The 576716-nt window shown below is 40.2% G+C and overlaps 5 protein-coding genes across 8 annotated transcripts; 2 read left to right on the top strand and 3 right to left on the bottom strand.

Moving 5' to 3' along the window:
- The first annotated feature begins 142319 nt into the window (after positions 1-142319).
- NR3C2 (nuclear receptor subfamily 3 group C member 2) lies at positions 142320-344876 on the top strand. 4 transcript variants are annotated; one of them, XM_010226142.2, is made up of 8 exons: positions 146979-148787; positions 259234-259373; positions 292409-292525; positions 312300-312638; positions 313050-313194; positions 330969-331099; positions 335030-335187; positions 344376-344876. In XM_010226142.2, exons 1-8 carry the CDS (start codon positions 147013-147015, stop codon positions 344529-344531), a joined length of 2961 nt encoding a protein of 986 aa, XP_010224444.2. In that variant the 5' UTR covers positions 146979-147012; the 3' UTR covers positions 344532-344876. The 4 variants fall into 4 exon arrangements, with proteins under 4 accessions (XP_088382669.1, XP_088382671.1, XP_088382670.1 ...); XM_088526543.1 differs by lacking the exons at positions 330969-331099; positions 335030-335187; positions 344376-344876 and adding an exon at positions 142320-142420 and having other exon boundaries at positions 147026-148787; positions 313050-313475; XM_088526545.1 differs by lacking the exons at positions 330969-331099; positions 335030-335187; positions 344376-344876 and adding an exon at positions 143793-143808 and having other exon boundaries at positions 147026-148787; positions 313050-313475.
- A 6976-nt stretch (positions 344877-351852) lies between these two features.
- Positions 351853-478385, bottom strand: ARHGAP10 (Rho GTPase activating protein 10). The gene is made up of 23 exons (XM_088526548.1): positions 478191-478385; positions 446821-446916; positions 446674-446735; positions 435424-435495; positions 432285-432386; positions 429943-430053; positions 428900-429004; positions 425413-425542; positions 424560-424666; positions 423190-423284; positions 421386-421467; positions 420089-420131; positions 418789-418854; positions 412186-412260; positions 407651-407738; positions 406265-406323; positions 404047-404152; positions 403265-403424; positions 388002-388152; positions 373052-373214; positions 361295-361423; positions 359756-359847; positions 351853-352071 (listed from the first exon to the last, which is right to left on the bottom strand). Exons 1-23 carry the CDS (start codon positions 478342-478344, stop codon positions 351983-351985), a joined length of 2337 nt encoding a protein of 778 aa, XP_088382674.1. The 5' UTR covers positions 478345-478385; the 3' UTR covers positions 351853-351982.
- Positions 478386-483891: 5506 nt separating this feature from the next.
- Positions 483892-499523, top strand: PRMT9 (protein arginine methyltransferase 9). The gene is made up of 13 exons (XM_010226139.2): positions 483892-483915; positions 484351-484563; positions 485037-485185; positions 486247-486483; positions 487130-487297; positions 489392-489494; positions 490541-490647; positions 492361-492553; positions 496017-496200; positions 496971-497664; positions 498311-498464; positions 498891-499013; positions 499207-499523. The coding sequence occupies exons 2-13, from the start codon at positions 484378-484380 to the stop codon at positions 499420-499422; spliced, it is 2514 nt and encodes an 837-aa protein (XP_010224441.2). The 5' UTR covers positions 483892-483915; positions 484351-484377; the 3' UTR covers positions 499423-499523.
- Positions 499524-503318: 3795 nt separating this feature from the next.
- TMEM184C (transmembrane protein 184C) lies at positions 503319-512784 on the bottom strand. Its single transcript, XM_088526524.1, has 10 exons — positions 512649-512784; positions 511174-511304; positions 511044-511080; positions 509286-509491; positions 508469-508543; positions 507470-507563; positions 505797-505909; positions 505175-505274; positions 504491-504662; positions 503319-504087 (listed from the first exon to the last, which is right to left on the bottom strand). Exons 1-10 carry the CDS (start codon positions 512763-512765, stop codon positions 503813-503815), a joined length of 1320 nt encoding a protein of 439 aa, XP_088382650.1. The 5' UTR covers positions 512766-512784; the 3' UTR covers positions 503319-503812.
- Positions 512785-530062: 17278 nt separating this feature from the next.
- EDNRA (endothelin receptor type A) lies at positions 530063-554374 on the bottom strand. The gene is made up of 7 exons (XM_088526580.1): positions 553858-554374; positions 542695-542822; positions 538397-538595; positions 534424-534576; positions 532890-533023; positions 532373-532481; positions 530063-530475 (listed from the first exon to the last, which is right to left on the bottom strand). The coding sequence occupies exons 1-7, from the start codon at positions 554257-554259 to the stop codon at positions 530338-530340; spliced, it is 1263 nt and encodes a 420-aa protein (XP_088382706.1). The 5' UTR covers positions 554260-554374; the 3' UTR covers positions 530063-530337.
- Between the last annotated feature and the right edge of the window lie 22342 nt (positions 554375-576716).

Raw genomic sequence — 576716 nt, 5'->3', positions numbered from 1 at the left:
GTGTAAATGCAGCTCAGAGTTTTCTAGGGTCATAGCTGAACGCATGGAAATTAGGCTTCGGCTGCTGCTGTGGAGTGCTCAGCATCACTTCATTTCTTGTTTGCATTGGTGTTTGACTTTCTTAATTCCAGATGCCAAACTTTTAAAATATATGTGAGTTAGCATCTAGACACACAGTATTCTTTGATCTCACGGTATGAACTTCCTACACAGCAGGAAGCTGATAGTTTTTCATGTCAAAATCCAGGCATATCTTGGAAGGAAACAAAAATAAGCTTTTTTTCTTCTCTGTCCCAGTTTTCCTCACAAAACCTTTGGCCCTTGTTGCTTTTGTGAGATCTTTTCTCCTTGTCTGACACACGAACTGTGAGAATCTCTTTCCCAAGCGTGATTAAGCCCTTCCCATCACTCTGTTCCAGAAGCTGCTTTGGATTCAGCATCCCTCCATTCAAACATTCCCTTCCTCTCCTGTGAGGTTTAACTCAGAAGCTGGCAAGAAATATTAATGCTACCTGAATGGCCTGGTCTTCATAGGTCATCTTGAAAGGTATGATAACTGTCTTCCTGACCGACGCTCTATAACGCAGAATGGGAGGAAAAAAAAAAAAAAAAACTTCAACTAGCTTTTTATCAGATTTCTTTGCTTTAAAAGGTATTTCTTTGCTGTTCCACTTTCTTGAAAATAGTCAAAGAAATTTTCTGACTTAGATCACAGGTCACACAAAGAGATGGGTATTAGCAAAGAAGTGAAAGGGTATAATATCTGTGGGGTTCCACATGTGCTATATATTTTCCAAAAACCCTACTTGCAATGAGAGCTCACCACTTTTATGTTTACCACTTTGCTCTTCAAAGTAATAGATCTAATGCTTTAAAACAGTTGCCTTTTAACTGATAAAACCAGCTACAGTTTAGGCAAGGGATGTTTTTGTGGGGGCAAGGGTGAAGAGGTGTCTCTGGAAGGCAGTTTAAGGCCTCCTTCAAAAACTTTGCAGTACTTGGCTGCTGGAAAAGTGTGCCAAGCAGGATGTAGAAGTATAAATGTGTCTTGAATGGATTTATGGATGGATACCTGAGAGGTCAGCACTACACGATGTGGTATTGAGCTATTTTAATCCTTCTTTCTGTCCCTTTATGCCTTTGGTTCCATTCCCAGAATGACTAAGTCACATTCATGAACTCAGAACAGAGGAACTTCACAACCGGGAAAGGAGCAGGCCACCACCGTGTGGACCCCAGACTAGATCTACTCATGACAAGTCCCCTGTGCCCAGAATTTGCAGAGAAAACTGTGTTTGACCCGTTTTCTTCATCAGGATGAGCAGTCCAGCAGGTCAATCCACCCAGCGCCCTCAGAGCAGAGCACAAATCTGGCAACTCCCAGCTCCTCAAGGCCCCATCTGGTGAGATGAGGAAGCTCTTCTGAGTTTGGACTTGGGGATGAGCACGCAGCAGCATGAAGGGCAGCACTCATGACTCAACCTTGGTGTGAGGCGAATGGAGTAGTCAAATAACTCACTATAATTTAGCCTAGCAAATCAAAACACTGTCCACTCCTGATTCTCTGGCAAGACGCTTCATGTAGACTGTGATATATTTTTTTTCAGCAGCTTCAAACTGCCAAAAGTGTGGTATTATTTCTTAAACAGGAAACAAATTAATGAAGGATGTGAGAGGTAAATGAAAACATGTCACAAAATAAAAACATAGTTCAAAAGCTCTTAATAAATTAAAAGTTACAAAAAGCAATTTACAGAGTGTTTTATGTATGTCACTACGATGAGGTTTTATTGGTGTGATATCATAATTTGGCTGCCTCTGATCCCTTTCTCTTGGCAGGTTTAGCTCGAAAGACATTATGCACTGATCATGCCAGTGCAGAAAGCCGAGTGCCAGAGGTCTGCTTTATTTGGGCAGTAAGCAAGAGGACCTGTAGGTTTACCTAAGGACTTCCACGCCAGCTCTCCTGCACTAGAACTTGGGGTCTTTCTTCTCTGAATTTTATAACTGCTTTTGTGCAGAACGTCAGGATTTGATCCTCAAACTGTATGGCTTTTTAGTTGTTTTCCAAACTTCCCACAGAATTATCTGTGTTTATAAATGTATCCAGATTTTACTTTGAACTTTCTCTCCTCCTCCTGTCCTTAAAGATAAATGAATTCCTAAACATATTTTTACTTGCAAATTCATAGATTTATACACTTCATGCTACTTTAATCCCTATTAAACTAATCTGAAGTCATGTCAGGCCAACTATCCACAGTAAAATGGATTAGACAAGCCAGTTGATCAGATATAGAAATTACTCTGGGCACTTTTTCTGTCTAGTCTCCATGTATTTAGAGTACAATCTTCATACAAATAATTTTGTTCTCTTTAATTCCCTTGTGATTAAACTAATTCACAAACAACATTGGTTCTTAGCGAATCATTAGTGTGAAGCACAGCAGACAGTGCTTTTAATTAGGGCTTTTCATACTTCCAATATCCATTCAGTAATAAAATTACTTCTGTATTAGTTGATTAGTTTAGTTTAATTTACACTGCAATAAGAGTGTAGAGATGCCACAAAACATTGTTGTTAAATAACTTTTAAAAAACAAAAGATATGTCCTGGAGAAGTGCAAGATGTTTTGTTTGAAAGCGTTTTGGTATATGCACTGTACCTCCTAGCAATCCTCCTCAGAACAAGGTAAACCTCTGACTGATTTTTAAGAAACTTAATTTGTATTTCAGCCTTATTTTCATTTCTATTGCATATTCTTACATTGCTGAAGAACTATATAGGTCCTTCGAACATGTGAAAATTTTATTTAAGATTACTTTGTACAAAGAGAATCTAACTGCAGAAAAAATTAAGACTCATCTACCAAACACTCAGAGAAGTTTTATGCTTTCAGTGTTATTGACACTTCTGTTAATTTTTGACACAAAGAAACACATAGCTTACTAACATGAACAATCATTAAAAACCAGCTGTTGAAAAATCCAATTCTCAGGCATTTTTAAAATACAGCAAATCAGCATTTGGAATAAGGCGCTAACATAATTTGGTCATACACAAAAATCTCTGTTCATCTGACTAGGTGAACAGAAATATCTCAATAAAGATATTTCAAAAGGCCCTGTTTCCACGTTTCATTTTGAGAATAATGGGCTGACTTCCTGGCTCCACTGGCTCCCCATACCAAAGTTCAGAAAAGCAAAGCGGCTTCAGATGGATTCATGAGAAAGTACCTCAGATAAATGACCACTTGTAATGCCTGGGGGACACAACACAGTTTGCCTTTTCTTTGCAGAGGGACAATTGTTGGCCACCTTGACTAGGAGATGCCTGGTCCTTCCAGCAGGACTGGGGCTTTCAGGGTGGTCTCAATCGCACCACAGTTATCGTGACACAGCTGGAAACTCAGCAGATCACACGCCCTCATTCTCTTTATCACTTGCAGAGTTTGATATATGACACTGGTATGCATGTGGTTATTGATGTTCTCTAGCTTGGTGAGTAATGGTGGAAATGAAAGAATTTAAGAGACTTTCTTTTGGTGGTATGATCTCCACTGGTAACTCCGTGCTACAGGAGGAGAGAGCCATTGTCATTTTGTAAGGGAAACAGTATTTCATACCATACAATCCTGTTTTACCTTCCTTATCAATTAATGAAACTTCAATCATTTGCAATTTTTCAAATGTGTGCTTCCAGCTGGATTTACTTGATCTGTTTGTTTCAGGAAGAGAGGTTGGAAGAAAGAAATAAATTTTTGCCCCAACTAAAAATGCACTGAAGTGTTTTCTTTTAAGTGGTCCAGCCCTTTGCCACAAAAAAGTCATTAACTGAACATCCTCCATCCTGTTCGTTGAACGACGGCAACATCCCCTGGGAAGTAAAAAGCATGTAATCATGTGGTCAGCCGCTGCGTGTTTCTGGCATTTTGCAATTTCAGAATATTTGATTTTTGAAAAGTTACCTGTCATTTAAGATAGATTTTTCATGCCGTGTTTATAACTCTGGCTCTCTCATCTTTTTCCTTTCCCACACCTTTTGGCAGCTCTTAGCTGTTGTTTTACATCTACCACCAGACTGAATACTTCTAGTGCACTATTACTAATACTATTGTATCAATGCTAATTGTACTAACACTATTGTACTAACACTAATACTATTGTGTTATGGAAATTATCAAGGTGACAAAGAATTTTTTTTTTAAGATAAGAATTAGATCATACTTTGTTGGTATATGTAAGTAGCAGCATCCAACATCTAAAATCTGTTGCAGCTGGGAAAACTGTATTAGACATGCAGCAAGTGTAGAATATGCTGGACAAAAGCTTTCTGGTCACTGTAAGGTGAGCTTTGCACTGAGTCTTTCTGAACGTTTTAACCCAAACAATGATGATCAACAGAGATACTGACAAATGGAAAGGAAGTGGGGAAGAATAGTGACATTTGGTGCTGAACCATATGTGCGTGGTTTGAAAGACATGACTGAATTGTTTTTGGTGCTCTATTATTCTGACATTTAGAATGAGGCAAGTTTCCATTTCCATTAATGTACTGCCAACTCAAAGGGGAACTGTCGCAAATTTGAGACTAAAGAAAGCTGTTCCTCAAACTTTTCCTGCACATAATCAATGCCCTCACTAAGCAACAGAGTAGTATTGCAATGTATAATGAAAATTATTTTTATGCTTTCTGCTTTTTGAATAAAATACTGTGTGTTATACTTTATGATGATATGGCATAAGCTTCTTTAATAAAAGACTATGCATCTATTCATGAATGCAGAGCAACCAACACAAAGTAACTCTATTGGTCAAGATCTTACTGTTCCTCACCTGGCAAATACGGTCACTGAGAAAGTGATCCAGCTCAGGCAGAGGATGTTCAGCTGGAGGAATCTGAAAGCCTGAATAGCTTTCAAACTGATACTAAATAACAAAACTGTTCTGGAGAAAATGTACAGTGATCACTTATTTGTCTTGTTCTCTTTGAAAATCACTGGTTATCTTTACTTTACCAGGAAAAAAAAAAAAAAAAAGGAAAGGAAAGTGAGGGGAAGAGACGTAGCAAAAAGATGATTCAAGATTTGGGATCCGGCTGGAGATTTCTGGACCCACAGATTAGTACCACCTTCCCTCTTTCTCTTTGAAATGTGTACTGGATGCTGGAATCCTCATAATCCATTTCACTGCTTTACAAATATCTCAAATCTGTAGAATTTTCCTCTCCTTGAGCAGCAGATGAACACAACACTAGCGACAGTGATCAAAACTGAAGGGATGATTTTTCAGAAAATCCTCTATGTGAATTTTATTTTCTAATTTATGCTTCCCCATGTGACTACTTGATCTCTAAAGCTTTGCTTACTGTAGCTCAATTTTATATTCCTGAAAAGGCACCGATTGTTCCCTCGACATGGAAAAGATCAGGCTCATTGGCATGTGTGTGATCACTCTTGTGTGCTTAGTTTCGGTCTTTTATTTTAATCCAGCAACAATTTAAGACAGACCTCAGGCAATGAAGCCCAATTTCCACTGGACTGCTCTTCACTAGCAGCCGTGGAGCTCCGTGCTTGCTGTTTCAACCAAGAACAGCAGAACTGAAGCACACACAGCCCAGGCCTGTAGCATTTTCCAACTCCTCTCTCTGCTGATTCCTGCAAGGCTTTCCAGTCCCCTCAGAAATTTATCTCCTTGCAAGATTCACGAGCTCCCTTTTGACCATACAGAGCCTTGTTGCTTTCCTATGCATTCCTCCTTCTCAGTCTGGACCAATTTCCTTGTTCTTCAACCACTGAATTTTGCAGCTTTTTGGTAGTATTTTTCCATTCTGCTAGCATAACAACGGTTAAAGGAATGTATAAGAGTTATGATATTACTAATATACCTTGATTTTATATAACTGCATTTATTTCTAGAAAAGGTGCCAGACTGGCAGCCATGGAGTCTGAAGCCCTTCATTTACCCACAGAGCAGGTGGTACAAAGACTATATAAAGGTGTTATAATAAAGCACAAGCTCCCTCAAAGCACCTCTCCATTTGGTCCTAATATGGGGCCTTTAGTAAAGAAATGAATCATACTATGGATGAGAGCTAAGAATAGCTCTCACTAAGGGAGAGAGACACTGTTTTTGAGTATAAATCACAGAACTTCCCCTACAAAGGATACAAGCACAGTCCCTAAAAGTTCGGGAGAATCGTGAACTGAACATTGAATTCATCTCTCTGAGCTATAGGTAAAACAGAAATAAAAACTAAAGCAATCTGATCTGAGACAGGGAAATAAACAGAACCTGGAAAGCAGCAAAAAAGAAAAGATGAACAAAGAGGGGAAACCTGCCAGCCTGTCTGCAGCAACTGCTGACAAAAATACTAGCTCAGGTAATGATTCTTTCTAAGGAAACAGGCTGCAGCTACCACAGCATCTAAGAGGAGGACTCAAAAAAATTGCAGCTGGAACACTTTCTCATCATCACCATTCTTCTCTGCATTTCACACAGGGCTGTTTGCTCCCCCAGGAACCATCCTCCAAACATTTGCCTGCAAAGGGCATGATCGTCTTCTGTGCACCAGGAGGGACTTCTCAGGGCTCGCACAATCTGCCACCACCGGCTTCAGACATTTCTAAGCCACAGGTTACTACTTTTATTTGTGTAGAACTGCTGCAATGTCCTACGTTTTAACCAGGGACCTTGTGTGAAAGGGATTGTCATCCAAGACCAGATCAAGAGCGAATGTAGTGGTGCTGGATGAAGTCTTACAGAGAGCAAGAGTAGTCTGCATTCAATTCATTTCACACTCAGATGAGGTATTTGTGCCCTATAGACACTCACTACCTTGCAGGGTCTCCGTGCATTTTTCCCTTTATATATATATTTTTTAATTCACCTTATATTTTATTCTTAATGTGCAAAACATGGGAGAATTATGCAGGATCACAGTTTATCACAATTCACAGTACCATCTTCCAGCTCTCTGGAAAAACTTCGTCGGTCATCTAAGATCAGTTACTGTTTTACATGAAGGGCACTGTATTTTATATACAGTGTTTCTATTATTAGTCTCCCAGTCCAACAGTTTTGCATCTAGCTGGTGGTTATCAAGTTTTTAGAAGATAAATCACTCATAAATCCTTTTTAAATGTTTGTATATACAGACACATTACATGTATGCGTGCATATATATAGATATGCATGTAGGCATCTATGTATACACAAAATTTGTGGACACTTTCTAGGAAGGAAATATTTTGGATGAATTTAGAATGATATGGTCTGAAATTCCACATTCATAAAAAAGCAAAAGGGGACTTGAACAAGTATTACTGCCCATTGTTACAAGCAGAGATAAATATTTCTTTATTAAATTTTAGTGGAAATTATTTTTAAAAAGGTCCTTTTTGCCCACGTCCACTATCTGTGTTATCATTTAGAGAGTCTGTGGACCATGCTAATTTCAATATAGTTTGGATGAATTCATAGCACTGAATATTCATATGGCGTATGATACAGACACTGAACCCAATTTAGTAAATGAATACTTGTAATTTCACCAAAGCCCCTCTGAGAGATTATTATGCAGATTTATGAAGGAATATTGCTGAAGCAATTCTTGGCTGTGTTTTCAGTCGCTGAGGACTTAAAGTATGTAAACCTAAAATAATTTCAGGCTTATTTACTGTCACTGCTTTCATCTTCTGCACCTTCCTGACATGATTTCTCTCACTGTTTTGTAACCAGCATCCCCTCCCCTGTCCTTGCCCTTGAGCAAAGAGCCAGCGTCACAACAGCTACAAGTGTTGCCAAGTTACTCCCAACAAGATCCTTGCTGCTGTGATGCCGCCAATCTGTTCTCATCCCGCCGCTGCCCAATTTCATTAGGCGCAGGGGGACGTATGGATGCAGCCCTGTGCCTGTGTCGCTGACCTGGAAACACGCAGACCAAGAGGCAACCACACTGCGTGCGGGTTCTCATCCTCTTCTGCAGGAGGAAGACCGCCTTGCTCTTTTGAGAGTCCCTCAGAAAGCGAGAATATTCCAGGTGAGAACCCATGGTATGGACCCATCTATGGAGGACCTGTGGGATGGCCCCTTTGTCAGGCCTTTAAAATCCAGAAAAAAAATACACTGTATGTTGCTTTCTGCATCAGTGATTTTGCAAGCAATGTCTTTTCAAGAATGTTACAGACCCACATATTTTTGCAGGAGCCTCGCATGCCCTCTGTATCACCTTCAGTTTTCATCCCTCTGGGTGTCAGAAAAAAAAATCATTGCTGCTTGCTAGATGTCTCTTAAAATAACATCCTATTCTCTGACATTGCTATCAAAAATAATAATTAAAAAAATAGAGCAGTATCCTTCACTCTAGCCAATTTTACCTCTTCTTCTGTACTCATTAAGGAAATTAGTCACCACCGGAGTATCTCAGTTTGCTACAGGCACAGGGCCAGATCCTGAATCCTTATTCATCCTGTGTCATTCATTCCCCTGCAGTAGAAATCCTATCTCACATCAGAGGAGGTAAAACATGAGTGAGTAAAGTATTTGGGATGTGGCCCACGGGTTTCAGAAGGCTCCAGCAATAGTTAAATTTTAACATACTGTAAATACCACGGTTCTTCTCAGTTACAGTTCTTGGTATACAATATAGTAACATATGTTATACGGAAGTGAATTGTAAAGGCCAACTTCTGCTCTTGGATTCAGATCTCCTTGACTTCAGGGAGACTGCAGAGCAAGGCAGCCTGGTGACACCTGCAAGCGGTAAGTAACCATGGCAAAGCCTCTCCGGGGAGCACAGGGAAAGATCCAGCTGACAATTCCTGCAGGTCTTTACCGCTTTCTGTACATTGTCACACTGTGACTTGTTTTATCCATGCTCTGTATGGTGCACATGGGCATCTTGAACTCCTTTTGCAAATTAATATGTAACAGAATAAGGCAGGTGACGCCCACAGGCCAAAAAGCGAGACGATCTATATGTCAGAGAGACAGAGCAATAGAAGAAAAGGAGACAGACAATGATAGGAAAAAGCAGCAAGGAAGAGCAGTGATTTAAAAAACAGAGCAAACAGAGCATGAGAGCTAGTCCCAACCAGCTTTCCTTTTGTAAACCATAAGATAAAAATTTTCTCAAAGGGTTTTGCTTCCTCATCCTTCTCCACTTTTTTTTTTCTCGTTTCTTATTTTTTCTGGATTCTTATTCTTTGTTTTATCATCCTCTGCTTTTTTGTCCCCTATTATTCTGTTCCTGCTTGACCGTCAAGTTCAAGATGGGGAGAGGGAACTATCTTTAAAAGCATCAAAGAGTAACTGCGAAAAGGCACATATTTACACACTTTATAGGAAACATGTTCAGCTCTACATGGTCAGAATCCAAGAGGTTAAGAAAAATAATTAAAAGAAATCCTCCTCCTTCCCACTCTGAACTGACCGGATTATCACTGGTACAAGTAAACCACGAGAAGATGATTGAAACTTCAGGATGATTCCAACTGCTCGACACTGTGTGACTGCAAATCATGAAAGCCAAGTTGCATTCCTCGGAGAGTGAGTCACAGCCGTAATTGACTTGACCAGACCCATAAGTTGCACGTGGTTTAAGGAAGCTTTTCTTATTGTCAGGAAATCCCCTGCACTTGCTGCACTCCATTTTAATAGGACCAGTAAGTGTTGTAAGTACTGGAAGGTTTGAGAGGAGCTCTCCTCAGACACACTTGTATGTTTATTGTCTTCCAGAAAGAATCAGGCAAAATAAGGTGAACTGCTACTAAGAGACACTACGGTTAACATTTCAGCACTGGGAAGTGATGACCTTACTCCACAAAACATCACCCTGCTCTTTTCCTGGGAGCCCTTTCCAACGCATGTCTCGGATGACACAAGGCTTGCAACATCCGAAGGTGAAACTAGTTCTACTGTTCTTGACTCACAACCAATGTGGCTTACGTATCATTATGGGTGCTAATAAGAAGGAGTTTGAAGTGTTTTTCTCAGCCAGACCATTTCCGGGACTCCACCTGGAGGCTGCAGGGGCCAGTCAGGTAGCCAGTTGTGATGGACAGAGATTGGGAAGGCAGATGATTTTTCAAAAGTTTTTGGAGAATTTAGATGAATCATCATATCTTCCTTTATAATACAATGCTTTCATAAAAGGTAATGGGATTTTTAAAAGTGTAGTAATCTCAAATGCCATTGATAAGCTTGCATATTATCCTTTTATTTGCAGTAAAACCCATACTGTAGGGTGCTAACCTTCTAATTCCCAGCAAAATCTATTCTTATCTGCTCCTCTTCCAATTTACCCTCGATATTTTTGTCAGATCTAATTTCTTTCATTCCCCTTCTCCTCTGACTCTAGAAATGAGCAAGAGAAATGGAAAATGAAAAATGAGAGAATAGCATACTCCAGCTGATGCTGCCTCTTGCTTTGGCAAAGAATAAAGGAAATCTGGTGGTGAGGCCCTGAAAGTGAAAGGTATCTTTTTGCATGAATATGTATACAACAGGGGCAAGGAAGGAGGAAATTCCAGATACAGTACATTTACAGAGAATACAAATAGCTCTGCCCCTAGTAATACCCTCAGCCTACGTAGTAAACCCATTCAAGGTGTCATGCAGAGGATGCGCAGGAATTAGAGAAAAAGAAAATATCAAAGCATCCAAAAGTCTCCCTTCCTTCCAACATTCATTGCTATGCAATGATCCTTTTATGGGCTCCTTCGTTTCAGAGTCCATTGTCTGCTAACGTAGAAGAAATCTCTTGCTCTTCAGTTGAGGCCAATTTTTCGACTCTGTACATAAAGCCCTTCTGCATTGCCTGACATCAAGTGTTTAACTAGATAGCCTGTGTCTAAAGAGGGTATTGGTGCAAGTGGTTACAGTAAGGACAATCCATAGACTTTTAGCTGTACTTTTAATCTGAAGAGAATGCTTCTATAATGAAGTGATGCGCTTGAATATAACACAGCAATTTTATGTCTAACAAATAAGTAGCTTCTTCTTTAAAAAGAAAACACTCTCTGAGATTTTAAAACCTGGTCTGAGGCATCATACACAGCAAAAATCTGTTTCTATGGATTTCTTGGCAGCATTTATAATATAAATGTAATTTTCTTTTTGTCAAGATGACAAAAAATAATTGCATGCAAGTATATTTCTAGATACAAAAGGTTCAAACAGAGTCTGGTCTGGGTCATCTAATATCCACTGAGCTCTTCTCTAAGTTCTAACTGAGGTTTTTAGCAACCCTATCCGTCTGTTTGTACAAACTGTTTCTCATATAAATAGTATACTTTCTGGTGGAAATCTGCAAAGCTCAAGAGCATGCAAGCCTAATGCTTGCTCCTCTCCATGAAAACTTGAGAGAGTAGAAAAAAAAATCAGTTACTCAAGTATTTATGAAAAGTGGAAAAAGTGATGTGAGTACAGCTGCAGGAAATTCATTTTATAATCTGAATAGCTGCTCAAGGAGATTTTTTAATAATAACCACCTAGTTTTAATGGGGACATTTTCATATTGCTTATTCTTTATTCCTGAATAAACATCTGACACTTTGTTTGTCAGAAGTACTTGCTATATCATTTAAATGAAGCAAAACCATTCATTTTGCTCTTTTTTTCCCACCTCAACAAGATTTGCCTTTTCTGACTCTGAAAAGCCGATACATTTCTGCTAGTCGATCCTCTCAAAACACTGCGTGAAGATGTTCAGTAAATCCCCAACCCGCCCGGCTGCACCGCGAGCGCATCCATCATCATGTGAGCTCCTGTATCAATCTTCCCCTGCCTCTGTTCGTGCCTGCACCCAGAAGCAGCGTTGGAGAAGGTGACCCCCGTGCCTCCTCTCCTCGTTTATCTGCCGTGGTCCCAGAAGTGATTCATGATCATATCAAATCTCTCTCTGCGGCGTTGTTTTGTCCTTAAGGCTCAGGCAATCGCAGGGACTGACTAGAGACTCCAATCAACCATCTGGTGTCTGCCAACTGGAGTGTCTGGGCAGGTTACCACGAATGCAGGCAGAAATGTGTTTTCTATTTGGGTCCTTCATACGAGGAGCCCTTCCCGTGGGTCAGGCAGAACATTAAGTGGCTGCAACCCTAAAAGGCTGAAGGAAGGAAAGCTTGGCTTTAAAAAAGAGTATCTGGAGTCAGCTTTAAAGCTCAACTGAATGAAAATATTAGCGAATATTGTGTAGGCAGCAGTTCTGTACTGGCAAGGGATGGATTTAATAAGTGATGGGACTTTTTCCATCAGTTCTCTCAACGATTTTATGAGCTGTTTTTAATTGTGATTTGCCTATTCATAAGTGATTAGAATGCTGTTAAGGGACCTTAAATTTTTCTTTAAACTCTGCTTGTCCTCTAAATAATAAAAAGGAAATATTAAAAGTCTGAGAAACTCATTATACTTCTTTTGCCAAATATTTTTTCCGAGAAGGCTGCGTCAGTCCCTGCTTTGAGAGGACAGTTTTAGAACACGTAGTTTGAGATGGGCCTTTCCCCCTAGATGTCTCCCTTTTCCCTGCTCCCCTCCCAAGCAAATGGCACCGCTGGAAATACAGATGATTTTGCCAGGCCCAGTTTAACCACATTACTGCCACGTGAAAAGTCTTATTAGCTGTAAGCCCCTGATAATAAGGTTCTTACTCAGCTGGTTTCCTTCTACCACGACAAGTTTGATCTCAGACTTGCAGTGTCACAGATGGGACCTTTTATTTCCAAGACAGCATCACTACGCGCCTCTAGAAAGGAGGCTCCAGGGGAATGTCCTCTGGGGCTTTGTGGCCCCTCTTGTCTCTTCCTGGACCACCAGAAGCTGCACATCCTTGAGCTGCAGTTTCAATATTCCCCGCTCGCTCCTGGCCTGTGTGGGCCGATTTGACAGGGAATGCTGCCCGTTGGCTCGGAACAGGCCAGGAAAGCGCTGCGGGATTTTCTTTCCTCACTTCGCTGACCTCATCTTGCAATACTAACCTGACCTATTCAGGTTGAAGTGCACAATTAAAGCTGAGGTCCCTGCTCATGCTTAAAATTTATTTATTGGAATAAAATGGAAGGACAAGAAACAATTTCTTATCAAAATGGGGAGGGGAATCATAAATTTGCCTTTCTGTCTGACATCATACAGCTGCTTCTTTCAGACAATACAACTATGGACCAGGGCTGAAGTTTTAGCATGACTCATTTTATGCCCAGTTTGTGGGTCTGTTACAAGGACAAACATCTACAGTGAGGCCTAGCTCGAAAAATGAAACCAAACTGAACTATGATTTTTAACTGAGGAAAGAAAATTATAAGCCATCAAACTAATTCCTGAGAGCAGCTCCTCTCGTGCAGCATGTTGAGATCTTTCACGATTTTTTTTCATTTGCTTGATTTTAAGCAGGGCAGTCCATGTGTCACACACCCTTGCAGAGCACAGACTTGTCCAAAGGTAAAAGATGGGACCCCAAAACAACTGCAACCACAACAATAATAAATTGTAAGGTGGCAGTTCAGCCTATATTTGCTATATACCATCTGCACTGAGCCTTGGGAGACACTATGTTCTACATTCTCCGCCTGTACTACAGAGAGCTTTTCTGATGTGTAAACCATCATTTATCTTGTCTTTGATTCCCTTCATGTGACCTTTTTCAGAGCAAGGTAGTATAACATTCCTGCTATGTCAGACTCTAAGACCATTTGAGGACAGGCCTCATAAAGCCTGCCTTTAACATTAATCGATCACTTTATTATGGAAGTAAATCAAAGCGGTTAAACTTGGGTCTTCTGGGAGTTGAAGGTCAAACAGGGAAAAAAAAAACTTTATTCTGGGAAGAAGGGAGAAAAATTCTTTCAGCCCTTTCTCTTTGTCCTTTGCCTTGCAGACATGATAAAAATGCTCGTTACAGGCATCATTTAGGTAAGTAAGAAAGCAAATATATTCTAGCCTACACATATATTAGCATAGACTTGACACTTCTTAATCTCTTTACTGCAAGTAGCTTTGTGAAGGCCCTCGTGTATGCCCTGGTGAACAGAGGTTGGAAAGGGAGGGCGGTCACTTGTGTAGGAGAGGGATTATCGGGTGGATCTGCCCCCCTGGCCACCCGGCTCAAGAGGCAGCAGCGAGGAGCTGCCGGTGAAGGACAAAGGACAAGGCTCCAGCAGCTCTCACCTGTGTGTGTCGGTGCTCCACACCACGCCTTCAGTGGGACCTCTGAGACGTGCCCATAGACCTGAGCGTGGAGGTACACAGGAACCAGGGAGGGTACCCCAAAGAGGGTAGTAAACTTAAAGAAATTTTGCAAATGAGAAAAATCTCCAACCCTTCACCAGGACTCAGAGATGGGTATACCAGTAGCCAAAACTTCTTCTTCCCCTCTTCCAGCTAGGCAGGAGGTGCATCCCTTTCTGCCTTCTCCTCCCCGACTGCAGGCCGAAGGTGCTCCTTGCCTTGTTTTGCTTTTTAACTCACCTTGGATTTTTCAGGGCTTTACAAACACACAGGCACACCCAAATGACACAGGAGGGTGTTGGTTAGTAATGAGCTTTCTAGTCAGGGGAACCCGCCAGTTTAATTTGTTTCTTTGCGAGACACAGCTATTTTTTAAACAAAGAAATTTGCTGACCTGGTAAATAACATGAGTGCCAAGGCTGATCAAGTATTATTTATTGTATTTAACATGCAGAGAAGTGTGCTCATCACTGTACAGAATTTATAAGGAGACCTTGTCCTTATCCTGAGGTGTCTGAAATTTGAATATAGACATGCGGTGACAAATGAGGCTAAAGAATCATTGGGAGCAAGTGGGGTCAGGGAAGGCAAAGGTGACAAAACAGACTGATGCCACTGGGCTGATGCTATGCAACGTTCAGATCTCAGCAACTCCGGTAGAAATATCATAACATTGTGTTAATTGGAGCAATTATTGACTCACCTACAAGGTGACTGCTCTGGGAAAAAAATGTGCATGTAAAGGCAGTGACCCTCAGGCCTCAGAAGCAATGGGGAAGTATTTATGGCATAAATCATAAATAGGATTATGTACCTGGAGTACTGAATGGAATGGGAAATGTGAGTATATATGTGGTAGATGATCGAGGTAGAAAGCAGATGAAGAATAATACAGAATATATTTATCCATTAAATATATTAATGGAAGGCCAAGGAATGTGAAAAGAAACTGTCATTTTGAAATATATTCTATTCCATGAAGTCATGTTTTCCTGCTTCTAAGTGATTACTTCTCATTTTCTTCCGTGCAAAGATCAGCAGAAAAGAGCAGGGAAAGCTGGCTGTACGATTAATTAGAAGAAAATTGAAATATAAAGTGCTATCAAGTACGCAGCACTGAAAACCTGGAATAAATATATGTATATTGCCACATCTCTGTCAATTACAGCAGTATTAAAACTATTACCAGTAGATAAGAAGTATCAGAGAAAGAATACATTTTCGGTATCATGGTGACCCTTTAAACCCAAAGTGCTGGGAAAGGGAGTGTACTCAAAGATGGCATGATGCCCTTAGCCAGGGCAAGGAAAATCGTTTTTCTGAAGAACTGGTTGATTCAGCCAGGTTGATTGAATAGCACCATGGGTGTCTCAAGGTTCAAGCACAAAATTAAGCAAAAGGATGACAGAATGGTGACTATTATCCTAACCACAGACACAAAGTAAAATTGAACCTGCCCCCTAAAGAGTGGTCGTTTTTACTAAGAGGCACCCATAGCATCAGAAATGGGCCCCTATCTCAAAGGTGAGCATGTAAAGTGTGTCGTTCTGTTGACGTAGGGCAAGGGTACAGCTCCAAACCACCCCCCCCCTTCTTTTTTTTCCAACAAGATTGACAGGAAGGTTTGGCTCCAGACACATCCCACTTACAGCAGGATGTTTAATGTGAATCCACGTGCTGTGGCTGGGGCCCATCTCTAGAAGGGATTTCTGGTTGTGTTTGGATCGGCATCCGAATCCTGAGAGAACTGGACCACTGGAAAATGCACAAGGAACCTGGAAATACTTCTAGAAGGATTTTCTGAAAAATCATGGGGTTTTCTAACTCTTTATAGGTCAAGGAAACAGACCACTGAATATTCTAATATTCCAGTCCCCCTGACAGCCTCAAAGGTCCAAATAAAAGGCAAAAATTACAGCAGAAAAATATAGGCAAAATCATAGCCATTCTCTTAACTGTCTCAAATCTCAGGAAAAGGTTCTGCTGCATTTTGGCTTGAGTATTTTGAGTGAAAAATTGACTTTTCATTTCATCCCAACAGACTGGTCTGCTGCGTTAGCAGTCAGTCAGTGTTGGAGCGCTTCCCTCTGTATTCACATGTGCATGTAAATAATTCCAGTAATTTCCCTGGACACAAATTCCAGCTAATAGTTTGTTTCTAACTATGATGTTTGTGCATACTCCCTCTCCGACATGCCATTTCAGCAATATAAGAATTTTTTTTTTAATCTTCTTGCACACTGAAAATGAAGATGTATCCCCAGATTAAAAAGAGAAAATGCTCGAATATTTCCTTCAGGATTCCCATTTGGAACAATGCTCTTTACCTAAAGGGTATAAATATGCATCTCTCTGACTGTACTGAAAGCCAGTGAATTTCATTAACATTCAGCGTCCGTGGTTTGCTCCTGATGTGGCTGCTCTACATGAAAGACAGAAATTATTCTGCCTAAGCCCCTCAGGGCTGCACTGGTCCCTTTCAGTGTCCCCCAGACTAATAGCAGTCAAAGCCTGAGCTTTATGGCAAGTCTTTCAGAAGAGAATTTCCTCTGTATCTGCACTTAGGTATTAGGCTGCACTTGTGGCCACTACACCTAAAAAAATGTTTGCAATCTTCCTAAGATGATAAGTGACAAAATGCCCTCTTTTTTGTGCTGCACAGTGAGATTTATTTAAAAATTAGTAGTCCAAATAGAAAAATTAAACTTAGACACTGGCCTTCAGATTGGCACTCCGAAATGACAACACTTGCATCTGGGCCCTCACATACACCTATCTACCATAGTTTCACTAGAATAAAATATGTCCTTGAGGGCTATTTTCATGATATACTGCATTCATAATCAATTCTCCTATAATCTATTCCTCTACTTAAAAAATAAAACCTTTCAGAAAGTGTAAAATGCCATTGTTTAATGAAAAATATATAATAACTAGCTTGGCAAATGTTGTATGTGAAATTTCAACAGAAACCATAAATTATATTAAATGCCCAATAAAAATGTTCAATCAAAAACTCATTTTAAGATACATTGTTAATGAACTGTATGAAATGACGCTTAATCAAAACCCGACACCTTCCAGAGGAGAAAAATTCCCCAGGACCTCACGAGCACTATTGTTCTGAACAAAAGATAACAATAGAACATCGTAATTAATAGTCTGCACTCACGTGGCATCCTCAAGGGAATTCCCATTTCTAAATGAGCTCCCCTGGTTTCCAAAAAAGCAGCAATTATGCTGCACAATATTGTTAATGCCTCAAACTGAACTTGATCAAACATTAAGACTTTATTTGTCAGCCAGATTTCGTTTGCTTTGCAGTTCTGCAGTTCTGATCTGTCTCCATTTCCGAGTCATTGTGTGAAAAAGAAAAGAAACTTTTCCAGCAGAAGCTCATTTTGCAAAGAGCACAAGATCCTTATCTTATCTTTCTGTAGTTTTGTAATTCTCAAATTACATAAGACAAAAAAAAAAAAAAAGAAAGAAAAAAAGTCTAGGAAGATACCTTCACCATAGCAGAATTAGGAAGAAATACAGTGCGAGTCTGCTGACTAGCACAATAGATTTTCTCATATGGGCCCTTTTCAGTTGGGTCCCTATTATGATCATGTCATATTCATCACATGAAACTTTCTAAATTTTCCTCGCCAAAGATAGAAAATGCTACCCTTTCTAGCAGAGCAAGAGAGAAAGATCTTACTAGGACAGCATAATGAAATGCTCCAGTCATCCTAATTACTGACAGCATTTACAGTCCTAAAGACTTTCAAAATCAGTTTTGTGTCGTTTTTTTTCCTCCTAAATCTTCCTTCCTTTGAGCTACTTGCAAACATTCATTTTCTAGCAATGCAATTTTTCAAAACAGTCATAAGCTGCTATTGTTATTAATCATGATATTCATGTTAGTACAAAGATGGATTTACTGAAGAGCAGAGGAAGATGCAGTCGCCTCCCTGTCCCTCCGTTACCACGTGCCCCTCGGAGCCGCACTCCAGCCGGCGATGCTCACAACTGGAGCAACTACTTGCAAGCAACATGCGGAAAACATTAGCGCTTGAAAGTGGAATGGGAAAGCCACGTTTTAAAGCTGAGTTCGTGTCCCCCGTGGGTCTCTGGGCAGATGAGCAAGCGGCAAGGATGAGCCCAGTCTTCCCCACCAAGAACCATCCCTTTTCCTTGGGGCACCAGCATAGCCACAGCCACTTATCACTGACTGACCAACACGCCTCAAATTCACACTCTGGCTTACTTATCCCTGGCAACTTGTCTGTTCCCTTAAGCACTATTTGAAGAATTTAGCCGTCCGTCACGTAAGTGCAGCAGCGGCAATTGATGGGGTGTGAGGTGAGGGCGCCCTTGGGGAGCCTGCAGACCTTCAGGTCTGCCAGTACTGTGAGAGCGCGTGCAGAAACGGGCTTATATTGAAGACAGTGAGATGCGAAATGTTCCTACTACGCAAAGCCTCTTTTAATGCGTTTTCTATTGGCCCGGAGACAGCTGTAGAGAAATGGGCAAAACAGGCGGAGTGGGGGATGAGGGAAGAGCACTGTACGGCCATGCAGGATGGCTTGCTGCATGCCTCGGGACCTGGCTCTGAGCGTAGACAGGCAGCCGATACCAGTATTATTAGAAAAGGGTAGTAGGATGCAGATTACCATGTCAACATTACCTGACATGTCAGGTTTCAGTGCTAACGGTCTTACTTTTTCCCCTTTTTCAGCTATCAGAATGGCTCTTTGGGCCCCATTTCTGCAGTTTGCTCTGCACTGGGGTTACTCCCACCGGAGCCTTTGCTGCGCTGTTAAATGGAGACAAATGTAGTAAACCAATGTGAAAAATCAGGAAATTGAGATTAAGCCAAGGAATCGGTGCATATGTTGATCTTTGTGTTGATTCTGATAACACTGCTTTCTCTCTCTCTTATTTCATTGATGCTGTTGCTCCCTGTAAGTGAGAGCACACACAGCTCTGGGTGAGGAGCTCGGCTATGTCCTCATCGTCACACACACAAAATACCTGGTGCAGCAAGGACAAAGTCTCATTTCTCAAAGCTGTACTCTAACCACAAGGCCATCTTTCCATCTTTACCCTCTATTCGTCTATCAATTTACTAGCTCTTTCGATGAATTTTCTACACAGTAGATGCAGTGCCATTGCTATCCTTACTCCTTAGATATACAAGATAATAGCTCTTTTTATTTTCTAGGCAAACAATGTTTTTCCCAACTAATCATTTAAATGGATTTTCAACTTTTTTTCTTCTCAGTAATGAATGGCCACTATTTTTTCTTATTTTCAATTTCAGATACGATCTACCTTCCTCTTCCATTTTTAACCTTTACTTATGATTTCTTTTTCATACCTTCCAGCATCTTATAAAATATAAAATAAAAAAATGTAATGAAACATTCAGAAGTTTCTTCTCCTTGTGGGTTTTAGGAGATGCAACATTGTGCTGAAGTTCCAGACTGCATTTTATTACCTTCAAGAAGGTGCAAAGAATAATAATAAACACCTGCCCGCTCTTGTAGTCTGGCAAATATAACATGTTCAAAGGTCCTCTCACCTCAATTTTGAGCCACAACTGGATACTTGGGCGTAGGTGGGTGGACATTATGATGTTTCAGTTATCCTCCTGGCGTACGAAAATTCTCCAATTGTTTACTTAAATACAGGGCTTGTACAACCTTCAGTGATTTTTGAAGTGGGTAAGAAGCTCTTGCTTGCTCACTAGAGCCATTAGCTGCTGCCCCATGGCCCCAACTTGCCATGCTCATATTCCTGTTTTCCTCGGAAAGTCTTACTGGGTTTTAGTGTCCATGGTTGTCTGGCCCTGTTCAGATGGCCTAGGTTGTCTGGCCCAGATTTCAGATACACTCTCCTATCAGCCTTGTCCCACTCTCTTTTTCCTTCCCACCAAGCTCTTCTTTTACAACATTCATTTTCCTAATCATATCCATTCTCTCTAAGTTACATGAATTACTTCCACCAACCAGACAACTAAATTGGATACTAACAGAAAAGTCTATGTAGTTTTCTCCCTCTTCTTCTATTTAGGATGACTGCTTAACATTAGCTGCTGCCTCCAGGTACGCCTATACACACAAGGTAAAACTTTACATGATGTCAGAGGTGCCATCAGGCTATGTACCACCATTTTAAACCCCTTCAACTAAAAGATTCTGAGGAGTAATTCTGGAAATGCAGCAGTTCTCCAGAAATCAGAGAAGTCGGGTACATCTGAAGTGATGCTTGAAGAGTCCTCTGGAATCAAACGTAAAAAGGGGAAATAAAACTATTTAATCTTGGTTAAAGTATAGAAACATATTTGGATGTGTATATTAGCTGAAGGGAAAAATAACTGATGATATACTATTAATAGGCTTTTTAGTGATGTTAATAGGCTTTTTAGTGATGATACACTATTAGTAGACTTAATATTCTTTTCATCTCAAAGGTAATCTCAGTGTTCATGAGTGAAACGTTTTGTAGGAGTCTCCAATTTGAATGTTAGGAAAGGATTAATGCTTCTAGATACAGCTTTCACTACCAGATGTAAAAGTAAGGGCTTTTACTGTAATATGCAAAATGCTGGGCAGAGGCAGAAGTCCCTTGAAAGTTCATGAGTCAATCATGATTTAAATTTCATTTGAACTAAACCGAGGTTCACACGTGATGGATTTAAGTAGGGCAATAGTTCACTGGCAAAGCACATTAAATGGCACAAAATTGCACTCAAACTCCATGTCTAAATAGAAGACAATGCTGCACTGAATTTTCATGCAGATTTTAAAAATCTACTACAACAAGCTAGCGCACAAAGAAACCATAAGCAGAAAGAGAAGTGTGAATTTTGTGAAACCCCAAAACGCAAATTAATATCTAAATAAACAAGCAAGGAATTGGAAACATGAAAATGTCAGAGAGTACATGCGATGGACTTGGAGTCACGGTACAGAACAGATGATGTCGTGGATGTACAATGTTGCATGAATAGAAATAACAGTAGATTCAGTTATAGCAGCACAGGGTATTCATAAAGGTTACTGGCAGAGAAAACCGATGCCAGGATAAATATTGGTTGATATTTAGTGCACATATTATGGTAATATGTGCAGCACAAAGATATTTGAACAGGTAGAATTTTTCAAGCTTATCACACTTACGGTCTAAAAACTGACTTCGATAGGCAGCTTAGTCATGAATGTGCAAGGTGAAGAAGATAAAATATTTACAATTCTAAATTGCAGATACACTGTCCTGCTACTGCCTGCTTTTAAACCATGCCTGAATCTTAAATTGCTTGTGCAGATATTAAGACTGGGAACCATCTCACTTCCAGTGCGACCAGCATGCATTAAGTCAGCAGGTGTAATGGAAGAAATCGGAGATTCAGTTCATAAAGCAGAGCAGTTTGCTGGGGAGTACAATGTTGAAGAGACTGGTGGTCTCTTTAGAGTGACATAGGGCTACTACAAGCACCATGAAATATTCTGTTTGCACTAAAACAGACTGGGTAGCAAAATTCTTTAATACCAGAAAGCATACAAATCTCCATGCTAAATACAGAATTTTAAAAGTGCATGAAAGAGCTTGCAAAGTAATTGCATCTTAGCCTATGATATCTGAAAATGGCACTTGAGCAAGAATATTATTATATGTCTGTATTTGTCTACATACATATTTGCATATGGAGTTTAGGCTATGCTAACTGTTGCAGATGAAGTACCTAAACATAGCTCAAGTTTAATACCCTGAGCCTCACAGGTTCTTAAATCTTACACTTTGCTTGCAAACTATAAGCTTTCCTTTGACCTAAGTGTACTTTGTAGAGGACACCATGTCTTGGGCACATTCAGCAATGGTGATACCATTTCTTCCAGCTTCTGTGCACTGGTTCTTGTAGCAGATCTTTCCTCACTAGCTGAGGGAGCTCTTCTGTACCCCCATCCTTGGTCATCACTAAATGTAAGTCTCCCCGCCGTAAGTGAAACCACACATTGTAGGGACAAGCTCTTTCTTGGATAAAAATAAAGTCATTTACAAAAAGGCTCAGGACTAAGTAGTCCCAAGAGGGCAGTCAGTAATTGATAGAAACAACCTCTAATTCTCAGGAAAACATGCTGTGCAACCGAGAGATATACTCAGGACAAATCAACCGTTCCCCCATCAACAAAATCAGGATTAGTTTTTGAGTAAAACCTCATTAAATTTGGCAGGGCAATGTCCTGCCTCTGAAGAATGATGCCTTGCCTACAGAAATACAGCAGTGGAGGTACACCAATAGAGCGAAACACAGATTCAGTGGAGAGAAACATGGATTTGGGGACGGATAGGCCAACTCTTGGCACCTGAAGCACCCCGTGGCTGAGCATAATCATTCAGAGAAGTCACAGGCAGGTGTTGAAGTTGCTATGACTAAGGGTTTCATCTAAGCCAGATCATGGGTTATGCATGTTGCTAGATACTTTCTTTGGGTGTTAAGCAAAATAAATTGTGTATATATCGCATTTCAGAGGAGGAATGCTCTCTCAAGTCCACGCTAGTTCCAAGCAGACAAGTGATGAGTCTCAAATTTGTCTTTATAAGTGAAAGAATGGTTAGTCCATGATCACTGAAGTCAGAAAAATTGTGTATTAGTTTTTTACTGCACTCAAAATGTGAGAGTAGCCCCAAAATGTACTCTTATACACAAATGAAAGTACAGATTTGCCAGCCTCTACATAGTCTGGCAATATCAAAACTAAACTGTACCTTCTGAGACTTTGTTTTGGACTGGGAAAGGAAGGACACATTACCTGCCTAACTTACAAGTTTGCTTAATTCATGCGCTATGGATTACGATTTATGAATCTTTGTCTTTAGATTAGATAGGATTTGCCTCACTCAAAAACTTTCTGCTTCTATTCATAGAGAAAGCAGAAGAAACAGGAAATCTCTGTTACCATTTTCTGTTGCTTGTACTCCAAAATCACCCTAAGGATTGAATATATGAATATTTGCTCTGAAGTTGACATTAGACTTTCCTGTTGAAAGGTAAAATGTACTGCTCTGAAATAATAACAGAGCAGTGCTTTAAATCTATCTTTAAAACTATCCAAATTGTTGCTTCAAGGCGGTATGCTCCCCAGAGCCGGTCCTTGGCTCCTGAAGCCATAATAACTTAGGTTGGGTGAAGACCCACCACACCATGTGGGAGAGCAGAGGTTGAGGGTAAGTGGGGTGCAGTATTTTAGGCAATCTACTAGATGGTGACATTACTGACATGAGTTTGACACTGTCACTCCAGCTTAACTGAATGCCCGGTGAAAGTCTTCATTCTCTTCTGGGGGACCTGCCTTTCAGTAGTGGTGTACATTTTCAGTAAAACCTTCCCCATCGCAGATTTTCTGACTAGGAATCATTTCTTAGGTTTAGTTATTGCCTAAGGCTAGATCCACATTTTAAAATAAAAGTACAGGTTGGCAGGCCTTTCTTCTGAAGCACTAGCAGGCAGGGAGACATGGGCTGCTCCCTACCAACTTTTCTTTCCTCAGAGTCAAAATCTTTTAAAAATCTAATCATTAAGGGCTCATTGCTCCTGACTGTCTGACATTACTACTGAAAACAGCTGCGGAAACAAGATTTACAGTACACATACCCATTCTCAACTGCCCACTGTCATGTCCCTGGTAAAGGATGCCAGGAGGTATCTCCCCTACCCTTGGAGGGAGCTCGGCATGTGGTGCTGACTGATTACACAGCTGGCTTCAGATTGGGCAAAATGGGCCATCTGAGCCCAGCAATTTAAATTAGGAGCAGTGCCATGGTAGGAGAGGACAGTGACAGCTGTGAATCAGGCTGCTGTGCATCTCTTCGGGCTTGCCAAAGCTTCATGCTCCTGCAAGAACCCATTGCTGATGTCCATCCATGCACTGTGCTTCCCTGTGGCAATAAATGCTTTTACCCACTGATGTTTACACTAATGTTTTCCTTGCTCTGAAGCACAGAAAAGGGTGGTCACTTTGTGGTTCACAAAAATGTGCCAAAGCCACTGGCCTTGCCCAAGTCAAGAGGGTGCGATGAGTTCGCTGCTTGTGGGTTGTAGCACTTCAGGGGGCCGATGAGGACTGTCTTTTCCAGGACTGGTACAAAGAACTAAAAGAAGGGAATGCAAGGTATTGATTTTTGAAAACATATTTATGATATCCTTCAATATAACTTAATAAAAGATACCACACGAGAGGAGCAGAGTTTGCTTTTCGTTCCTTTGTAAGGCAGAGAACTTGCTGCACTCTTTGCAATAAAAGTAGTCATTAGTCTCTCTATTTCTGCCACCACAGTTCCAGAGTAATTCTGGATTGTTTCTACTTGATCAACAACTTGTTCTGTTACCAACAGGTAGTGTATGAAATGTGCTATGAGGAAACAAGCTTTCTGCCAATATATTTATAAATGTATTAAATACATTGTTAAGATTTTTTTTTCATTTCTTTCACGTTGTCCCCAAAAGTCTCTCCTTCATTGTTACCAAGGAAATGCACATGCTCACCTTGAATATCTCATTATGATCTTTTATATAGAGACCTTCAAGGGTTTAGAAGAAAAAAAAAATCTTTTATTCAAAATAATTTCATCAGAGTAGATGATTTCCTGCAGCCAGTCTGGGTGCAGTGCCTGTGTTTTCCAGGTGCATTCTTGCTGACCTTGAATATAGCAAATAGGTGTAAATGACATTCAGGCCCCTCTGCTGCTGTCATTACGGGTTCTTTGTTATATTGCAGGAGTCACATTAGCATTACACTGAGAGTACAGTATTGCAGGTGAAAGAGAAAACTGAACCTCATGGATATTACAGTATAACAGCTTTGGCTCAGACTCCTGAGGCATTGAGCCAAGCGATAACAAAATGTATGTTAAATTAAATAAAAAAAACCCCTCCTACATTAGCATTAAGGATTTGACTTACACTCCTAAAGAAAAAATATTCTTTAGTTAAGTCTGTTTCTGTCTGAGTTGGTAATTAAAGAAACTCAGACAATTTGGGGTTTATTACAAAGGGCAATAGGCTTGTTTTTGCTTTTAATTCTGCTTAGGATAGTTTGTAAACAATGAATATTGGATTTGAGTTTTCATATTTGTTTGGATACAAGTTTTTTTTCAGAAAAGAAAAATTAAAGGTCCAAACTATGACCGTGGAAATCAAATTCAGCAGACTTTGGCACAGGCCCTGAATAAGTAAAACAAAAAAATTACTCAAATCCACGCAAAAAGAATATGTTAAAAGAAAAGAAAAGAAAAAACAGTTTTCAAAGGATCTCTTCACAAAGTTTCAGTTATGAAACATATATGAAACATATTTCCATCATTGCACGTTTTTGTACTAGGAAATACGATTTTCAAAATAACAGTGTCTTGTTTAATGATATTTTAAGGCTTAAAAATATCAGTTTATTTATTAAAAAACAGAGACCGCAAATTGTCAAGCATAAACCACTTCTCCTGAAAGAAAAAATGGAAGGGCCTACAGGAGCAAATCCTGTGGGATCCAGGCTTCTTACTGCAGGAGTTTGTTGCTTATTTGATCTGCCATTCCTTTTTAACTGTAGTCACATTTATATAGCACAAAGCATCTAGATAGCAAGGTTTTACCTGGAATATAAAAAAGAATGCTAGGAAGTCCCTCCTCTCCTTCAAAAGACAGAACAGTAAAAATACAGGGAGTTACGTAGTCATCTATGCTTACGGTGGCAGTGAAGCGGCCTTTAAGTCATTCCTCATCTACAGGAAGGAAAGGGAAAAAAACAGGGTATGATCACATTATAATTCCAGACCTGCTTTTTCTGTAATGTTCTTAGCTTCTTTTTTATTAATTAACAGATCCTGTGAACCGTCACATGTGTCACAGAAACGAGTCAGACAAGATGTTTGCCTATAATTAAACTGATAAAGAGAGTTTGAAATAATGTCACAGTTTGATAAAAATGCATGAAAATGAAAACAGGATACATATACCGACAACAAAAATTGTAAACATTTGAAAGATGCTTGAAAGATTTGAGGAAGGAGTCAAAAAGGGCACTGAATTACTCACCATCTACTGGTATCCTGGCTGGTTCTGCATGCAGTGAAATGCCTATCTATCAACATCACTTATGGAAAATTATGCTCATGAAGCATATGGGAAATGATCTTAGCTTAAATTGAAATCGTTACATCCACTGGAAGACAGAAGTGCTTTTTTGTGCTTTGTTTGTTTCTTATTAATTGAAGTCTAAGTAGTAATTGAAAAAAAAAGTAAAAATTAACATGTAGACTTATGAATTTCAAAATAAAATCAGTACCTTACTGATATTGATTAACATAACATGTCACAACATTGTATGCATCTTCAAGACAGTGAAATACAAAAGGAAAAAGAAGACTTCTGTCTCAATATTTTCATTGCTTAATTTGCTGTTGCTGATTGTTATAAAACTCTCAAAGAAGAAGGAAAAAAATGTTCTCCTTTCCAACATTTTATTTCTCCAATTGATCTTTGTTCTCCCTTTTTTTTAATTGGGACCATCCACCAGACAATAAAATGAAAGTCAATAAACAGGTCAGCTTCCTTCCATTCATATGGGCATTCCTAGTTTTGTCTAAAAATCAACCAAAAATAATGATGACAAGCTAGGGGGAAAAAAAAGAAAGAAAGAAAGAAAGAAATAAAAAGATTGAATAAGTGGCAACGGATCTTGAAAAGCACTCTCTGCTTGCAATGGAAAAATCTCGGACTGTCCAGTTTGAACTGAAAAGGCAGCATGTGCTCTCTTTTCTGTGCCATGCAGGAGAGGCAGAGCAGAGCGCTACTGTGTGCTGCTTGTCCTTGGTCACAGTGGCATGCATGCAGGGCAGCAGGTTTTGTTCAGCTGGAAGAAAGAAGCGGATCAGAGAAGCACCCTGGCATAGCTACCATGACAGCATGTGGTCCCAATGCACACTGAATGCTGGTGAAGTTGTGCTGACATTTCACGGTCACCAACAAAAGCTGGTGTTTTCCAGGGGAGTGATGGTGCGCTTAGGTGAGCAGCCCTTAGGTCTTCAAGCAGCGTGACTCAAGGTCCTCTGACACATCCTGGGGGGCAGTTCAGAGGCCTTGCTGTGTTTACTCTCTTTGTGCCTTGGTGGTTGCTCTCCTCATTCAGGCTGGTCCATGTGTGGGACAAGCCCATGCACCACTTTGCTCTCACTCACCATATAAATCAGCTCTTGGCCTCTCTTCTCTTAATGGCAAGACTTGGTATTTTCAGAAGTGGGATCAAAGACGTGAACAGGATGTCGTGCTACTCACTCTCCTATATCCCGACTCATGAGTCTCTGTGGAGCATCTGTTACAAGTGAAGATGTGCCCACTTGCTCAGTGAGGCCGCGCTGATAATTATCACTTCGCTAGAGCCAGAGGAGCTGCATGGCTTGGTTGAAGGAAGCATCTTGGGTGCAGGTGGCTGACAGATTTCAGCGACCTGTGAAGTCCTAAATAGACCCTTGCTGTGTTCACATCCTCTTCTCTTCTCTTTCTCTGTGAGTATGTGAGGATTGGGAAATTTAGTCAAAGGTTTTAAAAAAAATTATTGGTCTTGATTATGTTTTTTTAATAGGTTTTGAGCAGTTCTTAGTGCTTGTTTTATCGTTTACAAGGAAGGGACAGACATTGCCAAAACTGAAATAAGGGCATAACCAGATTTAGAGCACGACATGCACAGATTCTAGCGTTGAACAGATACAGCAGGTCACAAGCTCTCTCCAAAATGTGCAGTACTTGGAAAGCTGCAGGTTCTGCGTAAGCTCATAGGCAGCTGGCTTTGAGATCCTTCTCAACCAGAGCTGCACTGAGGAGCTCAGGGTGGGAATGTGTGTCTTTGCATGGGCAGAGTGACGCCAGTGTCATGTCCCTCACTCCTCCTCCAGCCTGTTCAGGTGCTTCCCAAGCCAACATGCCTTTAATTAAAGGACAGGCTCTATGTAGCTTTGACTATCAGCTTTGGACTCTGCCACCCAGGAGGTGCTTCAGCTTAGTCACTTCTCTAGGCTTTCTCACCATGCTCAGCAGTAGCTCTTGCAAAAAAGTAACATGCCAAACACAATCAGCTGAAGTAGTCATAAGTCTTATGTGCTATGATCAGGCTCTTTCCACTTTTTTTTTTTTTGAGCAGTGTGTGAACAATCCTGCTGAGAAGAGGGGGATGAGCCACAGGATTTTAAATCACTGCTGATGAATTATTAATTCTCCAAGAAGCTTCTGGGAATTGAAAGTTGGAGAGGCTAGTGCATTTCTGGAGGATGATTAAAAAAAAAAAAAAAAAAAAAGAGGTAACTTCCAAACATGCAGAGATCATTAAAGAATGAGTTGTTGTTGTTCCTGGGAGGGACAGTAGGAGAGACAAAGTGAGGAAAAAAGTACTGATTTTGGAGCATGATAAGCACAGCTGTCTTTTCTGGAAGACTCTGGATTTGCCAGAGTTGTATGCAAACATATAGAGAAATGGGCTTTAAAGACTTTGGCTAGAAATTATGACATGCCAAATCCTAACAGAGCTCTCTTAAAAGACTACTCCAGAATTGCTTGTTTCCTCCGATTTGGGAGATGGGTGATTTCCCAGGCAAACGCAAGCAGAAGCCCATTTCTGTGAAATATGGTCAGGCTGGTCCTGCTGTTTCACATCAAATGGCATCAAGTACTCTGGGTTCACTTACAACAGGACAGCTTAAGCTTTGACCAAACAAACACAGGCGACCGCAGCAGCTCTAGCAATCCTGCCCTAAGCAAGGTTAAAACAACACCCTGCACGAAGATGCCAGACCTTGCAGGCACAGACCAAAGTGTCAAAATCCAAGGTTTGGTGAACTTCAGGCTAAAGAAATTCAAATTTTAAAGCCTAGAACATCTCCATTATCATCACAACTAGAGGAGTGGGGAGGGTCCTACCTGAGCATCTCCTAGCCCCACATCTTCAGGCTCAGCCCTCCTTAAAATGATTGGTCAGATGAACTGCATGATGAGTCTGATCAATTAGAAGATTAGTATCTTTTAATGGAGATTTCGGGTCAACTGGGTATATTATCCAATTAATTTGGTGAACAGATTGTGCCAGATCCTGCATATTTCCCCCTGTGCATGATAAATTCAGCTTGCCCTGTTGAAATCAAGACTTTCTAATACATTGTAAATTCCTTTTTTTTTGGATGCATTTCTTAAGGTTGACACAGAAGAACAGAGTGCAACCTGCGTCACCTGGACACAAGCAGTGGGCTCAAGGCAAAGGATCCAGATTTGCCTGTGATGTAAACGGTCATAGCTTCATACGAGCCCTCTAACACAAAGAGAGCTTTAACTATCCAGATCACAGCCACACCTGGGATTAGCTCTCATCCTCGACACAATGAGCCACTGTCATTTTCTCGTCATAGCAGAAGGAGAGGAAAGGAAAGAGGAGCTCGAGAACAACATCTTCCTTTTCTCACATAACCCTGTTCTGGAGAGACACTTCAGGTTTCTATACCACAGTTTCTGCACCTTTCAAAAGACCCTGAAAACAGAATGTCCATGTGCCGGTTGTGTGGGCAGTGTCTCAGCCCTAGCATTGAGATTTCAGGGCTGGCTAAGCAGGGAGAGGCTTTGGGAATTTAAGCTAGAGGATATACCTGCTAAGTGATACATTCCAAAAGATATCAGGGTTTTGGATAAAGCCCTGACTCACTCACCCAAACCCAAACAAGGGCACTAGTCTTTACAACTCCCCCACATTTCAGGTCTGATAGACATTAAATCAATGGCTTGACAAAGGTAAAATCCAGGTAAGTATAGAGAAACAGCCTTGGTCTCAGCACTCGACATGCGGAAATACAGCCTCAGCGAGACAGAGGCAGTGTGTTGGCCTTCTCCAAGCATGCTGCCCAGGAGGAATCCCTCCCTAAATGTACAGCAGCTCTCCAGTAGGTAAAACCTTCCAGAAATAGCCTGAATGACTGACATATCACACGGTACATCGTGTACTGTATTTCCCCTCCGGGTAACACGTGTGAACAAAGGTGCACTGTTGTCCGATGGTCCTTTTGCCTCTCTGTGTGACTGCTATCACTCATGCCTCAGCAATGCCCTCCGCGCCAGGGAGACGCTGTGAAGCCTCGGCAAGTTGTGCAACGTTGTCAAAGAAATTTATGGGACAATATTTTGTTTTTGGCACGCTGCTCCTCCCACTCCTCCTTTTGTGAGGAATTTGTACTGGCCAAGGTCATGTGAATTTGAGCGGTGGGGATGCCTGACTGACAGTCTACCTCAGCATGCCCCAGAGATGTATTGCCTTTCAAAATGCATGACAACAATATATTAAAGATATACCTAGCTTACAGCTATTTTATTCCAGGTTTGACTAGGTTTGCACTCTACACAGACAAAACTTCAGTAATCACTCCAGGAAAAAAAAAAAAAAAAAAAAGCTAATTCAGAATGAAAGCATGAATCCATATCAATCATTTGTACAGGTTTATACACACATAGATGTGAACTCAATCAAAACTGATGTGGAAAAGCAATGAGTGGCTTTATTGACAATGAGTGATAATCACAGTGGAGATGCACGCCAGCAAGTCTTCCAGATGGGAGCTTCACAACCAGTGACATAATTTGAATGAGAAATGTCTCAGGAAAACTTAAATGTCATTGCTGTTCATGCTGTCACCACTAATTCCATCATTCAGATAAATTCTCTGTTACAAGACTTTAATAACTATTCTTGCATTCTAAATAAGTTTCCTTCTTTGACACCCAATGGTAAAGTTTTCCACTAGTTATTAAAGGTAAAATAGCAGCGTAATAGCAGGCTAGCCCAAATCATGGCTCACTTCTCGAAAAGTATTCAAGGTGCTAATACTGGACAGCCATGCACTTTTTTTTTTTTTTTTTACCCAATCTGGCTTCTCTCTCTCTCTCTCTTTTTTTTTTGTTTGTTTGTTTGTTTGTGTGCCACATCTTTGATCAGGCATGAAGTTCAGCCTTAGTCCATACATCAAGGTCATGCCACTGTGTTTCTAAAGAATGCAGCAAAAAAAGTGAGTTAAAAAGCAATGAACATTTGTTCCAATAGTCTACCCGGAAAGATTCATTAGAGGGCTCCTAGCCCTCCAAAGGAGATTTTATGGAAGCATTGTAATCAATATGCTTTTCAAAAGGAGGCTTCATACCTTCGCAAGTACACCTTAAAGAGAGATAATACCAGGTCTTTTTCCAACCCAGGCTTCCTTAAGGACATTAATTCATGAGCCTATTTTATAACTGACAGCTGAACAGTGAACTTTGTTTTTTTTGCACAGTATGTGAGATTGTGCTCCCAAACCCCCAGACAATGCAATGGAAAAAAACTGGAAAATGCAGTTATACCTCAGACCCATCACATGACTTGTCTGTTCTTGACCCCAAGTTCACATTCAACTTAACTAAGAAAATGAAACAGATATATAACAAGGGAAATGGAACTGGGGGAGGGGAGTAATAATGGCCACATGCTGCAGTACAGAGAAGAACTGGAGCAAAGTATTAACACATGAAAATCCCAATTCAAGGCAGGAATAAATCAAATGGGCTACAAAGACTGTACAAAGACTGCAGTGCATCCAAAGTATTTTCTGTGAGCAAAAGAAAAAGAGGTCATCGAGGGACTGGGAGGAGGGGCAGGCATCAGTCCTTGAAAAGTTGGTATCCAAAAAAAAAAGGGGGGGGCAGCAAAAAAAAAAGTCACAAAACCACAAACATCACTCTCTGATCTAATTGTCTTCCTCTGCTGTGTTTTCTTGACCTGCTATAATTTTGCAATGAGCTCTACAACTTTGTAGCTCGTCTGTTGCTTGAAACAAACTGACTCATCAAGTGATGTATTTTACTGCTCTGTTTACACTACTGTAACAGCCTTATTTACAGTACAATAGTTCACTGCAATGTCCAAAAAAAAAAAAAAAAAAAGTACAGAGCTATCAAAACGAGAAACATATATTCGCTCTGGACTGCATAAGAGAACCTGCATAGTGCACTAAGTCTGTAATAGACCTGGTGTATGTATCCCATCCGAAGTACCAAGTATTAAATCCTTGTAAGACTTAGACATGCACAAGATTGCATGCAAGGCTGCTTCTGGCTTCAAGCAGCCTCAGCATGAAACACAGGATTCAGACTGAAAAGAGGAAGGATGTCAGGGAGAAAAGAATCTGAATTTGATCATAAAACCACATTTGCATACACCATACACAGAGGAAGTGGTAAGGTGGTGAGAAAAACTTTATAGACTGCATAGAAATATTTGTCATAGCAGCTGATTTAAAGAATATACTTGAGCCCCAGATAAACTGATTGCCACCTCCTAACTTGCCATTTTGCTTCAATGGGATTCTTTATCTCTTGCAAATGCTTATGACTTCACCTGTCGATTTAGAAAGGCAGAGGTAAACAATGCCAAGGGACCCAAGATGTAGCTGTGGGCAGGTCTGCGCAAGCTCCAAATGCAAAGCTCTTCTACAGGCTCCAAATGCAGAGTTCTTCTACAAGTTCTGCATACACAGCTCTCTACAGCATCTCTCTCTGCCTTGCATATAACACCCCTCCTGCTAAGGTTATGGTTAAGCAAGAGGAAGTCAGACTGCAAGATGCTTTTGTGATGCAAAGAAGTCTTCCTTAGAGACTGTTTCAGTGACGACCCAAAGCTATATAAGCCCATGCAGGAGCATAAAGCCTATAGAAGAGCATAATTCCTGAGTGCAGACCTGCATTGTATATTTGAGGGAATTTTCTCCAGTGCTCAGTCCCAGACAGCCATGACAAATGGGCATGAATGGGAATAGGTAGTGTTAAGTAGGCGAAGGGAAGCACTTGTTATAGCCTAATTGCATGAACTATTTCAGTATTTAACAAAGCAAATTACATATATAACTGATAGTCATGAACTTGTTCAAGGCTGATTCTACCATGATTCATCATTGTGAACCTGCTGGTTTAATGTCAGCCAAGGAGTTCCTGGGCAAGGGGTGAATTCATAATATACAATAACTTGAGGGATTACAAGTGATTTTAGATGACTTTTTCTTTAAGTATAGAACACCTACTAATGTTGGACCTCCTCATTGTCCCAGTCAAGTATTAACCTTTTTCAATTATTCCTTCTGCCTCTAGGGCTCGATGATGCTTTTTTTTCTTCCGCAGTTAGAGCATACTTTTCAAGTGTTCAAGTACAGGGAAACACTCAATAGTAAACAACTAAAATTCACAACTTAATTTGAACCCAAGAGTTGACATAGCTGCATAAAGCAAGAAGACTGAGAAATACACATTTTCCATAGCTTCCCACATAAATGAGACACAGTATTGTAATTTGGCTGGTAGGTTTTTATAGAAAATCAAAATCACAATTGCTATAAACAATGGCCTCAAAAATATTTATTCCAGAGAGAAATAATTGTCCTTGTAAGGTCACAGGCTTCTGAAAGCTGTACAGTATTGTCATTTTCCTGAAAAAAATGTTTTTGCTTCCTAAAATATAGCTATGCTACATGCTACTAATAGCTATATTGCTTGTATGTTAGCACCTTGGTAATGGCAATTCAGTATTTGGCATTTTCAAAGCTAAATATTTTATACAGCATACTGCAAACACAGACTTTTTCTTAAAATGGCAAGGCACATAGAGATGAGTAACAAAAATTGTACTGGAGATGAAAAAGAAATGAGATTTAAGCTTCATGTGGAATACTTCAAAGATAAAACCCAGTGGAAGACACACAAATGATATAATACATTGCATAGTAGTAATTTTCATTAATACAAATGGGACTTGTATGCTTTTGGGCTGACATCCCTAAAAATGGCAAAAAAGGAGTTCTGATGTACTAGATATACTGAAATATAGAAGATGTAGCAGGCCAAGAATTAAAAGATCAAAATGGTTCTGAGAGTATGAAAGTAGTACTACAGTTTTAGTTATTAAATTGTGCATTCATACTTTGTAGCTTAATGTTATTTGTTATTAAATCATCACACAACACCTTTATAAAAACAGATCACAAAATGATGCCACGTTGTCATGCCTAGAAGGTTACTGCTACGGCAGCTGTGAGAGAAGGAGTTTCAGACTGTCACTTAAAACAATGGTTAGAAAACACAAAGTTAACACAATGCCACAAAGATCACAGTTCAGCTGAGGCCCATATCCTTGTCTTTTTGAAAGCCAAAGAGATGATGAGCCATGTATGTGCTAAATGTAATTAAGGCTATCACATCATGCGCCTGGGGAGGAAGGAATCAAAGCAATGATGCATCTCAGTTACTGGTGAGAAATGGTGAGGGTTTGGAGGAAGGGAAATCAGATAGAGGCCTTAGTCTTGCAGTTCTCTTTCATGATCCATCCCAACTGGCATGAGCTCAACTTTCATAAACAGCACAGGCACGAAAACCTTCTCAGATGTTCAGTCTCACTTCTTCCGCCTCTCCCTCCCATGCAAGCCTGAAAATATTGGGCTATATAGAACAAATAGGCCATTATATAGCATATTAAACAAATCCGCCAACTGTTCTGATAGACTTGATCATCGCATACTTTTGTTTCATGTAGAGAAGTTATGCCATAAGTTCTCATTTTCCAGACACCCCAGGCGGTGTCTACTCCATTTATGCACTGAGACACTTCAAAGAAAACTACTGTGTGAAAGCTTAACAAAAGCAGTAAAACCCATTTTTATGCTCTTCTGTGTGAAGTGGGCTCTGACTTAAATTCTCACAATCATTCCTGCATAAAGACAAAATCAGTCTTATATCTATGTGTGTGTGTTTTTTTTTTTATACATATTAAACCTCAACAGCCAGGAATATGATCAGAAATAGAGGCAATGGTTGATTCCACTGTGTATTTCTGACACCAGTGGAAAAAAAAAAACAACTGTGGCTACAGATAGGTACATCTGGAAAGAAGTAAAAAATACAGGAATGTTGTCCTCAGTTGCTCAGGTAACACCATCTTTTACAACATTGCAAAACTCTAATGCTTAGACACCATCGTACCCATTGGAAAAATATTTACTGGGTGCCCACAGTGAAATCCATGCTGACATTGCTGTTTAATTAATCATGATGAACTAAAGGATCAAAGTTTTGAAGAAAACAAGTTCTCTTACACTTTGAAATTATTAATTTTACTGAGCCCTGCTAAAATATTCCACTTCAATCCCTTTGCAAGTCAACAAACAAGAAAGGGGCACAGGTTCTCTCTCACAGACATTTGTTCTCTAATATAAAATTAGGTTTCATTTACCTTAATTTGTTCTGTTTGCTAAGAATGACTGTGCCTACTAAAGCTCAGGCTTGAATTTGAAAATCCAATGAGTTTCTCATGATTTTATTAGTATGTTAATCTCTTACACTGGTGGCATCTTTCTTTACCAAACACCTCTGTATTTCCTTTTCACCTCTGATATGTTGTCTGTAAATATAAATATTTCTGAATCATCTGCAATCATAAACTTCCTGGTAGTTGAGTCAATCCAGGGTCTCAGCTTTCAATGGGAAAGTGAATTATTTCTCTATGTTTTCTAATTCATACACTAGATAGGAGGTTTCTTTGTATCTCTGAACTTCTCAGAGTGGCGGACCTTTGCAGGGCAAATTTTTCTTTCTCCTCACACTATGAGGCTAGCTGTCCCCAGAACCATCAGAAAAAACTTTGCCCAACATTTGGCTCTCACTCTCTGATTTATTTAGGTTGTCTGCCGTTACATGTGTACGAACAAAAAAAAAGCAGACATCACATACAGTCCTGAATTGCTGAGGAACAACTAGAAATAATAATAGGATAATTACAGATATGGTTCAGGTCATAATTCTTGATTCATTGATGCACATCCCCAAAGACCCAAAGAAAGGAAAGAAACAAAGTCCTAATGAAACACGAAAAGATGAAGGATTCTTTTTCTTAGTGTAATTTATTTATATAAAATCTGTTTCCCATTTATTCATGATAAGCAGCACTTAAAACATTTTTTTAAAGCAATAGAAAGCAAGATATTGTCTTTTCCTGGAGCTGGAGTTTTGGGGGACCTGAAATAGGGGTCATCTCAAAGTTATGGTAATGAAGAGTGGCCACAAACAACCTTTGCTGCTTGGTTCACTCTAAATCATTTTTGATAACCCTTTTCCTGTCACAAACAAGATACGTCCCCTGCGCGTGCTTAGAAAGTTGACAGAACTGGTCAAAGATGACTTATGACTCATGAAGGATCGCTCCTGACCCCAGCCCAGGACATGGGCACTGGCAGCAGGCTCTGTGTCGGCACACAGGAAGCAGGGAAGCCCTGGGCAGGTGATCAGATCATCACCAGGATGAAAAGCCCCATGAGGAAACTCAGTCAAGTAATTCATAGGATCTTTAAGCAGTATAATCTGAGACCAGTGCTGGTACAACATAGGCATCAGCATCAAACCACTCTCACCCAGAGAGATGACAGAAATGTGAAGTTAAACAAACTCCTGAAATGCCACAAAAGAGAAGCTAGCAAACATGATAAAAACACCATAGATGAGAAAGCACAAATCTGATCTCAAATTGAACATGAATAAAATGAGGATCACAAACAGCCAGTATGTCTAATGAAAAGGTTTCATTATTGTACTATGCCACAGGAGAAAACAGATGACTTTGCAATACCTATGGGAACAGATAAGCATTAATGACAGCATGAGAAAGATGAAAGAGATTAACTAGCTATTCAGGCAATGTGTCCTTCCTGCCCTGACCTACAATGCAATGCAATACAACTTTTTTTTACATAAAATACTTAGCACATCTCATAAAATGCTTTATAGGGGAGTCAGGTGAGGTAGAGAGACTACAGAGAAAAGCAATCCACAAAGAAAGAGTTACAAGTAATTGTGATAAAAGTTTGTCCAATTTCCTGGTTCTCCCTTCTAGGTCCACACCTGATCTTAAAAACTGAAAAAATTTCTTTGTATTTTCTACCCATTCTGTGTCTGTTTTTATCCTGCAATGACACAAACCACTGTGGGACACAATGCATTTATTATTGCAGTTATTATACTTACCCCTTTGGTTGCTTTGGAGTCAGCTAACAGAATAAACATCCCCTGCACCTGTCAATCTTCAACTTCTTGCATAATGATCTTGATAAATTCATTTTTTTAAGACACTTAAAATAAAGATTTATCCAGTACTCCGCAAATCAAAATTTTGCCAACAAATCTCCTTGATATCTCATCTCAAATCAAGACATAGCAAATAGCTATAACTGGTTACACCTTAGAAATGTTGCCTAGGTGTTCCCTCTGAGCCAGCCAGCACTAAAAGACTTAATTAGGTCATAATTTTGAATGCATAAAGTTGCAAGCAGAGTTTGCAAGGCCTTTCAGGTGACTGCAATCATTTCTTCTGACAGTTTGTTTCATTTTTTCCTATAAATTCATAGCAAAAAGAATATTGTAGTGGGTATCTTTTCAGTTACAAAAACAGCTTACTTTTATCAGAGACTGCACTAAAAAAAAAATAAATAAAGCACAAGCCTGAGAGGAAAAGGGGTGAAATTGAGGTGGGAGACAGGAAGGAGGAAGAGTTCAAACTTATTTCTTTTTGAGGGAGGAAGGAGGTGCAGACAAAAACCAGCAGCAGTCAAAGCAGGGCACTGCCTTTCAGCTAGAAGCACAGAGGGCAGGACCCAAAGGAGACAGAGCTCACCAGGAAGAGCAGAAACCCAAGCTGTCAGTGAAGACGTGGGACAAACTGCAGCAAGTTTTCACATTTCCAAAAATTAAGCACTGTTTTACTGTTGGGCTTAGAGACAGCAACTGTGCACGAAGCTAATAAAGGTGGTAATGAAGTCATTGGTTTGAGCCGAGACCTGCAGTGCATCCGTCGTGCCAAGTCCATCGTGTTATTAGTGGCCCTGCCGCTGATGTCAGTCAAGTTGTGCTTGCGTACGCCAAGTCCGAGCTAGGCCTGCTTACACTTATCGCACATGCCAAGCTACATCAGGTAAAATGGAAAAATAAGGAGGAAGCAATGACAGGAATTGCAATGAGCTACCATAAAATAAATAGCTGAGCAAGGAGCAAGAGCCACAAATCAAGCAGAGTATCGAAATGAATAAGAAGGTAATGGGCCAGGGCAGGGCACACATCTATCTTTGTTCTCACAGCAGCCAGACCAGTTCGCTGACCGCATGTGCTTTTTTAAAGGCCAAACTACTGGAATGCCCAAGATGGAGCTAGAAAACATTTTTACAGAACTGAATTGTATGCATTACGACAACAGCAATGATATTTTAGAATACAACATAAGAATTGGTGGTAGATATTAGCAGTCACTTCATATCAGTCATTGATGGAAATGGGAGATGCAGAAATTCTGCTCATGGCACACATGTTGTCTACCAACCATTCCAACCATTTACTTGGGAGCATTTGTAAGCATTGTAGCACTTGGAAAACAAGAAACGTGCACCAGAAGTGGCCACAACTTAAGGTTCCAGTTCATAAAATAACATATACTGTCTCTTAGTTTTCATAGAAGAAACACACTTTGTTTGACAAACAGAGGCTTTTGACATGCCAATTTCATCAACCTCTGACATTAGGACATCCTGGCACTGGGGGACCTCTCAGTAGAGGCTAGATCAGTGGTAATGAGTGATGCCTCCTGTGGCTTATCAACATTGCTGCTCCCAAGACATTTGGAATTAAAAAGCAGAATTTTCTATTACCCAAATTGAATGCTTGAACTAAACCTCTAAATTTCTGTCCATGAGATCCTGAAGAAGGTCAGACTAGCATTACTCGGTATTAGCAATTCTTTGCTTGTACATGTTATACGTAAGTATTGATACTATGTAAAATCACACACACACACACACACACACACAAAGCATTAAGTCCCAAGAAAAAGCTCTTTAATAAGAATTTCAGGTATTCCTCATGCATTTTTAATTTTGGTATCAAAATCATACAGAGACATATTTAAAGAGCAGAGGGAGATGCTTCACACAAACCAGGCTTGGGGACCTCGTGGAAGAAAGCATGCTGTAAGCATCTGCTTGGGGTTCGTCTCTCTTTCTCTTATTTCCAGCTTCAGACTAGAAGCATATTCCAGGAGGTTTCAAGTAAAGTAAGTAAAAAATATGATAAACTTTGACGTAGGCACAACTACAATTACCCAAGACAGACTTGCCATCACACCATCGCATTGCCTAAAGGTGATAGAAATAGATCTTTCATTTTCCCTTGTTGTCAGTGCTCTTGATAATTTTATCTCATCAAACTTCAAGGTCCTCCCCATCAAATGTATCAGGAACAGTAAAATAAGATGGTCTCTCATTTCATAATTGTTTCTACACTATTCTGAGATCATCGATGAACCTATTTTCATGATTCTAGCACCCTGTTAAGCATCTCTTCAAAACAAACTTATTATAGCAAACTTATTATAGCAAAGTTTTTGATTATTTGTAACAAAGAATTTGAATGTGTTCACAATCGAGAAGAGATTCATTTATTTTGGCATGAATTCTCATTATGTAGAACTGATTCCTTAATTTTCAAGTTAAGCACAGTATCTAAGACAATAGAAGTAACCTTTAATACTGCTTCTGTCCTTTCACAGCTGTCACCATAGTGCTATACTTTTGCATTGCAAAATTATACTAGAATTCTTATGAAAGTTGCTTATTACATTCACAAGAATGCCAGTGTGATTAATAATGGTTAAATTTTTGTAGTATGAACTGAAGAGCTACTTAGGATTTAAGGATGGAGTGCTGTTATCTGAGGCTGACATAAATGTAACTAAACCAAGAAAGAGCAGAACTGCTGTACGTGACTGATGATAAGACCTGTAATAAGCATGGGAGGAAGCTGTTACATCATTAGAAACTGAAATTGCAAGTAGCTCTTTTCTCAGTTTTCTTGTATTTTGTGATATTATTTCAGTAAGAAATTTATAAGAAAACAAAAAATAAATAAAATGCTTACACACACTCTTCTATAATTTACTTCTTTGTTATATGATTTTTTTTTCCAGAGGAGCATCATTCAATTGTTCTCAGTGATAACAAAGAAACTCGGAGCAAAGCTTGGGCAGAAAATCATTTCCCCATCCTGTACCAGGCAGGGCTGCCATTATCAGAGGGACTCCCAACTCACTCCTGAGCTACATATTAAACCTGCATGACTTTCTCTTCCACTTTCAGGTGATGGGAAACCTGTTGCATGACAATGTTCCTCCTGTTCACCAGTTTACAGTGGGTCTCTGTACCCTGCCTCTTCCCAAGTAACACACTCCCTCAAGAAATCATACTCACACTTCCAAATACAGTTTATAATCTTTGGTGTCCAACTTTAGAAACTTAAAAAAATCCCAGCATCTCCAATCACCTGTCCTCAGAAAACTAGGCTCTTTCTTCTGAGTGAGGACTCAAAACCTGAGATGTCTAAAAGCAAAGATGGCGCTTAAAAAACTTAATCACAGTATTTTAAGGTGATTTAACTGTAATGTCTCAGACTTATGGCAGCATTCTCAAGAGGTTTATATTTCATCATGTTTGTGTAAATGGCAGACAGAAATACTTATTGAGGGACATAACATTCTGAATAGCTTTGGTGAATAACTCACTATTTTTGCAAGGAGGAAACAGCTTGCAGCAGCTGCTAGAGCAGAAAGGCAGAAATCTTATAAATTTCTCTCAAAAGAGAGAGGTCAGAATAAATCCCTAAACAATCAAAACTGTTTTAATTTTGACTAACATTTTGCTCTAGGATGTAAATTATACAAGCGCAGAGACACCACTGCATAACTAAGAACTTCCTTTCATTTCATCTTGGGAGTGATCCGTGTTCTCTCTTTGAAGCGAAGAAAGAATAAGCCTTCACTAAAAAGACATTTGCTCTTCAGAGACGTACTGGCAAGGAGGGAAATGGTTACTCTGATGGGCGCTTCTTGCCTACCTCCTAAGGTCTGAGAGAGGAGCTGAAGGGGAGCACAAAGGAAGAGAAATGCTTGTGACATGCCACCCTTGAAGCATGCCATCCCTCTCACATCTCTTGCCAGATGCTGCACCAGAGGGAAGCTGCTGGGACATCAGAGAAATGCTTTGCATGTTTGCAGTATGCTTGACCATAATATCATGCTTAAGTACAAGGAAGTTTTGCCCTGCAAAGGGAAGTTTTTTTTAACTTGAAGATGTTTAGCCTGGACGTAGCATCCCTGGCGTCTGCTCTCCCTTCTAGTAGCTGCGGATGCCCAGAGGCAGTGCCAAAAAAAAACGCTGCTCTGCCCTTCCCTTCACGTGCTGTGCCCGACCCTGCCCTAGTGTGGTCATGCAGCCCTGCTATGTCCACTGATGCTCTCTTTAAGCTACCATCAGACTTGCAAATTTTTACATTAGGTTCAAAACTCTTATTTGGGTTGGAACCAGCCAACACTGAATGCATACCGGGGAAGTCTTTTGTGCTGCTAACTTCTTTGTCACAAGCCTGACAGGCAGACACAGAGGTGAAATTGTGCCTTGCAGTCTTACAGCTGAAAGGCCTCTGGAAGCCTTTGTTAGTAATGGGCAGAGGCAAGGGAGATATATATATATATATATACATATATATAAGTTCATATATTTATATGTGTGTGTGTTTGTGTGAAATTCTTCATCTGTAGAAGAGAAGGAAGTTCAGCATGAGTCTGCAAGCTCATAAATTTCTCTTTAGTTCCTATTCATAAGGCAAACGAGACGCCACGAGGAGGCTCGGCTGGACTGAGAAGGGAAGGCCTGGCCTGCAGGGCAGAACCATAACCCTGCATCCGCTCTTCAGTCTCGCAATGCAGCGTGTGAGACATTGTGCGCTTTAGGAAAGGAGTCGAACCAGTCCATGGATTAACCCTCAGGGCTTGGCAGCGATTAACCGGCAGTCAGCACACTTGGGGAGCAGCTGCCCGCACACAACAAGAGGTGGCAAGACGTGTTTCCTGGAGATCCTGCTCTTGCATGGACTGAAGCATCTCACTCGAGAACACAGACAAGAAGATCTCTCCACCTGGCATTCAATGGCCAGATATACCCTCTTGGGATTGAGACTATGAGCTATGAAAAGAGCTATGAGCTCTTTTCAAAAAGGATGGCAAATTCAGAAAATGATAGTCATGGTAGGTAGTGTGTGAAGAGCTGAACTCTCACACTGACTCCATCTTACCAGGACTTGACAGCAAACTAAATGCAGAAGCCTGACCAGGACCCAGCAATGCTCCTCTACTTCAACACTGCATATTTTGCTACTCCAATCTATGCAGCTTCCTCATACTGAATGGGGCAGCAGAGCCTTTTGAGTAGAACAGGAAGCACCCAAGATTTCTAAACTTTGGCTAATTATCTAATGAATCAGGTCACGGATGTGCTGATCAAGGGAACTGAGTAACAGCCAAGTTTCCACACTGGGTGGCAGATCGCTGGCCACTGTATCTTAAACAAGAACTGAGCACCGCATGGGTGGTGAATACCAGAGTATTAAATACATTCCTCTGCTCATGGCTCAGAGTTCTTTCAAGGATTGTTTTCTGGAAAAAAAATGACTTTGCAATGTCTGCTAGATAAGAATACTGCATAGTTTCAAGATTTCATGAGTTCTGAGCTGTTTTATTGGAAAATAAAACATTCCTTCAGCCACTAATGAGAATGAAGAATTTATATTTAATAGAGTTTAAGGGGTAGTGGAGAAATACTATGTCTTAAACTGAGGCTTCAGCTCCTAATTGGCCTTCTCAAATAGTGTGAGAATGTTTATACACTGACAAAAATCACTGTAGCACCTAGGCATCTATATAACCCTCCATCTTTATTTTGTTTGTGTGAATTATAATGGAGATTTACAGGAATCTGTGGTCTGTGGAATAACTTTGTTTATAACATAATTGCCACGTATCAGCAGGTATTCTCTTTGGCAGAGACCTGAACAGCCTCTACAGATAAATATTCTAGACGTCAGCTTCTTTCCCACCTGGCAAACCATCTTCCTGCTTGGGTGCATGAAACAGGACAGAGCAGGGCTGACCGGGAGGTGTATTGTGAGGCAGCAGAAATTAGGTAGCCTATCTAGTTCTCTATAACACATATATTTCAGAAACAGAAGTGTTAAACCTGTTATAATTTATTTTTTTCACATGAGATTTGATTTATGTAGAATAAGTATTATACAGTCAACACTACAATCTCTTATAAGACTTCTGGGAAAATAAACAGAAAAAAAAAGATAGCCAAAAGGAGGTGGTTTGATACAGATGACTTACTGCACCAGAGTCTTGCTATTTTAATCAAGAACAGTATCCAGTTTGATCACTGTATTCCTTCCTTTTTTTAATTCTGGATGAGTGATCTATTAGTTCCTCTTAAAGTGTCGGAAGGGGAAGAAGTTTATTGAACAGGGGAGTCAGGAGTCTTGAGTTCTGCCAGAATTTCTGAGCACAGGTCTCTTGCCCAGTACTTCTCCAAAGGGAGTCATCTGATAATGAGATATATGCGATGAGTACGTTACTGCAAGAAACGAGTACGTTCATATATGGCACAGAGAAGTTACTAAGAAAACAAGTTTTCTCTTTTTCTTCTTCTGAATTTTGTGCTATAAGTTTTTGTGGTGGGCTCCATAGAAGTGAACGATTCCTGTGCAGAATTTGGGATAATCTCATATTTGATAAGCTTTCATAGACATCTGTTTGAAGTACGTCATTTTACTGAGAAAAAACTTCAGTGATAAGAGGACATGTTGATTTTCTTTCTTTTCCTTTCTTATTTGCTAGTCACAAGATACTCTACTGTAGTAAGAAGGTTAGGGCACTGGAATTGAATAAAAGAGACGGAATGTTCTCTGATTTAAGAAAAATAAAGATTCTTTTGGATTTGTTACATTGACGATGAGAAGCTGCACATCAAAATTTTTGCTATGACATCTGATCCTAGAATATAAATTCATATATGTGTTAGTCCTATTCTGCAAAAGCCATATTCAGCCTTAACACTAAAATGCATCAGAGACTGTTGAAGGGTAGATTGATTTAGAGTCCCAAGGCAGCCTGCCTATGATCCATAACTTTGAGAAACCAAGAAGGTCGTAGGTCTTTTAAGCTCATACTCAGTCACAGATGAGTACAAGATGATGAACACACTAAGGAGGTTAGAGCCTCATTTTTTGAATACCCTTGAGTACATGATAGCAGAGTTTTTCACTGCCCTAAGAAAAACCTGATGGTCAAGTTGTGATTTAGAAAGGCTATAATTCTTAAAATATTCACTCATTGGTTTAGAGAGAAAAATAACAGGAATGCCAATTGGTTGGTTGTAAAGATGAGCCTGAGGAACAATTCAGGCAAATTAAACAAAAGGAGATTTATTTTTGCCCTCAGTTTGTGACCATCTTTATAATCTTGCCAGAGGTTGCTAATATTTGAGGCTCCTAATAATTAAGGATGTTAAATTTTTTTTTTTCAAGTGAAGATTAACATCTATTACTAAAATGTTCTTAGACTGTTCAAATAGAAATATGGTCTGGAATGCAAATGCCAAAGCACATCCTCTTAGTAATAATATTTTAAAAGCCTATCAGGAAACTTGAAGCTATGCGTCACCTATAACTCTTTTGTCATGGTAGCTGCAGAAACCAGAGTGGGTATGTTAAACTCCTCAGTTATTCTGTAGGTCACCTGAAAGTTTCTTTCTAAAAGTATAATTTTCTTTTACTTTCTTGTTCTTTTTTTTTAAAAAAAAGAATCTGTGCATATATTTCCGATTAAGAAAAAATGGCAGCCCTAATGAGCAAGCCAAAATGATAAACAAATCAGTGGGTTTTTGTCAGTGCATGGCAAGCTTCTCCTGTATCAATCCCACCTCTTCCTTGTTAAAAATATGACAGTGCTGTAATCTGGGTGAAAATTACCACATCTTTTTATTTCAGATAAATTCTCAGCCAGGATTTATTTGCTCGTGGAAGCAAAAATCTGACTAAACAAAGTGCTTGAGTACATAAGCTATCCCACTGCGGTGAAATAGGACTACTCGTGTGCTCCAAAATATACTTGTTCTTAAATGCTACATTAAAGTGAAGCCAAAGAAAATAGGTATAGAACAGAGACAACAAAGAAACATTAGTGGAATTATAAAGGGTCAGTGCAAGGAGGTGAAAACAGGAAAGTTGAGTCAGTCATTGGAGCTGGGTGTAGAAGGGATAACCCGAAAACATTTGTCATGGGAAGAAAATTTGAAGACTTTTGAGTTCATTCTCAGTGCTCTTTGTTCTGGGTGAATGCTCAGAAGGAGAAAGTTTTAAGCAAATAGAAGGTAGTATTTGCTGAACATGACTTTTGCACTAACCATTGACAGGTTTTCTATGAGGTGTTTCATTATATGGATTCCATTCATCCCAGCAGTGAGCTGAAATGCCGCTGGGTCTGTGGAGTCCAAATAAAGTAAGATGCCCAGACAGGGAAGAAAAGATACAGCACAAAATAATAAATGAAATCATCAATTTTACAGCAAATAGATTTGTGAATTCTAAGCTACTACCTTCATTTCACAAGCAGAAAACACGATGGAATTTTTCAAGTACGATATGTACAAGAAACAACTCCTGTAGCCTACAGTCATCACTGCTAGTGCAGTTGTACTGGGTATAACAGCAAAACTGGCATGCTCATCTGAGCAAATCCAGGATGGGAAATGGTGCTTTCACCAAAGATCTCACAGTTTGAAGGTAGACCCAGATGCCTTTGGCTTGTTTTTCCAGACAGGGAGCTGACTTGTGAGAAGGCAGAGTGTACCTGTATGAACTTCAGTGGTGCAGCTGTGTGCAAAAACTCCTGCCTCCTTTTCCAGCTGTTTTCATCTCCATCCCTGCCCAGAAGTTACCACCTATCAGTTGTTCCAGTGAAACTCCTTGTAAGGCTGCTTTGTAAACTAGACAGACTAAATGCTGCCTGTAGCATTCATAAAATAGCTGGAGGGATGGTAGAAAAGCAAAAAACGGAATTCTATATGGAGGAGGAAATTCAGATGAAAATGCACCATATAGTCATGGTATGTCATTCAACCAGCTGGGCTAAATGTCAAAGTGACTGACACTCAACTCATGCAAAACTCCCACATATTGGAACAAGAGTGATGCATGAACAGTGACTTCACGACCAAAGTCTGTTCCCTGGGAGGTACCGAACACCTTCCGCTTCTACCGCAGTCCTACAATCCACTCGTGAGAACCTGCCCCAAACCCTGCTTGCATTCTCTACTGTAGCAAAGACAGTGAACTTTTTGGTTTGTTTCATTACCAAACAAAATCTTTATTTAGCTATTGCATAAAGATATATGTATGCTTTTAAATGATTTTAAGGACAAGTTAACTTATTCTGAATAATGGATGCAAATTGCTTCTCATCTTTTGTAATACATAAACAAACTATGCCTCTGGTGTGATCACCAATAGGCTAAAAAACTGTTAAGGGATTGGGTTGTGTGTCTGTAGGTATTTAATGTCCTTAAATCTGTTTCTCTTCTGACTAGCAAATGATGTAAATAACACAGAAGAAGATTATAAAGTTTTGCATCTTTGACTATTCTCATCATAATTCATTTAGAATCAAAGTATTCTGGACTTACAAGAAGACAATGTCCTGAAAACCTAAATTAACTTTAACAGTTAAAGTTGAGGTGTTATTTTAATAACAATGCAAATTTGGCTGACACAAGAAATCAAGTCTTGATCCTTTCTAAATTACTGGAGATGAAAGTCGTCTCAAAAGATAATCAATCAATTCAAAAAACTGAAGGCAAGCATAGATGGCATTTGTAAGAAATATCTATCGTTCCTATGGAAAGGCACACTCTTTTGTGCCTGAGATCCCAATCAGTAATGCTGGGTTAATGGTATCTATTAATCTCTCAATGGCTTAAATAAACCCTTAGATAAATTTAGATAAAAAAGATGCAGAAATATTTGGGCACTACATTCAAAGAGTCAACCATACCTGGCTGTTTGTCTCAAGTAACAGTGAGAAATCCTTATCCTAACTTTGTTTGAAAGCCTGAAGCCCTTTCCATGCTGCTCCTAGGGCAACCTTCATATAATATTTTTTTGTTTCTCCTAAAATTTTCTAGGCCATCATAGCTGCTTTTCTGATTTTTAGAAATGGAATTTTTAGAAAGAGTAATAAAATTAATAGAGGTTATTATTCTACTTAAAGATAAATCAGCTTCTTACATTTCAGGGACACCACCAGGTTTCACCACAACTCTTTCTGAAGTTGGTTCCTTTTCCTGCCATATAATTCACAATATGGTGCCAGGGAAAGTGGGGGTGGGTGGTGGGAGAAAAGGGTTCAGAGTGGTGTTTAACAGGCACCCATAACTCTTCAGACCATTGGTTCAACAAATCAACGCATGTTCGTTGGTAGGAAAAGAACCTAGATTGGTCAAAAATACCTATAGTCTGTCTTCTGTAAAACCAGTACCATTATCGTATAACCTAGAATTTCTTCTTTTGTTAAGCACATCATTTTCAGTAAGTCATTCGGATAACATTTCCATGCATATATGCTGACAGCCAGCCACACATTTATTCAGAGTCTGAAAATATAAGCAAAGACTTTAGTTTTCATATGAACTTGTTTTCTTTTTTTCCTCCTATGGGGCACAGCATTCCAGTGATTTTCTGCTGCTCTTCATAGCTACCCCTTATTCTAGGGACTCTTTTCAACTATTTTGACAATAGCTCTCCCTTAACATCTAAAGTTTTCATGAGCAGGCTCTGCTTAGATGGAACAAAAATTCAGAGGTGATTCTCATGATTTTGCACAGAATTTCCTATTGCCCAGCGGTAAATTCATCAGCGTTTGGTTCTCACCCCAATTCCCATGGCTCCAGAGCCTGCTTTCTTACTCCCACCCGCGGGTGCAGCAGGGTGTGCAGGCTCCAGCACGCCCTATCCTCACTAGCCCTGCTACCGTAGGGCTCCTGGCCATCCGCGGCAGACAGTGAGCGCTGATGATGCTTCAGCTCCTCCATCTTTCTCATCCTTTTAGAATCTGCAACTTCTTCTCTAAAATTTTCACAATGTTTTGACATGGTTGCTTCTCCACGGTTTTCAGTGTGTCCCCATTTCCGCCTGGCTCCAGTGTACTGTGATTTTTTCTTTTGCCTCTACGTTGCCATCCCCCAGCAGACAGATATGGTTTGTAGAGAAGGCCGCTGTGCCAACACATCAGCAGTCTGTGCTGTCTACAAGCCACGCAGCACAACCGGCTCCGTGTCTGCTCTCCCCAGAAAACTGGGCTCTGAGGGCAGATCCCAGCCCTGGGCAGGGGCTCCGTGGTGTCTGCAACTCCCATTGCACGGGAATCCTGGCTTGTGGTGAGGATGCTGTCTCATGACTAACTCAAAATCAAAGAGCCAGCACATTAACATTTTAAAATGTATAGTGAAACTGAGGAAAAAAGGATATTTCTTTCTGTATTAGCATCCGTTTGCTTCAAAGTAAAGGAACTTCATGCAAAGAAGAAAATATTTTGTTTTAATTTGAATAAATAGTTTCTTTTTTCTTTTTAGTATCTTCACTTTAAAAAAGAAATCAATCATGTCTGTAATCAACATATGCAGCTCTCAATTTATTTGCAGAGATTTGCTGAACATTCGTGGAAAAATCTTTGATCTCTAGTGTACAGTAGAGTGCGACACCCTATCCATTAGCCCGTGCACTAGCCACATTACTCACCGAATTCACTGCAAGTAGGAAAGCAAAGGGTTTGTGGCCGCACTCAGCAGCCAGCTGCAGCGGCTAGAATTCTAGAAAATTCTCTTTCCTCTTTTCTGTTTTTCTGAATTTAAATAAAAGAGGACATAGAAGAAAACTGACTAAAATATTAAAAGAAAGCTCTGTTTTAGAAAAGTTCTGATTTGTACTGAAGAGGGAAACACAGAGTATCACAGGGGTAGCCTATTAAAAATATTTTTTTCAGGCTGATCTTCAAATTGAAGGAGCTTTGATCATATATATGATTTTCAAAGAAATGCCCAAAGTTTGGGGCACTACCTCCGAATTAAATGCTGAGCATTGTTCACTGATGGGTTATTGCACTGATGCTCAGTTATCCTGAAGTGACCTGGCAAAGCACCACCACAAAAACACACTGTAGATTTTATGAGGTCACTTTCAATTATATCCAGTCCGATTCTCCTAACACACTTTCCTCTGAGTGCTGTATCTAGTATTTGAAAAAGTTACTTTATGTTTGCTGTGATATTCTCCAGATTTTTAATAAAATTCCTTTAAAAATGCCTATTTATCAGCAGCAGTCATATGCTTGACTTTTGTCTTGGGAAAGAACAAACTTCCCGGAAGAATTACCTTTGGTTGCTAGAAAGATTAAAAACATAATTTAGTCTTATACAAACATGAAGTCTGCTTTTAAAATCCTGCCCTTCAAGATATATGATTTGTTCTTTGGTCAAAATTAAAACAAAGAATGAAAACACTTAGCTAAAAGGTTTGCTTTCCATCTTCTACTTGCTCTTTATAGCAAAAATCCACTTATCTTGGCTTCCCATATAAGGTATTCTACATCATCTAGAATTATAGATGGGTGTGTATAAAGGTTGTGTCAGCATTTCCATTATAAAACCATATTTTAGGGGGTTTATAACTCAGCCATAAAAATTCACTCAATGCTGAAACTTGGCATGCAAAATCCCAACCTGGAACACATTTTTATCACCAACAGTTGGAAAAAAAAAAGTTTGGCTGTTTTTCAGTTTGTTGAGTTTGTTGAATGACATAAAAATAAGAAAAAAAAAAGGTTGGGGATAGGGGCAGAGATTGTATCTGCTCAAGACTATGCTCATCTATACTAAAGGAATGAGATGCTGCAGAACCTGAGCTCAAGTGTCTCATCATTTATGAATATTCATTAAATGCAGGGATCAGCCTTCCTTGTACAGGATGTAAGAACCATGCCCATGCCAGGCTAGCAAGTCTCCCTATGTATTTAACCTACCTAAAACTGAGGCCACTTGCATTCACCCAGATCCAAAGCAGCACATGGGCACAGGTAGGAAAGTCGGAACAAATCCATTGCTAAATAACCCTCTCCATTGGGGAACAGAAATCCAGGAAAGCAACAGAGCACATGATTTTGCACTAAAGTGCATGAAAGTAGATGTCCAATGCCAGCACTACTCTTAAATAACCCAGCAGCAGTGACATGGGAGCAGATTCCTGCTGACAGGGGAAGCAATCCTGAGTGAAAGCCTTGACCAGCGCAAAGGGTCTTCTTCAAGGCACGACAACTACTGAGCTACTCTGTTAGCTATTAATAGTGGCCACAGCGTGTTCAAACTCACCACAGGAAGTGAGGAGTACCCCCAAAAGCCAATCTTTGGACACCACGTAAATCAGGAAACAAGGTAGAAGGACACTAAAAGGAGGAGCAAAAGCAGCTGCCTTTTTATGTCTCCTTTTTAAAAGACACCAGATTCAATACTCAGAATTCATATATGCTACTGAAGCACCCCATTCCTTGGAAGGCTCAGAAAAATGCTCAGGAAGCAGAGAAGAGGTGGCTATATGGAAAAAGGCATCCTTCAGAAATGACAAATCATGGCCAAGAAAGGAGAAAAGCATAAATCCTGACAAGTTAAATGTTAAACCTCAGTGAGGCATGCCAATTTATTGAGAAGCAACTTATTAAAGGAACTCATTAAGGGAATAAAAGTTAATAATAAAACCTTTTTCAAATGTATCAGGAGCAGGAAGTCTTTCAGAAAGTCAGTGGGGGTGAATCCCAGATCAGCCAGAAAAGATCTGCTCAGTGAAGATAAAACGCTCAGAAATGCTACATATGTTTTTCTTAGCAGCTCTCTCTATGGTGGCAGTCAACAGGCTCCCAAACAGAAGCCAGTTCTGGGAGAAAGGAGCTGCAGGGCCTATCTCAACCTGGGTCTGTAGAAAAAAATTTTAGAAAAAAATGGTAAAATTGAATAGGACTAGGTTTAGGAAAACTGCAGGGAACTGTTCAATCCCATCACTAATGGGGGTGGGGAAACTAGCACTTAAATCAGTCTATGTGAGTGCCAGTATCTCTTGCAAATGCTGCAAGATATGGAATACCAGGTTAGACAGGCCTTTCGTTTGTGGGAGATCTTACATACTTTCAAGTCACTTTTTTTTTTTCCCTAAAAATGATATTCCAATATGCAATGCTTCATTCCTTTTATGAAAGCTGAGCTTCTGGCAACCTAAATGTTCCAACTACAGCAGATACTAGCATGAAAAATAGATTTTTCTTCCTTGAGTCTTCTTCATGGAGCTTCCATGCAGCATTTAGTGAACTGGCAAAAGGCATTTGTTCAAATCGCTATATACAAAGCAAGATTTACAGATTTCTGCTCCCTTTGCCCCAGTAGCCCACAGAACACAGCCACTGCCAGAACACAGAGAGCAACACAGCTGAAGGGGGAGGTCTACCAGGGTCGCATCAAATCCACTTCTTCTCTGGCTTGCAGGGGTCTGGATCCAAGATCATCAATGCTTAGAGGCATAATCCCATTAATCAACTTCCTTTTAAATCGAATTCCCCTCTGAAGCTGACCAGGAAGGGCACCCTGCAGAGTGGTTTATAGCCACGGCGAATGCTATGAAAGGAGACCTCTCCAGGAGCAGCAGAGAAGAGCTGCACCACTGCCTTGCCCAGGCTCATATCCGTGCGCCCGGCCACCCTGGCTTCCCTGGTGTCAGCAGCAGGGAGGTCTCCTGCCCTTTTACCTTGCAACTTTTTTTTTTATCTCCTAATAGATTTTCACCTTAGAAAGTTAGTCAGTCAGCGAAGCAAACAGTTCAAAGTCCTCATGCTAGAGGACTACTTATAAAAACATATTTTTCTTTAAAAATAAACAAGCTAGTGATCTTTGATCTCGTCATCTAGCTTCCTTCAGTGCTAGGATCTAATTGCTTTTCATTCCTGTGGGCAACTGTTTGAGCTGAGGGAACATCTTCACCTACAGCATTTCACTACTGTGTCACCCACTGCAGAGTGGTGGGGGTTTCGTTTTGTTCTGTTTTGTTTTAAACCATTAAATAAGAGTATGTGCTCTGCAACACTGTAGAGCATAGAGACCCACTGGTAATAGTGTGGTAGATTACAAGCATTATTACAGGCTTTGGTAGCACTTTTGCTGTTGTTCTGTTTCCTTTTTTCCACATCCACAAATGCTTACTTCTATGGAAGGAAGGCATAGAAAACTGATGTATGTGGACTGTACCCTTGTGCAACGATGAGTCTCAAGCCACTAATTTTCAGACTAAGAACCCTTTTTTTTTCCTTCCTCTGTTTTCTTGTTCTTCCTTTGTAAAGGACTTCATGTAATTCACTGGTTATGAGAATACCCCACACAAGTTCTTCATAAACACTGTTTTTTCTCCCCTACATCCAAACTGTGGGCCATGTGCAAGACAGCGCGCTGAAGGACGCTGCTTTCTTGATGCTCTCTGTCATGGCCCTAGTGTGAGTGCACTGCTGATCCTTGGCATTTTGTACACCCACGTTTCTTTCCTATGGGTAGGGGGCAGGAGTGGGGATCACCAGCTCCCAGCAGCCTACAGAAAAGTCCTGCCAGGGATTTCACTAGTAGCAATTCTGTTCCTTGTTCTGCATCTCCTGAGATACAGCACACTCTTAAAATAAGATTTTACATCTTCCAGTGAGAACACATTTGCCATTTTGGATGTAGCATTCCTCCACAGAATTAACTTCCCAGAGCTGTCTGATTGTTATCCCAAGTTTTCATGGCAATATCTGATGCACACTTAGACATGAGAAAATATATATTGCATGCTGCTCAGGAACAGGGATCCTATTGATTTTTCTAGTCTGGTCAGATCAAGTCTGAAGTACACGTGTCAATTTTTTTTCTTCTTCAGGCTACCTCAGCCATGTCTAAGCATGCAAGGGGAGAAAAGGAGGTACAGGAATAAAAGTTCAAAATGCTGCAGGCCTCTGCAAGTTTTAGTGATACATTCAATGCTGTGCCTTACAATAGCTTTTCCTGTAGTTTTGATGCTAGCCAGTTCTCTTTTTGTCCCTTACGCTACGAGGTATCCTACTAGGACAGCGTTTTAGTAAATAGTGATATTCGCCATGCATCACTGGGGTCATCTCAAGCATGGGATTGTCCTAGGACAATGACAGCCATTGCTGATGCTGCTTGCCTAGTGAAAAAGGTAAGCATAGTGGTAGATTGGTGCTTATGTACATTAACAGGTTCCTCTCCTACCACAGATAAGGTAGCCTTGTCTATAAGTTGACCCTACCCTACAAAAGTCTTATTCCACCCTTTCCCTGAGGTCTCAGAGTACAGTGATAAGTAACAGTTTTCAGATGCTTATTTCCCCCACAGATCATTCCTGTCTGTAAATGTGCAGAAATCCTGCTATGACTATTGTTCAACTGGGAGCCTGGAAAGCCTGGAAATGCTTCATGTCATCATACTGCTGCTTCTGGGTCTTGTCTGAAACTCAGAGCAAGCGCTGCAGTGCTCAAGCTTCCCATGAGCTTTGATAAAGGCAAACTACTTTTCTACCTACAGCCTCTGGTGGAGGTATGTCCCAATCTAGGGAACTTACCAAATCTGTTGCTGTTCTTGGATCCCTAAGTAGCAGCTATGACCTGTAAAAATCACTTCATTCTACCAAGGAAAACCCCTCCTATTTTCCATTTATAAACAAGACCTAGATGAATAAAAATATATGCCCACCATATACATATATAGTCAGTCTATAACAAATCTTTGAGTCTGGGTAAACCAAAGAGATAAAGGGAGAGCCTTGTTTTGTACAAGGAATGTACAAAATGTCTGTATATGTATCTTTGTGTCCATGCCTTAGTAAAATGGAGGGGAAAAAAATATGGAATGACTGTGTTGTTTAAGTTTAAGTTTTGCTTAATACGCAGGATGCAGAGAAGCTAAATATCTCAAGTCCTTCCCTGAAATAATCCTGGAAGCAGTGTGCACATAGGTGAATTTTAAGGAATGACTGAAGAATTTGTGGTTGCCATGGAAACCAAGACCGTGGTCCAGATTGTGTTAGAGATGGTTTTGGAGTTGGAGAGGTGAAGCCTGGAGATCTGTCACGAGCCAGGCATTGCCTGCGGACAACCCAGGGCAGACAAAACATGAGAGGTGTGGATGGCCAAACAGCAGTAGCAGTAACACATCACCTTAAATGCGTAATGCCATCTGGGAAGCTTTTCACCTGAAAACAAAGGTGAGGCCAGGATAACTCCCAAAAACCTGTCTCTGAAAGTCTGTAAGCAGCTGGGAAGAGGCACCCCCAGGATGGGGGGGTCCCAGCCTACAGTGACAGCCCCTGAGCAACATGACAATGTGACCTAGAGGGGATAAATCTCTTCAGAAGCTCCATATATTTAGGAACTTCTCTTACAAATTGTCTCTGCTAAAGTGAGTTTCTCTCAGCTTGGGTTATATGGATGGCAGGCCTGAATGTAGTGTAGGGAATAAAAACACTTAGTTTTCTCTTGAAGTGCAGTATTGAAGGACTCTTGTAGTTAGAAAAAGGAAAGAATAAATCAATACTACAAGTTCTCCTGAATTCAGATAATATTGGATTTATTTTCAGGATGAGGGCCTTATAATACAGTACCATTTGGAGCAAAACATCATAGGAAAATCAGTCTTCACTTGATTTTTCCCTCATTTGTTGTTTTGTGGCAATGAACAGTCTGCACAGCTTCCAGATTATAAGGCAGAAGTAGCACCACAACAAAAGAGAGAAGTTGCAAGGACTGCTCATACTGTTAAGTGGTTTCAAGTAATAGAACATATTTGGAGAAAAATATAAAGTAAGGTTTATCTGAAATAGCTATTCACTTTTTTTTTTTTCCTAACTTATCATTAAAACGTCTACTTAACTTTTCATCTGCTTTCTTCATTTCCTTAAGTCCATATTTAGAATAGGATTGCTTGTATCATATGGCAGATGGTCACCTCTTGCATTATTAGTAATTTTTTTTTTTTTTTCCAGGAGCAGATTCTTTCTGCTCCCCTTCAAAAAAAAATCTAACTTTTAGCAGTCGAAGTGCAGCTTTTTTAGTAGTGCAGTAGTCTAATACTTCAGTAGAGATAGGGCTTTTACAGATGCAGGCACATCAATCACCAATCTCTTCAGCCTTTTACACCCATGCCAGAAAATGTCAGTAGTATAGACATAGTTACATTACTATTTGGCATTAATTTCTTTCTTCTCACTCACATCAATTTTAGGCAGGAAAAGCCTTACAAAAGTGGATGAAAAAATAACAGCTAGAATGCTACATATTTTTAAATGTAGAAAGGAAGGAAGAGTCCTTCTTGAATATATCATAGAAATATAGCAAGTTATTAGCCAAAAGAGACAATGCTGATGCTTGTTGAATTCTTTGTTGAACTGCTACTCCATCAAAAGAGCATTTCCATAGGAAGGAGCCAGCACTCAAAGTACAGTCAATCTTAGTTACTCTTGGACACTCAGCAAGGGAAATCCAAGTCAGATAGTAACATAGGAAGAGACAAAGTGATTAATCTGTATCACAGCTCCTCCTTTGCTTCTGCTGTATAGAAAATGATTAAATAGATTGATCTGTATGTAGAAGAAACAGCTACTCTTCTGTTTTCTTGCAATAAACACATTCTCCATTGCACTGACCCTTCACGCTGGCAAGTCAAGCAAGTGAAGTTAATTACTGCTTTTGTTATCTACGTAGTATTAGCAGTGTCACTAAGGATTGGAACAGAGGATGTAGGAGTTTGCACTGAACTGTGATGAACATCTATGGAAATACGTCCAATGAAATCAATAACTGAGTATTTCATCAGATTTAGTTTTATTTTTCTTTAACATCATTGTCTTCCTTGTGCAATATGTGATGACATTAATCAGAAGTTAAAGCAGAAGTAAAAAATTAATCAAAAACAATTTATGTGATAGAATGTTTGCCCAAAGCCTGAATTAGATAACAACAGCAGATGTTTGCTTTGCAAATGGAAACCAGCACAGCTCAATCGACTGTAAAACCGAATGCCAATCATGTCATTGGCAAATATCACATACACCTCAATTTAACGAATTTTAACTAGGTGATTTTGCTGCATTACGTAGTTATATGTGCATGTACCTTACACGCTGTTGTGCATTAAATCACAAGGGGAGGACTAGAAGGAAATACGGCTGTGATAAGACAAGGGACCATAATGGAAGATGCTAGAGATTGTTAGAGAAATAACAATGAAGCACAGTAACATTAGTGTATAACTCTGCCTAGTTCCAAACAGCTGGAAATATTAACTCTTCCTTGATAGTATGTAGCACAAACACATATCATAGCGTTGAGGTGGTGGATTAACTAAGATAAGGGAGGAAGCTGACAACACCAAGAGAAATCAGAAAGCAGGCTTTTCCTCCAACTCCAAAATGGAGAAATCCCACTGACTGCAAGGAAAAATCAAAGGGTTTTTTAGAGGCTTTTGGATTGTCTTGGTCTTGTCTTTCTTCCTTACCTTTCAGTAAGTAAATCTTTTTTTTTTTTTTTTTTTTTTTGAGGAAGCAGCTTGGGTATCCTTAGCACTACTATCCAAAACTCCCAGGAAGAGAGGTCAAAGGGGTATCCCATCTAATGGGTGATGCTTGCTCTTTGCAAAACCAGGAACAATAAACCCCGGAGCAGTGGGACCATGTAGTTCAGATCAGAAACAGGGGGAAGGGCCAGTCCTGTGGTCTAGTGGCCTTAGGATGGGTAAAGGGACTTAAAATTCACTACAGCATCTATTCATGAAAGGTAAACTGGAAAAGTCACAGGGCTTTCATTAAATAACTAAAATACTGCTTCTGCTTATTACAAAAAAACCCCTGAAACTGTCCCAGACTTAATTGCAATATACGCTGCTTTTTTCCCAGTGGGCTTTCATCAGGACACCAAATACAAATGACTCTAGCAACTAATTAAATGACACCTTCCGGGACAGCACTTCCACATAAGTGTGCTCAATCCCTGTCGCAGGGATGTGCTCTGTCCTCTCTGGACACGGCACACTCAGCGCGAGCGGGAGCCCTCGCGGCGGTGCCCGAGACGCTGCCGCGCCGGGGCCTGGGCAGGATCTCGCGGCAGCACTGGGGCCACGAGCCGGCTCCTCAGCAGAGGGTAGCGCCTGCAGCCTCCATTTGACACAAACCCAGCCAACATTAAAATATACTGCAGACTATAACTTCCGTTATAAACATTATGCTAGAAACAAAAACTTAACGACTAAAAGATGCAGACTTGTGCAATTTCTACCTCCCATGTAATGTTTGTCACTCACACAACGGTTGCTGCCCATCTAACTTTAATTTTATCCCCTAAAATTTGCAGCAGTACATTTAAAGGTCAAAATAAACATCCAGGAGACATAAAATCCCATTTCCTTTACAGTTGAACTATCTCCAAAGTACTAAAACATGAACATATGCCACAGTATTACTCACTATATAAAAATACATATGTTAGTAGATATACAGTATAGTTAAAACACAAAATTATACATGATGTTGCAGGTTTATATACGTATATGTAGATTGTATCAACACACCCAGTCAATCAAATCCTATATATAAAAATATTTTCTTATTCTCTACCAGACACTAGGCAAAAAGTTACAGAACTTTCAAATACATTCCTCTTGAAAAATTCATTACATTCCTAAATGACAGGTTTTTCGAATCAAAAGTATACAATGTTTCCAATTCCAATGAGTTCAATGAGATCTCATTATATGGTGTTTTCTAAAGCCTCAGCTCCTAAACCTTCACCTTGAGCTTTCTAAAAGCCAAAGTTTCTCCCTTGTGTCAGGGAGAAACAATTAATTTCAGTTTTAATACCTGAAAATTCAATTACCAAAGATACATAAAAAGAACACAACTTGGTAGTTTGAAAATACAACTCTAATGGTGAAGCATACCATCAATTCACTCCAATTTGCTGATTCCCTTTTTTTTTTTTTTCAGGCATGGTTCCTCCCTAATTGCTGTGGCGCACCAAAAGCACCTGGCCGTGCTGTGGAACCAAGCCTTAATGACAGATATTGATTTGTTCTTAAAAAAATTAAACACTCCATTAGGCAGTGGGACAAAACTTGTATTCCATGCATGTATTTCTTTATTGAGCAATGAATTTCAGATGAATTTGTTCTGCAAGTAATTTTTGGCAGCCAATTGCAAGGCAGCCCTGAGGCTGCCCCCCATGTATACAAAATATGCATTGAAAAATTTAGAAGTTGTGGCATGCAGAAAGATCTTTTGTGCTTTTGGTGATCTACCTGAGGTTTTCCTAGGCCAAGTCAAAGCACAGAAGTTGCCTTATCAGTACCTAAGCTGACAGGGTTTTGTTAAATAACATTATATTTAAAACAACCATGTCTAACATTTAGCTCCTAAATTGACGGTCAAAGGTGAGTATTCTGACCACTCTCAGACCTCGCTTTCAGTTCACTTATGGATGTTTGGCACTTCGCTGAAATAGGTCACATATTTTTGTGTCCAAATATTCCTTAAACAATAAGAAACTTAAACAGAGCAGTCAGCAAACATTACCAGTCCTATCCTTCAGGCTTCTCATCCAGTTATTATTTAGTTGCCATTGACCTACTTGGGTAATTTTTAGCCACTTGACAGACTTTCAAAAGAAACTTTAAAAATCTTCAACTCTGTTCCAAGCTGTTTTGAAATACACAAATCATCAATATTAAAAAATAAATACATACGATGAAGGTAAGAATATGTGCAAAGCATTTTCCCTACACTATCCATAGCTTTTTAAAGGAGCTTAGGCAGTGTTATTAGATGGCTTATTCTTGACTACTCTTTTTTTTAAAAAAAAAAAAACAATGGAACATGATTTAATGAGTCAACACTTGCCTATTTCTGACCCTCTAAAGCCTCCTCATCATTCATAACGATGAGAAGTAGCTCGGGTATTCATTGCCACACAGATCTATATCTTGTTGGACACCACAAACAATGTAAATCTTTCCCACTTATGTGCCTGATCATTTTTCCAATGTACTGAAGTTCTTGAATTTCAAAAGTCAAAAAATCATTAATCTTATTAATTGTTTGACACAACAAACTAAGCAAAACATCTTTTGATATTATAAACCAAAGATAAAAGAATGACTTCTTATCTTTGTAATGCTTTAGCTGCGTGACTTCAGGGTTCTTAGGCTATGATAATATAATATTTATTAGAAGCCAAAATAAAGATTCTCTCTTAAAGAAATATTAGAATGTAATACAGAAGGCAATTTGAGGAACATATCCTACTCAAAAAGGAAGTACAGTACTTGCAAAATACTAAACGAAAAAATGCATTCAAAAGTCAGATGGCTAACTTCCTTCTGGGCAGAACAGGGATGGTGCCTTACACACTAAAGTTCCTCAAGAAAATGTATAACAAATCCAAGGGACTTTTATTGAAAAATGGCCATGGGCAGCCATATTTTGGTTTTGGCTAAGACTCAATCATCATGTTTTGATTTAGAAGGAGAAAACCCAAACCACCTGTGGTTTTCATTTTTAATTCATGGCCCATAGGAATACAGACTTTACACTTTCCAATTTTTCCTATCCATGTGCAGCCTACTAATCAGAAAAATAATATTTTTAAGCAATTCCTGCCCTTGTGTAGAATTTTCAAGAGAGTAAAGTGAAAATATAGAGAGGCCCTTATCAGCCTTGCCGAGGAGGGATCTTGCAAAATCCACACCTCACAACACAGTTATCCCACATGAGCCTTTCTGGTACATATGCTGCTGTGTCAATGCATTCCAGCTTGAAGTTACAGGTTACATTATTTTCCTAGTAAGTAGTGAAAGAGAGTGAGCTAAGAGTAAGTCTAATGTTGCCAAGGGACAGCAAGATTTCACAAGTAATGCTCGTTTTCTCCGGGCATACCAAGTGGGTGTGAAGGAGCAAGGGTCAACCTCCACGCTCAACAAGGGTCCAAGTAGCAAGCAGAGAGAAATGGGACCATTCCCTTGGAAGAACAAAGAGGAGCACAAACCAGATGCATGTACAATTCCCAGAGCTGGGTGGGGTAAGATCCAGAGTGAACTGAGAAAGCATGAGACCTGGTTAATGTAGGGACATGGTAGCTCAGGTGAGGGACACTCATAGCTGGACCTCATCTGTTTACGCCTGCGAAGACGCACTCTCAACAGCAAGAAGTACTCAAAGTTTCCTTCCTATTTTAAAGCAAAAAAAAAAATCATTTTATTTGCTAATCTACCAGAGCAGACTTTCAAAGCATCTATCCTTTGTCATGCAATGAAATGCTGACATGCATTTCTTTTGTCTTAACCCACATCTAACTGGATCTCCAGCTGGCAGATATTACTGGCAGCTCTCTTTGAGAAAATACACCGGGTGAAATCCAGATCCCTTTGAACACAATGGGAGCTTTGCCATGACCTTCAGCAGGCCTGAATTTTGCACACTTCCATTTGATAAGGGCAGCAAGCTAATAATAATAATTTGTTTTCAAAGTCTCTATCAAAATATATGTACTTCCTTTCTTAGTTAGAACTAGGCTTCACTTCTTTTTTTGCTATGGCCTTCGCAAAGCTAATAACAAGTTTAATATTTTAAAATGCACATGCACATTCACACATGCATATATATATAAAGTATGCATAGACACAATTGGTATAAAACACTTTTCAAATACTAGATATGCTTAATGGAAACCCATTTTTGCAGACTATTATTTTCCCCTTTTACAGTCATCTCTCCCACAGAAAATAATAACAAGTTAAACAGGGAGTACACAAATGTATATACAACTGAAAATCCTGAATCGCTATTCCTCTCTTATGCATATTAGCATAAACTTACTTATAGTAGTAAAACACGAAAAAAAAAAATCCTAAATGAGGCAACTTTTCTGGGAAAGTTCTAATGAAGTTGAGAGTAGCAATCAGTGGCTTTTTTATGAATAATTCTAAGGTCAGAGGCTCGATCATACAAACCAGTCATGACAAAATTATAGCTTAAGGCTCCAGTAAAAGGAGCGGGAATTCCACAGAGATTCACCGCATTAGTAAAATGACTCATATTCATGTTTGTAGGTGCAGATCCTCTGTTATAATGAATAACAACAGCCTTCTGTAGCGTCTCTGATGTACCTCGCAACAGAAGTTTTCTAAGATGCTCCAAGGAGCAAATGAGGGAAGAGAGCTTTTACTTAAATATTCAGACATTTTGCTACTCTCTTTGGATCACTCCTTCGGTCTTTAAGCAGCCATGTATCCATTTGATTTTGATGGCAATTTTGCTCAAAGTTATGCAGCAGAAAGGTGTCCCTTGCTCTTATAAGCATTTTTTTTTCATTTTTTCAATTGTCGGAGTGATTCATCAGCATCAAAATACTTAATAGTATGTTTCACTGACATGGCAACATAACAGCTATTTCTCCAAAGCTACCTGAGAAATAATAGAGGACTGAGCCTAGCAATTTTGCGAGATGGATAAATATTATCCAAGTCTTATATATGAGGAAGCTGAAGCACAACGTACCTGACAAATGAAGTATTTGTCAAGAAGACCCAGCAATGTCATGACAGAACTAAAACTAGATCCAAGATGTCCATTTTTTCAGGGAGGAAATGGCTTGGCATAGAAGTTTGTCTCAGGTTTTACTGACTATGAAGCATCATAGATATTCCATTAACTCCCCACAGACACCATTCAGCCACTGACCCAGTTTACATTAAAGCAAATGTTCCAGTTAAAGAGATTGAGTTGAAATGCCATGTAGGGACTCCTTCCATAACGAACTGGACTATACCAAAAGCTGAGTTTTCAACTACCTTTATGCCTTCCATTTCTCATTTACATCTGGGGAAAAACAAAAAGAGAAAGAGAAAGGAAAAAAAAAAAAAAAAAAAAAAACAGAGGTGGTAAAAGCCAAACCACTTTCTGGTTAATGGATAGGCTTAGGGTGCCTTCCTAGATAGATGCTGCCAAAAAGGCTGGGGTAGCAGGAGTGGAAATCGCACAGAGGAAGCCAGGGAAGAGATTACTTTGGAAGCTGTTTTGGTCCAATGCTAAAAAGGTAATAATAAGAAAAGCTATTTGTACAGACAGGAAAATGTTACACATACAGATTAATTAAAAAAAAAAAAAAAAAAACTTTATAAGCATCTTTATATAATATAATTGAAAATCTTGATCATTTTTATCATGCTGACTTGATTACATTCATGTGGTTTGTCTCACAGATGTTCTGGAGGATAGGACATGTAATATGGCTCCATAGTTTTATAACCACAAAATATCCAAAATATATAACCAGGAAATCACTTGCAGTCTGTGTGGGGTTTGGCAGATGGTATTTCTAAAAATGCAAATATCCAATATGGAGGTATTGGAGAAGAGGGATTTCACAAGGGAACAGTGCAACTCTTTATATGGAGTGTAAACTTTACACAGTACTCCAATATAGAACTGGTGAGTACTGTAAAAAAAAAATTCGAATGAATATTCATTTCAGTTTATAAACATATTCTCTTCAACTGTTTCAATGCTCTCTTTGTGTTTGCTTACTATGCATGTTCTAGCTATTGCATTTACTGGCAAAAGTGTTTGAAGAAACAGCAAATTTTAAGCAAGTATTAGAGAATATGTATGGGAAATGAATTTTTAATCTGGGAATACAAGTGCTTCCACTAGAAATTTATTCTAAACAGGTATCCTTAGCCATTTGAGGAAGCGGAACATATGTGAGCCACAAGTTCTGAACTAACTTAGATCGAATTTTGCTGGTTGAATACTTACAACTACATACACTAAGCAGTACATGATTTTAAATTTTGGTCCAATGAGACACAAAACTAAAGAAGTACATCCTTATGCTAAGCCACCGCATATGAAGGAATTAAGTAAAAGTTAGAGCTGGATAGGGCTGTATTCTGATTTCTCCTTAGGTCCTGGGGGTAGAGAGAAGGAGGGATTTCTTGGCTGAGGGCAGACTCCCAGCCCTCCAGCTTAGGCTGTTAACAAGGATTTTCAGCTAGGAAAACCTTCCCTTAGCCCAGTTCTGATTCCTGGGGAAATAGGCAATGCTTCTGGTAAATCAAAAGGGAGCTTGGTGAGGCAACAAGGGTCACAGTGTGGACCACTAGTGACATAAGAGATGACTTTCTGCATTTCTGCAAGCAGTGAGAAAAACTAACTCTGAGATGAGCAGAAAGACTCTCAGTTCCTTCTCAGTGAACAAATGTCTACCATTGATTTTGCATGGTGAAACCATGCATCTTGTAGGACTAATGGCTCTCAAAGCAAAACAGTGACCATGGCAAGATGTGAAGACATTTTGGGCTGAGATTTGCTCTCACCGGATCTGAACGATGTGAAATCTGGAGTAGTTATGCTTTAGATAATAAGCACAGAAAAGACCAGGCAGATTTCATATGATAGAAGATTTAATTTTAAATGAAAGTATTGCACAGCCGCAGTAACCCTCTTAATATCCTACAAAATATATAAATCCAAATTCTTAGCTGATGATAATTAATCCTCCATCAAGCTAATTTACTGTGGATCTGAAAATTACCATTTGCCTGGCAACTCTACCATAAACTGGATTATCTGTTAGTGTAGACCAGTAGTCTTATAACCCATTAATATGTTTCCTAGAAAAAAAGGTTAGGACATAGCCGGGACAGAAATGCATGTCCTTGCAAAAAGTGGAGGTAAACTCTAACAAACAGAAATGGAAACTTCCATAGAGTTTTCTGGGGGTTTTCTTATTCAGCCATTGAATAGTGTTAAGTATAAACATGTCTGTATGTAAATACGTTGAAATCAAGTACACTATACTGTAAAATGGTTTAATCCCCTTATAGCAAGAGTGTCAAACTTCATGAAATTCTGTAGAATTTTAAAGTTGGGGGTTAAGTTCAATGCCTATGTCTTTTTTATTATTATTTTTATTATTCTGGCTTTTGTATGGCTTTTCAAATAAATATTATATCAAAGAAAAGTCATGACTCTAAAGATTAAAAAGTTATCTCTCTCTGAGCTGCTGACTTCACTGAAGGGTCACTTTCTTTCCAAGCTGTCTCAAGCTCAGACAGTTTTCTGGCAATTTCAGTTTGACTGCAAACAGCCAAGATCATGTGAGATGATCCAAAAGATTCCTAAAATGTTAGATATGCTTGTAACTAAGATATGCTTGTAGACCAAGATATATTTCAGACTAAATATTTTCACAAGTGTAATCATATGAAAGAAAGAATCCCTAACACATGTGAAAACCCAGCTTCATATACATTAGACCCCACTTATTAAACAATAAGTTATAGAGATTGGAGTTTCTATTGGATAATGACTTACAGGGGCTTTCTCCACTGATGTGAGCTCCAGCTATGGTGAGGAGTGAAGTTATATCCCAAAACCGAGCAGCAACGTTTTGCAGCTCTGAAAAGGCATGACAGGACATTATAATACACAACCACTTTCCCTGGATCTCTGCAAGCCTGGTGCAGTGCCCTTCAGATTTAAACAGAGCACTTTATGCTAATTCTTTTCTAATGTGTTAATTGCAAATTAATGCAGAAATGGTTGCTTCTTCAGAAGCTACAGGTGTTCAAAGTCTCTCAGCCTAGAAAGAGTTGAGTGGCTAGACTTAGTCGTATGCATATGGAGCTTGTGGCCTTCGTCCAAGCAAACGGCAGCACTATTTCTGACTTCAGCGTGAATAGAATTGGGTTTCAATATCTGCGTAAGTTTGTTCAAATATTAGCAAGTAATGACAGAAAAGTAAATAGATGACAATGTGTCTCATTATATGCCAAACTAATCAATAGAAATGGGAACAGACTTTTTCATGAAAGATCAATACAAATTTCTATATTTAAACATTTCCTCTCTAAAATCTTGCCTCAAATACTCCTTTTGCCTTCATTCTAATATTCAATAAATTGTGCAGCAAAACCTGTATTATGTAGATGTGTGCATTAGTAGAACATTATGTGGTGCAAAAACATCTTGTTAAATCTTCATGCACCAGCATATACCATCATAAATCAGATGCTATTTTTATTTACAAGCAAAAAAATCACCCATGATTTGAAGTGAACGTACTTCTAAAGGCTCATTTCCAGTGATGCACTATTAAAGCTATCAATACCAGCACATGAAGACTTTTTTAATTGTGTGCCCCATGGGCATACGTTCCAGAATTTCATGGTCTCACCTTGTTTCTGGCTCCAGTTAAGTCAGTAAGATTTGTGAGCTTTCATGGCTATGGACTGCTGCTGGCATGAAGTAATCATTCCTAACTCCTAAGCAGTCTTTCAGCAGTCACGGTATAGACTGACTGACTGAGACATGAAGTCATACAGCAAATCACAGGCCTGAAAAATTCTCAGATAATTTAGGAATATTATTTTTCTTGTTTTGGAAATGTATTGTTTAAATGACATCGGGTACAAAAAAAAAAAAAAAACAAACAAACAAAAAAAAAAAGGAGGGTCACAGGGTGCAGTGAAAAAGAAGGATACATTATCATTAGCTTTCCAGCCAGAGATATTTATTTCTGTGACACTGAGCACAGTCTAAAATTTTCAACTTTGTCTCAAATCACAGTATTGGAATTAAAATTAAGCTTTTAGTATTTCTCCCAAGAAATTTAAAAGGAAGAAAGGCTAATCAATGTGAGAAGTTGGATAATCAGTACAGGTGCTAATGCAGTAAACAGAGGAGGTAAGTACTTACTTATACTCCTTCTGACCTGATTCTTGTGTGACTTACTGCCATTTTACTCCACAGTAACACAGCTGGACTTCTGTGGAGTTGCTCTGTTTACACTGCAACTGATAGCGGAATCTCAAAGTGGATTTAAATGCTTTTTCTCTGGACTCACAGTATTACAACAGAGATCAATATCTTACACAGGCAGCTTTCTTTTCAGTGTCTTGAATACAGAATGTATTTTTTTTTCAAAAATTCTGAAAGGAAGTGATTATGTTTTCCCACTCACAAAGTGCAAAAAGTCACAAAGGTTTTCTGGTAAAATGGATGCAGATAAGCAAAGCAGTGAACAGTGGTGAAGTCCTGTTTCTCTTGCAGTCACTGGCAAAGCACCTTGTAGGAGTAAGATCTTGCTCCAGAAAAATGCGTCACTGATGCTCTTCCCCTGAAACAATCGGTAGAGAACTGTGTACCAGAGACTGTGAAGCTGCAGAAATATGTGAAGTGCTTAAAAAAGTAAGCACTACTTAAAACCAGAATACCCTGCTTTCAGAGCTATAAGAACATACCACATTCTTATTTTCTTCCTGTGGGAGGTCAGTGTTTATATTGTAAATGTGCCTGCCAGGAAGAACATTTTTGCGCTTGCTCTTCTTCCAGTTGCTAATCTGCACATTCATTTGTCTCTAGTTTAAGGATGAATTGCCTGCACTTCTCCAGCGTTGCCAATACTAAACCCGTGCGTTTGCACGAACACAGGCCGTTTCGCGGTTACCCTTTTGCCACAGGCATGGCAGTGTGGCAAACTTCCCCTCCAAGTTGCCTTTTCTACCATAGCGGGTGGTGCCAGCGCACAGGTCTGCCCTGACCACTGGCCAGGCTTTGGGAAGCCTGGTCTGAAATTACACAAGTCTTCGTGGTGGAGACCAGCCCTGTCCTGGCCAGGGGAGTGTGGGCCGGATTGCCTTGGTCTTCATTTCGGACCCACCTCCAGCTCTGTTAAATTACTCGGGCCACCCGGTGATGCTGGCTCTGCTGTGCGTGCCCCAAGTGCAGCACTGTGCCGGGGTATCTAAAACTGCTCACACAGCACTCAGCTGTCCCTGGCAGAAGCACCGCGTGCAGCACCTCATCATTTCCTTATGCAGTTGATATGATCATCACGATTTTGTCCTCACCCTGGTTCAGGAAAAGAGGAACAAAATAGCTAAATAGCAGGCTCCCTTCCCAGACTATTTCTAGGCTACCTCCTAGTGGCATGCAGTATTCATGATTTCTTGCAGTAATGCCTGTCCCATCCGTAACTGGGCTGAGGACAGAAAGGAAAGATAAAGGCGACTTCTCTCATGAAGTCTCCTGAGCGCCAAGCAAGGACAAAAAGTGTAAGACCTTGGTGTGGGATGTTTTCCATCAGAACACCTCTGTGCCTCATCCCGTCTTAGTGTACCTTGACACAAACCCACCATAGACACGGGCAGAGGGAAATATCAGTGCCAAATGTCATCAGCCTGGGCAGATCTTCTCCCTTCCTGCCTTCTGCATGAAAGGACTGGCAAGAAAAGGCATTTCCCCGTCGCTCCTTGCCCAAATTTCTGCCCATCTTGATGAGAGCTGCAGCTGGGGCAGCACAAGTAAGAACTGCTGCTGGCCCAGGTCGGGACAGCAGCACATCCAGGCCATGACGTCACCGGAGAAGCTGCCTCCCCACTTCTCTATCTACAGAGTTTGGAAGTTGCTGGTTCCTACAGGCTTTTCCTGTCACTCCTGCAGCCAACAGGCCACTCTCAGGGCCCCAGAGCCCCAACGAGCGACCTTCACTCCTGCCCAGAGTGGTGGCAGGGCGCATGGAGGCCGCAAGCAAGCGAAAGTGGCCGTGCTGCCTCACTGCGGCTTCATGCAAGCCTGTGGTTTGTGGGGAGATCTTAACTGAGCATTTCCTGGTTTTCTAGTGTTTGCTTGGGGTTTTATTCTCCCACATCCCAGGAGGGATGGAGTGAAGGAGGTATTGTTAGTGGCGGCAGCCAAGAACAGTTTTATGGGGGTGAAACTACAAAGAGTAACTCAACTATTGCCAGTGTGGCCTGTGTTAATGTGAGGGAAGAGCCAGGAGCAGACAGGTAATATTCACAAAGAAAAAATGATCCATCACTTTTTTTTTTTTTTTTTTTAAGAGAGCACTGTACTCGTTTCCACTAAATCAGGAGGTCGCATACTGAACTGTAAGGCAAAAGCAGAGGCTGGTGGATGGTTGTTGCCCTGCTCTCTGCCTGGTATCAAAGTGAGTAGAAACAGGCACTGGTCATTTTTTGAGTTCTGGCCAAAAGCAAAGCAATTCATCTAGGTAGGGGCCAAAAAGCTGAGGTAGCGAACTCACCGCCTAATGCTTAGTAAATACAGCATGCACTTAATAAAGGTCACTTTACATTTGTTTCAACAGGATTTGAGGGTTTTTTTCCCCAGATGGGTACAGGGCTAAAGCACTGCTTGTCTTTAGATGTATGGACTTGCTGAATGTTGCTTGCTGAGTATTTACACTCGGAGAAAATCAGGATTAGCACTACTCAAGTTTAGAACAGTCAAAAGATGTGCCACCAAATATACCATATCTTCTCCCCTTTGGTTGACACGCTGATTTGTTCTAATTGCAGGTACTGCATATAACTTGTGCAAGAGTACATTTACGTAATTTTCTTCATTTAACATCTGATTTGCATATTCAAATATCTACCAAAGAATTTGCTTCTGTGCAGGGTTTTTAGGAAAAAAAATAGTATAGAACTTGAAAAATATATTAAGACTTTTTTCTTAATTCTTTAACTTCCCTGCTGCTTACAGGAATTAAGTATGGAAACAACATCTGGGTAATATTGTAAGAGATTTCAAAAGGGTTCTCAAAAAGGGCTGACACAATCTTACTCCTTTTAGAAGAGGATATGAAATGAATTGCTTACTTTGGCTATTACATGCACTCCCTTCCCCCCGCAGCAGAGCCAAGAGCTAGTGGCACGTCTGAGAGAGTTTTTTTTTATGGGGAGTCCTTCAAATATTTTTGACTGTTTGCAATAAGACTTGAGAGGTCCCCTCCCATAAACATAACAAAGGAAATCGTTACACTAAAGCCCCACTTAAGTGAATGAATAATACATTCATAGAATCTTATGATTAATTATTTACATATCATGTCTTTCCATATGACCCTGATAGCTGAAGATGGTGAATGAGTAAAACACATATAAGAACTTTTTTAAAAAGTCACAGACCCTTCTTGCTAAGCCTCGATTAAGTTATGCTAAAATAACATTACCTAATGTAATAAGTATTAGCCATAAACTGGTGATTACCAACAAGGCTAAAGAAATGTCTTTTGACTGTATGCACCAATGAAAATATAAAGCTGCATTATCCCCCTTCCTCTTAGGTAGGAAGAGGGCTTTACCAGAACTGGTTCTTGTAACGTAGATCTTCCATGGCCATCACTCCCATTTTGGAATAAAATAGAGCCGTGCTTCCAAGGTTATTAACTACTGTCTGACTAAAGCATAGCTACAGGTTGGCTTTATAGATCACCTTAATGACATTTTCAGAACTGATCGAGCCTAATTAAATCTATTTTGTGTTATATCCTGTGTGAGCACATAAAAATAACATTGTTGTTCTACCTTTCAAAAAGATTCCAGGTAATCTGAAGAGTTTGCCTCAAAAAAGGAGCTTTTTTTTTTCCTGATTGAAAGAACACAGACTGGCTGGGGATGTAGCTAAATGTTTTATGAAGTCTGTTCCTCCTCCTAGGGAAGCTGATGATAAAAATCCCTTGAACTCATAATTAGAATAGTAGCACAAAGTGCCTCCTTCTAAGCAATAGCAGCCACTAGCACTGCGTGATGGAGATAAGATCACTAAACAAGATCACATCATGCACGTCTCTCTTCTCCCCCGACCCAGGCAGAGCTGAGCGCACGGCTTGCCACTTAGCACAGCTACTTTATATTGCACAAAACCAGCGCCTTCCTGAGCTGCGTCCTACGGCGAGGGTGACTGCAGGCCCGCGAGGGCAGCATGCCCTGCATGGGGACAGGGCTGGCAACCTGCAGGTTCAGCAACGGGAGCCCACGCTGCAGCCGGTGCCAGTCGGCATGGCTTTGGCATGCAGCTCTGTAAACACGCACGCTATTCATCGACAAATTGGTGCTATGGCTACTCCACTTGGGTATCCGCGCGTTTGCAGCTGGGTCAAGCCGTCCAAAGTAGTCTTTTTTTCCTTTCTTTTCTTTCACTAGAAATTTTTTCTTCTCCAAATGAGGAAAATAGCCAGAGTTGGGTTGAAAAAATGCCGGCTGCAAATTTTTTCAGGCATTTTGACCAGGTCTACTTGAAATACCATAAATGTAAAACAAGTCACAAAAGCAAGCAGTAGAGACTTAAATTCCAGCGAAGGACACACAAGCCTATGCTCTGCTGCAATTTTTTGCAAACCACCCCCCCACATCACCCCCAAAGGATAGGAAAGGAGGGAAATAGAGTGAAAAGAGGCATCTTCTGCAGGAGCACCAAATCTGCCATGGCATGTGTCTGCGTCGCTCCTGCATACTCCCCTACTACCTGCCTTGGGAGCGGGGCTTGTCCTGAACTTGCCGCTTTGGCAGGAGCAGCGCAGTTTGCTGAAAAGATCGTCTGCAGCAAGAATATTTCCATGCACGAAGCCAGAATCCAACAATGCTCTTTCAAAATAATGCTGTCTAGTAAAATCAACCAGCTGAAAGGCATTTTGCACAGCATCAAAAATGTAAATAGATGGGACAGTTGGCCTGCTATGAGGCATTTGTATGAATACGTGGTCACTGCGCAAATCCAAAACACACATGCATTTTAGAAAATAAAGCAAAGGCACGTGAAAATGAACTGTACTAAAATCATTGTTTTGCACCAGTATAGCACTATTGTTTGACTGGGTAACAGGAACAGAGCAGGAAATAGAAGGTGCCTGTATTCTCATAATGGTTTACTAAAACTCTGTCCTTACTCTCACACATTTCTTATTCATAGGAAGAGTGCCCACCAAAGCTAGCAAGAGTAAGTCTTCCAGGATCAAGCCCTTAATTTGTGCATTAACAGAGTGCTTTAGCCTCCAGTATATTTAATCTTCTGTATCTAACAATTTCCCTGTAGTATCACAAATACTCTATGAAAAATAAATATTTAGACAAGATAATGTATATTAATGCAGAACCTATTTAACATTGATTCTTTCTTTCCATTACAACTCATCTAATGCCATGGGCTGATTAGATCAGCCCGCATATGCGCCAACGAGGCTTGCAATCATCTAATTTATCCTTAGGGTACTAACTTCTAAAATTGTAACATTTGGGAATTATTAAATTTAAATAAAATGCTTTCGATTTTCCATTCAGCATCCAACCCTTCATTTCAGGAGATGAAAGTATTCTGAGCCGTGAAAAGAAAAATCAGAAGAGCTCCATCAGCACGAACAGAGAACTTCTATACTAGCACCAAGGCCTTCAGAAGCAGCAGCCGGGATGGGCAGGAGAGGAGGGACAACGGCTGGTCCTTTCATCTGACGAGCCTTTTAAGTGGATTTCGGTGCTCTGCTGCAAGCTGCATCAATAGCGAGCGTACGTGCCCCACCATGGGACAGCAATAGGCTTGCCGGAATAAGGCAGTCTATCAAAACATGGAAGAATTCAAGAGAGCCCATCACGAGAGCTGCCCCGAGGAGCTCGCACACCTCCCTGGTTCAGGAGCGCCAGCGGTTACTGCCGACAATAACCCAGGCACTGCAGGCTTGTCATGGGCCTGTCCCTTCTAACCCAGCACGTTCCTTGCAGGGGAGCAAAGTGGCATCACTCTCCTTGAATTATGGTACAAAGAAGAGGAAGAGAAGGGCCATATAGTGTGGAAAACCCTCAGCTGGAGCTCAGAGGGGAAATGGCTTGGAGTCAGGAGCCCAGAGGGGAAAAAAAAAAAAAGAGAGAATTGCTAAGCCCAGAAAAGGATTAAATGGATTTACTGGGTCCAAGGAAAAGCCTAGAAGAAACAAGGAAGAAATACACTGTCTTGTTCTCTTCAGCTTTGGGCTATTCAAGAGGAAAGAAATATGAGTTACAATTCACAGGGAAAGGATTTTTGTGTGTGTGAAAGGTAAAAAAAAAAAAAAAAAAAAAAAAAGATATTATTCATGCTTATTTTAGATTGTGGGCCAATAAACCAGTCTGGGAAAGGGATAGCTATACAGGTTTCTGTAAAGTCATGAGGAGCCATGATGGGGAAAGTAGAACAGTGGGCGCACTGTTTAAACCAGCCATTGCAAACTGACTTTGGAGAAATATTTCTTCCATATTGGTTTGTCCATGACCATTTTCTGGCATGTGGCATGTGACTAATGACCTAATGGCCTTGACTGAAAGTCTTTCTCTTTCTGTTGTAATTACCTTGTGCCAACAACACCAATAAATGCTTCACAATCCACAAGGCTTTTGATGATTCAGCTTTGCAATCAGTTCTATTTTGTAGACATTTTATTATGTTTTATTTAACTTGCACTTAATTTTAATACTCTAACTTTGCTTACATCTAACAGAAACTTTAACAGTCTAGTTTGAATAATATTCGTATATAAGGAAGCACCAAAGTTCACGATGGTCTGTTATTCAAGCCTGAGACTGTGGCTTTGTTATAGTATAAAAACTTTTTTTTGTTGGAATCCTAGTAGAGTACAGACCTGCATTTCTGTTTAAACTTCCCTGGAAGATAGACAATGATTCATAAAGACAGAACTGCCACTAATTTAGTTGATACTGTTGAAAGCTGAGCTTTGTTTAAAAAAAAAAAAAAAAGGCAGAAACCTCTCTGCAGCACTCACTACCAGCTCTCCTGGTAAAATTTCCATCCACTCCTCTGACTGGAAAATTTCAATTTTATTTTTCTTCCTCCAGAACATGCATGACCTCAGCACTGCTGCTGATCTTCTGCACCAGCCAAGGCACCCCTGTGGTGTAGGAAGCTGCCCCTGCGCCTTTGGGTATCTCCTGCTTGCCCTTTTGGGGCTGTTCTTTCCCAAGGCACGGGCAGAGCCTGGCTATGGAAGCTGACATGCAGGGTGGTCACATGCTTATTTCTCCATTTTCAGCTTTATTTAATGCATTTCTATAAGAATGGATATCTGGACCATGAACTCTCTTTTATCAAAGTATATATTTGTAGGTTCTGATATCTTTGAGTACACAGATACCTGATTATGTAACATGTTTGCATTTAGGCTATTTGTGTAGCTGTGGAACAGCAGGAGTTACTGAACCACCTTAACAGCGTGCCAATTTTGCTGAAGTTTGAGAACCATTTATGGCTTTAGTTAGTGACACTTGGCTTCTCAGTTCTGTGCAGAGCAGGTAGATAAGCTATTCAGTGTTCGCCATGACTAGTTTGCCAATACATGGCTGGAGCAACAGGTTATATGTATCAGGACCGGTTTGCTAATTTAAATGAAGAATGTGAGTAATTCTGAGTCTGCTCTGCTCTTCCTTTAGTCTGGGCATTTAGACTTGTGAAAAATGGTTCGTGGCCACTTTCCTCATAACATGCAGGGTTGTATGTGCTTAGCAGGATAAACATGTGACACTGGAAGCATGTCTGTCTTCACCTGTTTGACTGAGGTACAACAAATACTTTCTTTGAAAAGCATGAATATATTTTCTTTTGCTTAAAAAAAAATCTTGAATCCTAAGGCATCTTCAAGTGCCTTTGTTTTCTTCATTGACCCAAACATTTACCTTAACCTTCAAAATTATTTTGACCAAGGAAGAATCAACAGTGCAGGAAAAAAAAAAAATGAGCAAAGGTGTTCCCTCTCTTGCCATGCTCTTCACGGACTTTCCCCATTCCTACCTCCTCTGCTTCAAAGGAGTAATTAGTTGCTAAAAAATGTGTTTCATTTTGGCTGGGAGGAGACAGAGCATGTTTTAAATTGTGAAAGTGTTATTCAAATAAACTTTTCCAGGAAAATGCGCACAAGATAATGTACAACATAATTAGAAGAAAAGCTTTGCTTTTTTTTTTCAAAAACGGTCGACTGAGAAGCTGTCAGCCAGCTTCAATATGATCTGCGTCTTCCTTTGCAAGTTTTCTTTTATAACTCTAGCTCTCCTTTGGGAAAAACTCAATCTTCTGGCTCTTTCTTTTTCACAAAAAAAAAAAAAAAGAAAAGAAAAGAAGCGTGATTTTAGCATTACTTATTTCACCTTTTGACTTAATCACCTCTAAATTCTCCTGCCAATGCATGCCTGCCACCTTTCAGCCTTGCATCAAATGCTTTGCTGGTCACTCCTTTTTCATGTTTAAGCCTTTTATCTCTACTCCCTGTTTCTCCCACATCTCCTGCTTTCTACATGGACTGCAATTTTGAGGTTTCGGTGAAATGTGTGGCCTGCCCCCACTTCTGTGGCTACCAGGTCCGCATCCTGAAGTTGCTGTGCTCATCTGCACTATTTTCAAAGCAGTAGTATGATGATGGTTTTGTTAATGGATTCAGGTTCCTGTTGATGTATTTTGTGAAATCTGAACTGCTCATCAAAAACTAGAGGCTGAGGTTTAGAGCAATGTTATAATTTGTGCAAATCTTGTATTAGCAGGGCCCTGGGGAACTTTCAAAGCACTCAGCAAACTGTGTGTTTCTTCCTGTAAAATGCAAGTGAACTGTAACACTTTTGTGCTATCTCATTAACTTCAAAATGTTGCTTCAGCCTCTGTACCTGTGTCGGCCAGGTTTCTCTACAAAACACTATGAAAAGGCATCCATTTTTCCAGTATTTTCTGGTGCGGTGTCAGTGTAGCCAAGCAGGTTGTGTGGCTCAAAGATGCTGCTCAGGTGGGAAGGGGCAACAAAGTGTCACCCCCAGCCAAAATCTAGGGGCAGAGCTCCCTGCCTCCCTCCAAGGACGCATTTCTCAAGTCCTCATTACTGCAGCAGGGCACAGGGCAGACTTGGGTTTCTGCAGAAGCTGGCTCTGTGACTAATACCAGGGGTTTGTTTGTTTATTAATAATAGCCATCATTGCATAATAAAACCACTTCAGAGAAAGCGGCGCAAATACAAATATTAGCCTTAAGCTATTTGGATCTGCGATAGCTTGAAATTAATGAGTTGTTCACCATTAACACAATTTGAAGGCTGCTATAATTTTTCTTTTCACATAGAGTTGTGTTTCGGTTACCACTTTGCTTTGCTGACATACTGCACAGGTATACTATTATTTTTAATGTAATTCTCTTTTCCACTGAAAGAAAGGCACCAATAATCTATTTATAAGTCATGCTAGCACATTCACAAACCCGTTTTAGAAATACTGTGGTGCCCAGGAGTGAATGAAGATTCCAGGCTGAAGGAGAGGTGTGGGCTCCAGCACCGTGCTAATGTTAGGTCGCTTGCCACCTAATGCCATCCTCAGCATGCAAGGTCCCTGAGTGTGGGGACTGCCCGCAGCTCTTATTTATGGACACCAGGACGAGGTGGAGGTTGTTGCACGCTTGGCCAAGAGGAAATGCTGCAGAGAGAAGTCAGGTTGAAGACCTGCTAACTCAAAGATGTAGCTGTTTTGGAGATTTCCCTGCAGGCAGGGGGTGAGGGTGTTTCTCCCAGGGTCTGAGTACAGGGCTACAAGCTCTGCCCGAGGTGGTCGTGGTGCCTTTTAGCACTGAGGGGGATAGTAAACCCACTCCCCCAAAATGCCCCTTCATTTGCAGGAGAAGGGAGCACAGCACATGGCTGGATCATCATCCTTAGGACATCCCTAGCACTGGATTGGCACAAGCAGTCATTGACGTCTCGACACCGAGCTTCTTACCAGCGCCAAGATGAAGATTTGTGTGCCTGGCTACCTGGTCAGGGTCAACTAGAGATAAATGTATGTGAACACATGGAATAAAGTAATGTTATGGGAATTTTGCTGTTGATTTCAATGTAAACTGTGAAAGAAGCAATAAAAATGAATGAAATTACATGTTTAAAGAAGTTAATATAGCAACTAAATAGGGTAATAGGGAGCTTATAGAGCTAGCATATGTTCCCATTTTGTTTTTCTTTTATAGCTAAGCAGAAGCAAGATGTATCATTTGTTCTAAAGTGTGGTTAAAAGTGACTGCAAAAATGGCATTAGAGTGCCTAATGTTTACATTTCAATGACTTCCAGATAGAATATTCTTTTCAGTTTATAAATAAAAGACTGTCTTTGTGAACTGCCAGCTCAGCAAACACAAACAGGCCTTTGCGAATCAGACATCCCCGTCTCTGATCTGGCCAGTAGTAAAAGTTATGCAGTGTGCTGGTAGCCCCTGTTACACCAGAATTTGCATGCCAGCTTTGGATCAAGGTGTGAATTTAATTGTATATGCAAAAATGTCTATGTTTTGTGCAAGCAAAGGAGTCCATCTACTACACAAATAAACATGTGCATGCAAATTTTCTTCATGCAGTCAAATGCCTCTGGAATTGCCAGCAGTTCATGGATTGCAACAAAAAAAAAAAAAAAAAAAAAAAAAAAACAGCCCTGCCTTTTGTTTTTTAGCAAATACCTCAGGGAGACAATGTGATGACTTTCTTCATTCATTACCAGCTCAAGGCTCAGCCTGCCTTGAGGATATGAAGCCCGATCCAGAGAAAATGTGCAGAGAGGAGTTTCCAGGAACTAGTTTATTCTCTTCGTTGCCTGATACTCTGCCAGCTGACGCAGGCATGGAGGGAGCCATAAAAAAAAAAAAAAAAAAAAAAGAGCGAGGCTCATTGGGCCTCTTCCCATGAGGAAATCAGCCTCACTTGGCCGCAGGCAGCTTTGGGGGGTTATGTGGGGGCTGCAGCCCCTAACCCCACTGTGAGGTCCCCACAAAGGTGGCAAGCTGGCACTGGGCTTGTCCCACAAGTAGGAGCACCCGCCCTGCTTGCCCACAGGAAAGGCTGAGGTTTTAGCACTTGGGCTGGCAGTGCTGTTCAAAATGTATCCATCGCCCTTGAAGAAAATGCGTTCTCTAAATCGTTGGGAAGAGTCAAGAGTCATTAAAATATGTAAATGGTAAAATTGTATGTGGATAATAGTCTGATTAGCACTTCAGTGACAGATGTTCTCACACAGAACCAGATTTGCAAAGGAGATCCGGGTTAAATTTTCAAGCATTCAGTCCCACATCTGGAGTTGAATTTTCAGATGAGCTCACCTCTCATTTAGACGTTAAGTGGGCAATTCTCTAGAAAGCCCTCGACGCATCCTCCCCATGGTGACTTTTGTCAGATTTTCTGTGTTCAACAAAGTCACAAGCAGACGAACTTCTCTGAAAACCTGGCCCCAACTGCCAGGGCTGAGCACTTTGGAAGATCTTGCTCCTGGTGGAGGAGCCACCAGGCTTGTGGCCCAGGTTGTGCAAGGTCTGTTCCCATGAGGGCTGTCAGGGAGCTGGGTGCTCAGTGTTCACCTCATAGCATGCGATTGGCTCCCCAAAATACCAAGGAAACTCATAGAGCTCTGTAAAACAGTAAAAGCCTCAAAGAAAGCAGGAGCAGGTTTCTCAGTGCTGGGGCAACAAACATTAGGAGCCAGGACCTGATCTCAGCTACAGCAGCTAAGTGCTGGAGTTACTATCAAAGTCACTGGCAGCTGACTATAACTAGGATCTGGCTTTCTATATGCACTTGCATGTTGTCCAAAATGTGGCAGAACCTTGTAGGCAACCTCCATCTGTCCCCTAAGTTTCAAGTTAAAAAAAGGAGCTGGCTTCAGCAAAAGCACTGCCCTTTGGCTTTCGCACCATGCAGCTCCTACTTCACCAAAGCTACTCTCACAGGAAAGAGGCCAAATGGCTTTTTTTAGCCATGCCATCTTTATAAAGGAGAACGTATCACTAAAACTGCACAATGCAAAACTGCAACAGCTTAAACACATGTAAGAATAAACACTGGCACAACGCTGCTGCAGCGGGGAGATGCTCTACAGAGAGGCAGAGTGAGCAGCAGCCAGCCAACCCGGGGGCAACCAGCCCCGGCTCCCACCTCAGCAGCTAACTCCATGCAATTGCCACCTGAAGGAAAAAGAACATATGCACCATTCTGCTATTAAAAATAGGTGTCTTTTATCAATGTATGTAAATCACCTTGAGAGGGGAAAACATGTCCAAGTGCAATGACTCATTTTTGCATTCATATCTAAGAGAATGCAACTAATACTGAAACTACAGAAGCCGTTTTGGCACTTTTGGTTTATTACGTGATCGAATTCTGGAGTGCGTGAAACACTTTCATAATCACATGCTGTTTGATTTGGATTTCTCTATTATTGGGAGGCAAAGCTTGCCTGCTCCATGGGTTCAGTGCTGTGTCTTGCGTTGGTGACCTTCACAGTTCACACATAATACAGCTAAATCAGGAGTCTGAGAGCAGGTAATTCCTCTGTCCTTCAACTGCCGAGGCTTTTTTTTTTTTTTTTCATTGTTATTTAAGCATCCCCCAGCAGCTCATTTCCTTAAAAATCTGTGGGGTTTTTTTTAGCTTACATGGGAAAAGAAATGTATTTGGCAGGCATCTCCTCAAAGCTCTCCATGGTTTGTTGCCACTAGTCATTACTGGCTGCCTTATTTTAAAAGTGAGATATGCATGTTTTCTACAAGAAAATCAGCATTTTTTTTTTTAACTGCAGGTTGACCTTCCTTGATCACCATTTGTGGAAGGTTTCTTAATCTCAATTTTCATGACTTTTTAGAGGAAAGGATGCTCTATCCAAAACTTTCATTGGTGAAAGGATTTCATTTTAAAAGTCTGTATTCATAACCCTTTATTTTCCGTGTTAGCAGAAAATAATGTATTTTATAAATGTTGCCTAGAAATAGTGGCAAGATACTTAGTACTGTAAAGAGATGTCTGGAACCTGCTGGCTAATATGTGGACAACATTGATAGATGCAGTAAAATATGACATTGATAAAGGTCCTTATGAGAAGCTGTTGGAGGAAGCAGTCCAAATTTTGGCTAGCATAACTTAACTTGATTCTTACAGCCCGAGTCAATGACAGGGAAGTAGAAGCTAATTAGGAGATGGGATGGGGAGAAGAATAGATAATGATTCCAAAATCTTATAAAGGTAGATAATTAGTGCCATATTGTCTACATCACCAGAACTGCATACAAGTAAGAGCGTGGAACATCTCTGCTCTCTCTAACTAAATAAATGTATTTCTTGTTGTGGAATATAAATAAATATATAAATAAATGTATTTCTTGTTTTGGTTATAATTATTAGTTGCCCTTTTTTTCTGTCTTGTTTCTGTGCATGAACAAATATTTCTATTGAAAGATAAATCAAAGGAAGATGTATTTGTCAGTTCTAAGTGCAATGAGGTTAGTAATCACTGTTATCTGTTGTGTGGCGAGTTTCACACTGTAAACCGAGCTACTGGGAAAGGTCTGTCTGCGACATTCACAGACCTATTTTGGTTGAAAGTTTCAGTATGTTACGGCATTTCCCAGTGTTGCATGAGATCAAGATGGAAGTAGGTAAACAAAAGATATGTATTTCAGGTACATAGAGACACTCCTAAAAGAGTTTGCCCTTTGCTTTCAGGGGCTTGGGATTTTAGCCTTAGAAATCATTAATAACATGACTAATATGGCTATTTTTTGACTAATTTTTTTATCTTAGCTAGCAGCACAATTTCTCTATAGTCTTTTCTATCCAGGTGCACAGAATTTATTCAACTTTGTATATTCACCCATTAAGAGGCAAGGACAAATGCTGCTGTTACATTCTCTAATCGTTTGTGAAGATTAAGCATTCAAAATAGCCATAATATATACTGCTTCTTAAGTGGCAGTCTCCATACTTCAGCAAAAATGACTCCGCTCAGGGCTTGACTAACATCGATCACTTGTGATTCTACTCAGCAAAGATTCAGCACAGTTAACAAGTCACTACAAAATGTGCCATTTGTCACTGCGAGTGCTGTCAAGCCACACGATGCTTTTTCACTTTGTCCAATCTGTTTGAGAAAAGTTTGAACCCTCTGTGTCAGGCAGCATCAGGCTGATTCCAAGCAAACTCAAGTAGACTAACACTAATCTGAGGAGGCACTGTTGGATCAGAAAGATGCTCTCTTCAAAATACTTTTGTAGGTGGAGAGACTTTGCCAGGCGTCACTGTCACTTCCTGCTGGGATGATCTGTGGGACAGCTGGAGTCCCTCGCAGTGCAAAGACAACTGCTGGCAGGGACGAGGTCACCCCTTAGGAAAACACTTATTTCCTTATCCATGAGAAGGCCACTGAGTTACCACATGTCCAACGCGCAGTTATCAGTGCCTGTTTGCTTTATCATCAGATCCTGATATTATGCTTCACAAAGCTCTAGAAATGATACTGATCTAATGAAAGGGTCCAAATGAGGGAAAAGACTTGGGGTTCCGTGCAGACACATCTCATCTGGCTTTTGCATTGCATATGAGTGTTTTTTCACGTGCAGTGCTGTAAGGACATCCAAGCACAAAGCAAGACCCAGACTCATGTCACTGTAACCCCATGGCAGGCACATGGCTTTGGTCCCCAGACAGGATCGGCTTCCTGCTGCTCCCCGTCACAGCAGAAACCCACAGTTGAGTTGGGTAAGGAGACAAGAGAGAGCCTGGCACTCACTGGTGGTGGTAACCATGGAATTCACTCCAAAGGATTGCTATTACTTGCAGTGCAATTTTTATCTTATCTTCCTTATTTAAAGCCTACCACTAAAAGGCAAGTAATATTGGCCTGTCACACACTGAGGTGGTGAGCGCAAAGGTAGGAGCCGAGACCTCTCCACTCTTAAGGCCCGTTCTGCCACCGAGGTGTTGCACCGTGTGTCTCTCTTCCTCTCCTACTTAGGGTTCATCGGCTATAAAATATGGATAATGCTTATTTAGCTCTTCTTAGTCATGTTGTGAGCATTATTTTATGAGCTGTTATAGTGCTTTGAAAACTAAAGCGTTCTCTAAATTACTGTTTTAAAGCTGTGCTAGAGATCAACAGAATTGATAAACTGAGTTGCCTTGTCATTAAGTCGAATGTTTGACTAGCAACACAGTTTTGCACAGAGTGTGGAGTGCTCTGAGTTCCCCTCTCTTCCATACCATCACCAGAGCTAGGGACTCGAGCCTATTTGCTGAATCATCTGCTAGAGATGTATAATCAATGTATTTGCTCAAGATACTATTTCCAGTGAAAATAACTGCTCATGAGGCCACACCTCACACATTTAGTGAGATAAGCAGTTAACCATTGTCTTAACTAAAGATTAGCACGAAGCTGATAAAGCCACTAAACTAACTAAACAATAACTTAGTTAACTCTCTAAATGCCAAACAAACTGGGGGGATTGCAAGCTGACAAAAGAACAAACCCATCTGAAATGCAGACCTGTCTAGTTATTTCTGAGCATTCACAAAGCCTCCCACTGTTAAGGTACACACCGTGGCAGCTCTGCAAAACTTACACTTCCCTGTTTCAACTGGCTTTGTAAACTTAACCAGACCACTTCTGATTCTCTGCACATTTGGCCTTTAGAAAAAACTGCCCTGTTGCCTGGTTAATGTGAGTGTAATGTACTGCCTTGCTTCTTATTTCCCCTTTTCTCCATCTTTGAAGCAACAAAAAGACAGACACCAATCACGATGTAGCTTGAGTGCCAAGGCGAGCGAGAAGTGGCTATCCTTATGTCCCTATGCCTTTTTTTTTTTTTTAGGACTTTTTTTTTGCCTCCACATGCTACACACATTTGCCTGCTTGCTATAACACTATTGTGGGACACAGACGCTATCACCTGATTCTCTCTGCTTCGCTGGTCCTATAGTAGGCATGGTCCTGGGCATTAGCAGTACTGGAGAGGTCTCTATGCCCCATGATCTGTCTGTCAGGAACTCTTCCCTTCTCATGCTCAACACCCAGTTCAACCCTGCAGGTGGCTTCAGACAAATCTGCAGTGTCTGATGCGTCTAACTTTTTAAAACTCTTTTGCTTTTCAGACTCAAAACCAACTCAAAACCCTCTCTCAGCCACCTCCAGAGTCTGCTTTTCCAAACATGGCTTTGTTACCAGCATTTTCCAAACATGGCTTTGTTACCTCCTGGTGAAAGCTTCCCCACTGGGTGGCCCTCCTTCTCCTGAGACCATCCTCTCCATGGTGATCCATGTGGCTGCTCACCAGCTGCCCTGTGCTGCCCAAGTGGGTCGCATAAACCTCTCCTCAGAAATCACTTCTGCCACAGCTCTATGGCAGTTTTGCTGAAACTTCAGAAACTAGATGGTCTAGAGTTTTTTTTTTTTCCTAGTTAGGGCTGACCCAGACTAGAAGTGAAAAAATGAACACTTTTTAGTCACTCTGTGTTACACAAGCTAGCCATGCAAGGATGATTTCCAGTGAACAATATCTGTATCTCAAAGCCCACTGGGGTAATTTTCAGGCTTCTTTGCTGCCTTCTCAGAAAATCATGGGCTGACCATATGTAACACTTCTCTGCCATGAGTTGTCCTTTCAAATCAAGACTGAAGCACATTGCCAGAATAATGTTAGGAAAAAAAAAAAAAAAAAAAAGTGCTGCAGCTGAATGCTTGAAAGGTCCAACTTAATCCCAAGATTCAAATCTCCCTCCCACAAAACCTTCAACTTTGCTGTGTAAGTGTGGAGGAAAAACAGAGTTTTGCTTACTCAGACTGTTCATCCACAGTTGCACGCAATGTCCTAAATCTACAGTGTAAAAGAACTTTTTTTAGAGTGTAGTAAAAATTCTCCTTCCCAGACTTAAGAGTCTCAGCAACCACCTTGTATATTTTATAGTCTGGAATCTGCAACAAGTGCGACAGCCCTGCCATGAACGGCAAGGAGAAAATAACTGATAGAAGCATCCTGCTGATTAATCGACATCTTTCTGTTGAGCTAAATTGTAACACTGGTAGCATGTCTCTGCAAAACACGCTCTGCAGAGGGGTCCCTGATTTCCTGTATTTGACATTCACACTTTGCTTTTATCTGTTCTGCAGATGGAATCAGATCGAATCTTTCACCCTCCCAAGAGATAGGGAGGAGTTTTAAAAGCAAATTTCAAAGTAAGGAGGGCCTTAACAGTGTAATTATGGTTTATTGTTTTAGTCTGTAAATGTCTAAAAAAGAGACGTCTCTTAAGAATATAACATAAAATGTGACATGTACACACAAAATGTAAATAAAGAAATAATTGCTTGGACTTGCAGATCAAGTCCTGGGTTAGTTTCAGTTCCTGGTTTAACTGCAAACTTTCTGTCTATCTGTGAGCAAATCATTTCATCTTCCCTGTATCTCATTTCCCTTTCAGCACAACAAGCAGAATACTTCCTTTTGCAGTGGAGGAGTTGTGTAGCCGGATCCTTACTCCAGCCCCAGGGAGCACTTTAGTAGAGCCAAAGTAAGGGTGCTCAGGGCGCTTTGGAGGATTGGCAGTTCAGCTCTCACCTCTGGCATAATTTGAAGGTGTGGGTAAGAAAGTCTAGCTGCGTGTTGGGTCCCCACTTCTTTTCCCAGAGTGCCACTGTTGGCCATGCCGTAGACAGGTGCCATCTTGACGCAGCTTTCCCTTGGATAAGCATCAGTAGTTGTGCTCCAGCTCTGCTCTTCCACCCGGGCATTAGGCAGGTGAGTAGCAGGACTTCGAGAGATGGTCTCAGGTTTTCCCTGCAGCAATGAGGCAGCTCCTCCAAACAACTCCTCGCACGGCAGCGACGTTCAAGAGGTGTCAACACAGGAGCACCATTTCCAAATGCAACATTTCTCCTCAGAAACCGTTGTGACATGGTTGGCAGTGTTTCAGTTCATGGTCAGGAGTCTCACTGTCTTTTAACTCTAGCAATGGCCAGAGGAGCAAATGAGAACTTCAAAAACCACATGGCCTTCCAAGACCAGAATACTGAAGGGCCTTCCAGAGCTGTTGAAACCAGAGCGATCAGATTGTATTTTGGTAGTTTTGATTCTTGCTCTGTCAGTTAATACTTATAATCTTGTAGTTCTGGCAGTTAGAAACATTTGTTTGCCACCCGTTGTTCCTACATCTGACCAGCTTACTGTAATTTGAGCGCAAGAGCTTCTTCCTCATTTCCATACTCACTTCTAGGAAGCATCTGAAAATCTTTGTATCACTGCAGGGAGACACAATATAGCCCCATGCTTGTGTTTTGTTTTTTTTTTTTCTCCAGACTTTTTCCCACTGAGCTGGTGATCTTGTCATCTGTCTAGAAGAAAAAGACTCATTTTCAAGGAGAATGAAAAATGGATCTCTGCAATTATGAGGGGCTCATCTCTCTGTGCTTCACTGGTGCCTTCACCATCATGACAGCGGCTACCTAGCAACCGTGCCTTTTGACTCTAGCTGGTTTTATTTTTATATATATATTTGTATTTCTACTGATATGGGGAAAAGGAGACCATAAAATGGTTAATTTACTAGGACATGGTAAACTAAAGCACCTTATTTTAGAGAATTTAAAATAATATTTCACCAGCAGCTTGAAGAAACACCAACTCGCTAGTTGACGTGACAGGTGGACCTGCTTACATTCACTGTATAGACCTACTTGCTCCTCAGGTTACAGTATGCAAGAAGTAAAACCTATTTTATAAAGAAACTTAAAATCCAAAAACTTAAAATTTTTACAGAAACAATTCCTCTTCATCCTGATGTTGCACTGTAGCAATGGCCCCTGCCTGTGGCTGCTTTCTATGCTTGCCCCAGCATAGGAATTGCTTAAGCTCTAGGGAACGTATCCCTATTTAACACAAGCTGCTTTTTGCCCAGAAGACAGGGTGGAGTTAACTGCGCTTGAGATCTGTGGACAGCAATTTAAGGCAGTAAGTAGGTTCCCTTGCCTCCTTCCTGTCTGAAGGCAGACCTAGGTTAACCTTATAAAACGACGTCATGTTCCCGCTCTCTGTATTTTAGCTCATTATCCTCCCTTTTCCCCCTGCTCAGAGGGAATAAACAAAATTAAGCTGAAGCCGTAAATCACCATATAGAGCTTACCTAATTCATCCCTTTCACAGCTGACAGGGAGCAAACCCCAGTAAACATAGTTCCTGTCTATGTTCGCCTTGCAACTGCTTCATTAAATCACAGGGCAAGACGGTCTTCCAAAAATGTCTGAATTCAACTTGGTGCCCCTCTCTGCCACCTTTCTGTTCTGAGCGTGAGCCTTGTTGTATCGTGGCTGTCCTTGGCTCTGCTCCAGCTCTCAGACTGATTTATTTCTCTCTTGCACCAATTTCCACTTCCAAGGAGTGGCAAGAACGAAGAGCTTCAGCTGTGGCGCCGGCAGCCGTCTCCTGGTCCCGTGCGGGAACCTGCCTCTTGTTGGTGCACGCACTCCCAGAGCGCGCGGCAGCACCACAAAGCATCTCAGGGAACCCCCAGCCAAAGTCAGGCAAGTCTCCATGGGTAATTCCTGCCTCCCAGGGGTTTGCCTTGAATTGTCCAAAGACCTGGCGAGACAGCGAGCATCGGCAGCGCCCCTCGTGCAAAGAGCTGACAGCACTAGGACCGGGTAGATTTTAGGCTGGGTGGATTTTAGCCTCCTCCCGCCACTGGGTTCTTCTCCCCAGATCATAGACTGAGTCCACTCGAAGAACACGGTTTCTGCGGCTGAAGCACACAAACCCCAGTGAAAGCACAGAGCTTTTACAGACCAAGAGCTATTTACAGACCAAGCTGTGATCCCAAGGCAAAGTTGTTCCCTAGCATTATCTGCCAAGGCAGAAAATGGGATGCTCATGCCCTTAAGTTTTTATTCATTTCACAGTGTTTCTTAGTTAGTTAGTGCTATACCACTAGCTCTGTTTTTTTCAAAACATTTATTAATTAATCTTCACAAAACTTCTGTCAAGTAGCAAACTGGTTGTAGTCCAATTTAGCGTGTGAGGAGCAAGGCATTACATTTAGTATAACACAGTATTAGGCAAATTTCCCAAGTCAGTCTGTCAGGAGTGGGAGCTGGAGGAAAAGACTTTGAGCGTGCAGGATTTGACCAACTGTTACCAGGACTGAAACAGAAACTGCCTATAGGCAAATAAAAAGAAGGAGGAGAAAACTGTCACCGTAAAAGTAGACCTAGTAATAAACAATTCAAACATATAATCTAGAGTAAATGCATATCACAAACTTTTAAGGTGCATAGAATATATATAATACATGAATAAAATGAAAGCACAAAATCAGGCTACTTATCCTAAATGTTAGAGGATATGAGTTCAGCCTTTGCCTCCTGGGTTTAATTAAATGAAGGTATATCCATTAGACATGGATACTGTGTACATCTCACTTTTAGAGGAATACGGTAATTATTGCAGTTAACAAATACAAAAAGGAGGAGGGGTTAAATGAAATGCATCCCACACTAGTCCCTGACTCTTGAGATCCATAAAGAAGGACACAAAATAGATTTCCCTTTGGGCAGGGGCCATCCAAAAGGAAAAGAGGAGGTAACCACAGACTACTACTCTCTCCCTAAGTCTCATTTATCTCAGCTAAGATTTTAAAGGATCACCTCTGTCCACGTAAATCCCACAGGCTAATAGAGATGTGGACCCGAGTACCTAGAGGTAACCTTTTCCTACATTTCACATCATTTGAAGAATTACATGCATTTTTTCAACTATGGATTAGATCTCAGGTCTTCACTGGTAACACCCTAATCATGTAGCATGGATTCCTGTCTGCCTTTGTGCTCTCTAGCTGAACTCCTCTTGAAAGCTTTGTTGTGCAAGAAGGGATGTGCTAATGAGTCAACCAAAACACCCTCCAGTCCTACCTACGTGAGGCAGATAGAAGTTTGTGCTCCTTCTGAAGGGAACTGAACCGAGATGTCTTGCGAGGACAGGGAAAGCACCACAAGCAATTTAAAAGGCACCAGCTACAGATCATTTATTTGAGGTGCTCATTGCTTTAGTGTTGAAGGTGATCTCTGAAGAAGTATCGAGAGCCTCTTGGTGATCCTGATCACTCTTGGACATAATGTAGGTGCAAGCTTCCCAGCTCAGGGCAACTCTAGGTGCATGCATAGAAGCAACGGCAAGCACAAAGGGAGTTTCCAAGATAAAAAGACAAATGCATATACAATCTTAAGGATCTCCCAGTTCTAGGAGATGATTAAAAAAATTTTATTGGACTAAAGTGCCTCCTTAATCCTGCTGCAGATGTCAGCTCCTTGGTCAAGACGCGTCTTAGACAGCTGATCCCCCTGAGCCAAATATGTTTCTGCTTCAAGCCTGCAAAAGTTGTTCAATTTCCTTAACACGTTCTGCAAAGGAGAGCAATACCTTGCCTTTGCCACCTCTGCTGCTTTCAATGGATCTCACATTAAACACCTAAGCTGGGAAACTCAGGCAAAAGGCAGACCGAAGTTAACAGGAATTTTGTTCACAACCTGCAAAATGGGGCTAATACTACTTCTCTAACTCACAAGAGAGCAGACTCTCAGCTACAGTTTGCAAAGCATTTTGCAAATGTCAGAAGAATTATAATGATCATTAATTAGAAAATGATAATTCAGCCTAGTCTCTGATTCTAGGCAGATTTCATCCTCTACCCTTCCTATTACAAGTGATGAATTTCAATTTAATTTATCCTCATTGTCTGCAATTTTGAAGTAATGGGAAAAGTTCATAGTGAAGGCTTTGAGGTGTCTTCCTGTTATCAAGGGTTCCTATTAAACACATTAAATTCATTTAAGCCTATTAGTTTATCAAAAGAGTATAATCCTATTCTTCAGCTTTCAAGGGAAAGCAGCAACTCTCTCAGTTAATTACCATTTCATCGCGGGTACCCCAGAGCAAGAGAGCGTTCAACGTTCCCGAGCGACAGGCAACGGCGTAGTATAACTGTGCACATACTGGCTCAAACTAATAAGGTCAGTCAGCAAAACTGGACAAAGCACGGGGTGCAAGGACTTATAAATATTCCAATTAAAAAAAAAAAAAAAGCATGAAAACTGGGGAGAGGAATGGCTCAGCCTGGCCGCGTGGCACATTTAACCAATGGAGGAGAGAGGGGCTGGTTTTCCTCCCCAGTGGGCTCCTGTCAAGACCCTCCACAGCAAGGAAGAAACGCATGCCAGGGTGGGAGGGCTCAGCGGGGACTACAGAGCAGGAGCAGATGCACATGAGGAGCAAGACCAAAGTCCATGAGGCGGGAAGGACAGCGGCACCCCTCTTTGCTCACCTCCAGCAGGCTCGAATCCCATCTGGCATGCTAGGAAGCAGGGAGGTTTCTGAAAGGAATTTAAATAAATTTTTACCAGATTCTTAGGAGATTTCTAATAAAACAGCTCCGTCAGCTTCAGCAAATCTCTGATTTATACCACCTGGGGATTTGGCCTATTGCTGGGGCTATTTCTGTAAGTACCTATAATTTTGTTATACAAGCAAGCTGGAGTTCTTCTGATACATGTATTATTGGTTATTAAGGACTGTCATCAAGCCTTCAGTCAGCTGGCCATGATTCATGAAAGAAAATCACTCCTAATTAAACATTCATCTAATTATTCTTGCCAGAAACAAATGAAATATGCAACCAATATGTTCCATAACGGCTTCAGAAGAGTTCCTCTAGGATTTGTGAAGCCAGATGACTGGATGCATTGGGAAATTTTGCAGCACATTACACGAGGAAAGGATCCATCCCTACCTTTTAACTGTCTGCTGAATGTCTCAAGCAGTATTTAATGTCAGGCTGCATTTTGGAGCAAGGCACGTTAATGACTACAGTAATTGCTCTATGGGAGAACAGATTTGAGTGACAACACTTTCTCTAACCTCCGGGGTCTTACTTTCCTATGAACAGCTTAACATTTAAATAAACTGCTTTCTCAATATTTTGCAGGAAAAAAAAAATCCCTGCAGAGGCTCACATAACTATTTTTCTGTATGTAATTAAAAAAAAAAAAAACATTTATCTTTCGTGTGTCACTGTATTGCTAGTCTGCTTCACGCACACGTACACATCTAAGTTGTAGGATGTTGACCCCTCCAGAAGGACTTCAAAATGCCTAGAGCTTATTGTGCCCATGTGTGATAGCATAAATTTAATTACCAAGTGCCTGGAATCGTTTTGTGAGTCCTATGAATTTTCTTTTTGCCCTAACTTATTAATTCTTAAATATGTAGTAGCTAAAGATTTTCTTCCTAGTGCATGGACACACATGATGCAAATTGCTTATGTACATCCAAGTGAAATAATTTGAACTTCTTGAGTTTAAAAGCTGGTCTAATTGAAGCTTCATAGCAATGAAGCTTAGCAATCTTTGCCTTACTGAATAGGCAGTTGTTTAAGACAAGTGTATGTTTCCATTTTCAGTTCACTCCCAAAGCCTGGCCTTTAATTATTTTTGCTATTGCATTAACAGATGGGTTGCCAAAAGGTATATTGTGCCTTCGTGAAAATTATACCACCACCACAAAATTCTTAGTAGCTATCCACAAATGTAACAAAATTATTTCTTTTAAGAAAACTTCTCCTTTGCAGTCTGGGAAAAGGATAACATGAATTAAAAGAAATAAACTTCAATTTGTGACTGCTTTTATGCTGTACAAATATGTAGAGAAAACATAAAAATTTGGCACAATGCATTTGATACTATTACATCTGCGGGTTATCAGGTTCTGGCACAATACTCCTTTGTAGTGATTTATTGAAAGACCTAAAATTGAAGTTTCAAAAGGATGTTGCAGGACAACTGGAGTTTGGGTTTGTTTCCCAAAGCTGCCAGGGCTTTTATGTGCAGGAAATTTAGTATCATACTGCTTAAAGTAGGTAGGTGCTGATCTCTGTTTGAAATCAAGATTTATATACATTCCTTATGAAATCGATGGGAAGTAGGCAACTAAAAAAATTTCAAAAATCTAGTCTCTGTGGTCTCTGGAATGCCCTTCTATTGGAAGCAAGCATTGCAATGGCTTGGGGGTTTTATATAAATCAATTATATCTTGGTGATTTCCTGAGACGAGCTTGGTTTTTTTTGTTTGTTTGTTTATTTGTTTTTGTAGATATCTTGCTGCTTCAGGGACTCTTTTTCAGCAAACATAATATGCTCCTAAGACATTCATTTTTAAGTCATAAAGCTGAATCTTTAATCATGTGTGGATCCCAAACAGAATTTGTTCCATGTTTACCAGAAGTAACTCAACAGGACAAGTCCTTGCTGTGGACAACTATTTCAGGAGTGAAGAAAATGTTGAATAAGTGTGGATGCTGCTGCTCTTTTGTGGGAAATATCTCTTTCCCACAAAAACAGATTCTGCTGCTCTTCTGCTGAAATATCTGTTCCCTGGGCTTCATGGTAGTTGTGTTTTGACTTGAACACTCCCTTATCTGAGAGCAATGCATGTGTCACCTAAAGCTGGCAGCCTCCATGTGTTATTAGCACACTTTTAAGCTATATATAAACATTTTGTGACTCCTAAACGCCACCACAGAAGTATTTTCTTTCTCATTCTGAAAATGTATGATCACTTTAGCCTTGTTTTCAGTTACCATTACCAGAGGTTATCACTGACCTTAATCCACAAGTGATGTCTAGCTTCCCACATTGACCAAATTAGTCATGAAATAGTCAGATCCATAATAATCTTTCTCTCTTGGTTTCCTTATTATCATTTTATTAGCTTTAAGTTCTTGTAAAACCACACAGACTTCCTTTCCACATCTGACTATGACTGCTCCCATAAACTAGGAAAGTATTTTAGCCATCTCTGACCGCATGAGAATGGAAATTAAGAGATTACCACTATGACCACATCCTTCAGCAACTGCTAGCAGGCGATGCTGAAGTACTTTGGCATCTCACATGGCATCAGAAGAAGAAGAGAGGCAGTAACCAGCAGCCAGGTGGCTTCCGGGGCGCTGTGGGTAGCAGCATTACTGTGATGGCCGCTGCATGCATGCGGCCCTCACGGCTGCAAGCAGAGCCGGGGGCATCACTGGCTTCTCCTGCTGCTGCCTCAAGCAACGCAGAGCCAGTTTCCTCCTGGGAGAAAACTGCTTGTACCACAACATGTTGGCATTGCACGGCTTTTGATGTGCCTGTATATGGTCTGAAGGACTTCAGCACTTTAGGTTTTTGCTTCTATTCTGGGGATCAGATGGCTAAATATTTGCTTTGCATCGTCTAAACATACGGGCATCTACTTGCTTTATCAGAGCAGTCCACTGAGCTGTAAGGGGATTTACTTGTGCTAATTGTTCATTTTACATTGTTTTTTAATATTGCAAAGTAAGGATTTACATTTGTTTGCATACAGAAAACAAATTATTTTAATGTTGTGCTGCCAGAGTAAAATTTTACTGCATGCAGCTTTCCTCTTCATTTCTAAGAAGCTGTCTAAAAATAAATGCTGTACACCTGCCTCATCTCTGTACACCATCCAGTAATTTTAAAACCAAACATGTATCTAGCACTTTGCTGAAAACCTCAGTCAAGCCTAGATAGGAAACTTCATATACATTGCTTTTGCCAAGAGTCTCATTTGCTTCCCACATCAGAGAGCTTGGATGGTTCCAGCTCAAGCTTCCCAAAAAAACACCTCTGATAGCTTTAGAAATCAAAAATCCATTTCTTTGCTCTTTACTTCATGGAAGCTTGCAGAATCTTGTAGTTCAGTTTGCCCAAGCCTGGAGTTACCCAGGCTGCTTTATAGTTTCCTGCCCCTTTTCCTTTTGGGAAGAGGCGAGAGGCATGAGTCACGGCTGGATCACAGGAGCTGCAGCCCTGCAGCTGCAACAATAGAAGGTCAAGTCAGACCGGACCTGGGGCACATTCCAGCCCTGGGATTCACAGATTTTCACTTGGGGAGGGCCTCAGAAAGCTGCACGCTGTTGGATACGCCCCAATCTCAGGGACTCGGATCACCCACATTCCTGTTTTGCACTGATTATTTAGGTTTTTGAAAGAAATACTATTTTCCTCATATGCAATAAAATACTGTGAATGTTGGGGTGCTGCTGCAATGATACACCTCTGGTTAATAGCTGGTTTGCAAATTCATATCAGGTAATTTCCTTCATTTTTATTCTTCTTTTGTTGGTTAAATCTCACCAGCATCCTGAGCCACAGTCACCCTCCCGTTGACTTTTGTCCTGTGATAGTTAATGTAGCACCCCTAAATTTCACAGAAGCCTCATCTTCCCCAATGTTGTATAAATCATCTCGTCATAAATCAAGCCTATGTGAGCTATGATGATATCTGTAAGTCTAACACAAATGCATCTGGGACCTCAAGACAGCATCAGTGAACCTGCCCACTCTTTGCCACTACAGAAGGGCATAAAATCAGGTCAGAAATACAGGCATAAAATTGGGTCAGAAAATAGTCCCTCAGAATGAAAGGTTTTCACAGTTAAGCCAAAAAGGGTATAGGGTAACATTACCTTCCTCTGAATTACTTACAAACATCAGTGGAGACAAGTGATTGGATCAATAACTGGTCTGTTGCACTCAGGTTATGCAGAAATAATCACTGTAAAACATCAAGAGAGATAATAGGTGCCCTCTGTCTTCACCTATGAAAATACAAATGTGACTATGGTATAAAACATCCAGTTGCTACCAAATGAGCACCAAGAACCCTATTACTATTACAATTTATAGATGACATTTTGGAACAAGGAATGCTATGAATTGTTCAGATATTTTGATCTCTGCATAAAGAGGCATTGACGCTATAGAAACTGGGGATTTCTCTGTCCCAGTGTGCAACATGCAAAGAGTTTTAGGAGAACCCCGCAATCTGTGGACACAGCTGAATGGCTTTAAGAATTTGTCAAAAAATAATAATTGCTGGGGTAGATCTGGACATGCAGTAAGTCACAGGAACAGCTGGGAAGGATATAACAGAATAGTGCATAAGCAATACAGATGTGGTCACTGGTATCTTAGTGCAGCTATGAGCTTCCAAAGCAATTAGAGTTGTGCCCACAAGGAAAAGGAGTCAGTAGTGTAGTAAATGTTTCAGAACATTTTTGGACTGGAGTCTACAGTATGTCAACACGCAACAATTTAATTAGCCTTCATTCTACACTAAATACCTCTGAGTCCAATCCTGTAGTTGGGCAAAATGCCCATGAAAGCCAAGAGGAAAGAGTGGAGCCCTTTAGTGCAGGGAGAGGAGTTCAGTTTGTTTTTTTAATCAACCTACAAGTATCTTAGCCAAGTTCAGAATAAAGCAGGGGAGGTACTTACCTGATTTCCACAAATTCCTCTTTCAATTGAATCAAAGAAAGTCTGCTTTGGACCAGATATAGCAACTTAAAATTTCTTCCTTTCTTCAGTCATATATTTCTGTATAGAAAGGGTGTTACTGAGAGTTTTTAAACTATCATAATAGATACGTTAACGTAGCTCCAGGGGCTTTGAAGACAGTATAAGTTTAGAGCAGGTGATGGTGGAGCCTGTAGTTTATGCTTGCATGTGGTCATGTGCATGCTAGGGTGAAAAGCGCCTACTCAAACACAGATTTCTCTTTCTTTCTTTTTAGGAATTTCTCGGTCCAGACACTGTTTAGAGCATAAGCTCTTTCAAACCTCTCTTTAAAGTCTAAATCTCTTTAAGAGACATCTGAAAGTTTTGCAAATAACCTTTTAAATTTCTATGCTTACTTTTAAATTAACATAGTAGTCAATCAGATAATAAGATGTAACCTAGCTAGACCGGCTGTGAAGGTGTTTGGGGCAACAGTTACAAATCAAGAACATTTTTAATTGAGGAGGAGATGGAGGAGGTGGCGGTGACAATAGTAGTAAAACTTCTTGAATTGCCAAATTCCAACTTGATTCAATATAAATCATAGAGTTAAAATTGATTTTACTTTGGAATTAAACTGTGAAAATCTAAAGTAGTATCTGTACGATGATATAGAAAATAAGAGTGATATTTTCATCTTCTACTGTCTAATACTTAAAAGAACTACTGATTTGTAAAATGGAGGGAAAAAAAACTGTTATACTCTGTAGGACAGAGTAACTCTCATATTTAAGATGAAAAATAACTGTATTCTTCTTGAATTGATTAAACTCCCTTGTTCTCACATGAGATAGAGATCCATATGAATTCAAAATTACTTATTTCTTAGAGCATGAAGTGTCTTTTCCTAACTAAATAGAACACTCTCCTAGAGTGTTCAGGGAAAACATATTTATCCTTAGGCAGAACACAGGTATATGTGGTTGTGAAGGTCAGCCTGCTTGCTAATCTAAGTGAAATACACGCGGCATATTTAGCAGATGCATGTATAAGTATGCCCATATAAGAAAGAGAGTGAGAAAATCAACTATAAGTGCTTTTCCACAAATATATCATGAATTCTCAGATTTTCATATTATGCTTTTACGTTCCAACCAAAAACCTTCACAGAACTTATGGAAAGAAACTAAAGCTGGGTGAAGTTTCCATTTCTGGCAGGACTTTGTTGCTTGGTTAAATGTTAAAATATATCAAAACTTCTGCAAGTGAGCTGCAATTCTTTTCTGAACTTTTCGTATTAATTCAGGAAGCAGATTTTATTCTGAGAAAAGTTTGATGGCAAAATTCTACTCTCAGTCACACTGATGTAACACTTTCGATGCCCATTAGTTGAATGAATGTGTCACTGAGAGTTGAATTTGATGCCAAAAGCCTATATTTTCAGTGTCTTTTGATAGGTCTATAAATAAATTATCTAACTAGTTTACAGAGAGCAATCTGATTTTATATTTTTGGAAGATTTTGTGTTTAAAACATTAAGCAAGTCAACTTGGCATAAGGTTATTAGAGGATAAGGATATATAGCATAAACACATATATTTACACATATAAAAGGAACTGATCCTCTTGGATCAATATACAAATTGTTTTTCAAAGTAAGTGCATAATCTTTGATGTTTTTAGGCTTAATACTTATTTTATAATCAAACTATATCCTTACCACACAGGCCATCATTAAGGCAATTTACACAGCATTTGCCTTCCTTGCTTCTTTTGCTTTGTACTTTCAGGACATATGTAAATGTAATTAGAAAAATAATGCAATTAATAAGAGTTTTTTCCTTATTTTTACATAGATTTTTACCCATCTTGAAAGGGAAAAAAGTTAAGAAAATTTATGCGGATAGTAAAATGACACAGTGTTCAAATCATAATCTCTCTTCCCACTTTTAGTTTTATAGTAGCATGGAAAGGGTACAAAAATTCAATAGAAAAGAAGTAAAACAAAATTTGATTTCATATAACAACATTTCATAGCAAATCATGATCACTTGTGTGATGTGTAAAGATCATGAAATGCAGTAAAGTCTTAAAGCTATAAGTGCCCCACTACTCATTTTAGTTCTAAAAAGTTTTCTTGTAAATTCAAAATTTGTCATGTGGTCCTTAAAGTAGGCCTTCCAAAACTTTAAACAGTTGCTTCATTACTGATGTTCAGCACAATGAGTTATTTCTGTGTTTATGGGGTTCCCAGCATTTATAGCTACTTTAAGTGCTGTGTTAAGAAGCAAAAACACAAAATGAAAACAGGATCTCTTTCTACCAGTATCATATTAAAAACAATATTCAAAATACAAACATATGGAGAGAGAGAAATATTGTTTTCACATTCAATTTAAAGCATTTCTGCATTATTCTATCTTGCTTCTAGTCTTTGCAAGGATTATGCTTTTAAAACAAAATCTCTCAATCTAAAAACTGAAAGATATTTCTTTAGTATCTCTGATAGCCACAAGTCTTTACAGTTTATTGATCTCTGAAGTGAAAGACGCAAATGAAAAATAAAACAAAAGTCAACTTGATAGGTGTTGAACACTGATTGCCTGGTACAATACTGACCTACATTAATACATCCCATGTTCCTCAATAGTAGTTTAGTTTAACTGTATTTTTAGAAAGAACCAATACATTTGTGTTCTTACACAGACCTGAATGTTACATATACATGTCTGAACAGCTTCTCATGGTCTGGTGGTTTTGCTTCCTTTATGCTTTGTACCAGTGGTCTGCATGTCCCACTTCAGCAATTTTCAACATCTTTTAGTAACCTTTTCATTTTATATAGCCATCAACCATCTCATCCCATTTCTCCTGAGTATTCAGGGTATTGCAAGACAAATTTTCCTAAAGTTTTGCAAGAAAGAATGTTACTGATAGAAACTTTTGCTACATCATCCTGGATGCCTGACTGTATGCCACAGGAGATCTTTCCTTTCCGACTTTGTGGTTACTATGCCTCCCTTAGCCTGTTATCCTGCTAACTGCCAAGATCTGGTCAGGCATTAAGTGATATCCTAGAGGAAGCTGAACTTGTGACAGTAGGCAGAGCCATCTGGCCTTGTTCCTTATGGCTTGTACTGAAGATGATGGACCTTAGACATTAACTCCTGGCTTCGCCGATCTCCAATTTTTTTTCCATTTTGTAATCCCTCATTAAGAGCTGAAACTGCCCCAAGTACATGACATAATACCTACAGAGAAGTGCACTTCTTAGGAGAAAAACTTGCAGACTCAATACGAAGCAGCAGTAGCAGCCTGCACCCATCCTATATTCCACAATCTGTAATTTCAGCTACATATCTATTTATTCCAAGGCTGCAGTATTCCATTTCTGAATGAGTTCCCACATCATGGTGACACATGCCTAGCATTATTGCATTTTAGACAGCCATCTGTACTGATATACTCAGCCAATAATTTGCCACCAGGAAATTGGTTCCTGGGAATATATATTTTTATGCAGAGTGCATGCATGCCTGTCTCTAAATTCTAAAATCCATATATCCTTGATTCATCTCATAGGAAAGGGGAATCCTATTTCATACTGAACTAGCCTGAAAACATAATGCTTGGTATTAATTAATGGACTTGAAAATTTATGCTATAGTTCATCAGCAAAATCTTAGCACTAGCATAACAACCCCTGAAAGAATGAGTAGTAGCATGGAGATGTCATTTTTCTAAATATGGCAAGTGGCAAGGAAGAGTGAAACAGGTCTAAAGGAAGACAGATCCTTTAAATGATGAAAGATACGGGCTAAAAATATACCCTAGTGCAGACAAATATAGAATAATGATTGTAAGAAAAATAATCCAAACGTGGGCTGTAGCATTAGTAAAGCAATCATATGGTACCCTGAAAAGGAAAAGAACCAGGTAGTTATTAACAAATAATCCTTCGGTGCATTATCAGACCTGCATATAATACCCATACGTAGTGAGAAATGGCCACCTAGCTTTAGATCATTAAGTCCATTTCCTGTGGCACTAGAATATAGTCCACCAGATGGGAGAGACATGAAATATTAAACAGATACTAAACATGTACTTTAACTTTGGGCAGAAAGCCAAAGACAGTAGGAGCAAGGGCAGGCAACTTAGAAGGGGGCTGAGGAGATAATAGTTGCTCTGCTAAAAAGAGTGGTTCAGATTATATGAAATGCAATGCTTATATTTGCTAAAGCAGGCTTTTTCAATTTTGCATGGGGATAAGAATTAAAAATCAAAAGTCTTAAAGGATAGTTCAACATGCTAGAAGAGAAAGAAAGATTTTATTACTTTAAACTAAGAGAGCCAGACTTATGGAAATAAAGATTTTTTTTAATTATCAGAGATTTTCCTAGCCTTGCACAGACACCAGGCTGCTAATCAGAGGCTTTCACAGCAGTTAATTCCACTTTGAGTAGGATTAGCTTTAACATTTAAATAAATAATCTTTGTGGCTTTGCAGTTTTTGGGCGACAGGAATCGAGGGAGGAGAAAACTGTTCGCAATGGGCAAGCACAGAGCCTCTGTCCTCCACCAGCTAAGCAGCACAACTGTGAAAACCTCTTAAAAGCCTTCTCCAGCCCTGCAAGAAATTTCAGAGTAACTGGTCAGCCAGTTACAATAAATGTAAGTTCAGTGTGTTCCTGGAAGACAGAAGACATTCATAAGCATCTCTGTTCTACTAAATATTTCCAGGGAGAGTATTAGTTCATAATGAAGAAACAGCCTTTGAAGTATTTATGAAACTATACATTATTATTTTAATTTACAAAAAAAAAAAGATCATCTTTAGTGTGGCTTCATTTTTGTTGAGAACTTATACAATGCTACAAAAATGCTATATTTCATAAGCGATGTCAGCCAGTATTTGTGTTTTCATTATTAAATTATTTATCATCATTTTTGATATTATTATGAAAAACTCATTTTAAAGTGATCTGCTGCTTTTTTTTTCTTCTTGTATAGAATGACTTTTCACTTTGGTATGTTTTGAGCTTCTATAGAAAATAAAAAGAACAATATCAGTACACCAGGAGGAAAGTATAGCTGCATTTCTGCCTTTTGTAACCTACCAATATTTTACATAATAGCCTTTTTCAAACCCATAAGAAGGATTTTTCAGCCAGTTTGGAATTAGAAAGGATAACCCATTCCCTTGATTAATTGCAGCTTACATATAACAACAGGCTTTTAGAAGGAAATAACTTATGGTAGCAATTTAAAGGGATGGCAAGATTTTGCAATAGGAGTCACATCTTAGAGATTTCTTTTAGAACCATACTGCTAAGTCAAAATAAAACACTAGCTATTGCAAGCACAGAGCAGAAAAAGCTTCAGGTCAAGAGAAATGATCGAGGCATACGCTTGTGCCGGGCTCATCCGTCATTAGTTTTAGGACCACGATTTCATGAATGCTTGAAGGCAGCGCTGCCAGAGTGCAGTGCAGCCCCACTTTTCTTCTGCTCAGCTTCCTCCTGGCCTGGGCCAGCCAGGAACCCCCCAGAAGGGGGTCATCCAAAAAGCTGCTTCTCCCAGAGTGGCCCTTGCAACCTATGACCCCTTGCAAGTATCCTGGGTAAGGAGTCACAAAGTTGATATCCGCCTCATCTAGGTAGGCTCTAAGGATGCTCAGCATTATGAGAGTGAAAAAATTCTATATCAAAATTTGTTACATGTGTTCAAAAAATGCAAGTGACATTTGCTCTCATGTATTGCAGACAGCAGCAACAGGGTTTTGACATGTCAAACAGAGTGCACGCCGCTTAATCGATCCAAATTGAGATCTGGAACACTGTGTGTTATAAAGACCCAGGGGGGAAAAAAAAAAAAAAAAAGGAAACTTAAATATATGTAAAATGCTATGGAGTAAAGTGTAAATTCTGTTTTTCAGTCTTCAGCTTCAGCTTCAGCTCCAATTCTTTCTTTCTGATGTAAATAGTTCCCAGCAGAAAGATTTGGGACTGAAATTTTGTATGAAATGTTGGCAATTCAGAAAATAAAATGTCGAGAGGAATGACGCAGCTTGTTTCCTTCAAAATTTCTAGGGTTCTGTCTTTTTTATGAAGCATCAGAAGAGATTTCATAACAGATCAGAATTAGCACACACCCCCCAATGCTATGTATCAGGTTTCCCATCAGTCCTTCAGCAGGACAGTGGATGGCAAAAGTCTAGAAAAAGTGTATTAAAATGCCTAAATCAGTAATTCAAAGAGTTAACAACCACTGCAAATACATTTACTGCACTTCATTATGAAGTTAAAGTAAATGGAGCATTTAAAAAGAAATAACAGATGCCATCATCCTGGATGGATAATTAACAGCAGATTCTTTAACACTTATATGTATAAGTGGGACAGAAACATTTCAAAAAGATTTTTTTTTCTGTTGCAAAACATTCAGATGTAAAAAAAGACCATTCTCCTCCAACCACCCCCTTAAGGAAATGCACTTTTGAATAAAATGGAGTGAACACTTCAGTAATCCATGTTTCCACATCTCTTGAGAGGAGCATGGCAGGGTGTTGAGTTTCCGGTTGCAGTAAACTGGTGAAGACAGTACCTCACCAGTTCTGTAGAGAAAGGAGCTACTAACCCTAATAATATTTTTTCCTAGGCACATTTTTCTTGCAGTTTCACTTGAGCAATTCTGCTTTGCTTCTGTTTCCCCGGTTTATGGAGACATATAAGGACAAGGTTTGCTCTCAAGCCCTCATTAAACTACACTTATTTTGCCGTCACTTGGCACTTTTTTTGGCTGCAACAGTTGAAAAATTGGCTCAGATTGGCAGCGAGATTTGAGTCCTCCTCTGTTTTTCTAGAGGTGATCTCTCAAAGTGAGGATTAATACGTATTCAGACAGCCCATGGGAACAAAGCCACTTTTGCCAGTCTCCCTGCCATACCAAGCACTTGGATAAGACCTTTCACAGGCAGGGCTTTGATTTTGAGAAGTGCAAAAGCCTTTCAAAAGCCTGTGGAATCACTGGCTGCGAGGCTGCAGGACTCACTCCAGGCTACCTTCTGCCTGCGCAGAGTGCTGCAGGCCATGCGTATGCAGCTGCAGCTGCCTGTGCAGCTCCCAAAAGATGGATGGGCCTTGCAAGGCTGCAGGATCATCCACAGGGAATGTTTAGATCATTTTTGATCAGTTTTGCACTGAGCATGCACTGCTTACAAAATACTGGGTATCAAATAAATGCATGTTTCCCCCGATTGCTTTTCCTTCTACCAGGCTGTGTGCAGATTTAACTTCCAAACTTGAGACACATGGATTCTCTTCTTATTAATGTAAGGAAATAATAGTGCCAAGGGGCATTCAGCAGGCAAAAAAAAAAAAAATTGCACAATATGATGAAGCCAGACAAATACTAGGAAATGAAGGACATCTCCCTCAACTATTTACATGTCAAACTGATTTTAAGTTTGAATACAGTGTGTATATGCAGTTTCCACATTAGCAGGTGCAAATTAATAACTGAGCCTTTTGAAAATCCTAGCATTAGAAAATGTAATATTTAACAATGGCAAAGTGCACAGAACGCCCTTTGTTTGGTAAAGCTAAAATGGAGAATCTAAACAAGAGAACAAACCACCCATCTCATAATCAAGAACAACTGTGCTCATTCGTGCCTGCATAAATACAAATCTCTTGCTCTAAGCACACAGTGGGTAACTCATTAATATGAACATCCAGAAATGGTTATGACAGGAAGTTTACATAAGGGTAACCGGATCTGTCATAAGTTGCGATTCTCCCACATGTGATAGCTGATATGTGACAGTAACTCATGGGCCACGGATCTCATGTGGCTCCTCAACTGGGAAAAGACAAATCCCGAATCATGCGAATGGCATGCACGTGTGTCCTGGTGCTGGTGGAGATGCGGGTGCTTATGGGGGCTGGTGCCACATCCCTGTGTGCATCGTCCCTTCTTGGGAGAAAGGCACATGGGCGCTATATTATGTCTTTTAATACAACTGTGATTCTGAGGTGTCTAGAAAGACGAGTGCTACTCAGAGGAGCTGTCGCCCTGCCTGGTAAGTCAAGGAGTTATCATTTCAATCTCGCTTTCATTTCCCCAAACTTCCATGTGTATGAAATTGCTATAGACAACTGGCCAATGCCTTTGCATCTGCTAAAACTGATAAGTACTTGATAAGGTCTTTTTCACAGATCTGGCTTTTATTTAATTAATTTTCTTCTTTTTTTTTTTTTTAACAATTTCTGAGGATATAGAATCTGTTCCAGCAATATGGTTAGTACAAATGCTCCTACTGGAGGCCTGCTGATATCCAAGAAGATGTCTTAGTCTTCCTCTCAGAATTATCTTTGGAGATGTAAATAAGTGTGAGTATATGTATGTATAGAGGAGGGATATTATGACACCTGAATTTCCAGTATCTAATAATTGTCCTATGGCTCCCATGAGAGGCATTTGTTTTAATGGAAATTGCTTAAGGAAGGTCAATCTCCTGATGATGTTACTATTGAATATCAATATCTTTAATGATACATAGAGAAGGTAATGGGCTATATTCAGTCCTTAGTGCATGGTAAAGCTACCAATTAAGTTGAAAACTGTAGCTGAAATACAATTATGATTATACACTTTATTTAATCAGAAAAGGTGGGTTAAAATGTCTTTTTTCTTAGTTAGTTGGATTTCTTTCTACTCATTGAATTTTCATGACTAAAATCCTTCTCCCAAATTCTATGAAGTGCTAGGTTATAACTAATGTTTCGCATATATTTTCATACATAGATTCAAGTTCCCTAAAATATCGCCTGATTTCACAGGTTCCTTCCTTGTAAACTTATTTGTGCAGGGAGGATGTCCAAGGTTTGACAGCTGCCTGCTATGGATAAAAGTGAGGCAAAGGACTGTAAAACAAATAAAAAAAGGGAGGGGTGAGATCAAAGTACCTCATTAAAAGTAGTATATTACAGGTTTGTCCAATCGCTGCCTGAAGAGATTGTATAAAAGTCTGTTCTCAGGTAGCTGATAGCAGGGAGTGGGGAGAAAAAGAGGTTAGGAAGGGAGCAGGAGCTAAAATGACATGTGCTTCTCTGCATGTAGAGCATTCTATGCTTCCACTGTGATAGCTTAAGAAAGATGGTCAGCTCCCTTGCATATTTTTTTGAGAAAGTTATTCTTTTGTTCCTGTTGTTTAAAATTCGCTACTGGTTAAGCTGCATTTTCACCTGTGTGTTTATCATACCAGAGGCTCTTAATTATATTTGGCTGCATAGGCACATGTTCTTAAATCTTTTCTGAGAACTGCATGTCAATGAAAAGACTTTAAAGTAGGGACTTCTTTATCCATATTGTTTTCCATCCAAGTGTGTGATTTTATATGAGGGCACCTGGGCCCCGTGTCTACGATTTGCTTGGGAACTACTTGGTAAAATAAGCCGTGACTTTGTTACCCTATGCTAGCCTGAGTGGGCGCAGAGGTAGCTAATCCTATTGGAAGTTATTTAGAGTTTGTTTTTATTATAAGGTTTTGTCATCTAGAACATGTTTGCAGGAGAAGTAGTTCTGTAGAAAAGACACTTTCTGTTTCTGTCTTGCCTCTAGGAAAAAGTGCTCACTGCCCATCCTGGAGGCAGAATAGGACAGAGCCTGCTGCAGCATTTGGCCTCCTCACAGAATGCAAGGTCATAAGACTCCAGCTGAAGCTGTGTCAAACGACTGAGTATCTGCTCATATGGCCACAGCCCTGCCCACCTGCTGGCTTATGAACTTGAGTTAATCATTTCCCTGCCTACAGGTAGTCAGAAGCATACCTCAAATCCTCCTCTAGCTTCTCCTCCATTCCTTCATTCTCCTAGAAAAGGGGGGGAAAAAAAGGATATTCCTGAGAAGAGAAGGATATAAAATTTCACAGTCATTGCCACTGCTACACTCACCACCACTGCTCTGTCTCTCTGGGACACCGCTGAAGCCCTGTCCTAGAGGTGCCTGGCTGGGCTTGTCGCAGTCCTCACGCACGTAAATACAAGTTGATTGTAAACACAGGATATAAAGATCTGGAAGCAGGAGGGGAGTTGCCTTATGCTCTGGCTGTTGTATAGATGTTTAAGTGGCCTTGACTGTTCAGAACACATGTATGAGCAGCACTAAGGCTTCTCAGTGTGCTTAAATCCTGGGGTGCCACTCACTTGCAGATGCAAGCTAGACGTGTATCTAGATGTCTAGCCTTGGGCTTGAGGTGCATGGAAGAGGTCATCAAGATAAGTTCCTGCCAAATACATGGATGACTAAGCAGCCTTAGACACCTAATTTTGAGAGGATTAATCATATCCGTGGTGCTTCCTAAGCCTGTTAGTTGCAACTGCCTACCATTCCTCATCACATGCATCAGAAAGCGTCCTCCAGATATGTAGGCAGGGCCACTCTCTTCATTTTATGTGTTAACTAATGTTAGCTAACTTGGTAACAAATCACTGAGGTTTGAAGATTCAATTCTTATATAAATAACTGGTATATAACAAAAGTGCAAATATTTATCAACCTATAAAACTCTCATCACCACACCCATGTGAGAATGATCTGATCCCAATGCAGTGACATCTGATCACACATTCGGCACTTTTGCTCAGCCAAGATAGCCATTCACCCGACTTGGCTGCCTGATTAGGACCATAATACCTCTGCATCATGGACTGAAAGAAATTCATGGTCAATCCATTTTTTATTACTTACTAATTACTTATTAATAGCCCTACAAAAAGTTCCACTGGTTCTTTTGCAATTGGATGGGTCACTTTGTAAGGCAAGTTACAAGAACGTGGTCCTCTATAAAAAACAGGAAAAGCAGGAAGAAGCTCGATCATGGTTTCCACAGCAAAGGATTTACCAAGAGATTGAATTCTGCTTTTTGGAAACAGGTCTGTATTGAGGATGTGTGTGAAGAGTTTTGCCCAGCTCTGTTTTGATAGACATAAATACACAGTTACTGTTCCCACTTCCAATTGAAAGGAGATTTTAAAGACACACCGTTAGGCTAGCCTGTAAACAGACAGTTATCTACCCAGTGCCACCCTGTAGCCATGTAAGCAGGTTTGCAAACAGAAGAGAAGTCTCTGAAAAACTAGATCCCCATTGCCCGCTTCTGTCCTCCTCTACCCAGACTCACCCCAGGTTGGCGATAGTCGGAAATGGTGATGGATGTTCATGGACAAAGTACCCAGCTATGATCCACGTATTTGGACAAGTCTCTCTCTCTCCCTTTCCCTGCCTGTCCCCTGTCTATCTGACTGCTCACAGCAGGTGAGGGCCTGTCCAGGGGCATCTTCCCATCCAGGTGGAGGCTGTAGCACAAGGTGGCACTGGCGTGTTATATTCACTTTTAGGTGACCGCTGGTTTCCTTTTCTACTAAACTAGGACTTTTCCCATAGGGAATACAAACAAATTAGTGTACCATATAAATAATTACCTTTATGTAAATGTAGGTGATAAGATAAATGGAATCTGAAATGATTAACTAACCTTCCATTTAACAACATTTCTGACATTTGATGCAAGGAATGAAGTCCAACCAGCTTTCCCATGCCTTTTAGTGTGGAATAGCAAGGATGTGTGGCGGTCAATAAAGCAACCCTGCCATGCTTTGATCATCTTCCTTCATAGACCGAAAATATGAAAAAAAAAAAAAAAAAGACAACAAAACAGTTGGCCAATATTTGTCTATCCTGTGTTGGCTGCCACTGGGGTAAGAGTAACTTTTCAGTGGCCTGTATTAATCAACATCATTGGAACGGTGACTTGGGCTGATTTGGGGCTGTGAGCCACCCTGTCACTCATTACTGTAGCAGGATCTCAGCCTCTGAGCAGAGCAGAGCATCAATAACGGGGAGCTGGGAGACCAGCAGCATTCGCCAAGTGTTGGCCCCATGCTTCCTACAGCTGCCTTCCAGCACTTCCCTTTTAACGTGGCTATTCTGGTTCCGGGTCTGGAGCGAGCTCGCTCAGCGCTCCTCTGGGGATTTCTGCACCACACCTTCCTGCCCGGTGTAGGCATGTCCCAGTTCTATCATCACTTTCATCTGCCAGGCATCAGACAAAATAATTAACTTAGCTTTGCTGGCACACGGTCTTTGCTCTAAATTATTTGTATCAAAGAGCATTATTTCAACAAAATCTTTATATTTAAATCATGGAAAATAAACATGAGAAGGTTCAACAGGAACAACACTGATTAAAAATGTAGAAAACTAGATTCTGTTTTCTGGCACAGAAAGGTAATTAAGAGGAGTTTTAAGGTTTTCTCTGCAACAGGTAGAGATTTAGTGCCATTTTGTGTTAAGTACCGCTAGGTTACAGATACAGTACCCATGCATAGTGCAAAATAAATGACCAGAAGGCTTAATGTTTTTGCATGTTTTTTTAAAGTGATTTCATATTACAAACTCATGCCAAAAGGTTCATTTTTTTTTTCTGAGCTTCTGGCTCTGCAAACTGTCATCCATGCTGTGAACGCCTGACTCTGTTTGTCCACACGGTCACTGGAGTGCCTATGAATAGTTTGCAGGTGCCACTCAAGTTTGTCTCCTTTCTGGTCCTCAAAAATACTTTGACGGATACCAATCGGTCCATTTTTAACTGCCTACAATGCTATATCTGTTGTGATTAGTACCGTGATTCATGGAAAAAAAAAAAAAAGTCTCTTATCAGGCCAGGAATATCTTTTGCATAAAAGCATACCTGCTGTAGGAGTGTTATACAACACCTCTTGCGATCAGTGGAGGAGTCTTACCAGTCACTTGACTAGGCTGTGAATGAAGTCCTAAATTGTTCACTCTTTCTTACCCTAGTTTTTCAAAGAAGTAATTCCTGTTGTTTTATCTATCTCTTCTTTATCCAGTCAGAGTTTCAATCAGCTTTTACCTGGGCATTATATTCCCACCCAAAACTTGCCTTGGTGTCCTTTGCCATTTGCCTCTTCTGTCGCAACATTCCTAAAGGGTAACCTACAACACTTTTGTTTAAGTCCCATGAGGTGGCTTTTAGCTACAGCCATCCTCAAAAGAATTCAAGAGAGCTCAGAGGCTGTTGCAGCTACAGTCCCCTCCTGGTTCTGGATGTCAGCTGGAGTCCAGAGATGTTTCACACCTACCTGCACCTCTCAGCAAACCCCATTTGTCTGAAGGGCAGCAAAGAACTGAACACGTTTCATCCTTTTGCTCATTCTTTGCTTTACAGAGTGATAGGAGAGGAAGCACCAAAAGCTTGGGGGAGCTGAGAAGAGAGAGGGCCTATGAGTTACAGGTTAATTATTTTAGGTGGCCGGCTGCTCGACGTCCTGTTTGTTATGCCAGTTTTCCATAAACAAACTTTGGGAATCCTTGTTCTAATAGTATTCTTCCATCTTCTTAATGGTTCTGTTTTTCACTCCATATGGCCACTTCATCTGCATTAAGCCTCCTCACTTATAACAAAAAAATCCTTCTGTCATTTCTGTGTTTAGCCAGGTCTGTTGCTCAGATGGTGCAACCACTGAATGGTTCAGCTGTGTCTATGTAAAGTTGTTTCGCTAGCTACAAGCAAGGGCAGAAATAAATATCTTTATTACCATATCTATTTATCTGAAAATCTAACTAGACCTCCAAATCTGTGCGCTTTCTCACATATGTTAGAAGCAGATCCTCTATGAATTGATTTGTAATAGCCATTCCTACCACCACCACCTCCTTTTCCTCCTCCACAGAAGTCTGATTGCTCTTGATGATACCCGGATTATGTCCAAGGAAAGTTATCTGAACTGAATGAGGCAGAGAGAGAAATCAAATGTTGTTTTAATGTTATAATACTGCAACCATGCTGGACCAAATGTCCCTGTCTTCAATATGAGCCAGCAATGGGTTCCCACAAAAATGAGTAGAGCGGAGCAAGCATATGGCGATACTTCTGCATGCAACCTCCTCTTCTCCAGCAGTCTCCACCCATCCTGAGCCAGAGATGCCATTCTTGAGTGTAGTAGGTCTTCCCTTCATTTAATCTGTGAAGTCATCTCATGAGGTCATTGAAACTTTGAACATCACAGCAGCATCCTATGGAAAGCATATTTCAACTGTATTATACTTGACAAAGTGCTTCCTTTTGTTTTCTTGGGTTTTTTTGTTGTTGTTGTTTTTATTTTTGCTTTTTTTTAATTTTTGTTTTATTTTGTTTTATTTTTGAACTTTCCAGACAGTAATCTTCTCTGGTCTGCTCTAATTCCTATCATGTGAAGATCAATGAGCAGTTGTCCTTGATACATTTGCTCCCTTGCCACCCATAATTTCACTGATCTCTATCATGTTTCTCTCCACGTCCTAGTCTACTGAGTGACTTCTTACAGAAGCTATCCCATGCCCTCCTCTGATCATTGTTGTTATCCTTTGCTGCTTCTTTTCTAGTTCTACTTTATCCTTTTTCAGAGGAGAAGGATCAGAGCAGTGACAAAATGTCATTTTTCTTCTGTTCTCTATTACTTTCTGCATAATTTTAAGGTAACTGTACTCAGTAGAGACCTTAGCCAAAGCACCTTGTGGTCAAAAAAAAAAAAAAAAAATACCCATTAACTTTGGACTGAATCAGGCACAGACCCTCCCACTGCCAAAAAATGGAACAAGAGGAGTGTCAAAGCACATTCCCCTGGTGATCCAGTGGACCATGTGTGACCACCCCACGCACTATTTTCTGTGTAAAGCTTAATTCTAACATAATATACAGCCCCAATAGAAAAATCTGGCCTTTATAGTGTTAGTAGAACTCTACCCAGGATTTCAGTAGGGAGAAGTTCTCCTCCCGGCTCGTTACACAGTTCACCAGGGCCACAGGTGAACCATGCCATTTCCAAATCGAGATTCTGGTTGCTGCGACATTCAGCTTTCTGTTCAAGTTCTCCATATTTGAAATAAAAAATGGAATATTTAGAATGTGTTTGCAGATCAGACGAATCCCACAATTTGATCAGTTCTCTCATACCTGTCATTTTGCTGTTTCGCTCTAGCAATTATGATGGGTGAGGTGAGAGGGTTTTATTTTTCCTTTGAGGTAATTATGACATATTGTTTTCACCATGCAATCTTCATCTTGCAGTTTCATAATATTGTTTTACCTCTTTGCTCCATCTAGCTTTCTTGTGGCTAAAGTCATGCTTACTGGCCTGTGAGTCCTGAGAATATTAAAACAGAAAGCCGATTTTAACTGGGGGCTGGAAAATTTTGGCAGTAGCTTGGCTGCTTGCTTCTCATAATTCTTTCTTCAGCTTCTGGTGATGCATGGTTTCTGAATTTCCACTTGCATGCTTTCTTTTAGCAATTCAATTTCCAGCATTACTGTGTACCTTTATTACCTGGGAGCAGTAAATATGTCTCCAACATCCCCTATGGCAAGGAGCTGTTGTAAGGAATGATGTCTTTCTTACTTTATCACAAGGTGTGTCTTGAAAAGTTTGCCTCTCCTTTGCATCCCTGCTCCCCTCATATCAGGAAACCAGATTTTTCATTTGGAAGCTCTGGGTAGCCAGTTCAAAGGTAGGCTAATTTTTCAGTAACACTATAAATAACTCCGTCCCTTGCTGCTCCTCCAGTTCAGCAGCTCAAGGCTCCTGACACCATAAAAGTCTCTGTCATTGGAACCTTTGCTCCATGGCTGCACATTTTTGGGCAATAGGGCATGTAACACACTTTTGAGTCTTCATATGCCAGGATGCAGAAAATCAATTTTAATGTCCTTACAAAAAAGAACTAGTGAAGCAGACGGCTATTAATATTGCCAGACACCCTACTGCACCAGAGGTATGAAGAGAAACGTTACAAAAATAAAAAGAGACTTGGTGCTTTTTTTTGACCAATTACCGTTGTGACAGTAATTAGCAGTATAACACAGCAGGGGAACTGAAATGAAAAAGTGGGTGTCATTTTCACAATTCTCTTAAGAAATATTTGTTTCAGTAAAACAAAAAAACAATCCAGAAAATGGTGGGTTTTTTGCTTGCCCTTTAGTAAATCACACTATCTTCATGTCAGCATCAGATCAGAGATCAAATGAGAAAATCTGAAAGCAACATCTAGATACCTAAAATACTCAAAAGGCGAAAGCCTTGAGAAAAAAAATCCCAAGATGCAAGTTATTAAATAGTAATCATACTATAAAAATCTCCTTGTAGTTCTAAACAAAATCCCTGGTTTGTACTCTCAGCAATAACTAGGTTTATCATATCTTGCTCTATTTGAGGTATAGAAGTACCGAGATTTTGATTTTTTTAAGCTCTCACACTAGCTTCAGAAGCTATAATGTTTGAATTTCTCAGATGAGAAAATAGAAAGTGAAAAGAGGAGAGAGTACAAATCTCCACAATCCAATTCAAACCAAATTGTTTTTGAAAATATCAACATTAAACGTCTTCAGAATGTTTCATTTCAAGATATTGTCAGAGGTGAATTCTAAAATCTTGGAACCCACTGCAGAAGAGAAGTCAACAGTTCTTGTCGGCAAGTAACACATAAATGGAAATTATTTCAATCGTATGAGAATTTTAACTTTGCAACTGTGCTTTTCTAAGGATATTTTTGAGTTGTGCATGAACTGACACTCTATTGTGCGCTCATACAAGGCTTCTTGTTCTTCCAGTTTTCTTCGCTGTGTCTGTTGCCACTAACCTCTTCCTTTCCGACTGCATCCCAAAAGAATTTCTTAATGCTCTCTGAGTGGTTCTCATTGCTATCTATTGTTTTTATTTAGCAATAGAAAAAAAGTTGTGTTGCGCAAGATTTTTCTGTTAACCTATTTGCGCACACATAAAAAATCAGCCCAGCATTTGGCACTGTGAAAGTCTTTTCAAGCCAGCTATATATCACAAATAAATGGATGTTCAAGAGGTAGATTTAGCTGATCTTTTATTTTCCTCTAAATATCCTCTTAAAAACAGCATTGCTGAAGCAACTTTAGAAAGAAACCATGCTAAGTGCAAACAGACAGATATAGTTGTGAGCAACGTGTTCATACAGCTCATTTAAATGTGTACTGAATTACCAACCAGACAATTCCCTAGAAACACCTACAATAAACAAAGTTCAGTGTGAATAGCTTTCTATTACAAGCCAGCTGCTTGCAAAATTAAGCAGGTATTACTGTGCACCTTTTTTTTAACAGAGCTTTAGAAGAATTATGAAAGAACCCATTTGAGTGATTATATCAGAAAAAAATATGTAAGCACAAAAAATGATTGCAAACGATTCAGACAGTTACAGACCTACAGATACGTAAGCCACAGTATTCTGTATGGTAAAAAAAAAAAAAAAAAAAAAAAAGAGACTATCTGGTATCTGAATAAGAAGCATAACTTTTTGATTGCTGCACATGCTCAGAATATATAAGATTTAAAATGGATATTGAATGTACAATGCAAAAAAAAAAAAAAAAAAAAAGAGTGGTGAGACCTGGGCTGCCTTTCTGAGTGACACGTGCTTGTAACAGCTGTGTCCATGAAGCTTTCTATAAAGACTGCAAGAGTCACAGCTTCTACTAGATTATTTTCTATCAAAAAAAAAAAGAGGCTTCTTAGCTTTTTGCCTCAGCACAAAATGATTTGAATATGCACACCACTAGAACACACAGTCAGTGATCTGCTACTAAAACGTGGCCATACTTTGTTAAAAATTCACCAGCAATAGCATGATTAGTTGGTGAGTTGGGAACATCTGGGTAAACCATGATCACAAAGGCTTTCTGGAAATAAATAAATCAATCACACTGAGTTATTTAACTACATGGAACTGTGTGCATCATTTCTCTGTATAAAATCATATTACATTTGTACCTGAGGTGGAGAAGATTTTCACAGGAAGGAGTGTTCTCAGTATTGCAACACACACAGATGGGAGACACGTGGAATATGCACTCAGAGGAACTCCGGGTAGCTTGGCAAAGATGCATTTCCCAGTGGGGGTGAAAAAAATACACGTTTTGTAAATGATGCTTTGAAAAAGTTCTGGAAAAAGTTGTTCCAGGAAAACCAGCCCTTTCTGGGAGCGAGACAGAGAAGCCCCCAGGCAGGAACTGCGCTGGGGATGACACCCCGGGGCCAGGGGAGGTTCTCCTGGAGCAGCCAAAATGTGCTGGGACCCCCCACAAAGGTTTATCCACTCTGCCACCCTGCGCACCCCCTTCCCCAAACTGGCAGCTTCCCAGCAGAAAGGTATTTCATTGGAAAAATCCCCCAGCAGCTCTCGGAGCAACTTACAGACGTTTTCATCCAGAGACGGCAGTCTGAAGCAAAGTCGCACAGGTCGCAGATGTGTCTTTCATGGGAACCATGTGTTGGACAACTGCTTTCTATCCGTGCATGTCAAGCCATGTCAGATCAGTGTTAGTGACTCTTCTGTCACACTGCAAAAGCAAACGTGGGAGCTATCACAGCAAAATACACCCCTGCCATAAAATGATAGCAATAAATGGTGTCACTGCCTTCCTCACAGCACATGCTGCCATCGGTGGGGTTTGCTCCATGATGGAGGCAAACTAGTTTCTGATAAAAATCCTCAAACTCCCACGTTTTTTTTCACATAAGGGATCAATTAATTTCATGGTGCTTCTAAACTGTTAAAAATAGCTGTGCCTATTTTTCTCTTTTCTGCGCTCTGTATTTTCTATAGAGAATGCCAAGTTATTATATTACGATACCAATCTAGATGTACCTGCAGACACATTAATTCATGATGCATTATGTTTCTTAATGTTTTGAGAGCCTAAAGCACACATCTGATGGAGCTCAGTCACTTTCCTTTAAACAGTTCAGAGGCGTAGAGGAACAGCTTAATAGCCTGAGGTACTACCCAGGTTGCTTTTTGCCAATTCTCACTGAAAACAAGTTATCCTGTATAACCAAAAATTAGATGATAACTTTGCAGTTCCCTCTCTATGTCCTTCTGTTTGCAATATGTACGTACTGCAACACACTTGATCCACTCAGTCTTTGTTCTTCACCAGTATGAACAGTTCATATCCTGTCAGGGCGTGGACTGGGGTGACCAACACAAGCTGTATTTAGGACAGTTTCAGGAGTTCTGTTCAGTTAGAGATTCAGGCCAAGGAAAGAGCCACCAGCATCCATCCCTCACATCATATGTGACCATGGCGGGTCTGGAGAGCCAGCTCTCACTGCAGAGCTTCTCTCTTTCCTCAGCTAATAAGGGCAAATCCTCTACTTAGAAAAGGGAGCAGGGGAAAGGTGGTAGGTCAAAAATGCCCGCGTGAGACTTGCAACTCACACAATGTCTGCAGGTGTGTAAGGAAGGGAATGGCTTGAAAACAGCTTCAGTTCCAGCTGCCTTTTCTCCCCATTAGTTTTCTGTTCAGTTTAAGAATCAAGAAAGAGGTCATAGTGCTTTACTCAAAGCCCTTCAACTTATCAACTGGCTGTTTATCTGTCAGAAGCCTTGATGTTCTGGTAGGTGAGATCAGTGGAAACAGCCACTATCCAGCTTTTCCCTTCAAAACCTTCATTTGAGAGTATTTCTAATCAGAGGGAAAAAACAAACAAAACAACAACAACAACAAAAACGTTTCTAAGTATTCTGAGTCACAACACTCAATTTACATGTCTTTCTTTAAAGATATAACTTCTTTTTATATAGCAAGACTTCTTCTTTTTTTCACCTAGAAGAAACAAATCTGGCTTCAGAAAGAAATTTTAGAGGATCCCCACCTTGTCCTGCACTGTTTCCTGACTAGGAAAACCTGGACCAGGCACAGTTTGAAGCCAAGTAACTGCGTCGCAGCCTGCAGACCCTTGGGGGCTGCTGGAGGCTACCTGCTAGGAGCTCTCTGGCCCATAACATCAGTCCAGGGCAGGACAGTTAAAAATTTCTCCCTCTGCAGTATGGATATTGATGCACTGGAACCTGTGCCTTACAATATTAGAATCATCAAAATCTATCCAAATGAGCTTTTATCATAATTCCTTGTAATTATGTAAATAGGCAGAGAGGGGAGCTGGCTGGGAGCCAGCCCTACCTCGGTGGTGCATATCTCCAGCTCCCTGCCTCATCCCCCTTTCCGGCCTCTCCTCCTCGCTGTTCCAACACATCCCTTCCCATCCCCTCTGTACAACCTCAGCCCAAGGCTCAGGGTGCTTGGGGGCCACACGGAAGCTGGGTAGGCTGGTTTTCACCCTCCAGTGATGCTGGAGGTACCCAGCGAGGGTGCCAGGCTGGCCTTGGATGGCCCAAGAGTCTCAAAGGGAGGAGAGGCACTCTTTGCATGAGACTAAATTGCTATGTAATATCCTCAAATACAGTGTCTCCTATAGTTTCTTTGCTCCAACAAAAGTATTTAGTATTATTGAGTCTTCCTTAAAAGTTTTATTTTTCTATTTACCATTTACAAACAGCAAATCGAATTGAACTCTCAGGCAGCTGTCAGTGTGAGCAAGATGAAGAGCAAGTGCTGAATTGTACATACGCAGTTCTTAAGGATCTAGTTCTCATTTCATCAAAAAGAACCTTTTGCTATTCAGCCTTAACAAACCTTGATGGTTTAAGCTGAAATCTTTGAGGGATGCACAGCTCCCTCTTCTCTAATGAGAACATTATGGAGGCCAGAAGCTTTCTGTACTGCCCCAGACCCATGCCGAAGGCTTGGTCATCCGCCTTGCTCCAAGTACAAAAGGACACAGCTGAAACCTATTACCAGAGCACAGGCTTGTCTGGACACTTCACAGAGAGTCCACGAATTGCAAGAGAGCTAGATCAGCAAGAAAGGACAAGCGCAAAGTGTGACACAGAGCAAGGAGGCACCAAGAACCTTGAGGAGAAACCACCCTCAAGACAAGGGTTAAGAAACAACCCTTCATGGGGGCTATGGGCCCAGCAGAACGATTGCAAAGGCACCAGGTCTCCCACAGAAATCATTGTGCTGCCACCACAACCCACTCAACAAGGAATTCAAGCTTTTCCCCTGGAGAACAAGCTGCCTGTTCTTCTTGGAGAAGATGGAAAACCTACCGCACCCGAGGGAAGAATGCCAGCCAGCGCCACACCAGGCGTCTCCTTTTCCCACAGTCCCTTTCTCTGCAGGGCTGTCCATGGGTGTTGGTTTTTGCTTCCTAAGTTAAAATGTTTCCTGAAATGCTGTCAAAACTTGTCATACACTAAATAGGTCAAACTGGCTGGAGCACTGGGTAGACTTCTCCTGAACACTTGCCAATGCATCTTAATCATGTCAGTGTCATTTTATTCCCAGTGTTTTTTGGCCATGTCAAAAACCAAGTCCTGTTGATAAATAAAAGTTAACTCTGAAACTCACTTTAACTTTTGTCCTGATGTGGCTTTGAGCCAAAGGCAAAGAGTTAGTACTTTAATCCACTTCACCATCTATCCCTCTGGGGGTTCATAACTCAGCCATGAATGTTTGTTTTGAGCTGGAACTTGTAGTGCAGGTTCTCAGGCGAAGAGTAGTGGCGGGGGGCAGGAAGGAGCTGGGTGTCCCAGTAAGAGCCACAGGAGGGAAGGAGAGGAGGGACATGGGGCAGAGGAAGGGGAGACCTCTCCTGCAGGAAGAGGGATGGGGAAAATGGCAAGCTGCAAAGTGGCAAGTCTGGGAGGGGAGGGAGTGGGAAATTGTGAGGAATACAAGTAGAACCATCCATATATTGGCTTGCATATTCTTCTTCTGTTATTGCTTGTCTGGCTTGATGTTTTGCTCTGCAAGCACTTTCAGCATAGGCTGGGGCTTTCTCCTGAGCCTGACGAGGTAGTGTGAGTGCCAGTGTAATACCAAGAATTATCCGAACCAACTTATAATAATGCCAGTGTGGTAGCTTCTTTCTTCTAAAACCACCATTTTTGTGTTTGTCAGTATGCACTTTAACATCTTTGCAAATTCTCTGCCGTTGTTTCAATGCAGAATGAGACTTGAGCAAAAAAAATATATACTTTATCTGAGGTCCTATCACTGTGCTGGATGCTTCGGCTTTTTTTTTTCTTTTCCTTTTTATTTTTTTTTCTAATATATATATAACACTCTTGTGAAGGGCGGAAATAGTATCTCATTTTATAGAAGAGGAACTGAGGTACACAGAAGTTAAATGACTTCCCTGAGGCCATAAGGATGTCTCAAGCAAAGCAAAGAATGAAATTGTTTCATAGGATCCAGATCACTAAAGTCCTATGGCAGATTCCCAAGCACAGAGCCCTTGAGATGTGAACTAGGATCTTTATTGGCTAAAAGACTAAAGATAGACATCCTCTTATCGCAACCCAAGGTACTTTATGAATACCATATTTACTGACAAATTTTTTTTGTTTTGATTTCTAGAGCTACATCTTTAATCTCCTTAATGTAAAGGCTGGTGGAAGTATATTAATCATGGACCTAATGAAACATTTTCCATTTCTAAAAATCTTTTTCTTTTCTGACTTGCACCATCAAAACACATCTTACTGAACTGCTCTCTTGTTTTGCTTAGGTAGCTACTCTTTTCTTAACAAATATTTTCATGGGTAACTTTTAAGTTAATTACACTACATCTGAAGTTTGAAACTTCAAAATGAAAAGTCTTGATAACACTCATATATTGGTATATAAACCACTAGGCCTGATTAAAGATAAACCAGCAAAGAAATGTTGCTGTTGTAACCATATTAAAAAAGTTTTTTGCACCAGCCCTGATCTTCAGCTTCCCCCAGCCTTTGTTAGACAGCAGATTAGAGAGAAAATTAGAAGCTACAAAAAGGACGTTTCTGTACCCAGTTGATGAAGTGGTCCTACGCACACTAGCTAACATGTCAAGGATTATCTGATGGGTACCCTCACCCTGTCCACCTTTGTTTTGGGACACAAAGCTTTCCTCACATAGAGACTGTGACCCAAGTTACGCATCTTATGACAGTGTTGTAGTTGCTTCAAGCTGTTCGATTTGCAGCAGCGACCAAGTTCCAGTGCAAAAGTACATGGGAAAACACATTCTTTATCAACTACTAACTGCTCAGTGTCAGGATAAGCATGATTAAGCAAGTGCATGAGCATGAATAGATGAAGAATCAAGATGTTCCTGGAAATGCAGCTTTCAGTGCGCAATCCTGCACAGAGATCTGCCCACTTAATTCTAGCTGAGAGACCATTAAATGATCAATCAACAACTCACCCACGCAGCCATTTACCTTCAACAGAAAAGGACAAAACTTGCTTGGGAAGAAGAGCCACCTGTTCAATCAGGCAGTTGCAAAAGCTGGAAAACTAGAAAGCTGGAGGATGACAAGTTCTGACGAGGAAGATACGTGCTGAGGTTACCCATGGTACCTCCATGTGGTCGAAGAGAAGCTGTATCATTTAGGATGACTGGCACAATCTAAGTCTTCCCGTATTTTATACTGGAAAGTGTCCACAAAAAGGACTCAAATGAACACAACAATCATAATCTGCTACCCGTACAAGCTTTTGCAACAGAATATAATCACCAGGTTTGCTATCTTCTTTGTTGCAAGTCCACATCACACTCCCATCATATGCAAATAGTAGCACATCATATGTGGCCATGCTAATGACACATGTTTCTTGGCAATCTAATTACATGATTGACTTCCTGATATTAACAAGGACAGGTTAGCTGAATATATTGCCCACAAGAATGGCTTTTTCTAGATACAATTTAGAAGATCAAAAAACTCAATACATGGTCACTCCCACTTCTTGAGCTACTGAGTCATTAACAGGAAAACAGAGAATGATTCACCATATATACCTGAGAAACGTGCATTGCATTGTTGGGTCTTGTAACCAGCGCTCATGACACAAAGCAAAACCTTTGCATACTTCTCAAAGAATAGCTCACTATAATAACATAAAAGGCTAAAAAAGACTATCAATAATGAGATCACGTACCTGCAATTGATAGTTATATATAACCCAGAGACTCATGCAGATCCATATGTATAGGTACTTTGTACTTTAGGCACATGCAGCAGTATACTATTGAGAAATGCAGATGTTGAAAGAAGAAATGTAGGAGGGTCTCCTTAGGTAAATTAGACACTTGCATTTCAAGCACATGTAACATCCATGAATACAGAACAAATTTTTCTTGCCTATCTTACATTGTCCCATTCATAGGATTATTAAACATGGCACAACTTGACTCCCTAATGACACTTGGCACTTCCCAACTATCAGTCTATGCATGTGTATGCAAACAGAACGAGGCACTACTGGCTCTTTGAGAAAGCAAAAATGAGCAATCATCCAACCCAGCATTCAAGCATTCATGTAGAACATCAAAAGATGTATCATCAGAGGTCATAAATCCTACCTGTCTTCTCATTTCCAAAGCCAAATTAACTTGCACATTCTTCGAAGTACTAGTGCTTACCCAGGAGCCATTAAGTCGCTGCTGGGCATTGGTAAAGATCTATAGACCAAGCTGAAGCATTTTACACTTTATTTCTACCCATGCATGTTACTTTTAACAGGTGCATTACTGACTGTAGACTAGTCTGCTAACATTGAAATGCAGAAAAAAGCTTGTAGGTCACCCGAGAATATCCTATTCCCTAAAACCTTCAGGCCACCAGACTACATGCTGGCAATGACGACCTGCTGTGGCAGCAGAGGGGATGTTTGACCTCCCGCATGTGCTGATTTTTTCTGCAGATCGGTCAGCTTTCCATTTTGAATGACAGGTGATCATCATGAACTGACCTCTCTGTACCAAATTCCTAGAGTCATCTCTTTGGACCCTATGCCCATTTCTCACAAAACAAGTAGAAAACAAGGATAATAAAAAAGAGGGAGAGAGACAGGGAAAGAGATAAAGACAGGCAGAGAGTGAAATATCCTGGTGAAATATCCTAGCTCTCTTGCTCCTGGGAACGAAGATTTGCACTTTCAGGTAGCCCTTTCTGCACATGGCTGTACTTGCTGACATACAGTACTCTGTCTTTTTCTGCATTTTTTGCTTTCTTTTTGCTGATTATTAAATGTGTTCATTTTTCTGATATTTGTCTCTTTGGTCTAGAAATAGCATAGAAATAATATTTCATCTGAATGAGAACAAGCTGACTTCTGATGTTTTCCACAATAGATTCGTTGATGTGAATGTGAAAGATGATGCATTTGATTTCTTTCATTTTTACCAACCTCTAGAGAGTTTAGGAGCTTCTTGTCTACCCAGAAAATATTTGTCTGTCTGATTTTATTCTTCTGTGTGACTGTCACTTCATCATCCTCTAAGTTATAATTATTCTAAAAACAAGATGTTAGAATTCATGAGGGAATTTGATGAAGGGCCAGATCCTATTAGTTTTGCTCACCCTACTGATCTATTTGTAGCCACATTCCACAATGAGCTTATGTTAAGATACACTGGCCCACTGTCATGAAAACAGTGACACCTGGATTTGGTGCCGAGACAGTGAAAGAAAAAAAAAAAATTTCCACCCGCTTATCAATGCTCCCTGAATGGAATTCAGTTATACGTAGCTAACTTGAAGTAGCACATATCTATTTACAAATGTAGATATATTTTCCACAATTCCTAATATTTATTTTCACTCATTTTATTTCTGAAAGAAAAGACAGCTCAAATATTACACAGCAACAGATTTTTTTTTTAATCCTCATAGTAGGAAAATTACACTCTGCATGTTATTAACAACACCAGTCCTCATTCACGGATCTTTTATGATAAGTCTGACCAGGGCACACAAAAATATCAGCTGGGGCAGAGCAAACACATTTCCCCTTGTTCAGTAACAGCCAGTAACAGGCATCACTTTGCTCAGACCCCAGCAAGCCACCGCGCCTCCTTATGCGTGGGAGGAACTCCCATTACAACGATTCCTGTACTAGGTTCTTCCTCTTCCAAAAAAAAAAAAAAAGAAAAGAAAGAAAGCAAAATATGAGTTACTTCCTGGTACCTCTAGTTCATTTTCTGGTAAGTATGGCCTTTCCCTGCATTTATCAGACACACACAGCTCTGACTGACACAAAAATATGTAAGTACATAAAACAAATGGATGTTGAGCATGAGCTTCTGCTTCTCTTCTCTAGTCATATAGGGGTAAGGTGACATTCAATTACATTAAAAATTGGCAGCTTTGATTAAAGGAAGTCCTCTTCCATAAAATTAATGGATGGAAGCTATAGCCCCAAGATGTCACTGGAAAGAAGTGCTACTTCTTGACTTCAGTGAATCTACGGTGATCAGTATCTGCTCTATATCTGGCCTGCTAAATGAAGTTGCCCCACTGGAATTTCCTAGAATCAATAGTCCATAAGATCCAAGGATGTCTCTTTGAAGGGATTTTACACCTGGAAAAGAACTGGAAAATGCCTCCTTTGAGATGTCACTAAATGATTTTTACATACAGCATCTGTACAGCAGTTGTGAAGATTTAATTCACCAGCGTGACCTAATGACATCTGCAGTTTTTCACAGCTGGTAGAGTTCTGACAACCCTTTTAGAGCTAGTAGCTTATCACTAATGATTTAAGAATTTAAGATGATTAATACTCCTGGACAACATTTATTAGCTAAAAAATCTTAAGTTCTGTACTTTCCTTTTCATCATAGCCTTCATTTTTCTATTGACTTTGATATTTACTCTGATCAATTTTGACACCTGCTTTGAGAAATCTCTTGGAAAAATTAATAATAATATAAACAAATATCTCTCACTAGCTGAACATTTTTCAGGAAAATACCGAGTAAAACTTACAATCCAGGGACAATAAGCAAGTACTCCTGAGTTCATTAGTTGATAGAAACTTTTTTCTTCTCATATTATTTTACAGATATATTCAGGCACATATAATTGCATGATAAAAGTAGAATTCATAGGGGAATTCATCAGGGAACTGTCTGATTTAGCTATCCAAGACCTGGCGTGATAGAAATTGTACACGATTTACAGTTACACCATTATCATTCTTTTCATTTATACTAGAAGGAGGTGCCTGAAAGACTGTTTGCATTTAGATATGAATGAGAAAAATGAAACAACAGGTGGAGCCAGTATCTGTCCAAATGAAGCGCCATCAGAGTTATTGACAGGAGTCCTTTCCCAGAGCATAAAAATTCCAGAATATAACTTACTAGTTGAAATAACATGAAAGCACTGTACAGCATAGGCTGACAAGAGGAGGACAAGATTATGTTAGGCAACTATTCTAGCTATTTCAGGTATAAAACTACAGGCATAAGAACAATTTTAGTAGGTGAAACCATCTAACCAAACGTCCTGTGCCCAACAGCTACCAAAAGCAAGTGGCTTGGGAAGAGAAGATAAGCAACAGTTCAGCTCTATAAACATGCTATTTTAAATTAAAAGATCAGGTCCTGAATTTGTGTACTCCAGGGTAAGTAGTGGAGTAGTTTACAAGCCCTTTTTTTCTCAAAAATATTAAAGATAAGTAGATGTGCAGAGACGCCATTTTGTTTGCTGTAATGCAAGTATTTGAAAATAAGTACTGCTATATTGCTAGTGGTTGAAGAGGATATATGACTATTAGAAAAATCAGCTTCATCACATGATTTATCTCATTTTCTTCACCTCCAAAGGATAATGATGCTGGCGGGATCTGTTGTGCGTAACATCCAGACGGTTGAGGCACTATCCGTGTTTGAAATGCTTCCCAAGCAATTCTGAGTGCAAGGGAAACTGCAGCTGCTAAAGGCAGATGCCACCATGCAGCCCAAATCAACTATGATTTTGGAAGCATTTATTAGCTGAAACACACTTGTCTTAATGGCCAGTCATATCACCAGGCACTAAGAATACCAACTTCTTCAATAGTCATGGTCATAACATCCTTGGATGCTTGTAAAAATCCTTATGCTTAGACGAAGGGTCGTATGATTTAGTCAGCTTAATATTGTTTTTTAATATTCATATTTGCCCTTAGAGATGATCCCACCCAGTGTCTGAACTGCTAAACCCCAAACAAAGCAAACACTGCAGTCTGAATACACTTGGTCGAGATAAGAACCTAAAAGTTAAGATTTCCATCTGAATTAAAGCACTATATCTTTTGAGGTTTGTATCTCACTATTTATAGCACAGCACTGTGGGGCCTGGTCTTGCAGCCCTTAATCGTGTGAATAGCCCCATTCAGTACCACAACTCCTGAGAACAAGGCCTGAAATAGCATCTTTCACTGTCTCCCTTACCATTAGCAACTGCTAGCACTGAGGCTGCAAAGGAGATGCCATTATAACCCACAGTCCGATTCTGATCTCAGCTTGCAGTGGCAAATCATGGGTAAATCCACCACAGTCACTGCTGTTACTGCAGGAGTAAAACAGCTGTGAGCTAAGCGGGATCAGAATCAGATCATCTGCTTACAGCCTCACATGTTTCCAAAACATTCTCTGATGGGGCTGAAATTTTCCATGATTGATCTCTGGCCAAGAGCAACTCTTCTTTTTTTTTCTTTTTTCTTTTTTTTTTTTTTAAGTATAAGCAAAACATCCATTTTTTTGAGAGCAGAGAAGATTTTGGAAAGAGGAGAGAGCAAAGCTGTGAGGGACAGTTCTATAATCCGCCGACTTTTTGTTTAAGAGTTTACAACCCCATAGTACAAAACTGGACTTAATACCACAAGATAGTTAATTGCTTTAAAAGGCTATGAAAAAAAAAAAAAAAACTCTTGGACAAAACTACTGTTTTCCTCCTGCTTCTTACACAAACACAACTACTGCATGTATTTTTCGGCATAGTGAAAAGTTAGAAATCAGAAACATACCTCCATACAGCTATTTACAGAATGAGAATGAATAAACCTGATTATAAAACAAATAAATCTTTCTCTGTGTAGTTTATTGAGTGCAAGGAGCTCCTTTACTTTGCAGAGGCCAGAATTACCCAGAGGCCTAATTCCCAGGTCCTAAACCCAGGAGAAAGAGCAAGCTCAAAGCTGCTCGTAAGAGCAGAGCCAAGAAGAGGGTCAGCTCATTTGCAACTGAACTGTTTATACAAATACATTAAAAAGCACAGAGCCATTTTTAGATGTTTTATTGCTATCAAAAAAAAAGCACAAAATTATAAATGGCTCTTCTAGCCCTTACTGCAGACTTCTGGATAAACTACCACATTATGAACGCAGAGCAGAAGATGGAGAGCCTGCTTTCGTTTCTCCAGGTTTTTGTTTGCAGCTCAGCAGTTTCTGCCTGAGTGCAGCCCAGATTCGCCATGAGGTCACCAGCCATTCAAAATCGCTCCCTCTCCCTCAGACCAGCCAAGCCTCATTATATTTCTGTGCAAACATCCTCCCAAAATCAGAGCGCTGCTGACAAACAGCTTCACACTGCCGAAAACAACAAGGTAAAGTACACGGAGCTGCAGGTTGCCACTCCACAGTTTGGGGTGAATCTGTAAGGAAACATCCCCCATATTAAGGCCTCATGTCTTTAAACCTGACAAAAGCACCAGTGTGGGGTGCGTGTTGTCCTAAGGAGGTGCTCTGGATCTATACAAGGGTCAGTTTGATAAGACGGTCACACATTTAATGATTTTCCAGTGCACACAATGAGGGCTCAGCCCCGGCTCAACAGCAGAATGACCTGTTCAGCAAAAAGGGTAGTCTGCAGTGAAGATCTAACGCAGAAGTGAGAGAAAAGCTTCACTTCACAGGGCAGAGAGAAAGCGCTGCTTGGAGGAGAGCCCGTATTTCAAACCAATGCAGCACACACCTCTCCTGTCCCGCTGTCTTTGGCTCTCTCCGCTTACTTGCTGTTGGCAGGAGAGCATTTCTCTTTCCTCTCAAGACAACTCCTGGCTTTGGTTAGCTTCTGATTAGTGTTCATATGTCTAAAAGGTAGGCAGCACATTGTACTCATGTCCGACACAAACCCACATACCCCTGATACCGTGATACAAACACCATCATCTGGGAGGTGCCCGCAAAACAGCCTTGAACCCAGTGGATAGGGCTTTGGTTATCTCATTAAGCATTGACTTGGGGAAAGCCTTGGGCAAATTGCTCACTGCCCTCCAAGGCCTGGGGATTGGGACTGCACTGAGGAGACAGGGTGGTGCTTCAGGCGCGCGGCTGCTGCCGGCCTCCCAACACCATACCCAGCCCTTGCAGCTGGAGCCGGGATGGGCGGCCCCCCCTTACATGACTAATTCCAAGCCAAGTTTTGGTTTATGGCTCTGGATTTCATCAAGATGTCTTCTTCTAGCACAAAATTAAGCCTCTGCTTTCTGCCGACAAGCTGTGGAGAGCAGTATGCTCTGCCGTAGGGGCTGAAGGCCTAGATCGGGTTAAATGCGCTGAGGCACAAAAACAGTGTGGCAACGGGTGACCACAGAAGTACCAGAGTTAGACATGGTTTGTTTAGTGCCAGAAGTATGCAAGCCGCTTTGCCAGACAAGAATCTTCCTCCCAGAGAGGCTCCCAAAGAGACTATCATCAGTTTTTTTTAAGTATTTGCAATTTGCTGGCTACAGCTTTCCACTGGAGTTGGTCTTGCCTAGGGGCTGTACACTTGCAGGATTGGAAAACAGAGCGCTGATGTCTCCTTGCCAAATTCAGCTTGTTCCTTGGATTGTTTCCTTTTTCTAATCGCTGTTTATCTTCATGTGGGCCAGATTGGCCTGTTTCTTCCACTCTTTCACTAGTCTCTACAACAATCTCTGTAGAGACTAGTGATCTCTAATCTCTGAAATTCTTTCTCGGCTAACCACGATTCATTCACTGGAGAATAAATTTATTCCTTTTCTGGACAGTTAGTAAGCACTCTGTGAATTTCCAAAGACATTTCTGAGACCTCAGCCACATTGGATTTCCAGATTTCACATCAGTAGTTCGTATGTGTGCCCATACTTTTCTCCTTATGGCAAAGCACCTCCTACTCATTGCCCCAAAAGATCTCTGGCTCTTGGAAACGAGTGAGCTCTTCCCCACTCTCTCCATTTCAACAGGAGATGACAAATGAGTTCTCCAAAACTCACCCTCAATTGAGCTTCTAGGCTGGGATATCCATGAGCAGATTGTGTTGATGATTTTCACTCACTTTTTCACAATATTTGTTTTGATCCCATCTAAGCACTTTGTAGCTTCTCAGCTCCCAAGCCCTTTTGTTTAATGTTCTGCTATCACTAATTACATTTCATTATATACTTTACTCTGAATAGAAAAGATAGATGAATATAAAATGACCAGCCCTTCTGCAGGTAGACAAGTGAGGGAGGGGAAAAATTAGGGTATTCCTTCATAGTCTGCAGCAGAGACAGAAGCAGAACCTCAGACTCCCACGTTGAGTTACTTAATCATAATTTCATAATTTTCCATCTGAACCTATTCTGTTTTTTACTGATTCTGAAGGTGCTGGAAGAATATGCCTTAGCAGTATCTGTATGGATCTGGGGCTGCATGAGCAACATTTTTTACACTGAAGTGAGGGAAAGTAACTGGCCACTAAAGCACTGGGAGGCAGATTCAGCCCTTACATAAGGGAAAGCAACACTGCTTTGCCAAGTCTGATTTTGCTGCTGTGTCCGTAGCATTCATATTTCCAAAGTTCTGCTGGTCAGAGTGAAAAGGCTTTTGGTAACCCAAAGAAACCATCAAGGCCAGCTTCAAATGAACTCTAAGGCAGGGGCCTTGCGTGCTTCCCTGAGGGGGATTTTCATGCATCCGGCTGTGTCAAGCTCCTAATTAAAAATAAAATCTCAAGTCCCTGGAAAAAAGCATTTGCCAGGACCCCTTAATTGGATGAGTTTGTGTTCAATTTCCTAGTGCCTCTACAATACATTTATATACACTCTGCTAACATTTCTCCTATTCTAGCTGTTGGATATGCAAGTCTTTATGGAAGAAAAGTCCCATGAATTTCTAAAGCTCTGGTAAATCCTGCCTAAGACAGTGTCCGGGGACGTCATGTCCAGAGAGTGGGCATTTATGGGCAGATCGATGTTGTCTCCCTTTTGGAGACGAGTGATACTTCGTTCAAACGGTGACATCAGCTCACAGTGCTGCAAACAAGTAAGTTTGCAGCACTGTGGGTTTGCAGCACTGTGGGTTTGCTCAACCCACTGTCTGGAAATCTTTAAGATATGTTGTATTATCCTGACCTGTGCTTATCTGTGTTTAAATAAAATAACTAAATCTACTTTTTATGATCTTCTTTCTCATTTAAAAATAATAATTAAAAAATGAATCTATTTTAAGAGTCCCCTTTTCATTTTCCATAAAGAGGCACAAATGTTGCAGAGCTAAAAATATGAAACAATTATCCATGATAACTTTGACCCTCCAAAGCAAACAGCAGAAAGAAAAAGGATGCTGGGCCCTGGGATGCTGAGGCAACACAGCCTCTCTGCTGTCCTTGAGGAACAAGATTTTCCCCTTCCTCACTCCACCCTTCGTAGCATCAGTCGAATTTAAAGATACTGCAGCTTCTTGAGTGCAGCTCATAGCCAAAAGGCTACACCCTTTTGTGGTTGTGCTTTCACTGGTTAAGGCAATACTTCAACTGAGGCTCCAGAGATCTTTGGAAAATTCTGCAGAGTTACTGCAGGCTGGAGGAAGGGTCCTATGCCCCGTTTCCTCACTAAGGAACATGCGCTACAGAGACTTGCAGAGAAAGCCACCATTTTATACAAACTAAAATGCAGTAACACTTTCAAGATATGGTCTAATCGCATTCAGTTCCTTCAGTGCTTGCTGAAATCATCATGATGAACTCTGACAGTGTTAATGGGGGTGCTATAAGTATCTATGTAGGACTGCCTCTGTAATTCAGCATTAATTAGCTGAATCATTATTTTAGAGTGTTACTGAATTATCTTATAATTACCACCTAACTTGGTGCTTGTAAATGAGGCAACAGAAGGAAAAGGCAATTCTTTTAAATGTACTTAAAGTTAAGAAGGCATAATAAACACTCCATTCTGTCCTTTTAGAAGGTTTTTTTTTTAATCTTCTATAAGATGTAAGGCTAGCACAACTGTTTTAATCTAGGCCTTGTGGATTTATTACATTCATTATAACAAATGGAAATGAATATTATTCAGGTTTATTACCCTATGGTATATCTTTATGAGCCTACGGAAAACCATGTTACTTCTTTATCCACTGCTTCTGAAGAGAATAAAAAATCCTGCTCTAGAGAAAAGGAAGAAGGGAAGGAAGGAAGGAAGGAAGGAAGGAAGGAAGGAAGGAAGGAAGGAAGGAAGGAAGGAAGGAAGGAAGGAAGGAAGGAAGGAAGGAAGGAAGGAAGGAAGGAAGGAAGGAAGGAAGGAAGGAAGGAAGGAAGGAAGGAAGGAAGGAAGGAAGGAAGGAAGGAAGGAAGGAAGGAAGGAAGGAAGGAAGGAAGGAAGGAAGGGAGGAAGGGAGGAAGGGAGGAAGGGAGGGAGGGAGGGAGGGAGGGAGGGAGGGAGGGAGGGAGGGAGGGAGGGAGGAAAATCTGATTCTCTTAATATGCCTGTTTTGCTAACAGCTTATCTGCTCTGGTTCCCAACACAGTCAGACCTAATTGTTGTGGACTGAGAAGCCTCATTACCGCGTGAATGGGAAGGTAGTTAAGAAATTCCACATGCATTTCATTGTCACTGATTCTGCTTGAAAAGCGCTAATTCGGCTGTATGCTCCCACCTGAAATGTGCAGAAGCATCGGAAAAGAAGAGAGAGGCAAATCATGAAAGCTTTTGACATCTGGCTGGCTTCGTCTCACAGTCCTGGAACTGGGTTTGCATCTTGTGGATGAGACACTCAGCCCAAGTTGTCACTTGTCCCTCATAGACAACAGTGTACACTTTTTTGCAGGATTTTTTGATAACATGCTTATGTGTTTATGAAGAGGTAAGGAATTGTGTTAAGTGAATCTCTCCTTATTCCCAGAGTTTGACTGAAAAGTGCTTTTTGTAACTTCCCCACGTAGACAAAAGGAGAATGTCCAGGTCAACAAATCTGAGGTCTGGTGGACCAAAGGAGAGTTAATGTTGTGCAACCAGTTGTACTAGCAACCAGACATTTCTTGCATGCTTTTGTTTCTCAGGGTGTATTTTGAGATTTGCAGCAGGCAGTTACAGTCTACATTCTCTTGCTTTTGCCACATACTCTTTATGCAGGAGTCACCAACACACCTAGAGCCTCCATTTTACTAGTATTTTTGCAGGGAGAGCTGAGGGTACTTCAGTACTTGAGTTTTTTTTACAGCTAAGTGATTCTAAATATAAAGCAAAAATCTCTACATGTATATGAAAAACATAGACTCTTGAAAAATCTGTGTCACAACCAAGTTTTCAGCCTATTCTCAAATACATTTCTTCTTTTACAGTAAATATTATATGCAGTGCAAAGTAATGAAACAGTTTATTGTGGATGATTGGTTATAGGATGTTTCTAATGCACCTGAGGTATGAAACACTAAATCAAACCTTATATTTATATCTATGAAAAGAGATGATTTTCGTATCTCGGTATGCTTATTGCTTTGAGACTAAGCCTGTTATTTATTAGGATTCACTTTGTAGTTCTTAAAAATGTCAGAATATTACTATTGTGGTTGCTCTTCTCAGTAGACTCATGATGGCATTCACTCTTCGTTCTCTGCAGTTTAAATCATGCGAGGAATTCATACTACAGTTAAACAATCTGATGGCAAATAACCACAACTTACAATTCTTACAATTTTACAGGTGACAGGAGAGCGTAGTTTTTTTACCTGAGTTTCTGAACTCTCTTAGCCAAGGTCAGTGCGTTAAAAAGTTAGAAGCTCATTCAGCCCAACCTCCTTCTCAAAACAGGTCTAACTTTACAGTTTGTGCAGGCACCTCTGAGTCTCAGCTAAGCAAACTCTGGGTTACGTCCCAAAGTTCCAGATACAAAATCCAGCTCTTCATTCAGCTTTCTTTCAGAGTAGTCCTGCTTTGGGGATGTTTTGATTTGTGATTCTTCCTCAAACTGTTAGCACGGCCAGTGGTTTCCTATGTTTGTAAGGTTGCCTGTCACTTTAAGGATCCTACTTCCAACTCTTCATAACGCTTCCAAACACACTCCAAAAAAATGTTGCCATGCTGAATGAATTTTTTTCTTTGAATGCTTTTTTTTTTTTTTTTTTAATTTCAGCCAAATTAGCTCCGATGCTTTAGGGCCAAGCTGGGAGAAGGAGGGTGAAGCCGGGAGCAGCCTGGAGGAGCTGAGGAAGGTGGAAGGAGCTGCTCACAGACTTCTCCATGGTGTTGCTCACTACCACACTGGAGCAATTCTGCACAGTTCAGGTCTCCTTCTCACAACACTCACTCTGTGAGCCGCAGTGACACAGTTAAGAACACCCCCAAATGGCAGTCTGAAACGCAGAGAGATGCGAGTCCAACATCTCTGCTCTTTTTGGTGTCTATTTTGAGCCACTATGTTTTTTTTTTCTTTCTATTTCTCTCCGTAATTACACAAGAGTTTGTACATTCAGAGCTCATTACAGATGTAGTTGCTCCTGTGTCTACAAACCGGAAGCCACGGTCAAGTATCCGTAAAAACAGGAACACTAAATTAAAGTTAACTTGATTATAAATAAATAACTACGCAGCATCCTATCAGGACTCCTTGGCAGGGACGAAGTAAGAACCGAATGCTCCAGTGCAACATGCAGCTGTGCCTACCCGTTACCAGAGACTCCCGCTTAGGTAGGCAGGCGGAGTTGGGCAGCCTGGCAAAGTCCACCATGGTTTAAAAAGGGAAATTCATCAAGACTAAGGGGTAGTGAAAAGGATAAAAGCGCAGGACACCCCACGAAAATGTTGTAGCCTGCACTCAGTCTCCTTCGTAGTTAACTCCTGTGCGTGGCAAAGGCCCTGGGCAGCTTCCTCCCGGAGCAGCCTGCCCCTGTGCAGTCCCGCTCCGCTCCCTCTGCTCCCCCCAGCGAGGACCGGAGCTGCCGGCACAGCTCTCCCGGGAGATGGTTTCTCTCCAGCCCACAATTAAATGACTTCTCCTTTCCTCGCTCTTCCTGTTTATGTATTCCTGGCTCCCTGTGATTGGGCTCGGGGCCGGAGCGTCACTCATTGCTGCACGGGATTGCCCTTTCCTCTCCCCCCCGCTCCCCTTTTCAAGCGACTTTCTTAACATTTCTCCCATGCACCCTAATGAGCACGCTGCCAGCTTTAGGCTTCAGGTCCCTTTCTCCTACTTAAAGCCTCCTTAAATGCAGCTTTAACACACCACCATGTTTGAAAACGTTTAAAGACAAAGTGCTTTTTTGAGGTTTATTCTGTGCAACTCGATGAGGTTTTCGGTGCCCTGCTGCATTAAATCGCCACATCCACAGCCAAATGTAATGCAAGGTTTGAAAATGAAAGGGCTCGGCTGCGGCCGTCTGGCACCTGCCCTGCTTGTGGCATGGCGAGGTAACCCCAGGTTTGAGGCGCTGGCTCGACTGCAAACAGAAAATGTTTGCTCAGGTAGGCTTGAACACGTGCAGCTTCCATTGCCTGATAGCCTGCATAGCACCCTGACGTTTATAACTGTGTTGGTTCTTACGGTTACGTTAAATCTTAATACTTCGGCTTTGGCAGGGGGAGGCGGTTTCCGCGTCAGTGTGAAAAAACGCAGATGCAAAAGAACCAATATGCTGTGGGTTTCCTTAGGTGCATCCTGAACTCAGTTTAAATGGACCTTATTTATTCCTGGGTTTCTTTTTAAGATCTAGTCTCAGGAAATATTTTATGTTGATTTCACACCCTTTCGGGCATGAAACTATTTGCCTGGGAGCCAGTGCCAAGACCACAAAATCCATAATTTCTGGCTGCCGTTTCGTTGGGATTTGCTGGCAGCAGCCAGCGCCATCCCAGCACCCTGGACCACAGGTACGGCCAGGGCTTTGCAGCCACCAGAAGCCGGGTTCCCAGGCCAGGCTGTGCTCCGTACCCAAGGTACTTGCACAGCAAAATTCAAAGGGGAGCTCCTTTTTTTTAAAAAAAAAAAAAGGTTTCCCTGACAGCTCACAGATCCACATACATCATTTCTTGGCATATATCTGTCAAATTATTTGGCAGTTCCCTCCATACAAATCGTAACAGTTTAGCTGCAACAATTTCCAGATCAAAACTGTCAATCAGTAGGCAATTCCCACAAGGACATGCAAAAGGACCCGACTGGGATATTGAAAAAATCTAGAAGATGCGATAAACTAGAAAAGCAAGATTTCCCAAATGAGGTGGACTGAAGTTGAATACGATTAGTTTATTTCTTTGCACAATTTAAGACAATGAGCTGTCATACCCACCAGATCTGGAGGTAAAACCTAGACTGTGAACTGTAATTCATCTATTTCTTTGGCATTCCCTCCTTTTCCAATTAAACAGGCTTTTCTTTTCTCTTCCATTATTCTGAGGAGGCAGTAAACCTCAGTTTAAATGAGCATTTACATGAAAATCAGAGCTCTCCAAGGCATCCACTGAAACTCCTGTAATACAATATTTGCTTTAATTTGATTTTCTTTCTCGCCTGTGGGAGAGTTTCAATCACATTTGGTATGATTTATAATTGTACTCCCCCTCCTCCTGCATAGGTCATTCCCATTCCTAAAACTACATTGTTTGACTAATAAGAATTCCTCTTAAAGTAAACAGCTCAGTAATCAATATTGTTCACAGATGATAGTAAGTACAGTCCAATTTTATTAGGGTCTCTCAAATGTCAGAAAGCTCACTTTAATCTCCAAGAAATATAATCTGTTTACATCACTTGTGGCCTCTTTGCTGTCTCCTTCATAAAGACTATTTTCTTGGGCTCACTGAATAATCTCTTCCAGTCTATCTTATGAAAAAGCCAGCTTCATGATTCATATTTCAAGCAATCTTTAACTTCTGTAACTCAAGTGAGTTACAGAATCAGAGAATCCTATTTTGTGATTCTCATTCGTTTATCTCATCCGTTCAGTATTTGAAATTTCACACAAAGAATACAAGCACCTTCTTAAAGATACTTAATTCTGCTTTCATGATATCTGTCTTGCTTTCCTTTGCTAAGCTTTGTTAATAATCTGCCAGGTACTATTGAAACTATTTCTCAAACAAAACAAATACATATTTTTAAGAGCATTTATGGAATAAATAAATGTATGGATCAAAGAGTTAGTAAAACAGCATTTAGTGTTATATTCATAACAATATAGTAGTCACTATCAAACATAGAATGTGCAACAAAATGAAAAAAGCAGAAATTGAAAACTAAATAACAATCAAAATATGTATTATTTATATTTTTAATCTATGCCATGACATGCCAAAGTTCTACCATGATTGACTTCATACTCAACCCAAAATGAAATTTTATGTTTATCTAAAACATATTCTTAACTAAACTAAAAAATGTAATAAATACTGTGGATCTGACTTTGATCCCACACTTATCTCCATGTGTTTAATTGCATGTCTGCATGATATTAGATAAACATATTATGTATTCATACATATATGCAATAAAATAATCACCTTGCCACATGTGTATTTTCTATATATGTGTATATGTGGGCTTGTTGACCAGCCATACCAACCACTGTGTGAAATTGAAATTACAGTCCCTATCTTTCAGTCAATTCATTTCCCCAAGATTTTTTTTTAATTTGGTGAGATCCCTCTTTCTTGAAATAGAATGCTCTTAACAAATCAGCATTTGCTTTCCTAACCAACTGCTTTCTCCTAGCTGCTTGTCTCAGCTTCAAGACTACTTAACAACTATGGGGAAGAAAAGAAAGCAAATAAAAAAAATCAAAAAGGAGCAAACAAAAGAGAAGATTCCTGCATATTTCTTTGATTTCCTTTGAGAAACTGTGGGGTTTGTTTTAGAAATAGTGTGCATTACCCTACCTCAGGTCAGTTATTCCACCCATGTTACTGGCTGGCTTGGAAACATTCCCTTCCTTACAATGTAAATGACATGAGTTTTTCCAACTTTTCTTCTCATGTAACTGCTCTTAGCAGAATATCTTTACAAGGAAGATAACAAACTTTGTAGGTCTGCACTGCATGATAAAGTGCAGCTCAGAAACAGCTAACTTATCTCCAGAAACTAGGTGAGAGACCAAAAGTATGGTACCTTCCGAGTTAATATACCCTGTAAAATAAATTAATATACACTTCTGTAATGTATGCACTCTAACTTGTTTTACTTGCTTTTATAGTGGCCATACCCCAGCTGCACACAAAGGGTATATTTGCTCATGCTTTCAAGAACCATGTAGTTTGAACTGACCATATTGTTAAAAACAAAGTAAAAAACAAACAAAAAACAAAAGCAAAAACAAAAAAGTCTGCCAAGCACTGGGACAGGGCAAACTTTGCCATCTCCCAGACTTGGAAAGCTCATGTTTAGGGACATTTCCAAAGATGACACATGTATATCATCACTCAAAGAGTTTCCCAACCAAAAGTCCCCTGCCCTGGCAATAAAACCCTGCCAGTTTCCAAAGATGACATTTGGCAACCTGAAAGGGTAGCAAAACTGATGTGTGCCAAGCAAGAGACAGTCTTACCCTACGGTATTTGGTGCAAGGCTGATATCATGGTACCTCTTTTCTTGGAGCAACAGTTTTTGGCTGGGTCTCTAGCTGACATGACTTATCAGTTACACTACAGAGCAACGAATTGCGTGTCTCTGCGGGCAAACAGTGAGAGATCCTGAAATCCATCATCCCAGACTCAAAGCCAAGTACCAACAATACCACTATCCATATGTCAGGCACAGAAATGAATGTTCACAGACAATGGTTCCAAGAGATTTACACTGGTATTCAGGGGAAAATGTAGAGAAATGGTGTCTTCTAATTCTCTGGGCCATTCGTCAGGTTGTTAATGCACCCCAAAGCCTATTCCACCAGCTCAGTGGGATTTACCTCACACTGTTAAAACTTCCAGTGTAACAGAAACTCTATCAGGCTGCTCAGTTTCAAACTCCTTCAGTGCTTTTTCATTTTTTATTCTTTTATTATTTGCCATCCTCATGAAGTGAAGCTTCTTGTTTCCAGATGTGTCCCACTGCCCTGAATAGCGCCCTAATCTGACCAATGCACAAACTCAAGTGTTTGCAACTATGGGCTGTTGCCATACAGTAACATCCATGATGCCTTTGACTGCATTTATCAAGGTCTTTATAATAGTAGACTTTTCCTGTGTTGAGCAATAATACCTCTAACATTGTCCCTTGCAATACATAGGCATTAGCCTGGGAAAAAAAACATGTTTTTTTGTTTTTTTTTTTTTGGCAAATCTTGCATCTCTGAAAAGAATATCTCAATTCACCTGAATCAGGCTATGGCAAAATATTAACTTTAAATCCAACAAGTAAAAATAGTGGGGATGCACAGCAATAACAGGAATCAGATTGAATATTACTTTTCTAGCAAGCCCTGAAGCAATATAATTATGTGGCCGTTGCTGCATCAAGCAAAGAATAACCACTGAGCGCCCTGGAAGGCACATGCTGTCATTTACAGATGATCTTCAGATTGGGTTGGTAACATGTAAGGCTGCAGCCTTCCTCTTTCTTTTAGATACTACTGAGATGCAGGGAGCTGGGGAAGAAGCAGAGGCAGAGGGTGGGGGAGACCCACTTTTCTAGTTTTGACAGATTGTTTTATCCGTCACCCCTCACTAAGGCTTTTTTGAGCTGCTTTCCCTACTGGTCCATAACTGGAGTGGCGTATCATGTCTTATTCATTACCAAGGCCACTGCAACATAATCCGGGGAACCTCAAATCTTGGCTAGGAAGGGTCCTGAGAAGCAAATGCCTTCCTCACTTAATATACATCATATAACATCACCTTTCCACCTGAAGATTGACAGACCATTGTCAGGCCTTTGCTAACTTCATGGAAACACACCTCTGGTACCAGTCGCAAATGACTGTCCCTCTATAACAATCCCTTTAATGTGATATCGGAAATGACCGTCAGTCTCCGCTCACCAAATTGTACTCTGGAGGCCAAGGACTCTAACTGGGGATTATCAAAGGGGTGCTTCAAAGGGGCCCAGCTCTGCTTTCTAACTGGGGATTATCAAAGGGGTGCTTCAAAGGGGCCCAGCTCTGCTCTCTCCTTCCTCCCCTTTCACTTCTCTCCCATTTCAATCTCTGATTGCCTCACATCCAAATCTGGATTTGACTCTCCAGCTTCATGGGGAAGTGGCCCAGGCTCACACCCTGAGAAAATGTCCCCAGCCCAGGACTTAACACCCCATCTTCACCCCATCAACACCCCAACCCCAGCCAGTGAAGAGACCTCACAGGAGTACCACGGACACCTCTGCTCTTGCAGGTAGGATGTTCATCCCATGCCAACTTCCCTCTGACAATAAAGCATCTTCTTATACACTGACATTCTAACAGTGTCTTCAGTTCAGTTCTCTGCAAAAACTAAGAGATTCTCCACTCCTGAAGGACAGCATTTCCATCTCCCACATTTTACTGGTTAACTTTTGCAAAGATTTGTGATGCTTCCAAAAGTAACTACCCACCTCAGTCAATAGATAGTACTACTGTATCCTTGAGGAAAGAGAAAATGCCAAGGCTTCACTGGCATACTTCAGGTTTTCCACAGGGCTGAGCTGGATGGACTCCAACTGCACCTCACTGGCATTTATCAGGAGACAGCACTTCCCATCATTCCCAGTTTCATTCCCTTCACCATTTTGTGATTTCCAGCATAGGCTGTATTCACCTTATATTTGCACTACAGGTTTGGAAATCATGCTGTCTCATTGCATTCATGCTATAAAGGTCATAGACAGCCATTATTTTATGTCATATCCACTTTGTCTTCTTAGTTATTCATATACTTTTTGTATTTTACATGCATGCTTTCTGGGTTATTTGTAACATCAAATTATTTTTCATTTTCCATCAAAAGGAAATGCTTTTTCATACCATTCTGCATATTTGAAGCTTTCATATCAATCTGATTTACTTGGAATCCCTCCCTCTTACTCTTCAGCTTACAGATATCGAAGTAGATTGGTCAAATGTTGAACTCACTATCTTTTTAAATGTAAAAGAGAGATTCCTTAGCCCATCATCTCTTCTACTCAGTATCCCAGCAATCTGTGAACTCAGAAATTTCTTGTTTGTGTATCTTTGTCTCCTGGATCAGTCTTCTTTTTTTATTTTAATTGGAATTGGTAGGAGAAAGTTATGCTCTTCTGACCCATTATACCTACAAATGATCTTTCTGACACCTTCAACTAAAATGGATCAATTAGAAGGGAATTCCCTAACATCCCTTGACAAAAACTCCTCACTTTTTGTCCCTTCCCCTTTTAAGTTCCCAAGAGTCAGGCTGTCCTTAGATTTTTTTTTCCTGCAGTTGAACTGTGATAATTTTTTTCTATAATGAGGTAATTATCTACTCTCTTTTGGTTTCACCTTAGCAAGTTCTGTGAGTCATAGACCTTTACATTTACCGCATAGACACCTACTGACTATCAACAAGGAATCATAGTCCCTGGTCCTCATTTGCTCTCTGCATTTGGTTTACATGGAAGCACCATCTTAGAACTAGTTACCCTAGGTACAAGCTTTGTAATGAAAATGCACATATGGAGCATTTATTTGCTCATTTATGAATCTCAGTTAAAAGGCTCTAGTTCTGTCTCTCCCAAAGACCTAAATCATGTGTCACTACTGTTATAACAATATAAAAAGAGTATAAATATTGCAAAACCATCAAGCTCAACATCTCCAAGTCCTTAAGTAAGACTACACTTCATTTTTGTTATTCGTATATATTATTCTTACTTTTAGAGTAATACTAAGGGCTTAAAAGGCAAAGCTGATGTGCAGGACTGCCGTCTTGATGGTAGGTATCTTTTGCTTACAACAGAATTGAAGACTCCACATCAAGATCTCACACTTAGGAGTTGTATTAATTAGTCATGTCTTCTGTGTAGCTGTCAAACATACAATATTTCTGATTGATAGGTTTCATTTTTCAATCTTAAGTCAGGCATACAGAGCATAATTGAAACAAGGTGGAAGAACAATATCTGTTTGCTAAATCCTCTACCCTTCACTGCCCTAGACCAACTCAGACTCTCAACTAAACAAGATTTCTCTCAACTAAACGAGATTTCCTTTGGTCCTCATCTTTTCGAAATCTTGAGAAGGATACATAATTCTACTTTGTGACGGTCTGGCCAGAGCTGAGAATGGAATGTGAAGTAAATAAATAAATATTAAAAAAAAGCATTTTAAATGACTTTCGTTTGGCCCTGTTCCTGCCTCTTCTGTGTTTTCTGTCTGTGTATATGTGAGGGAATGATTTTTGCTGTCGGAATTACTCATGAAAAGCAGAGTTCAAAGTGGTGAACACAGAACAGCATGCACAGAAGCCAAAATGTAAATGTGCATGTACAAGAATTCATGCCAGAAATTCTTGCACATTCATGGAATGCGGCTCTTCTGACCAGGCTTGAGCAAGCAAGGTAACCTGAAGCTTTAGTGGCTGCCATTAATCCATATAATAAAAAGGAACAACAATATATTTTTCTTTTTAATTCATTTGAATAATAAATACATTCATACAAACCATGGCATTTTTGCCTTCCCCAGACAACAACCAAATGTGTTTTAACTATACATTGCTCATGCCCACGCAGCAACCTTGTGAAGGTGACTGGCGAGAAGGAAATCTGCTCTTGGGATTTGCAGCAGCAAAGTGAGATTTGGGAAACCTGGGTTCCACACCCAACTTTTATCACTGACTTCTTTGGTGACCATGAGTTTAGGCTAGATAAATTCTGGCACGACCTTCATTTTCAGAGCCAGGACACCACCTTCACAGAACACCAGGTTGCAGTACCTGGTGACAAATACACTCCTTCCCCAACCAAATCTCTCCTCAGACTCTTCACTGTGTACGCTGGGGACATCCCAGCAGAAATTTCTCTTTTCCCGGAAGCAAAGATTTTCAAAAGTTTAGAAACCAGAGGTCTTGGAAGTCTCAAAACTAACGTGATCATGCAGCCTAGTAACAAGCGATCTCTTGTTTTATAATATCTGATAGCATGTAATTCTGAGATTATGGAAGAATCTGTAAAATTACATAAGAATTTTCCTTTGGCCACAGGAGATTTAAAGCTGCACTCAAACTACTAACTTCCTCTTCACAGCAACTCTCTAATTTCACTTACAATCTTGATGTCTTGGCAATCTTGGCACTAACTTGTTCCACACTACGCATTTCTGATAGAACTTTTAATATCATCAAAATTAACTGGTCTATAGAGTGATTAAATAATTTCCTCCAATTTGCATTTGATATGTTTATTAAGTGCTGGAGGGTGTTCTTTGCTTTCTGATTATTGCTCTGAAGCACTATGTCTGATTTTTGGCATAGGTAGTATTATGGTTGCTAGAAAATTTTAAGCAGATTATAGTATGAGTTAACATTTGATACTGTAAGAATGCCAGTAGATAGCAGATAAATATGAAGCTACAGCTAGCTGCCACTGCCTTCTATTGTTTGGAATTTGTAAATATTGAGTTAAATCTTGGTTCTATGGTGATGACATTTTTTTAACCTTCTGCTTTTTACAAGCTACAGTTTCTTACAAGTAATAGTGCAAAGTAGTAAACAGGCTAGAAGCTGAATATAAACAAGGTAAATAGAGCAGTATTAAAGCTACAAAAAATACTGAGTATTGCCTATGTGTTATTACTTGTGCTTTGTTCATGCTACCGTTGTCACCAAGACCTATTATTCTAATCATATAATTCTTTGCAAGAAGTTTTCATTTTGAACCAAATGAAACTACCAGTGCTAATCATCAATAAAAATTATGTCTTGAAATGTACTGGAGAACTGTGTTTTCAAATGCATGTCTTGGCCCTTCACATGCTTGTGAAGTGTTGCTCATGCCAATATGCATTAGAAATGCAATCGTACTATACTTAGAACTGTGTTCAAGCACAGTTAAAACACTGATCATTAAGTGTCATTTTAAAAGAAGGGGAAGAAAGAAGGGGAAGAAAGAAATAAAAAAGAGGAAGAAAGAAATAAGGGAAAGAGAAGAGGAAGGAAGGAAGGAAGGAAGGAAGGAAGGAAGGAAGGAAGGAAGGAAGGAAGGAAGGAAGGAAGGAAGGAAGGAAGGAAGGAAGGAAGGAAGGAAGGAAGGAAGGAAGGAAGGAAGGAAGGAAGGAAGGAAGGAAGGAAGGAAGGAAGGAAAAGAAAGAAGGAAGGAAGGAAAGAAAGAAGGAAAGAAAGAAGGAAGGAAGGAAAAGAGAAAGAAGGAAGGAAAAGAAAGAAGGAAGGAAGGAAAGAAAGAAGGAAAGAAAGAAGGAAGGAAAGAAGGAAGGAAAGAAGGAAGGAAAGAAGGAAGGAAAGAAGGAAGGAAAGAAGGAAGGAAAGAAGGAAGGAAAGAAGGAAGGAAAGAAGGAAGGAAAGAAGGAAGGAAAGAAAGAAAGAAAGGGAAAGAAGAATGAATCTAGGCTAAAAGGCAGCATGTTGTGTTGCTCAGCTAAAATATTTATCTATAATTAGATAATAAAATTGTTTAAATTAGGACTAAATCTGATTAAATATTGATGTCTAGCAGGACATAAAAACGCCATATAGAAAACATGTTTACTTATATGTTTCCAGGGCATGCAAAGAATTCTAAAGACTTTCACCATGGCTCAGGAAATCAGGTTTTTAATGAAAATAAGCAGTGCATTAGGGAAGATAATAGCCTCCTCTCTCCGAAGCCTTGCACCTGTGGAACAGCAAGAGTCAATGCTAATCTATCATGTTCAATGTTTTTTCAAGTTAGTGACGGTCTTCTGAAAAGTGATTCCCCATCAACTTCAAATCTCAAATGTTCAAAAATACGTGAGCCAAGTAGCATAAAAATCAACCTACGGTGAATAACAACAGTTAAAGGAATAATATATTGGAACATGTGATTACATGCTTTCTCATGTTCTAGCCAGAGCAAAGTGGGAAATGCCCAGCTGCCTTAGTTGGAACCGACTCAAAACTTCATCCGCTTTGGTTCAGTTCTCAAAATAGGGCACATGACCTCTAAGTAAGACAGTACAGTAGGCTGCTTTTACACTACATTGCGGCTTCGGCAGCTCCTAATACAAATTCACTCATTGCAGTGAGCATGGGAGGAGGTAAAATTTGACACTTGCCGCGTTTCAGCGCTATCTTGTTTTGTAATGCATTATCCACAGCAAATTTACCACTATCTTTAGGAACAGAGATGACATCTGCTACAGAGTGGCTTACACTTGTCTGTCTGCTGCTTTCAGTGTCATGTGTCTGACATGAGTTAACCTCTCCTATAAAATCTAATGCAAGGGAAGAGAGTTTCTCGTCCGAGGTGTCCCCACTACTCCTCTTGACCTACTTGGAAAACTACAGCTAAACACTTTGTGGTTTCCCCTGACGCTATGCAGCTGCAGAAGGCAGTAGCAGGACCCCGTTCAGCAGAACTGGAAAATGTGTTGCATATGTTTGTATGCATTTGGGTGGCATTCACTCCAAATCTTGCGAATTCTATACATCATCTTATCGAGTGCGTGACAGGTTCTTTTGGTGGCATCAGCATGATCACAAAAGCTAGCCTTTTCTCCTTGCAGATAGAAATCCAAATTGGATTTTATAATCTGACAATTATGTTGTTCAATTTTTTAAATAAAAGAGATAATCCCCCTTTCCCATTCAAGATCGTAGTTGTTCGTGACAGCTGTTAAAATGCTGCTAAAAATAGATCTAATGTCAACCACTAAAAAGCTAAGTGCTCCTGTGAACCACAAGTAGAAAACAAATGAGGTTTCTCCTGAATTTGTGGAGAATCGCTGAGCATTTTGCATGCATTGGGAAGGGAGTTTTATTCCTCCAACAGCCATCTCTATGTGCGCATCTTCTCCTCCCCCCAACCACAGAGGAAAAAAAATCTAATATTTAGTATTAAGAAAGCAGATAGATATATTCTCTCAAATTATTTATCTCATAAAAAAGAGAGAGAGAGAGAGAGAAAGGATGTAATGCTGAAGTTAGGTCTACCTCCAGTCATTTCAGTTTTTTTTTTCTTGTACACCTTTGCCCTGAGATATAAAAATAGCAGAAAGAGTAAGACAAAAGAAATGCAGCCAATCCGCCAAATGCAACGTTATTATAAATTAACACAAAATACTTGCATTGGGTATGGCAGGTACCGACAGCACTGCCACCGGCCTCGGGAGCTTCCCGCATTGCTGCCATTTCTTTGCTGTAAGTTACAGAGTTACAGGGAACTTTCCTCCGCTTCGTAATCACAGCTCCTGACACCCATCCGCTGCAGCCGGAATATTAAAAAATGATTTGGATCCCAAGCCAGGCGTATGACACAAAATGAGTAAAAAGAGGGAGAACAGAACCGTGCACATTCGAAGTTATAATACATCGCAGTAGGTTCCTCCTTTTTAGCTACATTATGGCTAAAAATAGAGTCCTAGTGTAGGCACAGTGATATATGATTTGCTTCCAATAATACAGCAAACTAATTGTGAAATTAAGCTATTGAATGCGCTGTTATCTCAAAGTCTGGCCTTACCAGCACTTTAACACTTCCCTGTTTAACATTTACCAAGTTACCCACAAACTTTGACGGCTGCGAACGGCAGCTGACAAGAGCCCTGGGCTTGTCACGGGCGCCCAGGCGGGCAGGGGCTGGGGCACAGGTGAAGCACCGCGACTGCCAGCAGCCGAGGCGTTCAGCGGCCACCAGCTGAAATACGGCCTGATTTTATTATTATTATTATAGTGTTGCTACTGTAATTTTTAAGGCGCTGAAATGAAAAGCTATTTAATGTGCCTTTAAAAAAAAAGAAACAAACAAAAAGACCAAGAGGGAAAAAAAAAAAAAAAAAAAAAAAGGAAAAAGAAAGAACGAGCTTTGGAGGCTCTCGGGCACGAGGGAAATATCGATTTAAGCCCAGCGGCAGCGCTACAGCGGCGGCTCCCCAGATCGGCGGGTTGGGGGGGTCGGTCCCCCGGTGCCGCCGCGGGGGCGTGGGAGGGAGGCGCATTTTGGGGAAGTTCGCGGGGGGGCCGGGGCCGCGCGGCGCGGCGCGGGGGGGCCCCGGGGCCGGCAGAGTCGCTCCGCCCGGGGAAGGGAGCGCGGAGATCCTCCTCCCCCGCCGCCGCCGCCGCTGCCTCCCTCCCTCCTTCCCTTCCCTTCCTCCGGCGGCTCCGCGAACCAGGAACCGCGGCCGCGGCAGCCTCCGTGCGTGAGAAACCCCGCGGCGCCGAGGCGGGCCGCGCCGAAGCGGGCCGGGCCGCGCTGCGCCGAACCACCGCGAGCGGCCGGGCGGCGGCGGCAGCGGCGGGGAAGGAAGGAAGGAAGGAAGGAAAGAAGGAGGGAGGGAGGAGGAGAAGAGGAGGACGGAGGGCGGCGAGGCCGGCGCGGCCGCCGGGCGCTGCGAGGGGCCGGCCGGCACCGGGGGGAGGAAAAAAAAGAGGAAAAAAAAAAAAAGTTTACACCCTCAGCACTCTCTCCTCCCTCTTCTTCCTTGGTGGCGCAGATGGGAGTTTTACCTGGAATGACATAAGTTTTTTTAAAAAAATATTATTTGATTATAATTTTTGGAGAGCGCCTCCTCCTCTCCCCATCGCCCACCCCACCGCTTTTTTTTTTTTTTTCCTAATCTTCCTCCCCCCCCCAAGCGCCGCCGGTGCCGGTCCCACCCCCCCCCGCCGTCGGCGGGCGAGGGTGTGACACGCGGGGAAACACCCACCCACCTCCCTCCCTCCGTCCGTCCCTCCCCACCCACCCACCTCGGCGTCCATGGTGGGAGCTGTCAGCGGGAGCCGCGCCGAGGGCACCGCGCCGCGGGGCCGCGCTCGGGGGCGCTGCCGCAGCCCCGTGCCGGGGACCCCGCCGCGGGAACGAGCCCGCCCGCTGCCGCGCGCTTCCTCCGCGCACTTTTTTTTCTTTTTCTTTTTTCTTTTTTTTCTTTTTTTTTCTCCTTTATTCCTTTCTCTCCCCTTCTCCCCCAGTCCTGCCGGCGCGGCTGGCAGCGGGGCTCGCTGATGGTTCGCTCGCAGTAGTTGGGGGCCGAGCCTCCTCCAGGCGCTCCACCATGTCCTAGGGGAGGTGAGTGCAGCGCGGGGCGCGCAGGGGGGCGCGCGGCGACAGCGGGGGGTCGCGGCCGGTCCCGCCGGCACCGCTGCAAACTTAGCTGAGGGGACGCGGCTCCCCGCGGGAGGCGGCGGGAGCCGCTGCGTGGGGCTGGAGGCTGCCTGGGCCCGTGGGGCCGGCGATGTCGCTCGCTTTGGGGCAGCGCCGCGGGGGGCACGTGGCGCCGGGACCCCCGGCGGCTCCGCCGGGCCCTCCGCGCGGCCGCGATGCGGCGGGAGCTGCCGCCCGCGGCGGGGGGCGAGGCGGCCCCGCCGGGGTGCCCGGTGCCCCCGCGGCTCCGGAGCGCGGGCAGGTCTCGCCGGTGCCGGGCAGTCTGCGTCACGCTCCTGCACGGGGCTGGCGCGGATCACGGAGCGACTCGTCGAGAGCGGCTCGGCCGAAAGTTTTCGCTCGGCGTCATTTTTCCTCTTTCCCCCCTCTTTTTTGGGGGGTGAGAAAGAAGAATAAAAAGGGCCGTTTTGAACTTCGGGAACAAACAAACGGAGCGAACGCGGCGCTCCGTGCGTGCGTGCGCTGTCCCTCCTGCCGCCGCCTCGGAGCTTTTGGGGAGCAGCTTCGCTCCCCCCCTTCCCCCCCCCCGCCGGTACCCCCGGATCGCAGAGGAGGGAAGAGGCAGGGAGGGAGGTGAGAAACCCCACGGATCCGCCGGGCGCAATAAAATGAAATCAGCGCGGCAGAAAGCAAAGGACGAGTCCTTGAACCTTACGCGCTCCGCCGCCTTCCCGCCGCCACACACACACGCACCTTTTCCCTCTCAATGTTTTATTTCACCGCTATTAACCGTGACCGCAGCGCCCTACGCGCACTTATGCCTTGCTTTAACGCGGAAATTCAGCAAGACCCCCGGAAGGGGTAGAGGGGGAAGGACACGACTCGGCCGCCCGGCCCCGCCGCCGGTGCCCCCAAGCGAGCGGCGCCCAGGCCGGGCCGGGCCGCACGGGGGTCCCGCGCGCGCTCGCGGCGCGGGGGCGCGCGGCCGCGGCGGCCCCTGCGGCTTTAAGGCGCCGCGCTCCCCAGCCGTGTGTCGCAGCAACTTTGTATCAGTCATGTCGCCCGGCGCGTGAGTGGCGGCGCCCCGCAGCCAATGGGCGGCCCCCCTGCCCGCCGCGGCGCCGCGCTTCGCCAATGGGCGCGGGCGGGGGGCGGGACGTAAACTTGAACTTTATCTGGGCATGTGACATGTTTTTAAAAGGACTTGGCACCTTCCCTCCCCTCCTGATCCCCCCGCCCAGGCCCGTCCCCTCCGCGTCGCGGGCGGGCGGGCAGCGGGACCCCGCGCCGCCGCCCGGGCTCTCGGCGGGGGGAGCGGGGTGTGCGGCGCGGGGACGCGCCCGCCGCAACAGGTACAGCGGGGCCGCGCGCGCGCCCCCGGCCCCAGCGGGTGGGGGCGAGCCGGGCCGGGGCCGCGCCGCCTCAAGCGCCCTGCGGTCCGGCGGCGGGGGAAGCCCCGGCCGTTGCGGCCGTTGGCGGCAGCTCGCGGAGCAGTCGTCGGCCGCGGGCTCCTGGCGTCTGGTCGCGAAACGAGCCTGGGGAAAAGATCGACGAGGTCTCCGTGGTGGGGAAATGCCGGGCTTACAGATACGCAGGGCTTTTCTATTGTATTTATTTATGTATTGATTGATTCATCGATTGCTCGCGCGACCGCCAGGTGCGTCAGGTAGAGGGATAAAAAACGCTGCTTCCCGTCGTGGGGACTAACCCTTTTCGGCTCGACCCCCGATGGCGGTGCGCAGGTAAGAGCGCCACGCACTCGCTCTGTGGGTAACGGCCGAGATTTTTATTCTTATTTTTTGCCTCGGGAAAAGTGGAAGGGGGAGCGCGGCGGAGCTTCCTGCGCAGCGACCGGCTCGGGCCGCCCTGGCTGGGGGCGCGGGACCCCCTGCGCGGCCGCGGAGCGGTAGGGGCCGGTGCGAGCGGCGGCCTCCCCGGCCTGAGGCCGCCTCCGCTGCAGGCGGTGCTGGCCCGGACAGGGAAAAGGGGAGAAAAATCACGTTTCACCATAAAACTTTGCTCTCCGGGGCTGTTTCATGCTGCCCAAGTGGCGCAGCGGTGAATGGAAGTTGAAGACGGTTCGTTTGCAAGCAGCGGGGATTAAGAAACAGGCGATTGCTTGAACCTTTTTTTTTTTTTTTTTTAAATCTGCCCTTATTTCCGATTTTTCCTGTTTCTAGGTGACCTTTTGGTTGCAGGGATACCAGGTACCATTAGATTTTTATTTGACCGTTGCTGTGGAACTAGTTTCATGCTTGGTTGATTGGAGACTCGGGCTGCAGAGGGGCTGTGTGTGTTGATGTGTTTGGGGTGAAATACGTCAGTCCCGAATGCCACCGCTCGGGTGCCCCTCACAGGGCTTGGGGAAACCGCTGTGCTCGCAGTGTGAGCTACTTTCTACAAAACGGCAGTCTGAGTTCTGGTACATAGCATGTCTTCTGCTTTTATTGTCCGTGTATGTTTTATTTTAGCCCATGGTCACATTCACGTGCTAAAACTTAATAGGAAAGCATGTCTGTGCAATATGTGGAGTGTAGGTACCGTGGATAAGCATACTAGTCAAGTTGAGTTCTAATAAGTTCTGCTTAAAGAAAAACAGAATATTCTCACGCGATCGGCAGCCCGTAAGCTGATAGTTCTAGTATCTGCTGAAACACTTCTGTCACTTAAAACGATGCTCACAAGAAATAGCTTATCTTGCTGCATTCTAATTAATTTACATCTGTCATTTTGAATCTAACTTTTGTCAGACCGCACCATCCCTCTCCTGATTTTTCTTGATCCTCTCAAATAAATTTATCAATAGTGCCTCTCTCACTGAAAGTGCAGGGCCAAGTAACTTTTTTTTTCCCCTCCCCTTATTTGACCCAGCTTTTTATTTGCTGAAGTTCTGAAGCATGCTTACCTATTGATTGTGCTTAAAGTTAGAAATTTGCTGCTGTGCAAAAGATCAAACACAGCCCATGCACCATTTTAATATTAGGCCTAAAGTGGGAGTAGGGGATTTGCCGGTACTTTTCAGAAGGTTGAAATTCACTTTTATCCTAATTTTAAGCTGTAACAGACTTTCCTGGTTTTCAGAAGTGCTGGTCACTCACAGCTGCAATTGATTTCTCTAGGAATTAGCCTTGCTCAGCACTTAAATCAGGGGTAAGCGATTATCTGGGAGTGGCTTTATTTTAAAGTAGGCACTTCTGTCTGAAAATTTTAGGCTAAAGGAATGTGATTTGATACATATGATGATGTTCTAATAAAATTTTTGCTTTAAAGGAATGTAGGCATAGGGCCATAGTTCTTTCTAAGTGCAAGAAGCATTCAAATCATTCATTTTATGTTTTTTTTTTTTCCCCATTTTTCTGCAGTTTTGCTTAAGATAAAGTTTATAAGTTGTGTTAAGTAAAGGGATTAAGCACTACATATTGAATAATAAATGTAATAAAGGAAAATCTTTCTATAATATTGAAATTATAAGTATTGTAAGCATTTATATTTGAGTTTCTACAGTTTTAATTCTAATAGTACTTCAAGCTAATTCAGTAAAATCATGTTTTGTTATCTATATGCTATTTTCAAAATAATGAAAGCTAGGTCATGCATCTTTTTCCCTTCCCTACAGTGAGCAGCATGCTGGACAAAAGGATTTTAGGTTTTTAAGGTCGTCTTTAGAACAAGGTTTACCTTGTGTATTTATCTCACTGACTGCCATGGAGGCTTGTAGAGTTATGGAACCGTTTAATGCCTCTGCGTCCCCACCTAATCACTGTCCCTTTTTCCATGGCAGAAGCAGTTGCCATTCAGCTTCTGCCGTGCTTCTCATCCCATCCCTCTGGGTCTGCTCGGGTGGCCGTGCAGTAAGTTTGCATAACTGAAAGGGCAAGTCAGAGCCCAGGCCTCTAGAAATGTTGCTTTCTTTTAATCACGCAGTATAATGAAGGATGCTTTAAAAACAAAATATCACAGCAGTCTCTTTTGCCAGTTTTGCAGTCCTTATACCAAGGTAATACGAGCTGTCTGGAGGAGCAGAGCTGACAATGTCTGAATTCTGTGGGCTTAGTGTCTCGGGTACTGCTAGCATGTCTACCTTTCAGTACTTCTGATTGGCCTCCTTCCTTCCTGCCCTCTGCTTTTTGTTTTGTTTTGTTTCCTCCTTCTGTGTCCCTTTGCAGCCCCCTGGATGAGGGGCAGCCTGTGGTACCACTGGTGTTGGCCACAGCACTGTGGCCAGCGAGGGTGGGCAGTTCTGCTCCTCCGTTGTGGAGCTGTTCCTTCGAGGTGGTGGTGGGCTGATAGGGGCTGACTATAATGTGGGTGTTTTCTAACTGCTGACCAGTCTTTTCTCACAACCTGTAGGACTGTCATATCCGTGAGACCTTTTCCCTGAATGTGCTTGAAAGTGGAAAATGGTTCAAAAACGATTGATAGAGCAGGCAAACAGGACTGGCAAGCAGCCATATGGGAATAGACAGAGTGAACGGATATGTCTTGTTTCCTTAGGAAATTAGGAAATTTCCTTAGGAAATTGAACTTTGTCATTTATTAACTTTACTTTTTTGTGTATGTTTTTACTAGTGATGGAGACAAAAGCATACCACAGCTACCCAGAAGGCTTAGATATGGATAGACGGTGGGGTCAAGTTTCTCAGTCCGTGGAGTATTCTTCTCTAGGTGCGGGAGAGCAGACTGATAACAGTAACTACATGGAGATTGTAAGCGTAAGCTGTGCTGCCGGCGCTTTTCCAAACAGCAGCGCTCAAGGAAACAACAAAGAAAAACCTGAACTACTCACTTGCCTGCAGCAAGACAGCCATCCACCTGGTATTTTGCCCTCTGACATCAAAACTGAGACAGAGTCGAAGGAGCTCTCGACAACTGTAGCTGAATCTATGGGTTTATATATGGATTCGATACGAGATGCTGATTATCCCTATGAGCAGCAGAATCAGGGGAGCCCAGGGAAGATATACCAGAATGTGGAGCAGCTGGTAAAGCTCTACAAGGAGAATGGCCACTGCTCTTCCCCCCTGCACGGTGCCAGCAGGCCCTTGAGGTCTTTGATGTCAGACTCCGGTAGCGCCATGAATGGTGGTGCCATGCACGCGATTGTCAAAAGCCCTATAATGTGTCAAGAGAAAAGTCCGTCGAGCTGTAGTCCTCAGAATATGAATTCCTCAGTGTGTAGTCCTGCTGGGATTAACTCTGTGTCCTCAACTACTGCTAACTTTGGGAATTTTGCAGTGCACAGCCCAATTGGCCAGGGAACTCCCTTATCCTGCTCGCCTAACATTGAAAACCGGGGGTCCATGTTGCACAGTCCTGCACATGTTAGCAATGTAGGGTCTCCACTTTCTAGTCCTATAAGTAGCATGAAATCACCAATTTCTAGTCCTCCCAGCCATTGCAGTGTGAAATCTCCTGTCTCAAGTCCTAATAATATCACCATGAGATCTTCTGTGTCCAGTCCTGCGAATATGAACTCAAGAAGCTCCATTGCCAGCCCTTCCAATGCCAATAACAGGTCCACTCGTTCTAGTCCGGCTGTTAGCACTGTGGGATCTTCTATCTGTAGCCCCGTAAACAATTCTCTAGGATTTCCTGCTTCTGGCACACCTGCTGGACCTAGCAGAACCAAGGACATTGTTCCTAGTCCAGAAACAAAAGAGAAAGGTGCTCAAGAAATCACATTTCCTAAAATGGAGGAAATGGAGAATACCATCTCAAGCAACACTCAGATGAACCTTGTTCAGTTTATAAAACCCGAACCAGATGGTTCATTTGGTAGTGCATGTATTGGCGAAAGCAGTAAAATAAATTCTGATTCCCCATTTTCAGTACCAGTAAAGCAAGAATCAACTAAACATCCCTGTTCTGGTACCTCTTTTAAAGGGAATCAAACAGTGAATCCTTTTCCATTTACAGATGGCTCATATTTTTCTTTTATGGATGACAAAGACTACTATTCTCTTTCTGGGATTTTAGGACCACCTGTTTCTTCATTTGATGGAAATTGCGAAGGTAGTGGCTTTTCAAATCCAGGCCTGCCTGTGGGAATTAAGCAGGAGCCTGATGACGGCAGCTATTATCAAGAGAACAGTCTACCATCCTCTGCCATTGTTGGTGTCAATTCAGGTGGACAGTCGTTTCACTACAGGATTGGTGCCCAAGGCACGATATCCTTGTCACGACCTGTTGCTAGAGAGCAGACGTTTCAGCACTTGAGCTCTTTTCCCCCAGTCAGTACGCTTGTGGAGACGTGGAAATCTCATTCGGAGTTGGCATCCAGAAGAAGTGATGGGTATCCAGTTCTAGAATACATTCCAGAAAATGTGTCAAGGTGAGTAGACAAATTACTTCATACATATATATATATATATAGCATAAGCAAGAAGTGAATTAAAATGGGAGCTGGCGTGATATTTCTCAAGCTGATGCGTAGCTCTTTGTCTGCATTTCAATTCTTGTCATTAGAATTGCTGGTTTCTTCCTTGCTATATTTTATTCTGGTTTTAATAAAATCAAAGTTCTCACTTTAATATTTAAAAAGAACATATTATATTCTATTGTTATTAGACTTTATATTGTAGCTTTAGTATGTTTATGAGTTACTGCTACTATAAATGTTGTTTTCGCCATAATGAGAGCTTAGTAAAATTGTTCTCATGTGTCCAATAATGAATATTCTATCTTATTTGGTGCTTGAATGTGTTTTACCTCAGATGAAATGTTGAGATGAGAATAAAAAAGTGATAATATCAAAAATCTATTTTTGTAAGGATGCATTGTTAAAACGTTTACACCAGGCTTTAACTGGTTAAGTTTAAAAACTAAACTTCAGAAGCCTGTGGCAACATATTATTTCTGTATTTTAACTGTAGGAACATTTGGTTTGTATATATAGAAAAATTCCTCCAGAAGGAGGAAGGCTGTTAAAACTTGGCGCATTTGAAAAGGATAAATGGATAATCTGATCTCCTTACTTTTGGTGGAAGAGAAATGTGCAAGTGTCACTTGAATTTGTACTCCTTGTCCAATTCTTGGAAACACATACTTCAAAAAATTGATGTTCATATATTTTATATAAGACACTTTCATAAACTAGTTTCATAATTGATATTAAAAATTATTACATGTATATGGCAATATGACTGAGTTGCAATACTTACATAACCTCTTCATGTGTCAAACTGACTCACCTAAACTTCTTTCTTAAAGCTCAGTGAAATGGACAATAACAGAATTTGTGTTTACTTTTTTCGTACTTTTTGTTTGCATGACTTTCTCATCAAAAGATTTGATCTCATCGGAAGATACATGATTGTCTTGAGTGAATGCAACTTATACCTTATTCTTAGAGTAGGGGAAGAAGGGTGTGTGTCTGAACAAAACAGCTGCTTCCATATTTGTATGGTTCAAAAAATTTCTGAAAAAACCCCAGCATGGCACTGAAAAACATCCAGTGAAGCAATGGTGCTTTGGAGGGTGGAAAATAGTCTACCTATCTAGAGTTCATAGGAGGAAAAAAGATTTAAATATTTCAATTTTATATTCAGACAGATGGAGGAAACATGGCCAATATCTCTGCATTTCCCTTACTGTTTTCCAGGCTGTATTTGACTTTTGATTCAGCTATTTCGAATACAGTCTGAGAAATGCACTTTAGAAAGATGTCTTTCTCAAATGCCAGTATCTTGCCTTCATGCTAAGCTTGACACGTAGCGAGATATTTATTATGAGATGAATTTGCCCTTAAAATACTTACTGGATTAAGGCAAACCAAGTTGTTACTACTTCATAGTGTTTTATCTAATGAAATTTTCATAAATTAGGTTGTTTATATAGTGGGAAAAGTTCCCCAAAAATGTCCAAATGTGAAGAACCAATATTTTACTGCCACTGTTTTGAGCAGTGTCACTTTTGCAAGTAGCTGCTGCCATCCATGAAGGCTACTGTCCACACTGAGTTGAGGTTGTCATCTGTCAGAGGGACAGGCATGGGAGATATTGGTAGGAGCATGGTTATTACTACATACTTTTTAATGACAATTTCTTACTGGGCTTTTGAAACAATTTTTTCTGATCTGATACTACTTCATGGTAGCTTTTTTCATCTGTTTGCCTCTAAACCAATAGATAGATAAATGAGATCACAAGACTTGATATAATTGTGCTTTTTATCTTTGTTTTCTAAGCTCTTTTATTTTAGGTACGCAGGTGAGTGTAGCTCTTGCTTTGCATGATCCAAATATTGAAATTTTTAATGCTGGGAGCTCTCACCATGCATGTGTGGAATTCTGTTTAGATTATGATCTGCAGGGTTATAACACTTGAGACATGCTGATCTTTATTTCAGATTAGGACATGTCATCATTTCAAATCTAACTTAGCCCTGTTATTTAAGTAAATGTTGCTGTTAATTTGCTTGTTAATGGTTTTGTGCTAGCAGGTGCAGCTGGAGACCTGTGCCCTTAAAAATTTCATAATATTTTTTTGTAGAAGTCATTTTAACATAGCAGATTTGAAAGGAAAGTAAACTTTCAGATGAATTTAAGCAAGAGTAAGAAATGACTTGTAGAGTTTTGTAGGGAATATCATTTGGTTTTCCTATTATTTTCTACTATGGATTCATTTTATGAAAATAATGAGTAATTAAAGGAAATGTGACTTTTGTTTGCACCGAAGAAAAATCTCTCTTTGAAGAGAATAGAGACCTGTTCAGGAATCTCTCTACTGGTGAGGCAAGTCATAATTGCATACGCAGAAGCTCATTCCTGCTAATGAGTCTCAATTTCAACTTTGCCCTTGTCACATTCCAGCTAAAACACAGAGGGGAGCGTACATAAGTGTGTTTGTGTTCCCAGGTGTTGTGATAAGCCAGACACAGCTTAAAGCCATGTCAGATGCAACATCCCAATGTGGGTTTCAGCCATCCCATGTTGACACGGTGTTGGGATTAGAAAGTCTCCTTACGTGTTGTCATAGCGTCCAGATTGCACCTCTGTATGCTTTGCATCAAAGCCAGATTGTCGTTTGCTCAGTTGCCTTCCCCCCGCCTGCCCCAAGTATGTCAATCGTATCAGGAGTCAAATGTTTTTCACACTTTAAGTACATTGTTAACCTTTCAAAATCTGCAACAGGAAGCTAGAATATTTTAAATCTTCCATTCCATACATTACATATATCTTGTTTTGGCAGCAGCATTATTTTCTGAAACTCAATATTGTACCTTATTTAAGCTGCTTCTAGTTACAGTTTATATGGTGAAAATGATTGGGTGCTTCCAGGAATGAAGATGCTTCATTTTAAGAATTGATATTAAGAATGTTACTGTAATTTCTTTTCTTCTCATGAGTATCAATTTGTATTAAATTGGAACTCTAATGAGTTATGCTCGCTGATAGTGTCTTGTAAAGTATAGATATTTAAAATGCCTTGCTAGTGTGCTTACTTAGCATTCACTGTCAGAACATTTTCCTTTTTCTTTTTTTGACTTATGCAGTTGTGTTTCTTTTTAATATAGTTGGTGGTAACCTTTTATTATTTATCATGTTGCAACTTATAGTGTGTGAGAACCAGAGTTTCTTCAGCAAAAACATATTTCCTTACTCTCTTTTAAATTTTTGTAATGCTAATGTGCATGCAGAACATGTCTGTCTTTGAAGGATTTTACAAGTTTTATTTTTAATAGGGTGAATCATACCTGTGTGTCTGTGTGTACAGATCCCCTTTCCCCCGAATGAATGACATTTCTAAGGAATAATGGTTTATAAACTAACTAATAGCAAGGTGGGCTTGAAAATGAGGTATGTGTGATTGTGTGTTGTTGCTGACAGACATCCCATTAAGGTGGTTGCTCATCTGAATCGGGATACAATCCGAAGGCTGATGATCGTGCTAATTATGTAATTTTCAAAATGGCCTAGGAAAATGTCACGGTTACTTGAAACAACAGTAAGAATTGTGGCGGATGACCTTTCTGCTGCATTAGCTCTTACCTAAAGCATTTTGCAAATATACTTTTTCCCTCTAATTTCCATATCAACTCATGTATGTGCATATGCTCCCCGTTCTTGGCTTGGCTGTTGTGGTGGGAGCGAAGGATTGATGTTCCTGCTGCTCTCCTTTCATAGGAGTTGGAATTTGATGGTATTGAAATTTGTTGTATTAGACTAAGAAGTCTCTCTCTGTTACGTGGGAGCAGAGCTGCTGTCAAGCTCCACTGCTGGAAAAGGTGGACCAACAGTAGAGCTGCAAAGAGCTATACAGGCTCCTAAATAGTTGTTTCTGTTTGCCAGCCTCTTTGGGGAGAGGTGAGGCAGGAAGATGAAGTATTTTTGTTTTGGCAAGGAACTGCTAGTGTAACGCAATGTGCGATGGAGTCACAAAATTAGGACGTTTGTTGTCATTTAAAAATTTACTTTTTAGAAATAGATTACATATGATAAGTATATTGTTGCAGTTGTTACTGTTCGGACCAGGAGGTTGTTCTTCAAAACATTGTTTCGTGATATTTTAGAGTCTAACTTAAATCTGTTAAAGTTAGGTGAAAGACTGTTGTTCACTCCTTAAGATTTATAGTCAAAATTTTAAGCAACCATGTTGATAATGTTTTCCAGGGCCGTATAATCATGAGCCTTTCGTGTGGGTCAGGACTTTCAGTGCAGAGTCCAGCATCTGCAGGCAGAACTCAGCTGTGTGTTCTGGCTCCCAAGGAGGCAGAGTCAGCAACATAAACCAACTTTGTGGTAGTCCAGAGGATAGGTGGAACAACAAAGGGAAGAGGGATGGGATAGGGGGACGTCATTTATAAAACCTTCCCTGACTTGAATGGGTGATTCTGGTTAAAATCTGATAATTTTTTTTTCTTCAGGGAGGTAAACCACCAAACAAAAAAGGAGAGGGAAAAAAAGGGAGGAGGGAGCAGGAAACAAAACAACCCCCCCACCTATGTTAAATATTATCTAGAATAGTCGCCATCAGAATCATACCTGCCAGAGAGATTAAAAATGTGGTAAATATTATTTTTAAAATTCTTGATTGACCTTGACCTCTGTGTATTTTAGTGATAAACCTTATTGGGAAAAATACTGAACTATTAAAATACTCCTTGTGCTTGAGGGGATTGTTTCCCCAGCATGACCCCCTGGAGCTTCCCACAAATTTTCAGTGCAATTTTTTCAACAATAGTTCTGTCATATTGCAGGCGTACTTCTAAATCTGTATGTTTTCAATTAGAAAAATAACACTTTTGTATTTTTATATATAGTTTTATTAGTTTCCACTACTAGAAGTTTGTTTTATCTAAATTATAAATATGTATATCTTCATCCCTTGTTGAAAGGTTATGAGCCTGTATTAATATGCCAAGCCAGAAGGTCAAATGTTCTCCATAGCATATCAGCTTGTGTTTAGCAGCCTCATGCTTTCTACAACTTTGTTTATTGTTATTTTGTTGAGATTGCTCTTTATTTTAGAGGTTTTATATGGGTGTTCATGACTTGTCTAAAGTATCTTTCAAAAATGTAACTTCTAGCAGAAAGTGTATGCATGAATCTACTTCTCATATATCAGGGAAATATCCATATTGGTGGAAGATACCCTGAATTCTGTGGAAATATGAGGTTCACTACTAATATCCACACACAAAGAAAGAAACAATCTCTTGAATAATGGCATACAGATTTTATAATATTGAGTTTTACTGAAAATTCTGTACTACTAACTCTTTTGAGGCTTGACTGTTGGAAATCAGATTGCCATACTTGATTCTGATAATAGTTAATAGTTTCTTAGCTTTTTATATTACTTTTGCTGATACCGAATCTCACTCTGATACTTCCTTTTGACTGTTTCCTGATAAAGGAGAAGAAGCACCAATTTGTAAGCAGATTGTAAAATATGCCAGCAGAAGAAAAAATGATTATCAATATTCTGCTGAAAATAGATATTAGTCCATTTTATTGAGCATTGGAAGACATTGATGTCTGAAATATGCACTGCATAAGAATGTAAGGATGTTCTTCTATATTTGGGGGTATATATATATATACGTATTTTGCAGTTATGCAAGTAAGTATGCATACAGATTTTTGCAGTGATATCAATAATCATACAGTACTCGTGCTGCAGAGGGAGTTAATTGTTAAGTTCTGATTCAATAAACTGTCCTTATTCAGCAAGCACTTAGCATTAATGCAACCTAGGCATGCTCTGAAGTGTTCTACCCAGTTGAATCTGATTTCTATATATGCATTGGTGCTCTGCTGAACTGGAGCGTGATCAGAGATCGCTGCTGGGTGTCATGTGTGGTTTAACAATATAGTGGTTTTGGTGTTGAAATATACTGTTGAGCAATGCCCAGGAGTTATGTCTGGTCTAACTCTGTTCTTGTCATTTATTTGGGTGTACAGTATGTGCATGTGTGAGGGTCAAAGCAGTTTCCTGGTCCAGTTTATTTGGGAGCTCTAAAAATTGACCTGTCGATGCAATTTGGTGGGCAGTGTGGTTCAGTGGAGGCCTGAGAGCAAACTGAAGGGATGGAAAGGGCTATCAACTGCAACCATGCATTCCTACTAAAGAAAATATAAATGTATCATCTCAGTATTTGTATTGTCAGGGTACGCCTTTAAAAGAAAGTGTTTTGGGGTGTTCTTTATTTTGTTTTATTTTAGATATATGTACGTACTTGGTCTTCAAAAATAGTTGTAGAAGCTGAAATTAATGATAAGCTGACTACAGTCAGAATTCCTGTGAGTAAACACTGGGGTGCTGTGACTCCAAGTTTAAACCCTCAGAGGTCAAAAATACCAGAGTTTAGAATGGATATAGGATGGTAACACTTTCTCTGGGAAATGTGTCTTATGATATGGTTATATAAGGGTGATAAAAACGCTCTGACGGTGAAGCTAAAAGTGTGTATGAAAGCCAGGTATTAAACATATCTAAGTTTAGTAACTTTATCAGTTTTCTCATGCAGCAAGTTGCTACAGAGTGCCTGGTGCTCTGCATTGTGGATTAATTTAGTCTTCTGCATGAGAGATCCATAGAGAAGTGAGGAGTGTTGCTGCTGTGTGCCCAAGGCCCTCATCTTGCCTTTCCTGCCCAAGCCACGTTGGTCCTGCTGCTGGAGGAGACGTGCTGACCTTGGACAAACGGCTATTTTTTGGCTTAAGTTACAGGGGTCAGGAAGTCCCTATTTATCCATGCCAGGAGTTCCCAACTAAGTTTGCTCCAGTGCCACTACTGGCAAGAGCAGTGAGGACAGCTCCTGGCTTTGTGCCCTGCTGTGCTTGTGGTTAGGAGGAGATGCAGTTTGAGGAGTGTTCCCTTAACACTTTGAAGCAGGATGCGTGTCTTTGGTAACATGCTTGCCTTTTTTTTTTTTTTTTTTTTTTTTCCTCCCCCTCTCGCTCAAACTGAGGCTTATTGATATTAATTTACAAATATTTAACAATATGTCTTCTGAAATGATGTGATTGGGGTAGCTTTGTTTTATTTTCTGCTTTATTGAAATCAGTGATTCAGGATTTAAATAACTCTACTGATAATTCTGAGCTCTTAAAAATGTAACTTTGGTTCTGCCTATTCTGTAGGTGAACAAGTATCTTTGCACAATGTCGTTTCTATATTGAGTTGTACTGTGGCAGAAGCTCCCAGACTGTAGGTAGGTCACAAGAGAATAACTTGCAGTTGAGTTTTCTTTCTTTATCTTAAACTATGAATTACACTCCTGCAGTTACATTAGAAAGTGTTTTTAGCTGCTCAGTAAATTTTCTATAAATCTGCAATCTATAAGCGGCAATGCTGCATATGCATCTCAAAGGAAAGAAAAATTTGTATTCAGAGGTGGGGTAATTTAGATTCAATATTTAAGGATGTGTCTTTTTTAAAAAGGTGAATTTTCAGCTGGAACACTAGAACAGAGTTACATTCAGTATTTGTGGATATGTGGAATCACTTATAAGAACGTGTATGCTGTCCTGAGATACGTGGATATGATGCTGGTTGTGGTTAGTGATAATTAATAATAGATCAAAGAGTTACAGCCCTGAGGTTAAAAAGCAAATTTCAAACTAATTGCTGAATGTTTCTCACTTTTTAATCATTTTACTAGCTTACATTCTCTGTTTTAAACAATACCTTATGCTTACATCTAGAGGAGTAATAAATTTTAGTTTGAAAGCCAATTCAAAAGTTGAGATGGGCATACTATTTTTTTTTTTCTATTTTATGTGTCTTTCCCTGTCTGTTTTCTAGAGGTACTGTCACAGGTTTTTAAAAGTGATGGCTTCATAATTCTTTTCTCAAGCAATTAGCTCTATGAAAACAAACAGCTAAAAATTCTGCTGCTTTTAAAATTTGTGTTGTGATTCTTTTGGAATTGCGGGAAAAATTATTTTCTCGTATATGTGCATGCATGCACACATGCTTGCCTGTTTCAGGTTTAAATTCAATCTTAAGTCTACAAAATAAGCATGTATGGTAAAGGTTCATTTTAGACAGTACAGTCTCTCAATGGTCTTAGCATTTTTAACCACATGTCAGAATAGGGAAGTAAGTATTTGCATTTGTCCAGACTAGACTTTTGATTCTCCTAGTTGCCAAACAGTCGGATCTTTCTAGTACTTTTGCTAATGGTCTTCTGAATACCATATTCTGCTAATATGATACTGCAGGCTTGTGGAACCTGTGACCGCAGTACTGCAGCACTTTCCTTGTTCACCACTTGTCTTTCTGCCTTTTTTTTTTTTCTCTGTCTCTTCTCTCTTTTGTGAAGGGTCTGTATGATGGAAGGTGCAGCAAAACTGCCTGGTAGAGCTCTTGCCTAGATTCTACCCACATCGAGATAACACGTGGCTGCTGTAACTGCAGCATATGCTTGCTGCATATATAGCAATAGTCTGTGTTGTATTGCATGTCTGTTACCTGTGAATAAATTTGGAGACTAGACTAGCAGTAACCTTGTTGTATAACTGATTAAATAATAACACATTGAATAACTAGATATTCTTAGATCTGTCACAATACAAATTAAAAATCCCTGTGTCCTGAATCTTATAATACTTTTGTAGAATGGAGGGAGATTTGCTTACACATTATACTCCTTGCTTACATAAGGTGTGTGTGTGTATATATATATATATATATATATATATACACACACGCACCTTTATATATATTTATATTGCATATATAAATTAATACATATTAATATATATGAGGTATATATTTAAATATATATATATATATATATATATAAGGTGTTTGAAGCTTCTAAGTAAATATTCCAGGACTGGATTCAGAGTCCCTGAAATTGATTTGAGCAGTTCACTAGGCAAAGCAGTGGTCTGTTCAGTAGTTTTTAAATCACACTCTGCATCTTGATGGCAGATTCAGGCCATAAAGGAGAAGGGGCAGCAGCTAAGTTTAGCCAGGGTCTGAACAGACAGGATGAGTGTCGCCTCTGCAGCGTGCTCCCCGGGGCTGGGTGCGCGTGTGCACGTGCCTACGTGTCAGGGTGCTTGCGTAAGTCACACGTGGCTGTGTACCTGTGCGAATGCATCGCCCTGCTGTGTCCTTACGGAGGGCTCTGCTCTCTGAGCTCTTTGGAAATGTCGTTTCACAATCTGAAAGTCCCAGTTTACTCTGGCAATGTCTTGTCTTGAAAAATCAATCCTGGTTTGTGTGTTTAGCTACAAGTAAGAGCGTGGGGAGAGGACTGTTTTACAGCTAGCCATGCTCTCTATTCGAGAACAGCCTCTTCGTCTGATGTAACTGAAGCTGGAAGCAGGACTGGACATCCCAGATGGGTTTTGTGTCACTGCCACTGGGCTGGGAGTGGGAAAGGAACCACCCTTAGAGGTGCACTCTTAGTCTGGTTCATCAAGATGATATTCTTCATTTTCCTTCAGGAGGCTTGAGTTCAGATATGAGCTATTCCAAAAGGCTGGGGATCTGAGCTTTAGTGTAGCTGAAGTCTTGTCTTCAGAAGTCTGTCGTGCACTTGAGCATTTTTGGAGTACCAGGGACCTTGTAAGTTAAGGTGGGTGGGAGAGTTGCACTGGTTCCGGGGAGACTATATGAGGTGTCAGTTTTATTATTTTAAACTAAGTTGAGTTTGTGTTAGAGGAGACAGTATGTTAGAGCAATTAGCAGTTTCTCTCCTGCTAGGTTCCGCTCTACTTTCCAAGATTTGTGTTGACTTCTGAAATGGTTTGAGTAAATAAGAGTGATTCTGGTATCTGTGAACTTTCAGCAAATCTGAAAGCCTCATTTAAGGACAGTAGGTGTAGTCTCATGTCTAACGATCAAGATCTAATTTAGGTATTTTAATAGAAGATAAACACGTCATCTGTTCTGGCGCAAGTGATGCGTGCTTCTGGATCACTGCAGTTGTCACTTTCTATATCTGCCAAGAAGCGGTGTCTTGGAATTGAGCAGAAACCTTTATGTGTGTGTGTGCCCATAGAGACATTATGGCAGTAAATTTGTCCTCTTATTTTTAGCATGAGTGTGTCCCAGGGACTGGAGTGCTGGACAGCAATGTCCCCTGAGCCCGGCAGGCAGAGGGTCCCTGTGCTGGCACCTGCAGGGCTCATAGGCGCTTTGTGGCAGCAGCAGCGACCTTGTCCTCCCTCTTTCGTAGGGACTGCCCCTCTCTTGATAGTCCCTTTACTCAGTTACAGGATGGAAAAAACAAGCTTTTTTTTTTTTTTTTTTTTTTTTTTTTTTTTTTTAAGCACTCAGGCTTTCTTAAGTTAATAATTAAAAACAAATATTGGCCAATAAACATTCTTTAAGGATTATAAAATGTTACTGAACATGACTGGCCTGTCAAACTTCTGTTCTGAACCTTTATCATATAGACTTGCTTTTAAAATACATCAAATAAAAGAGTGTTTCTTCAGGAGTAGCTTTAGAAACCCTGTCTATCTTTACCATACTATTCCTTTGGATACACTGGCATAATTGAATAGTTTAAATGAATTCAATTAGTTTTTTTTTTTTTTTTTCTAATCCTCACTTAATTTGAATTTGTGTAAACTAGCTGGAAGATGAACAAAGTGGGGGTTAGATGTGTCAGTTTCTGTTCAGTGTATGGAAGTAAATATTGGAAATGGTCCAGAACTTTATGACTACTGCCAACTAATGACATAAGATAATGTTGCAATGAAACAATGTATTTGATTTGCACTTGTTTCTTAACTAACCTTTTTGTTTCTTGAGATTGTTGGGTTTTTGTTTTGAAGATTTGACAGTAAAAAGCAGATTAGGCATTTAAAATTTTGACTGATTAAATATGTGGTAATGACAATTACAAATTGCACACACACATAATGACTTATTTCATATTAAACTTTAAATGCTTTTCATGGAGGAAGCAAGAAGGAAGGAAAAGCACTTTTGGAGGCACTTGGTATTTTAAGAAGGAGAAAAATCAGAGGAGCTTATTTATATAGAGATGTAAAGTAAAAAGTGAGTTTCTGATTTTTCTGGAACCAAAACTGCAGCCTTTGTAGGTCTGGAAACTGTGTTGTACTTCCTTCCTATCATAAATAAGAGTTAACTGTGTTCAGAAGGCCACTAACCTACTTGGTAGGTCTACGTTAGCATTTTTATTCGGTTCAGAAACGTGCTTTTGAAGTGAGTCTTCCAGCTCCCCCCATTTTCTGTGCAGTGGTTCACATCACAGGCCAGTCATGGAGGGAAAAGGTTGAGACTTTTTAGATGGCAGTAAATGAAGGATGTGCCGCAGAGTTGCGTCAGGGGCTGCAGCCCCTCTTGGCATGAGGTGCAGGGGAGCCCGGCCGGCAGCGTTAACCCTCGATCTGAGGACGCGCTGGGAATAGTGGCTGCTCCGCGCTGCCCGTCGCCCTCTCCAGGGCTCTCGGAGCTCCCTGCTAACGTAGGCAGTGCCCGCGTGTTTACTGCCCATTAACTCGAGCATCTCTAACTGAAAAAGATTGAGTTACAGGCAAAGGAAACTATTCCACGGGAAGATAGGAGGCTCTATTTTTAACAGATGTATTTATGTTTATAAGCTGTATCCAGAATGACCAGAATACTTGCGTACTCTTCCTTTACAGCACTCTAGAAATCTTTTAAAAAAAAAAAAAAAAAAATTATTGGACATAGGAAATGAAACTGAAGTGACAAATAAGCTGTATCCTGTTTCTTTTCATTAGTGATTTAAACTACTTGCAAGAGCTAGCTATGGTTTTCAGGTACTTTCACATTTTGTAATACTAATTTGTAAAGGAAAGCAGGTTTTTAAATGGTCAGCTTAGTTAAATATTTCCAAGTAACTGTAATTCCTGCAAACTTGTTTAGCAACATAGAATTGTCTTGCTTTAGAAAAAGGAACAACCTACTCTGTGGATCAATACATTTTTCTAAAGCAGTCTTATTGATTTACAGCTAATTATATATTGCAGATGTCCAATAAATTTATTTTAATATGAGGTTAACTGTGTCAGGTGCTGTATTGTCAGCTTGTAAATAACTTACAGCCATTAAGTCTATTTATAAGCTCTTATACTATTTGATTCCAGTGTAGTAGTTGATTAGTTAAAGTTTTTATAAATTGGAAATGTTGAATCATGCAGGAAAAAGAGTTATAAACCCATCTTACTTTCTAGTGAGTTGGTGTCATAATTGCAAAATCTAGGTGATTTTTGAGCTCCGGCATTAGGTTCTTAAAATTTTATTCTTTTTTTTCCTCCCTTTCTTACTGCCATATCTACTCTACTCTGAGAAACAAGGCAATTTATGCTATGCATTTATTATTGTTCCACATCCTGCCTTTACTAGACCTATATCAGCCCTGTGTGTGATTTCAAGATACTTCAGGTTGTATTTACTTTGCCATAAACCCATGATACTGCGCTTATTAAAAGAAGAATCTTATTAAGCTAATAGCACTGTGCACGAAGGCAGCTGTGGTGCGGTAGAGAGGCTGGGGCTGTGCCTGCCCAGCGGCTGAGGCTGAGGCAGGCGAGCGCCAGGGCGCGAGGAGGCGGCAGCCGAGCCGGGGGCCCTGGGGAGCTAGGTGAGAGCGTGTGCCCGGGCACGAGGGCGAAGCTGGGGAGCTGCTGCTTCAGCCTCCCAGCTTGCCTCGGAGTGACTGTCAGACCACAGCCTGAAAGATGAGGGAGGAATTTGGTGGCTTGTCTTTTTAGCTCTTTCCAAATACCATTGAAGGCACCTGAGCCTTTGAATTCTGGGTCTAACTCTGTAGGACAGGTCTAACTCCGTAGGACAGGTCACTGCTTTGGGGTAGGTATGAGCTCTTTTTTGTTATGCAGAGTACCTCAAAGTTGGGGTAGTGTGATATTGGCATGACTGAAATCAGTAAGTACATAGAAATGCATGCAGTTTCAGACTGAGAAGAAAAAATGTTCAGGAAAAAAACAAACAATCACAATAGTAAAAAAAAAAAAAAAAAAAAAAAAAAACCCAAAACAAACTCAAAAAAACAGAGGAAGTGAACTTGATCTGGAATGTGGAGGAATAAGAAATATGACTTAATTAAAAAAATCATAGGAGCAAGGAAAATAACAGGAATTGGCACAAGAAGTTGTAAACATAGTGGAAAAATATTAGGGGAATTGCAATTGTCTGACATGATTAAAACTGAGAGTGTTCAGAATGTTATCAATTCAATTTAAATGAAATAAATATGATTGATTTTTGTACATGTATTTCATGTAATCTGAAAGCCAGCAGTAACCACAAAACTATTTCCAAATTGCTCTGTACTGTACTATCTAGCCTGTGTCTGACACTTCACCTGAGCAGGCTAAGGTGAAATTGTCTTGTTGCATTTTTGGAGTTCTACTAGGTGTGAGAGTTGATGATGGAATAAGTTAAATAGTCCATCATTCAAAATACGGGAATGGAACAATCAGTGCCATCTGTGGAAAACTTTCTGTTAATGTTTCGTTCGTATAGAATAGACAAAAGCAAAGAGTAGAGCAGATTTTTTTTTTTTTTCTATTCTGCAGGTTACCTTGTCAATGCTTTGCAGAATATCCAAAATACCATGCTGTTACAGGTTTCCCAAATCCAAAGCAACTCCATATTCAAACATCATTTAGATTTCTACATTACATTAAGACTATAGATTAAGTAAGTTAGATGTCAAGAAGTAAATTTAGGTTGGGATGTCTCCAGCCAGTCTTCACTAAGAACATCAGTAGCATCACATAAATTAGTCAGGTTCTCTAAAGGCTTGAAGTAAATATTGAGTAGTGCTTTCTAGCAACAGAGTAAGGTTAAGTAGAAATCAAATTTGCAAGATGTTTCTTCAAGACCCAGCTAGTGTTTATGTTTCAAAATTTATATTTTTGATGTATTACCCGCTCTAAGGAAATGTGCAACAAAGTCTGCTAGTGTTGTAAATAGAGTTGGATGTAGGGTCATAAGTCCAAGGACAGGACATCTGCAGTGTTTTTCTGGCTTTAGGACATGGGTTTTCTATGTACTAGGTCTAAAGCAATGGGAACAAAACCTACTTGAGTTCTGCAGGTACTAGCTATATATATATGTGCATATGTATATAAGTGAATATCTTCTATTTGAGTCTTCTAAAAGAAGTTTTTATTTATTGTACGGTAAACCAAAGCAGTAGAATTAACAAGTCTGAACTCTGGTGTAGCTAAGATACAGGTAGTGCAACACCACTCGTATCTCTTAAATATACTATTTTTTTCTTGGGTTTCGATTTTTGCAGTGACAGAGAAGATCAGCATTAGTGCTTTCTAAGCTGACCTAAAAGTAAAGAATTTGTATTCCTTTAACATATTTAGTAAACTGCATTCAAGGGTCTCTATAGGTGACTGGGATTTTAAATAAGTTGTATATGCCTAAGGTATATCTATTTTGGAAAGAAGAGTTTCCCCTTGGGAAACATTCAAGCCTGGAATTTAGGTTAGCCCAGGATAGATAGAAGAGGAGAGCAAGGAATGGAAAAATTTGGTTGGCCGCTTCCAGTCCTAAGTTTTTGACTCTATTTATAGAGTCTATCAGAATATTTCTAGTTAGTTCTGGGGAAAGTCAGCTGCTGTGCTGGGGATTGGCTGTGCTCCCAGAATAAGGGGTGGGGGGAGAAAAAAGTATGATAGGAGGCCTATTGAAAATCTACGAACTGACACCAGTGAAATTGAGAAACTGGAGGACTCCTGTATTTGGGCTTCAGTTTATTTTTCTGCAGCCTGTGTTGGAGCTGGATATTCTAAAAAGCAACTCCAGCTCTGTAGCTTAGTATGATCTTCCAAATTAACTGTGCGCAGGAGATGGCCCCACACTTAGCCCCCAGCAGGGCTCATGGTTCAAAAGATGGACCTCGGTGTGATAAGGATGAGTACCAAAGTAGCAGGAAGCGGGATATTGCACTCAGCTTTCATGCTGCAGCATCTGGACTATACGCTCCGTCCTCTCTCTGGGTTAGATCAATTAGAGGAATTCAAACAAAAGTGGAATTTTTATTGAATAAAATTAAGTTAACATGTATCAATGAGACTTTAAGCTGTGGCCTTTTTAAATGAAAAAAGGCAGGTCTTGCTGATAATGTAATGTATAAGCTAGCTGAAGTGTGTTATTCATCCAGAAACAGAAATGTAAAGGAGTCACTGTAAGCTTCTCAAACAAGTGAGAACCTTTCTCGGAAGCACAAATTAGATATTTGAATTTTCAGCTCATAATACTTTTCAATATATTGAACTGCTAAAGTATGAATAACTAAAGTTTTAAAAGTATTTCATAGTATTATTAGAAGGTTACATAGTTTTAATAAAAGGCAATTCTTCAGCAAGCCTTCTGTGTGATGTGTGTATGTGTTTTGTTTGTTTTCCCTCCTTCCTCTGATAGCAGAAGGAGGGTTCTTAGTGCTGTAACTGGAAAAAGTAACTGTGATCACATGGACAGTGTTATGCATGTAAGCTGAACCAGAATACTCCAGCTCAGATGAGCGTTTATTCAGATGTCAGAGTTCATAGGAGCTGAAATTATCTGAACAATAAATGGGCTATTTTAATACTGAAATAATGCCACAAAAATATGTACTTACCTTGAAAATAAAAATATTCATGACAATTGTATTGCTACTTAGGTTTGTTGGGAACTGAGTTTTGATTGATCATTTTCCAAATATTAGGAAAGGCAGCCGTATTGTTACAGCAGAAGTGATAGAGCAATGAGTACTTCTGAGAGTTGTTTACTGCCTGCTGATTTCTATTAGTATCCCTTATTAGTAGGATACTTAATTTTATCTTGGAGATTTCCATAAATATTATAGAAAATCATACCTATATTTAACGTTTTCCTTTAATTCTTTAATTGTTCACTGTTGTAATAAATCATGAAACTAATAAAATATCATTAACTCTTTATTACATCACCAAGTACTTCAAATTCTCTGTACTAGAATAACATCTTAGGCTAATCGATTAAACTTGGGGATCTTAATCAAAACCAGATTTCTAATAATTCATTGTTGCTGTATGTGATGCCTTGGAGAAGTGTTGATGAGTAGCTTATTGATGGAGGGAGGAGGAAAAGATTTTGATTAGATTGAACTTAATGCATTATGTGTGGGGGGGAAAAAAAATACCAGCAATGTGTGTTGGTAAAGCTCCAGCACTCTTACAAATTTTTCCTATTTGTCAAAAGCTGAGATATTGGAAAAGGAAGATGAACAATTTAGTAATATTTATTTTGCAGATAATTTTTGGTCACATATTTGAAAACTACTGAAATGTTGGTCTCTTTCATGAAAGTACCTTAAAAATCATGCTTACCCCTTACATCTTACACTGTGCCGCTTTATAATTTAAGTCATGTGAACCAATGCGATAAACTGATATGAGGAAAGAATTCTGAAATGATAAATGAAAATGAGTCTGAAAGTGCTTGTGCTTCTCTCCACGGTAATACTTTTAAGATGCGTGTCGCATTTCAAAAGAAAAAGCTCTGAATTTAACAGTGGTTTATAATATATATTTTCTGAAATAGTGTCTGTTCTGTTTTTGAAAGCACAAGACTGTATCTATAGGCCAAGGACTTGATCTCTCATCAAGGTGTTCTGAGGACTTTCCTGATTCTTTATTTGATGCATGTTCTGACAGTGAGGATCCTGTATAGAGCTTTGTGTTTTCACTGATAGCCCCATTAGAATCAGTGGGACTGATTTTATACAAAGACTTTGCTTAAGATCTGCAGACAGCTCAATGTTTGCAATATTTTTAACTTATATGTTTTATATTATGTTTTTTTCTTCATGGTTGTTCTGACACTTTGCTCTTGTCATGCACAGCATGTACCTATTCACACTTCCATACCCTGACTGTGATGGCTTGAATCCTTCATTATTTTGTGATTAATTGTAGAGATACAAACACTATTGAATCAAAATCCCCAAAAGGACTATTTTAAAGGATCTGCCTAGCTTTTGATTTAGCTACCCCACAAATTATTCATCTGGTGGCTGTGTGGTTTGTAACATCCTGCTAAAATTGGAACAAATCCATGAAATACTTTCTGCAATATGTGAGGAATAGAAAGCTTGATAAGTTTGTTTTGTTTTTCAAAAGGGATGCACTGCTTGGGTCAAAATGTTCAAGAGACAACAGCACTGGATAGTGAATCTATTAAGTGTGAATCAGTGGGAGTGCAGGATCATAGTTTGTGTTGTTAATTGTTATATTGGGACTTTAGTACAGATTTTCAGTTGTTAGAAGTCCAATTTTTGTCAGGTGTGTAAACTCATAAACCATGGTTATGTAGGAGGAAATTGTAATTCAGGTGAGGAATAACGAAGCAAAGAAGATGTCTTTTTGTATTAGCTGTTGTATCTCTTGATGCATGTGTGGTTGTCTCTTTTTTTCTTTTTTTTTTCCTCTCTTTAACAGATCTTGTCCATTGGGATGTAATAAAAGGCTGGGGACTTATTTGGCTTATAAATATGTGGTATACTGTTTAGATATCCAGAGAGAAAAGGTTGAAGAATATCTCTTGTATTATCAATTTTTCAATGGAAAAATATAATAAAAACTAGAAAATATAGTACTACATAGTTTAGAAACACAATATATAATGTGGGTTGAGAGACAATTACTGTGTTTTATTTCTGTATTTTCCATCTTACTGAATGTATTTCAGCAACAATTGGTTTCTTGCTGTAATGCTATTTTTAGCTGTTTAAAGCTCACATCAAATTACTGTGGAGTACCAGATGAAATGAAGCCCTCATTTCATTTGTGAAAGTCACATTATGAAAAATTCCTACTGTTGTCTTAGGTAACTCTTTTACTGGTTTTATTCAATTTCGTCAATCTCCAGGATAAATTTTAAAGCAGTTTTAAAGATGGACATACCTTACATTTGTCTATCATTTTAGAGTTTATTCATTTTAAAATAGCTATAGTTGTTTAGATACATAGAAAGTGTTTGCATGACATCCTGTTGTCTGGGATGCACGTATTAAAGACTTGGATACAAGAGGCCGGGTCCTTCAACAGCTAAGCCTGACAAGTAGTTAGAAATCTGTTGGTTTTAGCAACAGAAGTATGTTTCTGGTGGGAGCGTTATTGACACTGGTGTTCCCCGTAGCTGAATTGATAAACACTTCCCTGTTTTCAGTGATCTACTTGGGGGATGCTAAATTGTTCACGCCATTATTTTGGAGAAGTCTGACAGATTTTTTTTGTAAAAAGAAAACTCCTTACCCCTTTTAGATGATTGTTTATTTCAGAAGATTGTGGTGTATATACATCTTTAGCATGAGTCCTGAAAAGGTAAATTATCACTTAGATGTAGTAAAGAACAAAGTGAATTGCAAAGAGAGCTAAAAATGGTGCTAAGACTCTGAATTCCACCTTTATCTTATCTACCAATACAAAGAAAAAAGATCAAGTCATTTGCAGAAATTGGGTAGATGCATTAAGAATGTATCATAATTGATAGCTTTTTTTCTGCTTTGACTTCAGTAGCTTAACAGTGTTGCAGGAAATTTGGAAATAATTATGCTTCATTGGTAGAAGTTTATACTTGACATTCTCAGAAATACCTTTAAATTGTACAGTAATCCCGGTCATCCCTCCTCATCCTCAGCATTTGTATGAATGCCCTATTGATTGTGCTGAGCTAGTGAAGCAAGTAATTACTTTGCCATCGGGAACTACTGAACTCTAAAAGCATGTGAGAAGGGGGCCTGCGCTGGCTTTTGGAGCCAGACAGAAACTTCTGCAAAGCTTGGACGCATTTTTTTGTTGCTCTCTAAGCAAGAAAACACCTTCCAGGGAAAGCAGAAGTTTTAGAAGAGCTTGTATGGGAGGTGGAACTCCTAGTCCTGAATTTTGGCATGCAAGATGATGTTTAAATTTAGGCAAAGGTCTTATGTTTATTTTTGATGAGGGACTTGAGCGTATTATGACTGAAGTGGGCAAATCAGATGTGCTGGGTTATTAATAAGTAACTTGGGATAAATTGTGCCAAAATGGAATCTGTTTTTATTCTGTGGTCTGTGTTCTGGAAACTACCTGTTTGGATCCTGCCTCTTGGTACAGATTCGGTCTTTCTCCCTCTCCCCCCCAGTTCTGTTGTCATAAAAGTCAAAAACACTTAGGCCAACTAACATTTGATTTTTGATGTAGTTGTCTAACAGTTGTGAGCATGTATTATTTACATTAGAATAGTGTTAAGAAATCTTAACCAGGATCAGAATTACAGAAAAACAAGAGAAAGACGCTGTGCCTCCTCACTAATTATGCACACTGCTGGATCAAGCAGCAATTATTTGTCTCTTGTATTCAGATGAAGAACTTTTTTTTTTTTTTTTTTTTTTTTTTTTTTTTTTTTTTGTGAGGGCTCAATCTGGGTTCCTTCAGGCCTCCAAAATGAGAAGAATATGTGGAAGAGACCAGCGGGAACTGTTCTTGAAGATAGATTTTTAGTTTGAGAGTTACCCTCTTTGGTTGAGGAGAGAAAGAGAAGAACCATTCAGAGCTGAAGCCTAATTTTGATTGCTGAGAATTAGCATCTGGATGAGCCTGTAGCTTCCTGTGTGGCAAGCAGAATTTAAGGGGCCACTTGGACAAATATGACCTTTGTGAATGCTGTCCTGCTGCTGTTGTCTTCAGCTACAGAGTATATGTGTTCCCACATGTAGGTCTTCCTGCTAAATTAACATCTTGATGGCTTTTTAAGAAGACCAACGAAGAACCTGTCTGTCGAGAATTTCTGGTGTTGTACTTTAAAAAAGTTAGTTTGGAGGGCGGTGGGGGAAACAAGGTGGAGGGGAAGCTTCTGCAGACACGCTGCTTCTCCAGCAGCAAGGGCACAACAACACACAGATCCACGGAAAAGACTTTATCATCTCCTCAGGTCATGTATTGGATTTTCAATCCCTTCTGTACTTTTAGGCTTTGTGCTGTATACTGTCACTCCTCAGAGAGGAGAATGAGAAATGATGAAGTAGTTTTGGCATCATTGAGCTATCAAATAAGTTCCACATGTGCTAGATCTGACACATGTTGAAGTGCATTCTCTACTGGCAAAACGAAATACGTGCACGGACACATTTTGTGCACAGAAACTTCAAACCAGTCTTTGGTTTGAAGCTTCTCTGTCTTTGTAGTCAACAGGAAGTTCTGGATACGGAAACATGGTTATTTAGAGAGAGGTTTTATTTAGAGAGAGGCATCCATGTGTGTATGTACCTAGGAGCTGTTGCTGGCTGTACGGGAGAAAGACATGTGATTGGAGATGTCAAAGGTGTGGTGTCAATTCAGGTGTTTCCATTGCATGATTATCCAGCTCATCAGAAATATCAGCTCAGTCGAAGGACTTGCAGAAAGCAAAGGTGTCTGCACCCCAGATGTTTTTTTTCAGAGGATAGCACAGTGCTATGGATAAAAGCTGGGTCTGGACACCTGTTCTCTTGGTTTCTTGATGATTTCCCCATTTCTACTATTACATTTCTTTCTCTTTCTCTTACTCTTTCAGGAAAGAGAGAGAAATTGAGTTTTAAGGTAGCAGATAAACTTCAATTTCTATCTACATTCTTTTCATTATAAAATCAAGTTTTTATCTGATCTTGGCAATTGGTTTTAAGCTAGACTAAGCTAGGTTAAAGTTGGTTTTGCTTTCACCTTGATTTATAAGACGTGGCTACCATTGTGCTTGTAAAGAATTGTCCCTGCATAGCTCTTCTCAGGTGGCATTGGCAGTGTCAGAAAACCAAGGCTGTGGCTGGAGAAAGTTTCTTACACAATAAATTTCCAGTTTTCTTGTTGTTGAAAATGCTTTTGCCCTCTTACAAAGACCAAGCAGAGAACTATATTGCATTTCAAGGATCTTGTGGGTTTAAATGAGCCAAGTCAATACTTTCCGAGAGCATTAGATAGTTTGACTCTTCATTATGGGTGGAAATGAATGTTCAGGGTTTTTTTCCTTTTTTTTTTCTTTAGATTACCATGTGTGTCTTAAAAATTAAAGTACCTTAAAATATAATTTGTATGTTTAATAGACAGTCTTTACTTCATTGTCTTACCACATTCTCCATCAAAAAAGCAGGATTTTCCAATTTTTTTTAAACCTTGGCATTGCAGATGGTACATTACATTTATAAGTGCTATTCAAGAAGCAAGAATATAGAGGGAGAAGAAAGGCAAAAAAAAAGGGGGGGGTTAAGTCATGAAAATTGAATGAAATGATATTATATACAGTATATTAAAATGTGTTGATTTATCTTATTTACATGCTTTTTCCATTCACTATTTCAGTTCAGTATTTCAATATTGCCCATAATGAAATGTTAAAAATGGAACCATTCTCAAGTTGATGACTGAAACAAGTTGGCTTTTCCTCTCTTACCTAAAGACAGTATTCTAATAACTTTCTCTTGTGTTTATTGTGAATCCACAACAGAGCATAAATCTATGTGACCCTATAGAAGGGGTCACATTAAAAAATGCAAATCATATCACTCTGAGCCTGTCCTGTCCTTACAGTTCCTTATTTCCCCATAAAACATTGAGAAAGATTTTATTTAATTGCTAGAAATTCAGGAAGTGTAGTTAAATGGCCATTAAAGCATAAAATTTACTTTATGTTACTATCGCTTTGTTGGAACTTGCCGAGTTTCTTTAAGAAAATACTGTGGTAGTGTGAACTGCTACTGCAAATGAGACAAGAATAAAAATTACCCTGGCTGGCCAGGGAAGAGGCATAGCTGGTTGAATGCTTGTGTGCTGTTATAGGAATACTGGAGCAGATGAATGTGGACACATAAAGTATCTTTGCTGGGAAGATGGTGCATAGGGTCCCAGGTTGAAGTATGAACAGAATTAAAAATAACAAGTATGATGGACCCATTAGTTGGTGAACATAACTTGTGTTTTGGAAGACAAAAACAAAAGCTTAAAGTTGAGGCAAGATTTGTCCTTGAATGGGAAATAGCATTGAAATGGAAATTGTAACAATGTGAGGTTGCTCTATGGAGCATAAGAGGAGCTCCAATGAATAATTAAACAAGTGATAGCTAATAAAATATACAGCACATTGCTTCAAACTTAGAAATTGTAACTCTGCCTAAGGGATGAATGTTTTTCATTACTTTTTAATTGTTGCCAGTGTTGACCTTCAAGGTCTTTTTCTGGCAGATAATTTGTTATGGTAAGGATGAGATCATTAAGTATTTTAGCACAAGCCACATGATGCAAATAGTTTCCTAATATTATAGAATGCTGATGTGGTAAGAGTTTGTTTTCTTAGGAATTTGTTCTCCATATTTAGTGATTTTTTTTCCAGATAATATCTTAAAAGAGCAATTTTACTGTAATCTTGCAGGGCAGAGGTTGTAGGTAGTAGCAAACATTAGCAATGTTTGCTGTGAGGTTTTTTTTTGTGTGTGTGTGTGGTGCGTTTTTTTGGGGAAAAAAAACACAGTTGAATTATAGTAAGTATTACTGTAAAGTCTTGCTATATTTTTTGGCTCCTAATAATATTTGTGTATTCCAAGAGTAAGTAACAACTTTGCCTTTTTCCTCTGTTCATGAAAGCATCTGCGTAGGAGCCTGTAGGTTTTCCCTGTGTTGAAATGAGCTTCTGTGGTTTCCTCGACTGCAGGGCCTGTATTCAAGGAATTGAGTGTTACCAAACTTTGCTAGCTTTATACTGTAACTCTGTATTACCGTGTTGGTGTTTGCATAGATAGGCACTAAAAATATGCATTGGACAAATACCAAATACCGCCAGGATCCGTGATCTTGGTTTGAATTTTCTAGAAGCAAATATTCTATTATTCAACTCTTCTGTCATGTATACAGTAGATGTGTCTGCTCAGAGGAACAAGACAAAATGGTGACTATGTGTTTTAGTAGTTATATGGGGAGGAGGAGGATAGCACAAGATCTTTTCTGTATGTTTACTTGCCATTATTTGTAAAAACTATTCTCTGGTCCCCCATACCCCTCCCTTAAGGGGTGGAAGAAGGGCCATGAGAAAAGTTGAGTAGCTGGATAAGGGTGACCAGTGCAGGCAGCTGCTAGGAGCATGGCTGGGAGGCAACTGTGGGAGCTCCCCGAGTTTCCTGTGGGGAAAAAGGTGTTACGGTCGGCCCCCCTTCTCTTTCCATCAGTCTCAGCTGTTCCTGATGAAGGAGGAGAAAGAGGAGGGCCACGGGTGTGTTTAGGTGGAACCTGCCCTAGCCGTTCAGCACTGCAGCGTGTGTCTGGTTAGACTGGTGGCCTTGTCCCAAGCACATACCAGTGCTTGGGCTGCCACAAACCACGCGAGAGCCCCGGCAGCCTGGGTAGCAGCCTGGACCATATCATTTTTTGTTTCTCTTGGTGCAATCCCTTATTAAGCTATGTAAATAGCTCAGTTTTGTGGAAAATATTTGTCTTTGTTACATCTTAATTTGTTTAAAAAAGATTGCTATGAATTATATTAATTTGTTCTTTGCTAATCTGTAGACCCAATAATATTCACATAAAAATATTTTTTCCCTTTTTTCCTATGACTGAAAATTCAGTATGTCACCTTCTGTCTGCTTGCAAAGAGATATGAGAATCAGGTTTGTTGTTCATAGTCATGAGTAGGCCTTGTGTTCAGCAGGGAGTTCTGTGTTCACAAATTAATAAACTTGTAGCACTTTCCACAAATATTTTTTCAAAAATATATTCAAGGGGAAATGGAAGTCTTGTGATTGTAACCATCACACATATTTTAGCATTATTTTTGCGAAGATAATCTAACCAAAGCATCTAATATAATTAAGGGAATAAAATCCTTAGGATATTCAAAATTATCGATAATATTAGAAAAGGAAGTAGCGCTGGAGAAAAAGAGCCCAGTTAATTACATACCTCCCAGACAAAGGCCTTAATACTTGCAACAGTATAAATGTGCTGTATGGACAAATGTTTTGGAGGGGGGAAAAAAGGTTGTCATATAAATATGTTGTATATGATGGAGACTGTGTTGCCTCTGTTCATCTCTAAGGAATCTCATGTACAAATTGGAGGTGAGAATAAGCTAAGTGGAAGTTATTTCTGTGGAATTCAGCACCTGCAGTGATTTTTTTTTTTCCATCTCCAATCTGATTAGATTTGGTTTGAGGCATAAAATAGTCATTTATAGTAGAGAATATTCATTGCTTCTGCTACACTTTTCATTACCACCCTACTATTATTGGAAAAGTCGAGATGCAAAGTAGTTATGAAATAGCATTAGGATCTGGCTTTTATTTGTAGCTATTCAGTTCAGCACACCATCTATGTGATGTTGTACATATTTGACTTAGCAAAGGGCTACAGTAGAGGACAAGAGTGAAGACTGAGAACTAACAAGCTGCCTCTGAAGAGACATTGCTGTATATCTGTATGTTTTCCTTGCCATACCATCCACTTTGTTTTTTGTTCTTAGAGGGGTTGCATTCATCATGTAACTGTGATGAGTATCATTTCATTCAGATGAGGATGTCAAGAGTTGATCAGAGAATGTTCTCCTCAGGACATCCACCAGTAAAGAGGCTGCATTCAGACTTGAAAGGAACGTTTTTGTTGTTTTATTCCAACCCAAATCAATCAAGTATTTGCATATCATCTTCTGGAAACACACTTCCTCAAGTCAACGAGGAAAGATTCTGCGTGATGCAGAATGCATGATAACGAATTGAAGAAACTATCAGGAATAGCAGTTTCAGAGAATGAGTAAAGTTAAACATCATCTAATCATATTATACACTCTGCAAAACAGTATATTAGAAATAATTATAATTATCAAAGCTATCATTGGATTGAAAATATTGCCTCTTAAGGAGTTAGTACTATGTACTAGAACAGTAAATTCACTGGCAGATGCAGTATTTTATTACCTGCAGGAAATCTACTACTGCAAAAATCCAGGAGCATAAAGAGAATCTATATTGGTTATGAATTCTTATCCAGTAGAGAAGGATCACTGAACTTCTGTTTTTCAGAAACAAATTAAGGAATTTTCAAGCTATGTAAATACCTCGCATAGGTCATGAAACTCAACACCTTGAATCATGGGAGAAGAAACTGTTTTCTTAGTCTCTTCCTACAATTACAAGTTTACTTTCTGCTGAGTCTTACAAAATAACTCATAAGTCTCAGTGATAAAGAGTGTAATAGGATTCTTTTACATGAACACTGATCATTCTATGGAGGGGGAGGGAGTGAATTTTTTTTCCCTTTTCTTTTGGTCCATAAAAGTTCAGAAATTCTCTTTGGCCGTTCAAAGGTTATTGTGGTCTGACATATTCTTTTGACATGAACATCTCCTAAAATGAGTTGTATGATGCCGTGATTAGGGATAGAAGTTTAAAGAACGGCTGTTAAATTTGGGTGCCCCTATTTCTTACTTAACTTGACACATGCTTCAGGAGCTAAATTCCATGCTGTTTGTCACTGAATTGATTTGGAGGTAGCACACTTTAAAAAGTCAAAATACAAATCGATACCTGAGATCTGACACCTTCAGAAAATAGTGAACAGTTGTAAAAATGTTCCATTCACATGTAGAATTGTCAGTTACCCCATTTATATTCCCTATTCTTCTCACATTTATTTCACAAATGTCTGTGAAAAACACTGCTAAATCAGGACTGTGATTTAGCACACTACAGTTCGTTTGTATTATAGTAGTTATAAAGGGAAGAAATTTGCCTGTTGTTTTGTAGTGAGCCCATTAAACAGTAACTGCTTTACTGAACGCAACTCTTGGGAATTTTCTCTGCCTGTGATGGTTTAAGAGTTACCCCTTATGCCTTTTCAACCTGATGTGCTTCCTACCATCGTGGGTTCTTGTCCCCCCTATTCTTTTAGTGATGAATCAATAGAGTTTATGGCTGCAACCTAAAATATAAGAACAAAAATTGGTTAGGAAAAGAGGATGCAACAACAATTCCTTTTTACTGTTTTTCTGAATAGATAACTGATTGTTCTTTAAAACAAAATTACCATCCTAGCTCCTAGCACTTATAGTTTCTAAATATATGATGTGTATATGTATGGTATGCACAGTATACACACAGCATAGCATCTACAAATCTTTTTCAACAGACAGAAGTGCAAGTGTGTGTTCCCCAGTTGCGTAGCCCCAAGAGTGCTTTCTTCCAGCAAATCTCAGACAAAACGCTGCCTGGCGGGAGCGAGTGATTGAACCGCTGCTGCTTTGGAGTGCCCGTTGCCTGCCTGAATTTCTTCAGGATATGGGCAGGCTGTATGGCAAGTGCTTTATAATGTCTGTGATTCCCAGCTGAAGTAACTTATCACATTCTTCTCATTCTTGGCATGTGATGTTTGCACCAGGTGAATTCTTTTTTTTCTGTCTGTGTTTATATCTATAAAGTAGGTGTAGGGAGAGTGGATATGCGAAGTATCAGGAACTGAAATAGGATGTCTTAAGGCTGGCTGAAGGCCAAGATGAAATGCATCTCTCTTGGCAGCAGGGGTGGCTGAGAGAGCACTGTGATACTAGAGAACTTACTTTTTTAATCGGTCAGGCTCATTCCTACCTCAGCTGACCTCCATTGTCAGGCACCAGGCAGGTTCGTGTCCTGTGCGCGCTGTCCTGAGCCGCGAGGGCCTCCAGCTTCCCTGCCTGCATGATGGCAGGAAAACAAGGAGGTACCTAGAGGAGTAAAGCTCCTGGCACATCTGACGTGGTTTTTGTCATTCAGTTAGGAGATGGCTTACCTACCCCTGGCAAAGGTAACAGTTGGTTTGGGGAAGGCAGGGTTCAGCGAAGAGACGGAGCAAAGCTTCCAGCCCGGCCGTGCTCCCACCGTGCCTGTTGGATTTGCACCTACTTCCCCTCATCGGCGCCACCACCAGAGCTCGGGGCGCTGCCGCGGGGAGAGCCCCGCTGCCATGGGTGTCCCAGTGTCACCGTGTCTCGCTGCCTTCCCCTCCCGGGCTCCATGCAGGCCCTGGGCCGGCCGGCTTCTTTGCTCAAGCAGGATTGACAGGCAGCAGCTGCTGTGGTGCCTCGCTCTCCTTTAGTCCTTGTGGAAGCTCTACTTGATCTGCAATGCATTTATAGCATAGTTTGGTTTCTGTGCCAGAGACAATCAGTTAAGAATATGGTTTTGGTCAGTATTTTCTTAGTATTAGTATTTCCTTTTCAGAAAAAGGCAGTGTATGGCTGTTGGCTCGGAGGAGGTGTGTGGCCCTTGTGAGCTGTGCAGCCATGGAGGGTAGGCTCAGGCTGAGGAAGACACTTCCCTGAAAGTAGTGAGGAGAAAAAAGAGAAGCATGGATTAGTGTCAAGAAACGGCTGCAAAAATCTGCTATGAAACAAAATTTTTCATAGCCCTAGAGCTGAGTGTCTGGCCTGGTGCTTGGCATCCTTCCTCTCCAAGCTGTGGAAATTTTGCTGGAAGTTAATGCTTCCACTGCTGCAATTTTTTTCATTAATTTTCTAGTTCTGTGTAAGGATGCTGGCAGGAAGTGAGCGTCCGGTGAAAGCAAAAAAGTGTTGCAGAAAAAATTGCTCATCAAGCCGTTTTTCCTAGAGAGAAAAGAGCCGCAGCAGGCTGAGGTGCCTAGAAGCACCGTAGTGTTCTTGCCTCCAAAACGTCTGCACGTTCTTGCAAAAGTGCTTCCTTCAGGAGTCAATTCTTTGCGTCATGGGCGTGCTGACCTGTTCCCTAATTACTGCGTGAGTTACAGCTTTCAAATTTGAAGCACCAGGCAGTTTCATTTATTGTTTTAATGAGAAAAAGATATGCATCAATTAAGTTATTAATCAGCTAGTGCATTAAAAAAACCTGATGATCTGTTGATAATAAGTGAGGTTTCAAATACGAAACTCTGTAAGATAGTTGCTACAGGTAAAGTACTACATATTTACACAGTTCATAGACCAAGTTAGGTAGAAAACGTAATGTGTACATTTAAATAAAAACTTGGAACTTACAGCAATTCATTGCTGAAGGAGAAGTCAATGACACTTCATAAATTATCAAATGAACTAAAGTAATTGTAGGGGACTTAATGTTTTTAAATCTGTTGTCATTTTTCTGTAATGGTATATGTTGTATAACGTGCAAGATACATCATGATTAAAGTTTTGACTCATTCTAGTGCTGAAATTAACTCTATTATTCTACCTAGGGAGGAGGTAGGGGAGAGCCAGAGTAGAAGAAAATGATAAAGTACACAAGCTTTGTAAACATGAGTACAAATAAAATACTATGTTTCAGGTAGAGTATGCCTTTTTTTTTTTTTTTTTTCTCCTCTCTCCCTTCCAGGAAAATTGCAAAGGAAAATATTTAAAAAATAAAAGCCTGCTTACACAGAGAGCAGTTAGTATTTGAAAGTTGACAGTGTTAGAAGAGAAATATTTTGGGGTTTGGTAGTATAAAATATGAAGCTCACTTTGATTTAATTGACAAAATGCTCAGACAAAGAGTTGCAGGATAAGGAAGATTTCACACTGGCAAAATGAAGTATGTCTTTTCTGGATTATTCACTGTAAAACAAAAAAGTGATAACTGCAATATGTGTGTAATATAAAGAGTCATCTTAACTTTGAAAAGACAGGAATAAAAAGAAAAAAAAAATCGGCAATTCCATGCAAATTGCACTGATTGAAAATGAACTGAGATTAACTGAAAGTATAGTATTAAGGTCTAAGACGTTTTGAATCTGAGTTTTAGTAAATTCTGTTCTTGGTTGGAGACACTCAAGCACTATGTCAGAATTATTTTTAAAAAGCTCTTAAAAGATTTATTTGTGATATGAGCAGTGTAAGAAAACTTGTAACTGGATCTAGTTATCAAAACACGTAAAAGTGGTACCTAGAAATGTGCTCTTATCTCATGCAATTGTCTTGTAATTGTTGGGGAGGGAAATCAGATTAGGGAGTACAAATACTTAAATACTTCCAGTACTGGAGTTAATATATTTTTGGAAATAGGAGGTACAAACCTGCATTCCGTGAAGCCAGTGGAAGTTTTGGGTTTTTTGCAAAATTGGCACGAATGTTTGCAAGTTCCCTACTGTATTCAAACTTTTTTTTTTAGGAACAGTCAAAACTTTTATTAAAAACTTTCATTCATATTTAGAATGTAGATGATGTGCTCCAAAGTCTTGGACCTTCTGAAAACCTCATCCAAAATATGTTATTTCTGTGCTACTTCCAGCAGAAAATGTTCCCCGAAATGTGATACAAGAGTCTGTATTTTTGCTCTCGTGGAAACTGGTTTGATTTTATTTTCATGCTAAACCAAGTTTTACTTTGCTTGATACTGTTTCTGTTCGTTCTTTTGCTACTGAGTAGCTGTAGCAGTTCCGTGTGGTTGATAGTGTCTGTCAAAACCTCAACAGCGAAGAAATAGAACTGTGGTCCCTAACTCCTATGAAGTATGTCTTACAAGTCTGTGGGACTTTCTGAAGAAAAGGAGACCTCTGAATGTTTCTTGATTTGTGAATACAGAAACGGAGATAGAAGACTGAATCTTTGCACTCCCTTGTATAATTTGAAATTTCATTTTTCGATTTGAGGGGCTGCAAATTTAAAAGATTGAATGTTATTAGTAAGGCAACTGTAGATTTAAAAAAATAATTTGGGAGAGTTGGGTGTAAAATGCAAAGAATCAGAGTTACTATATTTTGAACAAAAGAAGATACCCCTTTTCTGTTTTTTTTGTTTGTTTGTTTGTTCGTTTGTTTTTTCTCTTCTAATGTGATTTTGAAGCTTCACATAGATAGAATCAGTGTTCTTTATTTTTAATTGTGGAAGGATTGCTTTGGCTGAAGTCATTTAAAACTGTGACCCCTTAACTCTCATCCATATTCTCTGTATTTACATGTAAATTCTCTTTCATAATGCAGTCTTTCTGTTTCCTTTGTCACTAAACAACTTGTTTCCTCTTCGTTTGTGTTTTCATTCACTTCCTTTTTGCTCTTTGTACTATTGCTAGTCTATTCTGATTCTCTCTTGCTTCCTTTTACCCTGTTCTTTCTTTTCTCTTTGACACTTAATTCTTCCCTTCCTTCTATTCTTCCTTCTTTCCTTCCTGCTATCATTGGGTCAGATGACTTCAAACAGTTAAGGTATGGGAGTCTTGCGTGACATGCCGGGATAGTTGAACTAGATTCCAAGAGGACTTGTCACTAAGAAATATATCTTCAGAAGTCAGCCCTAATTTAAAAATTCCTCATTGTAACGTGCTGGCAAACTGCTGCCTTCGGATACGAGAGCGCCTTAGAAATAGGCCCTCAGATGACAATTCGCTGTTGAAGCCCCCCTGTATAAATGGGTGCTGGCATCTCCAGAGCTCCCGATGGCATGAAGCAGCAGAGTGTGTGCACTTGTGTTATGGAGAAAGGGAAATATGAACCACAGCACTCAACCTAGTACCTGATGTTTTTACTGGATTTAGTAACTTGATTTAGTAAGCTAAAATGCTAATACTCTAACTTCATTTCCCTTCTGTCCTTTCTTTCTCTTGAATATATTCAAGAGTTTTTAAAACAGTCACCAAAAGATTTAAAGATCATGAAAAAAATGTGGTCTTAATTGTAGGCAGTTTAATATTCCTGTGATCTATTTTGAAGAGCACATTCGACATGCAGAAAGCCAGCAGCACCACACTGAAGCCTTTGTCCTTCCTGTGGGTTGAAACAGTAGATAGCTTACTGTAAATGTGGCTGCCTGCCAATCCGTGGCGCAGATTCTTTTTTTAATACTGTAAACTGGCAAGAAATCAAGAATTGCCGTTCTTCCTTTTATTTACTTTCCCTTCTGTATTAAAAAGTTCAATAAATAAGAGAAAGTTAAATGCTGAGCAAAGGTTTCATACTGATTAGGTAGTGAAAAACAAAGAGTTATTAGTTTGTTTTTTCTTCTGTCTTTTATTTCCATATCTTTCTGGTGAAAATAGAAATATCAACTGCTTCATCTGGAATACATTATAGCGGTGAAAAGTCTGTGCAGAGTTTAAAATGAGGACAGAGCAGAATGCATCCATCATGCACAGTCTGAAATAATCTGCAAGACTGCTTCTGATTTGATCCTTACAGTGTGCTTCCTCCTGATTTCTTCCAAATTCATGTCAATAATGAGTACTCTGTCTCTAGAAAACACTCTTTTTTGTGAAGTCTGCCCCTGCCTCTGCTGGTAAGTATTTTCTTATTCATGCAGCTAAACTTCCTGCAATAGCTGCTGAATATTTTTGTTTTGCTGTTATATATAAAAGTGGTACAGGGAGGTGGAGTTCATTTTAATGCTTTTCAAATGCCAGACATGCCTTTAAAGTTTCTTTGCTTTAACACTAGAAAGAGAATTGGCTTTACTGTTTATCTCATAATTGCATTTCTATATTATTGGCAAAATTATTCTTGAAAAAAGATTAAGAATTGTGTTGATACTTTGGTATTTTTTAATGATTTATGTGGAGAGAAACACACTTCATTCGTGATACTGAAGTTCAAATAAAAATTAAAAATGATAGCTATTAAACAGAAAAATAATGTGAAAAATAAGACCATAATGATTCATTTTAAATTCAGAAATTCATTGCGGCTCATTCAGACATATGTCTATCTTTAAAAAAAAAAAAAAAAAAAAAAAAAAAAAAAAGCTGTTTGGTAATACCAATGTATATCTGTTTCTGGTCTGATGAAGCTTAAAACATGCCATGAGATTCATGCTGAAAGAAAACTTGGGCTCAAGTTTTTTGCCTTTATACTTTCCAGTTAATCAGAAGGTTTCTGGAAACAGAGATATTTTTGTTCCTAAGGTGGTGGACTGTGACTGAAGAAAACTGGACGTAGTTTCTCGGTCTGACCAATTGCTTAAAATATCTTGGTGAAGTTGTCATGATTTTTTTTTTTTTCCCCCCCTCTAAATTCTTCATCTGTAAAATGAATCTCTTCAAAGAGGGTAGTATGGTAAAGATTAATGCATGAATGTTTGTGAGACAGTGCAGTATTGCTTACTGGGTTGGTTTAAGTATTGACATTAATGAATCATGTGAACGAATGATTAAAAAACTACATTTACTTAGAGGTTTCCAATATGTTCTTTCAAAAGTAGAGAAAATGTGATGTATCATTTCCTACCTGCAGTGTCCAAACGAGGAGCACAGAAACATTTATGCAGGCAATTTAGTAATTTACAGCTTTCCTTCCTTGGTTTCTTCCTTCAATTAGAAATAGATTTTTTTGTCTTGATTTCTGAAGAAAATTATTTTCAAATATAAAATATAAATATATATGATTTCAAATATAAAAAGAACAGCATATTTATGTGAACATTTGTATAGGTGATTTGGAGCTAGAGCTAATGAATTATTGCCCCTCCCCCCTTTTTTTTCTCCAAGACTATGATTTGAAAGATATCTGAACATTAGAGACCAACTTAACTTTTCTAAGCAATCAAATAATTCTTTCCATATCATAATTTAAAAACACTCCCACAAAAACAGGGACCAAAAAATATATCCATCACTTTTTGTCTTGAATCTCGCTCGAGATATATACAAATGATTTATTGAAAAGTGTCAGGTGAACTATCACAAACTTGTTGCTATTTTAAGATTGTTGGATGACATGTTTGCTTGTATGCAGTACAGTTTTAGTTTGGGCTTTGCTGCCTATTGGGTATAACATGCTACACAGGAAAAAAATTATTTATTTGATCTCTGACATTAGAGGCAGATATAAGTAGCTAACAGTTTCAGTTTTACTGATATCTTCTGGTCTTTGTTTCTGGTAAACACAACTGCTTATTTTCAGTAGAAGTGATACTGTTTTATCTCCTTATAATTTCCACATTAGGAGAAAATAAAGAAATACTTGCATAGAGTTTGAGTTATCATGTGGCCACACGACTTTGGAGCACACTGTTAATATATTTTCTTCTTGGATGATGTGACCAGATTATTTTAATGGCTCACAGATTTCAATATATATTTATAATAATACACTATATAGTAATGTGTATAATGGGAATAAATACTTACTATAAATATTACTGTAACTTGCTCAACAAAGAAGAGTATTTGACAATATAATTTCAGGATGACTGCTACTGCTTCCAGGGGTTTCTCACCCCTGGGGTGGATCATGAGAGATAGATTTTTGAGCTCCTCAAACATATTTAGAAGAGACAGAAAATATTTTATCATTTGCTTCTAACTGATATTCTTAATTCTTCGCAGTAATAGTTTCCCTTCATTATAGCAGGTTCTGTTTCTGTATGTGGACCTGATACTCTCTCTTAACCTATATAGCAGTAAGGCAATTACCACGAGTCAGGTGAACTTTCCTCCCAAGGTTCCTTGTTATGGGTCAGGACAGAGCAAGACCTTTTCTGTTTGTGGAGCCGGTCTGTGAATTAATGTCAATGAGAATTACTGGTAAAATCCCCAGTGATGGCTGATGTCCAAAGTCCCTAGCAAGGCTGGCAATTTAAATACCTGTCCCTCGCACGCTGATTTGTCCAAGCAGGAGCAAGCAAATGGATAAGATGGAGGAGGAGAAAGTGTCTTGCTCCTCCTCCTTAGTGAATTCATGCTTGGACTCATCCGTAGCTCATCCGCTTTAGCTCCACAGCGGCTTCGCTCGCATGTGCTCTGTCCCTCTCCCTTTCAACAGGTCACAGCTTATGCTGCTCTCCGCTTTATCCTCCGGCGAGGTCACACGCCACTCTTCACCCTTTCCCATCCTCTGCCAGGTCGTGCCTTATTTGCTCCTCTGTAACAGCGTAGATGAACCGTGTCCTGGCCAGTCCCCTCATGCCTTTCCCAAGCCAGCCTGAGAGCACCTAGATCCTGCGCCCCGTCCCCGGAGCAGCCTTTCTTCTCCCTCACCTTCCCTCCCTGTGTATCCATCATAGCAGGAGCGAAGAGCAACAGTGGTATCAGCCACAGAGGGATTTTCTTTATTGCATTAAGCACACGAGGCAAGATTTAATAGGGGTGTTGCCGTCCCATTAGCCTTCTGTGATCTGGTGTCTCAGCAAATCCTTTCATGGCTAGGAAAACTTGTTATAATTTCAGTGAATTCATCCTGATGTTCTAGAGTCAGCTCAGGGAAACTGCTTTTTCTCTACCCACTGTACAGTTTTCTTCCTTCTGGGTGACTGGACCTGCTCATATTTGAATTGTTATGCCAGTATTGAGCAATATCCCATCTGGCAATAAAAAAAATTAAGAAATGTGATTAAGTTGCTCTTGAATCATATGGCAGTGACGTCTTTATAACTTTTACACAGAAGCAGAAATTTAATGTTTGTGATGATACTATTCATAAAATATGGCTTGTTATACTTAGGGCAGAGTAACGTTTCAACTTTTGGAGAATAATTATAACTTTTTAAAGAATAGATATTGCCAGGTACACAGATTGACAGCTTTCTCTTGTCTAAGTTCGGTGATACTTGCCTGTGGTGCCAGACAGGTTCTTTCCCTGTGTGACCAGAAAAAATCTGTTTGACTCATAAACAACCTGAAATCTTTAAGTAACTGTTGGGCTGTATGCTTTGAAGTTCACTTTGTGACATCTAGGTGATAGGGATGCTAGTTAATAAGTGTGTTTATTATAGGTGTGGCTTGGTTTTAAATATTTGCATTGAATATTTGGGTATCGTTGTACATGAACCTCCTTCAAATGAGAAATACTCGTAATGAAAACAGAAAATGTCTACCAAATTTGTATCCTAAATAAAGCTCTGCTGAAAAGTCCTTGAAAAAGGTTGAGTATTTCAAGCCTAGTCTGAAAATGTAAATAAAATAAGCTCTTTAGGTGAGACAGATGTAGAATTCGACTGTGTAAGTACAAAAATGAAATTTAAAACAACTACTTAGTCTCCTGCCATGTGCTGATGACACATGAAGTATGGGAGCAGTTTGGATTCGTTGTTTTAGTGGCTAAATCCGTGTTTCCCGCATGGCTGCGGAGCTTGGGAAGTTGCCGGGTCAGCGTGCCCGTTGGATGGGTTGCGCTCAGAGCGCGCTGGGGCGGTCGCTTTCCTCGGAGTGCTGCTCCGGGGGAGAGTCGCGGGACCTCCTGCCCACGCTGCAGCTAGGCCTGCTGGCCACGCTCTGGGCTGCAGAGGCTGGTCGCTGTCTTTGCTTCAGCACATTCTTTCCTAGATTAATGTTTGGGGCAATGGGGGAAATGTAGGCAATCTTGGAGTGCACACACTCCACCTGGCTGAAAATAACCCCTTTTGACCAGTGGTTTTAGGCAGAGGCTGACGTTCACTCTAGCCAGGCAATTAGAAGGGTGGCTCAAGCATTCCCATTCCTACTCCGAGGCCTGTTCATATATTTGACATGCACTAGTTACAGGATAAAATGTGAACCCTAAGCAGAAAGGATGCACAACTAAGGTAAACTTTATTGTCAGATACGGGAGGGACTCTAGACCTGTTCTCAGCATTTTTCTGCTCACGATCTTAAGAAGCCTCCCATTAACATTGTGATCTGGGGAGACTTATTCTGAAATTCACATTCTCCTTGTATGGTGCCAAGGAAGAAGCAGCACATAACTCTTAGCTCTGAGTGGTCATGGTTATAATTTAATGTTGTTTAATTAAAGTAGTCAAATGGTCAGATAAAATGATACCTACCAGTTCAAGAAATTATCTTTAATTCAGTAAATCTGGTCCTTGGGGTTGGAGAACAGCAATTGTTACAGTTCTTTTACCATTTGGCGCTGTGACAAAAATGCCCAATCTTATGTAGCTCTTGCATGATGAAAAAATAGATAAATAAACAGGATTTATGAGTTCTCTCTACAGGGATTTTCAGCAGAGCAATTGATTTTACTTTTGTCTGCACAAGATAAAGCAAGATAAGAAAAGAAAGAAGGAAGTATTTCTCTCCCCCTTTAGCCTCCTTTCTCTCCCTCTCTCCCATCGAGTTTAAGTGAAAGAAAACCTGAAATAAGATTTTGGTCCTCAACTGCTAGATACTAGTGCAGAGTAGAACACACTTTCTCCCCAATAATTCTGAATGTCCTTGAGCCCCTTTAAATTAGACCATTTTCTGAAGTGACCTTTGTTGTTAGTCATGTTAGATCAAGATCAAAAATATCATTATACTTCAAAAATGAACACAAACTTTTGTTTAAGGAAGTAATATAGTCTGCTTTGGAAGAGACTTAATCTTTTGTTTAAGTTGGTACAATGAGGATTGCAAGGTCAATCAAAGGGCTTTTAAAGATATGAAGATGTTACATGTTTGTTGAGGCTTTCCACATCACTTGATTAGACAAATGCAGAATTAAATAATAAAAGTCAGGGTCAGATGCATTCTGAGTGTTTTTAAGTTAGTTTATTTTTTGTTCCAGGAGCATATGTTTTGGCTGCAGATGTTTAAATCAGCTTGTCATCTTACTGAAAAGCTGTCTTCATTTTGTATGTGTATATATATATATACACGTATATGTGCATGTACACACGTGTGTACACATAGATACTTTGCCCTGGAATGAGCCACCATATCCTGCTGCATTTCCCTTAGCATGCCCATTCCAACGGCAGCCTCCCTAGGTCTCTGTGCTGTCTCTCTTTCTTAACCCTAACCCTAGTCCTAACCCTAACAACAGCCACTATGCATGGGGTCATCAGGCCTAGTGCTGCCCAGAAACAAAATACAGCCCTAGAGCCAGCCACCATATCCTGCTATATTTCCCTTGGCATGCCCATTCCAAACGCAGCCTCCCAAGGTCTCTATGCTGTCTCTCTTTCTTAACGCTAACCCTAGTCCTAACCCTAACCAGAGTCACTAAGTGTGGGCTCCTCAGGCCTAGTGCTGCCCAAAAAGCAAAGGTTGTCCTAGAACCAATCACCATATCCTGCTGCATTTCCCTTAGCATGCCCATTCCAACCGCAGTCTCCCTAGGTCTCTATGCTGTCTCTCTTTCTTAACCATAACCCTAGTCCTAACCCTAAGAACAGCCAATATGCATGGGGTCATCCTAACCATCCTAATCCTAACCAGAACCACTAAGCATAGAGTCATCAGGCCTAGTGCTGCCCAAAAACGAAAAGTTGCCGCAGAACCAGCTAGCATCTAGTGCTACATTTCCCTTGGCATGCGCATTCCAAACGTAGTCTCCCAAGGTCTCTCTGCTGTCTCTCTTAATCCTAACCCTAGTCCTAACCCTAACCAGAGTCACTAAGTGTGGGCTCATCAGGCCTAGTGCTGCCCAAAAAGCAAAGGTTGTCCTAGAACCAGTCACCATATCCTGCTACATTTCCCTTAGCATGCCCATTCCAACTGCTGTCTCCCTAGGTCTCTATGTTGTCTCTCTTTCTTAACCCTAACCCTAGTCCTAACCCTAACCACAACCACTATGTTTGGGCTCATTAGGCCTAGTGCTGCCCAAAAGCAAAAAGTTGCCCTGGAATCAACCACCATATCCTGCTACATTGCCCTTGGCATGCCTTTTCCAACGGCAGCCTCCCTAGGTCTCTATGTTGTCTCTCTTTCTTAACCCTAACCCTAGTCCTAACCCTAACCACAACCACTAAGTTTGGGCTCATCAGGCCTAGTGCTGCCTAAAAACCCAAAGATGCCCTAGAACCAGTCAGCATATGCTGATCTTTTATAAATATATAATATATGCATATATAGATAAATATATATGATGACACGTTTTCAGTAAGAAGACAAACTGATTTAAGAATATGTATATACATTTATTTTATGTCTATGTGTATATACAGACACATTTATATGTATATATTTATATGCATATATGCATATATGTATTTTTTTATTTAAAATATCTGTGTGTGTGTATAGATAAAACGTGTGTATATACACAAGTTTCTTAAACAGCTTCCTCCTGGAATTGTGTATTGCTTGACTGTATTTTGTCTCCTTGAAAGGAGGTAAGAATGCCTTCAATCATTTTCAACATACGGGTGGAATCATATGCAATTTTTCATTATCAGAAAGGTAATTATTGTGTTTTTTTGCATTATAGTAGCTGAAAACTGGTATGCTACATTAGTCGTTTCTGGTTAGTGCGTATATGTGTGCGTATACATCTAAATGTGTGTGTGTGTGTGTATATGTATTGTATATAGTCCTGAAGTGAAAAATAGTTAACTTTGGTATAGTCACTATATTGTAGTTGGGGAAAAGTGCAACCACAGTTCCTTCCGAGGTTGTATAGAGGACTATTTTGTAAAGTGTACAAGTTTACTTTTGATGCGTTGTTCTGTGGTTGTATCCAAAAAGCACTGGGGAGCAGAGGTGTTCCCACGGAGGTGCCACACAACCAGGCTGTAGCCAAGAGCCAGTTCAGGCCCCAGCACTGTTTGGGGGACAGTCTGAAAGGCAACTGATGGACCTGGAGGTGTCACTGATGCAGAAGAGGAGTCAAAGCTCCTCTGTAGCTCAGCACAGATGTACCTGCATGAGCATTTTGGTTTGGATCAGGAATGTGCTTCTGAAGCAAGGCTGCTCATTAGCCCCACGTACTGCCTACATTGCAGAACAAGATGCACAGAGTTAATTTTTTCCTAGATGATTCTAACCCAAAACTTGGAGATAGGCATTTGGTCTGCGGGATCAGACAGGCTTTAATTGAAAGTGAGCACCAAAATATGCTCGTGAGAGCATTGGCTCCTCCATGCTGTGTGTTTTGTGGAGCCAGATGGGGACAGGTATAGACAACAAGGGATATTGCTTAGCCCTATGGATGGGGCTCTGCTGCCCATCTCCGTGCCCTAGCGCCCCACTGCCAGCCGCCAACAGCACAGGCCTAGGGAACACTGCAAAGGGCAAGCATGTTGTATTGCCTTCCCAGCATATTTTTTTCTAGCTTCCAGCAATCTTCATCTCGCAAACTTCCTGAAACAGAGATGATATCTTGGCTTTAATAGCCCTTGATAGATTTTTTTTTTCCGATTAATTTGTCTGATTGCTTTTAAAAACATGCGCATTCTTATCATCTACAAGATTCTGTGCAGTGAGCTCTATAGTAAAACAACGTATTGGTTTAAAAAGAACGTTCTTTTGTTTGTTCTTAACTTGCTACCCGGCAATATAATTTGCTGCTCTTTTGTCTTTATCTTGTAAGAGACAAATGACTACTTATCCACTGCCTTTGTCACTCTATATATCACAGATCTCTTTGATATCACGTTTATAGTTTGTCTTCCAGGCTGGAAAATCCATGTCTGTTCAGTTGTATGAAAGCCATCTCATACCTTTGATCTTCTGTGCTGTTTTTCTTCATGCATTTTCTAGTTCTGTTGCATCTCTTTGAGATTCACGGGCTGCCTGCAATTTAGAGAGCATATTCAGTATGCAATATCTGTCATTTAAATAGTAGCATAGTGATGTGTTCTGTTTTGCTATACGTTCTTGGTATTTTCTAACATTTTTTTTGACTGCTGCTGAAACCAAGTTAATATTTTCATATATGTGTCCCTTATAACTGCAAGATCTGTTTCTATAGTGGTCATAGCTCATCCAGCGCCAAATAGTATGTTGTATTCTGTGCACTGGTACAAGTTATCATGAGGCAGTAATGTGCTCTTGCAGCGCAAAAAAAAAAAAAAGAGCAGTGATACCATGGGCCACACTAGTCAGAGTGCCACCAGCAGGTCAAGGGAGCTGCTCTTCACCTGCACTCGGTGCTGGGTCCAGTGCTGGGATGCCCGATTCGAGATATGTGGAACTACTGGAACAAGTCCAGCAAAGGGCCAGCTGGAGCATCTCTCTTATGAAGAAAGGTTGAGAGAGCGGGGACAGTTCATCTGGAGAAGTCTGAGGGAGGCGTGTGTGTAAATATCCGAAGGAAGGCACGAGGAGGATGTGACCAGGCTCTTCACCAGTGGTACCCGATGATAGGGCAAGGGGCAGCAGACACAAGCGGAAACACAGGAGGTTCCATCTGAACCTGAGGAAAAACTTCCTTGCTCAGAGGATGACAGAGCCCTGAGAAAGGTTGCCCAGAGGGGCTCTGGAGTCTCTATCTTTGTAGATTCTCAAAAGCTTCAGGACAGTCAGAGACAATGTGGGGGGTGAGAGAAAGTATCTTTATGTTTACAGGTAGAGAGGAGGTATCTTTATCTTTACAGGGTCCTTCCAACCCTTACAGTTCTGTGATTCTGTGCTCTGTAAAACTAGAGTTGTTTCCTTCCCACCCATCCTTGCCACTACCCCCTGCAGTTCTTTCTATCTGCCAGCATTGAAGTTTGCCTTCAATTTTGCTAGCTGTTCTGTCGCTATGTGAGAGTCTTTGCAATTCTTTCAGTGAGCTGGTGTTTGTATTGCCATGAATAACTTCATTCTAGCACCTTTTCTCCTCACTGCTTTTCACCCTTGTCCTACCCATTTATTCAGCTGTGTCCTAACACAAATTCCTGTGTAACGCCAGTATTGACCTACGTTCATTAAGAAAACTGAATGTTTGCTATCATCTTTTATTTCCCATCTTTTAACAAGTTATTTCATTGTTTGAAGTTCAAACTAGTTTATTGATCTGATCATGTTTGTCCTCGTAGTCATTGATCTGGTAGCAATGCTAATAGATTTATGAGGCAATTGCCTTGTTGACTCTTCCCTAGCATGTTGTATCTAGCTCTGTGTTTAAAGAATGATGTTATATATAACAATTTCTGTCAATTTGTTCAATATGTACATCACTAGCTACTTCATGGTTCTCTGCATCCCCCTAGGAGCTCTGTTAATATCTTAACATTGTGTTTGCTCTCTCACTTTTTTTTTTTTTTTTGTACAGATGGGAGGTGGTTTCAAATAACATTAATGGGAGCCATAACAGCTCAGTTGTGCATACGTGTATTCCTGCAGAACTTAAGGGAACATCATCTCATTCTTGTGATGGGTCACTACTCCCTTTGCCAATACTTCTCCTGTGACCATCTCATTGATGCTCACATTTCAGACTGGTTATTAACCCTGCAAAAGAAAATTCCAGATTTCCAGCTGGGGGTCTGCCTGACCTCTTCTGCAATGAGCACAGAAGCAAAATATCTGGTTAGGATTATTTTTTTCTCCTTTGGCCTTTTCTACCCCCTACAAATATAAGCGCAGATTTATGCCAAGTTTTCTATTCAGGGATAGATTGGGTTATTGGGTTATATATTGACAGACTGGACAAAATAGCTCCCTTGGGGGCAGTCCATCAGTTTTCTGTTCTCTTAAACCCCAAGTAGCAAGAAGGGGCTGGAGCAGAGTCCAGAGTGAAACTCATTACACAGATGTCTGCAAATGATCTTCCCTCTACTGTGCCCTGATGAGTAGAAGGAACTTGCAAATCCTCTGATTTTTTTTTCCATTCTCTTTAATATTTCCTTTAAAGACAGCTAGGAAACTAAACATGGCAGTTACTTTAGTGCAACATTAGGATTTCATCATAAAACCCATAATGGCAGGAAATATGGACATTTAGGTTTCAGTAACAATATTAGCTATATATGGACTGTTTTCATTTCCTGCTTTACATAATCAATTCTTACTTACCTGACCTACATTAATATCTGAGCACATGGCAAAAACTGATTATTTTTATCCTAACTGTTATGTTAAAGGTTTAGGTTAGAATCATTCTGCCTGATTTTAAGTGATTTATGCTGTGATGTGTATGAGGTTCATGGGCTAGGAAATGAAACTTTTTTTCTTTTTTTAAGTCTTCTCTTAGGGTTAAACATATTAATCCTTATTATTTTGTAATATTAGTGTGTACCTCTGCTGAGATTTTTAGTAAGAGACCCTCCTTGTAAGCAATACACAGTGAAGGATAAACGTATTTAGACCAAAATAGACCAACCAAGGAAGATGTTGTCTAAGCCCTTCTCCCTAGGAAAGGTTCCCTGTGAGCTCCCTGGCAGGTGGGAGTGTGAGCATGGGCTGAAAGAGGTTAAAGGTTTCTGGGGGGAACAACAGGCGACTTACCTGGTCCTCTTGATAAACAAGAGGTAACTAAAATAAGCTGCCCTGTTATGAACAAGGTCACTGAAAGTGTGCTACAGAGTTAGCCCAGAAGCAGGTTGCAGTCAACATACGTGGCTGCACATGATCTCTGAATGACATGCACCAAGAGAAAGGCAATAGAGAGCATTTAATGGAGCACTGGGCTAACTAAAGCCCATAAAAACAGAAATCTTTGGAAATGGAGAAGACCTTTAGAAATTCCTTAAGTTACAGTGTGCTGTAAGTTAAAGCTTGGACAGAAAGAAAGAGGAAATGAATAGTTGTGAAACAATTTTTTTTTAAGTAGTATTCAGTTAATTTGGAGAGAGGAGACTAATGAGGAAACTGTATGACAGAAATTTGAGTTGTACTGCATTTTTCACCTGTTTCATTTTTGTGCAGACACAAAAACCTGCAGATGGGGGAGTTTGACAGATCTGAAGAGCCAGTCTTAAAATTGGAAACTTCAAGGATACTTGGCAAGGATCAATTGATGACTTTGTTCTAGACTGACATACCAGTTTAAGTAATATGTAAGAAGTAGAATTAACTTTAATAAAATGGCTAGAATTTGTCAGGTGTACGAATTCCCAGCTGACATGCTTGGAGGCTGAGCCCTGGACTGATGCTTTGTGAATGATGGAAAAAATAAGTCTCCTCAGAGCACAGGGTCCACAGAAACAGCACTTACAGCTGCACTGTATGTCTACAAACACTGCAAACAGTATTTGGAATAAAAAATAGGAACTCTTCAAGTTTTAAAGGATTCTTAAGTACCCTGATCTAAAGAGAGTGGGATCCAGTGTTACCTAGAAAGTTCTTCGTAGAAATGAGGAAAGGAAAGCTATGGGTATGATCGCCATGACAAATAAAGGCACAATAGAACCCAGCTCTGGAATGAAGGATTACTGGGAAGAATACATGCCCCAACAAGTCGTGTGGGCAAAGATGAGCAATGGGCACAAGATTCAACCATTTGAGACAAACAAGTTACAGGGGCCAGATCTGAGGTCCTTTGGCAAGACACAGGATGACAGATTCCTCTTGGACGCTTCCACAGAGGATTTTGGCACAACCAATATGGGTGTTTTTTCAAGCCATGACAAGAAAAGTTCTGGTACTTCAGACTTGCAGATCTGCACAGCTGTGTGAAGTGTCTTAGAGACTAATTGAATCTTCCAAATTTGATTTGGTTAATAGGTCTTTGAATTTTCTGCATTTCTGCATCAATATTGATGGTTAGCTACTTTTACATTTAATTAGAGAAGCAAAATATGCGACTGTGGCCTGCATGGTTCAAATGATCTGGTTGATGTTGGCTGCTGTGCAGAAGGTATCACGCATGGGGAAAAATAAAACCTTAAGGGAAGGCAATGCATTTGAGCCTTTTTGACTTTCAATGATTCTGAATAGCTCCATGCTAACTTTGCCCTCTTCAGTTGTAATATATTGTTAATTCCATAGGAGGTCATACTATGGCTAGGGTATTTGAGTCAAAACGATGATTTTTAAAAGTTCGTCCGTATTCATAATTGAGCAGTGAGTAAATGATCCACAGATCCATTCTTTTTCTGTCTCCTATCATTTTCAAGTAATCTCAAGTGTGACCTCTTTATAATATGAATGGTATATATTTCCAGTTGTGACTTAATGGTTTGGATAGTGGCTAAGGCAATGAGCTGAAGAGCTAAATTGATGATCTCATCTTTCAACCCAGTAGCCTGCCTGAATTTCTCAACTAGTCACTGCTCACACATGAAGATATGCTCACACATATCTTGAATATTTCTTAGTACTTCTAGAGTTTTCATATCAAACACAGATTTTGATAATTAATCAAATGAAACTATTATCTGAAAGAATTCACTTTTAACTTTTTAAAATAAATGAATTCACTAATTTTTACAGCAATATCTCCATTGTTCGCTTACTGATTTCAGAGGATTTTGACAAAGAAGGTTAAGCAGAGTATTTAACAAAAGAAGTTTGTTTATGTGAGCATAATTTACCTCCGATTGTGCAGAACTTCTCAAGGTGCACGAAGACTATTGGGTACTTTATAAAACTAATGCTCTAGTAGAGCAGGATCTCGCATGGAAATCCTTTCATCATTGTAGAGAAACAGTGAGACTTCTCTTGTTTGGGTGTGAGCTTAGCAGAAGGTGAGTCATCAGGCACAGATTTGTGGAATCGATGTTTATAGACTCGGAGGAGTTTTCAGGTACTTGTTTTTGCTTTGGCAGTGACTGAACTGAATTGATTTAACTCTGCAGGTAATATATTGATGTTTTAGTAGATGTAATGAAGGTCTGCATTTATCCTGTAGATGGACTTCCAGACTAAACGGAGATATCCAAGTTAGTAATACAGCTGCTCCAGTCTCCATCTGTAATCCACGGAAAGAGAGAGATATTGCCAGAGGATAATTTTCAGGTGTCTTTTTCTGTATTTACTACGCAGTTATATATATTTTTTAAATTTATAAACTACTGTCATCTTTTCAGCAATGGGTTTTGGCATCCTACCTTCAGAGAAGTTTGCTCAGTCACAGCCTAGTCTTTGTGTAGGATGCTGCTCTCATACTGTTTTTTTTTTCTTGATAGAGCTTTTATAGTGCGACTGTCAGATTGGCATCTCTCTCTGTTTTGTATCTACAACCAGCAGAGCTTCATTTTTGCATCCCTATCATGTACTAATGAACTGAGTCTTGAATATTGCTGTTACTTCTTGAAACCTAAGTGCCAAATTTGTTTCCACACAAAGCTCCTTCACTCAAGATGTGAAGTAGCTTCAGATGTGCTAGCATACACGCAGTTTGTAAAAATCTGTCTTTTGCTGCTTTCTGCCTGCCTAGTGATGGAAAGATTTGATTGCAATCCACTTTATTGCTATGCAGTCTTCCTCCATACAGAGGTTCGTTAGGCCAATAGGGTTGCTCTTTATCGACACTAAATATTTTCAATAGCATATGGCTCTTTATCTTTATGGCCACGTGGTACTTGGAAACTTAAATATGAGTACAGTACAAACTTCAGCCAGATGCCAGTGTGAAGAGGGACGTTAACATTCAAGTAATTTAGCACTTACACTAGTTCAGAAATAGTCGTTCTCTAGTAATTGTAGGTTAAATATTGCCTTGTTTGCAGAATGCTTTATTAACCTGGACATAGGACATTTGTAATAGGACCAGTCTGTTGCAGTTTTGCATGTTTTTTTCCTAAAAATGAGTACCGAAAATACGCGATATGAGTCTCCAAATAGCTTTGCTGCTATCAATTGATAAGTCCAGTGGCAGTCTATGATAAGCATAAGCCTTTTTTTTTTTTTTTTTTTTTTTTTCTTTAAAGTAGCTGTAGAGGAGATGACATAATTTAAGATAGTCATTTTGGATGAATTTGTTACAAGAGCCAAGAAAAAATGATTTTTTTTTTCTTTTTTTTTTTTTTTTTTTAGTTTGGCGGTTGAAGATCCATTTTAGGGACTATATGAAAGATACTGCAGCAGCATTTCAGTGGGAACATGATGCTGGTCTTCCTGGATCTAGGAGATGGCCTTTAGTCCTTGTATGGTGTTAATTGTTTCATTTAGGTAAATTACTAGGTGAATTTGTCGTACCTTTTGTAGGCATCCACTACCTTGAAATACTTTCACTTAATTGAGAAATGCAGGTGTAGAGTAATGCTCTTCTTGTGCTGTTTTATTTATCTTAGTAACTTCAATACTCAGGTATCTATCTCATTAAGTTTTTGTAATTGCTTATAATTTTACCAAACTGAAGAGCAGGAGAGGGCTGCTTTCAGATAGTGTACTCAGTCTGCTGAGGGAAGGGATCTGCCATAAGGCAAATTATGTAACAGTTGGACAGAAGACTCCAGTTTCCCAAATGCCTTCTTCAACCTCTGAGTGAGGGTTGGAAAAGATTATTGCATAGTGAAAATGAGAAAATTTGTCTGATAGGCCTAGAGGCAAAGGAGACAAAAGCTTTGCAGTTTTGAAGATGGAGTTTCATCAGGTCTTTTTTTTTTTTTTTTCCTTTTGTAGACGGGATTACAGGCAAAAGTTAATGTAGTAGCAGAGGGCTGGGCTTGTTTTACCTGAAATGTCCCAGTCTTTATGTTTTACATTCCTGGCTACTGGGGAAGATGACCAGCCTTTGTAAAGCAGGTTCATACTGATGACAAGGAGTCTTATAACTGACAAAGTCATTGAAAGGAGAGTGTGCTGGGGCAGTGGGGGGTAAGACAATTTGTGCAATGCACTGTTTGTGGTCGTTGTCCCCATTTATTTATATTTCGTATATTAGTAAAAGAATTTTCGTGACTTAAAATTGGTTGGTGGGAAAATGATATATTTTATTTTTTTCATTTTTTTAATCCACTTATTCAGTATGTGTTAGTTGGCAACTCACTGTCACAATAAATACTTGTTTGGGAAAGTCTTGCAAATGCAGAGAAGGTGCACTTGGGAGAATAGGAAATGTATATGAATAGGATAAAAGCTAATTAATTAGCTAATTAAAATTAAGCTTAATTTCATCTTACTTTATATAATTATGAGTTTAAGGTTTTTAAAATACATCTTTTTTACCTTTATTCTTACCAGGAATTTTATTTGCTCCTATATTTTGTTCATCTACTGTTCAGTGAAGAAAGACCAAACATCTGCAGAACTTGGAAAATTTGTGAGGAGTGCTGTTACTGAATTTGCTATAAATAATTCAGATGTGAATCTCAGTGGGAAAAATGATGGTCCTACTATAACAACACTATCCCCATAAAGTTATTGTCTCTGAGGGGCTTTGTTTTTTTATCCATTAGCTTATTATTCTTCACACATTCATTTCTGGGGAGCAATTAGGAGCTGATTTTTTTTTTTTTAAATAGCTTGAGTGCTCTAGCTGTTTCTTTGTGTGTGCTGCATATTCTTGCATATTCTTACATATTTTTAGTAATTATGCAATATGCCAAAAAATGCATATTTCAAATGATGTTATAAGACAGCAATGGATGTAAGGGCAAAGCCTGTATAGTCTGCATTCATCAAATAAAGAGGAGAGGAATATGTGATATGATGTTGCAATGTATGTGAAATAGATATCTTAAAACTTTAAAGCAATATTTTCACTAATATAATTTTAATGAAATATAAGATAGCAGTTATTAAAAAAAAAACCAGTGAATATAAGAATATTGAATTTTTTAACCAAAAAACAACAACAAAAAAGATTGATAAGATAATAGGTAGGATGGTAGGTCATTGTGGCTTTTCATATGATAGAATTTCAGATAGCCCTTGATATGAAAACAAAAAAGAGCGTATCATAAACTCATGTAAGTAAAAATCTATCTTTGCTTCATATTATTTCAGTGAAACGTTTTTAACAGAATATATCCCACTTTCATTGCATAACAAAGAGAACTTAAGATATTCTTGGGAACTGGTTTACTTTTCATAGCAAAACCTGGAATTGAAATAAATATTTTGAAAAATAAATGACTAACATTCTTGGGAAACTTATGAGTTATTTCAGTGTACAGTGGTTTATTTCTAGTTCATGTTTTACTGAGTAATGGAGTCACATCTCTTCTAAATCATATTCACTATTACTCAGGTTTGACAAAAGCCATGGAAGTTGAATATGCCTTCACTTGAGAACTTGCTGGCAAAATGTATTGGACTTTGGCTGAAGTCCGAGTCTGAGCAATGAAGTTGCATTTAAGCTTATCAAGAAAAATTGGAGGCCAGTCATCAAAATCTGAAGACCCCATATGTTAGCTGTTTATTTGTCTTTTAATCTTTTTGGAAGGCTTGACTTCCTAGGGTCTGATCTTAAAATGGATTTAGAATATAAAGATGTAGAAAGACACTCAGAATGTTTTATCACTGTATTGGATATCTAACACTAAAAAACATATATGGAGATTAAATACCAATCTTTCTCATGTCATTATGTCCCCATGTGTCTGTTAGGCATACAGACATTTCTATTATTCTGGCTAAAAATTCTTATTTATGTTTCAAAATTTTAATTTTAAAACTTCCCGACATTCTTCCAGGAGATACAATGTAGAATCACTAGTAAAGTTTCTTTGTTTTTCTAAGCTTGGAGAGATGGGAGGGGATTAGTTACTTTTCCTTGCGTATTATTTAAACATTATATGTTCAAAATTTTGAAAATGGAGTGAGAAATTTCACCTGATATTTGCATATGTGGCTCAGGGGCAAAATGCAATACCATTCCCTTTAATAGATACATGGAAACAGCAAAACAAATTCTGATAAATCTGTAAAGCATAGTCCTCATTAAGACCTGGTTTTGAATATGAAAATCATATTCGATACATTTATTTTCAGTGCTTAAAGGAGGTCATTGGACAAATGGCTGATTAACAAAGTAATTCTATTAAGGATCCCCTAAAATATTTATAATAAGATTTATAAGATATAAAATAGCATATGAGATTAGTATCAACAAGAAGGAGGGCTCACAGGTCAAGATATTTACTTTCAAATCTACTACTGAAACAAGGATTATTTTCTCTTGGTTTCTTTCTATTTAATTTCTGGTCTCGGTGATCCATTACATTCTCTGTCTTTGGCATAGCAGTCATAGGGTTCACAAGATGGCCAGCCACTGAAGGAAAGGATTTTTCCAAATCAATTTAAACAGCTGCTGCCCTGCACTGGGAGCCCATCTACTCTGAGATTAAGGGCTGGAACAGGGGGCTGGAGGGAGTCTTCAGGAAGGAGTGGTACCTCAAGTGCTCTCCCTAAGGATGAGCTCTAGAAGACACTGATGTGACTCATCTGAGAGTTATCATTTCCCTCCCTTTCTCCTGGTTCAAGCAAAAGTAATAAAATACTGAGACCAGACAAAAGCAAGAAATTACAATAATCCCCGAGTCTGCGTTGGTTGCACGTGTTGACTAGTTGTCGTGCATCGCCTGCGTACTGGGAAGAGGGAATAAGTAGCTGCTCAATTCTGATTTATACAGACCAGAATCAGATGTAAACACCATACAACCACAAAGTGTGTTTTGATCCTCATGTGCTCCGGTGCAAGGAGGATGCAGTCCAAGGCACAACGTGAAGCCGGTAGTCATGGTGAGAGCAGATTAGTCATATTCACAAATTTGTTTTCCTGGGAGGGATGTCTGATCAATCCACCTCACTTCGAGGTACTCTTCTGTACCTCGAAGAGTATAAAGTACTGATCAGAAAATAGGTTTTGATGTGGTTCTGCTAATGTTATATGTAATAACATGGTCAAATCATTCTTCACATAAATATCTATCAAAATTAATAAAGAGTGAAATTAATGCACGAAGACTGTTATCATTTTTGGATTATGTTATTCTACATTCCACCCACCCCAGGTAGGTGAACTTTTTAATTTTAATGTTCTGTATTTATTCTTCAAAAAGTCATCTTCACTATTGTATTCAAGGATGAAATCATAGCATTTGGATTTTAAAAGATGGCCAAATACAAATAAATAACAATAGGCACCCAATCAGATTTCTTTTTACTTCAAGTACCTAAGCAGAGAAATGGAGCTCAGTAGGCATCTTACCCTACTGAAACTACCTTTTTATTTATATTTTTTAACCCAGCCAGTTCCTCTGGTGCATTTTTAGAAATGGGGGGGGGGAAGGTGAAAATCCGGCCCTAGAAGCCCTGCGGAAGCATATTTAAAATTTCTAACTAATATCTGCTTCATACCTTTCATTCCATAAGGAGTGATGTCAGTCTTTGTACCTCCCAAAATATTTTGCCTCGTTTGGAGAGATTGTCTAAATGAATCTGTCTCCATGTGAAATGGATATTTTAATATCAACATGAATTTAATTGGGAAAGCACAGGTCACTAATGAATTTGAGACATAGTTTATCCAAGTCTGGGCTTAATTCAGCATGTAATTAAACACATTTATAACTTTAAGCGTATGAGTACTTCTAATTAAATTAATGGCTTTGAGTGCAGTTGCATGATTTTGCCTGCCTCAAATGAACTATAGCATCAGGACTTTAATTTGAAGTCTTTATTTCACAGAATTAAGTTGAGATTTGCTGTTCGTATTAGGAGCGTTATCACATGATAACATAGGAGTAATTAATATTCCTGTTGAAGAAGATGAATACCATTTTTTGTAGTTTTTCTGAAGACTTCTTAACTTACTTGTTTATACAAACAGTTAGGAAAACATAGCACTGATGAGTAATAATGAATGTATTTTTGTGGTTTCAAGTTTGCCAGCTCAGTGTTCTCCAAATGATTTTGGTTTGCAGTAGACACTGCATATTGTAAACTTTTTTTGAGGTACTGTTTAAATGCATTTCCCTGGCAGCATGGGAAAACAAATAAAACAAACATGTGGTATTAACTTTTAGTGCAACTTCAAAAGCAGCTTGAACTGTAGAGTTACCATTGTTGGAGTTCAAAGCAAGTATGCTGTGCAGAGAGCAATGTTTTATCAATCAAGCAATGACAATAAAAGTAAAAAGTGCATTTGCTTAAAGCCTTGTCGATTTGTCTACTGATGTGCTAATTCCTTCAACTTCTATTGTTAACATCTGTATAGAGTAATTAGAAGACTTAATGCTTGTCTCAAGGGCTCCAAGTGTTTTACTGACATTTGCGAAAATAAATTTGATAAATACATTTTAGAATGTAGAGAATTAGGAAGTTAAACCATTAATAAAAGCAAAATAATTATAAATGCGAGAAGTTGATATTAATACTGAATATTATTATTAAGATAATATTCCACATAAACCATCACCGTGTTGTTTAGCTAGCCCTTCTGCATTTATAAAACTATAATCATATTTGTAAAGAGTACCTTGTAAATTAATTAGTTGATTATGACCTTCCTCACTTTCAAACAGCTGCATAAATTTGCTGTTGATATTAATAAATGATGCATCTTTGCTGCTGATAAAATTTTGTTTCTATATGAAGGAGTTTATGGTAAACTGCTTAAGTGGAGTTTGCCTACAAAATTGAATGGAATTTGCCTGATGGCAGTGTACGGATCTCGTTAGTGGTTACTCAGAAACAATACTTTATTTTTTTCCTGTTTGATAAGCCACAGTATACAGAAGCAGCCTGCTTTGTCTTCCTGCTAGCAGCTGAATAAGGGGACTGTTGTCTGTATATATGTGTAGCATGCAAATACAGCTCTTCTCTCAAAGCTGGTAGGAGCTGTTTGCTTGTCTTTGTGATGCTTTGTGTTAGCAGTGCTACCTGACCGTGCAAGTTAGTCTTAAAGTGATTAACTTGGTAAACATTTCAAGTTTGTTTGTTTTAATGACAGCTACATGCAAGCCTTGAGTCTCTTTTGGAATTTCATACAGCTGAAAACAGCTCAACAGGATAGATTTCAGAATTTTATAGCTACTGTTTTGCAGACAAGGCACTGGGTTAAGATTTGCAGTGCATTTAAAAAGTGTTTTAACTGAATAAATTTAATTATAAAGGTGCTAAAAACGTTCTTTCCAGTGAAAGCATTTCATGTGTTTCTCCACCATTTTTGGCTGTTTCGAAGACTGACCTTGGTGAATTTTTTAAAAACAGAGCAAAAGTATTCAGTTTATGAAGAAAATGCTAATTTAGGTACATACTTTATGTAGGAAAGCATGTCTTTTTCAAAGATTAGATCTTAGTAAAATTTGCAAGCCCTTGAGGTTGGGGTGGAGGCTCCGGCGGGAGGGCTGCGAGGGGTGACCAGCCGGGTGCCACTGGAACGGGGACCGCTCCGCACGTCAGTCTCTGTGCCGGTACTTGTGTCTAGAGTTAATGACATACAACACAATGGAAGGGAATCTTAAAAACTACATGGATTTTTTGCAACTCTGTTACAGTGGTATTTTTGCATTTTTTTCTTACTAAAATGCTAGTTATGGAGCATAGAGTTATTGATACATATTAATAAAATAAGTTCTTTTGAGAGAAAATGACCATAACAAAACTAAAATGCATTTACTGTGATATAAATTCAGCCTTCTAATTTCAGCTTGTTCCTCCCTTTGACAGATGTATCCTAATGAGAACTATCCAGCCAAAAAATGTTGTGCTTTTGCAGTATGACTGATTTTTTTTAAATGCAGAATTGAATGTATTTGAGCATATTTTCATGAAAGGATGAGCACATGCATGTGTCTTTTCTCAAGTCTTCCTTGTGACAATGTGAGAGAGCTAGCTGCATCATGTTGGAGTACAGAAGTAAAACGTGTTTAGCAGTTAAGTTTGGTCTCAGCAAGAATATCCACAGTGTAATCATGTTTACTGTCTACATTGGACTTTGGAAATACATTTCCTGTTGTCTTTTGTTGTTAAAATATGATCTCTGTTATATCATTTAAAAGTACCAATTATTTTCATATAGTATTATGAAAAAAGTCATGTTTACATGTAATGCTTTATTGCCACTTTTGAAAATATACAATTGTGCAATCCTAGGAAGGTTTGAAATGTATTCTTAGATATTTCAATTTTCTTCCTTCTCTGTCCTGATGAACGTCTTGTTAATTACTGCTCTCATGCCCGCCTTTTCAGCCCAGTAATGTTATAGATCTTTCCCCATTCCATACACAATTTTATTTCTGACTGTTGAACAAGTTGACTATTGTGTAAATGTTTGTTTCTTGTTCTCCTAAGCGTATCTTAATTCTAGGAATATTAAGAACAGAACATTAACAGAGACTATCGAGGGCATTAACACGAGGTATTAGGACTGTCCTGAGTAGGGAAAACTTTCCCCCAGAATTTTAGAGCTTGAACCTCTTGCCACTTGGAGGCAGAAGCTGGGCAGAGTTGCTGGTTTTCTAGATAAATACAGGGAATCTGGCCATTCTTTTTGGTTCCTGCAGATGAGAAAAGTGAATCAGAATAAGCATAAGGAGGAGCATAGTGAGGTGTTTTTCCTTGCTTTTTTGAAAATGCTTTTGTTTCTTTTTACCAGCTCTTTGTTCTTGGCCAACTGACTGCATAGGAATGATAGATATCTTCTTGAAGCTTGAGCATCTGGCAAGTAGTATATGCATTGCTTCTGGACAAAACTTCCCAGTGCTTCTGGGTTTGGTGGCTTTAAAAAATTGATTTTTACTTGCTTATTTTTTGTTGTAAAAGCATAATTAAATCTTGCTCTAAGTTTTAGATTGAGAATTACTGAAGTAGTAAGTGGGTACCAGTTGAAAATCAGTTTGTGTAGTGTAAGTCCTAGAATAATACGTTGTTAGAGGTTATCAGTCTACTGTTCTACCCTACCATTATCTTTTAAATTTTTAGCCCCAACATCCAGATGCTCTCATTGGATATTATCACATAAAAGATCATATGATCTTTATCATACTGTGGAAATCTATTCCATAATCATTTGATTGCTCTGTTTGTTCAGCAAGATTGCATACTTCTTTTTCCATGCTTGACCAGACATAAATAATAAAAAGATGCTTAGCCATCTAAAACCTTACTGAAGATTTAGTGAACTAACAAAAAATCAAAGCTAAATAGCAAACTGAAAATAGTACACTTTTGTGTGCCTCTTTTTAGTTGAGCATAGAATTACTTCTGACGAGTTTGTCTGTAATTTAAATTGTACTGTATAACATTATTTTTGATTAAATACATGCTCCCAGATTGGGCACTTTACAGAGGAACCTTGAATAAACCATAATTTATAGATATGCTTAAAAACGTGTCATAAGAAGCCATAAAAATATCCTACAAAAAAGTTTAACTTGGCAAACATAATGGCTTGGATAGATTAAAATTTATTTCTAAAGTGTTATTAAAATGTATGTGTTTGCCTGTCTGTTTGTAGCATATGCTGTAGTTCAACCGTATTTGAAATATCCACGTATTTCTGTTTTTCTCTGTATTTTGCCAGATGAATTCTTTCAAGTTTGAAAACTGTTATGCTTGTGTTCATCCCAAGGAAAAATTATTTTGGGAGGGCTGAGAAAAACGTGTTTGAGCATTTTGTGAATAAAAATCAGTTTGAGTTTCTACTGGTGTAACTGAAAGCTTCGAGGAAAGAAAAAACTTACAGAATGAAGTCGGCATCGTCTCCGGGCCGGGGGACGTGGTGGGGATGAAGCGCGGCAGGGTCTGCAGCAGAGCTTCGTTACGCGAGGGAGGCTCCTTGGAGGCTGCTGTAGGACAGACTCCTGCCACAGCAATCTCTATTCTCAGCCCTCCGAACAGAGCAGGACTGAGAATAGCATTTTGCTTAGCATGGACTTAAAATTTGTCCCACCTTCACTTTGGCTGAGAGTTGTGAGAAGACACCCTTCACCACAACTGGTTCCTGTTTTCTGTATTGCAGTCTAAGGCAGGAAAAAACCTTTGGGAATCCAAGAAAAATCTTGTGGTTTAAGAGTCATGAATAATTAGGTCTGCAATTTTCTGAACCTCTATTGGTCATGTAATTTGCTGTTGCCTTTTTTTTTTTTTTTAATATTTTAAGGGCTCACTTTGTAAAAACCTTTTTAGTCAAAAAGTGCCACTAATTTCCATAGGATTTATGGCACCTTTTTCCTGAAAGCTCATGTGTTTGCTGGCATGGCACCTGCACGTCCCCCAGATCCTGCGGCAGCGCATTGCTGCTCCGAGTCCTGTTCCTTGCCACTGCTGGGCCGGCAGCGGGGAGCGAGGGCCCTTGCCTTGCACGGAGAGTATCCTGGCTGTTGGGTAGGGTCTGAGAGAGTGACATAACCTGCTGACTGAGAGGACTCGTGGTGACATCGAGTGGCTTTAGATCAGATCTGTTGTCAGTGTATTGCCATTTGATGTTTTCAGTGTACTTTGAAGGGAGGCAGAGAGGGAAAGTGGTGAACTGAAGATAGACTGCGTGAGAGAGACGCTACATTGCAGGAGTGATTGCTTTCTAAATAAAGAAACTTCTGTACTTCTGTATCTCTTGAGAGAAATTAGGAAAAGGACCATAAAGTTTCTGTTGGCCAGCAGAAGAGAACCATCTGCTGGAGTTATGAACAGTTGGCTGAGATTAACAGTGAGCGGTTGATGGTCTCTGCCCTGACCAGGGGGAGTTATTTTATCCAGTGCAGGTGACTGAAAGTGAAGAATAACACGCAAAAATTAAGGAAGGGAAAAAAAAAAAAAGAAAAATAGAAAAGCTGTTTAAAAAACAAAATTATGATTCCAGGAGGACAGTGTTTTTCTATTCCAAGTTTTTATCATATATTTCTCAAATCATTAAAAGGCACAGCACATGCCATGTAATAGTTTGGGTGAATCATTAACTTCATCTATAAAGAGAAATACAACATTTTGGCACTTCCCTTTCTTTTTCCTTTCTTTCTTTGTGGTTTTCCATTTCTCTCTGCAAATAGTTACGATGAACTAAAGCATTCTGTTTTCCATTAGGTCTCATTTGCTACAGCTTTCTGCCTTTAAATTACTTCTGAACCACAGAATCTGGCAGGGCTCATTGGGAGGCATTTGAGGACAACTACTTGATCTGGAGTACAGCCATGTACGGCACTTGAAGGCATAGAACAAAGCAGTATAAATTGAGATTATTTTACTAAATGTTTATGAGTCTTCCAGGACAGCCAGTAGAATTAAAGAAAAAAATCTTAATTAGGGCATAGTATGTAAATATTCACTTTTTATTGCAGCAAGGAATGCTTTTACCTTCTCTGTCTGAAAACAAAGGCCCATTTAGTGGCTTTTCCTTCATAGTGTCCCTAATCTAGCATTTCTTGTCTTATCATAGGAGATTAAATACACATAAAGAATTGCTAACATCAGATGTATTGAATAAGGGATTTAAGGAGGGCTGGCTAGGTTAGTAGATGAATCACACTGCTGCAACTTTGCAGCCTTTCACTACAGGCTGGAGAAAAGTGAATACAAATTTGAATAATTTCTGATAGAAGCCGGTTTAAACTTTCTGAGACAATTTTATTTTTGCATCCACCCTTGTAACCTGGTTAGCTTCTATATGCTCCGAGCATATACATGTGAAAAAGAAGTGGATACACTTCAGTATATCTGACAGTGAAGTAACTTGGTAAAAATAATGATGACATAATCAGTCTAGCATTATAGTAAATGTTTTCTAACATATAAAATAATGCTACAGCTGGAGCCAGGGAGGCAGTGAAGAGTTCAGCGGTGCCCAAGGGTTGGTGCAGGGAAGGCTGGAGTTAACCTGAGTTGTCCTCTCGGGGCCAGCTGCGCTGCCTGTTCCTGCGGGCAGGGCCATCCTTCCCCAGCGCTTCAGCCATCGCTCCCGCAGGGGTTATGGTCCGTATAATTTGGAATATGCAGCTGAGAGAGAAAGAGCCCAGCAAGTAGTTACAAAATATACCTTGGACATTCTGCCTAACTCATTTAACTCTTGTATGATAGAGGAATTCAAAACATGTAATTTGGCAATGTGTTAGGGCCTATTTTTTTCTCTTTTTGTACTGTTTGTATTCTTCATGCAGCAATGCCTGACTATATTCAAGAACTTTAAACGTATAGGAGCATCTTTTCAAAACTTGGCCAGCTACGTGAATACAAATTAGGGTGACCAAGGTCTTTTGTACAATTTTCCACGGGCAAAAGAGTGTGCCTGTGCAAATTATGTAGAACAGAGTACTCCCAGGTGAAGTCTAATTTGCTTCCATGACACAGGCTAAAAATCATGAATATTAATGGTAATTGGCTTGGACTCTTGGGAAGCTTATCTAAATAGACAATGCTGTGCTTTCTGGTTGTGAACTTTATCTCTTGTAATGAAAGAAATAAATATAAAGTTAAGGGCATCTTAGATATATTAAATCTCTTTTTTGGGGGGGTGAAGATATATCTGTTGCTGAAAACAATATGTTTGTATTTAAAGCATGCCAAATGTTTTTAGGTCTCATTAAACAATGCAGCTATTTAATGTGTTGAATTTCTGGTAGACAGATGAGGCTTCCCTGTCATAGATGATAATGCAGTAATGAAAATGCTGTGCAATGTTTGAAATGTTAATACAATCAGTTTGATTAAAATACAAGGATTACACCTTAGAGATGGATGTTGGGCACTTATTTTCTGTGTTCTATTTGTCAAGTTTTCAGTTTCCCAGCTGAGGAAATGATTGTAAATTTGTGCCTTTAGTATCTCATTTTCTCACCCTTCTAGTATATCAGTGTCTTGCAAGCTGGTAGTTTCATATATTTGCCCAAAATGTATTGAATACCTCTGAGTGCTTTCTCTTAGCATGACCTTAGTACCAACAAGGCAGTGTGTGGGCCACTGAAGATGCACACATCAGCCTCCCATAGTCATGTCCCAACTCATGAGGGTGCATTTCGACAAACATGGTGTGAAGTCAGGAAGACACTTTTCAAACACCCCTATAGCAATTTTTATTTTTTCTATGAGTTCCTACCAAAGGGAAATGCTGCCATGATGAAAAGCACTAATGAAAAAGTCTAAGTAAATATTGCTGATTTTAATTCACAGTCATGCTTTTCTACTTTAATATCTGCGTTTCATGTAACTGTTTCTCTTATACATCTTGATAGAGAACAAGATATTCCATGGGAAGTAGACTCTAGTTATCTCGTATCTTAGTTTTAATTAAGCAAAAATTACTGTTGTATTGGTGTTATTTGAAAAATTGGAAAACATCATGAGGAAAGGAACCTTTTTTAGCTATTACTTTACCAACATCTAAACTGCTTTTTTCTTTTCTTTCCAAGAACAGGCCAAAATCCTACCTTTTTTCCTTCACTGGGCCAAATGTGGAATTTATTTAGATCTCAGTCAGATACAGTAGTAACACATTCCCTGTGAGCAGCATGAAATTTCCCAGACTCCTTTAAGTGATGCCAATTAAGCTCACAGCTACGTGAGTCACGTCAGAATAAAAAGACAGGAAAGTGACCACAGGAGAGCACGTAGCTCTCTCTGCATGCTGAAGTTTTAGGAGATTTTTCTGAATAGAAGAAATGCATGTAACAATTTGGGGTTTGTGATCTAAAGTGCTGATTAAATATATACTGATAAAAAGCTGTTTTGTTTTAAAAGATAATAAAATCTTTAAAAGGTAAATATCACATTCAGATATATTGTAGCGATACTAGAGACACTTATTTGCATCACATTCTATTTTATGAAATAGAAAACAGTTAAAAGTTTTCAAGAGTTGTTCATTCTTTTGAATGTGGTATCCAACAAACTATGTATGAAAGAATTTGCAATAAGCATGAAAGCTGCCAGGAAAGATTTTCTCTTAACAAAAGCACTCTATAAATGACATGAATTTTACATTCCAAGAAAATTTAACGTGAAGAAGAAAGGTTTAATGAAGAATCTGTCTCTTTCCACCCTAGTTCTCGATTCATTTTGTTTGCTACTCAGGCTGACTGTCGGTTACTTTGTATTGCTTTGTGTCTAACTTTTCCCTTCTCTTAGTATAAAATGTCCATACTTCATAGATAGTAATTCTGCATCGAAGGAAGTGTGAAGGTAATTTCTACAAACCGTTTGTATTTTTTAGTAAAAGCTAAGAGCTGTTCAAAGTATCAAGGAGAAACTTGGCAATGTTCAGTTCATTCGTCATTTGAGCTCCACTGCAGAAGGATGAGATGGAGACTGGAGAAACGCTGATATTATTTAAATACATTATTGTTGTGCCCTAGTAGTGTGACACAATTACAGCCAAGGGTCTGCTCACTGTTAAGGGAATAGGGCTGAAATTACTGTATTTGATATTGCACAGTTCATTTATATAAACTTGCAAAATGTACACATAGGTAGAATATAAGTAATACTACAAAGAGGTGTGTGACAAGTACCCTGAAGTCAGAAAAGGAAAAAATGTATTATGAATGGAATAGAAGAAAATAGAGATGGGATGTAAAAGTAATCCTGTAGTCTGTGATAATCTCAGTGAGGGCAGAATAAAAAACACTGTAATAGAAAAAGAAAGGGTTCAGCAAGTGTAAACTAATGCATACAAGGGCATGCAAAGGTAAGACTCGAAAAGAGAACTCAGGCCAGAGAAAAGGAATTCCAGACAGATGAGGCAGCACTTGCTAAAGGGCAACCCCGGTGCGTGGTCAGGAGGAAGGGCCAGGAGGAATGCATGAGTGGGCAGTAATTGGATGATAGACACAAGATTAGAGAGTCGGGGTGGAGCGGGGCCAAGGAGAGTTTATGAAAAAACAGGATACTAAATATAGATAGGACTCAGACACTGACTGTGCTATAGTGACGTAACTACGGCTGTTGGTTTTTTTTCCCTCTGGAAGGATGCAGCCTCAGCTTTTAAGGTTTAGATTATGTGATTAAGGGATAAAGAAAAAAGAAATACTCGATAAATCAAGTCAAGGCAGGAAATGATAAAAACATGAGTTGTGATGTACATGGAGCAGGTTGCTAGTAAATTAAATAAATCCAGCTCTATTTATTATTACGTCTTCGAATAATTCAGGAAATTTCCAAAGTAAATATTTTCAAGCCTTAAAAGAAAAAAGCTTTTTTTTTTTTTTTTAAGCAAAGCCTTTAGTGGTAAGTATTTCATTAGATCTTTCCATAACATACAGCTTCTGTCAAAATGTGGTTTAGGTCCCTACACAGGTTGTTAGGCAGTTTCAGGGTTAGGGTTCACCAGTCAGTATCTTCTGTTGACTGGTTGCAGAAGCACAAAAAAAAAAAGGAAAAGAAATTCTGAAATAGCAGAATTCATGTTTGAAAAATGTACTAGTGTATTTTTTAAGTGGTAAATTCACTCTCATAATAAGAAACTAAACCTAGTCCAGGATCTTGCAGGATTGCTGACTTTTTTGCCCATGCACACAATTAAGTGACTGCGTGATTTACGCGTGTCTGACACATGGTAGTTACAGCCTTTTAGTCAGCTTTTGCAGGCCCGTGCTCATGGATATTTTACGCTGCTTTGCTTTACCTCTGCAAGTGGCATGATTTTTTCTTAAGCTTTTCCTTTTAGTTGGTGATACTGCAGACCATTTTCTCAGCCCCTTACAGTTGCTGTAAGGGTTTCTTATTCCTGGGTGGGCCCTGCTCCTCACCCTTTCCAGCTGGGAGCGATCAGTGCAGCTGTGGGGCTGAGCCCACTTTGGAGGAGGGAGGGGAGAGCTGGGGCCCCTAAGCTAAAACAGGTTGTGGGACAGGGAGCAGGATGGTCCTGGTGTTGTTTCTGAGCTTTGGCATTCAGGTTGGTAATCTGCTCTCAGAAGGAAGAGCTCAAAGTGATTCTATATCGTGCGCCAGGGTCTCCCAGGGCTGCAGCAGGCGTCCGCTTGCTGTGAGTGGTGAATGCAGTGCAAGATGGGGTGAAGCGAGGTCATGCTGCTGTGGGCTAAAATCACTGTGCTTGATTTTGTGGGTTTGAGGAATTTAGTACTTCTGCTGGTAGTGTTGCCTTTGCTTATGTGCTGTGTCACATGTTTGGTATGTGCTTACCTGCAAATCAGAAACTTTGAAGTTGCTGTTGTCCATTCCCTCTGCCTCTTCCCTCGGTGTGGTGAGTAATGTGGAAAGCTCCTGTTGAGGGGCTTTTTGTTGGTTCCTGGCACATTCAGTGTCCTACTGTAATGGAAGTGTCTTGTCTCTGTCTGGAAGAAGCAGAGGCGGCCACAGGATCTGCGTGGGAGCGATTCCCTGAGGCTGCTGCTGCGTTCTGCTGCCTCGCACAGAGGCAGATCCTGGCCAGGGCCTGGAGGTACAATCAGAATTAAACTTTTGCTGTTACTTTGTCAGGTCCTTTTAACAATTAAAAAATATCGTATTGAAATATTGACCCACTCAACAAATGCTGCTGGGAAACTAAGCAAAAGGTGATAAGGAACCACACCTGGGGCTACAGAACTGGATCCTGTAATTAATGTTGGTCTTGGTCTTGCTCTGTAGTGATGCCAAGCTGCTTGTATTCTCAGTATTCTCTTTTATGTTAATGTGTTATTTTGGCTGGAACCCTAAGATAGACAACATTTTTTCTGTAAGCTCATAGAGAGGGGGGAGAAAAAAAAAAAAAAGAAGAGAATGGCATAATATAGCACTGAGTTCACTGGGACCTATGGCTCTACTGTATTATAAATAATATTTGAAAGTCAGTGCATTCTAAGAGCCTGGCAAAGAACTTAATTATTCTGCACCTGCCTTCTCACAAAGAGATTTTTTCAGCTTGTGTTTTTGCTTTAAGGGTGCTGGATGGTGTTTTGTTAATCTGCTGAAAGCTCATACATTGATAGAGATAAGCTCACTGAATTATTTGCACTGTGATTCTTCCTCACCTAACAAGGGTGAAATAGATGAAAAGGTGAAAAGATCTGTCCATTTAAAACTTTTGCTAATCACTTCAGTCTTTTTTTGGACTCTGGTTATTTAAATACTCAACTACTGTTATGTTTTTTGCTGTGCTATTTATTCCTTTCCATTTTAATATCACTACTAATTCACCCGTGAGCTGCATTGAGGGCAAAGATCCAAAACGGAGAAAAATAGTTGAGAGGCCTTATTCTGTGAGAGGACTATTAGAAGGTCCTCAGTACTGAAGTAACAACCGAAGCACTGGGACTTTTCTTCTTTTTTCTTCTTGTTTTTTGAATTGGTGTGCTGGGCCCCAGATCCCTGAAAGTGCCTCTTTCCCCAGACTGGGTATCGTTGGTTCCGTTTGTCACTTCTCCGTGTTATGTCTGAGTGGTCACCACGCGCTGCTGCTGGTAGGTGCGTTTGCGAAGTGCTGGGCAGCACTGCGGCCTGTTGCTGTTTCGTGGCCATCGCTTCTGTGAGATGCCCTCCTTGTGGCCTTTATAAATTCATGGGCTCTTCTTGCTCTGTGATCCCTTGTTTTATTTCTAACCCTTCAAGGTAAGTCTGAGCAGCAAAATGGTGCTGGCTCAGTTTGGCAGGTGGGGGTAGCAGCAGTAATGCAGATACAGAAAAGTGGGCTCACCAGGCAAGCAGGCGGGCACGTGGGGGTCCCGGGGTGTGTGTTGCGGGCCTGGCAGCAGCACCCCTGCTGCTGGCGGTCCTGCTCATCTGGTCCAACTCTTGCTGTATGGACGTGCCACAAGCTTTGGTCTGGTGGTCAGTTTTAAAACAGGATAAAGGTTTTCTGCTCCTTCTGCCCGTGTAGACCAGGAACCAGCCTCGTTGTAGGCCCCGCTTTGGAGTTCAGCCACCAACATGGCTTCCCTCCTTCCATGGACCCATTTTGGCACGCAGGTGTTTTGATTAAATGCACCCATTGATGCCAAAATACTAGTCTCTGTCATTAATGGGGCCTCATTAGTTTTTCTTTCGAGCTTCTTCACTTAGGCTGTCTGTGTGTTAATTCTGTCTTGCTTTATTTTTGATGTTCTGTGCCATTAAGAGCCTGTGCTGTAGCTGTAAGAACCAGAAATAAGTGTGAGTCTGGTTTCACTTTAAGTTACTGAAAACTAAGCTGCCTGGGGAGTGAAGGCAGCTTCAGGGCAAGACCTCTACTGAGTACAAATTCTTTTTCAAGTCATAGTTTTATTGAAGCTTTTATTGCTTTGCTGATTTGCAAATTGCATTTATAATTCTGCTTTCTTCCTTTTGTGTGATGCAATGTGGTGATGCTGTTAGACTGCATCTTCACATTTGCGGATTCACATGCTCCTTCCATGATTTTCTGACAAGGACACCCATCTGAACTGGTTGCCCATATCGCTGAGGTGGCTTATATCTTTCTTGTTTAAAATATCTTCTGCAGTATCTTTTCTTTAGTAGCCTAGCCAGCTGTAACTTCTATCTATTATCTGTTCCCTAACATGTTGAAAAGGGAAGATTGAAAACCTAGTAAAAGCTGCTAAATTAGAGATGGATGAAAATGCCTATTTTATGTGTGCAGAACTGAAAATGGAATCAAGTAGAAATGAGCTCTTGGGGTGCTACCTGCTTCTCTTTGTGCCTCTTGGTTCTGAGGCAAATAGTGACATATTTTGAAAAGTGACAACATGTAACTATCTCTAAATCACTATGGCTTGACATACAAGGCTACTCATGTCTTTCAGTTTGTAAATATGATTTGTATTATGTTGCAAAGTATCTGAAATATCTTCTGTAAGCCAAAAATGAACAAACAGTTGGCATCTGAAGGTTTTTGGCTCATCACAGCTCTAATAGTACTCACACTTTGGGATATTATGTGTTAATGGTTTCACTTGTGTGAAATGCCAGTAAGCTTGCTTCACTGTTAGTATAAAAGATCTCAACCTTGGGAAGTTAACTGCTGTTTTTAATTGTCTAGAGAAGCGCATTGTTTCTCATGGGTGTAAGCTCCTAAGCTGTTTATTTCCCTTTAACTTGTGATCCATCCAATAAATTGTGACTGGATCATAACAGAAAGCAAAGTTGAGTGAGTCAGTCCATCAAATTGTAGTCTGTGAGTCCAGCCTGCTAAGGCTGACCTGTCAGTGCAGTTACCACAAAGTGGTTTGGAAGAAAATCTTGAGCTGGAATCAGGAAGTAACATTTGCCTCTTGACACAGTTTATAATAATGGGCTTAAAAAGTGTGTGACACATATTTAGAGCTTAAAATCGCCTCAGATACTTCTAGTGGCAAGTAGGCTAGAGCTGCTGCTACTGCACATGACATGCCTTATGTTTGGGTGAGTATTTAGTTCTGTCCTTATGGCTAGCAAAACGGCATTTTTCCCCCCTCATTGCAGTATTTTTAGAATTGGTAGTGGAAAAAATATGTATAAATGCAAAGGAGTATTCTGGAGACCGAGGGTGTGTGTCATCTGTAATATCTTTATTTCTTCTATCTGTATTTCCTGAAGCTGGGGTCCTAGCCCTGCCTCTCACAGTGACTCTATGCCTGTGAACTTAGGCTTACAACAGTAATGCGATAGCAGGAATCTTGTCTCAACTCTATTTAAATAAAAATCTTTTGGAACTGGGTGCACTTTGCAAGGTGGCCGGCCAGCTAGCCAAAAACTGGTATTTTAGAGAAGGGGGAGGAACAGTGTTCAGTATAATTAGATGAGAAAGCTCGGCCTCGTTTACTTGTAAGAGGCGCTGGGATTTCAGTCATGTGGCCCTGATGGGGTGAAGTAGAACTGTGTTTCTTTAACAGGTTTTCAGCAGTCAGTAGCACACTATATGCTGCTCAGATGCCCCTCATTGCAACGGCGCCTTTGGGCTGCTTGGATCGTGCACACGGGTGTGAGGAGGGGCCGTGTCCTTGGAGCTGCTGCTCCATGATTTTTTTTGTGCCTTTCTCAGAGTTGCAGGAACTTGCTGCTGCCTTCCAAGAATGAGAGGAAAAAACAAGCAACTATTACTGGACAGGATTTAAAAAGTAATTGGGTACCTAAGTATATAACTTTGAAAGTATGACCTGTTTTCCAGAAACACCCAAGGTTTCAGATGTGCAAAAAAGGTTGTAGTTCAGCAGCTATTGGTTGTAATTGTATGTACATCATTAGAGTGGGCACTGCAGTTACCTTGTTCAGCAGCTGATCCACAGTAACCTGTTATCCAGCAGCATTTTTTTTTTTTCTTTTTCAACGTGTGGTGGAGGCCGTGGGGTTCTCCCAAGCAGGGCTCCGCCGGGGCCGGCGCGCGGGCTGGTGTGTGCGAGCGGCCTAGTGCCGCCGGCCTCCGAGGGAAAGTGTCTGCAGCAGTGCAAACCAAGTGAAAACTTCAGCTAGAAATGATTTGATTACTACATCTATTTCTGGAATATTGCAAACTGTGCTCAGAAATAAAAATAAATATTGCATGCTTGTTCTATTAAGCAGCTCCATTTGAGTTGCACAGGTCTGTATCTTACTGCATTTTACAGGAGAGGAGGAGAGAAAAAAGGAGGCAGCCCACTTAGTACTGGAAAATTCTCTGGGCTGCGACCAGCCTTCTTGCTTGTGTGTTTCGGGATTAAAAGTCCCCTTTACCATTTTCAGCATGCTGTTTGGGATAGAGGAGTCTTTCACATTTACGTGTGAAGAAATATCTCAGAACGGTTGAGGATCTGTAATTTTGAGCTTTGGGGTTCTCCATTGCCTTGTGTTTTCAACAAAAAATTGTTTCAAATACAATTTCAAAAACAGTAAGAAAAGCTGCTCCATCACAAATAAGTTAAGTCGTATTTGGAGTAGCAAATTTCTAATTTGAATTTGGGTTATTACTTTGTATAGAGGCTACAGTGCCAAAGCCCAGGGCATCAGGAGTTTGTTGTTTGGAGGGGCCTGTGAGGAGGGAGCATGGGGGTCTGCGAGGTCGCTGTAGGTCTGTGGGGTTACTCTTGGGGCACGGGGTAGGTCCATGTGTGTTGCCGTACAGCAGCAGGGAGATGTCCCCTGGGATGGAGTGGCACGTGGTCCCGGTCGGTTACGTACCCTGCTTTCTTGTTCTATGTGTGGGTGCAAAATCAGGCAACGGGGAGGTGGGCTGCCAGCGAGGGTGCTGCGAGCAGAAAGCAAATGAGCAAGGGTAGCCTGCAAAAACTGCCAGTGCTGTCTTAAGCTAATGCTTGCCCTGAATAACTGGAGTGGGAAGATAATAAGGAAAGCTCTTTTTACTGCCAAGTATGTACTTGGTGCGTGCTTTAGAGGAGGTGATGGTGTGGGGAGCTGTGATGTGGGCTGGTGCAGAGCGTGGGGCCGCAGCCCTGGCCTGCGAGCAGCGTGGCTGCGCTGGTGCCGAGGGAGCTGCCCCTTGGGCTGGGCGCAGGCCGCAGCGCTGACCGCAACGGTGCCGCTGCCCTTCGTGCAGGACCTTGCTGCTTCAGTACCCTTGGTGAGGCTGAAAAGTGCCTGCAGGGGAGGTCCTGTGCTGAGCCTAGCAAATAATTTCCATTGTGCAAAGACAGCACCCAGCACTTTCTTGCTGGTAATGATGCTGGCAGGTGGCTAATACGTGGGTCAGCAGATACCACTTGCTGCCCATATGCAAAGCCACGCAGATATGCCTCAGTTTGGAGATGCTGAAAAACACCATGTTTCTGTCTCTCAGACTACCCAGTTTCTGGTTTGCTGCCAGCGCCTCTCCAGATGCAGTTAGCAGCGAGCCTGCGCTACCTTCATGTTTTGTTTCCCAGAGTGAAACTCCTGCAGAGATTGCAGGCAAGAGATGTTATCTTTTTTGCCTACTTCTCCACATCCCCTGCACCACAAACAGCTTGGGATAGGTCGCAGAAATCTCTGAACTTGACTCTCCATTAGGGGTTGTTAATTCTTCTCTTGATTCATTTAACGGTATTAAAGCTAGGTGGAAGCCAGAGTAACTTGCAAAATCCATGTCTGTGTCTCTTACCCTCCTGGCAGGACTTCAGTCATGAATATAGATAGAAAACCTGGATAAGGGACAGCGCTGTGTTATTACAGATACTTAGAAAGAACGAAGTGTTGTATATGTGTGGTATAGACCCCCAGTTGGGCAGGATTATTGATACAGAGCTCAGCACCAGTTAGGTGTTGCATTGTACCTCTGGGTCATGACAGAGGATTACTGCTCAAGCCATAAGGAGTCTAAGTGTGGTGCCTCTCCTCCCCAGCCTCGTGTGGCTCCTTGGAGGTGTTTCTGAAAGCTGCCCATGTCGCTGCCACCTCCTGTTCCTCCTGATGCTGCCTGTGAGCATCCTCCCCTTGGAGCACGTACTGCTGAGCTTTGTGGTCATGACAGATGGGGGAGCTTGGGTCTAGCTGGGTCTGTTTGATATTTCCACCTAGGTCTCTATGTGCCATGAGCCTAAACACAAAGCTTTAATTTTGTTTGGGATGCCAACTGACTGGAAAGAAAAAATGACAGCTGTGCAACACAAACTGATTTTAAGCTAGTGAAGGATTAATGCAATTCTCCACATGCTTATGGCTGGCCGGAGGATGAACGCAAAGCTCCCTTGCAGAGATAGTTCTACTGCTGCAGTAGTTAAGTCTTCACAAGTTTGTAATGGTGGGAGCAGCACTCAAGTTCTGTCCGATAACTGCAAAAATAATCCAATACTTTTAAGAGTTAACCCTTGGGCTAGCTAAAGTTGGAGAACCTTTGTAGCCAAAGGGAGTTTATAGCTCATAAGTTGCATTTTTGAGTTCAACTCCTGCCCCTCGGCCAGGAAGCAGCGCCCGCTCCCTCCGGGATGCGCGCGAGCCCCTCGCGCCTGCGCCCTCCGGAGGGATCCGCCGGCCGGAGAGGGGAGCGCTGCCGGCAAAGGTGATGGAGAGGCTGGCTGCGAACGTGCTGCTTCCTTCCTTGTGCTGAAGGCAAGTCTATGTCGGGAGGATCATTGTGCTTTCATGAGAGTTGTGAGAGAGGAAATGTCTTTATTCATTCCAAATTAACAGCAAGTAAGCAAAAACCCACCCTTCTTTTTGAAAGGGGAAGAAAAAAAAAGAAAAAGGTCATCTTGACAAACATGTTTATTCTGCCACTTATCTCAAATCTGTGCTGGGTCATTTATTAATTAATAGCTGCTATTTTTTTCATTTTTAGAGATTTTTAACTTGTTGTTCTTGTATTTATGCTCTCTGTTAGTGGTGCGCATGTTCTAGCTACGTATTTAAATCAGTTTGGTTCTGTTTCCAAGGGCTTCCCTCTGTGTATCCCAGTCCATTCAGCGTTTTCACTTTAGCAAGTTAATGGAAGGCAGAAATAGCAGGGGTCTTAAAAGGCCTAGCAGGACATGTAAAATAGAGTTTGTAAGATCCTTTAATAGGCATAAGAAGTGCTGTGTGTCAGGTAGGCATTAATGATCCACACATCTTTCTCACTTTCATTTCAATTTCTATTGTCTTTCAAAAAAAATCCTTAAACAAAATGTTTAGTCAAGGCAAAAATCTCCACACACAGTATTTGTGTTCAGTTTTTGGTGATAACTGTCTAAGAACTGATTCTGGCAATCTAGAAAATTCTGTCACTGTATGTTGTAGAACTAATACAATAAAAATATCAGCACTGTAAAGATATTTTCTTAATTTTTGCATATAAACTATTTCCATCTACATGATGGAAACAACTCAGTGGAAGTAACAAAGTCAAGGAATGCCACCTGAATGCAAGGATTAGGATGATGGAAAAAAGGGATGATTTAAAAAAAAAAAAAAAAAAAAAACACACAAACAAACTTTGGAAAAAAATGTTGTTGCATATGACTGGTTTTGTTAAGGAAACTTCCACACAGGAATCTGTTACCTAGTAAAAAGGATTTGATTGCTGCAGTTCCTTGAATTTAGTTATATTTTCTTATCTCCCTTTTCGGGTTGCATAAAAAAAATCCATTCAACTTGTATTAGAAAAATATAGTAGGAAGACAGAAGAAGAAAGTGGTCTTCTGGCTATATCCTAATTTGTAGGGGTAGTTGGAAGCCGATTGAATGCGGCTTGGAGGCGATTGAATGATGTTCTTCACAGAGGATGTTGTAATGCCTCTATACATCATATTTGTGTCATACTTGAGTATGTTAACTGATGGCATCTAGTAGAGTTTGTCCGACCCAGGCAGCTAGAACTGTACATTTAAGCAATTTTGTTCTCATTTATTCTGCTTTTATAAGGTTTTTTGAAATGTTTTTGCAGATCCATCCACTATTGCTATATATTTAACTTTGGATTAGGGAGTAGAAAGATATCTTGCTGGTAGCTTTGCTCAGTGGTGTTCTTTGACTTGCTTTTTCCCTTTTTGGAGCTTCAGTAAAGTTGTGGTGCTGTTGAAAGCTATCCCTAAGTGTTTCTGAAATTTCTTTTCAAATCCGATAGTTTGGATCAAGATTGCAGGCATCCAGCCAGCTGACTGCAGGTCTCTTCCCTGCTGGTTGCTGTAAGACTTTGAAAAACTTGGAGAATTTTTTTTTTTTTTTGCTGTAAGGCATGTAGGAACTCTAATTTCTTACTTTATAGACCAGTCAATGCAGTTGTTTCCAAATATACGTTACGTTTTTGGATGTAATGCTCTAATATTATATAAAAGTGTTTTGTTGAAATAGTAATGTCAGTGAGATTCTATAGCACTTTTAGATTGGGTTAAATTATGCAAAATTGTATGTACTTGTGACATTCAAATTTTCTGGTGTGTTCCAATTTGGTTTCACTTCCACCTTGAACTGAAGCTGTAAAATGGTTGAATAGGCTTCACTGTATACCGTTGACTGTGTAGACAGGGGAAAAAATTAAGGTTATGTCCTTTACTTCTGGGAATAGTTTTCAAGATTATTAAAGATTACTTAAAACTTTTTCTAGATAACCTTGATTGCTGGAAAAATATTAGACACATTATTGTTAGAAGAGGTATTAGGTACCTTATTGGTATACCTAGAACATGTGTTTTATATGTATTAAAAGCCATTCCATTATTACCAAAGGTCTCTAGCTTCAAAAATATGCATAATGAGGAAGTGTAATATAATAAAAGTCTGAGGAGGTGGTATTTTAGCAGGGGTTCTGCTATTTGCCTTAGACACTCTGACAGTGTATAATTTGCTACTATTTATGTTGGTGTTTAGTCACCCTTCTGGAACTCAAAAAATGCAGGAGAAATACAGACGTTTACTTACCCACCAGGTAACCAGCAGAGAGTGCAAAACCCTAAAAATACAGGCAGTTACAGAGGGTCTCATTTGCTTTGTTTTAGCCCACCATGTAGTAATTTGGTGTATAAGTTTCTCAGGCTGCTTTTGAAGATTGTGCCTTCTTCTGGCCATTCATTCTTTTCAGTTTGTCTTGACTTTTCTCCTGTGAATTCCGTTTTTGAATGTTTTAATCTTCTTGCCTAAAAGTTACCACTCTGCCACTTGAAAATCACAAGTTACTTGGAATTTTGAAGTCCATTTTTGACTTTGGCCTCCAAATTGCTGCTTCTAATCTGCTTAAGATTTGGGAGGGGAAGAGTTAGATGGAGGCAGGATGACGTTGAGGAGGAGGAGGGCAGGAAAGAGATGGGAGATTTACAATTAAATGAAAAAATAATATTTTTACTTTCAGTGTTTGCTTTTGGAGGAAGACCTTACAAATAACTGAAATAGCAGGAATTCAAGGTATTACCCATATCTTACGTTACAAATCAAGACTAAATTGCCAGCAACCTTGATCCTGTAGGAAAATCATTTACCTGGATGGTTAAATAGACACAGAAAGTTTGCAAGAGAAGTTATACAAAGATGGAAGCTGTTGTTGGTGGGTGTTTTGTTATTCTGATGACTGGGTTGACTATTAAATATTGGTCAATATTTTATTTTGAGATATGTTTAGAGGATGTTGTGAAAATGAGAATGTATTGTAGAAGCAAAAGGGAGTTGTTCTTGCCTTAGCTTTATTTTCAGATTTTTGAAATTTGAATTTTCTGGTTGAATGTTTAGTTAGTGCCTTAAAACAGAGAGCCCATAAAGCAAACAAAAAGCTGCTGAAGCCACACTTCAGTTGGTTAGAAACTGTGCCACTGTATGACAGGCAACTTTTTAAAAGTTTTTTGAAGGAAAGTGCTTTCATTATACTATGAATTATTGTATACCTTCCAGACAGTGAGTTTTTATTTTACTTGTATATGAAAATTTCTCTATTTTTTCCTTCTCGTGTGAGTGCTTGGAGTCTGATTAATTTGCTGTTTCTGCGCCGGGCTTGACAGGCCGAGCGCTTAGCGTCTCTGGTGGCACAGAGCTTTATCCCTGTCCTCGCTTACGGCTGCGGCCCTGTTTCAGGCGCTCTGCATTTCTTTTTGGTAGCGTCCCCCGTCCCTCCCAGAATGGGTGCCCCCGATACGCACTGAATGTTTTAGCAGTGATGGCAGCGCTGCTGCTCTGGCTCTGTTTGCCTTGGAGAGGCACATCCACGCTTTTGGCTAAAGTGTGAGCTGCTTCCACGAGGGTGCTCGTTTAGCTGCCTGTCCGCGGGATCTGCCCAACAGCCTTGGAGTAACCGTTTCTCAGGAGAAACTTGTGCATTCCCTACTTAAGGCTTCTGTTTTCTGATGGATACTTTTACATTTGAATATAATGAAATGTATATGATGTGCTTGGATCCAGCATAACAAGCGCTTTGGATCGCTTGCATTGCTTGGTTCTCTTAACTATTAATGCTGTCCCAGCTCTTGCCAAATCCGTTAACTTGGGAATTTTTCTCTCTGTCTTTTGAATGGCTGTGTCAAACAGGAGGAGGCCAACAGTAAGTTCTGTAGAGAACCACTTGAAGCAGGCAATCTTAGAGCTGCGTTCTGAGACTTGCCCACCTCTCTGGCTGCTTTAGTGTTGCTAGTGCTTTTTGTCTGTCCAGTTTCTTAATCAAGATGTGTGGGACTGAGCTGAGTTCCACACAGAAGTAGCATCTCACATCAATGCTTGTCTTGGCAACTAAAAACAAGTCTAAAACTAAAGTTCTGTCAAAACAAACAAAAAACCCTCCACTAATTAGTTTGACAGGTCTTACTTTTTGTGAGCTCGTTTGATATTAATTGCTTTAACTACCTGATGCTTATTGTTTAAAGTCTTTATTAATAAAAATTCGAAATCAAACTTCTCATTATTTTGTATGGGTTCACTATCTAGAAGACTGCCTATCATAAAGTTAATCTCCCCAATTACTTATTTTAAATATTGCCACAACCCTAGTTTTCTTCCAGGCATTTGGAACTTCTCTAGTATTCCAAGGCTTACTGAAAATGAATGTTAATGATTCAAATCACTTGATTATTTTTTCCTGTTGTTACTTTGAATACAAGTTATTTGGACCTAGTGATCTTTCAGAGCTGTTGCCTAACTCTTCAGATACAGAACAGAAATGATCTGTTGCATGCCTCTGCTTTTTCTGCATTATGCGCAGCAATTCCCCATTTCAGTATGACAATGGATAGGTATTTTTGCTTGCTCTGTTAAACAAGCTTTTTTATTGTTTTATTCCTGGTGGTGAGGATTTTGTTTGCTTGTACTTTGCCTTTTTTATCTTTTAACACTTTGAAGCTCCTAATTAATAAAACTGTCCAGTGGCTTCCATTTTTTTTTCACATATATACTGGGGGTAAGGACTTGAAACATGGTTTGAAGCTGCTTTTACTTCTATGTTTAACTAAATTGGTTTTGATAACTTCAACAATTACGCTGTATAATATTCTTAAGTTTCAAGTTAAACCTTACGTCTTTAATTCCTCAGTAGTTTTGTCTTGCAACTGAGACCTGCATGTGCAGATTATTGGGTCGGACTTGATCCTGTTTGCCCATAAGTGACCACTAATTCTTATTCTGTGACAACTGTTATCTTAATCAGTGTGTTAATTTTTTCCATATAGAGTGTGATTATTATTTAGCTAGAGAATAGCTGGGTTTCAAGTAGCGTTGTTGCTCATAGCATGAAGATTCCCATTTAGATATTGTAAAACCTCAAAGGTTTGGCCTTTTCTTCTTAATAGAACCTGAAAGAGTTGGTCATACTGAACTATCACCATTTATTTTGGGAAGGATGGGGCTGGAGGATGTTGGTGACTTTTAACAAACACAACTGATACCTATCTCTTAAGAGATTGTGCCAAGCAATGTAGCTCTTCAAAGGCCTCGTTCTGTCCTGTTTTTCTGCATGGTCTCTCCTAAACCATTTATAGTAATTGATTCTTGCCATTTCCACTGTGCAGACCTTCCCAAGGAGTAAGGATCGCATGCAAAGAATTGGGCTTGGGTTGATAGAAAATAAAGAATTCTTAAGAAAAGTCAAGGATAAGGCCCAGGCTAATGGGAGCTGACTTGATCTCCTTGCCAGGAAAGACTTTCTGTAGTTTTTTGTATTGCCTTTTTCCATAGGCTGTATTGGTATATATTTTCTGTTGAAAACATTAATTCTCGTGATTGTCTTTTTTTCATAAGCTTGTGGCTAAATCCCTGCAAAATATTTTTACTGGGGTTCTTATTTATTTGTATATGGAAAGGGCCATTAAAAATCCACATTGCTATCAAAAAGTTCAAAGTTTTATACTGTAGACAAAGCTGAACTTTGAAAATGTCAACCCATTTTTGGCTTATTCTCATTGGATTTTTAATGAGATCTACCTAAAGGGGAAGTTAATTCTCATGAGACATAGAAACAGATTTTCTTTGTATAGGGGGGTACTGTTCTTAACTGAGCAAGACCATGGCCCTGATTTTTGGTGAACTCTTGCCAGCTGCTGCAGTTCTGCCCACTAAAAGTATAGCACAAACTTAAGAGGATGCCTCTAAGTAAAAGCTGGTATTTGTACCAAATCGTGCTTCATCACCCATTATTTGCAGGGTCTCAGTTCTGCAATTGGAAATGATTTTTTACATATGAAGCACTCAAAAAGCAGGAGTTGGCCTTTACCATTGGAGCTGAAGGGCTTCTGAAAGGTTAGGTATTTTGGGGATGGAGTACTTAGATAACTAAATGAAAAGTGCTGTAACACCTTGGAAATGTCTGTGGCAACCTTGGGTTATGCTAATCTTTACCTATATTGAAAGGGCATAGAATATATTAAAGAATATAGTTAGTTGTGCAGATGGGTTTCCCACAAGTGGCAGGTATTGGAGCCATGCGAACGCCCCTGCAAGACAGGAGCGCACACAGGAAACGCCGTGCGGGCTGCTCGGCAAGGGGAAGTTGTTGCACCTGAGGCTTCAGGGTATGGTTTTGGACTATGCCTGGGTCTGCTAAACATGCATCTCTGAAGAGTGTATTTGCAGGCACAGCTGAAATTTGAACCTGTGCTGTTTAAAAGATTTTTTTTTTTTTTTTTTTATAGCTCTGAGGAGAGCATCACTGCTCTCCTGTGCTTTCTCAACGGCCCAGGGTTTTTGCTGAAATATATTTCATGTGGCTTCAGCTTATCACTTAACTCTTACTTTGTTTCCTGGTGTGACTGACTGATGCCAGTCGATAGGCAAAATATCTGTCAATTGTGATTCCCGTAAATACGCAAAGCTGTATCCACAGGAGTCATTCAAAGCTGCTCCCGTTGTGCAATAAGGAATAATTTATGTGGAGGCAACAGGAATTTTGGCCCAGGTCACAAGAGGATTTAACAGTGAATTATTTGGAGTACATTTCAAAATCATAATTCTCTCTTCATGATTCATCTCCTTAAATGCCCCTACATTTTTTGAGAGAGCATCTTTCTCATTGTTCTGATCTTTTCTACAGTATTTCTCCTTAAGCCATTGGAGTGTATTTAAGTGACCTATATTTCTCTGTTCCCAAACTTCAATGGCTGAAGAAAGCAAAGGAAAAAGTACAATTTGTAGTTTTTATCACCTTTTTTTTTATTTCTTCTCTGAATACTGGAATAGTTACTGTACAGAGTGCAATCTTCAAATAAATTCTGCAAACTGAAAACATCTTGCAGGGCTTGCTTATTTTTTCTTTTTAAAAAACAAACAAAAAAAAGGTGCAAATTCAGTCTTCCCCCCCCGCCACCCTATTGCTGCTGTCACCTAAGGTGACCCGTCAGCATCATGACTCAGAGTTTGAAGAAGATGTGCAGATTATTGCATGAAGATGAAATGTGATGTGAAGGGCAAGGACTCTCGCTCCCCCGAAACCAAAGCGCGTGGCGTTTTAAACTCGCGTAGCCGTCTTGTTGCGCGCCTCGGCGGGAGGCGAGGCCGCAGCCCCTGCGCGTGTCCCTGCCATGGGGCTGCCCCACAGCAGGGCGCCCCAGCCCCGTCACCCCCTCTCCACGCTGTGATGCCCTGCGTGGGGCTGGGGGAGAAGTTTGGACCCTTCTTTTGGAGGAGACCGTCCTGAGCCTTGGCCTCCTCCTCCAGCCTCTCTCCTGTGTGCAACTTCGCTCCTGCCCTACCTCTTCGTGCGGCCCTGAGAGGGGGAGGCTGCTTGACACTGGTGGCAGTCTCCAAACATGGGCAGGGTTGAGGTGAAGGCTCTGGCTCTGTTTGTGAGGCACCTAACCCGTAATGTATCCTGTAACCTGTATTGATGAACGTCTGTTTAAAACCCGTTTGGGGTTTGCCTCGAGCAGTGTGCGCAGAGCTTGGGGCAGGCGCGCCGGGAGCACGGGGACAGGCGGCGCACGGTGAAGCACGGCCGCCCTTTGGGTGCCCTTCCCTGGGCAAGGGGTCTGCCTTCAGCTTGGTGGGCTCAAGGACAGGAGGGAAAGGTGGGAAGCAGGCACGGAAGGGCGCTTGTCTTTCCTGATTGCGCAAAATGGAGCCGGGTTTAGCACAAGTGATGGGCAACATATTTCTTCGTTATAGCAGGTCTTTGTTACCTAGTCTGCGAGGAGCATCCTTCTGTGGATCCTACTCTGAATTCTCAGAATCTTTGGTGTTATGTTTGTGGCTTTCTTTAGTGCTTAGAATGTTAAGGGTTCTTTTGAGGCTCACTCTTGATTTATAAATGTGCATTAACACTGAAAATCTAATACTATTCTACTTTACAAAATGGCCATAAAAGCTATTTCTTTTGTTTAACTCGCACTCAGTTAAGCTGGTTGTGAGATGACTTTAACTTGCTGCAATCCGAGTCTGAGATCAGAAAATAAAGTTTTCTTCCTGCAGCTTGTGCTTCTTCCTTGGGAATACCGGTTCTGGAGGCAAGTTGTCTCCTGAATCACGTCTATGTAGTCCCCTGGCCTCTGAATTATGCTGACCTAGACCCTGAGTGCACCCCTCTTGACTTCAATATAGGTCTCTGGAACCATGTTTCTTTGGGATAGATGTATTTATATCCATCCAAATATATTGTGTCCATAGGAAGCTGAGTTATTGGATTTAGATTTTTTTTTCTTTTTTCGTCCTCTGCATCACTTCTAAGGCTGCACTACACTTGATATACGTGTGCTTATTTAATGCATATAGATGTGCTTTATTTTGAGAAAGTGTTGGTTTTAAATTAAAAATTAGCAGTTAAATATTCCTTGTATGGCAACAGATATGCACTGGCTGCAAGTTGTGCTTGCTGATATCCTAACACTAGCAGATCTCAGCCGTGCACTACAGGATTTAACCTACTTCAGTTAGCAGAAGTTACTGCCACACTAATGGGAAAAAAGTGCTGGCTATTGATGGAACATCAGTATTTGTGAAATTTTTTGGAACTCTTAGATGTGTTTGGTGTAGGTTAATATTTGTATGTTTATCTCATTTACTGTGAAGATGCTTATGAATACAGGATGTGTGTAAGGGCATTAACGTCGATAGATGGGATGGCAAGTTGATAATTATTCATAGCAAGACTCTATGAAATGCCTGTTTTTAAGCATCAAGGGCTGTTGCAGGTATGTGAAATGCTTGTCACTGAAATAAATTCCTCTGTAATGTCTTGCTTTTCAGAAGCATCAATGTGACAATTTGAGGGATCAGGAGAAAGTTAGGAGATAGTCCAAGCTAAACTTTTAAAATATCTGAATATAGACATTCATTGTAGATCGTGTTCTAGACAGTGAGGGGAGACACTGCAAGGCTATGGTAAACCATTCACAAGTGCAAGGAGGCCTTCACTGAGGAACTCTAATGTCAAGCAGGGACTCCTCTAGGAAATCAGCTTTGAAGTAGGTGGGCATAATTTCCCACACAGCTGAGCAGAGAAGTGAAAATGGCCATTTAAATGAATGATTATAGCTGCTAGCTGTACAGAAATGGTTTGGTTTGAACTGAGGACCCACTACCAATAATGGGGTTTCCATCATACTTAGAAACATTTTGTTGTGTATCCTTTGGTTTGTTTTTAGTGTTGTGAAACAATCTTGTCACCGGTATGTTTCTTAGTTAGAAACAGGTTAGTGCTGCTGCTTAGTGCAACGTTTCTTTGGAAAACTGAGCAATAATGACCAAAAGTAGAAGCTGACAATAATTCTCCTTTGCACCAGTGTCTTCTGTATTTTACCTGAGATCACCATTATGAATATTATATTAATGCTAGATCTGGACCCGTAATGTGTTTTCATCAAGCAAGGACTGTGCAGATAGCAGCACTGCATTCTTTTTGCTTTATTCATCCTGTAGATAGAAATGAAGCAAATAACTCATTAGGAGTTTGTTTTATTTGAAGAGGTAGCACTCTCCAAACGGGATCGCATGTCTCAGAGTAGAATTAAAAATGGAGGAGTTACTGCTTCCATTTGTGGCCTGTTTCCGTGTTTTTTGCTACCTTCCTTATTAAAAGCTTTTCTTTTGATTCAGTCACAGGCATTAGTTTAAAAGCTCCTTAAAAAAATGTTCTTTCTGTATTCATGGTCTCTAAATAAAGTGAACAGGCCTACTTTAAAAAAAATTCTGTTATCTTTAGTCCTCAAATCATTCTCTTTTACACCTCTCCCCCAAATTTATTAAATATCTGTAAGCTACTAGAAGTTGCGCTGTATATTACGTTTTAGTTTGCTTTCACTAACTTTATAATCCATCTGAATTAATCTAAGGATTATCTTGGTCTATTTTGCCCCAGCGGCACATGGTGAGCTCATTTTGTGTTGATTGTGTGCTATATCCTCTGCCAATCTTTTAAGTTCATTGCTAATCAAAAATTCAGAAAAATATTAGTAATTTGGTTGTTAAGTAGAGCGATGCCAAGTCTCAATCTGATTCCCGCAGAGCTAGAGACAGCAAAATCAGTGGTGTTTTTCTTACCTACAGCTGCTTTTGGAGATGTCAGCCTGATATGAATCCATTCTTTTTATGCTCTCTCTGGTTTGTACACTGATGGTAATAATTCAAATACCTTGATGCCTTGCAGAAATCTGCAGCCTGTATCCACACATGTGCTGCTGCCGTTGAGCTTGGCGTGCATGGGGAATGGATGGCATGGCTGTGTGCCTTTTGAGCCTTGTTTTCCCCCCAGACTGAATGCGGCTTGTTACATTTCTCTCTCTCTCTCTCTCTCTCTCTGTTGGGCTTTTTCAAAAATTCTTTTAAAAACTCTATTCTTTGGGCAACATCTCTTGTTCAGCCCAGCTCCCAAGTTTGTCACGGCCTCCCCAGACTTACTGATGTAAAAATGTGTGTCCGTAATAGGTGTAAATTAGGAGGATGTTTAAACAGCCAATGGGCTGGAAATTATTAATCGCCCTCCTGCACTGCCAACCTTTTGCTCTGAGCCTAAGTGACGGGGTCCTTTCTGTTGTGCGTTTGTCTTTTGTGCATGGTTGTGAACAAAGTTATCTGCTAATGGCTCTGGTTCTTTGCAGGCTTTCCTGGGCTTTCTATTCTTATCCTTATGCTCAGGAACCCTAGCGTTTGGGGAAAATTGTCCAAAGTCTTTTTTTTTTTTTCCGAATAGATTTGCTGTACTTAAATATTTTTATTCTGTTATTTGTTAATAGAATTTTCTGGGTGCTGCCTCCGATTTGTTACCACATCAGGAAGGGATTTCCCCAGAGTGTGAGGCATTACTGTGCAATGCAGAGATGCAGCTCAGAGTCCCTGTGTAGCTAATGCGACGGTGGTTTTTTGCCTCCCATTGCTTGACTGTGGGCAGTAGTGCCATGGACACTGTGCTTGCTGCAGATCCTGAGGAGATGTCCCAGCGCGAGCGCTGCTCCTGCATTCGGCACGGGAGTGCCTCCCTGGTGATCCTGGTAGGACTGGGGTGGTGCAGGCACTGGCACGTTTGCTGCTTTGAACAAGGAAACGCACTCCAAGGATGTCTCGTAGCGTGTAGCCTCCCGTAGGGGAAGTGGGAGCGTTGACTTGTGTGTTCCCGGCAGGCAGCACGGGATTGGAAATAGCCTCTTCTAAAACCTGATTTGAGCTGACAGTGGTAGTGGTTCTCCAGACAATTTTCAGTTTCTAGCGCAGTAATCCAGCTGCATAGTTTTTCAATTGGAGAACAGTCTTTGTATTTAGAAATTTAAACAATTTCTTATTTGTAATGGGAGGCCTTCAAAATGTCTCCAAACCTGAAGATTTCTGCATCTCTAGTGTTTCTTTCTGTGTATCCTACAGCTGCTTAATCAATGGTATCCATTCCCTACCATGACCTACTCACAGACTTCCCTCAGTGCCTCGTCTTTGCCATGAGTGTGTTGATCTTTCTCAACACAGGATGTAGCAATCAAGTCATGCACAAATATAAAACAGAAAATTGTCCTTCATTTAAAATACCATGCTCTGTCTCGTAGCTTGCTTAGAAGGGATCGAATCAGTAGATTTAATTTTTGCAGCATATGAATTATCCCACAAAATTCAGTAGTCCTATTTATATCAGTACTGCTTAACTAAAGCAAGAATTTCCCATTTCGTTTTTTTTTTTTCCAGTTAGTCGAACTGCAGGCATTGGTCAGTTAGGAAAAGGTTAGGGAGAATCCTAATACTTTTTGCAGCAGTTTTTTTTTTTCTTGTATCAAACACACTATGTTGTACCACAGCCATCATCTTCAGTTCAGTGTCCTTCTCTCTAGTCAACTTAATCCTCAGCTGGGGAGCTTGGTGATCCTGGAGATAAAACAGAATATATGTGACCTTCTTATTGCAGTGCAAACACTTGAGTATGGATTTCAGCAAAGAGAGAACAGCAGGCCCCACTCCGCTTCATCTCTGAGATGGGGATTGTCGCATTCGTATTGCTCCTTTCCATGCTTGAAGAAGTTATTTAATGTCCTCTGTTGCAGTTCTTTTAAAATTAAAAAAAGAAACATTTAAATCACTTCCATACATGTGCTAACTTGAAAGGGTGAAATTATTGCATCATCATTTTATAGCTCTTGGCAGAGATACCGTTCCTGCTAATTTTATCCCAAATCTTACTGACTTAAAGCACTTCTCTTGCAGTCTTGGTTTTCAGTACATTTTTTTATAGTTAATGCACAATTTATGTGCTCTCTGTAAAGATTCAGAAGTCTAAATGACCTTGTCCCTGTTTGGATGCCCTTCACTTTATCTGGTGCAGACTGTCAAATATAATGTGGTGACTCTTATGATAGAGTAGTCCCCAAAGTGATGGTTCTGTGAGAAAAAATACATTAGGATGATAGTAGTGTATGACAGCAAAAATGAGCTGATTATAATATTTCATACTAAAAAATGCCAAATGGCCCCATTACAAATCCAGTTGTAAAAGATGCTTGAGGGGGGAAAGTTGCCTCTGCAAGAATTGTTTTTCTATTCATGAATTCAGTTTTTGATTTGCTGCTTTCTGTCCCCTGAATATTGCAGAGACTTTCCCAAGGAAATATAAATATTTGCTTTTAATGGTTCACAAAGTAGCTAGTGGCTTGTACAAAGTGGGGCATAACATTTCTTTACTTCTTGGTACCTCTTAAGAATCCAACCATTTCAAATTACAGAGGGTACATGTGTATAATCAGTCTCTCTTTTTCCTCTTTTTTTTTTTTTTTTGTCTGGTTTTTTGTTTGTTTGTCTTGAAATTAACCTAAGTTTCCTAGTGTTACTTATTTAAAAGTAAGCCAGTATGCATCCTGTGCTGTTAGAACTACCTGATAGATAGGGAAAAATGGCTGTCATATCTTTACAAGAAGTGATGAAGATACAAAATTGAAGTTCATTAATTTTGCTAAGCAGAGAAAGTTGCTTGCTTTCAAATTTCTTCTTGCTTTTATTACTTCTGAATGAGGTAATGCAGCTTTTATCCACACCAAATCAATACATTTTCTTTTTTTCTTTTTTTTTCTTGATAGAGAAATTAATTACTTTGGAGAGATATTGTGGTATATTAATGCTTCAACAGTATCTCTATCTCTAGTAAGATGATGTATTTCTGTTTATTTTTTCCAATGATTTTATTCAATTTCAAGTATATTTTTAAAATAAATATTTTATCCTGTGTAGACTATGCTGTGCCAAATAGGAAGTGAGAATATTTTTGATTGAAGCAAAAAGGTGTTTCCACTGATTAGAATCCCATCCCACATTGAAAACTAAAAATGGCCATTTTGCCATTTGTGTAGTATCACTTGTGTACTACATATCCCTGAATTTCAATTGTTAAAGAGCACTGGTAAACATATCGTAGGCATGAGTTAACTTACTCAAGTGAGAGAATCTTTTGCTGTATCTTTTCCTGACCATTATGTATGTTACTGCATATCTCTAAAAAGATATATGAGCACAGCTATTTGTATGAACTAGAAAACCATCTGTTCAGAATTCTCTGTCTGAAAACTTGTTTCCTGCAGTGATTTTTTATTCTGATTTCAGACTCTGCTGTATTATATATTTGCATCTGTGGGGGGAGATGAGGAAAAAATTTTATGTCTAGTTTGAGAAGCAATTCTTGCGTGATTCGCATATCTTGCTTCACCAAAGTACAGGATTAAAAAAATAATCTTATGTTTCTTTGCTTAAGTGAGTTGCAGTGTTACAAGTGAAACTGTGTGTGTTCAAGTAATGTCCAAAGAAGATCATTATCACTGAATTTCTTTGGAAGCAGAAGCTCCAGGGGATGGAACTTTTCTCTGAAGAAGTAATAAAATATTAACCGTGATAATTCGTGGGGCCGCTCTTTCATTTGTGTCATAACAAAGTTTTAGGAATCCTGGCTGGCCAAAACCTTCGTAATGCACCAAAATCAGTAGACAGACTCATTCAATTTGATTCAGACCCAGTTCAGAGGCCTCAAATACCCATAAAGGTATTTTTTCAATAAAAAAAAACAAGAGAAACTCTTACCATGAAATATTTTACGAGAACTTACAGAAACAAAATGCCTTGATCCACATAATTGCAAGCCTATCTGAGATCAGTAGTGTGCAAAGCTCTAGAATAACATTTGTTGGAAAAGGAGGTAGATGGCAAGTAACTTGAGTACAGTATTTTTGAAAAGGAGATCACACCAGACTGTTCAGTAGAATGATTGGAAGGATGACAAAGAAAAAAATATATGACTCCAAACTGGAGAGGACAAAAAATAAGCAAAAGAACTGACTGTTGGATTAAGACTGGTTTAAGGGGAGGCAAAAACTGATTGTGCCAGAGATCACTTATTTAAGAGGTAAGAACTGGTAATCGTCTTCCATTATTTTCTGCTGCCCAAGCTTATGGCAAGGGCTGAAAATCAAGAACAACTAAATGCATGATCTAGCATTCCCTACAGTCGAGCATTGTCCCACTTCTATAATTAGGTTGTCAGCGTCTATACACGATTCTGATCCTTTTCTGTGGTGGCGATGATCCTCAACATTGTGCTCAGGGAGCACATTTTAGTAGGACATTCCTATTTTAATGAAAATGTAGAAAACAGACTTAGAAAGTTATTACACCATATACAAAATAATCTGAAAATAAATAGGCAAAAACCGTGTGGTAGAGACTATACAATGTTTCATAACATTGTTCAGAACTCTGGCGAGCCCATCTTGCTGTCATGGCCAGGATAAGAGCGGCTTTTTCATGAGATGCATGGGTAAGGCAGATCTATCTTGGTGAAAGGAAGGCTAGGAGAAAGTATGGTTGTGTAATTTCTTCTCAGGGGGAGGCCTGAATCTGTTTTGTTTTAACAGGGTATTTCCAGGGAGCGTGCATTTTTATTTTTATTTGGTGTGTGTAGTTGCCTTTTGTGAAGGATAATGCTGAGACAAGAATGAGGAAGGATAAGCTTGGCCTAGGTTAACTTACTTGGAGATTAAAGGATGTCTAACTATCAGAGAAATGATGTTCTGAAGCAACTCTTTGAGCAGAAGTACTAAGATCAAAATACTTGATTAGTTTTAAAATACCACTTGTCACTATGGATGGGATTACCTTGTGATAAGTAATAGGCTTTGTGGCCCACGGAGTCTCATCCAGGTATAGGACCGAACCTCTGCTGCTGAATGTGGAACAACTTCAGCACTGTAACCAAAATGGTGACTATCTGCTGGTTTCTTTATTTCTGCTACAAACTGGAAAAAGATGACTTTGACTTGTCATTGGTAACAGTTCAGTGAGATAAATGTTTACCTTATAAAAGCCCCAAAGAAAACCAAAAACAAACCAACAAAAAAGCTTCAGAAAAAGCTACTCCCATACACTTTGGGCAATTTGCAGTCAAAAATAGAGCATGTTTCTCTTCTAATATGTATAAATGCAACTTGCAAACCACATAATAAAACAGTTCAAACGGTCACGTTGGATATCCTTTCAGCACTATAAAATGAACTCAAATACAATTCCAGAATGCATTAATGATTGTTTCCATGTTTTCTACCATCCTAGCCAGAAAAGATTAATAATTTTAACCCAAGACTGAACAAAGTAATTTCTGTCTCATTTCATAATTACTTCTAATTTTAAAAAGTTTGTGGCCGTGTTTATGCACAGAGGCGGTATAGGTGAATCTAGTGCTTCAGTTTTGATATCAGAGGATTTTTTTTTCTAGATTATTGCAGTGACCTGGCATATGTTGCAGAAAAGATGATAGATTATTTCTAATTCATTTTGCTTCTGTGTTTTCTGTGGAAATAATTTCTGTAGTTTTGGCTTGGTGCAGGAACATGCAGAATTATATTTCTAAGTAGATTATTGACTTTTTTTTTCAATAGCAACTTGAATTATAAAGAGGAAACTTTAAAGACATTTGAGGAGCAAGGTTGAACGTGTGTATAGAAGTCCTATTTTTCTGCAATGCAGTTAAAGGGCTGTGCAGGGAATGTGGAAAACCTTTGGCAGTGTTTTCAGAACAGAGCACTTGTGTTGAATAAAAACTAAGCAGTCAAAAGAAAAAAACAAGAGAATAAAAAAATTACCTTCCAAATAGAGTCTGGAAAGCTAATGAGTATATGACATCATTTAACTAGTTATAAAAAGATTATAGCTCGTCTGATCCAAGAAACAGACCCTCAAGACTTCTCATGTTCCATAGATGAAGGAGGTTTAACTTTGCATTCCAGTTTGTCCTTGCCAGGAATACAGCAGGGAGCTCAGGTGCTCACGTGGTCCAGCCAGGTTGTCTCCTGTGGCATCTGAGCTGGGCACAAACCGCCGTACCAGCAGCGGGGATCGCGGTGGGTCCCCTCAGGAACACCGCCCGTTCCTGGGGACGACAACAAAGGGCCTCGGCTTATCTCAGCTGGGACAAACAATAACAGCTTAAAGCGGCTGCCTAGAGAAAGTCTTGAACTTGGAGTGCCTCCATCTGTCCTCAGCCTCGCAGCGACCGGCAACGCTACGACGTGGCTGCCCAGCTCTTCTGGTGGGAGCTGCTCCTGCAGATCCCCTTCCATGTCACTCTGGGGAAGGACAGCAGGGGAAAAAATATGTGGTACGCTATGACCTCCACATTTGCTAGGTCTTTTCTGAGTTTCTGGGTGCGAGAAACTTTGGTTTCGGTAGAAATTCAAAAAGTCCATCTAGGGCAAAGCATGGTCTGTTTGGCTAGGAGGGCTGAGGCTCACAGCAGCATTTCTGCTGCTGCGCTCACAAAGAGCCTCTGGACCCCCTGAGCTATAGCTACTGTTTGCTGACTTGAACAAGTCCACGGAGGTCTAGTTTCTCTTAAATCTAGAGAACCATCAAGCAGGTCTAACATTTGCTGTATCCTTGCAGTGAGGAAGAGACACCTGGAAGACTGCAGGTGATCAGTAATTTCAGTTCTAATGTAGTAGGATTTTAGATTCAGGCAGGACCACTAGTTTGTACAGTTGTCAGCCTTTGATACTAGGCTTCTTTCTCCTTTTTGGTTGGACTTCACTCCTTGAATTATCTTCTTGCTTTCCTAGAATAGCATTATTGTGAAGACTTCCATCTTCCTATCCAAGAGCTTGTAAAACCACAGAAACATAATTGTAATTTTTAGTCTTAATAATTATGTTTCAAGTTAAGGATGTGTTCTTAGGAAAGAATAAAAGTTATGCAGCTTTAGGTTTCCTGCATTGGCTTGACGAGCTCGCAAACCTGGGATTTTCTTCGCATGTAGCTTTGCTGCATGTCTTTCCTGTTATGGCTGCAAAGAGGACAGAATGTGGCTCTGTGGGAGCAAATCAGACTCTTCTAATCTACTGAATGTATTCCTCTTGCTCGCATCCAAATCGCTCAGCATGGCCCAGTAGCTGCATAGCTCTGAACCACAGAGCGATGACTTGCATGGAAATATTGAAAGACTGGAAGAAATCTCAGTCCTGTCTGTGGGTGAAGGTAGTTTCAAGATAGCAGGTAGATTTGTTCAGAATTAGGGAATTTTGAAAATAGTTACACGGGGCATCTACAGGGCACTTACCTGTAATGCACATGTGTACATGGAGATACTTATGTGTACTAGGGGTAGCTCTGTAGAGGAATCCCAAAAGTTGACAAATGTGGTTCATGCCAAGTCTGGAGAGAATTACAATTCTGCAAAAAGAAAATTACAGGTTAGGAAATGTGTGTATGCGAGAGAGAGAGACTTGTTGGGAGTAATTTGCATAGGAAAAACACCCGGCGAAAAGCAGCTGAGCAGTTAGCCATGTATTTTGTCAGCATCTTCTGAGATTTATTCTTGTCCAGCAACTAAAAACCAATGAGGTTTTCACTAGAAGATGAACTAGAAGGGACATGGGGAAAAATTACAAAAGACAAATAAGTACTGGATATAATTCAGAAAAGACATGCAATCAAACTGAACAGATTGCTCAGGAAAAGATCTATTCTGTTGCTGAAATCCAAGAAAATGGGGGAAAAACAGGAAATAGTGAAATCTGTTATCAACCATCTGCTAAGCTTAAGAACTTGCGAACCATTCCCATGACAGAAATACTTGATAATGAACTTAAATTCATATTTCATAATAGTTAAAGTGCAGATACAGAAGTCCAGTAGAGGCTGGTGTCACTAAATGCTTAAAAAGTAGCTAAAATTCCAACTAGAACCCTTAGCGTTAACACTTTTAAGGCTGTATGTTTATTGATGGGTTTAGCAGTGCAAGGCAATCTTTTCTAAACGTGCTTTCAAACTCCTGGGAGAAGAGAGGGGAGGTGAGCAAGCTGAATTTGCTTTGCAAGGATGTAACAACCGATCTCCTCCAACTTCTGTCACCCTCTCCGTTTGTTTCTTTGTACTGAATGTCGCCACATCTGTGGAAATGAAGTGACGACCTTGTAATCATTACCATCCGATGACGGATCACGTGGATGCGCAGAGGGAACTGTTCATGTGCTCTGATGCTCAGGACTGTGCATTTCAAACCTTTTAAAACGCTGCCTTCAGCGGACAGCGTGTTTATTCTGGCTTGCTCTGCTCTTGCCTCTCCTTTGCATAAAAGGGCTAGAGAAAGTATAGTCCAAAAGAATTTAGGCAATTGGGATGTTAGCCCATAAGTTAGCTATAAATCCCTCTGAACTTCTTGTGTTTGGAATTACTCCACATGTGCAAAGGTGCAAACATTGTTTTCTGAAAGCGTTTTCAAACTATGTAAATGCATTCTAATTGCAAAAAATGTAATCACTGTGGCTATTCAAAGACTACATTGTCCACTAAATTGTCAATAGTAATGAACTTGGTGCACAGTTTGCAAATTTTCTTTAATGTGGGCTATTGGCTGTCTTAGCTTTTGGAGCCTTTTTTGCAGTTCAAAGATAAAACTGAGAAATCTTTGGCAAAAGAAGTGTGCTTGTGTGCAAAGTATCTACTGCATGCAAAAAAGCTAGGATAAAGTGACACTAAGGTAGAAAAGTCAAGCCCTTCAAAGCCATGAAATATTAGATCTAAGATAGTCTGTGCCACTTCAGGAACCTGTATCATTAATTGTCTGATCACACACATTTTCTTCTGCAGGACCCAGAGCTCACTTGCAGCATGAGGTAGAGGTTGCTAATTGAATAGAGAGCTGAGGAGAGCCTTTTTATCATCTTCATGTGCTGTCTGGCCCTGTGACTAATTTATATGACCCACCTCTGCCTTGAAGGCAGTTACTTATAAATTAACCTTCTCATGGGTTCTCCTCATTAAGGTATTTGCTTCCCAAACATTTAAAAGTGCAAAACTTGTGAAATGCTTACCTTAAGCCCTAGAACGGAAGTGAATAATATTTCCCATTTGACGGGTGGGGAAAGAAACAAAATGAGAGCAAGTTTTTGAACTGCCAAAGTTGCTCATGAATTCTGGCCATATGACCCAAAACTTCTCAGCATGATTCTTCTTCCTATTCCCCAAGCTTTGTAGTAAAAAAATCTTTAATTTCAGTCTTTCAAATGCTTGGCACTTCTGCAGGCCAGAATCTAAGCTCCCACATTTATTGTATAGAGAAGGGCTGTCTGTGAAAATATTCTGGTTTGGAAGATTTGACCAGTGGCACAGATGGAGAAGGGAACCAGTTCTGCATTGGGATGTTGTAACTCACATGCTGTTTTTTCTGTCTTGGCTTTCTTACCTTGTTCTGGTCTTGAAGTGTATTCTCCTTAATTATAAATTATTCAATTCTGGATAACAATCCTTTGTTATCCAGATAATAATTTGTTCATCCTGTGAGTTAAGCAGGGTTATAACAGATAAGGTTGTGTATGGTTGCAAGGCTAAATACTCCTGGAATCTCATAGAAAAAGTGACAGAAATGCATTCCTTGTCATGGAATAATGGTGGCAGAGACAGCATCTTGAGCCTTAAAAATGGACCTTAATACTTTTAGTAATGGATTAGCTATAGAGAAAAAAAAAAAAAAAACTCTAAGTAGTAAGTCCGAGTGAGATGTGCGCATTGCCATGAAGTCTTCACCTGCCTGCCTAATTCCAGGCTGAAGATGCGTTTGGTGCAAGAAGCTTGTGTTGCTGCTCGCATTGCTGCAGAGGTGGTGCTGCTCTCCCCAGCAGTCTGTCTTCTCATCTGTCTCAGCTATCATGTTCTCACCCTCTTCTTGTACTTGAAATACTGCATTTAGGTCCACCTGTTGCATCTTGGTCACCTTGACTAAATGCCATTGCATTTCTGGGTACTTTTGCATTTGGGTTGGGACCTTTTCAAGGTTTGTACTCCACGCAGCTGCAATGTGTTTGCTGAGATGAGATCGGTGTCTTTAATAGGAGTTTGGGTGCAGCAGGTCACGACAGTGAGAATGAGCAACTGTACAGAGGAAGAAAGGAAGAAAACTGAAATTTCCTCCACCTTCAGCTGAAGCTTGCTCATTGCAGATAAAGAGGGAAGAGAAGGAATGCCTGCAACCACTGTGAGCCTTGGCAGCAGCTGCGGGGCTGAGGGGATTTTCCCCAGGCTGGGAAAAGTGCTGCCTTCGACTCCAAGGTCAGCGCAAAGTCTCTACTCCAAAACATGGAAATAGTCGCATGAAAAGGGGAAATTGTTCAGAAAACGTATTTTCTCCTTACTTTGGCTTTCAGAATGAGTGTATTGCAGGAGTAATTTATTCATTTAGCATAACTTTTATGGTACTTCACAATTGTAGTTATAGAACCAGGAGCTTTCCTAAATAGACATCGGTTATTAGTTTTCTTGAGGGTTTTCTTTTTCTTTGAAATTTTATCTGTCACAAGTGTTATCACTTGCCATCTACAGGAGGGCAGTAATCTACATAGGGGTGATCACATGGATTGCTGATTCATCAGGGGTAAATCAATAATGTAATCTTACGTAGCGTTATATAATAGCATTATATAATTCCTTTGTAGTAGGGCAACAGTGCATCTCTTGTGTCCTGATGTGTTGTGCTTGGAGCCTAAATGCTAAATAGCATTTAGCCTTCAGCTTCCGACAGTGCCAGTCTGTGCATTTGATGGAGGAATAAATTCTGCGGTTTATTGGGTGGCTTGTGTGTGTACACAAATGCACACACACGTGTGTTTTATATATTTTGGTGTATACATGCAACAACACACCTAAAAAGGGCTTAGATGCTGCCGTTTATGTGCAAATGTTGTCATGCTGCTGGCGCTGGCTTTGCTGCTGTCCTCTAATGCAAGCTGCTGTGTCCTTGAATAATGGAGAATAGACAGAATAAAGCATCCTCCAGCCCTTAGCTCCTCTCTGCCCAGCTGGACAGTTATTGCAGTTCTTCTTTGCATACTGTAAATTGTAATCACAGCTTAAATACAGCCTAGCTTCAAGTTGTATTGAATTGTGTTTTAAAGCAACCTGTATCCTGAAGCAATTCCAAGCCCAAATTGAAAAGACTGCAATATGGAAGGAAGGGACTATGACTGAAACTTCATTTTCAGAAGACAAGTAATGGAGAACACTAATCTCTTCTTGTTTTCCCTTGGTCTTGAAGGCTTTGGAAAAAAAGAATGTTTTACATTCTGTGACCAAAAAGAACATTAGTGTTATTTCCTGAGGATTCTTTCTGGTCAGGACTGTCCTAGAGAGGTGATGAGGCAGTGGTCCGTTTTGCAGAGGCAGCTGGGCAGTATTGTTACAGAGGTAGTAGAAGTCCATGCTTGGGTCATGAACAAAGCTTCTGTCAGTGGTGCGTGCTCTCCCTTCTTGCTTGCTCCAGTGTTCCTGCACTTATTTCTCCAACCCCATGGGTAAAGCTGTGCAGGGAGGAAGGAGAAGCCCTCCTTGTGCCTGCTTGTTGTAGGGCCCACAGGAGCACGCTGCATCAGTCAGGAAGGGAACTCCTGGCCTGTAATAAACCAAGTAAAAAATTTGGCATTGTCCTCAGTGAGGCTTGCGCAGCTGGTAGGAGCCGCTGCTAAGGCAGAGCACTCTGTTTGTTCATGCTGAAGGCTCCTGGGCCTCTAAGAGGCTGCTGAAAAGGACTGGCAAAGGCTGTGAACGTACATCTCCTGTGACAGCAACTTGCCTAGGTTAGTACGAGCCACCATCCTTCAAGTTTAAAGTTTCCTGACAGATAATAAAATTCTGTTTAGGTTGTGAAGGGGTCTTCAAGGCCTGTCACCTTACGCTGCACTAGTACTTGGCGCTTCGCCCAGGATGAGCCTTCTTGGCTGGAGGAAAAGAAGGCTGCATGGAGGTGGATGATGCGGCGTGCTGGTACTCGGGACAGAAGGCTGGTGTTAATTCACTAGTTATGCCTCAGAGCTGGATTCTAGGCGGGACGATGCACTAGATGCTCACAGCATGAGGAAGGGACCTTGCCCCAAGATGTTGACATCGCAGTGGGTGCTCTGTCAAGGTAAAACCAGATTGAAGTGGTTTGGCTGGTGACTGAGTAGGCTGGCAATCTAGTTAGGAGAATCGAAAGTAGGTTTTTGGAGCACTGCTTGGATGCTGCATTTACTAATCCCTCCCAAGTCTTCAGAGGCTGTTAGTGATAGGATATCTCATTCGGACAAATACTTCCTTTATCCTTCTGTAGACACACAGAAGATAGCTGTTATTGTGAAGTTTAACATTTTGGGGGTCTTATGTTAAATATTCAGGTCAATTCTGATACCTTAGGCTTGTTTAATTCAGACACTTGAAAGCCCGTGAGTGCTCTAGCTGGAGAGAGACACAGCAGCTCCAACCAGAAATAGTGATGTTCCAGGAGGATCTAGAGAGGTCAAGATTCTTCTGTTGATTTCTTTAGCTGCCGAATAGAAGTAAGAATCCGTACAAAAAAAAAATCTGATACAGTGATGAAATAGAGCTAATGCATGGCATGGGATTCAGTCCCTAATTGTAACTACACTGATTGCCTACCGTATTTTGAGGGCCAGTCTGAAGACTGATCTCTTCTCTAAGCTCATATTATAGTTTAACTTCAGATCATCTTGCCTGGAGATAGTCCTGTTCTTTATCCCTTTTAGAAAGTGAAAATATTGGCATAATTTACTGAAACAGGTCATAGTTTGTTCAATATGGTATTTGAGAGTACAGGATATTTTTGTTAGCTCCAGCAGCAAAGATTTTTCTTTACTTAGGTATCAAGGTGTTAGCACAGACCCAACAGGTGCTGCTCCTGAATTACAGATATTTACACCATCACTTTCATTTGAATAAAGGTCTAGGATAAAACGCTTTGGGTTATTCACAGACGTGATTTTATTTATTTATTTATTTTATTTTTATGATGAGTACATTTCTGGTTACGCCATAGCCAATGTTAGCAAGATGGCTTTGCTGGTAGAATAAAATACATCTCAAGATGACACAGACAAAGGCAAGTCTGTGCCACAAGTATGCTGCAGAATAGACTAATGTACATTTTTTTTATGGAAAAATAGTTTACATACCTAACATCAGAGCCCTGCAAATCCTGACCAAAGATATGTGTAGCATGTAGAAGAATAGAAGGAAACCTCTGAATCTTGAAAGAAAAGCTTGAGGAAATAAGGAAAGGAACACAAACTAAAGCGGTTACATGGGAGAAAGTCCCCAAGTAAAAGTTTGGAAATAAAAAGTAAATATAGCACATCTAGTCTTTTTAACATACCAAAGTATAACACTTTTAACAGCATAAAACAGGTGGTTCAGTATGAAGTAATTAACAAATACTGAGAAAATGCTGGGAGGGAAAAGGTTTAAACATATATATATATATATTCATCATTAGTAGCATAGGGAGAATGAAAGTGAAGAATTAATAAATTTGGCTGAAATAATTTGATACTTAGCTATAGAATTAGTAAAAAAAAAAAAAAAAAAAAACACACACAGTGAGGAACATGGGTCTTGTTTCATACTTAAATTTATAGCATGAAGTTTTAAGCTGTGTAAGTGGGACATACTCAATTTTTGCATGGAACATCCAGCCCCTTCCCGGCTGAGTAGGGCTCGTAGTGCTTGCAGAGCCATGCTGGGTAGTGAGATAACGTCATTGTACATTGATACGTGAAAGTGTTAGCAGAACAAAAAAAAGTGATCTCCCTCTAGCTTGGGGAATGAGCAGGCCACATCAGGAAACTTACAACATGCCTGTTTGGAATTTCAGCAAATACATTTGATTTAAACCGAATGGGAATTTCCTCATAGACTGCCAGGAACTTCTGTAGATTCCATGTTTTACGTCTTCAGATCTGTGAATCTCGTTGTTAGAAAAAGCAGGCTATGCAAGCGTCATGAAGTATTTATTACCTACAGTATAAATGAGTATAAGCATATGGTACCTTTCCATGGACAGACTTGCTTGTGCAAAAAACTTTCTTTAGAAGTTTCCTTTGGAAGCATGCAGAGCTTCCAATATTTCATTCACACCACCAAATTAGACTTTCTTTTTTTTTTTTTTTTCCCCTTCCTCTGCATGCCATTGTGAAATAACAAGAGATGGGAGTAAATAATACTCCTTAATTCCTTTATTCCCTCTCTTTTCTTTTCTCCCAAGCGATTTCAGGGAATCATTGTTAAGCATTGATGTTCTGGCTCTGTGAGGCATAAAATGTGAAGAGATACCCATACCCTTCATCTAAAAGGTGAAAAGATTAGAAGGTTGCTGGAAAATACAAGGGCAGAATAAACCATCTGGTAGTATGTTAAAGAATTTATCACATATCTCAAGACTAGTTCTGCCTTACTGTTTTTTTGAGTGAGTATCTGTATGACTTCTTCTGTATTATCATTATTTCTGTATTTCATGTATCCTTCTTACAGCAAATTAAAAATACTTTCAGTAGTTTGTGGGTGGGATTAATCTTCAAGCGTCTCGGTTATTCTCTCTTCAGTTAATTCCACTTTGCAGGCTGGCAGTGAACTGCAGCAGCGCCTTAGAGTAGCTCAGAATTGTGCATCTGATCTGAGGCGGTTGTGAAGTGAATTGCATGGGCCCGCCAGAGGGTTGGAGGGAGTAAATTTGGGAAGCTGAGAATGATAACGTGCCATGCACTACTGTAGCAAACTGTTGTTCCTATGAACTCACCAAGGGAGTGAGTACCGCAAGGTGGAGCGGGGGCTGGAGGCAGGTGAGCGCGCCGGGCGGGCAGTGTGTTGGGTGAGCTCCGCCTGTACCTTCCAGGAACAAATGTGTGGGATGCAGTAGTATTTTAAGCAACAAGCTGATTTTGACTAACATAGCTATGTGCATTTGAAAATAATGGATAGACCATAATTTAGAAGGTAAAGTTCAATAACAATTTGATAGCACTTTAGTGTCACTTATCAATCTAATAATTTAATTATGGAATATTTTTTGCATTTTGTCCAAAATATCACCACCTGACAGGGCTTCAAATAAGATGGCTTCTTAGGTACTTTCAATAAGAAACTGTAGGAGAACTGAGAATGAAGGGCACAGTGTCAAGCAAAAGTACCTATCTTACAGATATATAGAGAGATTTTTTTTATTTATTGTATGCTTGAGAAATACAGTGCTGCAGAAACGAGGTATATGATCTTTCTCTACTGTCAGTAGTAATCAGAGCAGCTTTGTCTCAGGGATTTAGCAGCTAACTGGTTAAAAGAGATAGGTCAGGAAAGGTTTGCTTCCTCCCCCAACCTGCTTAATGTAATCAGAAGAGGATCATTTTTGTGACCTCTTGAGTTTGATAGAAATTATTTACATTTTCTTCCATTTAAAAAAGGAAAAATAAAAGTGAGCAAGAGGAAGAGAAATTTCTGGTTTGGAGTGAAGATTTATTCCCAATATATTGATACATAATAATGCTGGGTATAAAGGGATATGATGGCAGAGATTCTGTCCTGCAGAAAGTTACCTTGAAGCAGTACCGCGTCTCTACTTCCAATCTTCAAATTATATTCTTGTTCTATATGAAAATAGACCGAAAGCATGTGCATGGATAGGGCAAAAGGTCACAGAAATAAGAGATGGAAATATCTTCAAGACCCTGTTAAGTATGTTTCTGTTAGAGACATTGTTTCCTATAATACAATCTTAAATACTTTCTTCATTAAAAATTAAACCACTTAGCTTCAGAGTAAAGCACTTCTATTCTTTTTCGTCTTAAAAAGTAATGTACATGTGTCTACTGAACTTGCACTGTGATATTTAAAAATACCTTAACGGGGTGATTTCTAATGACCATTTCTTTTCTGATAGCAGTGCACTTTTTCTAGAGCAGTGGAGCAGTTCATAAATAGTTAATTGGAGCGGTAGGAGACTTGTGAACTTGAGTAACAGTCTTCGTGGTAACTTCCCAGTGGTTCCCAGAGACACGGCAGCTTTGTCAGGAAGAGCAGCGCTGTGTCAAATTTGGAAGAGGATTTGGGATTACCAACAAACTTTGGGATGTGCTGCTTTTGGATTTTAAAGCTGAAGCATGTTTGCTTAAGGAAGGAGCATCACAAGCACCATTATTTTCTGTAAATGTATTTTTGTAAGACATGATATCCCCTGAAAGAAATGTGGACTTATGTTAAAATGTTGAAGTCCTAGCTTCTGTATTAAAGATTGAATGCTTTACATCAGCTGATTTCAACTTTTCAGTGTACATAGTTTATTCTGGCCATCTCTTTCACAGCACTGGAATTTAAATATGGATGTCATGTTTCATTAATATGGGAATGAATTGAGCTACTGTATTTTTAATGCTAGCCCTTCAGGTCCAATGAGGAAAGAAATAATGTAAAATGTAATAACCGAAGACTTAATATTTTCTTGATCACAAGTCAAGGCTTCTATATAATTTATTAAACTAGCATAATGTCCTTAAATTTGAGGTCAAGATTTTGCAGGCTTAGCAGCAATTTTTATGCATAAGGGAAAGATGAAACTTTAAAAACATTATTTCAGCAGTTTTGTAATTTAGGATTGTGACCTCATGCTCTAAGAATAATTAGGACACATCATGATCAGCAATTTATCAATATTCATTCATAAACTCTTTTTATTTAAAGGCAACCATAGTAAATTTAAGCCTTAAGAAGCACTGTTAGTTGTGTTATTTAGTTTTGAGGCCTATGACTGGTACTAATGGTATTTATCAAAGCCTCTTTTGGTCTATTCTTTTCCCATGTTTTCATTTGTATGTTAAATCTGCTGCTGCCAGTCAAGACCAGTGTTTTCAGGAGCTCTCGGCGTGGCCGCAGCAGCCCCTGGGGCTTGCGCTTGTGGCTGCCGTGTAAAAGCGTATTGATCGGCTGTGCTTTGGCTGTGGCCACCATGAGTTTGCTGTGGCTGCGTGAGTGGTTCCTGCAAAAATGTGCTGGGGGGTGTCATTGGTTTGGACTGTGATTATATTGGCCAAAAAGGCACAAGAAGTTATGCAAGCTTTAAGTTGGGAAAAGGCCAAGTGTTTCTGTAACTGCTTAAAACTAGTCAGTGCCTTTAAACGTAGGGGTCCTATGTCTGGTCCTAGCTGGGATGGGCAAATGCTGAGCTAACACAAGGAAATCCTGGAGCAGTGGCATCAGCAGTGCAACAGGTCACTGAAATACCCCTCCGGCGTCTCTGAGAAAGCATGAAGTGAAGTCGTGCAGCTGCCCACGCCAGGGGAGCAGGATAGCACCAACTCCGCCGTGTCCTGCCACAGGGCCGAGGAGGCCGCGCGCATGGGTAGCGCTTCTGCCGCGACACAGCCTGGCCTGAGCTGGGCACGAGTGTTTGCAGTCCTCAAGGACCAGAGATGCTTTCACAGAAGCTCAAGGATGCAGACATGTAAGTGTGCAAAAAGAAAGATGAGAGTTCCTGCTGTAGCTGCTCCGCTTTAGAGGCTTGTGTCATCTGTCACCTCTTGAGCAAAAAGAAACTTCCATCTTTGCTGGAATAACGGTCAGCAGAGCAGTTGGTTCATTGCTGAGAAGATCCTTTGGAGATGTAGCATCTTTGAGGAACAATTGATGCAATTTTACATTGAATAAAATTTTAGAAAAGGTCAGAGAACAAAATAAAAGACTATATGTCATCTTTGTCAGCCAAATCAAAATTTCTAATACCGTTAATCTCAAGGATTTCTTCAGACTTCAGTGAAATTGGCTATTTGGACAATCTCAAGAATTGGCGACTCTGGCAAGCGTTTTCCATGGAGGCAGGATGTGGGAGCTCTTGGCTGTCAGGAGGGCTCAAAGCCAGGCTTCGTCCGCACCCTCGTCCGCTCACGCCCTCCAGGCCAAGCCAACGTATTTGGAGAGGAGCAGGGGAAGCCGCGTGCAGTGCTGTGTCGCGGCGGCCTGGTCACCTCCCAGCAATTCTGTGGCAAATCCAAGGTGACCCAGGCAGCAACCTGCTCCCTGCCCTCCCCCGGCTGCGTGTGGGTTTCTGAAGGTTTGGGACTGAGGTACCGACTCTCTCGAACGTTCTGCCAAGCAGCTCGGCCTCAGCCGTGCTGCAGGAAAACCCCCGTGCTGGCGGTGCTGCTTCAGCCCCGCTCCGGTCGAGGGCGAGACCCTGTGCTCGACCTTGGCAGACAAATTCTGCTACTTCTGCAGCAGGTTCTGAGTGCCGGCCTTGACATCAGAGCCATGAAAGAAGATAACAAAAGGCAGAGCAGCGTCTGTGAGATTAAAGCACTGTTTCTGGAACGAAAGAAGCGCTGAACTTCAAACAAGTGCTTGGTACGCATTTACTTTTATTAGCATTCCTCCACATGACTGTGAAATTTGCCTAATAACCTTGTTCCTTTCAGGCATTAACCAATTGCTATTGGGCAGTCTCTGAGTCCCTCTTGGTTTAAAAGGCCCGGAGAAGAATTTTAGGTGTTGGGCTCTTACATGTGCTTTTCAAACACTGTTTCCATAGATGCCGGAGCCCTCATGTGGATTTTCAAAGAGAAGGATGGACAGCACATGGCCCCAAGCCCCTTTCTATGGCCTGATGAAAAACAGAACAGAGGCAAAGCCAGGAAATATTGCAAGGAGATATTCAAGAAAAATCCATATTTGGAGCCTAAAACCACATAAATGAGGATGACTCTACCCAGATACACCTTCCACTGTGGGGAAGCTTTTGAACAGTCAGTAGCTAGACTTCTGTGTTTATATGGAAAGCTAGAGAATATATGAGGGAAATGAGCAAAACAAAAGTCAGTGAAATGAGATGTCTGCAGCTGTTAAGTGCTGCAAGACTTTTTTTCTTGTCAGTTTAAATCAAAAAAGCTAACTGTTCATGCACTGAATAAAGATATAGGTATCATCATCATAATGGAAACTCTTTTTCCCTGAGTTATGCAAAAGAACTTCAGAGATGCAGAGATGTAATTGTTAGCTCTACTTTTAATATGCAAAATGACAGGCCCACTGTCTTGTCAAAGCTGTTTTTAGAAGAAGTAAATACTCTGCTTCAGTCATCTGAATTCAAAAAAAACAACAACAACAAAAATCCCTGTGTAATACCATGGTGCTTGGCTGTATCTGATCTCTTTGGCCCCAAGTCTTCTACTTGCTTTAAACAGAGTAGTAGGATTCCACCTATGGGTGGTATTAAGGGATGCGCGGGAAGTACAGCAGTTTAACTCAGACAAGTTGGGCCTTAGAGCTGTTAACGAGTTTTGCAATTGTTGTTTTCACTAATGATATATTAGTTCTGCATTAACTAGATCAGATATCCGCCTTTGTCACAGAGTGGAAGTTCCCCTCCTTTCTCTGAAGGTGCCCTCAGTTCTTCCAGCAGGAAGGGCAGGCCGTGGCCGTGGCTGTGGCTGCGGCCCTGGGGGCTCTGCCTTGCGCCTGGCGCGAGCAGCCGTGTTGGGCAGAGGCCTGAGAGGTGGAGGGGCTTCCTTCTGTGTGCGGATGGCACGGGGCGGGTTCTTCCAAGGGACTTGGGCGCTTTAATTAAGTAGATATGCTTATTAAATAGGCACGTCTGTGTGAGGGTGAGTGATAGGGTTTTCAGCCTTTTTCCTTGCTGAGTTATTGGGTACAATAGCAAGTCCAACGGAAACCTAGGTGGAGCTTGTCTTCCTAAGGAAATTAAGTTTATGTAACCATGCTGTCTACGTGTTTCCCACCTAGTAAGTTTTGAATGTCAGCCAACTTCAGCTAAATTTGACAGTGGGTAGCTATTACGTATTTCAATTTCAACTGTTATCTCTTCCCAGTGTCATTAAAATAAGTGACTTGATGGAAGAGAGACACCCAATTAGTGCCCCTACCAAAGGAAAGGTGATAGTTTGCATTTTTCTCCTGTGGAACTTTGTAGATTCCAAGCACAAAGAAGGAAGATGTAGGAAATGGAGCTTCATTAGTCCTGCTACTCACTGATGAGCTCTAAGGATGACAACCAACTTTTTTCAAATGTACTAAAAACATTTTGGAGTTTAGTATGTGTTCTGTTTTGTATACGCTCCTTGGGTGTAAGGAGAGCAGGAGTGCAAGTAAGGAAAAATTTTAAGCCTCTTATGTTTTGTGACCACATGTCAGAGTGCACCAGAGCTATGGCTCCCACACCAGAAATTCCATAGACTGAGATGATCTGAAAGCTGCAGAGGGGTGCAAATGGGGAGCAGTATTGATTCTGGAGCAGTTTATTCAAAGTGAACTTAGACTGCTGCAAACTTCTCACTTTCAGGCTCTCAGAAGTTACCCTTTGCTGAATTTCTCTCATGCTTTCCCAAGTGCTTATACTGCATATTGTACACCTGTGTACACCTGTTTGTAGCAGAAATAATTTCAGCAGTTGCAGGAAAAAAAAAAGTCACATTCTTTGAGAATAGTGTAAATTGCTCAATGTAGCAAAGAATGCCTGGTTTGGGGTTCTTTCTGTTTGGTTTTGTTACGTCAACGCAATATTCCAATTTTAAAAATGAGTGTAAATCTCACCATACTTGCTGTAGAAGACTGAAAGTCTTCACCCTACACAGAGGCCACAAAAATAAGATCTCGGGTTGATGACTTAGAAAATAATAATGGTTGCTAGCTACGTACACCTTGATTAGCTCGTGTAAATTTGCTAAATTTATGCATAAAGACATAATTATGCATGCTCGACTCTCAGTTTTGCTCTGGAGTTGCATGCTTCTGTGCATAAACAGCTAAACATTTTCATGGCGAGAAAGAGATGGTTGTATTTTTAATTGCTATACCAGCCCCTTTTCCCACTGAAGCTAAATACAAATTATATATTGTAAGGGAGTTTTGACAGCATGAGGCCAAGGAGAGGAAACAGTGGTTATGTTAGATCAAGAAAGGTGTGCTCTGCAGCTATGTTTTGTTTAATGTTCTCGTTTTCTTTTTGTCTTTGCTATATCTATATGCCTTCAGCTGGAGAGAGTGGTAGCTAGAGCAGTGTGCAGCATTAATATGTGAATTGTAGAGTGAATTTTAGCTGTATAAAAATGAATTATTTGACTTGCGATTGTGAACATTTCTAGTTTGCCTTGACAATCCTGTCAAGACAAATCTGAACTTTGTCAGCAATTGTGATTGCTATGGGAGAATTACCAAAAGTCTTTGCTCTAGGTATAAGTTGGTGATTTCAGCCCTCATCTGCTATTTGGCCAAAATTTTCCATGCCACTCAACTGGCTAGTGCTTGTTACTCTGACATAAAATGGAAGCATATTTAAAGTGATTTAAAAATTAAAATCTTGTTATTAAATATAGCGTGACCGTGTTGCATGCTAGTGACTAGACTTGCTGTGAGAACACAGAAGGGAGGCTTGAAAGCTCTTGGGTTTTGGAATATTCTGAAAGTGCACACGCTATTGATTTTATTTGCTACTTGTGCTGACTATCAATAGACTTCTTATGTAATGGGAACAGAGGTTTCCTGTTTTGTAATTATAATTAATTTTGTAAAGGAGTTCAGAAGGACTTGAAGAATGCAAAGTGATGTAATGGTCAACGATGCAGCCACAACCAGGTGGGACAGCACTTTACCTTTGTATAAATGCACAAGTAAGGACCTTTGCACATTGTCACCTTGTATAGTAGATGTCCAGGTAGGGTGTTGCTGCTTGATTTGTTCTTTGCTAATCACGCAATTTCTGCAAGCAGATATGAGACGTGGCACGAAATGCACAGGTCATATGAATAAGAATAGAATTAGAGAATACTTGAGTTTCTATCGGTATGTCCCCTGAGAAGGTACCACAGAGGCCTTTTCCATCCACTGATAACTTTAGAGCAAAAGTTATTCATATAATAGCTGCAGCTGTGCAGGACAGATAGAAAGGAAGTAGCATGGGTGCATAGCTACTTCTTTGCCATGAAGAGAAGATGAGAAGGCTTTTCTTACCTCACCCTGGTCAGGGGATGTGCAATCTGAAAACATGAGAGACTCCTATAAGGAAATTTGGCCTGTAGAAACAGTTTAACAGAGGAACTTAATAATCTGATTGTGAAAAAAACGTATGGGTTATGTCTGTGGACCAGACAGTATGTGGGCTAGCGCACTTGGGAATAGAAGTTTATTCAAAGCATTGACTGTTAATTCTCAGGCTTAAAGTAACATCTTCCTGCCAGATTGAGCATTTGAAGAAATGATGGTGATGAACTTGCTAACGATATTGGATGAAACTTAAATACAAACTATTTGCAATCATCCAAAGAGTGAGACAGAGAGACTGTTTACCAGGTGGGTTCTAAGCTGGATGATGTTTGTGAATATGCACAATGAAAGCCCATTGGAGATGTGATTGCCCAGGAAAGTTAGAAATGGTGGCACTAGGGTAAGCTTCACCACTTACTGAAAATAGGTCACTTTGAGCAGCCTAAGTACTTGTTTCTGCTTGTTTGGAGATGACAGATGATGCTCTTGTTTAATACAAGACCTGAAATAAATCTGTTTTATAGAAAGTGCCGGTTAAGATGGCTACTACCACCAAGAGTCTTGCAGAGAAATATCAGAAGTTTCCAGACATATTTTTCTGTGCCAGGGTACTATCTACTCAGTGACATCTAAAGAACAAAAAGAAAACTGAGATTTCTGTGTGTTCTTTGAGGAGAGCAGATGTTGGAATGGCAGTGAATAATAAGTGATTAACACCAGATATTCTAGCTAGCGTGACTCTTGTGAAAGACTATGGAAGGCCAAAAAATGATGTAGATTGTGGGTCTGGATCCAGAATATGCATTATGAGAATGGGGAATACTAGAAATGTGTAGACAGGTTTGAAGGTTGAAGAGGAACCAGGGCTGGAAGAAATCTGGAAAGGAGCTTGGGATGTGTGTGGTTTGAAAGAGGTGCTCCTTAAATAAAGATTCTTCCCATTTGCTTTGGTTTCCACGTCTAATGGGCAGCACTGTGGTGAGAAGTGTAGGGATGTTGCTGCTTTTGGTCCAGTCTGATGTTTCCTTCAGTGCTTTTCCTCTTTCTCCTAGGAGCTGATGGGTGGGAGCCCTGGGTCTGGTTGCCCTGTCTTGCCTTGGCAAAGCAGTGTCTTCTGCTCACCCTGACCTTGCCATGGTCCTCAGAAATCACTCCTGTCATCTTATTACGCTGTCAAAAGGAAGCACAGGCCCAAACAAGTGACAAGGAGGGAACAGTAAAGGAGATAGAAGTGGAAAAAGCCCTGTCTTTTCCACTTTTTAGCTCTATAAAGTTTTTTGTTTTGTTTTGTTTTGGTTTTGTGGAACAAGGAAGGTAGGAAAGACAAATCTAACAAACTAACATCTTGCTAGTGTGGTTTCCCAATGCAGAGCTGCAAAAACAGCTTCTGGATTTTTGTATGAAGTAATAATTATATGCATTAAAAATCATGAATAGCTTGAATCTCTTAAGATGGCAAAGTGTTAGTTAAAATGAAGCCTTCATTATTTCAAGTAGTGTTTTAAGAAGTCTCAGATGATATTTCAAAATAGTGTGACTGCCTTTTAAAACACCTGTTAATCAGAGATGGTGGCAAAGTTGGAGTTCTGCTTTGACTGTATTGTCTGAAACAAACGCTGAACTGGAGACTTTCTGGTAAAACAGCAAGCACTCTCTGACCTTGCTAAGGATTATTGCCTCTTGATTAAGAAGATCATCTTTGGAAGGTTATTTCTTTCCCAACCTTCCTTTTACCAATATATGGTAAAATATATGGCACATTACAAGGTAAGTAAAACCTGCCGGGATGAAGAACTTCCCGTGGCGTGGACCAGAAGGTTTGGCTCCGTGTTCCCTCGCTGCCTCTTGCCAAGGGGTGCTGCAAGGTGTCTGTTGCATCTCCGTTTCCCTAGGCCTTGCTTGGGAGGTGTAGGCTGCTGTGCGGGCTTTTCTGCCTCTACTTTTGGTTCCTATGTGGAATTACAGCACAGCAGACAGTGGTATGACTGTGCCTTCAAAATACGTACTGCTTGTTGTCTTGTTGGTTGTGAGGGCAAAAGGGAGTTGGAAGGGAAAAATATCCTTCCCCTCCAAAAAATCAGATTCTTTCAGCTCAAGCAATAATTATACGTGTTGTCTTTTAGAAGCCTGTGGGATTGCTTTTATGAGTAAAGGTTTGCCATACTAGGGCTTTTATTTGACAAGTTGGAAAATAGCCTTTGTTCCCATGGTAACCTTTTTTTGTGCTTTGGTGCATTTTTTCCCTATGGTTTCATGGTTGCTCGGGAGGTTTTTCTATTGTGGTGTTTTAATCCCCCTTACACTGGGATGGCAGTTCAGTTTACTTTTTGCTATTCCAAAGTATTTAATTTTTTTCTTGTATCTGAATACAGATCTCTAGTAAAGTTCTTATATTACCGGTATGGCGGCATTGTCTGAAAGCATGTAATGCTCTCAGCTATCACAGAGGTTGTAATAAGTGATTAAGTGCAATTAGATTAAGCTATGTCTGTTTTAAACTAATATTTTCCATATAGCTAATTTTTTAGGCCTTATGCTGAGGAGCCTTGGCAGACATGCCACAGATGTCTTGGCGACAGAATGGTGTTTCTCTAGCTTGAAAGGGATCAATACTCAGAATTTTAATGTCACTGCAGGTTGCTGGACGAAGGTTTCATGTTGTAAGGATTTTGAGCAAAAGAAAAAAAAAAGTGTCGTACTTGTAGGAACTGTCTGCTTAGGCTCAATGAGGAACATGAAAAAGTAGTAAACTGTTTTTGAAAAGCAGAAGGTTTGTTTTAGTTTTTGTGGTTTTTTTTTTAAAGGGGTGTTCTTACTACAGGTAGCATTTCTGTCTTTGATTTCTGAGTCTGTTTTTCTTTGTTCTTGCTGTATTGAATTTTCCTTGGCCTCATAGAAGCCCACAACAGTAGAGCAAAAAAGTCATGCTGTCTTGTCCTGCCTGTAATTCCCTTTGGTAATGATTTCCCAGCAGGACCAACATCAGCAGGTGAAACTCACTCGAATCATGGCATTTTATGCAGTTTTAAAATATTGCTGCCCAAGAAAGCAGCAGAGCATCACCATTTAAACACCACGGTGCTCTTAGAGAGTGAACAGAGTACGTAATGAGTTAAAATATTTTTCAGTGGTGAAAGATGAGATGGTGCTATGAAAAATGGGATTTCCAAACCCGTGTTACTTTTCCATTAGTCCGAGTGTGTGAGAGTGGGTACAGAGGAGGAAAAAAAGAGAGTTAAATGAGTTCCCCCCACTTTCAGTAATTAACTAGATCTTCTTCCAGATAAACTCTTCCTGTCTTATCTTGCTTTATAATACTTTGTAATTTTATAATCAACAGAACAAATACCAACATTGCATGCATTTAAACTGCACTAAATTCTGTGAGGGGACCAAATATTAAAAGCCAAAACAGTTGTCATCTTAGGCCATCTGTTGTTCTGTGGCTTCCCAAGTTGGAGTTTTGCTCATAATAGTAAACTCACTGTCTAGGTTAACCATTCCCCTAGAACAGATAACTATATTTACACACTAAAAAATGGCAGAACAAGTAAATTTATTTCCCTAGGGATTTGGATCTTGTTACACTATGACAGTAGTTAGAGGAAAAGCACATTTCAGGAGGATAGCTGGAGCACATTATGCTTCAGACTGTCTCTGATCACTAGATCAGCAGGTGGAAAGTTGATTTATTTCCCTAGGAGATAAGTGCTGCTCAGCTTCAGTCTGCCAGAAAACACATTTATTTACACCTTTCTGTAGCCAACACATGATTTTAAGGTAAAATTTGGATAGCAAACTATAATTACTACCAAAATATTTCAATAGAGGAGGGTGAAGGAAAAGTCAAGGCTTGGAGTCGGGTTGAGTAATGTGCTGGCTCCTGCCCACATGCACTAAGGTGAATGGAAATTACCCTAGTTTCGTTCTGTAAAATCAACCTGTACCTTAAAGTTCATCTAAATACAGAGCCTGTTCACTGGGGACATCAGCCATCAGTTTTGGTCTATCAAATACTGAATTTAAATATGTTTTTTAAATCATTAAGGAATCTTTGTAGGCTTCGCGGGGTTGGGAGAAAGGGCAGAGCTTTTTTGTTACAGGTGTTCATTAGGGATCATTTATTTCCATGATTAAGATCCAGGTATGAAAGTCAGATATATGACTTGTAGGCATCACTATATAAAGTAATTAAATGTGGCAACTGGCGTTGCTGAGGAAAGAAATGGTATCGTTTCATAGTCTGCTCCCCGTTAACTGACTGCTTTCCTCTGGCTTCTGTGTTCCACCTTAGTAAGCATTTTTATAAAGGAAAAAGGTATAAACACTAGATTAATTTTGTAAGCTGTATTTTGTAAGAGTTGCAGCCTCTGAGGCTGAAACAACGAGAAATTCTGTCTTGCAAAAGAATCTGTGATTTAAAAAAGAAAGACTATCTGCTAAATTAAATGTAGTATAAAAACTGTGCTTTGTTTTTTAGTAAAATGTAGACCTTCAAAGTTATAAATGGTAAAAGTTAATTCTGAGGAGATGATGATCCATTTTAAAAATACATCCAGCAGGAGTTCTTCAGAAATAGCTAAAACAAACCAAACACAAAAGGCGTCCAGATAAGAGCCTCAAGGCTCAGAAGCTTGAGGTGCTTCCGAAATGATTGCTTTGTAGGGCAAGAAGATTGCTGGGAGCTGCTTCTTCCTTAGTTGAATTTTCTGAATATTTCCTGAATGGAAAAATACACTTTCAACAGCCAGTTTTTTTAATCTTTATCATCATTCAAAAAATTCAATCTTTCCCTAACGAGTCCTGCTGCTCCTGGGCTGACGCAGTGCTCCGGATGCTGGAGTAAGCGTGCACTGCTTCAAGTGGTACCTGCCCATGGTGCCTAACGTCACTGAGATACACATTTCACTTCCCTGAAACATCCAGATCCTGCTCAAGGTGACTTCTAAAAATCTTCTTAGATTTTCTTCTTTTTTTTTTTTTTTAATCTTTCTTTTCTATTGTTGTTTTTGTGAGTGTGTGTGTGGGTCCTGCGCAAACGTAGCCATTTCTGCAAAGTCGGCGTCCTCCGCAGGGCGGGAGAGCCCCGGGTGAGGCCCAGGGGGAGGCGGGAGCGGGACGTGCAGCCTGGGCCGCGCATGGCTTGGGAGCGTGCGGAGCCGGCGTGCTGCTCGGCCCAGGGCTTTGCTTGCGCTCTGGGCATCCTCCTTCGGCTCCGCATTCATACAAGTCCCACGTGACTGCCTTCTCTTCCTAAAATCTGATCATTTCATCTCTGCTTTTACTTCTCTCTGCTTTCTTGGTCCGCTGACAAGAAGATTGGGTTATACAGGCTGACATTTAAGAAATACCATTTTCCAGTCTGCTAATCTGCTTTACGTGAGCTCTTGTAGAAGAGAACCAGGGTATATTCCCACAGTTAAACTTTTTAAGAAAATCAGGTTACAGAAGGCAAAACTGGTATTAGGTAATGGTAAATGCCACTGATAGAGAATGTGACAGAGATCTCCATGCAGCGGTCAAATAATCTGTTGGACAGCTTTTTTTGACCCATGTAACATTTCCTAAATTACTGCTGGAGTCGTCCTGGGCACTGAAGTTCTGACGTCTGCGCGGCCTTGCACAAAAGCAGTGGGAGGAACGTGAAGCGGAGCCGCTGGTGCTGTGGCCTGCGCTGGCCGAGCAGGCAGCGAGCTCGGGGCCTACGAGCGCGGGGGGCCCAAGGAAGCACCTGCGGGTGCAACCCCGGGTAGCTCTGGGAACCTCCAAAGCTTCAGGGCAAGGTTTGGAAGGGGAAAAGGATGCTCCCTTGGAACAAATGGGTTTGGGGCTCATACTGTGGCTTGGGCTTCTTTGGAACACTTTCATTTTACCATCAGAGAGGAGAGGTTTGTTCAAACTTTGCTTCTGTATGCCATCTGGTTTCAAAAGGATGATAATGTGTATAATCAGCTTTTAAAATGCTGGATTATCTATGGTTTTATTGACTCTTTACAAAATCTGTTATTTCTAATTAATTCTCCATACAGCTATTGCTAAACATAACTTGCAAAGACGTGAATGAGCTTGATGGCAATGGCTAGTCAAGGTCAGTAATTAACTGCCAGCATTTGCACTGTTGAAGATAATAAATCACAAGTATTCCTAATCACGTACCCACCAACATGACATGACAAATACTGGTGGAGCCATCGAAGCAGCTATTTTACAGATAATTTAGAACATCCATTCGGCATCATTAAACAGTGCCCTTGGCTGTGTAGTTGTTGTGATAAAACATGTATGTCCTTTTGCATTTCTTGTCCTTGAGTCTTGCAATATTTTTTTACATTGGAATTACAATGGTAGAGGTATAAATGTAATAAGCCCTGGTCGGGCTATAGGAGCCACTGATATCTAAAAGCAGTGATGGTAGGTAGCAGATGAGCTATGGCACCGTATCTTCTTTGCTGTATTTTCAGTTGAAAGTTTATAATAAGGGTAGATTGCTGATAACAAGATTTTTTTTTTCTGGATCAGTAGTAGTCCATTGTCTAATGGTTTAGGAACAGCATTAGAATTAAAAAAAATCATTTTTACTTGAGTGTTATCTAATACTGGATTATTTATTTATTAAAACATGCACTAATTATTTTAATTTGGGGGTTGGAATTTTTTTTTCTGATAAGTGTATGTCTTGCCTCACATACAACACAATAGAATGGCACATGCAAAAGAATACAGCTCTATCTTGATGCCCAGTTCTGACACTGCAACTATTTTGTTACTGAACACCAAGAGGAATTTTCAGAGAGCAAACTATTGTAGCATTTCCCAGCTCTCAGCTATGTGGTCAGTGGGTCCTGACAAGAAAAGAAGTGATCTGGTACTCTTGATGAATGCGCCTTTGAGCTAAGAGCTAGGTAGCTCTGCACAAACATTGTTCCCTATATTTTAAGTAGTGCAATTTGCTGTTTTAAAACTATGAAGTGTCAGAACAATATTTATCAGTCCTTAACTTAGACTTGGCCGGTTTCACTTGGTCTGAGGATTAAAAGACTCGGTCCTGCTCTACCCTGTAAGATGCCGTTCAAATACATATTTGTCAATAGCATTATTGCTGTCCAAAGAATCATTATAAAGTTCTCAATCTTTGATTTTATTATCAGTTCTTACTTGGACCAACTTTTACATTTTTTCAAAAGAGAGAATGATATATTATGTAACAAAACTTTTCACCTTGATGCTGCGAGTCAAACTGAGCTACAAAGAACTATGATTAAATTTAGGCATATATTTGTTATACTCTATTGAATTCAGTGTCTAATTTTTGTCTATTGTTACCTGCTTGTGGCTTTCTCCATGTTCCAGTTTACTGTACGATTGCATACCAGGAATATGTGGGATTTTTCAAAGGAAAAAGAATTAAAAGGGAAGTGTTTCAGTAGGATAGAGTATGCATGAAAAGCGTTTTCAAGCTAGGACTGTTTTAATGAAGTGTTTTTCTCTATAAATAGAATATAGAGCTACACTGAATAATTAAGTAATTGATTTAATGAAAGTCATGAATAAATGTGTGTGTGTGTGTGTGTCATAAAAGCTCGAGTTGAGGGCAGGGGAATAGTATCTTCAGCCATCGGATCTTGATGCAAAAGGGAGATTTAGGAGGAAAAGGTGTAATGATATGTGCATCCCTTATGGAGAAAAGCAAAGCTTCCACGAAGAGAATGACTAAATTTGACATTTAGCAATATGATTTGAGCATAATTTTAAAGATCAGTGTTTTATTATTTTTGTGAATGCACAAACACCGTTGTACCTCCTGTATGTAGTAATATAACCTCATTTTAAGTTGGAGAATATTTCTGTGTGGCTTGGAGGAAAGAGAACATAAGAAATTAAAAAAAAAGCAAGGTGCTGTTCGGTGGGATGCAGAGCTTAAGCTGGTAAAAGTTGAAGGAGATTTAAGTACTAACAGCTAGTTTCAAAGCTTTCTTTGCAATAGAGTAGGAATTTCTCTGTGTTGGATTTTCCTTTTCATAATAAAAATACCTCATCTGTATTGTAACCTATTCTTCTTTTGAGCTGATTAAAAGGACGTATAGAAGCAAAGTGCATTTTATTTCAGAATGTGAAGCGTCCAACTGCTATTGCTGAATAGCTGAATGTATGCTTTATATTCAGGCTTTCCCTGTATCTTTCAGCAGTATTCAAGCCCTTCATCTAGATAAGTTCTGTACAGCATATGCTGTAGGTAATGTCCTGGGTAGGCAATTAATGACAGCCTTGGATCAGCTGTTATCTCAATTTGGCTTCACTGTTTTTTAACCCAATGATTCTAATTTTTTTTTAAGGGCTAACTTATATTAAAAAAAAAAAAAAAAAAAGTTCCCCCATCTTTTGCAAGTCTTACATGACTATATATTTTCAATGAAAAAACAATAAATATATACATGAGCATACATAAGCAAACACACATAAGTACATGTGTATAAGTTATTCTAAAATGCTACTGTGATATGCTGGAACCTTCCATTTCTCCATAGGAAGAGCTCTTTCACTGAATTACCTTTTTTTGGGTACAAAAAGGAGAAAAAAAAAGACTTTTTCAAGGTAGAAAGATGATGCATTATAGTTGTTGCATGGTAGGAAAAATTTTGCTGGTTTTTGGAAGAAATGGGAACATGCAGCATCAAAATTACAGATGCCTCAAGGTATTACAGTGGAATGTCAGGATGGAAATGTTTAATTTTTCAGTCAAAAGACGTGAAAAGGTATTTAAAAAAAAATCATTTGGAGGAGCTGCCTTCCCAGACTATTGGCCTTTTCTCTGGAAAGCAGACAGTTTTGAAGAATTTTGCTTAATGAGAAACTTTTTTCACTCTGTAAGAAGAGTGGTGGATGGGGAGAACATTTTTTTACCCATGTCCCATTCATTGCCTAAGCAAATCAACATGTAAAGCTAAAATACAACACTGAATAAGTAGTTCTGAGACATCCCAAGGCACCTACCTTGCCTTACGTGGGTATTAATACAGTGTGCCCTGATATAACTGGGACTTGGGCAAACAGAACATCATCTTCAACACTTTTTTGGTGAGGCTTTCCTGTGTCTCTCTAATAGATGAGCTAATGCAAGCACCTAGCAATTATCGAGTAGCATTATGTTATGTAATGGAAGTATATATAGCATAAGGAATAAAGCTAGTAAACGTAGCAGAGTGGAGAGCAGGTGAGAAGTAGTTTGGAGCATTTGATTAGTATGTGAGCACCGTCCTTTAAAAGCCAATTTACTTTGGATGTTGCAGTAAAGCTGCAAGCCAGGAGACTTGTGGTCCTTGATCTGGAGTGACATTCGCTCTGCGCCTCTGGGTAAATCATTTGACCTCTGTATAGCTCTTTAAGGGAAACATAAAATGAAAAACGGCAGTGTGTGCATACTTGAAATTTCCCGAGCAAGCTGGTTATCTTATGTTTGAATTAAGACTACCTGTGAACTTTGTTTTCCAATGACTGACTGACAAATCCTCTGTGACCTGCAGTTTGAACTATCAAATTATTTCACCACTGGTGTCACATTTTTCAGGGTTACTCTTATAATTGCTTGCCAGCATTCAAAATGGTAATACGTGAAGAAATGCAAGAGGTCGTATTTGCCAGGCAAAGGGAGTCTCTACTGAAGGAAAGAGTCTCCCCAGCTTTCCAGGGCGTGGGAGAGATCCAAAGCTCTCCTCTCCTTTAATCTGGCACATTTCTCTGAGCATGCAGATTTTATTAGGGTGGCATTTCCAGTTCCCCAGGGAAGGAGGGAGGGAGGGAAGAGACTCACCGCATCATGAAATGTGAGTTGCTCTTGAAGAGCACTGTCTCTAAAAAGCTGCCAGGGGAAATATTTCCTAAAGATATCTTTAGAGAGTCATGTTCAAAACCCCAACAACAAAGATGCTCCATGTTTTAACAGTGTGGTACATAGTTAAAGCTGGGTTTGCAAGATGCATCATCCTGTAAAACTACAGGGTGGTTTCCAAACCTCTGACCCTTCTTTTCTGGCACCTGTGGTACTATAGAACGATATCATATACTTGTAGAACATGAAAATGCTCCAGAGCTACTTCAGAGCACGAGTTGTTCCGTTGCACAAGTCTCGCACGCGAACACGGAGCGTCGCGGTGAGCGGCGATGCCAGCCGGAGCGCGCGCCGCCTCGCCGCGCTGCTCCCCAAAGGTGTCTAGCAGCTTTGCATCCGCTTCAGCTATAACAATCTTGAAGGAAAAACAAAGCAAGCAAAGAGAAAAAGGAAATTTGTAGTTATGTGATCATTGACAGAGTGGTTTGGTTTTGATCTTTATTTCCAGTTTTAATCATCTGCCCTGGGGGCACTTTCTCACATCAACATTGATAGATTATGGATGTTTTAAAGCAGACTAATTTACTAATAAAACTTGTGTTGAGTCAGACACTGCCAGAAAGAGTTGTGGCTTCCTCATTGTTAGGTACTCCGAGCAAAATACCTGTTATAAATTCTTAACCGAACTTTGCGTTATGGTAAATGTGATTTGAAATAGTCATAACTGTTTTGTGCTTTGTTTTTATTTTTCCTCTAGCTCTTCATTGAGAAGTGTATCAACTGGATCTTCAAGACCTTCCAAAGTGTGTTTGGTGTGCGGAGACGAGGCATCTGGATGTCATTATGGGGTAGTCACATGTGGCAGCTGTAAAGTTTTCTTCAAGAGAGCAGTAGAAGGTAAAAAAAAAAAAAAAAAAAAAAAAAAAGGGGGGGGGGGCAAGCAAACTGCAGAACAAATAAACACACAAATCAAAACCAACCACAACAAAAATGACACAATATATGTGTGCATAGAGCATTATACACACGCACACGCACACACTCTCACACTTTCCTGCAGGTTTTCTCCTGTTGATAACTTTGTTACCTGTCATTAATATGAAACAAGAATATTTGTTGATTGGACACCGATTATACATGGTATTACAAATGTAGACTGTTTTGTGATGTTTCCTAATGTGCAACTCTCTAAAATGATATATTGTTTCACCTTATGCCACTACTTAATCAAGATTCTGCTCCTTCAGCCCCAGCCTGTGACTTCTTGCAATTTCTGTTGGGCATGCATACAGCTGAAGTAAACATACTGCTGCCTCTGCCCTACCAGAGGATGAGTAGGGATCTCTCATCATGCTTTTACTGCCTACATGCCTGAGTATGATTTGCTTGAGTCAGTTATCTACCTGTGCGTATCTCTGATGTTTTGAACTCCTTTATGCATCTGTTTATACTTTTGGGAAAAGAGAAGTGGCCTTACGGTACTGCAGTGGATGGGTAAGGAAACAGGAACTGATTGCGATGCGTTTCTTAGAGATCTTGATGCTCTACCCCTTCATTAAGGACTAGCCCTTTGAATAGCTGGCATCTCCTCATTGTGTGCTCGTTATGGCATTGCTCTTCTTTCCTACCATGATGGAGAAGAGTGAGTTAAGATTACTTAGAGTCCTGCAGGTCGTCTTGTGGGGTTTGCCTCTCCATACTTGGGGTATTAAGGTAAAAGAAAGTGTTTTACCTTTAGAGGCTTTGTAAGCAATTTCCATAAGTGATGAAAATAAGATTTACTACATGATTAAGAGTTCCTGATATGTAAAGAATGTGAGTACTTTTTGCATAAATACTACTTATATAAATACTTTATAGCTTTTTGACTTTTTTTTTTCTGTTAAGATATTCTTATAAATCAGTGATGAAGAAGACTATTTATTCATTCATTTTGATCAAGGAAAAAAACATAGAAGGAAGCAAGCAGGTTCTTAACGTGTTGTCCAGCTTGTGCCCTGAGAAGAGAGAGGCAATGTGTGATGTGATTGATTTTTTTTTCTGTGGCCTTTAAATCTGCTACTGATAGTGGTAAGGATTTATCTCTCTGTTAAGTAGACCTGGAGGACTTGGGGATATAACACGTCAAGTCCTCATGTAATATCTATCCATCTAGCCTCAAAAAGTGTCAAACTAATTGAAATAAACTTTCCAAGGTTACAGTGACATGGAGAAGGTTCCTTCCCTCTGAAAGCTTTTTCTCTTACTGCTGTTAGTGGCTAACCATGATGCTCTCATTCACTAACTTCTGGGTTATATTTTTTGTGACTTACTATAATTATTTGTTTGTTTATAATCACATTCACCTCCCCTCAGTGTGTGAACCTATAGTACTTTCTTTGTTAGATTCCTTCCCTGTCTTCCAAAAAAGCTTTCTTCCCAGTCTAAGTCACTGTAATTTGAAGGTTCTATTTCTCTACATCTGCCTTCCTTCTCACATTTGATGTTCTTTCAGAGATATTTCGATAGATATCCATATCCTACTTTACAGATATTTATGAAAAGTTTTGGAGGATTTCCTTTAGGAAGTAACAAAGCACTTAGAATAGGTTTGTCTAAAGTCTGTCTGAAAATATGGTTGTTATCAGTAAGTGCTGAAAGTTTATCAGCTAGGCAAAAATAAATAAAAAAAAAAAGAAAAGAAAAAGAAAACCTCCCAACAATTCTGTTTTAAAATGCATTTTTAGAATTATTATATTCATATATGGGTCCAACCTGTGGTATATGAACACTGTCTAGACAGCTGCTTGATGCAGATATGACTGTGAGCTCTTGATGCTGCCAGTTGTGTTGTTGTTATATAAATAATGTAAGTTTGGCACTACTTTTCTGAATTTAATATATATTTCGATATATCTTTGTTTCATATAGAATTCTTTGGAAATGTTTCCTCTTGTATGACTTTTTCAGGGTTGGTAGAATAGGGCTTGATACATTTCAGTGAAATTAGGAATCTCAGTTTCAGTCTCCCTATGGTTTTGTCATTTTTTAAAAGGTTTTGTGGGGTTCCACAAGTCATAAAGTTGAGCATACAAGTGAGCTGTAGAATATTAGCAAGAAGAAGTTAAAGGAATGAAGAAATCATACCCTTTCAAAACTGGCCTTCAACTCCATTTTTATCAAAATGATAGCTAAATTTCATGCTATTTTGGACAGAGTAACTGGGAGGATTTTTTTTTTGTTTCTGCTGTTTAAGTGAAGGTTTTATTTATTTAGTTTAAATATATATATATAGGTGGGCCTTCAAAAGATTCAGTGGGATGGAAGTCATGGGAGAGAGCAGCTGGTGTTCAGGAAAAACGAAAAAAAAAAAAGAGGGTAGATAGGAATGGTGTCAGAAAGCCTGGAAATGAACAGAAATAAAGATGCAGAGGAAGGGAAGGTAACGCGCCACCCAGTTGTTCTGCGTGCAGCTACAATCACAAACCAGTTGCGGTTCCACCTGGAACAGCTTTTGTGTGCTAATTGCTTTGTGCTCCTCTGAAGTACCATCAAATGGCCAAATTAGAACAGGCAAGGACAATTGCCTTGAAATTTAGAAACAAATCAAAAGGAATCTACAAAAACAAAGAGATTAAAGCTTTTATTTTCAATTTTCAAATCTGGGAATCATGTTCTCAGTGGATCTTATTTTTCCAGATTTGCACAAAATGTATTGAATTTAAGAAAAGGAGATTTCTATGGGGGAAAAAAAAAAAGGTTAATTGCTGGCAGTTTTAAGTAATTCCAGTAGAATTCACTGTGGAGGTACAAGCTATGTGCAGTATTTGGGGGTCAAGTAAGCTCGAACTTCTTGTCAAAGTGACTTGAGGAACAGGAGTTGGGTATGAAGAAATGCCACTGTGTCATTAAAATAAATTCAGTCTGCCTTGCAAATGTTAAAGTCCTTTAACAACATAACTGTTGATAAATGCTCACTGGAGGAGTTGAGAGAGCTTTTGGTGCATGAGATTAGATTTTTTTAAAAGGTAATTTGGTTTTGAATTTTCCAAGGTTTATATTTTTCCCTCCAGAATGAGAATATTGTATGACTTTCTAAATTACAGACATTGTCTATCATAAAATTATTTCCACTTAGTTTATGCTAAATAGTGGAGTCACATATTGGAAAGGCACAGTACTGACGCACCTGGCTAGTATTATTTTCTCTGTTTACACTGAACCAGCTCCCTCTAAAGAGTCATTTGTGGCTGTTTTGGGGAATGTTTTCAATTTTTATTCTTCATTTTTTCAAGCTTCAGAGAAGTATGAACTAAGCTGTTCTAAATGAAAATTATTTTACATCTCTGAAGTTGATCTTTTCTTTTAGCCAGTATGTAAGAAAAGAGGAAGGCACATTGTCACGTCCAAATGGTGCTAAAGGCTACAGCAAAAATGACTGTTGCTTTCCAGTTGTTTTGTATATTTTCTAGGAGATTTCTGGCTACTTAAAAAGGAGGAATTAACAGATTATGTCATTTTAGTTAGGCTGAAGCTTGTTATTGTTGTCTTTAAACAGGAAAAAGTGTTCAGGACATTTCAGACTTTGTTGTTGATTTCTGCTCCAGAGGATTTGCATTAAAGCTACTTCTGTTACTTTATATCAGAAATGTAGATCTCTCTCTGGCTGTGAGGTAGCAATGTAGTCACAGCAGGAGGTTTCTGGGGTTGCATTTCTTTTTCACCCGCACTTTCATTATTTGCCTATTTGAAGCTGGGGGAACTTCTGCTGAAGGAAGTTCTTTCAAAGCCCAATCTGATACTATCTTATTTGAATGGCCTCCTGAATATAAGAAATATGTGGTACGCACCTCCGAGCGTGGGGTAGAAACAAAGGAATTGTCTCTGTGCTGGATATTTGAACAGCAGGTTATCCAAGACTTCCCTTCAATAGTGGAAGGGATAAAATTTCTTGCGTAGCAAGCCATAAAGACCACGTACATCTGTGAGAACCAAGATCGCCTCGAAGCTAGGGTTACGGAAAAGAGGGATGTTCTTCATTTGCCTTTGTGCCAGGTCACTTTGGGAACATAGGAATAAAATAACCTGGGCAGCATGAGACCCAACCCAGCAGTTACTGAGGCTGCAGTTTAGCTGCCAAGGCTCATCTTGCTATAACCAAAGTGATCCAGTGTCCTGCTAGAGAATCATTTTAGCACAAAGGATTACGAGCTGTTGGCAGCTTCAAAATTTGCTAGTAAATAAATTCAGTTCTTTGGTAAGCAAAGGCACTGTGCAGCCATTTGGCAGGGGACCAGATACATAACATCCCATGGATGCTCTGTTTTTGGGAGTACCCTGTTGCCCCCCTTTCCAGGAGGGGAAGGAGCGTGCCAAGCTCAGGGTTTTTGCAGAAGCAGGTCATCTTAGTATGGCTCTCCCATGTGCTGTGCACAAGGAGCTTCCCAGAGTTCTACGTTTTCAAGTAGGAAGTGGAGGGAAATTAAAGCCTCTCTGTCTCTCCTAGATTTTTGTCTGAATTGTGTGGAAATAATAATCAAGCTAGAAGAATTTAAATGCCAGAATACCTAGCTCTTGACCGATTTGCTTAATTACCAAAGCTTAAAGTTTTTATAAACATTCCTGATAAGCAGAAAAGTCTCCCTTTTTAACCGTTTAAATCTGAATTTGACACATTATAGAAAGGTGTTTTCCCCACTGTTTTGTAATGTGTATATCCATGGATTTTATAGGTCTGTATTTCTAGAATGAATATGTATACAAGTCTCCTCCATGGTACTCTCTCCACTCTTCTGTTCATTCACTATAATGGAGTCAGTGTTTTTCCATCACAGGCTGCAATTTTCATTTTATCCACTTTCATAAGGTCGGTGGCCTCTCTAAATTCAGCATCACTCAGTATAAATGTCCATATGTTTTCATAGAAATTTCTGTGTGGGATTTGTAGTTGACTCTGTTCCTGACCTATTGCAAGAATCTGTTTTACACCCTATCAAACAGCAATATTAGGTGAAGAGGAAGCAGATGGGTGATCTGCTGAGGGCAAGTGAGCTGGTCAAATTCATACAGCAGCTGCTACTCTACTTGATATGCAATGGTGAATAGGTGCAAAGTAAAATTTAGGATATTTAGTCTTCATAGATTTGAAGCTGCCATCAGACTTCCGTGCTTTCATAGACAGAAAGACTCCCTCTTTTTCCCTCTGGCAGCAGGACTCTTAGGGAACTCAAGTTTTTTATTGCTCACTGCTCCTGCTCGGCTGTAGTTACTAAGAGCTCAGATTTTGGTAGGCTGGAAGGAGAAAGGAGCCAGCAGTGTTTGCAGTGGGTCCTCACAGCAAAGGCAGGATGGGGGTGAGAGCAGGCAGCGAAAAGGGTGCCACGAACAGAAGACAGCCTAGGTAGGAAGGAGGCAGAAGGAGGGGAGTGCGGGGAAATGTGTCGGTGTCACTGTTGGGTGTATGTGGCTGACATGACAAACTAAGACTGAAACTCAAGAATAAACACTGGATCTGTGTTAAACGTCAGCTAATATAGCAGGCGTGTTCTAGTCGTGTTTCAGAAGGAAGGTGGGTGGGAGGATTGGGAGCCATCTATCTCATACAGTGCCTTGGTCTTACAGCCAGCAAAGAATTTAGGAAGTTAGCAGTGTCACAGAGAACCACGGGATGGTTAATGGCTGCAGAAATGTTTTGAAGAAACATACTAATGTTTCACAACCAGGAAAGCTAGACATCCACCTGTGTTCTTTTCCAAAATCGCTAATAATTTCTCCTCCCCTCTGTTATTTACTGTGTAAGTGGGTGCTGTTGGAGAGAGACGGAGAGAGAGAGAAGGATGAAAATTCAAATATGGGCTGCTGTCTAGCCTTGAAAAATGATAGAAGGTCTGCATGCAACTTCTTTTCCCTCTGCACTGTTTTGTTTGCCTTTGTTCTTTGTTTCATGAATACTAATTTCTAGATTGTTTCATCTATTAAATAACACATTCAGTAAGTTATAGCCCTCCTGTTCAGGAAAATCTGCAGTAAACAGAAAATATATGCACTGGTAGGATCAGTTTGTCTTAGGTAATGGGCTTCCATCACCAGAAATCCAAGCATCATGCTGCTTTTCAAGCGTTTACTTTCTACATCCCTAGGAGGGAGGCTTTGGCATTCTTGCATTATGCCAGGGAACTGAGATACATGTTTCTGTTGTGGTTTTGTTCCCCGCCACCCCTCCTCATCCAAAGATAACGTTCTGGCAGATGGGTAGATCACAGTTATCATAAACTAGAGGTAGGATGACCCTGTGAATTCACGCTGATTTAAGGCTGCCACAAACATTTTGGCTAGAAAATGATGAAGTGTCAGAGCCATTAGTTTACTGGCTTCTTGAGTGCTTCAACTTCCTTTTCTTTCAAAAGAAATGGGTTTTCTGTGTGTCATATGGTGAAGGTAAAGTGCTTCCTGGAAATTTCATCTGTTAAGAAACAGTCAGTCCCAAGGTGGCTGAGCTATCTGTGCAACATAGTTGTACAAATTCCCTATCTTCAGGTGCTGCATCAACTATTTCAAATAGAGAACTAGTCACACCGTGATGGTGCAAATTATAGTAATAGTCATCTGGAGTGTAGACTTTTGGTCACTAGGGCATTCAACAGCTTCCTTTGGAGTCAAATAAACATGTTAGGAGAGGTGCTGAAATGATCAGAAGAGTAAAAATTTATGTCAGGTGGCTAAGTGCTTTGAGCTGTTTTGGGCTTACCCAGAGAAAGTCCAAGTTGAGAAGTAATTCCAGTCTATAAAAATTTTACAGGGAAGGAGTAGAGACCTGAGCAGGAGAGTAATTTATTTTGAACTAAAAACTGCATTGAAATAACTTAAAATGGGTAAAAGTGGTGTCGATGATATTTTTGAGAAGGTCACAAACTGTCAGAACAGTTTTGGAGGCACTTTGCTAATAGGAGTCAGTAGGATGATGAGAGAAGCGAGTGTGATATAATAACATTTGGTGGTCTGTGGTAGTAAAGCATAAGCCAAAATCATCCCTTCTAGCTGGTCTTGTGTTCCTCTGGTAAGACTGGGGAGTCAACCTGACTGCAAAACTGAAGGATACCTGAGTAGTAGAAGAATGAATGAGTCAATGTGGTTTTCAGATATGCCCCTTGTACTGATGATAGATACCTTACACAGGGATAAAGGGTTCTGCTTTAAAAAAAAAGAACTGATTTAAAGTGCCTACGTCTTGCGTAAGGCAGATTTGCTTTGTAGTTGTAGATGTGGAAAAATATTGCCTCAAGTTAGATACAGTAGTTGGGGGCAAATAGTACTAAAATGGAGGAGACTTCTTAAGCAAATCTGCTTATTTGGAGGTGGTTGTTGTTATTTTGTAGTTGTTTGATTCCCATGGAAGTCTGTATTTCTTCAGGTAGGCAGAACTTTTCTGCTGTATTGAAATCTCCTGCGATGACTCTAGTTTTGACTTCAAAGCAGCCCATGGCAATGAAGTCCTCCCCAAGACGGCGACATCCTGTCAGCAGGTACCCGCAGAGCCCGTCAGAGCACGGCCTCGTCAGCTGTGTTTGCTGACCATTCCCTTACGTGGGAGCCTGGCTACTGAGAAGCCTTTTGTGGTTGAAGTACAATTGCAGTGACTTCTTTGACACTACTTTTTTGCAACTCTCACCCAGCAGAGTTTTATGCATGAGGTAGTATTTACACTGGAGTTTGTGGCTGGGCATAGATCCTGTATGTCAAACAACATGAAGCATTGGATAACATAAAGTGTATTTAGATGCTTTAGCTCCTTATGTCTACGGTACTGTTTCTTAAGAGATACTGCTTCATAAAATGCTGTTAGATCTACCAGCCTTCTGAATTTGGCAGTCCATTGAAGCACTGTCATAATCCACACTTTTAGCAGAAAATAGAGGGGCCTGGTCAAATTCTACTTCCCCCAAGGTTCAGAATTTTTTTAGAACCTGAATGGATGCTTCCAGTCTCAAGTTAAGTAGCTAACAGCTGAAAGAGGATAGTCCTGCAGGATACCTTCAGGTAAACAGGGTTAGAGAGGAGGAATTTTGCGCTGTCATGGCTGAAAGAAACTCCTAAACAGATAAAACCTCAAAATAAATATCTAGCTACAGAAAGGCAAAAGCAAAACACCTTTCTGTAACTGCTAATCCCACTTAAAATAAGAGCGTGGAGAAACAGCTTCCAGGCAGAAAATGAAATAAAATGTATATACTGATCTTCCTGTTATAGATGGTGGGAACAAGGCATCTGCTAGCATCTTGGATATAAATAGAGTGGGAAAAGGTAATGGCAAATCTCCCACTTCCTTAAAAGAAGCCAGGATTGCAGCCTTTTTTGCAGCACAGTTTTAGGTTGTGCAAGATTGTGAGTGCTTTTGTTAGGTTTGTAGCTAGACTTAGTTGGTGGCAGTTGTGTCGGGTTTTTGGGTAGGCTGTAGTGGGACATGGTCAACGTTGAAGCTTACAGCTTTGTATCCTGAGGGAGGGGAAATGCTGAGGCAGCTCTGCGAGACAGCTATTACCTGGCTTTATCTGTAAGATAGTTTGGTGCAGTCTCTTGTGCTGGCTTGCAGATCCGCATTACCTTTCTGAATGCCTTGGATTTGGCAAGGGCATTGCCACTTTTCTGAAGGCCGATAACGCTGTGGCACTTTTTCATGCCTCTAGCACACCCTAAGAGCAGGCGTAAACAGGGCTGTTGCTCCAGGCCCTCCAAATGCCAGGGGAAGGGAGAGGGTGTCCAGGCGCTGACCGGCTCCCGTGCGGCTGCTGGGCGGCCGAGGAGGCGGCCGCTGCGCGAGCCCTGCTGGCAGCGTGCGCGTAACCCGCCGCAAACACCCGGGCTGCAAAGCGGGAAACTAAAGTAATTTTGTGAGAAGTAATCCTGAACCAGCAGCCTGTGTGTATTCTGTTCTAAAAGTGGCCCTTGCACGCATAGTTGTGGCACCAGGTACACCAGGTTACTGCAGGTGTAACTGGGGTGGCCGTTTCGTGTGCATGCGGTAGAGGAGGATTTCATCTGCGTTGGCTGCCTTTTGGTTGCTGAGTCAGGCAAGGCTGGGCCTTCAGTGGGCAGGGAGCCTTTCTGGCATTTGCCCCCTACTTTGGAGGCAGGATGAGACGTAGAGGTGGCCAAGGAATGGATGCAGAGAGTAAGTCTGGGCATTGAGGGGTGATAAAAAAGCCAAGAGGGAAAAAAAGAAAAAAGGAAGAAACTCTGAGTACAAGGGGCAGGTTCAAACTCCGGGGACGTGGCAGGAAGTGAGCCTGGGCACAGTTGGCTGGGCAGTATGTGAGAGTGTGGATGGGAAACTTGGGATTTCTGCAGGTTGCAAACTCTGGGCAGCAAAACCTGTTCATGTCCCACTCTAATAGCAGTTCTCAAGCAGCGCTGACCACTGACAGCGTGTTTCTCCTCTCAAAAAAGGTTCAAATGATTCAAAGTGACCATAGGTTTGTTTTGCCCTCCTGCTTTCTGCTGGTGTATGTAGGTTTCTATATAATGCATAATGGTGGATTTCTGAGGGGTTGGGACTGTCTTTTTTTTTTTTTTTTTTCCTCCTCCTCCGTTTTGCATTTTAATAATCTGCTGAAAACTTATTAAAGTTGCAACATCACAGCTAAATGTGAAACTAATGAATACTAGTGGCCTTATGTGGTCTTTGTTCCTCTGCAACACATGTAGAGCTTTCTAGTTCAGCCTTAATTACGCGCTCACATACAACTCTTTCTGTGAGACCTCTGCCTTGTTCACTGAACAGATTGGATAGGGTTCAGTTAATGAGCAGCTATTCAAAACTTTGTATTCTTCCCTTTGCTCAATGTATGGTCCTGTGTCTACTGTTGCTTACTATTCATCCCTTGCTCTGAAGACATAATTATTCATTTCTTGCCGAGTTTTTCAATGGTGTTCATTACTATAACATCAAAGTGCTTCACAAATGTTCTTTAATTTACCCTTGCAATGCCAGATAGGACAAGTGGTTAAGACACAGATTACATCCAAACATATCCACTGATTTGGGATTCCTTATGATACGTAGGACCTCAGGGTGCAGAACTACTTAGCATTTTATAGTATTAAATGCATCCCAGCTGAAGTTCCCATTGATTTTTGCTTGTACCTGTGATTGCCTAAAACACTTCAAGTCGGACTGCAGGTCTCAGGATGGATATTCAGGAAACAAGGGGGATATAATTAGTGATTTCCTTGCTTATATTATAAAAGTCCATGCAGAGAAGGATATGCTATCTGGTTCTCCATGGCACCATTTAAAATCCTACATTGACTTTCTCTCTCCCTCACCACCCCTCTTCTTGTCTCCTCCACTGACAGAGGTATGTTCCACATTCTACAACACATGCTGACATTTACATTAGAGGTAATGTTAGGGTTTCTCAAATTAATCCTTCCTGTCCTCTTTGTCCATGCTGTATATTGCAACATGTTTAGTAACACTTCCATTTTGAACCTTTATGCTGTATAAATTCTAGGTACAGGTTACTGAAGCATGTTATTCTTAGATTCGGCTGTTGATGCTGTGTTACTTTTCAAAGCAAAATGATCTGCTTTGGAATTAGTTGATTGTCAGCTAGAAAATGTCCCTGGCTCCAAATTCTTTTTGTTCTATCACAATGCTTTTCTTTATGCTGATGGGCTTTGCAATGTCATTATCTATTAGTGGAAAAGTAAAGAGTTAAGACCAAAGGAAATGAGTGCAAATGAACAACAGCAAAGCCTTCTCCTACCAGATCCAGATAAGTTTTAAATGAAACTCAGGCTTCTGCCTGGACCAAACCCAGATCTCCCACAGACTCTCAGTGCTAGCTAGTTCATGGTTGCAAAACCAAGAAAACTAAAACTCCGTTAGATCTGAGCAATATTCTGCCTCTCCAGAGTGACTCCCATGTCAGGTTAGCAGGCTACGTTTTTTGATTAAAAATAAAAGTCCATGTTGACATTTCAGATTTTTTTTTTTTAAACAATGGCTAGTGGCTACCGTAATAAGAGGGGAAAGCTATAATGGAATTACTGTTTTAGACAGTAGATATTTGTGTATTGAAAATTTTTAGTGACTTTTGCTTGGAAAAGAATATCTGACAAAATCATAAGGGATAAAAAAAATGCCTGAGAAAAAAAAATGCAGAAAGGTTTTATTTTAGAAAACAGTAGTCTGACTTTCAAAAGTCACAGGGGAAAAATTACCAAAATAGAAATAGCCTCTGCAATATAAAGGCAAATACATTATTTAAAAATATAACATGAAATAAAGCTAAGAAATAAGATATAAACATAACATAAAATAAAACAGAAAAACAGTATAATATTGAGCTAGAACAAAATTGAAATGTGAACTTTTTAATGCTATTCTTGCAAGATGCTAATAAAAGATGCTGTTGTCATTTGTTATTACTGACCATTATGACAAAGGATATTTTAAATTCTTATAATTTAATGTTTTACACCCTTTCCCCAAAAAAGGTGCAATTACTATCAGCATTAATGCCCCTGAAACAGATTTCTACATCTTGTCCATTTTGCCTTAAATTCTTTCTCATTCTTGCTGAAAATTGTCTCCAGAATAATGACATGCTCTCTGCTCACTTGCTGTTCATGGCATGTTTGTATTCATTCTGGCTATTGCCGAATGTAAGAACTATAGTTTTCTCAATCATACTGTATTATTCATTTGACTTCATCTAAAATTGGTTCTTGTTGCATTGCAATAGAGAAAAGAACTAACCTGATGTTTCACACTTACTGTTGCAAAGCCCACTTGCTCTGTTCTTTACATACACCATAAATAATGCAACTCTTCTGTAGGGATAGAAGGCTACGGTTTGAAGTAAGCATATTGCAAACAGTCCTTGCAACATCAGAACAGCTCTGCTTATTGCAGAGTTGGATGCTGGATGATATTAAAAATCGTAGTGTTGTTTTGTCAGAGACTGTGTGATCTTTGTGCAGGAAGAGATCAGAATTGAGCTGGAACTTTTTCTAACAGGAACTATCTGAACTGCAGTTTGAAGTTTCACAAACCTCCTGCATGCTCCACATGAGTACTCTGCTTAGCCTTTGTTTTCACTAAACTGGGACACCAGTTTTAAATTAATATGAAGCAAATGTTTGTGGGGAAGACAAGCAGTATGAGTTCTATACTTTCCAAAGTTGGCTATTTATGTAAGTTTTCTATAAATATTTTAAGACACTAACTTTATCATTCTGTTTCTGAAAAAGTATTTTTTTTGTTTAGAGTATTTAGCTTTAGATGAGTATTAATATATATTTTCACAGACTTGTGTTCTAACTTTTCTTTTCCTAACTGTAATTATGTATTTGGAGCCAATCATTCAATTATTTATTCATCCATTTTGTCACATGGACTTAGCAAATGGACTTGTGTTAGCCTATACACCATCTCGTGCATGCAAATTCTGCTTGCAAGAATACTGCTTGAATTTTTGTAAGTGGCAGGTGCTAGGGTTCTCTGATAAAAGAGAATGGTAGGGATGGATCATCGGGAAAAATTAATAACAAGTACCTCTTGTGTTGCATTCACTAGCATACTAAACCATATATAAAATTAAAAAATGTGAACAAAAGACACTGACCTATTTTAAAATCAGAGACTTCTGCTTGCATTACTTGTTAGTAATAGCTGTAAGAAAATGTTCCTATGCTGCTAGCATCATCATCTTGCATGAAAGTAATGCTATCCATTAGGTTGCTGATTGTTTGGGGGAAAGGATTAATGACTTTAAATAGAAGGAGTGCCACTGTCGGGCAGTTGAATTCTAGACTTCGAAGCACTTGAAAGAGCCTTGGGAACTGCAAGTGATATTTCATATTTGCCTTCTTCTGCACTGTCATTATGCAGGTACTCCGTGCTGAATGTAGGGCACTGGGCAGTCTGTCAAGTACTGTAGATATGTGCAGGAAATACAATTAGGGGAATATTTTAATACAGTAGCGTAGCATGCAGCTTTCTAAAATAAACCGCGGTGCTGGAAAATAGTGCAAGCTCTTGGATGCAATGAGCCGCACACTGAGCTACATCTTCTCTTCTTTCGTTTTTATTTTGGGAAGGAATCTGCTTTTACAGAAAGAATGCCTACCGATTAGTCCCTTTTAATTATTCAGTTAGGAGGAGGCAGAAGAAATATGACAAGGAGATCTTTGACTGTTTAATAATACAAGGCAATTCATGGAAAGCTTATAAAAGAGCAAAGGATATAAAAATACAAGCAAAACATATGTATCAGTATGTGCCAGAAGTGTGCTATGATAAAGACACAACAGCAGAGCAGAAGAGCAGAATTTTTTGAGCAGTATTTGGAGAGATTTGCTTACTTGACGGTTCCTTTTCCCATAGTTAGATGCAGGAGGGAGACGGATCTGAAGTACTGTAGGTAGGGATGTTAAGTGAAATAGTCGTCATCACCCGATACCTGAATGCAGGTGAATTTTTCTGTGGCTTCACTTAGAGTGAAGATTGTCTGTCAACTGATGAAGAAAAAGAAACCTTAGAATCAGAGTAATGACACCCCAACATGGGACAAATTAAGTTTTCAACTGACATCAGAAACAAAGGTTTTTTTTAAAGAGAGAAAATACGGGCTTCTGTTATCCAGAGAGGGATGTGAAGCAGGCCACAGATATTTCTCCTGTCCCAAAGATGAAGGCAACTTCCTACAGAGAGACCTTTTCTCCCTTAATTCATGCAGTACAGATATTGTGGGCCTATTTTTACTATTTTTACTATTTTGGGCCTTTTTTTACTATTTTACTATTTACTCTTACTAAAAAACAAATTTACTATTTGAACACATTTATTCTATGTATTCATTTTCATTAATCAGCTGGTTGCACTTTTTATGTGTTATGTAAGCATACGGTCCTTTTGGTTTGCTAGGAACCCATGGCCCTCAGCAAACCCATGGCCTCTCAGGGCTTGATAAACTGGGTTAATTTCATTTATACAGCTATAACTGATGGCGATTTAAATGTGTCAGAAAGATGGCCAGGGGTTTCTCCTTGTGCCTGGCTGTGTTTGTGAGCACGCATTAATCGGCGCTCTCTGTCATACTTTATTGCTTGATGATGAGGGTTAACTGACCACTTCCTAGTAATAATGAAAAACAGAGGTCGGTAATCACCAACTGAGCAAGGAGAGCATCTCTAGCAGCTTGTCTTAAATCCAGCACACCCACACAGAGAACTGCTTTTCTTCCTTGCTCCTGGAGCAACAATAAATGTGTCCTCTGCACCACTTAAAAGGGAGCACTTATCTTTAAAGTTTCTTAATCATAGCTCAATCCATGTCACATGTTTTCCCAATTAAAGCAATCAAAACGGCTGAGCCAGTTACCCAGTTAAAGCCAGTGTAACCGTTTGCAGGAAGAGATGCTTTGGTTGAGCCAAATGTGCTTCGGGACCGTGAAGCTGCAGCCGTGCTAGGCTTGCAATGTGTGGATGCGGCAGCGGAGCTCCACAGCCCAGACGTATTTCTGATGCCTGGGTAATCCATAGCCCTTCTGAACGCTGTAACTTGTGTGTGCTGATCCAGGAACTGACAGGATGCTGCTGGCTTACCCTACTTGCAGATTTTCATTGAACTGGTTCGTAAGTCCATGTTAAAGAATATACTGGAATGGTCTTTAGGCAGTTGGTAGTTTACTACTGATGCGACTTTGTGTAGAATTTATGTGTGTGGGAAAACATGCCCTTTGTAACCATGCGTGTTGCTGAGGTGTGGGGCAGCGGCCCGTCCCGAAGGGCCTCTTGGGCAGCCTGCGTGTGCCCAATGCCTGCTCATCTATAGGGTGTGCTTCCCTTTGCCAGCCAGCCGAATGCGCAGGGGACACACGAGGGACCGGCTGCACAGCAGGGTGCAGGAAACAGAATATGCCCCTCCAAAGCTACTCTGCTTAGTGATTGGGACGTGAAAGCTCCTTTTCTGCCTACTTGGAGTTTAGGAAAGCAGAGAATATAAACTAAATGTCAATGCCGTTATCATTTTCTAAGGTAAATATTTTTTTGAACTTCTGAAGCTGAACTCTTGGTTATAAGGGAAGGGTTATAAGGGAAGTTTTACAGCCTGCTGTATCAGCACAGTGTATCTCATGGGCTGGAGTCTCTGTTCTACCTCACTGGAGTGCCTAGGGGTAGAGGGGAAATGGAATATGCCTGGGACGTCCCTCCGTCACAGCAGTACCCAGCAGAGCACTGTCACACCGCCGTTGGGAAGAAGTCCTGTGGCGGTTCAGGGCTATTTCCCAGGCCTGCAGCGGTGGCAGGAGGCCTGTTGCAGGCCGCGCTGCTGGGCAGGCCGCACTCCACGGGGCACGGCGCCATGAGGGGCCGTGGGCAGAGCCCCGGGCAGCCAGCCCAGGGACAGGGTCGAGGGGCAGAGCCCCGGGCAGCCAGCCCATGCCCAGGGGCAGGGGAAAGGGACGAGGGGCAGAGCCCCGGGCAGTCAGCCCATGTCCAGGGGCAGGGGAAAGGGACGAGGGGCAGAGCCCCGGGCAGCCAGCCCATGCCCAGGGGCAGGGGAAAGGGACGAGGGGCAGAGCCCCGGGCAGCCAGCCCGTGCGCAGGGGCGAGAGGCCCCGGGCAGCTTCCTGGCGGTGCAGAGGCTGGGTGCTCCTAGCCGGCCTGGGCTCGACCTCTGTGGAAAGGAAGGTCTCCTCTGGAAAAATCAGGTTGCTAGAGTAGCAAGTCAGGCTCAAGATGCTGCTCAGGTAGGTGTTTTGGGCTTGTTTCAGTTTATAAAGTAGAGATGGCTGTGCTGTCTTCTAGGGGGATGGAGTTTTAAGGTTTCTGGGTTAAACGTTAATGGTGTAGAGAGAGGAAGCATCTCAACTTTCTGCACCCAAATAATTTTCTTCTTCACTGTTTCTGTTTACTGGTACCATTTATCTACATCCTGTGCTCCTCTTGCTTCCAATCAGCATTTACCTTGTCCTTTTTTTTTTCCCTTTATACTTTTCCTCTATTAATTATCAGTTCCGACTCAGTCCAGCTCTCCTGGCCGTTCTCCTTGTCCTCTAGCTTGTTATCCTCCTGTTACCCTGTTTATCCAACGGCCTGCGTTTGCTTCCTCCGTCCTTTGGTTCCACTTACCTTGGGGCCTTTATCCTTCCAAGTCTTATCCTTGCCTTTTTGCCCCAGACTGCTGTCCCCTCTCTTCATGAAGCGTCTCATGGCTTTCTTTGCTCTTGCGACATGTGCCTTGCTCCCCTTCCCTCTGAGCTCTTCCATGGCGGCATAGGGAATGCACAGTGGGGCGTCTCTTCTCCTTGGAAGAGACTGCTGGAGCGATGGCTCCGCTCTGCTCAGTCCTCTTGCACCAGGCCATGCTCCGTGCAGAAAGAAACTTTGGAGGCTGGCAACCAGGCTCCACCAAAACCTTTGCAAGTCGCATCACGTACAAGCTACAAGTTTTCAGTGTCTTATACTGTGATCCGATAATTTTAAGTGATAATGTATGAGATGGCAAAAGGCACATCTGTGGTATCAGAGCAGTGATACTTCAAAGGGTCTGTCTCAAAGTGTGAAGGCTCTTGAGCTTCTCAAATATGTCTGTGAAAAATGCAACACGGGAAAACCGACATGTTTCTCCCTACTCTGAGTGCAAACTAAGTTTGTGAATAAGCTTACTACTTCTGGCTGATATTTTCTACAGTCACAAAATAAAATTCAGCCTGAGGCAGACATCCAGCATGGAAAATTTCAGCCCTAACTGCTAATGTGTGGTAAAGTTGTAAGCAATAGAATGCAGTGTCTTAAAATGAGAAGTGTCAGGCAACCTTAACTATATGTAGTGCTACAAAATTCACTGATGATAATCTGTTTTTTGACAGATTTCCTCCAATTTGCAGATTCATTTTGACATGCACTGTACCAAGTTTTTTTTCTTTTATAAAAAAGCCCTGGAGTAGGAGTATCTGGCTTATGGATACCACCTTACAAGTAGTGAAGGAGATGATCAACCATGAAGTCATTTTACTTTCTGCCGAACCTTCAAAACTGACTGCAGAATGTCCATAGAAAAACATAACACAAAATCAAGGCATTGATGCACTGAAGCTGAGAACTGTTGACTTCATGCCAGTTCTCATCTCATTCCCATAATCTAGATGTGGGTTCCAGGTAAATGTTGAAGTTCAGAGCATTGCAGAAACTGCAGCGTAGAGCTCGCGCTGCGTGCGTGAACCAGGGCCTTGACAGCGTGCTGTTTGGATTGGGGTCTGTAACACAACGTTGGTTGGTGACGTTTGCTTTCCAACTAACGTTGCAGACGTTGGTCTTGTTCCAGATCTCCCCTCCACACCTTACCATAGCTTTTTTTCTTTCCTCATTTATGAGTTAAAAACCTATTTGGAATATTTCTTACAACTGGAGCCGTAAAACCAGCTTGTAAGACCACCAATGCATGGTTTTGATTGCAAAGCAGGGGAAGGGGCGTTGGAGTGGGAGGGCTCCCACCCCAGTGGCCGCCCTCTGGATCGGATCGGGTGTGCGGAGCGGCCCGCGCGCGCTGTTGTTTGCGGTCAGGTAGCACCCGCGCAGGCCGGCTCGCAGGCAGCCGACACGTTTGGGTTTTTTCAGATTGCATGCAGTGTCTGTGTGGATGGTAATCAGCCGTTCCCGAGATCAGACTCTGACAGTGTCTACATGACTTTTAAAATGTCTTTCAGTAGAGCCCTGCTGACAGCTCCGCAGTTACATAAAATACTACCTTTCTAAAAATCCCTTCCTAGCAATGTCAGTGTGTGAGGAGAAAGGCAAAGCCAGTTAGTTTCCTGCTGGGATATAATCCATCTTTTTTTTTTTTTTTTTTTTTTAGAATCATTCCACCTGTTTTGCACTGCCTAGTAGAGAAAGTGCTGTTTAGTAGATCTCTTTATTAGAACAGCATCTCTTGGTGCTGTATGTCTGTAATGTGTTTTTAGTTCCAAAACTGGTCTTGCAAGGACTTGGATACATGCATAACTGTACTCATTTCAAATAATCCCATTGACTCTATACCTCCATCTGGAAAAACAACCTTTAGAAATGTGGGTAAGTGTTATCAGGATTAAAATTAAAATCTCAAGCAGTACTTTCTCCATCATTTGTGGTAGTTCAGCTGCTGCAGTTCAGCCTTGGGAAAGTTTCATGGTGTGTAACCTAATTCTTTTTCTTATTTAATCTTACTGTATTCATCAGGTTAAAATCTTCATGTGCTCTAGATGCTTAAAACTAGGCACGTGCTTAAGTGCCTAGGGCGTAAGTGCTTAAGGCACATGACTGAATTGCAGACTTGAACGAGGCTGTTATCATTTCCCGTCTTTAATTATCAGTGAAGTTACATACGGGGAAAGGGCTACTTTACATTTTCTTAGTAAATCTCTCCCTCCAGCCTTTAATCATTTCCGTTCCACTTCTCTGGACTTCCTGCAGTCTGTCTGCATCTTCCAGTATTGAAGTGCCTGAACTGCATACGATATTCCGGGTGGTTGCAGAAGAGATGCATGGAGGATGGCACTGCTATGCCTTCCTACTCTACGGAAAGCAACAGAAATGATACTGGCACTTTGTGCTCCTCTCTTGCATTGCTTCTTTCATCTGATTTGCCCTGTTATTCTTAGGCATCTTTCAACATTATTGCTTTCCATATTTTTCTTTATTGTTAACTCTTTGTTTTGGGATTATTCCCTTCATAAGTGCAATAGCATTTTTCTGGCTGCGACTTTATTGCTTATTTCCTGTCTTTGTTTCTAATTTCTCCACATCCTTTCATACTATTTTTCTCTTCCCGCTTGTGCTGACAGCAACTCTCCCTTTCTTCCTTCCTCCAATGGAAAGATCCAAAGAAGCAGTTGTCCCCCTGATTCTCTTCAGGGTATCTTCCCAGTGTGATAAACTGGCAGTATTCAATAGTCTTATCCTGCATAAGAGTTTGCTGTAAAAATTTTGAATGGCAGAATTGGTATAGCGTAAATATTGCCTAGTATGAACAATGAACTGGATTCTAGATTTCTTCTTTAACTTATAAAGAGTATTTTTCAGGTGAGCAACAGAGGGAAAGTGAGTTTGCTGTATCAGAAATGCGGTGGATAAAATGAGTACAAGTATACAGTGCATCAGTGAGTAAATAGAATATATTTTCTACATTAGTGCATCTGCACATGTATTTCAATACCATGTATTTTCATCCTCAGATTAAGCATTCTGGATCTAGTGTGTGGCTCAACATCTTCAGGGACTACTGTCTTGGAGATAGTTGCATGCAGGCACTTCTAGGAGCAAGAAGCGTGTGCTGTGCCCAGAAAGGGAACTGCCAAGCAGTGCTATTTATTCTGCAAAGAACTAGTGGATTTTTATACTTAGGGCCTGATTTTCCCCTTCATTTTATGTGGACAATTAAACTTGAGGAAAATAGAGGTAAAGCACTGTCGTTCTAATCTTGCAGAGTAATTTTGTGCAGGTATAAATGGCTTTGTGCTCTTGGACTAGATGCAGCTCTATGTTGCCAAAAATACTTCTGAAAGAGAAAGCATAGGCCTGGAGGCAGGACGGTGGGCACGTCAGGAGCTGGAGAAGCTCTGCTGAGGATTTCATCTGGTCGTACGTTCCCCCGACTGCTCCACTCTCCAGCTTTTCCTTGGCCTCCCAGAGCTCGTGCCTTCCGAGGTCTAGTGTTCCGAGTTGTGTCTTCTTGTGCTTCTTTCTGGGTTCTGTAGCTGCTGAGATGAACTGAAGAGCAGGGCACACGTACTACCTGCAAAACCAGAGTGTCCCTGGGCAACCTCTGCTCTAGTGAAGAGGACTTCTGTAGCAGCTTCTCCAGAGGTGTCAGGAATGACAGGATAAATCAAGTCCAAGCTATCTTTTCGTAGCATCCATCCTGCTTCAAAAGATAGTCTTGTTTCTGTACCTACACTTGTTTTAGAGCTATTCTACCTTAAGTCTTTTGGCAACTAAAAGTCAGCCTGTCTCTTGGAAAACCCCAAAGTCAACAACAACAGATCTTTCCACATAACTTCTTATTAATTTCTGCATGTGAGTTTTGGCCGTGCTCCAACTTTGAAATCATTGCGCTGCTGCAGAGTGTAAATAGGTTGGACTGGATTAATAAATTGTATGAAACATGGAACCACACTTCATTATAATCCACTTACAAAAGTGGAAAAACCTTTTAGTACATAAAGTGCATCTGCTTTTAATTTTCATTTTTATCTTCTCTTTGTATGTTTTCCGATGCAAGCATACCTGTTTGAGGAGGCTGTTAATCCTGCTGCTTGGCAGTCGCAGTTACCTCTAGAGACACCAAAAAGGAGCCGGATTGCTCGCGGTGTATTGGCAAAAGCATAGGACTGGCTTAGCTTTTCCTAAGTATGAATTGGGATGGTCTCCATTCCAAAGTCTGGCATAGGCAGATCAAAATCTTGATGATGTTAGCACAACCTTTTCCTTTTCCTTTTTTTTTAATGCAAATTTTATCACTTATTTACAAAACATGTTGCAGACTAGTGGCATTTTGTCTTTGATCCTTATCATTTTTCAAAGATACGATGCTTGCTTTTGGTGGCAATAATGAAACCTACCATTTACTGCATATAAAAACTGCACCGTCAGCCAAGTGAAACTGAGGCAAGCTCATACAAATACTTCATACAAACTGACCCTCACCCTCAAAGATCTGTTTGCTTTGTTGAGAACTATTTGAGAACTATTCCTAAGAGATTGGGAACTATTTCCTAAGAGGTTGGGATTTGTCAATGGCTAATCTCTATCTCATTTTAAGAAAATTGCTATATTTTATTAACATTAACCCAAAGGATTTTCATACCATTTGTATTCTTCTTGTAAGCAATGATGGCATTTCTGTTCATGTGAGTTTTTATTAAATAGCTACTTGTAAGAAAGTAAAATTAATTCAATCTGCTTAGCACTACAGGAACTTTAATTATGAAAATTGAATTAGAACTGTAAAAATCTGTGTTTAAACATGTCCCCTGTTAGATTAAATATGAACAGACTGAGAAGTTTGGATTTTAGTTTTTTGGGGTTTTGTTTGTTTTTGTTTTTCTTAAATGTGAATGCAGAGAGTGAGGATGTTTGCCAGAAAGAAGGAGATACCCTAGTTCAGAGGTGGAACGTGGATATGAATTTTATGGTGTTTGGTCTTTGGGTTTTTCTGAGCAAAACAAATTTTAAAACAGCAATTATGTCAATTAGGCAGAATGATCTGTGAAAGTAGAAGCGAGTCAGTCTTTCTGTGCCTTGGCGATGCTGTAATTCTGCCCTGAGATGGCTTTTTGTTGCCGTTGCTGTTTATCTCTGGCTTCAGCACGGGTGTTTGCCCGCGGGTGCCTGCCCGGCGGCCCTGTCGCGGGCAGCGCCGGGACGCGTTTGCGGGACACGGCCTGGCCGAGAGTGAGGCCGGGAGAGCTGGGCTAAAATTCAAAACGGCTGCATGAAGCGAAGCTGCTTCGGTGTTTCTCCTGATAATTATTCTTCACCTAACCCCTTGAAATCAGGCAAATAAGCAAGTGGTAAAATAGCTGTTTCACTGGTGCAGAAAGGTTGCCATATTCCATTCAGGAGCTGCTTTTCAGAGGCTGGTGAATGATGACTGCAGACAGGCTGCCCAGCGAGCCTGACCTACATTCTGCAGAGAGAGGCCTGCGTCCCCGGCGCAGCAGCCGGGGAACCCGGCACCGCCTCCAGGGCTCTCTTGACACAGGCATTAGTTGATTTACAGATAAAAATAGATAACGTGATCAGGGTAATATCTTTTCAGCTGCCTAATTTAACTTCTATATTGCTACCATATTTTAATATTATAGTTACTCTGAAACGTCATAATAATCATTAAATCTTCTGATATTTGGTCTTCCTCTTTCTCCTGTTTCTTCAGCTTCATCTGGAGGAACACGGAGGTGAGGTTCCTGATTTAAACAAACACACACATAAATAAAATAAATAGGCATGCATTTGCATATTGCGCAGGGGTAAACCAGCTTCCTTTCTAAAAGCAAGCAAGCAAAGCCTGAGCACTCTTCAGTTCACTTCTGTGAGCATCTGATATTATTTTGGTCAACATTTCTGTCCTTTGAATCTCAAGAGGTTCCTTTTAAAAGCCTGCATTGTTATTGTAGCCTTTAAAAGAAAATCGCTACTGACCAGAATGAAAAGATCAGACAATGTATATGCTGCTGATATTTCAAATTGTTGCTATTATTCATTAATAGGAATTTAGCGTGTTTCCAATCTGAGTTGTAATAAACTGTACGAGAAAAATAGAAAAGAAAAATATGCTTTGGAGATAATGTGTTGTTCACACAGAATAAAATTTATAAATCTGCTGAGCATGTTAAATGCAACAGCATAACAGACTTCAATTCAGACTGTGTTTCCAAAAAGCAAAAGGTAATTATTTTAAAAATCATTAAAAGTACATTTTCACTGAGACCAGAGTTGGGAAAAGTTTTGCTTTGTGAAAAAAATTATCCACTTTTCTAGTAATATCTCATACAGATATGAGGAATCTCACTAAAGGAGTCAGGCTAGAATTGCAAATTAGAAAACAACAGAGTTGACAAAGCCAAGATTAACATGGTATACCTTGAGTTTCCTATCTATCCTATGAGGCAGAGTTCCTTTGAGTTCTTTCTTAGCTTGCCTGTTTTATTTGATTATTATGAAGATGATTTCCTACATGCCTGAAAAATCTGATCAATGGAGTATATCAGTAGGAGCATCCTGAATGGGTTGAAATGGGTGAATGGAGAAAATTTAACAGACTTCCGCCCTCTAAGTACAAATGCATGTGAACAATTTTGTAAGTGAATATTTTCGGTACAATAATCACTTAGGGAGCCATAGAGTCAGCTACAAGTGCTTACATTGCCAAGTAGTACTTCATATTCCAGGATACTAACCCCCTGCTCTACCCTTTCTAATCTTCTCTAAAATGAACTTGATATTTTATATAAATCTTCTTTACATGGAGTACTGTTTATAATCTAACAGTGAAACATAGTGAGGTAATTTTAGAGCAAAACATTGTATTACATCTGTAGCAAATATAGCAGAATAGTTGACCACTTCTATGAAGTGGACAAGGGTTTTAGAGTTTGAGTCATGCTTGAAGCTTGCTGAAAAACTATTTTCAGTCATTCTAGACTGCTGTAGGTGTTCAGGTTTTCGTTAAAGTGCATTCTAATTTGTAGTATATGGGGAATGCCTTATCAGATTTTAGCATGGGATAGTAGAGGTAGGCATTGTATGTGCAACATGATCTCTTGCAGATCTATTATACATACTGCTCTGTAGCTAGCAGAGAGACTTCAAGATTTAAAATTTAAAGAAAATGAAAATTTGGAATGTATCTGATTCTGTCAAAAGAAAATTTTCTGAAACTTCAATTCAGACTCTTTTTATTGCCATACACAATACAATGTAAAAATAAAAATAACCGGGGGGAAAAAAAAAACCCAACGTGAGCAAAGCATATATATATAAAACAGGATATTTTGATGTTTGCAGCTATTTTTCATTGGTATTCCTGCTAAAAAGTTTTCTAATGCAATGGGACTTCACTGAATCTGAAGAGCTTTGCAAAAATCAGATACCTTTCCTATGAAAAGTATATTTTCCTACTCCTATGCTATTTATTATCCCTCAGCGTATTTTGACTATATGAGAAGCGGGTTACAACACAGTAAAGCTCCTCTTGCTGAGCACCCACCAAGCTAGGCCGCTGGGTCTAAACTCCTGCCTGCTGGACACCAGGCTTTTTAGCTTGTCTGCGTTTCAGCAGCCCTCGCCATCCTCTCGGAGATCTTTGTCCTGGTTCCTTGGTCCGAACTCTGCCTCCTAAGGCAAAGCCAAAGTGGAAACGTGTCACCTGGCGCTTGTGGGCTCGGGAGAACCAGGGGCACAGGGCATAGTTTCAGGCCAGGCTTTCTCCAAGTCCCAGATTTGGCAATGTTTTGAGTTTATACCTCAGTCCTGCCGGATAATAGGGTAGTTGGAGCACCAGATGCAAACTTTGACATTTTAAAAATTCTGTAGAATGCTTTAAGTATTAAACAACCTCCCAAAATATCCTAAATTAAAAATGTTTACATGCATTTTCTTGCTTGCTTTTCTCACTGCTGTTAGGTGGTTTCTTCTTCTGCTGGATGGTTTCCCTTGCAGGATGTGGTAGCCTTTTTAAGGCTACATCCCCTGCTGCTCACTTGCCAAATTTCCTCTCTCTCCTTGATCCCTCTCATCAGTGCCCTTTCAGCCTGCTTAAAATAGTGAGTGAGAACCATTTTTATAATTCATAGTCTCCATTGCCAGCATCACCAGACTGTATCAATTGTTTTTGTTAGCCTGGCCACAGGCCTGTGTGAAAGGAGGCTTTCTGGGAAGGTAGGAAGCAGAGGGAGATAGTCTCCATGCCAAAATCTCCATATCAAAATTGCATTCTTAGATATGCAAAGAGAGTGTGAAATAGCTGGGTAATTAAAGAAGTTCCATGTCATATTTCCCAAATTGTTTCATTAAATTGATGGCCTATCTTGGGTTAAAAAAAAAAATCCCTTTTTGGCTGAAAAGTAGAATTTTGTACATTTTTACTAATGATTGGCAGCTGTGATTGCTATAGCCCTTCAAAATTATCAGGGTACATGGACCTCCTCATTACACTTCAGAGAAGAAAAAAAAAAAAAAAAAAGAGAGAATCAACTTTATATCCATAGTTACCATTGGTGGAAACACTGGTTATTCATCTTATATTTCCAAAAATTTAGCTTTTTGGAGGAAGCCAGTGAGGTTTTCCAGCATATTTGCTCAAAACGTAATCACCAACAAGGAAAACCCTTCAGCCCTTTCCCAAGATGCCTACAAGAAGGCAGAAACCAGCAGCAGATATTTCTGATGAGGTGCAGGAAGACCGACCAGGTGATCACAGGCCACCGTGCTTGGTTTGGCACTGGTTTTGGCCACGCTGTTTAGTTATAATATCTGAATGAGAAATAGCACTTAAGCAAAAGGTTTAAAGCATATGGAAAGCTTAGAAAGATACTGTGCTGCCGAGGTTTGTAGACCATCTTGGGGCACGTCTGTGCTTTTAGAGAGTCCTGGCAGAAGATGATGCCTTTGAGCCCGGGCTCTTGCCCCCGTCTTGGCCCGCTTGGCAGGGCTCTGCATGGGCGTCTGGACACGAGCTGCAGCTGCCCCTTTGGGGGCCGCGAAAATGCGCCCTCGTGAAACAACCACTTAGATGGAAGGTATGATACGTTTAGAAGGAAATGGGAAATGCATTCAGAAACAAATGGGAACGACGAAGAAAGAGTTACAGAATAGGGGATGGATGAAAAAACGGGAGAAAAAAAAGAGCTTGAAAATAAGTTGGTGGGGAAGGGGAAGGTGAAAAGTAGAAAGCAAAAATTATGAGGAAAAATTGTGGAATAGAAAGAAAGATATTTTGGGTTCTAGAGCTAAAAGGAGTGATTGAGAATGTTAAGCAAGCAGGAAATACCCTGAATGCGGGGAATAATTTGCCAAAAACAAATAAAATTTTAATTCATTTTTTAAATTCATCATAGAGGAAAGACAATTCTAAATTCTTGCTTCAGAGAAAGATTTTAGGCATTTCTATGCTATTAGCATGGTCTTCAATAATAATAAATCAATGTTGTCTTTTTGAGCAGTTGTCATCCCCAGCCTCTGTCAGCAGGAGAAAGCAAATCATTTGGGAAATTGCCTGATCAGATCACTAGAGCTGTGGAATTTTAAAAGCGACAGACCCCGAAATCGGACTGAATTTGGGGCACCCTGAGCATTTGCTATCTAAAATGCAAACGCCAAACGTTCGCTCTTTGAAGCGAAAGGGTAATGTTCACAGGCGAGATCTGTCCTTTTTCTGTGGCTTTTATGAGCTTGTCCTGCCTTGCTCGTAAATCTCAGCACTAGGATAGGGGTTTACGAGTTTCCCGCGGTCGGCCCGGGCTGGTTTGAGCAGCGCGGGGGAAGTTCCGGAGCCGGCGTGTGGGGTCGGGCTGGCAATGAGTAACCTGCTGGGGGATGCGAGGGGGCCGCCCAGCCCCGGCGCTGCCCTGCGCCGCTTGCCAGGTTGCTCCAACCAGTTCAAGAGCAGTAAAACAAGGTTATGTAATTGACATGTGATGTAGCCTAAAATAGTGACTGCAAACATAGGCTGCTGTTGCTGGGCAGTTGTCAACTGCTAAAAAAAAAAAAAAAAAAAAAAATCCTTGACTGTGTAACAAATGGACCTCTTAAATGAAAACGCAGTCCTGATTTCCACTGACTGGCGGGTGTTTGGGGCTTTTTAATTGCAAGAAGCATGAAGCCTGAAATTTCAGAAAAAAATTCTTCCTACCGTATTTCTCATGCTGATTAGTACAGGAGGACCTATTTGAAACAAAAAGCTCAGGTACTACCTATTTGAAATAAAAAGCTCAGGTACTTGCAGTTTTTCTTGAAAATGCAATATAACTCCTGTGGAAACAGAAGATCCTTTTTTTTATCATGGTATTGAACCATAACACGTTTTAGTAGTAATCTTATTTATATACTGATTTATAAGAAGGGAGATGTGTAAAAATGGTATATTAAAAAAAAAGATTTATAAGGAGGTAATGTTTTTATTAATTAAAAAGCACATAAAGGATTACAGTGGTAACATTAATTTCCCCAAGTCAGTGCAGGTTTCAGAGCTGGCTAAAGGTGCACAGTCCGTAGCTCGCTGCGCGCCCAACATGCAGGTGGGGCCGTTCCTTGCTGTAGGAGGCAAACCCTTTCCTTAGGGCTGCTCCAGAAAGCTGCAAACCCAAGTCCTGGCTGCTGGCTAGAGCGCTGGCTCTCTGGCTGAGGGGGCTGCCTTCCTGCACATTTTCTGCAGCCTGTTTTCTGTGTGCTTCCTTCTGCTGTGCCCCACACCTGCATGAATGTAGGAACCGGGTTTGTGCCACTAGGCAGGCTAGGCATAAGGGGAAAATACCAAGTTCCAGTTTGGAGAGTAATTAATGCTTATTAATGGAAGTAGGGGAATCTCAGTACAGAATTGTAGCATTTCAGCTCATTTTTTTCTCCCCCTCATTTACTAGTGAAATCAGGAATAATTTCATTAAAACCGGTGATTAGACTAGTCTAAAATGAGCTGGGAAAATACTGAATTGGGGTTGGCTGTGCTAAGGAGGCCTGGGAGCAGCGTTTAACAGCCCAAATGGGTGGCAATGATTACCCAAGGCTGTTCAGGTTTACACCTTAGTGTTTTTGTGAAGATGATCTTCCCGCTTAGGGCATATGCAGAGAAGTCCCGTTCTAGTCCAGAAGCTGCAAAAGGCATCGTCTTTGTAGATCTGCGAGGCTGGCTTTGGAGATTAGTTCCAGCTTCTTTCTCCTTGGATCTTGGGAAGAAGCTTGATCATTCTGGCATTGTGTGGAGGGAAGGCTGCTTTGCCTGCAATTTTGTGAGTTAAAGTAGTAATTCTACTTGTAGAGGAAGGAAGAAAGTTTGTGAATTTTGCATGCATTTCAAAGTGCTTTGGTGAGATGCTATCTTAAAAGTTGAGGTTTTAAACATTTTTTTTCTTCTTGCTTTGGTCCTTAGTTACCACTCTGGGGTTCTCACTTTCCCATCTTTTTACAAGGCTTCCTCAGTCCCATCTTTGTTTTGAGACCCAGAGGATGCGCCTCTTTCAGCACGTGTACCCAGAGTGGCTTTTGGGCTCCTCGTGGCCCTTCCGAAGGGATGGGGCAGTGGAACGTGGAGCTCTATCCGAGGAAGGAGAGAGCTGGCTCCTCGGATGAAGCCGGAAGCCTTTCCCCGGTGCAAAGTGTCGGGACAGCTGCGCCGCCGGAGCGGAGCTGGGTGTCAGAGCAGAGCAAACGGCTCTGAGTCAACAGTGCAATGCGATTGCCAAGGGACAAAGCTGCTTCTGGATTGCATTAGCAGGAATGTTGTGTGTGAAGTGCAGGAAGCAGCGATTTTATTTGACTTGGTGATGGTGACGCTCAGCTAGAAAAATGAGCCCAGTTTTCTTCACTAGGTTTTGTGAAAGAGACCAGAAAAGAATAATAAGAATGACGACAGATTTAGAAAACATGACCTATGAGGAAAGATTGAGAGAACTGGATTTGTTTAGTCTAGCCATAAGATGGGGAACATAAATCTTTCAATAAGCGCCCGGTTGCTGTAAGGAAGGCGCTGATCTACGGCTTTATGTGTCTGGCGCGGGAGCGGGGGGGAACATCATGTAGGTACCAAGTGGGAGAAAAACCCCAGCCTGCAGGCTAGCAAACCGGTAGGATGTGCTTTGTCAAAAAGTTGATGAAGCTTTTTCTTTAGAAAGTTTTAAAACAAGTTTAGGGGAAACAAAAAGCACTTGTCTGAACGGCTCGAATGGCTTTTTCTTGCTTCCGTACAGGGGACTTGAATTTTGCTTCCTTTTCCAGCATTGAGCTTCTGTTTCTCTGTTTTATCAGCTTTGTTCTACAAAATTTAACATTTTCTGAACATGGTAGGACTTGCTGTTTTAGCAAGAGAGCAGAAATGCAGAAGGGCCATTAATTGCTTGCAGTTACTGACAGACTTTGAAAAACTAAAAAAAAAATAATGATTTTTTAGGAGAGAGACTAAGATATATGAGCTGTGCTATATTTCAAAAACTTATGCAATTTACAAATTTTGTCTTAATGATGAAAATATTTCTGTCAAGAAATGTCTAGACCCCATTTGTCTTGCAGATTGACGTGTATGGAGACACCAAGCACGCAGCAGCACTTTGCATGCGTACAGAAGCTCATGTTTGCAAAGCATCTTCTAGGAGCTCAATTACTAGGCTGGATTTTTAGCATGGGGACAAACACAACTGCTCCGGCAGGTAGCAGTCTCATTGTGGCGGTCATTCGTATCCCCAACATAACTGCTTTTTTTCCTCTCCCCCTTTACTGCTGGATTTTTGTGAATTTTGTTGTTCAAAATAATGTAATAAGAGGAAAGATGGGATTTCATGAATGCTTCATTCGTGTTTTTTTGCCATAAGCTTATCATATCAGGGAACTAATGTGTCTACAATGGTTTTCAACTCCCTCACCTCTGAAATACCTTTGTGTGTGCTCTGCATCAGTGTGTACCATTCTCTGGTATATACAACTAAATTACTGTGAATAGGACAGGTCTTTTTCTCTTCTTGGTATGTAACTACATAGTACTTATTAGTTAGTTATTTTGAATAGGAATTTTTCCTGGCATCTTTTCTGTTTATTTTGGATGAAATGGGAATTACCTTGTATTTATGAAGCCATATATAAAAATTGCTTTCTCCTCAATGCACTAGCACGTGGGAGATGAGAATTTGATACCTCCTCCATCACTTTTCAGCCCACTTTTGGATGATTAGATAAAAAGAGCAACTGGATTAAACTAAGCACAAGCTACGCAACTGGGTTGATAAGCTCCTTATAAGAACCAAGGATCTGGCCACCACAAAACAGTTTCAGCTGCAGAGATTTGTGCTTTGATTCTGAAGCTCAGAGGGGCGTGTTAAGATAAGTCTTGCCACGTAAATGGGAGATGCTTCCATTTATGAAAGAGGCTTTTGTAGTTATATTCATTATGGGCACCTTCACTTTACTGACTTGCAGTGCAGCATTAATTATAATCAAAACAAACCATGTTCTGGTTGCGTGAAAATCTGCAGCTACATTTTTTTCATGATAGATAATAGAAGGAACTTTTTTACTGAAACAATATTGTACTTCGGTATTACATATCTATACATAGATAGTTGATATACATCTATACACCAGATAGTTGTCTAAATGCTGATTTAATTTATTATTTTTTTAGAAATAAAAAAAATACTTGCTGACAGTCTCTCTGATCTACAGAAAACATTTGCTTACTAAAGAAAAAAGATTGCCATGCTTACTAGAAAGACTACTTACAGATTTTGTACCATATGGTAGTATTCAGAGATATATGATTCAAAAACGGATGAACCTTTGCTAAATGATACTTCCTGTAAATATTGAACCTAGGATATGTAGGCTAGAAAGTAGTAATTGTAGACTACCTAAACCATTTGAAATGTGACTTAGAGAAGCATTCTGCTATAGTGGGAATACTTCTTGTGAAGTCATGGTGTGGCAGTGATTAAATCAAGTAAGCATTTCTACAATATTTCAGAATGTGACACAAGTAGTTATCCTAGAGTGCCTAAGTGTTAACCCCTTTTTATTAAACTCCTCAGTTTTTGAACGCATGTCGACTTCCCAGGGCTGCAGGTCCAGAGGGCAAGCTGCCTCCGGGCACGCTCTGCACTGGGGCTCACGCTGCAGCATTAGAGCTGCCTTGTCATATTAATAGCCTGCGCCCGCCTGTGAAAGCCTAAAAATGGTACTGCGGTGCTCCGGGATGTACGAGGGACGCTGCGCGAGCGCTGAGCTGTCGCGCCTGCGTTCCAGGCAGAAAATACCCACTTCTTCCCTCTCTCCCCAAAAGATGCTGTAAAAACCCAGCTACTGGTATTTTTGATGCGATATACAGCATCTTCGTGTTGTATAGCAGTACTTCAAACACTCTGTCTTCCACTTTAATTTTATGTTTAGAAGATGTGTGTGCTCAGGTTAGTACTAAGTAAAAATGTAAATAGTAAGAATGAAGTACTTTTTATTTCTTGTTATATATCTGTTTTTGTGCAGATAAATTTGTACACTAAATGTTTTGTGATAAGCAGGGTTTTAGTTTGTGATTAGCTGAGAATTTTCTTGTTCCTGTTTTAGCAGGCCTATTCCAAGATCAGCTAGTAGATATTGATTCTGTCATTATATTATGCAACTTGATTTATTCTATTCTGGCGTAACTTCATGAGCTCAAGAGCATGAATTATCCTCCTGAACTTTTACTGCTCGTAGTCCGTGTCGCGCTGCTAGGTGAGGTCCTCGCACGTTGCCAGTGCGCGTGCTGCTCAGACGCCTGCCGCGCCGCGCTCCTCGCCGCACTCCTCGCTGCACCGTGCTGCGCTCCTCGCCGCGCCGCGCTCCTCGCTGTGCCGTGCTGCGCTCCTCGCCGCGCTCCTCGCTGCGCTGTGCTGCGCTCCTCGCCACGCGGCTCTGGGGCTGGCGTCGGGGAGGCAGCGCCACCGCTGCACCGGTCGCTCCAGGCGAGACGCACGGCGAGGAGATGCAAGACACAGCTGAAACTTTAGTGCGCTGGCCAGATAGGTATTTTCAGCTAAGGGTAAACGGAAGTCAGATGTAGAGATGGGGAATGACTTTTCTGAAGTTTAAAGGCAAATTCCTGAAAGGGGCCAAAATAGAAGCTGGGTCTCTTGTGTGTCATGAATATTTTCTTTGACTTTCCCTAAGGAAGCACTTGTGTATTGTGGAAAATATCCTGGCAAATATATTTTATATCTCTCGTTCTAAAGCAGCTCTCCCTGGCTGCATCTCTGGATGGGCCCGGCATCTGTCCGCCCTGTCCCACGGAGCTGGGCCCTGCCTCTTGTCCGCCCGGTCCCGCAGAGCTGGGCTCTGGGACAGCCCGTGCCGGCTCTGCCCCGGCTCCGCAGTGCCGCCGGCTGCAGCCACAGTGCTGCAGTCATGCTGCATGCTGCTCCTATGGCCCTTGGTTTTCTTCACAGCAGCCTCTGCATTTGTCCATGACCAGTGCAGGAGGCTCTCCGTGACTAAGGTGGCCATTGGTGTAACAACATTGCCAGTTCTAAGTTCTTTCTGTCCCTCCTGCATTTGAGGCATCTTCATTACAACTTGAATTCAGTTTGCAGAATACCACATTTCTAATATTGTCTATAAAATTCCTCTCCACAAGACTTGGTAGTAGTTGTTTTGCTTGCTGCAGAGGCCTGAAACTTACTATTGTGTTTCACTTGTGACTATTTTTCTGATTTTCGGATTATAGCAAATCTTGCAACTCCTGAGCTGTGGTCTTTCCTTTAGTCATTTCCTGGAAACATTGTTGCACTCTTTGACATAAATTCTACAAACTGATTTTCGGGTCTTACTAGGTCCCATTATGCCACCTCTAGACGGAGGCAGATAAAATCATCTTCCTCTTTCATGTTTCTTGTCATATTGAACTTAACCTCATGTGGCTTCCTTCACTCTTCCACATCAAATTCAAGTATCTTGTAGTTATTTTGAATGTCCCACAGGTTAGTGCCCTCATCGGATACACTGCACCCGTTTGCTGTACCACCTACCTTATTCCCCCAAAAGGCAAAACACCTCTTGAGTCTTCAGGTTGTTCCTCGTCAGCCTGTTGCCTTTGTCGCACGGGACATTTCCCCTCTGCTCCTTGCTGTCTGCTAAATATCTGCTCTGTCTTCAGTGCTGTAGCACTCGACCTATTTTGGCAAACCCTTCAGGAATTTTCTACTAGAAGTTAACTGATTAAATCAGAAATGAAGCACTCGGTAGAGCGGTTGAAGAGGATGGAGTCTGTTGTGAGGGCTGACCTCTACTTTGCACTTCTGCTTTAGACTGTGAGCTGCTTTTAACATGAGAGTGGCTCTCGGTTTGTTTGTTTTTTCTACTGAACTTTAAGAGCTGTTAGGTTGCTTTGTGATGCGGGGCATGTAAAAATATTTGAAAAAGGTGGAAACCAACATTTTTCTATGAGGGGGAAAAAAAAAACAAACAAGCTTGGCAGTCTTGTTGGGAAGAAAGGGATGATGAGATTTCTCTTGTGAATGATGCACCAAAACTCATTTCAAGCCTAAACAGAAAAGATGCTCATAGTAAAAACAAGGAAGGGTCACCAAGGTGTTGGGAAGGGAAATAATGACATTGAGAATTTCTGCATTAATAAGACACTCAAAACGACTGCAGAGCAAACAATACAGTGAACATATGGGAATTATTTAAATACATGCTCTAATAATGTGTTTTGTTTTTGGTTCATTCAGGGCAGCACAATTATCTGTGTGCGGGAAGGAACGACTGTATAATTGACAAGATTCGGAGGAAGAACTGCCCAGCTTGCCGATTACAGAAATGTCTGCAAGCTGGAATGAATTTAGGAGGTAAGCAGGACGTTAATAGTTTGCTCTCATAATTTGATTGGGCAAAAATATTAGAAATTGCAGCCTTTTATAGTTCTGGCAGCTGCAAGGTCTCAGAAGTTAAGGCAGAATTACCTTAGAGAAGTGCTAAATAGTTAATAAACTATTGTCATTCTAAATCTCTAAATTAGTTTTTGGAGATACATATTTTATGGCTCAGGAAAAAAAAAAAGTGGGTGTTTTATGATGACAGTAATTTTAGTGGAATCTCATATAGCTAAAAGTGTTAAGACTTCAAGGATTGTGTGCTTTTCTTGGTGATGAACCCTCGCTAGAATATTAAAAAACATTTTGCTACATCATGAAAAGGAAGTTTATGTAAAGTGATGCCTCTCAGGTTCTTTGTTATTCATTCAACATTTAGATAGGTTTATTTCTGCTGCAGTTTGGATGTGCAGTTATTGATGATGATACTCCATAATTCATATGCAAAAAAAATAAACAGAACTTTTTAATTTATCAAAAGCTTTTTGAAAACCATATTATAACAGAGCTTTTAGTAGTCATTTTCCATTGTTTTAGTTGTCATTTACAACCGCTACACAGTGTAGGCTGTGTTTCAGAAGGCATCTTGTTACAGACCATCCTTAAGCAAATTGTATTGTAAATCATTCCCATCACTCATAATATTCATTCGATATATAAAAAATATTGTCTGAAAATTGGGGTCTTGGTGCTAAGATTCCCTTCCCTGACACATAGAGTGACCTTTATATTAAAATGTTTTCCATGCTTATTACCTGGTCATGTTTATTCCTTCAAAGCACTTTCTCTCTTATAACTTGCTGTCTTTTTATCCTCCTGGACCTACCCTCCTAGTGGGCTGGCTTAGTTTTACACGCACATTTATCTTCTTGTCTTCTATAGGTTACACAATGTTATGTAAAATCCTGGCTCCTGCCTTCTGGCTAGTAGTTTTTATCTTTCCCCAAATCCTCTTTTTCTGTCCTGTCTCCTGGCAAAAATCCTCGAGTAAACCCTTCCCCACCGGAGGGTAGCCCTGCCCTTTTTCCCTCCTAGCCTCTTTAAGCTGCTCTCGGAGGATGCTGCGTTGCTGCCCAGCTCGTCGGAGGCCCCTTGTTCCTGCGTCCTCCCAAAGCCGGGGCCGAAGCGCGGCACGCTGCTGTCCGACAGCTTCGCGCCCTGGTGTTGGCCCGCGCCGCTGAATCCAGCGAGGGAGGCAGAACATGGGGCTCGCTTCCTGGAGCAGAGCTCTGCGGGAGCAGCTCCTTCGTCCCAAGGCAGGCGCTGCAGGCTGGAAAGGGAGCAGCAGCCTGGCTCTGCGGGTTTCTGGAAACGTTGCTGCAGCCACGGGCAGCTTGTGGGAAGCACTGCGGTATCCTGCCCAGTGCCTGCAGATCTCCCATGGGCACATGTTCCTGTACGTGCCAACGTACGAGGGATTTCTGCCTGCACAATTTAAGGCTGCTGTCCTGTGTGGTAATCTTTTAGAACAGAAACTTTGTCATTGTGCCCCTCAGACACAGGAGTATGGGAGGCTGAGTCCACCTCTCCAAGGTACCACTGACAAGGAGTTGAGCTTGGTGATTTAGTTGTTTTGGTGATTTTCTCCATAAAGAGAAACTAGAGTAAAATTCACCTTCTTTTGAATGCCACGTAAGGAGCTAGAGTAGCATAAAATGATCTTTGCAGTGTGTGGGTGGAGGAGATGGTAGGGGAGAGGCTGTGGACATAGGTGCTTTGCATTCCTCTGAGGAAACAGGTTGAAAGCGCAGGGTTAAGTTGCAATCTGGAGACAGCATTACAAAGTAGAGGACCCGAGTGGTTGCCAAATTAGGCTAATGGACCATTCAGCCCACAAGCTGGTCCAGAGCTGCTAGGGACCGTTAGGGCTTCAGGGCATTAGCCACTCAGGCCCTCCTCCTTCCCAGGTTGGGAATTCTGCATAGGGCCTCTTAGGAGGCCGCAGGGCCTCGTGGCTGCACCGGGGGGCTGCGCGGCTCTGGGTTCGTGTACAGCAGCGAGCAGCGTGAGCGAGGGGCTGGCAATGGCACAGCTACTAATGAGGATTGGACAGCAGTAGTTTTCTGTTCCCATAAACGTCTAAGTTTTAGCATTAAATTTTTTTCATAATTAACTTCAATATATAGAGTATATTTATATACATTATAGAGTATGCCTCATAGCTTGTAGTTTCATATGTGGCTGATGATCAGCTTAGATTGCCAAGAATTTATATTACTCCAATAATAAAAAAAACAGACTTTTATCTGTTTCTAGTTTGTACTTATAGGCAAAACATGCAAGTATTTTGCTAGGCATTGTGATCAGCAAAGTTCTGGACAAAAATCATTTTATAAATGCGATTTAGTTTAAATCCTATTTGCAGCATAGTACTGTGCAGCTGAGTCACACTGCACAATCCTGTGCTCTTTGTGCAGTAAATGTAATTTAGCTCGCACTCTCCAACTCAAAGTGAGGCAAACACAGAAAGCGACGTGCATCAAAGGTGCCCATGTATTTGGCTCGTGAGGAAACCGGTAAGATGTTCTGCAAAAGGGTCCCCAGCACAGCTCAGGGCTGCAGTGTGCTGCAGGCTGCTGAAGCCGTGCACGTTCTTCTCCGCTTACATATAGTTGGAGGTATTTATTCCCTCACTTTAAAAAAGTAATCACCAGTTGATGTAGAAAAAAAATGATGCTTTGGAGAACAAGGCCCTGTCTCCCCTGGGTCAGAAAAGAACTTGACTCTTCTGCCTCCTTCTGCATCTGTGGGTCAGAATGACAGGCCCCCAGCTCCTGCCGAGCTGCAAGTTACTGCAGGAGGATGTTTTATAAAGCACAGAGAGAACATTTTGTAATGTGAAAGTTTGCTATCATCTTCCTACTGTTATTGAAGATATTCATCTCTCTAGTGGAAAAATGGAAATCAAAAGAGTTTCCATACAGTAAATTTTTCACAAACTTTCATTAATCTACTTTTTTTTTCCTGCCAGACTTCTTTTATTTTCATACTCTCTCTCATTTTTTTTAAAACGTTCATTCCTTTGTTTACTCTATCAAAGGTATGTTTTGATCAGATATGTTCAGCATGCTAACTGTTTTTTTTTTTTTTCAAAAAAACAGTGTTTTGCTGTGTGGCAGCATGCCATGCTTTAAGCACCTTCTACAAAAATATGTATAATTCAATGATATAAAATACACCTTTTCAGGAAGGCTCAGTCAAATTAATGTAGCAGTTTTACTGCATACCTCCTCCTTTTGTTTGTTGAAACATTGTGCTGTTCCCCAAGCTCTTATCCTCTAATACTCCTCAGAGAATTATTCATCAAGTCAGCAAATAATTTACCTAATTATGTTCTTTCACAATTTTTCTGTTTTGATTTTGTGAGAAGCACCAGCAACCTGTAATTTCTCCAAAGCTAAGGTTGCCAAATACTGAATTAATTCATCATCCTTGTTTCTAGAAAGTGCATGTGCGCCTGCAGCCGTACTCTTCAGCAGGCAGAACTCCCAAACTTCCACAGAGATCAGAGTTTGTTTGTTGTTTTCTTTTTAAACTCCAGCGCCATATGCTAGACTTAATTATTGGACGAGATTCAGAGTGAGCAACTGCGGTACGAAGGTATGCTGGCCCATTTTTGGTTTATGCTCTTTTCGAGATTCTGTAATTAATTTTCAGTTAATTATGGAGCAGAATGTCTTCAGGAATTGTTAGGTTTATTCCAGCATAGGTTTTGATGAGATCTGGTAAATCCCTCAGCTCCGCACCAGCCGTTTCGGTGTGACTCCCAGCTCCTGCAGCCCCGGTCGGACGTGTCCCCGGAGCCGTGGGGCTCTCCCTGGGAGCAGGGAGGTTTGGGACTCGAGGGGATGCCTGGTTAGTCCTTGCCACCATCATGTCACTGAGTGGCCAGGCGTCCCCTGCTCCCCGGTCAGGCCTGCGATGCCCCCGTCTCGGCTCCAGGCACCGCGGCGTCGGGAGGCCAGCGCGGTGCAGGACAGCGCGGCGTTCCCCACCGCCCGTGGCAGCAAGCAGCAGCTTGCTGAAACATCTGCAGTATACGTAAGAGAAATAAAACAGATTTCCCCCTGCAAACAGTGCATAGTCCATCTCTCTTTCCCTGTAGAGACCGCCTGTGGAATTTGAGTCTAGCTTGGCATACATTTACATATGTAAGACACTTCATGCACGAGACACCGTGTGTGATTTCGTTGTGGATATCCTTATTTATGTTTTATACATTAAAATATTTTTAAGGATCTAAAAAATAGACTGAATGAGAGAATCAGTAATAAAATGCAGTATTTCACTTTTTTTTGCTCTGCTTGCCATTTTCCACTTAAAATTCGTAGTGATTTAAAATTGTGATATTATTTTCAATTATTGCAGCCTATATTTTGTAATCTTTTTGAGAAAAGAGAGGAATAGGTAAGAAGAGAAAAAACACTCAGTATTAGAAAACTGAAAGTAAGAAAAACTTAAATATATAAAAAATACAGACTTCTGATTCTCTTGAAAAATTTCTGCCAACTTGCAAGTGTAATGTATTTTAAAATGCCAATTAACTTCAACTGCATTTGCATTTGCTAGATACCATTTTCTTCTTCTTTGGAAATCTAGTCTTTTTTATTTTTAAGTTGAAAATTCAAACAGGTTTTTGTCAGTTCTTATAAGAGATCAATACGCAACAGCGTAGTAAGTGGTACATGTTTTGTAAAGCAAAACCTCAGTTTTGGGGAGGATTTTAGCTTTGCAATTGTGGTGTCTACCAGTGTCTACATTGTCTTTAGTAATATTTCAAAGCATGTTCTTCATGCTTCTGGATGATACAACTTGAGCAAGCTTTTGTGTTTGATAGACATCCATCAAATTACCAAACCGTATTAAAATCTCTGCTATTTCTCATGCCCAAAATTGGCCACTTATTTCCTACTTATTTGCAGCATAGGACGTGTGGAGCCCAAGCCAGTAGTGTAACCTTGTGCAACCACCCCGCCTCACTGTGAACAGGGCTGGCAGCATCACAGAATATCTCACAGGCGTTGATTAAATACCAATATTTAAAGGCTGTCCTTTGTGCGTTGTGTTTTGCTGCTGATTTTGCTTGATTTATGACGCTGGCTTCGGAAGATGCCCTGCAGCAATCCAAAGGACACAAGTCGCACGCAGCAATCCTTGGTCACGCTTACAGGCAGGTCCGTGTTCTCAGCCCGGCTTTGTTTTGCGCGGGTGTTGCTGGTTTCAGCCCTGCATTTCCCAAGGCCCCCGCTCCAGCCCTGTTTGCCTTTCCTGCAGGAACAACCTGTTGGGCTTTGGCAGCGCCCCGGGGCGCGGGTCCCCTCTTTGGGGTGCCGGACTCTCCCCATGCCGTTCATGGCAGGGGAGCGGCAGCTTTTCCCGCCGGGAGCGCAGGTCCCGGCCTGCCTCGTGCCGCAGCCCTGGGCCTGCGGCCCTGACCCTTTCTCTCTCATTTTACAGGCTTAGGGGTTGCTCTTTCCTCAGTTGTTCAACACTGTTTGGTGTCTGCTTCAGTTAGAAACACAAAACAAAGAGAAGCGATCGCAGCTTTTTGAGGGGAAGACCTAGGTTTTCCCTGAAACAGCACAAAAAACCTCCCACAATTGTGCTGCTGTTCTGTGCTGCCCTGTGCACTGGCGATGGCCCTTGCTCGGGCTCTGCTGCCAGGCATTTGCTGTCTGCCTTGCTTGGATCCTGCGTTCCCACAAGCTTTCCAGCTTGTCCCTGTGTTATCAGGACTCCGGCTCTCACCTCCAGGATGCTCCTGGCGAGACGATTGTGGCTGTCTCAGGCTCCCCAGGGCCATAGCTCAGGCCTCTCTTGCCCCTGCACACCTGGAAACCTGTACACCAGTTTTCTGCCTTGTGGGGCGCTTAGATTATCAGCCTGTTTTGCTTAAGACTCTGAAATGAGTTGCTGTTCACCTTATGGCACATAAATGCGCATAAAAGCAAACAAATCCACACTACCTCTCTTCATTTGTTTCATCTTTTCGCGCTGGAGCACACTCTGGTCTTGGACCAGAAGCCTTTGGCGTTTCCAAGGTTCTTTTCCTGCAGCTCTTGGTGTCATTTTGTTTTTCCTTGAATTGTCAAATGTTTTGTTTCCTTTCACTATGTTCTGTTTCTTTTTTCTTTTTTTTCTTTTTTTTTTTAATTCTTCCCCATGGTTAGGCAGAAATCCTTGCTAAAAAACGTATGGCTCTGTTTCCCATTCCTCTTCCCAGAGCTGCGTGTTCTCCCTGAAGGCCAAGTCTTTGTTCTGCCAGAACCCTTCTGACACCGGCCCCGGTGGCTTGCTTTGGTATATTTTCATTATTCAGCTCCCTTTTGCTGTGAAAAGCTGTAGGGGCAAGAAGAATTTGTCATGTTAGCTTCAGCTAAGCCATTGCTTCAGAGTTTCCATCTGAGCAAGAAAGCATGATTTTATTTGTCATGTCTGGCACAACTTTGACCAAATTATGGTGGACTCACTCTTACAGTGAGCCTGTTATGGCATAATAGCTGTTTTTGTTAAAACTCTCCTCAGTTGTGTACAAGAATCCTGCAAACTGGTTTGAAAGAGCCTAGAGTAAACTTAAAGCAGGGAGAATGATAAAGGGTCTGGAAAATTTGACTGGCGAGGATAGATTGGAAGGAAGGGTCAAGAGAGAGGGGATACCAGTGTCTTCAAATACATGAAGTGTTCCTGAAGACAAAGAGGAAATGACCCATTTTCCATGTCTCTGAAAGGCAGGACAAGAAGTAATGAGCAGCAGGGAAGATGTAGGTAAGGAAATGGAAAAGTATTTGTAACCATAAGGCAAAGGAAACACTAGAATAGATTGTCTGGGGAAGATACGGAGCCTTTGTCATCTGGTCTCTTAAAAATTGGATAAGACAAACGTTTGTCAGAAGTGATGTGGCTCTGGTTTGAGCAGGAGGATGGATCACGTGACTGCTAGGGTATCTTCCATGTGACAATTAGTATGAGATGAATGATCATGATAAGGTAACTTGAATGGAAATCAAAAAAATATGAAGCAGTTGCATCTATGTGACAAGAAGCCTTTTTATGTTTTGACATAATTGATCTTCTTTGTATGAAGTATTCCATGTCTTTGTGCTCTGTATGTAACATGGTTTTTGAAGAAGCAATGATGCTAAAACTCTGAAAGTCACGTGCTCTTTCTTCTAACATTATGTTGCTTTTTCAATTGTCTGTTAGCTTGGCATTTTACAGGTTTAATTTGGCTGCTGAGCTGTGGTTTACTGCAGTAATGTCACATGGAAAATTTGTTCAATTGCAGATTATGCTTTAACATGTCAATCTGTTGCTCTTTTCCTTGTCCTCACGTATGTACTTTGCTTCAGAATTACTTCAGCAACTTGTATTTTGTTTGAATCTTGTTTTTTCTCTTTCTTTTCCACCAGTTCACAGGTGTGTGTTTTCCTATTTTTAGTGTCTGTGCTTTGTTAGAAAAGTGTGAGAAGAATACCTGGCAAGAATGCCTGGCTCAAAAAGCAGCCTTTGGAGTTAGATGTTAGTAAAAAGAACCATTCACAGTGGGTTATGAAGGAAATGTTTGAACTATGCAACAGGCAGGAAGGTAGCATTTAATAAAGACAAGGTGAAAGAAGAATTTGGTGTGTTCCTGATCCATTCAGTTCCATGCGGCTTTCTGGAAATTGGTGTGGCTGATTTGAGCGGTCTGGGTGGAAATTCAAATGGTTCTTTACCATCAATTATCCTTTTCCTCCTCTCCCCACTTCCTCTCAAGTCCCTAAACTTTTCAGAGTGGAAGCCTTCCTGCCTGGACACTGTAGAAGGTCATAAGGATGACTTGGTAGAAAGTGAGCTTGCAAGACCAATCCACCCAGAACGGACAGTAAGGGGAAGTGTCGGGGAGGGAAAAAAGAGATACTGATGTGGGACAGTTCTCCTGCCTTTAAAATGTCAAACCTGAAGGGAAGAGCTAAGAAAACTCTTATATGATGTCTGGATCTGCACGTGGCCCAGGCACATATTAGGCACATACTTGTTTTAGTAATATTGGCATTTCATACAAAGCTTCGCCTTTAGCAGAACTCAGAATTATAATGCTACCAATTGTGAAGCAGTATTCAATCTCATGGTTAGATCATGCACGTAAGTAATATTGTCAAATTTTTCTCTGGAAAAGTGGTTGATATCCCAAGTTAATACAAATAGGGTGTTTTGCTACTGTTCAGGGTGATTTTAATAAAGCATTTTATTATATATATATGTTATAAATAATCATGAACTGGATGGATGAAAAATATGGCTGATAAGACTGCTGGAGATAAACAGTCAGCTTGTATTTCACAGATAGTGTTGCTGTTTTAGGAAGCAAAATAGATGATTTCTAGAAAATGAGACAGACAGCACCAGAGTGTATTAGACCTAAGATCATTTGAGAGAAATCTGAGGTAATGAACATTGGGGATATGGAAATCATGCAGGTGAAGAGATGACGTATGTCAAAAGTTTTGTTACTTGAGAAAAATTATAATGGTAATGTGATGTATTGCAATATAACCAGAAAGACCACGGAAGGAAGTGCAGCACTTAATGAAGCTGAGCTCTAGCAATAGCAGTGTCAGAACAAAAACAAAGAATTCAAAGCATGGCGTACGAGTGGAAGCATGAGCTCTCAAGACATGGCATGAGAAGTGCTGCAGAAGTGTTTGCTTCTTGATGCTTTTGGCGTTTCTGAAAACGCTGTTGTGTAGCTGTGCCTGCAATGTAAATACAAAGAGGATATTTGACACGCAGTAAATGTCTCCATGACTGTATCAGAGGCAGCTGAGATAGTTTAGTGATTGGAATAGAGGATGCATAAATCACAGTACGCGCTTAGCATTGGATATGGACCCAAATAAAAAGAGGAAGAGAAGACTTGGCCGAGGAGCGCCTGCAGAATGTTGGATGAGTGTCTTGGGAGGGAGGATGTCGCTTGGCGCAAGGCAGAAACCAGTGACTGCAGCCAAGAGCGCTCAGTCTGGCATCGCGGAGGAGGAGGAAGTAAAACCTGCTCGCCCAAGTTTCCCTAACTTTGTTTTTCCCAATCTTTAGCATTAATTTCTCAAGCTGGTGGTGTTTTACTGCCGTGGGACTCTTAGGGTTGTAAGCAGCAAATATTGGAGTTGCAGGTCACCAGTTCTTTGCGTTCGTCATTGGTGGTTTGATACTAGTCTTTTTAAGTCCAAGAAATAGTCAAAACTGGAGATGCATTTAGTAGACCACTCTTAGCACCAGAATCATTGAATTTGCTATACATTTGGAGAATGAATAAATAATCAGTAAGATATGAGTTATGGGAGCATTTGAAAAGGAGTGATTAAGATTGTCTTTCATCAAAATTATAATTTTCTTTTGTAAGCTTTTAAAAAGTTTTGTTTGTTGGATGATTTAAATATTTAGAAAATGCATTTCTTTTGAAATTAATGAAGAAGCACAAGAGGGAGTTTTATACACCAAAATGTTAGCTGTGAGACTGTATTATGTCAGTTTAGGATTTTATATAAAATATATGTGAGGAAAATTTTCATACTTTAGCCGTTTCTCATTAAAAAGCTTTATCAAAAACAGCTTGATTTGATTTTAACAGGAAACCACTAATTGGCATTTGGTAAAAGTTGTTCCCACACGGGGAGGAGTACCCCTATGAAACTGTTATTTTTCAATTAATTATCACTTTGAGGATTGCTGAGAAACAAGTAAATGTGTTAGACATTTTCCCTGACAACCTAAATATTCCTGTAAAGGCCGCTTTGGAGCTCTGCTTTCTTTTGTCACTTTGGTCCGTTACCTCTTCACAAATGCGTAGCCTGAAGCTCAGCATGGCTAAAAAGGGAGATTCATTCCCTCTGCCTCGTTCCCAAACCTTTCCCAGCTCCTTCCCTTGTTGCTCGTCGGGGAGCGCATCACTGTCCTGTGCATCAGACAGGTTGGCAACCTGACCTTCATCTTTGGATCTCGCCACAAAATGTAAGAGCTTTGGCTTGGGCTTTCACCTTCCTTTTTCCAAAATACAACTAAGACAGTGCTTGCATCATCTCTGCAGGGCTGCTGCTTTTTGCAGGTGCTGTGACGGGGTCTGTGCCGCGGCCCGCGCTGTGGCCGTGCGCGTCCTGAGCGCTGCGTGCGAGAGGCGCCGCGCTGCAGCCCGGGGCTGCTCCGAAGGTGTGTGCAGACACGGGCTGCGCTGAGCTGCCTGCCGCTGTTTCAATACTCCGTTTATCCAGCCATATCAGTAAAGTATACTTTTAAATTATTGAAGTATGATTTTTTAAAATGTCGTTAAATGGGTGCATAATTGCTTGAGATAGTGCTTTCAAAAAGTAGCTCTGAATGGTTTGCTTGTCACCCTGGAAGGGCATCTGAAGGTGGAGGCTGGTAAGGGTCAGTTCTGGGTCTACAGTTTTACTAATTACTTCGACAGGAAGATCAAGAGAGAATATAAAAACCTACAGATTAGCAAGTTCTCCTAAGGCTTTTTGAGGGTGGAATCAGAATTCCGAAGCATCTTCAATTTTAATGTCTGCAATCAGCATGATAACCCTTGCAGTTTACTGAAAAGGGAGATTTCAGGTGTGCAAGTACGAAATAACTGAGCATAGCTGTTCAGAGAGCTGCAGAGAAGGAAGAGGCATGGATGCAGAATAGCTGATAGGTTAAATATGCGTCAGCAATCTCAGGTCGTTGCAAAAACAGGCAAGTCTCTTGGTGCTAAGTCACTGCTGTGCTCGTCGGCCAGATGGCTGCGTCCGGTTTCAAGCGCTCCCTATCAGTCGTGGGGCTGGGGAGCCTCACGAATTTGTCACAGAAGTTCCTGTGCCGGCGTCATGCCTTCAGAAAGGTGTATAGAGAGTAGAGACAGCCCAAGGAAGAGTAATGATAAAAAGAAGCTAAGGAAAAAAATGTAATCGTTATGGAAGAGTAGAAGAAACTGGATGTGTTTTGGTCTAGAAGAGGGAGAGTTATTAAGGACATCATAGCAGTCTCTCACTACATGAAGTGGTGCAAAAGAGGGAATGCTAAGATGTTCTTTGTGACCACTGCGGGAAGTATGATAAGAAACTGGGCAGTCAGCAACTGGAAGAAAAGGATGTAATGTAGGACTTATTGGGGGAAAATGGTTAAATGGTTAAATGTCGGAGAAAAAGGAGGGCTATTGCAGAGTTCCCTTTAGATTCCTGATGGAGTGGGGTGGTCAAAATATGGTTGAAGCTGCCCAAAGCAAGAGGAGACAGTGCTGCACAGGTCTGCCTCTGCTCGCACTGCTTTCCTGGAGCAGCACTACCCTGCTCTGCAAGAGAACCCCCTGCAAGCACGGCAAAATGCACACGCTGGGAAACTGTCACAGAGTATGCAAAGTAACAATAAATAAAGTGAGATCCATTATTTAGATCAAACTAGAATCAAGATCCAAAATATGTTAAAGGAATGCAATCAAAAAGATGTAAATAATGTAGATTAAAGCATACTTTAGGGGACTTCTTTTGTTATCCCGCTTTTTGGTGTGCTAAATATGAATTAAGAGTGGGAGTTAAATTTATAGATGTGCTTGGCTCTTTACAGAGTCTAGCCAAAGGCAAATAAAATGTGACATATCCATAGATCAAGCATTTATTCCTTATCTTCCAACTGTTCAATGCTGTCAGATAGAAGTGATACTTATTAATTAGTAACCAAGTGTGAATGATGCTGGAAATGCCAAATTATGCCATTATTGCAGCTGTACCTGCCATTTTGCTTTACTGAATTCAATTCTTGGCTTTGCTCTTTTTCTCCAGTAAAAGATACATTATGATTGCTTCTGTTGGTGTAGGATAAGAAAGTTTTCATTGCTTTGTTAATGTTCTACTTCTGCTTCCCTGGGTTTGAACTGTCAGGAACATCTTTTAAAATTGGTCTAACTTTTTTTATTAAAAAAATAACCTTTTTTTCCCCCCCTCCTGCCACCACAGGCCTTGACTGTTAGGCAGCTGCAGCCGCCGTTCTTAGTGTGTTTGGATGAACTATTGGCCTCATCCACATATCCCAAATGCACCGCAGAAGTTATCCTTGGAGAGCCCCAGGTTTGGTGGTGTGCCCTCCCTGATCAATGTAAGGAATCTTGCGCTTCCTTTCCAAGTCCCTGTTACCCCAGGCTGCCTCAGGCGTTGCTGCTCCCGGCTGTCTCACCCTGCCCTGTCCAGCCAAACAGGGATCAGTCAGCTCACGTGCGCCCCGCTCCCAGGCCCGTGCTGCATCCTTCCCTGGGGACAGGGTCTCAAGGTCAGGTTTAAAGGTTCTTCACCTTCTGCAGCTACCGGAATCCGCTTAAGGAAGCTTTAAGATCCTGTCTTTGTTGTTCCCTCCTTCATTTCCTGGAGGGTAAAAGGTGCTTGCATGAATGTGCTTTGTGAGGATGACTTTTAAGATCTTGTTTACGTTATTGCTTCTCACTTTATCCTGTGAATTTGGTGTGTGTGTGTGTGTGTATATATGTGTAACGTGTCTCTGATATTATCTAGAAATTTCACAGTGAAATCTCATGCCCATTGTGCTAGACAGTTAAGTGGGGAAAAAATGTCTGTACCAAGATAGCTGTAAATTTTCATATATGTCAAGATACAACAGGTTTGGGGGAAGGGAAGCAGACTATTTGCGGTAGCAGTAAAATAGCTAATGAGAACAGATGTCAGCTTGCTGAAGTAAGAGACGCAAAGGCATCAGGCAAACATGGTGAAAAGATTCAAAGAAAGAAAAATTGGCATGTTAGTGGGAGCCCTTATCTGTACACGGGTGGAAGCGTGGAGGAAGGCGTGTATGTTTGGTGAGGACTTGGAGGAAAGTACCCAAAGCTGTTGTCTTGTCATCAGGAGAGTCAACAGCTTGACCTCCTGGTACCTCTTACACACTGAGTATCATTGGTAACTTTTAGAGGGGAGTAGCAATGGAGGGATATGCATCAGAGCTCTGAAACACTTGGGATGGGTTTGAAGGGAAAATACAACATTTGTTGGGACTGGAGAGGAGGTGGGTTTTGTTGCTGAGGTGCAGAGCTTGAGCGGTGGTCTTGGGCAGCCCCCTTCATGGAGGACTGAAGTATCCAAAATGTAGGTACCACAAGCAAGGTATAGCCTCAGAGTAGACTGAGTCAAAACGGATCCTCAGGACCTGGGCGAGGAGGAGGATTTTGATATTTAAAGCTGATAAAAATGTTTTTCTATTCAATCCTCAAACTCCCTAGGTCACCGATTGTTTTATGCAAATTAAAATTTATTTGAAAAAAGCTCAAATTAAATTATAACAGCATAAACAATAATCTCTTACATTGTTTGAAATGCATATAAGTCACCTTCCTCCATTCGTCTTCTACACGTTCTTTCTGCAAGTTCCATTTTTTCTTCTTTTTCTCTACCTCCAGTTAGTCCTCTTCTTTTGTATTGCTTTCTTTTTGTCTCTTCTTTGTGAGCTTTGCGAGTAATAAATAAAGCATTAGCCTAGTCTTCTCTATTGGGTCTTTAACTAGGCAAATAATTGTTTTTTGGTAGACAGCAGTCAAGCTGTTCTCTAAATATCTTAAAAAATACCTGATTCTGGAGGACTATCAATTGCAAGTCTTGCAATGCACATATAATTACAGATAATATGCTTCTTAATTCACATTAGAATATGGGGCCATTATGTGATTTTACAGCATATCTTAGATTCTTAGCTGCTAAATCAGAGTACTCATACAATTCTGCAAACAAGTCATTACTGTGTTACAGAACCATTGGTTTAATCACAATATTTGTACTTTGTAATCTACCATTGATACCATTCTGCTCTCAGGTGTTTTTGGATCCCATTTCTTTAACAATGATGCTGGTGAAAATTAATCTAGATCCCATGAAAAAAGTTACCAGATTTGTGCCATATGGGTCTGTAACTTAACTCATGTATGTTTTCTGGGGGCAGAGGGAACGTGGATTTCTCCCCTCCAAGCCTGTACAGCATGTGCAAGTTCACCGTGGATTTCTTAAAGAGAGTCTGCAGTAGCTTGCTGGTCTTCTCACCTCCCCAAAACCTCAAACGTGACCCCTGAACATCAGGAATGCCACTGGTTTGCGACTGGTGTTTGTATTTGTGTTCAGAAAGTAACGCACAACGGGGGCAGCCGACGTGTCCGGCTGACGTCGCGGTGGCCGGGTGGGAGCCGCGGGGCCGTGCGGGCGCTCGCGCTTGGGCCTCGGCGGTGGCGCCGGTGGCGCGTCGCTGCTGAGGAACCTGCGCCCCACATCGCAGTTCACTCCTTTCCTGCCAGTAGCTTTTTTCAAATGATTAAGTCTAGCCCTTTTGCTAAGCCATAAGACTGACACTATAGTAAGGGGGAATGAAAATTACGTTTCAGTTTGAGCAGTGCTTAAAACCGTGCTAAAGTGATTTTAATCCAGCAGCTCGGGCTTCCTCGGCGCCTCTGTAGGAATTCCCCCGTCCCTGCCGAGGCAGATGGCATTAACGTGCAGGGCGATAAACAAACACGCTCCTGTTTGCAGCTTGCTGTCACTGAGGTCTTCCAAGCACTTGGAACAAGATGCGGTTTTGAGGAATTTCCAGGCTTTTCTTTGAATATGTTGGACACGAGCCTGCTCGTATAAAATCCAGGTAAAAGTTTGCCTCTTCCTTCCAGGGGAGCAGGGACTGCTATTTTTAGTCAGACCTGCAGCTCATTACGCTATATAGCATTAGTGCGCCCCATTATGCTGTAATTTATTGTTAGGGCTACAGGCAACATCTGTTGGATGTGCTTTTTGAAAGTCCAGCCACATGTTACTTTTCAGATACTTCACCTGATTTCTTTTCGTTCTCTGTCTATGTGGTATACAAGACCCTCTAAAAGGCTTACTCAAAAAAACCCGGCAGATATTTAAGGTGTTAACCTGAGGTGTCTTTGCAGCGCGCCTTTCACTACTTTTGTTTTTCTCCAACCGTAACTGATCTCAGATGATTTAAAGTACAGGAATTACAGTGCTGTTTCCTGGCTCTAATAACACTGAGTTCCAGATGGAAGAAGTCCTGTGTTAGCGATGATAATGCGCAGGCCCGGGCTGCGCTGCGGCCAAGGTCTCATCCTTGCCCCAAATCACTCAACAGGCTGAAGCTGCGCAACATGAAATTTTATATTTCTTCCCGAACGCTTTCTCACAGCGTCTCAGGAGTTTGCCCGTGTCAGTTCTCCCCAGCATGTCCCCAGCAATGAACTGGTTAACATGGAAAAGGAGGAGAGTTTTCTGCCCTCCTAAATGCTGAGCGCCAGGGGCAGGTCTTGGCACAGCTGGGGCTGCAGCAAACACAGAGCCCTCTGGGCCGTGGGGCCGGCTCGGCGCTCGCCCGGGTGCGCGGGGGCTTGGGAGCCCTGCTGGGCACTTCCGAACAACCTCCGGCACCAGAGCGGCATTTCTGGTGGGTGCTTTCTTCCCCCCTCTTACCAGAGGGGGATTTCTCAGCTTTGGTTCAGCTGCTATTCCAATTAGTGAGGAAATGTGAAAAACACCTTCAAAAGCTAAACTCAAGAGCACTTCTCTGAGCTTGTATTTAATCTTCAGTTGTTGGTTTCTGTGGGAGTTACCAAACCAGTTGAGCTAGAGCACTGGCGTGAAGCCAAATGAAAAATACAGTTTTCTTCACTGTAAACATGACTGTCAAGCAGTAATGTTTTTCTCAGCTTCATTTTAAAGGCATTATAATGGAAGAAAATGAAACTAAAACACATTTTTATGCCAGTGTTATACATGGAAGAATGTTATTTCTTTTCTTTTAATGAAAAACTCATAGAGAATGGAACATAAAAATTATGGCTTAATAGCATGTAATCAGTTATCTGTGTTGCTGGATACTTGATAGAGTTGTTAAACCAATACATTTCTTATTCTGTTTTTTTTTTCCCTCTGCAAACATGAAAGATATGTAAAGTTCTTTATTTTTAGTCCTGTTTTGATAACAGAAAAAAATAGGGCCTGATAAAACTTAATGAATAACAACAGCAAACATTAATCTCTATCTACTCCTTCAGGCTTTATTTTTAAACTCTTCTTTAGTGGCCAACAGCTCTGTTAACTTATCAAGTATTCCACTGAACTTGGCCATCCTCGCTTTGCTCTTGGGATTTAGTTTTTTTTAGATTTAGTGTAAAGTTCAGCTTTGCCCTTCTAAGGTAAATGCAAACTATGTTTAATACTGTGGTTTCCCTGTATGTAGTCCTGTAGGTAGAACTGCAGCAAATGGTGCATTTTCACTTACTTCTCAGAATTAAATTCGAGAGCTGTCTGCCTTGCCTTGTGCGTACCCCCCTGCGTTTTATTTTACAGCATGGGGAAAGCTTGTTTAACAAAATGTCTGATCAGCTGCTGCTTTGTAAAATGGCTTTTTGGGTACTAAGGACAGAAATTGCCTCTTGAAGAAGGGATGTCTGCGTCCATGCAGCTCAGTGCAGCAGAGGGTGACAAATCCTGCAGCTGTGCAAGGAAGGAGCAGGCCAGATTGTCCGCATGAGCTTTCTTAAGAGTTTCAGGATAGAAAGTAAGAAATAGGAAGGGGCTCTGAAGGGCTTTCTAATCTGCCCTGTCCCTCAAGACAGAATCAGGTGTAGCAAAGCTTCTCCTGACATCTGTTTGTCTCACTTGTTATAACCCCCCTTCTTATAACCTCCAACGATGGTGACTGCAGTGTCTCCCTAACATAGTCTGTTCTAACATGTCACTTCCAGGTTATTAGGAAGTCTTTGTTAAAAAGTACATGGATGGAAAATTCATAGAATTTACGGAGAAATTTGAATTGGGCTGGTACGGTTTTGTTTGCATATTTAATTCCTGTATTAAAAAATACAGCCTGCCTCAATTGGTCTGACTACTTAGAAGCATAGAGAAACTATGAAATTGTTGCAAGCCCCAAAATACGCTGTAGACAAGTTAATAAACTGGTGCCCAGCGTTTTGAAAGAGCAGAAGTTGCAGAGAGCTCTCCGGAGTGCTCCGTAGAGCTACGGGGATGCCGAAGCCTCAAGGAAGCTCCTGCTCCCGTGGCGCCGTCGCGCCGGCCGCGCGCGGGCATGACGCTGAGGCGACGTTCGCAGGCGCGCGCGGCCGGCGGGGCGCTCGCCAACGACAGACAGGGCCTGCAAGGAGCTCGGTCAAACAGCTTTGTTTGCCTTTCATCTTCGAAACCTGAATATAATTCCTTACCACGGCAGCGACTGTTTACATTAAATATTGCTATTTTATAGTGAAACATTACTATTTTATACAGCAATCTCCTGGATTTTCTCCGCCAAACAAGCGCTCGTTGGAACTCGGGGTGAGCCGGCTCCAGAGAGTTCAAGGTGCTGTGGATAATAAGGAAGTGTGGGGAACAACAGGCTATTGTTGTGCTCAGGCGGGCATTGTGCTGAGCCCCGTGTGTCCTGGCTGGCTGGCCGGCAATCCTACGGAAACCGAGACACCCACAGCTGCCCTGGGAAGCCAGGATCCTGCAAGAGCAGCAGCAGCTCGCCTGTAGATGAGGTTTTCCTAAAAAAAGGTGGAGTGTGAGGAAGAAAATGAAGTAGTAGCGTGGATCTTTATGGGAAATTTTATTCACAGACATTGTAAGAGAAATAGCAGCAAGCACAAAGCGCTTGTTTTGAAAACTTCCTGGGAAGTCTTGGCGTAGTGTGCGGAGCTGAGGTGGAAGCCAACAGTTTGATAATGGAGAAGAGAGACTGAGGTTGGCCAGACTGAATGCAGAAAAGGCGCCTTCATTTAACGAGATAGGAAACAGGGAGGGGAATTGGTGAGGGGGAAAGCTAGAGAAGATGGACTTGGGACAAGGGATGGACTAAGGATGTTTGCAGGAGTGTTCTCGAAAGAGAGAGATAAGCTGTGTTTATTGATGCCCATAAAAGGCATGTTGCAATAATCAAGAGACAGGAAGATAAAAGTCCAGACAGGAATTTTAGCAGCATATAGATAGGTAACAAAGTACGTATTTGAGAGCAGTTACTCTGAAGGAGCTGTCAACAGTTAAATGTAGTTCATTATTTATGGATTTTAAAGACTGCTTTACTTACCTTTTCTATGGTTTCAATGCATTCTGTTTCCAAGCACATGCTCACTCTGACTGCTTGCTGGGGTATGGGAGAGGGTTCAGCTCGCTGGTGCCTTTCACTCCGTGTCCCGTAAGGGGGTGTCACTGTCTCTAGTTCGCGCTGTGTTTAACATGGCACCAGGATATTTGGCCAGTGCTGATTAAAAGCCAAATTACATGATCACAGCAATCCCTTATGGCCCTAGAACCCTGAGCCTGTAATAGGAACAGCCTGTGGCACTGTCCTGAGCACTGTCTCTTCCAGGGAGCTGTGGGCCCAGGAAACTTGCCAGTGCTGGAAGGGGCCAGCTTCATGTGATGCCAGTCCAGGGACCTTGGATCCTGGGGTGACCCTAATTGCAGATAGAAGCCATGATGCTGGAGGGGTAGATGGAACAGGGCCAATCATACAGAGCAAGCTGTGTTGCTTCTTTTGGTTACCCTAAATATACCCTAAACATGAGAGAAGCATTGTGCTAAAATATATTTTTACCAATGCAGAAGTTTGACCTAAAATTAAATACAAAAAATAAAATGAATAAAAACTTTTTCTCCATCCATTGAAATCAATGGAAAATACTTCCTAGAGCTCAAAAATGTAGACTAGTCAATAAGCTACTAGAACGAGGGAGAAGCATTCACGCTATGCCCTTGGGTACCATCTGACCATGCTCTTGGGCTCTTTGTTTGCTTGTTTTACTTACTTGTCCTGGTCTTTATTTCCCATTCTTCTCTCACACCGCAAGAGATTTCTGCCGGGGAGGAAGCGGGGCTTTCTGCCTGCTTACATATCTGTGCTTCACATGGCAATGTTGGGAAGGGAACCCACAGAGAAAGGCTGGCATCTCTGCAAAGAGTGGATGCGTGCTGGCATTGCTGTCTTCCAAGAACACGGAGTAAGAAAAATAGGGAGGGTAGCATCAACACACACACACCAAAAAAAAAAAAAAAAAAAGGAAGGAGGCAAATCGTTAGAAAAATGTTGATAGCAGTGAGAGAGGTGTCACACAAGGCTCCATATTTTCTGTTTTACTTGGTTAAATATTCATAGAGTTCCTTCAAAACTAGCCAAGAGAGAGGACGAAGCTGTTAAGGAGCAGCAGAAGCAAAGGGATCTGACTAGACCAGACTGTTCAAAACGGACTGACTACATTTGCAGTTGAGGCACAGCCAGGGTGTGCATGAGGACTCAAAAGCTTCGGAGGGCTCCGGGTCTACTAATTTTAGGCATTGCCAGTGAGATTTCTTTTGATTACCAAGTGCAGCAGAGAATGTGAATTACAGACTTGTAGGTGATAAATGATTCATGCAAGCTCCAAAACAAATAAAACTTCTGAAGTGTTTAATCAGCACGACCACAGTAACAAGGCCGTTATGTGCATATCTGCATAGAGACAGAGAGAAATGCAGATTACTGGCACTATTTTCCATTCACATACAGTGAGGGATCAAAAGGCAGCTTGTGTGTTTCTTTGGCCCTTTCTCCAGGGTAAGAGTACTGCTGCAGTGACACATTTCTTAAGGTTCTGGTGATTTCTGCATTCTATTTCACTCGGAAAGTTTGAGATGGTGCTTCTGATCTGACTTTCCAAAAGCCAGGACTACCCAGGGCTTCTCACTGACTTGGGTTTTGGGTTTTGTTCTGTTTATCTTTGCAGCCCGGAAGTCCAAAAAGTTGGGGAAATTGAAAGGGATGCATGACGAGCAGCCGCAGCAGCGACAACAGCCGCCCCCCCAGAGCCCAGAGGAAGGGACTACGTACATTGCTCCAGTAACTGAGCCATCTGTAAACACAGCACTTGTTCCTCACATGTCTGCTATTTCACCAGCACTTACTCCCTCTCCCGTTAAGATCCTTGAAAGCATCGAACCAGAGATTGTGTATGCAGGATATGATAGTTCAAAACCAGATACAGCAGAGTACCTGCTCTCCACTTTGAACCGCCTGGCTGGCAAGCAAATGATTCAGGTGGTCAAGTGGGCAAAGATACTTCCAGGTAGGAATGGGCTTCATTCAGTGAAATTTCTCTTCAGTTTCCCTGGTAGCTCAGTGTACTATTTGCCTGACAAATTTTATCTTTAGTCTGTGGGCTGTGTTGAAAACCCACGTATGGGGAGTAAGATGGACATCTGATAGAAGATTATTGCATTTGTGATCAATCCAATGTTCATTGCCTATGTCTGTGGTTGATACTTACGCAGCCTAAATTTTAAATAATAGCCTCCTGTGAAGAAAACATGTTATATTAACCGGGATGAAAAACTGAGTTTGTTTTTTCATAAATACACATTGTGGAAGTGTTCCTTTCGTTCCTTAGTGGCAGAGTAAATTATATATTCTGTGCTGGTTTGGCCAACCCTGTGTAGAGCCCAGCATAGTTCATGTGTATTTTCTGTTTGTTCTCTAGGATTTAGAAACTTGCCTCTCGAGGACCAAATTACTCTAATTCAGTATTCATGGATGTGTCTGTCATCGTTTGCCTTGAGTTGGAGATCGTACAAACATACAAACAGCCAATTCCTCTATTTTGCTCCAGACCTGATCTTCGATGAGTAAGTATTCCTTAATGATTCTGCCCAGTACAAACTGGAAGGAGTATTCTGCCTTCAGGTGGTTTTCGAGTATACCCACAGTGTAAGAATATGTTTATTCCCAGCTTTAAAGGTAGCTAAAAAAATCTCATTGACTCAGTTTTCAGCCAGCAGAGCTTTGCTACCATCATCTACTTTTCCTTAAATGTGTGGAATTATTTACAAACTAGAACATGCTGCTAGTTCAAAATATGACTGGTACACAACCAAGATTTACAGGGGAGAAAAAAATGTTATCTTACTGGAGCTTGGAAGAATATCTAACTTCTAGGAATTGTGAATGTTTAAATTGCATTTTTTTTTCCAAGAGAGTGATATAATGGTGCTTTTGTTAACAATATACAGCTGTTCAATGTGTTTTCTTGACAGTTTTAATTACTCTTCTTTGCAGTCATGAAAGAAGCCAAAATGTTATTTCAGTAACGAAACATCTTTTACAATACATTCAGAGAAAAGAAAAAGGATCAACCAAGGAACAATTCCTTCTGACTATGTGTGTTCCCTCATATTTTAAGTTCATGTTTTAGTGCTATGCCTTTGATGAGTTTAATTTAATTTGTGTTCCATTCGTCTAGTGTTTATTCCAAAACACTGAAGTCAGAACATAAATAAATACACAGGCAGTCAAACTGAGGTCACGTTGTATTTGCATCCTAGAAGGTATTTTTCTCTAGAGGTAAAAATAAGACCAAATCAATAGGACATGAGTATGAAGAAAAAAAAGCAGGAAAAGAAAGGAAAAAGAATAATGTGTCACTCAAACTGTTGAAGGATTCTGAACTTTTTATTTTCTAAGAAGAAGAAGATGCTTTGTCATTGTCCATCTAAACAATCTTCCTTTGATTTAACAGTTCCTAATCAATCAATGCATTACAAGATTTTGTCCCAATGCAGTGAGCAGTATCAAATCAGAGTTGTGTTTTTTTTTTTTTTTTTTTTTTAGAGGAGAAATTGGTGACTTGCTGCATGTAGTCAAAAATGTACATTCAGGCATTTCCCTTGTTGAAAACAGTGACCTCCACTCTAACTTGGGACATTAGAGACTATGACAGAAAAAAATACCTATATCAAAAGCTAACTGAATCTGAACCCCAAAGAGTTTAATTCTTGTGAGGCAATGCACATCAAAAATCTCCAACACAGAGGCAGCCTTCCCAAACTTGAAGATCTATGGTCAAGTTGGAAAAGGGAAGATTCAAACTTGAGTCTATGGTCAAAATGTTTTTGGGCAGAGAAGTCAATCCTATTGCAAATAAAAGTGTATGTGCAGTGCTAGCATTCCTGATACTGAAGTTAGTACTGGATTGAGAGGCTGAGCTCTACGTGAGTTTTGTGTTGAAGCCCTGAGGTAGATGGCTGCAGATTTATGCTGAGGTTGAGATTAGCATCTAGTCAGGGAAAGGACTGCAACTTCATAGAGTGCAAAATGAAGACATCCTAAAACAGGTATGTTTGCATGACAGTGGTCTGGTCTTCCACACCATTTTACAATATATTCAATAAAAAGCTGCCGAAGGTCACAGAAGGTAGATATTTCTGAAGAGAAGAAAAAACAACATTATTAGAAGCTATTCAGTCGTGAGATATAGACGAGGACTTTTGAAATACGTAACCTGGGGACAAGAACTTTTTTTCAGAGGGGAAAAAAAAAAAAAAGAGCAATGTTTATTCCAAAGTGATAAGAGGGGCACCTCTGAAGCTAGAGTGTTTTTCCAAATTTCTGCTCAGTGGGTTGTAATTCATTGAATTGAGAGCCTGCATTTGGAGGGCTCAGTTTTGGATTCCCCCATGCAGGGAGGTCACTGAGAAACTGGAGGGGGCCCCATGGATAGTGATCCAGGCGGTCCAGGGCTTGGACATGTGCCCTGAGGGGAAATAGGAGAGTGGAGCTAAGTAGAAGTTGGAAAAGGGAAGATTCAAAGCAACTGCTATTAAATAAATGCATATATTCCGATATGGAAATCAAAATAATCTTGATTGGTTATTCTCTCAGGTGAAAAAAGAGATTGAATCTAGCAAATTGCATAGAACTTGAGCAAGTCTTAGAGCAGTTTTTCAAGTGAAATTAAAAAAAAAAAAGCACAAGCAGTCAAACAACATAATTTCATTTAATTTTGTTTCATCTTTAACATCACATCTTTTTTTTTTTTTTCTGAAAGAGCATTTCCTGTGTGTCAGTAGCAGGGGTTTAACCTTACTGTTTCATTTCACATCTATTCCTGTGTGTTTGTGAAGATGTTCTATATTTTTCATTGTACTTTTATGTAGTTTATGTGCCATAAAGTCTTGACAAATCCATATGGTTTGAAGCTTTGCTCTGGAGTTTCTGAAGTCTGGCCTTTCTTCCGCTTATTTGAGTGCTGTGAGCTTGGAAATGTAGTGTAGAGTTAGAAACATGGGCTTAAATTCTGTAGCACAAGGTTTGTCAGATCTCCCTCAGCTTCACCCGATGCAACTTTTTGTGTATTTTGTCGCCCTTGGCATTTTACATGTATTCATTGATGCAGAATGGAAAGAGATGGTTTTAAAACGGGTTTTTCCTACTGCCAACTTGGAAGATGTGTCCTTGTTAACACCAACCCAAAAATTTCTTAATATTTTCTCATATCCAGTGTCTGGAGAGGTAATTTCCTGCCTCTGTGTAAGAAATAATTAGGAGGGTCCCTTGCCAGTAGTGCTCAGGGCCCCCAGAGGGTTCAGTATTTTTCTTCAATGAACAGTTAATAAAGAGTGAAAGTAGAGGTTGGCATTGGCAGAATAAGTTGCTTTGTTTTACATTAAACATATTTTCCGCTTACTCTTAACTGCTGTGAATAAAAGGAAGTCGTAAAGATTCTGGAAGGCGTTGATATATGATCTTGTTTTCTTTCTTATTCTGGAGGCCTGGAGACAAGATGAACAACAAATGAGAATCTCTGTTCTTATGAGCTGTTAAACGGGTCTTTGACTTTATAAACATGGTGCAAAATGTCTCCCTACTAATACATGGTCTGATTTCTGTTAGGGTTATGCAAGGCTAGAAATTCCTAACCAGCTTTGTTTAGTCATGAAATATATCTAATTAAGTGTACTGTTTGCCTTTATGGATCATGCATATATTCCGTAGCTTTAATTGTGCCTAAGCAAACACGAAGATGTGAACTGAGCGATAAGAAAATGGCTACACAACCAACTTACTTGGTGTGCTACAGGAATACTTTTTAAGGCTCCAAAAGGGGTGTAAAATAGTGGTATTTTATGTTGTGTGTGTGTAAATGAGCTACAGTGTGTGTTCTCTTTGGATTCCTTTATTTTATGGTATGGTCATAATCAAAACTAAAATTCCTGTAATTACAGCTTTAGATTCCATAGTAAATCTTTCAAATGCTGTGATACATGGGATACCACGTAATTTCTGTTACTTGAAAGCACTTTTAAATAGTGGCTATTCCATATGTAATAACATTCAAAAGATGATGCAATAATATTGCTAAGGCTGTGAACTCAAATCCTACAAGTTGCAAAATTCACTGTGGAATCGTAAGTCAAGCCCTTGGTGGAGGTGTTTTAAAGACTGTATCCGTAACCAGCTTTCCTGTACTCCCCTATTGCTGTTCCCATGCACCTCCTTCCATGCTGTATTGGTCGGGTTGGCTGTGGGGATGATACAGGGTGACGCAGCGAGAGCCGCTGGATTTCTGCTGCGTTCGTTGCTGCTGAAGAAGCCGCACACCAAACACAGGGCAGGATTCGGGAGAACAGAGACACTAATAGGGAAGATTTTCTTACAACGTGGCAAAATACTATCCCAGATTCAAAGAACCAAGCTCTAAGACATTTCAAGGTCCTACGGCAAAGTAACTGAAATCCCACAGAAAACATTGCTATTACTTAATTTGAGAAAAAAATATATGTCTTAAGGCTTAACCAAAGACATTTAGCTGAAATTTTCTCATCTAATTCATCCTGAGGCAGGCATACATATTGAAAATTTAGGTCTAAAGCACTAAGTTACCAAAATTGTAAGCAGGAAACTAAGTGGCACTGCTTGAAATGGGTACAAGAACAAAGCAAGGGAGGCAGCAAAAAAAAAAAAAAATTAGAATAGCAGTAGCACATTTTAATGGATTCTCTCTGAAGCTATGCGGAATGAACGGTCCTAAACAGAACAGCCTAAAACCTGTTTATTAAGACATGCTCCTGGGAGGAAGGAAAGCTGGTTTCACATTTCCTGGGTCTCCCACTTCCTGGCTGGATTCAGCACTCGGCTGTTAGCTTAAAGCTTTCTGTGGCTGCTTCCTTTAGAAGGGAAAGTGCCCTGCGCCTGTGGAGGAGAGGCAGAAGTGAATAGGTCCTTGAATCTGAATGGCCTCTAACTTTGACAAGTAGGAGCTTCTCTGCAGAATAGAAGTCGGATCCCTAAATCCCAGGGAAAAGCCACAGAGCTCCTTTTTGTGCACATTCCCCCCAGGTGCCAGCTGGCTAGCTGGAGCGGATACCCCAGGACCCACTTTGAGCCCTACGCGACCTTAGGCACAGGCTGGCAGCCTTTTCGAAGCAGCGGTGCCTCGCCGGCCATGCGGGAGGCGCAGCGTCTGCCGAGCTCGCGGGAGCCCGGCGACCTGAAACTTTGTGCTTTCTGGTGTAAGGAACTTTGTAAAATTGCCTAAAATATTGTGTTTGCCAGTATTCCAGCCTTGCCCAGCTGTAAAATGGCAGCAATACAGGATTCTGAAAGAATTAAGTAAAGCAGAGATGCCGCACTGAGAAGTTTCAGTACGGTATAGAAAAGCACAGCATCAATATTTCAGCAGTACTTTACTAATGCACTGAATGACTAATGTGTGTATTTTCTTATTCCCTTGATTTTTTGGGGATTGTCATCTGTAACATAAAGAATAGATCACAGAAACGATGTGTGCAGGTTCCAAGCTTTCTAGCTGTTTTGCTTTGTTTTGCTGTCAGAAGATCTTTACAGATATTTTTTTTTTTTCCCAAGCCAAGGACTCGAGAGTTTGTGTGAGTAAAAAATAGCACCAGGTATTGTACAAGGTACCCAAAAATTATTGAAATGAACTTTAAAAAAAACTGATTCTAAAAATGGGGGACAGTTTTTCCTAGCATTTAGGTCATCTGCCTCTTACTTTTTCTGTCCCTGGAAATAACTATTTGCTGTCATATGCATCTAGGTTCTGTACAGTATAAAGGGCTCAGGAGAGACTGCTGCTCTCTGAGTGCTATGTACAGAACCGCAAGAGCAGAATATACTGTTTGACATATTGATTGGTGCTTTTAATTGATAAGGAAAAAAATGCAGGCTATGGGTTTTGAGCTAAGAAGTGGCTGCTATCCCTTTTATCATTGCCATTTGGAGCAACTGTGACATTGCTGGCCACTTTCTGAATTTGTAGCACAGCATTGGAAGGCTCTTTTCAATATAAAATAAACATCTACTCCATATATTTTTAAGTAACCCACTAATGCTATTTTTGTAAGCTGATTTAACAAACTAGCATAGCTTATTACAAGTTAATATAAATCCTTTCTTTAGCATGCAAAATTTAACTTTCAATAAAATAAAAATGTGATAATGCAGTGATCTTTCATGCTAAGCCTTTCGTAATTCCCCCAACTGTGTTGTGCTAAAATTCAATAGCAGAGAAGAGGTTGATATTAGAAGTAGAGGAAAAATAGAGAAGATATTTTTAAAATGAGAAGGTTGATGCAGAGCAAATGAAGTAGAGAGAGGGCAGAAAAACAGTTTCAGTGCGTGGAGATTTCTATGAGGATTCTGCTAACATTGTCAAAGGATGTGAATGGGCAGAGGATTTTGTAATGTTGAGAAAGACTGTAAAATTAAATTAACAATTGAGATCTGGTATGGCTAAACAGTTAAGATTTTATTTAAAAATCTGCATTTATTAATTTTGTATATTTTATTAGTAAATAGCATGGTCATTGTCTTTTCATTATGTTCCTAATATCCTCTCATAATATACTTGTGGAACCTGAGACCATTAGGATTTAGTGTTGCATAACGCGCTGTAAGAATACGGCTACCTCTCTGTGACCTTTAGATGCTGAAGCCTGTAATTCTTTCTGGTATTCTGATTTCTATAGTAACAGCAGGAAGATAAATGTAATAAAATAAGCTGAATATTTAAGAAGACCAGGGTTTTTTTTAACCTTGTATACCTTGGAGGGGGCGGGGAGGGCAAGAGATGATTCCAGATGGGCTGTGCGTGGCAATAAAGCCAATAAGTTGTTTTGTTGTTTAAAAGATTACTGCTTCTCGTTTCCATTTCGCAGGATGGTGGCTCTTAACCCTTGTGGTACTGCTCTGGGTCTGTGCTGCAATCTGTTAATCCTATAGTGTCTAAATTTAGCTAGATTTTTGTAATCTTTTTAATCTAGCAGTCTCCAAATCCCTCATTTTTAATTCGTATTGCCCCAGTGATCGTTGGGGCGAGTTGTCAGCGCTCGGTCTTTGCTGATAGCGTGTGTGACTGTTGATGCTGTGAGAAGGTCGGCAGCTCCCGGCTGCTCCCGCCTGCCTCTCTTTGCAGGCAAGTGTTATTTTTGAGGGGGGGAACCACATTCATACCATCCAGACTGGCAGTGCAGAAGTAGGTGTTTTTATCAGCAGTATTTACGTCTCCTTTAATTGTTATTTACTTTCTTGTAAAGAGCTGCCAAGTTTGCATCCACAGATCTGTACACATCGCAAAACTGTGAGCTTCAGAGAAATAGTAAAAGGAAATTTGAAGAACTACTGTAGTGCCTGTAACTGATAGGTGCATCCTGCATCAAGTAGTTTTCAAGTTTTATTTTCCTTTTCCTCATAAATGGGTTATTGGTTGTTGGTAAAGCAGTAAATTCAGTTTCATTATGTAACTTTGCAAAGGATTAGTGTTGAAATGCCATTATCTAATCAGTTCAAAATTTTCTGGAATGTTTAGACCTAAGTAGATGAGAATTCCAGTTAAAACTATGAATCTGTAATGTGAAATGGGAGACAAAGCAATGTGAATGAGATCTGTGAGATTATAAAAGCAACTGTCAGAAGAAGGGTCCATCTAGCACGGTTTGTCACCTCTGAAAATGGCCAGTTGCAAAAAAAAGAGTGCAAGATCAGGACAAGGGTAAAATGATACTTCTTCATTTCCCTGTTCCAGCAGTCAGAGATTTAGGTACTTTCTGAACAGGCGATCACGTTCAGACAGTTGTGTGTAATAACCCCTCTGAATCTTCTGTGAATATGCCTAATACCTTTTGAATGCATTTATAATTTCAACAGCTAAGGCAATGACTTGTGCACTTTAATTATGCATATTTGTTTGTTGGAGATTTTTTCTAAAGCAGGTACCTGATAATTTAATTACCACTTAATTCTTGTGTTTGCAGAAATAGTGAATATTTTTCTTTTCATCCTGTGGGTGCCATTTATCATTTACACATCTCTGTCATGTCTTCTCTTTTCTTTTATGAGCTGGAGAATCAACTAGTCAATTTAATTTGCCTTTGAATATCAGTTGTTTGGTACCCTGGTTGTCTTCATCTCCTTCCTCTATACTTTCATTAGCCTATTATATTCATTTGGAGAATGGACCAGGATGACACACCATGCTGCAGATTTGCAATGGATTTGTACAGTAACAAAATTAGGATTTCTGTCTTGCTCTTACTTGTTCTAATATCCTCTGTTTTTTGGCTGTTAGTAAATAGTGAGTAAGCATTTTCAAAAAAGAAACCTCCTACCCACCTCATCCCAAAAATGCCCCCAAAATGTTCTAATGGGCACAGAGGCCTTGCTATTGTGTGAGGTTAGCTAATTTAGAGTCAGTTTGGGGGCATGTAGAGTAAAAGATGGTTTTACTGTGTGCACACTCCTGCAATTAGTGGTTTTCCTCTTCCGTTGTGCCAGCTTGTCATGTAGGTTTGCAAGACTTTTCTGAGTTCTTCTCAGACAGTGCTTGATTTACTTATCTTGAATCAGCTGCAAACTCTGTCCCTTCAACAGTTGCGATCTTTTTCACATGATGTATGAGCACGAATTTTCAACCCAACCCAGTCTCTGTGAGACTCCCCTGGTAACCTCCATTACTATGATAGTGTCCATTTATTATTACCTTTTGTCTCCTGTTTTAATCTGCTCGTAATCCAAGCGGAGCCCTCCCCCTTATCCGTTTATAAGCTCTCTCTAAGAGCTTTCGGGAGATCTTTTTAATGGCTGCTTTGGAAATCCCACCTTTCCCGGCCTGCGCCTGCCCTGGCCCCGCGAGCGCCGGCTCCCCGCGGCGGTGCCGCGCAGGCCGCACTGCAGCCCTGGCCGCCTGCGCGCCCTACATTCCTCCACGCGGAAACCAGGGCAGGAGAGAGGAGGAGGAGGAGGAGAGGTGTTTGCTTGGGTCTCACCCCATATGGAAGTGGGATGCAGCTAGACCTGGCATGTGTGAAGCATTTCCGTCGTGTAGACGCTGCCTGTACCCACCAGATCGCCCGCATGCTTATTGTCAGGGAGCTCTTAGAGATTTGTGAGATGTGACCTCTCGTTACCAAAACTGCGTTGAATTTCTTCCGTTATGGCTTATTTATTTATCTGTTAATTCTCCTTTCAATCATTTTGTTAGATATAGAAGTGAGACTTACCATTCTCTGGTCTCTGGGGTGCTGCCTCACCACTGCCAGACTCATTTTAAGAAATCAGTCACATTTGTCACCTTCTACTCCTTTATAAGGCCAATTTAAGCATTAAGCTCCTCAGCACAGTTGGTAGTTCAGCAATTCCATATTTAAGTTACTTTAAGGAGCTCTACCAAGGAGCTCTTGGATGAATGCCATCTGGTCTTGGTAATTTATTACTGTTCACTGTATTTTTTTTCTAAACCATCTTCTACTGAATCTGAAACTGGTTCCCACAGTCCCTTGCTGATGCAGAGCACTGGTGCAAAGATTTTTACCTTTTTCTGCTATGCCCTGATCTTTCTCAAAAACTTCCTTTTCTTCTTGATCATCTTTTGGCCCTACAGATCCTCTTGCAGGTTTCCAGCTTGTCCTGTGTTTGAAATGTTTTTATGACTTTAGGATGAAAATTTGTCCCAGGATTTTACATTTAATTTGGCATAATTATGCTCTCTTTTCTTTCTGCCTCAAAAGGACTTCAGGACATCCACAGGACTTCTGGGAGGGTATCTTTGCAATTCCCTCTAGATGCTTGGCAGGAAGGTTAGGATGGAGACAAGGTTTGCCCCTTTCAAGTCTCTTTTTGAACATGACAGTGCTTTAATCTTTCTGCAAGTCAGGGAGCTATTTGGTGATATCTCTTAGTGCCCTTCATATTTGTAGGGCTTCCTTTCATTATTTTCCTTATAAGCTTAAATTTTCAATGCCCAATTAAAGTAAAAATCAGGAGGTAGTTTCTGTAAACTGGTTAGAGCAAGACTGGACTTCCAGGAAACGCCAGGCTTCGCACAACAGCTTGAGCAAAGTCTTAAAATTTCGGAGACGCTCCTGATGCAAAAGGAGAATTGCTGCTGCATGCGGACTGTATCAACCACTTCACTGGTGTGTCACTTCAAGGGATATGGAGCCCTTGCAGAATGATTTATAAAACAGTACTTAATGGATACCGTTTCTGGCTGTCCAGAGCCTTTTCTGATGAAATTTGATGAATATTGTGCATTATGATCATTTGGTTTTGAATATGGCATCGAAAATGCGTTTTGGTAAAGCCATTCTTAGGCATTGTCTCATTTGAACTGCGATTTGTCTGTTTTGAAATGCAAACCAAAAGAGAATATGTGGTATGAGCATTCTGTTAACTACATAAATGTTAATTCCAGCAGATACTTCATTTTATTAGCTATTTATGTGCTTGACATTTTAGGGTTGCATAACGGAGTGATTATTAAGTTGGATTTTAATACAAGTTTTCTGTTACTGATTGTGAGCTGAAACTCTTGTGTTGCAGTAACTACCCATTAGCTGTTGCCAGCTCCTCTGCTGATAGGCAAAAACCAGGAGAATACTTGCTTTAAATTCCAGGCTCTGAGTTTCTTAACACTAGAAACCTGCGGTTGAAGTTCTCTCTCATCAGGAAGACTTTCTCAGGAGAAAGCTTTAATTTTCCGAATTGGATCATTTATTTCAGTTTAAAAATTGACAAGATCATTTGCCTGGGAGCCTAATGCCCACAAAATGCCAGCTATTTGTGTAGTTTTCTTTTAACATAAAAGGACCTTCCTTGTCAATCGGTGATCAGCGCTGGCTCTGGGGCGGCAGTTCCTCCAAGGTCTTTCCCGTGGTGTCGGAGTGCCACCCAGCTACCCTTGTGCAGCCTCTGCAACGTGCTGGTTGCTGGAGTTGGTGCTTCACTCGGCTAGTGCTGGGTTTACCTCTGCTTGCGGCAGCGTCGACGGGGGAAGATCATCACTGAAGTACTTCTTTCTCATGATCTTTTCAAGCAATAGATCTGCTTTTTAGGTATGTTTTGCTTCTTTACTGGAAACAGCTTTCCTCCTGTTATAAGTGAAATTCCTGCAGGAACTTGGGAGTAGAAAGGATCTCCTGGATGCCCGAGTCAGTGCTCTGCTAGCAGAGGATGACCTCATCATAAAATCCCCAGGATTTAAAGGCTTCTTGGCCTTGCCAGGTTGACTTAAAATAGCAGGTTTGGCCCGTGATTTTTCCCCCCTCTAGGCAAGCAGAAGAAATGCTGCCTGTCGGCAGTGGCCGAAGCCAGGTGGGATAGCAGGAAGAGCTAGGATGGCTTTGATGGCAGATCTTGGAGCTCCGCTTTAAGAAGTTACAGCTGGCACCCGCTTGCCTCAGTACAGAGGAGCGGGGTGCGTGAGGCAGCGATGGTCACCGAGACAGCCAGGGAAGGTGGGAATGTGCTGCCAATCCTAACTGTGCGGCTGGGAGGCTGCGGCAATGGCACTTTTCTCTCTCCACCCCCCCCCTTTTTCTTTTTTTCTCTCTCTCATTTCTTTTTTCCTGTCCCCCTATCCTCACCCCTTCTTCTGTGCCTGGTACAAGGACTTTGGTTTCCAGCAGCGCCATAGGGCTGGCAGCCAGGCGCTGTAACATTTTAACCTGGCCAAGAACCACCAGAGCCTGTTTAAGGCATTTTGGTATTTTGAGAGTGTTTCCTCCAGGCCAACCCTTATCTGGATAAACCACCTAATTCCCAGTCTCCATTTATTCATGGCCAGTTTAACTGACTGCAAAATAATAGCTGAATTCTCTCTCAGTGAGTGTTTAGGGAGAACATCTGCTGTCCCCTCAGCAGGGGGAGGTCGTTGTTAGTGCTGTGCATGGGATTTTGTATTTCCATTGACTCACTGACAATTTAAACAAAAAAGGGCATAGACTATGGTCCAAATATCTCCCCACTTGAAACGTGGAACAAGAGGCCCATTAATTTCTACAGGATAAGGTGCCTGCATTTACCATTGATGCAGGATAACAAATGTCCTTTCCTTCCTGGAAGGAGAGGCTTCTGAAGCTCTGGGGGTTGGAAGCAATATGTGAAGGCTGCGTGTTTTCCTGTGCTGCTGCAGCTTGCAGAGTTTGAGTGGTGAGCAGAGACTAGAAAATGCTGAATAAGAAAGAAACGCCAAGTAAAAAGTCACGATCGAGTCCTGAATTTTGCATATGTTTTGGCTTGGATTTGGGTGAGTGCGATAACTTAGTGATGCTGCTCCAGCAGTGCCGGCCTTTGTGGCATTCGTGATGGTTCCAAGAGGAGGGGCTGGCGCGCGGGTGCGTCCGCAGGGCTGAGCCGTGTCCCGAGCGTCGCGGTGCCGGGCGCACGCAGCGCTGCGGGCGGCCCCTCCGCAGCCTGCCCTGCTCCTCGTGACGCCGCTCCTGAAGCAGGGGCTCCGGGGAGGGACGGCGAAGCGCTGGGGTGGTAATGCGTCAACAAGCTCAAAGCCTTCCACAGCGGGCGAACCTCCTTCAAGGCAGAGGGATAACTCGGGCGGAGGGGTTGGTAGTTAGGTGGTTTGATGGCCTCTACAAGGGACTCTGTGATTCGCTGCCTCGGGCCTTTGCACCCTTCATCCGCTGCTTGCCCCTTGCTTGAAGGGCATCCTGTGACAGTTCACTTCTCTCTCTTAAAACTGCTTAAAACTGGCATCTTCTGGCATGGTGGAAAATATACCTTCCTTTCTGAGGTTTCCAAGCTTGTTTTGATCTTCAGGCCTTTGGCGGGTTTCTTGTTGTTGTTTTCTGTTTGTTTTTCCAGAGAAACAGTGAAATGTGTTTTTTGAGTTCTCTTGAAATTATTTTAAATGATGGACTAGCTTGAAAGGGATGCAGATTTTAGTCTAGCAAAGGAAAGGCTTAAGTTTTGATTATAAAATTGGAAGCAGTTCTTACAGAAAAATGTAAAATCAGGAAACACAAAGTCAGAATAGACTACAGTGTTACTTGAGCTATTCCTAATTCTTTTTTGAGCTGCAGAAGCTGTGTGACTAACTCAACTGTGCTGCTCCTTTGAGGTACTGTCAACGGGGGCCTTCTCCCTGCATTTCTTGGGGTCATCAGCATGCTGCCTGAGTGCTGATGGATCTTCGGAACACCCACCACATCTTTCCCTTTCTTCCCTTCCCTTTCTAACTTAAGAAAACGTGTTGTGCTGTGGCTTTGAATAGAGTCTGTGAGAAAATAAATAAAATATTGTGTCAAGTTTGGTTTGGGGCTGTTTAGTCTTCAATACGTGAGATTTTTGATGCATGGGTTTCTTGCCCAGATTTATCTTTTTGGTTACAGTCAGTTGAGCTATAGTTTTTATACTCAACAAAAAGGTTTACAATACTGAACTTTAGGATAACTTCATAATAAATTAATTAAAAGTTATTTATTCATAACAAGTTTGATCTGTGCAACATTTCCGTGGGACCATAATTTCTGCGTGGCTGTTGGATTCCTGCAAAGACCACTTAAGTTTATTAATGATAAGCACAACTGGTGGAGAATTTAGGCCATCCTTGCATGCTGGGGCAGCAGCTGTGCTGGTGGTGCTGGTGCTGGTGTGCCCGCTCAAGCCCTCCGTGTCCCGTGAGGCCGGGCACGCAGCAATAGTCTCGCCTCCGTCTGGTGCTGGAGCCTCTTGCGTGGCTGGTGCCGCTGCCTCCTGGGCCAGTTTCCCTGCGGGTTTATCATCCCTCCTTGAGCAGGAGGGAGCACGGGAAACCCGGCTTGTTGGGTGCATCCTCGTTGAGGTGTTCGGCTGTCCGTGGGCAGGTGCTGTGAATGAGAAGGGCTTAAGCGGAGGCCGGTGCTGGAGACGGGGGCCCCCGCGCAGCTGGTGTGCGGGAGCCGGGAGTCAGTGAGGGCAGCGGCGCAGGAAAGAGGGAATATACGGATTGCATGGGGGTAGAGACACATCCGGAGAAGTGGAGAGAAGGAGAAAATGAACCCTTTAAGAGGGAAAAACAAACATCCGGAAAGTAGCTGAGATTTTCTCAGCTGGCAATATTTTTGCCGCAGGTCCTTGAGCTCAACAAGAAGCAACCAAAGAAAGCCCTGTTGCTCCCACAACACGTGCAGTCCCCTGGGAGGCTTTCTCGGGAGAGGTGCCCTGCCTTTGCTTCCTCCCGGAGCCGAGGGAGGAAACGAGGCTGCTCTTCCAGTGGAACATGATGGGCAGTTGTGTGCCCAGCTCTTACATGGTGTTCCTGGCCAAAGACACCCTGCAGGAGCAGGCGGACTTGGGCAAAGTGGTGGATGAGGGGCATTAGTTGCTGTTGGCGGTGGCTGCTCCCACCATGCCGGAGCTGCAGGAGGGCTCACGCCGAAGGCCACCCGAGCATTGAATTAAGCCTGTAAGGAGACACTCGAAGAACTTAAGATGGATTAACTTAAGGTGTAAAGTTTAAAGCGTATTATTATGAAGGAGGATTAAGCTAAAGTGAGCTAATGACACCACTTTTGAAGGAGTACCACACAGCAGATTCAGTACTTTGGCTCCGTGCCTTTTCTTACTTAATGCTCTTGAAAGTATAGGTACGTACAGATACATGTTCTTGTATTCCAGAGGCTTTTATATTCCAGATGGTGACATTCTCAGTTTTCCATGCTGCAAAGTAAATATGCTCTATTAGAAGTAGGTCCAGGTTATTTCTCTTACAAAAAAATGGGATGTGGTGGAATTCTGTTTTACTTTTTCCTCACAGCAGTAGTGGTGTTTGTGGTGACTTGGCAGTATTTATTCTTAGAGGAGGTTTACGGTAAGCAGGAAATAACTTGGTTCATGTTATGTCTGTGTGCCCTAATTTGTATGAAGAAATACTGTCCCATTTCTCTTAATATGTGAGCCATTTTATTGCTTTACTTCGTTGTTATTCTCATAGTGTTGTGATATCTGGGATGTTGGCATCTAAATTTTCCCAAAGCTCCGTAAACTCTTGTGTGGATTAAAATCAAGTGCACTGCATACGTAAATGCTCATCACATGCTTGCCTGGCATTAAATAGAGTCGTAACTTAACTGACATAACTCAAAGTAAGTAATAATTTGTAAATAAGGAATAAATTGACTGAATTGATTTTCAGGAGGGAAGCTAATTTGAAATTACGGCTTTGAGGTATGTTAAATAAATTGCTTAGTAACCAGGTTTGTATGTAATTTTGTCACCTGCAAACAATGTTATGAGGTCTTCCTTGAGAGTAAACAAGAGATAAGTATTTGTGCGTAGATACAAAACTAAATAAATAAACAAAACTTTTAGTAGAAGTCTTCTGTGTAGGCAATTATCATCCGAAAAGGTAAATAAATACGAAGAAAAACATGAGAGGTAAAATGTAAATTTTTGCAAACAGTACAATGCACAAGAAATAATGTTTTAAGTCTGGATGCCTTTAGGTTAACTATCGCAGGGGGTGTTTGGCCATGCTGTTTAGTGAAAGCATAAGAAACCCTAGACAAAACCTCAGAATGTTTCATTTTGTTTGCTCTGTGGCTTGTGGTATCAGATGAAAAGTCTGGCACTTCTCGTGTCTGTGCAAGTCAAACCAGCGTGGGTAAAGATCCTGCCTAGATTCTGTGCGCAGCAGCTTGCAGGGTATGTCACTACCTGGCCGCGTGACGTCTGCTAGTGAGGCTGCACGGGCTCTCTGTCTTCATGCAGGGAGACCAGCAGTTGGGTATATTCTGAAGTTGGAGAAAATACCTTTGCTAGTCTGTAAAAGCGATAACAGATGTAACGTTATTCTAAACCCTGCTAGTCTGTAGGCCTCTGAAACGTAGTCAGGTAATGTGCATTTATTAATAGAAATGTCCCTCCGACGCGTGCCTCGGCTTCCATTCCTGTTACAGCTTTGAGCACGGGGGCCCCCGTAGCACGTGCTAGGTTTGGGGGGTCCTTCCAGGCGCGAAGCTGCAGGACGGAGGCTGCTCCCCGGGGTCCGCATGGTGCTGCCCGCGCTGCCGCTCGCAGGGAGCAGCGTGGGCTCGTGCGGACCCTCCTGCGGACGAAGCCGGCGCCGTGCGGGTTGGCTCTGCGCCCGCCGTCCGCGCCTGCCCGTGGACCGAGCGGCGCGCGGCGCGTACGAGGCCCTGCCCAGCCCGTGCTCCTGTGGTGGCCGCGTCCACCTGGGGAAGGGCCGCTCTGCACGTGGCAGTAAGCGCTCGGCCAGGGTACGGCGCGAGTCGAGCTGGGCCTTTGCAGCAGGGGCTTTTGCATTTGTGTCGTAGCAACACGAGCAGTGGATGCTGCCCTTCTGCAAAGAGGGCCAAGTGGTGCTTTAGTCAACATTCAAAGGCAATTTGCTTCTATTCCTTTTCTTTCCCTTAGCCCAGGATGCATAATAAAAATAAACAAGCATGGCTTTACTACTACTACTATGGAAGAAAAAGCTGGAAACCCTTAATCTCGAGGAGAGGGTGGAGCTGGGGAAAAGTGTAGAATCCATGTAACAATGGGGAGTCCGTTTTATTAGTATTAAAGAGGAAAATAAAATCTGCTCTGGCAATAGTGAAATAAAACACCAGGAAGATTACGCAAGTCTTTGTTTGCACACAGTATGATTTTTCTCTTTCACCAGCCAATTTGTGTATTTGAAAAGTCAGTTGCTGGGTTAAAATAATGAGCTGAACTCTGTCCAGTTCCTCAATTTTGTTAAAAAATGTTTGGAGAAATATAGACAATTGTTGTTGAGCAATTAGAAAAAAAAAAAGTAGTGGTCACTGAGCAATTATAGCGCCTCGTTTAAATGCCCACATGTATATTGTACTTTCAGAGTGAGGCAGGCGATTCTCAGCAACTCTTTGCTTTAACTTCTGCGGTTTGGAATAGCATCTTTAGAAACATAGCGAAATCTCAATTAATTCAGTCAGGAACTAATGCAGGTTAGGTTAGCCTGGGGTTGCTGAAGAAAAGAGAGTGAAAATCCGAAATGTATCATACCGTATTTAAAGAAATTAATGTAAACTGAATACAAATCATGTAACCTTATTATTTTATTATGAGTCACACAAAAGCTTGTATTAATGAATAAGATTTTTCATGTTCATACTCCTTCATTCTAGACTATCGCAGATGATTATTTTGGAAAATCATACACAATTTTGAAACATGTTTTAATGTTTTAATATGAGACCGTTGCAGCAAGCTAGTAATTCCCCATAGGAAGTCTGGTTTAGGTTATTAACATGAACCTCCGTTACCAGAAAATAATTTTTCTTCATTTTTTTTGTTGGTACATGTTCACCCTTGGAGCCAGACCTGCTGTATTTTCAGGAAAAATAATAATCAGCCTTTGGGCCTCTGAAACGGAGGCTACGGGGATGGCATGTGCAGGGGCTGGCACGGCCGATGCAGCAGTGCTCCCGCGGGTCCCGATGTCGTCTGTCCACAGCATTAAAATTGAAACTCCTCAGTGACAGGAAGGCAGTAACATGAAGTTGTCCTCTTTATTTTATTTTATTAAACCCCTTCCTCATGTTGCAGACCTGCCAGCAGTATCTTTACAGCAGCGCAGTGTGTTTGGGGTGGTTAACCCCCCGTTCCTGCTGGCGGGTGCCGGCCGGCAGCCCCTCTGTGGGGCCGCGAGCCGTGGGGCTGCCCTGTGGGTGCCCCCGTGCGCTGCCCTGGGCACGGCCTGGCCCTCAGCTTCAGCCCTTTGCAGCACCGGAGCCCTCACGTGCTCTTGTGCTCTTGTGAAAGGGGGTGTTTCGTTCAGAACACGCACACAAGGAGTGTAGCTTCCCGCCATGCACCAGCTCTGGCCTCGTTAGCCGGATCACTTCCATGAGCCAGGGCTGAGCTGAGCAAACACGGACAAGCCAAGCACTTCCAGAACACTTTTGCTACTCCAGTGACATCTTCAGTGTCTAAAGCTCAAATGGTATTTCTTCTTATTTCTTTTTATTTCCACTCCTATGAGGGGCAGGCTGGGTTATCTCCAGTCCACCGGGTAGAGCTAAGGGAAATCATCAGCCACCTGTGGGTGACCTAGGCATTTAGAAAGGCAGTCCCCCTGCAAAGGTAGTTTTTAGTGATTTGGGTTTTTTTTCCCTACCAGTCTAGGAGCACAGGGGCAAGGCAGCTATATGGGGTTGGATGGACTCCAGCTTCATCCCAGGAGTCCCCGGCTCGTTGCCTCATTTGAATTTCAAGGCTGCAGTCTCTCTTATCCACCTCTGCGGTGAGGGCTTGCTTTCCAGGTCCCAGGCCTGGGCTGCCACGTACATGTGTGTTCTCACATATTAATCCTCTTGTTTTGTTTCTGGTTTTGTTTATCTTTTTGCAGGGAAAGGATGCGCCAGTCTGCTATGTTTGAACTGTGCCAGGGAATGCACCAGATCAGTCTGCAGTTCGTTCGCTTGCAGCTTAGCTTTGAGGAATACACTATAATGAAGGTCTTGCTGCTGTTAAGCACAGGTAAGTTCGATTCATAGTTACATGAGAAAACTTGAAATTAATTCTGCTCGTGAAGAAGTGCAGTGATTGTAACTAGTATAGCAGAAGAGCCAGGCTGTCTCCAGCAGGGCCCCAGAAAAAAAAGCCTGTTTTTATGTTTTAGGATTTATCTGCAGGCTTCTCTCTGTGAGTGCAGGAGTGCTCTTTGCAGTTTGAATGTGTCATGTGTGTCGGGAGGACAGGAGGGGCCGGCAAGGGGCTTTTGCCCTGCTCTCTGTATGGGAACTGCTGAATCAGCTGCACACACCGAGCAAACGCATCCGTGGAGCGGGCTGGTAACAGCTGTGTTGTCCTGCACTGTGGGGATTTGGGAAAAGTCCTGACTCAACACTCAGCCACCAGTTTGGGTGACTTAATGGCACCTTCAAGATCAAAAGATGTACGTTCCCCATACTGCAAGATGTGTACTTTTCCAGTTGCCAAGTAAAATGAGACTGCTCAGCCCTTTTACAGTGCTCTGGTTGTATAATAAATGATAGGGCACGCTCTGTTTTTCTCTTGAGCGTCATGCTTTGAAAGTTTTTAGGATCCTAAACTGCATCATGGTGTTCATTGCAACAATGTGGAGTTGTTACTAGCAGATGTCTTAATCTGCTCCTACAAAAGAGCAAAAACTCCTGCTCCATGTAACTTTATAAATACACAGACATTTTGTATGTGGTTTTTCCACTTGTCTTAATGAAAAAGCCAGTTACCCGTAAGCAAACTTTCTCCTGTGTCATCATTCTCTTTTCTGTGAGATTCACTCAGTGGCGTTCTCACAAGATAATGCATCAGCTGGGAGTTTCTGGTGTCACTTCAAGGAGTTCATCAGGCAGGAATTCTCCCGGCAGCATTAGGCCCTATGTGCTGCTGAGAGGTGCAGGGAGAGGAGGAGCAGGAGACCAGAGGGGCCCAGTTGTTCTTGCCTTCAGCTGCAAGCTCTCGGCAGCTGGAAGCAGACCTGCGGCTCCCGCCAAACGCAGCATCTCCCGGTTCAGGAGGCCCTCGAGGTCTCGCTGTCTTCCCCGGCAGGGTTATTGCCCCACGCTCTGCCCCAGCGGCACCGCGCGGGACCCTGGAGCTGGCGCACGCGGAAGCTGGCGCGGTGCCGGGCCGGGTGCCGCGCGGGGCTCGCAGCGCCGCGGCAGGACGGACACCGCTGCCGTCTGCCTCCCGCCAGGCTCACAGCGCCTGCCTGGGGCAGGACCTGGTGCTGGAGCTGCAGGGATTTGGACCCACCAACAGGAACCTCCTCAGGCTCTGAGTTTTCTGGGCTCGGCCACCCTGCTCCCTCCTGCTCTCAAGGCCCTTCCAGTTCGCCTGGAGCGATGGCACGGCGGCCAGAGAGAGCCGGCGTGGGCCGAGCACTGTCCTCGTGTCCCAGGGCAGGGAGGTTTGGCCACGGAGCCAGCGCGCGCGGAGGTGCCGCCTGCCCTGCTGCTCCGGGCTGCTCCCGAGGGCGAAGGTGGCCGCTCTGGTATTCCCAGGATCAGCTGGCGCTTCCTAACGCCCACGCGCTCCACGGGAGTTAGCCCTCCCAGCGATCCTGAGAGCGTGCATGGGTTGGAGCTGCAGCTCTGCTGCTTGTTAATCACCCCAGTATGGGAAGGATCTCCTGAAGAGCCTAATGGCATTCTAAGATTGTGGCATTATCTCTTAAAGAGCGGTATTATTCTGCCCTCTTGAGACTATTACCTAATGGCTTTAGTCATTATATGAATCTCGGAGGTGAGAGCAGCCCAGCCAGTTAACTTAGCAGGCTGGTTCCCTCTGGAATGCACACCTTGATCATTAGAAAACCTACCAAAAATAGTTGTTTTGCAAGATCCGGGATATCTACCGAAAAGAGAGAAGGAAAGGAGAACAAAAAGGAAACTAAGACAATGATAATACCCCAAAAAATGCCACGTGAACAGCAGTAAACCTAATTTCTAATTATTGCACCTTGATACTATATTATGATAGAAAACATCAGGTTCATTTTCATTTAATTTTTTTTATTGAATCCTGTAATGAGCAGAGTACAAGTTATTTTGAAACTTTCATGATGACCACATCAAGGAAGTTTCACTGCATTTACATGTGGAAGAAACCACATATTACAACTCAATTGTTTTCTTGCTTTCTACAGACCATAGATTTTGGGAGCTTGCCAAAAGCGTTGCTGCGTTTAATAAGTAAAATCAGAAACACTGGGCAAACCTCCAGAATTTCATGTTTTGCTTGAGTTCTCTTTATTTGTGGTCTTTCTTTCTTTCTTTCTGTCTTAATAATCTGGCTGGGGTGATGGTATAATAATTTTCAGGCAGAGCAGTAAAATACATAGTAGTACATAATGAAAAAAGTGGCTATAACAGTTTTAAGCAGCATTTAGGAATACAGACCTGTAAATACTAAAGAACCCATCAAGCCCTTGCATTTTGTATGTATGTTCCAGCGGTCTCACTCATCTTGATTGGTGTGTCTCCATTCATGCGGCCTGGGCTGTATTTGCAAATCTATTTCAAAACATTTCTTCTTTCTGTCAGCTGACAGATTTGGAATTCAGAATTTCAAATTTGAGTAGCAAAGAGCAATGGCAATATTTACCAAGGGGTGGAGGGATTGGCACTGTTACCCCTTTAGACTTTTTCTAAAGATTCTTCTTTGTGCCTCCCTGTAGCCCTGGATGCTGGCAAGTCCTTGTTGACCATGTCATGGTAGAGCTGCTCCTTGCTCTGCATTGCTAAATTGCTATAGTGGTCACCTGGAAGATGTTCCTGCTCCTTCCTAATGTTTCCCCCCTAAGCAAGTTAGCTGGTTGTTAAATGTTTTACATCTTTACATGAGGTAGAAGGCAGTTTTTAGGATTTCAAAGAGAACGGATCCACAAGACAGTTTAAGATGTTAAGATGTCAAGATGTTAAGTCAGGGAGAGTTAAGTTGGAAGGTCTATTTTTTTTAAGTGACCTTCTATCTAGCTTAATTTGACTTTGCTTTCCAGACTTCTTAGGAAGTAAACTCACTACCATATAGTGTAGAATTTTATTTTTCTTCTATCAGCTAGCATTAAGTGGTGTAGAGTTTATTTGATGGTTAAGCAGTATTTGACCAATATTAAAACATGAGAATATTTTGCATAATAAACTCTTCAGGGGTCCCTGTTTGGCACAGAACCTATTGGAGTGAAAAGCTTTTGCAGCCTAGAGCAGCAGTGGTATTTGCTTGCAGAGTTACCCTTGCTGTATCAGCTACCCCAGGAAGTATCAAACCGATTGATTTAGTCCACTTGTGAAATGATCCCTTTGGTAGATGAGGACTTAGGGACATTAGAAATGTTTTTATTAAAGGCTGCAGTTGTATGTCGTTGTCAAACAGTCAGTCAGGACTCGGCTTTGGAAAATTGTCTTCCATTTAATGCTTGCTTGTCCTAGGTGTCCTGCAGATGCTTGCTAACAGTCAAAGGAAAACGTAGGTGCTGCTTGACCACGTAGCCGTTCTTGCGCTGGAGCGCCGACCTGCTGTGGTTCTGCGCCTTCCCCTCCGTCCCCCGCGTGCGGGTGATCATTTAAAAATGATAAATCACGTCTTCCACTTCTAAAGAAATATTCCTGATCCATCTGCTTTTTTTTATGGTTGGGTCATGTTAAAATCAGTTTCGGCAGGAGGGCGGCCTGTGTTGCATTTCAGAGATGTTATCTCATCCTCTGCCTCAGTTAAACCTTTTGCACTCACAGATCTGGAGAGGATGCTTGAATTACTTGAAAATCTGTATGATGTTGTTGATTCCTTACCAATGTCTGTAAAATTATGGACTTTACTTAAAGGTTTAATTCTTTCATCCATTAACTATTGTAACTTTTAAATATGCACATCAAAAACATAAGCAATACATTTAATATTAACGTAAGACTGTCTTTTTAATGACAGTTCCCAAGGATGGTCTCAAAAGCCAAGCTGCATTTGAAGAAATGAGGGCAAATTACATTAAAGAACTAAAGAAGATGGTAACTAAATGTCCAAGTAACTCTGGGCAAAGCTGGCAGAGATTCTACCAACTGACTAAGCTTCTTGACTCCATGCATGATGTAAGTATAACTCCTCAGGGAGCGCAGACACATTAAGCAAAAATCTCTCCGTTAAGATAAAGCAGCGGTCTTTAATTGTATTAACTCACAGGCAGAAAAAAACTCCTTGTTTTTAAAGCAACACCTGAGAAAAGTTGTTAGACAAATTTAAGGAAAGCTGCCAAATAAAACCAGAAAATGTGTCACTAAGGGTTGGGTTCTGCTGCCTTCTTCTTTGCTTGAGTGGTAGTGTGTCCCTGCGGTGATCCCGTCAGCGTCGGGGTCGGCGCCGGCGGTGGGCGCTGGACACGGAGCGGGTTTGCCGTGCGGAGCGTCCCCGCGGCGCTGCCCGGCGCAGGGTGTCCGGCGTGCGCCATGCGCCCAGCGTGGCGGCGTGCCCTCGGTGCTGAGTTACCCGGCCATCCCTACAGCCGTGAGTCTCATAATGGTGGCTGTAGAAGATACATTAAGACTTCGGAGCTGTCTTTGGAATTTGAAGCCTTAATTGAGCTTTTCAAGTGTAAAATTATCTGAATCGTTGGCTTGTTTCTGCTGTCCTGTCTCCTTTCAGGGTGAGGTTTCTCTTTTATATGTATCTGGTGTGAGATGTGGTAGCTGACTTGGGAGTCTCAGGCGCTTGGGTGCCGCGGTGGCTCTGAGGGGTTGCGGCCGGTGTCCGGCGCGTGGGGCGAGCTCGAGATTCCAGAGCAGGTGCCCGCGGCGCCGGGCTGCTGAGCTGGCGACAGCCTGGCCCCGGCTCCTGGAGCCGTAAGTGCGGAGACCCCCTCCTCCCCGGGACCCTGCGCGCGGGGACCAGGTAGCTGCCGAGCGTCCGGGAGCCACCAGCGCGCCTGGGAGAGGCCTCCGTAGCGCCAGGCTCTGCGTGGCTCCGTGTCCTCCTTTCCAGCAGAGCCGGGGCAGCAGGACGCGCCGTCGTCCCGCTCGCCCCCTTGGCACCCAGCAGAGCTGCCCAGGGAGCGCCAGCCCCGCAGCAAGGCCGGGCAGCCCCACGGCGGCGAGGTCGGACCAGGCCGGGCAGCCCCACGGTGAGGCCAGGCCGAGCAGCCCCGCTGCGGTGAGGCCAGGCTGGGCCAAGCAGCCCCACGGCACTGCCGGTGCTGGTGCTGCCGCTGTGTCTCTGCGGGAGGCGCCGCTGGGGCTCGGCGAGCGGTGCCGCGAGCGCAGGGCGAGCACAGGGGAGCTGCGCTGCAGGGAAGCGCCACCGCCACCTCCACACACCCTCGCGGGGCAGAAAAGTAACTTTGCTGCGTGAAGAAACTGCAGCCCTTGCGCTCAGCGCATGCATGTGCATTTGTGCTGCTTTGTACTCAGATTCCATTTTTGCAGAGACGGTACAGTACAGTGCACTTCAGGTCAACGCTGTATAGGAGCCTGAGGTCTGTTTACAGAATGTACATATGGGATTATTTTTCAAATATTGTTCTGTTGTTCATTAAAACATTGAAAATCTTAGTGGGAGGCAGAGAGAGTATTATTAGTACTGCAGTAATAGCTCATTCTTCAGAGATCAGGTTTCACTTGTTCTGTGCCAGCAAAGGAAGTTGTAGTGTGCTAGTGGAAAGAAAAGGGGATGGGTGATAAAATCATTTGCAAGACATTCGCATGTGAAGCTCAAGGCAGTTAAGAAACCCCTGCGTTTGTACAGTTCTCTCATCCTCCTCAAAACACGCGGCGTCTGTGATTCGTTTTTTCCACGAGGGCTGTTTGTGCGCGGCCAGATGAGCGCGTCGCGCCCGGGCAGGACACCGCGCGTCCCGTGAGCCCTTCCAGCGCGGCATGGCCGGCCACGGGAGGCTGCGCCCGCCGGGGGAAGCTCCGGCTGCTCTGGTGTTTTATTTCACTTCTAATTAAGCTATTTTTACATTACCTTTGTGTGAAAATAGCACCTTACAATACAGGACTTGTAAAGAAAGCCCCGTTGTCAGCATTCTCCTCCAAAGAGTCGAGTTGTCTGCACAAATGTGCTTGAGACTTGTTCAGCAAAAGCACTTGTTTATTTTTCTCTTTAAAACTGATTTTTTCGCTTTCAGTTTTTGAAATCTTACCAGAATAAATCTAGAATAATGGTAATAGTAATTGGAACTGAGAATTACTCTTCTGCCCCCTTTGCCCCTTAGTGCAGCATTTCTCTGCTTTATCAGTGTATATGTGAATTTTCTCCTAAATTTTTCAGTGTAAGAGGAGCCCTTTTCAGCTGGCACCTCTGTATTTTTTAACTTATTCCATACGATTTTAAAGGCTCAGAATACACGTGGTGCCGAGTGGTCTAACGAGAGCTGAAGTCCCACGTTTTTGTGCTGCGGGAGCGGCGGCGCGGGCGTCCGCGGCGCGAGCCGAAGGGATTCTGGCGGCGTCCGTGCCGGTGCCGGGCTCCGGCCGCCCGCGGCGCGGGGTCGGCCGCGCGGAGCAGCCTCCTGCGCGTCGGCACCCGAGCGCCCTTCCCAGCCTGGCTCTTAAACAGGCCTTCTGGGGACTGTGCGAAATGAAAGCGTGTCTGAAGCTCAGGTTACAGTCTGCTTGGCTTATATAACAGGAGGAAGGAAAATACGAAAAAAAACAAGGTGGTTTTACATTGCTCAGGGTATTATGTCATTCATCCATACAGTGAACATATGCACAGGTAGCAAAGTGCCAAGGTGAGGAAAACAGCAATTCTCAAAAAGGCCAGGTAGGCACTTCAGCTTCTGAAAAAATCAGCAACTTTTTTTAATGATCCATAAAGCCACCAAGCCCAGAAAGCAAAACAAGGAGATGGAAGTCCACCCTGAGCGGAGCAGAGAGGCCAGTCGATCCGGCGTCGCCGGCGCTGCGTGAGCCGGGCTCAGAGCAGGGCCGTGGGTGGCCCTCGCGGCCCCGCGTTCCTGCGCGACGGCCGAGCCGCTGCGGTCGCTGCCGGCCCCGCGTGCGCAGGGATCCGCGCAGGGCTGTGGGCAGCAGCGCAGGCAAGAGCGCCTCCCTCGCGCGCGGTTTGGTTGGACCCTGGGCCCGGCCAGCCTTAGTCCTTTCCTGAAGCAGCGGGACGTGGTGAGGACGGAAGCGCAGCAAGGGCGGCCGATCTGCGTCCTTCACCCCGAACGGGGCCGCTTCATTCCTGTGCCCGAGAACCGGCACGTGCGTTTCAGCGCGAGATACCGGCAGCGTTGGGTGGACTGCGTTACGGGATCAGACAGGCGGCACGCGGGAACATTAGAAACAGATGTATTGCACAGGGTATCAGAAACTTCATTTGGATCCTCCTCAGCATCTCCTGTTGGCTTTGGCAGCAGGGTTGCATCTTGCATGGCAAGCCTCGTTTCATATGTCGAGCTTAGTGTATGGTCAGGCAGTTTGCAGAACAAAAGCTGAATTTGGTTTCAATCTGGCTGATACTAAACAGACTTTGAGTTGAGGGCTTTTGTTTCGATGCCATGGCACTAAACCCTAATGTGAACCTCCCCTTGTCTTGGCAAGGCAGAGCTCTGCACTGTCATTTGCTTGTTGATGTTTTCTGCCAAACAAAAATACATTCTTTAAGGCTCACACTGCTGAATAATTAATTTTTTATGGTTCCTAAACGGAATACTTTATAGCTGAGGTGGATCTTTCCATAGGCTGACAGCGCCAGGATTACAGGCGCTGAGAAAAGCTGACGAGGGGAAGGAAGGCACGGACCCTCCAGGGGTGCTTCCTGGGCCCGCTGCGGTGCCTGCGAATGTGCCCGTGCGGGTGCCCGGCCCCACAAGCGCGTAGCCGTGGGGAGCTCCTCAGCCACGGCCGGCACCGTCGGCTCCATTTATTCCCACGCTGGTTTGCTGGTGTTTCGTCCCGCAGCTGATGAGCTGCTCGGAGCCTTGTTCGGTCCCAGTACTTTACCTCGCGCAGCAGCGTTTTCTGCGTGGACTCGGAGGTCAGCTGCAGCCCCGTATCCCTGCGTGGCCCCACGGAAGCAGGAGCGAGGCGCGAGCTGCGGTAGCGAGTGTGCGGCGCCCGCGTGGGGAACTTGCTCCCGGCTCCCTGCGGCAGGCTGCTCCGAGCGCTGCTCGCTGCGTTCCTTGTGGCTGGATGTTTTGTCCTCTGCCCTGACAGACGTTTCTCGGGTGGGGACCAGGGCTCCCCTCTCTGGGGAGGAGGAGGTGGGAGCCCGAGGCCCTCGCCCAGGGCTGTCCCGCGCTGGCGCTCGGGGCCCACCATGGCGCGTGGGGCTGCGGCTTTGAGCGCTTCCTCTGACACACGAAATGAGCCTGGCTCGGCCCCGCCACGGCCTGCCGAGCTGTGAAGTAGGAGCCTGGTTGTGAGTGCCGTGGTTTCTCTGTACGTGTTTACGGGGGGGAAATATCTCCTAATTCGGTAACAGCCGCCTGGGCAGCAGCAGGTTCTGCTCAGCCGGGTTAGGGGTCCGGTTTAGGTTAGGGTGCCCAACCCCTGCACCTGGGTGCGTTCAGAGGCTTCGTTCCTCAGGCTGCCCTCCGTGTTTCATTGGAAGCTTTGCTCTTTGGGTTAGGAGGTCAAGATTTCAAGAAGAAATCAGCCCCCGGGACACCAGGGTACGTACGTACCTGTAAGAATCAGAGTGGCTGAATGAATCACCTCAATGTGGAACATTTTACCCTGAGAGCAATAAGCAATTTACATCTCAGACCAGGAGAGAAGAGGAAAACAGGTTGTAATGGAGTAGCAAGACCCCTCTGGCAATGTTTTCCCTTTGTATCCACTGCTTGAAGGGGGAAATGCGGGAGATTGCAGTGGTCCCAAATGCACGCGGGGCCGCTGGCTGCGCCGGAGGAGGAGGCAGCCTGGCTCGCCTTGGTGACTGCTCCTTGCCAGCTCCTGCTCACTTCCAAACATGCAGGTTTCTGGAGGCAAGAAGTGAAGTCCTGCTGCTCGTCCCCTCCCAGAGCCCGGCTCAGCGCAAGGGTCGTGCGGGCTGTGTCCGTGCGCAGCTCTGAGGCTGTCGGCACACGCATCGCGACCGGCCGATGAGTGGAAGAGGGCAGGATGCCTCCCCATGGGGAAAGGGGGAGGTTGCTGGAGTGGCGTCTTTGGGCGAGAAGGCTGTGACTTTGTTGGCACCAAGTGCAGTTAATTGCCCAGCACTGTGTGGTTACCCAACAAGAGTTGCCTTAACCGCTGTGTCGGTAGGCTGGATCGCAGAGTGCTGCTGTACGTGTTAGAGAAGCCACTGCAGCCTTCCACACCACAGGCGGAGTTTGCTAGAGGTTGTGCAGTCGGAGAGCAGAGCTGGCACAGAAATCTGCTTCTTGCAAATGAGGCGGTTTTACTGTTTCTGAAATTCATTCAAGGGCATGGTGAGATTCCCAAACTCAAATCTATTTTTGGTTTCGCTGCATAACTACTGCAAGTATTTGAGGGTCATTACAATTGTGTCAGCTTTGGGGACTTCACTGAAGCTGTTTTTGAAGAACAGTGGGGTGAAAAAAACCATTTCATAGAAATCCCACCCTAATAACAGGGTTATTGTTCAATACTGCTGTTTCTCAGAAGCACTTAGCACATCATACAGATACGAGGATTGAGAAAGTGCAGCTCAGCGCTGCAGCCTTCGGCGCGCGTGGGCGCCAGCGCAGCCAGGGCAGGGCCGGGAGCAGTAACTGAGGCCTGCAGTGGCCGAGGGCTGTAGCCAGCGCGGGTCCGGATTTGCCTCCGGAAGGGCTGCCGTGTCCTGCTGCCGTCCAGCCAACACAGACGTGAGGATTCAGCCCTTCGGGTCCGGATCTTGGTAGCAGAGTTGATACTAGTTCATTTAGTGGCGTTTTCCTGCCCGGGAGGCTGTGGAGTTTTGCTCCTGCTGGGTGCAAAGGCGGGAGTTGCCGCCCTTGCGCAGCCCCCTTGTCCCGGACGGCGCGGCCCGAAGGAGCGCGGTGCTCTCAGCGGGCCGGCGCGCAGCTTCCGGAGCGTTTCCGTCACCGCACCGACCCGGGATGGTAACGGCAACTTCCTGGGCCCTGCGACACGCTCCTGAGAAACAGCAGCGCTATCAGTCGCCCCGCTGAATTACAGCGTTGCCTTTCGCACTGCTGTATCAAAGATGCTCTCAGCATTTCCAGTAGAACCTCCCAAAAGCAGAGGGGAAGGACTGTAAGAAAAACGTGGGTATGAATTCTTAGTGCAATTTTACAGTCCTTTGAAGAAGAAAAAGCAGCAGTATATTTGATACAGAAAGATGGTAAGCCAAACGTAGAGGTGCCAGATAGCTCACTTCTTTAGCTCTCTCACTTAGGGAGCATTTGCAGCCTCTGGTGCATCAGCTGCTGTGGCTGTGAGGATAGAGGCCACGTATCATGAAAGCAAGCAGATCCTTCACTTGCTTACACTTGTTTATCTGTTGTAAATCAAAACTGTAGCAAAAAATGCTGTTGCTGTACCAAAAAAAAAAAAAAAAAAAAAAAAGTTCTGGTAAGGCTGCAGTTCAGCAGTTTGTGACCACAGTCCTGCCACCCTCCTTCAACGTACGGCGTGCTTCACTCAGGGTTGTTGCTGCTGTTTGGCTAGAGTAGTGCCAAGTACATTCAAAGCGGTAACTGCTTAAGGAAAAGTAACACAAATGATAGCTACCATAGATAAGACGGTCATGTCATACAGGACCAAGCACTTGAGAGGGCTGGGTAGGTGTAAAATACGTTTTTGTTAAGGCTCCGAAGTCATGTGTTACGTTCTGGGAGGCTGCAGGTACTTCTACGTGCCGGGTGAGCCTTGCTGCTCGGGCTGCACCGGGGCAGTGCGGCCCCGCGCGCTGCGCCCAGGGCTGCGGCCCCGCGCGGACACGTCGGCCCGCGCGCTCCGGCCAGTCCGTGCGCTCCCTGTGCGAGGCGGGGGCAGCCCCAGCGTGGCAAGGCCCGCGGGGGCAGCAAGGCCCGTGGGGGCAGCAAGGCCCGTGGGGGTGGCAGGGCCCGCGGGGGCAGCAAGGCCCGCGGGGGCAACAGGCCCCTCGCGCCCGCCCGGCGCCACGGTGAGCGGAGGCCTGGGTTGGTGCTGGCCGAGGGGGTGGAGAGCGCGCAGGGGACGGGTAGCAGGAGTCGCCTTCGCTCGTCCCTGCGTGTCTGGGACACGCTCTGTGTGGAGACGAGCGGCAGCGGCTCCCTTCCCTGCCCGTTTGCATTTGCAATGAACATCAGCATTTTTTCCCCCTTAAAAACAAAATTGTGCCTCTCCTAATGCAGCCTCGCTGTGTAATTAATGAGCACTGCCTGGGGACGTGCTGCATCATCAGGAACGGAGGCGCAGCAGCAACCTGGGCCTGTGCTCCGGTGAGCCCAGCACCTCATTTATAAATTCCTGATGGATTTTTCAAGAACGCTTGAGAAAATACTGACAGTAAATAATCTGTTAGGCAAGAAGGTTGTCTGGATCTCGCACTTTTGTTCCAGCCTTGCAGAGAGACTTTTCCTACAGTAACTTTAGCTGGAGCTCTGGTAGGGACTTCAACACTCATTTAAGAATTGATACAACAGTCTGGTGTTTGATAAAACTACATGGGTAGCAGTGGTTTAAGTGCTCTCTATGGACAGAAAGTAGCAAAATTTATCAGGGTGTAAGTTGTGACTTTCTGAATAGGCTCTAGTATTTCTTCGGTGGAGTAGCCCAAGGCAGGACCTTGGCGGTTGGCGTCTTGTTCCTTCCTTCTTGAATGCCTTGGTGTGTTTGTACAGGAGCGATTGCCCTGGCTGCAGCAGCCTATAGGTCACACCACACAAAAACTGTTTCTGAAATGACGGTGTCTTATTCAAGATCAGAAACAGGTATTTCTTGATTGTTATAAAGCACTATGTAAAACAAACACAGCAAGGGCTTGCACAGGAGTGGGTTGAGCTGTGAGATTGCTCTGTCATGTTTTTAATCATTAAAATAGAAGAAATAATTCCCTGAGCAGGGAGGCTGAATGAGGTCTTTCGGCCTTCACATTTTTCCTGTGCTTGCAGTGTTTGTTTTACAGCAGAGAAGCTGCAGTTTGTGATTTTTGCATGAAGAAGGTAGCAGCAGACAGAAGAAAAAAATTAAAATGCTCCAAAAGAAACCCAAACAAACAACAACAAAAAAACAAAGTTAATGATTATTTCTTGTAGTGGCAGTGAGCTTCCCATTACATATGGATATGTAACCTATAAAAACTGCAATTGGCATAACAACATTTGAGACAAGGTGGAGGTTAGTTGGAGTAAGTTTATTGGTGCTTTGAAGATATATAGCGTATTTCTTCCCGCACATGCCAAAAAGCGGCTGGCAGCAGGAGGGCCCTCCCTGCTCAGGCCCGCATGGTGCGAGGCCCTCCCTGCATTACAGAGCAGGGTTTGCTGCGTCGCCGCTCCTGCCGCCGGGCGCCAGCCGGAGGGGCCGCCCCGGGTAAACGCTGCTCCCCGGTTCTGCTGACGGGACCCTCTGGGGTGCGGTGATGACCTTTCCTTCTCTGACACTGAAGGACGATGCAGAAATTGCTGTTGTTAAATACAGCTCTATATAATATCATAGCCCAGGCTTCAGCTCAGCATTGTACTTCGTAGCCTGAGAGGGAACATGAGTGGTCCTCAGAAAGAGAGGAGGACCGGCAGGAAGGCACGTGCATGTGAGTGTGTGCGCACACATGTGTGTGCACGTTTCTAAAAAGCCTTCATCGCTGCCTGGTGCAGTTACTGTTTTACCCCATGACCACGTTTGCCCGCTGGGCTGCTCTAGCCCCCGCGGTGCTGCCGGGTGGCCCCCACCGCTCTGCTCAGCCCAGCCCGGTCGCTGCTCCGGCCTGTTCAAGGGCGGCCTCTGGGGCGTGCACTGAAGTTACCCATCCGCTCTGCTCTAGCACGCGTGTGTCCTGCTGACAGCAGCCCCGTAACAGCCTATGGCAGGGCACGTTCCTCTGGGCAGAAGGCTTTATGTGCCAGACTTGGCCTCTACTTTTCATGGTGGCCCGTTGACCTAGTGAAAGGAAGAGCACTTACTTATGCTGAAACGCTGCATCTGTGATGTCTCGGTTTCTTCTCAATATCTGAATCTTAACTGGTGCCGTAGCACTTGGGGATCTGGGTTCGAGCTCTGATTTCAACACTTGCAAATGGACTGCTAAGTTAGACCCCACTGCTTAGCACTATCCATTATTGCAGTATGGTACAGCACGTCACACTGGTCTGGATTTTATTGTAAGCCATGGCATGCAGAGTCCTGTGCATTTTTCCTAATCTCTCTTTCTTTTTGTATTGCAGCTGGTTAGTGACTTGTTGGAATTCTGTTTCTACACCTTCCGAGAGTCTCAGGCACTGAAAGTAGAGTTTCCAGCCATGCTGGTGGAAATCATCAGTGACCAGCTACCAAAGGTGGAATCTGGAAATGCCAAGCCCCTGTACTTTCACAGGAAGTGATAGAAAATGTCTTAAATGGAAGAACTTTGCCTTAAGTTTCCCTGTGTTATTCCACACCCATGAAGGACCCAAGAAACCATATTTTAAACATGCTATTTACACTTGTTCAGCCGTCTAAAATCAAGAGAAAATAGTCTAAAATCAAGCGAAGAGTTTGGGGAATGGAGAACAGTTGACCTGGATTTGGCAAGACCTAGATGTTTGGAAATTACCCCTTACCCTAAAACATTTAGAAAAATGTTCCTGCTCCTCGGATGAAAAGCCATATCTAGTCAATAACTCTTTGATTTTGATATTTTAACAGACGGAGTTTTAAATATGCCATGTAGTTTCTGGTATTGTTTGCTTGTTTTAAAAGGGTTCAAGAACTAATGAGAACTTTTTAAAGCTTACCCTTGGTTTGCACATAAAAACGTAAAGTCAATATGGGGCATTAATATTCTTTTCTTGTAAAAAAGAAAAACAAACAAAACTATATATACATACGTACACACACACACACACACACACACACACACACACAAAACCCTAATGTGTAAAGTAATAACAGAACATTTGGTGTGGAATACTCTGCTCTCCCCACCTGTGGCATTTGTTATCCCATTTTATCCCATCATAGCTGATGATATACACTGTGTTAAGTGTCCATTTACTATTTAATTAAGGAGGATAAGATATGAAAACAAATGCCCTGGTATCAATTTATAGTATCTATTGTGCTGGCTTTACAAATAATTTTTTGCAGTCTTTTGCTGTACTGTACATTGCTGTATGTATAAATTGTGAAGGACCTGAAATAAGGTGTAAGGAACTTTTGTAAATGAGACAAAAATCTTTAATGGTTAATAGGATGAATGGGAAAGTATTTTTGAAAGAACTCTATTTTGCTGGAGACTATTTAAGTACTATCTTTGTCTAAACAAACAAGGTAATTTTTTTGTAAAGTGAAATGTTCTGCATGCATAATGAACCGTTTACAGTGTATTTAAGAAAGGGAAAGCTGTGCCTTTTTTAGCATCATATCTAATTTACCATCCTACAGTGTCTGTTGTAAATAACCACACCTAACCTTTTTCTGTTGTATTTAAGCCTTTCTGTTTTCCGCTCTATTTCTCTTCCTTTTGTCTCTCGCTTGCAAGTGTACATGACTCGAGCCCATCTTAGAAAACCTGCTTCATATTTCTGTAGGAACCTACCCGCTGTTGAGTTTGCCACTTTACGGAGGTTTCATTTAACAAGACAAACTACAGTCTCCCCAGAGCTTTTGCCAGCTTCACGATACAGCCAGTTCTTGCCCTGGGTTCCCTCTCGCGCTCTCTCTCAGGGGAGTAAGGGTGAATAGATGTTGAATGATTTTTCTTTTTTTATCAAGGTTTCCCAAATTGTTTGTTTCTCCTTTGATTACTGAATACCTACAAGCTCCTAAAAGGTCAGATCATGATTTCAGGTTGGCCATTTCTGATAATGCTGAAAGGAACATGCAGATCACGGCAGAAAGTGTGCGGGACGGGCGGGCGCTGAGGAGGAGGAGGATGGGAAGCTACGGATAAGGGCAGATGAGCTGAGTTGAATTTTTAGTGATAAAACATGTTTGGTTTTGTAAGAATTTTTGTAATAACCAGAATATGTCTGGAAAGACACTTGTTAACGCTACGAGTTCAACTCAGCTGGTCTAGTTTTGTCTCAAAAATGTTTTCTCTGGAGTAAACTGCAATGAAAAGCTTTTTGAGGTGATTTTCACTATTTCACAATTTATAAGCAAATACAGATTTTTGGAGTAGAATAGAGGCCAGGTGAACTTCTCTGAGGCTCACTGTTGCTACCATGTGCTGATTTAAATAGGATAGTTTTTCAGAATCCTAATCCCTAGTGTTCTGTGTAGGTGACACTGATATTTAGGGGCTATAGTTGTCCCTTGACTGGTCTGAATGTAGCATTTCTTTTTCATGGTGGTCTAATGGAAATTATGTACCCTTCTGATTGAGAATTTCAAAGTGCAGTTTGGTGCACCCAAGACAGTCAGTGCTACTTGTCTTTTTAAATGACACCTGCCTTATGCAATGAGTAATCTGTAAAGACTGTATTCAGAGAGGTTTTTTTATATATATAAATATATACATACATATATTATTTGCATTTTGGAAGTCTAATTCATAGGCAGATCTTTAAATACTGACCTGCACAGCAATATGAAAGCCAAACTTCCAACATGAGATCCACTGCATGCAGACTGGTTGTTTACAGGAATAGTCAGACATCCATCCTTTCATTTACCTTTTCTGTTTTAAGTCTAAAATAGGAAATTTCAAAGCCAGATTCTGGGTGAATACAGTCTGCAGCAGCTTTTTATATTAACAAAGTTACTGCCTCCTTTTCTGTCTCAAAGTAACTTTGCTTGATTAAAATAGCAAAGCCATATTCTACACCTCACTGTTAAATGCCTGTCCCAGTCCAAATTGTTGTCTGTTTGCTCTTATTTTTGTACCTTATTACTTTTAATCTTGGTTTGGTACAATTCATAATTCACAGAAACTTCATATAATTAAACACACTAAATTAGTTTTAAAAAGCAATTTATATCTTTATGCAAAAACGTATGTCTGTCTTTGCAAACAACTGTAAGCGAATTATAATAAATCCTTTACTTTAATCACCTGTTGTTTATGAAACCATTCATTGATTACTATTTTTTGTTAGAGATCATTGAAGAAATAGATAAAATTGGATATAGATGTTGTAAGAGGCCGTGTTCTCTTATCCAGGACACTTAAGCAGAATAGCCATCACTTTTTTATCTAAATCTGTACAGAAAAAAAAAAAAAAAAGACTAGGCTTTTAGCTACCAAAAGTTGCATTATTTTGAATTTGTTTAGAATGAAATAGGCATTTGTCTCCTGCAAAATACAAGACAAACTAAAAACATCTTCTAAAAGTGGGCTTCTGTTCATTAAGAAAAATTATTTTGTTGTAAGAAGGAATGGGGATATACAGCAAGAGCATTGTATACACAGTTAAAAATGTAAAATAGTGTTAATGTACTGCAGTGGGTATTTCAGGAATACTACACACTGTGCAGCTGAACAGTTGCACAAAATAAAATAGAAAGACTAAAAGTTTGCAATATCAAAATCTTATTAAAAAGATACTTTACAATCAATAATGCAAAAAGCTAATTCACAGGGTGGTGTTTTTCACTGACTTGTTTAAACATTTATGAAATTAAAAAAAAATCTACAATTAATGCACTTTTAATTGTTTATTAAAGATTTGACTTTTCCTTTTTTTAGAGCAATGTTTTCAGCTGGAGGTCAATGACTTGATAAAACAGACAGCAGTTCTGAGGCCAGGAAGCTCAGAGGAATGTTTAAGAATTCTTGGAGTTTAACTAGATTCCTGGATGAAAAATAAAAGCAGCCAGCAGTATGGTGTAAACAGTAAAATCTATGCATAATGATGCATTTATAATTAGGGGTTTGCTTCTGTATGTTTAAAGCTTTTTAAATAAATAGAAAATATTGTTTGGTCTTTATGTTAATGTCTGCAAGTACCTATTTTTTTTATATAAATTGTACAAATATACATGAATTAAACTGGTTTGATTGCAAGTATTTCTTGCACTTCAATCATCTCAGCTAGCTGCTGCTGCAGTGCTTTCCTTAGAAGTAAGCTTCTCTACCCTTCCAAACAATATTGGACAACATAAAAATCCTAACAATCAGACCTCTTCCTGCATCGTGCAACACGTGTGCTGCCTTCCCAGGCCGCTCCTGGGGGCTGCTGCTGCCGCCCCTTCACCGGCCCTCAGCGCCGAGCGGCCGCCGGCTGCCGGGCTCCGAGCGCTGCCTCCACCTGCTCTGCCAGCTGCTTTCCAGCGAAGCGAAGCGCCAACACGGGCACGCAGGGGCACGCGCGCTCCCGACGCCCTCCTGGACACAGAGAGGAAGCAAACATCAGTCTTCGGTACCCAGACAAGGCTTCCAGCTCCACGTCATCCAGCGCTGTGATACCTACGGAGCAAGGTCAGAGGCTCTCGTGGAAACGCGGACTGTCCCTGTGCCACGCACGAGACTTCCCAGGGTAGCAGCTCTAGCTGCCTTTGCTGAGCCAGGACGTTTTCCACTGTACTAAGAAGGTCAGTTAGAACAAGGGCAGCTCTTGCTGGGCAGGTTGGGTCTGCACTTGGATGGCCCTGGCTCCCGCAGCAACTGCTCTGACCAGCAGCTTGAACTCAGCGTGGAAGCTGTACCCTGACCTCCAGCTGCTTTGGTGCAGGTTTCTCCTCCGAATGGAGGTCTGCATCATGTCCACAGCAAGACAGAAAATAATAGTAAAAATGCCCTTCCATTTTAAACATTTTGCTATTGTTATTAAAACATGCCATATTTTACTTTAAAAAGAATGTTTTAATTGCAGATACCAGTAAGATGAAGTTTATTTGGTGCTTAACTGGTCACTACTGCAAGTACAGAACAGGGCACACTATTGAACGCCTATGCAGAAAACTATATCCAAAACCTCAAAGACAACTCTCAGTAATAACCTGCTTACCACTGGTGCACGTGCAGCTTACCGTGTCCTCTGCCACCGAGGGATGGACTTCTTCAGCTGGGAAGCAGGTAAGAGCTGTGCGATGGGCTAAGGGAGCAAGGCCAGCGCGGCGGGGCCCTGGGCACCCTACGGCTGCAGGAGCTCCCCTGAGCACAGGGGCTGAGGGCAACGCGGCGGGCGCTTCCCGTACGGGGCCCCGCGGAACAGGGAGGCCCCTCCTCGGCGGCGGCACCAACACGTGGCAGCCTCCAGCAGCCCCTGGGGAAGGAGGGAGCAGAGCCGGGCGCCAGCCGGTGCCCGACACACACAGCACCTCCCTCCTGCTCCAGCTCTGGCACGAGGCTCCGCTCGTCCGGCCTGTCCAGTCGCTGCGGGGCCAGTGCTCACGAGAGCCCCAGGCCGAGGGGGTGCCCAGTGACCAGCCCTGGTGCGGGGAGCAGAATAGGACGTGGTTCAGCTGCACCTACAGTTGGGAAGCAACAACAGGGCCACAGGCAGGAGCTCCCTGGGAGGACAGAGTGAGACCAGACACCACCGAGTGAGATGAGGAGGAGGAGAGGAAAAAAAAAAAAAAAAAAACAGACAAAACCACACACCTCTTAGCTGGCTTTCTCTGTAACTAATTTACTATCCTACCTCTTTCAAGTTAACATTGCCTTATTTTGTCTTCCCAAATGTACCAAATCACAGGAAAGCGAGACAAGAAAGAGAGACAAGCACCAAGGCCCAACAGCAGAAGATAGAACAAGAGTGTCCAAGGACTGAGACGGACAGGGAGGTGGAAGGGACGTCTTTAAAAAAAAAAAAAAAAAATCTTTTAGCATCATTTAATCTTGATGTTCAAGTGCAAGGGCATCACTTATAGAACTGTTGACAGTGAGCAGAAAGAAGGAGCTGGGGCAGGGCCACTCTGCTGTGCAAGTCTGTACTCACACCAGGATGAATAGGACCAGGCTGCTATGGAAAACCTTATGTCAGGTAGCAGCTCCCACAGCTGAATTCCTGAGAGGCAGTGTGGTTAGCCTGAAAGCCAGATCAGATCTGGCTCAGCTTGCACCACTGCTTTTAGACAAAATCTGGGACGTGAGAAAGTTTGAATCAGTATTACCCCTGCTCAGTGTTTCAGTTCTCAGAAGAGGAGTTTCATTCTGTCATGGCTCCAGAAGTAACAGGAATCTCAAAACAGCTCACCTAAAGGCAAACAGGGTCACAGGACTGCATTGATGAGCAACTGGAAAAGAAAAAAAATGTCTCTTACTCCTTCTCTGTGTATCTGCGTTTTTAAACCACTTCCCTTAAAAAAAGAAAAGAGAAAATATGTTGCAAGTGAAACAGCTCCAAAGCTGAAAATAACATTTGGGAGGCAGCAGCCAGACCATAATGAACACACACTGCATGTTTTCAAGAAAAAAACAAGCCCAAGTGACTCAAAAAGCTTCAAGTGGCTGCAGCTTCGCTAACGGGGGGGAGACGCCGGCCTGCCGGGCTCACGGCAAGGCCCGACTGCCCCGGGCGCTTTCCGGGCGCCTGGTCGCAGGGAGAGCGGAGCGGGGTGCCCCGCGCCCGCCGGCCTCGGCCCGCGGCGCCGGGAGGAAGCTCCGCGCGCGCCCAGCGGGCTCTGCAGCCTGGGAACAAAATTACAGGACAGAGTTCAGGCCTAAGGAAACAAACACCCCACCTTAAGGCACCATTAACCATTGCCTGGCTTACTAATCACTTTAGTTAGAAAAACGTGCAAGCTAAGTCTATCTGCAGCACCTCTGCGGAGTGCAATTTAGCAGTAAGTGAGCCTGTGTTAACATGTCATCCTGTCATATTTTCCTGTCTCCCCTCCCCTGCCTCCCAGAGGATCTTATTTAAAGGCAAAGAAAAAAAATAGAATTCATGATAAACTGCGTGCATTTTCTCACAGGCGCAGGTTTAAATACCCCCAAGCCGCGGAGGCTTCCTCGTGACCCGGAGAGCTGCTGCCCCTCTGAGACGGCAGCGCAGCCACTTGGGGGGCCCTGATGAAGGGTTGTGGGCATGGGAGAGGAGAAAGGGACATTCAAGGGGCAGCAGCCAGACAGAGACAAAACGTGAGGGCCCAGGGGAGGTCCCCAGCCCCTATGGAGCCTGTTGTGACCCGCTCTGCATCCACTGCCCGTAATCACTCCATACGGTACCTTAGAGACCACAGCAAGATACTCCCCACTGTAAGGAGCACTTATGGTAAATAACAAATAACATTTTATTTCACTTACAGTGGTAATGTTGAGTAGCAAAGGAACCATGACATATAGGAGCCTGTAATAAAAGTTCACGTATCTTATCTTTATAAAACAGTACAAATGAAGCCACACACACAAGACATTTGAGAAATGTCATGTCTCCAAACCTATTATTTTACTTATTGATATGTCTGTTCCATATTGTCTTTTCCATTTTGAAACAAAATTTTATCATCAGTATAATAGCTATTTTTTTTTAATCTAACAATATTTTCCAAAACCAAATAATATTCTGTTAACACTGGACACAGATGCGTAATCTCCAGGACACTAAGTTTTTAAAAATTTTTCTTCCACTGCTATTTGAGTCATGGACCAACTAGATGCTTGTCTGAAAATGCTAATTACCTTCCAAACAAATGTACCACAGTTGTTCTTTACAACTGAAAAACTCTTAAAAACTTAAACTATTCCCCATCCCACTTTCTTGTCTCCACCCAATTCAAACTCCCTTAAAGAAGCTTCTATTTGTAATTCATATTTGGCAACACTTAATGTCTTTATACAGATTAGGATCTTCAACCCATAATCAGGCTCTTTGTTGATTAAAGACAGTCACAAGAGCAGAGAGAAGTGACTATAACAAAAATCCATGGATACCATGTACACCTTCTTGGCGTTCAATGCACAGAGCTATAAAAACTGAACATAATTTTGTGGAATAAGTCCTCTCTTGCCATTCAGCGTGCCTTCTAGCCATCCTGGTTCTCTGGAAAATTGCACTACAAAGGAAAAAAAAAAAAGAATTAAAAGGATTGCTGCATCTTTTTAAGCTCAGTGGTTTTAGCTTTAGCTCTGTAACACCATGCAAAACATCCACAAAAACATTCAATCTTCTGCACTGACCGTTTCAAAAATGTGTCTACAAAGGCTGTTTGGGGTGGTTAACTTTGCGGGAATACTTGGATAATCCAGGTGGTTAAGCACTTCCCTGGTGAGCATATGGGGTGGAAAAGGCTTATAGGGACAGGACACAATGTGACGAAAACTATTAGGTCTCTTAGGAACTATGGCTTTATATAATGGGAAATCTAGAAGCCAGAATTCACACTGAACCACCGGAAACTATTTCAGTAGCTGGTAGCAAATTGAGACCAAAAAACTGTCTTGAGAGCTGATGAATCTGGGCGTTGGAGCCACGGGAAAAGCGTGCAGCAGGTTACTCAGCATGAAAACCAAGCACTTGAAGGACGACAGGGAAATGGAAACGAGCCAGCTCTCATTCCAGGGAAGCATCATTTCATCACAGATAAAACGACTCATTTTGGAATAGACCACTGGACAACATCTAAGTCATTCATATGGTGAAATTACTGCTCTTAAATACAGACGCATCACACTAAAAACACAAAAAAGCCCTTGAAAGATATGCCTTGTCCGTTACTGCCATCCTAAGTGATCTGCCAATGTTAACACTTAAGTTGGTGCAAGGGTATCAGTGGATCTAAAATAAAGAAAAAAAAATATCCAATACTCTAAATACCCCAACACGCAATATTGTAACAGAACTAACAAAGTCAGGTTTCCCGTGTACTTTTGACCACATTTGAAAGCAAAAATAAACAAACCAAAACAAACTATACAAAAAAGAAGCATAGCGTCATTTCTTTGAAAAATAGCCAATGAACCGCTCCAGCTTCCTATCACATTTCTTGTGAGAGTATGGTATAGATATCACTGCAACTATTTGACCATACACATAGTAACCTATGCCATTCTGCACTGTATTACTTGATGCTCGCAGTGCTTTGGTGGCGACCTTGTTTCAGGAGAAGAGCAGGGAGCTGCTGAGTCCTGCTGCCAGCCACGCCAGTCCCTTCCTGGAGACCCCGCACCAGCACACGGAGCAGCGCCGGGAGCTGTGGCCTTTCAGCAATCCAAGAGCAGATAAAGGACAGCAACATCTCTGCAAGTCTCACTTTCAGAAACACTGTAAAGCCCTACACTGGGCACCTGGAAGATCCTTACCCCACTTTTCTCCTTTTCGTCTGTCCAGCAACAGTCCCACTGTCGATGCTGTCAAGCAGGGAAGCTCGGAAACCAGTTTAATTACATTCAGAAAACGAAAATGCTTTTAAATGATACTGCTAGTTTATATTCAAAACAGTTCTGGACATATATTTATAATGAATAGGTTCAATAAGAAAAAAAAGAAATCTCAGAAAACTACCTTTCAGTAGCTGTGTGCACACAGTGACTGACTCACCATTAATAATTATCAGGCTCTCCCCTCCCTTTGTCACTTATAATTCCCCAGTAAAAACCCGGTCCCCTTTGGAATTGCCTTGTGCAAGAGGAGGTGATACCCACATGCCTCACTGCCTTCTGTGGGCACATGATACTACTGGGGAAGTTGTCCAACTGTAAAGCTATTCTAAGCCCCAGCAAAGCTGTTTGCTAGTGTATTTCCTAAGTATATTGTACATGCATTAAAAAACAAAACAAAACACAAAAGACATTTTGCTATCATGCACAGCTCTCTTTAAACCCACGACACAGGTTATTTTTGCAAAAATACCCTGCTCAAGAGAGGATCTGTGGTGTCCCCTTTCTGTCAATTCCTCTCAATCAAAAATGATTACAGTTCTTAGCACTTTCCCAGGCACCCCTCATTTAAAAATACCTTGCTGCAGAAGGTACACATTTGGCTTTAAAACTACTACTCGCCATTGGACCAAACATTCCACAGGCCTAAGCCTTGCACTGGCTAAAGACAGTGCAAGGAGGGGAAAATAGGGAGCTACGGTCCGCCAGGGTGGTGGGAAGGGCAGCGCGGCGGCTCCGTCCTCACCGCGGCCCCACGCCAGACAGGGCAAACGGGCACGAGCAGGAAGCGCCGCCCTCCGCGGGGCTGGAAGGGCCACAGGAATCGCTCCGAAGCCGATGAAATGAGCACGGGCTCAGTGCTCAGAGCGAGCTCTGGCTGCAAGCTAACGTAGCCAAGAGCATTTCTTCATATTTTTTTATACCCTCCATATTGCCAACACTATCATTACCTAATTGCAAAGAGGTAGAATTTGCAAGAAGCTCTTCCCAGAGACCCAGTGCTTGGAGATTTCCCTGCTGCAGAGCTTGTCCTGCTTTGACAACTCCGAATCTTTATGTCTCTCTCCTCTAAGAGTCGCTTCCACAACGGTGTTGCTCCATTGCCTACCTGCCATTGCCTTTTGCAGGCCTGCATCAGGCTTTGCAGAAGAAAACCAGCGGCTTGGGAGGAAGGGGAAAGGGGGAGGCCATCTGGCACGCATGCTGCCTGGCAGAGTAGGGCCTCCGCTGCCCACAGGCTGCTGTACCAAACAAAGTAATGAGCCCGCAAGCTACATGAATGAGGATTACATTTTGTGGGCAACAGAAATCCCACCGCAAAACCAAACTACATTTTCACAGAACTCAATCCTGCTGGCCAATTTTTCACCAGGAAATTAAATTAAAGCAACAAAATGTGCTTACAAGCCTTCCATGCTTGTAAGTGTTTGAAGCAATCCCTATGGGTAGGGCAGCAGCAGAAATGCACAAAGTTAGCGTGTTGAGGATTAGCATGCAATTTGAGATGTAAGGACTTGTTGTCTCCAAAGTCATTTTGGAACCCTTAAGCTTGCCATGAGAAGCAGCGTTACTCTTTGGACACGGGACTAGAGTCAAGGTCTCTTCCTGGCTTTTCTGAGGATTTCCTGTGCGACCAGTTTGCAGCTGGGGGCTCAGACTTGCAAACAAGAGCAGACAGGCTTCAGGTCAGTGAAGGTGGACCCCAGCTAGCAGATGGAGGCTTCTACAGAGAGTGGTGGCTGAGCTCCCTCTAGAGCCAGTGGAGATCTGGGCACAGGCAGGAGCAGAGGGAGCCCCAAGTAGCACCTGGCTCTTTCCAAACCAGCAGCCAGCGGCTGGTCAGCTGAGCTGCTCTGCACTCCCTTGGCTACAGCAGCTCTTAGTGACCCACATGCAGATATCTGCATCTGGAGACTTCCTCCTGAGCTGGACCCCATCCATTTAATCATCTTACACTTAAACACTCAGCTTTCCATTGCCACGTCTCTTCTGGAGACCACAGCTTCCACAGTGCTGCCGGCAGAAGGAAGGGTTCCCTGCTCTGTGTCAGGCAAAGTCACACTGGTTAAGGTCAAATTACTTTCAGTAGCTTTTTAAACTTCTAGCGAACTCAGCAGGAATTAGGCAGTGCTCATCTGATCCTTCTTACTGATGAAGCTGTGACTGTCAGCAGTAGTTCAAGGTGACTATCTCCAAATGGTATGGAGGAATCTAGAAAGGAGAACATCTGTCCACAACCTGTACACTCAGTTTCTCCAGCTGTAAAGTGGAAGTAATTAATGCACATGAGTCTTTCTAAGTGCTTTGAAGTCCGCAGGTGAAAAAAGTACAAAGTAGCTTCACCCTCGTTTTCACCTCAATAAAATAATTATTTGCACATCCAATGCAGTACAGCATTTCAGGAGCACTACTCTTTGATGTAAACTTTCATTTGCTAACACCACAAGAGCAACGCAGAAGCCGCAGCAGGAGCAAGGAGGGCAGGGCAGCCACAAGCCGGCAGGGCGGCTAAGGGAGCGCGGCGCCGACGCGCGGCTCCTGCTGCGGCCCTGCCGCGCGGGCAGCGACCGTGGGGGCCGCATCTCTCCGGAGAGCTACCGTAACAAACCGCTTCTGGCAGTTTTCCCCACAGGTTCTCTTCTCTAAACTTGATTTAAAAATTGTGAACAGCTTTGATGAGAGTTATCTTGACAAGTTTTCAGGAAACCTTCTTGTAGAATTGCTAGCAATACTGACACAGAATTTTGTTGTGTAAACACCACTTACCACGTCTAAAACGCTTTCCCTACTGAAATTCCCATTTACTGACTTCTAAACAGTCTCTTTCAAGAACCAGAAATTTAATAACAGTGGGCTCCACGGCTGGCAAGGTGTCAATGCCAGACAGTCCGATTACTCTTTCCTTGATTATCGGGAATAACGGTTTCAACAAAAATATGCAAGTAGTGTATGTCTCGCACAATCTCAACTCATACTCTTCTTCTTCCCACACGTGCCCTTATCCAGCTGCAAAATCTTCAAGCTTTGCCTTGAACCACCTGAATGATATTGTTATGTCAACAACATTGCCTGTAGCAACTGGGAAATAAAAACATTGGCAAAGCCTAAGGTAAATTGAATGACGATAAAAAAAAATCAGTGGATAGTGTTCAGATTGCATTATTCATTTTCTTACACAATTTAATTAAATGGAAAACCTTTTTCTTTATAACTTACCAGCAGCTAGTGCCTCAGCATTTACGGACTGTGACACTTCAGTGGCAAGACTGTGGGACTTGGGGTAGCACAACGGACAGGCAACACCAAAAACACCAGAATAGGGAAGTGCTCCGATTCCTAGCAAGCTATATAAAACCTAATCTAAATGTTAGTAAATCTAACCTCATCAATTGGAGACACACTATTTTTTCTCCTTTAGATAAGGGAAATGGAGATATGAGTAAAGGTTAAACTCTTACCTCCTTCTACCAATATTACATTTAGCAGCTGTAACAACTGCAAGACTGTACTTCACTAAATGTCATTATACTGTCTCAGGCCAGAAGAACAGAAGATTCATCCAAAATAGTAAGTGATAGGAGAGAGTTACCATAATCAACACCTACGGATCAAGAGAGACAGAGCAGCAGATGAACAGGGAAGGGAAAAGAAAAAGAAAAGGAAACAAAGCAGAAGAACAGAGAGTGAAGAGGAAAAAAAAAAAAAAAAAAACCAACAGCAAGGGAACAGCAAGAGGTGAGAGACAGGATTAGAAAAGGGAGACAGGCGGGGTGGAGAGAGATGGGTAAAACCTTCCCTAATGGAAGCAGCACTTTTTAGCAGACATTAATTTAACAGTTACTTTAATGGTTGATACTAGCTGTGTGTCAACTTGATTGATGCGTTGTCACTTTGATAGTTAAGGTTATTGGTAGAGCAGCAGAATTGATGTATTATTACTTTAATTCTTCATTTGGGGGCTTTATCAGGGCATATGGGAATTTAAATTGAGTAAGTAAAGAACCTGGATTGATTCCTTGGAATCTGATTCCAGCACAGCCGCAGGGTGCCGCACGCAGGAGGAGAGCGAGGCCTCTGTGACGGCGCCGCGGAGGGCTGTGGTGCAGGGACTGCCTTGGCTTTTAATGACGAGCCGTTTCCTCACCAGCAGAGCCTATCCATGATATCACCAACCAGGAATCATTATGGAATGAGCACTAATTTATTGTGCATGCCCAGCTACTGCCTTATTACCTGCATGTCCTCCTTTTGCCTCTTAATCCACAGCCCACCTTGCACCTGAGGTGGAGAGTTCTGCAGGATATGGACAACGCTTATACAGCAACCAGGATACAACGGAATAAACCACAAATATATTTAAGAAAATGTGATTCCCCTCATTGGAGATCCATGCCATTAGGTTTCCAAAATGTAATCCATATAATCTTTTCCTTAGCTTCCGCATCTATGCATAAGGATGACACAGAAGAATAGTCTCACAGTTAAGACATTTCTGCCCACACAGTCAAGGACAATCCAACCCTCTAGCTGAAAGGCCCTGTGGGGGCTGAAAGGTACCTAAACTATAGTAGCTTTGCCATAACTTCTAGCATCTCTTGGTGCAAAAAAAGAATACCAACATTGCTGTCACGCAAATGCACAACAGAGAAGCAGCTCCTCCTTCTCCAGTTCCAAAGCACCAGGAGGGCAACCCTTGGTGCTCTGTACTACAAAAGCCCATCTTGCACCCCCACATCTACCTCCTTGCACCAGATTTTTCCTGCGCACAATTCTCTGTCTGCTGAAGATCCCTATCAGTCATGTTTTAAAAAACTTAAATTAAAATAACCTGTGTTAGAAACTTTAAAAGGAGCAATCATTTAGCTAATTTATCTTTAAAAGGTTTCCCACCTAACTTGATTCAGACGTGATTTGCCTGTCAGGCAGTTCTCTGACAGGAAACACCAAGCAGGATTTTGTAAGGTGGGTGAGGGTAGGGAGGAACCCACTGGGGACCCTAGATCACCTCAGACTGCAGAAAAGGCAGGACTGCAGACTTGCTGCTTATCTCTCTGGGAGGAGGCAGACACACTATCACATCTCTGCTGTAGAATATATGATAGCTCTGTTTTAAATTAAGTATCACAAAGAAGGGGAAAGGGATGTGCATGTCTGCGTGATCTTTGCATGTTGTAAAAAAAAAAAAAAAATTAGGAACATTTGGTTGGGGGCTGGGGGGGGAGGATGAAAAGATTTTTTTTTTTAAATGAGAAACATTTGTAGAAATATAAAACATATTTAGCCAGTTTTTTAATGCCTGTAGGTTGTTTTTTATAGCTACTTTAGACCGTGTTTTTTCTTGTTTTTGTTTTTTTCTGGATGCAAGCTGGGAATCTGTGATACTCCTCCTCTATGAGACATACAAATAAAGATTCTCTCATGTGGTATCTGAGTGACTTTGCAGTGCACGCTGTAAGTAAGTTTGGTCATGCAGAATCAAATAGCACTCTCCCCTCAGAAAGCATATACCAGATTTCTGACCTGGTAGCAAGCTGAGCAGCTGGCAATGGATGAGAAGAAACAGGCATCACTGCAGAATTTCCAGATTCTTTAGAGAGCAGAATGTCCCTTAGCACTCCCCTGCCACTATAGAGACAGAGGGACTAAAATACTGGTCTCAGTGCTCATGAGGTTCTTGAAGATGTTATTCCCAGATCGCTTTGAATCCCTCAGTCTGCACAAAGCTTGGGTGAGGACTTTGCTGAAATGAAATGTTTTCTGATTTTTTTTTTTTTTTAAATCAAGGCCTTGTAACAGACAAATGTCTTAAGGACTGCTCCTGCTATGATTTCTGCTCTCATTTTTGCAGCTTAATAAATATTCCCCTTTCTACAAGTACCTGCACATATTAAGGCACCCTTGATTAAAGGAACAAATGCTCTCTTTCCTCTCGTTGCCCATTAACCTGTCTACCTGAAATTCTGCTCGTGTGAAAGTCCTTAAACAGACTTGCTTTTGTTTAAATTAAAGCCCACGTGGAATTTTACACAGATAGATCACATTAAAAATTAGTTTCATAGGCCAAGATGTCTCTATTGCCAAAATTCGCCTTTTTGTACTGCAACACATATTTAAGCACTCTTGAAAAATCAGACCATTTGAAAGTGTCTACACATCTGAATCAAGGACATTGTCTCATGGCGCCTTAGTATACAGTAAGCAGCTTCTATATGTAGGTACCAGAAACTGTCTACGTCACAGAGTATTTGCCGTCAGCAATCTTGGCAGAATAGCAGTTAGGCTTGTATTTTTATCTGAAGCCATTTTAGGAGTTTTCTCAGTTTGTTTTCATTGCTTTATATTTACATAAGCAGTACTTACCATCTTCAAAAATTGCTCCTATCTGAAATGATAATTCAGAGCTATGTTCTGCTTCACATGGATAAACTGCTACTGCTTTTCGGCAGACAACACTGAAAAATGAAATAATGAAATACTGTTACTTTCAACTATTAATGAAGACACTTTCCACTTTCAACCCCATTTGGAGATTATTTTAAAACTTTAAACACAATCTCATAGACATTATTACAGGCTTCTAATTCATACACATGAACAAAAAGCTGAAGCTTCACAGCTTGCTGTTGGCATTTCCAAGTATCATATTCCCAAACGTTATGCACACATGATTTTACAATAAACTTAACTTTCAACTACAATTAAAATATTGCCAATTTGCTAATCAGCAATGAAATGAGACAAAGCCTACCACATTTGATTTATAGACTCATTATGTTTTGCAAAATATTTCTTCATGAATCTTGTAATTGAGGTTTCCACTATCACTTTAGAGAATTCCCTTTTGAATTAGTCTTATATTTGTTTACAATACAACATCACTGGAGCTCTGAAGATGATATTTTGTCCTAAACACAGCAAGGTTTATAAAACTTTGGGTAGTCTTTTTGAGGTGTGCTTAAGATGGGCAGCAATAAACTACAAATGTGAATTTGTCCAAAGTACTCACCTCTTCAAGTGCCATAAGCAGAAATCTTGGGATATGTATAAATACTTTTGGCACATCCTATTTAATTGTGCCTTTGCAAACTGACAGTCTGCTGCTGTCCTACGATGCTTTGTTTAGACAAAGCTCCCACTCTATTAATTTGTCTTTTGTTGAGTCTTTGCAACAAGAATTACACATAAAATATTGGGAAAGATTTTCCCTGCCCCAAGGATCTTACAGTCAAACAATGTAATTCCAGTACAGAATGTGACTGGTAGTACCAAAATTTCATTTCTCATTAAGTGTTGGGAAGGATTTATAAATATACCCAACAACTTTATTTTGCAAAGCAAGTATTACATAAGTTATAGGCAAAAGCTAAGATGGTGAAGATCTCCAAAGGAAGAAAAAGTGAAGACACTTCAAAAGGCAGATCAAAAACATGGAGTGAAGCAGGAACAGCAGAACAGAAGAAAAGCAGGCTGAAAAAGTGAAAGAAAATAATGAAATCACAGATAGAGGTAAAGTCACGGGAAAGTATGTCAGAGGCAAAAAGGCTAGGATGAGAAACTTGAATTTGCAATGGATGACTAAGAAAAAGAAAGAAACTATTTTAAAAGGCACTATATACAATATAGTAAATAATGAAAAATCACTGCAGCAGAGAGCCAAGTCTGCATTGCTTGTACCAACCAACAAGCCACTGACTCAATCAGTGCCTTCTAAGATGTTGATGAAATAAAAAATCAGTCCTGTTATTTTGTAGCCACAGAAATTGCAAGGAGGTTGCATTTCTGGAGTTGAGATAATAATTTACATATTGCAGAAGACATATATTAGCTATTAAGAAACTCGGGGGAAAAAAAAATGAGAGTCAAATAAAGAACCAACAAAAGTTGAAGTGCTTATCATACCTTTCCACTGCTCTGTCACTCGCTGTGGCAGGGTTAAGGAAGGAGAAAGAAGGTGCAGTATTTGTAGCAGCTGTGCTAGGAGATGGAGTGTTCATCCACGAGACCATCGATGAGCGACTTTGACCAGGGCTAAGGGGAAATATTTTCAAGACAGAATCAGCAGGGTAAATAAACTTCCATTTCATACCCAAATGTGCAAATCCTTGTAACTGGTTAGACCCTTAAACTAAAAAGCAAACGCATTGTTGAGCTGATTTTCTAGACATGGCCATCATATGTTTCTACATTCCCTTCTTGTGAGTGTTTCTCCTACATGCCTTACATCCTAGGCTAAGACTACTTACCTGAAATGTATGACACAACTTACAAAAAGACAAAATTCCACATTCCTTATCTAATAAAGACAGATACAATGAAACTGCACCTCGCAGGCTATTATTTGAGCTGCCACTTTGCTTTTACAAGTTTTGACGAATCTATTTAAAAATCTTCTTGCTGCTGTACTAAGGTATGTAAGACAGGAGAATTTAGAAAGAGGCTGAAGCTAGTACTACATTGGGATCACGGCATTGGCTCTGGAGTGAGACCTGATTCACATACTGCGTAGATATTGCCTCAGTGGTTGCTCTCATGAATGCACCAATTAAATGCATATTAAATTAATGTGTGAACCTGTAGCTGCTACAAGAGAAGAATATATAGTATCCAGAAGTAAATCTTTCACCAATTATTGAAAAATGTACACAAAGTCCTTACCGACACCAGCAATATTCCTAATGCTACACCTTAAAGAATTAAAATGTCCCAACATGTGAAGGTTTGCTTTCACTGCACAGGCAAAACAGCAAATAATTCAAACATTTAATATCAACCCATCTTGGAATAAAGGAGCTGAACTTCAAGCAGTTACCAAACAGAAACAGAATTAAAACTCTTAACAGATGAATCATCAATCTGAAGTATCAACTTTCCACCAAAACATTTATCAATTTGACTTATTCCAAGATTGGGCTTTGGAAAACCTGCAAAGTACCACCAAAACCTAGAAATATATATAGCTGATTTTCATCTTTCCTTGCACTGGGATGTTTAATTACTTTTTAAAGGAATGAATTGTTATTGTTTGTTCATATCACTTAGTTTACAAACAAATACAAATTCTCCAAACTAATTTTGATAGCCACTGCGTCTTACAATCATTTTAGCCATTACATAGTTCTGCAGACATTTATTTTGACTTTTAATTTTTAAATTTAGTACATAATAAAATGGTGAACGGTACATTCCTTTTTTAACAAGACAATATTTTTACTTTGGATTTGTGTCAGGCTGCATTTGGATGAAAACTGGAATTCAAAATGTAGAAAAACAGTATTTTAAAGTCAATTCCACTAATAAAATGAAACTTAAATGTGCTGGAATCATAACTAAATGGATTTATCAAAACATGCTCTGCTTTTAAAACTAACAGATTTACCAAATAAAGGATATAGTCTGAACAAAACTGAACAAAAAGCAGTTTGTGCTGAATAGAACCACATTTCAGTGCTTAACTTTGGGAGGTGGACATCTGGACTGCTTAGCCAGTTTAGACTCTTTCACTACAAAATTATTTACATCTTCTAATACAAGGACCTAAGTTTTTTGTTTTTGTGTTTTCTGAGGGGTTTTCTTTCCTTTTGCTTGAAATTCTCATTTTCTTCCCATATTTGAAAAAATTTCCTTAAGTAAGGCAAAAACCTTCAGATGGAAACTGACTTCAGATGAGAACAAAACAAAATCCAAAAAGTGAATACCAGCTTGCTCTCTATCCTAAGTACTGAAGAATACCGAGGATAAAAAAGTTGCAGTCGCATGCATAATGCTCGACTGGACTATTTCTCCTTCATTCTGCACATATTCTATATGTGTCTAATTAATTTTAATTCAATAAATTAATTCAATAAATTAAGTAATCTTCTTAAGACTTTTTCTTCCCCTCAGAAAACCCAAAACAACAAAAAACATACAAAGAATTTTAAAATGTATCCTTCTTACATAGATTAAACTACTATACTTAAAACAGTCCTGACATTTAAAGAGATTAACTTCCCTGTGCTTTTGTTTATTTATTTTGACTGGTGTCAGGCTGTTTCTAAAACCTGTAAAAACTATAGAAAATGCAAAAAAAAAAAAGATATTCTGAATATAATGCCAAAATAATATTAAAATGCAGCTAATTCAAATCAATCATGGTTCAAAATGTCTCCTCTAGTGTAGAGCTCAGATTTGGGATTTTTTGGCTTTCAACAAATAAATACTGAAAACTTTACGGATTAAATATTCCACTAAAACATGCATTGTATTTATTAGCCATTGCAACGTATATGATCAGCTCTACCACAACAAACACTGTACATCTGCAAGACACAGAATTACTGTTGTCAAAACACAACTTGGAACACGGTGCAGAAGATGACCTCTGAGCCGGGAAAGCCGCCTTTCCGAAGGACACTCCGAAAGCAACAGTCCGTTTCGCTTTGAGGCTTGGAGGGAGAAAAGGGAAGAAAGGTGTGCAGATAAAGGAACGGTGCATGAAATACAATATCCAGATCCATATCATGGCATGCTTATTTCTCATGCTACACAGACTCCACACCTCTATCACCTAGTAAGAGTGCATCGGCCTTTAGCAGGCAGCATTATATAACATTATGTAAAAACGGGCAAATTCTCAAAGAACTTTGAGCGCCTCCCAGAGCTCTGGTGGGAAAACCCTTCTGAACTGCAGGTATGTGGAGCTCTGGGCTCGTCGCTTGCTGCTTCCCTAAGCACCTCTGTGCTGGCGCAGAAGCCCTGCCGCCTGCTCCTGAATTTGGCTTGCGATTATAGATGCACAGATCACCATCAAGGATCTAGTAGGGAAAAAGTCTTTCAATAGCAATAGTTCCACCATGTTAAGGAAAAAAAAAAAAAAGGCATTTAACAGGTTTAAATATTAAGTACCTTCTAGAAATTATTTATTTATTTATTTACTGTACTTGGCTATCTCAGGAACAGCTTAATTTTATTATTAAAACAGAAGTTTTTATTCAGTAGGGAAAAACAGTTACAGTGTTGTTGTGGGTAGGCAACATACTGTAGGACTTTTATTTTTTACTCTTCAAAAGATTGTTGCGATAGCCAGGTTACCTTGCTACAAAGGTTCACAAGTTTTGTTTACCAAGAGTATGATAAATTAGAGAGTACCGTATGTCTTATCATATAGCATCGTGACTTATAGAAGGTATGTTGAAGAAATGCAATTCTCCTAAGGGCTAAAATGAAGGCAATGTATTTCCTGTGGGGAGGAAAAAAAATCAACTGCCTGACACAGCCATCTCTCTTTTGGAAGAAATGCTATTGTCTGGAAGTGAATGTTGGGAGAAGGGAGGAGGGGGAACAGCCTTACTGAAAATAAGCTAGAGATTTTGTGCTGATATTCAGAAACAAACTCCTGAAAACAAGATTTTATTGGATGTTTATCTGGCTGGTTCCTAAGGTAACACAGCTCTAAAGAGCAGCCTCTTATCTTGAGAGCAAGCAAGAGACTGTGAAAAGAATCTATGCTGCAACTCTTAAGAGAAAAGGTTTGTTTCAGAGAGGGTTTGGCAGCTCCAGCACTGTCATATCACAACGGCTGACTGACACAAGCTCAATGGAAATGTTCTTAAAAGGTTTAATTATAATATGACATAATATAGCAAAAGGTATCGGCTACTTGTGATTCAGTCTGCAATCCAGTACTCCCCCCACCAGCAGACAACAACCTCCGTGCACGCTAAAACTTGTGCGCCTTGGCGATGGTGGGGAGCAGGAAAATGCACACAAAAATCTAGACGTTGTCACTGCTGCTGCGAAGCGGGGAACAAGACTAAGGGGCAGAACCTCCTGGCCCACAGCCCTTCTGAAAAGGGCCCCCACCCAGAATATTTAAAGTATTTAATGCACAAAAAGTGCACTTGAATCTCATTTATACGAAACGCTGGAACAGAGGGTTTATTAAACTTGGCTAGTGAAGTTTCAGCAAAGCAGCTCGCGTGTTAGTGCGATGATCTTCCACGCCAGTCTGTATGGCTGATGCGGGCATCCACAGCAGCTTTCCCAACATACAGCACCTTTAAAACGGTAACTCAGACAAAACAAAAAATGAGGTAGGTTCCTCTGTAAGTGGATGGGAAAGTGCTGTTCCTTTTGGAAACACTGAGGAGGCCATGTTCCCTGGAACCACACAAAGAAAAGAAAAAGAAAAAAAAAAAGAGGCTGCTTCCCCAGCCATCCCCTGCTCTGAGCACCGGGACCACTTCCTCCCCTGCTTACACAGGGCTGCTGCTGTCAAGAACCTACCTCTGTCTAGCCCATTGGGAGACAAGGCAATGGCAAAGCCCCTTTTGTATGAGCCATATGACTAAGTTATATTATGCTGCTTTCAATGGAATTGCAAAAGGAGGGCTAATGCTGTGCTTGCATAACAAAAGCATCCACAAAAGAAATGCCTGCTTCAGGAAACCCACTCTCAGACTGCTGAATCACCCAAGAGGTGGCAGCTGAAACAAAAACAAACTGCAAAATAAGCATAGCCAGCAAGGAGCACTGCTACATACCCGGACTGTGGTTTTTAAAGCTTTGAAAGCAGCTTCTCTATTAAAAAAAAAAAAAGACGACATCAGATATTATAAAAAGTTTTCAAGACACTGAAACTGAAGTCACTCATAATTTATGTAAAACCGCATATTCACACCACTGCAAGAAACTACAGAAAGAACTTTTTTCAAGTTTCAGGCAGACTCTAGATGTAGTCTACAGACGTAACAGATTATGGATCTAAGTAGGCTGATGGGAATTGTTCAGCAGTCAGACAAAACGAGCAACTATCCCCAAGACGTTTGCTGTGTCCAGTGCTGCCCTCCTGTGTCATCTGATGCAACATCAGCTGGCTCACTGAGAATTAGAACATCCTGAGATTTCATGAGCTATGATTAGCTTCTACACAACCTGGTCACCAGCACCTGGAAGGTGGTGCGGCACAGCTCTCAGCACCCTTCTGAAAGGCTTCATTGGGAATAAAGATGAACTATGTCCACAATGTATATCAAGCTGTACATCAACATCAAACTGTATATAAGAACATCTTAGTGTTTGGAGACCCAATAAAGAAGAACTGCAAGGGGTCTGACTCCTGAGAAGTCATTTACATCGGTGTTTCTCTTTTTCCTCTAGGCTTTGAGTACTTTCAGTATCTGGACTGGCAGGTCTGTATCATATATGCTGCTATGCTCCTACTATGCTTCTATTGTGGGATCGAGTATGAAAATTATAAATACTACCATCTTGAGCCCCTCAAATCTATCTGCTTTAGTAAGTCATGTGTCCCCTCTCACACATTTTTGCACTCTCGGTGAAGAGGCTTAAGGGGCAGGATACATTCCATTTCCTCCAGTTGTAAAATTCAGAAGTCTTAGAGAAGGAAAGGGGAGGAGGTGAGGTGTACACATGTGGGTATCATCATCTTATCCTGTGGCATGACTCCATCCAGAACAACCATCGGACGTCATCAAGTTGTTGCGTCCAGCTCAATCGCAGCCCCAAAGACCTCACGAGTTCAGATCCCAAAGATGAGCTGAGGAACAAGGCACTTGTTTTCACAGCCTGAATGAAGAGAAGACAGTGCAGATTCTGCAGGGACTTGCCAGCCAAAAGGAAGAATGTGACCCAATTCTGAATACCCAGTACTGGGAGGGGTAACCCCCTGGGGAAAGCACTCGCTAAGCTCTGCAGATAAGCTCTGGCCATAGGGCATTATACTGTAAGCAGAAAAGCTCTCATGACAAGGGACCAGTTAAGTAATAAATCTTTCCTTATCAGAAAATGATCTTCAAAAAGATTAATTATAACAAATACTGAGTCTAGGGAATACAAAGCGTTCAGCTTCTTTGGTTCATTCTGAGGGCAAGTGAAAACAGACATAAGACAGACCACAGTGTTTTAGGACATGACTTGTATTCCACCTTTTAAAGAATCAGTCATCTTGACAAGGGTAACCCCTGCTATTGCAGCAGAGGTGAGCTGCCATTACAGCCAGGACGCTGGGAAGAAAGAACTGCCTAAAGAAGACCTCATATTGACAACTGTTCTAGCCCACCATCCTGATGCCTCTAGGTGAAACTAGTTGGTTCCTTCTCAGAAATACTGGAATTAGTGTAGTGAGCTTGAGCGTGTGAATTTAGACAAGTCAATATTCTCAACTTCATTATTAGTTACCGTCTTCCTTCCCTCTTCATATTTAATAGGAAGTGGCAGCTTTACAATCCTTTCTGCTATGACTAGAGGAAAGGAGCTCTGCAATTGCAGGGCCTGCAGGGCAGCTACCTCCTGGCAAAGCAGAAGCAGCTTCATGATGAGAGCAGACAGGCAAGTATCAAACTGGGGAGCAAGAAAGTCTAACACCCAACCTAGAACAAAAAAGGTTACACTTCCGTCAACAATTTATAAGTGAAATTCAAAAGTGAATTACATCAATTTATAAGTGAATTATATCACTTCATGCCTGATATTGCATCTTTTGCATTACCAGTTATTCCACATTAATGAAAACTTCACTCTCATTTTATAAACTCCAACTTACACTGTATATTTACTTGTTTAGATATATTTCTTAGATACACCCATACACACACACATACATATCTAGTTTAGATATCACTATATGTATATATTGTTTGCATGTGTAAAGTGATAAAATACTGATTGAAACTCAAATGATCTATCACTGGCTTTCAACTGCATGTAAAAGTGAAGACTGACTGTTCTTCCACAGGCCAATAGCACTTTAAGAGCAACGTATGAGCCCTTCCAAGATGATCAACATTATCACAACAGTTTGGGGACTGTTTAGAAAAGCCAGTCAACTTCATACTATTGGAAATCCTGAACTCCTCTTTGGAAACTATGCATTTTGAGTGCCTAGAATTTGAGGAGAGGTTACAGCATAGCAATCAAATTCCATCTCGCTGCCAACCAGGAGGGCAGAAAGTGGTGTTGAAGCCACATTCTGCAGCAGGCCTTTTACAAAAAGTGGCAGATTTGTTTATTTACTTTTCAGGCAAATGTAACAGGAAAACAAACGAACAAAACCCCAAAACAAAAAAGCGTGGAGGCCCGGGTAGGGCCATGACATTAAACCAGAGGATTAATGTCACTGCATTAGCTGCTTCACACTAGCACTCTGTGAAGACCCATCTATGCCGTGATGTGGCACTATAAGGTGCTTCTCTTAAAAAGGAATACCATAACACTCTATGTGGTTCAACTACAACTTGAACAAAGAGAACTAATCAAGCTGCTGTGTAATCTTCACCAAAAATGTGTTAGAAACAAAGAACCAAACATCATCATCCCACAACGCAAATCTAGCCACATGCCAGCCACATGCTTGGAGACGTGAGAAAGAGTAGCAAGAGCCAAGGAAGTGCCTTAAGCAAACACTGCTGAGTGCTTCACAACACCACTCCACAGCCCACGCTGCATTAAGTGCGTCCACACAAACGTCGGGCCTCCTCTGCTTTTAAAGTAGACATTGCACTACAGAGCACATAGCACACGCAATTGGTCTATCATATCTAACATGCTGTAAACCGGCACTTGGCCTTACTGAGCACTTCATTTCTTTTGCAAGTAATTTCTTATAAGTACTATTATAAGTAACTTTTTTTATTCTTGGTAGGCCTTGTTGTCTTCCACCTCTTCTTTCCAGTGAAATTTGGCAATAAATTCTCACTCCCTCTTACTGTTATTATATGGGCTACTTGCCACAACATATCTGTATTTTTGTCCTCCTTTTCCCATTGCTCTGGGTTTGATGGCTCATTTTCTATATGCTAGCTCATTTTATTTCCTGGATTTCCACCATGGAAATAACCCACCATTTTTCTGTACTCAGCCTTCTTCCTCTCCACATTATCTTCCCTTCATCTACTGTCAGCAGATTTCTGATGCTTCTGGTGACACCTTTCTATGACTTACCAACCCTGTCAACTGACTTCCCGCCAGCTGTCGGTTGCCACAGCATCGGCAGGGAGCAGCAACCTGCAACAGCTTCCAAAAAAAGAAATAGCAAAAACATGGCTAAGAAAGAAAAAGAGTGGAAGAAAAAAAAACAAATTCTTTGGCCAAGAGATCAGATATAGCCCTTCTGCAGATTTGCTTGGGTCTGAAGCAACTCTGAGGGAAGAAAGAGGACAGATTTTGTGGTCTAAAATCCTCAGATAATTTACGGCTGTAGAGTAGATCACAGTTTTGGGGGAAGGCAATAGTTAAGGATGGGAGATGGTCAGAGGTTTGTTTACCTTCTTTGTTGCTTGTTTGTTTACATCCAAGTTGGGATTATGTTATAGGCAAGTCATAAACCATACACACTCCATATAGAGGGAATGAAATGCTTCATGACATGACCTAGTTGTTAAATCCAAGGCACAATCTGACAAATATCAGAGTTTATATTTTCTGCTTTACAAATTTTTGATATTGGCAAACTGAAACAGGTAATGCTGCTTATTGTCAGACAGAAAATGTGATTTATCCCTTCTGGGCTATTCAGAGTTTGGATCCTGTGTCTACCCTGTAACTTGGTGATTGAAAGAAAAGAAAAAAGAAAAAAATCACCACAGAGTTTATGTAAAAATGAAACGTATTTATATTTAGTATTTGGCTTCAGATGGAAGTGTGAAGGTAAATATATCCTCAGGAAAAGAAAGGGTTGAAAGAGTTTAGAATGCAGTGTAGAACATCAAAACAGCAAATCAGGGGCTCGAGAAATAAACACCCCTGCCATAGGGGCAACTACCACTCAACCTTTCATGTCCTCCTACAGCAGTAGATGACAACGCGGGACACATGTCTTATCCAAACAGGGCCTTCAAAGCAATCCTAGCTTCAGGCAGATGCACACTTGCACACTTACAGACATGAGAACCAACAGTTCAGCAGGGCTTCAGAGTGGCACATGTGTGAAAGATCATCTTTCAGCTACACTGTATGCATAGTACATCTTTAACCACTGACATGACAACTGAGCAATCGGGGTTTGCGAGGCGTTTTGGATCTGTGGTAGAGATCTTGCTCTCTAGGCTTCTTTCACCATTTTGCCCATGAAGTCCCCTCCTTCTAGTGGCAGCCTGCAGGTAAGGATGTATTTGCCTTTGCTTGGTGTTCCACACAAGGAGCTGTAGCTCCTTTTGATTTTAAAGGTGAGACAAGGAAAGGGTGTTCATCACAAAAACTCTGCCAGGAAACACCATGCTAACAAAAGCTATCACTCAAGAAAACACAACCTCCTCCTTCTTGAAGGACAATACCACAGAAGGTATTCTTGCTAGCTCATCATGTGTTTTTTACTTAAATTATTTTCATAAACCAGCTGACATATCTGGACCCTCCAGTGCAAGGTCATTCTTCCTGCCACTCCCAGGAAACAAGGCAAGCTGCTCTCCTACTGCAAAGGAGTCACCATCACCTTGTTGACCACATAACTCCATGGCTGATCTCTTACAAGTAACACCCATGTGTTATACAGATCAACAGAAACCTGAGAAACCAAATTCTCTGGTATTTCTGCCTCCCCTGTGCTCAGTATGGTATTTATGGTAGTTCAGTGAAAACCTGTAATTCCATTTCACAGAGGATATTGAGACTTCAAGATCTGCTTTTACTCCAGCTTGGCACAAAACGCAAAACATTATGAAATACTGCACAAACAAAAATGACTGTTCTTCACCCAATTCTGGGACAGTCCGATTTATGAGAGTAGCCTAAGACGAAAGCAGAGTCCAACAGCCAAGGCCACATTTCCTGGAGCTGGGAGAGCTACCACAACTACCTGGTGACTAGTCAGCTGCCACAGCAGCCCATGACATGTAACAACCACAGAAGCCCACCAAGCATATTCTCCAGTGCTGACATTGCCTCTGCTGTTAATAGAGTGGGACTAGTTTGTTTGTTAAGGCTCTCTGAATCATTGAACTAAAATAGGAAAAGAAACCAAATTTGGGATGAAAAAGTAGAGAGAAAACAAATGCACCACTACTACTATGCACTATTCACAAGATATCCTTTCATGGTGCAGGCTTATTACCAAGGTAGCTCTGAAGCAAACTTCTCGGGCTGGGTGAATGGACGAAATAAATTACTTTTGGCAAACAACCTAGATGCTCATACCAATTCACTTGTTGTTTCTTTTTTTTTTCTGCAAACAACTGTTTAAGTACTGTTTCCAACTGAGCAGAAAACCTCAGGCCACCAGACAGAGTTTCCAAAACAGCAACAGAGTATAATTTTCCATGAAAATAAACAAATACAAAAATACCATGTTGCTCCAAACACCTGAAGTCTTTGATTGCTCTGGCTAAAACCAACACTTCCCTCTTCATTCCATGAATTGACATTATCGATATCCTGCTAACCATGTGTTCCCTAATTGGCTATATCTGCTTTTATAATTAGTCCACTCTCAGTGCTTTTCCACATTCGTGCCTTTTGTGCATGTGTGTCAAATACAGCTTCTTGTTAATCCTGCTTCTACTAGTGGGCACCCTTCTCTGCCAGATGGAAACTGCTCAGGAATAAGAAGAATAGTACACAGAAAGATAAGGAAAGACTGATTTTAGTTTTCTACTGAAATAGCTATATATGTGGAAAATATCTAATAGTCTAGAATTCTTTCAATATTTAAGAATAAAATATTGATATAGTTGAAAAGTACTCTAGCACTTAATTACTTGTGCATGTATGTAGAAATATAAACTTATTTTATGGCTAACTGTATATTTTTATTCATTATATACATCTACACTTATATTTTACAGAGATGCTGCATCAACAGAACAGACTATTCAAAATGCCATTATGGAAAATATTGTAACAAATCTTTTCTGCAGATTTACTCCTTCCATCTTCTTGGCACTAGATGGTGGAAAACTTCGTCTTAAGATGTTAGTTTGTATGAACAGCAAACCAGAGAATTCTATTTGAGTTCAGTTTTTCATTCAAAGAAAGAAAAAAAGTAGATATGTTCAGTGCTTGCTGTATCAGCTTTGACTATATATTACAGAGATAGTATTAAGCTTGTAATTTTAGTTTTTGCCAAACTGCAGTCACTGTCAATAAATGAACATTTACAAAGTCTACTGAAAGTGACATATTGCACTTTAATTGGAAAACAGGCATTTAATATGTTAATAACAACATAGATTAACAACTATAATAATCTTGGATAACCTCATCTCACATTCATCAAGTATTCATCCAAAACCTAAATTTGGCCCTGGATTTTAATGGTCTTCCATGTACTTGAGGTATTATGGTGTGGTGCATCTGTCAAGCTGATAAATGGACGCTGCAGCTTAACACCATCTTAAAAATAAAACTGGGGTAATGCATTATACAGAAAATATTTTGCATAATCATTGCCAAAATAAAATCATTTAAAAATTCATAACTATTACAATAAAACACAATAGATTTCTACGGGGGAAAAAAAATCCCTCTACAAACCCAGTCAAATTCAAGTAATCTCTAAGCCGCACACAACATGTAAGCACATAGTATTTTGTAGCAGAAGAAAACAAACACAACTATATTCAGTTTAAAAAGTCACTCACTGTCACCAAACTAACAGGGGGATTGTATTTCACATGCACAATCATACCGGTGCGAAACCATCATCTAATACCCAGTGTTACTTACTGATTTGCTGTCCAGTCTGCAAGATCTCCACTGTCCATAATAAGGTGATTTCTCTCCAGAAGGCCAGGAGGGCTGCTGGAAAACGCTGGCGTAGGAGACTGGGAAGAAAGTGAATCCATACTGCCTGTCGGAGTGTCCTCTTTGGGAAAGCTGTGACTGTCAGCTAGAAAAAATAGCCCAGGTCAGAAAGACACTATAAAATTCTTTTTATGAGCTGAAGAATCTACTTTGGTAACAATGTCCCGAAATACATTCAAGGAGATATTTTATTGTCCCATCTTCAGCAGGTATTTTGGAGGATATTCAATCAGCCAGTCCCCTTTTCGACATGTGCTTTGCAGGGACAAAATGCTCTATTTTGGGGGAGTTGCTTTTAGATAAAATACATCATTTCAGGCAACAAAATAGTTTAGGCCATATGTGTAAGCTGTTGTGCTTCTCTTTAAAAACACAATCTCTAAAAATAATTTAATACTGCTCCAGGAAACAGCTGCTCTCAAAAAATCATAAGCACAATTCTATCAAATGTGAAACCCTGAAACACAGAAAGGTCAGAATAAGTTGGAAATCTGTAAAAACAGGCCATTAAACAACATGTGATAGCCAAGAGTGCTCCTTTTGTTACACCTCTCTGAGGGGGTTCCTTCTACTTGAGCTCACTGTATGCTGGTCTGCTATTTGTTCATATGGGCTGCTCTTAAATTATCACCCAAGTGGCAACACATTCAGAAACGATTGCTTAAGAAAACCTTTAAGGGTCACCATTCCCATCTCTTGAACTGTAGGAGAGGAGGTTACAAATATGTCACAGCACTCGCTGCAAGCCATGCTGACACATATAGCCAAACAGCACATCCCTCATTGTAAAGTTAACCTTCACCACAGAGTTTTTCTCTTTTAAATTTTTATTTAAACAGCAGTACATTATATAAATTCTAAAGGAGGTGTATAAGATGAGGAAAATTACATACATTAAAGTATCCATCATAATGGAGTCCACAGTCTCAAATGGGGCTCATCACTGTTTTCACAATATTAACATTTAAGCCAACATTCACAAGCCTTCCTGCCTCCTTGCATTTCCTCTTCCATTGTATTTGCCCCAGCATTTTTCTGCCTGGCCCCCAGAGCTGTTAAATAACACAAGAGTTTCTCTAGAGTGGTTGTGGATACTGCTGACCCCACAGCTTTGCCATAAAAACAAAACCAAAAATACCAGCTCCTTCAGGAACAGGGGGAAAAAAGAACATCTAAATCCTACCATACCTTCGCAGTGATTTGATCAAAAGCCACAACCCTATAATGTTAGTTTGAAAATTCACCACTTCTATATAAGACCCCTTACAGGAAGAAGTACTATATAATATTATTTTCAAGTAAACAAATCAGAGTCCCTACAGAGAACAACTGAATCTGGTTGCTGAAGCAGAACTAGAGCAGCACTGTTGCAGTGTTTTCTTTCTTTTTTAAAACAAATTAAAAAGAAAAAAAAAACAACAAAAGGTGGACAATGAAAGGCCACACTCAGAGAATGACACCTGCAACTTTATTCCTCCCTTATCCAGTTCAATTCCTTCTGCTGGATGGCAGAAAATAACAGGGCTGCCACCAACTTCCCCAGCACCTCCTCCTCACCCCTCCCAGTGATTCCAAGAGAGCAGCTTCCCTAGAGAGTAAGCTGACATACAGCTAAAACCACTCAAATGATAGAGGTGATCATCTGAAAATTTCTCCCTAAAGCACCTTCTAATTTAAGACTCTAAATTAGCCTGTAGTAACAACACATGATAAGCTCTGAGGAGGAGACTGTTAACCTCAGAAAAATGAGTCATTGCCGTTCCAGCCTGATCCTGCTCCCCTCGCACAGCAGCTCCCTACCACAGCTCCGCACAACCTGCCTTCGTGCAGCAGCTCACATTTACATGACATGACATGAGAACTGGAGGATTGTCAGGTAAAAACTAATTCATTACATCTCATTTTCAGACGTGTGTGTCACAGTGATAAACATCTGAGAGATTAGACAGCAATACTGCAATTTTACTTTATTAAGAAACTGAATTCCTCCAAACTAGGTAGACTGAGTCCTTTTGCCTCAGCCAAGCTCTTTTCAAAAGAGCGGCATAAATGCAAAACGGATTATCAAGCTTCATACTCTGTGTGGGTTCCACCTATTGCTTAATGTCACAAAAACACCATCAGAAAGGAATATTAACCTCTGCTTTAATATTTATGTGCACGACCGACTCGCCACACCTCCCTACAGAAAGCAGCGGCTTCTCTGGCTGCAAGTGGCCTCGCGGAGCGCACAGAACAGGCGGGGGATACCGAGCACTTCCCTTGGCCACGGCTGCTCAAGGCAGAGTCTGAGATCTACAGGCAAATGCATTCGACATTACCAGAAACGAAACTCTGAGTTTGTTTATTAACATACTCACTGATCAGAGCATATACCTTCAATTTGACAGCTTTATCTTCCCCAGGCATGATCGATCTTCCTAATATTTGCAGTATCTCTCATATGAGGAATTTGCACTATGTGAAATTATTTAAACAATCTATCTTTCTATCTTCTTTGTAATACACAAGTTGAACATTCAAGCTTCTCACAGTAAGGCATTTTGCGTTTCTGGAATCATGCACTTCTCTTCTGCGAACCTTTTCCAACTTTCCAAAGTTCTTTCTAAAGAGCATACATCAAATCTGATTTTTTTTTTAATTGTGGCTCCATCGGTGCCATGCTCAGAATTAAATTCCACCACTTACTCCTACTCATCATTCCCATTTGTATATCCAAAGCCCGCACTTTTTTTTTGCTGCAGCTTTACATTAATAGTTCATGATGAGTTGATTGCCCATTGTGACTAATAGACTTAGCAGAGTCACAGTTTCTAAGGACACAGCTCTTTGTTTTGTCCTTAGCAGCTGCATTTTTCCTCCAAGATCTGTAAATTTATTTCTCAACACAGCCAAGCTTATTTTATTTGAAGGGATGTAGCTTGCACAACTACCATGCAACTACCATTGTCATTATTTGCAACTTCTCCTATTTTTGTTTCAAATATAAATACATCCTCAGGGATTTGTATTTACCTCCAAAGCAAAGGTAAAAGATGGGAGAGCATGAGATGTAGTACCAAGCCCTGTTAAACCCATTAAACCCAAGTTTAAACCTCCTGTTCCGTGATGCTTCCTGCACTGACATGCACTAATCTTTCAGCTAGCTCCTAATCCATTTACAGAGTGCTATACTAATATACGATAGCGGTAACATCTCCCTTCTCCCTCGGAGTATCCCAGAGCAGTTAGGTCAAAAACGTTACAAAATTCTAAATATATTAAAAAACATATAGCAACTTTTATGTACCAAATCTATTAACGGGAGGACTTGAATCAAGCTGACACACAGAATTCATCTTAAAAGGATGGCTTCCATTATTGACATTGCTATTCTTCACTCAATTAACTAGCCACCATTTAACCAGAAAGGCTTTCTAAACATGATCTATTGCACTAGTATTCTTCCACTTTCTTGGAAGTTCTTCAGCATGCTACAAGATGTTTTGAAAGTTAATTTTGCCAGGCCATACAACCCCATGACCAGACAATTCTTTTAGGACAAGCTAAATGGCTTCACATTATTCAACATTTTCACCTTCCAACAGGTTTACCTCTGAAGATTCCTGCTTGATCTTCTTTTTATCAGTTTTTCGAAACTTGTACCTTATATCCACTATTTCCTTCCCCCCTGCCCTGTGCTCCGTTAATGTATGTCACTTCATGCAGCCAGTAAAGATCCTAAGCTGCAGTAGATTAGTCTTAAAAGCTCTGGCATGACTGCTTTGTCTAGTGTGTGTTAAGCACTGCTGGAATTGAATCAAGTTCATGGTTTTCATTTTACCTCAGATTCTAACATAGATGGTTAAAGTTTTTACTGTGTTTCTCCTCTGCCCTGTGCTCACCTCCAACGCTGCCTGGCAGTGAGCAGTGCTGTCAGCTCCGTTTCACACTGAATGGCTGGGGTGCCACGTTGGACTGACAGCTCCTTTCCAAGCGGAGCTGCAGAAACTTCCTGTTCAACTTTTCTACTATTTGTGCTTTAGTTCATTCTTACACCATAAAACTGGAAATATATCATTTCTTTTAAAGTTCCTATCATTTTCGGAGTGTATTCTTTGGTGGTCTCAGGGTCACCTTCTCTTCAAAAATTTCCTCCCTTTACTCTCCCATTACATTCATATCTTTGGGTAATAAACAGTGCCAGAACAGATGAAAGACAAGAGGTTTCTCAGTACAAAAGCAATATATGATGCTTTCTCATGAATTTCCATTAAGTCTCCATCCATGAACTTCCCAGCTTTTTTAGCTCTATGTTTGTGGAAAGCCTCTGAGTACTTGGGGCCTTCAGCTAAGCTTAGCTTGCTTCCTGCAGTTGCCAGCAAGCTGCTTCTACAATTTATATCCTCAGCCTTCATGAACAGGTACAATGATCCAGTTTTACTCTGTAGAGTTAAAACTTGTTTCATACTCTCACCACCTTCTGTATACTGACTTTGTAAATTTTCTGACTGTTCAAATCCTTGTAAACTGGTATCTAAATTACATTTTTGGTTCAGTGCTCAAATCACAACACTCATTCAACCTTCTAGCTTCCACTGTGCCTTCACACCTTCACAACACATGCTTGTGCTTTGTCGTTACGGACCACACATAATTTAGACCAGCCCTTCCCAGCAAATATAACAGCTTAGCTTGATCCTCACCATCCACTGGTTGGATCCAGCTGGTACTACTTAGCATTCCTTTTTCAACCTTTTTTTCTTTTTTTTTATTCATTTTCCCCTTTCACATAATGAAAAACCCTTTGGAGAGAAGGAAATACTTACATAGACTAAGACTCACATCATCTAGGTTCTCTTTAACAATCACAGCTTTCAATTCTTTTCTCCTCTTTTGTCTGGATAAGTCTCCAATAGCAAAAGCTCTCAAACCCTCCATACCAGATATCTGAACTCAGTTCTCACCTAACTGAACACAATATACCTCCCAGTTGCCTTTTTTTTTTTTTCTCCTTTTTCTAACTGGCTATTCTATGAATACTTTATTGCTGGCATCTGAAATTGAAAGAAACCAAAATACTTTGGCTGTATCAATAATCAGATCATTATTCTATTCCAAGAATTCTAAATAAGAAAAAACATGTGTAATAAAAGCTAAGAAAAACAAAGAGCTAACACTGTTAATTACTTGTTTGAATGACAGAGTTTTCTTCAAACTTCAGACTGAGTAAACTAAAGCATTGCATATTTTACTATTAAGAGAAAGCCCAATCTTAAGCATCGACATTACAACCAAGATCTACAGTTTAAGTGTAGCCAGAAGATGAAAGCTACACTTTCAGCTAGTTTATGAAAGTGTCTGTTTCTAAAGTAACTGGAGACTAAAATATCCTATTGAGATACACAGGATGCAAGAACAGAACTACTGTATATGCTCAAGTAGTACCTGTACTGTACATGGTACATGTATGTAATTTATTTCACTCTGCCATTGTCATATTGGCCTAACTGCAGACAAGAACTGACAGCAAGAATTACTGAGAACGGCAGAGTGAAGTTGCTACAAAAACCTTTAAAAACCTATTGTCACCTTTAAATCTGATAACTTCTCTACCATGACATGGGGAAGCAGCTGCACTGCTGTGCAGCCACCCATCCTCCCTCATCATCATCACAGCTGCATCCAGCGCCAAGTTAACAAACATTCATTCACCATAAATAGCTAACTTTCCTCAACAATACAGAACTTTAGCCAAGTAGCAAGTAGCTTTGCTCTCGTGTTAATTTGTAGGGATGTGCGCTGTTTTCATTTCAGTGGAAACCTCGTGGTTTGGGGAAACAAAAGAAACAGAAACATACTTGTTCCATGTGCTAGAGTTTGTGCCAACCACGCCAAGCAACTACTGAATTCAGATACTCTCCTACTGCTCCATATCTTCAAGGTTTTCTAATAAATTAAGCCAAGCCACCTATCTCTAAGCAAATTTAGAAACTGTGTACTTTTATTTAGTACACTACTGAATCTGGTCAGCAAAATTGTTTATTACTCACTTCCAGCCACTATTTAACCAAATGAGTCTCCAAACTAAAGCTAAGTCACATCAAAACAGGCTAATAATGATCTATTATTTGGTCTGAAAATATCATAGCAAAAAATATCATAGCTAAAATTTAAAAAAAGAGAGTTATTTCAATTTTCCTGAATAATGAGAGTTTGAAGATCAGATTCCTGCGAATAGCTAGAAAGATAGCTTTATATTACTGCATTTCATTATCCAAGAGCATCCATTATCCTCATTGTGCAGTAAATCCTATACATTGCAGTACTACCTCAATATGCAGCTAGAATACAAGAAAAATGCTATTAGCTCTTAAATAAATTTAGACATCATTACAGACTCACATACCCTAAAACCAATATAGTTTTCATTCAGAAAATGGACAGCAGACGACCCACATGTTCATCAGTTTAATGGTATCTTTCAAAACACATGCAATAAGAGTTAGATCTCCATGCCAGCTACTTCCTTTCGCTCTCAGACAAAATAATTAACACAACTATTACAGTTGACTACACTTTTTCTAGATAAAAAGCAACTTTGATATATTTTTCAATTATGTGCATGTACAAGCATGTGCATCTTAGGCACAACGTAGCTTGCTTGTAGAAAGACTGCTCTTCCCAACTACATAATGATTCAGAAATGTTAGAAAAAGGAGGAAGCAGCAGTAGACAGAATTTGCCTCAAGACTGGCTGATGCAACTCCAGAACTGCAGCTAGAAGGGTGAGTGTTTGAGTTGTGCATGTATACATTTCTTTCTCTTTCCCAGTCACAAGTTATTTAGGGACAAGTGAGAACTGGGGGCCATTACCCTACCCTCCTCCTCTACAATACTTTCTTATTTTTAAAATGCAAAATTCAGTTTTAAAAATACATATTTCCAGACATACACTGAATCTGTAATAGCAAGCAATTACCCAAGGAATACAATTTCAGGTTCTTTCTCACAATCCAGGAGCAACCTTGTTCAGATTACTCCTTTCCTTTAACAATACCCCAAAGACGCAGAGATTTGCAGTAAGACTTTCACTGAGCTAACTAAAACTCTTAAAAGAATTGCAATTTCTTCCTCGAGCTGTGGAAAAGCATCTCAAGACAGTCACAGATAAAATGTTGCACAGTGTTAGTTTATACCACATAATTAAGTTTTGAAACACAACAGAAATCAGATATGAGCATGCTGAGGAGTTTCTCTTTTCATTTGTGTATACTATTATAATAAAAGCAGTATCTAAACTCAAAGACTACTTTTTTTTTCTTTTTTTTTTACTGGAGCATATTTGGCAGGAAGTCACATGCAACCTCCAGCCTCACAAAGCTGGCCAGATGCCACACATAAATTTTACAACCGAAAACTGCAACAAACTGCAAGATGGATTGTCTCATAGATTTCTGGTAGCATCAAATGCCTTGGGTTTCTGCAAGTCCTTTAGCTCGGACCTAGTCCCATATCAAAACCTACCCACAGGACAGTCCTGGTCTAATGAATGACAACAAGAACTATGAGAAAACAAAGTCATCCAGAAAAGGTCATCTGACACTATGACCGGTACAAAATCTTCTCTGATTCAGTAGTGCTTCTTCCATGGCATTAAAAATTTCAAAGTCTATGAAAATATTTATCCACATTTCCCTCTCTTTCTCTGCTATGGTATGTCAGCAATTCTGCTACTCAGCAGCTGGGAGATGTCTCTATGTGAGTCGTCTGAGCCTGCAAAAGGAGGGTGGTCAAACCCCCCTCTCCCCAACTGCCAAAATGAGACCATACTGTGCTGTTGTCTCTTGTCCTTTTTTTTTTTTTTTAGGTTTTTAGTTTGTTTGTTTTAGCTTACTTCACTTGTAATTACTTCCCATGATCATTCAAAAGGAGAAATTTCTTTACCACTAATTCCACAGACTGTGGTGGCATTCAGGCAATGACGAAGAGGAACTGCCCCAGAACTAGGTGCCCTCACAGCATGTACATGTCAGGTCTCTCATACGAATGCTCCTCTGAAGCACTTTTGGCACGCTCACAATACTCAGCTGTGCCTTAGAGAACACCTGAGCCTCTGTCTCTCCTTCTGTGACAGCAGTGACTGAGGGAGGGATAGAGCCAGGTTCCTAGGCATCATTTGGGAGAAGACTGCAAATAAGCGAAGCAGCCATTAGGGAGGTTTGATCAGCTGCTTTAAGTGAACATACAGGTGACACATCTGTTGAAGAAGCTCCTAATCTCCCAGTTGACGAATTTAGAAGGCAGTAGTTCAGAAAACAGTTTTTACTACTTTAGTGTGGTTCTTACTTTCTTTACTACCTCAATTGTCCTACCACTGCCCATGTGTTTGGCACTTCCGGACTAAATTTCTGCAAGTGCAGTTTTTCTCACACATCTTCTGCATGTGCAAGACTGGACCCAGCTACACTGTGGAAGGGAGATTTGGTGCATGGACTTCATCGAACAGTTCTAATAGCAGGAGAGAAAGAGGAAGTTACAGCATTCATCTCATCACCAGAATTTGCACCCGTGCGGCAGAACAAGAACTAGTAAACAGAACAAACTCTTGCTTAGTGGGACAAGCACACTTGCCAGGCACTACCTCTGTTTGCAGATTTTCACTAGCATGGTCTCTGAGGCTAGTTTGCTTCGGTCTAGTCAAGTAGCCTTAGAATAGACAGCAATTCTAATCATGCTGGTCTCACCACTATCACTTCTCCACCCTAATGCCAGGACTACTCCTTCAGTCCCCCTGTTGGTTCAGCAAGTTGTGGTACAGCTAGCAAGGAAGGACATGACCATGCAGATCTGTTTCACTTCACACTACCGAGTGTAAGTGCAGCTTTCAAAAGAGGAAAGCAGAAGATAACTGGGAAAGAAGAGCAAATAGGACATAGACCTGATGCAGAAGCTAATGGAAGAACAACAATACTTTTTTTTTTTTTTTTTTTTTTTTTTAAACACCGACTGAATGGGAAAAACTGACACACAGCAGATCAAAACAGGAAGAGCAGTAATAATCTCTAGCTCTCCTATTAGCTTTTAGGAAAGTTCACTCCTTCCCCTGCAAGATTCTTCTCTCCTATCCTTGTCATCTGCAAATGCAACTCCCCATGAGGAAACATCTTGTTCAGTGAAATACAGACTATCAAAGTGGTTTAAACAGGAAAGCACTGAGCTGCTTCAAGTCTTTCTTCTACTTCCACTCTTGCGTGCTACATAAGTAGGAGCATTTATTTTCAACCAGCAGAGGTTGGACAGGGCACAGCTGGCAGGTAACATGGATACGTCAGTGACTTCCATGCTTGAGATTAATGGCTTTTAGTATGCCAAACTGGCCTGCTTACAGTATTATGTGCCCTTGCAAGCCTGCGTGCAGAAGGTGGAGAATTAAAGAGATGGAGGAATATTACAGGAGATCAGAGATTTTCAATAATGCCTGCTCTCACAGGAAGACTGACCCTTTCTTCTAAGTTCTTCATTCTTTCTTTAAATTCAGATTTTAATTCTGGTCTTTCTGTATTCCCTTTCCCTACACTTCTGATTCCCATTGTGTGTACATGCATGCATACACAGGTGTGGGAGGACATATGTTTATTTTGAACATTTCCACAGGCTCTGTATTCCATGTACTGAAAGCTGAGAAGCTTTCACTCTGGTACTGGCTAAGGCAATCCTCGAGGCTAGGCTAGCTAGGTGTCTGACACATCCTTCAAAAAGGAGTGGAAGTTAAGAGATGCCAACTACATTATGAGACAGCTAAATTTGTTCTCAGATAAGCATGAGGCAGGTCGACTTTGGCAAGTAGATTACACAGGAGTATAACAATGCAAAGACACTGCATATTGCACATACAAAGCACAGGCAAAAATAATGCCACACCTCCAAAGAATCAGGCATCTTCTGTTGAACCAAAGCTTTCCAGGCAGAAGTTAATGATCTAGATAGGAAACCAGGTCCTTACACATACCCTCTATCACCTAAGATAAAGTTTCACCTTGACTTTTACCTTGTGCAATAGCTCAAAAAGACTTTTATAGTGTAGCAGTCATCCCACTCAGACTCAAGAAATGGAAAAGCTGTTTCACAGCCTGCAGAACTGCAGGAGCCATTCTGGCAGCAAGGTGAAAATGAACTTTCTTAAACTCTACATGACAAACAGCAATCATTCTGATCTTCTCCTCTCTACTGATATTGGTGTACCTATTTGGTAACAGCATAACTGTGTCCTCAGTTGTTAATGACAGCTTTGTAAGCAAGTGTTGCAAGCCCTTATGGCTTTTGATATGCCTATGTAGTGGCTTTTCTTTCCATTTCCCCTAGTATGTGCCAGGTTACAGAAACACTTCCAAACAGCAGATTCAGAAATAGAAAGAGTTCAAGGCCAGGTTTCACACCTGCAACCTTGCAACTCAGGGCTCCTGCAGCCCTGAAGATCAGTCTCATTATTATAAATCCAAGATTCCTTTAAGATCCAGGTTTGATGTTTGGTAATTCCACATTAAGTTTATGTTTTTTACTTGCTTGTTTGGGACAGGAAGGGATGGGATGTTTGTGATAGGAGGAGGAGGGGGAGGAAATAAAAGCTTTGGAGTTATATAATCATTGCAAGTACCACTTTTTATTGCTATGGGCTGATTTAATAATATGAATGCCACGCTAGTTAAGACAACTGTATCATTCCAGTGCACACAAAATTTAAAAGGAGCTGCTCCTATTTAATACTAATGTACAATTCACACTTCAGCTCCTACAGGCACATAAGATGGTAATACAATTCTGGCTTAGAGGACTGGTTTATGTTAGCACAAAATTTTAGGAGAAAGAGTTCACCAGCAATTCTAATTTTAATTTCTTATATAGGGATTCTGCTTTCTAAAACAGTATAATTTTCTCTTTACAGCAGCAGCAGAAAACTATTGCAAACAGCCCATACACCTCTTGAGTCCCTGAGTGGAGTGATGAGAGATAAAATATCTTAAAAACAAAACACAAGTTACCCTCCCCAACATGGTACAAGCATGTTATGCACACATGATAGATTTTGACTTCTAAAGAGTGCTAAAAGAGAATGAGGGATCAGGAAAGCACTATGGCTTAAGAAACATATATTTTGGTTTGTTTACAAAACATGCAATGTTGTTGGATGACTTGCCATGAAAGACCCATTTCCTGACTTCAGATGTGATTTAAGCAATTCTCAAGCCCATTGTCTGCTCATCTTGGATGGACTGTAATATATTGCCTACCTTAGAGAGACCTTTTCCTGCTATGCTCTTCCAGCAGCCCTGCAAAATAGCTTAACAATCTCTAAGTCTCAGGCACAGAAGAAAATGAAGAAAAACAAAAGACTTTTAATTTGGTATAAGATGAGAAAATAAATAAATAAAATTGTAAGAGACCACATATACCTCTGTGCTGCCCTCTAAAAGAAATATAAACAGACCTCTCTTCTGATATGTACTGATTTTCCAAGTGGATAACAAAGACCCAATGACATTTGTAGAAGAAAAGAATAATCATCTCCTTGCTCTAGCCAACAGTCTTTCTCTCTCAGGAAACAGAGTAGGCAAACTTCTTTATATATAGCTGATATATATATAACTGTGTAAGCCACATGTGTTTCTGCATCTAATTCATTCTAAAGTTCATTCGGATAGTAGACAAAATGCTATAAAAAACAAAAACAAAACAAAATCAAGATTTCATCTGAGAAGTCGAGAAAATTCTGGAATTGATCCTAACATAAATCTAACATACATCCATATTTTGCTGAAGCAGAAAATTTGGGGATGATGCCACATCAGCAAGCAGCTCATAATCCCCATCAACTGCAGTTCAAATCAAGATACTGAAATGCTGAAGAACTTCAGAATGAAAATTTAAATAACTGGCTTACCATGGAGGAAAAAAAAACTTGAAGGAAAAATGGATGGTATCATCTGTGCCTTCACCTTGTTTTTCAGGAAATGAAGAATGTTATTCTAGCAAAAACAATACCTGAATTGTTTGGAAATAGATTTAAGATCATCTAATTAGTGCATAAATTTTCCTTGTATGCAGCATCAGAACTCAGCTAACTACTAGAAGACAAAATAAAGATTTTAATCAAACATAGTGTGTGTTCTTCAAGCCATTGTACCTATGAATATTTACTTCAGCTACAGACCTTTCTGGGTGGTAGCTGCATACATTTTGTGTGTAGCTGAGAAGCTTTCTGACTGAAAATGTGCTTTTAAAAAGAAAAAACTGACTTGAACCCTGCATTTTCAATTCTAGCAGTAGGTTCTGAAGCCTGTTAACTCCCTGCAGCAGCTGATAGCTAAAGACTTGTTTCCGCTTTTCTAACAATTTCCTGGTTTGCATAACAATCCTAAACGAAACACACTCAAGTTTTCCAGCATGGAGAGATTTTGCCTCCAAAACTAGTTTCAAGGCATAAAAAATATTTATATATAATTACAATAGCTTTAAAGGTACATTGTCTACAAATATGTTTATGGATAAATATGCATCAGCTACTTGGTTTAAAACAAGATTATGATAATTTGGCCATATCCAGGAAACACAAAACACTGGCTTATGCCTGGTGCTTAACTCATGCCATTGTGAATAAAGAGGGGGAAGGGAAGGGATTTAATGTTTAATTTCCTGTTAAAAACACACACAGGATAAAATCTTCCAAAGAGCAGTTATAAAACATGCATTTGTTGGCCAAGAAACTAGGTAAATATGGAACAAAGCCTAGACTCACTTTTATTCCCCCACCCTACAAAAGACGGTAACTGAAAGCCACGGCGCGTATCTGGAGGCACTGAGCTCTAGGCAGTGACTACCTAATTCATCAGGCTGGCTCACCTACGTGCTAAGCAACTAGCCCATTGGGGCAGATCCTCCTGTCCTGCCAGGCTGCAGCTCTGTGACGATGTATATTCACACTGGCCGCGGCACCAGCTCCTAACCCCAATTCCTCATACAACTATATGGCCAAAATGCAAATAAAGCAGGCATATAGTCCAGCCTAGTCACCTCTCTCCTTGCTAGAAACTGTCTTCTGATATTGAGAGCTGCTATGGGACACTGCTAGCTTCAGCAGCAGCTGGAGATGCTAGAGAGGCCATTTTTCAGAAGTCACAAGGAGAAATGATTATCCTCAGCTCCCACAAACTCAGTGCCATACATCACAGAGCCATAACTTCAGAGTCGCAGCAATTCAGCCTTCATCACAGTTCTACCATCTGTAATGATCTATTAGATTACTTGGCAATTCACCACACTAACCTTCCAGACAAGCACCAAATTTCTGTATGACATACAACAATTAGAGGCCTGCAAAAGTCTCTGCTATTCTCTCAGTTCAGAATGCTTGAACTAGGTGAAAATACAGAATGTATTTAGGAGCACTTAAAGTAGTTTTTAACAGTAACATCATTTCTTTGGATAACACACTAAACAAACAAATAGAATGTATTTTCCATCTACCAGGCTAGAGTTGAAGTCAGTTTCTCCATGGCTACACATTGAGCCATGGAATTGGAAGAAAAGCTGCAGCACTTGTCACCCATTGATTCATATTCAGAACAAGATTTAGATAACCCTGGGAGTGGCTTAATTGTAAAAAAATAACAATAATAATAACAAAATTATAATTGCAGATATAGTTTAAGAGTTTTCTCAGCCTTCAGTAGCATATTATTTAAATTAACATGCTTTAAGCTTTTTAAGTAGAGGTACCTTGAACATTTTCTAGTCAATACATTTACTTTCATATTAGACACAGGAAAAGAAAGGAACAAAGATTACACGTCTCTAGTGAATTAAACTCGATGGCAGACATGCGAAATTTCTTGCAGACTCTTTTTAAAAACAGGTTTAAGACAATAAGCTGTACTAAGTTTATTTCTAAAACTTGCGTTTCAAACCGTTGTTTGTGCTCTTTCTTTATCAAATTGATACCACTGTTGATACCCTGTTGACTACTGATTCAATGACAATTCAACATCAAATCTCACACTACTGCACGAGTTCAAATCTCCTGCTTATTTTCACATGCTGGCAACTGGACTTCGTGCCTTGATCCTACTATGCTTCTTCAAGAGAAAGTTTAATTGGCTAACAAACTGAGGAGGGAGAAAGGGAACAGGGTGGAGAAAATCTCTAACCTAAAACAAGCTCTGAGTTGTTTTCTCACTACTGTATGTGCCCCCAAGCAATGAAATTTTTTTTTTTAAAAAAGAGAGAGATTATTTTTCTGGCCAACAGTCAGAATATATAAGGTGCTATATATCCTATGCTTCACTGTGCATTGCTACTGAAGACTCCATACAAAAAAAACATTTTTTTTCTCTTTTTTTTTAAACTTCTTAACAGTCAGGTAAGTTTATGAGTATTTACTGCTAGTAACACCAAGGTATTAAAGATTCAAGTGAAGTAGTAGCATTCTCTAGCGCAGTGGTGACCTGAGCCTTTAATCCAGATGAATTTAACACTAGAGTGCATTAGCTCTTCTCATAAAAGATTTGCTTTAATTTTATTTCTCTCTCCATTTATCTTATGGCTGTGTAATCTTCAGCAGAGGTCAAAGAGATTTCCCTAAAGAAATGGGAGCTGCTTCTTTTTTAGAGGGGAAAAGCGTATTTAAGACAGTTTGTCCTACTTTTAAATGTATGTCAGAAAACTATGCTCTCTATAATCTCCTAGTTCCTTCCCATGTTCCAAGCCAATTAAACAAACATGCATGTGCATGCACACACATATATCAATGAAACATGAAGCAAAAACACCTATGGAAGACAGGATATACAACAGCAGCAACCTGCTGCAAAGACTGAAAGTGTAACTAACACCTTACCATCATCCAGCTCAAGACAAAGATTGTACACAGCCAGAGGCCTCTTATTACGTTGCCCTTGTCTTCTTGATTGCCTTGGTGGGGCATTTGGAGGAGATACTGACGTAGAGATTGGCTCAGAGAAAGCGGCATCAGGCAGAGTTTTGAAAATCTGCAATCAAGAACACAAAGGGCTTCAATTATTTATCACGAAGAGCAACCTGCGTAATGCAACTGTAAACCGTTATCAAACAACATTTGCTTTGGATTTCATCCAAAGCAGGCAGGAGCCAAAAATCCATTCCTTCAAGTTTGGGAGTGTGCCGTAGGTCTTTAATGAATGTTTAATAAATAAATAAATAAATAAATAAGAAATTAAAATAAGCAAGAGCATTACCAATGCTCTACGCATTAACCAAGCTGCAAATCAGTTAATCCACAGACAAAATATGTGCAACCACACTTGCCAGCTAGGATAGAGGGGGAAGGAGAACTATGAACTAGTAACCAACATGTTTTGCAGTTTTACCTAGGACCTGTAACTTTGACAAAATACCCATTTTAATTTTCAAAATTATGGTATCATAATTTCAGCTAGTTAAAAGAAACTGCACACTTTCAAAGAGAGAAAGGAGGAAATTCTGGACGAAGGGATTTTTAGTAAGAGATATTTGTAATACTGAGCGGGAACTTTTTCAGTTAGCCATTAGATTTGAATCATATTTTTATTAATGATGATATGCACAAAGGCATATAAAGGACTGCATTTTCTGTCATTTTATCTTTTCAGTCATGACCATTAACATATCACCACTCCATAAAAAACACCAGGTCATTTTTCTCTAAATAAACCAACAACATGGATTTTTTCAAGTTGATGGCATTTATACCTTAACTGCCTCATACAAGGTCCAACCTAATGATGCAGATTTACCTGTAGAAAATTATCAGTATGCCAACGCACAATTTAACAGTGTTTTACAACTGATAATGGCAGATTCACATGAACAAATTAGCTTAACTGTTTCTTTCATCAAAGACAAACCAGAAGATAAAGAAAAAACAAACAGCAGCTGTAGAAAAAGGAAGCCCTGTGTCTGTAGGGCACCTTAGAGCAACACAACAGATAATACACCAAAATGTAATGAAACAGTATGCAGTGTTCCTGTACCCTGCAATTTTCCAAAGCCACGTATCTGTATGGGAAATACTACAAAGAAGAGATTCATAATGAATCTTCAAAGGAGAAGCTTTTAATGAAGTAGGAATTCATGCAGAAGGTTAGAAGGTATAAATAGACACCACAGATAACACATTTTTGGATTATTACAGCATGTCTCAGGTGCTCATAAAGCTAAAAGCCAGCCAGGCTACACAATGTATAAGGAAGCTGCCAAAACCACCTTCAGGTAAGCAACTCGCGCCAGAATTATAAGAAACTGCATGCCATCATATCCTAACCTGTTATCCTGAATAGGTGGGCAGGAATTAGATGACCCAAAGACTTATATATACCCAGGCTATTCTCTTACCATTAAGTAGTTACTTAATGATCATTGACAGCTAGAAGACCGTGATGGCACAAAACAACTGACACACCATTTTTTTCAATGAAAACCAGGGAAGAACAATCATACTGCCAAAACCAGGCAGCAGTGGTCAGGAAGCCTACGTATTATACGCAAGGGAAAGCTCCAGCAGAACTGCCACTTTCTCTTCCAGTGGGTGAATATTGCCCTGGGGAAGGGGGAGGCAAAATGATATAAAGTGAACTTCCCCATATCAGGTTTTAGAGCACTGGTTCCTACTCTTTTATGCGCCTGCAATACTAATTATGAGAGAACACCAAAATAACATTCCAGACTCTCTATAAGCAAACAGAATATTTATACAAAGGAGAAGGGAAAGCAGTGCAACCTGCTTCTCCCCAGTGCAGATGCAGCTTCGCTCACAGACAGTCACAAAGCTCTAATTGTGCTCACAGTTCTCAAGCCGTTTCTTACAACATGATGCAATATGCAATAAGGAAGTCTAATGCACACCTACAAGACACTTGGCTAGCAGTACCACACTGCCCCCTTATGTGCAAGTACAAGGCAGAGGAATTTTAGGGATAAATACTTGCTTCTGAAAAATTCAAGAGTACCAAAAACTTCTTTTGCATAGACTAAGTGTCTCATTTGGCCTTTCTGGTAAGCAGCTCTCTGCCAAGAGGTTTCAGCATGTTGTTTACTGTGTCACATTCCACAGCTGTGTTTATTTGTACAGCTTTATCCATGCATCTCCACTGAAATCAATGATGGATGAGAAGAACGTGTATTCCTCAGGAGCACTGTGCAAGAGATGAGCTCTCTTGCATGCAGGTGACTTGCACAGCTTGCAGTAAAGTTCTTCAGTGTTTTTTCCTGATCTTTCATGAATTTTTCAATATACTCTTGTAAAAAATATTAACATGAGAGATTACGAGACTCACAAAATGCAGTCAAGAAAACCATAAAGGCAATTCTTACTCAATGATATCCAGTGCCAGAGAAAAGGACAATGAACTGGAGGCAGCTAATGAATCCAAGTGGATTTCTGGCTGGTGGAAAAAAAATAATTGGTGGGGTTTTTTTGTTGTTTTGTTTTATAGAAAAAAAACCCTACACAACAAACAGGAGAAATAACCATAAAGCACTAAAAACAGACTGCAAACTGTAGAAGTCCATGCACATGCTAACTACCTGCACAATGATATTCATGCCAGGCAGCCATAAGTCCTCCAAGACACTATCATAGTCTATAAAGCAGCTACCCCTCTCTTCATAAAACAGATTTTGGTGGCAATGATTTTTTCTTTCACTGTTAGGAACTTCTCAAAAGATTGTCATTTCTCTTCTAGCTGTGATAGGCTTTACCACTCCTAGCTCTCCCTTGAACTGATCATAGCCACCCAAAAGCTGAGAGATGTGAGAAAGCATTAAACCCTAATAAATCCTTTATTTTTAATATTTTAGGCCAACTAGTGGCAGAGAGTTGTGCACCAGCATTTCCCAACAGCACCGTTCTGCGCAGCTCAGCGCTGCCCAGTAATGATGCTGGGGTGATTCCTGTCAACGTCGCCTTCTGAAGGCGGGAAGGCATCCTACCCTCATTCCACTCTCCAGTTTTTGGCATGACCCATTAATAGTGAAGTTTCATTTCTAGGATAAGGTCAGTAAGTGGTATATCGTTTTCTAAGAAGCTGAAATTGCCTCCTAAGAACTCCTGGATAGCACAAGACACACAGCTCTCAGTAAAACCAGGGCAGGGCAAGGGCAGAGGTACAAATAAACTCCCACTTTCTCACTCCTACGTTTCTCTGATGCAGTGTTATAAGCTCTGTCTTGCTTTCTGTCTTCTTGCGCTAACATTCAATATCTGTCGCCACTGAGAAAAAAGAGGGTCATGAAAGAGGTATTTAGAAGTGCAATAGAGAATGCAATCTTTTAGATATTTATAATTTACTCATGCAGGGCAAATTGAGCTTAATTGTCAGACTCAGCTCTGAAATCACTGAGGAGAAGGTGTTGCCCTGGAGGACTCTGAGACAAAAAAACACCAGGAACGGTACTTGAGCTGTTTGGCTGGTTTTGGTGTAAATGAAATAGCAGCCTGCCCTTGTGTGCTACATCAGGACGAATATTTGGGGTTATTCTTCCTCCTTCATGTTGCTCATATTTGTGATCACTTCTACTTTTGTCTTTTCTGTCTTTTCAGTGGGAAAATGAAAAGCAACACGGTCCTTGCATAACCTTGCTGCCTTTTCAACAACTTTTTTTTTTTTTTCCAGGTCAAAGCTACAGCTCATAGCACCACTTTGCAAAAGCAAGAATCAGAAAAGCAAGCAGAAGGTCAACCTCTGCCCTGAGAAGAGCACACACAGCGCTCAGGTTTTCTTTCTTGCTTTCTTTGAGTCTACCTTCACTTAAATAGACAAGTACTTTTCATCATGCCTTAATGGCCATTTGGCTCTGGCACTGTAATATCTCCCTGGAAAGGGGGGGAGTGAAAGCTTTATTGCTTTATTCCAATTGTGAGAACAGATTTTCTTATTCAGATTTGCTCCTGGCCTTATTAATTATTTAAACAGCATTTAAATATAAATGTTTCACAGCTAATAAAAGATTCCTGCTGTGCAAGATGTGTAATCAGAAGTACACTGCATACGCACAGGAGTTGGGATTCAAAATAATACACAAGTAATATAGTCAGAGGACACCCGAGAAGATTCCTGCACTTTAAGCTAGCTGCCAACAGTATGCCAGCACACCTGACAGTCTCAGAGTACCTCCTTGCTTTGCAAACTGAGGCTACTGTGCAGCATAGTGAGACAATCTCTCATATCCAGTGGGATGGAACAGGGTGGGATCCTGTTCCCTCAAGTAAAAATCTAGACCTACCACCATCACTCATTTGGATCACAGAAATTACAGCATCATAGACTAATGCCTGCATAAACACAATAATCAAGTCTGGTGATTGAATTGCCTCATTCAACAAAGAATAAAAATGTACCAAACCAACCTCAAAGGTTAAGGACATCACAGTCATATCCACTGTTATGTAGTTATAGAGACTTTGATCAAGCCGAGCTGAATTTATAGAATATCAGACCTCTACAATTTAGTTCTCAGGAACATTAGCATCCTGCCATTAATCTACCTGGGGGAAACTAACAGAAGCAACTTACAGACTGGAGAAAACTGACGTAAGTAGCACTCTCAAAATTCTATCAAGCATCAAATTCTACCACCAGTCACTCCTATACCAGTTAGTTTGTATTTTAAATGGTTGTTTAGGTTTGCTCTTATATGAAAGCAGAATTTAAAGGTGCACACTCAGGCAGCATGTCAGTCTTCAAGCCTGCAGCATAAAGCTACTGCAAAAAAAAAAAAAAAAAAAGAGAGACTCTTGCTGAGCTATTTCAAACCCTGGTATGTTTGACCTATTTCTCCATATGCAACAGCACAAAATGGGTACTTTGCAGAGCTAAACAAACCGCTAACTATCTTGCATATGTACCGCTAATAACAGTCCTGTCCTGAGGAATGAGACCAAGACCACCAAGTCCAGCCATTTCAATTTCTAAACTTAGGTTCCATGGAATATAGACTAAACTTAGTCTACAGAAACATTTCTTGAGAGTAATGTGCCAAATTCAACCTATTATCATATTGTATTCTACTAGCATATCCATATGGCAATAGCCCAAGGAATTTTGCCAGATTCCACTTAATTTGCAACAACAGTGTTGGATTCTGGATCTTGAGCTGGTCTTAGAAATTCAAAAAACCCAAAGCTACAAATACCCTGATTTAACTAGATCTGCTCCACACATTCACAACTATATGTACAGCTGTCCTGAAACTGTAGATTCTGCTGCTACGTGGGATACTTCTCTGTCCTTTCCGGTCTCAAACTGGACTAATTAATGAATTTCAGTATGTTTGCCAGGAATCATTTTAGGAAAAGACCCAGACATCAGGTCATCTTTGTCTGCTTTGTATCACTGGGGTAATTAAAATTTCCTCTAAAATTCAGTAGGAGGCAAGCGCCAAGGACAAAGGAAAGGAGAAACAGGGGTGAAGAAAATGAAGAGTCAGTGATAGGGCTAATGAGAATAAATTTATATTTAAGACAAAAAAAATTAAATCCGTGCCATGCTTTTGTTGCACAACAAAAGCCCCATTCCACTCTCCTAACATCAACCACTCAGAACATGCACCTATTATCCTTGAGCAGGCAGGAAAGAATCTGCACACCAGAGGTTGATGTCCACTGTGAAAGGATGCTACAACTCCAAGGTCATTTTGAATCCTATGAAATTCTGCTGCTAGTATAACCACCTTTACCATGGTAGTATTTTTAGAGGACAGCATTTCTCAGTACAGGAAGAACATTAGTAGAGGTTTTATCTGGGTAATTTCCCTTCAATATATACTTGAATTGCAGTTGGTAAATAAGACACACAGACACACACTGATGTTTACTGAATTATAGAAAACACTGTCCACCTGGACCACATACACTGTTCTGCCCTCATATACCTTATGGCTATTGTACTTCTTGCATTTCCATGATAATTTGCTATCATATACAGTATTTTAAGATCTGGTGGTCTAGCAGCTAATGGGACAGCATGAGAGAAACTTATCATCACTACGGTCTTTTCTTGACTCTCTTTCTCACAGTAATGGAAATTCAATTCAGCTTAGATCCAGCAACCTGGACCACAAACAAAAAATGTATATTAGAGAAAAAAAATGCTCAGAAGAAGCCAACTGTATTAGTGGTTCACAGTGTGTTCCTACCCTGTTGGAATTTGTAAGGATTTTATCTATTAGGGTAATGAAGACAGTGGCTGCGCCATTCCTTGTGCCATTGTCTGCAAACATAGTGCAGCAAGGCCATTTATGGCAAGTTGTAATTTTACTGTAGATATAAGTATTTCAGGAAGTGCAAGGTGAAAATAAGGACATAAAATTCTATTTATCTTAAAATTCATTGCCATAAGAGGGGCAGCTTAGCCATTAATATTCTAATTATATCCTATATTTTTAATACTAAGAAACTCATTCAATATGATATACAATTCTAGATTTTTTTTAACTGGAAAGATTTCAGAACCTAACAGGAGTTACTGAAAAATTAAAAGTTTAATCATAAAAGAAACTGCAAAGATTAACTTCTAGAATGAGAGGCCAAAAATTTTATTTCATAATTGATTTTTTCTATTGATTATAACCATTTTGTGAAAGTTCTAAAACTAAACATGACTGAAATCTTTAATGTGTGAAGTAATATTTTTCAGAAAATGTGGGGTTTGACTTTTTGCATTTTAATTTATTATGGACAGTGATAGATCAACCTATTTCATTTCTAGTTTTGGTCAACATGATCTGTTTCTCCTTCCAGTTCTCATACACACCAGTGTCAACAGATATAAAATACCTGCACTAGAAATTATTGACATCTGAACATAAACTGTGTTCAGTGCATGTAAGGTCATGAAGCTGGTTAGTTCTACAAACCATGCAAAATATTTTCAAAAAAAAGCTTTCCAAAGTCTTCAATAAAAATTAGCAACAATTTTGTTATAATTCTGAAGTAACTTACCTCCTCCCAAGACTACCATCATGTCTGCTCCAACAGAGGTGTGCCTGCCTCCAGGTAGTTCTCCCAAGGTGTGTGCTCTGGGATACCATATTAAATACAGTTTGCTGTGCACTGGCTTCTATGGGATTCCATGGGATGTAGATTTGCTGAGGGTTTGGATTTTGGAGCTTGAATTCCACTTATTCCCAATATTTGTGGGAAGCTGAACCTCTAGTGGGCCATCGAAAAGCCACTATCAATAACACTTGATATTGCCTGGCACACTCTATTTAGCTACAGTGCAACAGAGTACGCAGCCTGAAAAGTAACTGGATAAAAGTCAAAACTAGAAACAGGAAACATCCTTGGACAAGAGCCAAAGGACAACCCACAAAGCTCTAAAAAAAGAAGTTCTCAGCCAGCCTTCTCTTTGCTGCAAAGATGTCATTTGCTGCAACAAAGTACCTAGCAGCCTGGCTACCACAACCAAGTGACACAGTGCTCTGAGGGACTCGTCCTCACTATAGGTCTCAATCTCAGAGTAAAACTGTAACACCTGCTATCAGGCCCCTTTAACACAAAAGGCACTGGAAGACAAACTGCTAGAGTGGGAAAGGAACGGAGGACACTTGCAAGCACACCTGATGGATGTAAACTCTTGAAACAACTTATTTGACCTGACTACCTTGAACCACATAGTTCATATTTGAGCTTTAATGAAGAAACTAAACATAGCCTGTAAAACAACAGATTACAGTCTAGAGGGCAGCTGAGAAAGGATGAATTAAAAAAACACACCAAGGTTAAAACATGTGTCCTTTGATCACTTGTGAATTATGAGTTTGTTGACTCAGCTTTTTCTAAAAGTAGCTCTCCTGGTACAAAGGCAGCAACTTCCACTGTATCACATCTCGGTTTGCCTTTTAACAATTCATGAGCAGAGCGCTCCTGAGAGCAGCCTGGTCACTGCTGTCAACCATCCCACTTTAGTAATTGAAGGAAATGAGAGAGTTAACACACCCAGGCTTGAAATATCACACATTTGTCCACCACATGAGCATAAAGAGCAGATTCATCTTCTCTTCCATGCTCAACTACTGTAATTCACACCAAGGAAAGTATTTTTAAAAATGTTGTCCTTCCCAAATGTACCTTCACATAATGGCTTTATGTACCTTGCTTAGTTGTAGGTTGGGGAAGGAAAAAAAAAAAAAAAAGACACTTCAAATACAAAGATAAAATAGTTCAATTACCTTTCGAGAACATAATATACCTTGTTAGTTATGAAAGGGAAAAGGAAGGATAAGGATGTTTGCATGTAATTTCCCTTGCTAAGAGCATGAGAAGTCCTGAGATGATAAAAAGCAGCACTTAAGAACATAAGTTGGGGGCCAGGAGAAAGATCATAAGCAGACACAAACATACATAATCTCCCCTCTAAATTTTAATGATTTTTTTTTCCTAAAAATCATGTATGTGTGTGCATATATTATTTTCATGTCTAGATTTTTCCAAAATTAATCAACAGGCATCTGATAATTATATTTCAAGAATAAAAAGTACATTTGACCTGATGCTGTGTTGTCGTTTCACAAAGCATCATAATGGATGTCAATATTTTCAGAAGTGACACTATTTCAACTTACCATATAACCATGCCAATATTTTCTTCTGCAGTAATTTCCCTGCTGCCATTATAAGGATTTATATCATTCTTTGCTTTGTACAACATTTTCTACTCTTTGTTTTTTTAATCCATTTCTTATCTTACATTATGACTGTAAGGTTTTCGGGGCAAATAATATATTCGTGTGCATGCCCAGCGCCTACTGCAATAAAGTGCCGATGTTTTATTACAGTAAGTGGCCTGCACACAAAAATACTGGAAATAAAGGATTATCTGCTCACTGCCACATCATATTTATTTCAAAATCTGTTGAAATGGATTGAAATACACTAAACTCTTTGGTAGGGTAAAAGCTCACTAGAATTTTGACAAGGGCAGAAAAATCATGAGCACATCTTGCGCTATTACCAGTGCTCTGTCACAGGAAGCAATGGGGCAGCATGCCATTCACATCAGCTTAGCCAATATAAAGCAAAAAGAAAAATAGAGTTTTTAAATTCAATGCTTCACTTAGCACAGGAAGCCGCAGTAGTGCATAATTCTTAGGTCGCACTGCTTCTGCATAAGAATTCACTTTCTAAACCCTTCAGGAATGCAAGAATAACTCCCCTCCCCATGCTCTAAAATGTTTCACAGAATACTTTCTTTCACAAACAAAATCTTATTTAGACCACTTACTTTAGCATTCTCCCTAAGGGTTCTCTCCTTTGGCTTCCTCTCCGCACATGCAAGCACAGTGCTATGACCAGCCACACTGACAGAAAGAGCCATCTGAAATCCATTCCCTCATCATCACTTCTGTTTACTTGCGTAGAATATCATAGTCTGTGCTGAAGATGAGTTCTGTATCATTAAGAAATTTCATACAAAGTTGAGAGAAGTTGTCATCAAGAAGGTAGCAATGCGTGCCCATGTACTTGTATATGTGCCGTGTATTTATAGTGCAGCCTTTTAGCAGACAGCTTTTATCTCTGATAGCATGGGTTTTGTGTTTCTCTCCTTTTTTAATCTAATATGGGGACACACAGTACATGCTTTGATTCTTTTGGAGCATTCTAACGGCCAGACCAGTCCAGGTATTGATCCAAATGCAACTCCTTTGAATGTCATCAGAGAGAGCCATAAATGCTCATGGAGATTTGGTACACAGCCTTCCTACTAGGCCATAAACCATGACCATAAACCATATAAATCATGATTTAGAAAATCTTTGAAACAAAGATTTGTAGTCGGTTACAACATCATGTATCTGTCTCACGTGGAAGAATTCTCTGCAAACCAGAAAGCACAGAAAGGGCTGAGTTTGCACATGTTACCTTGGAAAGAAAGAGCTGCTGTGACTTCCACCAGAAAACATGATGGAGTTCCTTGCTGTGCCTGCTGCTCCTTTTTTCTTTACAGACAGCTAGGCATTAAGGCATGTACTTTGAATTAAATCCAAGACTAATTTAAGTGACACTTCTGATTAGTTATGTGCTTAAACTTAAGCACAGGCTAAATGCCTTCCTGAACTGAGGCTCATGTGTTGCTTTCCAAACTCTGCCTAACTGAAGATGTCTTAGTGTACCCTCATTCCCAAGTCAAACACTTGTTGACTCAAGAAACAATCAGCCTGGGGATGTTTCAAATTGCTACGCCACAGCAAACCACCAAAATTGCAGTGAATTCCTTCTTGCTCCCCTAATTGTAGAAAAACGAAAAGCAGTATGCAAGTTGAAACGGGCCTTTTTTAGTACTTCTCATACGTGCCTTTACCAGCACTTTAAATGATCTGCTCTTTTACTAAACAAACAAACAAAAAGGGTCTTAAATGATAAACGATGCCAGTGCCACTGCACCCTAATGACTGGCCCGCAGCAGAACCCCTTTGAACGCTGTGGTTATGGCCTGGCGGTCTCTGTAAGTGGAGACTCATGGTCCACACCTGATGGTACCACTTCATACTCTCAAACACGCAGCGGACTTCACCTGCTTCCAGGTTTCCCGTCTTTATCATTAATATTCTATTATATACTGTGACCTGTTTTAAGACTAAGATTTTTAAGTATTACTACATGAAACTGATTTTGGCTTAAGGGCCTAGCAGTCTGAATGTTTTCTCTTTAGCTTAAAAAAATTAATAAAGTGCCTACTTAAAGAACAAGAAATTAAACCCTGCAAAAAATCTCCATAACTATGTTATGATGAAACATAAAGTTAAAAATGAAGATATACTTTGTCTTAAGAATGCAAAATCCTTGTCCTTTATTAAAAGATGAACAAAGAAAACAAGTGAAGACATCTTTGTTCTTTACATAGGAAGCTGCACACTTTTTCAGAATGAACATCATTAATTTTGCGTACAGGTTGTCTGAACTCTAGAGAAAAAAATATATATCTTTCACTATGAACATCCCCATTCAGCAGACTCTAGCTTCCTAATTGCCTTAAGAGACTTCTACCTACACTCTTTCTCTCTTCTCTTCTCCCAACTTTGTTTCACCATTATTTCCAACTTCTTTCAAATTTTGCAGTCTTACTATTTGTGCTCACTATTCTCTCCTTCTCTCTGCCCAACATGCTGGTTTCCATATTCCAGTCCCATTACTTTTTTTTTTTTTCTCAACCTCCTCTCTCATCATTTTCCATTTCTTAGCCTTCTTTTTTTTATCCTGTTCTTTTTCCTCTTAAAAAGATATTCAAGGAACTGAGAAACCAAGATGGCTCACTTCACCATTGAAGCATCTCTAGACGACAAATAAATAACCCCTTTGAATGGTGACATTCACATGCCATAACATTATAAAGTACAGCAAGAACACACATATGTTCTTCATGCAGGTGTGGAACGTACTGTTCTTCCTTTGTGCAACTCAGAAAACAAGACCAGAGGTGCTGAGATACCAGAGAGTCCGAGTCTGTAAAATCCTTGAGAAGAAAAATAAATTTCTGTCCTCCAAAACTATTTGGTGGGAAGTGAGAGGTACAGGGAGGTAGGGAAAGACAAGGTAACACCTTCTTTTGGTCCAAGCTGATGATCCTTATTTATCACAGGATTGCTGTGTTCAAGAACAAGGAAAGATTGTTTCTGGCATGGTACTAACACAGCAGTAGTCAGACCCCAAGTTCGTTATCTCAGAAAAGGCACCAAGAAAAGGTTTTGCTTCAGAGCAAATGAACACAACGATAATAGGCATGAATCCCTTGATGCTTTTTTAGTAAAGGGAAGGATACAGAACATAGAAAACAAAGGGGACCAGACAGATATGACAAGGTATAAGAGGACAAGAGAGGCGAACAAGCATGGAATGACATTGACATCAAAAAAATTCAAAGCAAAGGGCAAGAGGAGGGCTGATGCACACAGCCAGCCAGCACAAAACTTTGATATTCAAAGCTAGTCCTTTGAATATCAAAGTTGCATATGCACATCCCCTAGAGCCATGTAGCAGAAGCAAGATAATTCACAGGTCTCTTTTTCCATGGATGGGCTGGGAAGTTGCCTCCCTTCCACAATTGTTGATTCTGAGAGTCCTGGGCAAAAAATTGTCTCAGCTCAGGTCTGTTTTCCCCTTTTGACTCTAAGTAGAGACCTGATTCTGCAGCTGAGAAACACTTGCTACTTGAGAAAGATTCATCATTAAGTTACAAGACAAAAAGCTAAATAAATATTTTCTTCATGCATTACTCTGCCCCTTTCCAGTCTTAATCATGAGGCAATTCTAAAGCAGTTAAACAACCTGTGAGGCTGAACAGCCAGAGTTTTCCGGTGTTCAGTCTTATCCGTGGTCCTGGTATTTGCAAAGCATCTCCTTTTCAACCAACTGTGAGTGGTTCCCACTCATAATTTGGAAGTACCTATGCAGTCTCTAAATAAGGTGAAGGTTGCACTGGCTGGTTTCTAGCTAGCAGGAAACAAGGTGCTATCAACAAAGCTTTTAAAATAAGACAGCTTCTGCATTAAGCAAGATATTCTTATCCCAGGGCAGGTCCCCAGATCCAGTTTTCCACATACAAATTGCAGAGCAGCTCTCTAATTAGGACTCAACAGAGTGAGGATAGTGGAGTTACTGCACCAGAATTTCAAAGTTAGTAACACAATTAATTATGTCTCCTACTGAAAATGAATTGCACAGCTTTTCACTAAAGCTGTCCACATAAAAAGGCATAATAAACACAAATGGAATTTAAAAAGAGTTTGAGAAATCATAATGATTTTTACCATTTTGCTAATCAAATAATTGCATTCAGTCTGGAAATGACTACTGCTATTGTTTCTACAGCTTGGAAGTTTGTTAGTCATTTGTTTGTCATTTCAGTCATACAGAGGAAAAAAAAAGCCTTGTCACAGTGCTAAGCATGGCTTCAAGGTGTACTTTCCAAGGTATACACCTCCATCTTGACCCTATCACACTTCAGTAACCCCAGCTTTATCTTCTGATACCGGAAGTTGCTAATAATCAGCAAAGAAGCAGATTAACGACTGCATCAAACAGTTGAAAGTCATGCAGGTGACTTTTCCTGGGACTTTACTAGGACTATAAATATAAACATAAATTGTTGACTCTTAGGAAGCCTGAAACACACAGAAAATCAAAATAACAATATAAAATGAGCATTGGGCTGACAATAAGCCTGCCTGCCTTTAGTAGTAACTTCCTGGTCTGTCCTGAGGGATGAAGGCTCATTTGTAATAGCTACATATTGAATTTGACTATGAGATTGCTGCAGTGCCTGAATACACACCCCTCCACCAGCTCTGCTATAAATACACAGAGGTCACACTTAGGGCTTCCCTTCCATCTTGGAAGCAGCTCGAGCGTGGGAGAGAGGCCGATGCAGGCAGACCACTGAGGGTGAGTTCACTGTTAGAAATGAAATGACAGAATTTCCTTTTAAAAAATATTAGCCACCCTAGTTCTAAGGAAGGCATAAAAATTGTGGAAAATGGTGCAGCATCATTCCTGAGGTAGTTTCCATTCCCAGACCTTCTCTGCATTTTCAGAGGAACAAGAAAAGCCTCCACAACTAATGCTTCAAACATGAAATTGAGGTCTTTGAAGACAAAAGTGACTAAGGTTGCACAACAACAGACTGGTTCTAAACCAGGCTGAAGCAGCTATTTGAATAAATAGAACTAAATTCAGCTTCCATATACCATAGAAGCATTCTGGCTCTACTTGCTCCATTTTCTTAATTTGTACAGTCACTACAATAGCCTCAAAATCACAAGCTTATTCCAAGGCTTACCTTCATTTACAGATTCCAAAACGAACAGCAGCTTACACCTCTTAGAATATTTATCTCTAAGGACTTCAGTCATATCTGCAGCACAATATTTTTCTAGCAGAACAGTATCTGCCAAAAGGTTGCGTGCATGTGCATGCGTGCATCAGGGTGTCATTCTACACAAAGTCAACTGAGCCAACAAAATCCACCATGTGGATACAGCTATACCAACAGAAGTCCTGCCTTGTCCACATCATTCAGGGAGCTGGCATAATTACATTGTCAGAAAAACTTGTGGTGGACATTATTTAGAGTAGATAAGACTTGACTTAGATAGCCAATTTCAACACTGTTGACCTTTAAAAGGTCACTATTTCACTGCTCAGAGACCTAAGAAAAAGGCAGTGTGGTGGAGGGAAGAAAGCACATCCTAGAATTCAAGAAAGCATTTTTTTTTCTTCAGAAGGGGAGAGAAATACTGCCCACTGTCCCAGCATCCCAGTCAAGAAAGAATAAAAGACAACAGAAGAAGCTGGTCCAGACAAGCAGATCATCTCAGACTTCCAGAAGTCAGCTCGGACACAAAGCACTCCCAAACAACCAGCCAAACAACGAAACCAGTAAGGTTTGGGTTTTTTGACGCTTTCTTTTATGGATTCTCAAGTCCAGACCACATGCAGTGATAATTCTGGGCATCTGCACCGGGCAGCAGCTTGCTTGGGTAAAGTATCTTGGTAACAGACGCCACAGCAGCAACTTCCATATTCTGCGTTACCTCAATTGCAAAGTTTTAAAGTAACACATATACAGCTGAAACACAAGGAAATATTAAACACCTAGCTCTCTCTTAATGCCTTTTTATCTACAAAATTCATAGAACGTTAAAGTCACGTTTCTACTGTGTGAATACTGTGAGAAAAACAAAAAACAAAAAACAAACAACAACAACAACAACAAAAGACACAAAGCCATTATTTGTTGGTTAAACTACTTTGACCAACCTGCCCTAATGAAAGAGGCTGAAAACTGGACCTTGGCTTTCTCTTTTCCAGTCCTGTATCATATTTGCTGATAACACAGCATATGCAAATATGATAATGAATGTCTGGTTGCACAGTATATATACAGAAGTGACTGTCGGGATATGTGTATATACTGAAATATCATTTTACACACATACAGGAGGGCTTATTAAGCACAAATAGCCAAAACTATACAATATACAGAACATGCTCTTTAGATTCAAATAACTTATAATACGATATTTAACTTCAGGCTATACAGTAAGCCTAGCAATTCATTTCAAGAAGTGCGGAGGTTCACCAAACATTACCTTCTCATGGTTTTCTATGAGGATTTCGACCACGATATTCTGAAACTTCAGGTCCATGATGGCTGCTACAGTTTCTTCCTGTGGCCTCATTAAGGTTGGTCCAAATACTACTCCTAAATTTGCTACAGTCATTAGATTCTTCTTGGCATGCTTTGAAACACTTTTTGAAAAGAATTGAAGGAAAAAACAGGAAATAGGTTATGAAAAATTTCCATTACTGTTGGAAACTGCAGTCTACTTTACAAGTGAAAACATTACATTTCCTTAATCCAAGTTTTAGAAGTTTGTTTTGTGCTAAGTTACCTCAAATAAAGTCATACTGAATTCTGGAAAACAGAAAAGTCATTCTTTCATTGGCAATTTAAAAACAAAAGCAGTCTCTTATTAACTCAAGTATATACAATGCACTTAGCCTTGGACCAGGGGAAGTGTGAAACCAACCTAAATTTGCTAACAGATCTCCACTATTCCCTTTGCCAGAATTTGCAAAAAGAAAGTATAATATTCCCTTTCTCACTTCAATCAAACCTCAATGGCTGGCAGGTCTGCTAAAGTAAATACTTATATGGCTTCATTAATGGATTAGATTTCTGCCTTCTCCTCCAAAATACACACAGCATGAGTCAAACGTCTTGTCTGCTTTTGCACGTTTGGTTCTTGGTATTGTGTATGACAGCATCGTGATGGGCTTCAGCTCCGGGCACACTTAACTAGGCCCTTCATAGTTAAACAAAGCTAGGACAAGAGCTCTGGCAAAACATGAAGCGGGTCAGGATGCTTACTTTGCTAAATGTTTCACCAGAATGTCCAACATCTCCTTGTTCTTTTCTGGAAGTTTATGGACCAAGAAGTGAATGGCATTAACTCGAGAATCTGGACTCCCACTTTCTATAGGACATAGAAACAGAGAGTTGTATCTCAAAAACAAACCAATGAACAGAAACAGAAACACAAAGTCTCTGCCACCCCTGCACAGAAACATACTGTACACACTCCACTGCAACACTTACATATCTCCAAACATAGCAAAATTGAACATATGCGCTTTGTTTTCATAAGTAATCTTGTTCTAGAACTATCTGCGTATTTACTTATTTTGTGAACTTATCTTTAACTCCACCTGCAAAAGGATGCATTGTCTGTTGGTCTATATTTGAAAACTGACAGATGTAGTTATTATTCTGCTGCATCAAAATCATCTGCTTACAAATATCCTGCTTACAAGGTGACAGAGATGGTGGTTCTTGCAGCTTTGTAAGAAGCCAGAGTGAAAATGACTTTCTTCACATCACAGCATCAGTTGTCCTCATCACTAGAATTCAGTTTTGCTACTACTATGCAGCTAATAACACCACATCTACACAATCCTATTTCTCAAAGCTCTGGTAAGGCACAGAATTACACCGGAGTAGTAGCTTACAATGAAAGGAATGGAAGTATTTCTCTTCCCTTCTATGTACCTACGTATAAACAGAAAAATTGGGAATCTACTCTGAGTGCAAGAAGTTTGATACGAGAACTGCACACTGGATCACATTTTATTTTAAGTACATTTTAAATAAATGGCCTATGTATTTCTTCAGAACATACTGTCATACATTATTTTTTTCTTTTTAATTCTTTCACAGAGAATAGGCCTGGACCAATTGCAAGGCAAAAAAAAAAAAAAAAAGTCATGAAAATGCAAAATGGCAAAAAGTTTAGATTCTAATCAGACAAAATCAAAATTTGCAACAACCTAAGTCTTTTCTAAAGCAAGTGTGTTTTACATATATGTGAAATCACAGATCCCAATTAAGAAATGGCTAAGCAAATTAATCACAAAATGCTGTCAAGACTTATATACTTACAATCTAAAATTGCATATTTAAGGCAAGGTAGTTGAAAAGAGAATTTTTTTAAAGAGTTGCAGAGAAAAGGATACTCATTATTCCCCCATTTTCAAATATATAGTAACCAAAGTCTGCAATATTGATTAAATTTTCCTTCCCAAGTACACAGATTTAGTGCCTCTAGAAAAATGCTTGCTACTTATGAATAATGCACTAAAATAAGTAGCTTCACTTTAATTCACTTATGAAGGAGACTATAAAATAAAAAAGGGAAAATACTGTGAGAAAGTGCTGGCAAAATTCCATAGGTCAAGAAATGACTTTAAAACTTTCTAATACAAACGGGCAGATGCAAGTCTGCTCAAGCAGTTGGACTCCAAGATGTGTTGAGGCAGTGAATTCATGGGCAAATTCTCATTTTGAATTAAGCAAACACATTCTGCAGTTCTGTAAAATCATTGCAGCAAAGTGAGGAAGAAGATGCAATTGTCTCAAAGTTTATTTTTACTTTCCACAGTATGCCAGAAATGCCACAGGCTAGAAAGCAAAACAGCTAAATATCTGTTGGATATTTTGCCAAAATTTTTCTTACAGTTTTCCTCCATCATCTTCCAAAAATTCCATGCACATTGGACACTGTACAGCAGAACTACAACTGTTATTCCCTCTTCTCCAAATCTATATGTTAACTGCCGTAGTGTAATTCGGCCCATACTTTCCTTTCTTCTACTAAGATATGAGGAACAGTCAAGCTGGGCTCAATGTAGACTTAACAAGATACTGAAAACAAGGGTCAGGCAACAGTGTCTTAAGGATTCAAACGAGCCGGAATTAGAATATTCTCTGTGCTTCGCATGCTCCATAAATGGAAGAAAAAAAAATCACAATCCCTTTACAGGATGTTTATCTTTATACAATTAAGGTAATACAAAAGAATATTCTAAATGTCTAGACAAAACTTTTTACATAGACACGAGTACCACACTATGCTAAGTTTGCCAAAAACTTGTCTGTTAAAACTTCCATATTTTTAAAGCTTTTATTATTTCTTATACCTATGTTTTTACTGGGTTGACTGGTTTTTCTTAAACTGCATTTGCAGTGTGCTCTTGAGACACAACAGTACTATCAGGAAAGATTTCTATTTGAACTATATTCAAATATTTACTGGCAGGAACGATGAATTCTCCATGTAACTCGTACGTCATTAGGGGCTCTGGAAGGCTTCTGTAAAACAAGGATGACATAAATATATTTATCTGTATCCATTTCTATATGTATTTATTCTAAGCAGGAAAGCTTTTTAACTTTTAGTAGTGGGATCCTCATATTGGAGGAAACTGTTTTCAGCGTGGCCCTTGGATTTCAGTGATTTCTAGTGCAAATGGAAAACCTGTACACCAAGAGGGAAAGCTGAGGAAAATAGGGCTAAATATATTCATTCATATTCTCGAAGCTAAACTGATGCTTCCAAGCTAGCCTAAGAACCTTTTGCAACTACAATATTGACACATTTCACAGGTGAAAATTGTATATTATACATATACTGCGTAATCACTGTTCACAAGTGTTTTCAAAGAACAAACAATCACAAATCACTGCCTTGATGGAAAAGAATAAAATCCTAGAACAGTTAAATTTACTAAACACCAACCTTCTGCAAATCAAATTTTAAATCTCAAATGGAGAAACTGAAATTGAAAGACTTAATCATAAATGAAAAATGTACTGAATAATGGATACCAGAGTAAAAATGTCAGCGTTAAAACCTTCATTTTTTAAGTTGCTTTTATTGATGCTTATGAAATATTGTAGTAAACACTCAGATGGGATATACAGTAGACGGGAAATACTCTACTATGGGCACATCATTTTTACTCTTTCCTAATCGTTAGAAATTCCTCTAAGGCTGACTATCTTGAGAGTGGTTACAGTAGCAATTCCTTGAATAAAAAAGAAGATTAAGGATACTTCATTTGTATGCAGTATCACAAGAGCTCTATATTCTTAGGCAATACAGTATTTTGATCAGGAATTAGACAAGTCATTTGAATACAGAACACATCCAAGACTTTTAGCTTTCAACAAGCGGAATATTATTACTGTTTTTAGTGCTTCACCTAGAACATGAGTGAGGCCCATGAAGGACACAGCGAAAATATTAAAAATTTCATAATCTCTCCCCCTGTCATTGCAACATATTAAAATGTAAAAGGCAAAAACTCACTCTAAGTTGAATTTAAGTAATAACTCTCAACAAGTTTGCTAGCACTTCAGTTTTCTGAATCGGCAGTGAGATACTTCTGTAGTGAAATAGTTGCATACCTAATAATACAAAAATATTTTGGGGCTTATTTCATACCAATGTGAATATGACTTTTGCTGAATAATTTTACTTTGCTTTCCCTAAGAGAAATAATAAATGTGATATTTGCTCCAAAAAAGCACTTCTGTTACAAAATATGGAAAAACTAAGTATTGCAACAATAGATAACATAGGAGAACTAGAATATGAAATTCATAGTCTTGGGGAGAGGGAATGGAAGAAACTTACCGCAGGTACTGCTTCATAGCACTAGTAATTGTCTTCACTTCCCAGTCTGCAGAGTTTTCCAGATCAACTTCATTGCAGGTTTTTGCATCTAGCATGCAGGGGAGGAATGAAGAAAAAAAAAAAAAAGTAATTCTAAATCAGTCTCATATATAGAAGCAAAGCCAAAATGATGACAGAATCTTTGTCAAAGTTAGAAACACTGTTATAAAAATCTTCAAAAAAGAAACAAAGAAAGAAAGAAAAAAAAGATAAAAAAGAAAGCCCTCCATTAATAGGGACAAATACATTAAAAAAAATTAAGCACCCTGATTAAAGGTGCAGTCCTTTCACTGGCACTAAATAATTCTGTTCTAAAGGCTGTGCCAACCAATTATTTCTGTAACTGAATATTCTCCCTCATTATATCAATTATTTAAATATCATTTTAAAATACAAGTCAAATAACTTTTTCTACCAAATCCCTACCAGCCAACCACCACCCAAACTCTTCAAAATCATCTAACGGAAATATTTACTCCTCTCCTCTCCCCTTTCAGCATGTTAACTTCCGAAATTACCTTCTCCTTTTTGAACAGGAAACCTTCCTACTAAATTCACGAAAAAAAAAAAAACCTGTCACACATTAGAAACCAAGGAGATCTGTGATGATTTTTTAATTAAACCACGATGCAATATTCAGGGTTTTCAAACAACCTCTTCATCCTTTACAGCAAGGATGCACCTGCTTACATGAAAATTGTTGGTGATGAGTTTGGGGAAGACAAAAAAAAAAAAAAAAAGTTAGAACTGCAAAAATTAACCCCCTCAAAACATGGCATTGCTGAAATATTTCATGGTCCCTTGGCCAAGTTGGTCCCACTACCAATCTCAAACAAACCCTAATTTGGTTGTAGAAGCCATCAAGATTGAAAGACATGTTTTTGCTTTTGGTTTTACAGTTACTTTACGCAGCTTTCTCCACCCTACCCTTTATATGTGTAACAAATACAAAACCACAGAGCTCTGTTTTACTTCTCCCTCCACTTCAAACATCCCAGGCTATTATAGGAGCTGGAACTTCAACTGGGATTTCTAAATTGATTCTATTAGTTTTCATGCTATTTGCTCTTGTAGCAGCCACTGTGCATTGAGTGGCAACTTCACGCCTATAAAAATAACCATGCACATTTACAGAACAGCTTTTGACAGATCAACTCCAAATTTTATGCAAATGTTTCTGACAATAAGGGAGCCAAGGTTTATAAAAAACAGCCCAGTTCACTAAACTAGGTTAGAAGAATATCTCTTTCTGTCCTAATATATAAAATGCCACTGTAAAAGTGTATGCATACTGTCTTTTACAGTATATAAAATAACAAGGAATTCAGTGTAATCATTTTGAAAGCTGCTAGTTTTGGAAAGGTATATGTTCTCAAACTTTGCTGCTACAAAATGTGATGCCATTTTTTGACACTAGGCAGTATCAGAAGTCAAAATTGAACTCAGGATTAGAAATTTGAAGTCCTCAGCAGTCAATTCTTCACAGAGAGGGACTGTATAAAAGCTGCCCTGTTGCAAGTAGCTTTTATGAAATAAACCACTCCATGTTATTAGGCAGATTATAGATGAAATAGGAAGTGATCCCTGATCCCCTTCAAGAATTGAGCCTCCTGATGGCTGGCAATGCACCTGAACTGCTTATGACAGAGATTCCCAGAATACTTGAAGTCATAACTCTGTATCCCTGTTTACAGTGGGACATTACAAATTAATTTAATGTTACATGTCAAGGGAAAATGAGTGCTTCATGTACCAAATGCCTTTGTCATTCAAATTTAAATGATGAATGTCAAAAGCCAGATCACGTTAACACAATGCTGCTTACAAACAACTTCAAGGATTCTTCTTTTAATTGCAAAACTACCTTTTTTTTTTTTTTAAGCTGACTTGTACATTTCATAGTCGAGCCTCACTTTATATAATACTTAAGTCTCACAAATGTTTTTCAATGAAAGATGAAAATCTGTATACTCATAGTATTCAAAAAGCAAGCCCATATTCTGGTCTTCTGATGCTCTCATGACTCAATATACTTTGCCTGATTTTGTAAAAACTCTTCTGAGAAAGAGGCAGAACCAACAAGCTATCAATGACTCTGGTTACCCTTTGGAACTTTGGACCATTCAGACTGCAGACCTCATGGTTAATGATGGGTAGCTTAAAATACTTAGAAATCTTATTAAACGTTTTACAACACCGAAAGTTAATATGAGTTCCTTATGATGCTGAAAAGAGCTTTCATATAAAAGGATATCTAATGGTATACCCAGAGACAAAGGATTAAAGTTTAATCTGTCATTTTAAATTCTCTGTATCGCTGTATATAAAAATGAAACCCTCTTTATTCTTCTTTGAGAATAGGCAGATAAAGAGCACAGATAGGATCACTTTCAACAAATTATCTGAAAAAGAGCACCTGCTTGCACCCTGTTTTCTGTTCAGTGCTTTGTCTTATCTTGATACCACAGTATTCTTCCTACTTCAGATGAGTATATGAATCTTGGAAATGAGAAAAAAAAGTTTCTAATTTTAAAAAGTAACTAAAAGCAGCTGCTGGAATCCCCAGTAAACGTTTCCAGCTGCTACTGAACCACTGGCAACCTGAGTCTATTTAATTTGGATACCACTAATGGCAAAGAGGAAAATTTGCAAGCCAGACCTGCATGCCGAAGCTAAGCTAGTAAGTACAAAACTGAAAAACATCTTATGATATCAAATGCTTATGATATCAAGGCTTTTTGATTAATGACAGGCCATTTTTCTTATGGTTAATGGATAATTCCAACACAGATAAGCAACCATGAGAACTGGTTGCATCATAACCATGAATCTGGAGTAGGTCAGTCATTTTCATTAATCCTGCGTTGTATTTCCAAAAGGTGTTTCTTTCTACAATACTTTAAAGACACAGGCAGGTTTACATGCACTAATGAAAACTTCGGCACTGTTAATATTGATTAAAGATATCATAAATTAAAATTTAGCAAGGTCATTATGAAAGATTGATATGACATACAGACCCTCAAGTCTGATGTGTTATCATTTCTGGAGAGATAGTCTGTTTAAAGAAGGAAAAAAAAAAACAGGGAAAGAAAAAGTCTTACAGGTGGCACTGAACTGACAGCAGCATATAATATAAAAGCGCTTTGTCATTCACATAATGTCTGGGGTAATGAAATGAATTCACTTTCTGGCTTCCTCCAGTTTGCAGTGCCAAAGAACACTGTGTTATCAGCACAGATGGAGCATGCATGGTTCTGGAGAAGAGCCTGGCGCAAACTGCAAACAAGCTTCTTTGCATACCAATGAATCCCTGAGAATCAGACCTTTGCTGTCAAGTGACAGGTTTGGAAGCTCTGTAAAAATGAACTAATCCCAGTGGTCTTGTCTGACTGCATGTACTGTCAGTGCTCAGGACAAGAAATTTGGGAATGCAGCACATCTTGCAGTCATGGCTACTATTTTAGCTAGAAATGCAGGGCAGACAAGGGATTTCATCCAGGTGCCTTCCCCCACGCCCAGAGACATCAGAGCAGCAAGCAAACCACAGCTACTTATTTGCACCTTAATTTCCAGAAGGGAAAGGGTTATTTGCACCTTAAATTTCAAGAAAGAAAAGGGGAAAAAATATGAGAATAATGCCATATAAAAAATAAAAATAAAAGCTGCGTGTAAGAGAATCTAAATTATTATTCACAAAATAGAGTAATATTACTAAATTTTTCAAAACAAATCCTTTCCCCTGTCTCTCTCCTGCTTTAGCACAGGCGTAATTATTATAAATACGTATATCACATTCCTCCTCATTACCAAACAACTCTTCATTGATGGGCTTCAACTGTGCGCTCACAAGAGGCAGCTTTGGAAGGAGGTGCCAGACACAGGGCCTCACTTCATGTACCCGAAAGCCCATGGGGGGAGCAGAGCTGAGCTGGGCTCACACAGTCACTACAATGCAGTGTCCCTGCCCACGTGCTCTGGGTGTCCCTGCCAGCGCAGGGAGTTGGACTACATGATCTCTAGAGGTCCCTGCCAACCTCAACCCTTCTGTGACTCCGTTACTAACTGTCTTGCTTGGCATTATGATCAACTAAAGGCCGACAGGGACAATCATCTGTACATCTTACTAAGGGAGAAGAAAGATGGAAGTTTCCAACAATGAAGCAATATGCTCCAAGCTTTCCTAAACCTGCCTATTTGGAATCTTAAGCTCAAATTGTTTTAATACCTCTTACACCAACCTTACACAAAACCCATGATTTCTTCCCACAATGTTCCTTAGCTGTTGTCTTAGTTTGCTCTTACCAACTAATCTTGCTCACTGCACTCAACTGAGGACCTTACAGTGGTTTGGGGATTATTTAAGTGGAGAAAGGCAAACTAGATTTGGCCCATATAAAGAACAAACACAGGCAGATGCTTTAAATACTAATTATTAACAGTAAAACAGATGACTTAAAATATGGAAAAAGAAAGAAGATAAAATAGAGGCATACCCATCAACAAACTCAGTAGTCTCTGGACCTTTGAACTCACTCCCACAACTCTGTACAATCCTTGGTCATTTATACCTATTTATACAAAAGAAGAAAAAAAGAAAACAGCAGAAGTTCAACCAAAGCAAACAAGATATACAGTAAAATGTCGCATTAAAACCTTTCCTTGACCAACAGATTTTCCTTAAAAGGTGGACAGCATATACAGCATTTCCACAATTCAGAAAACAACATTATAAATCAAGCCTTGCAAGACCCCTTTCTTTCCGTCTTTCATGTGTTCAAGATAAGCTCACATTACATTTCGAAAAAGGTTTCATATGCCTCAATTCCACTTCAGATATAGAGAGAAGCAGCAGGCAGGGACAGATCTTTGCTAGAAAAAAAAAATCACTGGTTATTTTCAGATTTTTCTATGACATTTTGGACACATCAGTATTCACATTCTAATAAGGCAAGAATTGAACTGAGAAATGCTAAATCAAGATTTCTTTCATAAGTCAAAATTTGCTTTTCCAGTTACATGGCTGAAGAAAAAAAGTTTGCATAAAGAAAAATTTGAATTGATTCCCAGCCTTAAAAGCAATCCTTTTTCAAGTCTGTACAGACTTTTCATTTTTGATACAAGACTTTATTCCAAACCACATTCTAGTCCACATACTAGTTATCTTCAGAGGCAGAACCACAGGTTACAGAGATCAGTACATTTTGCTTGGGATGAAGAGCCACAACCAGCAAAATATTTGCAGCCCCCTGTTGTCATTCCCCATGGACACTGGAATGATTTCCCTTCCCATTTGTTGCTGCTCACCCATCATCCAAATACACTATATTTCTGACTGAGGTCTATTAACTGCTCACCATTATGCCATTTCTCCATGCCCTTCCTCCCTTTCAACTCATTCACTTCTCTAAGCCATTTCCTCCCCTACTTTTCCCCCTTTTTCCCCACCACATTAAGTTTTATCAATAAGAAAGTAAAACTAAAATTACAAATTAAAGAAAACAAAAAAGGGAGAGAGGCAAAGGGCAGGAAATGAAGAAAGCAAAATAAGGTATGTCTTTTGGTCCATTGTTTTCTTTGTAGAGCCTGTATAGTGGCAAGGAAGCGTTACAGTCCTGATGCTGACATATTAGAGAATATATGTCTGCATAATAAGCACAAGCACTACCAGAGTCTGCCCTTCTATTCACATCGGTCTGGAAGAGTAAAAATGCCATGAAACATCTGTACTTCCATTCCAAAAAATATTTTTTAAATAACAGACTATGTGGTATCTTTATTAAAAATATCCTTCAACAAAAGAAGACTTGGGTAGATTTCGTGGTTTCAATACCAAACTGTTCCAGCCTCGAGAAGGGAAATTAAAATCAGTAATATGAGAAAAGGTTTCTTCCTGAATAAATATTAGATGAAGTACTTAAAAATTATTAGCCTTCTAATGAACGACTGTCAGATAGAATGCACCTTAATAGAGAGCAGCAATTCTCAATACGGTGGAGAGAACTTCACCCTTTCTACGCTCTCCTCTTGCCTAGTCCTGCTCCAGCTTTTGCTTCTTTTTTCTCTCCTCTTCCTCACATTGACTACTGCCTCCTCATCCAGCCCAGGTTTCCAAGAACTAGCGCACTGAGCTCAGCCCTCCGCCTCACCAGCTAGAGCAGCTTTCTCAGCCCCACCTGGGCAAAACAGGCCGTGCTCTTCTCCAGGACACTGGCGCCACTGCTATAATGCTGACTCTGATGATCAGCATGCTGTCATGTTCAGTGCTGGCCCAAATTCATTGAGTAAATCAGATCTCCAGTATTTCATCTACGTTCATCAAAAAGCACAGCTCTAGAGCATGCCCACAGCTCAGCTGTGTGCAAAGGAAGAACCACAAACACAGTTATGTGGCCACAAGACTATTCTTATCAAAACACAAACCCATCCAAATAAGTCTTCTAGTGATCCCAACAACAACAGTGTGATGACATGCTATACAACACTTAAGGACTCCCAACACTAAAGAAAAACTTCGTCTTTAATCTACTCCAAACCAGGAAGCACTAGGAATCTAGACTGGTAACAGCAGTTATTCTTTACTGGAAATTTCTCACAAGTTTCCAAGAAAATTTGGGCACAAATTTGGGTAACACCAAGATTTTTAATGCTCTGCCAAAATGCGTCAGGCTTTTCTATACAACCTTCACCAGTGTTTCTAGTACCACTGAACAAGCCTTCTGCAAAACATGCAAAAACCTCAAAACCTGAAGAAACACCATTGCAATCACATGCCTCTCAGCTTTTCTGCATCTTAGAAGTTCCATTTCTTGACTGTATATCAATTTCTTTCACTTCTAACATTAAAACAAATAAGCACAAAACTGCACAGACCCCAAGCATCTGTAGCATACATGCAACAGTTTCTAAACAATCCAGGCCAAACCACAGAAGTTTAATACCACTGCTTGGTATTAAAAGAAATGGGACATGTGTCTGAAATCACTGCGTCAGCAATAATTATGAGTTTGTGCTAGTAATTATCAGATAATTGATCAGGTTCAAATTAATCAACCTGAAAGATGAACAGCTAATTGCTAATAGATATCAAGAAGTTCGAGAAGGAACTCATATTTCCATACAGTTTTAAAGAATACTTTTAGACATAATGTTACATGATGTTTTAAATAAAACACACCACCAGACTGAAACAGTTCTATTTCTGTTTTAATCTGCACATTTCACATCTTAGGCACATCGAAGACTGATAATGCTTTGCATTTAGAGAACACAATTGACAAGATGATTCGTTTCCAAGGAATGGCAGCGATGGCTTACCAGCAACAAAACGCTGACAGCTTCAAGCACGGGGACTGCTGGCTCAACCAAAACAACTTTGAGCAGCAACATCCGGCAGTGCAGCTTTCTTCACCTATGCATGATCTTAAATTGTTTGGCTCTCCAGCACCACAGTCTGGCAGAGGCAAATGATTTGTGAAACATGCTTAAAAGTATGAAGTGTTGTAACTAAATAATTTACAGTACTGTAGGTACGATATGTCTGCAAGCACATTTACCTGGTGGTTGGCATTATGTATGTGGCAACAGAGGATATTAATAGCCCTGCAGATGTAACTTTTTATATCAAATTTCATAATATAGAAAGTCACATGTGACATGTACAATTCAAGGTAATACCAGATTGTTTCTGTGAAAAGACTCTCTGTTTTCTCCTCACCATCTTACTTCTGCCTTACTAACAGAAAAACAGAACGACAGCTCAATGCTGCCATCTGTCTCCCCAGAGCAGATTACCAGTTAATTCTGCAACTCTAAAATAAAGGCAAATGCTACTCTGAAATGCTAAACTACCACATGTCCACAGCACATACAACCAACTAGGTGCACAGAAACACACATCCAAACTCTTTATTATTGGAGCAAACAGGTCCTTTGTGTATCTATAAACCTTTACCCCTGCTGTATTATTTCAAGTAAAAATTTGTAAATACAGTGGAACAATCAAAATAGAATTCCGAAATGTGCTCTCGGATAGGAAATATGGGTGCAAATCCAACCAAAACTGTGCTCCTTATGCAAGGGACAAGCTCAGTGTAACACCGCCTTGATGCCTCAGCATCTCCCATCAGGTGAAGGACAGGCAAAAAAAAAAAAAAAATCAGAAGCTAATGTACATTTTAACTGAGACACTGTCTTTGATTTTTCTATTCATTCAGCGAAAAATAATATCCTCCTTGGCTTTATAAAAAGGAGCGTAACTGAGAAAAATTACCCAGCCATTGACAAGTTTATGTTCAATATCTGTTATGCTCTTCTCTCTCTGAATACCAGACTTTTTCTGCAATGACATGACAAGACTATTCTCAGTTTCCGCCCACACTAGACTGTCCTCTCTTTCCTCCCACGCCAACCTCACACCCATTATGATTACAAGAGATAAAAACATGGCACAGAAGCACAAACTCTGAAGAGGCATCTGTCCTGTTTCCTTCTGCTGAGCTTTGATATATTATCATTAAAGTAAAATAATCAAGTAAAATTGCTTGAAGAGCAAGTATAGGTTAAAAAAAAAAAAGCCATCCCTGCTAAGGCAAACGATTACATGTTCTCCCAAGCTTTACTTGGTTGAGCTCAGCACACATCAGCAGACGGTCCTGCAGCGTCACAGAGAACAGAAACTGATAGTTTGGGAATGCTCCAGTTAGCCTCATGCACAAAGTCTCTTTCTTTTTTTTAATGCAGTTAATGTTACCTTCAGAATCACTAAATAGAAAACCATCAACAACTGCTTGGAAAGCTATTGCCAAATCATGTTCTGTTGTACCAGAGCTAGATGGATTGCTGAGTTCCTAAAGCTAATAAATAGCTTACCAAACCCTGTTCCTGAAACCCCTGGAAATTTTTTTTCCAAGTACTGAAATATTAAATTTCCTAAATTATTTTCTAGAACAGAATTAATAAACCAGAGTTGTTTCCATTTCTAGCAATTATCCCTAAGCACTCTATTGACTGCAAGTCCTACAAACGAAGGACGGTGAACGTCTCCAAAGAAAGGAGACACTGCAGTTAACCCTGGTAACCTTGACTCCCCTGAAAGTTTGCTTCGAGGCAGATCCTACTACAAGGATAGCCTGTTCCCATCCCTGCAAACTTGCCATCAGTTTTGAACAACATTAGGTGATGTTGCATGCACATTTATGCCTTCTTACATGCAGCTAAGTCAGGACAAAAAGGATGAAATGGACTTTATCCACCCTTCAGTTCCATCTATTCACTCACAACCATACAGAAGAAACCTTGTATCCCACCTGGTTTTCCCAGCAACCACTTTATGCACAAAATCTTTGCCCTTTTTCCATAGCTTTGGTTGTTCTGCTTTCTTTGCAGATTATTAAAGATAGGCAAAAAAAGACTATGTGAAGAAAGTTCTCTGCACACACCTGTAGATAACAAATCAAATTAAGAGAGGACTCCACACTGCTTACAGTATGTGTAATTCTAAAGGTAAAGTAACCAATCACTGCGCTACAGACAAAAACTAGCCTTTCATTACATGACCACACACCTTTCACAAAATCTGCCTCACCTAGTCCACAGAGAAGATCCACTGTACATTTTTGGAAAATCTGGCAAACATTCAAATAAGGAAAATGAGCAAGAGAACACGAGATAGGATAAGGTCTAGTCTAGAAAAACATCTTTAACACATACAAAAAAAAGCATGAAAAGGATTGCAGATAATTCTTTGTAATCTTTGTGTTTACATGCTGAATTCTTAGTATCATAAAGGCTTCTTGATCTAATTAATTAAATTGTACAGTAAGCACATACATGGAAGACACTGCTTAACAAGCAAGACTGCATTAACAGTAAATGTGATCAACCTTTATTTCATCCAACTATTTAATTTAAAGTGGACCAATGAGATAAAGAAAAATGCAAATATTCTGCATAAAAATGCAAATAATCTGAAAAAAAAACAACTACTCCTGGACAACCATAAGACTCCCTTTTGAGAGCAGCATGATTGACAATTCAGGAGAAAATCAAAAATTTTCATCAAGAAATTTCAATGTCCCGTTTGCACACTTGGAAATATACAAGAACAAATGACCTCTTTCCTTCTCTATTTCAAAGAAACAGGCTGGATCCTCATGTAATAATACCATAAAAAGTGTACTGAGAATGAGTGGTCATTTCACATTTGAGCATCCCTGTCCCAGGACTGCTGCCTACCCATTTGGGAGCTGTATCAAATGTTGATCTTATCCAGTGTCCACTTGCACAGAGTCTGTGTGACATAGAGCTTCTCCACAGTCACAAATCAAAACACCTCTTGAAAACTGCTCTGAGTATTCCTTTCCCTTTTGACTCCACCTTTAGAGGTAGAACAGTCAGGAAGGACATGTAACATAAGCATCCTTGCCTCTGGAATGAGGCTGCAACTCTAACAGAAGTATATGAGTATGTTTTCTTATTCTCTTGTCTGTTTAGGTCCTCTCCTTTCTTGTCTTGAATGGCAAGACAGGGCAGTTCTATTCACAGCCAGTGAATGAAATACTAAAATTAATTACAGTCTCTGCACAAGCAAAGACAGGGTACAACACTGCCCACAAGATAAAGGGCTGTTATTTGGCAGTCTTGTGCCCATACTGGCTTCCCTTGTTTAGAGAGGAACTATTAGTACCTCCTGAGCACTTCTTGAAAACACATTACATGAGGGCGACAGAGCCCTGGAACAAGCTGCCCAGAGAGGTTGTAGAGTCTCCTTCTCTGGAGATCTTCAAAACCCGCTTGGACGCAGTCCTGTGCCACGTGCTCTAGGTGACCCTGCGTATGCAGGGGGGTTGGACTAGATGATCTCTAGAGGTCCCTTCCAACCCTAAGCATTCTATGATTCTATGACAGGCACGCAGAAAATGTTGGGACTGGACGGAAAAAAGCTCCTGCACAGTTCAGCATAATCAGGTATAACCTCTACAGCATTAAGTCTTTCCAAGAGATTACAGGAGACTAGATCACTCAGGCCTTCTTCCAAGAGCAGATCAGCTACTCCACACCCCCCATGAATAGGAGTATTTGGTGGCATTGATCATTACCTCGTGTTTCAACAGCACTGATGCACTTCTTGATGATGGTGAAGCCTATCTTATCCAGTTGCGCACCTACAAAAAGAAAACAGTTTTAAAATGTTCCAAACACCATTACAAATACATCTCTTACTGAGAAAAAAACACTGGACACTTAACTCAGTTTTGCATGAGAAGTATTAGCTATGTGGTTAAGTATTCTGAAAGGAGAACTCTTTACTCCATTTTCCAGATAAATTTTCCTTTCTCCCCTCCCCATCCTACCTAACACAAGTAAAGGTCCAATCTGGGGGTAGTGGTTTCACTAAATCTGCTCATAGCAGTAGTCTTTAATGAACAGGATTTCTAATTAGGTACATATGTTGGCAGCTGCAAAATGGCATTTAACAATATTTACTGCAATAATGACAACATCTGAGAGAGTTCATCCAATGTGACAAAGAAGTACTTATGATGGAAAAACATGATCAGAAGGCTTTTACTGAGTCCTACCCAAAGCCAAAGGAATTCCCACACTAAAGACACAGGGCACATATGTATATCATTTCATAGCAGTTAATGATCTGACTACATAAAAACAGACGCATTAACAGGACAACAGCTGCGGTCCAGCATTCCTTTGTTGTTCCTACCTTATTCTTCACATCAGAACTTAATTTAAAAGCTTATGCTGTAAAAGTGCCCTTCCCCAGCCATCTGGCTTTTCTTCCCTCCCACCTTCTACTCCTGGGGACCTGATCTTACACCACTAAAGCAGAAATTTGTGGGAAAACCACTATTAATAACACCAGAATCAAGCTTTATTCATCAATAAAAAGATTGCATGAACTCCCTGACAATGCAAGGAGAAAGATTGTTTTTACTCATAAACTTTGCCAACAGAAAAGGCCTAACTTTGTTTAAAAAAATCTTTTCTTATTATAGTTTAGATTTCAAATACAAGCATTCAGTATTTTTTTCAGCTGTGGTTGCTTTTAAATCCATTTTTATGCATTCTAACCAATGTGTACACACAATCTGGTTTAAGAAATCATGATGCATTTACAAATAAACCCTGGTTTTGAGCCACTTTAAGGAACAATTAATTTGGCAAAAAGAGGAAGATTATGTTTGCCTAGCTTATGTTCAGTCCTACAGTTCTTGTGTACGTGCTGAACTGTGTTATTGTGAAAACCCATTAACCACAAAATCCATAAAAATATATTCAGAACTCTGTATTATGTTGGATCCACAGAAATATTTCCACCTTTGCACTTCTCAACCATGAAATGTTAAAATAATTAGTTTTAATCATAGTTTAAATACTTACTTCCCTCCCGGTTTGCATTTGCTCTATTCGAGTTGATGAACAACTAACAGAGAAAGAATAAAAAAGATGCAAGTTTTTCTTAAGAATTTTATGAAATTAGAAACAAGACACTAAATGCCTCTTAATGACAAATAGGCATGAATCCAGCTGCTTATGATCAAAACATATTCCCTCTCAGTAACTATAACAGCCCAAACAGAACCCCTGACCCCCCGCCTCAAAAGGGGGGCACAGAGGGGGCATTTAATGCAGTACAAAAGTCCCCTATTAGAAGCTTCGTAATGAGCAAGAATGGGCAACGGCAGGATGCAGGGACTAGTGAACACAGATTAGCATAAATCTACATTTCTATTGTATAATATGAAACTAAAGCCCTTTTTTTTTTTAAATATAATGTGAATTTTTTCTAAAATTCTCAGTAAATATAATTCCTAAAGGAGCAGAACCACCCTGTTTACAAGCCTCTAAAATGAGTTGTGATTTAAGTGCTTCTTGTTGTTGTGTTCCTCTGCTGGCTGATTTCCCACAGTTCACTGAAATCCATGTGAACTGCTTGAATGCATCAGGGGCACTAGATCACTACCTGGCATTCCCAGAAGTTTGAACCTGACTGGGGAGGCCAGTGCAGTTAATACACATCTTTGCAGGTTAAAAAAAAAAAAACTTTTGTGACACAGATGTCCATAAAACCAACTGTCAAAATCCACCAACTGTTGTGACAAAAAAACAATTTTGTCACTGACCGAAAACCCTGTTATTTTTGGCCTGCAGGACTAATACAATATTTACAATGGTAAGAATAACCCACTGCTTACGTTCTAATTCTGTGTTTCAGTCCCACTTCTTGATAGGAAACACAAATTAAGCAAACTCAAGTACAAGCTAAGCCCCTATGACACGTACTTTATGATCTAGTTTTAAGAAAATAATACCACATGAGTAAGTCGTGCAAGTCTTGTCACTGGAAGGCAGTATACCAGCTTAAGGTTAGGAGAATATATCTATATTACATATACCACAGAACACCCTAACATCATTGTGATGGTAACATTTATACAAATCAATGCCTGTCATTATAAAGAAAAACACCTCATTACCAGAGCAAAAGAGATCTAACTTGAGCTTTACTGAGTCACTCATCTATCTCGAGTATTATTCCAATTTTATTATTTCTTTGTTAAATTCACTGTCTCAAGAGTTACATAAACCTAGTATATTAAAATATAAACATGATTTGGAGGGGGGTGGGAGGAATGCTACCATTACACTATTACTGAACATAAAGAATATAGCTTACAGCTTCCTTTCCATCCAAAGCTTCCATCCACAGCTTCCTGTCTTCCTCAGAAAAGGCCTGCATGGTCACAGGAATACCAGGTCTACAACAATATCAAGCATACAGAATAACTGCATTCATCAGCAACAAAAACAATGTCTTGTCAAATTCTATTTCCAATTTACTTGATGCATAGCCTTCAGTTTTGGAGCAGTGACACAAATGACTACAGTTTTATAGTAAATATTTTTTATACAAAAGAAAAAAGTCTTAATGCAGTACCTAATTATACAAGTCCCTGTTTACAACCTTCTAAAAGAACAAGGATGGGCAACGGCAGAATATAGGGATTAGTGAGCAGAGAACATCATAAATCTATTTCTGTATTTGTATAAGAAAAAAAAGAAAGAGAAAAAAGGAGAGAGTAATTCTGTGATTCAGCGTAGTGTACAAAGCAAGGAAAGTCAAAAACAAACAGGTTATTTAGGTAATTAGTTTCCTGATAATTAAAAAAAAAATCTACCCAGCCTGCCAATATTTTCAGCAAATATGTAAATCTAACTAGAGATAGTCAAATTTCATATGAGACGGGTATGGAGGGTGGAGACAATGCTGTGCTTTAATACTCTTCATTCCTATCTTCAGGTAGCAACCCAGCTGAAAAGGTAGCAAACCTAGCTGAAATATTTCTTTAAAAAAAAAAAACATAGTGAAAATGAGTTCAAATTTCTCCTCTACTTTTAAACTGTAACAGACTACAAATTATGTTCATGTTTTTACAAACAGAAACATTTCTAGTGCATTCTTATCTCTCCTTATATTTTATCTGGTCTCTGAATTTAATAACAATATAGAATTCTACAGATTCAAGTTGTGAAAATGTAATATCCTAATACTGTCTATGACAGACATTTAGCTCTTGCAGTGGGTATGGGAAGCCTTGTCTATGAATTTCCCTTAATTTCTGTAACTAAAAACCTTCATAGTATCTTTAAATACTGCTGTTATAGTAACAATCCTAAGCAAAGCAACTTCCAAAGACCTATGAGTTTTTCAGTACAAACTGGTCAGTTTGCAACGCTGAGCTATAACCATCATGACCATAAAAACATAATCACTCTGAATCATTCTAAGAAAAATACCCCAAATAGTTAGCTGATAAAAAAGGACTTTTTTTTCCTAAGTTTACCTCCAGTTAACATGATGTTAACATGAGTACCAAAAACAGAGAAACAGCACATATTTTCCTGAGATTGAGCCAAGCTACTGGCATCCTCAGAGCACAGAGTCATAAACATCAGGATATAAAGGAAGAGGAACAACCATCTCAGTTATCGTTTGAACATAAAAATCTGTAAGTATCAACATGACATTTTTGGAAAGCAGACTTATAATATGACATGGTCATGATTGTATGAATTATCCACTGTGAAAACAGCCTTCCACTGCAGCTACATGTACTTCAGGTCACATTTCTTCACTATGATAACAGCAGTTTATAATACTATTGCTAAAATCACAGCATCTAAAATCTCTACTATATATCTCTTCTCTGGTTTTCTTCTCTCAGACAATGGGTACATTTCAATATAGATCCTCACAACCTCTGCTACACATAATTGATGTAAAACGCAGTGAGTTATGATAAAGTCTGGCTGCCCCTCAGGTGATCAGCTCCCATTGGCAGATGTAAAGGCACCATAAAAGGAATCCACCCTACGCAGCCCTCCCAGACCACCAATAAATAAATAAATAAATAATGCACAGCAACAAAACTCTAGCAATATTTCCTCTGGGTACTTTCTAGTGCATTTCATCAGTTTACCTGTCTGATGCTTCTAAGTCAAAACAGAATCGCCTGTCTGTAGTGTCTGTATTCCTTTTGGTACAGTAGGTAAGGATGAAGAGCTCCTCATCACCCTGTGGAAAGATTTGCTTGACACAGTAACTGAAAGCTTCTGCAAGTCAGAGAAACAAACTGAGTAAGATAAATCTACACTAAAGCAGTAGCAAAAGCTACACTGAAATCTGACACGTGCAATAGAATTCACACATGACTGCATGAATTATATCAGTTTTAAGTCAGGATTAATTGTGTATTTAAATTAGTTTTTGTCTTATGCAACATCTCCAAACACAGAAGGTTTTCACTAAAGGAGAAATTGCACTGTGGGTTTTAAAAAGGGAGCTCTTCAGATACAGAAAAAATGGCTTCATGATAGTGTTTTGGAATGCCGCATCCTCACTCAAGTACCATATTACCTGAAACAGCTTATGACAATTAGAGTAAACTACAAGACAAAATTCATAAAAGTATGGAAATGATTAAGGAAGCCAAATACCACTAATTTTCAGTATGGCATGTTCTCTAAAGCATTTGAAAGACTGTCCCAAATTCAAAATATTGGCAAATTAAATAAATACATACATACAGAGCCCTCAAAATGATGAAAACCATTTCCCTTCTACTCAGACTAATGGGATATAATATCCAGATAAAATTGCAACAATGTAATGTTCTAACCAAATTTGAAGATAGGACGGGGTGCTGCATTTACAGGGATATTGACTGAAGAATATTTTCCAGCTTTGGATATCTTTTTTCTTGCAATAAAATGCATTTCATCCATACAAATGCACCTGTTTAATGTTCCATCTTTGAAGGTGCTGACTGTCCACAACTGCTAATTATTTCAAATAGAAATAAAGGCATTCAATGACCACAGCACTAAGTCCTGAATATTTTAGTTGATATCAGAAGATATCTGAAATTATATTCATTTTTCAATATGAAGTATATTCCTCTTAAAATCCTCTTTTCTACTACCTCTTATAGTACTTACATCTATTCGCCTTTGAAGAAAATTCTGACTTGTGAGTGTAAGATAAGAAAGAAATTTCTAAATCTGATTTCTTGATTTACACTTCAACAAGTTAAATACCTCATGGATAAACCAGATTGTCAATGGTGGAAAAAAATGCATGTTAACTGCCACATATTTTCTAGTCTTTTCAAAGCAATTGAAAACTCTGCTGAATTCTTATCTGTTAAAATATTCCATTACTTTAGATTAACATCTTTAAATGGCAGACTAAACTGCATGAAAAAGAAAAAGGAAAGGTGGTGCAAAGAGAAGAATATCTAATACATCCTCTCATCTAAATACAGAGTGTAGAATATAAAAATATACTTACAACTTTCCCTCCTGACCTGTGCTCAAATGGAATCATTGTGAACTTCTTTGTGTCTTTCCTATAGGTACAATAGTGCTTCACCCAACTGGAGCCAAAGGGGGCAGGCCCTACAAAAAAAAAAAAAAAAAAAAAAAAACAGAAGGCTTAACTAGCATGAACTACTTGAATTTTGTGCATTTCTTTCACCTGCTTCCCAGAATGACATTTTTAGTCCCATTTAATTCCTAAGAATACATGACTTAATGTAAAAAAGGTTGTTATAAATAACAAAAGAAGTTGAGGCCATAGTCATTTTTTGAGATGCAAGAGCTTTGTATCTTATTTGACTTTTCTCCTATGAGGAGGAATTTGTAATTGTTTGAAGTACTGACATATGATTTGTGTGGCATACATTTGCAGAGGAAGTTTTTTGACACTGGCTACCTAGCAAAATGCCTGGTTTATCTGACCCGATAATTTCAAGCACATAATGAAAGCACATCACTTAATAAAGGAAAAGACACCTGATTTCATCACACTAAAGTAGCCCAATTTTTACAGAATAGTTTGACAACTCCTGTTGCTGTTAAACAGCAAGTATTTCACAACCCTGGGGAAGGTCACTAGGATATAAAAGTGAGTACACCCTTCAATCAAACAATACTTCCTCATTTGCCTTTGTTCATAGCTGTCATACTTTCAGCACTATACTCTTTTTATGAACACAGGCAATGCTGCCCTTAGAGTTCAAACAATTGTTCAGACGATTGTTTAAAAAAACTGTATGTTCCTTGCACCTTCATACAACAAGCAGAAATGCATCTTGTCTGCATGTACATTATGGACACTACTGGAATATAAAAATATATCTTACTTTTTTCCTGTACATAAAGATAGCCTTCCATTGTGAAGTGATTTACTCTTTTATGTTCCTGAGGATTCCTTCTGATTTTGTTCATGAGATCCTCTACCTCTGACCTTGTACCTTCGAAACGATTTCTTGTCTAAGAAAAGACAGCAAAAACCTATTAGTAGAGGGAGTGGAAGAAAAGCTGACTCTGCCTGGCAGATAAGCATTATAAGAACAATTATTTATGAAATTAGAAAGTGGTTAGAGACATTTTAGGATGATCAGCACAAAATTTCCATGCACCTTTCCTCTTCAAATTTTCACTGTCTTTTAGAAATTAGCTGCTGTAACTGTGGAAAGCATACAAAGTATGCCAGAGTAGATTTCTAAAGCAATGTGTGTTGTGTTTAACCTGTTCAGAAGTTGAATTAAGAATTAATTCAAACTAATTGATAGAAATTAATTCAAAATTGAGTTTGGATTCGAATATTCCATCTTTCTAAGAAAAATGTTATCGTAGGTGTTCACTTAATTTGTGACATTCTTACTGATTTTCAGGAAGGTGAGGATTTCCGACAGTTATGAAGAAAAATGTGACAAGGTCACCAACAATTTATGCATGTGGAAACTATTCAGAGAGTCACACAAATGCAGAAGTATGACAAAAAATATCTGTGTGCATTTAAAGAAAACAAAAACAAAAACAAAGGCCGGTTTATTATTCCTGAATGCCGCGCCTTGAAGTTTGTAATCAGTAGTAGGAGAAATATTTATTAGATTATTACTAAGAACAATCCATCCATATGCCCTACAATGGAACTATATAAAAAGTAGATAATAGGAATAGCTCACACTTCATGTATGAAACTCTGGTTTGAGAAACACTGGCAGTTAGCCAATAAGTAAATAACAAATACAATCACCTTGGTAATAACTAATTTCCATTGTATATCTTCTTACCCAGAGCACACAAATTGAAAATACAAATTCCAGGTTGGTGGTTTCCCCAGTTGATACAAGAATTTTGAGGAACGTATGTAATTCCAGGTGCATGCTTGTATATCCTACAGCTTTGTAAAAACATCTTAAATTTTCTGAAAATGAACCACCTTCTGAAAATGGTGCCTCGGGTTTTTTTTTTTTTTTTAAAAAAAAGAGTTGCACACCTAAACAAATATATCATGAATATAAACAACTATCCATTCTTGTACACAAACAGCTGACAGTGTGTGCCTGGCTAGCCATCTGTACGTGCAGATTCCAGATGTATGCTTGAAAGGCATTTATTCACGAGCACAAATACAGTCCCAGCAAGCTGGTCAGAGAAGCCCATGCCCATGTGTTTTATACAGGAAAGCTCCTTAACCTCAGGCAAAACAACTGCTCCCACATCAACCTTCTCAATCTCTTCTACATCTGCTTGTAAGTTTAGGAGATAGATCCCATACATAAACTCTTTTTCGTAACTCCCTAAAAGGACTGAATTGAAAATTATATTCTGCAGCTAGGATAAATACCAAAATTGCTAGTGACAGACAGCTCACACCTAAACCTCCCAATCTGGCCGTTGATCACTCCTGGCTGAGACACTTTAGAATGAGGATGCCTGTATTTGCTATGCTGTGTCCACATGTGGCTATTTGAAACGTGTCCTGGGAAAGTCAGGATGGAGTTCTGTGCGCTCCACAAACCTCCAGAAAATTCCAGATGTACCTATCTAACAACTTCCTTCACCTATCACTCCTTCTAAGTTCCCTCTCACCTGAGAGCCCAAAAGAGAGTGCTCTTATTATCTTACTTTATTATATCGAATTTTACTTAAGAGCACTGAATACATAAAGCAAGTTGGACCAAGAACAGAACACCAGGCTGTAGGTGTTTTTGCATCTCTCTCTACAATGCCTGGCTAACTGCCAGGAAAGGGATGCTGCTTCTCCATCACCTTCTTATCTCCTTTTGCACTGAGACAGCCTGTCTTACACTGATACAGAACCCCACACTGATGCAGAAAAGACAACAGAGCTAAAAGCTTTTGGAATGGCTGTCATAGGTCCACATGTACATTCATGGAAGACTAAAAATAGGAGGTTTTCTTTTGGGAGAGCAAGCAAGATTGGGATTTTTTTTTTCAATATCTCTGGAAATTTTGCATCATCGATGCATTATCAAAAATTTAGCTTCCCCTGGAAAAAAACAGACACTGTTACAAAAGCCCAGTCACCTATGTAGTTTAGACCTGCTTGAAAGAAACTGGCATTCAGAAGTCCCATTGTGTCTAGTTGCTTCCAAACACATAGACAAGTGAGAAAATTTCAGGGGCAAACTTTCCAGTACAGACAAGGAATCAAAGTCTTCTCAGACTCTTCCTTTAATTCTCCTCTTACCTCCTACAGTTATCAAACCTTTCTCTAGAGTATATTTAAACTCAGGCCATCCTTTACCTATTCATAAAATTTCAGCTGCAGTGCTCAATCTCTTCAATAGTTCCCAAGGCACACTATAATATGTTCTGCCAACTGAAAATGTGGCTGTTGAGATTAGCTTGCTTTCTTACTGCTTTCGTGACTTCCTCAAACAACTTCACTGGCCCTTTTCCATTTGCAATCTGAAGTCCAGCTCTTCATCTTCCACTTCAAAACTACATTTTAGTTTCCCTCTCATTCTTCATTTCTTGCCTATCTTCTTTAGATTCTACCTACTGTCATTCCATTCTGCGCCTCATTCCCTTAAGCTAAATAGATAGGAGTAAGTTTCCTCCAGAAACACTGACTGCCATGAATGCTTATGAAGTTATCACTGTTCAGTTCCCCTACTCAAGCCAAACAATGGCTCAAGAGAAAACTTAAGACTTAGGCATATGGAAATAAAATGAAAAGAATGGTATTGTGACACATGAATCAAATCACTGTGTATCCACACCTGTAAGCCCCTCTTTTGCCTTCCTGTCTCCCTCCTACAGCTGGTTGCTTGCATTAAGTCATTTCCAGAAACACACTATAACTTCCCAGAAACTATTTCTGTATCTTAATTCTAGAACAGATCATGAACTGCTTGTCTCCCAAAACGTTATGTGGTTTCTTTCCTCCACCATAATGCCATTGCCACAGCGAAGGTCCTCTGAGAAGGTTTTGTTCCATGACAAATCTCGAGGAAGTAAACAGACCATCTGAATATGAAGCCTGCCAATCCCCTTGCTTCAGCCTGTCACCCCCCTCACTTTCTGCTGTCAGTCCTAAGCTCATCTCTAGTGACGAACACCTCAAAGAAGAAAAAAAAAAAAATGGCCTTTTACACTTTATTTTCAAGGACAATTAGAAACCACTAGATAAGAGCTCACTGAAGTTAGCTGTGATTTGTTCAGTCATATGTAATTAGCCAGAAGATGGCACTATACCCCCAAAGTTAACAAGCAGCAGACTATAAGCAATTCAGGTACTGCATCTATACAAGTAACTAACTGCATATTTTTATTAAAAAAATAAAAAGGAGTAAATATAATATCCCAACTTACATTTTGTATATTTATCTGTAGGGCCATTTTGTAATGATTGAAGTCTTTGGCAAGTTCATATCCCTGATGGTAGAAAGTGAACAAACCCTGAAAAAATGATAACACCTGAAATACAAAACAAAAGATCTGTTACAAAGCAAACCTCCAGTTACAAGGACAGGATTATTGTTTTTAGTATTTTAAGAAACCTCACAGTTGGCCTAATACCAATGATATCTGAAATAAATATTTGTATAAAAGGAGACAATAGTAATTCCGTCTTATAGTCACTACTTTCTGGGTCAACCCACCCCCTGCTAGTGACCCTGTTGAGAGGAATTCCTCTACCCACTGCAGCAGGGTCAAATAATCTTTGTAGAGCAGGAAGCTCCCTCTGCAGCAGCCTTACGCATCACTACCTTTTGTGATGAGTACCATTCACTACCTTTACCTGTAAGTAAATATGACCTTCTGTCAGAACAAGAAAATGATCCATTTTGAAGTTTCTGACTTCAGTCTTTTGGCTTGGAAGAAAAAGTTATAACACACCAAAAATAGGGTGAGGTGCAGTAGTGCCCACTTCTTCAGTTTGCTTTAGGATGTTACAAAGAAGCAAGTGACAAAGGAAAGAACAACTCTATTAAAGGGAACAGAGCAAAGAATGGATTTTCTAAAGTTGAAAATCCCTTATAGATAAGCTATTTTCAGCCTGACTATCCAAAGATCAAGATTTGGAAAATATATGTTAAGTAGAAAATAGGGAAAAAGAACTTGTTAGTAAACAACCTCACTTGATAATCTGACTTGATTTCATAGTAAATAATCTCTAATGAAAACTTCAATTACAAATTGAAGTACAAAAAGATTTGTCCTGTCTGGTTAACTGTGTCTGTATGAGGAACTTCCACAGATGTGCAAACTAAAAAGACTGCTTTAAATGCCATACATTGTCTCAGAAAACAGCACTTATCTCCTTGCCTTTGGCCACTCTCATTCCTTCTCTCTCCCCTTTATTCATGCTAGGGTAGGCATCTTTCTTAAAAACTGAATTCACAGATACTTACAGGTTCCACACATTCAAATTTCTTCCGTTCCTGTATCTCTTGCAACTTGCACACATACTCGAGGGACAGCTCATAGAAGTGTTTTCTGTTCTGCTCCACCTGGTTGTCTGCCTGTGCACAGAACAGAGCTAATGAAATTCCAAAGACATTTTGCAGGTCACTTTGAACTGACACATATATAGTAAAAAAGTAACAAGTCATGAGACAACTTTCCCCAGCCTTGTTCCTTTAAAATGGTTCTTCTCATTAACCCCACAAATGGCATCAGTATTTCTTTTATGAGACAGCATGTTTTTTGATGCATGAGGCTGAAGTTTTGGAAACATTCAAGTAATATTTCTTCAAGCTTTTTTTTTTCTTTTTTTTTTTTCCATTGGAATGCAAGTCAAATACATTGAAGCAAGTACTTGGGGAGTGATTTAGTAGCACAGAAAAGGTGCTTGTGTGAACAGACAGAAGGGGCTAACAGCACCTCCCGTTACAAAAGGGAGAAACATCTCTGCAAATCAAAACAAGGAGGGGGCAGTGGGGGAAGCTTTACTCTATAACCAGAATAACTGCTGTTCATAGGAACTGGAATGCTTTCTTTAAGCTATTATAACCCTCTCACCAGTACACCCTCTTTTTTACGCCCGCTCTTTCCCCACCAAAAAAAACCACTATCAAACAAAAAGTTTACTAGAATTTTCACAAGTTTAAAATATTTGATATTCCATGGAGAAGTGCAGCCTTATTAGTTGCATGTCAGTATTAGTGAAATGGCAACATCATTGGTTCTAATCAGTTATAATCCACATCCTGACACAAACATTGGAATTTGAACTTAAGTAGCACATGTATGCTACATTTACAGTACAGGAATCCACACTAAACTGTAAAACTTCTACAAATGGACACCACTACTGAAGTACATTAAAGAAAATGATTAAAGCCATATTCTACATGATAAAAACTTATCCTTTAGAAAAAGTGATAAGGAAGGGTCCTTGCTCTTTCAGAAGCCTTGCTTCTACCCTTTCATTCCCCCAAAAGGGGATGAAACAAGCATTCGGTGAAAGGACCAAACTTACCCATCATACACTCTTTCATATATATGCTTTAGGCAGAACACTGACTACTATGCTCTAAACAGATAAATCAAACTAGCTTCAAGATACTTTGTCTTAAGACATACTTTGCTGCTGCTCTGTGCTAGAAAACTGTTAGTGGCTAAGGAGCCATAACAACAGCAGCATTAGAAAAATAACGCACTGATGTGCGCATGTTGGAAAGTCAGTTTCAAAAAGCCAAGGCATTTTGATGCATCCTGTACATCACAGTGCAGGAAAGATGCGAGTTGGCACCAGAGTTTGTAACAAGATAATGTCCTGAAGTGTAGCCACAGAACGTAATCACAAAGCGGGGCTTCATAGGATACCAAAATGTACACAGATCAGCCTATTTCCATAGAAATTTTCCTTTTTTTGTTGTTTGGCTGTTTACTTTTTTTTGAGTAACACAAAGCACACCAGGGCCTATGTTGCAACTACACTATATAGAAGAAACTCGCTAGTGAAATGCAACAACGCTCTGAGTTCTCAAGTTCCTAGGAAATTCTACGAACAGTCGCTTACAAAGGATGCCATGGGTGTGTATCATTTGGCAGGAAGAATTGTTCAATAACATAAGGCATTCACAGACAAAAAGAGCTAATAATTTGACATGTAATCTTTCTAAGAAAAAAAAAATCCCTCCTGACTACAGCAAATCTCAGCAGGATTTCTTTGCTGTTTTCTTACATATTATTTGCTGTTACTCCAGAAATAAAAGCTATTGCAAGTAAGGACAGTTATAATAAACTCTTAGAGACAGAAGGGATGTCAGGCAAAACAGATTTGTTTTAAGTTATAATCTGTCAACAAACTTTTTTGTTGCTTTACTTGGAAAAAAACGGATCTTCAAAACATGAGAAAAAACAGTACAAAAAAGCTGTACGATGAATAGAAGGCTTTCTTCTTTTAGCATTAAGCAAGCATTAACGTGAGGTAGTCAATATGTACAATGTAATGCAAACGACATATGTGGTAAAATCTCACCAGAAATGTAGTTTTTCATAATATACTCACACTTTGCTATTGCCTTAACTATTTGAAAAGGTAACAAGATGTTCAATACTTAATATACATGTTCAGAAAACTGTAGGAGTACACCCTCGATTCAGGAGATCCAGATTTTTTCATCAAAGTTTTCTGATTGACAGAATTTTTTCTTTTACATGAATCAATGCTGCTTCTGCACTTGCATAAAATACATTTATCTATTCAAAAGCTTGTAACTTGCAGAAAGAAAGAGCGACACAATACCTCTTGTAACTGGAGTTCTTTCTTCTTAGCTGATAGATTTAAATGTTTTTCTAACAAACTGTAGTTCTTCTCTGTCTCTTTATCAAACTTCTTCTTTTCCTCCTATGTAAAAAACAAAGTAACATTCATTTATATAACATACATAAAAAGGTAAGAACAACTCCTTATTTCTTCCTGCTTTAAAAACTGCCCTTAAGCCAGAAATCAAGATAACAGAAACAATTAAAATTCTAAAAACCAAGGAAAAGTACCTTTGCAAACTATTTCTTAAACAAATTTAAAGGCTACCTTAGTTGAACTGTACAGACAAAGGGCTCTTTTTCTTTTTCTTTTTCCTTTTTCTTTTTTTTTTACCCCCCCCCCCTTCATCTTTCACTTTTAATAAGTTATAATACATGATAGAACTTTTTATTTCCTGGGCAATTGGGTTTTGAAGACAGCATTTTATTTATAATAAATAAATGAATAAATAAATGGAAGGGGGCATTCCACGATACTGTTTACTAATCCACAATCCTTACTAATTGAGAAACAGGGCAACATGCCAACATGCATATGATGTTAGCATGACTAAAAATAAGTATCAGTATATGGGCAAATAAGAAAAAAGAGGAGGAAAAAAAAACAACATAATTGTGTTCATATTTGCAAAATTTTCACTGATCTGGTCAATGTTTGCATGATCCAGAAAAGCAGAGACCTGTTTATTTCCAAACAGAAAAAAGCAAAACCCTATTGATCTAATCCCTAATGGAATGTGTAATATCTTTAACCAAGGAGGCACACACTCACAAACACTTTCTCTCTCTTTCTCTCTCTCTTTTTTTTTTTTTTTTTTTAATCCCACTTCAGACTACTTCATCAACAGATCAACCAGGGAAGGAATATACAGTAAAATCTGAGGCAATAGATTCATATTTTGTTCTGTAATAGCAAAAGGTAAATTTTTCCCTGAGCAAATATCACACAGTGTTCCAGCTGCATTTTGCTACTAGATGCCGTAAGTTATGCATCGATAAGAACGATGCAGAATTACATTTCTCATGACAGTACTTCGACTGTATTGAATATCTAAAGTTAAATATTTTTAGAGAATTTATATATATATATATATATGCACAAGAATTAAGCAACACTTATATTTAAAACCACTGTGAATTCTGTTCAAAAAAAGCCAAAATCACAAAATAGAAACCATGACTTGGAAAAAAAATATATATATACAGTTATAAGATCTTGCACATTGACTAACAATATAATACTCAAAGAGCAAAACTAGTTCCAATTCTTCTGAAGGCACCCAAAAAAAAAAAAAAGATTTGAATTGATTATACAGTCAGTCTACACAAATTGTGACTTAGCATTTATATAGAGAACATTCTTCGCAAACAAGCATTTTACGGTTTAGTTTGCCAAAGATTTAGACCTTGAAGATTCATGACTTCAGTAAATTGCTGCTACTTCTATGGTGGTTTAGATCAGTTATTTAACACCACACAGAAACAACACTCTGAATTGAAATGAAAAGGGAGATATATGCGGCGAGAGGGCAGCTTCTCATAGGCAAAAAAGCAGGGATAGAATTCTGACTGCTAGAAATGAGTGAAGCAGAATAGCCAGGTAACACAAAACATTAGGAGTTCTTACTCAAAAACAGCAATGCATCTTAACATCAAAAACGCTGTGCTGAAACAATCCATTTATTACAACTTTTATATAATGGGCTAAAGTTAGAATTTTCCTTAGAAGACTCCTGAAATCATAGACTATTTTTTTTATGTTGTTTAAGATCTCTGATACATTTCTCGAAATTCTCATGAAATTAAGCAAAGACCATCATACTACTGCATCATAAAGATCTATGATCAATAGAGGATTCTCCATTCATGAACACAGAAATCATATTCTTATATTCTTTTTTATATACCCAGGCATATATATACGCATGTATTCATACATATGCATTCTAGTTTATGATGAAGCAAAAAAACGCATTTGCACTTTCAACACAGAACACAAAAGCTTTCCATTTTCAAGTGGTGTTGTAGCAGAAAAAAATTTATCTTCAAATCAACAGGATGAAAAAAAAGAAAACCAAATAAACTGCCAACTGAAGTTCACTCTATTGCAGAAACATTTACTTTTGTCCCGAGAGATCAAACTGCAAATGGACAAGCTGCATTTTGGAATGAAAAGTATAAAACACATGAAGAGGAGGAAGGAAACAGATATTTCAACTGCTTAGCTCCCTCATAACTTCTTATGATTCACTGAAATATTGTAGAAAGTGTTTTCTGTTTTAAAACCTACTTGGAAAATTCAGCTCTTATTTGTTCACGATACAGTCAAAATACTTAGCTCTCCTGTAATTGAAATGTTATCCTAGTTATCATTGCTAGTGATACATGCACAGCAGTTTAAAAATGTGTGAGTTTTTGGAACGGAAGATAGCATTAAACAGCTATCCTTAACTTTTTACAAACATTTAAATCTCTCCCTGGAAGGAAAGTATGACTGCAAAAATTTGGTGTGAATTTATGTCGCTATTGTATTTATCCAAAGAGAGTCTTTTTTTGATGAAGTTCACTTTTAGCTTTGGAAAACATATACAATATAGGGACAACTTTCACCCCAAAATTTATTTTGACTGAAATTCTACCTATCTTTAGTCTCTCCACTCCCTGTTTTCTTTTCTACTCAATCAATGCAATGAGTTATTTGCTAAAAAAAAAAAAAAAAAAAAAAAAGAAAGAAAAAAAAGAAAAGTTAAAAGCATATGGATAACCTCCTTTGGTAGTTAGTATTTGTCAACATCTGACTGTGCAACTGCAAGCAAGTACAAGGCAGAATAGAGTTACTCATTAGAAATAAGAGGCTGTAAGCAGTATTTCTCATACTCCAGACAGAAGAGATAAGGGAAAGATAAGAGATAAGGAAGAGGAAGGAGAAAAGGAAAGGACACATTCTTTTCTTCTTGAAACATACTTTCCATTTGTTTCTGAAGCAAGTTTCCAAAAGAAAAAAAGTATGAACACATGAAATAAAAACAACAGTATGTGGCTGCCAAATGGATTGCATTGCAATAATGACATATAAGTAGAGAAAATAAACTTTTCATAAAGACAAGCAAAGGACAAACCTTTACAGCTCCTAGCTGTTCTTTCCTAAATTTTTCCAAAGGTTTGATCAGAGTTTCAGTAACACTGAGCGCCTAAAGATTAAAAAAAAAAAAAAAAAGCAAGGGTTAGATTTCTTCAGCCAGTTAGACAAGTCATTTTAGTGTCAGCAAAAAATGAAAAAACAAAGCTAGAGAACAAAAACTAGAGAAGCATGCAAGGTACAAGCCCTAATACACACACAAATCACAGCTCTGAGTATTCAAGTACTTTTGAAATTTTTATCTTTTATTTTATTTCACCATCACAAAAATTAATCTGAAGCAAACACAGAAATTTCAAAAATTTGCAGGCTGCAGCCAAACTGTTTCATGTGTGCCAGGATTAAAAGTCAGGTCAAGAGTCTCCAAACTGAATATTTTGTGAAATATCACACTGTGAAAAAAATGCAAATAATAATTTTTGTTTCAAGAGGAAAAAAATAATGCAACAATACAGAAATATTGTAAACTGCTGCAGAAACTGTAGCAGAAAACAAATTTTTAATACACAGATATAGACGCCAAGCACTGAAACGCATATTTCCAAATATTTACTTCTTACTATGTTAAGAAAACCTTAAGTTAATCTACGTTATAAAATTAACATGTACAAATTGAAGAAATGATATTTAGTTCACTAGGTAAGCTTTAATCAGTTGACAGAGCATCTATGAGTGCTCTTACTGGAATACTACCACAGGCTACTGAGGAGAAATAAATAAAAACAGTAAGCCATCATAACACTGCTAACCTTATTTATATCTGATCAAACAGGGTTTTCAGTTCTCAGGAAGTTGCATAGGAGCTAAAGCGGAGTTAGGTTTTGCTTGGGTGCAAGTGAGAATTAAAATTTAGAAGACATTTGAAATCTCAGTATTTTTTTTCCCCTCAAGTTTGAAACGCCTCATACAAAACATTGCACGCTTCAACCAGCTTTCTGGAATTCTTTGGAGAAGCTCGTATCATAAACGCCCGAGGGCTGCACCGCTCTGGCACAGGGCTGCATGGCCTCTCCCAGCCCCGGAGCCAGGCTGGGATTGCGGCAGGAGCCATCCTGCCAAGTCACAGGAATGGGAGTGAGCAGCTTGCAGCAGCGCAGGCAACACGCTAACACACACCTCCAGCTTGCAGCCCAGAGAGCTGGCCGCATCTGGGCTGCACTGATGCTGCTGCACAGTTGTCTTTAGAACAACCTGGAGAATGCTTGTTCTCGTGGCCCAAAGCTTCCCCCTGTGCCTTCATTTCCTGATTTTGTCAAAGCCTCTTGAAGCAACCTTGAACGCATTCCTGTCGCAGGGAAATGGCAAGCCTGACGCTTCTGTGTCTCAAAAGCTTACAGCTCTACTGAGCTAAGCAGGGCGCAGCAGAGCTCTGCATGAAGGTGGAGGAGAGGGGAGAGGACAGCAAGGCAACATCTGGTGCCATGGGCCAGATGCAGCTGAAGAGGTTGTCCCAAAACTCTGCACTTGCAGGACCCTTCCCCTGCAGAGAGCACACCCAGGAAGTCAAGTGCTGTGAAGAGGAGCTGGGAAACGTGACTATGGAAAGGATTTAGTCCACATGGCCCGCTGCACAGATATAGCCTGAGTACTTGAGCACTTACCAGGAGCCTCCAGGACAATTCTTAGCATACTTGGATCACTGTTATTTTGCCAGGCTCCCCAAACTCTCCTGGAAAGTCTAAGTGGTAGGACGAACATGCCACTGTGTGTTTATTAGCAGGGTAACCCCCCAAAACAGCTTCCTGCGACACAGGGACAGCACCTGTGGATTGGAAAAATCTCACTGTGCTGACTGCAAGGATTCTCACAAGTGAGAATGGAGAACCACTCCTGAACAGTCATTTCATACTGGAAAATTTGTGGACTGTTTCTGCCAGTCTCCTCAGTAGGGATATAGCACAGAGAAAGCAACAAGGTCTCTGCACAGTAAAGTTTAGAAGGGTGCTGATAGCCGAGGCCTGGAGAGGACTACGCCCAGACTGTAAGAGTCCATGTCGAGCCTTTCGAAAAGAAGGATTTCAGGGTAAGGTCACAGGCAATGAAGCTATACCGAGCATGAAGTCCAAGCCAGAGATAAAACACAGGAACATGATGCAACAGAAGAAAAAAAAAAAAAAAAAAAAAAAAGAAATACAGCCAGGAAAGACTGTGGTTTATAAACTAGAAGGGCTGGCTACATATCACCCAGCCTGCTATGCTCCTGTGTAGCATTAACCATGGGAACCACTACAGGAATTCGTTTGAAGAAGAAAATAATCTTTAAATCAAAAGGGGATGTTTTCTCAAAGACAGGCAACAAATAACAATTCCACTGTAGCCACTGGTATGATATGCCAGTAATTCATTCATTCTAATAAAAACAAGCCTCCTCTCCTTCCCATAAAGTTCTGTTTCTCACTTTGCCTAACTTTCAACAAGCTTTCACAACATATGCCTCTTCAGAATGGCAGATTTTTTGCTTATCATGCAGACATTTATCAGTTGTTGCCCCCCTTCACTTTCTCTGTGATAACCAACAGTACACTTGGGTCTTTCTTGGTGAGTTTTGGAGCTCCTTGATCCATCTTACAAACTTCACTCAAGTCCTACATAGCAAAAGCAGGAGGAACATTTCCTCCCCACTGAAATAAATGATGAAAGCTACAAAAATATTACTTATTTACAGAATAAAAGCATTGTTTATGCTATTAGTTATTGTTTGCTTAATCAGTTAATAACTTGGGAACTCAAAGCAAAAGATATTTCTTTTATAAACTGTGGACAACAGGTTGGTAGACAAAAAAAAATCTTGGTATAGGACAATTAAGAAGAGTCTTTTGAAGATATTTGTCATTATTACTCATGCCTTCCTTAAAGAAGTAAGGCTATGTTAAACTGTAACATTTCCAAGAAAAGACACTTGAGGCATTTAAGTTAAATATTCATTAATACAAAATTACACATTCCTTCCTCTTTCAACTTCTCTTGACTCTTGAGTTAATTTTCATCTTCCTACTCCTCTAGTCCTGGCAGACCATGCTGACAGGAATGTCTACTTAAAGGGCACATACAAGAAAAATGGTACTCTCTTTTCTTTATATCCCTGAGCTATCCGAACCTGTCTCAAAGGAATATATCCTCTACTTTAAACACTGGCAGGAGAACCACGGCATCAGTCATAAGTGAATCACTAGGAAGAGGTCATGTCTCAGGTAGCTTAAACCATCTTTATAAATTTCAAAGTCTCAAGAAGGCTTTCAAAAATGTTTAACCCAATACACAAAAAAGCCTTAAAACTGCTTAGCCTTAGGAAGACTGTTCTACTTCCTAGATCTACAGAAAGGCCAAAGGATTAACTTAAAATTAAGTTAAGCCTGTATATAACAAAACTTCACCATCTCCACTATCATTTCAGATGATCGCTGTAACCACCACTTCCAACAACATCTAAATGAAGGCTTCCTGCTTTGGGCCAACCTCCTAATTCCAGGTGCCTTTACAAAACCCCAACTGTTCAGGCAAAGAGATTTCACAGAACGTTGGTGATAACGCTGACTTTTCCATCTCTGCATTTTTCAAAAGAAAAAAGTTTCAGATAAGGAGGGCAAACCGGCTTTTTCCATGAACAGTTCCCACAGGCACAGGCTTAATCCATTAGCAAGTACACTTACATTTACAGCTCTTGGCTACCTTAGCCAAGTGAAGCAGCTCCAGCAGGCAATTTACGAGTCAGCGCTAGTCCACAAGCCTGTTGCTTTTTCTCTTTTCAGAGACAGTGGGAGTACGGCTGTTTAGAGAAAAACTGCTTCTCCAAACACCTCCTCCTCCACTTGCAACCTGACAGGCAGCACAAGCACACAAGGTTCGTCATGCTTTCTCACCCTCCTGCAGCAGGAGGGGAAGAAATGCAGCATCAACCAGTTCCTGTCCTTTGGCAGACACAACTAGACTCTCTGGCAGGAGAAAGACTGCTTAGGTCGTGAAGAAATACTAACTCACAGGAGTCATCCCAGAACCTCAAATTGGCCTCTGTGCCTACAAAAGCTTGGTCAACCCAAAGTTAAGCGAAGTTTATTTTGCTAATTAGACAAACACAACAGTGGCCTCCCAACATTCATCCTAAAAAAAGTCCTTAAACCTCTACCTGTACTGGAAGAACTGGAAAGGCTACATGTTGCTCATCAATGAAACCTAGTGGTGAGATAAATATGCATACTGCCTCACTGCTCCATTCTGAAGCTAAACACCCTCCAATGCAAGGAAGCTCACTTAGGGGTAGCAGGAAGCCATAAAATGCACCTTGCTATGGACTGCACACTGTCGGGGGGCACTGGATTCCAAATTCTCATCACTAGAGTTGGAATGTAGACCATGAGTCAAATAGCAAGACAGTTTAAAGTTTCTCAGTGCGTTGCCTGGGAATATTTATTTGCAGACAGGCAGGACTAGCTCTCTCCCTTGACAAAGCAAAGGAGGCTTATGGTCAATGTGGCAGAGCCTGTGAGACAGAGTCAATGAAACTCTATCTGGGAAGGAAGCTCTGCCCTGCTCAGGGTAACGGAATGTGGAAAGGAGGATATAGCTAATAGATTCAATAACAAAGTAGATAAATTCTTTATTAGAAAGTAATTTTCTTTATTTATCAGCAGTTTACTTATCTGCAGATGCATTTTTGCTTATACAGGATATGGCTCTTTTATAATTTTTCGGTATTGCAACATTCAAACTAAAACAAAAGGTGATTCTGATACCCCTAAGACTTAAAGAGAAAAAAAAAACTGCTACCCCTACCCTCCACAAAGCTTTGCTGCCTCATATCTTAATTTGTTAATGAAATTTCCTTGAAACTGCCTCCGACCTATGCCTGAAAACCTGTACTAGACAACTTTACAGACACAGTTCCACTAGTTTCCTTGTAGAATCTATTCCTTCTTCTCCCATGGGAATATGATTTCATCTTGCAGTCACAAGAAGATGTTCCCAGTTGGTTGCACATTCAACTCTCCTGCCACCATGCCCAGTAGAAATAACAGGCTGGCTCTCTAATCATCTTTCAGAACTAGTCTTACACTTAACTGCACCACTAAGGATTGCAGACAGTGCAACTCACACCCAACACTCAAATCTTTATATTGTTTCCAAACACGAGACTTCACCTTGTAAAAACCTCTGGATTATTTCACTTTTCTAAAGTCTTCCCAGGAGCTTTATAATCTTAAAAGCTAAATGAAACTGTTACACACAGGTACTACAAACTTTGGCATTTGTTTTCTTTAGATTCTTAAAAGAATTGGTGTCTAAAGACTAGAAGGATTTTTAAGGGTATTTCATACCATATGAGTATTTGGGTGTCTTCACATGTGTGTAGGAAGTTTAAGAAATAAGAAGAGACATTCCTCCCTTCACCTCTTTTGTTCTGGAGGAACTCACCTGAGAGCAAAAGAATCAGACAGAAATGCGTTCTTGAATCTTTTCTTTATGTTTCCCGAGATGCCTGAAGTGCCTCCAAAACAAACCACTTTCCCCTCAGACGCTCAAGAAAACAATCTATGTGGTTTGGTAAGAGGAAGCTTTTTTCTAAACTTGCCCCATGTGGAATTTCCTAGATAAACCACAGCCCAAAAGGCTGCAATACAGGCATCTTCCCCTTCTTCACGCTTTGTAGCCTTAACAGAAGCAGCCTTGGCCAGCTAATCAAATATTGGCAGCACTCCTGTGTCCCCTTCTAGTCCAAGTTTATTTCCTGTGCACTGGAATTATATGATTGATCCAAAGGACAGTTACGAATGTCCCCCATGACTTACAGGCTACTCCGTGCTCTGCTTCTAAAGAACACTTATATGCATCTTATTTGCAATGAGACTGTTCACCTCAGAAAGTTAAAATGATGTACTAAGCAGACAATACAGATAATAAATTCCATCACTTCAAAAAAAGAGAACTGAGTAAGGAGAGTGATATTCAGTAGAGATATTTTACCAAAAAGGATATGGACCAGCTATTTAAGAGGCCTGTTTTTCAAATCCATTTATCCATATGAAATGCTTTCAATTAATAAGGAAAGCATACCTCAGAAAAAGTCATAAACAAAGAATGCAGGAAAAGAGCTGAACAGACAGAGTCTCAGAAACTGCAACAAATCAACTTATCCCCATCTGAAGTGGAGGAAAGCTACTTGCAACTCTTCCAAAGAGCTTCTCGTAGCAACCCTATTATGCAAGAGCCAAACAATGTAACATAAGAGAAAATTGGTTTGGTTCTCAGAAGAATGGAGAATCACTTTCAGTCTGCACTTCAAAACACATGATTCGATAAGGATGTGGACAGACTGAAAAGGCTACTCAGGAAAGGAAATAGTATAATATTCATTTTCTCCATTAATGACAAAGCTTATTGTGGAAAAAAAAATGTCACTGAAAGGCAAGGAATCCAATGGTGAACAACAGCTTCAGTGTTTAGCCAAGAATAAACTACTCAATTATTAGCTGAGCTGTCTCCTCCACGAGAAAAAGTCATATTAACAACCAGCAAAATCCAATCTGATGACAATTTTACAATGCAAGTTCTAAACATTTCCCACTGGTGAAATGACAGAACCAAAATTCTCCAGTGAATTATGTCAATGCCTGTGAGAATAGAAGATTATCTAAGAGTTGGCGAGCAATAATAGAACTTTTCAGTCATATTAAGAGAGAAGTCTTGGGGCAGGACGGGGGGGTGTAAATACATCCCAATTGCTTTTATAATTCCTTCTATTGTATAGACTATGTATATTTTTTCCACTTTTATAGATTAATGTGGAGGCATTCTAAAAAAACAAACAGGCATTCAACATCAGGAATCACAAAAGTGGGGAGATTTGCCTAAGATAGCCCTAATTCAGCATACAGATGCCTATTTCCATAACTATATTACAGCCATCTGATCTCATGCCATGCAGAAAATGAGGGCTGGGCAATGAGAAATGGCAGCAGTTACTAAGTTTCTTAAACAGGAAAATGTTTCATCAAATGAGACAATTTGCAGGGAGGGACAGAAGGACCTGGGTGCTATGTTTAAGGTAATGAAATGCTGCTTGTGAAAAACTGAGTTTTATCTGCACTTCTACCTATATCTGAGGGGTTCAAAACAATTCATCCGAGATTTTCAAAAAGTTTTGGCAAGCACATTTCTCAGACCATATATTTTTCCACTCTCTTGACAGATGTTTTTAGCACTTGCATTCTTCATAGCACTCTGCATGGTCAGTGGACTTGGCAGGAGCTGTGCTATGAACATGCAGAGCACTATATAATGAATGCCATGAACTCTTATTGACTCTTACCTCGTGCATCTTATTCGGGACGTCCTAAACTAAAGGGTGCTTTTGAACGTAATCAGTGAGCAAAGTAATTGCTCCTTCATATAGACTTAAGAGGATTGTGAAGAATAGAACCCTGGAGGTAAGAGAAGAATGATGAAGAAAATAGCGATTTTGCCGAGATATTTCTTTTAAAAAAGAAAGACAGAAACATAAAGTCTCTCATGTTCTGGATGCTAGGATTAATTTTTCTTTCATAAAATGAATGCTGTAGACAGGTATTTTAAATTCAATTCTGACAAAAATGTGGAACTGGCTAAGAATGCAAAGCGGTTTTGAGAGGAAAGCATTGCAAGTGGATGTAAGAAAAGGAACGGAAAAACAACTTCAGTAAAAGTGTGAGTCTTCCGAAACATGAAGGTACTACTACGGAGTAAAAATGATCCATTTACTGCATGACTACTGTAGCAAATGACCAAAAAAAAAACAAAACCAGTTCATTTTTCAGTACATCTACATGGGATATGAGGGGAAATACAGAAGAATAACTAAACATTGGAATAAATTAGGAAAAAAACAGTCCCTGGATAGAGCAACATTTGTCAGGGTTGGTCTAGGTGTACACGATTGCGCCTCAAACCAAACCTGCTAGGGCTGTTGGTAAATGCAGTCAACTAACTAGGCTCCGGCCCGGGGGAAATTTGAGCAGGACATGGGAAGCTACTGGACACGGCACAAGAAATTGCTGGATACAGAAAACAGCAACATGAGAAGCTGACGGAAGTTGCAGATAGTGCTGGGAAGGATGACTAGCCTTTGAATGCAAGTTATGTGAGAAACAGCTGAACTCCAGGAAGAACAAAAGGGGAGTACAAGAGACCTCTGAGGGATCCCCTAGAGCCAGCAGAGTCTGGAGGACCGCATAAGGCGTACCTACAATGCTGAGATCCCTGATGGAATAGTATCAGAAATATCAAACTTGGGGTAGTAGTAACTTGCACGGAGAGTGCAAAACTAGAACCAACAGGGAAAACTCACTAGGAGAAGGTCGTTTATTTGGGAGGAGACAAGAGTAGAGAAAGGGAGTTACAAAGGCAGTGATAGCAAGGGTTGAAAAGGAGGGAAAGGGGACAGTAATCACATGCAAACATGTGCTCAGTGTTGTCCGGGGGTACCTAGCAGGCAGCCCTGCACTTGATTACTGCAGCTGAAATCAGGACAACAAAGCAAACTTGTTCTTCTGACCACAAGAGTCAAATTTGCTAGTGCAGTTAAGAGAGGCAGGGGTGGGAAGGAGGCTTGGTATTTTCCTTGACAGGCAGGAAAATGCCTGGACAGCATCATCACGCTGGTGCCTGTTCTAGGCCTTACAGCATCACCACCTTCCCCTTTTGGCCCTTCATGTCCATGACACTCGTATCACTGGAGGAGAATGTAAGTTTTAGGATTCCATTCATTTTAACACACAACATCATCATCATCACTTCCAGAATATCCCCATGGACAAAATAATGTATTTCCTAACTGCTCTGGAAGATGTCACTAAGCTTCAGAGCTCTGTAAAAACACAATTTGTTTTTATCTCAGCCACTCTGCAAAAGCTCGATGGAACATTTGGATCAATGTGTACTTCCCTTTTCACTACCCCTCTGTATCCTTTTGATAGTTGGGATACATTTGACAGCCTTTGAGGTGGTGGGAGAAATGGAAAAGTCACTGAATGTAGGACTCAAACACCTGAATGACATCATTAAATATCCACATAATATTTGCCAAACAATTCTCAGCACTGAAACTGAAGTTGTCAGTCAGAAACTTTCAAGTCCCCTTCAGAGCAACAAGGTGGAAAATGCACAATAGGCTCCGTACATAGAGATGACTGTGAAAAAATTTCTCCTATAAACTTTGTATCTCTGGTACAAAAGTCTTTGGATCTCTGGTGCAAAATATTTGTGCATGCAACCTGCCCAAATATACTTCATGGAGCCATACAGCTCTTAGCATTGCTGAAACATCCGTTGAGAAGTCAAAACAAAAGAGTCAGAGTAGCAGCTCTTAAAATGATCCTTACTTACCACCACAAAATAACATTCACAGGGACTTCCGCCCACTGTTTTATTTTACTCACTCTAGAATGATGCATGCACGACATTTGCAAGACTACAGATGCAATGAAAAAGCCACATACCATGCAGCTCAGAATATATTTTGCTTTGGTTTGAACTAAATGTTTGTTCCACAAGGATTTTGCCCAGCTTTTCAAACTTTGTCACTGCTTTACAGATAAGGCATTTCATACTTTTCTTATTAAGCAATTGCCATAAATAAGCTTATAGTGTGATAAGGCCTCCTGTGTATGGGCAGCACACCAAAACAATAAGTAGTACTGTTTTGTGACATTTAGTCAGAAAAACAAGAGTGTTTTACCATACAAACAACAGTCGATTCTGCATAGCCTAAGTATGCTGGCAATCTACTGAACATCCCCTGATATAGTCAATAAAATGTGCCACAAATTCTTAAGTCCCTAGGGTAACATCTCTCCAAAAAAAAAAAAGAGATCAAAATACAGAGTGGAAAATAATGTGACAATCTATGAAGTATTTTTCAGTGTAAAACTTCTCAGGCTTTTACTTTTTAGATGTATGCAACTGCTGAAAAACACTTATGGATAGCAGGAAAAGGCAGAGTAAACTCTGCACTTCAGAATTACGAAAAGGACATCTTCAAAGATACTTAATCAAATACCTACCTTTGGCAAAGCAACTCAAGATCCTGGAAAGTATTTCATGAGGAAGAATATTCCTTAGCAAATCACAAGGAAGAACACAGACAATTCACAAGCCCCAATTCTGAACTAAACATGGTTCCGTATCAGAATAACATATCACACCAATGCTATACTCGAGGAACATGGTTCCTATCACTGGGCTGAGGACTGCTAGAGAGAGAAATGTAAATGCCAATCATTCACCAATTCCTTTCTCACTTATCCACATACTCCTACACTGCAGCAAACTTCTGGCAGAGAGGAGCCCAGAACACAGATTAGTCTCAGTTTCCTCTCTGCAATGCCAAGCAGATAAAGATACAGTCCCAATGCAAATACTGGGGAATGTAATTGCTACTAAGGCAGGTCTGGGAGCATTTCCCAGATGCAGGACCAGATTGCACATTGGAGGGAAAACCAAGTACACAGCTTCTGCTCTCTGAATCCCATCTCTGAAAGAGAACGGCTTCAGAGAGGAGCCACAGGGCAATGCAGAAAGAACCCTCCTGTTCTCTGGGCACCTAAAATAAGATAGCAAGGTTTATTGCAGAGCTCTCAGCCCACAGTCTACACACATACATTTTGACCCAGATTATACTAAAATCCTAAGCAAGCACAGATACCTGAACAAAGAACACTCCCTTTGCACAACAGAGTATCCAAGTAAATATTTGCGTATGCAACCCTCCACCAGATAGCCCACCTGCAAAGAAAAGGTTGCTAAATCTGCTACTGCATCCATTCAGCAGATTGCAGGCCAAATCCACAAAAGCCTTGAAGCTAAAGCCAAAGAGATCTTAGATCCAAAGTTTGCTAATCTCCTAAACTTGGGAGTCATCCTACAGTATTATAGGGCTTTCATCCTGCTTTTTTAATTTTATAACTGGCAAACAAGCTTAGGTTGGTTTTCCCTTCCCCCAACCACTCACCTGAGCACTACCATTTTAGACCAGGTTACAGGGATTGACTTTACCCTAACAGCTTTCCACATCAGCAAGAAGTAGCTGCTGTCTGTAACTTCAGAATACAGAATAAGCAGCTGAACAAAAACAGCTTTCAATAAACTCCTGATATCAACAGGTTGATGGCAAATGTAACAGGAAGCAACATTAACTGGTTTACATCTCATTCCTTACTATATGTCATATGAACAGCTTATATAAATCTTTATTGCAACTCACCAAAATTTCTCTTTGTTCTTCCAGATTTTTTAGAAAATTTGAAAACTCATGAAGTGATGCATCTGTAACACATAACCAAAAATGAGTTTACTCACATTTTAGGGTTGCATAACAAAATATAGTCATTATTACTCATGTTTTACCTACCTATATATCGCTCATCATCTGTCTCTGCATCACCAATGAATTCAAATTTGAAGTCTCTCAGAGAATGGGCAAATTTCCTCTGGGCTGCTGAAAGATCTGCAAAGAAGAGAACACAGATTTAAGGTGAGAGAATCATTTTGAGAAGGCTGTTAGATCCTTCTGCCCCCACCATTATCAACTTCTATGAGAAACTCTTAACACTGGTCTGAATAAGTACGCTACAAAATATACCGCATTGTCCAATCCTCTTCTGTTCTCTCTTCTGGGAATCTGTCACACAGGTTTCTTTATACAAGGCTATAGGTTAGAAATCAGGTGCAATCATGTGTACAGTGTTAGACGTTATGCTTCACTGTCCTACGAGACAGGGCACACCAACAGATCTGCAACTATACAAGTTTAAGCCACAACACTCAGAGTCTCTGAGCTGTGCCAGCAAAAGGATATTCTACTAACGAAATTTGCCTGGATGTGACAGCACAAACACATAGCTTAGGGCTCTCTATATACTTTACAGAGATAGCTCTGCAAGAGAAAGTTTGCTTATAAATGATATTTAAGCAAATCATCACACTGGAACTTTCTTATTTGTCCTTCTCTCACCTCCAGTGTTACAGTGCTCTGAGGTCGTACTGCTCCCTATTCTCCCCTCTGGAAGTGGTTCGAAAACCTGTGCCTGCACATCTCAAAATACAAGCTGCAAGAAGTCATAAAGGATTGAAGAGGGAAAGACAAATAAGCAAAATACTTCCCATAGAGAATGAAACACTAATATTTGAAATATTAGAGCCGCCTCTCAGATGCTGGAGATAGCAGGCGGGACCGGTGACCGTATCCCTCGCATCCAGTGCAAGGGCAGCATCGCTGACTTTGCCTAAAGAGCAAAAGGCTGAATCCGAGCACTGAGTTTCTCCCAGGATCAGAAAGCTGCATCCATGCATTTCTTTTTCTTTTTTTTTTCCTGAATCTGCTAGGGGATGGGAATTACTGAAGGAAGGGCTAGCAAACAGCTGGAAGCAGTAACTACTGGCAGTGCCTTTCCTCAAATCAATTCTGTGATCTTTAGTAAATGTTCCAGACAGAACTTTGGAAAGCATTTCCAGGAGCTTTTGGAGAAGCAGAAGAATGACCTGATGGGTCAGGAGAAGCCACAGATACCTGGCTGCTGAACCAACACCTAGAAGAAAAATATTGAAATTTAAGAGATCTCCTGGCTGGCTTTAAGAACTCAGCAGTTTTGACAGAGAAAAGTGGCTGGAGCAAATAAACAACCACCACATGTTACAGGATGTAATTTGGAAAGAAACAAATCTCCTGATTATAAAAGTTACTAGAATTGTCAATAAAAGGTTCACCATCAAAAAGCCATTTCCCTAGAAGAAGAACAATTTGGCCATTTTGTTCAACAGACTGCTGCAATCAAAGCCCTAAGTGTTGCCAAAATAGAGAGACATTTAATCCTGCTTCCTCTGCGGATTTTAACCAAAATATTCATCCAAATATTTTATTTATCATCCAGCATTTTGGCTAAATTTCCACCCAAACTGATAATCTGTTTCATTCTCTGTGCCAAAGAAGCACTGGTCTAACATAAAACTGGAACCTTGTTGAAGACCACAGCTTGGGCCTAGCTATTCAAAGTGCAGAGAAAGCTCTGGTGTGCACCCCATTTAAATCATAACTGTGAAGTTTCAGAGATATGTCCCAGTTCTCATCCATCCTGCATAAGGGGATTTTTATTGTAACAAAAATACTGAACTGACACTCATAGATACATCTGCCTTGTTCCATATCAGCATCAGAGCTTGCAAGACCACTGGATAATGTACAGCAGAACCATAAACATAGACAGATTCCAGCTACATACATTACCACGATACATGAATACTATATATATAAATCAAGCAGCATAGTCATTTCTCTGTTTAGCAGTGCTCCACTCAAAGAATAATGCTGAAAAACACAGCAGGAAATAGGGAGGTCAGAAAGCAATTATTTTATTTCTAGTATTTCCTCATTCAACACTTGGACGTCAAATAGAAAGATAAGCAAATCGGTAGTAAGTTGTTCCTTCTGCTAATATCTGAAGGGACAGAACAGAGTATTCAAGATCAAACAGTGTTAAAATATGAACCGAACACTAAGACTCTTACCTTGAATAAAATCTTATTCTTGCAAACTCATATTGCAGAATAATTTCAAAGACTCACATTCTCTAATGAATGGAGATTCTTTTTCTCTATGACAAAATAAAGTATCTGCTAAATTGCTAAATGTTTTGATATGAAAAGACGGATGGACAGACGGACGGAAGGAAGACATTCTCAAAGATGGAAGGGAAGAAGGAAAAAAGGACTCAAGAGCTTTTAACTTTCTTTGTTAAGTGCTTGTATCCAAACATTGTATTCTGTTCACGTCTGGGCCCAACTGCTAAAAAAACATGCACACACAAGAAAACAAAAACAAAACAAACAAAAAGCAGATCAAACAGAAAAAGTGTCCAGCTCTCAGCTCTGTTTTGCAGCATGCCTGTAACAAGCACCTGTGTGGGCTCTGCACCAAACCTTCTGCACCCCCCCTGCTTGGGGCCTATACAAACACATCTGTCCTGTACTGTTTGGATTTGTCAGAAAATATTTTTGTTTTTTATCTGAAATGATAATGTGACATTAGTTGCTTGGCAGTGTCCAACCCTCACTACCATCACCAGACTCCAATCACTCCATTTACTATATGATCACTACTAACTTCAGTCTTAACCAGCCAAAGTTGCGGCATGAAGCAAGACAACAGCCTTTCCTAGCACTATCCTATCCTTTTGCATGACACTAAAATTACTAAAATTATTTACATTGATGTAAATTAAATTAAAATTATTAATTGTTAAAATTATTAATGTCAATATTTTTCTCTAGAAAGTACAGATTTCTACATCAAGCTTCAGATTCACAGCATTATGATAATTCTTCGAAAAGATCTAGAATTACCTTTCTATTTCTCCTTTCTAACCACAAATCTCATTTAAACTAGAAAACATGTTCTGGAAAAGACAAATTTACAGCAGCTTTATTTAAGTTTATTAAAATCACTCTGGTCTCCCTCAATAACATCCTCCTCAAAAGCTAAAAGGTTAAATACTGAAATTTAACTACAAAATTTGTCTTTTGTATTACAGGACTAATAGAAGACTTCTCAGTTTACATCTTTCAGGAGGCCAAAATGAGGCAATACACATAGTCCTTAAAGACACAAGAACCAGGAGTCCTGCTCCCCTCTGTCCTTCCAAGACATGTTCTCACTTGTGACAGTTAATGAAACAGCGTAGAGGTAATGGGGGTCTCCCAGATTCTTCGTCCAAGAGCTGCACTATGACTTCTACCATATTTTGTACAGGACAAATGCATCATCTAAGTAGTTACAAAAGCAACTCCAAATTTCTTCTGCGTCCCCTTCAGCAAGGTGAACAATGAATCTAACATAATCCACACAGAGTGAACGAACAGGATTTAGTTATTGACTTAGTAATATGGATAAACAGGATTTACTTATCAACTTAGCAGATGGAAGCTATGTGGCAGATTCTTAAGAACAGTAGTATGCTCCAACTCTCTAAAATTAATGTTGTACTACTAATTTTTACCTGATATACTATTGCTCGTGCTACAAGTGGGCTATTTTGTTTGTCAGATGGTTTCATTAACTGAATGCAACCTCTGTCACCTGAACTAGCCACGTTGAAAATGGCATGATAGACAGATTTTAACCTTCTTCACACTTCTTTAGAAAGACCACCTGATTTCAAGACTTCTGTGTAACATTTATCATGCATTATGATTTTCCCGCTTTCAGATATATGATCCTACCTTCTAGTATAAGCAACACCATTCTCTACATTAATCAAAACAGACTACTTAACACAGCTTGTAAAAACCTCTGTTGCTGTATAGCAGGATATTAGCAGAGTATATCCCTCTTTTCAAACACTAACATGTTTTTGATTAGATAATCTCAAACTATTTCTCCCAAACAAAACTTAAAGCACAAGTATCTAAAACATACCTTCCTATCTACCTTGCTCGGCTCTCCATTTTTTAGGAGCAAAAACAGACTTAACTAAATTCTCATCTTTCTACCTTTTCAAGCATACAGGTACAAACTCTACAATTCCATCACAACAAGCAGCCACCAATTAATTTGTTAATTACTGTATGTGCAGGATCACAAAGTAACAGCTTGTGGAGGTACAGCAACATGCCAGATCACACACTTATTCTCCCTCAGCTGCACTGCACCTTTTGTGCTCTGGTTATTTCTTTTTTATCAGGCTCTTTGAAAGCTGAAAGGCAGCCCTACTCCACCCTGCCAAAGGCAGGTCCCTCTTTGCGTCACAGTTGTTATGCAGGGCACACACCAGTCTCCTGGTGGAGATAAGGCTCTGAGGCTCTCCTAGGGCATCTCCAACTGCTCTCACAAAGGAGAAAAAAAAAAAAAAAAAAAAAAAAAAAAGCTCTCCTCTGCCAGCTCAGATAGCAATTACATCTTTTCAGTTCTGCTCTTCAGAAACTCAGCTCAAGTCCTTTATGATGCTCAGAGGAAGAAAAGCAGCATCCCTGATACTGGAATCCTGCCAACAAATTCATGGCCTTCAGGGGCAAGGGAGTGCTCCTGCAAGCACCCTAAGATCTGTGTCCTAAAGACATTCTGGTAAAGGGAAAACAAATATGGTGGAAGCTACTGCAGAGCACCAGGAAGGAATGTTTGTCTTCAAAAGGCTCATAATCCCCTTCCTGATCCTTACAACCTCCCTGTTTCTGGCAACGAAACAGACAAAAAAAAAATTAAGAAAATGTGAATTTGCAAAGGAGAAAACTAGAAGAATGCCCTCCTACAGTAGTGTCTCAGGATTTCCTGCAAAAATTTCCCTATGTTGCAATCCACTAAATGAGAGCAAGACAGACACCCATGTTTGCACATACAATCTGCTCCCAGCGGAGGAGACTGTCCTAGTCCAAGGAAGCTGGAGTGAGAATACATAGTACGAAAATGCGTATGCCAGAATTTGCACACCAGCAAAGCTTTTGCTTTTGCTGTAAAGCTTTCTATGAACCTCAGCTCTGTAGGGAGCACTCACCTAGTAACTGGCTTCCAAGAGTTACTAGAATTAGAAACATGACATGTTGGCAGTGTGGGTGTCCCAACCTAATCAACATCTGCAGCATTAACCTCTCAAAAATCATCTTAAAGCATGTAGTCTCTTAATTCAGAGCCCCCCTTGACTTTTCAAAACCCAAATAACTAACAGGTTTCTCATCAGAATTCACTCCTGGTGTTCAGGTAAAGTTATTACATTAACATAGCCAGGAGACTTGAACCACTAAGCAAGCACAGCTTAGTTCCTCCTTGCAGTAAGCACAAGGGACCGCACCATTCGGTGGCAGCCACCTCCCATCCCAGATAGCAACCGTGCGACCGCGACTGACACTCAGCGCGGCTGGGAGACGCTCAGCGCGGCTGGGAAAGTCGCAGGGAGAGCCCAGCTCAGGTACAGCTGGCCAGGTCCAGCAAACGTGACAGTCTGCAGGTATTTGGCACGTCACATCTGTTGTCCTAGCACAAACATCACCTCGGAGTGTTCACAGGCCAAAATTAAGTTTGGCAAGATTTTTTCTTTCTTTTTCTTTTTTTTTCTTTTTTTTTTCTCCATGGCAACAAGCAGGGAAGGAAAATAGCCTTTTTACCCAGCTTACACCTAACTAAACCCTGAACAGAATTTCATGCAGTATCTTTTCCTAGGCAGAGATTTTTGCCACTTAGTTCCTGCCATCTGTTAAAAACAATGGGAGTGTTAAAAAGAAGCCTGAAGAAAACTCCATAATCTCCATACTGGGAAGTGTTAGGCAGCCAAAACACAAGGAGAGCTGGTAGCCACCTCCTTAATGAATTGAGCAAGTGTTTTTATGATAGCAAGGAACACATGGTGTTCAAGTGATGGTTTGAAATATTTTATGATGCTGTATAGCAAGTCTGCAAAAATGGCAACGTTAAACATGAAAACCTTTTTTTTAAAAAGAGTCATTCAAAATGCATGTTTTCTCTCTTCCCCATGGCAGGCATCTCAAAACATTGTCACTTGTAGGGAATTACTGCCTGTCTGAATATTCGCATGTGTAGACAAAAACTCATAAGGAAATCAAACCTGAAATATATTCTGATCTCTTGACAACAGAACATGTCCAAACATGCACGCCCCACTCCTGACACTTATAATTAGAGTGCTCTGTGATAGACCAAATATTTTGCCATCAGTAAGAAAATGAAAGGCTCAGAAGATAAGTTACATTTTCACCATTTTTACCTGTTCACGCAAGTCATGAAAATTTAGCAAAATTATTCTGGTAGGCTGAGAAAGACCTTAAATAATACAGATTTATTTCTCAAGTCAAACAGAATTCTATATGAAAGAAATTCTGTCAGAGATGGAGCTGGCAGCAAGTATGGCATGAAGCACAGTTGTATTTCTTATATCATACATAACTTCCAGAAGAAGCATTGGAGAGCATAGCAATGAATAGCTAAGCTAGACACCCAAATACATAAAAAAATACATATAAAAATACTATATTTTTTCCAGAACTGTCAAATTTGACTTAAGTGTAAACCATCACATTGCTTTTGTGCCAAAAAAAAAATCTTTCTGATAGCTTTCACACACACTGGATCAGGCTAAACTACAGTGAAACTGAAGCTTCTCACTAGGTCAGACCAAAGCCACGGATATACAACACAAAATATCCAAAGACACTTATACCAAATATGGGATTCTTATAACAAATAAAACCAGCTGACAGCACTGGAATAAATGAACTGTTAAAGTAAATCATAAGCTTCTCACATCCCTTACTTTGCTCCTACTGCTGCTCATGCTGTGCAGTTGCCCCAGGATATTCCTTGATGCTCCAGGTACCTTTCTCCTGCCAGTTTCTCTGTGAGCCCAGTTTGTTTGCCTGGATAGGGGAATGATGGGGCTGCTCCTGCCACCAATAAGTTGTAAGAGAGCTTAGCAGGAAATAATTATTTAAATATTCAGCTCTGCAATACAGTCCCCAAAAGGGGACCCCTTACTTATTTGCATTCTGGATAATTTTATAATATTGAACTCTTACATGCAAAGAAATCCCTTACTACTTCAATGAATTTTAAATGAGTCTAACAAATCATTTGTAGGACATTAAAGTGTATGTAGAATAAACATACACAGACAATCAAACTTAATAACTCTCATCATAGAAAAACAAAAACACACACATTACTGGCTTATTTAAATCTACTAGCACCCAAGCATACGAAAGCCTCACTGCCTCAGGATTTCCGTACACTCCTCCAAAATGAGTTTCCAGTACAAGGCTCATTGGAAATTGGTTCTCAATTTGAAGATCACTAAAGGATATTAAAAAAAATATCCAAACAAGCAAAAGCAACTTAGGACATTCAACAGCAGCCACCATACCAAGAGAAGCACATGGTATAAAAGAAGCGCCTTGCAATCCTGCAGCTATACTTATGTATCTTACAAGCAGGAATCAAAACATCTCTGCACAGCTGTTTGATTAGTTTTCTAACACATCTTTCATATTTCATTCTATTCTCAAGCAAAAGGAACCCTTGCAATACATAACACAAAATACAATTATAAAGTAAAAAGATTCTTCTATAAGCATCTTTTTTAGATTACTAGCACTATCAGATACCTATCATGGTTTGACACAAGAATCATCTTAAATTTACTATCTCAGTTTTGAAGATAATCAAGCTATTTTGGTCCCTAACATATAAAATTGGAGAATGACATGACTAGCCTGCATACCTTTTTTAAAAAAACATATAACCTAACAGTTAGGGCTGCATTACTATGCACTTTGCATTTTTTTGACATATGTGTTTTCAGAGATAACAGTTTCTTGCATAAATAAGTTGAGCAATATTGCATAAGGCAAACTCCTGAACAAACTACAATATATTTCCTGAACTGAGAATGATTTCATCCCTTCATCCCTGAGATTTCATCTCTTGCATGATATGAGTAACACTTTACATAACAGTGTGAAAGTACATAATTCAGTTGTCCTTGTTCAGTATTGCTTGAGTCTCACTCAAACAAGACAAGGGAGGAGCGGGGTGGGGGGGGAAGCTAGTATTTCCAAAACAAACAAACAAAAATGTTTAAAAAGTATTTTAAATTTCTATAGCCATTTCTGGGATTGAAAGAGAACTAAGCTTCAGAGGATTTGTTTATAAAACAAAGTATTGATTTTTGTATTGCTTCTCTTCCCTGGGCCCACAAACAACAGTTTATATTCCTCCACTTACCATTAACCTAAGAATGCACAACTCTGCCTTACTCTCCCAAACACATTCACGATATGCAGGACTGGAACTCTGTTGAGTTAGGAAGGATTGGAGAAGTGGAGAGGAGGACTAAACCTGAGCTATGACTGGTCACAAATGACCAAAGTCAAATAGGAAAATCCAGGCACATGTTCTCTCTCTTATAAAACAAAAGAAAATGCAAGAATATATTTAACCAGCCTAACAGTTCCACAAAAGGAGCTATTTAAAGATGGACAATCTATGTTATGCGTCCAGTATTACCGAAGAACCCCAAATCTCAATCATGTTGCTTGAAATTAAGACAATACAAATAGAGAATGATAAAATAGGCAACAATCTGAGGAAGATCTTTAGCTTTCACCAGCAAATGCTGATGAAATAGCTGTGTAGCAAAGGATCTGACACACAGGATTAACACATGCACACTTAGTTTATTCTAACATGAAAATATATATATATACACACACACATTACACACACACATACACATATATCACACACTCAACCACACTTATCTTATAATGGATTTATGCAAAAGCAACAACAACAAATCTACCAGGAGAAATGCTGGTTTAAAAGCAAAACAAAACACTTCTGAGGGCATAATATGAGTATGAAGGAAAAAGACTTCAGGTTGAACATTTATGAAAAATTCCTAAAACCAAAACAGCTACAATAAGGAGGAGGAGGCTAATCATCAATGCTGCTCTGCACCACAGCTCAGCAGCGCAGAGCAAGTCCCTTAGGGGGATGCGCGTACAAGAAGCAGTCACCTCTAGCTCTCCTTGGCAGTCGGAGTAAAGCCCAGTATCTCAGGCCCCAACCAAGAACAATACAGCTTGTCACCTCCCTGCAGGACTTTACCATACGTGTGTTGTACTTGACCCACTTCCCTGGTACAGGGAAAGTACTATGACAACACGCCTCCCATGAGGACACGCAGCCCCCAGGCTGCTGTAGGTATCTGTGCAGCAACCTCATTGATGCCACAGTTGCTGCGCCAATGAACAGCAGCAGCAAAGCAGAACTGCTGTGCTTTATGACAAGGGACAGAACTGCATCATCTCTAATCCAATCTGCAGCGTGTTGTCCACACGGTCTGTGGACAGCTGTGATCATGGTCCATCTCCTTAGAGACTTTATAAATTTAAACTCTTTTTCTGCTACTGTTAATTCACGGCCCCATAGAGACTGTAGTTGTTCTTGGAGGGAGAAAGTGAGAAATAATACTTCATTTATCAGAACTCATCCCTTGAAATGTTACACCTAAATTATGTACTAAGAGCTCATTGCTACTCTATGCCACATAGCTAGCACTACATGCTTCAAACACAAGTGCCTCAAATACGACACTCACTTCAGTTATCAAGAGCCGAAATACCCTACACTGAACACACCTAGGGGCATTCAACCAGCAAAGCATTTAGCAGAGTGGCACTTTGTGAGGTTTGGAGAGGAAAAACAGGAGACCGAGGAATTCTTTGTCTCTGACATCTTAGGAAAATTCACAAGAGCCATTGTTGAGCTGGGCTCAAGCTCACTTGCTCTAGTAGGGTGGCCTGCTTGGCTGCTAGCTGACACACGGTCACCAGTCATACATCAATTCTTCAACTTAAATCAAAATATAAACTCTGCATGTCTATGCTCTACGCTTTAGCTGTACTGGCTTTATAGCTCAAGTTCTAGCGTTGACTGGTACAAACTGTACTGGCAGCTCATAAAGCTATAAATATGCATGCCTTCTAAATCAGATTAGTTATTCCTACATCAAGCTTGGAAGGAGGCAGAAAACAAGCAAGATGGTGGAAAAATTAGACCTTCTACATCCAGTGAAAACAGAGCTTTTAAAAGGCACCAAATGTAAAGGATTATGACAATTGTGGGGTTAAACTGCCTAACTAGGTCTAAATTACAGCTGGCTAAGTTTAAGACTAAGTTTTTGTCTCCTACATTCCCCAAAATACATTATCAAGAAAATAAAATAATAAAAAAAAAATGTTACCAGCTAAAACCACCACTCAGCTTACCAGAGTACTATGCAGCATATGCAGTTAGGAGCACAAAATGAACCAGCAATTTGCTAGCAGACATTTCAGTATAAGTGGTCTTCTTGTAAACTGATTTAAAAATAATAACCAGAAGATAACAATTAGTTTTCAGAAGATTCAACTAGAGAGAGACCTCTTAAATACTATTAAACCTATGATTTGAAACAAATACACAGAGGTTCAGTCTCAAGGGACCTGCCTGTGTATTCTGAAACAGAAACATAATTAACAATACCACTACACGGAAATTGCTCGCCTCTGCAAGGAAAAAGAACAGAGTTAAGGAAAAAACGTGCATGTACATCTTTTTTATTTTCACCCTTTTTCTCTATACCACACACCTGAAGAAAAATAAACTTTGTTTTTAAAATCGAAGTCACTGTGAGTCACTGAATCAGAGGTCCCTAGAAGACAGAGGATTACGAGGATGACTTGACCATATATGGGGAACCTGCAAGCCAGAAATCTCAGTGTCAGAGCAGCTGGATCACACGGTTCTTTGTGCAAAAAGGGAGGCAGAGCAAAACTGTGCCCCAGCAAAGCCACATTTAAGATGAGCTTTAAAGAATCTAGGCACAACACCCATGATGTGACACTGGGTATCATACCCTTCTGTGACAGTTTGCAGCCTCTCCCTGTTTCAGAGATATATTACTTCTCTATTGTTACTGGACTCCTTTGGAGAGAAAAAAATAAACAGATCACAAAATATAATTAAAAATAAATGAGGAATTAAGCTTCATGGTAGAAGACGTCACTTTCTTCTTTTTTACAGCATAGCAACATAGCAACAGTATAAGCTATGAGCTATGTATGCTATTCAATTTTCCATAGATCAGGCTCCTTCAGTAGCCTGTTTTTTTGCACACTCAAGGGAAAAAAAGATAACTCACAACTCAGGTTACCACAGAAGAGGCACTTCCTTCAAACTTCCCATACTATCAAAGTCAAACTGAAAGCCAGAGAGCGAAAGACAGATTGCCAGTCCATTAAAAAAATAAAAAATTAAATTAAATTAAAATTAAAAAAAGCATTATTGAAACTGCTTGAGCAAGTTCTGGAGCAACTATAACATAAGGCAAACACATTCGCCTCAGATTGGACACTAAACCTGGTTCAATCCTGCTGAGCAGACAAAATCTATCAAGGTTACCATCTGGCATTTAGGATACAAACTGGGCATTTAATCTCATTCCCGCCTTCCAAGTGCCATTGTAATTTAAACACCTTAGTTTTAAAAACACACACAGGCACGTAAGAGTTGTGTTGTGCATAGTTACATAGACAGTTAAACCATTTAAACATCCTCCTATGCTTTCAATTAAAAAAAAAAAAAAAGGTATTTTTCTACATCAGGAACTGGGAACAGTTTACTTTGTGTATTTTGGAACACCGACTTTATCAGAAACCTTTCCAGCACTTGGAATCAACAATGCATTGCTGTCCCAGGGCAGGCGGATGCTCTGCTGCATTAAATTCAATCCTGCAACAAGAGCATGCTCAAGAGCTACTACTCTTCAGCTCTCAGCAAGCATGTACGAGAACCCCAACATAATTAGTAGAATACTGTGAAACAGTTACTCCATGGTAAGCTTTGAAAAGCTAACAAGTAGTTTTCAGATGAAACAGGAAAGATCTTCTATCACAAGACAAATCATGCACATTGTCATTTGCTCAAATCTTTTCTTGGAGAATTCATAGCTCTTGTTTGCCACAAAAGGCCATATGGTCTGACAGAAAGGAGGAGTCAGGAATCCTAGTTTTGAATCTCATTTCTGCGGCACCATTGCTCTGGGATTATGCAATCAACTTCCATAATTGTAAAATGACGGCGCTAGTGTTCTTCAATCTACCAAATATGGCAATAAGGCATAGAAACAGTTGAAACACTAAGTGTTCAGAGAATGCATTGGCAGACAACAGCTGGGAAGGACATTTGTTTATTTGGGTAGGAAGCAGAAGCTTACAAATTAGCCCCAGTGATGAAAACCAGTTAGAACAGCTTCTAACACACTGCCATCCAAGAAACCACTGGCAGACTTCCAAGACATGGTATGGTCCACAGTCAGTCCTCAGAACACTAATCATCCTCATACAACTGTTTTGATATCAGCAACTATCCTTGATGATCCTCAGAAAGTCTAAAGATAATATTGCCCAGGTTTAAATTTTTTTGACCTACAAGGTCACAGCATTTAACATGTTACATTGCGATGAATCAATGAGACACACTCAAAAGTCAAACATGCTTATGCTCCCATAAAGAAACCAGAATCTATTTGTTCTAGTTCAATTCAATCAAGGAACAACATGAAAAAATCGAGTGAAACTCAGAATCATCTTTATGTGCTTCCTAGTCCTATTCCTATTTGATTGAACTTTGACAAGTTCAAAAGTTATTACAGGGAGAATGGACAAGCACTATAACCATATACAGAAGCAAGGTTTAAGAAATGTAAAAAATAAAGTGACACAAAACAACCCGCTATTGCCAACATGACATTATTCATCTGAACAGGATTTTTTTTAAAAAAAGAACATAGTATTTACACTAATACAGCTTTGAAGCATAACTACCAGATATTCAATTTAAAATTCATCACATAAGGGTTTTTCATGGTCTTCCTTGCCCCTATTTTTCAGACTTAAAGAAGGTAAACTGTGCAGTTCTGCATATAAACCCTTACAAGTCTTACAATTCTTTAGAGAGCAATAATCCATTTTTGCTGAATACATACAAAAAGTTATCAATTTGGTATCAAAACATATTTACATGCATGAAGCATCTTCCAGGCTCTGTCAGAGGAGATGAGAGGCAGTGGAAGAAGTTCAGTGAACCTCATCAGTATAGGGCAGGCCATGTACATGATTATAGCAAGTTTGTACCATGTCTTAATAGTATATTTTAGGGTTACCTACATTAAGAAAAAAATAAATGAAAAATTCACACTACTACGGTAGTATCGTTTTTCAGTGTCAGGCAAAGATCATGCCACGCTTGTATGAAAATCTCAGGAAGGATCAGATTCAGAAACTACGTAACAAAGAACATTAAGCCTTTAATGATGATTAGCTTCAGCAATTAAGGATGCTTTACTTTTAAATTGGTGGCCTGGGTCAGGATTCACCCCATGGTTAAAGCTTTAGAGCTGTATGACTACCTTGTCCTAGCGGTTCTCCTACTGCTGCCAAGTGCTGTCCACTGGACAACTAGTAACATAAAAAAAAAAGCTATCAGGCATGGCTTGTTGCCATTCCGTGAATCTCCCTTTTTACAATTCTGTAATCTCTGGTTTGGATATGCACTGCAGAGCATCAGGATGAGTTTGGCTTTATGCCAGTATCACAGCATCATATTTTGGTCATACATAAGCAGTTCAAAAATAAATATATATTATATATAGGTATGGGCTAACACACTGAAACTCTTTACGTTCATGACACAGAAAGGTACCACTAACAGGGACCTGAACAAGAGATTTCTGTTACAGCATTCTGAGAGAAATAGCACACGTTTCACTGAACAACACTTCAATCCTCTTGTAACTTTGCTCGGAATATTTGTGCCACAGAACATGAAAGAGCAAGCAGCTTCCACCCTTCTTCCTCCCCTAATTCCCTTTGGTGAAAGCAGGTTAGCAGCTCTGAAGAACAGCAGACAAGTCCAGCCAGTTTTCTTGGTGCTGTGTTATGTGGGAACAGGAAATACATCTCCTCTAGCACAGCTAGTTTCCACTTCAGAGCTAAACATTGACGGCTGATACTTTGATTAACTTCTGCTTGTTGTTTCTGAAGCATTTAATATATTAAAAAGGCAGGTCAAAGTTCAAGCTCGAGATGATAACCCTGCATGTGTGACCACAGAATGTTTAGGCTAGGAAAAGGCCTCTATGCAGAAAGGAACCTCCTTTTCTAGATCCAAGTCCAGGTTCATAGAGTATTTCCAAAAAGAGACAAGCAAAAACATGATGATGAAGATAGAAGAGATTGAAGCACAAAATTTGCTTCTTCAAGGGCTGAGACAAATACATGCAGAAAAGTACTAAGTTAGTTCCCCAGTATAGTATTTCCTAAGTCATGCTTTAAAGTTTTTGAATCCAAGGCACCCATCCCATTAGCAACACTAAAGGACCATATGTGCAAAGAGGCTTTCTTTAAAAAGGGAAGAAAAAAAGCCTTTTTCTTTAATGCTGCCAGTACTGAGACATTATTTGTGACATGCACAAAGCATGTACATGAGACACCAAAAGAATTTATTTTCCAAAAAATATTGCATAACAGAAACAATGAGTTGGTGATACAAACAAAATAGCACATTTGAATGATAATCTGAAATCACTGATCGATACGTAGCGCTGGCTTGTTTCTGCTTCTTCCTCCATGCACTAATGTAATTCCACAATTAAATAGATCACTGTGCTATGTAAACACCTATCCCCGGGCTTGTCTAGCTGTATACAGCTAGACAGAAATATTGCTGAAGTACACAGTACACTGAAAACAGCATAACCCTTCTGGAAGTGACCCATCTTGCATATTTTTTTAAAGCCACAAAATCAAAATCATGCAGCAGTGTTAAAAGAAAAAAAAAAACTGCTTGAGCGTGAAGCAAGTCTAAACAGTTGTTAAAGACAGGCCTTAAGTGCTTAAGCAAGAGCAAAAAAGGATGGTTCTGCTGATATAATTTACAGCAGATCAGCAGTTGCAGATGTCATGCCCATCAGTGTCCCCCTGCAGGCACCGGGTGGCCGAGACCGCCCTGGCCATGCACAATCCCTGGGTACAGCCCTGGTAGTCTGGGTCAAAGGCCCTTTCCCAGTCTGACAGGACCCTATGCGTTGCACGTAGCAAAGGTCTCCCAGCGTAGGGCTCACTGCAAACTGTGTCTGTTCTCCAGGTGTGTGTGACACTTTGAGCACCCCAGGATTAAAACAGCTTCGGTTTTGCATGAATTTTAAAAGAAATGGAGAGCCATAATTTCATGCTAGTGGAATGGCCTAAGAAAAATCAAAAAGAAAGTAACTGCATTTCTACAATATTCAAGTACATAAATTGTGTTTAAAAGTAAAAATAAATTGAAATAGGAAAGCTGTCTTAATGTAATACGTGAAAGAACAAAACTGAAGACACTGTTATATATACCAACACATGCACAGACTTCATCTAAGTCACACACACTGTGCCTCAGTTTCCCTGCCATTAGATAGGAAGGAGCTCCCATAACTTAGTACCTTCCTAGTACTTTAGGACTCATGAAAGCTAAAACCAGTTTAATTTGCTTATAGTTGGATTTTCAGCCTTCTGGCACTTTCTAAGTACTAGCCTTTAACAAGCTAAAGTTTCCACTCTTACATCTCATGCTCTATCATTGGCTTAATACACCTGCTTTGACAGTCAAATTCCACACAAAACTTCCAGAAATGCTGGTTAGACTTTTCTATGATTCGACTGGTTTGGGGAAGGGAAATTTCACTAGATATTAGGCAACCTCCTTCCACATTAATTCTGCTTATTCTGCTCACAGTGCACAGATTAGATGCAAACTAGCAAAACCAGCAGGCATTATAGTGCTCTCCAGCATTTATGGCAAGTAATCTTCAAGAAAAAAAAAAAAAAAAACAAGGGGGGAGGAGAGGGCGTCAAGTCTTCTGAAAACAGTATTCTAGTGTTTTCACATTGTTAATTCTTAAGAACCATTTCTGTACCCAGTATTTACAAACAAGTAAAAAAATTCTCTTTCCTTGAACATTTTAATTTATACATGGTAATAATAATATAAGAAAAGTCTCAGGAATAATAAGACAACAAAAGGAAAAAAAATAAAATAAAAGGCTGCAGTACTTTTGGGAAAACATCAATAGTAATACTGTGCTGTTTATACAAAATTATACCAATTACCATGATGCAACTTAACAAAAATGCTGTTATACAGCCAAAAAAACAAATAGAGCAAGAGGCAAGTACTTGTTCTAATTTATCTGCTAGTTATTTGATACAGAGCCGCGCACTTAAGATAAAACACACCAGAATTAACATCTTTTCAGCACAGCCGGGACCAAGGGAACCTCTGACTACTTAGAGTACGGTCAAATGCTCAGGTAGTCTAGCAGCCAGCTTATATAATAAAGAACAGGATGCACATGAGCCAGGTGAGCAGTGTAAAGCTAGCCTTTTTTTTTTTTTTTTTTTTTTTTTTTTTAAACAGTGTTGACGCATTCAAAGTGGTTTCAGACAGACATTCATATTCTTTTTGGTCAGTGTTTGAAAGAGTTTGAGAAATCTGGAAGTACAAAAGAAAAAAGAAAACTACATCTAATGCAAACCAGTCACAAGCTCACTGCATTTTTTCCTTTTTTAGTCTTTCTAGATTTGAAGCGTTATTTGACTGCAGTAATTTAGTAAACCACCTTGTTGCTCCAAACAAAGTATTAACAGGTAAAGCTGTTTTACTCAAGTCTGATTTCTGCTACCAGCAAGAATGACTAGTTCAGAAACAAGGCCAAAGATGGATTTGATTCCCTCCTTTCTTGAACTGCAGTTCTCTTGTTTATTTGTTTGCTTTCATGAGCTAGCAAAGAAAAAAGCCAATCAAATTTTAAAACAGAGGGAAAAAAATCATAAAGACACTGTAGCAAATGGCTAACTTGAAAGCAATCTCTTTCTGAGCATATTCACTTATCCTTTTTTCTCTTCAATAATACACAAGACTTTTCTTCCGATTGTGGGAAATTAAATCAAGAAGCGGCAATGGAAATTTCAAGCTACTAGTGGATTTTTCTCCTAAAGGGACAGTGAAATGATCTTGGTGATGGTAGCAGCTACCAAGCACATCAGCAGTTCTGCACACTCCTCTCTTGGCTGGTTTCCTCTCCTAAACCTGCTTCCCTGCCACAGAAGAAAGCACCAGCAGAACCTAACAGGGTGCACACCTGAGTGTTACTTAATCCAGCATTATAATATATAAAAAAAGAGAAATACTGCAAGTCAATGCAAGAAAGGGGGAAGGGGAAGGGAAAGACAATTAAATGTTGCCATCTTTGAATTCCGCAGCACTTGCAAAGACTGACAATCTAGACACCTCTAGTGATTATTAGTCACTCAGGCTACATCAACCTGCGTGGCACACTACAGATACCATTACTGCATTCTCTTGTTTTCAAATGAAAAATACTCCTGCACAGTAATTAAATATATAAATAAGCATGGCTTAGAAGAACCATAATCTGTCATTTCAGCATACAATAGATAAAGAATCTACACAACTCTTCTAAATGATCTTAATGCAAGACCCTCCCCCCAAAATAACATAAGTCGGCTCAGCACAAACATATTCACTGCTGACTGTCCATGACTTGGCCACATGACTGCTCGGCCTGAATTTTGGGTATTAGCTATGTCAGAACTAATTACTGCAGATAGCTTGACAAGGTCTTTCACAACAAATTCAACAAACGCTGCACTCGCTAAACCCCTAGTGGAGCACTGTGATTAACAATTCTCACCCAGTTCACCCAGGTTTTGCGGACTGTTTTCTCCATAAATTACTTTATATAATTGTGGGCTAGCAAGCCATTAAAAGTACTGTCACAAATTCGTTGACCCATGATGTATAAAAACTACTGCCTGTCATGTTTACAATCAAGCGTATGAAATTTTCTTTTTAAATCATGACAGTACAGAAATGATACTGCTTTTAATTGCTCCAATTGTGCAGGTTTCTATATTAGTTTGACAAACAGTGCTTCAGGTTATTACGTCCTCAACTTTACGTGCTGCCATTCAAAGAACAACCCTGTTTAAAAAAGGCCATTAAAGATTATGTCTGTACTGAAGCAGAAGTTTTTATAGTAAATAAATTATTTTTCCCTTCATCTTCTGTCATGGATGAAAGATAACATTTTAGTTCACACAAATACCATTTCAAGTTCATTTGATCACAATATAAATATTACTCATATAAACATAGTTTTTGGGTAGAAATCCCAATCCAAAATGGTTAAATGTTTCAGGCATGATGCCTAAATTAAGAGGAAAAATGACTCAAGAGAAAGCATATTAGTATGTCTAACAAAGTAAGGGTCCAGTATACATGCTGCAGCCTCCTGCAAGACAGGAGAGCATAATTTCTACTTTTCCCAGAGATTTATAAATATTCTGCTCTGATTTATATTTCAGCTTTGCTTTAGTTTAATGTCTAAACAATTATTTGCATAATCTTTCCTTTCTGCGTAAATACAAATGACAGCTACCTCTTTTAACGAGAAGTTGCTGAGCAGGCCTGCAAATCAAACAGTCCCTTAGGACATGTGAGAATAAATGCTCGAAAGTACAGTCTGGAAGCATTAATGGGGTATTGTAGCCTGCGTGTAGCAGTTGTGGTTTAATGGGAAATCAGTTTGTGAGGTTCCTGGTAATGACAGATGACATTATCAATACCATGTTAATACTAAATTTCAAATGCATACAGCATGAAAGTCATTGATTTGAGTCATCAAACTTCTATTATATTCAAGATACTGATTTTATGGAATTATACTGCAGACAAAAGTCCTGGAAGGGGAGAAAAGCAGATAGATAAAAGGTAGAGAATAAAAAGGAGGAGTTCCTTTCTGTGCCACCTTGCACTGAAACCTTCACCACAGGATGAAGTCTCCCATGGACAGGTACTGGCCCATATAGAAACTATCAGCTAAAGATTAAAGAGTTTGAACTTAAATATATATATATGTGTGTATATATCTCCTTTAGCCTTTAAAATTAGCCATTAGCCTTTTCTCTATAGCTTTTTTTTGGGCATGGGCGGAAGAGAGGAGGATGATGTCACTGGGACGACTCAAAGAGGCACAAGTCTGGAAGGAAATAAACATCTACAGAAAAGTAGGAAGGTCAGATTCATTCCTTGTAAAGATGCCTCTATTTCTGTCGGCAAAATCCACAGCATAACATTACCGTTTCTCTCCGTCAGAGCTCAGTCTTTCAAAACAAGTGATCTCACACTCCGTTAGGATAAAGAATGAGCAATAACAGAAGCAAATTAAAAACAAACCTGAATATCACAAGCTGATCCCTTCTAGTTCTACATCAATCTACACCAAAACATGGCAAAAGATACCAAAGACCAGACTGGGAACTTTGGACAAAAGTAGTAAGACAAGTTTTGAACAACATTCAGAGTTGCACAGATTATATAGAACTGGCAGCAAACAGATCTTGATTATCTAATTATCATCTGGTGAATGAGCAGATGTTGCCCCCAAAGAAACCAGTTTCTCCCAGTAGCAAACAATTGATTATCTACTACTTTGTATTTACATTTTTAAATCAAGTACAATCGGGATAGATGAAACTACTTATTCATATAAGATCCATTACTAAGGTTCAGTCTAACCCAACTTAAGACACTTGTACATAATTAATCAGGCAATGTAAAACAACACTGGAACTAAGCAAGTTAAATTTATGTTTGATAGAAGCCATCTGTTTCATCTCAGGACAAGACGTATGTTGTGGGGTTTTCAGATAATTCTCTTTTGTTACTAGTCAAGATACATAAAGAGGATCCAAGAATCTGGTTTAGAGCTGGGTAGCATCCCTCAGGAATAGTCAGCTGAGTTCAACAAGGCAAGGAAACAATGAGCGCTGGCACTCTCAGGGAAAGCTTCCTTCTTTGGTTTGTATCAGCAAAAGGCTGCAGACACCGAATTAGGATTAAAATTTGGTTCCGAAGGAATAATTTAGAGCTAAATTTAGATCTCAGTAGTAACTGCCTACTAGGACAGAAACTGAGCTGGTAGGGACACAGAGTTAGGGCAAAAGGAAAAGCAAGCCAGCAGTGGCAGTGAATTTGGAAGTGCATAGCTGGCTACATCTGCATCTCTGACAGACTAAGGCAAGTAGGAGTTTGGGGCAGGCTTAATTCAGTGAAATACAGCCAGTGCCAACATCGATGTCAGCACAGCACAGGTACAGGGTGTGACAGCAGCCTATGGCTGCAGCTCGCACTAGTTGTTAGGTGCGATGGAAGGTTGGGATAGGCCAAAGCCCACGTACCCACATCAGCACAGGCTCTGTAAGTTGCCTGACTGGATATCGTTCTGGAATTGACTGGTGGGTTTAGGATACATTTCAGGTCAGAAGAAGCCTACATATTACTGGGTCTGGCAGTACTATCAAGGTAAGTACAACCTCAGATTTTCCTGTTGGTATTTCAGAACATATAGAGAATCAAGCAGATGCGATCAGCACCTTGCAAGAATATTTAACATGCCCGTGTGCTAAAACTAGGCACCTAAAATTTAACATACCTCTTTTTAATACACAAGTCCCAGCCCCAAACAGTTCTGATTATCACTTAGAAAATTCAGTTGGTAGAGGCATAATCTAAAGCAGTCACACAATCTACAATACAATGCCGACTTCTGCAATTTATCTTACAAAAAGAGATATTCTAATGCACTGATAACACGGTAAATATGTCAGGGCCTCCTAATTACCAACCCCAGCTTCAGTAAAGACACAGTGTGCAATCTTGTCTAATCACTAGGTCTCTCACTTCAGCCATCTGTAAACAGAATTAGCAGCCAATCTTCCATGTAGGACATTAACAGATTAACATCTAAATTACCATATGCATTTCAGATATTTTCAAGTGATATGTAGGCTAAGGGTTTTTTTTTTGTTTAAGATTAATCTCCTATTTATGCATTTTAGATTGTACATAGTTTACATGACAGAAGAAACAATGCCACAAATAGAACAGAAAGTCATTATCAAAGATTTAAAACAGGCTGAAATTGGACTGATACTTAAGTTATCATACCTGTATTTTTTTCTGATTATATTTCATGCTCATAGTTCCTTCCGCCTGCTTTTTTTTAGTGGTAAACCTAAAGAAGGGAATTGCATCCAAAACTATCCCATACCAAGCAGTTCACTGCACTATTACAGGTCAAATCAAGAACTCAGTAAAGGAGAATTTCCTTAATTATTTCACACTGTTAAGGATATGCAGAAGGATTAGTCATTACCAGATAAATGTAAATGCCACATTTCACTTTGGCACCATGGAGGGTGTTGTATATACAAAAGCAGTAACTCTCAGTACTCCCCATCATATTCCATATCCATTTAGAATAATTATGCATCTTACCTCTGCGGCATGAAGGATCTCAAAACACTACACCACCTCACAGACAGGAGGTATGGCAATTTACTTGGGGTGAGGTGAATGGGGGAGCCACATGTCTATTAGCTTTGTCTGCAACTTGCCAGCAAAGAGTCTATCTCCTGTAGCAGAAATGGCCTGGGGCAGTGCCGCCAATGGGCAGCACTCATTCCCATGGACAGTACTCATCCTAGTCTTATTCTTTTTAGAGCAAATTACTACTTAACAGCAAATAGCACTGGCAGCTGCAGGAAGCAAAAAGGAAACTAAATATAAATAAATAAATAAATAAATAAGTGGGGAGGGGAAAAAAAAAAAAAAAAAGGAAGAGTGGAGAGAAGAGAGGGGAGAGCAGAGAGGTCTTGCAAAACCTAGCAAGAGACTAGAGATACATCCTTCAGCAATAAAAACTGATTCTGTTTTTATTCCTTCTAGTAGCTGTAACCCAACCTCTCCTCGGGATCCTCATACTAGCATGTACTAAATGCTAGTACTAAATACTAAATGCTACTGCACCTTGCCTGCTTACATTATTTACTACCCAAGCTAGCATATTCAAACATATTTGCTCTCTCTTTTCTTTTTAAACCACAATAGGTAGCCAGAAACATCAAGTTGGGTGAGCAAGGCAGCAATCTCCAACAGCTTAGAATCTAAAAAGTCACTCTACTAAGACTTTTTGGGAGGAAGAACTCTAGAAGAGAGAAAAGATGACACATGCACAAGCCATCGAGCTGCTCTCAACTATTTCCCAGCAAAATTCCCTCCTGGCTTCCCAGAGTGCTTCTACTTATCCCTTTGGGAATGCTAAACTGGCCTACTCAGCTGAGCACTCACAGTGCAATGCAGCAGCTGCTCATATCTCTTTCAGCTACAACACTAAGAATAGCATTCAGGGAGCAATGTTCCAATAAGGCTATTCAATAATGTTCTCATGACGTGTGAGATCAGCTCCTAAACACTATTAAAATGTAGAAAATTTCTATATTTAAAAGACAAATTGAAAGAGAAGGCTTAAAAAAAAAAAAAAAAAGTTTCCATGATGCAGAATGGTTCCTTACTCCAAAGGTAATTCTGTTTAGACTTAAAGACAAATTATTTAAAAAAAAAGACTTCCTTTCATATCTGAGACATCAGAAGTATATACTCCTTTTTTTTGTTTTGTACACAAACCTAAATGGATCCTAAATGCAAGATAGTTATAGTTATTACAACAGTTACTGATCCCAGAAAGTTTATACAAAATCTTTAACTAAGTAAGGATTGAAATTAAAACAAAACCCAACAGAATGCTTGGGTTTTGCTTGATGATTCTGTGGCATTAGGGCTTGGCATTTGCTTGCTTGTTTCTCTCATATATTTCTTTTAAGACACGGTCTATTTCCATTAACAGAAATTCTACTATTTACCAGGCAGAAGCTGGAAGAAAACAAACAAAAATATTCTAATGTAATCCAGTTGTTTGCTTCAGCCGAAACAAGACTGCTACTTTTCTTGACTAACATCTTGATTTCTGATTTTATTTTCAAATGCATTGACATCAATAGTGCCAACTTAATTCTCAATAAAGTATCAGGACTTTCTCTTGCAAACACCACACTTCAGATAGCATTATAACAAAAATGGTCTGCCCCAATTCTTCTTCATGAATTAATATTTCCATTAAAAGTGAATAACTATATGCTATAAACTTTAGAAAAGCTGAACTACTGACTTAAATTTCCACTTGAATAATATGGATGGCAAGAGCAGGAAAGCAGGAAAGCTTTGAGTTCACACTGCCCTCCACACTAAGATGTCTAAAACATTACTGTAGAAGAATATAACGCATTATCCTCTCAGAATCTATTGTAAGCTAATTTACTTGAAGAGGAAAAAAAAAAAAAAAAAAGAGGAGCCTTTATAACTACCACTGAACTCAAATACTGCTTACAGAACAAAAAGTGATGAGTGCAGTCTGGCTTGCTGCTTTGCAAAAGGGACAAATGCTAAACACTGCTCTGACATTTCAGCATTTGTGAAATACCTCATAAAAAAGCCTCATCAAATTTCAGGCATGAGCTTAAACAGCGTTGGAAAGAGTGATAAAAAGATGAAGGGTTTGCCCAAGTCATTTCTCTTGCTTTTTTATCCACATCATAAAACTACCAATTATAAGAAAAGACAAAACAAATTAGGCCTTTAAGGGAAGAAGCTTGTTTATTTCATTCATTCAATTCCTTTGTTTGGCACCTAGCCTCTGGTTGGCACTATGAAATATCTTTTTTTTTTTTTAATTATATCGTGAAAGAGTCAAACAAGTTGCAAAAGGAGTAGTGATCTATATAGGCAAGATGCGAAAAGGACATACAGCATATATTGTGTTTACCACTAGAAAAATCTACTTGTATGACAGATGAAAAGTACACTGCTTAATTTAACTTCCAGAAATAAGAAAATATTTCCACTATTGAAAGACCCTCAGGACTTGCAACAAACACAGAGTGGCAATAAAAAGAAAAAAAAAAAAAGGAATTCATCTTTCAGTCACACTCCAATTACTGACGTGTAAAAGTGGTTACTGGAGAAGGAAGGCCGAATTTGCAGAGAAGTAAACAAAAATGATCGCATCTGACTGGTCTTAAAACTACATTTTTAAACTTATGCTTGCAGCTAGGACATTAGCTTCAAGGAGCTCTACTTCTTAAATTCAGACATTACAAACTGATTTTCAGCTACATCAGTCATCATGAGAACTAGGCCAGATGCAGACAGAACGCTTCTCATACATCTTCCGAGCTACCAATCTAACCCTCCAGGAGGGCATTTCCAGTGATCATTCCCTCGGAACAGATCACACTTCTTAAGCACAGCCTAGAAATACAACCACTAGTTCCCAAGCAGTTGGATTCTGCAGGGACAGATGAGTCTTTCCAAGTCAGAGAAAATATTTCCATTTATCTGAAACTGTGGCCTCCTGAATTACCTAGTTCCCAATCTCCTTCAATCTTACTCTAGGCCCTCAGCAAAGTTCATCTGAACAGAAGGTCACAATCCTACATGTAAGACTCAAGGGAATAACACAGATGTTCTCTTAGTTCATTACATTACACAGAAATTTGAGCTGAATTTCTGAACCTAGCCTCATTTCTCCAGAAAACATACCTAAACACTGCCGTAAGAGGAAAGAAACAGGTGCCAGAAGGAAATTTGTACAGCTAATGAGCTTGACCCCTTCCCCACTATGGTGAAGTGTCTCTCAGCCAGGTGTCTTGCTCCCAAGTCTCAACTGCAGGGCATATCTGATGCCAGCAGACACACGGGTGTACTGTAAAAATCACTGGCCAGGGGACAGAGGAGATTCTGGTTTGGGGACTCTTCTTAGCCTGTGCTACTGTTATTGGAAGTAAAAGAAATCACAAAGGATGCGAAACACCTATGTAGCTTTATTTCTTTTGCCAAAGGTGCTGGATTTGTTGGAATACCAGAAGAGCCAGACAGAGGCATAACAGGAATTTGTAACTGTTCATTTTAAAACAACTGAAAATATAAAAGAGAAAAGATGTGAGATATACAATAAAAATACAGTAATATTATCACAGAGCAAGAATGTTTATGAGCAGAAAAATTATGCTAGAAGAAAGTCAGATTCAGTTTGAAAACACGCAGACATGCTGAACTGACAACGCTAGAGAAACAGTCAGTCAGCTTGTAGCTGTACTTGTCAATATGGCCACAGTTTTTGCTACATAGAGAGCATTTAACTTGACATTTTAACATGAAAAAGAAAAAAAAAAAAAGATTACCAATGTAAATTCAACTGTTTTGTTTTCAAGGGAACAATGTGTTTCAAAGGCTGACACTGCACAATGTTTGCACAGTCTGTTACAGAAGTTACAAACTCAGCCACATAAGCACAGTAACCTACTACCAAAATGGTAGCATTTCGAAAAGTGCTATTAAAAATAAATAAATAAATAAAAGGCAAGGGCAGTGAGAGGACAGGGACACAGATTTACTGAGAGAGATAGAGGCTTCCCTCAGATCCGCCTCATCAGCTGGTAACTCCCACCTGGCCAGTCCTCTAAAGAGGCAACAACCAGCAACAGCAGCACCTTTCTTCAAAGGTGTGGGCAGTAGTAAAACCACACCAGTTTAGTAAGACTATGATTTTCCACCTCTCTTGATTAGATTTTTCCTCCCACTGCTTCTTTCCCACAGAGAAGAATTCCAACCTGAACAGTTTACAAGAAGTTCTGATCTGGCCTTGACCTGCTATAGTCACATAGCTTCTAAAGACCTGATTTTTTTTTTCTATTTTTATCCTGAAAGATGAGGAAACGCACAGAAAAGTACAGGAAAGGAAATAAAACTGGATGGAACAGAACAAACAAAAGTAATTCATAAAGAAAACGCATCTTAGTTGAGGTGTGCAAGTGAGTACGGAAAAAGTAAAACATAATATGTGGTCTCTCATAAATTTCTGAAAACATTTGTTAAAGGAAGAATTTGAGAACAGTGCAAGCTCAGCCACAGCTTTCCCTTAAAGTATCTCCATTCTGGTATCTTCTTTCTCAACAAAATACCTAAACATGAATTTTGGATACCAGGTACACATCAGCATCCCAGGAATACAATACAGGGCATTTTTAATTGCACCCATGGTAGCTGCCTTTTCTTCCATCACAGTCACATTCACAGGGTACAACCTCCACAGGAGCTGGCAAGATAGAACACACATCTGCCTATCTCAACTATTTGTTTGCAAAATCGGGTAGCTTAGTTTAAACTGTCAAAGAAGGTGGGTTTTACTTAACAACAACATAGATTTTGGGCACTGATTAAAACTGTCAACTACTGTGGGTGGCAGCAACCACCAGAAGAGAGATAAGACAAATGCTATGAACAGTAGTTTCTTAACTGTTCTCCCCTGCCCTCGAACTCATTTGAATATATTTTACATTTACCAGATATTCCAGAAATGCATTCAACTGCTCATAGTATCCTAATCCCCAACCTCAAAAAACATAAAGACATTGAAAAGATGGTCAAGGCACAGTGTGTCATGACATCTCTGTAACAATCTGGCTTGGAAATTCAAAAAAGTAGCATTAGAGAGAATTCTAAACTTTAAACCCCAGAGGAAACCCCATCAAACGTTAGCAAGGCACAAAAATTTCCCCTGAAAAGGCATAGCATGGCCTATCAAAACATTACAATTAAAGTTGGCATTGTAAAACAAAAGAGCAAAAAGTCTAAGTGAACTACATATATTAATTATAGAATATTAAAAAATATCCAGGTGTTTGGGGGATAAGTACTGCCATAAGTACAGCTCTTACTACAAAAAAAAAAAAAAAAAAAAAAAAAAAAAAGGTGCAGGAAGATTCTCTCTGTAGTAGCAGAATGCTCTTTCAGAAGAAGAAGGAAAAAAAAGTGAACCATGGAACATCTACAGGATAAAGGTGGTAATGGAGCTAGTAAGTAATCCAAGCTAAAAAGACATGATCCAACATGACAAACTGGCATCCTCCACAGAATGACCCTGACGCTTTTTATAGCTACTGACACAGCAGCGAATGTCTTACTTTGTTTGGGTGGAGCTATGTAATATTTTATGGTGTATTTTCTTTTCAGAAAGAAAATCTTCCTGAATCTTTATACAGAAACAAGTTTATCTACAAGTTGGGGGGGGAAGGGAAGACAAGGAGTTAGTCACTGTCCATGCTAATTAGGCCCTCCCAGGGGTGATTAGCTTGCTGGAAAGAGAAAATCAACACTCAATTACGTTAACATAAGTAGGCCTTTCTTATGGGGCTCAAAATTTCTATCTGTCTTAGCCTTCTCAAACTGCCTATTATCCTAAATTGTTATGAAAATTACAATACTCTTTACTAACGACATCCTTATTGGGTCAGACGAAAAGCCCACCTAGACCAATCACTCGATACAACATACTAAGAGAACTGGCCAAAAGATAGGTGTCTGACCAAGTCAGACATCTGATTGAGTTCTGGATTTGGATTAGATTTTTTTTTTCCAGTCCACTTCTTTAAAAGAAAGACACACCCTTATCCTGCTTGGTCAGGGATGGGATTAGGAAGAGCTTTATTTCCATTGTCAACATGATTTCCAGTCTGCTTATCTTCTTGATGGCAGACCTGTAGAAGAACAGTGACTAATAAATAAATATCTCAGTGGGAAGGAAAGAGAAAACACTATTATTTTTTTCTTCAGGAGCACAAAACACTCCCTGGAGTAAGTCCTCAGACATTCTTCAGCAATAATTAGCCATAACTCTTTATATTCCAACAAACTGCTTCTACAGAAGAAAGAAATTCAGTTTTTGTTTTGTATTCTCTTTCTGGAAGAGTGCAAAGAACAGCTCTCCAGTAAAATATAGAAAAAAAAATAGCAATAAAAGCCACTGAATGCCTTAGCACACTACCTGCAGAGACTAGTTGCTGAAAATACCTGTTTTCCTCCTCTCCTGCACCAAAAGAAACGGCCATCTTCCAGAACATACATTTCACAAGCCAAACTTGTGCCAGGGTACAGTAGGAGTTACCCTGTTCTCAGCCAAAACAGACTGTGCACAACACTAATGAGACCCAGATTCATTTCAGTAAAAACTGCATAATCAAGCTGCTGAAGAGAAAGTTTCTGCAGGCACAAGTGAAAGTGGCTCATCTGGATTCCAGCACCAGTTTTCCTAATAATAACAGTATTTGAATAATGTGGTGTGCAGGTAGGCATGGGAAATCCTGTCCTTATGAATTTTTTTATTGATGCATTTCAGACAGGAGATGATCTTCAACGCCTTCCAAGAAACGACAGCAATTAAAAAAAAAAAAAAATCCCATACTCACCTCAAGTGACCACAAATTGAACCAACACAAGGAGAAGAATAAGGAGGCAAATGCGTCCTTTGCAGTTTCAGGTCAACAAGACCTCATAACCAAATTTCTCAAGTTCATGCTTTATTTCAGAATAAGGAACCACCTATCAAGCCTTTAAATTGTTCCACTCAACAAAATAACAACTAGCGCTATCCAAAAGTTATTTGTAAACTGTTTTGATCCTTAGTTTTTTAACTAGACTGGAATCCCTTGAGAAATATCATATTTCTATTTTAAAAGGCATATCCGTGTACTGCCTTGTATTTACTGATCATTAGTAACAATAAAAAAAACTACAATAAAAATGAAAAGAAGAATCCATTCACAGTTATGCCATCTACTGTTTATTCATTCTTCCAATATTTAGTTGAAACTAGAAACTACAGTGTTTCAAACCATTACACAGGAAATAAGAGACAGCTCTGAGCCAGTATTGTTTATCTTTCTATCAGATTCTTGAAACATTGGAGACTTAAAAGTGTGAAGAACACTTGAAGTATGCCTCATCCTGGAGACTGGAAACTCAACAATTTTACGAGTGCAAACATTTTTTTTTTTTTAAAAAAAGCAATATAGCACTAGGCAAAGTGCAAAAAAAAAGCAATATTGCACTAGGAAAGTCAATTCTGCTGAGTTCTGGGAGAAAAATATACTCCCACAAAATTGAGGGGACAAATGAAAGGAAGCCAGAGATGTCGCTGGTTTGTCCTGTGAGACGTTGGCAACTCCTGTGACTAGAGGGAGTGGAAGTGGTATCTTCTTACCATGTCTCAAGACATAACCCAGTGCAGGCAGCATCTGAGTCACCTATAGTGTTGTCTGCTAAACAGGAAGTGGGACCTATTAAGTAATCTTGGTTTTATTCGCACCTAAAGCATCCTCATGACACTTCTAAGATACTGCTTTACAAGTAAAATAAAAATAGTAAAATATTGAGAACAGTTGAGAGGAAAATGCAGTCAGTCTGTGTGCAACCAGTTCATTCCTACAGACCTTTTTTTTTTTTTTTTTTGATATTTACGCGACTCTAGAAATAGAGAAATATTTCAGATATTCTTGAGATAACATTTTTCATTCAAAAGACTAAACCTATTTTCCAAAACCTTACTCATCTGTTGACCGAGTAAGACGGAGTCACCCAAACTCTAGCGGTGCCCTGCTTCACTACCACGTTCTCTAGCTTGTGGCAAGCCAGTCTGCGCTGAAAACATGGCCCTGACAGGGATGAACAGCTCTGTGTCCAGACACAGAGTCCACTTTTCAGAACAAATATTCAGTAATCAGGAACTCAGATGCCAATGACTTCTTCTGAAAAATGCCCTGACCACTGGGGTTTTAACATAACACTGCTCCTTGTGCTTTCTCTGTCTTTTAACCCTGCTGAACAGTGGCAATGCTTTAGCAGCAGCAGAGCACCCAGCTTGCTCTAATCCTGCCACACAGGGCACTGTGAAAGGGAGAGACAACTACAGAAACCCAAAACACGCAAGGAAGGACTTAACCTCAGTTTCCACTTCTCAAACATGCTGACGCATAGGCATTTGAAAGTCAGAGGCACAGCACCTAAACTCAAGCAGACAATTTCTGGCTAGAATCTCAGAAGAAAAGGAACTGCTTTGGTGTGAACACTGGACAGGATTCCAGTTAGCCTCTCTAGGTATTTCCTATGAGCCAGCCCTAAGGATTTTACCAAGCACACTCAGCCCAGGCGGCTCCGTGCTCAGGACAAGTGCGCCGCGGCTCCCATCCTGGGCAGCTAAGCTTGCCACACATCACAAACCAAGGCAAAGCCACTGGCACAGGACGCTGCTGGGGACAGGAGACTCACAAATGTTACCATCCACTGCCATCAGCGGCAGATTCTTAAATTCTGTGCAAACTGTACATGAGAAACTAAGTGGGTTTGGTAGTTAACAAAATATTCCACCTAGCTGCTTGGCAGGTAGAAGCAAGGTAGAGTGATATCCTAATACCTTTCTCACCCACCTTCAGGGAGACTTTTTTACTTTGTACTCCAAATTAAGATGATTAGTATCGATTAGTACTCTTCAAGTCACAGATTTCAAATAATCAAGATGCACATGATTTGCAAAAACTGAAAATAAACGACTAACAAATAAGTTACAAACAAGTGAAAACTGATAAGGCACGTTCTATCTTTGCTACCCATGCCACATCAGAAATGAAAATAAGAAAGAGTACTTTAATTGCATAAAACAAGTTACCTCCGTTTTAAAGATTCTCATCATACCCAGGCAGCTGCATTGCCCAAACCACTGGCTAAATCCCCACTGGTTTACCTTAAAGGCAGTACCTTCAAACCTGTGCATCACTGTCTTTAAAAGTTTGCCACGATATCGAAAATGCAGGATACTTTTGAGATCACAGTGCCAGGCTGCTGCATTAGTGATTTAGTTGGATAATTGGCAGAGTTAATCATCCTAGCAGACATTTAGGAGACTATCCTACTACAGCTTAAGTTAAAGTGAAGAAATTACATGACCACAACACTATGTCAAGAACGTGCAATAACATGGGCACTAATGAGAAAAAAAAGATTTCCACAAAACCACAGCAGTTGCCCTTACATACACAGATTCAAGGTGTAAAACGCAAAACTAAAAGTCAACATCAAATTTTAAGAGGCCAAAAGACAGAGTTGCCGACTAGCGCTGCCACTGCAGAAATAAGAGCCTCGTAACTCCCGAAGGCGCTTTAACCTCGCGGGGACAAAAGCGGCCACCGCTGGCTTAAAGGTAAAACTCGAGGAAGGGGGGGGCGGCCGCAGCGGCCGGGACCCTCGCAAGGCCCCGCTCGGCCGCAGCGGCGGCCCCGAGCCCGCAGGGAGCCCCTTCCCCAGCGCCGCCGCCTCCCGCGCCCCCGCTCACTCACTTTTGGTGGCGGCGATCAAGTTCTTGCCGTCCTTCAGCAGCTCCTTGATGAACTTGCTCGTTTTGTCCAGCTCGGCCTCGTGCGCTCGCACGCGTTCCCGGAACCAAGGGCTGTCCAGGTAGCAGTCGCTGAACTCCAAGGGCTGCAGCCCCATGGCTGCCGCCGCGCCGCGCAAATCTCGCCCGGCTCGGCAGCACCAGCAGCAGCGACTGCCTCACCAGGCGGCTCGCAGGGCCGAGGGGGTCCCGGGGCCGGCAGCCCCGCGGCGGCGACGCGGCCACAAAAGCGAAGTGGCGGGGAAGACGACTCCCCCGCGCTCGGCGGGCGCGGGCAGAGGCGGGCACGGCTGAGCCGGGTAGAGCCGCCCGCCACCACCGCCCTTTGCGCCGCGAGGGGCGGCCCGCTCCGCTGCCGGCAGCACCGCCTCTCCCGGCACGAGAGCACGGCCCCGCTGCCACCGCCTGCCTGCCTACCTCTCCCCACAGCAGGCGGCAGGCGGCCGTTACACAAGGCTGGGCACGGACTCACGCGCCGCCCTCGGCCGTTAACGGTCGCTAAGGGCCGCCTCGCCTCTGCGCGAGGGCGGGCACGTGCGTGGGGCCCGAGGGTGGGGAGTAGGGGCAGGGAGGGGTCCATGCAGATGCCAATAAAGCGGAGACCGTGCAGCTTGTCCCTGTGTGCTGGGCTCGGGGAGAGGGGAAAAGCCCATCGGCTGCTTCTCGCTGCTCTTTCCCTCCCGGTTTCCCTCAGCAGCTGCTACAGAAGCTTCGGGAAGCCCCTGTACAGCGAGGGGCGGGGGAGCCCACGCGGCATCCCTGTGAGGGGCTGGTACCGTGTGGGAGCACGCCCGGGCTCCGGGGTGAGGGAGCCAGGCGGGCCTGGAGGGCGTGTGTGGCCAACATAATCAATACTTTGCCCTGTTTTGGCCCAGGGTTTCAAAGGTGTGCTCAGCACAAGGTGGCTAAAGCAGGAGGTGAGGCAGCCCACCAAACAAAAACGTTGTTGGGGCTTCAGAAATTAAAGGAGGTTCTCTGTGGAAACAGGTATAAAACTGTTAACTGACTGTTTAATGCTAAATTAGTTGTGTATTCTCTTTAGCGCTGTACTTGTGAGGGTCTGCTGTTAAAGAGGGCTGGTGTTGCCTGTCCATAGGTTCTGGTCTTCTGTTATCGTATCTGTTCATGAGAACACTTGGGTGAAGAATAATATGGATTAAGAGTAAACCCTGACCTTTGCTTTCATTAAAAAAAAATAATGATAATACAGAGGTAATTCCTGGGGAACAAGTACCATCCCAAGAGTGAGATGTTGAAGTCCATTTAGTCCAGTACTATTTCTTTTGTCTATTTTTTTTAAAAAAGGGGTGTAGTAACTGTATTTATCAATTTCACTGTAATTCCCTAATTTTGAAGGTTTGTCCTTAACAGCAGTGCAAATCATAGTGATTTGATGGGACTCTTTAAGATGATTATGGGATATATCTTTTAGTCAAAGATATGACTAACCCCATTTTCTACATAATTTAATTCAGATGCTTTCTTTTGGCAGAATTATTAGTAGCTCCTGCTCCTCTTGAAATCTTGCTATTAATTTTATTACTGTTAGGTACATGCTATTCTATACTTGCTGGAGAAAGCACAGGCATATTTGTCTTTTAGGGGTAACTTAGGGCTTTAAAGATTGGTAATGAAAAATCTCATGTTCAATTTTGTTTTAAAAGCTGCATCTAAGATTTTTGGAAAAGACTGTAATAACGTAGTTGACAGTATTATTGTTAACCTTAAGTATTTCTACTCTTTAACCCCAGGATTCAGTCCTGCAAGCAGTTATATGTGAAAGCGGTTTGGCCTTTCAGAAGTCTTGGGTAAGTTTACTCATGTTGGTGGAATCTGGTGTCAGGTAGCATTCAAGCTTGCAAACCTGTGTTTTTGGGAATACCTCACCTAAGAAGAGATTCTATTTCAGAAATTTATCTCTGTATATTACCAACTTCATAGTGGTCACTGAGCTCCAGTGAGTAAGCATGGAATTTAGGGATGAAAGGCAGGCAAAACATGTTTATTGCTCATGTGGATAAGGAAAATAAGATAATGTAATAAGATAATGCAATTAACAGCTCAACATGGAAACTCATGAGCAATTGTAGCTTCTAAAACTCAACTACAGCTTGAACTTTATGATGATTATTATTAGATACTGTTCTCTGTTTACTGTCCTCTGAACAGTTTACATGCTAGAAGCTAGCTAGTTTTTATTTATTTTTTTCAGTGTCCTTGTTCTGTCTTCTCACAATCAGAATGAGCTGTACATACATACTCATGTATGGTAATATTAATATTATTAATAGTAGTAAGGAGAAAAGTGGCATGATCTCTTAGAAAAGCTATATATTCACAGCAGGAACCATTTGGAACCATGACTGTTCAGCATCTTTGAAAGGTAAAGCTTGTGGTAGGGGTAGGAGGGAAGGGATGATGGGTCCCTCAAAATCAGTTTATTTTTAAAAATACAAGTGATTTGTCTGAAATCGTAGCAGACCTGGGAGTGTTGTGACTGGACCCCAAACATCCAGCTCTTCAAACAAATATCCCTATTCTCAAATCATATCACCTGCTGTGATATTTATTTTTTGGAATTACTTAACTGAGAAAATCACTGTGCTACTCAAACAGATTTGAAAACACTTTAAAATGTTTTAAAACTATATTTTAAAATAAAATTTTAACTCCACAATTATCTCCATTTGGATTATTTCAAGAGTAAATGTGCTTTCCATGAACAGTTTGGTTACTCTTTTGCTTGGCTTCAGGATTAAAACAAGGCTAGTATTTTTCTGTTTGTTTATAGTTACTGTAATTTTCCCCTTACCATTCCACTGAAAAGTTGGAAAGTAATCAAATTGCTTACATCATATGCTGTTGCTTAAGTTCAAATTGCAGAAAGACAATAGCAATCTGAATGCTTTATTTAACCCTAAGATTTTTACCTGGCCGAAACCCGCAAAGTCTAAAAGTTAAGTTTGTACTATCATGACAGCCACATTATGAGAAACTGGTCTGCCGACCTAAAAAATGAGTTCTCTTCTACTTCAGAGAAGTAGAGCAGCAGAATAGTCCAGCAGAAATGCATACATAGAGATAAGGACAGTCAATCCTTCAAGTAAAACTAAAGCCATACAAGCTGTCGCATTTCTTGGAGGATAAAAATAACTTGCATTTACTGTGTATAACAAACCAAGGGGGCAAATTTACTACTGTGTTGTTACACCCTGTTAGTCCTCTGTTGATATCTGAACAGCAGATACAGAAAATGATTAAATACACTTCTCAAAAGTTTACCCGCCAATTCAAAATGTTTTCTAACTCCTCTGTAATGACAGAATTCTGTCATTGCAACAGGAAACAGACTGAAGAAAAATAATTGTAATTAACAAAAATATCAGAATTAGTTATACTTTCTTTACTGATGAAGGTTAGAAGGGCCAGTCTGGAAAACTCCTTTCATTCCCTAATGAAGATTATCAAATACTATGGCTTTTCTATAGCTTCTCCTCAAACTGAGAGCCTGGCAACATCCTGCATGTTTATCTTTCTTGGGGTTATTTTTCTTTCCCTATCATTGCAAGCATGAAATGCTATCATTAAGCCATTTTATAGAACATAGCCTAAGTTTTCTTATATATTGTCTCCAAACATTCTTGTATATTTGCTTCAATATTTTATAAAACACTACATTATAACTTATTTTCCTGTAGCTGATTGTCTTTGATCTGCATGTTTTAGTGAGATGGGTTAGAAAGTAGAAAATGAATTTTGGTTTAAGTAATAAGATCTCTAATAGAGAGCATTGCTATAGGCTCCTGCCACTTTCAACATGCAGTTGTGTTCAACTGTTAAACAGGTATCATATATTTGCATATATAGTATGAGAAGATGGACATTCTTTTCTGAAACTCCTTTACATCACAAGTTTTATGCAACAAAATATGTGCCGCTATATACAGAGTTGTAAACATTATATCCTGTTGCCACTCTTTTCCTCAAGAAAAGTACAGTCTGAGTTTGGGATTAATCAATATCCTCTCTGCCCTTTGAAATGAGATGATTCTTCCAAGTTGCAAGAATTTAATATTAACAATTTTAATAGCCTTCTCCCACAAATTTAAATTGGGTCAAATTAGCACACAGTACTGAATTTGTGCTTATTTAAGTATAGCAAAACATCTATACTATGTATCTGGCATTTTCTGCCATCTTGTAAAGATGGTTGGTAGCGTTTGGAGAATCGTGGAGCCCCCTTCATATTTAAAACTTTCACCTTGTTCAAGCTGTTGGCCTGACATTGGATATTTAAATGCTGCTTATCTGGTTTACAAAAGCCAAGGTATCCACAATATCCATAGCTGTAAAAGCCTGAGAAAGCTGCATTCAGCTCTGTGAGAAATGCAAAGCAATGAAGAACAGTTTCCTGAGATTTCATAATTAGTAAACAATGCCCTAGAAGTAGGGCAAGACCAAATAAACTCTGTGCCTTTTTAAAATCTTTTGTGGGAGAAGATCTGCTCTTCAGGGCCCTGCATGCTGTTGCTCCTGGGAATGTGTAGCCTGCACTGACTCCTCGCTGGAAAACGGTAAGTGGTGTCATGGGTGTGTGAAAGAGCAAGATTGGGCACTGGAGAATGGGAGCAAAGGTTGAGCTTTGGTCTTTGTAATCTTTGCTGCAGACTTGTCCTGTCATCAGCAGTCAAAGGTGAGAGACAACTAGGGCTGTTTATAACTTAAAGGTAGGTAATGCTGAACACCCTCCTTTCTTGAGATTTATCAACAGTGTAATTCAAATTGGTTGTTTTGAACACTACAATCTACTGAGTGGTTATAGGCAAGGATTGCGCAGTATATGCTCCACTGATAGCAAATACCATATACAGAATCGAGTGCAAAAACTGCAAGTCTGCACACCCTCTGAGTTGACTAAGATGGTAGGGAAAAAAAATTAATTTTTGAGTAGCTGCTTCTGTTTATGTGACTCTACTGTTGATGGTCCCCTGCTGCCCACAGGCAGGGGCTGAATTCAGCAGCATTGGAGACTGCTTCCAGCCCTGTGTTTCTGCAAGCTTATCTACCAGCTCTGCAAGACTGTATTGAGAAAGAACAAGGCCAATAGAAGCATATTTTATTCTCTCTGTGTATATACAGTGTGTATCATTGCATATATGTAGTATGTACCATTCCATATGGATATATAGATCCAGTATGTTTACATGGCAGAGAAGCAGTACAGTAGCAGTGCTGTAGTGGTACAACAGCAATATCCTAAAAAGTAGCAAAGTTAGGTTAGCATTTAAAAAACTCAGGGCATTTCCCAGTACTCTTCTCAAACCTTTTCCTTCCCGATGAAGTTCAGGAGTTGTCCGCCTAGTTTTAGCCGTCGGTCCTCCCCCCGCCTCCGCAGCCCGTGTTTCCCGGCGCGCGCATGCGCGAGCAGGACTTCCGCCCGGCGGCGAAATGGCGGCTGTGCATGGAGGCGGTGCCGAGCAGGTGATGGCGGCGGCGGCCCCGCTCCTCTCCTGCGCGTCCCCCTCCGCCCGTGGCGGTGTCGCTGCGGCGCTGCCGGCCCTCAGCCGCCTTCCCGCGGCCGGAGCGGTGCCGCGGCCCTCGTAACGCTGCTTTCTCCAGCTCTAGGGCGGCCCTGGGGTCCCGGGACAGGGCTCGGCCCGTGCACGCAGGTAAGAGCCGAAAAACAAAGTGGCAACGGAGGCGGCTGTGCCTCTTCTGGGGGCGGGAAGGATTTCGTGGTGTCTCCTCGTGTGAACTGGAAGCCGTGTGTGTGCTCTAGGTGTGGGCTTGGCTTTACTTTGGAATGCGGCTGAAGTGGAAAAGTTTTAACCTGGAGATTTGTAAAAGCGTAAATTTCTGCTGTGCGGAGCTACCCAGGCAATCAAGAACTTCCTGTTTTTTTTTTTTTTTTGACCTGATAAAATGACCTGATGAACAGTCACTTTAAAGTTCACAGGGCATGCTGAGAATCTAAAGTTAACAGTGTTTAAGTGCTTAAGGTTTGGGAGGGTGTTGTCTTTAGTGTCCATGAAAATAAAAATATTGCTTGATATTTCTGTTCTGTGTTACCTTTCTTGGTTTAGGACATATATAACTTCTTTCAGGAACAGTGAGTGTTTGTGCCCCTCAAAATGTCCCACTCCAATGCAAAGACTCGCCGAAGGCATCAAGGCAGCCGGAAAGCCAGGAGGTGGGAGCTGATTTCCAGGTCACTGCAGAGTGCTCAGGACTGCCTGGAGGATGAAGATTTTGGGACTGCCTATGCTCACTATCTCTTGGTACTAAATCTAGCCCCCGAGTTAAAAGCCACTGTCAAAGTAAGTGCTCTTTGGGTTCCTTGGGGCAGTTTAAATACTATATTCTTCTTGAGGCTTTCTTGTGTTCTGTGTATGTGACTTGCTGCATGTAACTTGTTCTTCTCATCCTTCAAAACAAAAGCTGGAAGCAATAATACAGAAAAACAGTACTTTATTCAATAAGCTCTATGCCCCTGTGGGAAAGGTTGCATATGCTTAACTCTTCTTTTAAAGCTGTATGTGTTGGATTAACTAGAGCCTCTTTTTATTAAACTAATATGTTTCAGAGTGATGATACTCTGTATCCATGAGAGCCTATTTCTGCTTATCCAGGTAAGGCAACTAACTGGGGGAGGTTTCTCTTACACTTAAGATGTGTGCTACTGATGGGAATGAACATGTACAGGTTACTGCCAGGATACCTCTAGGTATTTTCAGGGCTCAGTTCTGTCATGTAATATTACCTGCCCAATGGTGAATGTTTTATTTTCCAGGAAAAATTTCAATTTACTCTCTTCAAATGGGCAGAAGAGCTAGATTCCCTAACACGGATTCAAGATATATTTAACTGTTATGAACAGGCACTTGAGCTGTTTCCCAATGATGAAGTGATATGTAACAGTATGGGAAAACATCTTTTCAGGTTTGTAGTCATCTACATTTCTTTTTGTAAGGCTTACTGTTTATTGCATAACAATAAACGATACCCAGTTCAGTGGGGCACATAAAGTATACTTGAAGTATATGCAAGTATGTGCATCCTGCTGTAGTATTAATACAGAATTTCACATGTCTGGCAGATTAAAAATAGACAGCGCTAAAATACATGTTGGTAGGTACAGTTAATATTCAAAAGTAAAAGCATTGTTTTTAACAATTGTTAAATGAAGCGAGTATGTTTGTCTTGTGATTCTGCTGCATAAGGTTTGTATGACACACCGTTCAAGTGAGTAAGCCAGTCGTATATACACATAATTAGTTTGAGCTTAGATTTTTATTTAGTAGGAGAAAGCATTCTTTTCCTGCTTTGCTCAAATTTGTGAAGTATGATACTCTGCTGTTGCTTTGGCTCCTAAAGTCTTTCACAAATGGAGTTTGAAATTGTAAATTACAACTGAAAAGCTTTGAGCATATTTCTTTTGTGATTCCTCTTTAAAATGGTTTTTAAGGGGTAGCTCTCCCATCATAGTAAAATATGTTCACTTCCATTTTACAAATTCTGTTTTTCATTACTGTCTGATTTCAGGTGATGTAATAGCTTCAAAACTTAATTTAAAAATTTGCAGTTAATGGAAACACCAGCAACTCGCAGTTTGGTTGTTTTGCAATATGTTTACCTTAGAGTAAAACAGCTCTGAATTTTCTAGCATTACTTTGCCATATGAATCTCTGACACTGGACTGCAGAGTTCCTGCTACTATATTACTACAGAAAGCTCTTGTAAAAACCTGTTCTAGTCTGTCAAAAATGGAGTAACTGGTGCACCCAATGGCTTTTTTGGCTACCTTGTCGCTTAGAAGGTTTCGCTGCAGAGCTGCAAGTGATATTTTCTCAAACTGATATCAGGTGTTTCATTTTAAAGACTTTTTTTTTTTTTACTAAAGTATATTTTCATTGTTTCAGAACTGGTTTAGGACCTTTTTACAGGTCTACAAATATTTGGCAGCTAAATTTAATGCTTTTATTTGTCACTCTTACTATTAGAATGGGCTTTAGAGATGAGGCAGCTGAATACTTTCGCAAAGCAGTGAAGCTTAACCCAGACTTTGCTGATGCAAAGGAGAATTTCTACCGTGTTGCCAACTGGCTTGTGGAACGGTGGCACTTCATCATGCTCAATGATACCAAGAGGAATCTTACTTACCTAAAAGCAATAGAGAATGCAGTGCGCTCTGGGTGCAAATCAGTTCTTGATATTGGAACAGGAACAGGAATCTTGAGGTATGTCCCAGGTGCATGTTAAATATGGATCTAACTAATAGAAACCAACTTATTGTCTAGCAACTATGTAAACTTAATCTGAGTGATAGTGGAATGTCAGTGATTTGCTGTATGCCTTTATTAGGCTCAAACTTAAGAAAGGAAACAGAGTTCAAAAGTAACTGAGTTTTGAGGTCAGGGTCTAATAGCATTTGTGGGCCAAATGTTTTGGCTTACTGTATGTTCCTTCTGTGCTAAGAACTACTTTTCAGTTTGGAGAACTCCTATTTGTTCTGGAGCAATAAGGTTATGAATCTTCTCTGTTAAGTATGAAGAGTGATATGTAGTAATCGATTTTTTTGGCAGGAAAGTTAAAGATGTCGATGGAAATGCTGTAAAGAATAGGCTTGGCAGAGCTGAGGGGTATCCTTCTGCAATCCATGTATTTTGGTAGCGGTAATATTTTGTGTATTAAGATAATGCCATCTTGTTTCATATCATTGTAGATATGGAAGATATTTCACTGAATGTTTGGCCTTGAGCTATTTTCTTAGAGCCATGAAACAGATGCTGAACTTTCCCAATTTCTATTTCTGTATCTAGTCATACTTTAAATGATACTAAAATGACTTAAACTGAAGTGAGAAAACTCTGATTCTTTTTTCAGTATTTTTGCGAAAAAGGCAGGAGCACCTTATGTCTACGCCTGTGAATTGTCAAAAACCATGTATAAACTTGCTTGTGATGTGATGGCAGCAAATAATATGGGAAGTGAGATTAAACTTTTTCATTTGAGTTCACTTGATATAGAAATTCCAGAACACATACCTGAAAGGTACGTTATTACACTCTAATGTGAGACTGTTTTTAATTTGATCTTATTACAGGATGTTTTTGACTTTCTTGTATTGTAAATAGAAAGTAGTTTTGCTGATTTTTTTTTTTAAACAAAATCTTAGAAAACATAGAACTTAGAGGACCGTTTATAAAGCACTGCAGAAATGATGGCATATTTTGGCACTATACTAACTGTGTTAAGTCAATGTGAAGTGCTTGAATTCTTGAAGATGGGAGTTTTGGGGCACATCTAGCTATATCATAGCAGAGAAATTGATCTCAGTAACTTTCTTCCAGGTCCATTGTGTCATGTCTTCTAGATTACCTTTTCATAAAACCTCTTTAATGTAATTCTGTACGGACCCAAGTTGTGGCTCACTTCTCCATTCAGTTCATGGGCTGCAGGTGTATAGTAAGACTTGCAAAGGTACCTGTCAGGAACAGTCTTCCAAACATCTATGACTATCAGGTGTTGTTTTTAATGAGATCAGAAATGGTGAGTTAACAGCCTCTCCTATCCTCAGGGACTGAGGGAAAACCATCCTTTATTTGGTGCTAGTCCCGCTGTGTTTTGGAGGTGAGAAGGAAGCACCCTGTAGTGTGCATTGTCCCCTAGTTAATCTGAAAGGTTGGGAGAGGTGATTCTAGCTGTGTCAGCACCTTGCCTTGGGATGGATCTGTTGAGTATTGAGTGGCTTTAGATCCTTGACTGAAGTAAAACTCTGTGCAAGGGTGTTGCAACTTGTCCTGGCAGAGTAAGTTTTTGTTCACGCTGTACACTGTAATACACATGGCTGCCTGTCTATTTAACACAGACCTGTGGACTTAGTTTCTAAGTGATTTAGTTTGCCTAAGTTTTTAAAGATTTTTTTTTTTTTGGTAATAAGTAAGACCTCTAAATTCAGCTAATACTTATTTATGTGTAATTATATCTATGTAGCAGCGGTTTCAAATCTTCTTACTATTCTTGATTTTTTTTTTTTTTGGCCATAGTTATGTTCTAGTTATCTTTATTAGGAGGTAGTGGCTAGTAGATATGATCTGAAGAGAAATGATGAGTGTTTAAGTAATGTTTTCTAAAGCTACTAGGCCAAATCATTGACTTGAAATTGCATTTGTAATGGTGCATCAAATTTTAATTTGCCAACTGATCCAGACTTCTTATACTATCCTTTGCTTTGCTCACCTTCCTGTTCAAATGGGTTTCATCGGGAAGATGTCTACATTTTTGGCAAGTAGATACCTGCTGAAATTTTAAGGATGATGGAGGAAGGAATAGATTATATAAAGCACTCTCTTTATTTCAGTTAGGTATTAGAGATGCAGATTAATGAGTAGGAAATAAAATGGATTATTTCTACAGGTTACTGTCAACACAGGCATTAAGTTATAGTACAGTCTCATACTTCCAAGGGGGGAAGCTGCCTTAATTTAGCATGCTAGCGAAGCCTTGTTTAGTTGACCTGTGGTAACTGGTCACCTGCATCCTTTTAATGCACATGACCAAGTACTGTGTGAGCTGACAGAAATACTTGTTAATGTGGGGGAAATGCTCATACTGGTGTGCCCAACCTGTACACTTAGTTTCTTTTTAAATGAGATGGGATCCACTTGTCTGCATACTTTTATTGTGCTTTGGTAAAAGTAATAGAAGAAAACTATATAGCTTTTTATTTATAGAAAAACTATATAAATACAGCTTCTTGTGTGCTTTTATTGTATGATGGGGAAAAATGCCTGAATCCTGTAATGGCTGGGGAGCTGGGGAAAGGGGTATGTGTCTGTATACACTCACGCTCTTACATAAGATCCAAACAAAATAAAGTCTGGAGCATCACTGGCTGTATGCCCAGACTTTAAACCTTCTTCTTTATTGCTTAGGTTTTCCCTGTGTAGAATTATTTATAAACGCTCCCTGAGAAGCTTTGTGGTAAACTCTGACTCAATATTTTTTCTCTTACCTACATCTTAAATAATTTGTAACAATAATTCCAGATACATTATTTGCTGAGAGGGTCTTTTTGCCCATCTGCATTAAAATATTACAAGACTGGTATATGTAATATATAATACATTTTCTCTCTTATTTAAGAGTTTCCTTGGTTGTCACGGAAACTGTTGATGCTGGTTTGTTTGGAGAAGGTATTGTGGAGAGCTTGATACATGCTTGGGAACATCTGCTCTTACCACCAAAGGTAGGTGATGTAGGTCCACAGAAAAGAGATTCTTGTATATATTTCTGTGTATTCTTAATGTATATATACACACATGCATGCACACAGGACGATGTCTTCTAAATATTCTGTACCTACTAAATAAAAAAGTAATTCTATTCTGTAATTTTGGTAAGAAGAGGTTGTCATGTGCATGCATTGAACTTCAGTGAGTTGCTGTTCTGTCCAGATAAGTACATAAAATGCCTCTGTCTGATGAAGCCTCCCAGTGGGTAGCATAAGGAGATGGTTCATGTTTCGTCACTGTGCTTTTCTTATCCTCTTGGTGACTAGCACTGGAGGCTTATGTTACAGGCACTAATCCTCCTCAGGTTGGATTGAAACAGTCGTGTTATATTGAGACATCTCAGATCATGGCAAGATCTCATCAGTCTTAAGCAGGAAATATTAAATTACAGCAGAAGTATATCATACTGACATTAGGCAGCACTTACTGGTAAATATGCCATATGTTTATATTCTTATTTTTGCAAACTGCAAGAACCTTTCTAGAAGGCTAAGTTCCACTGGGTCTTATCTTTTTTATGCTAAGTCATACAAAACTCTTATTACTGTAACCTCTATTCATTTCTGGTGCAATGAGCACTTCTCTCGGTGTTACAATGTCTTGATTTCAAATAATAAGGAAGTCTTATCTGGCAGAAAGAACTTATATTATTTAACTGAAACTGCTGATCTCTAGTCTTAAGAATAGAAGTTGTTTATGAAGGAGGAGTCCTTAAATTTTTGAGTATTCTCTAAAGGGAAACAAACTAAAATACAGTTGAAAAAATACATAGGACAACTAGTAACCTGTAAAAGAGCTGATGTGTGAGTATTGAAACACACTGTGAGATTTCTACTACACTATTCAAGTAGTCTCTGAGAAACCCAGTCACTGGGAATTTCTGCTGATGTTATTTTTCCTGTAATAAAGAATGAGCCGTAGTAGTACCTAACTTAGGATTTGCTCCAGTGATAAACATAAGCCACTGTCTTATTGCATATTACTGTTCATGTTCCAACAGCCTAAAAATCAAGATACTCCTACTAAAGAATACGGCCAAGTTATTCCTGCGAGTGCTACAATATTTGGGATGGTAGTAGAATGCAGAGAGATACGTAGACATTACAGGTATATCTGTACTGTTATGCTTTGAAACTGTAATTATGTGGAGGGGGGGGAAGAGAACAGTGGTTTTAATTAATTTAGAGGATTTTTTTAGTAGTCTCTTCCTTCTCCCTTCTTTCTCACATAGTTATTTTCTGTGCCACCATCATTAACCTTTCCTTCCCTCTTCCCCTGTGCCAGGCTTTCTGCATCACTTGATTAGAAACTGTGTATTTCCTGTTTTGATGAAATACATGCTTTTAACACATGCTAAAGAAATACTTAATTTGTTAATTATAGAAAAATACATGAGTCCAGTTTTAAGTAAGAGAATACATCTTTATCCTTGTTATAAAAATACTTAATTTAGCAGAAGACAATTCTAACTGTAGGTAACATTGCTGTCACCTTGGTGTTTAATATCTATTGCATGTCACAGTTAGCATTTTGTGCCTTCTGCATGTCACAAACTTTAATTATCAGGGAGCATAGAATCATAGAATGCTGAAGGTTGGAAGGGACCTCTAGGGGTTATCTAGTCCAACCCCCCTGCACGCGCAGGGTGACCTAGAGCACGTGGCACAGGACTGCGTCCAAGTGGGTTTTGAAGATCTCCAGAGAAGGAGACTCCTCCAAAGATGCAGCCTGGTTAGTTTCTGTATTTTATTTGTCTATAAATGAGGGGGAAGAAATATCTGCCTAAGAACTTCTTAATTTTAGTATTGAGAGCTCTCCTAGATCAAGGAGATGACTGTATCTGACACTAGTATTAGGTGTCTAGGTGACTAGGTGTCTTGCAGTACAAGGGAAAGTGGTTCAGAAATAAAAATAGCTTTAGAAATTTAAGGTAGTTGTCACTGGAACTGAGTGCTAGTTTCCTATAAAAATGTAGATTTTCATGGAGGCTGTTACTTAAATGAAAAGTGAATGCTTCAGGCAGACACCCTCTTCCAAAATTCTGAAGTATAGTTGTGCAAGACCTCTGTCTCAGCCAACTTGACTGACACTCTAAAAACAAGAATATATCTGACTCCTCAAATGTAAGACAGGATATGTGATAAGGTGTGTTTTTTTTTTTTTTTTTTTTTTTTTTTTTAAACAGTCATAGCATTGTTTCTCTGTTGAAGCTCACAAAAATGTTTGCTGATCTTACCCTATCTGAGAGGCTACTTATATTCTGAGAGTTAAAGCTTTTTGCACTAGTAAATAAACCTAGTGATTTTTTCCCAGCTGTTTAACTGATAGGGGGATTTTGCATAGTTTGTTGGATAAAACACTACTTTTGCAGTACTTTTATGTGGAAAAGACTCAAATGCGTATTTTTCTTCCTTATTCTAAGTATGTTCACCTGCAACACTGCAATTACCCTTCTAATGCAGCAGAAAAGGTGTCTTTGTTCTTATCACAGGGCCTATTTCCATATTTCTTAACTCAAGGAGTAGTACTTGAGAGAGCAGAGGTCTATTTGATAAAGGAGATACAGGGCTTGCTCTCACTCTTTCATAACAAAATTCAGTTCATATTTGTTCATACTAAGGGAGATTGAATTTTAGTACTCCAGAGTACTGCTCTGTTTCAAGCATATTAAACCATTCTACATTTTTGGTGTTTTTCAGTTTATTATTGCATTCTATGTTTAAAAAGCATAGTTATCTTGGGAATAACTATTCTCTTTCCTGACCCCTCCTGCTTTGTTGTTTATCTATTTTAATTTCTCCCCTTTTTCATTCCTTACAGACTGGGTTCACAGGAAATTGCTGGCGTGCGCTTGGCAGACTCAGTGTTGTTCCCATGTGCAACCTGGGCTACTCTCAGTTCAGAGCAAACTGCCGGGCCTTACACCACTGAAAAGCTCAGTCGTGTTCCAGGAGGTTACGTACCTCTGACTGAACCCTGTCAAGTAATGACAGTGGATTTCAACAATTTGCAGGTATTGACTTTTACATCCTTTATAAGTAATCTATGTAGCAATAGAGCCCTATATGTTAGTTGTTACTGAAGTTCAGTTCCACAACTGTTCACGCGTCTTCAGTTGTGTTGCATTAAAGCCTGATGGTTCTATCCTGATTCTGGTACTAGTCTAACTTCATGGTGAGCTGGCTCATCAGAAAATGCATCTCTAACACTTTTAACTTGGAGGCTTTCTGTTTCATTCGTGTGTGGGCGTGGTTGGTTGGTTGTTTTTTTGACACTGTTTAGTGCCCTGAACTAGCTACTAGCCTACCATGGAATCAAACAAGTACTAACCTCAGTGCAAGGAACAGGAATGTAGCAAATATTTTAAATCACTTATGCAGTTTTGGAGCTGACATAGTTAGTTTTTCTAAAGTTAGAGAGCCTTCAAGGGGCCCTTGGAGAGAAAATGATGTATTTTACATTGGGCATCAAAATGGCAGCAAGCATTGATGGGTAAGTATAAAAGAGAGGAGATAGAGAAGTTAACTTTTCCCTGTTCAACAATCTTTATTCATCCTTTCAATTCCTGTGGTGAAATCCTATGGTATTTCTATAATATGGAATCCTAAGGTATGGTGGCATTATTTTGTGTATTTTACATGAATAATTTGTGTACATACACCAAATGCCTGAGCTGTGAGACAGAGCTGAGCATGCTGAGAAGGTAACATACATGGCCAGGGCATGTTTTTTCCTCACTGACTCATGGTGAGGAGTTAATGCTGAAATGCTGAATCAGTTTAAAATGGATTCAGATAAATGAAAAATCTCTGCTCCTGACAGGCTGGGAATTGTGGTGTCTTGAAACAACAGCTTTTTGTAGTTGCTTTATCAGATATTGTGAGGTTAAGAATGAAATAAAACAGGACTCCTCAGTACCCCACTGGGAACCATCACTTATCTAATGGAGCTTCTGTTTCCAGCTTCTATAAGAAACAGCCATGTCTGTGAGGTGCCTGATTTTAAGCATCAGTTTGCTGGTAGAAGCATAAAGATAACTTCAAAGAATAAAAGATACTCTGAACTGTTTCATAACTTATCCCTTGAAATTTCCAGTTAAAACAGGACATCTTGAATTAGTTTGAAGTGTTAAGGTATCATAGGAAAAGGTAAAAGGAGGAAATGCAGTTAACTTATTTGGAATTTGTGGCTACTCCTGGTTTGCTGTTACTTTGTCACTGGGCAAATATGGCTCTTAAACACCGGTAGGCTATTTTCACCCCTATGTCTCTTCATGATTACTTTATGTCCAAACAGTGCAGCTAAGGGAGATACTTTATTTTGATGTGAAGAAATTGCGTTAAAACCCCTGATATGCTTACCAGAAGTAGCAGATTTATCTATAAAAGGTTGAAATTAAGATGTAAAAATGACTAGTAATTTTAAAGACCATTTTCTCAATTTTAACATTCTTCCAATTGTTTGGAGTTTTATTTCTGCCTGTGTTAGTTATCCAGCCTTAAATTGACAAAACAAAGATTGTAAAATAATGTTTAATAGTATTTCTCAAATCTGAAGCTTAGTTATAAGAGACTTCAAAGGTGTTGATACAGATTAGAGAAGTAATTCTAACAACTTAAGTTGGTGGAAAAAAAAGAAAGGCAGGTAAGTTACGTTGATTGCTTTTACTTGGAAAGTAATGAAAGCAAAGTTCCCCCAAGGCAGAGAAATGAGATGTGGCTGTAACTACAGGCTGCAGATGTTTGCAGCTGGCAAGGTTGCTACCTATACATGTTTGCTGGCAGCAGGTCAGTGTTGCTGGGTGTGGAAGTTAGTTTACGTTGGCAGTCACTAATTACAACTGATTCCTTACTTTGAGGCCCTGAAGCAACTGAGCTTTTGCTTAGTACAGTTTTATAGGTACTATTTATAGGTACTATTTATAGGTATTTATAGGTACTATACTCTTTTTTTCATTTCAAGAAGTTATTGTGTATGTACAACATCAGAAGGATTTTTGGGTCAGGACATAAGAAATTTAACTGAATTATTTCTGTAGTTTTTCTTTCTACCTGCAGTCCTATGTCTTTTAAATGCAAGTTATCTTTGTCTTTCTAACTTTCAGACTATACATGTTAGAGCTTTCTTGCCTACTTTACCACTTGACTAAGTCACTGTTTGTTCTTTGTCTCATTAATTATCATAGAACCATAGAATGCTTAAGGTTGGAAGGGACCTCTAGAGATCATCTAGTCCAACCCCCTGCACATGCAGGGTCACATAGAGCACGTGGCACAGGACTGTGTCCAAGCGGGTTTTGAAGATCTGCAGAGGAGACTCTACAGCCTCTCTGGGCAGCCTGTTCCAGTGCTCTGTCACCCTCACTGTTAAGAAATTTTTCCTTAAGTTCCTGTGGAACCTTCAGTGCTTTAGTTTCTGACTGTTTTCTCTAGTTCTATCAGTGACTACCACTGAAAAGAAGCTGGCCCCATCCTCCTCACTGCCTCCCTTGAGGTACTTAAAATGCAGTGTCTTTTGCATCAACATAATATTTGAGCTGTTCTATTCCATAATTGCCATGGATCTAAACAGGAGCAAGTTTGGGAATGTGAAGAACAAATACAGCATAAGCAACATAGTAGAGAATAAAACTTGGTAAACTACTGACTGGAATTATTTAAGTGTTGTAATATAGCCATTTCTTGTGGCCCACTATAGCTGTTAGAACTAGAGAGAGAATTTGGGCCTGCTGTTTTTGTGGAATAATGGAGATTTTTTTTTTTTAGGGGGAAGTATGCTTTTGAGTAGCTGTCAGATCCTGGAGGCACAAATCCACATGCTCACGCTTCAGCCTGCCTCCCTTCAGGGGGCTTACTGCCAGCAGAGGCTTGACCTATGACCTGTTGAGGACCAGCAGAAAATGCTTTTTTTAAATAGCAGTGAACTTGACTAACATCTTGCAATTTTGATGTGTACATTGTTTGATTATTTGTCAATTGCCAGAAGAGAAGTAGATAGACTAGGAAAACACAGAATAACAATAAATAAGGAAAAACAGTGAAATTTGGGAGAGCTTGTAATGGGGAGTTCCATCCTAAGAATGCTCCTACCCCCTTGGCCGCGTTAACTTATTAAGACTCAAGTTTAAAGAAGACAAATGCTGTCATGTGGGACTTGGGACACTGACAGACTAAGATATTTCATGCAATTTCATGTTTAGTGTTTTTAAAGTGTATTTTTAGGTATACATGTATTTGTGTTAATGCTTAACAGACACAGATTGGTGTTGTGTTTGTAACAAGACTTGTATGTAGAAAGGAGGTCCCAGCTGTGGTAGATAATTAATGCTGGTAACTTGTAGTGGCTCATGAGCTTCAGGTTTCTGTTGGGTGGCCTCATGGGCTGGTGGGGAGAACTTTATTTTAGTAGTTACTGTCAAAACTCTCTCTCTTTACAGAAAGAAACTCTCTCATTTTCTCTTCTTCCCCTCTGGTCAGGAGCTGAAAAGCCTTGCAGTTAGGAAGCCTTGGAAACTCAGCCTGCCAGTCACCCATGGAGGAATCCTAGATGCTTTTGTGGTCTGGTTTGTTCTGCAGCTTGATGATGAGCATTTTCTGTCCACAAGTCCCAGTGAGGAATCCTGCTGGGAACAGGCAGTTTATCCTATATGGAATCTCCCTGGTATGTCCTGCATGTTCTCTTGCAGTAATTTAAACTGATTTCATTTTGTTCTTGAGCTAGTCTCCTTATGGAAACTAGGAAGCAGCTTAGGTTCAGAGAAGGTAAATAGCAGAGCTGTGGGGTAGTTTGTGGTCAAGTTTGAGCTCTGGTGCCAAGTCCCTGCAGCAGGCTTTGCAAATGGGACACTGCTATGAGTCCCCTAAAGGACTATGCTCTGTAATAGACAAGGGCTTGAGTGGAAGTATAATGGAGGGAAGGGATTTTAAAATCTGTTGCCACTGAAAGAAGTGTTTGTCATAGGGTAGGCTTTCTTTTACAAAATTCTGGTCTGTGTTGCTAGGTTTTCTTGTGCTTTCTAAAAACATACAGAGTATGTGAAGGCCATCTTGAGCTGTGTACCATGCATGTTCCAATATAATTAGTTTTAAATAAGCTCTCAGCTTCTTTAAAATGTAGGTGTTGTTTTCAATATAATTAAAAATTCATCCGTAAGAAGTATTAATGCTAAATAATACTCAGCATTTCTAGCACGAACAATTTATTTGTCAGTATGTCTTTATTCAGCAGTGCTTTTGCTTTAATTTCAAAAGGAATCCTTCTGTGATAAATGATTAAATGTATTTGCCTAGCATGGGGCAGCTTAAGGCACAGTAGGTGAATACAGGTTGCCAAAACTTGTGAGGTTGTCTTCCTTTGGAGCACAGCATGGCTGCTTCAGTGTCAGTGCCTGTCACAAACTAACGGGCATGGCTTTTGTACTGTGGGCCCAGATTATTCTGTGAAGAGCGGCGATACCGTGACGGTGGAGGTTGCCTGCCAGGGCTACTGCTTGAACATCCAGAAAGTTTCTTTGGGGACTTCGGAATGTGGAATGGACTTCAGTAACAGAGATGACACCCTGAATTTGGGCAATGAGGCTGAATTATGTAATGCCCTGGCTGATCTTCAGATGATGAGTGAACAGGGGTGTGTTTTAGGATCCATGGAAGTAGCCCTGCTGAACAACATACCCTATCATGAGTGCTTCAAAGCTGCCATGGGCAAAGTGCTGTCTTCATTAAATCCAAGTAAGAACTTACAGACCATGGATGTTGATGGACATGGTAGTGGGTTGAACCATCAAGAGACTCAGAGCAAGAACTCTCCAGAAGAAGCTCCTGATCCTTTGTACATATTAGATGTATCTGAAGGCTTCTCTATCCTGCCAATTATAGTTGGTAAACTTGGACCAGTTAAAGCTTACTGTTCTGTTGATCAAATACAGCATCAAACAGCCCTTAACATAATTTCAGAAGCTAACCACTTGCCTAAAGAAACATTAGAATTTTGGTTCAACCACTTAAAAGATGAAAATGTGTTACAGAGACAAAAATCAGACAAGCTGTGGAGTATTATTATTTTGGATGTTATAGAGACATCTGGTTTAATCCAGCAGGAGGTGATGGAAAAGGCTGCAATATCCAGGTACTATATAAAAATTTGTAAGTATTCAATAAAGAATGGGCAAAGGTATTCCATACTGGAATCCCTAATGGTGTAGAAACTTTTTTAAAAGTTGCTTGTAAATACAAAATTATGATAATGTTGCTTCTACAGATTAGAAGTCTGTTTTCAAAACAGACTGAAGTCATGCTTCATGATGGAATTTTCCAGAATCTCCCTGATGCCTGGCCATTGTGCATATCTATTTTAAAGAACTGTTGAGACTTCATTTTTTGTACTCTCTCAGTGTGTAAGAGTGTGTGGGGGTGCATTTTATTGCTTGACCTGGAGGAAGCTTCCAGGATAGAAAGCAGCCTGGTAACAGCCGATATAATTTTAAAGCAAGACTTAAGTTAGAGAAGTCTAGATCTGTGTGCATGTCAAGCTGCTCTTGGAACCTGTTACTGCTGAGACAAACACATGGTACTAGAACAGCTAGGGGGTCCAACCAAGGTAGCTGTTACCTGAAGGAATGGAGAAAAAGGGAGAAATGAAATGATGGAAGTGCGTTCTAAGGGCTTATGAGCACTTGACCCTCAGAGGAGGAGCTTCTTATTTGCCTTGAGTGTTGCTAATACTCTTTTGTTACTTTTGATGTGCTTTAGTGGTGAAATCTCTCTTTTTACAGATGTTTACTTCGCAGTGGAGGAAAGATATTCCCACAGTACGTATTGATGTATGGGATGCTTGTAGAATCCCAGTCTCTGCTACTGGAGAATGCTGTTCAAGGAACAGAACCAACTCTTGGGTTTAATATAGCCCCTTTTATCAACCAATACAAGGTATGAAGTTGGTGGATGTTTTCAAGAACAGTTCCAAAACTTGCAGCTGTCTAGCTGTTTAGTTTTGCTTTTTATATTAAAACTAATGAGGTGAAACTTTGATTTTGTTGTGGTAACTTAACAGGAGAGATTTATGTGACAAGTTAGGCAAGGGCCTCAAGATAAACTAAAGTAAGAACATCCACATTAAATGGTGGGAGAAATTCTGAGAGATGGTAGTGTAAGTCAAAAGTGATTGTGCTGTTACTATTCCCTCAGTCAGTTTGTGTCCCAGCCTTCCCATTTCACAAGAAACCAGAAGGCTCTATTCAGGCTCTGTTCCTTCTAAGATTACATTAATTCCTAGAAAACCTTGCATTAGAATGAAGTTTTAAACTTTTCACTGTTCTATAGCTACTGTAGCCTGAAATGGTGGTGTCCTTGTAGGTACCTGTTCATGTGTATTTGGATCTCTCTACACTGCCTTGTGTAGCCTTGAGCAAGCCAGCAGAGCTGCTGAGGCTGGATCTCATGAACCCTCTCTTGAACAACTCCAGCAGAGAAGTGAAGGTGAGTCTAATAATAGGCAAACTCAGAAGTGTGTCCTGCTGCCTGGCTGCAGAGCTCATCCTGGCTGTGAGAGTCAGAATCTACTGGCCTGCAGGTCATCTTCATGGAATGGGTTGAAGTGGGTTGAATGACTCTATCTTAGACTTCTTTGAAAAGGTGTAAATGGCTAAACTAATATTTTTAATATTTGTAGGTACAAATTTGCAAGTCTGGTCAAGTCACTGCAATTCCCTTCTGGTATCACATCCACCTAGATGAAGACTATAGTTTGAGCACATTGGATGAAAGCTCACACTGGAAACAAGCTGCTGTTGTTCTAGATGAGCCCATCCAAGTTCAGCTTGGAGATGAACTTGTGCTCAATGTCCAGCATCATAAAAGCACTATTAGCATTACAGTAAGGCAGTGAAGAAAGTCACCTGGAATGAGATGTTGATTAATTATCTATGCATACACAGATTCATCAGTGTAATGGATGTTAATTTATATTAAAGTCTGCATTTTCTCTACTGATGCATATGGGACTATTTTATTCTAACTTGTAAAACTTCAAGTATTAACTGAAACTCACACTACAAGGTTGTTCTACCAGCCACTTAGAAGGGAGCTGCTGTTTTCATTCTAGCTAGCAATCAGTCTTCTATCTGTTTTGTTTTCTGGCTTCTAAAAATAAGACTTACTGTACATATATCTTCTGTGAGTGAAAAGCTGCTGATTGATAAATCCCTGTTCTTTAGGTTGTTCAGCTGGTGAATAGCTCTGAATATTGCACAAATCTTCTATCTTGCACTCAGTGCCCCAGCAGCAGGGGTAGAGAGCATGTGGCTGCCTGCAGTGGGCACTGCTGCAGCGACCTTGTTTTTTCAACCTTTTGTTCTACTTTGCTTGCAAGTGTATTGATCTTCACCTTGTTGTAGTGTTGTACTGTGCCTCCTCACTAAGAAATTGAACTAAAGTTTGAAAAAACAAGGTCTCTGACCTTGAACAGCCCCAGCTTTTGTAGCAGCCCATTCTCCTATCTTTTTACCTCCACTAAAGATGTGTCTATACACATCTTTAAGTCATAGAAGAAGAATGCCTGGAGGTGGACAACCTTCCTCCCTTTGCTTAGAGAATTGCAGCATGTCTGTTAAAACACAGAGAGTGAGGCTTTGTTTCTTCTTGTTCAAGGCTGTGCCAAAGCTGGCCCAGAATATTCCAACTACACATGGCAGTACTTTTCTGTAGCAGGCAGCTATTAAGCTTTGTCTGTTAAATTCCTCTTCAAATAAAAGACCAAAACTACTTCTCTTGTACTTTACCTGGTCCCTTCTGTACATGAAGGGGAGAGGAAGCGCTGAAGTACAGCTGCAGCTGTTTGCATCTAAGCTAGGCAAACTGGTGTAGTAGTAGATTTTTTTTTTTTCCTATAATCTCAGTACAAGCAGGAGGTGGTAGGGCAGTCTTGGACAAACACCTGTAGTTGGTGGCTGCTGCTTCTTCACCCAATTCTTTGGAAAAGAAGGATAATGATGTAAGTCATTTTAAAAATAAAGTAACTGGATACTACCCTCTAGTAAGGACTTGGTCAAATAGCAATGTTGAACAACTGAGAGCAAGATTTCAAAGGAGAAGTTTAGGCAATACTAGGTGTAAAACTTCTTTTTCAGCGGGAAACAGTGAATAATGACTTGAAAAGCACCTAGTTCACATACACACCATATGTACATAATAGATTGTTGTAGTATTTTTTTTAAAGAGGGGGGAGGGTAAAAATAAACTTTGTGAGATACTGAAGCATGATCTTTCAACTTCCTGCAACTTGACTGCAAAAGTACCACCTCCTAGGCCCTGGGAGCTCTTACAGGTTTATTCTCTTCAGAAGAGAGAGTTTACTGATGTTTGTTTTTAAATATCTCTTTATGTATTATCATATGATGGAATAACTGGCTGGGTAGATGAAGGGAGAGCGGTAGATGTCATTTATCTTGATTTCAGCAAGGCTTTTGACACCGTCCCTCACAACATCCTCCTGGGCCAGCTCCTGAAGTGCGGGGTAGATGAGTGCACAGGGAGGTGGATTAGGAACTGGCTGGATGGCAGAGCTCAGAGGGTGGTGATCAACAGTGCAGAGTCTGGTTGGAGGCCTGTAGCTAGCGGGGTCCCCCAGGGGTCAGTCCTTGGTCCAGTCCTGTTCAATTTATTCATCAATGACCTGGATGAAGGCACAGAGTGCTCCCTCAGCAAGTTTGCTGATGATACCAAACTGGGAGGAGTAGCCGATACCCCAGAGGGCTGCACTGCCGTCCAGAGGGACCTGGACACACTGGACAACTGGGCGGTGAAAAACCTCATGCAATTCAACAAGGCCAAGTGCAAGGTCCTGCACCTGGGGAGGAATAGCCCCAGACACCAGTACAGGCTGGGGACCGACCTTCTGGAAAGCAGCTCTGCAGAGAAAGACCTGGGTGTCACGGTGGACAACAAGTTGACCATGAGGCAGCAGTGTGCCCTCGTGGCCAAGAAGGCCAATGGGATCCTGGGGTGCACTAAGAAGAGCGTCTCCAGCAGGTCGAGGGAGGTGATCCTGCCCCTCTACTCAGCCCTGGTGAGGCCACATCTGGAGTATTGTGTCCAGTTCTGGGCCCCACAGTACAAGAGGGATGTGGAGCTGCTGGAGAGAGTCCAGCGCAGGGCCACAAGGATGATCAGGGGCCTGGAACATCTGCCCTATGAGGAGAGGCTGAGGGAGCTGGGCCTGTTCAGCCTGGAGAAGAGAAGGCTGAGAGGGGACCTGATCAGTGTCTGTAAGTACCTCAAGGGAGGCAGTGAGGAGGATGGTGCTGGTCTCTTTTCAGTGGTGGCCACTGACAGGATTAGAGGTAATGGCCACAAACTGAAACACCAAAAGTTCTGCATGAACTTAAGGATTTTTTTTTTTTTTTTTTTAACAGTGAGGGTGACAGAGCACTGGAACAGGCTGCCCAGAGAGGTTGTGGAATCTCCTTCTCTGGAGATCTTCAAAACCCGCTTGGACGCAGTCCTGTGCCACGTGCTCTAGGTGACCCTGCGTGTGCAGGGGAGTTGGACTAGATGATCTCTAGAGGTCCCTTCCAACCTTAAGCGTTCTATGATTCTATGAAAAGCTATTTCTTCCTAAGCTCCAGTTAGCTTTCATTTTCTGCTACCAGCCCTGAAATATCCAAAGAATAGACAAGCACTTGTACTGATTTTAATCTCCTTTCTCCACAAAGCCATTTTCCTTATGTCTGTCATTCACAACTTGAATTACTGTTACAGTAAATCAGAGAAGGTAGGTGAACAGTTTAAATAAATTTTTTATTCACTTATTTACAAAGGCAATGACTCAACAAATTGAAAAGTATGATTTGCATTTTCCCACCACCTTGAGATACTGCACATACATAAAATATGCAGCCTAGTGAGTAAGGCGCAATATTTACATCACACTAGTACTGCAAAAAGCACTTAAGATGAGTTCACCGTAACACTTGGAACTTAAACATTTACTCTGTAAATGGCAGTAATGCTGAAAAAGAAATTGCAGGTTTCACTTAAAGCATCAGTGTGCTAATTTTAAGTCAGATTGCAAACATGCAATACTAATTAAAGTCTGTTAAAGGGATAAAAAACCAATACCCCTCATTCTCAGTTTGGTAAAGCTAACAATTTGATACAAGTGTACTTTTTACTGGTCTGAAAACTAATGCTAGTAACTCTAGTATTAGACTAGCTACTTAACTCTACGGGGGCAAATGTCTCTTCCTCCCTAGACAAGGGGCAAAAAAATAAAATAATATTAAAAAAAATATATATATCAACTCCTAGATTCGAATTCAGGCTATACCAGAAGCATAGTACAATACCCACACATTCACAAATTTATGAATACAAATTGCTACAAAGGCAGTGGCAGGACAGCCTGCTTTATCAGCTTAAAAAAAAAAAAAAAGTCTTAATGGTAAATAATTTATTGCAACCCCAAACAAGAAAAAAGTCACTTTTGATTTTATTTCCATTTTGATATCCTTCAGTTCTTCCCCAACTTTAAGGCTGTAACCATTATTCTCCATTTAGAAAGAAGCCAAGCAGAAGGTATGCATCCAAGTCATATCTTCCTGCCTGAATGAACTAGTAGGAAATTAACGAGCTCCAAAGACAACAGCCTTGTAAGCCTTGATGTGCTGGGCAGGGGCCTTTATAGCAACATGTGGCAGGAATACTTTGTTTTTCCAGATTCTTTACTGCTATTCTGTAATAATTACCTTTCTGAAAGGGGTGCAGTTAGCTGGGTGGGAGAAAGAAGAAAATAATTCCTGTATTTCTTCCCTACCCTACTGCCTGTTGTGATATGGAAGTTACCATCATAAGAGGACAGTCGAAGCTAATACAACCAGTGTTTTATCCTTTAGTGTTTTTGAGATTTCATTTATGCCCAAAACTAATACTTCATGTAGTAGAAGAGCAAAGTATTTTTCCAAATATCTTTTGTATTAGTAGAAATCAGTTTAATTCAGTATACTTGTCTTCTCATACAATATAGGTGTGTAAAAGATTTGCAGTCTAAGGATGTGATTTGCAAATTTGCACCAAAATGTACAGTGTGCATGTTTTGTTCTGAGGGGTACCACAGCCACGTCATTCTGAATTCAGAATTAATGCATCAGTTACAGCCGTATCCTCTTGCTCTTGTGACAGCTTTTTCCAGCTACTCACAACTTCCCCCGGCAGTAGTTTGTGTGAGAAGACCTGTGTGGCAAGGGTGCAGGACACTCCTGGACACACGCAAAGACGGGAACTTAGCTTTTATCCAGTGGTCTCTCTGATGAGCTGGGCTCTAGGGCTGGCACCTCCTCCGTGCTACAAATACCATCAATCACAGGGACTGTCGTGGGGGTTGTGAGAGGCGTCACAGTGTGTCCAAACCCCTGGTAATGACCCATGGGTGAAGATGGCATTGAAGAAGCATCAGAAATTGGATCTTGAGTAGACGAAGACAGTAAACTTGTATGCTCGTTCTGTTCATGGTCCTCAGCAAAAAACATTTTCCTTGGCTGGCCCAGAACTGTCCTTCCTAGAATTAAGCCAAATGAAAACTGCCTTTCAATATTTGCAGCAGTTTACTGAAATTTTTGCAGACAGACAGTATCAAACACATGCTGAATTTAAAAACAAAAAACAAACAAAAAAAAAACTTTGTTTTTAAGAAGTTTCACATTGAAATTGTTAGTTTAAAATTAATAGAGATGTATTTTCATTAGAAAATCCTTCTCTTCTACCAGAAATATCCCAAATTTACCTGAGAGTCATCTTTTAAAAGTAAAATTAAGAATTATGTTTTTCCTTGAACAAGATTACTGGAAAAAAACAAAATACTGGATATGCCATGAAAATCAGCTGCCATTATCAAGGTAATAGAATTATGCCTAAAAGGATAAAACGAAGCAAGAAATACACTACAAATCTTTATTACTCACCAACATTTCGAACTTGTTCTGATATATCTGCTCTTAGATCAGAAATATCCCACATTGCAAGAAAGGAGTCAAAGCAGGACCCTTCTTCAGCTTCCTGGACATAAGGTTTATAGGAAAAACTGTAGTGATGAGCAATAGCAGCGAGGAACATCTCGACACAGATGATAAAATCCTGTAACAAGGAGTGAGATGGCAACTAATATTTAATCAGTCACAACTCGAGAAAAAAGTGTTTCTAGGCCTCTTCTAACATTGAAAGACTGATAGAGATTGATTGTCTTGGGAAAACAGCTCCAGGTACTTATTCCTAGAGCTCCAATATTCTTGGAGTCCTCCAGCAGCCGTGTGTACTCCACTTACACATACATCTCAGTCCCTGCCTGGCAGATTGACTCAGGGAAAGTGAAACTCCAGCAGCTCTATGATGAATTACTTTGTGAAGAATCGCAAGGACAGCCAAAATAAACACTTAACCAGGATAAGCTTCTCCTCCCCCATCCCTCCTAGGCAACACATGAATATAGAGGAAGTATGTGTGGAGTGACCGATGCTTAATCCAATTTATAACAAACCCAGTTGTAATCTAGCCTGTGTTAATCACATATGCCAATATCTGAGTTCTGAAGATGAGCCTGGCATCTTGCATAGAGTAATTAGTCTTAAAAGGTAACTGTCTGCTCCCACCTGTAGGCCTGTAGCCACAGCTTCCACGCTTTGCCATTCCCAGGTGTGCTTCTCAGAAATAACACCCACTTTCACCAGCAGCGCAATGAGAACCGCTTGCCTGCAAGGATTATCTGTTAATACTCAGTGCTGCATAAAAGCCTCCCAAACACAACTGAGAGACAATGGCCCAGGTTGTACCATGTGTGTATTTAGATTTTAAGGGCAACAATACAAGACAAACTAGGCTAAGAAAGAAGTCATTCACCCATGGTCCTAAAGACCAAAAGAAAAGTCAACAGTTTTCCCAGTAATTGGTGTAACTTGCCTATCATAATATTACCACAGCCTGCATAGTAACAGCCAAACAGTCAAACACAGCTGATTGGGAGTGCTGCTTAAAGTATACAGGTAGTATCTTATTTTGAAAAGTCTTCAAATTGCTAAGCAAGCAAAATAATCTCAAGTGAACAAGACTACTACATCTAAGACCCTGACTTATATCTGAAATATCCTTTTTCCCCTCACAGCACTTGAACAATATGGTAGATTTTTGAGGCATCTAACCACATCACACATGCATCTTTTTCGATTCTTTTATATCAATCCAAGAAAGCAAAAAAGGAACAATTAAATCACTTACCAGAAAGAAACAAAAACTACCATCTTCACACAAAGAAACTTGCCAACAGGCTGGATAGGGTTCAGTTCTTCACGAAGTACTTTGTAAAACAGCACTAGACAATACATAGCAAACTAATGAGAAAAAAAAATGAAGAAAAACTTTCAAATCCTTATGTATTTGATAAGTTGTTTTACAGCATCTCTTCAATTATACAAAATGTATCACTGTATGATGAAAACTTAAAGAGCTGCCTATTTTAGGAAAAAAATGAAGTTTCAGATTTAACAAATCTATGCCCTTCCATCTGAAAGCCAGATTTTTATTTTGCCTGGACTTGTATTTCTGAAATGCATGGCTGTCAAACAGCAGCTGAGGCCATCTCTCCAAACAATGAAACAAGGCACAGGGCGCTACTGTGAAATGTTTTCATCGCCAAGTGACTCTCCAGGGAAAAAGGCACACAAGGCACATGCCCATTCAAGCTTCTGTTGAGAACTTCCAGAAGGTTTTCTCTTTATGGCAAATAAATATTTCTCTTTATGAGAAATGAATATGCAATGAATGCATAGGCAATTAATGCAATCATCACTGCAACTCTCAACAAGTTTACCTATCACAGACAAAGGCAAGCAATCAAACTAATACCTCACTGCCCTTTTCACACATTCCTTGCCTGGAATTGCTGTCACAGTAGGAAGCAATGACGACTCCTTCTGAACACAGTAGTGGCAGGAGAACACCCTTCTCATCTGAGAACAGCTTTCTCAGATGGAACTTCATGGCTGCTGTAGCCTAGAGAACTAAAATACTAAAAGGAAGCAACCAGAGTGGATGCTCTCTCTTCTTGCAATGGTTCATATGCAATATGCTCTTCATGAAGCACAGGAATCATTCCTTGGCCTTCCCATTAAGCCACCAAGCACAATCCCTGGTCTCCAAATCATTATTTTCAGTTCCAGGGCTGACATCTTACATTCTCCCTATCACCTGGCTGCTCAGTCAGCCTCCTTTTGGCTTCTGCAATCAGAGACTTCCACACCAGAACAATTTTCTTGCTCTAGAATAACACATTCAACATCTGTTAAGGTAAATTTCAACTTAAAAGGTAAACTGTTAGATATTCCTCAGCTGAGTTTTTGTCCTAAAATACAGGAAAAAGCAAACAAACAAAAGCTAGTTATTACGCAGTCCTGTCCTACCAAAGGAAAAGTGCAAGACGGGGTAGAAGCTCTGTGCATAAGGCACCGTTTCCATTTCTCAGGCTCTTGCTGTCAACCTTACTACCACTAGCTTCCTGACACCATATTTTTTAATGAAACCCCTGATGAGCCACTGTGTGTGATTGAGAGGAGGCCAAGAGGGCAAGGGAAGTCGCTTGTTCTTCCGGGGGGGGAAGCTCACAACTCTCATCCCTGACCATTCCCTCATCGGACAGCTCAGGGTACAGAGGTGAGACATGTTTTTTGCCACTTAATAGTAAAAGCAACACAGTATTACCCATTTTCCTACTGCATTCTGGTACTGCAGTTAGATACATGCATGGAATTCAACAGATAAAACCAGAAGTCTACTACTCATAGGAACTTCCCAAAATTAACACAATTAGTCTCAATAGTTCATGCAAGAAAACATTCATGTAATACTATTACTACAATTATTTAAAAGAGCAGGAAGAGGCACTTGATACTCACTAGCTGTGACATGTTGTTAAGTATAACCAAGTAAGTCCAAGCATTGTTGAAGCTGAAGTTTCCTTCATCATATACTCCCACCAGCTCACAAATTCTGAAAGTATTTTAGAATTAATCACTATGTAGTAAATGATCAACACTGATCAGTTGTTAGAATTCAAAATCTCTTTTGGTACTCAAATATCAGCATTGGGAATCTGTGTAGGAACTACAGTCTTCAACATATAGTATATAGGATGGCAAGTTTATGCATTTTCCACAGAGGAAACAGTGTTTTAATTTCATTACATATGTAGGTACGTTAATTTGATTTCTAGCACAGAAAATGAGAGCAAAGATACATGGCTAACATATCCTATATTGAATTAATTGAGCAATTAAACATAATTTTATTTTGGTTAATCTGTTATCAATATTTCTTAAGAATGGTAAATTTTCACAGTGCCATAAAATTTAACAGTTAATAACTACCAATGCAAAGTTTATAAAAGGCTCACACACCACAGCACCAACATGCATAATTGGCTGCTATTCCTTTTCCTCTATGGTAGATTAGATGGGTCTACACAAAAGCATACAGTAAATCCTAACACATGAAAATCTTAATAAATGTAAATAGTTAATGTGAAACATGTCTTTAAAAATCCCAAAATGCTAAAACCAAAAGGAAAAGAGACAAGAAGAAAAATGAAGAAAAAGATCAGTACTATAAAAATATATTTCCTACATAAACACTATTTTACATCCTCCCCCACTTGTTTCAGCAGCAGGCATTAAATATTTATTATTCCAATTCTGCAAACAGTCAATTGCTATACAGAAACCATAAAGAAATCACAGGCAGATGCAAATTGCTCAGACCTGCTTCAAATACAACACAACAAAGCAAGTGCTCTTTTCAACTGCATCCATTCAATACAAAGGACATGAAATTTTTTTCCACTGTTACTCAGAATTACATCCTGAAGACTCATCTTAATTATTTATGAGCATACTTACAAAGCAATAATGGTAGTAAATGGTCTGACAACAGTGTACTGCAAAACACCCAGTTTACATCTAAACAACAGAACTCTGTAAGAGAAACAAAATTCAATGTATTAGAATTTAAAGAAAATTCACTTAGGGAAGTTTCATGTCCTCAGCAGTTAAATGAAATTAGATTTTTATTTCAAAGTATATAGCGCATATGCACACAGTGGAATAGACTTAGACTATATAGATATATAAATGAAAATATTCAGCAATTCTTTTCTTTCAGCCATGGAAAAAATCAGCCTGTGTCAAAATGACAAGAATTCAGATTTGCAGTTTTTGAAGAGGTTTCAGAATTACTTACATTCAGAGTTTTTCTTTTATGTCATAAAATTTTAAATCTAAAATCCCTTAAGAAAGAAAACACACTGTCCATCAAATTAAACATGCAGAAATACAAACAGTTCATGAGTGTATGGATTTTCTTCCTTCAGCTGTGGAAGGAAAAGCAATGGACTAAACAGTATCAGTGAATCTGTATTTTTAGGAAACATTCTAGGACAGGAAAGAAAGCAAATTCAAGAAGGATGTTTTTGAAAAAGACAAGGAATATTTTTAAAAGATAAGCAACTGTTCTTCAGCACCATCTGAGTCAACTCTGGTTATTAACTTAAGAGTGATTTCTAGCACAGTAAGGTGAAAACACATTCAAAGCTACTTACAGTAGGTGTTCACAGATGATATCAAGATGCTTACAAACCATAAACTGACTTTGCCAAGCAACAAAATAGCTATGATAGCTATAACATAGCTTAAAATTTTAAAGACATCATATACTCACTCTCCCATAGCCCATGAGGGACAACAACACAGAGGAGGCAGATGTCTCTGCTGATCTTTGGCTTCTATTATTAATACCAGGTTTGGGTAACGGTTGGTCAGATAATTTGAAAGAAAAACCATAAAGTTATAGATGACATAAGCTTCATAGCACTCTCGACAGGTATCCACATATATTGCAATGTTGGGGTATTTCAAAGCTATCCACTGTAAAAACACAGATAAAACAAAAAAGTTAGAAGCAAGTAAAGTAAAACTGATTCCAAAGACAACACTAGCTGGCTAGTGTAGCCAAGTAACACATCTAGGTAAGAGCTACAGGACTTCAAGTATTTTTTTAGTAATGTGTGCACGGTGCTACAGCTAGCAACTAAATTTTTGCAGAAATACAAGTAGCACTTCAGATTGCGCCTCTACCTCCCTCCAGTGAAAGGACGCTTGAAGTGCAGCAAAAGAAACGCTCTGTTCTTGTGACCATACAAGGTTGCCCTTTAAAAATCACTAAGGATACGGGTTGCCTATACATGACCTAGTCCAACTAGGAAGCCACAAAATAAAACTATCTGCTCAAACCAACATATTCAATGTCCCTGGAGATTTTTGAGCTACATTTTTATTCCTTTGGTACAAAGTCTATTTCTTCTTATATCCAACATGTAAACATTTGTTCCGGCATGTTTGCAAGCTGTAGTAGACAGCAGCAGATGAGCCTTAAAGTGGAAATCAACCATCATGACTCTATGCAAAAGTTTCAAATAGAAAACTTTTTTTGTTTGTTTCGTAAAATTGTGATCATGGATCAGTTGCCAGAACTTTCTGGGTAAGTTTTATTTCAGAGTATCACACTGCTGTTGCACTGTCCCATGCAACTTGTGCTACTTTTTTATTTACTAAAGGCAGGGAGTCTGAGTTTATTATGTTTCCCTCCACTGCACTAGAGGGGACATGGTGCCCCCTCCAATCTACCCATCAGATCTACAGGAAAGTGCTTCACATCCTCATCACAGCTAAGACGACATCTGCTGCAACACCTTTGTGGAAGATGCGATGCTGGATCTAATAAACTAAACAAAATAAATACGATGTTTGAATCCTAATGGAGAACTGTATGTTCAGCTCAGAATACGCGCTCTAGAAAAATGCAATATATGACAGAAAGGCCATAAAATACAGGAGTTCAGCAAAAGATTTTCTTACGATCTGTTAGAAATGCTCTTGAATGCTACAGGTCAAGTGTCAGGATTTTTTCCTTTCAAAGGATAATTCTATGTTTAAAATTACAATTTCAATCTGAAGTAGTTCATATTTCCCATAGGAAACGGAAAATGTTGCTTTCTTGCCCACTTCCAGTTACTCAATCTTAGCTTTCCAAAAACATACATGTACACATATTTTTAAGAGAACAGTTGCAATTTGCCTAACACAAGAAAGGTAAGGCACCAACTTCCTTGAGATTGCATTTGGATCAATCCAGTCAACAGGTTTCTTACTAAGCTCTTACTGAAGTAGGAAAGACCAAAATAAGGCTCCTGATGCCCTTTACACATCTGCCATATGGGTTATTCAAAAACAAACAAGGTACAGTTAAGATGGATCACAAAATTGATCCCATAATCTCTAAAACAAAACATAATAACGTTAAAACTATTTTGGATGTCCTCCATAAGCAGGAGCACACTGTTCTTTCTACAAAAGATGACACCTTTTCTCACTCCAGAAAGCAAAGATAGAATCATTTTATAGATCTGCTAATACTTACACTGTCTAAGCTGTAAATCGGCACCATCCATAGAATCCTGTTACGATAATAAAAGAACAAGTATTATTAAAAGCATTTTAACCTGAATTAAATTTAACATCTACAGTACAGGTAAAATGTAAAATTCTACCTTATTATTGGTTTCTGTAATTCAGGTTGAGTGTAATGAACCAAGTGCTGTAGTATTCCCCAGAGAGAAATGGGGATAGTCATTAGTAGAAATATCCCAGCAATAAACCATGCCTTGGTATGAATTCCAACCTTCCAAAGAAGAAGAAAAGGGCAAGATAAAAGTTTCAGCATTAACACTTTTAAGTTAGTAGTACAGCAAGTACCATGTACCATGAATGAAGTTTTAGGATGAGCATTAAATATATAACCCAAACTATACTTAGTTTTTCTAATCCCTATTTTTGAAAATATAAACTTTTGTCATGTCTTGATCTGACCTAGAGCAGAGCAAAATATGAAAAGTCTTGCAAGCTACCATCACCAAACACAAAGTGTCAATACTCATTATTACAGGATTTCCTTGCTTTAGGTCTGGATCTTTGCTTGGTTTAGTGCTTCATTATAAAGCTCTGGCAGCTTCTGCATTTAACGTATCTTTAGCAATAGAATCAAGTTTCAGCTAGTAATATATTGAAACTAGTTGCAATTAACAATTAGAAATGTACATGTCAAATTACAGACATATGTGCTTACATCTATTAAAATGCAAATCATTTTATATCCAAATGCTTTTAAGATCTGTATGAGCAATCCCCAAGTACTAGAAAATGACAAACAGGGAAACTGTTTTTAAAACTTTTTTTTTTTTTTTTTTTAATACTGGGAGCTGGGACACTTCATATCTTCTATCACATTCTAGTTCAAAGATCTCAAAGTTTCTGAGGAATTTCCCTGACAGTATCAGATTTAGCTATTTGGAAAAGTCAGCTAATGCGTTGATGCAACACGAATAAAATTCATTATGCTGAACACACGAAGGTGTCAGAACAGGGCACACCGGTTACAAAAGAGAAAATCTAAACCACAATGAAGGCAGATTTTACTTGGCAGTGCATAAAATTATGCCTGGAAAAGTTATCTGGTGGAAGGAGCCTATATTGAGTAGGATAATGTATATTACAAGATTAAGTTTTTACATTCCGCCGGATTTGTTGCCATATGCCTGCACAATTCCCATGTGATCTATAGAGTGTAGGAAGGGCAACACGAAAGGCAAGGCTCCCTCGGGCAGCCCTGCCCGCCGCCGCACGCCCCGGGGCGCTGCGTTACTAACAGGAGCGCAAGGACGCCGGCCCCGCGAGCGACAAGGGCCCGCTCCGGGGCGCGCGGCCCCGGCGCGCTCTTCTGGCGCCGCCACCGAACGAGCGCGCCCGCAGGAGAGGGAACCCCCGCCGGGCGCTGCTGCCGCCTCGCACACGGGCATCACGAGGCCACTCTCGCCCTTTCTCTCTCCCGGTCACCTGCCTGCGCCGGTGACAACCGCCCTTCCCCCCACCCTCCCCGCTGCAGAAATGCGCAACCGTTGGGCGGCCGTAACGGCTCCTCAACGGCCACCGCGCGGGGGGGAGGGGAGCGCCCCTTCCCGCCCCTCACCTCCAGCTTCTGCAGCTCCCACACGCAGAGCGGCACCACGACGAGCAGCCCCACGATGTAGAGCAGCACCACGAGCGGCCGGATCCAGCGCCGCCAGTTCCCGCAGGTGCACGGCATCTTCCCGGTCCTCCCCGCCCGCCGCCTCAGCGCCCCGCCGCCGGGCCCGGCCGCCCCAGCGGGGCGAGCATCACCGCCCCTGCCGCTGCCGCTGCCGCCGCCCCGCGCCGCCGCCGCCTCCCATGCGCCGCCCCGGGGCTCCCGGCGCAACCGCCGCGCCCCCTCACACGCGCCCCCTCACACGACACTTCCGCCTCGCGGCGCTTCCGGCTCCCCCCGCCCCAGCCGCCACCACTCGCGCCGCCGCCTCCCATTGGCTCGTAGCCCTGCCTGTCGGCGGTGCCCCGCCCACCGGGGCGGTGAGCGCGGGGAGTGGGCGCCGCGGGGACAAAGGGAGGCGCCGGCCACCCCCCTCTCCCCCAGTGTGGTCTCTTCCGCCAGCTCTCTCTTCTCGTCCCCCCAAGCCCCCCCGGGGCGTAGCGCAGTGGTCTCGCCCGCAGCCTCGCCACGCCGCCGGTGGGCACGTGCGCTTGCGCAGTGGCTGTTGGCGCGCGAGGACCGTTTTTTCGGTTGGGCAAACGGTTTGTCGCGTGTGGAGCTGCTCTTCGTGAGGTAGCCATGCCGTGGCTCGGCAACTTGGGGATCAAGTCTTAGCTCTGCACGGGTCTTGCTGAAGGGAGAGATAGCCCCTCTCTTTTCGTCTTTTTTATTTTCAACAAAAGTAATGAATAAAGCATCACTGAGGGCAGAAAGTGATTCCTGAGGTACCACACCACACTCGCTGCCTACGCAGATAACGGATACATGCCGCAGCTGAGAAGCATGGAGCTACTGCCTTGTGCCAAACCACGTGGGCGCTAGAGAGTGCTGAAAGTAAGGGAGTTTACAATGGAAAGTGCTGTGCAAGGCAGAATTGCAGGAATTAAAATTACGTAGATGTGACTGGTGTAAATTCACAGCCCAAGTCTCTGTTAACGGAATTCTTCCTGAACGCACATCTGAGAACTGGACAATGTGAGCAATATGGTGCTAATGATGCACTAATGATTTCAAGAAAAAATGAGGGGCTCTGATATGAAGAACCCAGCATACATATGAATAATACAAAGTATCCATTAAGTTTCAAGTATTTGCAGGACATGTTTTCTGTATTTTCTGTGTTTCTTAAAAGCACTGTGGAAAAAATGTACGTAACTGTTACAGTAAGTTACTCCACATTAGATGGTGACAAAACAGAAGACCTCAGCCGATGAACCAAGTTAGGACTGTTGGTGATATTCAGTTGAATATCCAAGGATATGTACAACCGCAAGTGCTTGGAGGGACACAAATGCAGGCTTTTGTCTGAAAGAAGTGCCTAAGAAGTGTATGCTGAAAGAAATCACATGGAGCACAAGGTACCAAGTAACAGTGAATGGAATCTGTGGCTTTATCTCTTTGAGTAGATTTCTGGTAGGTTTTCCACTGTTAAGTTACCAGTGCTGCACCCCTTTATTCAAATAATGAAGCCACATAGATTGTGCTGACTTTGTATTGTGGTGGTATTATTCATATCCTCAGTAACTAGTAGGTTACTTTGCAACTGAGGAACTCATCTCACCCGGTTGGATATATGTTATTTAATTTAGTTTGCCTTTTCCTACCATTATCCAAAGTTTTGAACTGTGATCTGAATTACTCATCTCAGCAACTGCCTTGACCATAGAGAGTTGAGGGATTTAATACATAAGTAAAAAGTCTGATTCCACAATTGCATTTTCTTCCAGGAGTACAAATGGTAGTCAATAATTTAACTATCAATTTAATTTTAGAGTGTGGAGTTTAAAAAACATTTTTAGGGATACTGAAAGATCATCCCTGTGTTATAGCTAGGAAAATGGAAAATTGATGGAGGTAAGTAATTTTCTCAAGGTTATGGCAAACCTGAGAATAGAGTCTAGGTCATTCATTATGTCGGTAGTGAACAGTTCTTCCCATATAACCTTAAGCAGAAATACTGCATTTCTGTGTTGTATTTCCAGATCAGTGTTAAGGCAACTATTCAGTTTACCTGTGTTCTTTGTATGTAATAGTCATTGCTTTGAGCTTACTTGGTGTTTTACTGTCTGCTGGTGTTAGGTGTCCTTGTCTCAGGTCCCACAAGTAGGCATCTTTCCAAGAATGATTCTAGTCCCTTTAGAGTCAGACTTCTTAAAGTAAAGCTTAACACAATCATGTCATGTGTTTGCTGACTAGTAACCTCAATCTCTCAGCCAATTTCAGTCAAATTTGAGTCCAGAGTCAAAGTCCCAAACTCCAAACCACATTCCTTCAGATTTTGTGAAAGCTGGCAAAAGGTTTAGCCAAATTTAGTGCCTCTTTCTACCCTGCTGAAGGTCAAAAACATTACTTTATACATACAGTTTACCACAAGCATACTTGCTGGTCAGCCTCTCTAGGTTGATATTAATTAATATTTGATTAGAAGAATGTTAGACTAGAAAACCTTGTAAATCTTTTCATCCCTGCTGTCTTTGATTTCATGCAATGCCCTAGGGGCCCGATACACTGGGCACAATCTATGCAAGAAAGGTAATAAGACTATTAGATTGGATACCCTATTCTGGTGACTGCTGTTATTTGAAACCATGCTGTAAATAAGTGCGCAAATAAAATAACGACTATAAGTTAAAGAAATTCACTTCTGCAAGTAGATTGTTTCAAATGCTCTGAGAAACCTTTTTTTTTCTTTTTCAAAAAAACAAACCAGAAGAAGGTTGTTTTGTTTTAACCTCCAAGGATTTATGCTATTTTAACAGCAGAGAAAGCAGTTTTCAACCAGTTCATATCAGAATATGTGAATTAGTAACTTTCAGACAACTTTGAAAAATGCCAACTAGGACTTGTACTATACTAAGACTTGTAAACAGGAGTAGCATTCATAGCAAAGATGAGGCAATCCTCTTCTGCCTAGCATTGCCTACCTAGCCTGTCACTCCAGGCCTTAATTGAAATATTACACTTTGCACTTTGATACCCCTGAGAAGCAACCGGAATGATCAGAGGTTACAAATGCAAACTCGTTTGGGAATGACTGAAAGAATTATGTTTAAGGAAGATTGAAAGAAAACACAATAAATATAAAAAATTTACTGCAAAGATTCTTTTTTTTTCTGCTTTTGTTATATATGAGCATGCTGAAACAGCAACAAGAGGACCTGTTAAGCATTTGAATAGATTACATGGGAAGTTTCTGTAATCAACACCATTAGGGGTTCTTAGTGGAAAGTTCTTTAGATTTTATGTTTCAGAAATTATTTCTGGCTTTTGGTCAGAAAGGGGAACTGTGTGAGATTTGTTCTTGTTTTCTGTGTTTCTAGGAAACATTCTTTTTCTTTTCGAGAGCATGAGGACGTGCTCTATCTTTATTGTGCCAGGCTTCCATTGTGATCAACGAATTCTGCTTCTGAAATAATTTCATAGACCACATTGATTTTATAACAGAAACTGATATGAGTTGCTTAGAACATGGCCCTCAAAAGGCAGGGTTATTGTGAGCTGATAGTTATATACATTCTTGTTCCTTGGTGTTATTTCAACAACACAGGAGATACAACTCTGAACTGATATGCTCACATATAGTGGATTCACTTTAATTAATTCAAAATTTTTCAAAGTACTGTGCATTGAAAGTGTCACGTGCATTGTCAGTGAACTAATGCCACTCTGTGGAACTAATGCTGTCACTCGAAGACATACAGACCCCCTTGCTTTCAGCAAGAGGATACGTGTGAAATACCAATAAAACTCAAACTGACAGAGTTCATCTTCACTAACTATTAAAGCATCTAATATTAGAGAAAAGAGTAACAAAGCTACTCCCTAGAACTCAGAGAGAACAGCTGTGCTAGCATCATTCTCTATTACTGGAAAGACTGATGTGAATTACTGTTGATGTCAATCATTATGTACATTCTGCTCTCATGAATTTCAAATTTATTTAAAAGACAGTTATGTGAAAACATAATAAACTAGGATTATTCCTTCGTATATGGAAACTTATAAATAATTTACTAAATTAAAATGGCAAAATAGACTATTTTATAATTGCAATTTGAAAACTATGTGGTATATATTATTCATGAATTATATTTTTATTTATATGCCTACATTCCCTAGGTTTCCTATTTTTCTTTCTTACTTCATACCAGGCAAGTGAAAGCTCCAAGTGCTAACAAGACTGTCCATCTCGGCAGCTCAGAATTTCACTGTGGAATGAACAGTAATGCTTAAACTCAATTTCTCACACAGTGAAAATCAGAGATTTCCCCCTTTGAATGATGATAGCAATACTACCAGCTCTTTGAGAGTGCATCTAGGAGAGCACTGCTGATTAGATCACGCTCTACATTGGTGCTTACTTACGCCAGCAACTTTGCTAGGGAGTTTTTGTTTTAATAAAAATCGTAGTTGAAAATGCAAGCTTACAGAATTCCCTGAATGCTACCAGCACTAAAGATCTTTTTCTTTCCTTCATCAATTTTTTGCCACATTTCTGTCACAGAGTTGTGACTGGCTCCAACAAATTGATTTATGCTATAGAAATGCTGCTATTGCATCCTGATTATTTCTTTGCATTTTTTTATGGATGATCATTGAAAGGAATGCCTGTTGTTTAGTGCCAGAAATATCTATAACCAGCAGACTGGGTGATAATTTCAAGTTGACTATCTTTTTGTTCATGATTACTCAGATCTGTACGTGTTAGCAAAGCACTGACAGTTGTATTCTATGTATGGTGTGTTTTATGTACGGTGGCTCAAAATGTAGTGTGAAATGCAACAACTAGGGGCAATGTAAAGGAAGTAGTAGACATAAAATAATCAAAATATAGATAACCCTCATATATAAATCTTCAAAAGGGCTCATCTGTCATTACTGTGATTTATTAAAATACAGAAAGAATTTAGCATGCCAAGTTGTAAAATCCAGCAAGTTGATCATGAAATCTTCTTGTCCTGTCAAATTCTATAATACAAAAACCTCTCCAAAATTTTATCATATATGACTTGCAGTAAAGAACAACTAATACAACTCTTGGTCGAAAGTCCATGCTTCAGGTGAAAGAAAAATTAAAATTTACAGATCTTTGGGATGTTTTCTGCAGAAGGAGGACTGTTTGGTTATTTAATATGTCATTCATAGGAATAAAATCTACCTGAGAGTAGTATGGAAGGAAAGGTGGAAAAGATGCTGATCACCACCTTCTCTACAGAAGAATTCTATCAATTCTGACAAAAACTGTAAGCATAGATCATTTCCATAGCCCATCACCTGTGAGGAAAGAGGATTGTCTTGTAAAAGAGTCAACTGCAACTTTCACTACGCATAGAACCTTCTAAGTCTACAGAAACAAAGCATTAGCTGGATTTTTGTCTCCTTTTCTCCTTTGTTTATTATGCACCATTCTGTTGAGAAGTTAGCAGATTTTTATCCAGAACTTCCCTTGTCACTGATTTTTTGTTCACAAGAATTCTTAAGTGCTGATATTGAAGTTTTTTCAAGAAATAATCTGTCCTGCCTAAAGAGTTAGGCAGTGCTGTTGCTTAGGTAGTACCTGCTGCTACAGGCACTGTCAGTGCTCATTCAGGAAACACGTTAGTGAACTCTGGTCAAAAAGACCAAAGTTTTCAGCCTTCTAGATGGCTTGCAGCTACAGCTTTAAAAAACAGTATAAGTACCCATGAGGGTTTGTTAACAGAGGATATTCTCTCTCCTTTCACTCCTTTCTCAGGAAATAATATGTGGTATTTGCACATGTGGTATCCTACTCAGCAGAGTTGGAAGGGTTGGATTTGCCTGTAGGTGGGGCACAGGAACTGTTTCTGGTTAAGTTTTCATTTCAGCCAAATTGAGAAAGTAGTGTTGCCAAAAACGCACATTTAACACGAGTCATACAGAAGAATCGCATGAAACTAATTTTATTACTACGAAACTAATTAACTGATTTTTGAGCACTTAGAATACATTATAAGGGAATCCTCAACAGACAGCTATCTGATTGTGCTGCTTATTTGACTGGCAAGAACGTATCAAAGCCCTGCAGTAGATGTATTTTTAATGACTAGTATTTATATTGGCTAGGTAAATAGTTATTAATTTGTATCGCCCTTTAACTGTATTACCCAGGTAACGCTGCTTAGGTGTAAATAAAGTAAAAACAGTTTTTTTTTCTGTTGAAAAAAAAAAAGAAGAAACAACAGGACAAGCCTTACTATTCTTCATTGTTTTAGCTAAAAAATAGCTGAAATAATGTATCATTTTCATAGCTGAAATGATACATTATCAAAAATGTTTTAGCTTGAGAGATAAGTAGAAACATTTTTTAAATCTTCCATATTTCTGAAAAAATTGTTTTGTTACTTGACACTTCCTCCTAAAATTCCAACTTTGTTCTTAGTGGTTCCATAAAGCAAGAAGAAAAGTACATGCGCAGAAGGGTACTTGAAGCGTTTTTTTTTGCAGATAGGATTGAAGTATTGTTCCAACAAATACCATAGAATAATACCAGTAACCACTAGGATGTGCTGTCCGTCTAAAATTGAAACTCATATTTTAAGCGACTGAAGCAGTAAAATTCTCAAGTGTAATAGAAATATAAAACCTTGGTATTCTCATATAAAGTATAAAATACAGATTTTCATATGGAAAGGAATTTCATATGAAAGGAAAGGGGAATTTGAATGATAGGATTTTCTTTCTATCAGGCAAATACCTTCAGCAATCATGCATAAAATAATGAGTTTACTAAAGGAGTGTCACAGCCATGACATCATTTCAATTTGTTAAATACCTAACACTGTATTTTAGTGTTTGTATTTTAGTGTACGTAATTTTGAAGACTGTGATCTGTGTTAAGGCCTCATATGCATATCATGTGCAAATACATGCATCATTTTTACATGAAAAAAAAAATGTTCCACAATAAAATCCTTGTTTGATTAGTAGTTCAATGTACTATTACTTGTGGAAAATATAAACATTACTTGTCTGAAATATAAACATGTATCAATGTTCAATGTTAGTATTTGTGGATTTAAATTGATATGTTGAATTAGTGGTTGTAAAACAAAGTATGTTTATCAGAATGTAGATCCCCAAAACTGTGATAATGGAAACATTTGAAACACGTTTCTTAAAATTTGCCCTTGTCATGTCAGTTGTTTTTGGTGATTTAACCTTGAAACTGTTTCATATATTAGGATTTCACTTAAGAGTATATTAGCCATTACAAAGTGATAAGTAGTGTAAGTGGAAAAAGTAGATTGAAAGACATGCAGAAGTTACAGGGTTATTTATTTAGCTGCTCAAACCATAAATAAGACACGAAGGGGTTGGTGTTTGGTAATCCTTTCAAACTAGCAATAATCCTCACAGACAACTATAACTAAAGAATTCCTCCAGTAATAAACTGCTCATAACTCATGATATATTTTTTTTTCTTTGGGATTTTCTGTGTAAAAAATACATCAGGAATATAAAATGTTATAGATTCTGAAATAATAATTTTATAGCATAGACAACATATTTTGTTACCAGTAATGATGAAGTCATATAGTAATTATTTTTTATTATTTTTGATTATGTGCTGCTACTTGAATCAAGCTTGCATGATATTAAGTATTATATTTCCAATCATTTCTTCTAACTCCACACAAAAGAGGAAGTTTACTAAAGATAAGTTTTGACCATGCTTTCTTAGTTGTTGCCCATCAGTGTTGTAAGTATCCTGAAGGGTAACAAACTGAAGGGTAACAAACACAAAACGGCTATTTATTCTTCAAAAAAGCTAAAACAATATAAGCCCTTTTAAAAATAAAGTCCTAATCAATTAAAACATACCAATATAACAGAACAATTTCTTTTGAAAGGTGTATTTCTCCCTTTTTCTTTACTTTTCTGTGAAGTATAAACTAAGTGTATGTCTGAGAGCCAGCAATTCCCCCATTGCAATTCTAATTCTGATACTGACTCAATGGTGGCATGCAACAATTTATCACATTTTTTTAATATATAAAATTGAAATAATATGACCCGGGTGATATGAAGATTAATTATAAATCATTCTGAAAATTTGCATTCTGTAAGTAATGATTGTTTCTGAACTGCTGACTCTAAATCACTTGGGATGAAACCTGGAAGAAGACATAAACACTTGATACTGGACTTAGATAGAATTTAGGTGCCCAGGCTCAAAACTGTGATCCTAAAAATATTCACGCAGCTGCCACACAACCCTGGAGGTACCTAAACTTGATTGGAAGCTTAGATACTTTATGCTGTGAAGTGCATAAAGTACTCCAGCGGTGCTTTTATGTGCTCTCAAAGGTGCTTAAGTCTTAATAAGACCGGGCAGCCTAGTATTTATCTCAGATTAATGCCCAATACAGGTCCTAAAAAGTAAGACATGTTTCCATGGAAAGGTCCAGCCCAGTATGTATTCCCTGAAAATGCCTAGCTGCTAAAGGTAGGCCAGGATCCCACAGTGAGAGCTGGCCCCATGGTGGAAAACACTTTCCCTTTAGACAATAGCTCAATGGTTAAAACAGGCAGAAATGTGTGTGAGATCCAGGTTCAATTCCTTTCTCTGTCTAAAAGGACTCAAACCTCCTAAGTCTGCTTTGGTCAGCAGCAGCAAACTTTCTGGAACATAGGGAGAAGTCTCCAAAATTCATTTCACTTTCTAAAGAAGATATTCACTAATGACTGTTGACTTTTAAGCCTTGCAGCTGTGATGCATTCATGAGAAAGAGTGGCTGTTTTTCTACTTTACAGAAAATAGATAAATGTTCAGCACTGTGTAAATACAGAAAGAGTCGTAAGAGTTGAGACTGGAACCCAGGATAATGTGCTTCCGTGAGTGCTTGCTTACGTTAGCCTGCTTGTACACAACAGAATGTCTTTGGAGATACACCAATCAAACATACGTCATGCATTGTACAGAGGTTCAACTACAGGGTTCTCAATTCAGTTATGTGGGCCAGGAAGGGAAAACAAAATGTTGTTACACTTAGTAGTTCAGTACCTTGGCCTTTTCTACTTCTGTCCTAGTCTCAGCAATAAAGGTTTGTACAATACGGTAGAAACCTCTCTTCTCTCTCTCTGTCCGTGCTTGTAGTCAGTTCTTAAAATGACCATTGGAAAAAAAGAAACATATTCTGAACCTCTGCTCTTCCTTTAGAAGTCAGAGTCAAAAATATTTGTGATGTCCCTGAAAACAGATTTGGGCTCTGAGGGTTAATGCAGAAATGAAACTTTGTGACGAGTTTCCCGTATAGTACCTGCTCTATCTAATGCTCAAGTGTTTCTGCTGTGATTTGCCAAACCTCTTCTTTCTGCGAAGTCAATACCTATCTCAATGTTTTAAAACAGATTAATTAAAAGGAATTTTGTAGTGATTTTAAATTTAAATCCTCTGAGACATGTTCTGTTAAGTGGCTGAGAGAACTGCTAAAATGAGAACAAGAAAAGTAAATAGGCTTTTCTTTCCACACTATTTGCTTTTATCTTTTCATGGATTTGTTTAGCAAAAATTTTTGTAACAGCTTATGCATATGATTATCCTATGATTGAATCATCATGGAATAAAACTGTAAAGAGAAAGTATTCCGTTTTGTATGAACACTGCTATAGAGAAGTATAAGTTGTGAGGATGCAAACAGACTTTGATCACTACTGTCATATAAACAGTAATGTGACTGGAAGATAACCATCATACTAACTACATTTCAAATAGATAACTGTTAGCTGTTAATGGGAAAAAGAAGTTTTTTGGTAACTATGAAAAAGAAAACCTCTCATTCTAAGTCACCACTCTGCTTAGACTTGAGACTGTTAGTGGTTTTATGGACACTAACAAATTGCCTGCTTTTGTGCTGCAGTGTAGTGAAATCCATGAAACAGATTGAGCCCCCTTGAACTGGGCCTCTGGAAAAAAAAAGCTCTTCCATATTTTAAAGTGGCTTTTTAGGCCTCCTGAGTCTTTCTGGCACATCATTCTCAGACCCTTATGGATTGGGTTGCTGCCAAAAAGCTCTTTTCCCACAAAACTTCAGTAAACTTTGAGTGCTAGACACTGGAGTAGTGCATTTCCCAAAGAGAAATACAGTATTCCTACAGTGTAGGAATTAGCCTCTGAATGAACTCAACAGTATTTTTCCTCAGTATTCTTGCAAATACAAAAATTCAATCTATATCTTACACTGATTTAGCACTTTGTTTCTGTTGAAGTAATGATTTTGTTTTACTAGCAGTGTGATCTTTTTATGAATTGGATATGTTTGTTCTTATGTAAGTGTACTTTGATTTTACTAGGCATTAAACCATACTTACATTTAATTGCAAACATATCAAAATATTTCTTAACTGCAAAATATTTCAACTCAAATAATCCAGAGGAAGAAATATGCTAGAGAAGCCAAATCTGGCTTAGTTACCAGGGCTAGATAAAGTGAGTACAAACAAGTTTGTAGCATTTCTTTGGACAGTTGTCTGGTCTCTCAGACCTTGTCAAATTTTAGCATTTTATAGCTTCTGTTAAACACACAAAAAATGCCATTGAAAATGAAATTTTGTATATAATGTTTTTTTGCTGTCCTACACTGTCCCCTCACTCTTGTGCTAGGAGTTTGCTGTAAGCTAATTTCATGTTCCAGGAAGGACTATCTTTTCTTTTCTGTGAATGCTTGAAGTGCTTGAAAGTTAGAGTAACAGAGAATGAAAATTTCTTGTGATTTACTTTGAAGGAACTCTATTAGAGGTGGCCAGGGAAGAACTTTAAGAAAAAGATTCAAATTGGCCACTGCAAACTCTCAGTGTGCCACATCTGGTATTGCATAGTCCTGGGGCAGGAATACTGAACTTTAATGTTTTAATTTGCTTGTAGAATATTCATACATGAGCAGAGGCCAGGGGACCATTACCATAACAGGCTCGATCCTGCTGTGTGAGCCAGCACTCCCAGGTGCATCCCTGCAGCTCCAGGCGACTTGGCTGGGTATTGCTTTCACATAAATGAAAATAGAGTTTTGAGTAAATGAAAATAGAGTTTTGAGTCAAATGGTTAACTCAGTTCTGAGAGATACTCTGACAGTATCTGAATGAAGAAACTGGCTCACCTAGATACCCAGTCCTACCCTGCTAACTCAGGCAAAGCTTCCACTGACTTCCAAGAAGCTGGTTTAGTTCCTCTCCAAGGGTGAGTTGTGTCAGAGTAAATAGAATTATATACTTTCCTTGCAATCCCCGATTTTTATTTGTCTGATTCTGAAAAAAAATATTTTGTAGTCAAAAAGTCCCATGCTTTGTCCTCTTCAAGCTGATTTATTTTGGGAAACTCAAAGGAAAACTTACTAAACTTAGGTTAGAGACTTTCATGCTACCTTATACTGATGATTTTCCAGGTCATTGTAGCTCGACCTGCTTTGGAGTTCCACCAGGCAGTGAAAGGTGTGTCCCTGAAACATCATGCTACTTTTAAGCATCTGCTTCTAACTATCTGGGCAAAAATATTTCAGGCAAAAGCCTGATAGGATTTGTACATTGGTTTTGGGAAAGGCATGAATATCATGATTATTTTCTTTTTAAGAAAACATATCTTTAGAGAGTAAGAAAGACAATCAGCATGAAAAATTTCAACCAGGCAGTTATCGTGAAAGTCACAATCAATGTAAAGCCGGGTCTTGTAATAAGCTAGTGAGCAACATCAATAACAAGCAGCAAAAGCAGCCACACCTATGAGGCTCTTAACGATATCTCAGCGGAGTGTTTTAGACATCTGCCCAAGTGTTCTGAGATTGAAGGCAGAGCTTGAATAGTTTTGTAGCTTCTCTCAGTATGGCCTTGGCCAGCCTGAGTAGAAAGCTATGGAAGGGCAGCGCTGCTATGGTGGAAGGAGCCTTGCTGTGGAAGGACGGCTGGCAGGTACGTTTCAGGGTGAAATATGGTGACCCTGGGACATTTCTGGTAGAACTAGTTTGCAGAAATGTACTGGCATTCAAAGAGATGAGTCATGCAGATCTTACGCTTTATTCTCTCTCTCCTAACAACTTCCTATGGTGTTGGTAAGTATACGTGCTGTAATGCAAAGACCCATATTAATAATGAACTTTGTCAGAGACTTCTCATTAAGAGCACTGAATAAGAATACCACAGTGTCTGATATCAACTGTTCAAAAGGAAAGGAAGTCTAGGTGACCAGCAGGAACCGGCAGGGAAAGGAATGGCTAATCACTTTTCTACATTTCTAATGGATCACCTATCTCTGTAAAACTGAACATATGTATTATTAATTTATTGTCATTTACTGATCTCATGCCAAGGCAGGGTATGATTATCATTAATTATCTAGGTATCATTTTAGGCTTTACTATGGACACTTTATAGAAGTTTAGTTATTTAAATGGTGCATGAAAGTTCTTCCAGCACAATATTAAAGCAGAATCACTCTGCATTTCAAAATTAAGGAGTATGTCCTGTAAATCACTGCTCAGATGGTCTCATCAATTGCCTTGATAGGTAGGTTCAAAATTTTTATGCTGCAGCTTTTCCCTCACCTTTAAGACTGTGTCTGCTAAGTGGTAGAGCAGGACATGGAAGTATAAATACATATCCTGCTGTCACAGAGCGGTGCTCTGCCAGAGCCTGGCAGAATCTAGCTGGTTGAAACAGGGCTGAAAACTACCCAGGGTGATTTAAGGCTTGGTCCATGCATGTGATGCATGTGCTAATAAACTAGTTATAAAACCTCCATTTCAAACAGGAAGGGAGTGTATCAACTAGAAATCAGCAGTATCAAAGCCTGGGCCAAGAGGAAGGTTAATGTATTCTCTTGCAAAGATCTGTTTCATCTGAGGAGATGAGAGTTTGTCATCAAAACATAAGCTATTCTGCAGCTCTTTGCTCAGGAAATGTAACAGTAAATGCTCTTGCAATTTTTGTTACAATTTAATTTTTCTATTTTAGTACTGTTTAATTTGAATGTAAAGTATGTTTCCAAAAATCTACAAAATATATTAGAACAGCTAAATATATAGTTTGCTACAGAAGATGCATTTTCTGCAAGTGTTTAGTATGTGTAATAGGGAAACTGAATGTGGATATCAGAAGAATTGAAAGGGTTTTCACTTTGACTCAGCAGAGTAACCCCCCACCAAGATACCTTTCTCTTGTATATATCAAGCAGTTCAAGAACACAGCACGTTGCAGTAATAAACATTGATTCTGTTTTTATTCTGGTATAGAATTGCTATATTTTTGAGAAATATTTGCTCACAGTTATATGTCCACATTTATTTCAGTGTTGTGGAGGATAGTTTCAATAAAACTGATCTTCATGATTGCAGTAGGCATGCCAGTGGTACCTGATTTTAAGATTGCCCCAACTAACTGTATACATCTCCAGCTTCTGCCTCGAGAGTAGAAAAGGACACATCCAAAGATGTGCATTGACATGGTTTATCCTATTGGTATCTGTGGGGTAACATGTAAAGTAAAAGCTACACCTTGGAATAAAATTTGCATGAACAGAACAATGTACTGGGTTTTAAGAATATGAATGTACTATGAGGATTGATCCCAGTAAGTAGACAGGCTTCCTGTCTTCCTGTTCTATGCAATTTTTATAAACTTTTTATGTATCTTTCTTCACCCTGATTTTGAAGATAATTTCCTTTATTCGATCTTTAAAAGGGTGGTAAGTGTAAGTTAGGAATACTTTGCTAAGACCAACTTTGCACAACCGATTGTCTTGAAGGAAGTTTGTAAGCTGGTTAACAAGTGACCTGAGCATGTCTCCTACTGAAAATGCATCTTGTGTCCCTGGGACATTTGAGCAGAAATCCGTTTATAAAAATGCAGCAGAATTAGAATTTGTACCATGCCTTCTTGCAGATCGTATCCGGTAATGTTTCACAGAATGGAGTAATACAGTAGCAAAATGCTGGTAAATATGTAAATGATGAGAAAGATACACCAAAAAGGCATGTAATTCCACAAGCAATAGAACTTATGAATATACTGGTTTTCAAGAATTTGTGTGTCGTGGTTTGATTCTCAGATATCTTAAAAGTAACAACTTCTGATCAAAGCCTTTCCTGCAGCTATTATGTAGGTTAACTTCTCTCTGTCATGTGAATTTGCCGAGTACATATGAAATGCATTGTGTAGAGCAATATTCTGTGTAGAGCGCTATTAGGATCTTGTTCATCCATCCACCAGTTTCATGAAACTCACTGGAACTTCATAATGATAAGAACGCTAGTCTGTAAAGTGTATTGGAAATTGCCAAGGAGAGTCAATAGTTATTTCTGAGAGTCTGAGGGACAGACAGGTATGCACGTGAAACTGACTTCCTTAAAAAAATAAAACATATGCAGACTTGAGGGTTGTATAAGTCTCATTGTAAGGAACTAAACTAGGAGCTATCAGGTAAGATTTATGATGAATTACTGCATAGGTGGGTTTTGTTTGTTTGTTTGTTTGTTTTCTCAAGGCAAAGGAGCTAGTTAGGTTGAGTCTGAAGCATGAAGAGTTCCATGTGTAAATAAGTACATACAAACATAAATATAATGAAAGCCTATGTATACTCTATCTGTGAAACAAAGATAAAATAAACCAAAGAGGAAATATTTAGTGAGATGATTTGAAATAGGTTACAAATTAAAATGAAGAATAATTACTGGATTCTAAAATGGAAGAAATGCCTGGAAAATGTATGCATTTGAGATGTACAGCTGAGAGATGGATCTTCTAAGATTCCATACAGAAGAAACTTACAGATAGCAGAGATCCTGTCAGCTGAAGAAAAAGCTAGACTTTGTTCTGTTGAGGGGAAAACAACAGCAGATGTGAAGCATCTATAAAAAGGGAGGAGGAAGGATGTGTACTTATTGTGGAAAGCTGTTCTCATATAAAAGAGAAAGCAGTTTCCGTGCTTTTCTATTTCTGCTGAGAAAGCAGCAGAGCAAAATCCCAAATAAACCTCCATTGCTTCTGATGAACAAAAAAAATGTGAGAGCACCTTTCTGTAGAAACTGGCAGAAAAAAGAAAAGGCTAAAATTAAGTGTCATAGTTCCATTTCAGAATCATGGAAGGATTTTGTTGGAACTTCTGGAAAGATCTTTCAAAATTGAGGAGAGTTAAAAAACTAGGAGCAGTATTTACCATAACCAATGCAAGAGGCAATAGTAGGAGAGAATTAAGTTTGTACTTCAATAAATTTTACAGAGACATCAATTCCTGCTTACCAGAGCTGTCACACCATAAGAGCCCTTTTCTTTAGGATGACTTGTGGGAGCAGCAGCCCCAAGGGCAATGCAGCACAAAGTTGAAGGCCTCTTCCTCACTGTGTTTTCAGCTAGCTCTGTCCTTCTCCTGGCTGGAGGCGATGGGCTGAAGACCACTAACTAACTTTTGTATGCTTCAGTCCTTGGAAGTAAGCTTCTGAACGAGCTTTCTAAAGTTTTATTTTAAAAAAAAAAACTTTCATGTGTTAGATACTTTATCCTTTTTTTTTTTTCCTCTAATTAAAGGATATGGGTTGTGTGTTTTACAATACTGTCAGTGAGGTCAGTTAGCCCTTGGGAAGAAGGAACATGTGTTTTCCAGATAGACCGAACTGGCTTAAGTCTACTTAATGTGTGTGCAAAGAGAAGAGCAAAGAGCATAATGCTTTTTTCTTTTTTTTTTCTTTTTTTTTTCTTTTTTCTTTTCCTTACATTGAAACAATGAAGTGGCAATTTACCACAATCCATTCCTCATGTCTTTTTTTCCATTGGCCTTTTTCATCCTCTCAACACATTCTGTCACAGCAACAGTGAAGATGTAAAGCTGTAAAGAGACCCACTAAACCAGCCTTCTCAGAGGAAAGCATTTACTGATTTTCTGTGGTTTTTGATACAACTTGAGGATGAAAAGCTCTGAATAAAATTTAGCCAAATATCATTCAATAACATGCTCGTGAGCACTATTACGCAGCACCATCAGAAGACTGTATTTAGGCTTATAGCATATAATCATAAATATGTATGTATTTATACATGTGTATATGCCATAGAGACAAAAGCACACAAAAATGCATAAACTAAAGAATTGTTTTTTAATATATGTTAGAATATTTCTGTGTATGTAAACATTTGGAAAACTTGTGCAGCAGAAGTCACTGTAGGCACTGGTATTATAACTCAAATTCATGTCATTTTAGTTACAGCTTCTCAACCGTGCACAACAGATGCTATAATTCTCCATGCAAATTTATGTAGGAGGCATATTATACGTTACACCGCACTATTTAATTCAATTATTTAATAAAAGGCTACCTATTACTTTTTTTGTAGCCAGACACTGAATCTCTTGCCATTTCATTTCTATCATGAATGGAAATGAAAACATCTCCTGTTTACATGTATGCAAGCATTTTTTTTCTACATATTATTGATAGCATTTGTATGATTAATAATTCTAGTAAATTATAAAAAAATCCCATTTAAGTGTTTAACTTTTGTGAGAGTAGAACAAAAAGCTCTGCAAGCATAAGGTACAAGATGCCCTTATGCACATACAACTGTTATGGACTTCAATATAGTCATAGTTCCCCTATGACTATAACCTTCTGTCCATTTAAATAGTGTACTATGATAGTAATCACATTCTTAAAACTCTTTGGACTGCTTTAATAATGTTTCACTGTATTCCACTGGCCCTCATTTCAATTTATATTTAAGGCAGCTATAGTCTAAATAAATCAATAGGTACATACAGTTTTAAGAATTATCATGGTGGTTGATGAAAAACATGGTAAGATGCCCCTCTATGGACATTTTTCATTCTTTTTGCTGCTCTAGAACACATTTACTTCATAGAGAACATCCAAATAAATATGTGTTATAAATGTGTTATTAATACATTGGTTTTGGCATTAACCTGTGTTTAAGTGCCAAATGTTGGTGCCATTTTAAATGGTCTTTTCCTATTTTTGAGTACTGAAGTGCTACAGATGTGAACTGCCCAGCTAATGTCCTGACTCATAATAAGAAAGTAAAATACTGGTGTGAGCCATCACATTTTCAAACCTGAATTTGAAAAAAAAAAAACAAAACAAAACCAACAACGACAAAACAAGAGCAGCATGCAAAACATCCTGGTGTAGGCAATATATCCAGCACAAATAAAAGAGAAATATGCAGAGATAAAATATGCAGTCATAGACATATTCCATATTGATACCTTCTGAAAAATTCCATGGCGATTAATTCTAGGTGGCAATTGGGTAAAAAAGTATGTACCAGTCAGAGATACAAGGCAGTTCCTGCTTGGTTCAGAAGAGCAAACCACATGTGTGGTTCAAGTCAGTTTTTTTTTGGTTTTATAAACATACTGATACAATTTTCAGAGACAGAATTACCATCCAGAGGATCTCAGTTCACAGAACATCACATTTATAGACAACCTACCGCACCTCTGAATTATATACAAGGTGCACACTTCTGAATTGGTGGTGGTGTAAGAAACACGCAAAGGGCTGCCTGCTGAAATAGCTTTCTTGTGACTTCTTTTTCCTCTTTCATTCTGAAGTAGTGCCAGAGTCCTTAATTTTCAGTTTATGCTGTCTTTATGGCTGCTGCGGTCTGTATTGTGATTTAGTTCTTGATTTTTCCACTGGATGCTTGTTCCATTCATGGGCAGTGAAGTCACTAGACTTTTAGACTGGGAGCAGCAACAGCAAAGACATGACTGGAAATTAATAAAAGACAAAATTGATTAGCATGAATCTGCTGGCTCTATGCAGTTTGCCAACCATATCCTTTGCGAACAGATTATTTTAGGTGAAGGGAAAGTGCCACACTCCAAGAAAATTTTTGTCATAAAATGTAAACAATTCTTCTGACGAACTATCAAAAGATAGCAAATTAGGTCTGTTTAGTTTAAGAACTTTTGCAGCATTAAAAGGGAAAACTGTTTGTCTAAGGTAAGCAGTAACTAACAGAACTCCACAGGTTTTCTAAGAGCTGAAGAAGGATCCTCTCACTGCACCTAGAGCACCTAGAGATCAGTAGCAGCTGCTTAGCAAGTATGGGAACAATGAAAATTCCTCAGCAAATAATTTAGGACCCTTCCAACATCTTGAAAGAAGACAAAATTGTTTAGAGAAGAGATGGTAAGTATATTGAGGCGCATCATTTTTTCATAGCTAAGAACAGAATAGGTCAGGATCATACTCCTAGGTCCTTTGCAGGTAGGGATGTTCATCTGACTCCTCTTTCCAGAAATAATTCTTTGGCCATCCTCCCTACCTTTACAGAGAGCAATGCTGAGCTCCAAGCAGGATCTCTCCACCTTATTTAGAGCAAAGAGAGTGCTGCTCTCAGAGGAGCACTGGCAGTAACAGCAGCTGATCAATGACTCCCTTGAACTCAGTGAGAAGGGAGTGTTGCAGAGAGGTAAGGCCAGACTTAAAATATGTGCTGCATATCTGTGGTGGAAATGTAAAACTACTAGGTTAGTACAGAGGTAGGGTGGGAAATTCAATCATAAAATGGAAAGATGGGCTGAAATAATCACACTGAGAAGGGAAAAAAGTTATAGTGAAAACTGGAAATTAAATAGTAACTAGAATTTATTTAATTAGAGTTGTTGGATGGCAATTTTATTTGGAAGGGCAAATATAAAGAGTTAATGATATGAGGAGCATCTGGTAGTACCATTGCTTCTCCCTTGAGGACAAATCCAGGCATAGTATTTTGTCCACAGTTTCCCACTGAAGTGTGGGACTGTCAATATCCATCTCTGAGGACGACAAAACAGACTTCTTATTCTCTTGTGGAAATAGCCTCTTAAAAATAGTTTATAAGTCTGAGTGGGCTACAGAAAAACAAGCATTCTCTACTTTAATCAATTATTATATTTTTCAAAAACTCATGTCACCTATTCATAGCCTGAAAGTCTTTTGCTAATTTTTTTTTCTTTTCTTTGCAGATAAAACTATTTCAGTCTTCCATTTCACCACTGTCTTCTCCACTATTTGCTCTTATTTTCCACTTATTTTCTTTCTTCCTGTGTTGTCTGTTGGTGAACGGTGGCTTGCCTAGACATTATGATAAGGAAATTTAGCCTTGAAATATGTTTTCCTGGATAGGAACTAGAAAAATGCGAGTAAAAGACATAGTGCTTATTTAATTGCCAAAGTCAACTGAGGTGCCTAACTTTGGTATTCAGGCTTGAAAATTTTAGTCAGGATGTGATCGTTTAACTGCAGGCAGATTTGGTATGTTCTGTGCATGTTTTTTGTCCTCACTCAGAGTGGGAAATACGTTATCAAAAAATTCTGCTTCATGTACATGCCATGTGCAGATAAACAGTACTTAACAAGAGCATGACTATCTCAGTGCTTGTTTACAGATGAGGACTATGTCAAACTTATTTACTGGTTACTGGCATTTCAGATAATGAGGATGATTTCAGCTCCCGGTTTGGTATGTGTGCTATGTGACCCGCCAGCTGGTGAACTCGATATTTTGTAACCCTTCATTCCTTTACATGTCTCACCTCACAGCTGATGAAAATAGATAGTAAATAAATGGCTTAATGCACTTCATCAATTAGATATAAAATCTCCTCAATAGTATCTTACCTGAAAGCAGTTTTTAAACTTCTTGCTCACAAAATAGAGAGCTATTGGGTTTATACAAGAGTTCATGGTTGCCAGGTTGATGCTGATATAGTCCAGTGGCAGCAAGAAACTAGGCAACAAAAGGAAAAACATTTAAACTCTTTATATACTGTCACAGCGTCTGTGCTATTTTTGTTTGCAGTCTCTGTCCTAGGTTCTGTCACAGAAATGATTCCCTATCAACTACTAGCTCCTTCAATTTCATCTTTTACCATGCCATATCTGGAATAACCTGTCTCACAGAAATTCACAAAAGCAAGAGGAAAGTGCCTGCAATAGCACTAGACAACATTTATTGTACTTTTTGTAACCCATTACAGCAGAAATCCCTGAAAACAGAAGGATGTGAAAAAAAAATCAGAAAATAAGAATCAGTTCTTCTGACATGTGCTACATGCATAATGACATTTCTTATGTAATCTCCAATGTGCTGCATTATATTTATATTATACTTGATTAATATAAGAAAATAGGGTACCTGAGTAGTTCACACCTGCCAGGGTCTCTTTCGTTGTATACCGTTTTTTTCAAAATTCGGCTCAAATGGAGAGGGAACCAGCAAAGAGCAAAAATCACTACCAGGCAGAAAACTGTCTTTGCAACTTCTCGACGCTAGAAAAAGAAGCAAAGATAACGATTACTGATGGCCTAGTTCATATTGATAGGTGCCTACGGTGCAGTGATGTTGGCAGCAAAGTAAGCAAACTAGACAGGCTGGCAAGGATTCCCAGAGCACAACTGCTAGGCTACCTGCTCTCTGTGAAACCTCTTTTATTGAGCTGGTTCTTGAAATGTAGCCATCCTTAACAGAGCCTACTGATCACTTAGACTAGAGCACCTAGAGCACATGGGTGATGGCCGTCACTGAGCTGTCACCTAAGGAAGAATCCATTGCTACATTTTCCTGAGCCTGACTCCATTCCCAGTCATCCCTGTTACTCTGCAGCTCAAGCTTTTCTGGCAAACCCTGGCAATTTGTTAAGTTGTGGCATAAATGCATCCTCCCATAACCAGTCCAAGTAACGCTCTGGGTGCTTTATGTTGTGCCTCCCCCCACCATCCTAGTGCTACCAGGGGGAGCAGATTATGTGGAGTGCTGGGAGAAGCTGCTGAGGGAAGGGAATGGAGGGTCTGCATGACAGGAGTGTCTCTGGTCTGCGCAGACTGCAGTGGGCCTGCAGAGGCAGGACCCTTGAGAGAGGGCACTGCTTTAGGGATCCACGGTTCTAAATCAAAGGGGGTGGGATTTGATGGGCTGAAGTTAACATTGTATCCTATTGTCTGGCTAACTGCAGGAAAAAAAAAGAAAAAAAGGTACAAATTACTTTTAAAATTTCAGTTAGGAATGAAGTGTCAGAAAGTGCAAGAACACAAAAAGTGCAAGAACACCAAAGTGAAGATTTGGCAATTTTGTGAGTGATTTTGCTCTATGGTTACTTTTTTGTCCAAGCCTCCAAATGTTCTTTCCTATAGACAGTACAGTTATTATAGGTGTACTGCAACAATGAAACAAGCTTAAAAAATCCAACTTATTCTAAAACTGGGTTACTCTACAATTGTGGGGTTTTTCTTTGTTTGTTTACTTGTTTTTTTTTTCTTTCAGGAAACAAAAGTCATGCATCAAAATATGCCAAAAATAGGGAGACCCCATGAAGCTGTATCTTTATGAATAAAAAGTCAAGGGTGTTTTTTTTTGTTTTTGGCAATTCTTTGTCACTAAATTCCAAGATATATAGCCAGCAATGATTTAAGGTTAAAGAGCAGAACTGTCACACTTAAGAAAGAGATAAACTCTGATGATTTTCCAGAGCGTATTGTCTTCAATATATCCTTATTGTCTTCAATATATTCTTATAATAAGATCTCGTATGTTCTGGGCTTGACTGAATATCTTAGGGTCATACATAACCTATAACCTCACCCTCTATTTTTACAAGTTATTGTATTCAGATACATTTTTAAACATTTCCAAGCTAACCCAAATAGAGAAAAATAGTGTTCTTAATATTTACCTGCTTAAGATGTTCACTGAGAGCAATTCTCAAATTACTGTTCCTTCTGTTTAACATTTCACAAGTCATTAATGTGTAAAAGATAGCAGTACATGCCAGTGGCATGCAGAAATAGAAACCAAATAGCCACCAATCCTTTGCATCTTTGTAAAACTGCAGATAAGGGAAAGAAAAGAGAAAATATTTTCTTAAAATTCAAAGAAAGTAACACAGAAATGTAACAGAAAGTGTAGCAATTGGTATGGTTCTCTATTGGTAAACAGTACTGAACTATGTCAACTTTCTTATCGTTCTGATCTATTTCAGACCATCATCAAAGGGGGAACTGTGGCAGTGTAAGCGCTGAGTTTACCTTACCAGTAGCCAGCCTGTACCTTTGTTACAGTCTGTTTTGAGTTGGAATTAATTACTTGTGACTGTGGTTTCTGGACTTGTATTCCGATTTATGAAAACTGGAGCTCAGTTTTCACAAAAATTACATGCCCAAATGTAGGCAGTGTCAGTTTGCGATAACAAATCTCACTAAAAGCCTCGGGAAATGCCATTTACCTCTATGGGTCCTGTCCTGATTCCAAAAAAGGAAGGTTCAAAATGTCTTGCAAGCTTAATCACCTTGTGTTATCAGTGAAAAGATTGCTAGTTGGTTTTCTTATGTTGTAGGCAGATAGAGGCCACTTCATAAGTATTTGTCCGTTACATGCAAAACTGAGGATCAGTGGCATCCAATGTTATAGTTACTTTTAACACTTTGCCTGCTATTTATACCATATGACTTTTGTGACTGGGCACATTTCTCTGTAGTAGCATTACTCTGCTGTGTAATTTTAACTCTTAATTGTGGTTTAAGGCTTTATGTATATAATATACATATACTATATACTATAATATATTTGATAAAATATTAAAAATTGTACTTTTCTGTGGGTAATTTTATTTAAAGACTTGACAAAATACTGTATTTTAGTATTTAACTTTTATGCTCAGCCAAAACTGTGCATTTAAGTATGACATTTTAAATGCTTCCTGTCTCTATGTTATTAGTCACTGAGATGGATACATGCAAAAGGGAAACTTCTTTCTCATAATCTTTCCTTCAGTTTGTTTATCCCTGGCGGATGTGCTACTGTAACATCACAGTTCCCACACCAAATGTCAAAATGCTAATAACTGAGGATTATGTGCATCCCTTTTGAAAATATTGGATATCTGACATCTTGTTTACATTTAAAACTGCATAGTGCTAAACTTTGGAAAGTGAAAATGAACCTAATTTAATGGACTAGTATCTAACAATGATTTTTTAAAATTTGCTTTAGTTATGTTCAAAAGTTGAGTTACTGAGAAAAGGGAAATATTTTTGGTTTCTATCCCCTCCCACCCCAGAAGGGAGAGTAAGTTGCTACTGAGTTTGCTAATTTAGCATGCCCTACATGCCCTGCTGGTATCTAGGCCACAACCCCACCACAAAGGACATTTTGCACTGCGATGATTAACTTGTTTTCTTCCCATCATTAGTCTCATCCCCGGGAAAGGAGGGGCTGCAATCCACTGCATAGCTGCACTCTCCTTGGGGGCTGGATTTCCCCCCTGGGAAAGCAGCTTCTGCCAGGAGAAAACCAGAAACCAGTATGTTCCATATTTTAAGAGTCTGTACTGAGGAGATATCTAATTAGCACTCTTTCTGCAGCGACAAGGACTGCAAATACATGGAGACAATTATTTTCTTTCTGTGGAAATTCCTTCAGGTCAGACCAGAAGCACATTGGCTGGGCAGCATAGCAAAATGTGTGCTGGGTGAATCCATGCTGTATTTGTGAGGCAAACTGTTTGTTCTGCTCGCCTAACAGCCTTCGTGAGCATGGCCTGCCAGTCACAGAGCACGCACAGCCAGGTCTGTGCATCAGCTCTGACCTGTGCATTTATGCTGTACAAAGACCTGGCTTTGTGCAGATACAGAACCAGTGTGAAAATGCCTGCAAATGATTAATTATGGAAGCTGAGCTTCACAAAACTTACATCAAAGCACAAAATGGGGTTGATTTAAGAGGAATAGACGTTCTTTTGTTTGTCTTGAAAGTCCACATGGAACTGGTTTTCTACAGGAAATGTGCATTTTAAACAAGTTTCCTAGTGCACTCAGCCTCTTGGGAATCATGGTCAAGCATGAATCTTTCAAGTCTTTCAAGGATTGCTTTAAACATGAATAAAGCTCCTCTTAAAAACAAAAGTTAATCTTAATTCCTTCCCAAAGTTTAATGATTGTTTATTGTGGTGTTTGTGGTAGTAAATATGATAGTTAAGTTAAAATGGTATTTCCATTTTAGTATCATGTTTTTACTTGCTTGCGACTCTTGAAACACTATCATTTTGACAGATGCTTCCAACACTTAATTCTCAGCTTGAAAGTAAATGCTGATTTATTTCCTGGAGAATCAACTTGGGGTTGGGGGACTTGGAGCTTTTGAATTGTGCCAAGCATGTAAAGGATACTAATTACACTAAGAGCAAAAGAAAAAAAGAAGAATTTCTTCTGCTTACTGAGTGAAGAACAGAACTATAATAATTAATATTAACATGACCACAAAAGACTTGAACTTTGATGTTTTTGTGAATAGTGAGGAGAAAACCATTCTTAGGGAGAGAAGAACTGAAGATTGTCCAGACATGATTGTGGGAAAAAAGCAGCCCTTATAAAAGCAAAAAGCCTAGGTTTGTTGCAGTATACACTTCATAAAATGCATTCCTGTTCTTAAAATATCCACAGCCATCGAACCTATAAACTTTAGGTATTTTAAGTCCTGGGCAACTCTACTCCCTCTTCACCTACATGATTTATTTCCATGAGAGAATGGCTTTCGTTTTCTCTTGTTTATGTCTTGCTGTTTCTGCCTTCTCTGCAGTCTACATAACCATATTGCCATTGGGGATCTTCCACTGAAAGCCATAAATCATACACCCCCTTTATTTTCTAAATTTTCTGGCTGTTTTGTGCCTTCTCCTCCCCAGTTCTAGCCCACACCATGTTCTCATCCCATAAAAGGAGAAGTGTCAGACATTTGAAAACAAACAAAAACTTGTACTTTATCGTAAAAAATTATAGCTCCAGAAAAAATGTGGAATTAACCTTGCATTATCTGCCTTCTCTCAGACAGAGCAGAACAATAATCATTTTTTATTGCCGGATGAGCTGTAGCTGACCCTTCTTTGTGTCCACAAAGGAAAATGTAAAATTTTTCCATTTTATCGGTGGAGGGTCAGGCTATCCCTCTGTGTAGTAAAGATATGTTAACTCTGGAGTGGCTTTTGCCTGACTTGCCTTGAACAAGCTAATGTGAGCCTTGACACCTGTTATACCACAGTAGCATTGTGGACAGGGACTATGGAACTTGCCAAAGAAGCCCGATACCTGCTCAGGTACTTCTCTTGCTCTGCAATTTGTGTTGCTATGTCTAGGTGACAGCTATCAGTGACCAACTTTCCTAGGTTAAAGATGGGAACCTGTCAAACTGGGAGACATGAATCTTATAAATGAAGGGATTATTGTGCTTCACTTGGTAAATGGCTTTCGGAAGAGTTCTGTTAGAGCGCGGTCCCTCCCTTTTCTTTCTCTGCCAGAAGCACTGGCTGCTGCACACAGTGCGATGACTCATCGCAGTAAAACACATTTCCCAGCAGTTACAAGCTCCAAGGTGTTATACCTGGAAGCACAATTCCTCCGAAAGCTCTGCCTACACTGGTGCTATTCTTCACTGTACTTTAATCAGGTCTGGATTAAGAATTCTCGCTATTGAAGGAATGAAATTGTTGTAAAGTCACATTTGCTATCTCTGAAGGAAAGCAGAGACTAACCACTGTGAATGAAAGATCCTCCTTGCACCAATATACGTTGGAACACATTTTACACTTTAATGGATGAATAAAGCATATTTATTATACTGCCGATCCCAAAAAGAGAAAAAACGATGCTACTTACCAGCATAAAATTATTTGTAGGATTGAGCATGCAGGTAACATAATTTTCATCCTTGTATTTGAAAGGTACCACAGCAAAGCCAATTGCTTCCGGAATAGCCAGTATAAAGGACAGAAGCCAAATGGAGAAAATTTCAATAGCAGTGATCATAGGGATGCCGATTCCTTGAACACGGCTCCAGGAGGCAACTGCTCTGTACCTGCAAGAGACAGACATTAGATTACAATCTCCAGGATCTTCCTTAAACCCAGAGCTCTTGCTCTACTTTTAAATATTAAATAAAATCCGAAAGCTGCCATCCCAGCTGTTTTTTTAAAAAAAATCTTGTATAGCTTGTTTTTGTATACACTAACAATTTCCAGTTAAAGTAGGCAAGGTTTGTGAGGTCAGGCAGTATCTTTCAGTAGATCAACTTATGTATTAGAAGAAAAAAAAAAAAAAAAGTTTTCAGGCCCAAAAGCCATTCTACAGATCTGAAACAGCTCATCTTCTTCAGCCACATCAGTAATAACTGCAGTGCTATCCAAAGTGAAGTCATCTGCTTGCATACAATGAAATACTATGAAAGCACTCTTCATAACCTGAAAACGCACTGGTTTATGTTTAAATGTTAAAAAATATTGGATTTATGAGACATTTTTATATTAAACTTAGACTACAGCTAAGTGTTATGACTGTCTGGCTGCCAATTCAAGTCTTAGACACTGCACCTTTCCAGTAAGAACCTGAAGAGCCCAGCTAAAGAAAGACCGTACGTGCCAGAAACAGTGCATTTTTCCCCTTGGCTTCCCATGCCTTAGATAGCAAGTTTCTCTGTGAAAAGGGAAAGTATTGAAACCTGCTTTCCTCTATATATGTATCTCATAGCTGGAATCTCTGGTAAAAGGTGAGAATTCTTAAAGAAGCTTTACACATAGTCATGCATTTATAGCATTTCTCTATTTTCCTCTTTCTCGCTCCATCCCTTTCATGGTGGGGGATTTTCGTTATCAAGCTACAACCCTTCTGCATGCCTTTCTCCTCTACTTGTCTGACAGCTTTCAAGGAGTTTGTAGGGGCTTTTGGTACTTGAGACCTCAACCTCACTGCCTCAAAATTAGAGCAAGCACAAGCACTGTTTTTGTTCTTGCAATAATCTGAAGTACATGTAGGGCAGCTTTCTTTTATCTGTGACATAACATTTCCTAAACTGCTTATTTTACTTCCCCAAAATAATTACAGCTTCCCATCTGGAATTATAGCGCTACATGGCTTTATTACAGCATTCACTTATGAAACGTTCTTCTTTAGCTGAGAGGGGAAAAAATCAAGAAAAAATGTTCGCCTATTTTTAAAATGTCAGGACAAGAGGTCAGATTAAGCAGATTAAGGATTTATAAGGAGCAGTGTCATTTTATTGCCCTGGTTTTGGCAAGTATTCTTTTCTTCCTCAGACATGCCCTCTGAGTCCTGGCAGGTGCCTGGATGTATGTCACTGCCGCCTCTGTTTTTGAAACTTCGTCAAGGCAGGAGCCAGGTGGTGATTTTAGGAAAGAACTGGGGCCTGAGAGCTCCTGCCTGACAGGCGTTTAAGGAAAAGAGCAGATGAGAGCCTTGGGCTGGGAGGCTTTGAGTGTGCTGGGAAGGGATGGAGTCTGGATTTCTGAGATGGAAGGCATGAACAGCTTCTGATGAGAACAAGAATTAAGAGAAGCAGGACCCCAGAGATGAGTAAATGTTGGAGTTATTACAAGGCATCCTCCCCTTAACAACTTCTTTGAGTAAAACAGAGGGAGGAAGGTGCATGAATGCAAGATCAAGCCCCCAGCCCATCAGGAAAACTACAGAAAGCATTATCAGACTGGAATCTTATGCTCTGAATACTATACACAGCATAGTCACAGGCATACTAGGCATAGGTTCTTAGTATACCATTTAAACATAAATATATTAATTCATATTAGAATTTAATTTTGAATCATGTTTGAGATCCTTTCATATTGTTTTTGCCAAATATCAAACTGCGAGTTCCATGCTGTTGCTAATATTGAGCTGTTCCTGCTCATCATGAGAGATCACAGCAGTTCTGCATTTTAAAGATAGTGTGTTGACTGAAAGCTCTTAACCTAATAATGCTCTTTTGCTTTTTTAATTGTAGAATCTTAATTATCTAATACATTTACTGGAATTTGGTCTGTCACATGAAGGTACCTTCACTCTTCATCTTAAAATCCTCTCATTGCCTGAGTCATAAGCAATAGCGAAAGCTCAGAAGGGAAAATACCCTTCCTCCTAGCTACATGCAGGCTCTGTTCAGAAAGAGCCAGACTGTAGTCAGCATTATGACCCGGAGTTTAAACAGGCCTGAGAGGCATCTGTAACAAATGTGAGCTTCCTGTGCAGGGTGAGCGGTTCATTGGGTGTTAACATGTCAGCCTCTGAAAAACTCTCCAAGTGTGGGTGAGCACTTTTCCTCTTGGCTGCGCACAGTTAAAAGTTCACGCGCTGTCTGTGGAAGCAGCACCAGTCAGGAGCGGAGATTCTCAGTAGAAGGAGGTTACAGGCAACACAGACACTAATCCTCATAGAAGAGAGCAAGCTCTTTGCTCTAAAGCAGGGTCACAGTCTTCAAAAGGGGATGAGTCACTTACTAAGGCTGCAGAGCTCTGAATTGCTTATAACAATTGACTCCATCTAACGCTAAGTGCAACCTCATATATACACCCATATAGTCAACTAACTATAAATAATCTACTTTCGGAAGCTTTTTGAAAATAAAAAATGACCAAAGTTGAAGACTAGAAACAGTCTAGATATGACAGCACAGAGCTGCGTGCTGGCTGATTTTTCTTATTAAAAAGACTGCAATAGCTGATGCGGAGTTTTGTACCATGTGACTATGCTACTTACAATGCCAATCCCTAACTGGTGGAAGATGCTGTCAGATCCTCATTTCACTGTCATTTAACCTGGATACACCTCATCTTAGTTATTGTCAGAATCTGGCCATGTATATCTGTTTTCTAAAACACATCTTAAACCATTAGAGTAGCATCAGCTGATAAAGAATATGTCCTTGGCAAAACACGTAAATGGTGAGAGGAAGTTAAATAGGCTCAGTCTGATCCCATACAAGATTTTATACTCAAATGCCATGTGATTGTTGTGGGGATTAGTTAGTGCTTGTAAAAAATGTATATCTAAAAAGAAGGCTTCAGTGAGTTACTTGTAACTTATAAAAACAGCCTAGTAGAATTAATTAAGAATTAAGTAAGAGTAAGCCTAATAGAATTGTGTTTGGTCAGAACTTGGCTAAAAAATTATGAACTTCATGTGTGCTTCATCTAGGAGTTACTCCTTAGCGTAATCCTCAGGACTGCATTTTACCATTTGGGAAATAGAATCAATTTTATAGTGCCCAGGCTCATAAAGGAAATAGAGCACTAGCTGTAGTAGTATAGTTTTTTGTTTCTGGATTCAGCTTATGTTTTAACACAGGAATTACTAAAGTAGTAAGAATGATATTTTGGGTATGGATACTACAAAGTCACCCATCTCTTGTAAACTTTGTATATCAATTCTTTGTGTAAAACCAAGCAAATCTTATCCTTAAAGTTTGCATCACTTAATATTAACACATGCAATGAAGTTTATTTATCGACAATTTGTGTATCAAAATTCTTTACATATTTTATAGTAAAACATGATCTAGCAAACTCAAGACCAAGAACCAAGAAAGTTTTTGTAGAAATGAAGACTTCATCTGCTATTGCCAAGTATATATGATAAAAAGGCATAAAGGAATAGTATTTAAAACCTTCTTAGCTGTTGTCATATCATTCTGTTCATATATCTTCCTCAGCACTTTTAGCAGAGGCATTAATTTTTGAACAATCAAAGCAAGTTTCCTGCATGGTTTTCGGTAAGATTCAGTTAGTGATGCTTGTTATCATAATAAACATTGCAATTATATTCCATGGGCAATGAGTTGGTAACAGTCGCAATTACTGTTAAAACAGACTTGAACAGTAATCTGGGATTAGAATACAAAAATTCTTCATATTCAGGCATGTGTTTAAAGCTTTTGCTTGCCTTCTGGTATATGAAAAAAGGGTCTTTAATAGGCAGAGTTTCAAATATTGTCATGAAATAAATCCCAATAGTTACACTGAATCCTATATACTTTTGAGAGCATGAAGAAATTGTGCTAAATGTACATGCCTGTAACTGCTGAGGAGACCATCCTGAGTGCTCCCAGATTTAGAAAAAAATGGCAAAGGAGAGAACAGTGTCTAGCAAAAGAGCAGAATATACTGTACCTGTCCACACTAAGGGCACAGAGATTAAGGACTGTGATTCCCACTGATGCCTTCTGTATAAAGGGAAGGAATTTGCATAGGAACTGTCCAAATTCAGAATCCCCAAAAGGCCACTTCTGAGCAAGGAGCTAAAGAAAAGATACAAAATAATCAGAATATTTAAATAATAACTTAGCAAATATATATTGGCTATAATTATTTCCTGTCTTTAGACACAACCATTTTAACCTCGAGTTCTCTGTAACTCAAGTGACTGACCCTGGATAATAACTCTTGCTATAGAAGCATGAAAGGTAAAAATGTGATTTTTTATCTTCTGTTCTTGTAATAGAAACTAGCATTGTTAAAAGATCTTTTTTTTAGGATGCTTCAGACAGTGGTATTGAAAATCTACTTTGGCCCTGTTATAGCTGGTTGCAATTACCATGTCTCCTCCCAAAACCAACCATTTAAAGCATAACTTGAAGTTCATAGTCAAATTCCCATGTTGCACGCAAGTAGATTCTTGTCATTGTAAATGTACCACTGTGTAACTCATGGCAGTGTTCACTGCCAGATTCTTAAGCATGTGGAGAAAACACTATGAGTACATAATTTGTTCCATCTTATGCTTTAAGGGCTAACATCATACATGTGAGCTTTCTCCAAGGCAATGGAAAGGCACCCATTTAGAAATATGCAACTGAGTGATTGGTGTTTAAATTGGTATTTCCTAGGAGGCGTTAACGTAACCAGTATGAGTACATTCACTCTTGTGAAAAATTAGTAAGTAAACACTAATCTTTCTGTCTGTAACTGTTAATGCTGCAAACAAGTAAATATTCAAAATATATGATACAAAATTATTCAGGATAATTAAATCTACAACTGACTGCAGAGAGTTACAGATAATCTCATACTAAGTGTCTGGGCAATAAACTGGCAGATGACATTCAATGTCAATAAATGTAGTAAGTGAAAAAAAAATAAGTCCATACGGAAAATTGAGCTCTAACTTAGCAAATAGCACTCAGGAAATGGATTGTGGAGTTACCGTGACCAGTTCTTCTGAAAAATGAAGTTGATAAACCTTCTCACCAGAAAAGGACGGATGGCTCTTGCTCTACAGTTTTCTAATCCTCCTCCCCAAGCCTTTGCTACTGAGCCTTTGTCAGAGGTATAATATTAAGTTCTTTGTCTGCCATGGGACAGCTGCTCTTAGGCTTTTTTCAACTTCAGTTCAAGTGGTTTCATAATACAAGACATTAGACTTAAAGAGCCAGGCATACAATTTTGGAACCATCCTGGAGAATGCTCCACCCCCTGTACAAACAGGGAACATGTTTTTCAATGCAGCGCTTAGTAGTAATCATCATCTCATTACTACATATGTATTCATCTTCTGATTTCTATTAAGCCATACTGAAAAACAGGCTGGAGCACAAAATACTTTGATAGTACCTTTAAGATATGATTCTAGATCTTTTTATTTTCTTCAGAGAAGTTTAGCAAGTCATATGTTTTAGAGTAACAATTACAAGCCAAACCCAAGCTTGTGAAAACTTCCGAAATCTAGTTCTGCTGAAATTTTGTTCTAGACCAGAGTCTCAGTTTTATGTAACTAAAAGAGATTTAAACTTCACAACAGTTTATTTGCCAATGTCACATGAGATGGAGATAAACTGGTGTGGCACAGCTAGCATTTCCAGTAAGTAGAGTATGTATGATGTACTATGTGCACATTCTGGTTGTTCATGGACAAGAGCACAAATTGGAAAAGAGAAAGATCCACCTTCTCACTTGCACAAATGTACAGAAGGGCATTTCTTTCTGCATACAAAATTTAGTACAATTTTACATACAAAAAGGAGTTATGTTCTTACAGTAATAAAAAACAGAACCTCTGAAACATAACTGAAATATAAATTACTACACTAGAAACTTTTGTAGCAGAATAGTCGGATCACTAGTATCGGTGATTCAAATATTGTAAATAATAATGAATGTAAAGAGATTATACCTGCAAATTCTCAAATATTTCCTGTTTTTTTTTTCTCTATTTGATATAAAAATAGAGGAAAACTTCAGATGGTTTATAGCTAGACATTACAGTAAATATTTGCAGGGCGTAATTTTGCTTTTTGCCATTAATTTGTACATGAGGCTTTAGTTTATGTCAGGGGCTGCTGCACAGCTGTTGGAAAGAGAAGGGCTGATTTGGAAGGTAATTCTGTAATCAATCGTAGTCACATGGAATTTCAGCTCTGAAATTCAGGTGAAGGTTTTAGTCCAGACCCTGGATAGTCTGTAATCGTGTGGTGTCTGCATTTGGGCCGTACCAGAATAGTGTTCGGGTACCCCTGGAGAAGGTTAAATTAGAGGGGCACTGCCAAGGGAAAGAGTTCCTAGTAGATTTTTATCAATCCCCTGTGCCAACCAGAGCTCCCAAGCTTGCTTCTCATTAGAGGTCCCTCTTCAGTAGGCAAGAGAAAGGCAGCCAACTCTTCATTTAGGTGCACTGAAAATGGCTCTAGTGTATATTCAGCAATGGAAATGAACAAGCACTTTGTAGTGACTGTGAAACTCTGGTACTACAAAGCAAATATTAGCTTCAAAAAGAAAAGTGCTGTACTTAAAAAGGTTCACTTAGTCATTACTCTTCACAGGGAAGCTTTCTCATGGTTCCAGCATGTACACATCTTCTCCACGCCCCAGGAAGCTCTCCTTTTTTAAGATGAAAAGTATTTTATTCCTTTTGTTTCTTACATTTTTCCACTAATTGAAGTAACATCAGTATCAAATGATTAGACGTCCTTTTCAAGTTGATTTTAATCAAAAAGACTGGTATCAGGGATAAGTGACTTGATTTTTTTAAGATTAACTTTGCTATCACTTCTGTGAGTATACCGCATTATGATTCCACATCAGCTGGGCGTTCATTACTTCTGTCTGCGTCAAGGACCATTTTTTCCCTATGCAGACATTTTTAGTCAGCAAATCTGATCCTGTCTGTGGTTATGCTAATTTTACACCAAAACAAGTCCACTGCCTCCTTTCTACCCTAGCAGGATACGGAGATAGCAGAGGGAATGACACATTTATTTTCTAAGAAGAATTGGGCCCATTCGTCCTCACTTACATAGGCAGAAGATAAGGACTGGGACGACTGGCTCTGCTCTTTCAGTGCTTTTGCATGTTTTAATATCAGAACAAAATGAGTATTTTCACACATTTACAAAATTTTAGCAGATTTTCAGTCAAGACACTAGGAAAGAAGAAGCAGGCCAGTTATTCCAACTTGTATTCCAGTTCTCCTTGACTTGAACAAATGGATTCTACTCCTGCAATCTCACTCAAAATCTCAGAGGTTTCAAAATAAGACATGAGGCAAATGAAATACACTTTTCCCCATGTGTATTTTGCAACCCTGGAGGGGTTTTGAATGTGGTGCAATTCCCAAGAGAGTGCACATAGTCAAAAGCGTATTTTTACACAGAAATCACAAGCAGAGTTTTCAAGGTTCTGCTGTCAGCCTTAAGAAACAGCTACAGCTTCCTGGAGCATCCCCCCCTCTGTTCCTTTTCTTGGCCTTTCTGCCCTGACGCTGCAACTTGAAGCAAACAAGACAGCAGTGCTGAGAACATTCCTTTGCAGTGATTTTTAAATGTCACTCAGTTGGTTTTATTCTGCTGCTGTTGCTATTTTCTAACTCCCGTTAGTGTGCTAGCTGATGTACAAAACACAGATAAAGTCGCACTCTGCATCCCAAGCAATTTATAGTGTAAAGAGAGAATGTTATAATCCAGGGACATGGGCATTCACCAGTGCATGCTCATATACATCCACAGTATTTATCTAATTCTAGGCTGATACTGTGTGTTTACAGGCAGATGATGACCCTGGAGCTCAGCCCAAAATAGATGGGCTGGGTTGAGTGCTGGATATGAAATGGCTTACGGCTGCTCTATGAAAACTGCTTTGATTCAACAGCTACATGTTAGGAGGTCTTTCTCTGCCTCATGGTTGCTGAGGATGAAAGCAGTTTTCAAAGATTTGTAACTACTCTTTCCTACTCCATTCTTATCATAGTGCTCTGGAGCTTTTCTCTCTGTTTCCTCTTGGGACCATTTTTCAATGTGCTGTCACACAAAATATCTTTCACAGAAGCTGAACTGCTTTTCGTATAGACAGTGCTTGCCCCTCGTGGTAGCAGCCCTCATGCAGGAGATATCCTGAGTTTCATGTTCCCATCACCAGTAAAGATCCTGACGGCACAACTCATGTCTGCAGCCAAGGTCTATGCTCCATCTACAGCAAGGCACTAGAAACACCCTCCTTATTCCCTGACTGCTGTTCAGCTTGGCTTGGGCAGTTAGTTAGCAGGACAGGGATCAAGGCAGTAGAATTCTAGTTGTAGAGACAACTGCTGATTGTATAAATAAATAGCGTCTTCCAACTGTGCAATAGCTGTTACAGTATCAATGCATTTTCCTTTCCATGTAATATAGTACAGACTGAAAGTCTGGACAAATTTCTCTTTTTTTTAATGCGAAATTAATCTAGGACACCTTGACCTGTCTTGTTGCAGCTCTGTCTTAAATTGTGGTCTGCAATAATGTATGCTCTTGTAAAGCATGTCTGTAAAGTTTCAAAGCACAAGCCACATGTGATACCTGATGTTTAGTTGGAATTCAGATGAAATTTGATTGAATATAGTGGTGACCAAGGCCTTTACCCCTGCGCTGACTGCATTACATGACGAAAGATGATGATTCTGACTAATGCTTTCCGTCTGACTCTGATCTGTGAGACTGGATGGTTAACAAGAAGAGTAGGTCGAGTCTCCTGCTTGTGGTATTTTGATTCCATGACTCAACCCACCCTTCTGCTTCCAGGAAACTTCACAGCACAGGAAATCACTGCATGCTCTCAAGCCTTCCTTTTCTTCCTATAACCCCTAAACCCGATATAAGATTACATTGCAGAACAGTCCCCTTCCTCATCCATTTCTGTCTTGAGACCCACAGATCGTTGATCTTCTCAATACATGATTCACTTGTGCTGCAGTATTTTGCTGGCAAGAGCTGTAAGGGTGGAGGAGAGAGAAGACTCTATCTCTAGCTTTCTTTGCCCTTGCCTTCCCTTCTGTTCCTTCTCTTCTGCGCTCCCTACTCTCCCCTGCTGTAGTGCAATGCCTCAGCTCTGGGGATGGCATTGAGTGGGAAGAGGAAGACACTGAATGTGACCAACTTTTGCAATGCATGGCATGAGGCTGGTACTGAGTATATCATGGTAGTATGGTAGTTTGGGCTTTTGCTAACTTTAGTTTCTCTTGATATTTTGCTTATCCTTGAAAACATGATAGTGCCATGGTACCAAGGGCACACCAACCTGCATCTCTTCAGCTGTTCTTTGCAGGAAATACATTCCTCCTTTAGCTACAGCCAGCAGAAGTTTTCTTTCCACTTTCTTGGTGGAGAATAGACCACCCATGTTTTTTTCTAAAGGGAAGAAAGGTTATGTGGGGATGCAGGAGTACCATCAAAGACATTTTTTCCATCTGAATTGCCCCACCACAGCTTTATCTGCAATTTTGCTTCCCTTTGCCCATCTGAGCCAAGGCAGGAGGTAGCAGAGGGTCCTATGCCATTTCAGGCTTTTTTATTTGTCCCCCACATAGCCAGCTACAGAAGGGAACGAAAGGGCATGTATAGTTTATATGCAGGAGAAAGCGGATTACGCTTCAACAGATCCTGAAAGGTCAGAAAAACAACTGTGTTTTTAAGGAGAACATTCTTTCTTGATTAACAGCTAAAAGAAAATTCTAAGTTTTATGTGTTTTTTTTTCTTTTTTCTTTTTTTATGTTTATTACAAAAATCTACTTAGTGGTAAAACATTCCTGACAATTCTAGACATCTCCCTTGTGGTATTTTCATTGTTTACACAGTAGGAGTAGTTTCTTTTTTGTTGCTATTCTGTTACATTGGCTAACATCCCATCCTTTTAGGTAGGCTGTTTCTCAAGCTGTGCTGCTCTTCTTCAGGGAAATGAGCTGCAAGGTGTGCTTATGTGCAAGGTGATTTGTTGAACAGGAATTTTTCAATCCTTAGGCAAAACACAACTTTCATTATTCCTCTGGCTGTTCTGTCTTTTCTGTGTTGCTAAAAGAGAGTGGCATTATTGCTCAGAAATTACTACGGAACTGTTAAACTCTGGATATGCACAGTCAAAACAACTTCTTGTTATCTGTAGGGTTGAGCTGATTGAAAAAAACACAGCGAACACACTGACATTCTGTTACACCTGGAGTCCAGAGATACTCTGCATTTTTATGTATGTACAGGGCAGCAAAACTGAAGCAGAAGGAGGTGCTCCCTGTCCACTGAAGGGAAGACATTGTTCCCCATAAAATCCCAAGATTGCCCATTTATATGCAGGACAGCCATTAGTTAAAGGTAGGCTGGATCATGGACTGACTCCTAGGACTGACTGCATGTGGCAGTCGTGTGTAATGCAGGTGAGGCAGCTCTCAGCTAAGAGCCAGGCTACCTGAGGACTGACTCTTCCTCAGTTCCTACCTTGGAGTATGTGTTACGTGCTTTCCACTTGGGAGCTGTAGTCTACAAATGGGGAGAGCAGATGCCAGGTCTATTTTCTCTTGTCCCATCCCTGTTCCGTTTTCAGTGATATATGCCATGAGGTCCTTTAGGATACAGCAGTTCCCTTGCTACCTCTAGATTATGCATAATCACTACATGGGGACATACACTCAAATAAAAGGAAATCATATTCTGAATGAGTTTGTTTTCTGCATCACACAGGGCTACCTTGGAAGCACTGGTAGGAATTCAACAAAGCTGTTTAGTCGGTAGCCACATAACTTCCTACTGAAGTTTGTGCTTAATTGAAAAGAATACACAGTACTTCTGACAAATTTTACTTTTAAAAAGGGATTTCTTTCTAAGTAGACTTAGTTTTTTGTGCTCTGTGGGCTTGGCCTTATTTTCCTTTGGCACAAAACTCCATAATTACTATGGATGCCACTTACTTGATTAGTCTACAGGGTCAGTCCCAATGCATTTTATCATCAGCTTTGTCTATACGTAATATTAATTTTCTCGGTAAAGACAATCAGTTAGCTATGCCAAACAGCTTTTGATCAAAAATCTGTGCAGCAGATGAGAAGAGATTGGTCCAACTCCCCACCTATTACACATTGTCTCTGATGTTCAAAATGTTTGTGACTAGCAATGCCTCAGGTAGGTCTTCCTGTACTGAAGAGAAAATGCCTGAAGATGTTTATTTCCTGCCAGCTACCTTGTGCAACATGTAGCCTCACAGGGTTTTAGGTTGGCCTCTTCACAGTGTTCTAGGCATCCTAACTGATGTAAGAATGAATACCAGCAAAAACATAGTCCATAAAGGAAAACGTCATCTGGTTAAGCTGTTTGAACACTGGACAAACACACTTATTATCTGCGTTGATGTCTTTGACTTTGTGTCAGTAAAATGATTAGGAAAAAAGGTTTGTAAATCGCATTTAAAAAAAAAAAGGTTAAGAAGTGGCTATTTTGCATGATCAGCTTTTATGTAATCTAATGGTGTAAGGAGCTAAGAATATTAAGATGTAAGACAATATAATCTTACGTAGAGGTGAGACCCTGGGCCTACAGTGTTTCTAACTGCACGAGACCAGGAAGGAGCTACGGAGAGTTTTTTCCTAAGGAGAGCAGCTGTGTGCTCTACTACTGCTACTGCTAACCATTTCCAGGCACAGCAGCTGCAGCCAAGAGGGCTTTCCAGAGCTCTGGCACAGCGGAAGAGACAGTGGCGCTATGGATATTCTGCTGCTCCTGCCTACCAAAAGCCTTAGAAGACTGGTTAGATTCCTAATGGAAAGCAGTTTTCTAGAGAAGTTTCCTTGCTTTAGCTCCAAACTTAATTTGCAGCATCTGCATGTGGCAGTCGTGTGTAATGCAGGAGAGGCAGCTTTCAGCTAAGAGGCAGGCTACCTCTCTCCTCTTCCATTGCATAACCCCATCTCTACATGCATAAGACATGAGTGTTACATTCCCCAGTCTTCTTTTCAATGAAAAGCAGAAATTCTCATGATTTGGAGGCTTCAGGATTTTATGCTGTGGATGTCTGAGGTGTGTATATTTTGGGGAAAGAGGAAAGTATTTGAAGCCAGGTGCCAAAAGCACGTGACTGGAAATGTAATTGGCTTAGAACTGATGTTTCAGTCCGTTAAGGCTGGATGATAATTGGCACCCTTCCTGTAAAACTCAATTTGTTATAATTGATTCAATATTAAAAGCGGACATACTAGAGATAATTAAGTATAATAAGGCTTTAATAGATTTGGAATATCTTCAAAGGAGGCTAGTGAATATTAGTGATCTCAATCCATTTTACAAATTCCTAAGGGGAATCAACTATATACTTATAGTAATTGGAGAAGGTAAGGGAGAATTCTGAATCTATTGTACAGTGAAAAATGATTAAAATGTCAAACACTGTGACTATATCTTTAGCCAACATAAAATACATCAGTTCACTTTTTTTCCAGCAGCATCTGATCACTGTTAACTGTGCACACATGCATAACACAATGATGGACTTGGAATCCTCCTAGAACTTTTTGTTTTCAGTCAATACAATCTTGTAACTGCTTCTTTATAAAGATAGGTAAAATGGATTTGAATATCAGTAATATTATCTACTGCCTTTTGTAATTTTTTTTGATACGGGTAAACCTTCCCTATATTTCAGAAAAGTAATTATAGCTGTTGCAATATCACATTTTCATTAAATATTATCACACTGTGTGCCTTATAGGATGTGTCTCTTGTAACATTGTACTATGTTTATTTTAATATGCAGATAAATGCTTATTACTCTGCTTCCCTAGTAATTCTGGCCTTCTAAAAAATGCGGATCAGGTCTATACGGTGTTGAGTGTTTCACACGATTTATTTACGTAGGATATTGCTAAGTTTACATAGGTCAACATAAGGCTGGCTCTGAAATTAAAAAATGTTTAAAATAAAGTTCAGAATTGAGTGTATAAAAAACTTGAAAAATGAGGCTTTAATGCCATTTTTAAAATGTTGCTTAAAAGGCTCTCCCTTCCATTTTCAAATTCTACTAGTATTTTCAGTGACCACCCTTTGCTGCCACTTGACAAGGAGAGATAGACAGATGTTGCCACAGATTTTAAGATCCTTAGAGGTCTAAACATGAATACCATTTAACAAAGTTTAAAATCAGCTCTTAGTGTAAATAGAGATATATTTGAATAGTTTATATGAAATGTACTATAAATAATAACAGAATTTCATAGCAAAAGTACTAGGACTCCACTGTAAATGCTATAAATGCTTCTCTGTATCAGAATATATGCAGCTAATCTTACACAATGAGCTGTTTATATATTTTTTAAACAATTCATTTTGAAAGTTCAACTACTCGAAAATTACTTTAGGTTAAAATTGTTTCTTGTCAGAAATTCTACCAGAAATAAAAACCCTATCTCAGAAAAAATCCATAGAGGCATGAGATAATTACCCAGAGAGGGGACCGTAATGTATCGCGGGAGATGCAGTCCAGCACATCCCGTCTTCCATTAGGCATCTCACAGGGGCTTGGAAGACACGGGTGGAACTCAAGTCAGGCACAGGCAATTGTTTGAGTCAGGCTCAAATTATGTATTATCATACAGCATAATTTACTTCTGTCTACATCAAACTGAATGTTTAATTTTAATTTCCTGGATGGAAAATTGAAAAATGGCATCTGAAACCTCTATTAAATCACATGTAACTTTTTCCTAGGTTCAAATTCACATTATGTTAAAAACAGATAAAGTTGGAAATTTATCTGTAATTTGTATTGCTATTAAACCAAATTTGGCACCTCATGATAACTTAGATTATATGCCTCTATACATACATAATGTGTATACATATACATATTTTTAAATCATAACTGAGTTGAATTTTTTTTCATTGTACTATATCTTGTTTTATTTACTAATTTAAATGGTCTAAGATAGAAAAGGGAAGGGGAAGGGAAGGGGAAGGGAAGGGGAAGGGAAGGGGAAGGGAAGGGAAGGGAAGGGAAGGGAAGGAAAGGAAAGGAAAGGAAAGGAAAGGAAAGGAAAGGAAAGGAAAGGAAAGGAAAGGAAAGGAAAGGAAAGGAAAGGAAAGGAAAGGAAAGGAAAGGAAAGGAAAGGAAAGGAAAGGAAAGGAAAGGAAAGGAAAGGAAAGGAAAGGAAAGGAAAGGAAGAAAAATCATAATATCCTATTTGCTCACATGCTTGATTATAATCCTCAGAATATAGGTAGAAGTTTGCAAAATTCTTTGAAGATGTTCTGAAATGAGTTAAGATCTGCCACACGTATTAATAAAAACAGCTACATTAACTCAAGCCTCTCCAGGAATTATACAAGTTCATCCTGTATATATACCTCTAATCATATATTCCATTTGAAAAAGCACCATTCATGGCTTTGTTTAATTAAAATGCCAAAAAAAAAAAAGGGGGTGGTGGGGGTGGGAAAGATAACTTTATTCCAGTTAAAAGAGTTTCTGGGAATCTTCTCTATGCTTTGGAAAATCCATATGAAATTTAGTATTTCAAAAATGTTCTGTGATGAAGTTGGCCATTCTAAGCTTAGAATGATTTTTGAAAATCTGCTATTAATGAATACTAAAACTAACCTTAATACTCAGCCAGCATGATCTCTCTCTGTACATTCATAATGTGAAGCCTGCAAATCGCAGAGAGTAATTTCTGTATGAACATAAAGTAAGGATAAGATAGTCTAAAAATAGAAAGTGCTCCAATGCATTAATAAGAGCAGTTTTAAAAGAAGTCTACTCCTTTTTTTTTTTTTTGTGAGCTATTGTAGCTATAATAAATAAATAGTTCCTATGAAATACCCAAGCCCAAGCTTTGCTGAAGTGCTAAATCACCTTAGCCAAGAAGGTGCACACTTTTTTTATGGAGATGAGACCTGAGAGCAAAGTTTTCATTGGAGAACAAGACAAGCTGTATTTTTTCCTCAAGTCGACTATTCGTTAATAAAAAAATCACAACTTAGACATAGAATTAACCACAGCAAAAAATGGCAAACCTGTAAGGAAACTGCAAGTAAAAGGTATTCATGGTTGTGTCCTACCTTGTACACAATGATAGGAATATCAATCACAATATAGATAAGGTCTCCTAGTGCCAGACTGGCTATCAGTGCATTCGGGCCATTCCTCATACACTTGTTCTGGTAAATGATCCTCAGCAGAGTTGCATTCCCAACCATTCCAACGATGAAAATAGCACAAGACACCACTGTGTTAATGTATTTAAAAGTTTCAGCAATTCTAGTCTGCTGGGAGCACTTGACAGTTTGGTTGGATACCAGGGGCTGCCTGGTGGTGAGGAGTGCTCCAGAGTCTATCCCTGAGAAGGTGGGAAGATCATTTCCCGGATTGCTGTGATTGGTGGTGTATCTGTCAGAGCTGTCACTGAGGGCAAATCTTAGGACCAGCAGCAGCAAGGACACTCTTAAACACAAGGCTTCCATCTTGAACTCCAAAATAAGCAAGTTAAATGAAACAGGGTTTTCTCAGTGTATCACTGTGATATTTCTCACTTCTTCACCTGCACAGAGAAAAAATAAACAAAAACAAAAAAAAAAGGAGAAAAAGAATCAATACAACAGGTACATCCTGTTTCTCATTTAGGAAGAAGGGTATTTGAAAGTACAGTTTTTTTACAACAAATATGAACATATACATATTTGTAATCACTGTGCTGCTCTGAAATCTAGCTTATTCGCATTCATTAAATGGCCAGCAAAATTCAAACACAAAAATTCCCAGTGGCAACTGACGCTTATACAGGAGAGATTCTGCAGAGCCCTTTTAGTCTGAGGCAGATTTCGTATATGAAAGGAAAAAAAGATGGTGTATGAAGTTCTGTTATAAAATACAATCTTGCAAAAAAAGTGTCACTCAGTAAAAGTCTTTCGGTAAAAAGGAGCCTTTGAGGACTCTACTGAATGATATTTTAGCAAATTCAGAGCTATTATTTCAGCTTTGTGCTAGAAAGTAAGGCAACAACCCTGCATTAACAAACAGATCTACTAAATGAGTTGATTTTCAGAGTATTTTTGATGTACCACAACAGTGAGGTTTTACATCGTTTTTCTCTGTCTTCACAGTTGCTTGGATTTTAAAAAGAAGGCTGTAGAGACATGAATTTTAAATCAAAATCTTGACCAGATTTGATTGATTAGCAAAAAGACTTTATAGTCTCAGGGCAGATCTTTGACCAGGGCAGATCCTTAAAGTCATATGTAAGGATTTACTGTAATAGAAGTATATGTTTGATTCTTGCATAAAGTCCTTGCAACTCATCTTCAGTCCTGGGCTGCAGCTGAGTTAAGTATAAATAAATAAAAATGTAAGCAAGTTGAAGCGTTTAAGCTTTTGAGTTAGTATCCTAAGCAGTATCTCATGGCATTTTCAGATGGGAATGGGAGCACCAGAGCACTGTGTCTCTGTGCCAGAGCCAGCCCGCTGCAGCAGAGAGTAGGTACCCCCACCAGTGTACAAGCCAAGGTTTTCCATTTTCCTGAAGCCTTAGTCTGATCCAAGACTAAAATTTTTAACATGACTTGTCTATGCAAAATAGGATAAAGTGCTGCACTGTTGCCAGAATAAGAGTAGCAAGTTGAGTATTCATAACTTTCTGGTTTCTAGGGATGCACACAAAGGAGTTGCAAGGATACTTTTAAATAAATCATTATTTATTTCCCTATGGGACTATTAGTTCAGGGTTTATAGTAAAAAACTACAAGATAAAGAATGTGGGAGAAAATTTACTGATAGGACTTCTCAACGGAGCCAGAGTATAAATATTTACAGTCCATTGTCCTCCCGAGGGGGTGTGTGTGATTTGCAGAAGTGTGCGTGGATCTGCATGCAGCATGCAGCAGCATTATGCAATGCTCATGTGGACGCTCCTCTCTGGTATGTCGAGTGCTGTCCCTCACAGCACAGTGGTATGAATTCACGGTGTGTTATGGTGGCGTATTGGAGATGAAGGTCTGACCAACCGTGCGTACCCACACGCTTGACTTTGAGGCTTCATGATCTGCTGAAGGGCCTTGTAGGCTGGTGTGGGGGGACAGTGAGCGCTGCTGGGCATGATGGAAGAGCTTTCACTTCGGCACTCTAAATCACGTCAGAAACAACAGGCCACCTCTACTGTAAATCTTCTCTATACTTCTATTTGTTATGACTACGGGTTCCCAATATACAAATGGGAAAAACTGAATCACTAATGGTTTAAATGACTTTCCCAAGTTCAGACTTGCCCAAATAAATCTGCGGCACAGCTATGAACAGAGACGACAGCCCTGTGCTTTAATTGCTGTATTTAATTTCCTACTTAATTTATGACGTTTTCTTCTGCAACTGTAATAGAATAGCAGAGATAGTAGGAGTGTGGTGGCAGCATGGCAGTCATGCAGCCAGTGTGCGAAGCTCAGAACAAAACTGCCACTTACCAGCTCTTCCCTTTCCCAGAAGAAACTTCCCCTTCACTAACAGAACTAATAATTTCTAGGAATGTTTTCCTATGGATTCCTGACAAATCCTGTCATTCCTCTGTGCATATTTTCAGTGGGTCTCTCTTGCTATAGACTATAGGTCTCCTCGCTAACTGCTCACTGCCCCGTAAGCCAATATTCTGCCTCCTGTGCAAGTAGGGGACGAGCAGGCGCACGGGCCGAGTGCATGTGCAGGCCAAGGGCCCCACGGCGCTGCCAGCTGCAGTGCTCCCAGCCTCCCAATGTCTCTCTTCCCAGGTCATGCCTCAAAAATTCCCAAACTGACTTTCCCAAGAAGAAACTCTTGGAGATGAGATTCTTCAAAGCATTAAAGACCTGCTAAAAGCGCGAACACTGCTAATCTGCCTCAAAGGCATCTGAAATGTAAACAGGCTCCAACCGAGTTAAGAGGGGCAGGAAAGCTGGGAAGGCAGTATGGGACCCAGGCACTCCTGGCTATGTCCCGGGCGGCGCGGGCAGCGCGCTCTGCTGCGGGGAAGTGCCCCGTGTTTCTTCCCCCTCCTCTGCCCTGACGCTGTCGAGGGAGCGATTCCCATGGGCGCTGCCTGGAAGCGCCTGGCAGGCGCTGTGCCTGCCGAGCACCGCGCCCCGGCTCCCCGCGCGCTACTCACCCGCGGCGCCGCCCGCTGCCTCATGCCGCGCCCGCCGCTCCCGCGCAGCACGGCGAGGAGCAGCAGGATTTCCTCCCCGTGCCTTCTCCCGGGTAGCCTTCCCAGATCTCCCGCCTGCCTCCCACTGGGTGGGATTGGAAATCTCCACCTCCGCTGCATCCGCGAGCGAGACGCGCTCAAGGAGAGCGTCCCCTCTCCTCTGCCCCCTCCCCCAGTTAAAACAAACCTCCAGCCCAAACCGAGCCCCTGCCAATGCCGAGCACAAAGGCTGCCTCCCGGGCACGGGGGAGCGCTGAGCGCTTTAACTCTTTCCTCCCTGCAATGGAGCTGCCCTTCTTCGTGGGGCTCGCTCGTGGGAACGCGCTGCTTCTGCGGGAGCGGCGCCGGCGCTTCCCGGGGCTCTGCAGGTGCGATGAAACCAGACGGCGGGAGCGTCAGGGCAGAGCAGGGCAAAACCCTCGTGGCACAGCTTCTGTTCTGCGTTTTCCCCACATTTCGTTGGGATTATAATATCGTCCAAGACAGTCATTGAAACAGGATGTGCAAGAGTTTCAAAACCCCTGGATCCCTAAGGATTGACTGTTCCTGGATGGGATTTGCTGTGGTCCACCCGAGACACACCTCGCTAGTACCTCTTACCAGTTTCCAGACCAAAAATGCACTTTAAAGGACAATAAAAGCATAGTATGTACTGGCATTCCTAGGTTTCCTAATACTACTACTTCTGCTGTAAAAGTGGGAAGTTCTCTTACAGTTATTCAATCTTTCCTCACTATGAGAAAAAATCATTATCTCAGAGGGAGCAGCTGAAGTGTTTGGGCTGAGAATCTTAACCAGCAAACTGTTGGCAAATCAGGTAGAAGTGTTTAATTCAAAATCTCAAGTTGTCTTGAAATCGAGTATATGCAATCGCCACTAAATTCGCTGTGTTATATTAATGAAAGTTATTCAAAAGTTCCTTACCGTTTTGTTGTAGATGCTTAGTATTACTGGTATGCCTTTTTAAGAATCACCTGTATACCAACTTACTGACAAAACTACTGAAGATCTTGTAAGGATGTACCTAAAGATCATGGCCACTTCAGAAGTGCTTTATCAAATGCACTTCTTAAAACTCCTATACATTCTCCAAACGTTCCTGACACCCTGTTTGTCTCCTTGGGCCATTTGACCTTCTTTTCTAAACAACCTGAAATGCCCATCAGGATTACGTTTAGATTTCTGATCTTACCCAAGCACACATTTTTCCTTCCAATTCATAATTCCATTAACTTAGAAGGCTAACATCATATATTCAAACACAGTCATTCTTAATTATATTTACTATTAAATGGAATAATCAGATCCATTAATGCTGCTGAAATTTTGTTCAAAATATGAAAAGGGAGAACGATTTATTACAATTTATAATTTCTTTAGTATTGCTAGGCTGCATAAATTGTATTAATTATTAGAAATTACTGAATTACAGTGGTTTTGTGATCTTTGTTGTTATTATTAGTGTTTATTTAGTAACTGGATCTTTGTTTTGTCTTTAATCTTATCAGGTGCCTAGAAGTGAGCTGAATTCTGATCTGAAACTAAGTTAAATTCAGAAGTTATATTTGGTCATTCCTGCTAAGTTCTTTGACTATGTTCAGGAAAGTAACATAGAATCATAGAATGCTTAAGGTTGGAAGGGACCTCTAGAGATCATCTAGTCCAACCCCCCTGCACACACAGGGTCACCTAGAGCACGTGGCACAGGACTGTGTCCAAGCGGGTTTTGAAGATCTCCAGAGAAGGAGATTCCACAACCTCTCTGGGCAGCCTGTTCCAGTGCTCTGTCACCCTCACTGTTAAGAAATTTTTCCTTAAGTTCCTTAATTAGCATGGGAAAGGAATACATATGAATTCTCTGAAAACTGATAGTTGCACACTTGACTGCATAGTTGACCTCAGCTACGAAGAAAAGTGGTCAATTACAGTTCTTTACACCAACATATTTTTAGGTCCTGGAGAGGCTTTCACGGTAATTGTAGGACTGCTGTCCTTTTAATTGAGAGATCTTGACTGTGGATTCACAGATCCAGTTAGTGAAAGTATTTCCTCCAAGCTTTTCCATTTTGGCTCATGGATAAACCACTTAGCTTTTGGTTAAAGCTTCGAAGGTTCAGTGTAAGGGTAACGTGTAGCTGTCCTTACAGATAACAGTGCATTATACTCAAGTTTTAAGGCTCCTGGGAACATATCTGTGTTTTGGTGCTATAGTAACACTTCAGGAAGACTTTCAACATTTTTAAAGCTGTGAGTTTTCCTTAGGAATTCAGCTACCATAAAGAAATACTTTATTTCAAGTGTTAGAAGTCCAAAGTTGCTAAAACCTTTATACAACTACCCCAGATGCAATGAAAGGCGATCTTTAGTTATGTTTGGAGGAGTTAGTTTTATTTGTTTAAAAAGAGTAAGCTGCTTACCTCCTCTGATTTAGTAGAAAGTATGAGCATATGCTCATCAGCCTGAAGAGTCCAAAATGCCAATGAAAAGGTTCAAAAGACCAAAATCAGGAAGCGAGATTCACTTATAATTGGCGATCTCATAAACTATCAGATAATATGCCTTTAATCTGTAGCATTTTCAGAAAATCAAAAAAGCTGTTAAAAGAGCACATTATATAAATGTGCTCATTATCTCGCTTTCTTCCACTTGATTTCTGATCCACTTTTTGCTTCTTCAAGAAAGAATACAAAATATTACATTAAGAACCACTTGGATATTCTGGAAGAATGAAACTATATATTTTGGTTAAAATCCTACATGACTGTTTCACATTCTATTCAGTAGAGCTCGTGAATATTTTCCCCTTAAGTTTTTGAAAATGCAAGCTCATCAAAGCCAAAACTTTTTGTGCAAACATATCAATTTGAAAAACATTTATTAGCCAGGTTTCTCAAATTGGATTAAGTAAGGTTCAGTCAGAAGTTGCACCTCATTGAAAAATGTTGGAATCCAAACTATACACAACATTTCTATCTTGTGTAGATGCTCTGTTCTTTGACAAGAGTTGCACTCATGCAAAGGCTTTAGAGTAATTCAGTTAAAACGTAATCTGGCATGAGATATAAATTGATTGCAATTCTGACCACATTATTCATGGAACTATTTGCTGTCTATTACATAAAGTTGATGTCCCCAGTAGCTGTCTTTATTTGATTTTTTTCTCTGTTTTACTAGCCAAATAGAGTTTGTCCATGATCCGAATACAGCAACAGAAGAGTTTGTGCAGGACCCCTTTGGGTTTTTTGCTCCCTTTCTTCCCATTTATGAACCATAAGATGATAAAATTGCTACATCCGATCAGACCAAAAAGTTCATCTAATCCAATCTCCTAGAGTGGTCATCCAAGCTGGATGTCCAAATGGAGAAGAGTAACAGAATACTCATGTTTTCCTGCTCTCTTCTGTCAGCTGCAGTGACTGAGCCACAACCAAATGCACTGTGTTTGTGCCTTGTTGAATTAGTAAATCCTGTGCATTTGGACCAAAATCCAAATCACTGGTTGTCCAGATCCGCTTCTCCTTAGACTAATACTTCACAATAATCACCTTAAGATCACTGGTCTCAATAACTCCAACTTCATCTTACACTTAGAGACTGTTCACTAAAGAGATAAGATTATAATAATGCTATCAAATATAGGCATTAATATCCTGCAGTGGAAGGACCTACGATAGGAATATATAAGCCCTGAGAGGGATGTCAGTGTGTTGAGACCCTGTAATTAGTTGAGAGCTAAAAGAGTTCAAGGAACTTGCCTAAAAGAGACTAGACTTTTATGGTAATAGATAAAAAGAATTTTATATAAAAACTAAACATGCAGTATAAAGAATAAATAAAAAACAATGAAAGTATGTCATAGAAAGTATCTGTTACGTAATGAAACAAAATTATGCAATGAGTACCCATACTAAAGAAAATAAATGGAAGAAGAAGGAATAGATATTTAGAGATAAAGTAAAGTTTATTTTAAAGAATTTAGAACGGGAAGGGAATGTCTAAGAGTACAGAATCTCTTGTAATGAACTTTAGTTCACAAAAGTAAGTTTCAAGGAGAGCTTGGAAGCATCTGTAGGTGGGAGCCTGTGCAGAGCACATGTTCAGTGGTAAAGGAATGCTAATCGGCTGCCAGTGCATTTTACTATCTTAATCACCAATAAAACTATCTAGATAAGTGCGATATTAGAGTGCCATTTTAAATTAATCTAAGTAAGGTTAAAATTATTTCTATTGGCTACTCTACAATGAAGCTGGTTTTCATGGAAAACCCTGACTCATCTCATATACTTCCAATGTTTCCAAGTTATCTATCTTTTTATCTGCTTTTATTCTATTGGAATAGAATAGTTCATGGAACTATTCTTGCATTATTCAGTGTCTAATGGTTAGCATATACTATTTCACATATTATCTTATGCTAAGGCTTATACTTGTAGACTTGTAAGACTTGAGAAAGAAGGATAGGACAGCTCCTTAGATTTCGGTGAAAAAACTTGTCCAACCTTTCAAGCATGTCTCTTCTATTTTCATGTATCATATATATGGGGTATGCTGTTTGTTATAATGTTACAGGTGCCTTTATCCCATATTCAGAGGGGCAGATATGGTTGGGATCATATGCTGTCATGTATTGTCACAGTCAATTGAAAGACCTTATACCAAGGCCTCAAGTTAGTTGCTTGTGGTAGGAACCCATATATATGGATTTTTTTTATAAGGAAATATCAATAACCTTATGAAAAAGAATCTTGGATAGCTTCCTGCTGAAGTTTTGAATTGCATCAAATCCAGCATTTCCTGGATGCCTGATATAATTACAATCATTTGGGGACTTCTTAACAGTTATATACACATCTACAGTGAAGAAAGGCAATTTAAAGTGAAGGAACTATTTTGAAATCCTGTATATTGATCAGAGACACGATGCAAGAATTATAGGTTGATTACTTATCATAAAATACCATATTGATTCAGCAGAATCCAAACTAATGGCGATCTCTTTCACAGTAAAATACCACTCCCTTGTCAATGGGAATTTGACGGTGTTTCTTAAACACAGACCCTATGTGGAAAAAATACATTCACTGCTATTTGGTTCTGTTAACCCCATAGAGTGATACTAAATTTCAGAGTTGTCAAGCCATCTGAACTTCTCCTGAGGATTGGGAGCCAGTAACCCTGGCTCGTTTAATGCCTCTTCTATCTCAGCTCATAGGCAGCCTTATCTTTTCTGCCCCAGTCTTTTTAAGGAGAGCCTCCCATAGCTTCCACGTAGGCCTGTAGGCATCAAGACAGCCTTCAGCTGCCTGCTTGCTTCCACTGCCTCCCATCCTACCCAGTGTTGATGATCTTCTCTGGACTCCCACACAGTCAGCATTCACATGCTCAACACTAAGAGAACAGATTTTGCTGGTGCCGGTGGTAGGGTTTGGTGTGACAAGGAAAAATAGACAAGGGAAGTGGGAAAGTGAGAGAGCTGTGGCTGGGAGGGCCCCTGCCCTGCCCTTACTTACCTTAATCATAAACTTAGCAACTCTATTTGATTTTACTAGCTAATAAATAAAACATATAAGTATAAGCAAGTATAAGCATATATATTGTTTGAACCAGTGAGCATATAATTTGCATTATGTGCAAAGGAAGAATATCTGGCAAAACACCTTGCATTGCCTTATGCATGTAAAACTCACCTTTTCTAATCCATAAGTAAATGGTGTAATGCAAAATCTTAACTAGGTCAGGTTTAGTTCAGCGGGAATGTAATGTTCTCTTCTGCACGATCAAAGCTCCATAGTTATTTAGAATTGTATATTGTGAATATACTCAAAAATAAGTATATCCTTAAGAATATCCTTAAGAAAATACTGAAAATATACTTATCTATGTGGTGATCAAATGTCATTTATTTCAAAGCCACTGAAATGTTATGGGACTCTACTCTTACCTCATTGTTGGATCAGATTCTTGGCTGGCATAAGTGAGTGTAAATCTCTTGATGGAAATGGAAATATATTTATATCTATCATCAGAGAGGGATCAGAAATGATGTAATTATTTCAGTCTAATATTAATAGAGTTTGTAGGAAACCATGCCATCATGCTCATGTATCTCAAAATATATCTGAAACCGAGCAATTGCTGCACTTCTCTGCAAACGCTATTTCTGCTTGTTAATGTTAATTTTGACTCAGTGCTTTTTTTAGCATTTCCTGATTTTTTAATGGATTTTAATTTCCAAGTGCCTATATTAATTTACATTAGTTAATTTTCAGAAAAAATGTTGGAAAATGGTTGAAAATCAAATTTTGATTTAGTGATATGAAATATTTTCATTGGAAATCAGGTTAAATTAAATTATAGTATTAAATTATTGTTAAATTAAAATACAGTAGGAAATCTGTGTCCAAACACACTTTACACTGAAGTAATAAACACATGCAAAGATTTGCCTGTAAATGAGAAGGAACTGAAGTTTACATTACTTTTTTAATGTTTAATAATTGCAAATAACAAATATTTGTATAATATGATTTTCATAGGAACTTTATAAATAAAGATGAAATTATTTAAATAATTCAAACAAATTAGAAGCCATGCAAGAACTATGAACAATATGAAAAAGAGAAGCCTTTCAGACCAACATTTAGTATATCTTAAAACAGTCTGGCAAAATACAAGGGGGCTGAAGAACTGCTCCAGTTTAGCTTGGACCCAGTGTTTTATACCTTAGCCTAAGTTTTATTTGGATCAATATGCTCACATTTGTGATAAAAAGTGGGAAATATTGAAAAACAGTACCAAAAATACTTTTTCCTGAAATTTTGCAATTTTGAAATACAGTGAAATACATGAGGGCTTTTTAGTTGAAAAATCTTGTTTTATTCCTCAGCCTTTTTTAGTTTAAATTGAAAAACAAATTACTAAAACTCTTCTGCCTCTTAGAAATGTTTATTAGCTCCACCAACTCTACCTTTATTCCTAGATAAATGTCCTCAGATTCTAGAAATTTACCCACCTTTGCAGTTTCCTAAATACACATGTCTGTGCATATATATCAGATGCAGTCACTAGAAGATCTTGTTTATTGTAAAAATTCATATATGCAAAAAAGTCTTTCAGGTTATGCAGAAGTAGGAAACAACTCTGTACAATTTTAGCTGCTAGCAGTTGGCGAGACTAAAGGGAAATGATACAAACAGATGTCCTATAAGCTGTCAAGACCTAATAAGTCTGGTATTAATAGACATGTCTGGGCCAAGTACTCTCTAGAGATAGTAACAGTAATTATTGCCTGCAGATAGTTGAGCTAGTCTCTGCAACTTTCTAAAGGGTTCAAATTTTCAATTGTGCTTTTTAAAATTTTTAATTAATCATTGCTTTTATTGTAACATTGTCTGTAAATTTAAATACCCACCCCTAATGAGGTGTCTCAACATGAAACAAAAGTGATTTTTTGTTGTTTTTAATGGTGAGTAGGAACTGAAAGTTTAATTCCTTCTGCCCTGAAGGGTTTGGTATGACTTGGTATATTAAGAAATGCTTGTTTGAGCAGATATGTTTGGCAACTTCTATCAAAATGATGAGAGTCAGGTTCAGGCTATTTCCTTGTGTGCGGCTGTTCTAACTGTGCACCCTGACTTCCAGTGTCACCTGGTGGTTCTGTCAACTATCACGACACCTGGCTGGGCATAGCAAGGGCTCTGGGAAGGGAAGGAATATTGCTTCCTGATTCACAGCTAGCCTGCATTGACCTCTGCCTTCATACCGAAGCTTCTGAACAGCACCCTGTAAAGCTAGAGGTGGAGTGACACCTCTGCTTGTGACACCTCTGCTACGTAGAGGAGACCTTGCTTATTGAATGAGAAGGGGGAATATCGTACTCCTTCTGAGGAGGGTAGTAAATAAGGTACTTAGTCATTGCAGCGATGCAAGCCTTGCGAATACTGGGGCCACGCCTGGGATCACTGTGATTCTGTGCATTCTGTAATGGGAGAGACTGTTTTTCAGCTAGTTTTTCCAAGCCGAGTGGTATTCCAAGTTTTTCCAAGGAAGTGGTATCCATTTGGCTCAGTGTACCTATACTAAGTAATTTTTTACCCGGAATCTTGTACTAAGTAATCCTGATCTTTGATTTTTACTGCACTGTTTGAAATATTGCAGTTTCCAAACTCATTGTGCTTGGCTACATGCAGAGGACAGCAGGAGACACTGAGCTGGTGATTCCTCATGAAAGAACTCCTGAGGATAACAAAAAGATCTATACTGCTCCAGCATTTCTCTGGAAGAAACAGATGCAGTATCTGCCAAATAGCTAAACCACAAGCTAATGATCAATTACTTCCGATGCACTGACATGTAAAAGAACTGCTCACAAAATGGCAGCAGCAGCAGGGGTAGAAGGCAGTAGTAGTATCGAGGCGGTAAATGGAAAGAATGAATGAGAGAAGTATCTTCACAGGAAATTCTAAATATTAAGGGTGGTAAAATATATTTCAAGGTGGAACATATTATATGGGGCCATCTTCAGTCAAAAAATCACAAAGCCAAACTGCCATAGAGGATAGATGTAACCATAGCCTTTTTGATGGCTCAGACTGACTTAGATATTTAACAGGTATAATGAATGTAACCATCATGGCAAATTCAGCAAGTTGTCAAAATACTGGATGGGTGTAAAACTTAAATACTCATTTCACTCCTAGGTGAGGCCCTCCAGATGATGACTGAGGTTTGTTGCTAATACTGTATAGATAAGCTTTCAGTATAGCCACTTCTCAGTGCATAGTTCAGATTTTGATTATGAGTTCTGCCAGCATTGTATACTCAGTATTAGATTAGTATGCAGAAAAAATACTAATGTGCTGTGTTTATCCTTCAAGGGACAGAATTGTGCTGTGTTTATCCTTCAAGGGACAGAATTGTCCATATAAAGAAAGGTGTTTTGTTCAACATTTGCATTTTCTGTTATCTCTTATCTCTTTCCCTCTTCCGCACACTAACAAACATGTACAGTAATTAAAACTATCAATATAGTTTTCTAAATATGCTCTTTTGTTTGTAACCGCATATGTGCATGAAATGTTCAGTGCAAGTGCTGTGCCTTTTTAAAAAAAGAAAAGATGTTAGAGTTTTTTGCTTTTAAAATGGTTGACACAAAAATGTTTTCAACTACTTAATAAAAACAAGCTGGTATGAAGTTTTTAAAATAAGACTCAGAATGGCTGGCACTAGAAAAGATGTCAGTACACAGAAACTAGAATATTTCTGCTACTTTGTGGTATTCTTTGGGGTTTTCAGTAGGAGGGACTGGCCTACGGAATCTGTTCTCTGACTTCTTTGAAGTAAAATAACTCTTCTCTCCTAGTTCCAAACAGGCCACAGACATCTTCTGAATTTAGTTGTCCAAATTTAAGATGGCGTTGTCAGCTATCAAAAGATTGGCTTGGCTTGGCTTGGCTTGGCTTGGCTTGGCTTGGCTTGGCTTGGCTTGGCTTGGCTTGGCTTGGCTTGGCTTGGCTTGGCTTGGCTTGGCTTGGCTTGGCATTTCCCTCAGTTCCATAACTCTGCTAGCCTAAAGCCTATAACATGTGCTTATAATTTCCCTCAGTCCAAGTCCACCTGATACAAATCCCCACCTGCACTGATGTTATTAAGCAAGGGCAATAGAATGGGCATGAAACCAATCAAGGCAAGAGCTGGTGGTGACAAGCAGCTGAGGGCAGAGTAGTCCTCAAAGGCACAGTTACTGCAAAATTCATGTCAGTTGATGGCCTGAGATACAACCCAAAGAGCAGTATAAGCTCCAAAAAGTTTGAAGTGGCTACAGGGTAGTGCTGATTCATTAAGTGGTTGGTATTGTTAACTAGCTGTATTGGCAGCTGTTATAACTTAAGTTATAAAGAAAGGAAAGAAAACAGAAACTGATACTTTAATTAACCTTTTACAGCTTCCTGTTCTGCACAATTTGACTCTTTCTCTTATTTTTCTTTCTTATTCCCTTGCCTGACTACGATTCTGGTAAGCTTGAAATCCAAGCAGTGTGCATTTTGTTGAAGAAACTGTGAATGCACTGACAGATGTCTGGTGGACCATTTATATTGGGATCAATTGACTGAAAAGATTCTTCTACTATGGAAACCAATATTCCAAACCCCGGGAGCAAGTTTAGCTTTTTCTTATACTATTTCTTATTTATTGTTGTTTATATTAATTATTATATTTTACCATGCTCTTTTCTTATGCTTTTCCTTATCTTTTTTTTAGTTGTTTTCATATATTTTGTGAATAGAACTGAAGCAGAATCACTGATTAATGCCTAATTAACCTTGAATGGATTTTCTGCTATTGATTTTCACTGTAAAGTACTACATTTATTTCATTTTGGACTGCAGAATACAGAATTCCTCTCGCTGATAAGCAAGTTCAGTTCAAAATGTATTTCTCAAATAGAAATATGCCATTTGCTTGGCCAAAGTTCATCTGTAGAAAACAATCCAAGGAATAGGAAAAAAATCACCCAATCCCCAAATCACACTGATAGTTTATATAAACAAGTTCAAAAATTGCAGGTTTAAAATCCGTCTAGACTAAAATGTCTAAATGATTCAAATAATTACTGGAAAGGAAAGAGATAATCTTCCATTCTTTGCATGTGTGTTTTACACAGTAAAACCTACTTTGAATCAGATTGGAAAGATTTGTCTCTTTCCATCGATCTGTGCCAGAATCCAATTATAGAACACATCCCAGTAATGGCAATAAATAATAGTTGTAAGAGGAGAATAAGGAATGGAAAGACATGCTACAATTTGATGTTGCCAAATAAGACTCATTAATAAGAAGTCTGTTTATGCTCTTCAAAGTGACATTTCAAAGGTTTTTTTTTGTTTTGTTTTGTTTTTTTCCTATTTACAAGCTAGGAACTGGTATACTTCCAGCATCTCGGTGCATCTGAAAATTTACTAAATCAAGCATATTTTTTAAACTTCAACAGCTTACTCCTCTTCTGAATAAAATATCTGAAGCATAAAAGGAATGAAATCCTGATCACTTTAAGTCACTTGGAAAATTTTCTTTGTCTCATGAAGGCAGGATTTCACCCCAAGTGACTGAAATCTCATACTATTCTGTATTGCCTTTTAGAGAGAAATGTATCTGTGAGGAAATCAAATTTCCATTTTACATAATTATCCTCTTATAATCTTTAAAATAAATTCAGCCCTTTGTCTTGTTCAAACCTGTTGAAGAACAGATGATTCTCTTTAGCTTCTCTACCCAGCCAGAGAACTGATAAGAAGTTGCAGTGTTCCACAGTGAGAAGCAGGAGGCTACGGAAGAGTCCATGCTCCCGTGACGTTACAGGGAAGACTACTTGCAGAAAGACTTATCTGGTGAGGAAGTATTGAGATTACTGTCTGTATCAGCAAAAAATAGCAAGCCCAACAGTAATAATTTCTAGAGAGTGGTAGTAGCTGTTTCACTGACTTGGAGTTGGATAGCATGAGGCTCATTACTGCAGTGTTTTGGAAGAGAGATGAGGCATGTTAAGAGCACTTCTTTGTGCACTTCTTCAGTCATAGTTAGTCATCTCCATTTTTCTTTACTACCAGTTACTTCACTTGTAACTTAGGAAATACGTATGCTTGCTTACTGTTGAAGATCCCCTAGAGCATTTGAGGGTTGGAGGAGTGACGCTAACTCTACAGACATAATGAGCTCTGTGTTGGAAACACTGCTTTGGAAAGTCCAGACCATCAAACTTATGACTTCACATACCTGCTAGCATTAAGACTCAAAAATATCTGCAGTTTTTAGGAAGCTTTTTGGAATGCTTTAGATTACCTGGCTTGAAATCTTCTCCCCACTCCCCCATCTAACAGAGAATATGCTACAGATACAGAACTGGTACAAAGAGAAGATTTTTTTCTCTTACCATGGACGTAAATTACTGTATTTCTGAAAGTGCATGGGGTAAAATATTGGACTGAATACAGATATACGGCAAAAGATACTGGACACCCTCAACCTCAGAAAGAGGTTGAAAAATGCAAGGTCTATCTTGCCAAGAAAAATGGTTTATATTTCCAGATATGCAAGAAGAATAATATGTTCTTTATTTTAAATCCAGTCCAAATCCCTTTCAACAAAGGAACATATTATTGAGCATATCCCATAACAGGGTTCCTAAATAAGTATGTCTAAGTAAAACTGCTACATAATAAGTGATGGCTTACAGTATATAGAACAAGCTCATGTTTAAATGTTTATACGACATCAAAAAAAAGTAACCCTCTGTGGAGGAGAACAGCGTTTATCCATGTGCGTGGGTTACTGTACAAGATACACTTCTTCAGCGAAAGATGCTAACTGCACAGCCCATACCCATCTGCTTTGCTGCCTGCTCCTGGAGAATCTAGAAGGTGCCTGCTAAGGGGTCATATGGTGTCCACGCGTGGTTAAGAGACTCCTATAGATTCTGCATATTTCCTATATCCAGCAGAACCTTCAAGTGCCTTTCAGTCCTAATTGTTTCAGTTTTGAAAACTTCACCTTGCTGTTTATGGGCTGACGGGGTGTTTGTAGGTGGTTCAGAGCACAGCTTAATGTTCTTCACTTATTGGGAAATTTCTTATTGTCTTTAGTATTGGGGTCATCAAAGAGAAATTTGGTGAAAAAAAATAAAAAATACTCAAACAGAGTAAGTCCTTGTATATCCACTTGTGTATTAATAGATCATCTCTGAGGTGTATGTCCTCACAGCTAATAGCATTTATATTTGAAAGTATGTTTGTTGGGGATAATGCTTGGAACTTGGAAGAGCTGGTGCTCGCTGTGCTCGATGGTTTGAATTTGGAAGTGTCTGTGAGAGAACCACATAACCACCCTTGGGAGTCTCAGCAGTGTCTCTTTCTCACTTATTCACTCGATCTTAATTTTTTGGGCTTAGAGCATGTGCTTTGTAAACAGTCAACTGTTGAATGTATGAGTTGATAGAAAAAAAAAAAAAGGAGAACAACACTTATTAAATAAGCAGTTCTATCTTTCTATCAACATTAGTAATAACTTCTGTAGGATGCCCTCAGCTCATGTTTAAACATCTACAGTTACTTTCTTCAGGATTCAGTCCGCAATTTGCTGGGGACTCCCATGTGAAACCGTTCCCGTTCCCGGGTGTCCTTTAGCACTCACAGGTCCCTCAAGAAACAGGCAGATACAGCAGAGAAACCAAAGTGCATTGGTCTGCCAGAAACGTTAAAGGTAAAAAGGGACATTGTGAACTTCTGTATTGATTCCCACTGTAACTTCTCTGTCGGAGAAATGTATGAGCAAAAAAATAGCAAGACTGTGTTCTTTCTCACTTTGCAGCCTTATTCAAATTCTGCAACCTAAATGTAGTTAATAATGTAGTTTTTGTGTAAGCCAGAGGAAGAGCCAATGCCTGCTTGTCCTGGAAGTTTCAGAGTAAGAGAGTCCATTTTCTCTGTGCTCCATGTTTTGTTCCCAGTTTAGCTAGAGCTAAGTGCACTTTAAAGATATCTACACCTTAGGTATACCTCCCCACCATAGTCTCTGTTATTCTAGTTCTCTCACAGTAACTTCGAGCAGCTAAAACTCTGGAGCCTCCAGTGCACACACAGCAAAGGGAGCATGTGGGCAAGGTACACTCATCTTGTTTGTGTGGCTTTAGCTTTCCATGTACCACAGAAGTTAGCTGACACTTAGGCAAACAACCTAATCCAGATCCTTCTGAAACCAATTAGGTGGATTCTAGCCACTGGTGTGCATGAGTTTTGGATGAAACCATATTATTTTGTACCTTCAGTTAGTCTTTAAACTTCCACTGTTTTTATAAGGCAACTTATGTGCTATCCAAAAATGTTACTGTAATTCAGTAATTTCTCTGTTTCCTTAGTGTTTGAAAATATGATATTACTAAATATATGCAATGCTGGGGAAGTCCACAGTTGTCTGATGCATAACAGTTGTAAATGAGTAAATAATAAATAGTAGTATGTGTATTTATGAGAAGAAGGACAAAAATGAAGTAATAATCAAAACAAAGTTACATGTCTCTAGATGCAATCCATATGTTAGATTCTGTTTGCAGTCTCTCTGGTGTCGATATTGTGATGAAGTAGCACTATTTTTCCCTTTATAGTTATATCAAATAGATTTTAATTGAAGCTGAAATGAGTTAGATCAAGCTTTCAGAAATGGTCAATTAGAATTTAATTTGAAATTTAGTGTTTGGGCTTGATTAAGTGATCTGATAACAGATGGAATGAACTTTTATAGATCTGAGATTTTCACAGCTGGAGGTGAAAATTATCCATGCTCAGCATCTCTAGAAATTGGACCCTGTTGTTATGATTCCTAAGCATGACTTAGAAGACATAACATAGGGGAAAAATGACTGAAAACTGCAATTTTAATGGTGAACAGCATGAAATTGAGACGTGTGAGTACCTATTGATTTATCAATTTAAAATACATCAAAGTGTCTAGAATAGTTCTGCCAAAGTAGAACTTTTTAAAATCTATTTCTTTTTATTCTGTATTAGAGTAGTAGGTAGCAGAGTAGGCCTTTTTTTTCTTCTATAATAAAACTCGTATCTATTACAATAGTACAATTACATGTGTCAGGTGCTATTAAGACACTAGTTAGCTCCATACCACTTGAATTATGAAAAGTCTATGTGAAACATATATTTATCTTCTCGATTTGGTTGCAAATAAAAAGAAACTGGTCATGTGTAAAATAGAATTAGTGAACTGTGGCATATTATTAGCCTAGCCCCATGTGTGCACTGCTGAAATCCTCACCTCTCACATCCTCTGCTCCAGACAACATTAGATTATCTTGCTTTGTAGCTCTCATTGGTTTATGAGACATATCCTATGCCTCATTTTTATTTATATAGCAAAAATCCCATTTTTTTATTAAATCGCTCATTTGTATTGACAGCATCATCTCTCACATCTAATACTGAACAAGCAATGGGTGTATGTGTGGGGGCGGAGCTCTATAAATAATAAACTGTGCTTTTATTACACATGGTAAGTTTTTAATGTTTCAAAGACTAAACACTTTATTTAAACGTTTATTTTCTGCATAGATATATACTGGATTCTGTATATCTGGAGGGACTGTGTCTTTTATTTTACTGCAGTGGCTCCTTTTCTTTATTAGAGTACATGGACTTGTCCTGACTTTTTGTTTTTCACCCCATTCCACTTTGGACAGAGTTCTCCAAAACTGAGCACTGAGAAATGCTCGCAGTTCTGCGAATGCTTCACGGTACCTTCAGTTAGAAATAGGGCACTTGGGATGAAAATATGTTAAGGCTAAGTCCACTTTAGATAGCTACCCAGATGATTTTGTCCTGGAAAATGAGCAAGAACAAGCATCTGCATCTTATGTATTTTTATTACCTCTTTGTGTCAGCCAGATCAAAAGTGCTAAGAGAATAACCCCTCTCACGGTCTTTCTGTTTGGCTTTCTTTTCTTCTCATGTTTCTTTCACTTCATCTTTTGCATAGTCCTTAAAGGGAAAGGTTCAGAGAGAATATATGCTGTGTATGCCATATGCTTTTGCTTTTCTGTCTCGAGGAGAGCTCATAGATAGTAACTTTCGGGCTCAGAAACTTATTTCCTGCTGTCACAAGGTGGACCTAGGTCAAAACCAGTTAACTGATCTTTTGTGGCACCCTTGAGCATGCACAACTTGAGGAACATTTTCTTTCTTGCGGAATGTTCTCTGGCCATTAAAGATGACGAAAGGCCTCTACAGAAGCATGTAGGTGCCTAAGTTCTGAGATGCCGGTATCCAACTTCCTTGTGCCTTTCTGAAAGCCAAACTCAAAATTTACCTTCTGCAGCTTTTATTTTATTTTGTTTTGTTTTGTTTTGTTTTATTTTATTTTATTTTATTTTATTTTATTTTATTTTATTTTATTTTGTTTTGTTTTGTTTTGTTTTGTTTTGTTTTATTTTATTTTATTTGACTTTATGGCACAGTACTATATTACTGTGATCTGTAGTTAGGAACCAATGTCAGCCTGTGCTAGGAGTACACAAAGTGTGAAAATCTGATTTTAGCAGATATGATATTGTTGCACCTTGTGAAGAAACGGACTCAGTCTGGGGTGCAGAGTGAGACAACTTTATTTCCAAACCGACTTCTTTTTATACTTTCTTAACACAAGTGTTGCAAAGCGCACAACCAATCAGCATCTGGCCACCTGCGCGGTTGTCTGGCTTTGTTTCTTTTCTTCTGGCAAGACACGTCGCACACGAGGCAGGGGGAGGTGTTCCTCAGTCCTCGTCTTTCTCGGCTCTGTCCCCCATCTGCTGCAAAGACTGACACCCTTGTGGTTAACTATCTGCTAACAAGGTACTATTGTCTTTGAACAAGCCTCCACATCTCACCCTTCTTTATTTGTTTTTGGTTGAACAGCCATGACTTAATTAAATGATCAATCTATCCTTAAACACATAACAAGAAACAAAGCAGGCATGCTAACAATAAACAAAATATACCAAATATCAACAGGCTGTCCTACTAGACAGGTTACAAACGGATTTACTGGACTAGATAATCTTCTGTGGAAATCCCTAAGGAGGGACGGATCCAATTAATAGTTCCCAAAAGTTTTTGAAGATCATTCAAAGTCCTTATGTCTGTCTTTAAGGTCAATGATTGTGGTCGAATTTGATGATCAGAAATTCTCCATCCTAAATATCGCCAAGGCGGACTTTCCTGTACTTTATCTTCCGCAATTCTTAATCCTGCAGCTGATGCTGCTCGCGTAATCTGATGCAGAGCCTCTTCTGCTGTTTCCTTTTGCTCTGCAGCAATCAATATATCGTCCATATCTTCCCATTGGCACAGTACAGGGTGGTATCGGAGTCCATACCATTATCTTAATTTCTCCTTTGAAATCTGCGTTGATAACTGCAGGTAACACAAACAGCCCTTGTCTCGTTGTTGAAAATCGCCCAATCAATAGTGCTGCCATTCCTCGCCCCAGGGGGCCGTGGACACCAGTTGGAATTAGCACAACTGATGTATCAGTAATTAGCACTTCTATTGTGGTGGCCAGGTCCACCCCGGCGCTGCCGCTTGTGCTGGCGCACAAGCGGCGGCTGCTTCCCGGTGGGAGCCACTCCGAGGGGTGATTTGCCGTCATGGCGCGACCCCTTGCCGCGCTCCGCTTGAAGTTTCCCGAAGGGGCTTGCGGTCGACCTTCCTTATCAAATTTTGATCGACACTGATTAGCATAGTGTTGTCCTTTGTGGCAGCGCGGACATAGTCCAGGCGCTCCTTTGTTTGCTTGTGTTTTCGGACAGTATTTACGAATATGCCCAAATTGGCCACAAGCAAAACATGGCCTTTTCATAGACATTGTTGCAAATGTTTCGGCCATCAGTGAATATTCATACTGTTTGGTACCGACATTAATACATGCTTTTAGCATGTCATCAATAGTAGGATCCTTTAGTGGCCGCAAAACTCTCTGGCAATCAGGGTTAGCATTCTCAACTGCTAGTTGCTTAAAAATGTAGCTTCGTGCTTGTTCATTATCAATTTGTTTCTCCAGAGCCTCATTAAGCCGATCCAAAAACTTCATATATGGCTCATTCGCATCTTGTCTTATGCTAACAAAAGGTTGTCTTTGTTTACCACTCTCCGGAACGGCCTTAAGGGCGCGGAGAGCAAGTGCCTTAACTTGTTGCAAGCCCTCAGGGGGGATTTCTGCTTGTGCTGTTGTAGCACTGTGATCGCCCTCCCCCATTAGCACGTCCACAGTAACAGCCCGTAAAGGACCTTTTTTCGACAGCCGCTGGTTTTCCTCCCCCTGAGCTCGAGCAAGCTCTCTCATTTTCGATTCCCACATCGTGTATTGCATATCAGTCATAATGAGGCGAAACAAGGTTTTAAAATCATGGGGAGTAAAAACCGAAGAATCACAAAGAGATTGTATAAGGTGGGTGGTATATGGTGCACCAAGGCCATGATCTGTCACCGTACGTCGCACGTCCTTAATAAGATTATACGACAAACCTTCCCAACGCGGATTCTGGTCTGGTGCACAGATAACGGGAAAGGCTTTCAGCATGCCCACATCCCCCGCCTGTTTTGCTCCTCGTTTTACTGAGGCCCATTTATCGTGAGGATCCGGGGGGTATAGGTCTGGCTCCTTTCCAGGGTCAATAGGACCCGGACCAAAAGGATCATCGTCCTGTTCATCAGGTGGCAGTACCGCAAAGGCTTTTGCAGCACGTTTTCTTTTCTGATTCTCATCAGGACACGATTGAGGTAAAGGAGGCGCGGAGGGGATGGCAGGGGCCCCGATCCCGTCATTTATGTTCGACTGCAACCCACTATGAGATTTCAATATTTCGAGTACAACTCGCCATTGTGGCAACAGGTTAGCAGCAGCCTTATCACCGCGCGTGGCACTATCCCACAGTCGGACCCCAATTTGGTCCCATCTTTCCAGATTAAAAACATTCTTACTATTCACCGAAGGATCGTCTTTAGAAGCCCATGCAAGAACCTTTTGCAGCTCTTCTTCACCTAATTTTTTTCTTTGCGGTTTCAAGTTTTTAGGAGAAGCTTCTAAATCGTCCTTTTGTTCCTTCATTAGGTATGAACCCATAGTTCCCAGCCGCTTACCTCTTTCCTTTCAAGAGGCTTTTAGTGTGCACACAAAGTAAGCTTCCTTTCAGCTTGATCCTTACGCTTCCTTTCAGCGTGATTCCCGGGAGTTCAGCTGGGCGGTGCAACCGGAGAGACAGCTAGTCTTCGAGCCCCACGTTGGGCGCCATTTGTTGCACCTTGTGAAGAAACGGACTCAGTCTGGGGTGCAGAGTGAGACAACTTTATTTCCAAACCGACTTCTTTTTATACTTTCTTAACACAAGTGTTGCAAAGCGCACAACCAATCAGCATCTGGCCACCTGCGCGGTTGTCTGGCTTTGTTTCTTTTCTTCTGGCAAGACACGTCGCACACGAGGCAGGGGGAGGTGTTCCTCAGTCCTCGTCTTTCTCGGCTCTGTCCCCCATCTGCTGCAAAGACTGACACCCTTGTGGTTAACTATCTGCTAACAAGGTACTATTGTCTTTGAACAAGCCTCCACATGATATAGCAGCATGTAATGAGTGATAAGAAGCCTGAGAAAACAACATCCCAGTGTTGGCTAACATGCTGCTCAGTGGTAGCAGGACAAGAGTATTTAGTTGTCATCAGCAGCATCCAGAATCAGGGCCAATTTTTGTATTTCGGGAAACTCTTATGTTATAAACAAAGCGATAGAGTAGAAAGACTGCTTCTTCTCATACCAGTTTCCTGGTTTCAGATGCCCTTTCCATGACACGGCTTAATAATTTCATAAAGAATAATGAAAGCAGTGAAAATTAAACTGCAGTTTTTCAGCAGCATCTCTAAACTGCCATTGCTCCTCTGGTTGTGCAACAGTGTCTGCAATGTTCAATTAAGAGCAGTGACAACTCATAGCAACTCTGGATAAAAAAGTAAGTGGGGACATTGCGCCTGTTACTGCTTGTGCCAAGAATGCAAGATGGGATCATATGCCAAGTGTGGTGCCCTTTTCAAAGTGATGCCACCTGAGAGGGTGATTATGTAGAAGGCCAGGTACTGGAAGGGTCACTTTTGCTTTGGAGATACTTATTGCGAAATTATTGCTGCCACTGTGTGCTATATTTAGCCACCAGCGAGTCATACTGCAATTGC

This window comes from Tinamus guttatus, unplaced genomic scaffold (assembly GCF_059628265.1).
Source record: "Tinamus guttatus ecotype Peru unplaced genomic scaffold, ASM5962826v1 Tinamus_guttatus_pri_ptg000247l, whole genome shotgun sequence".
In the NCBI taxonomy this organism is placed as follows: domain Eukaryota; kingdom Metazoa; phylum Chordata; class Aves; order Tinamiformes; family Tinamidae; genus Tinamus; species Tinamus guttatus.
This window is presented reverse-complemented; position numbering and strand designations above follow the sequence as displayed.

What these genes read in the sequence shown, in the direction of transcription:
- NR3C2 (XM_010226142.2), top strand. Translation starts at nt 147,013, where the DNA reads ATGTTTTTACTAGTGATGGAGACAAAAGCATACCACAGCTACCCAGAA. An exon ending in ATTCCAGAAAATGTGTCAAG is followed by an intron (nt 148,788 to 259,233) that starts GTGAGTAGACAA and finishes TTTTTCCTCTAG; the next exon opens with CTCTTCATTGAGAAGTGTAT. An exon ending in GTGGGCAAAGATACTTCCAG is followed by an intron (nt 312,639 to 313,049) that starts GTAGGAATGGGC and finishes TTTGTTCTCTAG; the next exon opens with GATTTAGAAACTTGCCTCTC.
- ARHGAP10 (XM_088526548.1), bottom strand. Translation starts at nt 478,344, where the DNA reads ATGGGGCTGCAGCCCTTGGAGTTCAGCGACTGCTACCTGGACAGCCCT. An exon ending in CTTGATCGCCGCCACCAAAA is followed by an intron (nt 446,917 to 478,190) that starts GTGAGTGAGCGG and finishes TCTTCTTTGCAG; the next exon opens with ATCTTTCAGCAGCCCAGAGG. An exon ending in TTGTCTTGAGCTGGATGATG is followed by an intron (nt 373,215 to 388,001) that starts GTAAGGTGTTAG and finishes TATTTTTTCTAG; the next exon opens with CTGACAGTCACAGCTTTCCC.
- PRMT9 (XM_010226139.2), top strand. Translation starts at nt 484,378, where the DNA reads ATGTCCCACTCCAATGCAAAGACTCGCCGAAGGCATCAAGGCAGCCGG. An exon ending in CCAGAACACATACCTGAAAG is followed by an intron (nt 487,298 to 489,391) that starts GTACGTTATTAC and finishes CTCTTATTTAAG; the next exon opens with AGTTTCCTTGGTTGTCACGG. An exon ending in CTTTTATCAACCAATACAAG is followed by an intron (nt 498,465 to 498,890) that starts GTATGAAGTTGG and finishes GTGTCCTTGTAG; the next exon opens with GTACCTGTTCATGTGTATTT.
- TMEM184C (XM_088526524.1), bottom strand. Translation starts at nt 512,765, where the DNA reads ATGCCGTGCACCTGCGGGAACTGGCGGCGCTGGATCCGGCCGCTCGTG. An exon ending in GGGAGCTGCAGAAGCTGGAG is followed by an intron (nt 511,305 to 512,648) that starts GTGAGGGGCGGG and finishes CTTCTTTGGAAG; the next exon opens with GTTGGAATTCATACCAAGGC. An exon ending in CCCTCATGGGCTATGGGAGA is followed by an intron (nt 508,544 to 509,285) that starts GTGAGTATATGA and finishes TTTCTCTTACAG; the next exon opens with AGTTCTGTTGTTTAGATGTA.
- EDNRA (XM_088526580.1), bottom strand. Translation starts at nt 554,259, where the DNA reads ATGGAAGCCTTGTGTTTAAGAGTGTCCTTGCTGCTGCTGGTCCTAAGA. An exon ending in TTCCTATCATTGTGTACAAG is followed by an intron (nt 542,823 to 553,857) that starts GTAGGACACAAC and finishes TCTTTTCTTTAG; the next exon opens with CTCCTTGCTCAGAAGTGGCC. An exon ending in GGCAGGTGTGAACTACTCAG is followed by an intron (nt 532,482 to 532,889) that starts GTACCCTATTTT and finishes TTTGTTGCCTAG; the next exon opens with TTTCTTGCTGCCACTGGACT.